The 576,716-nt window shown below is 40.8% G+C and overlaps 6 protein-coding genes, 1 long non-coding RNA gene and 1 pseudogene across 33 annotated transcripts; 6 read left to right on the top strand and 2 right to left on the bottom strand.

Moving 5' to 3' along the window:
- Positions 1–1,438: 1,438 nt before the first annotated feature.
- On the bottom strand, positions 1,439–100,291 carry ABL2 (ABL proto-oncogene 2, non-receptor tyrosine kinase). Of its 8 annotated transcripts, none has more exons than XM_006048568.4 (13): positions 99,818–100,290; positions 23,761–23,823; positions 22,374–22,544; positions 18,488–18,783; positions 15,028–15,300; positions 13,868–13,952; positions 12,743–12,920; positions 11,992–12,176; positions 10,542–10,694; positions 9,590–9,679; positions 6,945–7,118; positions 6,171–6,404; positions 1,439–5,861 (listed from the first exon to the last, which is right to left on the bottom strand). In XM_006048568.4, the coding sequence occupies exons 1-13, from the start codon at positions 99,972–99,974 to the stop codon at positions 4,681–4,683; spliced, it is 3,240 nt and encodes a 1,079-aa protein (XP_006048630.4). In that variant the 5' UTR covers positions 99,975–100,290; the 3' UTR covers positions 1,439–4,680. The 8 variants fall into 8 exon arrangements, with proteins under 8 accessions (XP_006048630.4, XP_006048631.4, XP_006048627.4 ...); XM_006048569.4 differs by lacking the exon at positions 99,818–100,290 and adding an exon at positions 27,079–31,297; XM_006048565.4 differs by having other exon boundaries at positions 1,439–6,404; positions 99,818–100,291.
- A 66,797-nt stretch (positions 100,292–167,088) lies between these two features.
- Positions 167,089–231,184, top strand: SOAT1 (sterol O-acyltransferase 1). 2 transcript variants are annotated; one of them, XM_006048572.4, is made up of 16 exons: positions 167,089–167,201; positions 179,472–179,600; positions 195,553–195,611; positions 213,273–213,421; positions 214,789–214,848; positions 216,151–216,258; positions 217,013–217,295; positions 218,936–219,014; positions 221,054–221,135; positions 221,423–221,468; positions 222,485–222,614; positions 223,861–223,958; positions 225,159–225,257; positions 226,310–226,445; positions 227,026–227,171; positions 228,979–231,184. In XM_006048572.4, the coding sequence occupies exons 2-16, from the start codon at positions 179,477–179,479 to the stop codon at positions 229,033–229,035; spliced, it is 1,656 nt and encodes a 551-aa protein (XP_006048634.2). In that variant the 5' UTR covers positions 167,089–167,201; positions 179,472–179,476; the 3' UTR covers positions 229,036–231,184. The 2 variants fall into 2 exon arrangements, with proteins under 2 accessions (XP_006048634.2, XP_006048635.2); XM_006048573.4 differs by having other exon boundaries at positions 167,105–167,201; positions 179,476–179,600.
- Positions 231,185–237,841: 6,657 nt separating this feature from the next.
- On the top strand, positions 237,842–321,447 carry AXDND1 (axonemal dynein light chain domain containing 1). Of its 5 annotated transcripts, none has more exons than XM_006048574.3 (26): positions 237,847–239,497; positions 239,860–240,052; positions 242,582–242,754; positions 243,547–243,650; positions 246,607–246,727; positions 247,365–247,450; positions 249,782–249,838; positions 254,025–254,127; positions 255,353–255,474; positions 259,517–259,657; positions 260,349–260,453; positions 268,321–268,441; positions 272,874–272,975; positions 273,821–273,984; positions 275,498–275,573; positions 277,646–277,880; positions 279,438–279,639; positions 280,421–280,514; positions 284,048–284,244; positions 285,270–285,366; positions 299,368–299,478; positions 308,573–308,686; positions 311,632–311,736; positions 317,374–317,456; positions 318,303–318,544; positions 321,049–321,447. In XM_006048574.3, exons 2-26 carry the CDS (start codon positions 239,974–239,976, stop codon positions 321,111–321,113), a joined length of 3,099 nt encoding a protein of 1,032 aa, XP_006048636.3. In that variant the 5' UTR covers positions 237,847–239,497; positions 239,860–239,973; the 3' UTR covers positions 321,114–321,447. The 5 variants fall into 5 exon arrangements, 4 of the variants coding, with proteins under 4 accessions (XP_025141340.2, XP_006048636.3, XP_025141339.2 ...); XM_025285554.2 differs by lacking the exon at positions 237,847–239,497 and adding an exon at positions 239,504–239,707; XM_044942791.1 differs by lacking the exon at positions 237,847–239,497 and adding an exon at positions 239,504–239,768.
- On the top strand, positions 241,003–242,224 carry LOC123333648. Its single transcript, XR_006551075.1, has 2 exons — positions 241,003–241,607; positions 242,031–242,224. It is a non-coding gene; the product is annotated as an uncharacterized LOC123333648 (long non-coding RNA).
- A 7,338-nt stretch (positions 321,448–328,785) lies between the features above and the next one.
- Positions 328,786–348,071, bottom strand: NPHS2 (NPHS2 stomatin family member, podocin). Of its 2 annotated transcripts, XM_006048575.4 has the most exons (8): positions 347,505–347,988; positions 343,567–343,670; positions 339,789–339,861; positions 338,828–338,910; positions 335,895–336,098; positions 332,823–332,878; positions 331,348–331,426; positions 328,786–329,719 (listed from the first exon to the last, which is right to left on the bottom strand). In XM_006048575.4, exons 1-8 carry the CDS (start codon positions 347,776–347,778, stop codon positions 329,441–329,443), a joined length of 1,152 nt encoding a protein of 383 aa, XP_006048637.1. In that variant the 5' UTR covers positions 347,779–347,988; the 3' UTR covers positions 328,786–329,440. The 2 variants fall into 2 exon arrangements, with proteins under 2 accessions (XP_006048637.1, XP_025141338.1); XM_025285553.3 differs by lacking the exon at positions 335,895–336,098 and having other exon boundaries at positions 347,505–348,071.
- A 3,351-nt stretch (positions 348,072–351,422) lies between these two features.
- On the top strand, positions 351,423–433,682 carry TDRD5 (tudor domain containing 5). Of its 9 annotated transcripts, none has more exons than XM_025285549.3 (18): positions 351,423–351,570; positions 356,818–357,054; positions 357,671–358,078; positions 359,957–360,150; positions 376,647–376,730; positions 380,838–380,894; positions 397,331–397,484; positions 398,480–398,688; positions 399,801–400,021; positions 404,652–404,864; positions 405,570–405,636; positions 411,950–412,150; positions 412,646–412,804; positions 417,004–417,168; positions 423,662–423,844; positions 424,598–424,741; positions 428,351–428,531; positions 433,008–433,682. In XM_025285549.3, exons 2-18 carry the CDS (start codon positions 356,823–356,825, stop codon positions 433,253–433,255), a joined length of 3,120 nt encoding a protein of 1,039 aa, XP_025141334.2. In that variant the 5' UTR covers positions 351,423–351,570; positions 356,818–356,822; the 3' UTR covers positions 433,256–433,682. The 9 variants fall into 9 exon arrangements, with proteins under 9 accessions (XP_025141334.2, XP_044798721.2, XP_044798725.2 ...); XM_044942786.2 differs by lacking the exon at positions 351,423–351,570 and adding an exon at positions 352,433–352,681; XM_044942790.2 differs by lacking the exon at positions 351,423–351,570 and adding an exon at positions 354,404–354,427.
- On the top strand, positions 394,306–396,480 carry LOC102399403 (annotated as a pseudogene).
- Positions 433,683–476,120: 42,438 nt separating the features above from the next.
- FAM163A (family with sequence similarity 163 member A) lies at positions 476,121–575,614 on the top strand. 6 transcript variants are annotated; one of them, XM_044942782.2, is made up of 6 exons: positions 476,127–476,263; positions 546,657–546,737; positions 564,817–564,907; positions 570,416–570,436; positions 571,380–571,494; positions 572,284–575,614. In XM_044942782.2, the coding sequence occupies exons 5-6, from the start codon at positions 571,402–571,404 to the stop codon at positions 572,692–572,694; spliced, it is 504 nt and encodes a 167-aa protein (XP_044798717.1). In that variant the 5' UTR covers positions 476,127–476,263; positions 546,657–546,737; positions 564,817–564,907; positions 570,416–570,436; positions 571,380–571,401; the 3' UTR covers positions 572,695–575,614. The 6 variants fall into 6 exon arrangements, with proteins under 6 accessions (XP_006048639.1, XP_044798717.1, XP_025141333.1 ...); XM_006048577.4 differs by lacking the exon at positions 546,657–546,737 and having other exon boundaries at positions 476,121–476,263; XM_025285548.3 differs by lacking the exons at positions 476,127–476,263; positions 546,657–546,737 and adding an exon at positions 476,277–476,412.
- Positions 575,615–576,716: the final 1,102 nt, after the last annotated feature.

The following is a 576,716-nucleotide window of genomic DNA, read 5'->3' as shown; positions in this document are numbered from 1 at the left end:
TAAACAGACATTTAGTGTCTAAATTACAGACATCTATACAGACGTTATAGATGTCTATGTCTAAATAGACATTAATAATACAACTTTACAGTTATATTACTCTTTCTCAAAGTGCTTTCATACATTATGTCAATTATTAAAATGATACGAAACAATAAAGTTTTTTGTTTTTGTTTAAGAAAAAGGAATGTAGGACTAGATTTTTTTTTTTAAGTTGCTACTTCTTCATTACAAAGTGCAGATTGCTGTGTTGCTAAGGTCTGTCCAAAAGAATGACCCCATATAATTTTTTAAATTACTGAGTTCTACTGAACGCCTGCTTTGCTAGTGTAGCCATTACTTAACATTCAAGTCCCTTAAGGTCAGAGAGTGCCACGAACGTGTGCTTTAGAAAGTGTGCAGCACCATGCAGACGGATTGTCTGAGTCACTTTTTTTGCAGTGTCTCACAAGGCAACAGGAACGGTGGCAAGACCCCACAATGAGAAAGTGAATTAAGAACCACACTCTAGCCTTGGCTCTGCCACTAAGTAACTGCTCTGAGCTCATGGGCAAGTAACTTAAACATCCTCTCCTGCCATTTCTTAACCTGTGAAGAAAAAAGCTCGAGTGTTGCTACTGCTCACAGTGCTGGAGAGATTCTTGGAAAACACACTGGTTGAGACCTGGCCCCACAGGGAATTCCACAGGGTGAGGCCAATGAATCAGGATTTTTGTTGGTGTTTTTTTTTTTTTTTAAACTCCAGGAAATTTTGTTGCACATCCTTGGCAAAAGCTCATTGGATTAAGTGTTAATAACAGTAGTAGTTAACATTTGTGGAGTACTCATTACATGCCAGACACTCAAGCGAAGTATCTTACACACATTATCTCATTTAATCCTTACAACAACCCTGAGGTAGTTACTATTAGTATCCCTGTTTTCCAATGAAGAAACTAAGGCCGAGGAAGGTTAAGTGTGACTTGCCTTGTAGACTGGCTTTAGAGTCTGAACTCTTGATCACTTATCTAAACTGTATCCTTAAAGCCCAAAAGCTTTAAAAGCCTTAAAGCATGACTTTGTTAAATAAATATGGGTGGTGCCTTAACAAAGTCAGCATTTTATTAACTGGGCACTATTTTACCAGTCAACTTTCAGCTGAAGTGTACAAAAATTCTAACTCTAAACCCCATAATTCAGCTAAAAAAGGGTCTGCTGCTGCTAAGTCGCTTCAGTCGTGTCCGACCCTGTGCGACCCCAGAGACGGAAGCCCACCAGGCTCCCCGGTCCCTGGGATTCTCCAGGCAAGAACACTGGAGTGGGTTGCCATTTCCTTCTCCAATGCGTGAAAGTGAAAAGTGAAAGTAAAGCCGCTTAGTCGTGTCCAACTCTTAGTGACCCCATGGACTGCAGCCTACCAGGCTCCTCTAACCATGGGATTTTACAGGCAAGAGTACTGGAGTGCGGTGCCACTGGGTCTACTGGAGACCTAATAACCTCAATGTATAGAGGTCACCTGGAAAAACACTGAATAAATTTCTCAGGACCAATTTTTTTTTAAGGCTATATCTCTGAAAGTCACAATGGACATCTGTAGGAAAATATACACATTTTAATTGTACACAAAGCCTTTTAAGAAAATACTTCATGTAAAGCACAAACAAGATGTATTTTACACAACACTGCATTGTAAGGTAGTAAATCTAAACTAAAATCATATTATCTGTACATGAGAGGATTCATCTGTGGTAACCCCAAAGGGATGCATACAAATAACCACTTTAGAAAGTCTTCAACACCTTGTAGAAGGGCTTTTGCTCCTGCTGTCTACTTTGTTTTTAAACTAGACAGAATTAAACTACATTTTTAGTTTCTAAAAGTAATTTTCTCTGCTTTGAATTCAAATGTTTAAATTTATATATGGTTAGTTTTTTAAAAATCTGGTCCCTTTCAAGTAGAAAAAGGAAAAAAACCCAAGTTACATTTTTATAGTAAGTTGACAGTGTCTCTTTAGCCCAAACCCTGAGCCCTCAACTCCTGAAGCTCCAGTTAAAGCGTCATGTGGATGGAGTGTGCTGCAACAGTCAATGCCACTCTTGACAGTGTTGAGAAAAAAAAAAAAAAAAGAAAATCCATTCATGGACATACTGAGCACCTACTATGAACGAGACAGAGCCAGGTGCTACCCCTGAGTAAGACCCAGCCCTCACCCTCAAAGACTGCTCTTCGGTGAGAAAACCAGGGAGCTTAAATACACTCAGTAGTGTTCCTCCAAGGCTTATTTTCAGAGCTTTCAAGAAAAGACCCCTTGCTTTAAAAAAGAAAGAAAGAAAGAAAATCCCCTGAAAAACGATTCTAATCCCTCAACTTGCATCCACAATGACAGGGATAAACTTAAAAAGCAGCATAATAATATTCTAAAGTTTTAGCTCTCCCTGCCCTACCCTTAAAAGGCTAATTGCTAAAACAATTTCAAGTTTATGGAAGTATGTGATGAAGGAGAGTGGCAAAGAAGAAGGTGGCCGGAGGATTGTTGGTTTTCAAATCCAAGTTAAAGGGAACTCTTCTAAACATTACAAAGAGATTAGCCAGATCTCTGGTTACCTGTGTTCCACCAACAAGTAACAGAGGGATTACCCAACCCCTGAAAGGAATGCCCAATACGGTCTCCTCCCTGCTTTTTTCTTCTTTTTGCCTGGGACTCCTCTGGAACACCCATAGAAAGAATCAATTCCTTTCTTTCTAATGAAAACTAAAATTTCTTCTTGGTCAAAGATGCCAAACTCTGTCCAAAACCATTTTTCCCCTTAGCCTGATTAGTATAATCTCAGCAGTTTTAAATTTCATCACCAAGCAAAGATGATGAAAAAGGAGAATGAAAAATGTGTATTCATACATAACAATACTGCACTAAAGAGCTTTCCAGAGAGGCTCTCAAAGGGATAACTATACACTTATTTGCAAAACACCCTTGAGAACATGTATCATTACCTCCATTTAATAGATTAAGAGAAGGGGCGATGGGGCTGACAGTGGATCAATGACAAAGCCAGGAAGAAAACTCACTGTCCATCAGTGCTGAATTCCTATCTTCCTAAGTTAATATTCCTTTGGGAGTAAAAAAAAAATGAGTTTTTAAAAAATACTGCATTCTCTTTGGAGGCAGGAATGGAGGGGGCATAAAGTTTTAAAAAGAGAATGAAGTGGTCACTGGACTTAGACCTGGTATCGAGAGTATTAATAACATCTGAACAGTTAGATTTGGTTCTAAATTCAGAAGTGATCCTAATTAACTTCTGTAACAATAACTGAATAGGGAAGGAAAAGAAACCATTAGGTTTCCAGGATCTAATCGGCGTCCCCTGAAAATGCCCTGCTCCTTCAATTATGCATTTTTAAATAGAGGTGAAATGAAAAAATAAATATCAAAGAGTATTTCCAGTATGATCTTTACAAACAAGCACAACAACTGGCAGGGGGAGCCAGTGAAAGAAGAAAAGCATGTGACAATAACTTAGGGTGATTCATTTGAAATCCACGCAGAGTGAGAGAATGCTTCTCCCCACTCTCTACCTGGATTGGGTCTAAGGTGATAAGGGAGAGGAAAGGTAGAGAGAAAGAGTCATTAGGACCAAGCCAGCTTTTCCCCTCAGTCAGAGGCTCCTCAGCTGAATGCTGGGTTTCAAGAAGACACCCTTTTCCCTGGCACTTTAGTTGATAAAGAAACATACATAGCTGCTCAAGTCCCTGGCCAGTATGTCAGTATGCAGAGACTCTCCTGAGAGCCCTGTCCAGGACCATTATTTTCAATAGTGTTCAATGCTGGTTAATGCCCTGAATGCTGCCAGGACAGAGGAAGACAGCCTGCCCAGCAAGGGGCAGAAGAAAACCACCAGAGACCCCCTATGCCTATGGATCACAGATAGGCACCAATGAGCACAAAGCCCATCCTCATCCATTACGAAATCATACACTAGCCTGGGAGAAGTGGCTTCTGCTAGGCAGTACACAATGCAGGACGAGGTTTCAATCTCCCTGAACACACAATCCTAGCGTTCTTTACCTCCGGCACCAACTAACACACCAACAGACAACAGGACAGGCATGTACAGATAGAGCCACATTTCCCAGTTTTGCATCTAGCCATCTGATCTGCAGCTCTTACTGCAGCCGTGACCTTGTGGGAGCCAGGCTAAGAGCAGCTTCCAACAGCCTTGAACAAGACCTCTTGGCACGTCCCCACCCACTCACTGAGATCAGTACCACTAGTACCTGCTGGAGCCCCTGGTCAATTCCCTTCCATGTGGTGCAAAGTGAGAGCCACAGCCACCCCATGGTCTGGGCACAGGCCCCGCGGCCTCACTGCACAGCCCTGTTCGGCCAGCTCACACCGCTCCAGTGAGGACGGGCTGGACTCAGTCCTTCGCAGCTCGACAGGCACACGTCCCTGATGCTTCAGTGCGGCTTCTGATTGGCCCACGACTGCCCTGCCCCCATCTATTTTCCCTCTCTCCCATGGATTTTGCTTTTTGTTATTGTTGAGATGAACCTGTAAACGTGAGAACTCAGAGATCTGAGGTACTTCACAGAAACACACTCAAGTATCAGTCTTCCATTTTCTGAAACGAGAACACAAGTAAAACAAGTCCCTTTCCCTCTCCCCTCAGAAATGTGTGCATGTTCCCACTTGGCTTCCAGTGGCTACCTCTGCACCACATCACTGATTTCCTGTACACACGACAGTAAGTTGTTAAGGACAGGGTTTGCCCCGGGCACGCCAGCGGCTGCGGAAGACACCTGCAGCTCCTGCAGGCTGAGTTCCAGTTTGCTCACAGCCTCTCGGAAGGCAAATTTGTTGCGAGTTTGGGGGATGCAGTCCACATAGCCTGAGCAGTAGTCGAGCAGCTGGTGGCCAGTGTCCACCAGCTGGCTGTTGGGCACAGGTTCCGTGATGGCACTGGACAGTAGGTCAGCACATTCCAGCAGGGCCTCCTTGCTGATCTTGTCGGCTGAGATTTTCTCGGCCGCCTGTTTGGTTTTTCTCAGAGCCACTTTAGTACCCGCTGTGCCATTGGCCATTTTGGCTGGCGAGATGGAAGATGTGGGCAGAGGCACTTGAGGTGGAGGCATCACAGGCCTCCCAGCTTTCCCACTGGTGGGCACCGCCCCTGGAGCCGCCTTTTTCCCTCCCTCCTGTGTTTCTGACTTGGGCTGGACTGCAGTCAGGGCGGCGGGCTCTTCCGTGGAGTCTGAGCACACGGACGGCTGCTGCAGTAGTCTCATCACTGGCGGTGGGGGTGGGGCACACTTTGGTTTTACCCGGCGGGGTCGGTCCTTGTCTCCAGAGGAAGTGACCTGATGCTCTGATAAGAGCTTGAATTTATTCCCCTGAGAGTCTGTGCCAATGAGCTGCACGTCAGCTGGAGTGTGCTTCAGAGTGGGTGAGATAAGGACGGGCACTTTGTGGTTATGAGTGGTTGGGAGGACGGCGGCAGTCTTGGCTGGAGAAGCCCAGCCGGTCTGCTCGCCATCCTCTGGGACTCCAGCCATGCCAAGTCGTGCCCCACCATTCCTCTCCTTGCTCTTGGGGGCAGCTGCCACTCCAGCCACCCCTAACCCTGGAGAATCCTTCTCTGTAGTGGCTGGATCCCCAGAGGGGGTTCTGAGAGGAAGAGCGGTGCCTCCTCTGGGCAAAAGTTTGGCTTTTGGTCTCTCTCTGGTCGGAGCGGCACCTTCCTCTGATTTTTTTGGAAGTGTGTCATTGGCCCTGTCCACATTCTCTTCTGGCTGAGAAGAGGTGGACACTGTCCTTTCCAGCTGGAGTTTGGACCTCTGGCAGTTCCTGGGAAGGGTCATTGCCATCCTATCCTGCTCTGGAAGCCCTGAGGACACGGAAGATGTAGAGTTTGACCTTGGAAAAGGCTTGGATGTGTCATCACTGGCTGTGGGTTTACCTGCTCGTAAGCCCAGTGTCTTTTTGATTAAGCGTGGTGTAAAGAAGCCTGTGATGCCAGACCACCCACCCCCAGCAGCGCCACTGCCCCCACCCCCACCACCGTCGTCATTACAGAGGTTCCTCTGTGCAAAGCTACCCCCATAGCACTTGGGTGGCACCAGACTCGCTTCTTGCTGGGCAGGAGTGAGAGAGAACCCTTCAGCATGCTGCAGAGAAGCAACAGATGAGAAGTTACCCGTCAGTTCGTATTTCTTGTGGGGCTGGTTCTCCATTTCTCGGAAGGAGCTGCTGCGTTTGGGGGGTGTGGGAGCGTTTCTCTTTTTCATAAAGGAGCTGAAGAAGCCTCCCTTCCTATCTCTGGTGAAGCATGTCTCTTTGGCATCTTCCAAGAGGCTGCTGGGTGACTTGTCTCTCTGCTTTCGAGGCAGTGCTGGGGACCCACTGGGGGCCTGTGCACTTCTAATGAACCCTGATTTAAAACAAATAACAACAGCCAATCAGTATTGTGAAAAGTAAGTGACTCGCCTGAGTGAAGACAGTGAAGAGTGTTGTTGGCATCTATTAAAAGTCAAGTGTTAGCAGGACACTCGGAGGAAACTAATACATTATCATGTCACACTGCTGTTCCAAATGTGATGTGAGATATAAATGGAAAGAAATAAACCTGCTGGCTTTTATCTCAGCATCCATCTTTTCTCTGGCAACTACAGCACAAGCTGGCTTCACCTGTCAGACTCAGTGAAGAAATCTTTGCCAGAACCGTAAGGAATGCAACTACTTGAGAATCAAGAGTTTAGGAAATGGAGTGGGAGGCAGAGTTGTGTGCTGAATGGACAGATCACGACTACTAACACTGGCAATGCAGAGCCGTGGACTAGAGTGGTAAATAAAACAGATGCCCGCCACCCTTTGCCTTGAGGAAGACGGGCAGGAAAGTGGAAATAAAAGCTTCACACCCCATGGCTCTTTAAACAAGGCAGTCTGCCTCTACCTCCCTAGGGACTCGTACCTGGTGCTGAACTGGAAGCAGAATTTTCTGTGGCATCTTGTGCCCCCTCGATGTTCTCCTTGTTCTCCCCCTGCTTCTTCAGCGTCCGGGTCTTGGAAGGAAGCAGAGGCAGTCGGGGCAGATATGGAACCACAGACGAGGCGGCGGCGGCCCTCCCAAGCTCCTCAGCAACCTCTGTGTGGAGGACAGGGCAATGAGAAAAAGAACAATTTCATGACAAAAGAGAAATAAGGGAGTTTTCTCTTTTCAGAAAAGGCAGACAACTGAGAGGACCTGAAGAATGGAGTACTAAAACACGTGTAAGTGGAGTCACAAAGTATGTACCCTTTGAGTGTGTAAGCCACTTGTGCTCAGCATTCTAGCTGTAGATTCATCCATGTTACTGAACGTGGCAGGGGGTTTTCTTGTTGCTGTGTATTGTTCAAATATGTGAATACACCAAAATTCATTCATTCTCCTCTTGATGAATACTTGTTGTTTCCAGTTTGGGGCTATTATGAATATACTGCTAGAAACATCCTACGATGTGTCTTTGACTGCAACAATGGTATGACGTCTGCTAGATACAGGAGCAGGACCGGCGGGTCACAGGGCCAAACTGCCTTCCCAAACTGGCTGTCCCAATCTCCAGCCCCACTAACTTATAGGAAAGTTCTGGTTACTATGCATGCTTGCCAAAGTTTGATGTTTGTTTGTCTGATTTTAATTTTAGCGTTTCTGAGGTAGGTGTGTACTGGCCATTCATTGTTTTATTTTGTACTTCTCTGATGATGGGTGATTTCATATGCTCACTGGTCAATTGGATATTCTTATTTACTAAGTGCTTATTCAGAGGTTGAACAAAGCAAACAGCTATTTGCAGATATTTTATTTTCAGGTTGTGCCTTGCAAAAAAAAGGAGGCTAGATACATTTCATGCTGATGAAGCAAATGAGGCTCCTGAAAATGTGTTCACCCTATTAGTAAGCCTCAGCTGATTAAAAATGGCCATGGGATTTGTGGCTTTTAATAAGGCAAAGACTCACTTTGCTATTCATTCTTGAACAAAAATGAAGTATGGATCAAACTTTGGAATTTTGTAATTTACAACATTTTTGGTAATTATTTTCCAAAACTGATCCCCCACAAGTGTGGGTACATAGCACATAATTCAAGCCATGCCAATGAGATTCCAATGATATTCAGGACTTGACTCCACATGAACTAAAGGGTACAGATAAAAGTGCTCTGATAGGGAGCTGCTTAATTTGGCCCAGAGGGCGAGCTGTGCCCTCCCTAACCTGTAGAAGTTCCATATATAGAAGGACGAGGATGGAAATACTTGTCATTAAACTCTGGTGGTGTACTTTTTCCTTTCTTCTTAGCAAAACACGATAAATCACTAAAGGAAGCAGAAAAAAAGTCAACTTGCCTAATTTCTTCTTCAAACATTTTTTAACGTGAACTTTAGTGAGTGCTCTGTTCAATTATGAATAAAAAGAAAAATTTGAAAAAATATGTATACAACTCTGGAACTACACCAAAATGTCTAATAGGCAATTAGACAGAATTCTGTGTTTTTAGCTCTCAAGGAATAGCCTATCCTTTTAATTTTATTTATTCAAGTATTTATTTAGTTCTTTGTTGCTGCTCTCAGGCATTCTCTAATTGCGGTGAATGGTGGCTACTTGCTAGCTGCAGTGTGGTGGCTCACTGTGCTGGCTTCTCTTATTGCAGAGTATGGGCTCGAGAGCACACAGACTTCAGTAGTTACGGCGCATAGGCTCAGCTGCCCCGCAACATGCGGAACCTTCCCAGACCAGGGATCGAACTCATGTCCTATGCATTGGCAGGCAGATTCTCAACCACCTGACCACCTGGGAAGTCCAGTCTCTCTCTTCCTAAGAAGTAAGTTTATTTATTTTCTGACTGGGCATTTAATCTGTTCAGTATTTATTTTTACTTAGCCTCACCAGGTCTTAGGTACAGCATGCAGGATCTTTGATCTTCAGTGAGACATGGGGGATCTTTTATTACAGTGTGCAAATTCTTAGGTGTGGCATGACAGATCTAGTTTCCTGACCAGGGATCCAACTCGGGTCCCCTGCATTGGAAGCTCACAGTCTTAACCACTGGACCAGCAGGGAAGTACCAACAAGTACGTTTACTGTTTGACTTTTGCATGTAATTTTAAAGAGACGTTATACACAAAAGTAGGAAAGTTCCTGTATGTGTCCATATACTTGTTTTTTACATACGAAACAGATTCTCAGTGTTCATAGCTTAGCTTATTTGACATTCTTTTTCTAAACTCCTTTCTATGTCAATATATTTAAGAATATCATTTTAACTACTCAATTATAGGGATGTAATAATTAACATACTGGATACTTAAATGTTCTTAATTTTTCAGTAATACTCTTACAGCTAAATCTTTGTTCATACTCTTAAAATATTTCAATATTAAAAATATGAGCTAGAGAGACAAAGATACATTTTAAAACAGCAAAAGAAAAAAAAGAAAAAAGAAAACAATAATAAAGGCCAAAAATTAATTCAATATCCTGAAATAGAGTCCCAAATCATAAGACACTATCGTTTTTGGAATCTATCATCCCCAGCACCCAGAACTAGCCCCCACCAACAGTACATCACCAGGTTCTCACCTTCAGAAATGCTCGAGTCGTGGAACATGGTTTCAAAAGCTTGATGTGTTTCTGCAAAAGAGGGCCTGTCGGCAGGGCTCCACTTCCAACCTATGTAACCAAAAGAGAAGAGTAGTAAAAGCTTCTTGGCAGAAACTAAATATTCAGGGCCCACCTGAGGGTGAGCGCCGTGCTCTGGGACATGTGCTACAGCACAGTTACAGCGAGTCTGCAGTGACAGTGAGGCGGCTATTCCTCAGTCCCAGCCCAAGGCGCGATGAACCCGCTTCCTGGGGCCAGTCCTTCTATGCAGTCTCAGCTCCTGTTCCCTCCACTAGAGGGACGCAGAGGGGGTGGGGAGATGGTTTAGAAAAGTTTTCTTCCATTGGAAAAATGAAAGGTAGTAAAACCTCTCTTCAAACTCACTCACTCACTCCCAATTAGTTGTACACATTCCAAAACATAACAGTATATCAGAAAAGGGGAGTCTGGAATTCACATCTGATGACAGCAGTAGGCAATCAATGCTCAATGAGAAAATAATGAGACTCAAATACGTGGCAGTTTAATTCACTCACCTCCCTACTTTTTCATCTTTAAGAAGTCAGATGCTCTTGTTTACACATCACAGAAGTCACTTTCATGCATTCTCCAGTCTTCAACACTCCTTTTGCGTAGCTGAGAGCAACCCTCCCCAACCTAATCTCCAAATCCATTTTTTATTACCTTATTATACAGGCAAATCTTTGGGGAAACTGAGTATTTGGCCATGGACAAAGATTCTTAGGATTCCAGTGTGACTCAGTAGTAGAGCATACAGTAGCCCAACTGGTTGATCAGTGACCAACTCTATGTCACAAGGCTGAATACAATCTTACAACATTGATAGGAAAAATGTTTTCAATTTTGTTATTAATCATCCAGAATTGCTCATTTAAACTACTTCAAAATTAAAATCTGCAAGAATACTCACATGCTCTCATAAGTTCATACACCTTAGGGGGACATCCTTCAGGCTGCTCCATTCGGTATCCTTTTTCCAGTAGATCGTAGACCTGAGACAGGTCAATACCTGGATATGGTGACATTCCATATGTAGCAATTTCCCATAAGAGCACCCCAAACGCTGCAGAAGGGATTGTAAAAAAAGAGCTTTTATGTTTCTTCCGATTTATTATTTATTTTATACCATTAGGTAACTTCTCTTTCAAATTTTCACAATGTTACAATATTAGTATACTCTTATAATTCTTAAAACATGACTTGTTCTTCAAGATATTTTCCACAGGAAAAGTTTAGGTATAATCTAAAGACAGTTTTCTTTAAATTTCCCAATCTTGGGGACTTCCCTGGAGGTCCAGTAGTTAAGACTCCATGCTTTCACAGCAGGTGAAAGCATTTCACAGGTTCAATCCCTAGTCAGGGAACTAAGGGCCACATAAGATGCGACCAGAATAAATACATAAATAAGTTTTCCAATTTTTATTTGGATTTCCTTTACAACGAGGGAGAATAAACTAGGACCATATAAGAAGTTTGGGGTATAATCAAAACGATTCTTAAAGCAACTTACAATCTATTTAATGAATTGCACAATTTTTAAGTCACTAATACTAAAGGAAGAATATAAAAATGGACACATTTGAAATCAAATAAAATTCACATGTGATGAAAGAATTTGCTTGATTCTGTCACAGGTTACTCTTGAGTTTGAGATTGCTGGTAAAACATGATCTAGAATTCTCCACTATTTCTACTGCCCAAAATCCAAACATCCTGAACTCATTCTGTCCTCCAAGTCGCTACTAAATAATATTCTTTTTCAGGGCAGTAGAAACAAGATCAGTTACAAAGACAAATTCTAGATAAAACTTCACCATGCCTTCCTTGAAAAGATACATTTTAAAACAGCAAAAGAAAAAAGAAAACAATAATAAAGGCCAAGAATTAATTCAATATCCTGAAATGGAGTCCCAAATCATAAGACACTATCATTTTGGGAATGTATCATCCCGAGCACCCAGAACTAGCCCCCACCAACAGTAAATCCCCAGGTTCTCACCTTCAGAAATGCTGTGTCACAGTGCTCTAGACACAAGCAATAAAGTCTAATGTGGAAAACAGGGAGCTTTATAGAGAGGATTGTTAGAACTTCAGTGCAATATAGTATCTAGACTGTGAGTGCTCCCAAGGTAGGAACTTTTTTTAACTTTATTCTTTACAGTTTCTTTCTACAGTAAGTACCCTGCAAATGCCCAGCAGATAGTATTTATTAATAATAAATGCTTGCTGAATAACTGAAGAAGGATGGGTGTAATGGCAGAGGACACTGATCATATACAAAAAAAGCAGCTCTAAAGAATTAAGCATTTAAAGTATAAAGAAAATGACGAGACACAGAAAAATGTCCCGTCCAACCTTACCCCAGACGTCAGATTTAATTGAGAAAGTATTGTAGGCAAGACTCTCTGGTGCTGTCCATTTAATAGGAAATTTGGCTCCAGCATGAGCAGTATAGGTGTCTCCGGTCATCAGTCTACTTAAGCCAAAATCAGCCACTTTCACCACATGGTTTTCTCCCACCAGGCAGTTACGAGCTGCAAGATCCCTGTGGGAAAGAAACCCTGCTGTGATTCTATTCAGATGGTTCTGGAAAATGGTCATGAATGCTCTAGTATCAGTTCTTTGTGCTGCAAGCAGAGTTTGATAAGTAAGTGCTGACAGGTATGGTAGTATTTCATGAAAACTGTTAACATGGTAGAAAGCCACTAATTATACATCTCTTGTAGAATACTCACCAAGAGGCAGTTACGTGATGCCACAATAAAGCAGGCTTCAGAAAACCAGTTCCCATTTATAAGTACACTGGGATAGGTTTCAGAGGTGGGTAACAGAGGTTTCAGTTTCTTTACTAAGGCAGAAAACTATTTTTAAAATCAAGCCACTAGATGGAGCAAAATGATCTTGGACTTAGTCCTGGGCAAAATAAAGAGCCTTCTGTTCTGAGAACAGCAAAGGCCCTGCATTAGTACTTTCATCAGAGGACACAGTAGGTTTCTAAGTTGGAAATGACATTACAATGGTCCTTGTGAAAGAGAAAACTACTTTCCTGAGTTATGTGAGATGCATGTCAGCTTCCTGGTTAGTCACAGACGATAATGGGGTTTTACACACCTGTGGATGAAATTCTTCTTCTCTAAATACTCCATTGCGGACGAGATCTGAGTGGCCATGTAAAGCAGCACAACTGCAGTCACCTCTTCTCGGCTGCATTCTCGGAGATAATCAAGCAAGTTCCCATAAGGCATGTATTCAGTCACAATGTAAAATGGTGGCTCCAAGGTACACACACCTGACAGTTCAGAGAGAGCTTGTTTTGTTAGTACGTATTTAAACACGCCAACCACTCTGGCAAGAGTAACTGACAATTTTTTTAAATCTAGTCCAGCAGTAATCTTTTCCTTTCCTGCCATTTCGTTCTCTGAAAAGAACATAGCAACGTTAAGAAGCTGGATGATAGTGAGTTTCTACTTCCAATGATACCATGCTCTGGAAATTCACATGCATTTTGAGAATGTGCCTGTTTGAACAAAGGTAGAGTCACTTGTATTAATTCCTTAAGGGGTCAGGACCACCAATACCTCTAGAGTTCTGTATGAGCCCATGATTTCACATCCTCAACTGCCTCCTGCTGACAATGTTTATCTAAAAGTAACAGCAATTGTGCACACCGTAAAGACTATATGAGCCCAGACTGCAAGGATTTCATTACTACACAGCAGACTCCCAGTAAAAATACAAAAGAAGCCATTTCCTTTGGGATAGTTTGGCTCAATGAACACCCAAAGAAACTGGCCCTATTTTTAAAAGGGCAATTGTTTCAGTCAAAGATTTCTCTGTGACCTGAATAGGTGAGAAGCCTATCGATCCCTGCAAAGCACTTGGGTGGTCACAATTTTTAATCTGTTTCTGTTCAACAGTCCTTTGCTTAATGTCTCTTTATTTTGTAAAAAATATTTTGGGATAGTTTGTGGTTTAGTTTCATTTTGAATGATTCTGAACTTTGAATCTAGGGCAATTAGCACAAGCTGGGCAGTTTCATACATTGCAATCAATTGAGGTCACTGTTTCTTGGGTAATTTTAAAACAGAGACTTCTGATTAAAATAACAACCATTTATTGAAATAGATTTATACTGACAGCTTCCGCCATGGTGATACAAAAGGAGGACTGGGGGACAACAGGGGTTGGGGGACAAGCATCTTTGAGGAAACCTATGGTTCAGACAAGCCCCCTCACCTAATAGCTGTACCAGGTTAGGATGCTTGATTTCCTTCATCACTGCAGCTTCCTTGAGAAATTCCTCCACCTCCATAGTATCTTCCTGGAAAGGGGGGGAAGATAAGAAAGAAAAAGAGGAGAGGGACAAGCCCCCATCTTAATCATATGAGTCAACTCACACTCCTAAAACCTCAGTTTTAAAAGGGGGTATCTTTTGGATATTTTAGCACTTACTTCAAGAAATTTTATCGCTGCATAGTATGCTCTGTATAAGTCCAATTAAGAAAGAAAAATGTCTTTTTTAATTTATTCAGTATTTGAAACTCAAGTAAAATTTAGTAGGGTAAGTATAATTCAGCAATCATGTCCTAGCACAACTGAAACACAAAAGACCTGGATAGACAATTCAATTCTCTGAAAGTTTCTTTCTAGATACCTTAAGCCTTTGAAAGAGGAGCCAGAACAATTAGCTGTTTACATATTTGTCTTCCTGACAAATTCCTTAAGGAGCAAGATATGTCTGCAAGGCTGTGCATACTGGTTCACACTCAGAACAAGCACTTAATAAATTCTTGGTAAAAGAACTGACTACTACTCAGAGGTAAAGAGCAGTCCTTAGGAGTCCTCCAGAGCTACTGAGGCACATAAGAAAATCTTCAGAGAAGGGGATGAGTGACAAAACATGTAATTCGCTACCAGGATGCTCAACGGAGAGAGACAGACTGGCATCAGGAAGAAGATTTCTGTGAATATGAAGAATAAGGTGATCTAATCTCAAGGAGATGGGAGAAGCAAGCAACAGGGAGACAAAGGACAGAACAAGAGAGTGATTCTCCAACAATGCATGGAGAATTCTGCCCAGCAGGGGTTGTTCTGAGGAAGGAAAACAGCTAGCTTGGCTTTTACAAGTTATAATTTGCTTCTAACCTCCCACCAAGATCTGTATCAACAGCCTCCAGAGACAAACCTTCCCCACATGTGGGTTTCACTGCGTTGTAGTGAATAATCTGCCCCTGCATTGTCAGCAATGGCACCAGGGTTAATCATCACAATTTGCTGATGTGCTTGGCACCAGTGGGTGGAAAGTGTTCCAAAGTTAAAGAAGGGCACGCTGGTATTTCCAAGTGATTCAGCACAAAATAAAAAGATGCCTGAAAACTGTAATCTCAGCAACCCACCTTCAATGTTTTCACAGCAACTGTAAGGCTGTATTTCTTCCAGACGCCAACGTAAACCTCTCCATACTGACCACCCCCAAGTTTGTGCTTCATGGTAATATCTGTTCGCTCCATTTCCCACTTGTCGTGGATGGGGGACACACCGTAGACTGTAGGCTTATTACACTTGGGCGCCGGATAGTGTAGGGTTGTCACCAGCCCATCAGCCACCGTGGAGTGATGGTGAACAAGCTCGGCCAAGGTGCTGAAGCGGCTCTCAGCAGTTACGTATACCTGGTGAGGAGAGCGGAAAAAAATAAACCAGCTGAAAAGGGGTCATTACCTCACTGCTCTCAAGATATGAAAATAAGCAGCACTAGTCACAATAGCCAAAACATGGAGACAACCTAAACGTCCATCGACAGATGAGTGGATAGAGAAGGTGGGGGTGGGTGGGTGGGTGGGTGGGTGCGTGGGTGGGTGGGTGGGTGTGTGTGTGTGTGTGTGTGTGTGTGTGTGTGTGTGGAATATTACTCAGCCATAAAAAAGAACAAAATAATGCCATTCACAGCGACATGAATGCAACTAGAGATGATCATACTAAGTGAAGTCAGTCAGAAAGAGAAAGACAAACACCATATGATATCAGTTATATGTGGAACCTAAAATACGACACAAATGAACTTATTTATGAAACAGAAAATCACAAACAGAGTGAACAGACCGGTGGCTGCCAAGAGGGAGGGGGTCGGGGAAGGGATAGAATGGGTGCTGGGGACAGCAGGTGCAAACTATCATATACAGAGTGGATAATCAACAAGGTCCTACTATATTCAATATTCCATGATAAATCACAATAGAAAATAATATAAAAAGAATGTAGATATGCGTATAACTCAAATCACTGTGCTGTATAGCACACATTAACACAACATTGTAAACCAACTATACTTCAATTTTTAAAATACTGATTTAAAAAAAGATGAAAATAAGGCCTTATCTGACTGAGATAAATGGAAGAATTACGGAAGAATTTAACCATGATGTTGGGGTGGAGGGACAGAGAACTTCAGTTTAATCTCATTTAAACTACTCTTCTTATGAGTCCTAAAGTAGCTTGAGTCTTGAGGGGAAAAGCTTCTATCTCTCTGGATCATCAAGATCACTGGTCTTCAAATATTTTTAAGCTAAATGACGAAGGAACCCAAATATAGAAGATAAAGGAAGAGAAGTGCTGATTAAAGTAGGTAAGAGGCTGGCTTCCTGTAAAAGCTTATGAACTCCCACCTCAGAATCTTACACAGAACATAATTTGAAAACTACTGATTTAATTTTTTGGTAGAGAGAGGGTATTCAAATATCTTATGATTTTTATTTCATTAAGAGGCACTTTTGAGTGTCCAAGCAATTTTTTAAAAAGAGCCACAATTTTACTTCAGAAAGTAAACAAAACAGTAGTTAATTTGTGATAAGCAAGAAGGATAAAGTAGGATAGCAGTCTCTGAGCCTTATCTTCCAAGGGAGCTTGCTTATTTTTTTAAAAAGAGATTCTAGTGTATACAGAAGAGCATACAATTAATAAATGGAGAACCGATGAGTTCTATAGTGAACTCACCCATGATAAACATCTCCCACCCAAGAGAATTATAGTGTTACCAGCACCCGGCAGCCTCCCTCTTGCCCTCCCAGCTATTGACCCCTGCAAAGGTAACCACTCTGCTGGCTTCTAACACCTAGATTAGCTTAGATTGTGAACTGTACCTATGCAAATGGAACCACACAATAAGTATTGTTTTGTGCCTGTTTTCTTTCACCCAACTTTTTTTTTACTGTGATATAATTCATACATTTCACCACAAAATTCACAATTTCAATTGTGCGATACAGTGATCTTTAATAAATGCATTGATTGTCCAACTATTACCACTATCTAATTTCGGAACATTTTCATCACCCTACAAAGAAACTCCAGACCCATTAGAGGTCATTCCCACTCCCCTCATCCCATTCCTCAGTAATCATTAATCCCTTCTACTCAACTTTATGTGTAAGAGATTCATCTATGACTGTTCTAGAGGGCCGGATAGTAAATATTTTAGGTTTGTGGCCATAGCATTTCTGTCCTTACTCAAGTCTGCCTTAATATTGAGAAAGCAGCCACAGACAATACATACACAAACGCGTGTATCTGTATTCCAATACAATTTTATTTGCAAAAGTGGGCAGCCAGTGGGTCATAGTTTTTCCTAGTAATGTGTGTAGTAGTACTGTGTTCACTTTGTGTGAGATCCCATTTTATATACATACCACAATTTACTAATTCAGTCTACTGCTGTCAGACAGTTGAGTGTTTCTAGTTTCTGGCTACTATACATAACATTGCTATGAACATTCTGGTACATGTCTGCTGAACACGCATGCACTCACTTCTGTTGGGAAGACAACCAGAAGTAGATTCTGCTGAGTGGCCCTTATATCATCACTTATCTGATTCTATTTGGTTTCCTGAAGAAAAAATATGTCTTATTGGGTGATGCAAATAAAATTAATAATTTACTGTTTTCTACCTTTTACCAGCCATTATCTTTTATGGAAATTATCTCACTGAATGCTTCCAATAAAATGGGATGGGAAACTGAGGCTTAAGTAAGGTCGCAACGTGAATAAATGATGGAGTTACCCAGCAAACCAGATTTGCTTGCTCTAAAGCCTATGCTTTTCCCCTACTATGCATATCATAAAGAGAAAGACTGGAAGAAACAATTCAATCTAAATTTATTATTCAAGGACTTCCCTGGTGGTCCAACACTTAAGAATCTACCTTGCAATGCCGGCAATGTGGGTTCAATCCCTGGTCGGGGAACTAAGATCCCACAGGCCACAGAGCAACTTAGCCTGCACATCATAACTATAAATTTACTGTTCAGTAGAAGAACTGACATAAACCTACGCTTTACCATTTATAAAGTAAGACAGTTCCATTCTAACATAGCCATTCTTAAACGGTTGGTCTTTCTAACCTGCAAAGTGCTAAATGACTGACTGACCTATTTACATTAACATACATTAATGATCAATATCAGTCTCAGAAGCCTAAAGTTTTACTCTTTAAACTTTCTGGTAGAGATTATTATAATTTTCATAGATAAAAGGTTTAATTTATAAAATTCCACACAATGTATTGGATGTATAAGTGCATATCTGTATATGATAACAGTTAACTTATACAGCTGTTTCCTTCATTTTTCACCTTCAAATCTAGCTCATCTTTAAACTCTTAATGTAATACTGTATTTAATTTCCATTACTGTGTTGTTTTGAAAAGAGTAAGCTCTCTCTCATGTGCCAAACAGCTCAAACTCACATCAGTGATTAGTTTCTTTCATGTCAGACATAAAAATTGTATTCTTTCATCATTCTGAATATTGTTTCTAAAGAGCAGGCCCATTTACACCGAGAGGTGGCTGCTGGCCAGTCTTACCTTGCCATCTGTGGTGGTATTGATCCTGTAGTGATACACACGCCCCTCGTACCTGAGCGAGATTGACAGCTGCCCGGGGCTGCTCTCACTCTCTCGCACCAGGAAGCTGCCATTGATCAGACTGCTGAGTAGGTACTCTGCTGCACTGCGAGACACAGGTCCATGATACCAGGAATGTTTTTCCAGGCTGTTCACAGGGGTGATGTAGTTGCTTGGCACCCAGCCTTGGCCATTCTTAGAGCGAACTTCGCTCCACTCACCATTCTGGTTGTAACCAAGGACTCGGAGCTTTTCACCTGGCCAGGAGATCATTACAGAGGGAAAGAAAAGATGTAAGACTTTATCTGAAACAGAAACAGTCTACTGTCAAGCTTGAAATTCACTGAAAAAATGAATCAAGAACTTTTAAACCAACACAGTTTTTTTAAAGATAATGAAAATGAACTTTGCTATCATCATAGCCTGACTGATATTTTTAGCTTGTAGCTTAAACAAAAGAAGCATACTTAGAAATGTTTTTCTGGCATTATCAATAGGGTTTCAAAAGCTTTTATACTACAGGAAACTCCATATACATAACTAAGGTAACACAAAGAATAAAAGGTAACTCAAATGTCTGGAATAGGACATGGTCTCACTTCTCAAAAAAAAAAATGAAATTAATTTTTTCCTCAAAACAGTCTGTCACAGAACATATATATGGTTCAGTGCTAACAGCAATCAAGGATTAGGGATTAGACATGTAAAACACAAAATTACTTCTAAATTTCAGTTGGCAACAAGGCTACAAAAACCATCAATGCAAAAACAAAAAAGCACAGACCACAGAGCTATCAGCAATATTTCAGAAAGAAAAGTGAGGAGGTAGGGGTCGGTAGTCAGGACCTCGAAAGCACAATGTTTTCCAGGACTGAAGTTTTAAAATAATTTCCCTCCCATTCCCCATAACGAATGAATCCCCCATCTGCTCCTCTCAAATTAGTGTGTGGCAAAGAGAAGTTGAGACTAAAGTTGGAGCCTAAGACTCAAGTTACTCAGAGTATCTTTGCTATCAAGTTCAATGTCCTTGATTTCTTTAATAAAGTTGTGAGTATCAACTTCAGACTCCCTAAACATGCATCCTTCCCCTGTACTTGCAGCCCAGGCAAAATAGGAAAGGTAAGAGATATCATTATCAGTAAATGATAAAGAATCCTGGGACTTCCTTGGCAGTTCCGTGCTTAAGACTCCATGATCCCAATACATGGGGGCATGGATTTGATCCCTGATCTAAGATCCCACATGCTGCATGGCAAGGTCATAAAAAAAATGTAAATCCTTATAAGGCCTTACACCCCCTATGTGAGAGATGCAAGCCTTCCTGTAGGGCTCACACCTACCTCTCAGTGTCAGAGAACAGAAGAAAGCCGCAGCAGTCAAAAGCACGTGGTCCAGTACTTACCAAGCAAAGACGGCTGGGGAAAACTCAAAATTATTATTCTGCCAGTCATCTTTCTTCAGTGGTCTACAGAAATGTTTGCCATAGTATGACTTTCTATTTGCCCCTACTATCTCACTCAAGACCCTGGGTTGTGAGACATTCAGTGAGAAAAAACTCGGGTGTGCGCACATGCGCACACACAGAAAATATACACACGTACAGGTAGATAGTGTGTGTACATGTGGCGGTGGAAATGCACAAGCGTGCTGATAAATACTCCCCAATCATATCTGCAGGGAAAACAAATCTTAGTGCTGTCAGAAAAGCTATATAAGACTTGTCAGTCAGCAGCTTTTCTCTAATACTCTTAAGAAACTGAGAAGACTAAGTTCTTTACCAAGTACATTATTCTTCCTTACAAAGAACTGATAATGACAGGTCATCATAATCAGGATATAGTCGAACACTCTAGGTTTGGGGCTATTTGTTTTTCTCTTTTTTGGCAGTTGGGAGGAGAATTTTCCACTCTGGAACTTTTGAGTACCATGAAGATTAACAATGGAATAAACATTGACCCTACTGCCAGAGGAAACCCGATTTTTTAATTCAGGCAAAATACTGCCTTCAAAGAAAGAACTAAAATAAGTATTGTTATTTAACTTAAAAAAAAATATTTTGTCTTTTAAAATAAAAAATCAGCTTTACCATGACAACATTTTATATTAAATTAAAAATAAGAACCTGGATAAAAACCTGGCATTTCATAGGTTTTGGACTATACAGCCCATGGAATTCTCCTGGCCAGAATACTGGAGCAGGTAGTCAGCCATTTCCTTCTCCAGGGGATCTTCCCAACTCAGGGATCAAACCCAGGTTTACTGCACTGTAGGCAGAATCTTTATCAGCTGAGCCACCAGGGAAGCCCTTAAAAGAAATCACTGTTGATTATAAGATAAACGAAATCCCACTTTTTGAGATGCATGGTAACTGATGAATCAAAAGGCTTTCTTTATCAATGTATCGCTGGTGACTGAACAAGCTTGGAAAATACTGACATGAAAACTGTATCTAGGAAAGAGTGTTCTGAGTCACCTTCACCAACTTTCCCAATGAAGCACCTTAAAGTAAAAGACTGTGTTGTAGCCCAAAGAGACACCTACCACACAGAGTATAAAATATTTCTGAAGTCCTGTATCCTAAAACTGTGTAAAATTTTCCTCCCATCATAAAACACAGTTGCACACACATACAAATACCATCAAATGCATGTATACATACCATCATCCCCACTCTGGGACATACATATACCCCAGAAACTCAGTTTTAAGGATTTCTGCTTTTGATGAATCTGGCTGGATTTTTAAAATTGATGTATAAAAATATTTTACTTCAGGGTAACATTCCTTGAGTGGAGACCTGTCTTCTTAATCTGGTGATCCACTCTCATTTACTATCTCATTTCAAACCTTACAAATAAGAGAAGTATTGTTTGACAAAGAATCATTTAATTTACACTTTCATGTAGCTAAAAATTATCCAGAATCTTATTTTTTCCTAGTAGGAAGCTTTAATACATTCAAAAGACAAGAAAAATATAAGCAGATTATCAATCCAACTCATGTATACAATGACAATGCCCACACTCCTATTTCTTTCTCATAAAAATTCCACATTTTCTGTCCTCGTTCAGAAAACCAGTAATGGATGGTTTTTACATGATTATGTTCTTGGTGTTTGTTCTCTTTGTTAAGAATTTACTACTGAAAACAGTACTACTACTCTGTTGTGAGTGTTACTGCAATAGAAACCCTTCCTGCTAGTCCTTTCACTAACGCATATAAATGCAAATGAGAGATAAGTTGTCTATGCCAGGGCTACCCAAAGTAGGTCCACAGCAAGGTAAGATGCTTGTGCCAGACTGTGAATCACTGGACCACTTTCTTCAGCTTTGTTAGAAAAAAAGAAATGTCAGCTGAACTAAATAATAAGTGTACTTAGCAATGTAGTTGTTTTACATTTTGAGTACAAGTTCTTAATCTCAGCGTAGACTGGTAACGAATGGTTCTCACAGGAAGTCAGCCCACGAACGACACTTAAGAGTAGCACTGGGGTCTGGAAACCCGACTCCTCTTAGTGAGCCACAGTTCACTGAAAAGAGGTGTACAGTAAACCTTACCTTTGTGGCAGACAGATGCTGGCATATTACCTACAGAACAGAATTTTGAGAAGGAGTCGAGTTTATGTATATACTGTGCAGTGTTTTTTTTCTAATGTACTTTGTCTCATTTTAGCCTTAATGAAAACTCGATGAAGTAGATAAGGTGGCATTATCCCCAGTGAACCAGAGGTATCTGGGCCCAAATTACCTACCTAATTCCAGTCAGAGGCAGAATCCAGAACAGATCCCATTATTTCTTAACCACTAATAAAAACTGAAAAGTGAGAGGACGTCATGTAGAAGCTCACCTTTAGTGATGCTGAGTGTGTTATCACCACTTGCTACAAAATCATAAAGTGCAACAAAGAGATTAGGGTCACTCTCGGTGGCTCCGAGCAGGTTCTCCTTGGAGCTCCACCTGATGGCTTCGTTCAGGGCCTGGGGTTCAACATCACAACCGTAGGGGCGGTGCAAGGCTTCTGAAAGACATAGAGAGAAAGGAGTTTGCACCAAGTCCAGCAGTTGGAGGTTCATTTGAATTGAGCACACAGACAGTACTTCAGCTGCTGGCATTACACTCATGGCTCCAGCAAGGAACAAAGCCACACGTGGTTGTGGCGTCAGAAGAACGAGCAGGTGGCCTGTCTCCTAAGCAGGACAGAAATCTACTTGTTGAAAACATAGTAAGAGAGAAAAGAACACAAAATGAGCGTCTAGTTGTGATGTTTATGCATGAGCCAGAATCAGAGGTAAATGAATAGGAAACATAGTTTCCTCAAAATGAAAGGAAAAAAATCTCAAAAAGAAATGCCAGTTCATTTTATAAAACACACAAGATATTTTGTCTAGATGATGGTGGTTTTAAGAAGGAATAGTTATGTTTTATAAATGAAGTTAAGTCCTCCCAAAGTACCTTTCTCCACTTACTATCTCCATATAAAACAAATTTCAGAAAAGATAAGAGATTTTTAAGAAATATGTATAGATTGTATTAATCCAGGTCCTCCATTTACATATAGAAAATTATAGAAATAGTGCTTTTAGAAAAAAAAAACCCTAAAATTATCTAAACAGAAAAGTATTTTGGTTTAATACAAAATATTCTTGGCATCCCAAAATACCTTTGTACTACCATGTACGGTCTATAATGTAACAGCTTTCCACTGTTAATTGTTTTAATAAAAAACAATTTTTCCTTATTTTCTTTTCATACATTTTTAATAAAATACTGTAACTTAATTAGGACTCAAAACACTGCTGGCAATGGACATGATTTATTGAGTTTCTATCACCTGTAATGGTTGAAGCCTTGTAAGACCTGGTTTCTTCAAGGCTTTGTGGTTCCTAAATTTAGTTACACTAAACAAACAGGTGATCCTTATACCATGTTAGTTTAAGATCACCTGCTTCTCACAGTTCAGAATAATCATACCAAAAATACACTGTTCTTTCAGTAGCAATTTTCTTAGTCACTAAAAATGGGTTTTAGTGGCACTCTGCCACTATGCAACTGCCTCTGTCATATAACAATTCTTTTCTGGTATGTCTCCCTCTTCCACTCATTTTTAATTTAAACTTGGTTTTATCATATATGAAGAAGAAAACCCCTTGAATCCGTGGTTTTATTTTCCAATCCACTCCCTCCTCTCCACCTGTACTGCCAATGTCTTAGTTCAGATTCCCAACATCTCTCACCTGGACTACTGCCTCCAGTCTTGTCTCCCTCAAATCCATCCTCCAAACAGCTGGCAAAGTGATCTATTTAAAACAAAAATTTGACCATGTCACTCTTCTTAAGATACTTCAATAGTTCACCATCAAGCTAAAAATCTCTTTTAACAAGGCCTTCAAGGTCTCTTATAATCAGATCTCCACCTATTAATACTTCTCCAGCTTCCCTTCTCTCCCATTCCACGCCTTGAATTTTAAATTTGAACAAACACCATGATGCTTCCTGCCTTTCTGCCTTTGTTCACATAGTCCTATCTTCCCAGAATGTGAACTCATTCCTCTTTTTTCTTTGACAGGCTGACTTCTATTCATTTTAAAAACACTCAACTTCAATGTAACCTCCCCTTGGAAGCCTCACATACATTATACTTGCTACAGTAATACCTCTTATTTTTATCCTCCATTTATGTTCATTTCCCCAGCTTTACAATGAGCTTCTTGGCATAAGAACTTTATCTTTTTTTCTAGCAAGAGTCACATAATATGTGTTCAGTAATTTTGACTGAATGAGTAACTAAGTTTCATAAAAATATAAGTGACAGGAAACAAAGAGAAAAAAAAAAAAAAAGCAGTCTTTTAAAATAGCATTAACCAGTGTTTTTTAAATGGCTTCATAGCTGTCTATATCCTATAGACAGAAATTCCTCTTGTAGGTCAGATGCTTTCCTAACAGTTTATTTCACTTCTTCACATTCCTTCTTCCTCTTAAAAAGAATATGTTTTTTAATTTTCACAGCTAATTAAATCATTTTACATTAAGAAAGTTACAACAAACCTGAGATATGTCCAAATGTCCTGAAAAGATAATCTGAAACAGGTATCTTGCTTCTTAAGCACATAAGCATAGTGAATAGGAACAGCTGTATTATCCACTGAAATAAACTAGGATGACCAAACTTGGAGCTCTTTGACGGCTCCCTATCTTAGAATAAAAGCTAAAGTCCTTACGAGGGCCTTTGCCCAATTCATCTTCCTACTCTTCCTTCCCTACTTTACTTCATTCTGACTACTGGCCTCCCTGCCGTTACCTGAACAAGGCAGGCACACTCCCACCTCAGGACCTTTGTATTGGCTTTTCCACCTGCCCAAAACATCCTTCCCTAAGCCACTGACACGACACTTCACCCAAATGTTCCCCTCTTGGTATGGCATTCTCTAACCATCCTACTTTAAAATGCATCTGTTCCTGACAACACTTCCACATCCCCTATGTCTCCTTTACTAATTTCTCTCCATTGATCTTATCACCCCCCAAAATGCAATTTACTTGTCTATCATCATATTCATGTGAGCTATTATCCCACCCCACTAGAATATTACTTTTATGGGGACAGGTAATTTTTATCTGCTTTGTACACTGATAAATTCCAAGCACCCAGAATAGTTACTGTATATAAGAGGCTCTCAAAAACAATTTATTGAATAAATGAATCACACATTCTGCTACACTTACAGAGTATACACTGAGAGGACAGAAGACGAAACTCTGCAGTCAGAAAAGGTTTCAGAGAAAAGAAAGCATTTAAATTAGATGAGCACATTTAAACTGGATTTTGCACTGATGACAGTAGAATGACAGACTGTCAAAATGCAAGGATATGTCTATGACATGTGAGTCATCTGTACTGGAGAGGAACTCCATCAAACTCAAAGGAGGATTTTGAAAGGCAAGTCAGCCTCTTAAAACCATGTTAAGTGACAAAAGGAGAAAAGAGATGAGACCTTCAGCATAATTTTATGAAAACTTAAAATATATACACATGCCAAACAATACTGTACATTTCTCAAATATACAAAATAATAAATACAGGAAGACAATAATTTCAGAGGCCAAAGTACAAAAAGAACCACAACTTGGAAAACAATCCTTTTTATTCTCCAATCCCCTTCTTCCCATCTCTGGTTTTTACAGTCTTTTTGGTCAAGTCAAAAGATCTTATTTCCTTCCTTTCTTCTTTCTTCCCACTCACTCTTTTGTTCTCATAGAACTAAGGGTCAGTTTCCTGTACAATCTGCCTGCACAGGATATCCACTTAAACACCATCCTACCCACTAGCACCAAACAAAAGAGGAAATTTTCCAAAGACAAGAAACATCCTAACATTTTCTTGAGAATGAACATGTTTTAAATCATAAGGAGTTAAAGAGTTAAATGGAGGCAAAAAAGCTAAGGAATGAAGACAAAAAGGGGTGGGGGGTCTACAGAAAGTAAATGCCACAGTGTTATCCAGTAGATCCAGCCTATGCTCCTTTCCTTGTCCGCTTAAGACAGACAAATCTGGATGATTCAGATCTACTGCATCTGCCCAAATACAAGTGCGCAGGCTGGGAATGTTTTATTTTTGAACAATGTTAAGTGACTACTATATACAAGGTACCTTAGATAGCGAGTTATCCTTCATTAATCACTATTATGGAGGCACATCATGGACTCACGATGAGGCAACAGAAGACTCTAATTTTTACTTATGGAATATGGAACCCAGAAATAGGTCCCAGCAGAAATATATTATGACTATTAAGAAAAGGTCATTTTTTTCCTACTGATATGCCTGTAGGATACAATAAAAATAAGGTAAAACTAGTAAGAGTAGCTTGTACAGAAAACTGTCAGGACTAAACAAGACTCAAACTCAAATTCACAGATAATTCCTAAATTTAATGTTTAATTTTATTAAAAACACTTTCACCAATTAGTCATTCAATAAATTTTATCAGTTTAAGTAGAAATTTGTCAGTTATTAATTGGAGAAATTAATAAAAAATTTCAGTTTAGCAGGCATTTCCAGGCATTTTTATAAACACTTACCTTGCCAGAATTCTACTTTGTCTGACTGCATATTCTTAAAAACTAATACTTTTTTTTTTTTTTTTGCCATGCCACGTGGCTTGAAGGATCTTAGTTCCCCAAGCAGGAGTTAAACCCAGATGGGCCCACGGAAGTGAAAGTGTGGAGTCTAACCACTAAACCACCAGGCAAATCCCTAAGGAAGCTAATACTTTTTAATACTGCTTTTAAAAACTAGGGTGGTTGGATAAACCATTCAATTGTTCTCAATATCAAGCCACACATATCTTAAAACTAAAAAATACTGCACATTATTCGTTTATTCATTTATTCTTTTATTACTAAGGCCCTACCAGGGAAAAAACACATGAAGCTTCACTAGCCAAGAATAAAGATGTTAACAACAATAGCAGTACAAATTTTTTGGAATCTCATTCAGGCTTGATTACTGTGGTTATCTACCCTCCCCCAAATGATCACCCCTGTTATCATACCTGTCAAGCTGGGGAGAGCCGTTTCTGAGGCCTCATGGCATAGACAGCAAAGCGATGTGTCCTGATCTCTGCCATAACAATTAGGTGGAAGCAGAACCATCCCAAAGACCATTCCTCTGCCCAGAAGCACGAAAGTTTAACTGTTCTCTGTACAGAGGAAGTCTTGGAATTCTAGTCTCTGACAAGCAATACCACATGCATGTGACACTTATTCATGAACTCAGTGGCCAGAGGGAACCAATGGCAGGGTAACATTTACAAGTCCAATGTGGGTGGAGAGTTACCTAAAGGGAAATGTCTAGTAATCAGCAAAACATTGAGTCAGAATAGAGTTACTTCAAGAACTCTGGAACATTTTGAAAAACTAAATAAGTAAAAACCAACACACATGAGTAACAAATGATAAAATACACAGGCGTCAGTGCATGTAGCTGGGATTTCATTCCTAGGAGATGATGAAGTGAGACTGTACAGAAGTTTCCTTGGAGAAAACATGTTTACAATAAAACACCAAATACACTTTTAAAAGAGAGGAAACGCCTAACAAGACTCATCTTTTGCATCACTTAAAGTAGTTCAAGAAACCACAAATCCAAAGTTAAAGAAATAGTTGCAATCTGATTCATAAGCAGAGAAGCCAGGAAATGACGGCCTTCAGTAAAAGTTTGGCTCTATTGCTTAATAAAGGTTAAAAATGTGGCATGATAGCACTGAAAACTTTAAAGGTTTTGAAAGTAAAAGCCTAATCTTTGTTAATATATAGGAACAAAGTTAAATAAAACTCAAGAGCCTTATAAGAATGAAACTAGAGAAATCTACCAATGATGGATGACTTTAGGGATATAACCTACAAAAATAATTCTAGAGTGTCTGTTATTATACAAATATTTGTTAAGCAGCTGTTATGTACCAGCCACTGTGCTAGGTTCCAGGTCAACCAAAGTAACAGGGTAAAATTATTGATAGTAAAACTGATACAGCCTTCAATAAAGATGTTACAAAAGTTATAATGCAAGCTTAAAGAAAGAATGACTCTGGTGTAGGTAATAATTAATTAACCTTTTATGAAGCCAGTACTGTTAACATAGTGAGGAAAGTAAGAGTTAAATGACTAACGGGTTACCTCAAATTAATGACTCAGAATTTCAAATACCAGGTTGAATTTCTCCTTCCCTGAATTACAAAAAATAAAAGGAAAAGAGGCTCCATAATTCATGTTCTATAGATATCTATATTCTATACCATATGATTTACTATTTAATCAGTAAATCTGCTATTTAAATTATCAATAATGAATAGTTCCATTTTTTAATCCTCCTACATCGTAACCAGGAGTACAGAGGATGAATAAACAAAATATGGTACACACAATGGAATTTATTCAACGATAAAAAGGAATAAAATTTCTATATATGCTACAATATTGATGGGCCTTGAAAACATCATGCTAAGTGAAATAAGTCAGACATAGAATGACAAATATTGTACAATCCCACTTATATGAAATATGTAGAAGCTATTCTAGCTCTGGAAATCTAGCTCTGCACTTGGGTGGCTATGTAACACTGTGAATGTACTTAAGGCTACTAAACTGTATACCTTAAAATAGTATAAAAGGTAAGTTTTATGCTATGTATATTTTCTAATTCCAGTTTTTAAAGTAAAAAAATAAGTATCTGACTTCCCTCATGGTGCAGTGGTCAAGAATCCACCTGCCAATGCAGGGGACATGGGTTCGATGCCCAGTGAGGGAAGAACTCACATGTCGAGGAGCAACTAAGCCTGTCAGCCACAATTACTGAAGCCCGCATGCCCTAGGGCCTGTGCTCTGCCACAGAAGAAGCCAGCACAATAAGAAGCCCATGCACCGCAACTAGAGAGCTTGCCTCAACTAGAGAAAAGTCCATGAGCAGCAAGGAAGAGCCTGTGCGCTGCAAAGACCCAGCACAGCTATAAATAAATAAATATTTCTTTAAAACTTATTAAAAAAATTAGTATTGACTCTCCAAAGACCTCTGTTATGTAGGTTGTATCCATCATTATCTACCATATTTGAAATTAAAACTGAGAAACTGTAATATTAATTTCAAAATAACAATAAACTCATATGTTAACATTTTATTAAAAATAACTACTCTTGAAAAGAACTAAGAGGTAATAGTAACACTGTCATTTTTTGCATATATCTTTAATATCCGTCTTAAAACAAGATGGATGGACCTTCATTCTGCATTTGATCCACTGTGATGTTATTTATGTTGAAGTATATGAAAATCTAACTGTGCACAGATATGGAGGTATAAAAGGAAAAGATATTTTAACAATCTTTCAGATAATGATGGATATTCTTCTCTGATACTATACCAAAACTCAACAATTAGCAGTTCTTTAAAGCCTAACTGTATACTGAAATCTGAAACCAAATAGATAAAATTTTTATAATCTGTCAAACTAAAATTAATTATTTTACCTTGTACTTGAAATAAGTCTATCTTGTACTCTGCATTTGTTAACATCATGTATTGATCATCTGGAAATACATCCACTAAATGTTGATATATTCCATTATGTAACTTTGATACATCCTGTTCATTACTATCACCATCAATCTCACCACAAAAATTTTGAGTACCAGGTAAGTTCTCACAATCACAATGGCTGTTACTAATTTTATAAAATTCTAATTTTTGTTCAAGAGCCCAAATTCTACCATTTCCAACAATTCCTGTTTTGTTTTGTTTTTTCCCTGTTTTCTTTGAAATACAAATTTACTTCATTCATTTTTCAAGAAAATGTCTACCAAATCCCAATTCTGAATGGTTTGTCATTCAATCTTTTAAGTGAAAACAGTGTCCCCAGAAAAGAGCAGCCAGCTCAGTTAGAAGCACAGCACACCTGGACACGGGTCTCTCTACACACAGCCATAGCATCCGATGAGCAACAGAAGTGCTTTCTGCACGCTTTCCATTCTGCCACATAGGATACTAAAAAGACATGTAGCTGAGAATCAAGATTGTTTATAAAATAATCATTTTTACTGCTTCATCAAGGACATTCTTAGCGAGAGTGTGGCGGTGGCAACGCGGTGGTGGCCAGGTGCAGCTTAGTGTCACTACCTGATTCCTACTAAGAAGCAGTTTTATCAACAGTGCTTGGCACCATCAGCGCCAACAGAGGGATCTGTTGACACAATCAAATTTTGAGAACTGCTGCTACAAGGATATCCACATGAGTTAATCTGCTTCATTTTATTTTCAATTTTTCAATTCTGCTTTATACATTTTATTTCATTACATAAAATATTTACATGGTTCCAAAGTTGAATCTACAGAATGAAGCACCCTTCTCTCTATCCTAGTCACTCCTTCCTTAGAGGAAACCTAAATTTATATGCTTTATTCTTACACTGTTTTAATGTAAATGGATACATGCTCACATCCCCGCCCTTCTTCTTAAACAGTAGGATATTTCACACTCTTTCTCCACTCTGCTCTTCTCACGTAACTGTAAGATCACTCCACAGTAGCACACAGAAATAGTTATTTTCCTGTGTACAGGTGCATAATATTTCATGCCAAATGCCACACTCTTAAATGAGGACAACTGAGAATAAACACTAAGTTTTTAAATTCTGGATCATGAACGTGAAAAAAATGCCAATTAAGAGGTTCATTCGTGAAGTTGGAAAAAAAAATCAGTGCTGTTTATGTCGTTCAGTTCCTATTTGGCAACTAGACATCTCCATTTATGTTATAAACTTACACACACAAATACAAATCAACAAATATTTTTTGCTAAAGCATGTCAACCCCCCTCTAAACTGCACTATACAGCACTGAATAAGGGACCCCCTAAAAAAATTCTCAATAATTCAACACTTTTCTACAAAAGCAACTATTGTTCAGACAATAATTAATTTCTATTTATTATTTGTGGATAAGAAAAGAATAGCTATGGTGACAGGACACTAAGGAGCTCACATTAACCCTGATATTAAATATTGCTTGTCTGTAGTCACACAGCTCAAAGAAAAAAGGAAAACGAAAAAGCCTACACAACTCCCACAATAAAAATTAGGCAAGGTTCATCAAGTCATTAAGGGCACTGAAAGGATATGCAAACAGCTCTGTGGGGAATGAATTTCAATGACAACAGCCATCTAAGTTAGAAAACTATAAAAATTAACAAAAGACACTCAAAGTAGTTTTTAAAAAAACTTTTCATTCTATGCTGTTTTTAATGACCTAAGCCATCTAATACCACCTTTAACATTTTAGAGAATAAATAAAATGAAAGTGCGCATCAAAAAATTATCACCAAAAAATTATAAATGAAAGCCAATAAGACTAAACACAACAAAGTTATTAGTATGACGTGTTCTTTCTAAATGTTCTCAGTTAATAAAAGTAATATATACTCATTGAAAATCTGAGAACTATATATACTACCCACTCTACATCCACACTTATTAAATTATTAAAATATTGGCTCTTTTAATCTATATCATGTTTCATTCATCCAGTTAATTATTTATTGAGTGAGTATGATGTGCAAAGTATCTACTAGGCAGGATACATCAGGCTCTAGGCCAGAAGTAAAGTCCATTAAGAGACTGAGGTAAGGTGGGGAGTTTCACTACTTCACTGCAGGATCACACTTACAAGAGAACTGGAGTATTGACAACTTTGAATTTCAAAACTTGAAGGCTAAAAAGAAATGAAAAAACATTATCTCAAGTGCTGAGAGAAAAAAGCTGTCATCTCCAAATTCCATAATCACAGAAAATGTTTAGAAATTAAGATGAAACAAAGACTTCTCAGTTGAAGGGAAGAACTCGCGACCAGCAGACCTCCTCTAAAAGAAACTGTTAAAGGAAGCTCTTCAGACAGAATGGAAATACCAGAAGGAAACTATTCATTAGGAATAAATAAAGAGAAACAAAAATAGTAAATAGCATATCTCCTCTTCCTGAGTTGTTTAAAATATGCTTGATGGTTAGAAGCAAAAAATGTTAACCCTATTGCAGGGACTTTTCAATGCATGTAAATGTAACAACTGTAACATAAAGAGGGAAGAGAGAACTGTATGACAGTAAGGCTTCCATATTTTACTCGAGGTGGTAAAATGATGAATCCAAGTAGAGTGTGAAAATTTCAATACGTATACTGAAATCCATACAGCAACCACTAGAAAACCTATACAAAGAGATATAGCCAAAAACACAACAGACGAAAAAGCAAAACTAAAAAGAAAAAGTGTTAATAATCCAAGAGGGCAAGAAAAGGGAAACAGAAGAACAAACAGAAAAAAATAAAAACGGCAGACCTAAATCCACATATTAATAATTACATTATATGACAACAGCCTAAACACAGATATATGATCCAGCTACAGGCAACTTATTTCAAATATAATCATATAAGTAGGTTAAATGAGCTTCGGCATCAGTCCTTCCAATGAATATTCAGGGTTGATTTCCTTTACAACTGACTGGCTTGATCTCTGTGCTGTCCAAAAGACTCTTCAGGAGTCTTCTCCAGCACCGTAATTCAAAAACATCAATTCTTCAGCGCTCAGCCTTCTTTATGATCCAACTCTCACATCCATCCATACATGACAACTGGAAAAATCATAGCTTTGACTAGACGGACCTTTGTCAGTAAAGTGATGTCTCTGTTTTTTAATACACTAAGTTTGTCATAGCTTGCCTTCCAAGGAACAAGCATCTTTTTAATTTCATGGCACAGTCCACAGTGATTTTGGAGCCCAAGAAAATAAAATCTCACTGCTTCCACTTTTTCCCCTTTTAAGACAGGGGTACTTTCACTAATATTTCAGGATCTAATGGCAGTCCTTAAAATATGTTCAATTCCATTATTATTGAGATAAAGAAACAAAGCTATGTAAAAACTAGATGATCTCTAAAGAGGCCATATCGTGCCTGTTATTAACCTTCAACCTCCCAACAGAGCAGCTAACCAGCATTCTAAGAAGAAAGAACATCAATTTCACACTATACTACGTTACTCTCAGCACTCACATATTTAGGAACAAATATTGGCCTCTGATTACAAAAAGACTACAATCCCTAATGTTAACAAGCTTTTTCTTTTTTAAACCCAAGACTTCAGACTCGGTATTAAGAAACCCTGTGCTCTGCCAGTGAAAAAGTGAGGTGTCCTTCATTAAGTTATTTAAGTATCTTACAAATTTCATTTGTAAAACAGGAAAATAATGGCAAGTACTCTACAGCATCCTTAAATGAGAGTAAATGCATGTAAAGTGCTTAGTGAACTTGACACCATAATTTAAAATTTTCGTTCCTCTGTAGTCTAAAAGTGGTCCCTTCCTTGAAAATAAATTCACTGAAAGAATAAATGTGCTGAGCTCAAGTGGGAAGATTTGCATGACTAACCAGAAGTCAAAGGTACAGAAATAAAAACAAACAACTGATGAGCCCCTAAACTTGTACAAGGTTAACTCTCTTTAGGTCAGTAAGTAATCCCTGATAGCTCAGCTGGTAAAGAATCCACCTGCAATGCAGGAGACCCCAGTTCAATTCCTGGGTTGGGAAAATCTGGCGAAGGGATAGGCTACTCACTCCAGTATTCTCAGGCTTCCCTGGTGTCTCAGCTGGTAAAGAATCTGCCCACAATGCAGGAGACCTGGGTTCAATCTCTGGGTTGGGAAGATCTCCTGGAGAAGGGAAAGCCTACCCACCCCAGTATTCTGGCCTGGAGAATTCCATGGACTACAGATATAGTCCATGGGGTTGCAAAGAGTCAGACACGACTGAGCAACTTTCACTTTAACCCAAAATAATGTTTACAACTCTTTCGGTTCAGTTCAGTCGCTCAGTTGTGTCCGACTCTTCGCAACCCCATGAATTGCAGCACGCCAGGCCTCCCTGTCCATCACCAACTCCTGGAGTTCACTCAGACTCATGTCCATCGAGTCAGTGATGTCATCCAACCATCTCATCCTCTGTCGTCCCCTTCTCCTCCTGCCCCCAATCCCTCCCAGCATCAGTCTTTTCCAATGAGTCAACTCTTCGCATGAGGTGGCCAAAGTACTGGAGTTTCACCTTCAGCATTATTCCCTCCAAAGAAATCCCAGGGCTGATCTCCTTCAGAATGGACTGGTTGGATCTCCTTGCAGTCCAAGGGACTTTCAAGAGTCTTCTCCAACACCACAGTTCAAAAGCATCAATTCTTCGGCGCTCAGCCTTCTTCACAGTCCAACTCTCACATCCATACATGATGACCACAGGAAAAACCATAGCCTTGACTAGACGGACCTTTGTTGGCAAAGGAATGTCTCTGCTTTTGAATATGCTATCTAGGTTGGACATAACTTTCCCTCCAAGGAGTAAGCATCTTTTAATTTCACGGCTGCAGTCACCATCTGCAGTGATTTTGGAGCCCAAGAAAATAAAGTCTGACACTGTTTCCACTGTTTCCCCATCTATTTCCCATGAAGTGACGGGATCGGATGCCATGATCTTCGTTTTCTGAATGTTGAGCTTTAAGCCAACTTTTTCACTCTCCACTTTCACCTTCATCAAGAGGCTTTTTAGTTCTTCTTCACTTTCTGCCATAAGGGTGGTGTCATCTGCATATCCGAGGTTATTGATATTTCTCCCAACAATCTTGATTCCAGCTTGTGTTTCTTCCAGTCCAGCATTTCTCATGATGTACTCTGCATATAACTCTTTACTGCATTACAATTACAGGGTTTTTATCATTGGTAATATTTTTTAATGAATGAGGCAATTTGTAATCCAGCATCATTGGTTCTAATGCTTCTTGGCAGATGCTGCTTGTCCGGTGATTTTGTCCCAATCTATCACTGAAGTGTCAATTTGCAGCCCCCATCTTGGTCCTTTTTTGCCATTTTCAGCCCCTCCAGGGCTTGGAGGACCCAATGGGCCATGTTCCTGAAGCTTCCCCTGAAGTGGCTTGGCTGGGCATGATACCGTATCTGAGGGTCCCCTCTTGCCCTCAGATCTTGGTCACTGAGCCAACTCCACCTCCTCCCCAGAGGTACAGGTGCCATGCTGTGGAAGCAGCTCATGTGTAGAAACCAGTTCTCATTGTAAGGAGCAACCTCTTTATGCTTGGCCAGTGTGATGATGTCCACCCATTCAAGGACCTTCAGCTTCCCAGACTTCTTAAGGAAGGCCACCAGAGCTCTGATAAAACACTTCTGATTCACATATTTTACAGCAACTCCAGGCATCCTGCGGCCTCTATGCTGCCAGCCAGGAGAAAGCCATCACTGATACTGTTATCTGGGAGGGAGGAAAAATTGTACAACAGAGAAAAATACGAAGTACTACTCCCTAAATGTCTGACTCCAGTCCCACCCGACTCAAAGACATGGATTATATGTCTGACTCATAACCATTTTCCTAGAATATATATTTAATAACTGCTGACATATCATTTTTTCCTAATTACAGAAGCAATACTTGCCCATTTTCTAGAATCCAAAATGCACAGTAAGGAAGACAATTAACAGCAATCAGGATCTGATCACCCAGAAATAACTACTGATAATATTCTTCATACATTTATATCCAGTTTATCTTGTTCTTACACATGTTATCGAACACATACTCATATCAATTTTTAGCCTTGACGTTAAAATTAATGTATATCAGTTCAGTTCAGTCGCTCAGTCGTGTCTGACTCTTTGCAACCCCATGAACTGCAGCACGCCAGGCCTCCCTCACCAACTCCCGGAGTTCACTCAAACTCACGTCCATAGAGTCAGTGATGCCATCCAGCCATCTCATCCTCTGTCGTCCCCTTCTCCACCTGCCCCCAATCCCTCCCAGCATCAGAGTCTTTTCCAATGAGTCAACTCTTTGCATGAGGTGACCAAAGTACTAGAGTTTCAGCTTTAGCATCATTCCTTCCAAAGAACACCCAGGACTGATCTCCTTTAGAATGGACTGGTTGGATCTCCTTGCTACCAATTCCTATAACTTAAGATTTGGAACTTGGAAATAGAAAGAATTTAGTTTGTAGATTTATTAGGACATGTGCAAATTTGATCTATATCATTTAGATTTTTCTTCTATGTATTCAGATTCCGAAGATTCAAGATTTATAAAAGCTACATGCTTTATTGATTGATTTCTCTATGCCAGGTCTCTAGTTGTTGCATGTGGGATCAAGTTCCTTAACCAGGGATCAAACCTGGGCCCCCTGCATTGGAAGGCTGGAGTCTTAGCCTACTGGACCACTAGCGAAGTCCCACAATATGCTTTTTAGAAAGAAATTCAAAGCAACTTCATCAATAGGTAAGTAGTTTTTATCCCTTTATAAAGCATAAACAATTTCAATTTTCAAGGATGAACAAAATTTAAAATGAAACATGTTATAATCCATTCTTAAAGTATTTTACTCATTTTGTGGGCAAAATATCAACTACCCAAAAGTAAAAATAGCCATCATATGTTCTTAAACCAAATAGCAAAGTTTTCAAAGTCTATTTCAGAAAGTAATGAGCTTATAGTTTTATTTTTAAATGTCATACTTAATTATGTATTGGTCTCTGTGAAAGAGATGTTTCGGTCTCCTCTCTCCCTTCACAGATCTTCATTTTCCTCACAAAACAGAATTCAAATCTTGACTGTCAACTTCACCTTCAAGGAAATGGAGAACTTGTTATCAGTTCAGTTCAATTGCTCAGTCGTGTCTGATTCTTTGTGATCCCATGGACTACAGCACGCCAGGCTTCCCTGTCTATCACCAACTCCCAGAGTTTGCTCAAACTCAGGTCCATCTAGTTGGTGATGCCATCCACCCATCTCATCCTCTGTTGTCCCCTTCTCCTCCTGCCTTCAATCTTTCCCAGCATCAGGGTCTTTTCCAATGAGTCAGTTCTTTGCATCAGGTGGCCAAAGTATTGGAATTTCAGCTTCAGCATCAGTCCTTCCAGTGAATATTTAGGACTGATTTCCTTTAGGATGGACTGGTTTGATCTCCTTGCAGTCCAAGGGACTCTCAAGAGTCTTCTCCAACACCACAGTTCAAAAGCATCAATTCTTCGGCACTCAGCTTTCTCTATAGTCTAACTCTCACATCCATACATGACTACTGGAAAAACCATAGCTTTGACTAGACGGACCTTTGTCAGCAAAGTAATGTCTCTACTTTTTAATATGCTGTCTAGGTTGGTCATAGCTTTTTCTTTCAAGAAGCAACCATCCTTTAATTTCATGGCTGCAGTCATCACCTGTATTGATTTTGGAGTCCAAAAAATTGCCAAAACCTTGCCCAAAAAACTTGCTATAATTTATTATATTCAGAGATTTTGATTGGGCCACATTTTCGCTATCTACTGTGTTTTTCTCCTATTTTTTGTTAGAAGGTATGGTCTTTTCATGCAACTATGGAGGTATGATCTACAGTTTGGTCCTAGCTAACTACTTCTTCAATGGGCTTGAGGGGAAAACTCTTTCTATTAACAGAAAGTGTATCTGCCTTGCTTAATTAGTTCCACATGCAGATGCCATTCTTGAAAGAGAATTCTTTCAAGAGAGTTTAAAGGAGTGATATAAGCAGAACTCAGGGATTGTGTTGTCTCTAAGAGAACTCTTTAGTATCTCCCTAATGGCATCCCCTTCTCAATATTTCTCACTTTGTCATTTGTCCTTTTTTTGAAGGTATAGTTTTTGTGAGATAGTATTAAGGTATTTGCATTTGGGAAAGAGTCACCCAGCCATTTGCAGATAAGATTCCTTAAACAGATACCTGTTTGCATTCAACAATATGATCACTAATGTTTCTCTGTACTAATAACTGCACTGTGCACATAGCAGGCACTCAAGTATTTTTTAATTAATGTTCACAAAACTCCCACCAGCATGTTTTCCATGCAAATTTAAAACAACTCAAAGCAATTCTAGCTCTCTCTATAGTATGATTACAATAATAGCTACCATTTATGGAACACACATTATAAACTAGGCACTTTTACATACCTTAATTGATATTTTACAATTTATATTAACTATAGCCCTGAAGGACAGGTTTTTGCTATCACCAATGTACAAATGCTCAGAAATGCTAAGTATCTTATTCAAGCTCCAAAGTAAGCTGGTGACGCCAAGATTCGAAAGTGTAGGTCTTATATAACTCCTAAGCCCGTGCTCCTTTTACTATTCGAGGCTGCCTCAGTAGAGAGTGGTACAAAAACTACTGAGAAATGTCTTTTTTCTTACCTTCTGGAGTAGAATTTTAAGACAGCCAGACTCCACAAGTGGAATGACCTCAATTCGTCTATCTATGCATAGAATGACATTTAAAGTCAAACCTAAGAGATGAATCAGAATGACATACATGTGTTCACCAACCAGTCTACTCCAACAAAAGAAACTGGAAATTTCTGGAATTTACTTCCAGCAGCAGAGCAATTACAAATTTTTCCACAGTCAAGGCACAAAAACTCAGAGAAGAGTTTTAAAAATTTTTATAAGTCATGCCAGAATTCAAAATGCATTAAAAAAAATAACCTTTTCTCTAATTAACTAAGAACTTTCATTTCTTCTTTGAAGAATCTTATATTTAGACCAAAACAGAAGGTGTCTTTACTTCTCATCTCACAAACATCCCAAACAACAAAAAAAATTGTACATGTGGGTATCATTAAGAAATATTTCTTCGAGCTCTAAAGGTCCTCTAACCTTATTCTTTAGGACACTTGTCACTGCCTTGCAGATAACTTGGTATGTTATCCTTTCATGTGATGTTAAAAATCAAAAAAGCTGCTCCTCTTTCAGACTGGTGGAGCTAGTTTTCCAATGTCTGTGAAGAGGCGTGTGTATGCGTATATACTACACTCCCTATACTTGAGTCCTGGCTGCAAGCTATTTCCTGCTGGCTGAACTCATATTTCCAATGGCCTGAACTAAAAGAAACAAAGACCTTATTCATTATCCTTATTTCAGCAGCACTGGCTGTCCAAACCAATAGAACTCTCCCTAAAGCATGAATGATTAGAGGTAAGAAGGGAAAAAACATACTTCAAGTTACAAAGTTCTTTTGGTTTAGGACTCATATTAATAAATAAATACATATACACATATTTGTTCAAATAATCTATAAAAACATACTCAGAATTCAATCCCTATGATTTCATTGCTAAACTCTCCAGCTTAAAACAAGATATCAATAAAATTAAAAATCACTGAAAAATTTTAATGATAATCTTAGTTAATAAAGCTCTCTATAAAAGTTATTTTTACTAGAAGATCTGTCTGAAAATACACAGTACTATAAGTACTACATAAATACTATGTATTACATGACTGTCTACTATGACTCAAACTTCCTTTTTTCCCAAACTTCATTCTTATCACTAGCTTAATTTACAACATGGTGTAGCAAAAAACTCTGCTTTAACACCACCACCACCACTACCAATAAGGTCCTTCCAGGATATAAGATCAAAGATCAGGTGAGAGCTGTAGGGGAAAACGGAAGAAAGAGGAGGGGGAAAACGGAAGAAAGAGGAGGGGGAAAAAGGAAAGAGGGGAGGAAGAGCAGAAAGGAAGGAAAAATAATACTTTATAGGTACCCAAAAGATAAAAACATGTAATTCTTACAAGCAGGAACTAGCAGCATTTCATCACCAGAACACCAGGCCCAGGTCAAGAGTAGTGGCTTTGTGTATTTAAATTAACCCGAAAGTATGTCTAACATCAACTTCCCTGATCAGTTTTGCTAGATTTCCACTAATTCTATCTTGATGGTAGAAGGACAGAATATCGTGCTCACTAATAACATTTATGGGCTTCCCTGGTAGTTCAGTAGTAAAGAATTCACCTGCCAATGCAGGAGACACAGGTTTGATCCCTGGATGGGAAAGATTCTCTGGAGAAGGAAATGGCAACCCACTCCAGTATTTTTACCTGGAGAATCCAATGGACAGAGGCGCCTGGCAGGTTACATATAGTCCACAGGATCACGAAGGGTCAGACAAGACTTAGCGACTGAACAACAACACTTATAGGATAGATTGAGGAAGAATACAAATCAGATATCAAAACATTTTCTAAATGCTGAGCCAGACTGTGAGAAAAAGAAATAAAGGACAGGGAAGAATAAGAGGCTGAAAAAAGCAATGTTACACCAAACCCACAGAAACAAAACTTAAATTTTGGACTTTTGAGCACCACATCATTTAGGAGCGATTTAGAAAATAGGGAATAGGAGAAAATTAACATCTAATAGTTGATGAATATTTGCTTATCTACGCCAACCACTTACATCTATTACCACTATTACTCCTCATCTTAACTCTGATAGAAATATTCAATTTCTCAGATAAACAGACCACATAATGCAAACTAGAAGGCAATGGCACCCCACTCCAGTACTCTTGCCTGGAAAATCCCATGGATGGAGGAGCCTGGTAGGCTGCAGTCCATGGGGTCGCTAGGAGTTGGACACGACTGAGCGACTTCACTTTCACTTTTCACTTTCATGCATTGGAGAAGGAAATGGCAGCCCACTCCAGTGTTCTTGCCTGGAGAATCCCAGGGACGGGGGAGCCTAGTGGGCTGCTGTCTATGGGGTTGCACAAGTCGAACACGACTGAAGTGACGCAGTGCAGCAGCATACTCAAAGAGACAACTTTGGAGTGAGATTGAAATTCTACCTCTGGCACTTATAAGCCTGGAAACTGAACAATTAATAACTCTGAAAACAAATAAAGCCATTCTATTTACAGCAACAACAACAAGAAGCAACAGTTAGAACTGGACATGGAACAACAGACTGGTTCCAAACAGAAAAGGAGTACGTCAAGGCTGTATATTGTCACCATTTAATTTATATGCAGAGTACATCATAAGAAATGCCGGGCTGGATGAAGCACAAGCTAGACTCAAGATTGCTGGGAGAAATATCAGTAACCTCAGATATGCAGATGACACCACCCTTATGGCCAAAAGCAAGAGGAACTGAAGAGCCTCTTGATGAAAGTGAAAGAGGAGAGTGAAAAAGTTGGCTTAAAACTCAACATTCAGAAAACTAAGATTATGGCATCCGGTCCCATCACTTCATGGCAAATAGATGGGGAAACAATGGAAACAGTGACAGACTTAATTTTCTTGGGCTCCAAAATCACTGCAGATGGTGACTGCAGCCATGAAATTAAAAGACGCTTCCTCCTTGGAAGAAAAGCTATGACCAACCTAGACAGCATATTAAAAAGGAAAGACATTACTTTACCAACAAAGATCCATCTAGTCAAAGCTACGGTTTTTCCAGTAGTCGTGTATGGATGTGAGAGTTGACCATAAAGAAAGCTGAGCGCCGAAGAATTGATGCTTTTGAACTGTGGTGTTGGAGAAGACTCTTGAGAGTCCCTTGGACTGCAAGGAGATCCAACCAATCTACCCTTAAGGAAATCAGTCCTGAATATTCATTGGAAGGTCTGATGCTGAAGCTCCAACACTTTGGCCACCTGATGCAAAGAACTGACTCATTGGAAAAAACCCTGATGCTGGGAAAGACAGAAGGCAGCAGGAGAAGGGGACAACAGAGGATGAGATGGTTGGATGGCATCACCAACTTGATGGACACGAGTTTGAGCAGGCTCCAGGAGTTGGTGATGGACAGGAAAGCCTGGTGTGCTGCAGTCCATGGGGTTGCAAAGAGTCGGACACGACTGAATGAACTGACTGAGAGCAGAGTAAGGAGCAGAGACTCTCAAGCCAGATTCTCTGTGTCTGAATACTAGTTCTACACTTAACTGTGTGACCTTCGTCAAGCTAACATTTCTATGCCTCAGATTCCGCATCCAAAAAGGAGAGCATGATAGTACCTACTCTTACAGAAGTGGCAGAAGAATTAAATGTTATTCTATGTAAAGATGCTAAAACAGTGTCTGATACAACATAAGAGCTACATAAAAAGTTAGTTACTTGGTTGATGAAGATGAAAATGCTGATTAGAAGGAATGTATACCAAGTCCTATTTTCAGAGCTTAGCAATGAAGTTTCTGCCTTTTCTATCAGACTATACTGGATGCTCCATTGAAAACTGGTTTCATCCAGTTTAACGTGGTTAAAATGCATACTCTAAGGACAGATAATCTCTTTTTAGCTGTGATCCTTAGAACCTGATATCCAAAACCAATTAATTTTCCAATACACAGAGAGGGTCTCTGCTAACTTCTTTTCTTCTCACAACTAAAGTAATGGATGGTGTAACAGTAACAGAGCACATGAAGATTATCACATCTTGCCAGTGAAGGAGTGGAAAGTAGTCCTATACAAGATAGTGACTCAAATGTACTAACAGATTGTTTCATAAATTATCAGCAACAGCTGTTTATAATGGGATTTCTGATTCAGATGATTTCTTGATGTTCTCCCTATGAGTTTAAGAGATCAGTCTGTTTAAAAAAGAGGCTAGACTTCCCACTAAAATCTAGAAGAAGAAAAGGATGTCCACTCTCACCACTTCTATTCGACATAGTATTGGAAGTCCTAGCCACGGTATTCAGACAAGAAAAAGAAATAAACGGTATCCAAATTGGAAGGTAAGAGGTAAAACTGGCATTTTATGCAGATGACATACTATACATAGAAAACCCTAAAGACTTCATACAAAAACTACAAGAATAAACTAATTCAGCAAGGTAGCAGAATACAAGATTAACATACAGAAATTGGCTGTATTTCGTTACATTAAAAATGAAATATCAGAAAGAAAAACTAAAAACATAATCCCTTTTACAATCAAATCAAAAAAATTAAATATCCAGGAACCAACCTGACCAAAGTGGTGATAGACTTATATGCTGTATAAAACACTGATTAAAAAAAAATGAAGATGAGTCAAGAAATGGAAAGGCATCCCATACTCTGAGATTGGAAGAATACTGTTAAAATGGCAATACTATTCAAAGCAATCTATAGATTTAATGTGATCCCTATCAAATTGTCCATGACATTTTTCACAGAACTAGGACAAACAATACTAAAATTTATATGGCACTACAAATGACCCAAAATTGCCAAAGTAATCCTGAGGAAAAAGAACAAAGCTGGAGGCATAACCCTCCCAGACTTCAGACAATACTACAAAGCTACAATAGTCAAAACAACATGATATTGGCACAAAAACAGACATACAGATCAATGGAACTTAACAGAGACCCTGGAAATAAATTCACACACCTAAAATCAATCTTCAACAAAAGAGGCAAGAATATACAATGATGAAAAGATGGTCTCTTTGGCAAGTAGAGTTGAGAAAGCTAAACGGACATATGTAAATCAATGAAGACAGAACACTCCCTCATACCATATACAAGAATAAACTCATAATGGCTTAAGAATAAACTCAAGATGGCTTATGGAAAAGAACCTGAAAATATACATGAATACATATACACACACACACACACACACACACACACATATATATTGATATATACATACACAAAGAGAATCACTTTGCTATACATCAGGAATTAACACACCACTTTAAATAATTTATATTTCAAAAACATGGTGGGAACTCTGCCTATCCCTTTAAAATGTGCCATTTCAGACTGTTTTTCTAACTGAGTATCATTACCTTGCAGTCTTCCTGGAATTACGTTTGCACCAACCTAATATTTAAAGGTCAACTGCATAATGATAGAGAACAGACCAGTGGTTGCCAGGGTACAGGACTGGAAGAAAGACGTGAATACAGAGAGATTGCACAAGAAAGTTTTTTGAAATGATGTAATTGTTCTGATTATTGGATTACACAAATCTGCAGAGATTAAAATCACAGAACTGTAAAAGACACAAACAAAAAACCCAACTTTACTATGTGATAATTTTAAAAATAAAGACAAAAAAGGAAAAAAATGGAGCTGAAGCATATACATTTTCACACCAGTTATGAAAATAAAAAGTCATGCCGTATCACAGAACACTAAATTTTAGAAATACCTACAAATGAGAATTTGCAGCTTAAGAATCTAAAATTTCCACACTTATTTTAGATAAATAAATACCTTTCTGTTAAGAATTGTGATAAAAGTTTAGAGGAAAGTAATAGCCTGCCTAAACACACAAAATTTGTGGAATTCAGCATTCTAAGACCTTTGCGTGTTAACAGCAATGTATCACTGCCAACGTTATTTAAGCAGAAGATAATGAAATATCTGAGGGATGAAAGGAATGTGCCAATCCTCTTTCCCTCATGGAATTCTCAAAGTCAGTGTAACTAACACCTGGTACAATGACTTGAATGCAAGCTCAGAGCTAACATTCCTAGGGAGGGACTCACAAACAAACCTAGACCATTCCTAAAGATCTACAATACAATCCTCTGTAATCCAAGGAGTCAGCTGTTTCACTGAGACTAGGGAAGCATGCAACAACTGCTTACATACACTCACATACATACACACACACATTTCTGCATGGAATGTATATGATGTCTGTGCCCACATAAACAAAATAATTCAATCCATAGGAGATTCTAAAATGCCTAACTCTCAGTATTAATTCATCAATGTATTAATTATTCAAATATTTATCAAACACCCACTTTGCACCAAGCACAATAAAAAGCACCTGAGATATATCTGTAAACTGGAAAAATGAAATCTGGGCCTCATCTATTACCTCCAGTTTAAAGACATACAAGTCATTTTTCTATCAACCATCTGAAGTAAAGTGAATGAGGATGAAGGCATTAAAAATAAAGGAATTAATGACAGTAAACTGCGATATCACATGATGGAAACTGAAAAAAAAATTAAAAAAAAAAAAATTAGTGTGACCCCAGGGTTTCCACTTGTTCTTTGTGCGGAGGAGGGTATATATGCATGAAATGAAGTGCTAAGAAAACTCAAGCAGGAAAGGTAAGCAAGGACCAAATCTTGGAGAACACTGAATGCCATACCAAGAATTGCAGATTTATCTTGTTGGCAATTAGAAGCCATTAATGGCAGTAACAATTTCAAGAATTTTTCTTCCAGACAAATAATTTCATTCATTTATTTTTTGGCTGTGCTGGGTCTTCACTGCTGCACAGGCTCTTCTCTAGTTGTGGCAAGCGGGGGCTATTCTCTAGTTTCAGTGCGGGGGCTTCTCACTGCAGTGGCTTCTCTTGCTGCTGAGCACAGGCTTTAGGCATGCAGGCTTCAGTAGGTGCAGCTCCCAGGCTCCAGAGCACTGGCTCAACAGTTGTAGCACATGGGCTTAGCTGCTCTGTGACATGTGGGATCTTCCCAGATGAGGGATCAAACCTGTGTCTACTTCATTGGCACATGGATTCTCAACCACTGAGCCAACAGAGAAGCCCCCAAATATGTATTCTGAATATTCTGAATTATGGAGGAAGGAACAGTTAAACCAAGGAAACAGATAATATACACTAAGTCACTGAACAAACAGCTAAATAGTATTTCTCTAGCTTCAATAAGACATATTCATTTATTAACTCTTTTTCCCAAAGGATTCAAAAAAACATCCTTTACTATTTACTCACTGGAAAAACCCTGATGCTGGGAAAGATTGAGGGCAAGAGGTGAAGGGGGCGACGGGGGATGAGATGGTTGAATGGCATCACTGACTCAATGGACATGAGTTTGAGCAAACTCAGAGAGATAGTGAAGGACAGGGAAGCTTGGCATGCTGCAGTTCATGGGGTCACAGAGAGTCAGACATGACTTGGCGACTGAACAACAAAAAAATTTACAAGTAGTATATAGTAAAATCCTTTTTAACACACATTGTTGGGCTTCCCAGGCGGCACCACTGGTAAAGAACCTGCCTGCAATGCAAGAGACTTAAAAGACACAGGTTTGATCCCTGGGACGGAAGATCCCCATGAGGACGGCATGGCAACCCACTCCAGTATTCATGCCTGGAGAATCCCATGGTCAGAGGAGCCTGGCGGGCTACAGTCCACAGGATCACAGAGAGTCGTACATGACTGAAGCAACCTAGCATGCACGCAAGCAGGCTAACATTCATACCATTTTAAAAATTAAAGACTGAGGACTGATGTTAACTGAAAAACTGCCCTTATTCTAACATTCAAATTACATATAAATGAGAGAATGACCAATGTACTCCCTAGATAGAAATACTTTAATTCTCTGTGGCTCAACATCATCTCTTTCAGGCTCTAATTCCACAACCTTAGTTTAGGCCACCTTCATTCTTCACCTAGGTTTTTGCCATGGTCTCTCTAAGGGAAGTGAAGTAATGTCACTCAATCGTGTCTGACTCTTGGCGACCCCATGGACTGCAGCCTACCAGGATCCTCAGTCCTTGGGATTTTCCAGGCAAGAGTACTGGAGTGGGTTGCCATTTCCTTCTCCAGGGGATCTTCCTGACCCAGGGATTGAACCCAGGTCTCCCGCATTGTAGGCAGACACTTTACCATCTGAGCTACCATCTATCTAAAATGCACAAATAGACAAAGATGATTTTTTCTTCTAGAGCACAGGAAAATCTGATCACATAAACGCTCTGCTTAAAGCCTTCCAATGATTTCCCCACACTGCATTCAAGTTAAAGTCTAATCTCCCTCACATGGCATAAAAGGTTCTTCTGTGGGGACCTGGGCCTTATTCTACTACCCATTCTCTTTTTGGTAAATAGCCGGCCTCTCATCTTATGCTTGTGACATACCCAACTCTCTAATTCCCCAAACCCTCTTTTATTTTGTCAAATATTATTCCCTCACCCACTAATGCTGTGGCCCACTGCCTCTCCCCAGATTTTGCCTGGCTAATTTCTACAGGTTCCAATCTCAATTTAGGTATCTCAGAAATTCTAGTAAACAAAATCCACGGATATGAAAGAAAGTATCTCATTAAAAGATGCACAAAATAGGGCTTCCCTGGTGGCTCAGTGGAAAAGAATCCGCCTGCCAACACAGGAGACGCAGATTCGATCAATGGTTTGGGAGGATCCCACGTGCCATGGAGCAACTACGTCCACGTGCCGCAACTATGAAGCCTGTGCTCTACAGCCTGGGAGCTGCAACTACTGAAGCCTGTGCGCTCCAGAGCCCATGCTCTGCAACGAGAGAAGCCACCGCGATGAAAAGTGCACGTACCACAACTAGAGTAGCCCCCACTCCCCGCTACTAGAGAAAAGCCCGTGCGGCAACCAAGACCCAGCACAGCCAAAAACAAATAAATAAAGTTATCTTTTTTAATGCACAAAACAGGCTGGACTGTTATTCCCAATTTTTCAGTTTCTCCCTGTTACAAAAATATACATCCAAATCTTTGGCCCAAAGACTCGGCAGTTATCTACCACTGGAATGTTGTTGCTGTTCAGTCACTCAGTCATGTCCGACTCTTTTTTACCCCATTGACTGCAGCACACCAGGCTTACCTGTCCTCCACCATCTCCCAGAGCTTGCTCAAACTCATGTCCACTGAGTCGGTGATGCCATCCAACCATCGCACCCTCTGTCGTCCCCTTTTCCTCCCACCTTCAATCTTTCCCAGCATCAGGGATTTTCCCAATGAGTCAGCTCTTCGCATCAGGTGGCCAAAGTATTGGCCCTTCAGCCTCAGCATCAGTCCTTCCAATGAATAGGACTGACTTCCTTTAGGATTGACTGGTTTGATCTCCTTGCAATCCAAAGGACTCTCAAGAGTCTTCTCCAACACCACAGTTCAAAAGCATCAATTCTTCGGCACTCAGCTTTCTTTATGGTCCAACTCTCACATCCATACATGACTACTGGAAAAACCACACCTTTGAATATATGGACCTTTGTCGGCAAAGTAATGTCTCTGCTTTTAAATATGCTGTCTAGGTTTGTCACAGCTTTTCTTCCACTAGAATAGAGAAAGAATATTTCCCTGCCTCACTGAGGTTGGGCTTGGTCATACGACTTTCTTGGCCCAACCATGTGGGCAGGATGCCAATTGTGAATTAAGAGCCTTAACAGCCTTCATGTGTGCTTCTCATCCCTCTGATGTTTTCACTATCCTCACGAGAAGACTGAGACATGCAGAGCAGACCTACGAGTTTGGAGCCAAACCCAGCTGAACCTAGTAAAACTCAGCTGAGATCAACCAAAGCCCAGCTAGCCCAGAGACTCATGAGAGAAAAAGAAATGCTGTTTTAAATCACTGAAAATTTCAGATTATTTGCTACACAGCATTTTTGCAGCAATAGCTGATATAATGTATTTCTAATAAAATCTTACTTTTAAATATCAAAAATGTATATTGTTTTGATTATGTATTAACAGGCTTCCCCCATGGTTCAGAGGCAAAGAATCTGCCTGCAATGCAGGAGACCTGGGTTTGATCCCTGGGTCAGGAAGATCCCCCTGGAGAAGAGAATGGCAACCCACTCCAGTATTCTTGCCTGGAAAATTCCATGGACAAAGGAGCCTGACAAGCTACTGTCCATGAGGTCGCAAAGAGCTGGACATGACTGAGCAACTAACACACTTATGTACTAACAGGTTAGAATCCTAAATCAAGCATACAATTTTTTAAACACAGAGAAACTAAAAGACATTCAATTTCAATTTATATACCTATCTTAGATGCAGAGAACTATGATATGATTTTGGACGGTCAATAAAATGCAACATTAGGATAAAATTCAATGAAGGAAGTAGGACAGAAACACAAATCCAGAGAAAACAAGAATAACCAACACCTTTCAGCAGTTAGATGGTAATGGTAAGTGATAAATCACTGTGATATTTAGATTCTTACTTTTTTTTTAATAATGTTGTTTTATTTTAAAATATTATTTATAACACATCAAAAATCATATAATCAGCAACTATTTAAACTTGGGATGAAAAGTTTTTTAGATGTCACCCAAAACATGTGCAAGAGAGTACACATCTATTTTCTTTTCTTTTGGGGTACAGTTCTATTAATTTAATATATGATTAGATTCATGTGACCAACACCTGTTTGTATTAGATACATACGTCTCCCTCATACTATTCCTTTAGTTACATTCTCTAACCTAGATTCTCCAAAAGTCCTTTTAGGAAACATGTGAACAAAAAAGTATGAAAACACTGCTATATGACAGTAACTAGCATGACTTATTCATCCAGTAAAATTTGGCTTCAAGTTTTCAGCCAAATTCTAGTTCATTTAGTAATATTAACCATGCCAAAAATATCCAATAAGTAACGGTAAAAACATTCATAAGAGACATTCATAAGGGAAGTCAGGAAAAGGATGTCAAGGACTACTTTATGACTTTGCTTAGAATAAGACCTGGCTAAGGAGCTACCTTCTCTTGAAGTGCAGCATATACTAACTTTTAATTCAGTCTTTGTTTGCTCTTTGAAAATGCTGGTAACATTATTTATTATTTTTAAGGTGAGTTGATCTGCTTTTTGCTTTGTCATGAATTGTTTTAAGCTTTTGCTCTATGATTACTTTTAGTGAAGAGAAAGGTATTTATGTGTGGTCTGTGCTGTGATTTCCCCCACTGTGGGGAAGTTTCTTAGCATCAATAAGGAACATTTGTGACCAACAGTCGTTAGTTGGGTAACTTTATTGTTCTTTTTTTGGGTACATAAAAACTCATTCTGTGAAGTTTGAGAGTTCCTTATTGAATTTTATGTGCACTTCTTTGTATGTAGGTGTAGTACTATTAAGTACATGTAGTTTATTTCCTAACAGTGTAAAATGAACCTATTCGAACCAGATCTCTAGCTTAGATGTTAAGTTCTTTGAGCAGTCTATATCTTTCATCTTTGTATACCCCTTAGTATCTTGCCAATGGTAAAATCTGCTGTAAGTGGGTCCAAAATGTGTGTTATGAAGAGGTTAGTAGAATTATCAATGAGCTTCTGCACACATTGCCAGTCAGCAGTTATATCACAATTATAGTCCCTTGAACAGAATAGTACAAAAATTTGAGTGAATGAGGATTTCTGTATGTATTAATCAATGCTAACAGATTACTGAAGTTTCCACTTTGCACTTAATTCTTTGTTCTCAAATACAACTATGTTGGGGATTTGTATTGTGTATTTTTTTTTTTAAAGAGGTACTATTTAATGTTTGGTCTTAATGAATAAAATAATTACCTTATTACCAGATTTTTCTATAGAGTTAGAATGAAATCAGTGTTCTTAAGTAATTCAACAGGAACTACTTTATTTTCTATATTTGACTTTTCCCTGCTTATATTTTTCATAATTGTTTAAAGTCCCTTGGTTTTGGCTTTTGATCCTTCTCCTGAGATGCTTGGTGTTTTGAGAGACTGGTTGGATTCCATATGTGTGCAAAAGGGTTTATTCTCATTTGTATTATACTCTGATTTTCATCTGAAATCGCTGTTTTGAAGTGATATTTATCTAAGTCTCAATTTTCTGAAAAATTAACGCAAGCAGAAAATAGAAGATTTCCTAACTCAGAGGTATTTTAATACTTAGTATAAGCAAGCAAACCTGTTTAAAGATAAGAATAGTTTTCAGATTACGTTGATCTGTGTCATCCACTGTCACTACGTGGAAACCTTGTCTCACTGTAGTGAACCCTGAGTCAGTATATTAACCAACTCAGTTTTGACTGCTTGATTGTTTGTCCCCAGAGACATTCCCTTATGCCTTCCCTGACTTCCCTTATGAATGTCTCCTTCTTTCCCAAGGACTTTACCCCTCACAATACTTCTACTATTTTCTGTATGCACACATACATGAATGCACATAGACTGTGCCAGGTCAATCTCTTTCTATCTGAAGGACTGCAGTGCTTTTATCTTTGATTGGAGAGTGGTATTAGGGGAAGAGAATGGCCTCCATTTATTTTCACTAAACAACAACTTTAGGGTGTTTACTCCCCCAGGCTTCCCTGGTGGCTCAGAGGTTAAAGCGCCTGCCTGCAATGCGGGAGACCAAGGTTCGATCCTTGGGTCGGGAAGATCCCCTGGAGAAGGAAATGGAAACCCACTCCAGTACTCTTGCCTGGAGAATCCCAGGGACAGAGGAGCCTGGTAGGCTACAATCCACGGGGTTGCAAAGAGTCGGCACACGACTGAGCGACTACACTTTCACTTTTTCACTCCCCCAGGCAAAGCCTCTAGAAAAATTAGAATTTAAAGATCATATAATAAGTAACTTCTATTAAGATGCTAATGCACAAATAATGGCACTGAATCCCACCACCTCCCTAAATAGTGATATCTAAATCTTAATAGGTTACACAGTTAAAAATGAAAGAAATTCCCCCAAAGAATTTTAGCCATAGACAGAAAAAGACTGCTGGTGTTCCTAAAATCATGTCATCAAGTCTTTTCACCTATCCCTATTAAAAAATATTCAGTACACACGCACCAGCTCTGTTTTAACTTTGGCCAAAAAGCAAGCAAATCTCTTCTAAAAATATTAAGTTAAAAGGCTCAGACAAATGTCTACTCAGAATATTATGGAGAACTGTACACTGTAAAATAAGTATATAACAAGTCCCATCTGGACATTTAGCAACTAGTATTAAAAATTACAAATAACTTAAAAAAATGATAAATTATAAATAAAATCTTTAGTTAAAAAACTTCAACATGCATTCTTTCAAAACCATCAAGAAAGTTTGATGCATAGTCTAGAGAGCAGCTGATATAATCAGATCAGATCAGATCAGTCGCTCAGTCATGTCGGACTCTCTGCGACCCCATGAATCGCAGCACGCCAGGCCTCCCTGTCCATCACCAACTCTCGGAGTTCACTCAGACTCGTGTCCATCGAGTCAGTGATGGCATCCAGCCATCTGATCCACTGTCGTCCCCTTCTCCTCTTGCCCCCAATCCCTCCCAGCATCAGAGTCTTTTCCAATGAGTCAAGTCTTTGCATGAGGTGGCCAAAGTACTGGAGTTTCAGCTTCAGCATTATTCCTTCCAAAGAAATCCCAGGGCTGATCTCCTTCAGAATGGACTGGTTGGATCCCCTTGCAGTCCAAGGCAATCTCAAGAGTCTTCTCCAACACCACAGTTCAAAACCATCAATTCTTTGGCGCTCAGCCTTCTTCACAGTCCAACTCTCACATCCATACATGACCAAAGGAAAAACCATAGCCTTGACTAGATGGACCTTTGTTGGCAAAGTAATGTCTCTGCTTTTGAATATTCTGTCTAGGTTGGTCATAACTTTCCCTCCAAGGAGTAAGCGTCTTTTAATTTCATGGCTGCAGCCACCATCTATAGTGATTTTGGAGCCCAGAAAAATAAAGTCTGACACTGTTTCCACTGTTTTCCCATCTATTTCCCATGAAGCGATGGGACCGGATGCCATGATCTTCGTTTTCTGAATGTTGAGCTTTAAGCTAACTTTTTCACTCTCCACTTGCACTTTCATCAAGAGGCTTTTGAGTTCCTCTTCACTTCTGCCATAAGGGTGGTGTCATCTGCATATCTGAGGTTATTGATATTTCTCCCGGCAATCTTGATTCCAGCTTGTGTTTCTTCCAGTCCAGTGTTTCTCATGATGTACTCTGCATATAAGTTAAATAAACAGGGTGACAATATACAGCCTTGACGAACTCCTTTTCCTATTTGGAACCAGTCTGTGGTTCCATGTCCAGTTTCTAACTGTTGCTTCCTGACCTGCATACAAATTTCTCAAGAGGCAGGTCAGGTGGTCTGGTATTCCCAGCTCTTGAAGAATTGTCCACAGTTGATTGTGATCCACACAGGCAAAGGCTTTGGCATAGTCAATAAAGCAGAAATAGATGTTTTTCTGGAACTCTCTTGCTTTTTCCATGATCCAGCGGATGTTGGCAATTTGATCTCTGGTTCCTCTGCCTTTTCTAAAACCAGCTTGAACATCTGGAAGTTCATGGTTCACGTATTGCTGAAGCCTGGCTTGGAGAATTTTGAGCATTACTTTACTAGCATGTGAGATGAGTGCAATTGTGCGGTAGTTTGAGCATTCTTTGGCATTGCCTTTCTTTGGGACTGGAATGAAAACTGACCTTTTCCAGTCCTGTGGGCACTGCTGAGTTTTCCAAATTTGCTGGCATATTGAGTGCAGCACTATCACAGCATCCTCTTTCAGGGTTTGAAATAGCTCAACTGGAATTCCACCACCTCCACTAGCTTTGTTTGTAGTGATGCCTTCTAAGGCCCACTTGACTTCACATTCCAGGATGTCTGGCTCTAGGTCAGTGATCACACCACGGTGATTATCTGGGTCATGAAGATCTTTTTTGTACAGTTCTTGTGTGTCTTCTTGCCATCTCTTCTTAATATCTTCTGCTTCTGTTAGGTCCATACCATTTCTGTCCTTTATCAAGCCCATCTTTGCATGAAATGTTCCTTTGGTATCTCTGATTTTCTTGAAGAGATCCCTAGTCTTTCCCATTCTGTTGTTTTCCTCTATTTCTTTGCATTGATCGCTGAAGAAGGCTTTCTTATCTCTTCTTGCTATTCTTTGGAACTCTGCATTCAGATGTTTATATCTTTCCTTTTCTCCTTTGCTTTTCGCTTCTCTTCTTTTCACAGCTATTTGTAAGGCCTCCCCAGACAGCCATTCTGCTTTTTTTGCATTTCTTTTCCACGGGGATGGTCTTGATCCCAGTCTCCTGTACAATGTCATGAACCTCATTCCATAGTTCATCAGGCACTCTATCTATCAGATCTAGGCCCTTAAATCTATTTCTCACTTCCACTGTATAATCATAAGGGATTTGATTTAGGTCATACCTGAATGGTCTAGTGGTTTTCCCTACTTTCTTCAATTTAAGTCTGAATTTGGCAATAAGGAGTTCATGGCCTGAGCCACAGTCAGCTCCTGGTCTTGTTTTTGCTGACTGTATAGAGCTTCTCCATCTTTGGCTACAAAGAATATAATCAATCTGATTTCAGTGTTGACCATCTGGTGATGTCCATGTATAGAGTCCTCTCTTGTGTTGTTGGAAGAGGGTGTTTGTTATGACCAGTGCATTTTCTTGGCAAAACTCTATTAGTCTTTGCCCTGCTTCATTCCGTATTCCAAGGCCAAATTTGCCTGTTACTCCAGGTGTTTCTTGACTTGCTACTTTTGCATTCCAGTCCCCTATAATGAAAAGGACATCTTTTTGGGGTGTTAGTTCTAAAAGGTCTTGTAGGTCTTCTAGAACCGTTCAACTTCAGCTTCTTCAGTGTTACTGGTTGGGGGCATAGACTTGGATTACTGTGATATTGAATGGTTTGCCTTGGAAACGAACAGAGATCATTCTGTTGTTTTTGAGATTGCATCCAAGTACTGCATTTCGGACTCTTTTGTTGACCATGATGGCCACTCCATTTCTTCTGAGGGATTCCTGCCCGCAGTAGTAGATATAATGGTCATCTGAGTTAAATTCGCCCGTTCCAGTCCATTTTAGTTTGCTGATTCCTAGAATGTCGACGTTCACTCTTGCCATCTCTTGTTTGACCACTTCCAATTTGCCTTGATTCATGGACCTGACATTCCAGGTTCCTATGCAATATTGCTCTTTACAGCATCGGACCTTGCTTCTATCACCAGTCACATCCACAGCTGGGTATTCTTTTTGCTTTGGCTCCATCCCTTCATTCTTTCTGGAGTTATTTCTCCACTGATCTCCAGTAGCATATTGGGCACCTACTGACCTGGGGAGTTCCTCTTTCAGTATCCTATCATTTTGCCTTTTCATACTGTTCATAGGGTTCTCAAGGCAAGAATACTGAAATGGTTTGCCATTCCCTTCTCCAGTGGACCACATTCTGTCAGATCTCTCCACCATGACCCGCCTATCTTGGGTTGCCCCACGGGCATGGCTTAGTTTCATTGAGTTAGACAAGGCTGTGGTCCTAGTGTGATTAGATTGACTAGTTTTCTGTGAGTATGGTTTCAGTGTGTTTGCCCTCTGATGCCCTCTTGCAACACCTACCGTCTTATTTGGGTTTCTCTTACCTTGGGCATGGGGTATCTCTTCACGGCTGCTCCAGCAAAGCACAGCCATTCCTCCTTACCTTGGACGAGGGGTATCTAAAAGTTTAAAGCTACAAAAGCCTTCAATGACTTTTTAGAAATAACCTTTTCCTTTGCACAAAATAATATTGAGAATGAAGGCAGAGAACCTATAGATCATGAGAAGATTAAAGATACATAGCAATTACATTAGATATATGTTCTATCAATTATTTAAAATATCCTTGAGATAAATAGGTCTTATCTGGATACTAATTAAAAAAAGAATGACATTTGAACCTAATGGGATATGTGACTGACTATACAGAAGCAAAACAAATGTTTTTCAAAAGAATAAATTACAATGTCACTCAAACACACCCTGAAGCATGATACTGTTATTTACAAGGAGATAAAAGATTCAAATATATTAGTAAACTGGAATTTTTGTTATGGTTTCCCCTTAGTAATCATTTGTGAGTGTGCATATGTGTATCCATATCAAATTTCAAATAAATACGAAAAAATTCCCTTATTCTTTTGTTTTGTTTTGTATTCTGACCTAGCTATATGCCTTAGACACAGCTGTGGAGCACCTCTTCACTGCCAACATGTTCTCTCCCTCTGTTTCTGACTTTCCCTGCCCTCCCCTGCATGCCCTGGGAACATACCTACTCCCCTACTCCCACCCTCCTCATCTTGGATCAAGGAATAAGCAACTTAGCCCATCTCTACTACCTGCAGACACCGAAAACCTTTCCGGTGCTCTAGTTTTGTTGTTTAGTCACTCAGTCATGTCCGACTCTTTGCGACCCCATGGACTGCGGCACGCCAGGCTTCCCTGTATCACTATTTCCCAGAGTTTACTCAAATTCATGTCCATTGAGTCGGTGATGCCATCCAACCATTTCATCCTCTGTCGTCCCCATCTCCTCCTGCCCTCAATCTTTCCCAGCATCAGGGTCTTTTCCAATGAGTCAGCTCTTCGCATCAGGTGGCCAAAGTACTGGAGTTTCAGCTGTTGCATCAGTCCTTCCAATGAATATTCAGGCCTGATCTCCTTTAGGATGTACTGATTCGATCTCTTTGCTGTCCAAGGGACTCTCAAGAGTCTTCTCCAGCACCACAATTCAATAGCATCAATTCTTTGGTGCTCAGCCTTCTTTATGGTCCAACTCTCACAGAAGTACATGACTGAAAAAATCATAGCTTTGACTAGACGAACCTTAGCTGGTAAAGCGATGCCTCTGCTTTTTAATACACTATCTAGATTAGGCATCCTTCCAAGAAGCAACTGTCTTTTAACTTCAAGCCTGCAGTCACCATCTGCAGTGATTTTGGAGCCCAAGAAAATAAAGTCTGTCACTGCTTCCATTTTTTCCCCATCTATTTGCCATGAAGCAATGGGACAGGATGCCATGATCTTAGTTTTCTGGATGTTGCATTTTAAACCAGCGTTTCACACTCCTCTTTCACCTGCATCAAGAGGCTCTTTAGTTCCTCTTCGCTTTCTGCCATTAGGATGGTGTCATCTGCATATATGAGGTTATTGATATTTCTATATCAAGTTTGTTTCTCTTTGATATTCCCCCCTGAAATCCCCTGCTTATGTACACCTGAGAATCAGTTTGAAAAATTTTTAAATATACATAAATATTATACTTTATTCAGTCCAGATATAGTCTTATAACCTTCTACAATTTTTTTTTTAATGTCCCTCAACTTTTCTATTGACCCTAAGCAAAAAGGAGATGGCAGAGAAGTACAAGAGAGATTATCTCTCGACCTTCTCTTAGTGCCTTTCCCTTTGGCTACTCCCTGTAAAATTTCTTAGAGCACTTTTAGAAAATATAAAGGATAAGGGGTTCTTGGGGGATTTGTCTGTTTGTGGGTTTTGGCACAAATAGGCAAAGCAGAAAACATGCATGGCCACAGCAACAACAGGAAGTTAGGGATGCCAAAACCAGAGAGAAAAAGGAGGACAGAATGCTAGGCCAGACTGATATTAGATGTTGAGCCAGCTCCTTTACCCTATTCCCTTTACTCCTTGGAATCAGCCTTCTGTTTCCTGACTAGCCTCAGAAAAGAAAAGCCACTACCAGTCTCTTGGAGCTGGTAAAGGCTAGACTTCCACAGCCAAGGATATTTCAGTAGTAAAAGCTTAGCGAATATCTGGTGGCTTACTTAGAACATAAGAACAGACAAATCTGAAGCTACCTAAAAGAAATAAATTAGTTATTTGATGGGAGGGGAGAGGTACTCTCCCTAGATGGATGTCCTTAAGGAATCTAGCTCTTAATTTTAATCTCCTAGCAGACAAACATCCTAGGAAGCTTTACTACTGTCTGGCATGCTCTCCTGTAAATCTAATAAATGAGAATGTGAGCTCATGCCCTAGCCAGTAAAACATAAAAGCTGATGAAAGAAATGATGAAGCAAATTAATAAAGGAGATTACAGGCTAGAAAAATTCTTACCAATCTGCACAATCAAAAGAGGTTATAAGAAACAGACTAAAATCAATCATAGCTCCTTTTTAACTATATGCATTAAACAGTTCTTAAAATTCTGAATCTGTTACTTTGGGAGATGAAGGCAAATATCTGGATAACCAAGTGCTATTCACAAAAACAAAACCCTTATTAGGCTATTATTAAAAGCAGCTCATTTTTAATGCTGCTACATTTTCCTATTCAAAAAAAAAAATACAAGTAGTTGATCATTTTTTTCAAAGTAGAACTCTAGATTTTGATGAACCAAACTTAGGAGTGAGTATAGCAATAGGAAAAAAAAAAAAATCTGTAACTAAACACCCTGGGGAAAAGGCAGGGACTAGTGAGGTGCAGGTTTATGTTACTATCAAGAAGAACAAGGATTTAGAGAGATTTGAAAACAAACAAACAAATAAAAAGTGCTTGCAGGCTGGGCTGCTACACTAAGCATCTTGATTATTTCAAAGATACCCTGAGATCCAACCCAACCCTTTGGCTTCTGCCAAAGCAGCATAGAAACAGCCAAGTCAAGTTCCAAGAATAGTTATGACATACCATCCCCTTCCAACTACAGTCTTTGGGGGTATCTTGTCCTGGGACTAAAGGCATTATCAGAAGGGGAATGAGCTGTTAACACTGCTTCCTTCTTTATCCACTGAAACCCAAATAAACAAGAAAATAAGGAACCTTGGATTTAATAGCAATTAATTCATTTAATTTATTTTTCTTTCTTTTTTTGGCTGCACCATATGGCTTGGAAGATCTTAGTTTCCCAACCAGGGATGGAACCTGTGCCCTAAGCAATGTAAGTATGGAGTCCTAAGCACTGAGCCACCAGGGAATTCCTAATTCATTTAATCAAATAGCAATTACTTCATGTAATTCACTGGGGGAAGCAAGAATAGACTAAAACTGTTACCTCTCTCACAAATTTTGTTTTTCTGGGGCTACCTGGAAAATAGGTACTAAAAATCAACTTGTAAAATACTTAAGTGTACAAGACAGCCCTTTTCCTGCAAAGTTGAAGTAAACTGTATATTAACAGGTTACATAACCACTTTAAAAGTGAGCTATTGGTCAGGGAATAAGAGCTACTCAGACTGTTCTCCCTGTTCAATCATCAGTAACCAAGGGAAAAATTCTTCCTAAAACTTCTTTACCTTAACTCATTATGGCCTATTAGTGTTATGGCCTTCTAACAGAGTGTCCCTCACACAGGATCCAAGACTCCTGGCCTCCCTACTCATTATATGTGTGACACACTCTGGTATGTAACGTAGTTGTGTGTGTTTTCAGTTCAGTTTTCCTTGATGCCTTTCTCCCCTTTATTTCAAGCTTCTATTAGGCATCTAGAGATAATTATCTACATGCAAATGATGCTACATCCTTAAAAGTAACCTGCTTTCTTATCAGTGATAAAAAAAATACTTATAAAATACTCAATACAGTGAGAAGTATCTAAGACCTGGATAGAACCTGGGTCTCCTACACTGGCAGGTGGATTCTCTACAACTGAGCCACCTGAGAATCCCCAGGAGCAATTTTAAAGATTATCTAACTCAAGCACCATTTTTAAGGATGAAGGAACTGAAATACAAACAGAAATTAACAGACTCATCCAAGGTAATATATTACTAGTTAAATGGGATACCCAGGTGGTGCAATGGTAAAGAATATGCCTGCCAGTGCAGGAGACACAAGAGACATGGGTTCAATCCCTGGGTCAGGAAAATCCCCTGGAGAAGGAAATGGCAACCCACTCCAGTATTCTTGCCTGGAAAATCCCATGGACGGAGGAGTCTGGTGGGCTATAGTCCATGAGGTCAGAGCGAGTCAAACATGACAGAGCAGCAGGAATGGCACAGCAAAGGCCTTATAAGTAGAACTATCTCCTGAGAATGAATCCCAGTACACTACAGGAAGAGATATAAAATGGTCAGCTTCCGAATAAAACATTTTGGTGGTTCTTCAATAAGCTTAACATTGATTTATCACATGTCCCAGCAATTCCACTCCCTTTCACTTTGGAAAGGCAAATTTAAAAGCCAGGAATATTCAATATATAATGCTACAAAATGTAAATATTAGGAAACAAGAGCAACAGCTATCTTATACACTTTCTGTAACAGAAAGTACCTGTAAAGATTAAGTAAAGAGCTAGGGAGTAATAAGGTAAATAGGACATGATCTCTGGCCCTCAATCTCACATTAGTGGGAGAAATTAAAAAGTAACTCAGTGGCTATATACAGAGATGTGGCCTAAATATTTTGGTACCCCAGAGCAAGAGTGCTGGCTAGTGAGTGTAGCCAAAAGCAGAGAAAGCCTCTTAAAAGAGGATTCTTAGCCTGAGTCTTAAAAGGAAAGCCGAGTCAGCTATGGAATAAAAGTTACACATTGGCATGTAGAAAAGTACGACTGAGATACATGCATATGTACGTATGTACACATACGTGTATTTTTTCCCATTCTTTCAAGAAGTATTTTTAGACTACCTACTACTTGCCAGGCATAGACCATGTTTAAAGAACAACATGTATTTTAGCATGGCCGAAGCCTAGAGAGCATGCACGAAACTTGGCAGGCACAAGGTTATGAAAGCCTTGGATGCTCTGCTAAGGAGTTCAGACCTCATCTTGAAGATGGTAAGAAATGAAAAAAGCTGCTAAGGAACTGACAAGATTAGACTTTTATATACTCTGATTCAGGGTTTCCTATACAATCTCTCTGAAGAGCTGGCATGAAGGCTTCACGGGGAAAAAAGGAGCTGATATGATCCACGTTTCAAAGATACCATATGAACACCAGGAGCTAACTAAGGTCTACCTCTTCTCTTGTTCTGTCACCAGACTCCACTCTGATAGGGTAAAAAGTTTCCGTACCAGTAGCAGATAGAAGAGCGGTAACAGAAAAGCGGAGTCCCTCTGGCCAAAGTGTATTAAGAGTCACCCACAGAGAACTATTCATTTTAAACAGAATATTGTATTAACAAAATACAACCAGAGCATATTAAAACACTTGATAAGATGGTAGATTTTACATTGTATTTTGCCACAATTTAAAACAACCTTTTAAAGAAGAGAAAAAAAAAATATGCAATTTAGACACCCAATTTTTTCTACTCTGGCAAACATTTTTACAAAATGTATAAATGTATGAGTTCATATTATACTTAATTCCCTCATTCTTCTTTCAAAGTTTAAGAACTCTTCAAAGTCTGGACCCCACCACAAAGCTAAATGTGTATGACCACAAAGAAAAAAAATACGATATTTACTACCTTACTGCAAAAGAGAAGAGAATCATATCGCAAACAGACCCCTTCCAATAGCCCACTATCCTTTCCTAGAGACTTGCCATGGTGCAAGCTGCCACCATAAAGAATGCACATGGATTTGGGCAGACACATTCTAACAGCACAGCTGTCTGTCCAGGCATGCTGCTGAAAGAACAGTACATTCCTATTTGTCCTGTCCCCACCCACCTTAAACCCCCTTAAAAAAGGGAGTTTAAACAAAAACTGTCTTATTTAAGTGTTTAATGTGTTTAAGTGTTTAACAGTAGCAAAGAACCCCTCTAACATCACCCTTATGCCTAAGTTAGTCTCTCAAGATTCCTGAAGAGGAAAATAATTTTTTTATCTATATTTCTCAAAAATCTTCACTCAAGACTGCCATTTATGTTCAAAGCGAAAATAACAAGTCACCAACTTTCAGAAAATTGATACAGTATGGTAGAGGAGAGAGTACTGAGTGAGAGTCAGTAATACAGTCTAAGTCCTAGGCAGCCAACTGACTGGCTTTGTGACCTTGGGGAAATTGTCCAGCCTCTCTGAACTTCAGTTTGTTCATCTATATAACATGCTTACACTATCCACATCATAGGGTTGCCGTGAAGATCAAAGAACTAAACGTAACCCTACCTCAGTCACACCCTTCTCAGCAATCTCAATTTCACACAACCACTTCTGAATAGAGTCTATCTTTTTAACTCGTTCCTTCCAGTTGTTCCCTAAGTCATGTCCAATTCTTTGCAACCCCATGGACTGCAGCATGCCAGGCTTTCCTGTCCTTCACTGTCTCCCAGAGTTTGCTCAAACTCATGTGCATTGAGTCGACGGTGCCATCCAACTATCTCATCCTCTGTTGCCCCCTTCTCCTCCTGCCTTCACTCTATGCCAGCATCAGGGTCTTTTCCAAAGAGTCGGCTCTTCCCATCAGGTGACCAAAGTATTAGAGTTTCAACTTCAGCATCAGTCCTTCCAATGAATATTCAGGACTGATTTCCTTTAGGATGGACTGGTTTGATCTCCCTGCTGTCCAAGGGACAATCAAGAGTCTTCTCCAACACCACAGTTCAAAAGCATCTATTCTTTGGCACTCAGCCTTCTTTATGGTCCAACTCTCACATCTGTACATGACTACTGGAAAACCCATAGCTTTCACTAGATGGACCGTTGTTGGCAAAGTGATGTCTCTGTTTTTTAATATGCTGTCTAGGTTTGTCATAGCTTTCCTTCCAAGGAGCAGCATCTTTTAATTTCATGGCTGCAATCACCATCCACAGTGATTTTGGAGCCCAAGTCACTGTTCCCACTACACTACATCCAGAATTGAGAAGATAAAACTTACAAAACAAAAAGATATAAATTACATTTAAGTCAGCTTCTTAAATATGCTACTATAAGAAAATCACTGCATCAAAATGCATCAAAATGTTTAAGTAAGGGCCAGGAAAGATGTTTCAAAAGAAAGTAATAGAATGACTATATTTTTAAACCATTAAAACTGATATAGTTTAATAATACCACTAATGCTAAATATAACCACTCTGCCATTAAACTGATTTACTGTGTAACAAACAATCCTTTTTTTAGTTTCAGAAACTTTTGACTACATATTTGTTATGTGTTGTTTTTACTGGAAACTACCTACAGGGCAATATTTGACTGTATCTACTAATAATTCCAACTTATTGTTGTAGCGTACTTTCCAGTTAAAATCTTTCAAGTAAAAGGGATAGGCACAGGTATTTCTCCTACAGTTTTCAAAACTCAAACTGGATACAACTAATCGAGGAACACAATTATATCACATAGAATTTACTGTTGTTGTTTAGTCGCTAAGTCATTTCCGACTCTTTTGCAACTTCATGGACTATGTAGCCCGCCAGGCTCCCCTGTCCACGGGATTTCACAGTCAAGAATACTAGAGTGGGTTGCCGTTTCCTTCTCCAGGAGATCTTTCGGACCCAGGGATCAAACCCGAGCCTCCTGCATTGCAGGCAGATTCTTGACCACTGAGCCAACTGGGAAGCCCATTACATACAGCTATTGGTTAAAATTCACAATCAAGGAAAACAGTGCGCATCGCCTTCAGGACGCGGGTGTTGGGCGCTTAAGGAGTTGAGGTGATCTTTCCTTTGCCACTTAATAGTTGTGACTTTTCCTACCAATCATTAATTTTATAACCAATGTTGAGTATAGTTGGCTATGCAAATATTGCTCAATAAAGCAATTTCATTCACAACACTTCCATAAAGAGCACATTTCAGTTATAACCAGCTTCCATTTTTCCCTCCACTTTGGCTGGAATCATTAGATATACCATTTTACATACCAACAGGCAGCTTTAGGGTTCAATATTTATGTGTATTTTAACAGCCTCATTACCTCAAAGTTTTGGAAACTGTAAATACTTTCTTAGGAATTAATAAAGTTTGTTTCTACATATCTACAAATATTTGACTTGCTAAATAATATCAACAAAATTTTAAGGATAAAGGTATTTAAAATTTTAAATTATCAAGATACATTCTCCATTTAAATTTTTAAACAATTAAGCACATTAAACTACTACTAAAAACATTCTTAGCTACTTGTCAAATCAAGTGTTTCAATGATTCTTATGAGCCAAACCACTGAATCAACTTGCAGTTATCCATACCTCAAAAAAATAATAATGAATCTCCTAAAATATGCCATAAATCCACCTATAAAGCTAAACTGATCCTTCTTATTAAAATTAGTAAGGCCTTCTAAGTCTTTAACAAAAAAATTTCTACTTATACACTGCAAACTTAACTCTTCTAAATAAATTCAGCAATGCAAAATTTAATTCAAATCAAAATAAGTAAGAAAGCAATAAACACAACCAGAAAGCTGGAAATTAAGATTAAAAGGTTTCGATACTATATTCCTAGAAAGTCCAATTGACTTCCTCTTGGGGGAAGATAATTAAGGCTGTTAGCATCTCAATGTAAAGAGAGCACCACTCAAGATAATCATAAAGCAGCAATTTAACAACAAAAAATAACTTCTGTCTTTATTAATATACAATTGAAATAGTCAAAAACCGTAATGCAAAACAAACAGAAGTAAAACTTAAAGAAAAGCACTGAATCAAAAATCAGAAGACCTCAGGTATAATCTTTTCTTGTCATAGATATGAAAATCGACTATTTCCATTTTCCCATCTGCAAAATTAAGGCTGGCAAAAGGAAGAGATCATCCTGAGGTTATTTTCAGCTCAAACCTTATTAATACCATGAACCAAACTGAAGCTATGTCTTATTTTGTTTTAACTTACATAGAAATAAAACGGAGAAGGCAATAACACCCCACTCCAGTACTCTTGCCTGGAAAATCCCATGGACGGAGGAGCCTGGTAGGCTGCAGTCCCTGGGGTCGCAAAGAGTCGGACACGACTGAACGACTTCGCTTTCACTTTTCACTTTCATGCGTTGGAGAAGGAAATGGCAACCCACTCCAGTGTTCTTGCCTGGAGAATCCCAGGGACGGGGGAGCCTGGTGGGCTGCCGTCTATGGGGTCGCACAGGGTCAGACACAACTGAAGTGACTTAGCAGCAGCAGCAGCAGAAATAAAAATAAATTATTACATAATTGGAGTTAAGGGTAACCTTTACTATCTGAAAGATAGTAAGTAGCTGTTGATACAGACTATGTCAAAAATAAAAACTCATAAAAACACGTGAGAATTTACTAATAAAAATATATACTACTTTTCTGGATAAAGTTCCTTCTGTAAGTACTTATAAAAAATCTGAAGTTATCTTCTAAAACATCAACTCGAAACTCTCAATAGCTACTTTATAAGTCTTAGGAATCCTATACTGCTAAGTCGCTTCAGTCACATCCAACTCTTTGCGACCCCATGAACTGTAACCAGCCAGGCTGCTCTGTCCATGGGATTCTCCAGGCAAGAATGCTTCAGTGGGTTTTTCAAAGGAAATCCTATATAAAGAATCCTATATAAGGAGATGAAATTACTATAGGAATCCTATACAAGGAGATGAAATTACTAGAAATTAAGAATAGAGAAACTTATCAATGTCTTTGTAGGCTATAACTACATAATGTGTAATGTAACAGTTTTGGAACTCACATTCAGAGATCTTTTTTTGAGTGTGTGTCAGTCAGTTCAGTCGCTCTGCTGCTGCTGCTAAGTTGCCTCAGTCTTGTCCGACTCTGTGCAACCCCACAGATGGCAGCCCACCAGGCTCCCTCGTCCCTGGGATTCTCCAGGCAAGAACAGTGGAGAGTGGGTCGCCATTTCTTTCTCCGATGCATGAAAGTGAAAAGTGAAAGTGAAGTTGCTCAGTAGTGTCTAACTCTCTGCGACCCCATGGACCCCAAGCACGCCAGGCTTCCCTGTCCATGACCAACTCCCAGAGCTTATTCAAACTCATGTCCATTGAGTTGGTGAGGCCATCCAATCATCTCATCCTCTGTCATCCCCTTCCCTTCTCCTCCCGCCTTCAATCTTCCCAGGGTCTTTTCCAATGAGTCGGTTCTTCACATCAAGTGGCCAAAGTATTGGAGCTTCAGCAACAGTCCTTCCAATGAGTAGTCAGGACTGATTTCCTTTAAGATTGACTGCTTGGATCTCCTTGCAGTCCACAGGACTCTCAATGGTCTTCTCCAACACCACAGTTCAAAAGCATCAATTCTTTGATGCTCAGCTTTCTATATAGCCCAACTCTCACATCCATACATGACTACTGGAAAAATCATAGCTTTGACTAGATGGACATTTGTTGACAAAGTAATGTCTCTGCTTTTTAATATGCTGTCTAGGTTGGTCATCGCTTTTCTTCCAAGGAGCAAGCATCTTTTAATTTCATGGCTGCAGTCACCATCTGCAGTGATTTTGGAGCCCAAGAAAATAAAGTCAGTCACTGTTTCCATTGTTTCCCTGTCTATTTGCCATGAAGTGATGGGACTGGATGCCATGATCTTAGTTTCCTGAATGTTGAGTTTTTAAGCCAAATTTTCACTCTCCTCTTTCATCAAGAGGCTCTTTAGTTCTTCTTCGCTTTCTGCCATAAGGGTGGTGTCATCTGTGTATCTGAGGTTATTGATATTTCTCCCGGCAATCTTGATTTCAGCTTGTGCTTCATCCAGTCCAGCACTTCTCATGATGTACTCTGCATAGAAGTTAAATAAGCAGGGTGACAATATACAGCCTGGATGTATTCCTTTCCTGATTTGGAACCAGTCTGTTGTTCCATGTCCAGTTCTAACTGTTGCTTCTTGCCCCGCATACAGACTGCTCAGGAGCCAGGTCAGGTGGTCTGGTATTCCCATCTCTTGAAGAATTTTCCACAGTTTGTTGTGATCCACACAGCCAAAGGCTTTGGCGTAGTCAATAAAGCAAAAATAGATGTTTTTCTGGAACTCTCTTGCTTTTTTGATGATCCAACACATGTTGGCAATTTGATCTCTGGTTCCTCTGCCTTTTCTAAATCCAGCTTGAATATATGGAAGTTCACAGTGCACACACTGTTGAAGCCTGCCTTGGAGAATTTTGAGCACTATTTACTAGAGTGTGAGATGAGTGCAACTGTGCGGTAGTTTGAACATTCTTTGGCATTGCCTTTCTTTGGGATTGGAATGAAAACTGACCTTTTCCAGTCCTGTGCCCACTGCTGAGTTTTCCAAATTTGCTGGCATATTGAGTGCAGCATGTTCACAGCATCATCTTTTAGGATTTGAAATAGCTCAATTGGAATTCCATCACCTCCACTAGCTTTGTTGTAGTGATGCTTCCTAAGGCCCATCTGACTTTGCATTCCAGTATGTTTGGCTCTACGGGACTGATCACACTATCGTGGTTATATGGATCATGAAGATCTTTATTGTATAGTTCTTAATATCTTCTGCTTCTGTTAGGTCCATACCACCTCTGTCCTTTATTGTGCCCATCTTTGCATGAAATGTTCCCTTGGTATCTCTAATTTTCTTGAGATCTCTAGTCTTTCCCATTCTATTGTTTTCCTCTATTTCTTTGCATTGATCGCTGAGGAAGGCCTTCTTATCTCTCCTTGCTATTCTTTGGAACTCTGCATTCAAATGGCCATATCTTTCCTTTTCTCCTTTGCCTTTAGCTTCTCTTCTTTTCACAGCTATTATAAGGCCTCCTCAGACAACTATTTTGCCTTTTTGCATTTCTGTTTCTTAGGGATGGTCTTGATCCTTGCCTCCTGTACAATGTCACAAACCTCCGTCCATAGTTCTTCAGGCACTCTAATCCCTTCAGACCTAATCCCTTCAACTTATTTGTCACTTCCACTGTATAATAGTAAGGGATTTGATTTAGGTCATACCTGAATGATCTAGTGGTTTTCCCCACTTTCTTCAATTTAAGTTTGAATTTGGCAATAAGGAGTTCATGATCTGAGTCAGCTCCCAGTCTTGTTTTTGCTGACTGTATAGAGCTTCTCCATCTTTGGCTACAAAAGTATAATCAATCTGATTTCAGTATTGACCATCTGGTGATGTCCATGTGTAGTGTCTTCTCTTGTGTTGTTGGAAGAGGGTGTTTGCTATGACCAGTGCGTTCTCTTGGCAAAACTCTGTTAGCCTTGACCTGCTTCATTCTGTACTCCAAGGCAAAATTTGTTACTCCAGGTAGCTCTTGACTTCCTACTTTTGCATTCCAGTCCCCTACAATGAAGAGGACATCTTTTTTGTGCATTAGTTCTAGAAGGTCTTATAGGTCTTCATAGAACCATTCAACTTCAGCCTCACTGGTTGGGGCATAGACTTGGATTACTGTGATAATGAATGGTTTGCCTTGGTAACAGAGATCATTCAGAGAGACAGCAGTGAGCTGTGCAGAAGAAGAGAGAGCTTAGTTCACTGGTCGGGAACTGAACCTGGGGAGCCTGTGAGAACAAAGTTTCAGTTTTATTCCACATGACAAACACCAGCTATCTAGCCCAGCAGCTCCATCTATCTCATATCTCAATTTCAACATAGTCCCTAAACTTGACTGGATCCAGCAATTCCCTATTTAAAAGTTTTCATAAACTCTCAATATACTGGCTTTCCCTTTAACTCGCATACTCTATTCCTCTTCTCCTTCCAACATTAACTATTTATGTAGGCTTCACAACGTCTGTACTGCTTTTGTATTTCCTACATCTTTACCATGTCTGATCTTTACGTCTCCGTTATCCATGATTTCATTTCTTATTCAAAGTGCCTTTATTCATCCAGTTAGATATTAAGTGTTCTGAGATCCTCAAATCTCCTCTGATGCAACTCCTTTCCACAATATCAAACACGGCAGGTTTGCCAGCAAATTGAGATATATTTCTCAGTCACTTGAAAGTTTAAATTTTACAAGTTGACATTTTTATACTCCATTTATTTTCATCACCAGCAACCTACTTGCTTAAAGTCTTATAAGAATTTTGACTTTTAAATACTTTTCAGCATATTGATACATGCTGAAGAAACCAAAACAGCTTCAAATTCAAAATGTCACCTAGTCAAATTGGAGAGGAAAAAACAGCACTTGATATTTGGCAAAACTCTGCAACACAGCCTTTTTTGGAAGGCCTAAGAAAAAACTTACTATATACTATAATATTACTATAAAAGGAGGTTCTTTGCGGAATCTTACCATATTTCTTTAAGATGCAAGTGATGCTTGGGGATCTATACAAACAAATTTAAATTATTACAGAGTTTAACTATAATATCTAAAGTTACCATTTAAAAATAACCATTCATTATGAATTCACTTTTCTTTTCTTACCCTATTATTCAACCTATAAGTCAAATCCTAGAGAGAAATGATACCAAACTAATTTGACAAAGGTCACTGTATCTAGCACATTGCCACAGATTTATTCTATGGCTATTTCAGACTCATAACTAGTCTGTTTTCACCTCTGCCCCCAAGAGTTTATTCTCCACAGAACAGACAGACTGAACCTTTAAAAGAAAAAAATTTATTTTTATTTATTTGACTGTGCCAGATCTTAGTTGCAGCATATGGGATCTAGTTCCCTGATCAGGGATCGAACCTGGGCCCCCTGCATTGGGAGTATGGAGCCTTAGCCATTGGACTACCAGGGAAGTCCCCAGACTGAATCTTTTAAAATCTAACCCCCCTACCACAATAGATTCCCATCCTACATATAATTTTTACCTCCCTTCTCCCTCTATGTATCTCCTAGCATTCTCCCCCAACGCCAGTCCTCTCTAGCCAGTTTAGCCTCCTCTGCCATACTTGATGGACAAAAACCTCTGCTTTACAAATATCCTTCAGAATTTTGTCTCCGATGGTCTTCTTTCTGGAATACTTCTCCTGGAAGTCCTAAGTCTCAGTCCTTCAGATCATTCAATTCTCTACTGAAGTATCATCTTTAGACAGGCTGGGACCTGGGACCCTTGCTGCAGTGCTGCAATGCTTGTACCTGGACAAACCAATAACTGCACTCATGCCCAGTGGGGGGCAAACTCTGGACAAAAGATGCAAAAAGGCCCCAGATCCCTACTTCAACTTCTGAAGAACCAAGAGCTAAAAGAGGATGTTGGGAGCAAAAGCAGGGGACTGAGCATGCCCCCCTGCACCCAACACCACCAGAGTGGGGGGCAAAACACCTAAGTCACCCCTCTGACCCAATCCTTGGACAAATCCCTATGCTCTTGCCACTTTCCCACCACTCCCCACCACCACCCACCAGTGAGTAACCAAGCAAGGAAACCTTTTGTTTTCATTCCCCCTTGCTGCAACAGAGCCCTCAACAAAAGCTCTGGTCTGGCCTCTCTAGTTGATTTCTATTGATAGGGAAAGGCCAACAATTCTGGTTGGTATCAACACTACCAGAAGCTTTCTCTGAGCACTCTATCCAAACCTGCATCTCCCCTATCACTCTGTCCTTTTACCCAGCTTTATTTTTCTCTCAGAACTCATGATATAGTAAATGATATAGTAAATAAATATTTAGAGCCTGTCTCTACCCACTACAATACAATCTCCAAGAAGGCAGGTAGTTTCACTTGTTCAATGCCGTATTACCAGTACCGAGATAGTGCAAATATTAAATGTAGTCGGCCCATCATATCCATGGGTTAGACACTGACAAGATTCAACCAACCATGGATGGAAATTTTTTGGGGGGAGGGGTGAACCATCAGTTCAGTTCAGTCTCTCAGTCGTGTCCGACTCTTTGCGATCCCATGGACTGCAGCACGCCAGGCCTCCCTGTCCATCACCAACTCCCGGAGCTTCCTCAAACTCATGTCCATTGAGTCGGTGATGCCATCTAACCATCTCATCCTCTGTCATCCCCTTCTCCTCCTGCCTTCAATCTTTCCCAGCATCAGGGTCTTTTCAAATGAAAAGGGTGAACCACACAGTTCCAAAAAAGTAAAACTTGAATCTGCAACATGCCAGCATCTATTTACATAGCATTTACACTGTATTTACAAGGTTCTAGGTATTTTCACCATGACACACTTTGTGGCAAGCAGTTTGGCCAAACAACTAATTGGCCATAAGGCCATTCTGCATTAAAAGATAAACTGATCAACAGTTCTGGATTTATTACACTAGAAAATGATAACCTATCAGTTCTTCCAAATCTTTTGGTGGACACAGTCATCCTTTCCACCCAATAAAACCAAAAGTTTACCAAGCTATGGCAACTACAAAAGAGGCGGTTAATAATTTACATTAGTCTTCAAGAGCATTAATTATTGATTCTTCAGCTAATTTAGACACAACAGCTTATTCTGTAACACCATCTTTACCAATTTTATCACTTGATATTAGAAGTTGGACACAAAAGAAGACTCAAGTTACTCCTATCCCCCCAAAAAGAAATGGTTACGTGATTCTTGATGAGTGTAAGTTTCTTGAAAATGGTGAAAATTTCTTGTTATTTAATAGTGAAGAATGTGACGCAGACAGAATTTTGGTATTTGGCACTTAATCTAGCTTAAATGATCTGGCAAAATATAAGGATGGACATGTGATGGAATGGTTAGATGTAGTCCAGATGAATACTACCAGTTCTATGTTACATGTAAAGAAATAGCCATCTCCCTTGTCCATTTTACTTCCAGAGAGACCTGAAGAGACTTAACAGCAAATTTTTTTATAGTGTAAAGACCTTACATTCAACACTATATCCTATATCCTTAGTGACTGACTTTGAGAAAGAAGTATTGCTTTCTTCTCGATATATCTGAATACAACTATAACAATGAATCTTATCTCATTTCACATAATATTCAAGTATTTTTCTATTTTCACATTTCATAATAGGAGTACTACTGCTTTTAAATTTTTGTTTTCAATTTTTCACATTTCATTAGGCCCTTTTTAATGTCTCTTTTCTTTTTTTGCTATTTTAGCATTTGAGGCAAAGTTATTTTATGGTCAAGTAGTTGTGTAGTAAAACTGCAGCAAAACTGTCTGCAGCAAAGACTTTCAGGGTGAAAATATTGTACACAGTATTTACAACTACCTACACAGCATCTACCATGTATAGGTATTATAACTAATCACAAAATAATTTAAAGTATATAGAGGGCATGTGTAGGTTATATGCAAATACTACACCATTTTATAAAATAAACTTAAGCATCCTCCGATTTTGTCATCTGCAGAGGGTCCTAAAACCCTGCAGATACCGAGGGATAACTGTAAATGAAAAATTTAAACATCTGAGTCTAAAATCCATGCTATCAACTTTAATTATTCATGCATGCCAAAGAAGTCCTTTAAATAATAAATGTTAAAAGTATATTTAAACTGGGAATATTGATTGCCTCTAGAGAAGAGAATTGGATGGCTGAAGAGAGCGAGATACAGGACGATTAAATGTGTATCTCTTAAGTCTTGAACTGTATTAACGTGTTAACACTATATTAGTGTGTTAACTTTTCATTTATTATATTAATGCATTAATTTCAATCTTGAACTATATTAATATGTTAACTTTCTATTAATTTTAATAACATTTAAAAAGTTGATAGTAATACTAAAGCTAGGTAACAGCCTAGAGGGGTGGAAGGTAGAAGGAGATGAAGGGAGGCTCAAGAGGTAGGGGACATATGTATACCTATGGCTGATTCATGTTGATGTTTGGCAGAAATTAACATTCTGTAAAGTAATTATCCTTCAATTAAAAAATAAATTAACTAAAAATATATATATATTAATGCTGGAATAACATAACCTTCCCAGTTCATTCTTATTTTCAATATATGGAACACTAATGGTAAAAGTATGACATTCTTCCTGTCCTAGGATAGTTTAATAAGATTCTTCAGGAATTTCTCAGAGCACAACAAGAAGTTTTATGTTCCTTCTTAAATGTTCCCTTACTCTTGAATCATATTAACTAATTCTCTTACTCTAGTATCACTAGCAAGCTGTTAACTACATTCACTAGTTCATTCAGACAAGGTAAAACAGCCATCAAAACACCAAGTGTGGTAACATCTGTACTAAGTAACTATGAGGTTGTTTGCCAAGGACACTGTTACCAGAAATTTTGTCACCAGGACAGCAGTAACAAAGAATATTCTAAGATATGCTCCAGCATTGTTATTTAGTTGCTAAGTCAGGTCCGACTCTCTTGCCACTCCATGGACTACAGCCCACCAGGCTCCTCTGTCCATGGGATTTCCCAGGCAAGAATACTGGAGTGGGTTACCATTTTCTTCTCCTGGAAATCTTCCCAACCCAGGGATCAAACCTGTGTCTCTTATGTCTCCTGCACTGGCAGGCGGATTCTTTACCATTGAGCCCCCAAGGGAAACCTAACCAGATGCATAACTAAAAGGCTGGATTATCCCAACACTCTCTAGCTCTCTCCTCATTTTGCCAGGGGTATAAAGATAAAAGAAAATACAGTGCAATCCTTCTATACAACACTGTTATCATCATAATATCCTATCAAATTATCACCCAAGCTCACATTAAAACAAATTCTCAGTAATTCCTATACCACTTTCAATTTCATTGGAGAAATATATATACTTGCTCTTATTCCAGATTGCCTGACTTTCTATTTTCAAATCATGCTATCACAATTTCATCCATCTGTTGTACTTATAAATAGCAGAAATCAGATGAATTGATGAGTTAAATCTGATAAGTCACTTTAAAGAATCTATGTTCAGGGACTTCCCTGGTGGTCCAGGTGTTAAGACTTCACCTTCCAATGCAGGAGGTGGAGGTTCGATCCCTAGTCAAAGAACTAAGATGCCACATGCCTCCAGGGGGAAAAAAGCAAAACATAAAACAGAAGCAATATTGTAACAAACCCAATAAAGACTTTAAAAAGAGTCCACATTAAAAAAAAAAAAAAATCTTTGAAAACAACTATCAAAAAAGAATCTATGTTCAAGGTACATAGGAATGACTTTTATGCTTTGTAGAAAACTCATACAATCACATCACACAAAAATCAAAAAATGGCTTAGGAAAAAACAATAAATTTTTGGTTAACTAAAGTATTTTCTGAAATACTAAGTGTGATAACCTTTTCTTAATAAACAAAAAGAGTCTAAATTATTTTCTTGAGTCTTTGCTAACTTAAAAATGGAACTCAACTTTTTATACATTTTTCTTTAAGGCAATAAGTAATTGCATCGAGTCTCCTTAAATTACTAAAAAGAAATCAAGGTAATATTAAACTCTGCTGAATTCCTTTAACAGTAGCATAAATTATCCTCTGTATTACGTGCAACTAAGGTCGTATTTTATACTCGCTAAGATGTATGTTATTATAATGATATAATGGAGAAAACTGTAACAAATTAAAACCATGTATCAGCTTTTCTGATCTTCCAAGGAAGAACACAACTTACAAAATAAATTAGAACCATTACTTTCCTGTACTAAGGATGAAATAATAACCAGTTTTTCTAAAGTGCTTGAAGTCTAAGACAACACCATCTGAAAAAGCAGCTGACGAATCATATTATGAATTTGCACACTATAAAAAATGCAGGAAATTCCATAATCTCAATTATACATGGAGTCTAAAATAGTCAAACTCAGAAGCAGAGAACAGAATGGTCGTTGTGCAGGCAACCTGGAGGGAATAGGGAGATGCTGGTCAAAGAGTACAACATTTCAATTATGCAAGGTGAATAAACTCTGGAGATCTAATGTACAGCATAGGGACTGGAGTTAAAAATGTATTTGTATACTTGAAATCTGCTAGGACAGTAGGTCTTTAGTGTCCTCACCACAAAAAAAAGAGAAAGAAAATAACCTCGTAAGGTGCTGGATATGTTAATTAGCTCGACTGGAGTGCTTATTTCACAATGTAAACATCAAAACATCATGCATGCTGTATCATGAACATACACTAAAACATAGCAAACATACAATTTGATGCCTTAATTAAATATGCACAATTTCTATTTGTCAATTATACTTTAATAAAGCTGCAAATTCTCCCAAAGATGATTACTACTGTCAAATTAATAACCCAAACCAGTCCTAAAAAGTGTATTCTTTTTAAATGTAAGCAAACAGGAAAGTAATAATTTTATTAAGAGATAATTTTCAAACTATCGTAGCAACTCAATTTTCTTCTTAAGCACTGGAGTATCCCCTAGTGGACTGGTGAGGAACAGGTTTTTTTTGGTTATTAAATTGAATTTTAAGTATTTGATCATAACAAATTCACTAACAATCCTACCTGAAAAGCGTATTTTTTCCCATGGTCAAAGCAAAACTTTTTAACTTTTTTTTAAATTTCATAATTGTGAATTCAATGGGGGCCCTGAAAGACAGAATCAAATTTGTTTCTTGATAAAACATTGTTTCCACTGTTTCAAGTATAGTTTCCTCCAGGAACTGTTACATAAAATGGGCATCAATTTAAAAATTCAAAATCAATCTCCTTTAACAGTTTTCTAATAATACAATTTAATGTAAAGGAAGTTTATTAGGAAAATTACTTGGAAGGACATTGCCAAGCCCATGGCCAAGCAGGGTATCTGAAGCCTCAGGCTTTGTGTTCAGCAGTATTCTGCAGTGATTTCATGGGAGTAACCCATGACATAGCCTAAGTGTCTGTGGGGCATTTCAACATTGAACAAATCTAATTCAAGATACCATAAAAAGGAGAGCAGCCAAAATGGCAGGGTAGAAGGATTCTAAGCTCATCTCCTTTCAGGAGCACACCAAAATCACAACTGCAGAACAACCATTAATGACAAAAACAGGAACCCGCCAGAAAAGATCCTCTACAACTAAAGACATAAAGAAGGAACCACAACAAGTGGTTGGAGGGATGGGCCTGCAACAAGACAAGTAGGAGGGATGGGCCTGCAATATAATTAAATCCCATACCCTCCCACCCCTGAGTGGGGAACCCTCAAGTTGGAAATTAAGAGGTTCTCCCACAAAAGTGAGAATTCTGAGTCCCATATGAGACCACTCATCCCAAGGGTTCAGCACCAGGAAAAGGAGCTCCCAGAGCATACAGCTTTGAAGGCCAGCAGGGCTTGACTGCAGGAGCTCCACAGAATTAGAGGAAATTAAGACTTCACTTGTAAATATCTCATGCACCAGAACCAAGGGCAAAAGCAGTAAATTGATAGGAGCCTGGACCAGACCTATTTGTTGGTCTTGGAGGGTCCCCTGGAGAGGCAGGAGAGCCAGCTGTGGCTCATCCTAGGTAGCAAACATACCAGGGAGAATTCATCTGAGTGAGCTCTCCTGGAGGCTGACACCTTGGCACCATGACGTGGCCCCACCCAACAGCCTTTAGGTTCCAGTGCTAGAACACCTCAGGCCAAACAAACTGGGCAGGCACACAGTCTCACCCATCATCAGACAGGCTGCCTAAGACTTCCTAAGCCCACAACTGCCTTGAGACACACCCCTAGACATGGCCCTACCCACCAGAAGGCCAAGACCCAGCTCACCCACCAGTGGGCAGGCACCAGCCCCTCCTGCCAGGAAGCCTGCACAAGAGCAGCTTCACTCACCAGGGGGCAGACACTAGAGCCAAGAAAACTACAGCTCAGCAGCCTGCAGACGGAATCCATAAACTCAAGCCAGACAACAGCCTGAAACCAGCTGGTGCCTGGTCCCTGGGTGACACTGCTAGGGACGTGCACTAGGACGCTTAGGACATCTCCCACAGAGGGCCGCCTTTCCAAGGTCGAGAAACCTATTACACAGGTTACAAGCCTATTACACACCTATTACATGCATATGTAATAACTAACCTGTTACGTACATAAAAATACAAAACAATTTAGACAAAATGAGGCAACAGAGGAATATGTTTCAGATAAAGGAACAAGAGAAAAACCCAAAGAACTAAGGGACAATCTACCAGAGAAAGAGTTCAGAGTAATGATCATAAAGATGATCAAAGAACTCAGGAGGTTCTGTCAGTGATGCTATCTAACCATCTCATCTTATCCTTTTGCTTTCAATCTTTCCCAGCATCAGGGTCTTTTCCAGTGAGTGAGAGTAATGATTCTAAATGAAGAAACAAAAGACATTTCAAAAAAGATCAACAGAAAAAAAAAAAAAAACCAACAGAGACTTCCCTGGTGGTCCAGTGGTTAAGAATCCACCTGTCAACACAGGGGACAGAGGTTCAGTACCTAGCCTGGGAAGATCCCAGATGCCATGGAGCAGCTAAGCCCATGCACCACAACTACTGCGCCTGCACTCTGCAACAAGAGAAGACGCTGCAATGAAAACTCCACATATCACAATGAAGAGTAGCCCCACCTGCCGCAACTACAGAAAGCCCATGCGCAGCAACTAAAATCCAGTGCAGCCAAAAATCAATAAATAAATTTTTTTAAAAAGGCCAACAATTCAACAAAAACACCTACTTTATTTTTGGGCAAAAGACTTGAATAGACATTTCTCCTCAGAAGATATATAAATGAACAATAAGCACATGCAAAGATGCTCAACATCATTAATCGCAAGGTAAGCGCAAACTGAAACCACAATGACATTAGCACCTCACATCTATTACGATGGCTGCGCTGGGCTCAGCCACTTCAGACGTGTCTGAGTCTTTGCAACACCGTGGACTGTAGCTGACCAGGCTCCTCTCTCTATGGGATTTTCCAGGTAAGAATACTAGAGTGGGTTGCCATTCCCTTCTCCAGGGGATCTTCCTAACCCAGGGACTGAACCTGCATCTCCTGCACTGCCAGGATTCTTTACCACTGAGACACCGGGGAAGCCCCTATTATCATATTACAGTGAACTAATTCTTAATCTGATGTACCTATCCAAATTACCAGGCAGGGTGTTTTTCCTTGGTTTAGCAGGAACACATTTTTTTCTTTTTAATATTCTATAGGTGATTTTGATACATACTTCTAGTTAAGCAGAGGAAGCAAAGGAGGAAAAGGCAGAAAAGAAAGGAGGCAATATAATAAAACAACCGATATAGAACATTAACAACCTGGGATGGACTTCCCTGGTGGCTCAGTGGTAAAGAATCTGCCTGCCAATGCAGAAGACACAGGTTCAAGCCCTGATCCGGGAAGATCCCACATGCATGGAGCAACTAAGCCCGTGTGCCACAACTAATAAGCCTGTGCCCTAGAGCCCTGGAGCCACAACTACTGAACCTATGTGTCGTAACCACTGAAGCCTGTGTGCCCTAGTGCCCGTGCTCCACGGTAAGAGAAATCACCTCAATGAGAAGCCCGAGTACCACAACTAGAGAGTAGCCCCCACTCTCTGCAACTGGAGAGAAGCCTGAGCAGCAGTGAAGATCCAGCACATCCAAAAATAAATAAGTAATTTTTAAAAAAAGAAACAGAAAACATTAACAACGAGGGAAACAGGGCAAAGAGTAAAAGAGTTCTTCATTTTTTCTTGTAATTATTCTGTAATCATAACTTTCAAAATAAAAAGTTATAAAAAGAACAAAAACACATATATACCAGAATTACACAATTTTATTTTAAGATGCCATTATTTCTGAACACTGGTTCTAAAAATTCTAATAGGAAATCATGCCTATAAATTAGTCAAAACTGTCCCATTATCACCAGGGAGTATTCCTCATGAGAGATTAGAGATTGGATGTGTTTAATCAGTTACTGAAACTTGCTAACACTCAAGTGTCACATTCATCGAGTTGCTATGCCTCCTCTCATCCCTTCTTGAGTTTGCACTTAAAATATTCTTAGTTTTTAAACTATAAAAAGTTCCTGGGTGATTTTGAACATAAATTTAAAATTCCATGTTCTAAAACTTAATGATTCTTCTCTCCTCACTAACCTTCCTACCCAATTTCCCATCAAACCAATAAGAGAAAAACAAGCTTCACCCTTCACTTCACTCTCTCCTTTCTCCCCTTTAAATTTCTCCAATCTCTCTAAATCTTGAAAAACAGAAAAGTAACAATCTTTAAAGTCATTTATGTGCAACACATAGTGGTAGAAGATTTGTATACATCATCTTGTTTAACAATCAAGCCACCCGCACGGCCAGTATTATCATCCTCATAATGAGGAAATAAGCAAGTTCAAACAATTCACACAATTAATAAACCCCAATTCTGACTGAAATCTGTCTAGCTCCAACATCCCTGTGCTTTTTATATCATAGTGCATTGCATCATACTTGTCTCATTTTAAGTTCTCTTTTTAGAATAAAATTTCTATGAGGTACAGAACCTTAGCAGATAGCCTGCCATCAAGATCCATTTTCACAATAATAGAACCTTGGACTGAAGTTTCTCATAGATTAAGAGTTTTTTCCCTCTCCTGCAGACCCCCAAATTACTTTTAATTTCACTTATTCTATCTACTACCCTATTTAGACGTGTGCTCAGTTGCTCAGTCGTGTCCAACTCTTTGTGACCCCACAGGCTCCTCTGTTACCAGGATTTTCCAGGTAACAACACTGGCGTGGGTTGCCATTTCCTTCCCCCAGGGGATCCTCCTGACCCAGGGATCAAATCCACATCTCCTGCATTGGCAGGCGGATTCTTTACCACTGAGCCACCGGGGAAGCCCTATTTAGACATAAAAAAAAAAAAAAAAAAAAAAAAAAACCAACATTATTGCTCGCTTCCATGTAGAAGCTTTTTCCATGAGCACGGTACAACCCAGTTTAAATTTCTCGGATCCACTGCTGTGTTGGAGGGTGGGCAGTGGTACCCAAGATCACTTCCAGGTTCAATGATTCACTAGGATGACTCAGCACACAGTTGTCCTTATAGTAATGATTTATTGAAGTGAATGGATACAGAGGGAAATCAACAAGGGGAAAAGTCAGATGGAGTGAAGGCTGCAGGAAACCAGGGACAAGTTTCCAAGAGTCTTCTCCCAGGAGAGTCACAAAAGACACACGCTTCCTCCAGTCATGAGTTTTAACAATATGTGAAAATATTGTCCACAAAGTAATAAGCTCCTTAGAGGTTCAGTATCCAAGGTTTTTCTTAGGACTGGTCACGTAGACACCCTCTACCTACTTCGTAGGACTCCCAGAAGGAAAGCAGGTGTTTAGCGTAAACCACATTGTTTGTGCTAACAGTTTAGACAGTGAACCACTCTTCACGGTTCTGAGAATGGTGGAAATAAACCCTCTCAAAATCCAAGTTACCAGATGCCAGTCAAGAGCCAACCTGGTAAGCAGGGGATTCTAAGGATTATCATCTCAAGTCGGCTATGTTCAGTTTTTTTGTACCACTTAGATGTTCTCTTTGGAAACAATGTTTTGCTGTTTTGTTTTTGGCGATCCCTGCTTTCTATCCAAAATGTGTCCCCATTTTCTATCATTTTAACTAAAATTTCCTTTCCTGAGATTTATATTTTTTTAATAACTTATCAGCTACCTATGCCCAACTTTTAAAATTCTTTCACAAGACAAAAGTATACTCGATACACAATGTTATGATTAAATTCTGTATCTATCCTAAAGGAGAATATTTGTGAGGAAAAAAATCCTTTTAAGACTTAAAGACAGTTAAATTAATCTTAGCACATTGGGATAAAATTATTCAATGCAATTTGATATTGTTGATTGTTTATACTGCAACAGACCAGTAAACTGTAATACTTTAAAAAGGAAAAGAAAAAAGGAAGCCTCGGTTCCATTACATTTCTACACATTGCTATGTATAGTAACAAATTAGCTGTTAACCCTGTAGGAGTGCTCCATAGCCTTCTCCATTCTTTTATAAATCATCACCTAAAAACTAGACAGTAAACCCACGCTTCCTTCTTCTTGAAAGAAGTTAAACAACTCATGACATTTTAAAGGGAACAGAACATAACCTTGCTGTCCTCCTCCACATTTTTATTTTCGAGCCAGTTCCTCAAACTAAGTATGTGCTATTCAAAATAAAATTAAGACCATAGGAATATCTTACTTCAGCTTAAAAAGGGGAACATTACTTTGCCAACAAAGGTCCGTCTAGTCAAGGCTATGGTTTTTCCTGTGGTCATGTATGGATGTGAGAGTTGGACTGTGAAGAAGGCTGAGCGCCGAAGAATTGATGCTTTTGAACTGTGGTGTTGGAGAAGACTCTTGAGAGTCCCTTGGAATGCAAGGAGATCCAACCAGTCCATTCTGAAGGAGATCAGCCCTGGGATTTCTTTGGAAGGAATGATGCTAAACCTGAAACTCCAGGACTTTGGCCACCTCATGCGAAGAGTTGAGTCATTGGAAAAGACTCTGATGCTGGGAGGGATTGGGGGCAGGAGGAGAAGGGGACGACAGAGAATGAGATGGCTGGATGGCATCACAGACTCAATGGACATGAGTCTGAGTGAACTCCGGGAGTTGGTGATGGACAGGGAGGCCTGGCGTGCTGCGATTCATGGGGTCACAGAGAGTCGGACACGACTGAGCAACTGAACTGAACTGAAAAAGGGGAAAGGTTTTTAAATACACATATAGAAAGTCACACTTTCTTAGTTTTGGTTTATATCAGCAAATTAAGCAACGCTGGACTGTACGTGATATAGTGACTGATCTGTATCCTGATCAGTACTCCGAAATAATTGCTGAAATGCCTTCTGCTTTTTTCTATAATCTCTCCCATTAATGTTTCCTGGCCTTAAATATACTTAATATGAGCTCCAAAGAATACAGAAGAGGGCTTCAGTGAAGAACTTATCTAAGGAAACATGAATAACAAAAATCTAAGACAAAAGCATGAAAGTTAAATAATGTAATGAGGATAAATAAAACAGAAGTTCTAGAAAGAGAAATTTACAAGTTTTGAAATATATAAAGTAAAAAAATTAATTAACAAAAAAACTTCATGAATGTTTTATACACAGTTTTCCTGGTGTCTCAGTGGTAAAGAATCTGCCTGCCAATGCAGGAAACCCAGGTTCTATCCCTAGGTCTGGAAGATCACTGGAGAAGGAAATGGCAACCCACTCCTATATTCTTGCCTGGGAAATCCCATGGACCGAAAAGCCTGGTGGACTACAGTTCATGGGGTCACAAAAGAGTCAGACACAACTGAGTGACTAAACACACACGTTTTATATACTTTTTAGTTAACAACACAAACTATGAAAACAAAGTTTAAAAAGATACACACCAGAACAGGAAGGTGGGTTTGGGGTTTGTTTTACTTTTTGCTCATGTTCTTTCTTTTCTATAATGAAATATACCACTTTTACAGTAAAACAAACTAATTTTTTTCCTTTCCCCTGAGAGAAATGAAGGAAACGAGTAGTAAATATATGGCTTTTCACCCCCTTTTCTATTTAAAGATGAAGCAAGATCTCTGTAATAAATGAACATTTTATACTTGTACAAATAACACAGGGAACTGTCTTAGATCATTCTTCAATTTCATTATCTTCCCCAAAATTACCCTCCTCAAAGTCAACTTTTTTCCTTTCTGTATTCATTGCAAATAACAACAACAAAAACTACATTCATATTATTGTTAGAAAGCTGTAACACCAAAGTCCATGCATGAAGAGAGACAGCTTGTACACTGGAAAGCGCAGTGGGCTGGAATAAGTCTTACATTACAGTCCAGCTCTGGCTGCGTCACTTAAACATTATTTAATTAACGTAAATAGGATGTAAGAGGATTCTTTTGTGGTAGATTGTCTTTAAGATATTTCTCTTTATACAGTATCTGCTAACTGTAAAAAATTTTGTCAAATAATATAGACATATATAGAGTTGAAAGTGGAAGTTCTTTTTACATCTCCATTCCCACAACCAAAGAGCCTGAGAAGATACTAAGATGCTTTTCTGACAGACCAGCTGATAACATCTTTTATTCACAGCTGTCTGGACCAAAGGAAACTCCCCTGAATCTGACTGACAGAGATTAAAGATTTTTAGCTCAGCAAAGTTACTTGATAGAATTTGGGTCTTCTCTCTAAAGGAAAGGCTTAGTGTATTGCATTACATTCTTGCCTAGGAAATCCCATGGACAGAGGAGCTTGGTGGGCTACAGTCCATGGGGCTGCAAAAGAGTCAGACACGACTTAGCGACTAAACAACAAAAAGTGTGTTGCATATAACACAAAAAATGACCTAATACTTAGCAACTAACAGAGCAAACTAAGGTAGTTAATTATTGCTCTCCATCCTCCCAGCACATAGCAAAACTGCACCTTCCTCATCCCCATGGCATGATGTGATGAGAAACAACTTGCTCTGGTCAATGAAATATAAGAAATGCAATTCATGGGGTCGCAAAGAGTCGGACACGACTGAGCGACTGATCTGATCTGATGCCTCTTCTGGTTTTTAAAGTTTCCACTAACACTTGATTCAACAATCTCTCCTTCCCTCTGCAATGCAATTGCCAGCATTCTAGAATGATGATGTAAGACTGTCAGCCTGGGTCTCTGGGTGACAAAAGTGAAGTCACTCAGTTGTGTCCGACTCTTTGCGACCCCATGGACTGTAGCCTGTCAGGCTCGTCCATCCATGGGATGCATGTTCTGTTCTGGAGTGGGTTGCCATTTCCTTCTCCAGAGGATCTTCCCAACCCAGGGATCAAACCCAGGTCTCCTGCACTGCAGGCAGAAGCTTTACTGTCTGAGCCACCAGGGAAGCTCCAAACAGGCAGAATCCCTCTCCTACCTCTGCCAAGACCCCCCCTCCCCCAATACACACAGTGATCTTCACTGAACAGGTATTGTGAATGACAAACTTTTGACGTGTTAATCCCCTAAGACTGGGGTGGGGAGGAGCTATTGTTACTAACCCATTACCTATTCTATCCTAACTAGACAAACCAACTGACTCTAAAGTTAATACAAAAAAAAAAAAAAAAGCAAGGAGGAATAGCCAGTAATATTCTGCAAATACAGAGAAATGAACTAGCCAGACTGGATGGTAGAAACACTAAAGAGCTAATACTTACACAGCACTAATAACATGCCAAACATTATTCCTAAGCACTTTGCTTATATATCTATAAGCAGTTTATTAATTCATTTATTCTTTATAACAACCTTATAGATAGGTATTATCTCCATTTTACAAATAAGGACACTGAATTACAGGGATATTAAGTAACTTGCCCAAGATCACACAGCTAAGGAAGTAAAGGTTTAAAGCAAGGCAGTTTAGCACAGAAGTCTATATATTATTAACTGCCATGCTATAATGCACATCATAAAAACACAATAATTAAAACAGTGTGATACTGACACATAATTAGGCAAATCAGAAAGAAAAGAAAATCCAGAAACAAAACCAAATGCACACAGAATTTTAGTATACAAAAAGGTAAAGACAGTTATTCAGTAAGTGGCTATTCTGAAATCCCTATATCCTGTCAGCAATTCCAATTCAAGCCTTTTATTCTATAGCTATTCCTAGCATATGTTTAAAATGATACATATTTTTCACTGCACAGTAACTTTTGAAAACAAATAATTCATCCATACAATGAAAAGCCATTCATTTAAAAAAAAAAAAAAAAGGCAAGTTCTTTATTTACTAACATGGAAGAATCTCTAAGACAAATTAAGTAGGAGGGGTAGGAGTGAGATGCAAAACAGTCTACACAATATGCTTCCATTGGTCTTAAAGAAAAAAAGGACTGGGGGGATACACATGCACGCACACACACACCCATACCTCTGAAAGTATACACAAGAAACTGGTGGTTTGGATTCCCCAAATCTGACTGGTCAAGGAAAACATGGTCGCAGAAACACTTCTGCACCATTTGATTTTTGAACTATACAAAGGTACTGAGCATTCAATAAATAAATAAATGTCTTAAATTTTACAAGAGAAAAAGACTGAGCCATTTAGCAGCAGGGATAAGTGCCAAAAGAATACACTGTGAGCTGTCATGCTGAAGCTGAGCAGATATTACACTCCATATACCGCAAGCTGAAACAGAGAAAGCCACTGGAAGAAAGAAAAACCGAACAGATGTACAGAGCAAAAAAAAAGTTGTTAAAACCTTACAGCCCCTAAAACAGAAAGATGGAGTATGCAGTCTTGACTTCTGATGGTTTACTAGCTCCAGTTTCCATTAGGCTCAGATCTACAATGATTCCCATCAGTGGAGAGTCATGATCCCCAGAGTACCCACATACAACACACACTTTCACTGGCGTTCACTCCACTGCTTCACCATTTCCTTTTTTTTTCTCAAGGCCCCTACAACTATTCTATTCATATGAATGAGAAGGCATTTCAGGATACTTTCGAAGTGCCCTCTGTGAAAGAGGAAAGACTGATCTAACTGAAGAGCTAGAAATATCCAATCAGAATGCTGATAACTGTACCAAAATAAAACTATACATTATACTTACCTATATATTCAGAAGCACTGAAATCTGGGAATTTCACTTAGACACAGAAGAAACCTAAATACAATATACTGCTTGGTATTAAGGTATCAAAATTATCTCAGTCTTAATAGTACCATAATTGTTAAGTACATTAACCAACAAACATGTTAGAAAGGCAACTTTAAAAAAACATACTATGCTATGCTTAGTCAACCCAATTTTTGAGGACTTAAGATTTATCACGTACCCTCTGGGCATTTTACATATAATAATTATTTAATTCTCATAACTCTATGAGGCAGGGTTTACTTCACATGACTATTTTACAGATGAGGAAACAGATACACATAAAAAATTCAGAACCCTAAGAGACCTTAGCAACTATGTATTACCCCAGCAAGCTATTTATTTTCCACTCACATCAAAATATTGGTATGTTAAATCATAAATTTAATCCAGGATTTAAACCTACATAGTCTAACACCAGCAACCACAATATTAACAGCATACTTATAAATGGCACTGACTGCTGTTATAATCGAAAGCACTCAACTAGAAAATCCAAAAGCTTCAAGAACTACAAAGTGTTAAAACTATTTATATCAAGATGAGGGAGCAAACAAAAAGTCATTCCTGGTAGGATAAATAATAATCTCTTAAATATGATTTTTTTAAAAACTATTTTCCTGTTAACAGTAATTATCTAGCTTTTATTAGTATTTCTTTTAAACTCAATTCTATAAAATTCCTAAGGAGTCACAAACAAGTGCACGAAGACTAGTCTCAAAATAAACAAAATGGTAATATTTATTATCCTTAATAAAGTGAACTATATCATCATTGACTCAATGGACGTGAGTCTCAGTGAACTCCGGGAGTTGGTGTTGGACAGGGAGGCCTGGTGTGCTGCGATTCGTGGGGTCGCAAAGAGTCGGACACGACTGAGCGACTGATCTGATCTGACATACATTATATTGTATTTTTCCTTCTATTTTATTATCATGAAAGCTCTGTGAAGACAGTGGAGCATCAGTGTAATATTTCCCCCTAGGTGCAGCAGAAACTTGGGAAAACCACAAAAGTCAAGTCAGGCTCTGCTTCCTGTCAGTTGTGTGGCCTTAAGGTAAGTAAGATACTTACTCCCTCTCAGCTAAACGCCTTCATAGGTAAAACCAGGAAGTATGTATAGCTTCCAAGGCTGTGTTGAGGATTAAGTGATATCATAGAATAAAGGGTCTGGGACACAAGCACCCAATCCTTTCCCAATGCTATTATGTTACTATTAAACCACAATGGTTAGGAGAATAGCATTAAGAGTCAGACATGTCTTACTATGAGACCCGTTTTCATTATTTGCCAAGGACTAATGAGAGAACATCTGAAGCATGGAGTTTGGCACATAAACACTGAATATTATTACATAAATAATACTAAAGATTAACTAGAAACTAAACCTAGAAAGATAATAAAAACTAGACCCTAATTTTTTGTGCTCTTCTAAGCTACATGTCCATGATCAACTTGTTTCATGTACCTAAGCATTAGTTTATCTACCTGTAAATTAAATATATCAGAATACTGAGAAATCCCTGGCAGTCCAGTGGTTAGAACTCCAGGTTTAAATCCCTGATAAGGGAACTAAGATCATGTAAGCCGCGCAGCGTCCCCTCCCCCCCAAAAAAAAGTATATTCTACCTATGCCTGTCTGGCTACCAAATTCATAAATTTTATCTTAAAACAACCAACATCCTCACATATATATACACTCACCCTCAAGGAAAAGAAACAAATCAGCAGGAGATTGAGAAATTTAGAGATTCAGAGTAATGACCAAAAACAGCAAGTTCTACAGTGTCAGTTTAAGATTTTAATAAGAAACATATTAATATCAAATACTTTAAATGAGAAAAAAATATTTTAAAAAGAAACACCTAAAATAATGAAAAACAGTGTTAAATTTATAGCTGCTACAAAAAACTGGAAATACTTTTCAGACATTTTGAGGACCTGCCTAGCTCACAAGGCTTTTCTGAAACATCCTTCTCACACAGTGGTAGGCCCAGAACAGTCAAGAACACTCTAGATCAGAGTTCTCAATCAGGGGTGACTTTACCTCCAAGGGAATTTTGGCAATATCTAGAGATATTTTTTGGTTGTTACAGTTAGATGGTGAGTGCTACTGGCATTTAGCTGATAGGGCCAAAGACACTGCTAAATTCAATGCACAGGACAACTTCCACAAAGGATCATTCAGCCTAAAATGTCAATGTTACAGAGGTGATCTGACCACCAATCACAGCGGTGATTCCAATCCTGAGAATATGCAACTGAGACTAAGAAGCCTTAGTTTAATATGGACCATCCTTTTGACCAGGAAAGATTACCCAAAAAAAAAAAGGAAATTGTGGTATGAATTAAATGTCTAAGAGATAATAAAGTGAGCAAACAGAAGACAAAACAAGAGACAGAATAAATAAATATTGCCTGGGATTTCAGCAGCCTTCCACTTCCTGTCTCTGGGCCGGCCTAACTGCATTGCTGTCCTTGAGTCCCCACTGTCTCCACACAGATTTTCTGTGTATTACATAATCTACAGTTAGTCTTTCCCACTTGTAACCAAGAGTCCTACTCACACATATTATACCCACAGAAAACTGCTAAGGGAAAAGAAGTAACTACAGAGAGTATGTAATACCTATAGTTCAACATAAGTAAATCAAAATAAATTTGATGAAACTTTGTAATAGTAAAAAAAAAAATGGTGAGGTATTGAAAAAAGATCAGTAAGAACTAATCTATAAATATAAAGAAAACAGGGAAAATAGGGTAAATAATGTGGAAACCCAGGAAAAGAGTTCAAAATTTCCTGAACTAGAAGGACAACCAAAAACCACAGACAGGTGGTGCATTACATAAAAATTGAGAAATAATCATTTAAGACAGACTTCTCAAGCATCTATGCACCAAGCTCTTAATCTTAAGGAGGAAAAATTTTATAGAACTCAATAGCATAAAAACAGTTCAATTAAAAGATGGGCAGAGGCCTTCCCTGGTGGCACAGAGGATGAGAATCCACCTGCCAATGCAGGGAACACAGGCTCAATCTCTCATCCAGGAAGATTCTACATGCCTCAGAGCAACTAAGCCCCTGGGCCACAACTACTGAGCCTGTGTGCCTTAACTAACGAGCCGGAGTGCCGCAACTTCTGAAGCTGGTCTGTGCTCTGCAACAAGAGAAACCACCTCCGCGAGAAGCCCGTGCACCACAACTAGAGCGTGGCACCTACTCTCTGCAACCAGAGAAAGCCCGCACGCAATAACATGCACGCAGTGCAACCAAAAAAAGTAAGAAAGTAAAAAAATGAAAATGGGCGGGGAATTCCCTGGTGGTCCCGGTGGTTAGGACTTTGTGCTTCACTGATGAGAGCATGGGTTCAATCCCTGGAACTAGGATCCCACAAGCTGCACCATGAGGCCAAAAAAAGAAAGAAAGAAATTAAAAATGGGCAGAGAATCTGAATACACACTTCTTCAAAGGAGACATACAAGTGGCCAATAGGTATATGGAAAGGTGCTCAACATCACTGTCACCAGGGAAATGCAACTCAAAACCACAAAGAGCTATCACCCCATTCTGGTTAGAAGGGCTATCATTTAACCAAAGGGGGGAAAAAGCCACCAAAAAACCTCAAGAGATATCAAGGACTGGCAAGAATGTGGAGAAAAAGGAGCTGTTCTGCACTGTTACTGGGAATGTAAACTGGTGCAACCACCACAGAAAACAGTATAGAGGTTCCTCAAAAACTTAAAAACAGAAGTCCCATATCAGCCAATGATCTTATTCTGGGTTTATATCCAAAGGAACTGAAAACAAGATTTTGAAGGTACATCTGCACTCCCATGTTCACTAAGCATTATTCACAATAGCCAAGACAGAATACAACCTAAGTGTCCATCAAGAGATGAATGGATAAAAACGTGTGTGTATACAGTCACACAACAGAATATCTCAGCCATGAGAAAGAAGGAAACCTTGCCATTTGCAACAACTTGGATGAATTTTGAGGGCATCACACTAAGTGAAATAAGTCCGAATAGAAAAAGGCAAATATTGTATGATATCACTTATATGTGGAAATCTAAAAAAGCTGCACTCAGAGAAGCAAGAGAGAAAAGTGATGGTTAACAGGGCCTAAGTAGGGGAATGAGGAGACACTGGTCACAGGGTACAAACTTACAGTTATAAAATTAACAAGTTTTGAAGATCTAATATACAGCAGCATGAAAGTGAAAGTGAAGTCGCTCAGTCGTGTCCGACTCTTTGCAACCCCATGGTCTGCAGCCTACCAGGCTCCTCCCTCCATGGGATTCTCCAGGCAAGACTACTGGAGTGGGGTGCCATTTTCCTTCTCCAGGGGATCTTCCCAACCAAGGGATCGAACCCGGGTCTCCCGCATTCCAGGCAGATGCTTTAACCTCTGAGCCACCAGGGACTAGTGATTATAACACTACCATATTATATATTTGAAAACTGCTAAGAGTAGATTTTACATGTTCTCACCACAATAAAGAAATAGTAATTATGTGACTTGATGGAAGTGTTATTAGATAATGCTATAATGGTAATCACATTACAACATATAAAAGTATCAAACAGCTGTATATGTACCTTAAACTTACACAATATTATGTTAATTATATCCCAATAAGCTAGAGGAAAAAAAGAGGAAGAATTTTTAAAATAAAAAGATTTTATATGTTAAGAAAAAAGAATAAACAGATAAATATAAAAGGATAACCATGACCCCAGACTTGAGAAAGCAACAGCTTGGTAGAAAATTTAACAAAGCTAAAGCCATCCTGACACATGCCATGGCCAAGATGACTTTTCTCTTTGAAGACAGCTAATAATCTCAAGAAATCAATAATTTGAAATAATTAAATCAAAGAAATTACAAATCCATTAGAATTTTCCTGAACAACAGGATTAACTTCCCTTGTGGCTCAGCTGGTAAAGAATCCACCTACAATGTGGGAGACCTGAGTTCGCTCCCTGGGTTGGGAAGATCCCCCAGAGGAGGGAAAGACCACCCACTCCAGTATTGTGGCCTGACGAATTCCATGGACTGTATAGTTCATGGGGTCACAAAGAGTCAGACACAACTGAGTGACTTTCACTTCACTTCAAAATAGAAAATTACAAATATAATGATAAAGACAGAATGAAAACATTATGATATCCTAAGACTTGAAAGTGTAGTTAAGCTAAAAATAGGGTAGTAAAAGGAAAAACATACACTGGATAATGAAACCAAATTCAAAGTAACTTTTATACCAATCAGTAACTGCAAAGAAAACTCAAAGCACCCTAAGTGAACAATACAAAAAAAAAAAAAAAACCTCTCTACACCTGCTGAATGCATCAACTCATTTAAATTTATCGAGCATCAGCTTTGTGCCCGTCACTGCTCTGGTGGTGGGCAAGATCAAGTTCCTGCTCTCATAGAGCTTATTTAAAACAAGACTGTCCAACAGAAATGGGAACCACAAATGTAAGCAAAAATATGTCATTTTACATATTATGGCAGCGAAGTTAAATTTTTTATTAAATTTTAATAATCTATTTAATCTGGTATATAAAACACTGTCATGTAAACAGGTAATGAACATAAAAATATTAATGTGATATTTTATATTCTTGTTTACATACTGAGTTTTCAAAATGTAGTGTTATTTTAACACAGCTCTTCTCAATTAGGACAAAGAACATTTGCTGAACAGTCACATGTGGCTAGTAGCTGCCATACTAGACACTGCCAACCTGGGAAGAGGGATGGGGCTGTTCCCCACCCCCCAAAACTTGTCATATTCTTTGACTATTTATAAACTGTCCGCATATATTTCTCTGATAAAAATAACTAAAAAGAGCTTTCTGGTCAGAACAAATAGCAGCTCCAACCATCTATTTTATGCAAAACTGGAAACAACCTACCATCAATATGAAAACTGAATAAACTGTGGTATACAATGGAATACTGAACTATATTATTTCAACACGGATATATCTCAGAATCACACAGGATAAAAAATAAAGCTGCAAGATGATATGTCTGGCATAGCATTTATGTAAATCTTTCAAACATACAAAGTTACAAACTGATGTTCACACACACATACACTCTATAGATAATTACAAGTGGAATAAAATCCAACTATGTGGAAGGGAAGGATAAACACCATCAGGGTAGTGTTAACCTCAGGATAAGGAGAGAAGAATGGGTTTGAGAAGGTCTGCAAAGCATATTCAACTGTCTCTATAATTTCTTTTTTTAATGTGACATAACTAACAATTGTTAAATCTGGGTGACAGGTACCTGGACATTCTGCTATATGAACTTTTCTGTATGTTTGAAATACTTCCTTTAAAAAAAAATGCTTTCTTCACATTTTATTTCTATTTCTGAATAGACCAGAGTTTATTGGTATCAGAAAGTTAACTTCTGGTAAAAATACATATTTATCAAAGAAAATATTTTTTCCTCATACCTCCTTAAAAGTTAAATCTCAGTTTCACAGAATTAAACATAGCATAAGAATCTGGTCTTAGAGTTAGCTAATGGATTATCAAAATTAAAAATACATATATTGATTCAGAAGCTAAACACAAGTCCCAATGCAATCTGGAGAGAATCTGGAACTCCTCTGTAGAACACATCTTTTTCACAGCTAAAAGGTTTACATTCACCAAAAATCAATGCTCAGATATCTCAACTACTGATGTAGCACTGTGACTATGAATTGTCAACATCAGGAATGTATTTACCAAACTTAATACCTTCCTCACTGCATACATATACAATAAATTACATGCTTTATTCTAGATGCTAGTCACAAATGACATTTCTTTCTGCAAAACATGGAGAAATAACAGTGTGAAATAACACCTATATATGCTTCAGATATATGTACTATGTATAGGCTTCCCTGGTGACTCACTGGTAAACTATCCAACTGCCAATGCAGGAGACACGGGTTCAATCCCTGAGTTGGGAAGATCCCCTGGAGGAGGAAATGGCAACCCACTCCAGTATTCTTGCCTGGGAAATCCCACAAACAGACGAGTCTGGCACATTAAGTCCATGGAGTCACAAAGAGTCAGACACAACTAAGCGACTGAGCATGCACACGTACCTCTTTACAGATTTTTATACAATTAAAAATGCAAATTTCAAAATAAAAGAAAGCTACCATAACAAAAACCTTCAAGTATCAACCTTTCTTCCCCATAAGAAACAGATGGGTGATAAGAACTGTGTCGGTTAGCACTGTTAGTTTTAGAAAATGTTTTCTTAGTAATTACTTGGAACCACAAGATGCTAAGTGGCACTCTTTAGTCCTATTATTTTAATTTGCTGGAATTAGCATAGAGAAAGGAATATGTTAACAAAATTATCTGTGTACATACTGTATATTAAGCCAGAACAGAACATTTTCTTTGACTATGACCACATCAACTGAAAGGTTTCTAGACCCTCCCTTTCCTTGGAAAGCAAGTCAGGGAATATAAATTGCCTGGGCCTGCTGGTGAGCTTTGTGTTCTGCTGAATCAAAAGCCAATCCTGGCAGAGTTCACTACAGAGGAGCCTGAAGTACCACCACCATAGACTCAGCACAGTTACACCAGGAAGCAAAGAGACAGAAAAGGCTCGATATAGTTCTTTTTTTAAGCAACCAAAATTATACTTGGCATGGTATTATATTTAATGGGTATATTAATCTGTACATTTGAGTGAAAGTTCAATTGAAAATAACTGAACTGAAAAATCACTATAATTAGTATAATAATCACAAATTTATAGACTAAAGTTATGCCCTCAACCCAAAAATGCAGAGATTAATAACCAAGAGTTATTATATAAAACATGTACTTCTCCACACACAGACACACAAAACAAGGCTAGTTTTTCAACTGTTTCATCAGCGTCTTAATCAGTATCTAAAACAGCATCATTCTTTGAGACAGCAATTCTGCCTAAATTGTACCTAAAAATTCTCTTTGCAACATTAACACAGGCAATTACTATTAATTGAACATAGAAATACAGAAAATACTCTGGAATGTCACATTAATTTTTTCAAAAAGATTGTCATGTTACCTAAAAAGGAGAAACATCCTTATAAGTTGCATATTGCAATGATAAACAGATCACTTTAAGTGGCTATAAACATACCAATACAAAGAGAAAAGGAAAGGTATAATCTATCAACGGGGATGGGGGTGTCAGTCTTTAAATAAGAAATGTTAGTAATACTAAATCTAGAGGTTAAGCCAGTAGTTCAACATTATCATGAGATTTCAAACTGTACTGTGATTGCCTACCGCTCCCTGTGTTAGACCATGGTACCTAAGTCTCAATCCATAGTCACAGAGTCAATATACAGATCTAATGCCGGTCTCCTGTGTGCTCAGTCGCTCAGTCATATCCAACTCTGCGACCCCATGGACTATAGCCTGCCAGACTCCTCTGTTCCTGAGATTTTCCAGGCAAGAATACTGGGATCGGCTGCCATTCCCTTCTCCAGGGGATCCTCCTGACCCAGGAATCAAATCCTTGTCTCCTACACTGGCAGGTGGATTCTTTACCACTGAGTCACTTGGGAAGCCCAACTCTGGTATCCCATGCTGAAAACCTCATCATTGGTCTCAAGAGAGATGGGGTAAAAAGAAAAAAACTAATAATCTTCCCATATACACACACATACAAATACATAAACACAAACCTCAAAAGGAAACTAGGCACCATCATACCATACCTATAGAATCACAAACAGGTATCCCATCTTTGGCCTCTAATCTTTTTCAATTTGGACAGAAGGATTTTATGGAGTTTAAGTGGAAAAAAAACAAAAACAAAAACAAACCTGCTATTAAGTACTTAGAACATGCTTGCCACACAGCAGCACTCAATAAGTGGCAATTATTCTTCACGGCTTCTTCCAGGGACTAGGGCCCACTCTAGGTCTATCAGCAGAACCCTGTCTCTTCCCTCCGTTTTTCCTGACACAAAATTCTTTAAAAAGTGCATCTTTCAACTGAATTTCAACATATAAACTTTTAGAGATTAAGAAAAAAAAAAAGGTTGAGGCCAAAGCATCTTTTCCTGACAAAAAGCTGGTATAAGACCAGTGGACACTTGCATGTGGACACCAGACTTGGAACAAAGGGAATTATAAACCAATTTTAAGTAGAAGAGTCAATACATTATGCCTTCTGACAACTGACAATCTTTGAATTGCTTTTGATCCACCACTCCTCTTACTCTCACATTACCAACAGTTCCCAATGTGGGGCCCCAACCAGCAGCATCCAGCAACACCAAAAATTTGTTAGAAATGCAAATTCTCAAATCCCACCTCAGACCCAAATAAGAAACTCAAGAGTGGGACCCAGCAATCTGGGTCTCCACACAAAAGTCTGAGAACAGCTCTATATCAATAGTGAAACTTCAAATTTATCTACTGCAGAAGAAACCTGTTAAGATTCATGAGGTTAACATTAAGTAAGGAGACACAAAAAGGTCTTAAAGGATGTTAAATGAAGGACATTACAATATAAAAAGTCATTATATATTAACTAGCAAATAAATCTCGGAGAAGGCAATGGCACCCCACACCAGTACTCCTGCCTGGAAAATCCCATGGACGGAGGAGCCTGGTAGGCTGCAGTCCATGGGGTCGCTACGAGTCGGATACGACTGAGCGACTTCATTTTCACTTTTCACTTTCATGCATTGGAGAAGGAAATGGCAACCCACTCCAGTATTCTTGCCTGGAGAATCCCAGGGACAGCGGAGCCTGGTGGGCTGCCATCTATGGGGTCACACAGAGTCGGACACGACTGAAGTGACTTAGCAGCAGCAGCGAATAAATGTGCCAGCTTAAAATGAGGTCTCAACCTAAACTTTACATTTGCCTTGCCTTGTATTTCTGGTTCAACTTCTCTGAAGGAAGAAAAACACCAGTACAAAAGAACCATAAAACCAATCATCCTAAAAGGATAACATTTAACCTCAAGGAAGGCAGGCCTAAGGTGATTTCAGAGTCCCAAAATTTCTCTTTTTGCTGCTTTCTTAAAAGTCCCTTAATAATCAAGAGTAGCTTGAGAGAAAAATAGACTTAGAGAAAACAGATTTAAAATGTAAATGCTAAGACAATGCTACATTTCAGAATGCTTTACGATAGCTTACATTTTCATGAGACTCATCATTTTCACAATCATTTTGAGGTAAATAACAGTGCCAACAACAACACTACTATTTATTACTTACAAGCCTTACAAAATTTTATTCTTTAATTCAACTGTTGAGGTTGGAGTTATAACCATTTACTAATGTAAGACACGGCAACATCTGAATCCAACTCTACCTAATTTTAAAACTTATGCTCTTTAAATCTCTACACAATGGCAAGATGTGGAGACAAAGGCTTGAGTTTCAGCACCATAACTTAAAGAGCTGTGTGCTGAAATACTTGGGAAGTCACTCAATTCTCTTTACTCTGCATCTATAAAATGGGAAGATTAGTATCTGTCCTCACCTATTTCAGAGTACAGTTGACCCCTGAACAACTTGAGGGTTGGACTGCCTACCCTCCAAGAAGTCAAAATCCACTTACAACTTTACAGGTGGGTCCTCCACATCGGGGGCTGGCATCTGTGGATTCAACCTATCACAATAAAACTACAGTACATATTTATTGAAAAAAATCTGCCTACATGTGGACTCTTGAAGTTCAAACCCGTGTAGTTCAAGGGTCAATTATAATTAAAAAAATCAAAATAAGATAAAGGACATAAAAGGTGTTCATAAGCTCTTTAAAAAACTACACAAATATAAATTATCATCATTACTGACATTGATAGAAAAGAATGCAGAGAGAAAAGAAAACAATGATACTGTATAGGGATAGGAAGGGGTAAAGATACTGGTTTTTCCTTTTGTTTGGCTTTTATTTCCTTATTAAAGCAAGTTGAAGACCCTTAAGGAGAAACTTCAGATTTCAAAATTTACCTGTGACCTTACTGTCAATTGGGTTGTAATAAAAGAATCTGTGCCACAAATTATTGTTACTTTTCTAAAAATACACACACACAACTATATACTTGGGTCTTACACAGATATGGAGGTTAATAAAAATGTAACAGCTGACTTACTTGTAAAAGTTTAATTCTCCTAAGAATCAGTGACCACTATACTAGGTCACTGATTAAAATTCCCTTGCAAACAGCCTTCCTGTTCTTTTCTACTGTATCATTTCAACCTGTGGTGTCTTTCCTTCTGCAATATTAAAACATGAACTACAGATCCTAAATAAGTAAATGAGACCACTTAAAATGATGAGCTTGATTTAAAAAGGGAAAAATTTTATTATTCAAAACTTCACAACTTAAGGTTTATTTTTAATAGCATTTACAGCAAATGAGTGAGAGAAGAAAGTAAAGTTGAAGTGAAATCACTCAATTGTTGTGAGGTATGTCAGATATTAAAAAGACAAAGAAAGTATTCAACCCTCGATTACCAATCATGAAATGTCAGCTCACCGAAAAGGTTCAGTAACAGATTCAGAAAAGCCCCAGACTCACCTCTTTCATACCAAAAACAGCCCAACTAGTATTCCTTCTACATTACATTCACAAAAAGCATTTTTGGCAAAGCAAGTTATTATAACAACTTACATTTTAATAAAAAATACTATTCTCATTTTCAATGAGAAAATACCAAAAAACCATGGACTTTGATAAAGCATTTCTGTAACGTGCATACATTTCTGACTACATACAATATTTAAGCTACATTTAAACCTACATGTAAACTCAACAGTCTGTCAGGCCTAGCTTTCATATATGAAATTATGTGCTAATATATCAATACTGAAATTCAAGACAGTGATTTGCACACTAGTTGCCAGGTTTTTTGTGTAAATGTCAAACAATAGGTCCCCTAAGAAGCTTCTAAATCTAACTCAATTTATTCATTCAAACCAGAATTTATCATGTGTTTCTAAGCACTGGTTCTCACCTAGGGGCAATCCAGCAGTGTCTGGAAACATTTCTGGTTGTTACAACAGGAGAGGGTGGGGATTACCAGAAAGAGGTGCTACTGGCATCTAGTTAGTAGACGCCAAGAATGATGCTAAACGCGTTACAAAGCACAGGACAGCTCCCATAACACAGGATTATCCACCTCAAAATGTCAATACTGCAGAAGTTGAGAAACTCTGAGCTACAGAAGTTTATAAATACCCATCTGTCTAAAAATAGTACTCACTTCTCCTTTGTTTAGGTATTATTTGCCAATTCTATTCTTTACAAACTAGTCTCTGGCAACAAACTTACCATGTTCCCATCTTTTCAATCAACTTCTAACTTCCAAACTTGTCAATAAAACCAATTTCAAAATCTTTTGTCTTTGATTCATCCTTATTTTTAATAAGAGGAGGAGGAGTAATGGCAAGACAAAAACATGCAAGCCCTTACTACATGCCAAGCATATTCTAAGTGCCTTGCATACATTAACTCATTAATCTAGGTACTATTATTACCAGGTATTCTTATTATCCTCATTTTACAAATGAAGAATCCAAGGCACAAAAAGGTTAAATAACTTGCCCAGGGTTACAGATAATAAGCAGTCAAGTCAGGTTTCAAAACCAGACAGAATGGCTCCAGAGTTCATAACCTTAAGTATTCCAGGGTCATCTCTCTTCCTTCATCCTCTACATCAGATCATAAAGTCCTTAAGATACACAAAGGACAGGGACCTTGTTATGTTCACAGCAGCATCCCCAGAGTCCAGTACATAATAGGTGCTCAAAAAACTTGTTTGTTTGAATGAAGTATCTCTCAAACTCACCCCACCTGTTTCCACTGCCTCCATTCAAGGCCAAGTCTCTGAGCACCTCATACTTAGGTTTCTTTACATATCCTATTTACTAACCAATCAAGTGAAAGGATATAAACTCCTCTGCCACATTTTCGATAACTCAATCCATAACCCAACGTAATCAAAGTTTTCTTCCCACTGCTTCTCAATTAGAATCATAATATCTTAGACTCAGAAGGTACCTTAGAGATCATCCAATCTAACATTTAACAAGAAACCCAAAGACAGTAAGTAGCTAAATCACCCAGCCAGGTGAAGCCAGGATCAGAACTTGATTCCTGCAATTTTTGTTCAAGGATTCACTCCTGCAAGATTTACTTCATTCATGACAGATGTCTGCTCATTATTTCATCAACAAAATAAGTTCATTTCAATTGTCCACACTTGTTTCTCCTGCACAGCCTGCCCTTTTTCTTGCTCCATAGATCCAAATCCTATCCACCCTTCAAAATCTCTTCCTATTCCCTTCTTCATGACCTCCTCCTCCTCAGAAAATCTTAGGTCTTGAATAGAGACTAAACGAAGAGGATCACCATTGCTTACCAGGCCAAGTTTAATACATACTAACACCTTCCACAATGCAAAGCTACTTGGATCACTTCTTCCCTGAAAACTATTTACCCATTCTTTCCTCCTGCAATGCAGGAAGTGATTTCAATAAAGACTAACTTATGTGGCACCTTCATAAAATGTTCGTATCTCTGGGAGAGAGGCTCACTCGCATCTTTAATAGTAGACATATAACACTTGAATGGCCCAAATCACCTATCTCTTTTCCATTAAGAAACTCAGCTTGTTCACAAAGTCCAAACCCAGAACTCTGATAAAACTCACCATCTCTTTCTCTGCATAAGACCATTTGTCTTAACTTCCTCCAAAACTCCATTTCTAAGGAACAGTTCACATTTCCTTCCTCTTCTTCCCTACACTATGCAGAAAAGAACACCCTCTTTTCTCTTTTATTATTTTCCTTATGCCTCTTCAGTGAAAGTCCAGTTTGCTGCTGCTCAGCCAACCTCAACTATCCAGTCCTTTATATAGAAGTCACATCTATTTCCTCAGCCTCCCTCATATCTTAGGGTATCTCAACTCCATGAAGGTCAGTTTTTTTCCCTTCTTCCTTTAGACAAGCGGCCTCAAAAGGTGTGGGTGCAGCTAAGAGGAGTGCAAAAAAGTCCATTCTTCCCTGGACTGCAGGAAAGACTATATTAGAACTCTTGTTATATTTATTTTTTCATCTCATCCTTTCTTAAACTCTGCCTCTGTGTACATTTGTAAGTTACACATTAGTACAGTGGGACAAGCATATAATATACATAAATTCTTGGAGTATTATATGATCAAGAGATATTAAAAACTGGAGTTGGAGACAACTTAAAAATACCTTTATATGAGGCCAAAGTAATAGGTTCCAGACCATAGAGAGGATATATGTTTGTATACATGTACACATGACTGGCAGAAAAACTCTTGTTCCTACCCAAAGTCCTAACTATGCCCACCAACGTCAAACCCCTGCCAGCCATCTCAGAATTGTGTCCTACTCAAAAGCCCCACCAGGGGCTTCCCTGGTGGCTCAGAGGGTAAAGCATCTGCCTACAAATGTGGGAGACCCGGGTTCGATCCCTGGGTCGGGAAGATCCCTGGAGAAGGAAATGGCAACCTACTCCAGTACTCTTGCCTGGAAAATCCCATGGACTGAGAAGCCTGGTACGCTACAGTCCATGGGGTCGCAAAGAATCGGACACGACTGAGCCACTTCACTTTCACTTCAAAAAGAGCAGAACAGAGGATGGTTTGGCAAAACCCTTCAGTTCCACTTTGGGAAAAAAGAAAAAAATTCAAATGCTGAGTTACTATCCTTACCTTTCCCATAGAAGTGGATTTCAGGGCACTGTTCACTATCCTAACACCGCTCATTGCCTGGCTTGTTCGTCTACTTCACAGACCACTACGTCCTGAGATTCAGTTCCTATTTCCCAATCCCTCGAGGCACAATTCACGGTCCCTTCGATAACAACCTATTTATGCTAACACCTGGATTAAGCTCACACCTCCCTCAGTCTCCTCTCCCCTGAGGATACCATGCACCGTCCCCCCCGAGCCGCACAGTCGTGTCCAGTGTAGACGACAGTCCATCCAAGATCCCTAAGACCACTTCTCTTTCCTCCTCCGCCCCCGGGAGCTGCCAGCCAGGCTGGAGACGGGAGGGGGGAGGGGTGTGACTCGCCTCCCGTGACTGGCCCAGATGGCAGCCGATTCCGCCCCCACTCTCGGGCACCCCTCCACCCGCCCGACCCCCTAGGGCTGCCTGTCTGCCTCCCACCCCGCCCCAACTCCACCTCCGGCCTCCCCCACGTCCTCACGCCGGCTCCCGGACACACTCACCATGCTGGGTGAAGATATTGAAGCCGGCCTCTGCGGTGCGCCCCACCAAGTCCCGCCTGCGACCGGAGGGCCTGGCTGCGCTGCTGCCCCGGATCCCGCGGGGTTGCGACTGCTGAAGCCCCGGAGCCTCCCCGACGCGGCCCACCTGCTGCCCCATCCCTGCGCTAGCTTACTCCCGCGCCCCCGACGACCCCTGGTCACATTCCTCCTCGGCTCTGGCCTCGGGGTTCCAGGCGCTGCTCCGGCCTCTCCTTCCCAACCCAGGCCCGGTCCTGAGCGGTCCGGCAGCCTGCGGCTCCGCACCCGACTCCTCACAGCAGGCGCCGCGCTGCCTCCCGACGCCTCACAGGTTCTCCTTTTCCCTTCCCATCCCGCGGCTCCGCGCCCCCAATGCTGCCGCTGCCGCCGCCGCCGCCATCTTTAAACCACCGAGCACTGGGAGAGCGTGTGACAGAGCGTCTCCTGCCCGCAACCCGACCAGTCATCTCCGCTATACTCAGGGGGCGGGCTTCCCGGCGGCCCCGCCCCTCCCGCGCGCCCCCGCCTCCTCGCAGGGTGGGTCCACCCCCACCGCCACCCCCGGTACCCACCTCTTTAGCACGTCTACAGCTGCTTTAGGTCTTTACGCCCTCTGTTCCTTGGGGCAGCTCGGCCTCCCACGTCCGAATCCACTTAGCCGACCCTTCCCAAGTTCGGTTCAACGCGCTTACAGCCTTTTGGGGGGGTCGGTCGGTTTAAAGGTTTCCCTGTCCCACCTCCACCTGTCAAATCAATCAGTTGCGCTGGCGCCCCGGGTGCACAGTTCTTTAGCCGACTCAGCTGGGACGGAAAAGCACAAGAAGTTTGGTGCTTGCCATCCAGGTGAGGCTGTCCAAAATACCCTGGAGGATTCCTTTAAACACCCGAGTCAGCAGCAGACATACAGTCAAAATTAAATGATATAAAATTTACGTGAACATAATAAAGTACATTATTTCATGGTAATTTTTTGAAATTATTTCATGGTAATTTTTTTGAAATTATTTCATGATGGGAAATTGCACTCACCTTGGTTGTCTGGTACTCTACAATCTCATTGGGGAAGCAGTTATAACCCGATTCCTCCTATTATATTATCATGAAGTCCTCTTGAACTTTACCATCTAACCACGTATGTGTTTCTGTTACTCTTACGTCGCTTGTCAGTAAAGCTAATGTTCACACCGGCATGCTTTATATACAGTGCACGTGGTCAGGTCTTCGTTTGATGACAGAAAAATAAAATTACCTTTGACCCTGTTTCTGAGTCAGAACTTACTTTTGCCTGTATTGTCCAAAGAGAGTGATTCAGGCAGAAAAGAGAAATGTTTTTAAAGCACAGGCACGCAGACATATATTTGTATATTCACTTATCTCCCCCTCACTGCACACTCTCGCATCTTAATATTCAGTTTTTTACATTCTTAAAGAACTTGATAATTATTTTTAGCTATTCAATTAGCTTCCCTATGTCCTTTATTAAAAGTATCAGTTATTGGAGGTAACTTACTGAAAATTTGCTTGAAAGCAGAGTATAGGAACCATTGCAAAAACCAACAAAACAACCATTGGGAAGATAAGGTCCAGGAGAAAAGGTGGATGAGCTCTCCTTTGGAGAGATGAAAGATCTCAGGATGAAAGATGAACCATTAATATTCACTACAATAAAAGCTCTATGAAATTATCCCATTGTCATCCAGGGTATCATCAGAAATAACTGAAATTGCCCACCAAATGGCAAAAGAAACACTGTGCTTTAGCACTGGATACAATATGAATTTTTCATTTGGATCAAAGTTTTCCTGTGTTTAAATACTTTTTTTTCCTTTTAATTCCCAAAGTGTTTGCAAAAAAAAAAAAGAAATCACTGATAAGGGATAAAGGTGATCATAGAGCCAGAATTGGTTTTGCTGTTTGATTTTATTATCTGAGAGAATGTCACTTGGAAACAGATCTGGGTTCTCTGCTAATTCTTTAACAGTATGCAATGGATGGGTATAGCATAGTGCAGTGGTTAAGGACAGGCACTTAAGCCAGACTGCTTAAGTTCAAAACTGAGCTCTGATTACATACATGGTCGCTATTTGTTCTTAGGCAAATATTTAACCTCTTTATGCATCAGTTCCTCATCTGTGACGTGATGGTGATAGCAATAGTACCTACCTTATAGGGCTGTTGTGACGATTAAATTGGTTAATGTAAAATAAGGCACTTAAAACAGTATTTGGTATATAAAAAGCACTATTAGTACCAAAAAAATGTAATGTTTTCAGAAGTTCATCAAATTTCCAGGCCTAATTTTTTCAAATGCAATATGCTTAGATCATGGAACAAATTCTACAGTATTTATTCAGGTGAGCCACGCACCACCACCACCTGACACCTTGCATTTAACTAAAAAGAAAAACACCAATCTACCAATAAAAACACATGGAGTCATATATCACTTTATTAGGCATCCCTACCTGGTCATCACCAGTACCTGCATATGCGAACTATTATGTGTGAAATACTACTTTTGTTTAACATATGAAGATTCTTCCACCATGGATTCTTAAGATCCTGCCTAGACTTAGGCAAGGGCTTCCCCGTGGTCAAGAATCTGCCTGTCAATGCAGGAGATGCATGAGATGCGGGTTCGATCCTTGGGTTGGGAAGATGCCGGTGGAGAAGTGGGCAACCCACTCCAGTATTCTTGCCTGGAGAATCCCATGGACAGAGGAGCCTAGCGGGCCATAGTCCATGGGATTGCAAGAAGTCAGACAAGATGGAGCACAAAACTAAGGCAAATATAAGATATATTTTTCAAAGTGAAATGGGAATTTTCAGAATGGGAGTGAGGGGCAATAGACCAGGGAGAAACCTACTTACTTAGGTGTGGGACACTATTTCATCTCAATAAAATCAAGCCCAAGTGACTCACCTGAGAATTACACACTTGAAACCATTGAAACACTTAATCCCAAGTAGTACTAGCTCAAGCTGAATTGAGGGCAGCTGTGAACTCCAGGCAGGAGCAAAAGCCAGATGAAGACCAGGCAGGTATAGAAACCAGATGAAAAAAAAAAGTAGAGTGCATGGTGCACAGTAGCATAGGGACAGCCTCACCTGAGCAATGGCCAGGGGATGGCACAAAAAATCAAACCCATCATCATCAACGAGGCACAGTGAAGACAAAGATACTCATCATCTTTACCTTCCCTGTAATAGAAGTAATACCACAATTTTCAGAAGCAAGGAATAGGTAAGCGGTGCTTCACTGATCCCTGTCTTGACTCATCTGGATTTCCAGGGTATTGCCAGTCTTACATTATCTCCCATATTAGTCCATATTTCTTTCTCTACATTTGTATGGATATCCGGGTCATCTTTCTGCTGGATTCTCCTGCTACTAGCCTTTTCTTTTGAGATTCCTCACCTTTAGCACCAAACAATTCACTAAAACAAAAATACCTCTTCCTGTCATTGCTTTGACTGTGCTTCCCCTCCCCTTCATAATGTACAAGGTCTAAAACTTTCACCTGATGTTTCAAAATTATTTCCCAGTATACCCTGGATTATAATTGCCTAATGTTCATTAACTCCTGTTGCTCAAACCCTCACCCCTTCTATGGTAGGCATGTATATTTTATTCAATAAGCCTACTTTAGGATTTCTTCCTTTTTAGCTCTGATTTTTGCAATGCTCAGGGTTTCCCTAATAGCTCAGTTGGTAAAGAATATGCCTGCCATGCAGGATACCCTAGTTCAATCTCTGGGTTGGGAAGATCCCCTGGAGAAAGGATAGGCTACTCATCTTGGGTTTCTGTTGTGGCTCAGCTGGTAAAGAATCTACGTGCAATGCAGGAGACCTGGTTCCAATCCCTGGGTTGAGAAGATCCCCTGGAGAAGGGAAAGGCGAAAGCTCTCCACTCCAGTATTCTGGCCGACATTCCCCATGGAATGTAAAGTCCATGGGGTTACAAACAGCTGGACATGACTGAGTGACTTTCACTTCACTTTTGCAGTACTCAGATTCTCCCCAATATGGTACTGAAGTGACTCCCTTTACAGTATTCAGGACTTGAATTTACAATCTACAAAATCTACTCAGATCTTGCCTCCTTCTTAGGAAAATCTCAGACTTATCCATAGACACACAATAGTTCCCCTGTACTCTACTCAGCCTATACCTAAAACAGCCACAGTTGATAATGATTATTTGCCTGTAAAATTCAATTACCTTCTTCTACATTCCCCCAAATGTTTCCCAAGTGGCACTAGTAATAAAGAACCCGCCTGCCAGTGCCAGAGATGTGAGAGATGCAGGTTGTGAGTTCAATCCCTGGGTGGGGAAGATCCCCTGGAAGAGGGCATGGCAACCCACTCCAGTATTCTTACCTGGAGAATCCCATGGCCAGAGGAGACTGGCAGGTTACTGTCCTTGGGGTCACACAGAGTCAGACACAACTGAAGTGATTTAGCACACATGCACGCATATCCCCCAAATGTGTTTAATTTTGACACATGGTTCAATGTCATAGTGTTGGAAAGAACCTCAGAGATCATCTAGGATAATCTTCTGGAATTCCCTGTCCAGTAACTCCAGTGAGGGTGCCCATTTATTTCCAAGAATTCTAATTGTCAAAAAGTTCTTCCTTGCCTGGAAAATCCCATGGACGGAGGAGCCTGATAGGCTGCAGTCCATGGGGTTGCTAAGAGTCGGACATGACTGAGCAACTTCACTTTCACTTTTCACTTTCATGCATTGGAGAAGGAAATGGCAACCCACTCCAGTGTTCTTGCCTGGAGAATCCCAGGGACGGGGGAGCCTGGTGGGCTGCCGTCTATAAGGTCGCACAGAGTCGGCCACGACTGAAGCAATGCAGCAGCAGCAGCAGAGATAAAATGATACATGCCACCCTGAAATTTCCATCTGTTTCACCCCTAGTCCTAGTTCTACCCAGTAACTACACAGATTACTTTTCACTTTTCTTCTGCATAACAGCCCTTCAAATATTTGGCAGCTATCGTGTTTCTCAAAATCTTTCTTTTACCTATACAATGCATATACTTGTATAGTTATATTAACCTCTGTCTATATTATCTACATGGACTAAAAATGTTTATGTAGATAAACTGGAAGAAAAATGTAATTTCATATGCAGGATTTTTCAAATTTTTCAGCTTTATTGAGATTTAATTGACATATGACATTGTTTAAGGTGTACAGTGTGTTGATTTGATACACGTATATTATAAAATGATTACCACCATGGAGTTAGTTAATACTATTATTATTTCTCTTTTTATATAATATTTATTTATTTATTTTTGGTTGTGCTGGGTCTTTGTTGCTGCATGTGGGCTTTCTCCAGTTGTGGTGAGTGCAGGCTACTCTTTGCTGCGGTGCATGGGTTTCTCATTGCAGTGGCTTCTCTTATTGCAGAGCACAGGTTCTAGGCATGCAGGCTTCAGCAGCTGCAACACGCAGACTCAGTAGTTGTGGCTGCCCAGCTCTAGAGCACAGGTTCAGCAGTTGTGGTGCTTGGGCTTAGTTGCTCAGTGGCATGTGGAATCTTCCCGAATCAGGGATGGAACCCATGTGCCCTGCATTGGCAGATGCAGTCTTATCCACTGTACCACCAGAGAAGTCGTACCATTTCTTTTCTATTATGGTCCGACTCTGTGTGACCCCATAGACGGCAGCCCACCAGGCTCCCCCATCCCTGGGATTCTCCAGGCAAGAACACTGGAGTGGGTTGCCATTTCCTTCTCCAATGCATGAAAGAGAAAAGTGAAAGGGAAGTCGCTCAGTCGTGTCCAACTCTTAGCAACCCCATGGACATGGGATTTTCCAGGCAAGAGTACTGGAGTGGGGTGCCATTGCCTTCTCCGTTTCTATTATAAGAACATTTAAAATCTCTCTTCACAACTTTCAAGTATATAATACAGTATTATTAGCTATAATAACCATGCTGTACATTAGATCCCAAAACTTATTCACCCTGTAGGTGAAAGTTACTCATGCTTGCTTCTTGCAAGAAAAGCTATGACCAACCTAGACAGCATATTAAAAAGCAGAGACATTACTTTGCCAACAAAGGTCCATCTAGTCAAAGCTATGGTTTTTCCAGTAGTCCTGTATGGATGTGAGAGTTGGACTATAAAGAAAACTGAGCGCCAAAGAATTGATGCTTTTGAACTGTGGTGTTGGAGAAGACTCTTGAGAGTCCCTGGGACTGCAAGGAGGTCAAACCAGTCCATCCTAAAGGAAATCAGTCCTGAATATTCATTGGAAGGACTGATGCTGAAGCTGAAGCTCCAATACTTTGGCCAACTGATGCGAAGAACTGACTTATTTTGGAAAAGACCCTGATGCTAGGAAAGATTGAAGGCAGGGGGAGAAGGGGACAACAGAGGATGAGATGGTTGGATGGCATCACCAACTCGATGGACATGAGTTTGAGGAAGCTCTGGGAGTTGTTGATGGACAGGGAAGCCTGGCATGCTGTAGTCCCTGAGTCGCAAAGAGTTGGACATGACTGAGCGACTGAACTAAACTGAACTGAAGTGGAAGTTTGTACATTTGACCAATAGCAATCCTCCTCTCCCCTCTACCCCCAGCCCCTGCTAACCAGCATTCTAGCCTCTGTTTTTATGAGTTTGGCTTTTCAAGATTCCACATATAATGATACCATATAGTAATCTTCTTTCTCTGTCTGATTTACTTCACTTAACACACTTCCCTCAAGGTCAATTCATGTTGCTGCAAATAGCACGATTTTCTTCTTTTTCATAAATGAAATTCCATTGTATATACAGGCAAACCTATTCTACTTCACTTTACTGTGCTTCACAGATACTGCTTTAAAAAAAAAATTGAAGGTTTGTGGCAATCCTACATCACACAAGCCTGTTGGCACCATTTCCCAATAGCATTTGCTGACTTTGTGTCTCTGTGTCGCACTTTAGTAATTCTGGCAACATTTCAATTTTTTTCATTATTATCATATTTGCTATGGTGATCTGTGATTCAGATCTTTGATGTTACTACTCTGACTTGCTGAGAGCATAAATGATGATTAGCATTTTTAGTAACAAAGTATTTTTTAATTAAGGTATGTACATTGTGGCATTTGTAAGACATAATGCTATTGCACATTTGGTAGACACCAGCAGAATGTAAACATGAATTTTCACATGCATTAGGAAACCAAAAAATTCGTTTGACTCATTTTATTACAATATTTGCTTTATTGCAGTGGTTGGGAAATGAACCCACAATATGCTCAAAGTATGCCTATATCTATCACATCTCTTTTATCTGTTCTTTTTAAGCTGTTTATGCATGCAGCACTTTGAGTTTTAAGTGTGGTTTGTCTCTGCATCACTGTATTAAATCTTTAAAGGCCTAGAGAGTGCCAAATATCATTCCATTTACAGATCGACATTTTAAAAGTTTTTTTGGATGTCAGTGAGGAGGAGGATTCTTATCTGGCCGGAATAGAATTGTCATTCTCTTTGAAGATAAAGAGATGGAGTAAATGACCTCTTGTTCCTTTCAGTCCCAGGGGTCTATAATTCAATATTGTTTTGATTAAAAAACTTTATAAATTATTAAGAGACTATCTCGAACAATGGGCAAAATGCTATATAAACTAGTGGCAATACTGTCTATTCATTTTAAATGAAGAAATTAGCACCACTTCTTTTCTATGGTAATAATGAAATAGCTAACTGAACAATCCAGTTAACAGGTAGCCTATCACTAACTAGTGCAGTGGAACTGAGCCCAGTTTAGAATTTACGTGAAATGGGTTTGTTTTTTTTTCAGTTATATATTGCTGAATAAGAAGCTATTCCAAAACCCAGTGGCTTAAAACAACAGTGATTTTTGACTTCTTGCGATTTGTGTGGATTATCTGAATAGTTCTGCTGATTTCACCTAAGCTCACTCACGTAGCAGCATTTGGCTAGAGCCTCAGCCGAGCTGCAAGGTTGGCAATGGCCTCACTCACGTATCTGGCAGTTGGTGCTACTGTTACCAGTTTTCTTCCACTGGCCTCTTGTTGTGGGCTGAATTACACCTCCCTCCCTATTCATATGTTAAAGCCCTAACCCCCAGTGCCTCACGGAGTGGCTGTATTTGAGGGTAGGGTCAGAACACTTTTTATTTATTTATTTATAGCTGTGCTAGGTCTTCATTGCTGTACAGGCTTTTCTCTAGTTGCGGAAAGTGGGGGCCACTCTCAAGTTGTGGTGTGCAGGCTTCTCATTGAAATGGTTTCTCTTGTTGTGGAGCATGGGTTCTAAGGCACGTGGGCTTCAGTTGTTGGGGTTCCTGGGTTCTGGAGTACAGGCTCAGTAGTTGTAGCACACGGGCTTAGTTGCTCCATGGCATATGGGATCTTCCTGGATCAGGGATCAAACCTATGTCTCCTGCATTGGCAGGCTTATTCTTTACCATTGAGCCAAAGGTTCAGGATAGGGTCTTTAAAGAGGTAAACAACTCAAAATGAAGCCCTAAGGGTGGGTCCTATCTCAATATGGCTGATGACCTTATAAGAGGAAGTTTGAATACAGACACACAAATGGAAGAGTATGTGAAGGCACAGGGAGAAGACAGTGTAGACTTAAAAAAATATTCACAACACAAAAGTTGAGAGTTATTTGGTGGGAATTTTTAGGACTTCAAGCCTGAGAGGCAGCATCTCCAGTAACCCTGAAAGAATTGCATTGAAGAGGTGAGAGGGGAGAGGGGAGCCAGGATATATAGAAGCTTTGCAACAAAGGGCAGGTAGTATGAAAATCAAAAGATTTTTGTAAATTAAAGAAAATCAGATATCCCAAGTTAGGGAATTTAGCGCTTTCCTATGTACGGGAAGATGCAAGAGTCGGGGCTCACTGAAATCATTCCTTTGACAGGCACCTTAGCTATCTGGGGCCAATATCCTGTGTTTTCACATCCTGAGTTTCCTCAGGGCTCACCAGAGGGAGTGGCTGCAGTCTGATGGCTGCTAAATGGCAGGTATTCTTTCCTTCCGGAGTGTCCTCAGGGTTCACTGGCTCACACTGGAGGGCTGCAATTGCTGATGACTGTGACATCCCAATTACTGATATGGCAGGAAATATTTCATTTCTTAATAGCCATTCACAAACCAAACAGAGGTCTCAGAAGAAACCAACCCTGGGACTTCCCTGGTGGTCCAGCGGTTGACACTCCACACTTCCCATGCAGCTGGCATGGGTTTGACCCCTGGTCAGGGAACTGTGCTCCCCCATGGCACATAGCACAACAACAACAACAAAAAAGTTTTTTGTAAAGAATAAGAAAAAAACCCAATCCTATTGACACCTTGATCTCAGACTTCCAGCCTCCAGAAGATTGAGAAAATAAATATCTGTTAACTAACCCATTCTGTGGTACTTTGTTAGGGCAAAGTCTTAGCAAACTAATGTAAACAATCTAACCTACTGGAGAATGAGGTTAAGACTGTTGTAGCAAAGTACCAAAGGATGACTTAACAGTATTTTATTTTGTCATGGTTCTTGAGGTTAAAAGTCTGAGATCAAGATGTCAGCAGGGTTGGTTTCTTCTGAAGACTATGAGGGAGAATCTGTTATCTGCCTCTGTCATAGCTTCTCGTGATTTCCTAGTAATTTTTGGTGTTCCTTGGCACCTAGCATCATCCCATCTCAGCCTAGGAGTCACTTCCTCCTAGAAGCCGTAACTGACACACTAGAATACATGTCCCTTCTCTGAGCCTACATTAACCCTTATCTATGCCCCAGGATTTACAAGTTACCTGTTTAGAGTTGTTGAAGTTAGTATGAAGGACAAACTGGGCCATGTGTATATTGAAACCCATTTTTGAAGCAGTACCTGTCAATACATATACTTGGTTCCTAAAAACAGTATACATACTGTGTATACAATTTATATATTCTTTTACCCAGCAATTCCTAAAAATTACACAAAAATACATGTTCAAGTATGGTCACAGTATTGTTTTTAATTGTGAAAAATTGAACCCAGAGTAACTGTTCATCAACATAGAAATAGTTAATGTAATACTAAACAGTGGGTGAAAAAAAACAACAATGAAATAGGTATATAGGGCTTAAAAAGATCTCCAAAGTTTATTTGGGAAAAAAAAAACAGCTAGACGCAGAATATCATGAAAGTTTCTCTGGATGGGTAATGGGAAGAATTATCAGAAAGGAAATGATGGGTGCGGGGTACCAGAAGTGCTACCAGTTTGTTTGGGCTAACTTCAGCATTTGCTATGATGTATGCCTTCCTTCACACGCTAGTAAAGTAATGCTCAAAATTCTCCAAGCCAGGCTTCAGCAATATGTGAACCGTGAACTTCCAGATATTCAAGCTGGTTTTAGAAAAGGCAGAGGAACCAGAGATCAAATTGCCAACATCCGCTGGATCATGGAAAAAGCAAGAGAGTTCCAGAAAAACATCTATTTCTGCTTTATTGACTATGCCAAAGCCTTTGACTGTGTGGATCACAATAAACTGTGGACAATTCTTCAAGAGATGGGAATACCAGACCACCTGACCTGCCTCTTGAGAAACCTATATGCAGGTCAGGAAGCAACAGTTAGAACTGGACATGGAACAACAGACTGGTTCCAAATAGGAAAAGGAATATGTCAAGGCTGTATACTGTCACCCTGCTTATTTAACTTCTATGCAGAGTACATCATGAGAAACGCTGGACTGGAAGAAGCATAAGCGGGAATCAAGATTGCCCGGAGAAATATCAATAACCTCAGATATGCAGATGACACCACCCTTATGGCAGAAATTGAAGAGGAACTAAAAAGCCTCTTGATGAAAGTGAAAGAGGAGAGTGAAAAAGTTGGCTTAAAGCTCAACATTCAGAAAACGAAGATCATGGCATCTGGTCCCATCACTTCATGGGAAATAGATGGGGAAACAGTGGAAACAGTGTCAGACTTTATTTTCTTGGGCTCCAAAATCACTGCAGATGGTGACTGCGGCCGTGAAATTAAAAGACGCTTCCTCCTTGGAAGGAAAGTTATGTCCAACCTAGATAGCATATTCAAAAGCAGAGACATTACTTTGCCAACAAAGGTCCGTCTAGTCAAGGCTATAGTTTTTCCAGTGGTCATGTATGGATGTGAGAGTTGGACTGTGAAGAAAGCTGAGCGCCGAAGAATTGATGCTTTTGAACTGTGGTGTTGGAGAAGACTCTTGAGAGTCCCGTGGAGTGCAAGGAGATCCAACCAGTCCGTTCTAAAGGGGATCAGTCCTGGGTGTTCTTTAGAAGGACTGATGCTTTGGCCACCTCATGCGAAGAGCTGACTCACTGGCAAAGACTCTGATGCTGGGAGGGATTGGGGGCAGGAGGAGAAGCGGACAACAGAGGATGAGATGGCTGGATGGCATCACCAACTCGATGGACATGAGTTTGGGTGAACTCCAGGAGTTGGTGATGGACAGGGAGGCCTGGTGTGCTGCGATTCATGGGGTCGCAAAGAGTTGGACACAACTGAGAGACTGAACTGAACTGAACTGAACTAATGCCTTCCTTCTGAAGACTCCTCGCTCTATTTCCTTATCTATAATATGAGGTTAATATTAATGTATACCTTCAGAGGTTGTATGAGGAGTTAATATATGTGAATCTCTCAGAATAAAACAAAATTTCTTCACTCTTCACCCCCAGCCAAAATGATTGGTCTTGGGATGATCAGTTGACCCAAGCGTGGCCAATTACAGCCCTTCCCCGAACATTTTGGAATTGAAATAGAGAGGGGCTAGCCTTTCCTTGGGAGAAGGCAATGGCACCCCACTCCAGTACTCTTGTCTGAAAAATCCCATGGATGGAGGAGCCTGGAGGGCTGTAGTCCATGGGGTCGCTGAGAGTCGGACACGACTGAGTGACTTCACTTTCACTTTTCATTTTCATGCATTGGAGAATGAACTGGCAACCCACTCCAGTGTTCTTGCCTGGAGAATCCCAGGGACGGGAGACCCTGGTGGGCTGCCGACTATGGGGTCACACAGAGTCAGACACGACTGAAGCGACTTAGCAGCAGCAGCAGCAGCAGCCTTTCTTTGAGAACTTGGGCTGTGAGATGTAATGTGCAAGATGTTTTGGCATCCATGTTTCCCCTCATTTGGAGCAGAGAAGAACAGGGAATTGATAAGCAGAGTGAAAAGCAAGCATTTATATTTATAATCCATTTTTTGCTAATGCTAGTTTGAGATTTTTTTGTTGCTGTTGTGATCCTAATCAATACAGCCAATACAAATGCTGTGCTTCAATCTTATTTATTTAATGTGTATCATTCATACATGGGCCTGCCAAGAATCTGCCTGCCAGTGTATGAGAGAGACACAAGGGCTCTATCCCTGGGTTGGGGAGATCCCCTGGAGGAGGAAATGGCAACCTACTCCAGTATTCTTGCCTGGAAAATCCCATGGACAGAGTAGCCTCATGGTCTATAGTCCATGGGATTGCAAAGAGTTGGACATGACTGAGAAGAAACGCACACTCATACATAAATGGTAGGCTGGAGAATGACGTCTGTAAAGTAGGTAAATTATGATACTCCATTAGGATCTTTCCCAACATGTTTATGTTTTGAAGTGACTGATAATAACTTTTAGCAATAAATGAAGACTTTTTTAAAAAAGCTGACAATTTCATAGAAATGCCATCCTTTATTGTACACACAAGTGTCTTCCTTTAGTGAATAAGTGATTATTGACTTCAAAACTATTGTATTTTCCCCTGAGCTATGTAGAAAGTCTGCAAGTGCAGATGAAGAAGCTGCAAAGATATTTTCACAGGTTTTCCATAAGAGGGCTTGACAGACTTTCCTTAGCTTCCTTGTTTCTTCTCCAGCTTCCTAACCGTGTCTCTCATGACTCTGCTTTCTGCAAAAGAAGCAAGCTGAGTTTATTTCTCAATGTTCCCTCTGCCTAAAATGTAGTACTTTTTTCAGGTTGACTGGCTAAGTCCTACTTGTCTCTTAGCCCAAGTCTTCCCCTGGAAGACTTCCCAACCCCTAATCTAGGTTAGATTATCTTGCCTTCAAAATCCTATGCACTTCCAAAGCAATTCATTACCCACTACCAACACTTATCCCCCATTATTGTAATTACTTGTCTAGTAGCTGTCTTCCTCACTAGATTCTCAGCTCCATGAGGGCAGAGGTTGGTCTCATTTACCAGTGTATCCCCAGCTTCTAGTACAGTGTCTGGTTTATGCAAAGTGGTCTTTAAGTAAAATAGAACATTAGAAATCTCTGCTGCTGCTAAGTCGCTTCAGTCGTGTCCGACTTTGTGGGACCCCAGAGACGGCAGCCCACCAGGCTCCCCCGTCCCTGGGATTCTCCAGGCAATAACACTGGAGTGGGTTGCCATTTCCTTCTCCAATGCATGAAAGTGAAAAGTGAAAGTGAAGTCGCTCAGTTGTGTCCAACTCTTAGCGACCCCATGGACCACAGCCTACCAGGCTCCTCCATCCATGGGATTTTCCAGGCAAGAGTACTGGAGTGGGTGCCATTGCCTTCTCCGTTAGAAATCTCTACTTTCTATCTTTCCTACAAATAATTTATCAAGTACATTTCTTTTGAAAATGTAAATGGAAAACTACCAGAGTAATAAATTCTCATTTCAAGAAATTTAGAAGATGTAGAAAATAATACAGAAAAATGAAAGGTTGTCTACAATACCACCATGTTGTCTATAATACCAAGTATTGCCTATAGTACCATCTCTATAACACCAAAAAGATAAATATTTTGATGTTTTTCTTTTCAATTTTTTGTGTATAGACACACACACACACATATGTTTTTGTTAGTTTTATCTTTAAAATAAATAATAAACAACTTCTTCTGTCCTAAGAATTAGAGTTATACAGAGCATAGATTAAAAACTCAAAGTTGTCCTTTAAGTCTCCCCTCAATTGCTAAAAGTTGGTTCACTTTTTTCCTCCAGCTTTATTGAAATATAATTGGCATATAACATTATACAAGGTTAAGACATGCAATATGATTTGATATACGTATATACTGTGAAATGATTACCACAATAAAGTTAACACATCCATCACCTCATATTGTTACTTTTTTTTAAACTGAAGGATAATTGCTTTACAGTGTTGTATTGGCTTCTGCATAAGATATTGAGTATCAGTCATAACTATATATATATACATATCTCCTCCCTATTAAGCCTCCCTCCCCTGCCCATCCTCCTTCCCTGCCCATCCTGCCCCTCTAGGTCATCACGGAGTGTCCTAGGGTGGGCACCCTGTGTTATCATGTTGTTATTTTGTGTGTGGCAGGGGGTGGATTCCATTTTTTTAAAGCAAAATTGGAATCATACTGCATGTATCAGTGGTTTTGAATTTTATTTTACCCTGCTCCATAGTAAAGCATATATTTTACATTACAATCCAGTGATACACACACATACATGGATGTATGTTCACATACTCACACATTGGTATATGACTGAAATTTAAACATTTCAGGAAACAATATATACTCTTATGATATACTCATATTCTCTAGTCTAGTCTATATCCATTTGTTTCTTTGTTTGTATAAAAACTGTACCTCCAGAGCTCATTCTGAGCTGACAGAGCCCCAGGAGGGTGAAGAAGAATTCATGTTGGGAAGACAGCCAGCCAGTGGGGAGAGGGAGTGTCAGAGTCCAAGTAGGTTGAGCAGGGTGTCTCCATGGAGAAACAGTCTTGCATGAACTGTCAGAACCTGAATATTGTGAGAAGTGCAACCATGTGGAAGGGGTAACTCAGCCTGGGGTGTCAGAGTCTAAATGCTATGAGGAGAGTATCCACATAAAGGAGGAAGCAGCAGTCATGGGCGATTAGTTACATACAAGGGGCACAATCAAATAAGTAAATTTATAATTTATTCAGAATGTCAACCAGGTTTTCACTACCAGGGGAAGGAGTTACAGATACAGAAAGAGAAAAAGTAAAAGGAACCCAATGGTGTTACACTATACTGGAAGGTTTTTGTGTATTCTGAACTGACTACTTAATTTGTAGGGCCCTGTACAAAATGGAGATGGAGGGTTCCTTGTTCAAAATTAAAAATTTCAAGATGGTGAAAGTAGAGTTTTAAACCAAGTTGCAGCTGTGTTTCTAAGTATGGGGTTCAGTGCAACCGCACAGGTCTCATACCCATGATGCCAGCCCTGGGTGTATTCATGGTTTTTCTATCTACATAGATTAAAATGTACATCTGTATTTGCTAGTAATTATGAAATATGATATATAATTTAAAATATATAATATTCCCTACTCTGACCATGAAAAGATTTGAGATCAGAAACACCCCAATAGCAATAGCACATCTCGTACCTAGATCTTGGCTTCTGAACACCAGTCTCTACTAAAAAGAACCAGCTGCTGCTGCTGCTAAGTCGCTTCAGTCGGGTCCGACTCTGTGTGGCCCATAGACGGCAGCCTACCAGGCTTCCTATCCCTGGGATTCTCCACGCAAGAACACTGGAGTGGGTTGCCATTTCCTTCTCCAATGCATGAAAGTGAAAAGTGAAAGTGACGTCGCTCAGTCGTGTCCGACTCTAGCGACTCCATGGACTGCAGCCTACCAGGCTCCTCCGTCCATGGGATTTTCTAGTTCCTTAGAAAAATGGTCTGAAACAAGCCTGGGGCAGGAAAATAGATGACTCTAGAGCTATGCCAGAGGCAATGCTCAGAGAAAGTGAGGCATGTTGAAAGAACACAAGGGTTGGTGTAAATGGGCTCTCATTTACAAACCTGGAAAATTTGAGCATCAAAATAAATCATTATGAAAAAAGTAAATATATTCAAGATAATAATAGGTTGCTCACTATTTGAGAAGGATGTTAGAGATAAGGAAATGGAGAAAACTATTGAATAAAATAAAAAGCCGTAAGTCCATATTTACATGAATTAATAGATAAATAATTTGAAAGTTTGACATCATGAGTTATATACATTCTCAAGAACCTCCCTACAAAATACTTATTAATAAGTAATTATTAATAAAGACACACTACAATGGAGAAAACAGATACCATCTGAATGAAGTGATCAAAATAAAATAACATCACCATAACTAATCAGAATCCTGTTCCCGCTGACAGGTTACAAATAGAGAACATGGATATTCCTACCAAAAATGAGTTTGACTGAGAAAACATTGAAACTCCAAAATGTGAGACATTCTACATTCTTTAATCTGCAAAAATGCATCATGAAAGTCAAGGAAAGACTATTTCAGAATAAGAGAATAAAGAGGCAACACAATCTAAAGACAACATCATCTTGGATTGCTCTGTTTATTCTAAGGAACATTTGGCAAAACTTGAATAGCTTCTGAAATAGAAGATACTTATGCACGAGTGTTAATTTTCTTATTTTAATGGTTGTATTTTGATTACGTAGGAGAATGTTTATAGGAAATGCACACGAATATACTAAGAAATGGGCTTCCCAGGTGGCGCTAGTGGTGAAGAACAAGTCTGCCAATGCAGGAGACATAGAGATGCGGGTTCCACCCCTGGTTCAGGAAGATCCCCTGGAGGAGGGCATGGCAACCCACTCCAGTATTCTTGCCTGGAGAATCCCATGGACAGTAAAGCCTGGCGGGCTACAGACCATAGAGTCGCAAAGAGTCAGACATGACTGAAGCAATTTTGCACACATGCATATACTAGGGAATAATGACACATCTAAGGAAAAATAGCGCATTGCATCAGCGACTTACTCTCAAATAGTTCGATGGACAGAGAATGTTGCCTACCGTTTCAGTAAACAAAGAGAATATTGTGGCCATAAAGCCATCAGTCACTGCAACCATACCCAAAGGTGTACCCTGAGGGGTATTTTGGATGAAGAAATACAGAAAACTGGCCCTAGATTGTTAAGATCCATATCAAAGGAATAATTTTAACAAGCCAAGATTCTTGCATACATAGAAAAAGCCCACACTCATTAACCTGAGATATCTGTTTTTCCTATGTGATTAGCAGTAATCTTTTAATGTTTGACTACATTTTTTTCAGCAAAATTTCCTGTATATCTTGGTTCCTCCCTTACCTCTTTGGGAGAGTCATCAAAGCTGTTTGAGAGGCTGATTTCCCAAGCTAGAGTCCTCAATTAATGCCCTAGAGTGAAGCATATTCTCAGTTTTTAGGTTGCGAATTTTTTTCAGTCGAAAGTTTCAGTGCTTTACCAAAAAAAACAAAATATATAGGTCTATGAAGTTAACTTCATTGACTAATAACCTTATCAAGAAAAGAAACAAGGGTACTTTATTTTTTCCTTTCTTATATTTCAATTTTATTGGAGTATAGTTGATTTACAGTGTTGTGTTAGTAACAAAGAAGAAAGACCCTGTGTACTAAGACCCAACCAGCACAGCCAAATAAATAAATAAAAATAAATATTTTTAAAATGATAATAAAATAAAATGGACAACAGTATATTAGAATTGTAAAAACAATGAAAAATGGCTGTCTTCAGTGAATACTGCTTTTTTTGGATGCATGCTGACAAGTTATCTATCAGTTATTGTTGTTTAATTGCTAAGTCATGTCTCTCTTGCCACTCCATGGACTATAGCCCACCAGGCTTCTCTGTCCATGGGATTTCCCAGGCAAGAATATTGGAGTGGGTTGTCATTTCCTACTCCAGCAATCTTCCCAACCCAGGGATCAAACCTGCATGTCCTGCATTGGCAGATGGATTCTATTCCACTGAGCCAGCAGGGAAGCTCCATCTATTAGTTAGGAATTGATTATAGTCTCAGAGGAATATATTTCTGAAAATTGAGCATTGCCAATCTCTTATGTCTCTCTTGACATTTTAGGGATTGCTGCCAGAACTAGAGAGATCAACCTTTTTAGGTTGTTGGAGTTGTAGCACTGAAAAATCCCACTAAATAGGAAACTCCTCCATAGGATGGAAACAGATACTGAAAGAAAGACTGTTTTAGTGTCAAACGGCTCCAACACAAATTACCCCACCTATGTAGTCACTGACGGCTGTTTTTACTCCTAGGCTGATGTTTGCAGCATTGATTACCAGTTCACAGTAAGGATCATTCATTTTGCCTTGTTGTTGTTCAGTCAGTCAGTTGCCCAGTCGTGTCCAGCTCTTTGTGACCCCATGGACTGCAGCACACCAGGCCTCCCTGTCCCTCACCATCTCCTGAAGTTTGCCCAAGTTCATGTCCATTGTATCAGTAATGCAATCCAGCCACCTCATCCTCTGACACCCTCTTCTCCTTCTGCCCTCAATCTTTCCCAGGATCCGGGACTTTTCCAATGAGTTTGCTGTTCACATCAAATGACCAAAATACTGGAGCTTCAGCTTCAGCATTAGTCCTTCCAATAAGTATTCAGGGTTGATTTTCCTTAAGATTGGTTTGATCTCCTTGCTGTGCAAAGGACTTTCAGGGGTTTTCTCCAGCACCACAGTTGGAAGGCATCAGTTCCTTGGCATTCTGCCTTCTTTACAGTCCAGCTCTCACAACCATAATGACCACTGGGATGACCATAGCCTTGACTATATGGCCCTTTGTTGGCAAAGTAATGTCTGTGCTTTTCAACACACTGTCTAGGTTTGTCATAGCTTTCCTGCCCAGAAGCATTGTTGCCTTACTCTGATGCAGTTTAAGTGGGCAATTTAAAAGCCTTGTGACGATTCACTTTTGGCTGTGTTTATTATGCTTCGTATCAAGATAGTACTAGTTTAACTTTCAGTATTGTGTATATTGTGACCATATTTTCTAAGAATTCAGATAATGAGAATGAACAATGACAATACCTACACCAGTATGACCTAAACATCACTGAAAAAAAAAAAGTTAAACAACTGTGATTATTTTAATAAGAGACAGATAAAAGGAGCCATGTAGCAGGACTAAAAAAGTAAATGACAAAAACAGAGCATACTACACAATTCGCAGAAAAGAATTTGAGATTAAACGTGGTGAAGAGGAAGTGAAAGCTTTGGCTCTGAGAGTCTCACCAATCAAGACTGAGAAAGGCAAATACTTCTAAATTCATCAAAAGTTACCTCCTCTCCCCCAAAGACATCAATACTCAGTCTAAAATAGACTCAGCTGAGTTAGTTAAGCCATAGTAAACAAGCTAACAAGGATTAATATGCATTATTTGGGGTGAGATGGAGGCTTTAGAGGGAGGAGTATATGTATACATGTAGCTGACTCACTTTGTGGTACAGCAGGAACAATATTTAAAAGCAATTTGTAAAGCAATTATACTCCAATAATAAATAAATGCATTATATTTTTCTAAACCCTTTTATATAAAATAGAAATCTATTTTAAAATATTTTATATAAAATTAATAAAACACATGTGTAGTTTACATGCTTGCATGTTTAGTCGCTACAGCGTCTGATTCTTTGCGACCCAATGGACCATAGCCCTCCAAGCTCCTCTGTCCATGGGATTTCCCAGGCAAGGATACTGGAGTGGTTTGCCATGCCCTCCTCCAGGGGATCTTCCCAACCCAGGGATTGAACCTGTGTCTCCTGCATTGGTCAGGAGACTCTAGTCAGTCACTCTAGCACTGGCCATTCTTTCACTAAATATTTACTAAATTCTTGCTATATGCCAGATACTGTGTCAGTGTCTAAATTTACAGCTGTAAAAAGGCAAACAAATTTCCCTTCTCAGGGAAACTATAGTCTAATGGGGTATTCAGCTGAGATAACAGACACTGTAATATATTGTGTGATGAGTGCTAAGAGAAAGGAAATGACCTAAGAGCACAGAAGCAGAGCAAGGAAGACTTCCACTAGAATGGAAATCTGGAAGATGAATATGAATCAGCCAGAGGAAGCTGGGGGTTGGGGAAAGGGCAGAGAGAAGCATCCTCCAGTCCCTAAATAAGGTCAGAGAGAGCACAAGTAGGGAACTATGAAGTTTGCTATCAAATTTTTTTCTAGCATCAGCAAATATCCATATTTGCTGTGTCCCTTATGAGAGATACAAACAGCAGAGGATAATTGTGTGAGTGGTTACAATACAGCGGGAATCTAAGACATAAAAAGTTAAATATTAACACAGGAGAACAAAGCAGCACAAGAGATGTCACAAGTTAAGATATAAATTCAGTTAACTTTTTTCCTGGCCTCTTCTTTATTTTTTAAATTTTTATTGGGGTATAGTTGATTTACAATGTTGTGTTAGTTTCAGGTGTACAGCAAAGTAAATCTGATATATCTCCACTCTTTTTTAAGATTCTTTTCCCATATAGGCCATTACAGAGTGTTGAGTAGTGCTCCCCATGCTACCAGTAGGTCCTTGTGTGCATGCATACAGGCTAAGTCCATTCAGTCATCCCTGACTCTTTGTGACCCTATGGACTGTAGCCCTCTAGGATCCTCTGTCTATGGGATTCTCCAGGCAAGGATACTAGAGAGGGTTGCCATGCCCTCCTCCAGGGAATCTCTCTGACGCAGGGATAGATTTTGAGTCTCTTAAGTCTCCTGCATTGGCAGGCAGATTCTTTACCACGAGCGCCACCTGAGAAGCCCACAGTAGGTCCTTATTAGTTATCTATTTTACATATAGCAGAGTGTATATGTCAGTCCCAGCCTACCAACTTACCCCTTGTCTCCCTTACCCCTTGGTAGGCCTGCTGCTGCTGCTGCTGCTGCTAAGTCGCTTCAGTCGTGTCCGACTCTGTGCGACCCCATAGACGGCAGCCCACCAGACTCCCCCGTCCCTGGGATTCTCTAGGCAAGAACACTGGAGTGGGTTGCCATTTCCTTCTCCAATGCATGGAAGTGAAAAGTGAAAGTGAAGTCGCTCAGTCGTGTCCGACTCTTTGTGACCCCATGGACTGCAGCCCACCAGGCTCTTCTGTCCACAGGATTCTCCAGGCCTGACGTGCTGCAATTCATGGGGTCACAAAGAGTCGGACACGACTGAGCGACTGAACTGAACTGAACCATAGTCTATTTTCTACATCTGTAACTCTATTTCTGTTTTGTAAATAAGTTCATTTGTAGCCTTTTTTTTAAATGCCACATGTGATATCATATGATATTTGCTTTCTCTATCTGACATTTCTCTCAGTATGACAATCTCTAGATCTATCCATGTTGTGGCAAAAAGCATTTCATTCTTTTCATGGCTGAATAATAATTCATTGTACATATGTACCACATCTTCTTTATCCATTCCTCTTGTAAGGGACATTTAGGTTTCTTTCGTGTCCTGGCTATTGTAAACAATGCTGCAATGAACATTGGGGTGCATGTATCTTTTCAGGTTGGGATCTTCTTGATGGATCATATGGTAAAGAATCTGCCTACAATGCAGCAGACCCAGGTTCGATCCCTGGGCTGGGAAGATCCCCTGGAGAAGGGAATGGCTACTCAGTCCAATATTCTTACCTGGAGAATTTCATGTACAGAAGAGCCTGGCAGCTTACAGTTCATGGGGTCACAAAGAGTCAGATACAACTGAGAGACTAACACTGTCTTTTCAAATTATGATTTTCTCTGGATATATGCCCAGGAGAGAGATTGCTGGATCATATGGTAGCTATAGCTGTATATTTTTAGTGCTTTAAGGAACCTCCAGAGAGACTTTACTAGTTTACCTTCCCACCAACAGTGTAGGAGCATTCTCTTTTCTCCACATCCTCTCCAGCATTTATTGTTTGTAGATGTTTTATTTATTTAAAATTTTTTCTGGCTGAGCTGGGTCTTCAGTGCTGAGTGAGGGCTTTCTCTAGTTGTGGGGAGTGGGGCCTGCTCTTTGTGGCGGTACACAGGCTTCTCATTGCAGTGGCTTCTTTTGTTGCAGAGCACAGGCTTTACGCACACAGGCTTCAGTATTTGCAGCTCGCAGGCTCTACAGTGCAGGTAAGTGGTTGCAGCATACCTGCTTAGTTACTCTGAAGCATGTGGGATTTTCCCAGACCAGGGATCAAACCCACCTTCCCCTGCATTGGCAGGCAGATTCTTAACCACTGGACCACTAGGGAAGTCCCTGTTTGTAGATTTTTTGATCATGCTCATTCTGACTGGTGTGAGATAATACCTAATTATAGTTTAAATTTGCATTTCTCTAATAGTGTTGTTGGGAGAAGGCAATGGCACCCCACTCCAGTACTCTTGCCTGGAAAATCCCATGGATGGAGGAGCCTGGTAGGCTGCAGTCCATGGGGTCGCTAGGAGTCGCACACAACCGAGCGACTTCACTTTGACTTTTCACTTTCATGCATTGGAGAAGGAAATGGCAACCCACTCCAGTGTTCTTGCCTGGAGAATCCCAGGGACGGGGGAGCCTGGTGGGCTGCCGTCTGTGGGGTCGCACAGAGTCGGACACGACTGAAGCGACTTGGCGGCAGCAGCAGCAGCAGTAGCAGCAATAGTGTTGTTGAGCATGTTTCCATGTGCTTTTTAACCATCTGCATGTCTTATTTGGAGAAATGTCTATTTGGATCTTCTTCCCACCTTTTGATTGGGTTGTTTGTTTTTTTGATATTGAGCTGTTTGTACATTTTGGAAATTAATCCCTTATCAGTTGCTTTGCTTGCAAATCTTTTCTCCCATCCTAAGGGTTGTCTTTTAGTTTTTTTATGGTTTTCCTTGCTTCACATAAGCTCTTAAGTTAAATTGGGTCCCATTTGTTTATTTTTGCTTGTATTTTCATTACTTTAGGAGGTAGATCAAAAAAGATTTTACTGCAATTTATGTCATAGAGTGTTCTGTGTATGTTTTCCCCTAAGAATTTTATTGTATCCAGCCTTACATTTAAGTCTTTAATCCTTTTGAGTTTATTTTTACATGTGATGTTAGATTGTGTTCTGATTTTATTCTTTTATATGTAGCTGTTCAGTTTTCTCAGCACCAATTACTGAAGAGACTGTCTTTTCTCCTTTGTATATGCTTGCTTCTTTCTCATAGATTAGGTGACCATTAGGTATATGAGTTTATTTCAGGGCTTTCCATCCTGTTCCACTGATCTATATTTCTGTTTTTGTGCCTACAGTACCAAACTGCTTTGATGACTAGTTTTGTAGTATAGCTTGAAGTCAGGGAAACTGATTCCTCCAGCTCCATTTTTCTTTTTCAAGACTGCTTTGGCTATTCATGGTCTTTTGTGTGTGTCCATACAAATTGTAAAATTTTTTGTTCAAATTCTGTGAAAAATGCCATTAGTAATTTGATAGAGATTGCATTGAGTCTATAGATTGCTTGGGGTAGTATAGTCATTTTCACAATATTGATTCTTTCAATCCAAGAACATGGTATGTCTCTCCATGTATGTTTGTTTCATCTTTTTATTTCTTTCATCAGTATCTTATAGTTTTCTGAGAATATGTCTTTTGCCTCCTTAGGTAGCTTTATTCCTAAATATTTTATTCTTTTTTGAAGTGATGGTAAATGGGATCATTTCCATGATTTATCTAATGTTTCACTGTTAGGTATAGGAATGCAAGAGATTTCTGTGTATTAATGTCACCTCCTACAGTTACTATTTTAAGTGACTTAGCTCAATGCTTCTACATTATAATTTGAAACTTTTGGGGGAAAATGAATGTGCATAAGAATTGGAAGAACAGTATAATGAAGATCCATATTCCTCCCTACCTAAATTCACCAACTGTTGATATCTTGCTACACCTGCTTCATCTCTCTCCATATGTGTAGTCATGCTTCCCTTTTGCCAAAACATCTGAAACTAGGTTTCAGGCATTCTACATTACCCTTGAAAATGTCAGTCTGAATTTCCTAAGAACTGAAATATTCTCCTACAAGAACACAATGCCCTAACTACACCTAAGAATTATCATCATGAATTCAATCACATCACCCGACATTTAGTTAACACTCAAATTTTCCCAAGTGTTCACCAAATGTCCTTTATAACTGTTCCCCCCAACTATCACATTTAAGAGTTCTTCTGTACCTTGTAATGTACTTCTACTGTGCCTGGAAAATAAATTTAACTTATTTTCGCCTTTTTCCTCTCCTTAAAGATTAGTTATTCATTGTTCTACTTGGACTTACTGGATCTGCAATGAATGATTTATGATTGGATCTGTGAAGAAAACAATTTGGAAAGCATTTCAGAATTGGCGATCACATCACAAAAGTAGCCTCTAGGTGTCCTCCTTGGATAGAAGAAATCTGTAGCTATTTGTTACTGAGGACTTTTCCAGAGCACTCATTTGAAGACATACATTTTTCTTTGGTCAACATAGATCAAAGAGTGTAAAAATACCTCAGAATTCTAAACAGAACATAAATAAAGCTCAGTTTTTATGGTTCTAGAAACATCTGGCACACATGAACTAGGTTGCATACTAGGAGATGTGAGGATAATAAATCAGTCACAGGGCAAAAATAAGCCAGTGTAAATATTCAGACTTGTTTCCCCCACTTCCATCCCTTTTAAAAAAAATTGTGTATTTATTTATTCATGTTTGGTTGTGCTGGTCCATCCCTATTTAAAAGGGTATTTTTATTGCTCAATATTGTGCCTTTTTTATAACTCCTCAGTTAAATGGGCAGATGAGGAAATGGAGGCATAGAGAAATGAAATTATTTGCCTAAAGATCACACATCTAGTAAGCAGCAGAGTTAACATTCAACTCAGGTGGTTTGGCTTCACAGTCCATGAACTTCTGCTTTTCACAATGCTATCAAGCCATTACAAAGAAATGAGTTCATCTTCGATTGTTATCATTCTTTTTCTTCACAGATACTACAACAAGGTCATAATATAAGATTAAAATAGTGCAAGAGATCACTTAATCTTCATGTCCTACATCAATCCGAACCATTTGAGTTCATTTTAGAATTTCCTTTCCTAAGCTGCTAAAACTTTATGTCACTGTATATGAGTTTGAACATTAAGGTTCTTATTTAAAATGGAATTGGTCCCCAGTCTGAAGTTGGTCCTGGAACCAACCCCAGGTTTTTTATGAATTTGAAGTAAACAGAATCTAAGGGCCAATCAGAACTTCTGTACCACCCTCACTAAAGGGGAGGACTCCAGGAAAATGGGAAAGAAGAGGCTTGGAATGAGGCAGAGCTGATTGAACTGTCATTTATGCATCTGAATTCATTCCCTTGTTGATAAAAATATTTTAAAGTCTCAAAGTAAAAAATTTGCTGTACTTAAGTCAAAGCAAAATACTTTGTTTAGATCTCCATTTCTCGTTTAGAAGAAAAGAGGCTAGGTAGACTGAAGGACTGGATCAACTCCAATTCTTCTCCCCATCCCTTTCCCACACATAGCTCACATAGACTATAGTCCTTTCAACTTGTTTCTGGAACGTCCTGAACATGGCAGAGATAGAACTATCTTTTTCCTGGAGAAAGAATATCAGTATATATTATTTACAAGGAAGTATACAGTCTTACCACTCCAATACTCTTGCCTGGAAAATCCCATGGACGGAGGAGTCTGATAGGCTGCAGTCCATGGGGTCGTGAAGAGTCGGACATGACTGAATGACTTCACTTTCACTTTTCGCTTTCATGCATTGGAGAAGGAAATGGAAACCCAGTCCAGTGTTCTTGCCTGGAGAATCCCAGGGACGGGGCATCCTGGTGGGCTGCCGTTTATGGGGTCACACAGAGTCGGACATGACTGAAGTGACTTAGCAGCAGCAGCAGCATACAGTCTTACTGGGCTTCCCAGCTGGCGCTAGTGATAGAGAACCCACCTGCCAATGCTGGAAACATGGGTTGTGGGTTTAGTCCCTAGGTCAGAAAGATCCCCTGGCAGGAGAGCATGGCAACCCACTCCAGTATTCTTGTCTGGAGAATCCCATGGACAGAGGAGTCTGGCAGGCTGCAGTCCATAGGGTCTCACAGAGTTAGACACAACTGAAATGACTTAGCACGCACACATGCATACAGTCTTACAAACATTTTCATCCCACACTCAACAATGCTTTCATTCATTCATTCAACAATATTTATTGTTTGATTACTATGTGCCAGGCACTGTTCAAAGCAGCTGGGAGGTATCAGTAAACAAAAACAAGGATCCCTGCCTTCATAGACTATATATTGTTTCCTGAGTTTCAGTTACATTTCTGAGTCCCTATCATTCAAACAATTTTTGTCTGGCTGTTTATTTGAGGAATATATGGACTAATGTGTCTTTCTTTAAAACGTGTATCTCTAGGATTTCCCTGGTGGTCCAGAATCCACCTTTCAATGCAGGGGGCTTGGGTTCAATCCCTGATCAGAGAACTCTGTGTGTGTGCTCAGTCGTGTCCGACTCTTTGCGACTTCATGAACTGTAGCCCACCAGGCGTCTCTGTCCATGGAATTTTCCAGGCAAGCATACTGGAGTGGGTTGCCATTTCCTTCTCAAGGGGATCTTTCTGACTGACCCAGGGATCGAATCCACATCTCCTGCATCTCCTGCATTGGCAGGTGGATTCTTTACCACTGTACCACCTGGGAACTAAGATCCCACACATCGCCAGGGTACTAAGCTCTTGTGCCACAACTAAGGCCTGACAGAGCCAAATAAATAAATAAACATTTTTTAAATAAATAAAATGTGTCTCTAATAAAGGGATATTAAATTATACTTGGTTTTATTTTTATCTATGACTTTAATAACCATTTCCAGCCTAGTTCCCAGGTGGTGTTTTTGAGCTGGGAGCAATTTTGCCCTCTAGGTAGGGTTGCCAAGTTTAGCAATTAAAAATACAGGCTGTCCAGTTAAATTTGGATGTCAGATAAACAGTGAATTTTTTTTAGCATAAGTATGTCCCACATACATGTACATGTCCTGCATATTGTAGCTTTTCTGGCAATCCTACCTCTCGGTTTTGCATTGTCTGGAGCCATGACTCAGGATGTGGTGCTATGAGAATCTAGTGGGTAGAGGCCAGGGATGCTGCTAAAGATTCTGTAAACACAGGATAGCCTCCTCCCACAACAAAAAATTATCAGGCCTAAAATGTCAGTATTGCTGAGGTTGAGAAATCCTACTCTAAAATGATGATTTCCAAAAGAAAAGAGACAGATCAAAATTACCTAAGAGGTTTAACATAAACTATTAAAATATAGTATAAAATATTTAACATTTTATAATATAAAATCAATTTTTTGGCACCCAGCCTTCTTCATGGACCAACTCTCACATCTATACATGACTACTGAAAAAACCATAATTTTGACTATGTAGCGTTAGACCAGTGGTTAGTAGTATTCCTGTGAAACAATAGGAACAGTAGACGGATCCACTTTAAGGATTGCCCACTCAGATGTTTTATTAGTTAATACCAGCTTTTTTCTTATATTAGTTAACACTAGCTGTTTTTTTTGGTTTTTGTTTTTTTTTTTCTGTGCTTAGCACAATTCCTAGAACATAATAAGAGCACAACAATCTTTGTCCGGTGACTGAATGAAGGAGTTGGCCTGATACAGTGGTATCCTTAGAGTCAGATAAATCAGGGTGTACCTCACACCTGCCAGTGACCTGGGCCCCCAGTGACTTTGACAGCAGAAGTCACATCTTCATGGCTTCCAAAGCCCTCTGAAGGAGGGACAGCTCCTATGGTAGCCAAGGAGAAAGTGGGTGAACCACAGAATCTAGACAGTAAATATTCTTAGTTTTGTCTACTTAACACTAGCTGTTTCTTTGGTCAATAGTTCTCAAACATAAATGTGCATCAGGGAAGTCTACTACTGGACTAGTAGTAAACTACTGGAAGGTCTCGCTGGGTCCCACCTCCAGACTTCCCATTTGGGGTGGAGGCTGAAAATTTAGAGTTCTAATTTTTTTTCTGTACTACTTGTGGGATTTTTAGTTCCCCAACCAGGGATTGAACCTGTGCCCTTGGCAATGAGAGCCCAGAGTCCTAACCCTGGACCACCAGGGAATTCCCTTGGATTTCTAACGAGTTGCCAGGTGATACTGATGCTGCTGGTCTGGAACCATACTTTGGGAGCAATTTAGCCTTAGTCTTAGATGAATCCTCAGAATCTCCGTGGTTTAGCATAATCTTTCAGTTATCACATCAATCTCAAAATCCAGGATCTCTGGGTGACACAGTATTTTCCACTGGGTCTGGATATAGGTTCTCATGATCAGAGGATTTTTGAATTAGAAAAACAAGTTTTCTGTAAATTGTCCTTTTCCCTCCCTACATTCAGTGGTGGAGCTGGGACATTACTACCCTCAGTAAAACAAACAAACCCCCATTTAGGAAAAGGAAGAACAGGAGATACAGTTGCTGGACAGGCATTGTGCAGATATCTAGGGGTGGAAAAAATTGTCCTTGATTAGACTATGGTCCTGCTCTTGGGTGGGATTCCTGTTACCATTTTTCTCTATAATTACTGGTTCCATCTTCTGCAAGGCTCTCCCTTTCCCATTATCCTTCACAGTCACATCTGAAGGCGACGTTGAAGAATGTGTCATCTTTAGGCGCTTTCACCGTGTGCTCCCTGCACATGCAAATAAGGAGGCTTGAGGGTTGTTTTAAAATTTCCTGATAGAGAGAAAAACATATGGACACCAAACGGGGAAAGAGGGATAGTGGGATGAACTGGAAGATTGGGATTGACATATATACAGTATTAATGCTATGTATAAAGTAGACAGATAACTAATGAGAACCATAGCTCACGGAACTCTACTCAGGGCTCTGTGGTGACCTAAATTAGAAGAAAATCTAAAAAAGAGGGGATACATGTAAACATATAGCTAATTCACCTTGCTGTACAGTAGAAACTAACACAACATTATAAAGCAAATATTCTTGTCTGCTCAGTTACTCAGTCATGTGTGACTCTGCGACCCTTTGGGCTGTAGCCTGCCAGCCTCCTCTGTCCATGAGATTTTTCAGGCAAGAATAGTGGGTTGGCAGATCTCCAAGATCCCTCCAGGGGATCTTCTCAACCTAGGGATCAAATCCACATCTCCTGAGTCTCCTACAATGCAGGAAGATTCTTTACCGCTGAGCCATTGGGGAAGAAAAGCAACTATACTCAAATAGAAATTAATTTAAAAAATAAAATTTCCTGGATAGGCAAAAGCTTTATAGACTAGGCTTGTGGGTTCTTTATCAATATAATTCCCTCAAAAACTTGGATGTTCTGGTCTATTTGCTTTCAGAAAGACTCAGGTGCCAGTAACTACTTCCAAAGTTTTTACCTGACCTAGGGTTGCCAGATAAAATATTGGGTTTCTGGTGTTCTTATTTGCTAAATTTGGCAACCATATCTAGATGCAGTTTTCAGGGTCATCTTCTTTGCTTCTTTACTTCATGATTTGCTCTTTCACCTAAAAGACAGTTACCTTAAGGGTTGGCAGAGAAGACTACATCCTTAATTACCTAGTTGCCACACAGCTGCCATGTTATTTACTCAACAGTCTCACTGAGCCTTTTTCGCTCAAGGCTTTTTCTACCTTATCCTTTGATATTTGGAATCTAGAAGCAGTAGGATTTCCCAGCCTGATAAAGTTCATGATATCTGGGTTTTCCTCATCCTCTTTGACCTCTGCTTGAATTTAGATCAGCTCACTTCTAACCTACACGCATCTCTCTCAAGAATAATAACTTGCCAAGAGTAGAAAGTTATAACTCAAAATACACTAGCATTCAAACTCTTTCCAACCACTCTCCCCAGAGCAGAGATTCTTGACCCAGGGATTCGTAACTTGGATGGTGTATTAAGTCAAGTTCTCTGGAAGCAAACCCTGAAATGAGGATTCACGTGCAAGTGATAAACTAATGAGTACAGGTCAGGAAGCAACAGGTAGAACTGGACATGGAACAACAGACTGGTTCCAAATACGAAAAGGAGTACATCAAGGCTGTATATTGTCACCCTGATGATTTAACTTCTATACAGAGTACATCATGAGAAACGGTGGACTGGAAGAAGCACAAGCTGGAATCAAGATTGTTGGGAGAAATATCAATAACCTCAGATATGCAGATGACACCACCCTTATGGCAGAAAGTGAAGAAGAACTAAAGAGCCTCTTGATGAAAGTGAAAGAGGAGAGTAAAAAAGTTGGCTTAAAGTTCAACATTCAGAAAACAAAGATCATGGCATCTGGTCCCATCACTTCATGGCAAATAGATGGGGAAACAGTGGAAACAGTGTCAGACTTTATTTTTGGGGGCTCCAAAATCACTGCAGATGGTGATTGCAGCCATGAAATTAAAAGATGCTTACTCCTTGGAAGGAAAGTTATGACCAACCTCAACAGCATATTGAAAAGCAGAGACATTACTTTGCCAACAAAGGTTCGTCTAGTCAAGGCTATGGTTTTTTCAGTGGTCATGTATGGATGTGAGAGTTGGACTGTGAAGAAAGCTGAGCGCCGAAGAATTGATGCTTTTGAACTGTGGTGTTGGAGAAGACTCTTGAGAGTCCCGTGGAGTGCAAGGAGATCCAATCGGTCCATTCTGAAGGAGATCAGCCCTGGGATTTCTTTGGAAGGAATGATGCTAAAGCTGAAACTCCAGGACTTTGGCCACCTCATGCGAAGAGTTGACTCACTGGAAAAGACTCTGATGCTGGGAGGGATTGGGGGCAGGAGGAGAAGGGGACGACAGAGGATGAGATGGCTGGATGGCATCACTGACTCGATGGACGGAGTCTGAATGAACTCTGGGAGTTGGTGATGGACAGGGAGGCCTGGCGTGCTGCGATTCACGGGGTCGCAAAGAGTCGGACACGACTGAGCAACTGAACGGAACAGAACTGAACCAGGAATGAGGGAAAATCAGAATAACGATAGAATGAAATTTTAGGCAAAGTTCCAGCCTCAGCTTGATCCCACTGGAGCATATGTTACATTCTCAAAGCAAAGAAACTGGGCTGTCCTAAATCCTCACCTGTTAATGACTATGATTCACCCTTTGGGAACTGGAACACCCAAGCGTTCCCAAATTTCTACATCTGTAGACAAAGGGCTATAGTAGCCCAAGGATGGTGCTCTGAAATAAATCTCAGGTGAAAACTGGTACAGCAAAGGTAATAGAAACTGTGGAATTAGCAGATGGAACCCCTGAAAAGGATCTGGGGAGATTGGGCAGAGCACCAGCAGTGTCCACAAACATGGGAAACAAATTATATCTTTTTTAAAAGTTTTTATTTTACATTAGAGTACAGCTGATTAACAGTGTTGTGATAGTCTCAAGTAGGGCAACAAAGGAACTCAGTCATACATAAACATGTGTCCATTCTCCCCCAAATCCCCTCAAATCCAGGATGCCACATAACACTGAGCAGAGTTCCCTGTGCTATATAGTAGGTCCTTGCTGGTTATCCATTTAAAACATAACAGTGTGTACATGTTGATCCCAAACTCCCTAACTATCCCTTTTCCCCATCCTTCCCCCACCCCCATAAGTTCATTCTCTAAGTCTGTGAGTCTGTTTCTGCTTTGTAAATAAGTTCATTTGTATCTTTTTTTTTTTTTTTTAGATTCTATGTATAAGGGATGTTATACAATATTTCTCCTTCTCTGACTTATTTCACTTGGTATGACAATCTCTAGGCCCATCCATTTTGCTGCAAATAGTGTTACTTCATTCTTTTCAATGGCTGACTAATATTGTGTTGTATGTCTGTACACTCCTGTATCAGTTCCTCTGTAGTGTACATTTAGGTCCTTTCCATGTCTTGGCTATTGTAACCAGTGCTGCACGGAACATTGGGTACATGTATGCTTTTGGACCATGTTTTTCTCCTGATATTTGCCCAGGAGTTGGATTGTACAGTCATACAGTAGCTCTATTTTTAGTTTTTTAAGGAACCTCCATACTGTTCTCCATAGTGGCTGTATCACTAACCCTCAACTGAAAGTTAGCATTTCCTTTATTTATTATGAATGTAGGCAACAAATCACAGTAGTATTAGCAGCACCTGTGATTTATGTCCCAGGTATTTTCATATAATACTTGGATCATATAATATGGACTGTTTCAAAATTCGGAAAGGAGTATGTCAAGGCTGTATATTGCCACCCTGTTGAATTACCCTATATGCAGAGTACATCATGTGAAATGCCAGACTGGATGAATCACACCTGGAATCAAGATTGCCAGGAGAAATATCAGAAACCTCAGGTCTGCAGATGATACCACTGTAATGCAGAAAGTGAAGAGGAACTAGAGTCTCTTGATGAGGGTGAAAGAGGAGAGTGAAAAAGCTGGCTAAGAAGACTGAGTGCTGAAGAATTCATCCTTTCGAACTGTGGTGCTGGAGAAGACTTTGAGAGTCCCTTAAACAGCAAGGACATCAAATCTGTCAATCCTAAAAGGAAATCAACACTGATTATGAATTGGAAGGACTAATGCTGAAGCTAAAGCTCCAATACTTTGGCCACCTGATGCAAAGAGCCAACTTATTGAAAAAGACCCTGATACTGGGAAAGATTGAGGGCAGGAGAAGAAGATGACAGAGGATGAGATAGTTGGATGGCATCACTGACTCAATATATATGAGTTTGAGCAAACTCCATGAGATAGTGAAGGACAAAGAGTGGGATACAACTTAGTGACTGAACAACAACAACATTTTCATATAATATTATAGTTGTTGCATACATGTTGTAACATATCTCAAGATATTGTTTATACTCATCACTACTTTGAAATTACGGTAGTCCCAAGAAATGCTGTTGGCAGAATGGAGACCCAGGAGAGCTAATGGTATAGTTTTATTCTGCATCTGGAGGCTTGAGGTCCAGGAGAGCCAAGGATGTAAGTTCCAGCTTGAGTCTGAGTCCCAAGACAAAAGACCAATGTCACAGCATGAAGACAGTCAGGCAGAGAGTAAATGAATTCTCCCTTACTCAGCATTTTTGTTTTAATCAGGCCTCCATTGGATTGGATGAGGCCTACCTACATTGGGAGGTCTATCTGCTTTGCTTGTCTACTGATTCAAATACTAATCTCATCCAGAAACACCCTCACAGACACACCCAGAATGTTTAATCAAATATCTGAGTACCTAGATACTTTGGTCGGTAGAGCATCAGAATTTTAATCTGAGGGTCCGGGGTTCAAGTCCTGTTTAAGCGCCTGCTGATGGGCTTCCCTGGTGGCTCAGATGGTAAAGCGTCTGCCTGCAATGCGGGAAACCCAGATTCGCTCCCTGGGTTGGGGAGATCCTCTGGAGAAGGAAATGGCAACCCACTCCAGTACTCTTGCCTGGAAAATTCCATGGATGGAGGAGCCTGGTAGGTGACAGTCCATGGGGTCACAAAGAGTCGGACATGACTGAGCGACTTTGCTTTCTCACTTTCTCTTTCTAGATACATAATGGATTAAGAAAGATGTGAATATGTTACTATGTCAAAGATATGGCACAGTATATCTTTGTTTTTTGAAAGTATTTTGATAGGCATTTATCAATACACTTGGTATTCTTGTACACATTTTATTTTATACATTTAAAAATATTACTCTGGGGCTTCCCTGGGGGCTCAGTGGTAAACCATTCACCTGTCAATGTAGGAGACATAGGTTCAGTCCCTGGTCTGGGAAGATTCCACATGCCATGGAGCAACTAAGCCCGTGAGCCACAATTATTGAGCCTGAGCTCTAGAGCCCGGGACCTGCAACTACCGAAGCCCACCAGCTGCCGGGAGCCAGTGTGAGGAACTCTGCCCATGGCAAAGGTCATGAGGAAGAAGGCTCGGCATACGCAAAGACAGGATCGAGCCTCAGGAGTCCCCCTGGAAATTCTCGAGCATCTACCCCCAAAACCAGAGTCTGCCTACTTTACTGCTTTGTGCTCTCACCTACACCTCTGACTTTACGGGGGACTGTCCCCCACCACCATCTCTCTCTCTCCGAAAAAGAGTTAACTTACAGCTCCAATTAATAAAGTTCCTGGGAGTGACAAGAGTGTTTTAGTTCACAAACTCCTTTGGAAGTTCTCTAGCCTGCCTGAACAGGTTCTTCTGGCCACATGTGATCATTCACAGCCTCCCAACCATGAGAGGCACGAGATGTTCTAAACTTTCTAAATACAGATTCCTTTGAGTAGTTAGAAGATTTTAGTATAGTATAGTGGGTTGATTAGAAATTATATTGGTGAAGGGTTTTCATTTATTGGGCCAATGTTTGCTGCTAAGTTTCCATATCCCTTATCTACTGTGTTCCTGGGAGTGTATTGATTAATATAGTTGGTGTATAGGAATGTAAGTAGTAGCTTTAATGTTAGTAACCTTGGACCCTTGAGTTAATTCTTTTCTTGTTATAGCCCACCACACTTTTGCCCTATAGGAATGCAACTTTATCTAATGCTTTCGGAGGGTGGCGCCTGACTTTAGAATAATCACCTTTAGAGAAAAATAAGTTTTCTGAAGAAAGGGTCATAAAATGTTGACAGGCCTCCTGGCCAGAAGATGATGTAAATCACCTAAACTTTTGCATGTGATAAGTTTGCAGGAAGAAAGCCTGGCTTCGATAAGGATCAAGGACTGCTGACCTTGCATGACTCCACCCCTTCCCCCATTATCCTCTATGCACAACTTAAGGTATAAAAATTACTTTGGAGAATAAAGTGCGGGCCTTGCTCACCAAAGCTTGGTCTCCCCATGTTGTTCTTTCTCTCACCTTCTGGCTGAATTCCCATCTGGAGCCTGGAGGCTCGCCAAGCCTACTAATTTTGCCTGGGCTTCTAAGATCTGACGGGGGAGGCCTTAGTGTCTCCTCTCATTCGGGAGAACGGGAGGACGCCTGTGGCCTATGTAGGTGGTGCAATCTCCTTGTCTTGGAGTTTTATTGGTTTTCCACATAAACCAAGTTATTCAGCCTCTTTTCTCCACTGAATGTTTTCACTGAGCTATCCCTATTTAACCACTCTTTATATCTCTAATTAACACTTAATTAAGCTATTGTCTCCTGATCACCGACGCCATCTCCCCTTCGAATTCCCTGGATCCACCGGGGCTGGACCCCGGCAACCAGCCTTACAGCTCATGTTCTACAACAAGAAAAACCACTGTAATGAGAAGCCCATGCACTGCAGCTAGAGAGTGGCCCCCAGTCACCACAATTAGAGAAAAGCCCACACATCAGTGAAGATCCAGCACAGCCAAAAAACTAAATAAAATTTTAGAATATTACTCTGAAAAGGGGTCTGTCAGCTTCACCAAATTGCCAAAGGGGTACATGGTACCAAAAGGAGAAAATGAAGGAAGGACGGAAAGAAGAAAGCAAAAAAAGAGAAACAGATGAAAAGATTAAACCTCTCTGCCCTGGAATTATAAATTCATTAAATCACACAGTCATCCTTCTAAGTTATTTCAAGTGACACCTTATCAAATCTTTTGTTAGTGCATAATATGCATCTCTATTTTCCTAGGTTTATAATATCTGTTTTCTTACTTCCCACTGCTGATTCACTAAGCTCATCACAAATTTTAGGGTTTTGTTATAACAGCTATAGAGCGCTCATGAATGGGATATATGCCCTTTTAAATGAGACCCCAGAGAAATCCCTTCCCCTTTCTACTATGTGAAGACACAGTAAAAAGATGGCCTTCTATGAACTAGGAAGCAGAGCCTTACCAGACACGGAATCTACCAGCACCCTGATCTCAGACTTCACAGTCTCTGAAGCTGTGAGAAATAAATTTTTGTTGTTTCTAAGCCACTTAGTCTATGGTCCTCTGTTATAGCAGCTGAGCAGATGACAGTGGCATTTCATCCATTTCAAGATACTAAAGATCTGTATTGGTTAAGGTAAAACTGCTGTAATAAATAAATGTTCGATTTCAGTGGCTTAACAATAAAAACAACATTTTATGCACTGTTTAGGATTCATGGCACATGCCTGTCCTTGGTGATTCTCCTGGGCAGCTCCTACCCAAGTTGTGATAGGTACCCAGATTCCTTCCATCCTACTGCTCCATTATCTTTACCAGATGGATTCCCCAGCCAGCTAGAAAGAAAGAGAAATGAGGATTGTGCTTAAGAGGCTTTTATGGCTAGAACTCAGTCACATGACCCCACCTAACTGCAAGGGAAGCTGGGAAATATAGTAGCACTGTATATTCAGAGAGAAGAAATGGTTATTGTAAGGTTGCCAGATAAAATACAGTTACATATAAATTTCAGATAAACAATACTTTTTTTTTTTAGTATAACTATGTCCCGTGTAATATTTGGGCATCTTATACTTTTTACATGCCAGATCTAATAATCCTAGTTTTGATGATCAGCTAACAGTCTTTGTCACAGGAACAGTGTCAGACTGACCTTTTAAACTCCTTAAGGCCTTGAGTTAATTGAAAATTCAGAGGGAGGAAGAAGCCTGAAGAGACAGCAATTGTAGACTTCCTGGTAAGTGGGTTTGGAACTAGTGTAATTTATTTTGGAAGATGAAAAAGTAGGACAATCTTTGTATCACGTGTTCATGGAGACAATAAATTATATTACCAGCAGCCTTATCCCAGGATATTTATGAATTTCCATTTAGCATATACTTGTACTACGGACCAACTGAAATTCTCAAAGCGGGAAGTATTGAGTATTTTTTAGACAATGACTATGATGCTACAGATAGGTTAGAGCACATGGATGGGTGAGATACTTAAAGTCCCTGCTAATATGGTAGATAGAGACTAGAGTTTGTGATTAGCCTGAGTTTGAGAGGATTATAAGCTATTTGCCTTTAAAACCAGACAAATACAGAGTGCTTGGCAGAATATGCAGGAGAGAGGACATGATATTAATTTCTTCTTTGTGATCCCCATCCCTGGAGAGTTTGTGTAATGTACAGAAGGTAATTTCTAACACAGACCCCTGAGACTTCTAAAAAATAACAGCACTCTTCTTGAAACATCAGTTCAGTTCAGTCACTCAGTCATGTCCAGTTCTTTGGGACCCCATGGACTGCAGCACACCAAGCTTCCCTGTCCATTACCATCTCCCAGAGCTTGCTCAAACTCATGTCCATCAAGTTGGTGATGCCATACAACCATCTCATCTTCTGTCATCCCCTTCTCCTCCTGCCTTCAATCTTTCCCAGCATCAGGGTCTTTTCTAATGAGTCAATTCTTTGCATCAGGTGGCCAAAGTATTGGAGCTTCAGCTTCAGCTTCAGTCCTTCTTTTAAATACTCAGAACTGATTTCCTTTAGGATGCACTGGTTTGATATCCTTGCATGGACTGTGGCAAGTCTTGGTATACAAGAAAATTCAAATACCCCAAGCCTGGACAAGCCATCAGAGATATGCCCATGTTATAATAACCTATGGGAAAGGCCATTTAGCCTGTTATAGAAATAATGATTTCTAGAATGTGAGGGTATTATCTGTAATGACCTTACCATTCCCGGGAAAGAAATAAAATTTTAAACAAATTGCTAAAGTCTTACAAAAGAAGTAGCTATTAGAAAGGGACTAGATATCAACAAAATGTTCCAGCAATGGTGCCCTAAACATTGTTGATGACTCCAGATAGGAAATGTCTTTACAATGTGGTGAAGTGTTTGTAGGTTCTTAAAAGCAGTTGGGCAAAACAGTTTTCTCCATTAAAAAAAAAATCATAATTATATATGAAAAAACATTTTTTACTAACACTGTACATTAGTACAGTTCTGTGAGTTCTGAGTCATTGAACTACCACCAAAATCAAGTTATAGAACATTTCTTCCCATCTCCCAAAAACTGCCCTATCTTCTTGTAATTGGTCCCTCCCCTGAGCCTTGTCAGTCCCTGGCATCCACTGACATGTTTTCTGTCCCTACTATCTCTGCCTTTTCTAGAATGACATATAAATGCAATCATATAGCATGCAACTTTGTTTCACTTTGGATAATGCTTTTGCAATCCATCTACTTTGTTACATGTATTAGGATTTGGGACTTTCAGTTCAGTTTAGTTCAGTTCAGTCGCTCAGTCGTGTCCGACTCTTTGCGGCCCCGTGAACCGCAGCACACCAGGCCTCCCTGTCCATCACCAACTCCTGGAGTCCACCCAAGCCCATGTCCATTGAGTCAGTGATGCCATCCACCTATCTCATCCTCTGTTGTCCCCTTCTCCTCCTGCCCTCAGTCTTTCCCAGCATCAGGGTCTTTTCAAATGAGTCAGCTCTTCGCATGAGGTGGCCAAAGTACTGGAGTTTCAGCTTCAACATCAGTCCTTCCAATGAACACCCAGGACTGATCTCCTTTAGGATGGACTGGTTGGATCTCCTTGCAGTCCAAGGGACTCTCAAGAGTCTTCTCCAACACCACAGTTCAAAAGCATCAATTCTTCGGCCCAGAAAAATAAAGTCAGCCACTGTTTCCACTGTTTCCCCATCTATTTGACATGAAGTGATCTTTAAGACCAAAAAAAAAAAAAAAATTCTTTTTCAGAATATAGAAACTCGTCAGATCTCCCTGTTCAAAAAGTTTTTAAGACTAGACTCAGAAGAAGGGGAGTCTCCAGATTCAAAATTATTAAGATAGCATACACATTTGGGGGCTTTGCTCCAAAAATGTATCTCCAATGGATGCCATGGAGAAATCAAATCATCAGAGACACTGCTCTTAGTGAAGGGCAGCTGCTACTGCTAAGTCGCTTCAGTCGTGTCCAACTCTTCATGACCCCATGGACTGCAGCCTACCAGGCTCCTCTGCCCATGGGATTTTCCAGGCAAGAGAACTGGAGTGGGTTGCCATTGCCTTCTCCAAGGGAAGGGCAGAGATGTAGGCTAAAGCTGTGAAAATTGCCTCCATGATTTCTAGAATTAAGGATGCTACTTCTGAAAGAGGAAAAGAAGACATAATCCTTTTGAAAGTGCCATCAAGACTCACTCTAAGGTGCCTGCAATCAACTGGGAATGTCAGCAGCTCTGAACTTTGTCTGGAAGTAATCATCAAAGACTTTTAAGGCCAGAAAGAACTGCCCAGCTATGTCTGTGCTTTTATTCGCTCTGGAAAAGGTGGGTATTTATAGAAGGATGAACCATAAAAGCTAAGGCATATTTTGAAGTTTTCAAGAAACAAAGGTGAACCCAGAGAAAAGAGTATCCCAACACTGAGAGAAACTCTGTCTCAGAGGACCCAAGATGGATAAAAGAGGCTGGAAACAGTAGAAAACAGCAGTCTGGGGGCCTAGTCATATTCAAGCTAGACTCTGTCCTAGTTGTCTGCCAAAAAGTGGTTGCTGTCCACTCTTTGACTCCTATGGCAGGAACCAAGGAGAGTACGGGAAGGTGAGCCTATAAATATAAATAAAGAGCTATTTCTTCTCTCCTGTGGGGCCCAGACTTAGGAGATGGTCATAACTCTGAGGATGAAGGCTTGGCTGGAATTTCGGGCTAGAAAAACAATGTCTCTTTCTATTTGGAGCTAAATTTAGAAGTAACTTGCCAGGCTTCTAAAGAGGAAAAGAGTACAATTAGCCAGAGCCTTGGGTCCGTAAAGGGGCAAACACTTCAGCACATCCTGATTCTGGGCCAGATTATGGCCCATAAGGCAGCAGTGCCCGCGGCTAAAGGAGCTTGTTATGAACAAGCATCCTGCCAATGCCTTGGCAGAAACCAGGATAGAGGACCAGCCGGCACTCTATAGAAGCCAGCTGCCATTTACTGTCAGTATTCCATTTCATGTGAGAGCAGCAAGAAATTCTGTGTACTGACTACCCTGTATTCTCTAAGCATCCTAGACTACTAGGATCCAGTATCCACACTCTGAGGAAAAATGAGGGCACTAGTAAACCCCAAGCTTAGGGACTAGGGAAGTGGAGTCTCTGGTTACATAGATTTTTGTAAAGTTAGTCGCTCAGTCATGTCCGACTCTTTGCCACCCCATGAACCATAGCCCGTCACTCTCCTCTGTCCATGGGATTTCCCAGGCAAGAATACTGGAGTGGGTTGCCATTTCCTTCTCCAGGGGATCTTCCTGACCCAGGGATCGAACCTGGGTCTCCCACATTGCAGGCAGATTCTTTACTGTCTGAGCCACCAGGGAAGCCCTATTTTTTTTTTTTTTTTAAGCATTGTGAGGGGTACGGAGCTGTATATGACATTTTAAAATTTTTTATAAAACCATGTCATATACAGCTCTGTACCCCTCACAATGCTTTTTTTTTTTTTTTAAAGCTTCTCATTCAACTAAATCTGTATTCAGTTCAGTTGCTCAGTTGTGTCCAACTCTTGGCGACCCCATGGACTGCAGCACGCCAGGCTTCCCTGTCCATCACCAACTCCCAGAGTTTACTCAAACTCATGTCTATTGAGTTGGTGATGCCATCTAACCATCTCATCCTCTGTCATCCCCTTCTCCTCCTGCCTTCAATCTTTCCCAGCATCAGGTTCTTTTCCAATGAGTCAGTTCTTCGCATCAGGTGGCCAAATTACTGGAGCTTCAGCTTCAGCATTAATCCTTCCAATGAATATTCAGGACTGATTTTCTTTAGGACTAACAGGTTGGACTCCTTGCAGTTCAAGGGACTCTCAAGAGTCTTCACCATAGTTCAAAAGCATCATTTGGGTGCTCATTATTACAAAGCACTGTTGGGGAGAACAAGGTCACATATCAATTCCTTTTAATCCAGTTACTCAAAACAACATTACTATCAGTAACAGACTTATGAGGAACTAATCAAAATGATCTGTCCACTAAAATGTTCCATAATCTCTTTGAGAAATTATTCCAGGGATTTCCCTAGTGGTCCAGTGGCTAAGACTCTGCATTCCCATTCAATCTCTGGTCAGGGATCTAGATTCCACGTCACATGCTGCAGCTAAGTTTGAATGCTACAACTAAAGATTCCACATGCTGCAAGAAAGACTGAACATCCGAAGTGTCGCAACAAAGACCCAGCACAACAAAATAAATAAATAAATATTTTTAAAAATAATTTTTCCAAAAAGATTTAATGAGAGTCTATTTACTAAGTGCCAGGCATTGGACTAGGTTCAGGCTCAGAGGACAGAAGAATAAACAGGTAGTCTTCTACCTCAAGAAATGTGGCCTAATGGATATATAAACCATATAACCATTTTATTTAGATTTACATATATGAAATTTGGGGGCTTCCCTGGTGGTTCAAGGTGGTAAAGAATCCACCTGCAATGCAGTAGACCTGGGTTCGATCCCTGGGTTGGGAAGAACCCCTGAAGAAGGGAACGGCTACCCACTCCAGTATCCTGGCCTGGAGAATTCCATGGACTGTGTAATTCACGGAGTTGCAAAGAGTTGGACACAACTGAGTGACTTTCATTTTCATAAGAAATTTAGAGCCTTGATTGTAAACATCATAAACGCTGGATTGGCTTTATAAAAGGAAGGCTTTATAAAAAGGCTTTAGAAAAGTAAGAATAATGAAATGTGCTCATGCACATTTAATGCCACACAGCACAGTATCTGACATATAGCAGGTGTTCAGTAAATGCTTATTCATTTGCCAAATAATTGTATTTGAAGATATTCTGGTTAAAAATTATCAGAGGGATGTCTGCTAGTTTTGTTTTATTTTTTTTTTTTAAAGCACAGATATCAACATGCTATGGTCTGGCTTTCACACTGAAGGGATTTATTTTCTACTCTTTCATCTTTGACCTGTACAAAGGTTTTACATATACTATCAGAAAGGGGAATTCTCATTTACCTCTGCATTTCTAGGGGAAACTTTTATAGGGCAGTCCAGTAAAACTGGTATAAGGAATTGGACTGTTAGTCAAAGGTCTGTGCAGTAAAACTTCTTTGAGATCTGCCTGCTCCAAAATACCCTGATTATGGATCTGCCAGCGTCCTTGGAATTATGTCCAGTAGAATCTTGCCTTTGGATAGGATACTATTTCAAAAAGTTTCTAGAAGTGTAATTCTACTAGAGAACACATTGATAAGTTCATACTTGTTAAAACATTAGCAGGGATTAGCTTATCAAATCAATTTACAGGATAATTATCTCTGAAGGGTGAGTTTTGCTATAAATTAAATCTCATTAAAACAGACAAAATTTCAACATAAAGAGATGACATTTGGACTTTTAGAGACTTTCAGAAAATTATTAAATAGATTTTCCTGAGCTAGGAAAAGAAAGAGCAATCTTAAAACAATAACACTATTTCTGTGGGTTTATCTATTGCTTTTCCTCTGAGAGATGAAGGTATATATTTCTTATTTCTATTATTTTGATTCATCAGCCTCTAAGGTAACCTATTTAAAAACATGTTGTTTAAACATAAACTCTTAAGACAATATAAATGGACATCCAGAAGTATTCCAATTAAAATTGCATTGAATGGGGCACTAAAAAGAAAGTCCTGCTGGCATAACATAAATTCACTTATATTTTAAAAACTCCTCTGAAAAGATATGCTCTTGTTTTTAGAGACGTTGAGTCCAAAATTTTGCATTAACCTTTTCAGCGAACTGTAGTGAACTCTGTTATTACCCAATGAATTAACCTGCAGGCACAGGCATGTGGATTACACTGTAATGCCAGAATAGCCTGTTCTCTACCAAGTGAAATTTCGGGGGCTATAGACAGCTTCTCCACAGTGCTTTATTGTTCTCTACCAATGTCAGGGATAGATGAGATTGGAAACCTCACCTTTTTGTCACTCTTAGAGTAGAGCTGAGGTGGCTGTGATTTAGTCGCTGAGTAGTATCTGACTCTTTGTGACCCATGGACTGTAGCCTGCCAGGTTCCTCTGTCCATGGGATTCTCCAGGCAAGAATACTGAAATAGATTGCCATTTTCTTCTCCAGGGGATCTTTCCTACCCACTGATCAAACCCACATCTCCTGCATTGTAGATGGATTCTTTACTGACTGAGCCACCAGGGAAGCCCTGAGGTATAAGATCCAAACTGTCTTAGAAAATGCAATAAGTTGAGCTAAAATTTACATTTGAGTGTGAAAGTTTGATATAATGCATTTAGAGGAGGGGCAGTGACGAATGGCTTCTGGGATCTTAATTCCCTGATCAGGGATTGAACCTCAGCAGTGCAAGGGCAGAGTCCTAACCACTGCACAACCAGGGAAGTTCCTCACAGTGCATTTTTATAAGGGAGAGGATGGAGCCTGGGAAAGTAATGTATTAGTTTATGTCTTTCCTGGTGAGAAATGTCACTGCTTTACAATCTGCATTGTGAAGTTGAACATACTAACCTCTATTTGTTTAGTTACCTTCCAAATGCTGTGACATGTGTCCTGAACAAGTAGACTAAGTTGACAGGTGGAGCAACCTCAGAGGTCAGGCCTCACAAGTGTATCTCATTTGACTTGAACTTCTACTTCGCTTCTGCCTTTGGCTATCCATGCCCAGACATGGGAAAATGTGTATAGTAGACAGAGGAATTTCAGAAGAAAACCAGGCTTACGTTCAGGATAGGAAAGTAGATTTTATTGTTTTATCAAAAGGAGGACTCTTGGCAACATCTGGAATATATTCAGAAAATAAATGGATTTATCTTGGTGTTGATCTTATAATAAATTGCATAGGTCTTCTAGAAATGTCTTTAAAAATAAAGCTCTTCATTTTTTTTTATTAAACTTTTTGTTTGTATTGAATTATAGCTGATTAACAATGTTGTGATAGTTTCAGGTAGACAGCAAAGGGACTCAGCCATACATACACATGTATCCATTCTCCCCTTAACTCACCTCCCATCCAATCTGCCACATAACATTGAGCAGAGCTCCCTGTGCTAGACAGAAGGTCCTTGGTGGTTATCCAAAAAGTGGAACCCTTGACAGAAAGAAAGAAAAATTTTCAAAAAATTGGAAATTTGTCAAAAGTAATTGAACTACTAAGTATAAAATCATTAAGCACAAACATACTTCTTTACATTATAAAAAAAAAGCTTATTGAAATTAAAATGTGAAAACTTTCAGGAAAATTTAACCTGGTTTCTCAGACTTTTACATCATATTATAGAAAGCCCTTGGTTAAAAGTCAAGAATTGTGATATTCAAGTTCAGACTGTTGCATTAACTACCTGAATGAAGTTGAGAAATCCATTTAAACCTGCTTGCTTTCAGTTTCTTCATCCATAGAATTAAAGAGGCTCAGTGATCTCCAACTCTTTTAAGTGCTATCATTCTGTGTTGTCAGTCACTGGTCATAATTTTAGCTCTAAATCCTTTCTTGGAATCTTCAATATTTATTAGAAGATATTTCCTATAGTTTCAACTAGCATGTGCATTTAACAGGCTAACTTCTTGCACTTCACAACTGCATAAGCAAACTGAGAAAAAGCAGTGAATCTTCACTGATACATACAGGCATCATATTGTCTTTCTATGCAAAATTAGGAATAGACTAATGCTATTTTTATTAGGATCAGGTTTCCTCAGAATGGCCCATGGCAAGGCTTTTAAAACCATGAGGTTCATTATAAGTAGCCTCTCACCTCTTTCTTCACCTCCTCCTACTTGCTAATATAGCCTTTAACATAACCCCAAGTAGTCCCCTTTCATAATACTCTGCAGGTGCCCAACGCCCACGGTTCTTCCTAACCTCATGTTCCAACTCTATGTTCACCCTTTTATACAGTACCTCATTACTAAATTTGTTTCTGTGCACGTGTGTGTGATCAGTTGCTCAGTCATGTCCGACTCTTTGAGACCCCATGGACCTACAGAAATCAACATGGATGTTGATTATTCCTAATTCAGTTCATATGATGAGGAAAACTATCTGATTAAGAGTTAACATTACATTTTGAATATATCTGCAATTTAGAATAATTGGTGGACTTTCAGACTCACCAGCAATGTAAAAGATTTTTAGGGAATCAGGGGAAATTTGGGCAAGGACAAATGTCAGAAAGGGTCTTTCTGCTTTACAACCTTTGTTACCCAAAGTATGGTACTAGGATAAGCAGCAATGGAATCGACTGGAGGTTTATTAAAAGTTAAGAATCTCAGGTCCTCCCAGCCCCACTAGGCAGAATCTGCCATTTTCACAAGATAGGAGGAAGAGATGGTGGTTTCTTTGCACATTAAAGTTTGAGAAGCCTTGGTTTACAATATTTCACATAGGTGAACACTTTTCCTCTCTAATTTAAAGTAAGCCAACCCTTGCTTGTGAGAATCTGTATTCAAATGAAGACCCATTTTATGCTTCTAAGCAGACTTCCTTCTAATTCTAGACTTGACCTCTAATACAGACTCCCTACAATACTGACCTAGAAAAGGTCACTTTTAATTCTAATCCCAAAGAAGGGCAATGCCAAAGAATGTTCAAACTACCGTACAGTTTCACTCATTTCTCATGCTAGTAAGGCTATGCTCAAAATCCTTCAAGCTAGGCTTCAGCATTACATAAACCAAGAACTTTCAGACATACAGGTTGGATTTAGAAAAGGCAGAGGAACAAGAGAATAAATTGCCAACTTTTGTTGGATCATGGAGAAAGCAAGAGAATTCCAGAAAAACAACTACTTCTGCTTCGTTGACTACGCTAAAGCCCTTGACTGTGTGGATCACAACAAACTGTGGAAAATTCTTAAAGAGATGGGAATACCAGAGTACCTTACTTGTCTCCTGAGAAACCTGTATATGGGTCAAGAGGCAACAATTAGAACCTTACATTGAACAGCTGACTGGTTCAAAATTGGAAAATGAGTAAGACAAGGCTGTATATTGTCACCTTGGTCATTTAACTTATACGCAGAGTACATCATATGAAATATTGGGCTGGATGAATCAGAAGCTGGATATAAATAACAACCTCAGTTATACAGATGATATCACTCTAATAACAGAAAGTGAAGAGGAACTAAGGAATCTCTTCATGAGAGTAAAAGAGGAGAGTGAAAAAGCTGGCTTAAGGGTCAACATTAAAAAAACTAAGATCATGGCATTTGGTCTCATCACTTCATGGCAAATAGAAGCAGAAAAAGTAGATGCAATGACAGATTTTCTTTCTTGGGCTCCAAAATCACTGCAGCTGGTGACTGCAGCCCTTAAATTTCTTGAAAAGAAAGCTATGAAAAACCTAGACAGTGCATTAAAAAGCAGAGACATCACTTTGCTGACAAAAGTCTGTGTAGTCAAAGCTATGGTTTTTCCAGTAGTCATGTTCAAATGTGAGTTGGACCATAAAAAAGGCTGAGCACCAAAGAATTGATGTTTTCATATCATGGTGCTGGAGAAGACCCTTGAGAGTCCCTTGGAGAGCAAGGAGGTCAAACCAGTCAATCCTAAAAGAAATCAACCCTGAATATTTATTGGAAGGACTGATGCTGAAGCTGAAGCTCCAATACTTTGGCCACCTGATGCAAAGAGTCAACTCACTAGAAAAGACTCTGATGCTGGGAAACATTGGAGGCAAAAGGAGAAGGGGGTGGCAGAGGATGAGATGTTTATATATCATCACTGACTCAACAGACATGAATCTGAGCAAACTCCGGGAGATAGCAAAGGACAGGGGAGTCTGGAGTGTTGCAGTCCATGGAGTCGCAAAACAGTACAGACTCCACTGTAATTTAATACATTTGGAGAGGAAGAGGCATTACAAAAGTTCTCTTTTAACACAGTGTTGAAGGGAAGTATAGCAACTGGAAATTAGAAAACTATGGAGGATACATAGGTGCAATAATGAAAACAGAAGCCTATGGTTGATAAAAGATTTCAACTCACATGACAATCAAAAGAAAGTACTCAATAAATGAAATCACTGCGCAGTTGCTCGGACTGCTATCTGTAAGAGTGGTGAAGGGAGTTAGTTTGTATTTATGTCAAAGGTATTAATGAAGGCAGTTGATCCAGTCCAACTAATTCTACAGGGATGGCTGCCTCTTGTCCTCTGCAAAGCCTTCTCTGACTCCTCCACAACATTGCCTTATTAACATAACCAGCTGTCCTGTTTGCCAGGACTATGTGTCTCAGGAAGCCCTGCAGTCCTCAGAGAACCAGGATCATTGGTCACTGTCCCCTCAGTCCAAGTTGGAAGTATTACTCCCTGCTTTGAACTTTAGCTTTTTGAACCCTCACCATTAATTTGCCACTCCTCTCATCTTGAAATCCAAAATATCTTGAGGTTCCTGCAACTGCCAGATAGTGACCTTCCTTTCTTCTTTCCTGAAAGGTTCCTGCTGGGAACCTAAGACTTTCCAAATTCTGGAGGGATCTAAAGAGAGGAAAGATAAATGCCTCAGTTCTCTTTGTTGTGTTAGTCACTCAGTCATGTCTGACTCTTGGCGACCCCATTGACTGTAACCCACCAGGCTCCTCTGTCCACGGAATTCTCCATGCAAGAATACTAGATGGCTTTCTATTTCCTTCTCCATCAATTCTCTTTACAAGGATATAATTTACTAAAACGCCATGTCATAATTAGCTTAAAGTTTCCCTAGCATTTGGACAAGAAAGATTAAAAGACAGTAACACTTCAGACAAAAAGTCATAAAAATTATAATCAGGGCTTCGCTAGTGGCTCAGTGGTAGAGAATCCACTTGCCAATGCAGGAGACGCAGGTTTGATCCCTGATCTGGGAGGATCCCATGTGCAGCGGAGCAACTAAGCCCTAGCACCACAACCATTGAGCCTGTGCTCTAGAGCCTGGGAGCCACAGCTACTGAGGCCCTCCCGCCTAGAACCCATGCTCCTCAACAAGGGAAGCCACCACAGTGAGAAGTCTGTGCACCGCGACTGGAGCGTAGCCCCTACTCACCAAAACTAGAGGGAAGCCCACGTGGCAACGAAGACACAGGGCATCCAAAAAATAAATAAATTAATTATTAAAAAATTATCATATTTATCAGTTCATTGAAATCCATGTCATTAAGTTTAGTTCTAGCAATGCTTGAGTGCAGTTTTTCCATTATTTCTGTCCACATTCCCTGATGACTGAGGGTCATTGTATTGACAGTGATAATTTCAAGAAGCTTCTGAGGTTTTTGTTGAGGCTTATATGAGTTGCCCAGAGAAGTGGGTGCCTTGATCACTGGAGACTGTAGATGTATACCCAATGCGGAAAACACATTTTCTACGTCTCTTTGTCATTGTGAGGGCATCAATCTTGCAGCAAGCAGAGGATTTAACCTTCAAATAAAAAAATGGGGCTTGCCAGGGTGTCAAGAAGAGGCAAGCTCTTCGGGTATTCTGTAGTCCTGACTGTTTAATTCACAGCTATTGTTTACCCATACCCATCTTAATTTCTCTAATTGAGAAGCAGACTTTGCCATGTTATAAGGATATCAGGATGGCAAAAGTCTGACAAGGGGTTTTTTTGAAAAAACAGAATGGACTTTATCTACATGTGCCATAACCTTTACAGATTCTGTTGTTGCTATCTTTGTATGAAAGCCAGCTGGGACATTTCTGTAATATTCAGGTTCAGTTCCTTCAAGGTGAGCCTACATTATGATGACAGATTACATTTTATGCCAAGATGTATAAGATTCCCATGAAGTTTATATAATTTCCATGAATTTTATATAATTATTTATAGTAAATTATGGTATTTCTATAAAAGCATAACATAAAGAAATCTTCATGTTATCTTTTAGTTGACAATGCTCCCCATGTAATTTAATATAGAAAATAAGCCTAATTCATTTAATATCTCTCTTTGAGATGCTTCAGGACAAAATCATTTTCTTTTCCCTTAACAAAATATATTTCCATTCTTGCTATCTCCTTGTACTGAAAACACACATTTTACTTTCCTTGTATACTGAAATGTTTCCCTTATGGTTTTTAGTAGTTTTAATTACATTTATAATTTTTAACTCTTAAGAAACCTTAACCCCTCGAGAAGCAAGCTATGCAAACTGTCATATCAGCACTTCCTGATCAGCAAATTTGTGAACATATTTTATAACCTCTAGCAATGTACATTTTCTCATAGCAATCTTCCTTCAATGTTGTATAAGCTATAGGTCTAATAAATCCAAACATCTTTCGATTTTCTTTTAATAAGAAGACAAAAGTAGGTAAACTTAGACTTGCTTAGGAATGAATATTTCAGTATTTTGTCTTAATTGGAAATGATCTGGATATTCAATGAATTCTCATTATTTAATTTAACTTAGCAAAACTCTTAAGTTTAAAGTAGGGTTTCCCTAGTGGCTCAGTGGTAAAGAATCCACCTGTTAATGCAGGAGACACATGTTCCATCTCTGGATCAGGAAGATCCCCAGGAGAAGGAAATGGTAACCCACTCCAGTATTCTTGCCTAGGAATCCCATGGACAGAGGCACTTGGCAGACTACAGTTCACAAAAAGAGTTGGACACAACTTACCAACTAAACAACAACAAAGTTTCAAGTTATCAAAAATTGGAGAAACTATTTTTTGGCACATAGACCATAATATATAATCATTCTTTTTTTAACTTGAAGTATAGTTGATATATACTACATGTCACAGGTGTACAGGAAAGTGATTCACAAATTTTAACTAGGCCCTCTGTCTAGCATCTTTCCCCTAGGTCCTCTCCACCTAGGAAACGTACCACTACCCCTTGAAGACTCCAAGTCTTAAGAAAACAGCCCAAATAAAAGTCTTGGACTGTCACTTAATGCAAGAACATCTAGGTATCAAGAAAAACTCACAAAAGCACATGAAGTGTTCTGTGAAGCCAGGGGGTGCTCAAGGGCCCATGCTTGGTACCAAGCACTGGTCCAGCGCTGACGCAAGGTAACTTCAGATGGACTTTCCTGATATCCTGCCAACTACACCAAGCAATGTCAATATAATCTGTGATAGGAATAGAAAAGCAAAGTGTTTTATTTGAGTCAGACTAAGGACTATACCCCAGGTGATAGCCTCTCAGGTAATTCTGAGGAACTGCTCCAGAGCAGATGGTTTTCAGCAGTTTCCTATCTTGTCAGAACAAAGAACATCAAACAAGGGATACATTCTTTCAAAATTTCGAAAAGATCATCATATACACAGTCAGTCAGTATGGCCTTGGCATCTAGGGAGGGAGTCTTATCATCAGAGAAATACCAGCACTGGCATCCCAGGAAGGGAGGCATTTGATGTTTACTTTTAACATGCACAGTCTTTACTTCTGGTCAATGCACCCTTTCCTTTAAGAGTTAAAGCAGATGCACAATGTATGTTTATAGGCCATAAACAGGCTGTTTTAGTTAACAAAAAATTCAAGTTAACTCATGGATGAACCAGATTGACTTCCCCATTTTCACCCCATACCCCATGTGAAAATTGCTTTCATCAATAGTTTGAATGAAAGAAGCTATTTGGAAAAAAAAAACTCTCAGTTGAAAGTATGCCTGTCATGGAATTTCAACCTATTGTGTCAGAAAGTGATAATTTAGAAATCTGACTATTCCTATGTTTACATTTAAGACTATTTAAATGTGACCCCAACTTAACTTTTCAATCTACTCCTTCCCTCCTCCACTGTGTTCCTGAAACAATGACTGATGTGAGAATGTCCAGAGGGAAAAAGAAGTCACAGAATGAACTACTTGGATGGCCTAAAAACTTGCTAACAGATGCAGTGAGCAGAAGAGAAAACTAAAATTTGTCCCCTTATAGTAAAAGATTGGATAGAAATCCCTATTTAGATCTGAGAATCCTAAGGAGATTCTTCACTTCAGCTTGTAAACAAGGGAAAAAAATACCACAGAGAAGGATTTATCAGTGACTTTTGTCGGTCTCAACATAAGTTTTGCTGAAGGAAAAACTTGACTTTGGTGAAATTTCTGAACTATGCAAAAGACAAAATAACAAAAGATTCCAACTAAAAGTGTAGTTTAAAGTGGACTTGGATTGCTGCTTCTCCACCTAGCAAGAGTACCTAGCAGGCGTCTAGAATATTAAAGGATGTTCTTGTAATTAGTTCCTAAACTCACATTTTAAAGATTTTCATCTAGTCAATAGTTTTAAAACATAAATTTCTGCATACAGATAGGAATACGTGCTCTGTGAAGCCGTCTGGTCCTGGACTTTTGTTTGTTGGGAGGTTTTAAATTACAGTTGCCATTCAGCTGTAATTATTGAAACAATGTGTTGTTGACAAAAGGATTAACAAATAGGCCAATGGAACTAACAAGAAAGCCCAGAAATAGAACATGCTTTGGGAACTTGATATACAATAGTTTTCAGATGAGAAAAGATGCTTAATTGGACCTATTTTAAAAATTCACCTTATATCAAACAAAAATAAATTCCAAGTGGATGATTAAAGACTTAAATGTGAAAAACAAAACTTGTAAAATTTCTAAAATAAATTACAGAAAACCTTCTCTGTGATACCATGGCGAAAGAATTTAGACCTGAAAAAACTGAAACCATAAAAGAAAATACTGCTACTTTCTGTCCATCAAAATATACTTAGGAGCAGTGGAAAATTCAATAAAACACCTAGAAGACTTTGTAATGTATATAACTGACAAAGTATTAGTACTCATACTATTTTTAAATTCTACAATGAAAATCTAATGGAAATACAAGTGAAAATCTTGATGTTATGAAAGAAGAAACACAAAGGGCTAACAAATGTATAAATGCTCAAAGTCCTTAGCAATCAAAGTCGGTCCAAAACTGTAACCATATTTCATACCATATGTACCATTCAAAACATAAAGAGTGATAAAGGTGTCAATGACAGGTGCTTGCATTCACTACCAGCGAAAATTGATACACTCTGGAAGACAATTTGATATTTTTCTGGTGTTTTGTTGCTTCATACGAGCCACCCCGAATTTAGTGATCTAAATATTAAATTTAAATTCAATGTTAAAATAACATTCCAAGACTTCCCTGACAGTTCAGTGGTTAAGACTGCGTGCTTCCAATGCAGGGGGTACAGGTTTGATCCCTGGTTGGGGAATTAAGATCCCAAATGCTATACATACGGAATTTAGAAAGACGGTACCAACGATCCTACATGCAGGGCAGCAAAGGAGACAGAGATGTAAAGAACAGACTTTTGGACTCCGTGGGAGAAGGCGAGGGTGGGATGATTTAAGAGAACCACACTGAAACATCGGAGAAGGCAATGGCACCCCACTCAGTACTCTCGCCTGGAAAATCCCAGGGGCTGGGGAGCCTGGTGGGCTGCCGTCTATGGGGTCGCATAGAGTCGGACACGACTGAAGCGACTTAGCAGCAGTAGCAGCAGCAGCACACTGAAACATGTATATTACCATATGTAAAGTAGACGGCCACTGCAAATTCAGTGCCTGAAGCAGGGCACCCAAAGCTGGTGCTCTGGGACAACCCAGAGGGACAGGGTGGGAAGGGAGGTGCGAGGGGCGACACTTGTATACCTGTGGCCGATTCATGTTGATGTATGGTAAAAACCATCACAATATTGTAAAGTAATTATCCTCCAATTAGAATAATTAATGGGGGAAAAAAAGATCCCACATGCCAAGTGGTGTGGCCAAAAAAAAAAAAAAAAGAAAATTCCACAGTTCCTATGGGTCAGAAAATTGGAAAGGGCTTGGTTGGGTGGCTCTGAAATCATTCCTTCAATTACAATCGGTCATCTGGGGTTTGGAGTTAACGGAACTGTCTGGAATTACTCTCGTTTATTTATTTGTTTTGCATGGCTTGTGGTATCTTAGTTCCTCGACCAGGGATTGAACCTGGGCCCATGGCAGTGAAAGCAGAGAGTCCTAACCAGGGGACCGCAAGGGAATTCCCTGCAATCACTCTTCATGTTGTCTCAGCACCCATCCCTGGATCTCCACTGGGGTGGCTAGATTGAACTCACAGTATGGTGCCCTCAGGTCTCTGGGTGGTCAGTCCTTATAAAGAAGCTAAAGTCTTTTAAGAGTAAGTATTTGAGCTAACAATTGAGAAGGTGTACGGCCCTTTATAAACTAGCTTTCAAAGTCACACAGAGTAACCTCCGCCATTCTCTATTTGAAAGTCATAAAAGTTCACCCACTATCAAAGAAAGGGAATACAGATTCCACCTCTTGATGGGAGATATGTCAAATTCACATTGTAAAAAGAGCATTTGGATGGAAGATATCTTTGTTGCTATCTTTAGAAAATATTATGTGCCATAGGCACCATTTGCTAAAATTGAATTCACTCCAGATATTTGATGTTGCTGTTTTAGTCGCTAAATTGTATTCTTGTGATCCCATGGACTGTTTAGCCCGTCAGGCTCCTCTGTCCATGGGATTTCCCAGGCAAAAATACTGGAGTGGGTTGCCATTTCCTTCTCCAGGGAATCTTTCCACCTCAGAGATCCACCCCATGTCTCCTGCATTGGGAGGCAGACTCTCTACTGCCGAGCCGCCTGGGAAGCACCCCCCTGGATATTTACCTTAGGAAAATTCCTTCCCACATGCATCTGAAGACACAACACTTTGTAATCACAAAGAAACTGAAAACAATCAAAATGTCCAGCAATGCTGGAAAGGATAAATATACAAAGATACTCTTTGTAAGTGAAAGTGGATGAACGCCATGCACACATGTTAAAGAATCACAACAACTTGAAACTGAAAAGGCAAACATATATCATTTATATCAAGGCCATTTATTTATGCTACTTTATGCTATATTGTTTAGGAATATCTACATTTGTGGTAAACTAGTAAATTATAGAGAAAAAACAAAGGAATGGGTAACATAAAATTCATGAAATTTCCTGGAGGGAAAACAAGCAGGAGAATAATCTTGGAGGGGTATACTGGGGCTTTAAGGTTAAGGGCTGTTTTATTTCTTAAGCTGAGTGGTAGTTACTTTGTGTTCAGTTTAGTAACAAACTATTAATACTAGATTTTGAATTTGAATTAGATTTCAAAATAGTTTAATAATAATATTTAAAATATGTGTATATATTCACCATTCTTCTCACAAAATTTCAAAAAATATACATTTATATAAAGGGCTTTGCCACATATATAAAGAAACTTCTTTTCCAAGAAAGTATGTTAGCCAAGTTTAGAAATAGAAAACTTGTTTCTCCTCTGATGATAGATCTTTGAAGCATTTTTACAAAACATTATTCACCTGATAGACTGGTATGCAGTATTTGCATTCATTTTGAAGATAAAACATGAAATTTCAAAGACATTGAGAGGAGATGTGGGGACAAACGCTTTAATTTTTTGATGAATGGGACATTCAAGTTTATTCTTTCTCTGTAAGGAGATTAATTTGTCAGGAAAGTTTTGAGAAGCTCTGAGTCTCCTGGCCAACTTGATTACACGTCATTTCCTGAATATATATTGTATCTTTTGACATGCTTTTGCTCCTGGCAAACCTTTCAGGTCATAAGATTCACTTGGTGAGATGGAGGAGATGACAAGCCAACTTGTGCCCAGAACCACCAAAATTTTGATTTGCATTCTGTGTTCCTACAGAAGGGAAGCAATCCTCTAATATTTATGCAAGTCTGCCTTTGACCTAAAATTTGAAGACCTGGATCCATTGTTAGATACTGATCCTGCAACTGTACCAACTCAGCCAATAAAGGTGGTTGTTTCCAGTTAATAGCCATTTGGTAAAATTGATTGTTGCTTAATATTATTTTTGTTATTTAAAATTCATGCAGGGAATTTTAAATTTCCAACAGATGGCTATTTACTATATTGCTAAAACCATCATAATCTTTGCTTGAATTTTTAGTGGTAGTTTCTACAGAGTTAGATTCCAGTGGAAATTTAAGGAACTGTTAGAACATTGCATAGAGGATCTTACATAGTTCTGGAGAATGACTTTTTATCCTTGAGTGTGAAGTTTAATGTCCTCCTACATCTCCTTCTGAAGCAACATACCAGAAGATGAATATCTCATTGCCACACATTTCCCAGTCCAACTCTTTGTCAGTGAAGCTCTCACACCTACCTAAACTGTTCATCGTGCATAAATTGTTCATCGTGCCAAAGGATGTCCATTAGTGAAGCACGCTGAGTTAACTTGCTCTCTATTGCTTATGCTTTAGGTGTCCTGAAGGCAAAAACCTCGACTCTTTATACCTATCATTCCTGCTTATTTTTGGATTTCTTAAATCCACAATTTCTTGAGAAGTCTCTTGAAGTGTACCTCCCACTTCTTACCAAATGTGATTCGGTTAAATTCAAAACCTATTCATTGGTGCCTACAATCACTGTGATAACATACTACATGGCGAATCAAGAATGGGTAAGACCATCTCTGTTCTTCAGGAACAATAGAGAATTTTGTGTGTGTTTGTGTGTTTGCTTATGTTTGTGTGTGTAAGCAAGAAATTGAAGTAGGTGGTTAAAAAGTATATACATAACTGCAAACAAGGCAGGTCACACATGCTATATGTAGGCCCACCCATAACATTTTTTATACTTTCTTTTTAAAATTTTTATTTATTTATTCACTTATGGCTGTGCTGGGTCTTCAGTGTTGCACATATTTTTCTCTAGTTGCATGAGCAGGAGCTACTCTCGAGTTGGTGCACGGGCTTTTCTTTGCTGTGGATTCTCTTGTTGCAGAGCATGGGCTCTAGGGTACGTGGGCTCAGTAGTTGTGGCCCACGGGCTTAGTTCATCAGTAGCACATGGGATCTTTCAGGATCAGAGATCGAACCTGTGTCTCCTGCATTGGCAGACAGATTCTTTACCACTGAACTACCAGGCAAGCCCTACCAATAACATATGTGGGATTGAGGCTGAAAGAATAAATTGAGGCCCACGTGCCTATGTTAAAGTCTTTAAAAGTTATCAAGTTAATACAGGACTATTAAATAAAATATAAATTCTTATTAATATATCAAACAAATACAACAGTCAAATGGGAAAATATATGTAAATACATTTTATTTATAAAAAATTATAGTTTTTATATGACTGAAAGAGAAGTAAAATGTCAAATATTATAGTTTAAATGCTATTGCATGTATCTAGATTTGAAGGACTGATGATCCAATGATATTTGGATGGTGAGTAAAATTAAAACACATGTAATTCATATATCATCATGTATTTATTCATAACTTTCATCTTGCCACCATCAGCAAAAGCATTAATTATGTTATTATCATTCAGATTTTCATTCTTTAGGTCCTCTCTACAGTAATGGGCCTCCCAGGTGGTGCTAGAGGTCAAGAACCCGCCTGCCAAAGCAAGATATGTAAGAGACACAGGTTAGATCCCTGGGTCGAGAAGATCCCCTGGAATAGGAAAAAACAACCCACTCCTGTATTCTTGCTTGGAAAATTCTGCGGACGGAAGAGCCTGGAGGGCTACAGTCCACGGGTCTGTAAAGAGTCAGACACGATTGAATGACTAAACACACACACACATCTACAGTAATGATCCAAAGCATTAGTACACAAAATGTAGTAGAATTTAAAGTGCACAAAAATTGAATGTGTTAAATATATTTTAATTAAGAAATACATGTAAAACATGTAAAATAAAATTTATTTTGTTTTAAAAGTTATTTCATTTATAAAATATTCTATTAAAGCTAAATGGAAAAATAAAATATAATGAATATCACTATTTTAAGTCAAACTATTTAAATAAAGATATTTTAAAATGTTTTTCTTTTTGTCTGATAATTCTTCAGTATATAGTTTGAAGAACTTACATTTGTGTACATTCATGTAATCACCACCCAAATCAAGACACTGAATATTCCTAACACACCAGCAGTCTCCCTCATGCCTTCTCTCAACTGACAACTTGGCAAAAGGTAACCACCATTCAGACCTCTATATTAGTTTCTGTTGTTGTTGTTCAGTCACTAAGTCGTGTTAGACTCTTTGTAATCCCATGAACTATGACCCCATAAACATGACAGGCTTCTCTGTCCATCACTATCTCCCTGAGTTTTCTCAAACTCATGTCCATTGAGTCAGTGATGCCATCCAACCAACTCATCCTCTGTTGCCCCCTTTTCCTCTTGCCCTCAGTCTTTCCCAGCATCAGGGTCTTTTCCAGTGAGTCAGCTCTTCGCATCAGGTGTTCATACTATTGGAGCTTCAGCTTAAGCATCAGTCCTTCCAATGAATATTCAGAATTACATTTTTCTTTTTTTTAATTTAATTTTATTTTTTAACTTAGTTTAACCTGTATTTAAAAATAACTTTATTTAGATAAAATCCGCCCATTTAAAGCGTACAAGTCAATGGTTTTTAGTGCAGTCACAGAGTTGTGCAATCGTCACTGCAATCAGTTTCAGAATCCTTTCATCACCCCCAAAAGAAACTCTGTATGTCTCAGCAGTCACTCCTAATTTCCATTCAGTTCTCCCAGCTCTGCATAACCCCAGTGTTCTTTTTGTCACTACAGGTTTACCTATTCTGGACATTCCATGGAGTCTTACAGTATGTGGTTTTCTGTGACAATCTTAGTTCCCCTTAGCATAATATATTCAAGTTTCATCCATGTTGAAACTTATGTTACTACTTAATTTCTTTTTATGGATGAATGATATTTCATTATATGGATATACCATGTTTTGTTTATTGATTCACAAGTTGATAAACATTTAGGTTGTTTCTACTTTTTGGTCATTATGAATAATGCTGCTATGAACATTTTTGTACAAGTATTTGTGTGGACATTTCTCTTGGATATATACCTAGGAGTGGGGGACACAATGGCAGTTATACTACTTTTTTGCAAAGTGGTTGTCCCCAGTTAAATATTTTTGCTATAAAGTCTATTTTATCCAATATTACTGTCACCACTCCAGCTTTCTTATGATTGCTTTTTGTATGGTATATCTGTTTCCATTCTTTATATTTCAACCTATGTGTATCTTTGATTCCAAACTGTGCTCCCATAGATAGCGTATAAATGGATCTTGCTTATTAACATAGTTTGTTCCATCCATTCACACGTTATTATTATTGATATAGTTGAATTTATGTCTGAGATTGAAATTTTTGTTTTCTGTGTTTCATGTCTTTTTTGTTCGTCTCTTTCCATTTTACTCTTTTTTCATTAACTGAATATTTCCTAGTGTAACATTTAAATTCCTTGAATGATTTTTCCCCTATATTTTTGGAGTTATTTTCTTAGTGGTTTTTCTAGGGCTTTCCATATCATCTTAACAGACCAGAATCTTCTTTAGATTTATACCAACTTAATTCCAGTGAGATTAAAAAAAAAACATCTGGTGATTCAGGAAATTTTGAGGGTGTTTTCTTTCTTAAAACAAAACAAAACATTTATTTATTTATCTTTGGCTGCTCTGGGTCTTCGTTGCTGCTCACAGCCTTTCTCTAACTGCAGAGAGCAAGGGCTACTTTTTGTTGAGATGCACAGACTTCTCGTTGCAGTGGATTCTCTTGTTGTGGAGCCTGGGTTCTAGGCAGGAGGACTTCAGTAGCTGTCCGACGTGGGCTCAGCAGTTGGGCTCGTGGGCTCCAGAGTGCAGGCTCAGTAGGTGTGGCTCACGGGCTGTGTGGCATGTGAGATCTTCCCAGACCGAGGATCATGTTCTCTGCATTGCAAGGCAGATTCTTAACCACTGGGCCATTAAGAATCCCCTTGAGGGTGTTTTCTTACGTATGTATATTGCTTGAACTATTGATATTATTATTCTATTATTTTATGGCAGTGCCTAAAATGTACTGTGCTATTTAGAGCTAGAGGCAATCTATATAGCCGCAGTCTACTTAACAGGGATTGGTAGTTCTCTCCCTTATTTCTAAAGAAATCTGTTAGTAGATAAACAAGTGATGACAACATGCAAGATGACTGAATCACTAAGAGAAGGAGTGAAGTTGTATCTGACCTTTCTTTAGTTGGGGATCTGCCCACAATCCTATATTTCAGTTGACTTCTTTAAGTTGACCTCACTAACTCACTCAACATGTTCATCAGGTACTCTTTTACATACGGTGCTGGGTACTTCCAGAATACGTAAACAAGAGAGGATTCAGCTCTCCAAGACTTTTCAGGGACATACCAATCAAGGTCATGCTGATTTACACTCTTGCTTCATGGTTCTTACCTTAGTCATGAAACTTTAACTCTGGATGAGTCTATATTTTCGCTATGCCTGAGTGCCAGTTGAGAAATTACACATATTTGCAATGGAATAAACATTTACTGCTTGTTTGGTATCATTAAGGGAGATGTGAGCCTTTGAAGAACTGAGATATTTTTGTTTTAAAACTCGATTTGATTCATGTTTAATTTCCCTTTCTGGCTCCCTGTAGACCTCAATGTCTTCTTGTAATAGGGCTCAGTCCTCAGGCTCGGACCAACTGTCCTTTTCTTTCCCTGCATGAAAAAGTTTAGCAGCATCCCTGGGTAGTAGGACATTACATGTCTTTTTGTACTTTTCTCTATTTGATTTTATTTTCTGCAACATGTACATATTATTGATATAATCAGCAAAAAAATATTAAAGTTAGGGAATTCCATGGCAGTCCAGTGGTTAGGACTCTGTGTGTCCACTACAGGGGGCACAAGTTCGATCCTGGATCAGGGAACCAAGGTCCCACATGCACAGTCAAAAGAGAGAAACTTAAAGCTATTTTATTGTAAAACTAAACAAAACTTCATTACTTTCTGTTCAGTTTCTTTAGGTCTCAGTTGGAGGCAGACTAGTTCAGCTTAAATATTAATCTGAGTAAAGCTTATTCTTCCTCCTTCTCCAGGATGCATTTTATTATTTCAGTCAGCGTTAACTTCGGCCACCCAGTCTGCTAAGTTGGAAATCCTGAATACATACTGAACCACCACATCTAACTCCCTAGTTCTGTCAGTTGTCTCTCTGAATACCTCTCAAATATGCCCCTTTTTTTCCACTACACTTGTTGCTGCCCCAGTTTAGGCCCTTATCGTCTCTCACCTCTGTTACTGTGAGGCCCTTTTAGTTGGTCTCTCCACTTTCAGTTGCATTTCCTCTTGTGTATCTGTGTGTTCAGTTGCTCAGTCGTGTCCGACTCTTTGCAACCCCATGTACTGTGGCCTGCCAGGCTCCTCTGTCCCTGGGATTCTCCAGGCAAGAATACTGGAGTGGGTTGCCATTTCCTTCTCCAGGGGATCTTCTGGACCCAGGGATCCAACCCATGTTTCCTGCATTTGCAGGCAGGTTTTTTTTACCACTGAGCCACTTGGGAAGCCTCATACAGTCTATCAGGACTCTTTCCTACTTAATGTCCTTCACTGGCTCCCCGCTGTCTATGGGAGTCTGAGTTTGAATGTCTCAGTATGGTCTACACATTTCTTAAGCTCCGACACCAACTTTATCTCTTGCCTCTTCTTGGTAAGTACCCTACACTTGAACTATACTCAGCTACTTTCCTGTCTCCTTGCTCTCATCTTGTTAGCTTTTGACCCTCTTTTCCTTGGAATGTCCCTTCTCCCTTGCTTGCCAACTAAACTCCTCTTTCTTCCTACTGATTCAGAAAGCTAGAGTCAAGTAGACTTTCTCTATTCAGCCTTCCTTCTCCTAAAGTAGCAGACTGTGATCATTCTTTCATCTGCTCCCACTGAATCCAGAAGATAATAACATCAACAATAATGATAAACTTCAGTGTAGACAAGTATTAAAAAAACAATATTTATTGAGTACTTCTATAATCCAGTGTCAGTGCCTGGGGCTTTATAGGCATTAACTCATTTTGGTGACTCTGTAAGGGAGGCACTTTTATTACCTCTTTTTATTATAATACATATTTGTCTTATTGTCTTGAAATGGCTTAGTTATGATCAATTTCCCCAATATATACTTGTTTTTATTCATCTTTATATCCCTAGCAACGAATAGAAGTTCTGTATATGTGGTTTTGGAATGCGATGAAGCCAACATTCATATTTAACCAAGGGTTGACCCCAAGGAGTGAGTGATATGAGATTTTCAGGCCAGTGGTGGGAGAGTTTGGGCAGAGGCTTTCAGGGTCCCTCTAGTCATATTGGGCTTCCTTGGTGGCTCAGATGGTAAAGAATCCGCCTGCAATGAGGGAGACCTGGGTTTGATCCCTGGTCTAGGAAGATCCCCTGGAGAAGGCAACAGCTACCCCCTCCAGTGTTCTGGCTTGGAGATTTCCATGGACAGAAGAGCCTGGCAGGCTGCAGTCTATGGGGTCACAAAGAGTCGGACACGACTGAATGACTTTCACTTCACTTCACTTAAGTCATATTAAATGACCTTCCCCCTTGGATTAAACGGCATCCTCCCACTCGCTTAAGAAAACCACCTGGGGGTCACCTTGTTGACTACTTTTCTTCACACCTGCACTTCAGGAAAAGAACTTGAGATCCTTTAATTTCTATTTCTATAGCAACCAACACAATCCAGGTCACCATCATATATCTCATGGACTTGTCCAATAGCTCCTTATCATTCTCTGATTTTCCCTGTTCCATTTCTACGCTTTGCAAGTCATTCTCTCCTAAACATCTTGACTTAAAAAATAAGACAAGGACTTCCCTGGTGGTCCAGTGGTTAAGAATTCACCTACCAATGAATGGGACACAGGTTAGATCCCTGGTCAGGGAAGATCCCATGTGCTGTGGGGCAACTAAGCCCACTTGTTGCAACTACTGAAGCCCATGCTCCAGTGCCTATGCTCTGCAACAAGAGAAGCCATCTTGGGACTTTTCTGGTGGTCCAGTGGCTAAAGACTCCATGTTCCCAACACAGGGGGCCTGGGTTCAATCCCTGTCAAGGAACTAGATCCCACATGCTGCAACTAAGAGTTCGAATGTCAACACTAAGACCCAGGGCAGCCAAATAAATAAATACTCTTTTTTTTTTTTTAAAGAGAATCCATCGCAATGAGAAGCCTGGACATCACAACTAGAGAGTAAGTCCCGGCTCACCACAACTAGATAAAGTCTGAAGCAATGAAGACCCAGCACAGCCAAAAATAAAATAATAAATGAAATTATTAAAAACAAGACATAACGCCCCAAAATAGAAACAACATGATTAGGCTTCGGCTTCCCTGGTGGTTCAGAGGGTAAAGCGTCTGCCTACAATGCAGGAGACCCGGGTTCAATCTCTGGGTCAAGAAGATCCCCTGGAGAAGGCAATGGCAACCCACTTCAGTACTCTTGCCTGAAAAATTCTATGGACTGAGAAGCCTGGTAGGCTACAGTCCATGGGGTTGCAAAGAGTTGGACACGACTGAGCGACTTCACTTTCACTTTCTTAACTTGACAACCTCAGTCTCATACCCTTCACACAGTGTTTCAAGCCTCCTGGTCTTTGGTTCCTCAAATAAGCCAAAGTTGCTCAGCATCTGCATTCCACACCATATTCTCTGTCTAGAATGGTTTTCTTCCCCTATTTGGCATAGCTGGCTCCTTCTCATTTAAGTCTCAGTTCAGATCATCTCCTCATAAAGTCCTTTAGTGACTCTTCTGTTTTGTTTTTCTTTTTTTGGCCACACTGCTCAGATTGTGGGATTTTAGTTCTCTGATCAGGGATTGAACCAATGTCCCCAGCAGTGAGAGCTTGCAGTTCTAGCCACTGGACCACAAACAAACTCCCTGTTTTATTTTCCTCTTAGCATTTATCTTTGCCTGCAATTATCCTATTTACTTTTATAAAAAAATTTATATTTTGCACTAGACACATAAGTGCTGGGTTTCTGTTATATTCAGTACTGTATCCCTAGTGCCGACGACAAAATGCAATATTTTTTGAATGAATAAATGAAATGGAGGAAGAAAACAAGTCAAACAAGTGTGTATATAGTGGCGAGCTGAGTCTCAAAGAAAGGAGTCACTGTGTTCCTACTGCTCCTAAACTGATAGGAGGGGAGAGGTGAAGGACAAACGCTATTGGGATCTATCAGATTCTATTGTCATCCAGTTGAGACAATTAGCAACTGCAACAGTAGAAGTGAAACTGTTTGGGAATTGTTTTAGCGGCTCCAAAGAGCTGCTTGGATCGGGAAATGCCAACTTACTCATTTTTGCCTAAAAAAATTCCATGGGCAGAGGAGCCTGGCAGAATCTAGTCCATGCAGTTGCAAAGAGTCGGATGTGACGGAGCACATACACAGCAAAGAGCTCTGGTACCACAGTCCTTTAGGTCTTAGCAAGAATTCTGCTTGAGGAAAAATGATAGATAAGAAGAGATTTAGAGAGGTGAAGGACAAAAGCCATTGGGATCTATCAGATCCTACTGTCATCCAGCTGACAACTAGCACTGGGCAGGATGTGTGTCTCGTGCCACCACTGTTTCACTGTTTGGGGGCACAGCTTGTGCTTCTGCTGCATGGTTTTGTTGCTAAGTAAATCTGCCCTCTTGAGTAATCATTAACTTAAAGGGGGTCTCCCGTATTTTTTCTACTTACTACTTTTAACTACTTTCTAGTTAATTCCTACTGGGATTAACTGTTTAATCCCCTATTTTGTCCTTTTATTCTGTTCCTATCAGAAGACGTAAACTGGGTGGGTCTGCCAACAACTGGGAGTCATGAATTGATTGAATGCTGAGGCCAGGTTCTGCTTTGGGATGAACAATGCTGAATGTTCTGCCATAAGGGTGGTGTCATTTGCATATCTGAGGTTATTGATATTTCTCCCAGCAATCTTGATTCCAGCTTGTGTTTCTTCCAGTCCAGTGTTTCTCATTATGTACTCTGCATATAAGTTAAATAAACAGGGTGACAATATACAGCCTTGACGAACTCCTTTTCCTATTTGGAACCAGTCCGTTGTTCCATGTCCAGTTCTAATTGTTGCTTCCTGACCTGCATACAAATTTCTCAAGAGGCAGATCAGGTGGTCTGGTATTCCCATCTCTTGAAGAATTGTCCACAGTTTATTGTGATCCACACAGTCAAAGGCTTTGGCATAGTCAATAAAGCAGAAATAGATGTTTTTCTGGAACTCTCTTGCTTTTTCCATGATCCAGCGGATGTTGGCAATTTGATCTCTGGGTCCTCTGCCTTTTCTAAAACCAGCTTGAACATCTGGAAGTTCACGGTTCACATATTGCTGAAGCCTGGCTTGGAGAATTTTGAGTGTTACTTTACTACCATGTGAGATGAGTGCAATTGTGCAGTAGCTTGAGCATTCTTTGGCATTGCCTTTCTTTGGGATTGGAATGGAAACTGACCTTTGCCAGTCCTGTGGCTACTGCTGAGTTTTCCAAATTTGCTGGCATATTGAGTGCAGCACTTTCACAGCATCATCTTTCCGGATTTGGAATAGCTCAACTGGAATTCCATCACCTCCACTAGCTTTGTTTGTAGTGATGTTTTCTAAGGCCCACTTTACTTCACATTCCAGGATGTCTGGCTCTAGGTCAGTGATCACACCATCATGATTATCTGGGTCGTGAAGATATTTTTTGTACAGTTTTTCTGTGTATTCTTGCCATCTCTTCTTAATATCTTCTGCTTCTGTTAGGTCCATACCACTTCTGTCCTTTATCAAGGCCATCTTTGCATGAAATGTTCCTTTGGTATCTCTGATTTTCTTGAAGAGATCCCTAGTCTTTCCCATTCTGTTGTTTTCCTCTATTTCTTTGCATTGATCGCCAAGGAAGGCTTTCTTATCTCTTCTTGCTATTCTTTGGAACTCTGCATTCAGATGCTTATATCTTTCCTTTTCTCCTTTGCTTTTCACTTCTCTTCTTTTCACAGCTATTTGTAAGGCCTCCCCAGACAGCCATTCTGCTTTTTTGCATTTCTTTTCCACGGGGATGGTCTTGATCCCAGTCTCCTGTACAATGTCACGAACCTCATTCCATAGTTCATCAGGCACTCTATCTATCAGATCTAGGCCCTTAAATCTATTTCTCACTTCTACTGTATAATCATAAGGGATTTGATTTAGGTCATATCTGAATGGTCTAGTGGTTTTCCCTACTTTCTTCAATTTAAGTCTGAATTTGGCAATAGGGAGTTCATGGTCTGAGCCACAGTCAGCTCCTGGTCTTGTTTTTGCTGACTGTATAGAGCTTCTCAATCTTTGGCTGCAAAGAATATAATCAATCTGATTTCGGTGTTGACCATCTGGTGATGTCCATGTATAGAGTCCTCTCTTGTGTTGTTGGAAGAGGGTGTTTGTTATGACCAGTGCATTTTCTTGGCAAAACTCTATTAGTCTTTGCCCTGCTTCATTCCGTATTCCAAGGCCAAATTTGCCTGTTACTCCAGGTGTTTCTTGACTTGCTACTTTTGCATTCCAGTCCCCTATAATGAAAAGGACATCTTTTTTGGGTGTTAGTTCTAAAAGGTCTTGTAGGTCTTCTAGAACCGTTCAACTTCAGCTTCTTCAGTGTTACTGGTTGGGGGCATAGACTTGGATTACTGTGATATTGAATGGTTTGCCTTGGAAATGAACAGAGATCATTCTGTCATTTTTGAGATGGCATCCAAGTACTGCATTTCGGACTCTCTTGTTGACTATGATGGCTGCTCCATTTCTTCTGAGGGATTCCTGCCTGCAGTAGTAGATATAATGGTCATCTGAGTTAAATTCGCCCGTTCCAGTCCATTTTAGTTCGCTGATTCCTAGAATGTCGACATTCACTGTTGCCATCCCTTGTTTGACCACTTCCAATTTGCCTTGATTCATGGACCTGACATTCCAGGTTCCTATGCAATATTGCTCTTTACAGCATCGGACCTTGCTTCTATCACCAGTCACATCCACAGCTGGGTATTCTTTTTGCTTTGGCTCCATCCCTTCATTCTTTCTGGAGTTATTTCTCCACTGATCTCCAGTAGCATATTGGGCACCTACTGACCTGGGGAGTTCCTCTTTCAGTATCCTATCATTTTGCCTTTTCATACTGTTCATGGGGTTCTCAAGGCAAGAATACTGAAGTGGTTTGCCATTCCCTTCTCCAGTGGACCACATTCTGTCAGATCTCTCCACCATGACCCGCCCATCTTGGGTTGTCCCAGGGGCATGGCTTAGTTTCATTGAGTTAGACAAGGCTGTGGTCCTAGTGTGATTAGATTGACTAGTTTTCTGTGAGTATGGTTTCAGTGTGTCTGCCCTCTGATGCCGTCTTGCAACACCTACCGTCTTACTTGGGTTTCTCTTACCTTGGGCGTGGGGTATCTCTTCACGGCTGCTCCAGCAAAGCGCAGCTGCTGCTCCTTACCTTGGACGAGGGGTATCTCCTCACCGCCGCCCTTCCTGACCTTCAACCTGGGATAGCTCCTCTAGGCCCTCCTGCGCCCGCGCAGCCACGGGTCCTTGGGCGTGGGGTTGGTCCTCCCGGCCGCCTCCCCTGGCCTCGGGCTTGGGGGCGTGGGGTAGCTCCTCCTGGCCGCCGCCCCTGGCTTCGGGCTTGGGGGCGTTGGGTAGCTCCTCCCCGCCGCCCCTGACCTCGGACGCGGGGTAACTCCTCTCGACGCCGCCCCTGACCTCGGACGCGGGGTAGCTCCTCTCGGCCGCCCCCTCCCCCCCCCCCCCCCCCGACCTCGGACGTGGGGTAACTCCTCTTGGCCGCCGCCTTTCGGGCATGGGGTCCTCCCGGCTTCTGCCCCTGACCTCGGACGTGGGGTAGCTCCTCTCGGCCGCGCTTAGTTCGCCGGTCGCAGCCGCCTGCAACCTAACCTATGTCCCAAGCCTCTCTGCACCATTTTTTAATTGTGAAGTTCCCTTTTAAATTTCTTAATTGCCTCGTTATTTCATTTATCTTACTGTATCCTTATCCAGTTCCCTGAAGACACAGATAAAAACTGTTTAAAAAGTATTACGGCATCCCATGACAAAGGCTTCGGGCTAGTGCGGGCGGTGGGGGTGGTGGTGTCGGTTCAAACTGCAATGGTCCACAGTTCTACAGGCGGATTCCGCGAGTCTCTGTAAGAGGCAACCAAAAGGAGATCAGCCCTGGGATTTCTTTGGAAGGAATGATGCTAAAGCTGAAACTCCAGTACTTTGGCCACCTCATGCGAAGAGTTCACTCATTGGAAAAGTCTCTGATGCTGGGAGGGATTGGGGGCAGGAGGAGAAGGGGACGACAGAGCATGAGATGGCTGGATGGCATCACTGACCCGACGGACGTGAGTCTGAGTGAACTCCGGGAGTTGGTGATGGACAGGGAGGCCTGGCGTGCTGCGATTCATGGGGTCGCCAAGAATCGGACACGACTGAGCGACTGAACTGAAACTCGCCAGTCCCGCGCTATCAGGCAAAAGCTGCCTTTTCAGACGGGTCCCAAGTTGGCTCTGTCCCATTTCTGCAGCACATTCGATCAATGGGGCAGAAATGGAAAGCAAGCTGCTGTCGTGGGAGTCACAACCTGCTTGCGAGAAGCTAACCAAGTCAACTGGCCAAGGTCAGCCGGGAGCTCTAGCCCTTGGAACCGTGCGCGCCCGGGAAGGGGCGGGGCGGCCGTGGGCGGTGGGCGGAGCCTGGAGCGGGATCACCAATGAAATCCTCAGCCGGCGCTGGCCGTGCGCGTGACGCTGCGTAGCGGGCTCAGAGGCTGGAGGCGGAGGAGGGGTCGGGAGCTTTATCTTCGTCTGCGGTTGGGCTGGTTGTCTGGGGCATCAGAAGAGCTAGCGGCGCCGACCTGCCTGCCATCGGGTCTGGGACAGTTTCTCGGCTTTGCCCTCCGTGGTGAGGTTCCTCGGCCACCGGCCCATGCTTCCCTGTCCCCCTCCTCCCTTCCCGCCTGGGTCCGCCCACCTCTGCCTAAGAGGAAGGGGAGAGACGTGTCTGCTGCAACTCCGGCCCCGCGGGCCTGGCCTTGCCCCGGGGCTGCGGGGGAGGGGGAGGCTCCGTAGGTTCTGGTCATTTTGGGGGTTGGGGCGGGCGGGAAAGTTACCTGGGGGCGCAGGGGTGACTGGAAACCTTTTAAATCTTAGAGGTTTGTTTGGTGTCCACCCTCAAATTCTGTGGCCTTTATCAAACCAGTGGTAAAGAAAGTTACGAATTAGAAAACATTTTATTCCTGAAAAAGCGATACCAAAAACTCACTCAGATTGACTTGGGGGAAGAAAGTGTGGTAAATCTGGGTGCCAAAGAGTTTAATGTAGCTCATATTTTATTTTTCAGTATTAGGATGTAATTTTCTGACATTCTTAAATGTTAATAGGCATGCAGTTTAAGTGATATGTATATTCAGAAATTATTTGTAAGCGAGAAACAACGATACATTCTATCTTCCACGTTTGTATATGGGTTAAGTGTATTGGTCACTTAATATTAAAGTGGATGCTTAGCTGTTTAAGCTACTATTTTTTCAGAGTCTGTTGAGTAGAATTCAACTTGAAGCATTTTCCCCCCATTGTTTTAACTTGGACAGTATCGATGTATGGCTTATTAGGGAAGTTGTAGATTGTCTAGGCATGAGGACGGATTTTGCAAGGAACTTTTAATGCGTAATTATTTTAAAATGCACGTGTGTCGCTGCATCACGTGCTGAGAGCTCGCAAAGATTTCACATTCTTAGGATAAAGATCAAAACACTACTGCCATGCTCATTTCCAGTTCAGTTTGAGCCGGTGTTCTCCTGGCTCTCTGGGCTCAAGCCATACCAGCTTTATTTTTGTTTTTAGAAAGTTTCTCTTTATTATCTCCTAGTCTTTAGGGGCTTACTCTACCTCTAATTCTCTAATTTCCTCTAGTGTCAGCCCAAATATCTCAGGAAACCCACCCTGTCCTGGTTAATCCCTCCCAGCATTCTGTTTTCCTTTGCTTCAGTTCATTATCAGTTGTAATGAGCTGCATTAGTTACTTCAATGCTTGTTTCCTCTACTAGCATTTCATGAAGGCTGGATTGGTCCATCTTATTTAGGTCTTAATTCTCAAGACTTAGCACCTTGCACAATGAAAAAGTTGGAGGACAGAGGAGAGGACTTTTGAATGAAAAATATTCTCTAGAGAAGGTTATCTGTTTCCTTGGAAAAGGAAAAGGTTTTTAACAAAGGCTCGAAGTTCAGAGCGGAGAAGGCAATGGCACCCCACTCCAGTACTTCTGCCTGGAAAATCACATGGATGGAGGAGCCTGGTGGGCTGCAGTCCATGGGGTCGCTGAGGGTTGGATACTACTTGAGCGACTTCACTTTCACTTTTCACTTTCATGCATCGGAGAAGGAAATGGCAACCCACTCCAGTGTTCTTGCCTGGAGAATCCCAGGGACAGGGGAGCCTGGTGAGCTGCTGTCTATGGGGTCACACAGAGTCGGACACGACTGAAGCTACTCAGCAGCAGCAGCAGCAGAGTTCAGAGTGAAGTCGCTCAGTCCTGTTGGACTCTCTGCGACCCCATGGACTGTAGCCCACCAGGCTCCTCTGTCCATGGGATTTTCCAGGCAAGAATACCGGAGTGGGTTGCCATTTCCTTCTCGGGGATTGTCCTGATCTAGGGATGGAACCCGGGTCTCCAGCACTGCAGACAGACTTTACCAGCTGAGCCACCAGGGAAGCCCCTTAACAAAGAGTAGTTAGAGAAATTTATTTTTGGAATTTACCACAGGGTAAGTGCTTATACTGACCCTATAGATCTGAATGAGAATTTGTGTTCTTTAGTTTTGCTGATTGACTTAATGACCTAGTTCTTTGATATGTAAATACAGAGTTGTACTAGGGCCAGCCTTTAGAAGGAAGGAAGAGCAAGTTTCTGTTTTGAATTGTTACATTGATGTGTAAAGTGTTTCTCTTTACCACTACTCAATCTGGGAGTGTTGTAGCAAAGTCTTCACCTAGAGTAGGTATTCAATGTTTTATAGATTTACAGTTTCTTTTGAAAGCTTAATTAATAAGAACACTGCAGACAGGCTAACCGAGAACACTTGAATACTTCTTTCTGGCACAATACGTTTCAGTGGTTCAGTCCAGTTTTTTCTGTTTTGCTTGTGTAAGACAAGTTAGATACTACCACACTGAACATACCAAAACCATTGAATTGATTGGATTCTTAAGGAATAATTGTTCAGTGTGTTATGTTTTTAAAATAGCTATTTAGTCAGCTTTATGTCACTTTGGGTGTAAATGTTTCTATTGCCACTTACTGGCATGTGACTTTGAGTTGAGTAGTATTTCCGAATCATTTGCATCTTTTAAACAGAAATGTTAAGTGAGGTATGACCTGACACTGCCACCCAGCCCTGTAAATGTTACTGGCATGGTAAACATGAATGCCTGGTTCCTTTCTTGCTGGACCTCTGGTGAGTCTAGTCTTATGATCATGATTTTTACTTCCTCAAAACTCATTTTGCAACCCAATTCAATATATTTTTGTCCTTCCTGAAACCAACTGCAAGTAAATGGTAGCTATTAATGTCCCCAGATTGTGAAATAGCCTATGTCCCACCCTCTTTTTGTTTGTTTGTTTCTCCTCTCTTTTTAAGGTCTTATGTAAATTTTCCATGATATTGACCGTAGGTTACCTCTTGAATCCTCTAACTTGATTTGGAACATTCCTTGCTCCTGGTTTTCCTCTCATCTTTCCTGGGCCTTTGTTTTATACAGTTCTTTAATTGCCTTGTAGTATTGGGAAAATCATAGATTACTTTTAAAGTGGGATAATAGTGGGACTTACCTGGTGGTCCAGTGGTTAGGACCTTTTCCCTGCCTGTGGCCCAGGTTCAACCCCTGGTTAGGGGGCTAAGATCCCGCAAGCTGTGTAGCTCGCCAAAAAAAAAAAAAAAAAAATCCTGCTGCATAGGTTGTTGTGAGGCTTAAATTAGCCAAAGTTATGGCAAATGTTAGCTTTATTATTTTCTAAGTAATCTCTTTTCTTGACTTATGGTTTCTCCTGAGACTTCCTGCCTGTGCTTGGCCTTAGCTGCTGCTTGTATACCAATGAATCCTACATCTGTTTTCAGTCCAGTTTTGTATGTTCATCTTCCTGTCGACCGTCATCACTTGACTGACTCATAGGCGTATCATATGAACTTAACTACTCATTTCTCTTCTCCTGTAGTTACTTAGCTTAATGGCACACCCGGAGGCTTAGTTCAGAAACTCACTTGGGATCTGTATTTCCTGCCTTCTGGATGTAGTATCTTCTAGGTGGCTCAGTGTTAAAGAATCGGCCTGCCAGTGCAGGAGATGCAAGATGCCGGTTCTGTCCTTGGGTCTGGAAGATCCCCTGGAGAAGGGAATGGCAACCCACTCCAGTGTTCTTGCCTGGGAAATCCCATAGACCAAGGAGCCTGGTGGGCTACAGTTCACGGAGTCACAGAGTCAGATAGAACTTAGTGACTGAGCACACATGCACTCTGGATGTAGGCACTTGGGTGTCTCATAGATGCCTCAGCTTAATGTTTGTAAATTAATCTGATCTCTCTTATCTCTTCTTCATAAAATCAATTGTTCTTTTAAGAAACGCGTGTCATTTGAGCCTTACTTTAGGCTTTTATCATTTTGTGAGAGCTCATTGTTCTTCCTGTGGTCCAGGAGGGCAAAATTTCCCCCTTCACCCTTCTTGAGTTCTTTCTTCCCCCCCTAGAATTTGCTTTTTTAATTTTGATAAAATAATACATAACATAAATTAACCTTTTACGAAAACTTTATTTTATATTGGAGTATATAGTTGATTGAACCCCTCTTGAGTTCTTGATACAAGGTAGATTAACAGGAGAAAAAGAATCTTTAATTCGTGGGCATGGATCTCTCATAGAAACAGGACCTAAGAAACAGGACCTAAGAAGTGAGCGAAGGTGGCAGCTTTTACATATTTTAGACCAACAATAAATTAAGAATTGACTGGACAAAGAAACTTAGGTTTGGGTGCTTAGTAAGAATCTTAAGCAAAGTTTGGGCTTGGGTAGTAGATTAGCAAAGAAGTGCCAGGTGTTTTCCTTATATAGGCCTCTGGGCTCTGCATTCCCCATCTCTGGTGATAAGGATGTCTTTCTACTTCCGCATACAGGGAGGACACCTTTTACATGGAGATTTTATTTCCTGCTTTTAGGAAAGCAGGACAGAGAGGAGGGTCAAAGTCTGTCTTGACAACGGCTGTTTCTTCAATACAGTCAGTGTGCCATTGAGGCATATTTGGGGGCAGCCTGCCCTGGGCCCCAGCACTGCCAAGCTCTCCTTTCTCTTAACACATCCTCCACCTTGCTGCCTTAAGTCTTACTAAAAGACAAATACTACCTCAGACGGATATTAAGTCACTCTCTTGTTTAAAAGCCTCTATCAACTCCTTGTTTGTGTTAAGTTCCAGACTTCTTAGAATCCTCTGAGGGCCCTTGACTTTTTGTCCTTGCCCTTCCATTTCCCTTGTGTTCCAGTCTTTTCCTTTCCTTCCTTTTAGATCTAACCTAGATTTTACCTACTTCAGGAAACCTTTCCTAATTGCCGCTAAACTCTATTGGGCATCAAAATTATATTCTCTTCATTATGTTCGTGCATCTGAGTTACTATTCTGTAATACTCCTGTAATTATGTTTTTATATCTTTCTCCCACTGATTTTTCATTCCTTGAGGGTTCAGACTGTTGGCAGTCATCTTTGTATCCCAGGGCCTGGTGTGTAGTAGACTTCAATAAAATGTTTGAAATAATAGATCTATCACCAAGGTCTGTACTTGTTCGTGTTTTCATAGTGCTTTTCATCGGCTCCGTTTTGATGCCTGGCAAACTTCCCGTTTCTTGTTTGAACTCTGGCTCTAATGTCACCTTTATGAGGACTTACCCAACTTCTCCAAGTGTTTGGTTATGCCTTCTCTTGTGTGTGTGTGTGTGTGTGTGTGTGTGCATGCACACACGGAAGTGTGCGAGAACAGTTAATGGGGTAGACCTGTGTATTATTTACAGCAAATCTCACATCATTGTAGAAAGTGATGCTTAAAATACCTGAATTTTCAGATACTTGACACCTATATTTTGTGTCAAAAGTTTAAAAAATTGTGTTTCAGTATACATTAAGATTTTTTTCCTCACCTTCTATGCTTAATGACCATAGCCTTTTAAAAAATGTGCCAGCATCATTAAAGCATGAACTTCAGGGGCGTTCTGTTGGCCTAGTGGTTCAAATTCACTGCTGTGGCCAGGGAAGTAGGTCTGCTCTGATGCAGTGATGTGTTGGGGGACTCATAAGAAATGTAAGCCATTTAACCTTCAGAGGAAAAACCTGTGCTTGCTTTCTCCTTTCTTCCTACTTTTATTTATTTATTTTTTTTCTTCTTCCTACTTTTAAAGTTTTCTTCATTGTTGTCTCTAATTATGCCTCTGGATGTCAACTACTTTTTTCTTTTTGAAAATGGGGACAGGATTACCTACCTCAGGGTTATTGTTAAATTTAAAGGAGGTAATATACATAAAGGTCTTGCCAGAAAGTAATGTTTATTCTAATTATTTGAGTTATTTCAGGAGAACAGTCTCTCAAGTTTGAGAGGTTTTCCAGTGAAGTAAAAATCATAGCATTTGTTAGCAGATTTTTTTCATAGCCTAAGTTTGTTTTTGGGTCCAGAATGGCAGATGTTGATGAAAAATCTTAAGCGCTAGAACAGATTATTTATAGGTATATCCATACAACTTAAAAACCCCAAACTGGTTGCTATATTTATCTTTTAGTATTAAAAGGTACAGTTAGAAATGAACATGAGTTTCAGCTCTCATTCTAGCCTCTTGATGATTGTTTCATGAACATGTGAAAGGAAGTTGTTTTATTTTCTTACTGTGTGAAAATGCTTGATATCTATTAAGTCATTTAACAAATATGTATTAAGTACCGACTGTTCAAGCAGAGTTCTAGATAGTTGGATAAAGTGATGAAAAGACAAAATTCTGCTTTTCATGGGGATTAGTCTTTTCATGGTGTAGACAGGCAATTAACACTATAATGTATTAGCCCATACATGCTCTGAAGAAAAATAAAGCAGGGGAAATAAGACTAAAGTGGGTGTGAGTGTTTATTTTAGTTGGGGGTAGGTAGGGAGTCCCTGGGGAGGGGACATTTCAGAACTTGAACGAAGTAAAGGAGGAATCTTTGAGGGTTCTGCGGGAGATGAGCCAGAGAGAGGCAACAGCAGAGACCTTTAAGTGGCAATGAGGTTGGCTTGACCAAGAAACAGCAAATGGCCAAAGTGACAGGAGGGGAGCAAGTGAGAACTGTAGTAGAAGGTGGAGGGTAGGGAGATGAAGGCCAGGCAGGGGAATGGCAGATCATGGGTGGAGGAGTTGCTCGACCGTGGTGAGGACTTGAAACAATTCGGTGCTTAAAGGATTTTGAGGTAGGGCAATGATCTGCTGAGATTTACCTTTTAAAAAGTTTACTCTGGGCCCTGTGTGACCAGGAGGGAGAAGATGAAGAGGGAGTAGTTAGGCTACTACAGCAAGAAGGGTCGGTGGTTTAGGTTGTGCTAAAGATGGTGGATGGGGTAAAAAGATGTTAGAATGGGATATATATTTTGAAGGCAAAGTAAAATGGCCCGCTGTTGGCTTGGTTAAAGGAAAGTAAAGAAGGATAATATGGGGTTTTTTGTTTTTAATCTGGGCAAAGACTGACTGCTAGTTCCAGTAACTGAATTAGGAAAGATGGAAGAATGGAGTTGGCCGGAACATCAGTAGTTCACTTTTGGTCCTGTTAAAGTTTGAGATGCCCATAAGACATCTACCTACATAAAGGGGTCCGGTAGGCCTTTGGTAGGAGTCTGGAGCTCAGGGAAATCTGGGTCTGGTGTCCTCAGAGGGTATCATAGTGAGTGAACTGGTGGTGATCAGAGGGTTAGCCACTGGAAATTAGAATTATGGACACGGTGCACTTGTTGGTATCAGTAAGTTCTAGGGGAGGATTTGACTGGGACATAAGAACAACTTTTTGGAGAAAGAAGCAAGTCTAGGAACTTGGAGACCAGGAGCTTGGATCTAGGAACATGGATGTTGAAGTAAAAAAAAGTGTGGAAGAGTTACTGAAAGGGAGACAGGAGGAGTGAGTGATGTATTCACATTCTTAGTAAACGAGGGGAGTGATCAGGAAGACAGTACATACAAAGAGAAGTATCAGGTGTGATAATCTGACTGACCTATTTTAAGGAAGGGAAGGAGGAACAGGAAATAACAGGAAATGAGGAGGATAACTTCCTCTCCTGTGTTGTTAATAATAGAAGGGCAAGAAAAGACTGTGATCTCACATATAAGGGCAGTGATTCATGCCAGCACCTAGAAACCACTTAGAATTAATGACAGTTTGAATTTTTAACTTTGCAGTAGCTGAAGTAGTCTGCCTGTGTCTAGATTGGTAAGAGTGGATTCACAGTCCCATCTAAATGAATAGTCAAAAATTTATCTCTCTCCTTCATCTCACCTGGTTACAAGGCGTTTCCTTGCTTACACTCTTGCCCTCCTGTGGTCTCCTCTCCACACAGAGGCTGAAGGGATCCATCTTTGTAGAGAAGGAACAGTTGAGCTGAGCATTACTGTAATTTCCTTCCGTTTTCTGCCGCAACAGTCGTGTACTGTTACTGACATGGATGGCAGGAGGAACTCAGTTCACACATCTTCTCATAATCTTGGATTTGGTCAAAATTGAGATGAAGCATAGGTGATAGTTTTCCTTCCTAAATTCTGTGTGTATGACAGTAACAGAATTTATTAATGTTTTCTTGGAAGCCATATGATGCTTGAGCTGCATTTGAGAAAGTGTGTAATTATGGAACTCTGCCCTCATCTAACACCTATTAAGAGCAAACATGTAGAATTTGAGGGACAATGCAACTTTATATTTGTGTCATGTAGCATACAGGGGATAGATATGTAGGGATTGCATTCATTTAGTTAATTTTTTAAACTAGGTTGTTAATACACAGCAGAGTGCCAACATTTTATTATCTTTTTGTGTGTGTGCAATAGTATTGAACTTTCTAGATGAAGGATTGAGGGGTTGGAGGATTTACGTGAAGATGCAGTGTAATAGAGCAGAGACATTGACTACCTCTTGGTATTGTGATACCGCATCTTGAGTTTTCCCTGCTGTCTTATGGTTCTCTTTTCCTGCTAATGGAGGAAACTGAGGGCAAAGATACTAGTATAGACTATGACATAAAGGTCTTTATGAAGAGTTGCTGTTTTCTTCTTTGGCTCATTCCATGGATCTGTGGCAGTGTAATTGTGCAAACTCAGTACTTGTGCTTTAGTTTGTGAAGTTAGGCTTTACTCGCTAGGTTGATGGTTCCCAGTCTCATCACCAAGGACTCCTTGTAAGTTTTTGCTGCAGTATACTCAGGCTTAGATTTTTTTCCCCTTTTGATCAGTTTAACAGCATTTGTTTGTCAAACTTGGTGGTGGTTTTTTTTTAACCTCTTTTACTGATTTCTCAGGGAGTTGATACAGTCTCAAGCCACAAGCAAAGTGACATAGCCTGTATTGCTTGCTTTATGTGACAAATGTATAATTGTCTCTTTCAGTTTATATTTGAAATATCCAGAGTAACTTCCCCAGACCCTTAGTCTATGGGGCCCCCGTCCCCAATTAAGAACAGTTGTCAATCTTATTGTTGAGTAGAAGGTGTAAAGCTGTTAACCGTGAAGGTGGTGCTCATTGGTGTTCTTCCATTGTAGATTTTCCTCTTGATTCTCTTAAGTTTAGAGAACTGTATCGTATTACTCAGAATAATTGGTTGTGGTATTAACTGATACATCACTTTCTGTAATAATATAGACCTATCATATTCCAGAGACTTCCCACTAGATTTGGGGAATTCAAAGAGAAAATACCATTTAGTCCCGGTCTTTAAGAAGCTTATGCTGAGTGGAAGAGACAGATAGTATTGCTCACTGAGTAAATTAGTGTGACAGGATATGCAAGGTGCATTTGGACCACAGGGGAAGGCGAGGCGATCAAAGGAACCTGGCAGAGGAGATGAGTCAGGGCCACCTGCTGATTAGAGTGGAGGCTGGGGATCCAGTCATTCTGGTTTTGAATCCCTTTTCTGCAGTTTTGAATCCCTGTATGATTTGGAGTAAACTAAATCACCTCCCTAAACTGTATTTTGAGACAGGAAAGAGTATATAGGAAGACATGGTGAGCAAAGACAATACTGTGGGAATAAAATAGTTGTATTTACTTTTAAGATTATATTGAAATTAAAATAATAATACATGTAAAACATGTCAGGACTCAAAAGTAAGAGTCCCTATTTTTAATTCCACACTGTTAACCCCTGTATAATTCCTTTTTGAAACATCTTGGTTCTTTTTGCATCTTTTCTTTCTCTCTTCTTTGTCCCTGATTTCTTTTCTGTCTCTTGTTGTCTTACTAGAGGACATCCCTCAGAGTTTAGTTGTCAGTTCTCTAATCTTTCGCGTTGAAGAATTAGATGTTCTTCTGGCTTCCTCTGTCAGTGTTACACAAATGATTTTAAATTTACCAGTTACCCTGACCTCTCCCCTAGGTTTCTCTTCTTAATTGGATCTATTGTTCTCCTAAAATTTCTACTTGATATATTGGTCTCCAAATTGTATCCATGATCCCTTGGACTGTAGCCCACCTGGTCCCTCTGTCTGTGGGATTTCCCAGGCAAGAATACTGGAGTGGTCACCATTTCCTTCTCTAGGGGATCTTCCCGACCCAGAGATCATGTGTCCTCCTTGACACGTGGATTCTTTACCACTGAGCTATGCTAAGTCACTTCAGTCGTTTCCAACTCTGTGTGACCCCATAGACGGCAGCCCACCAGGCTCCCCCGTCCCTGGGATTCTCCAGGCAAGAACACTGGAGTGGGCTGCCATTTCCATCTCCAGTGCATGAAAGTGAAAAGTGAAAGTGAAGTCGCTCAGTCCTGTCCAACTCTTAGCGACCCCATGGATTGCAGCCTAACAGGCTCCTCCGTCCATGGGATTTTCCAAGCAAGAGTACTGGAGTGGGGTGCCATTGCCTTCTCCGACCACTGAGGTACCTGGAACTATTCCATAATTCTGCTTCATTTGATTTCAACAGCAACAACAACAAAAAAAAAATAGAAGGGAAGTGATCTAGATTTGTCAGATTTTTACTTTGCCAAGCATTGGTATTTAAGAAAACAATCAAATTCACCATGTACTCCATTTTGTATGTAAAGGGCATTTTAACATAACTGTTTTAAAAGACCATAATCTTACGATTTTAAAATAATGTAGTGAATACTTTATTATGTTTTGCTTTAGACTGCCAAAAACTTCTGTATAGTTAAACACTACTTTGGAGTAAGCATATTATAATCTTGATATTGATCTGCCTAAAATTTGATTTTGATTATGTTTGTCAGTGCTTAAAATGGCCTGCTGCTAAGTCACGTCAGTCGTGTCCGACTCTGTGCGACCCCATAGACGGCGGCCCACCAGGCTCCCCCATCCCTGAGATTCTCCAGGCAAGCATACTGGAATGGGTTGCCATTTCCTTCTCCAGTGCATGAAAGTGAAAAGTGAAAGTGAAGTTGCCCAGTCCTGTCCAACTCTTCCGTGACCCCATGGACTGCAGCCTACCAGGCTCCTCCATCCATGGGATTTCCCAGGCAAAAGTACTGGAGTGGGTTACCACTGCCTTAAAAAAGTCCTAATTTGTTAGGTCTTTACAGTTTGACCCCAGCTCTTTTTTCAAGTCTTTTTCTGTTATCAACTTAAGAAAAAAAAATCCAAACAGCAGGTGATGTTTGTAGTTTGGATCAGATCCAGGTTCCTATCTGACCCTGCCATTAGCTTTGTGGTCTTGGACAAGTTACTGTCATGAGAAGAAGCAATAGTCCTGGAGCTGCTCTGGTGCAATCAGCTAGGCTTTGGAGTTTCTGGGCGAGCCTGGCACTTGACAGCCAGGTCTTCAGGGTATTCTGTTGAACATAAATGGTTTCACTGAACATGAGCTTTAGACAAGACCATTCTGTCAACATGATGGATCAAGGTAAGAATAAGATCATGTAATCATCAATGCTTGCCCAAGTCACAAAGAATCCAGCATCTGTCTCCCCAGTCTCCTGGGAATGATTGTTGCTGTTTTGCCAGGCGCAGCTTTAGCCACCCGCTACTCTGCCTCCTTGTAGAGAAGATTTGTTGGTATACCCAATCATCAAACTGTCCTCGCTTTCTGATAACCCTCAAGCCAGAGTGAACCCCTGCTTCTTTGGACTCTCCCCAAAATCACTTAGTCAGATCCCAAGCCCTAAATAAATCGCTTCGAGTATTCTCTCCCTGGGATGCCCCACAGTTTCCCATGATACACATTCCTAATAAACTAGTCCAGCCATTGGTATGTTCCTGGTGTATGTGTGGAAGGCATTGACCATAACTACCTGGAACCTTATTTTTTCTCATTTGTGAACCAGGAGTAATAATAGGATTTTTTTTTTTTTTTGACAGAATTTTGAAGATTAGACAAAAAACTTAAAGCACCTAGCAGAGTCCTGGTAATTAGTAAAACTCAACAGAAGCTTGTTTTAGCAAAGTAGTCTGATCAGTCATGGGCCCCTGAGCAGGGCTTACAAGTACCTTGCTTTCACCCTTTCTCACCTATGGAGTCCTCTGTTCTCATCCTTCAATACACAGGTCACATACCTTCTTTCCTATGAAACCTTTGCACCCCTTAATGATCTCTTCTGTCTCGGCACTTCAGGTACGTATCATTCTTACCACTGACTTGACTATTTATCGTTTTCTATCCTATGGCATCTTTTAACTTACCCTTTACTTAATTCTTAATTTTTTATGTACTTATGCCTTGTTTGTTCAATCTTTTTTTTTTTTTTAAGAATGGGGGCTCTGTTTTGAAACCAGCCAATGATTTTTATCAAGACTGATTTCTTCATTATTTGTTACAGTATCTTGTACTCAGAAAATGTTTAAACGTATTAAAAGTATAACAAAAGGAAGAAAATATATCATTTGTCACCTCCCCTTAAATATGGTGATATTATGAAATTTACCTATGCCATATCCTTAGGTTAAAGCTTTTTATATCTTCTTTCCTAGACAGCATGGTAGTGGGCGAAGAAAAGATGTCTGTACGAAAACGGCTATCGAAGTCCAGTAACCATGCTGAGGAAGAGGAAGAAGGCCAGAGAGACTGTGCAGAGGAGTCCCAAGAGGCGCCTAGTAATGGTGAGGCTTTTACTTTTTCTGAAGTGAATTAATGAAATCGGGAGCAAATTCAGTGTTCCTGAACAAGGATTACCATCTCTTTAGCTCTTGACTCCCCACTCCAGTACCCTTGCCTAGAAAATCCCATGGATGGAGGAGCTTGGTAAGCTGCAGTCCATGGGGTTGCTAAGAGTTGGACACAACTGAGCTATGTCACTTTCACTTTTCACTTTCATGCTTTGGAGAAGGAAATGGCAGCCCACTCCAGTGTTCTTGCCTGGAGAATCCCAGGGACAGGGGAGCCTGGTGGGCTGCCGTCTATGGGGTCGCACAGAGTCGGACACGACTGAAGCGACTTAGCAGCAGCAGCAGCAGCTCTTAACTGGCTGTGGTGTGAGGCATGCGGGATCTTAGTTCCCCAACTAGGGATCAAACCTGCATCTCCTGCAGTGGAAGCTTGGAACCTTAACCACTGGACCACCAGGAAAGTCCCTCTTAAGCTCTTAAAAATGGGTATGCTGGCAGGCACTGTAAAGTATAGAGGAGAGAAAGAAATTAAGAGAAAAGAAAGGAACGCTTCGGTTTCGTTACCAGTCAGAGCTGCTTTTGATACTGCTTGTGACACTGGGGTGTGAATGGCTGCACCTCTCATAATAGAGGTGAGCTTTACTCATGAAAGTGGAGTTCGCAGTGTATGGTTTAGTTTTATTTGCTAACAAAGAAACTAAAAAATAAGCCCTTTTAAAGTGATTCATTGAACATTTTGTGGGTATCTACTATGTTTTAGACATCATTCATTCATCTTATTCATTTCTTCAACTGCCTAATTCCTATCCGTATTTACTGGTGTTCTGCTAAGTGGTGCAGCTCCAGCAGTGATCGGTCCAGATGTGTTTGCCCTTGTGAAGCTCCAAGTTAAGTGCATGAGAACCCCTCTCTCCGCTTTAACATAATTAGATTATTAGAAATAAGTGCTACTAATTACTCTTTTAACAGCTGACATTAGCATAATGAGCATAATTAGCAGGGTACATAACCTAGGTAAAAATCTTGGGGGAGAGACAGATGAGGGAATTGTGTTAGTTCTCATGTCCAGGTTTGCTTAACATGAATACAAAGAAGACTGACACAGTACTTGTTTGTTAAGGTCAAGGTTTATGCTTAAGACTGATAGACTGGTAAACACAACTTCACTTGTTGTCATCTATTGCATCAGGCTATTTATTTTTGCTGTGACATTTGTATAGGTTTGATTTCAGTGAGGATTTGAAATTTGAAGCTTGTTTGGTTAAAAGATAGGTGTGGAACTTTTTGAGATAGGTTATCTTTGACATCCTAAGACTTCTTTCATAAAGAAAAGCTTTTGCTTTTCGTGTTCAAATTTAATTGTAAATTAAATGCAGCCACTGGATCAAGAATATAAATGTTGTTGCTTAAGTTCGCATAATGAAGTTTATTGATTGTTGGACTCTTAATTGGCTATTTATGAAATACTTATATTCGCACATGAGCTAGTTTTAGTGTGGTTTTAAAATGTGAAAATTGTGCAAAATGGTGAGCCAACATTGGTTAGAAACCTTCCCCTTCCATGATTTAGGGACTGGGTGCTAATTCACATTATTTTTATTGAAACTTTCTGCTATCGGATGATTTTCTCTCTGTGTCTCTGTCTTTTTTTTTTTTAAATAACGTATTTAAACATGTATCGGATGATTTTCTCTCTGTGTCTCTCTCTTTTTTTTTTTTTTAAATAACGTATTTAAACATGTATCGGATGATTTTCTCTCTGTGTCTCTCTTTTTTTTTTTTTTAAATAACATGTATAACTTCTACATGTTTTCAGCACTCCTTATTGTCTTAGTTCATTAAGTTTTAATTTAGTGCAGATAACGAAAATTGAATTATTTAGCCTGAAACAAGAAGTCTGAGCTTCTCCTTGTTTTAATGTAAGTAATGCTGATCTGAAAATAGTGTTTCTCCATTTACTTTAACATTGATTCACTTTGGGGGAGTAAGCAGCTGCTGCTGCTAAGTTGCTTCAGTCGTATCCGACTCTGTGCGACCCCATAGACGGAAGCCCACCAGGTTCCCCCGTCCCTGGGATTCTCCAGGCAAGAACACTGGAGTGGGTTGCCATTTCCTTCTCCAATGCATGGAAGTGAAAAGTGAAAGGGAAATTGCTCAGTTGTGTCCGACTCTTAGCAACCCCATGGACTACAGCCTACCAGGCTCCTCCATCCATGGGATTTTCCAGGCAAGAGTACTGGAGTGGGGTGCCATTGCCTTCTCCGGGGGAGTAAGCAGATGGGTAAAATGTGACTTGTGAATAGTGAGGGCTTAAAGGACACCATGCCACGCCTGTCATTGTGGCCTGCCAGCTGGGTATTTGCATTTGCAGGGGCATTTGCATCACCTGGAGCCTAGAAATCCCTGTCGCACACTTAATTGAATAAAAATTTCACTTTAGTAAGATTGCCAGGTGATTCCTATGCAGGTTAAAGTCTGAGAGACAGCTCTTAAGAGTAGCAGTTCTCAATTGGGATGTGTATTAGTCAGAGTTCTCCAGAGAAGCAGAACCAATAGGATACATACACAAACACTTAGAGTTATTACGAGAGACTGGCTCAGATGGAGGCTGTGATACCCAGAAGGAGGGTCGCTGGATTCTATGGTAGCTCTATTTTAATATTGAGAGGAACTGGCATACTGCTTCCCCTGGCAGCTGCCCATTTTACATTTCCACCAGTGGCACTCAAGGGTTCGGTTTCATCACATCCACCTGTGCTTACTTTCTCCTGTTTTGTTTTTGGTTGGTTTGTCTGTGCTGGGTCTTCGTCGCTGCAAGGGCTTTTCTCCAGTTGCGGCCAGCAGGCGCTGCTCTCTAGGTGCTGTGTCTGGGCTTCTTGTGGTGGCTTCCGTTGTTGTGGAACATGGGCTCTGGGATGCACAGGCATCGTATTTGCAGCTCTCGGGCTCTAGAGCACAGACTCAATAGCTGTGGCACACGGCTTAGTTGCTCCGTGGCATGTGGGATCTTCCGGACCAGGGATCAAACTCCTGTCTTCTGCACTGGCAGGCAGATTTTTTACCACTGAGCCCCCAGTAGAGCTCTGGTTTGTCTTTTTAGTAGGAGCCATTCTAATAAGTATAGGATGATACCTCACTGTCATGTAGTAGTGTTGAGCACTTTTTTATATATCTGTTGGCCATGTGTAGATCTTCCTTGGAGAACTATCTATTCATATCCTTTGGCCATTAAAAAATGTTTTTTGTTTAATTTATTTTTTTTTGGCTACACTGGGAGTTCATTGCTGCATGTGAGTTTTGTCTAGTTGCAGCGAGCGGGGACTCCTCTTTAATTGCGGTGCCCGGCCTCTCATCGCGGTGGGTTCTCTTGTTGCAGCTTTAGAGCCCGCGGGCTTGGTAGTTGTGGCACACAGGTGCCGCATGGCATGTGGAGCCTTCCGACCTACACTGCTTTATGTTTTAAAAAAGACAGGGCACATGCATTAATTAAAAGCCTTTCTTACTGGGACTTTCCTGGTTGTCCAGTGCTGGAGACATCTCCTTCCAGTGCAGTGGTGCTTGTTTTATCCCTGGTCAGGGAGCTAGGATCCCACATGCCTGTCGGCCAGAAGCAGTATTGTAACAAATTCAATAAAGACTTTAAAAATGGTCCACATCAAAGAAAAAAGGAATCTTAAAAAAACTTAAAAAAAAAAAGCTAACCATCATCTGTTTTTCTCAAGTTTTCTTCTTCCAGTAGTAACATGAAAGATCACTGATCACAGAGCACCATAACAAATACAGTAGTGGAAAATTTGAAATACTGCAAGATTGCCAGAATATGACAGAGGCATGAAGTGATGCTGTTGGAAAAAATAGTGTTGATATCTTTGTTCAGTGTACAGTTGCTGCAACCCTTCAATCTATAAAAACCAAACCAAACCTGCGATACCTGCAAAGCACAGTAAAATGAAGTATATTTGTATTTGGGTCTTCTTTAATATCTTTCAACAATGTTTTATAGTTTTCAGTTGTAAGTTTTACGCTTTTAAGTTATTTCTGAATATTTTGTTCCTTTTGCTGCTATTGTAAGTGGAATTTTCTTAATTTCATTTTCCAATCATTTGTTGCTAATGTAAAAATGAAGCTTGTTTTTGTATATTGATACTGTATCCTTCAACCTTATTGAACTCATTTACTAGCTGAGAGTTTGTCTTGTATGCTTTATGCTATTTTCTATATACAAGATCATGCCATCTGGACGAAAGAGTTAGTTTTATTTCTTAGTTTTCAATCTACGTGCCTTTTGTTTTATTTTCTTACCTAAATGCACTTGCTAGAATTTCCAGTAAAATGCTGAATAGACTTGGCAAGAGTGCACATTGGGCATTCCTGGGTGGTTTCTGATCTTCAGGAGAAAGCTTTTAGTTTTTCCAATACTTAACATTAGCTGTTGGTTCCTGCAGGTACCGTTTATCAGGTTGAGAACATTGTCTATCTTTCTATTAATTTATAGATAATACCTATTTTTCACTGCCTTTTATTTTGCTACATTGTTCATTTGATAGCTGATTAATGAGTAAAGGTAATATGATGATAACTAGGGCTTCCAAGGTGGCTCATTGGTAAAGAATCTTCCTGCCAATGCAGGAAATGCAGGTTCAGTCCTTGGGTCTGGAAGATCCCCTGGAGGAGGAGATGGCAGCCCACTCCAGTATTCTTGCCTGGAAAATTCTATGGACAGAGGAGCCTGGCAGGCTACAGTCCATGGAGTTGCAGAGTTGGACATGACTCAGTGACTTGAGCATACATCATAATAACTACTAATAGTTTATCATATACCAGGCACTATTTTAAGTGTTTAACAAATATTAACTTGGTTAGTAGACTTCTAGTTTTATTTGATTTTAGGGTTCTTTGCGATACATACATAAATGTTTGAACAGAGAGAACAACCTGCCTTATGTAAAAATTGAGAGTCTCTTGGCAAAAATAGATGAAAAAAAGTGAATATCATTGTTATTGTGTAATTTGGCACCTTCATTCAGTTTATGCATCTAATCATAAAACTGACTGGTCTAGGTAGAGCTTTAATCAACTAAGTAGATTGAGAACACATTTTTTCCCCTTAGGGTAAAACCAAAACATGTTTGTTTTAGAAAGTGCAGATAAACAGAAGTTCATGTGTCTATGATTTTTTCCTTGGCTGTATTCCTAGAAATCGTTTTTATTTATTTTGGCTGAACTGGCCCCGTCAGGCAGCACGCAGGGTCCTAGTTCCCTGACCAGGGATTGAACCTATGCCCTCTGCAGTGAAAGCACCAAGTCTTAAGCACTGCACTGCCAGAGAAGCCTCTAGAAATTGTTTTTAGGTCAGTGGGAATAAATGCTTGTAAGATTTTTGGGCTGAGTATTGCCAAATCACCCTCCGGAAATATTGCACTCCCAGTAGCAATATGAGAGTGCTTATTTTATTTCTTCAGCCTTTCTTCAGTCATGGATGTTATGTAACCTTTTGAATAAACTCGATGGCATTTGAGAGATGACAGATTCCACTTGACTTGAAAAAAGGCTTTGTACAATGAGGCATAATTACCAGCAGCAATAAAGTTATTGAATATTAATTAGTACTTTTTATAGCTTTTAAGGTCAAAAGAGTGAGTTAACAGTCCTATGTTAAAGGAATTAAATAAATACAGTGACTAAATGGTATAGGAGACCACCTGCAGTGGGAGTAGGGGGAACATTGCTTTAAAATGAAGGGGAGTATCTCACAGAGGAAGTAGAATTTCACTTTGATCTTTGAGGAGGAGACTGGGAAGGGGCTTTTAAGAAAGCCAGGTAGAAAGGAATGGGTTTCAAAGGCATAGACTTAAGACTGTACAGTGTTGTGTGTGTGGTGTTTTGTTCGCTTTTGGAGAGGATTGTGGGGTGAGAAGGTAGTTCAGAGATGGATTTGTGCTGTTTTTATTTTTCTTTTACGGACAAGAGGACAAAATTGGAAAGGCAGAAGGAAATCAGCGGATAGGGTTTGGAGTCTTAACTATATATGCAGTCATTGACTGACTGCTTACTGGGTTGGTTCGGTTAGTGAATAGGTTGTTCAATAAAGAAAGTTCTTGGTGAAAATGAAAAATATGTCTTATTTTTACTTAAAACTGAACAAATTTCTTGGCCAACCCAGTACCTATATGGATGACTTACAGCCGTCAGACATACTTAGATTTTTTTTCCTTAGGCAAAACCAAGGAGAGCAGCTGTTGAAGCCTTCTTTCACTAAGTTCAGGAAGGTATTCGTTTATCTTCTTGCTGATGGTGCTGGCAGCTCTTCTGTCGCAGACCCCAAAGTAGATTTAGGAACTCCCTGCTTTGTGATACACCAGCTGGGAGTTTCTTAATCTATGACAAACCTTCTAACATTTCTATTAAAAGTTACCTCTCGTGATTTTAAAATAAGATTATATGATATTGTAAAAGTTTAATGGTAATAGGACCAATTCCTCTCATTGTGTATGTGGGCAACCCATACAGTTGATACAGGTGTGGTGACAAAAAATAAACCAAAGTTAGCTCTGGTTGAGTAGTGTAGTTCAGGGTTATTTCAGTTATAGGTTAGAAATCTGTTTATAGCTTAAAAATTATAGACCAGGTGAGATTGGTATGTCCATTTATTGCCTTTGCAGCTTACTGATAATATACCTTTAAGATTTCAGTCTTTTGTCCTCATGATAGATTGGGGCTGTTTCCTCTTCAGTTGTCCTTGTTGAAGAAGTAAAAACAGTTTGATTTAATTAAGAAACAAATGGCTGAACTGTGATTATTAATTTTAAAATTTTAAATAATGTATGTTCTTTTTAAAAAAAATCAAATATTGTAGAAGGTTATAAAGTAATAATTCTTCCCTTAAGTAATCTTGTTTTGCTTTTCTGTTTTTTCCTACTTGTGGAATCATATTTGGGATCTTTTCTACAATTTGCTTTTTCTAAACTTTTAAATTCAATATATGTACGTGAACTTGTCTTAAAAGTATCTGTGTAGCACTTCTGTTGCACAGTGAAAATTGCTCAGTCCAACTTTTTGCAGCCCCATGGACTGTGGCCTGCCAGGCTCCTCTGTCCATGGAATTCTCCAGGCAAGAGTACTGGAATGGGTTGCTATTCCTTTCTCCAGGGCATCTTCCTGACCAGAGATCAAACTGGGTCTCCTGCATTGCTGTTAGGTGCTTTACTGTCTGAGCTACGAAAGAACCCTGTTGCATAAATGCTTAGTAATTTGACTTGTCCCCTTTGGGTAGACATCTGGGTTGCTTGCACGAATTTAGATTATAAAAAGTACTGCAGAGAACATCCTTGAAACCATGTCCTTGCTTACTTGTACTTGTAGGATACATTCTTTAAAGTGAAATTGCAGGATCAAAGAGTTTTTTCTTTTAAAATTTAGATATTACTGTCTTTCTTAAAAATGTTATACCAGTTTATCCTGCCATCTATATTGTTTCCCTGTACTCTTGTTAATATGTCTGCTAATCTTTTTTTAAGCTTGCTAATTTGAAGGGTGGAAAATAGTGTCATATATAGCATAAATTTGTTCTTATGACTTATGAGGCAGAAAACTTTTTCCATATATGTACTATATTTTTCTTCAAAAGCCCTGTCCATTATTGTTTGCCCATTTTTGTTCCCTATCAGATGGCTGTTATTTTTCTTTTGTTTTTGTGAAGAGTTCTTTCTATGTTAAGGAAGTTCCTCCCTTTGACTATCATGCACTATGAGTATTTTTCACTGTTTATCTTTTGACTTTGCTGATAGTGTGCATGTGTAGTTTTTATGTGATCACACAGCTCTTGTATTGCTTTTAGATGTCTTACCATGCTTAGAAATCATCCAGGATTATGAAAAAGGAAAATGGATGATTTTTTTTTTTACCTTTATGGGTTTTTTTAAGATTCAAATGTTTGATCCATCTGGAATTTATTTTTAATAATAAGTGAGCTGGGATCTAATTTACAGTTTTTTGAAATGGCTACCCAATTGTTTCAACATTACTTATTAAATCTCCTTTTCTGTATAATACTTATCACCCTCATTTCTAGTTCAGATTCCATTTCTCTGCAGTAGTGTAGATGTGACTAGTAGAGAATTTTGAAAGGTTTTTTGAGGTCAGTGGAGCAGTAGAGGATTTAGATGGATTATACTTTTTTTTTTTAATCTCCCCTTTTGCTTCTAAGATTGATAAATGATTGATTCTTTCAAGGACTACTCCTAAACCCATCCGTCCTATGGACATAGAGATGGCTTTCCCATGATGGTTTTAGATTATATATATCTATGTGGAGAGCAAGGTAAAGTTGGGATGAAGGTTTCTGTGATACAGTCAATGAGAATTTTTAGAAAATAACCAGGATTTTAAAATGAGTTTGAACTTCTCTAGGAAGTAAAAACTTGCTAGTCAGTGCCTACGCATTAGCTAATTCTGTACTTTACCACAAAGATACAAAGAAACACTAGCTCAAAGAAGTGAAACTTGAAACATGGTTATTAGTCACTACCTTGTAGTCCTTAGTCATCTTTAGGAATTTAGTGACTGTAAGTAGCACTTGATTTTTTAAATTGTAACTAATGAATTTTTAAAAACCTTTACTTTGTTTTAAGCTATAGCCCATCAACAATGTTGTGGTAGTTTCAGGTGAACAGGGAAGGGATTCAGCCGTGTGTGTGTGCGTGTGTGTGTGTGTGTGTATGTATGTGTGTGTGTATGTATGTGTATATATATATGTATCCATTCTCGCCCAAGCATTCCTCCCATCCATGCTGCCACATAACATTGAGCCGAGTTCCCAGTGCCATACAGTAGGTCCTTGTTGGTTATCCATTCTGAGTATAGCAGTGTGTACGTGTCCATTCCAAACTCCCGATCTGTCCCTTCCCCTGATTGAAATTTCCCCCCGCAACCGAAAGTTTGTGAGCCTGTTTCTGTTTTGTAAGTAAGTTCATCTGTATCACATTTTAGATTCTACATACAAGTGATATCATAGGATATTTATCTTTCTGACTTAGTATGATAAGCTTTAGGTCCAGTCATGTTGCTGCAAATGGAATAATTTCATTCTTTTTTATGACTGATCAATATTTTTTTTTCCTGATCTCTATGGCTAGAGATCAGAAGATGGGTTTTACTTCAGGCTCATTTTTTTTTTTTTTTTAATTTTATTTTATTTAACTTTACAATATTGTATTGGTTTTGCCATATATCAAAATGAATCTGTCACAGGTATACATGTGTTCCCCATCCTGAACCCTCCTCCCTCCTCCCTCACCCAGGCTCATTTATTTACTGGTCATGGGACTGTGGGCAAGATGGTTGGTGTCTTTGAATCTGATTTCTTTGTTTTGAAAATAGAAATGACACCAACTGTCCTTTATTTATTTTTGGCTGTGCTGGGTCTTTGCTGCTACACGGGCTTTTCTCTAGTTGCGGTGAGCAGGGCCTGCTCTCCAGTTGCCATGCGTGGGCCTCTGTATACAGTGGCTTCTCTTGTTGCAGCTTCTGGGCTCCGGAGCACAGGCTCAGCAGCCATGGCGCATGGGCTCAGGTGCGCCTCTTCATGTGGAATCTTCCCAGATCAGAGATCAAACCATGTCTCCTGCATTGGCAGATGGATTCTTTACCACTGAGCCACCAGGGAAGCCCCTAGCTATCTTTTTATCTCACTGGGTTATTATAAAGAATATATGTGATGAGGTATGATCAATATTTTATAAATATTGAAATTTTGCAGCAAGTTTTTATTTTTTTGGCCCTACCACGTGACGTGCAGGATATCCATTCCCCAAGCAGGGGTTGAACCCAGGCCTTGTCAGTGAAAGTCCAGAATCCTAACCACTAGGCCTCCAGGGAACTCCTTGCAGCAAGTTTAACAAGGATGAGGATTTGGAAATTGGGAGACCATAGTGACTCCAGAAAAGGAGGAGTTACAGAAACAGGTTGCGGATGAATTACTAGTGAGAAAGGGAAGATAGAAAGTATAAATCACTTTTCTAGGACATTTATTAAAAAGAAAAGAATAGCATGGGTCACAAAAGATGAGGTTCGTTGGAAAGAGCTGCCATTTGTTTCCAAAGGGCATTGTTTCCAAAATTTCAGTTATTTTTAATTTTGCCATTATCTCTGTACTCTATTTACTATTATAAAGATCACTGAAAAGTCCTCCTCCTAAGCAATAAATTCTGTGAAGTCATAGGCTTGTTTCAGTTACATATTTGTTTCTAAAATGATAAGTAAACATGTACTACTGGACAAAAATTCACAGATTTGATTTTGAGTACCACTGATGACATCCATATAATTTCAGCAAAATTTTAAAGACTACATTGTCTTTGAGTGTAATGTGGGTGCTATAAACTACTCAATGTGTTGAATGACTTGAACAGTTTCTCAAAAGACATAAAAAGGATCAAGGCAATAGTTTAAAGGGTTAGTCTTGAAAAAGAGATGGGGTACCCCTTTCTCTGACACAGGAGTAGTGGAGAAGAGGATTAAAGATAGTGAACATTAAAATACAAGATATTTTAGGAGTTGGTACCTAAAATGATCAATTGAAGGTAAGGTTGCCTGGTAAGCTTGGGACTTGAAAAAGGTGGAAAATGTTTGGATATATGCTTGTGATGAATGTTACAGAAATTCATCAAGAGGCAAAGACAGATACTACATTTTTTATTGCAGGCCTGGTTAAGACTTGACAGCATCAGTTTATATAGTGGGCCTATTTTCTATATTATTTCTGCAAGGTGTGGCAATTCAGAATCAGAAAAAGCAGATAGGCAATATCTGGGATTGGGATATGGCTTGGCAGGTTCAGGAAATTGGTGGTGGTGATGAGGGAAGGATGGAAATAATGACAGAGGGTTAGTAACTCTTGGCTGGGTAAGAAAACTGGGAAAGCAAAAGAATAATTTCCATGAGAAGAAAATCTGTTTCCTTATGTTTCTTTTTAGAGCAATGAAATCTTTTCTAGAAACTGTCCAACAGACTTCTCATGTCTCATTGGCCAGAACTAGGTTATAAATTAGGCTGTCTTCCCTTTGCCTCTTTATTCTTTTCTACCCTACTTAGAGTCCATAGCGTCAGCCTCCCAGGGCACAATCAATCCAATGGCTCCCGTGCCCTCTTGTTTCTGGTAGGGTTTGGTCATGGTTGGGTTGGACAGCCCTGATAGGAGATCCAAGGGCAGAGAGTAAGGAGTGTTTTTGTAATATCAGTTTCCTTTGGGCTGGGTAACCATCACTTCTATTCAGTTCTTTCCAAAGTGTTCTCTTTGGCTTTCCTTGGCTTTTCAGGGTAGTAGCAGTTTTTGGTTGTGTGTTACTAGCCCTAAAATCTATACTATCTTTTGTTGTTTTTCTTAAATTTGTTGACACATTTATAAAAAAGTTCCTTCTAAACTCTTCTCAGTAACTATAAGTGGGTCATCTCTAACTGAGTACTCATGCCCATTCTTGAATCAGTCTCTGGCAAGGGGAATGAGACACATACCCTTGTAAGGGAAGCACCAGCCTTGTTCACCATAGTCCCATGAGATTATAAAAAGAAACTGGGCATGTATGTCAGCCAGACTTAGAGTAAATTTAGCCATCTAGAACAGAAGTTGTCATACACAACCACTTTCATTCATTTATGCCTGTAGTGCTTCTGGACCATATGGCCCCCAAAACCTAAAGTTCTCTCTGACCCATTACAGAAAAAAAATTGCTGATCCCTGATCGAGGACTATACTGTTCAGTATGGTGTGGCTGAACACTTGAACTGTTGCTAGTCTGAACTGATTTAATATTATAGTTGTAAAATACATACCACATTTCAAAGACTCACTTGCATCTGTTCTTCCTTTTTCATGTGGCTCCTAGGAAATTTTAAAGTACATATGTGGTTCACATTTATATATCTGTTGGACAGCTTTGATCTAGACAGTAACTGGTAACCTAGAAAGTAAGGAATTAAAAGCTGCCCTTTAGCAAAAGCCTCTATTAAGTACAGTAGGGCTTCCTAGGTGGTACTAGTGATAAAGAACCCACCTGCCAATGCAGGAGACGTAAGTACAGTATTGTAAAGCTGAGAGGGCTTGGCACCTAGAGGCATTTGACTCGCGGTCAAGTCCCAGAAGACCCAAGTCCTTACAAGTCTTCATGCTGTTTGCATTGCCTGAGATAATCTTTCCGAGTACCTGTTCACTGTGATTTTTCCTTATCATTTGAGACTCAAATATCAAATATTGACTTCCTCTGCAAAAGCTCACTCCACCCTCACGATTCCACAGCCCTTCAGTGTATTGTAATTATCTGTGTTTGCATATTTCTACTGAGATCCTAAAGGAGGGGGCAGTTGAAATACATGCCTAATACCCTGTATGTATTGTGTTCTCAGAGGATTTTTACATCGTGAGTAAATATATAATTGAATGAACAAATGAGTTACTAATTTAATAAGTTTGGTTATTTGTCTTTTCCTTCTGGGTAACACTGGCAATAAATTTGGCCTAGTAGTATAAGTATAGGATTTTACAGGAGTCAGATTTGGTGAACAGTCGTGAAGAAGCAACCCAGGTAGAAAGCATAACTTTCTGGAGCTGTTTAGTGTAGGCCCCATTGCTCTCATTTACATTTTAATATCAATAAAAGTATTATAATAGCACGGTACAGTAAATAATCTTTTATTTAACATAAAGATTATGTATAGTACGGTCTTTTTCTCTTTTTAAAAGGTGCTAATTTTAGGAAGGTCTTCATCAAAACTGGTTCAGATTAGATTTTTGATACCTCAGGAAGTGCGTTTTTAAATATTCAGTTCAATGTTGTAGATTCTACAAGTGTGAGGTAGTAGTAATGAAGATAAATGTCGCATGCCTGACTTCTTAGAAATCAGTAGGTTAGGGGAAAAAAAATCGAGAGTAGTGTTCTTTAAGGATTTATCTTTGGGTCTACTAGTAGGTATTAATAGTTAATGATCAGTTTACAGTGATATTAATGATTTAGACAGATATTTCAGACACTGCAAGGGACTCAGTCCTTGTTTATCACTACTCTGAGTCAACATTTTAGAAATTTAGAAGCCTTGAGTTTACTCAGGTGGTTGGTTGTCTATATATAGATCCTTAAATCATTGGATATTCGCTTTTATGGCATTATTCTTTTGATTTTTATGACATTTAAGTTTTGGTGGATAGCAGGAAAGTAATTTTCTTCTGAATGTTATATGAGGTTAATTTTAAGGTGAAAGAAAATGAATTTTAAATGTATTTTTCTCTGACTTTATATGACGTTACTATTACTTGGAGTGGGGCCTTCAGAGATTCTAGTCTAACTGGGAAAAACTTTCCCAGCTTTCCAATCTCTGACTCATCAAACCAATTTGAAATGGTGGTGATGTTATTTATGGATAGACGCATTCCTTTTGGAAGTGATGCACAGTAGTGAGAATTAATCTTTGGTGTCTTCTTCCCCATCTCCCTGTGGTCGTTAGTTGAAGGGAATAAGCTTCTGTATTCATTTATTTGTGAATCCATGGTCTGATCATAGATAGTAGAGAGCTAAATAAAAGTATTTTTTACAACTGATAGAAAAATCAAGTGGATATTTGTTTCACCTTCATATTTCTTGCCTAATAAGGTACCAATTTGAGAATACCTTCAAAATTTATCATCTTTCCACTCCCAGTGCCATTGTTTTGACTTATGGCAGTATTATTTCTTGTCAGGATTTATTGCATTTCACTTCTGTGATCCTTTCTTTCTCTCCTGCCAGAGAGTGGACTTCTCTAATATCAGATCAGTTATTCTTTTGCTTAAAATTCTTAATTTCCTCAAAGCTGTTGTGATACAGACTGTTCACAGTATGACCTCCAGCCTCCTTCCCAGTCATAAATTCCACCATTATCAACAATTAAAGGTATTACTTCACTGCCTTCTGGCTTCTTCTGTTGTTGGTATAGATGAGTCAATACTCAGCATAATTGCAGTTCTTTTGAAGGTGATATTTTCTTTTTTGTTGCTTTCGAGGGCCTTTTGTAGTTTGCTTTAAAATAAACCTTTGTGTAAAAGATAAATTAAAAAAAACTGTATTATAACAGTTTTACTATCATATATCTTTACCCAGCTTGGGATTCTTTGATCTTCCTTTGAGGACTGGCATTTTTTAACACTTCTGGAAAGTTTTCAGCCATTATTGCTTCAAGTTTTTTCTCTCATTTTAGGGCTTTTATGAGATGTATTTTGGACCTTCACATTCTCCATGCCTTTTTTTCCAAAGTGATTATTGTGAAAAGATATAAATAAATAGAGGATTAAATAAGTTTTATTTCAGTCATAAAAATAGTAGACCAATAAAATTGATGTAGAAAACTATGTAAGACATGCAGATATTAACAGTATAACAAATGAAAACAGTATGCATAATGACTCCATTTTTATAATATGTATATTTATAATATTTAATATTACTATTTGATATTTACCAAAGTAAAAGAACAGATGATATTTACCAAAATGTTAGTTACTCAAACACCATAGGGTAGTGGGTGATTTTGTTAGAGTTTTGGGGGGGCAGGGGGTTTGGATTTTTAAAATTTTTCTATAAATGGAAACAGGGAGTCTGTTCTCATTTCTCTTGTGTATTTACCTAGGAGGTGGAATTTCTGGCTCATACGGTAATAACTCAGTGTTTACTTTTTGAGGAAGTTCCAGACTTTTTCAAAAGCACTACATTCTCAGCAGCAGTGTGAGAGGGTTTTAATTTCTCCATATTGTGGTCAAAATTTTTCCTCCTCACTTAAACTGTTTTATTTGTACCAAGTAGTTCCACTCTTAGAAACTTCATTTCTACAAGTAAGTATTAACACTTCTCTCATTGCATAATGGAACAGTTGTCACCTCCAGTCCTTCTCAAAATTTTGTGCTGGTACAGCTCTTTCTAGCTTTGTTGAGATAATGGACACATACCATTGTATAAGCTTGAGGTGTACAGTGACCAGCACTTACAGCCATGCTACTGGGTGTAAAAAGCAATATTTGTGGGTTTGATTTGCATTTTCTTGATGGCAGTGATGTTGAACATCTTTTCAAATGGTATCAACCATTTGTGTATCGTTTTTGGAGACATGTCTATTCAGACACTTAAATTGGACTGTTTGTCTTTTCCATTGAGTTGTAAGAGTTGTTTACGTGTTCTGTATGCAGGTTCCTGATCAGATTTGCAAGTATTTCCCCTATTTTGTGTCTTTTAACTTTCTTGATAACATCCCTTGGAACAGAAAAGATTTTTTAAAAATTTTACTGAAATCCAACTTATCTGATTTTTCTATTGTTGCTTGTACATTTTACTAGTCATAGTTACAGGATCCATTCAGAGAATCTGCTAAGTCACTTCAGTCGTGTCCAACTCTGTGCAACCCCATAGACGGCAGCCCACCAGGCTCCCCTGTCCCTGGGATTCTCCAGGCAAGAACACCGGCGTGGGTTGCCATTTCCTTTTCCAATGCATGAAAGTGAAAAGTGAAAGTGAAGTAGCTCAGTCGTGTCCGACTCTTAGCGACCCCATGCACTGCAGCCTACCAGGCTCCTCTGCCCATGGGATTTTCCAGGCAAGAGTACTGGAGTGGGGTGCCATTGCCTTCTCTGTCAGAGAATCTAATTTCCTGTTATTGTCAGAATTGGATTTTGTAGCATCTTATGATTAATATAGTTGTAAGCATGGTATGTACCTACAGTAGTGTTTTTTTTTCAGCTTACCATTTTTATGTATAAATTTCCTTCTATTTATATTGCCTATGCTTCCATTTTAAAAGTAGTGTTATGTTTTGTGGTTTTACCAAAGTTTGTACTTGGTCATGTTTTGCTTGTATTTTAAGTTCATGATTTAAATAATGCTGATGGGTAGCTCTCCCATCTACTTAAAAATTACATTTTTTCTTTACTTAGGTCGGGTTGATTTAAAACAGTTGATATCAAAGAAGATAAAGTTGACAGCAGAGGCAGAGGTAAGTAATTCTCTCTTCCAGAAACAAAAATGTAGATTTTAGAGTAAACGGTTTTATTCGGTGCAGTTTTTAATGCTAAACTGTTTAAAGAACTATTTACTTTTCTTATCAGTTGACATTATCCTGTGATGAACAGGATATGCAGACCCTTATGGCAGAAATTGAAGAGGAACTAAAAAGCCTCTTGATGAAAGTGAAGGAGGAGAGTGAAAAAGTTGGCTTAAAGCGCAACATTCAGAAAACTAAGATCATGGCATCTGGTCCCATCACTTCATGGGAAATAGATGGGGAAACAGTGTCAGACTTTATTTTTTTGGACTCCAAAATCACTGCAGATGAAATTTAGAAGCCTTGAATTGAATTTAGAAGCCTGGTGATTGCAGCCATGAAATTAAAAGACGCTTACTCCTTGGAAGGAAGGTTATGACCAACCTAGATAGTGTACTTAAAAGCAGAGACATTACTTTGCCAACAAAGGTCCATCTAGTCAAGGCTATGGTTTTTCCAGTGGTCATGTATGGATGTGAGAGTTGGACTGTGAAGAAAGCTGAGCACCGAAGAATTGATGCTTTTGAACTGTGGTGTTGGAGAAGACTCTTGAGAGTCCCTTGGACTGCAAGGAGATCCAACCAGTCCATTCTAAAGGAGATCAGTCCTGGGTGTTCATTGGAAGGACTGATGTTGAAGCTGAAACTCCAGTACTTTGGCCACCTCATGTGAAGAGTTGACTCATTGGAAAAGACCCTAATGCTGGGAAGGATTGGGGGCAGGAGGAGAGGGGGACAACAGAGGATGAGATGGCTGGATGGCATCACTGACTCAATGGACATGGATTTGGGTAAACTCTGGGAGTTGGTGATAGACAGGGAGGCCTGCTGCTCCTGCTGAGTTGCTTCAGTTGTGTCCGACTCTGTGTGACCCCATACACGGCAGCCCACCAGGCTCCCCCGTCCCTGGGATTCTCCAGGCAAGAATACTGGAGTGGGTTGCCATTTCCTTCTCCAATGCATGAAAGTGAAAAGTGAAAGTGAAGTCGCTCAGTCATGTCTGACTCTTAGCGACCCCATGGACTGCAGCCCACCAGGCTCCTCTGTCCATGGGATTCTCCAGGCAAGAGTACTGGAGTGGGGTGCCATTGCCTTCTCCGACAGGGAGGCCTAGCGTGCTGCAACTCATGGGGTTGCAAAGAGTCGGACATGACTGAGTGACTGAACTGAACTGTGATGAACAGGAAAATAAGATCTACCATCTTGTCATTCTGCCTAAGAACCAGATGATCATTTTTTTCCTTTGCTATCATACATCTTTCACCAGTAAAACTATGTTTTAGTGAACATGATACAGTTGATGCTTGTATAAGTGCTTGTGTAGGTACTTTATGAAAGTATCTGTCATGGTTCATAGTGAATAATGGGCCTTCAATAAACATTGAATCTGAAACTAGAGATTCCCTGTTAGGGATATAGAACAAATAGAAATATCAATTCGCAAACCACATTAAGAGATTTCAGGGAATTCCTTAGTGATGCAATGGTTAGGACTCAATGCTTTTGCTGCTGTGGCCTGGGTTCAATCCCTAGTCAGGGAACTAAGATTCTGCAAGCTGCTCAGTACAACCAATAAATAAGTAAGTAAACAAACAAAGACCTTTCAGGCAAGGGAAACAGTTCTACAAGATTGAATTCACCAGCGCCTTCAGGAAATCTGGAGAACACAGAACACTTAAAAAAAATGAAGGACTTCTCTGGTGGTAGAGTGGATAAGAATCCGCCTGCCAGTGCAGAGGACATGGGTTCAGTCCCTGGTCCAGGAAGATTGCACGTGCTGCAGAGCAACGAAGCCCATGCACCTCAACTATTGAGCCCATGTGTTGCAACTACTGCAGCCTGTGAGCCTGGAGCCTCTGCTCTGCAATGACGCATAGTCCCTGCTCATGGCAACTAGAAGAAGCCTCCATATACCAACAATAACCCGGTGCAGCCAAAAATAGTCAATTAATTCATTAAAAAAAATCAACTACTATGTGTGCCTGAATGTAAGTTGGCTTCAAATGCAAGGCAGACAGACTCCCTTTCTCCCAGTAAGATTACTTCCAAAATTGATTAGCCAACCTGAATATATAAATGTCCAGTGATGTAGATGAAATAGCCCTGTTTTCATTTATTAATTAGTCACATGTGCATGCATGCATATACACATTTATATTGTTGTTTAGTTGCTAAATTGTGTCTTTGCGATCCCGTGAACTATAGCCTGCCGCCTCCTCTGTCCATAGGGTTTCCCAGTCAGGAATACTAGAGTGAGTTGCCATTCCCTACTCCAGGGGATCTTCCCAACCCAGGGATCAAACTCATGTCCTACACTGACAGGTAGATTCTTTAACACTGAGCCAGTAGGGAAGCCCCCTAAAAGAGGGTCTGCTTTATATTTGAAGTCAGCTTACATGCATGTGGGGTTCCCTGTTGGCTCAGTCAGTGAAGAATCTGCTTGTAGTTCAGGAGACCCAGGTTTGATCTCTGGATTGAGAAGGTCCCCTGGAGAAGGAAATGGCTACCCACTCAGGTATTCTTGCCTGGAAAATTCCATGGACAGAGACTGACTGGCTATAGTCCATAGGGTCACAAAAAGTCAGACATGACTGAGCAACTAACACTTTAACGTTTTTCACTTACATGCATTTATATGGAATACTTTAAACTTAGGTATTTTTATCTTATTTTGTAAAACAGTATATGTAAGATAAAACCAGATATGTAAGATAAGCAGGGCATAGCTTGAGCAGAGGTATGGAGGTAAGCAACCTAAACTGTATCTTGGAAATGACACTTGATTGACATCTGTGCCTCTGGTGGGATATGATAAGAAAATAAAATTTGGGCTAGATTGTAAGGCATTTTTTTCCTCTTCCTTCATGCCCTTATTCATGAAGCTCTTTCTGTGTGAAGTTTTCTTTAACTTCCTACCTTCACCAATCAAAATCCTATATATCCTTCAAATTCTCACTCAAATGCTGGTGCTTCTGAAGTTTTCTGAAACCCCAGCTTGAAATGTTATCCGTCCTACTTTATACGTCTAAGTTCTTAGTTTATGCCCTTAACATATACTCTATAATTGTTACACACTGCTTTGTTCTGAATGAATCGCCAAAATTCCTCTGGTGAACTTACAGGCAATTTAACTTAAGAGTGTTTTGATTGGCAGTTTGGTATCAAATGAGATTGAACATCTTGCCATTATTAAGGAATTGGAATGTTTTTGAGAGAGATGTATTAGGAATGCTTTACTGATATCAAAGTTGAAGAAACTATTGAGTTTGAAGATGAGACCACGTTGGAAGCTCCTGTAATATTTTTAATAGTGACGGGGGAACCTGGTGGGCTGCCGTCTATGGGGTCGCACAGGGTTGGACACGACTGAAGCGACTTAGCAGCAGCAGCAGCAGCAGTGACTAAACAGGGGCAGGGAGGAGAAGGGAACCCGTTTAGAAGTCCTGTTGTGTGCTAGGCCTTAAACTAGGTGTTTTATATATGTAACCTTATTTACTTAAATTCTCCCTTTCATAACAATAGTGTCTAACTGGTTATATTTTTTTGTTGTTTTCTTTTATTGATTACACTCACTAACGTGAAATGACCATTAAGATGGCTGCTGCTGCTGCTGCTGCTAAGTCGCTTCAGTCGTGTCCGACTCTGTGCCACCCAATAGACGGCAGCCCACCAGGTTCCCCCGTCCCTGGGATTCTCCAGGCAAGAATACTGGAGTGGGTTGCCATTTCCCTCTCCAATGCACGAAAGTGAAAAGTAAAAGTGAAGTCGCTCAGTTGTGTCCGACTCCTAGTGACCCCATGGACTGCAGCCCACCAGGCTCCTCCATCCATGGGATTCTCCAGGCAAGAGTACTGGAGTGGGGTGCCATTGCCTTCTCCATAAATACAGTATACCTAGTTAAATTTGAATTTCAGACAAACAACAGATAGTTTTGTTAATCATCATGCAATATTTGAGACATAACCTAGTCTCAAAGTTAGTTGTTTATCAAATTCAAATTTGTTCTTGTTGCTTAGTTGCTAAGTTGTGTCTGACTCTTTTGTAATCCCAAGGACTGTAGCCAGGCTCCTCTGTCCATGAGATTTCCCAGGCAAGAATACTGGAGTGGGTTGCTATTTCCTTCTTCAGGGGATCTTCCCAACCTAGGAATTGAACATGTAAAGATGTTAAGAAGATTGTCGAGCAAACTCTTTAGTCCTAAGGGAAGAAAAATGAGAGCGATGATGGCATTAGTGGGTTGAACTGACTGAATTTCTTAAAGTCACTTCTAGATCTAAATGCTGTCATAAAAACTTTGAAATACTCAATTAAAAAAAATCTGGTGCCAGTGGAATCATACGGCATTGTGTAACTCTCAGTCATGACCTTTTAAAAGCCTTGTAATTGTGTTGTAACAAGCCTTGAAAGATCTTGGAACAGTCCAGTTCAGTTCAGTTTAGTCACTCAGTCATATCCAACTCTTTGCAACCCCATGGACTGCAGCATGCCAGGCCTCCCTGTCCATCACCAACTCCAGGAGTTTACTCAAACTCATGTCCATTGAATTGGTGATGTCTTCCAACCGTCTCATCCTCTGTCGTCCCCTTCTCTTGCCACCTTCAATCTTTCCCAGCATCAGGGTCTTTTCGGATGCGTCAGCTCTTTGCATCAGGTGGCCAAAGTATTGAAGTTTCAGCTTCAACATTAGTCCTTCCAATGAACACTCAGGACTGATCTCCTTTAGGATGGACTGGTTGGATCTCCTTGCAGTCCAAAGGACTCTCAAGAGTCTTTTCCAACACCACAGTTCAAAAGCATCAGTTCTTCGGTGCTCAGCTTCTTTACAGTCCAACTGTCACATCCATACATGACCACTGGAAAAACCATAGCCTTGACTAGATGGACTTTTGTTGGAACTGTCCAAGGGAGATTCAAATGATTAGATTAGAACTACATTCTCTGCAGTAGTAGAGAAATTAGCTATCTTGAGTTGGTGATGGACAGGGAGGCCTGGCGTGCTGCGATTCATGGGGTCGCAAAGAGTCGGACACGACTGAGTGACTGAACTGAACAGAACATTGTGTGTGTTTTTTTTTCTTTTGGTTGCAAATAACAAAAACCTACTTTGCCTTATTTAAGTATAAGAGGAAGTATATTTGAAAGATTAATGTATGTCATACAATCCTAGGAGAAGTTGAACACTCAGACTTTGGAAAGGGTGTTTATTTTAATGGCAAGAGTTCAGCTACTTCTGAATTTTTCAGTTAATAAGGTTTCCAGTCAAACTTTCTAAGCTCATGAGTTTCAGGTTTATGAGTGAGAGAATTGAAGTTTGTTCAGAAGGGCAGGGCCATATGGCACTGCCCTAACCTAGATGTGGGGTGCCTGTTCTCACATTTGAGGACCATTTCCAGAGGAAATTGAGTACATTGAGAAGAGAAAAGAGGATATCTTTACTATTGATATTTGTAGAACTTTTATCAATGTACATGATTTTATAGGGGAAATGTTAGGTCTAATGTGAAAATTGGAAGGGATGAAAACTTACTTTCTATTTCTGCTTCTTAAAAGTATACATTTATGTTTTGCTTGTTTCTTGTATACCATTTCTAGTCTTGTTTTTCACATCAGTATTTAATGCAGCTGCCTGACCATTAAAGGAGCAGTCCATAATGAATATGACTGAAATGGAATGTCTACAGATGAGTACTCCTCTTCACACTTTGATTTGTTTGAGTAAACTAAAGAAGTTTTTGGATAGTTCCAGTTTATTGATTTGTTGGCAGACTGCTAGAAAGACAGGTCTAAGTGTTTTCTGCCTAGAAATTGATTGATCATTTGTATAAGTTGTGGTTACCTTCTACTGTAAGAGTAACACAGGATGGACCCACATAATTGTGACTTAAACAAGATAGAAGTGCATTTTCCTTTCATGGGAATGATCTGGAGGTGAGAGTTCCACAGCTGGTGTAGTAACTCCGGTTCCTTCCTCCTCCCTGCCTCACCATTTGTAGGCCATGACCCATTTTCTCATTGTCCAAGTGGCTCTAGCAATTTCATCTGAGATTCAAAGAATTGATGTAGGGCAAGGAACAGGTACCAGCTGTCTTTTAAGGAAGTTTTCTGGAGGTTTGGTCAAACCAATTTTGCTTGTATCTCATTGGCAAGAACTTAGTCTCCTGGCCACACCAAGGTGCAAAGGGAGACTGGGAAATTTATTTATTCTGGGATTTAAGTGCCCAGGTAGCAAATTAAGGGTCCTGATACTAAGGAACGGGGTGAGAAATGGTAAGATTGACTGGCAACAGTCACTGCAGCAACTGTCTATTGTAGTTCACTTTAACCCCTGGTCTTCTGATCATTTCTTACCTTCTTCTGGCTGTGTAAGTATGACTACATTCTTCTGTTTCCCTTTCTGCCTTTTCTTATTTTATTTAAATGCATAAATGTGTTAGTCTTTAGTCTACTTGAAACCTTGAGAAAGTTCATTGTTCTTTATGATTTCATCACTTATTTACAAAATGAAGAAATGTCCCTCCCATATACTGCCTTTGGGGGCGTTCAGTAATTTAGTTCTGTGAACAACACTTACTTGGTCCCTTGGTCTGTCATGTACTATGTTAGGAGCTGAGATTTTGGAGAAGTCATTTCTCATGCTAGCTGATACTACTACATATAAAATGGATAAGCAAGAGGAGCAACAACTGAATTAGATACCTTTGAAGTGTTCATTGAAAGCTATAAAGTGATGTTACTACTAGTTGGTGTATGTGATAAGAAATTATGTGATGTTAGAGCTCTATTGAAAAGATTACAGGTGATGGTTACTCTCTGTTTTGTAGTTAATGAGAATCCAAAATATCAAAATTAGTAATGTTCTGCATATCACTGATTGAGGTACTTTCTTTTCGAATATTTGTTTTCTATTTTAGTGCCAAAGAAAAATCAGTGGCATATTAGATTAAGTACTTTCTTCCAAAAGAAAAAAGAAAGCACTAAGTTTAACAGATTTTATTTTAATGTTGTGATACCATATGACAACAGGATTGTTTAAAGCACAGGAGAAATATATTTTCTTAATGTAGGTTTTTTTCTGATTGTAGAAGTAGTATAGGCTCAATGTAGAAAATTAATACGAGACAAAGTATAAAAAGGAAACACAACCCATATGCCCATCACTTGGATATACCCATCACTTGGAAATAATATTTTGGTTTATTTCCTCCCAATAATTTGTTTTCCTTCTTGTATTGTACGTGCAGATCCAAGTAGACACATGTGGGCATTTGTGTCATAGATACCCTGGCAAAATCAGCATCAATCTATATAATCAGTTTGTGTATTTTTCTTAACATCATTTTGTGGGCTTTTTTTTTGTGTGTGTTAAAATATTCTTTGAAAATGTGATTTTAAAAAATGATTTCATGATAGTCATTTGTATGGATACATCATTTGGTAACTACTGGGAATGTAGTTTTACTCCTTTCTGATTTTCTGGCATTTAATAATGGCTAATGAAGTGAAGGAGGTAGGCAATGATGATGAGAAGCAGTAAAATATACCATTTGAATAGTTAAGATGAGGGAACTACCTAAGTAGATTGAGGTTAAAAAGTGTATTTCAGGTCAGTTTAGGCTGATAATAATGTGATATCAAGAATATTAGAGTCTTACTTACGTTGGGAGATAGCCCAGGATGAATTTAATTTTAAACAAAAAGGGATTAAAATTCAGAGCTCTGATTTCATTAGTTCCTGGTTTATCTTGAACTTTGGCTTCCTTATTAAGGACTGTGTAATAGTTATACTCAAGACTTTTTTTTTTCCTTTGGAGGAGGAATTTATTATAATGCACAACTTAGGACTGTAAACTTCTGCTAAACAACACCTTTTTACTACATTATCTGCCATTTTCAGGCTATATGTACGTACATCATTGACTTTTTAGGTTTTACTTTTTTGACTTACGTTAATCATATAGAAAATATTTTATATAAAGTATGGTGGAAAGCAATGTAATGTAATGTGAACTTAGATCATAGACTGGAGTTCTGATCCTAGTTCTGTAGCCTATGAGTGGTGACCTTGGGTAAGTCACATCACTTGACTTGTTCAAGCTTAGATCTCTCATGTGTAAAATAGGCATTCTGTTGCATACTTCAGAGATTGTTTTAAGACTAGAAATAATACATAAAAGCCCCTTAGAAAGTATCTAGCATAAAGCAGTCATTTAATTAACAGTCATTGCAGACAATAATAATGATTTTTACTCCCTTCCACTTAATAGTTTCCACAAAGAAGTCAGGGCTATGTATTATTATTTTTTTTTTTAGTATCTACTTTCTGCTTTATATTAATAATAGACATTGAATAAAGTGAGCAGTTGTATGAGCAGGAGTTTTGGTGGCAGGAGTTGATTTCAAAAACTGTTAGGAAATTTGTTTATCACCTATTGTCTTGGCAGTCGCTTTGCTAAGAGCTGGCTGTACAGTGGTTAACAAATAGACATAGTTTTAAAGCCAAGTGGGGAAGGTAGACATTAAGACACCAAAAAAGAACTATATAGCATTTCAGATTGCATTAAGTGCAGTGATGGAAAAGAATAAGATACAGTAACTTGAGAGTGAATTGTCAGGGGAGACCTCTCTTGGAGAGTCAATTTAAACACTGTATTAACCTCTTCTATTGTGTTCCCGGCTTTGCCTGAAACGGTCAGGTTTCTGGTTCCATGTCACTGTGAGGTTAAAAGATTCTCTGTGCAAAGCCAGGCAGTGAATCAGAGAAACAAGTAATTCATGAACTAGTGATATGACCTTATGGAGTCAGAGTATAATTTATTTTTAAATTTCTTTTTTACTTACTAAGTTACCATTTTATTAGAAAAGAATATAATAACTCAGGAACAGCCAGGTGGGAGAGGTGCACAGGGCAAATATGGGGAAAGGACGCAGAGCTTCCATGCCCGCTGAGGGTGCCACCCTCCCGGCATTGTCATATGTTCACCAGCCCGGAAGCTCAGGAATACAATATTTTGTGCTCTGGGCTCAGAGTATATATATTTACTTGGTGTTTCTTTGTCTCAGCCTGCTTTTTTTTTCATACCTCTGTAACTGTTACTTTATCCAAAAACAACCCTACTCTTTTCTCATTTTAAGATTCAGTCAGTCCAAAGTAACCTCTGTTTGGAAGGCTTTTAATTGTAGAAGCGTTCTCCTTCTAAAGTGCAAATCTGAATGTGTTTGTAAACCTTGTGCTTATTAAAACATCATGGTTTCTAGTTGTCCTTAGGATAAAATGAAAAATCCTTAAAATGAGTGAATTCTCTGGCAGTCCAGTGGTTAGCACCTCTCACTTTCACTGCTGAAGGTGCGGGTTTGATCCCTGGTTGGGGAAACTAAGATACTACAAGCCTCGTGGGTGTGGCCAAGAATTAAATCTTAAAATGGCTTAAAGGTCTGTCATGAACGAGACCCTGTTTGCTTCTCCAGCTTCATCTGTGATCACTAGTGCATGTCTTCACTGTGTTCTAACAATAGGCTCTTTGTTTCATGGTGGTTGTTCTGGATTCTTAAAATCTTAGAGGTTGTCTTCATCAGCTGCTTGTTTTAAAAAATGAGGTTCTTTGATAGATTAGAAAAGCAAGGTGCTTAGATAGTTTCTAGTTAATGGTCTGCCTCCTTCCATTATCCTTCTGTCCATCTGTTATGCTGGGACCATCATAGTCCATGGCTGGCTGAAATGAGTGTTAATAGGGATGAGATTGAGAAGATAAACAAATTAGAAAGCCTATAATCTTCAGTCTCCTTTTCAGATTATTGATAGACATTTTTAGACAAATTTATTGTGGTCACGTTTTGAAATACCTATTAAAACCAATTTCATGTAATAGAAGAACTCGGAAGAAGGCTGAAGTGGAACACTCCTTGTACTATGTTTTTCTGTATTCCCTCTTACAAAAGGAATGACAGTAATAAGCAGTCACTCTTTATTTTTCATCAGTACTTGGATATGTGAAAGAAGGAGGCTAAAGAAACTTAATAGTGTCCACAATAGAGTTCTTCCTTATGTCCCAGTGGCAGCAGATTCTATCAACTTTGATTTCTCAGAGAAAGAGAACAAAGGCATTGTTGATGAAAGAAATTAGAAAGTCCTTTTAAAAAAGAAATGAACATTTTTATTCGAGCCAAGTTGAGGATTATAACCTGAGAACAGCCTCTCAGAAAGCTCTAAGAACCATCCCACCTACGAGAGGTCATAAATAGTTACATTTTGAGTCAGAGGCTGTACATTAAATGACATTATTGACAGCTTACACAATCCCCATGGAAACTACGGGTCACTGGGGCCCTTTACAAGGTTATCTCTGAAGGAGTTTTGGTGGCAGGTTGTTGTGAAGGAGTTGTGACCCTTGAGGAGATTAGGAAGGTATGTTATCTCCTAAGGAGGTCAGGTGCATAATATATGCTAAAGGGGAAGGAGAAGGTTTGGACAGGCAGAGAAAAGATTTGTTTGATCTGTCTTGTCTTGCCATAAAATATACATTTTATATCATCAGCATTAAGAAATGCCTTTATCAAACCCAAGTTTGTGTGCCTGGTACACTATGAAACCAAACAAACTGAAATGTCAGAGTTTAGAGCAGAGAAAGGTTTATTGCAAGGACCAAGCAAGTGTTACTCAAAAAACTGGGTTCACTCCCTGGTGGGTGTTTGTTGAACCAAAAGACACAACCAGGGCAAAGAACGGGAGAGTGATTTATTACCTGGAAAACTCGGGGGGTCTTTCCCAAAACAGTGTCTCTCCAAGAGTAAAATTTGGAAAGTCTTAACCTAAGGGTACATGCATACTCATGAAGCGGCTTGAGCTGAAGAAAATTGAGCATAAAATTGGGCCAGAGGTCAACAGAAGCTTTAGTTGATTGGAGGTCAATATCATTATTCCAGCTTCTACCTTGGTGAGGACCTTAGTTCTTGCTGAACTGGAAGATTTATTGAGTATCCCTTGAGGAGGAACTAGGATTGATCAATCGCTGAACAATTGTTTTTTGACTCTTTTTTCCTTTGTTTCATGCATTCCCTTACTTCCGTTAATATCTTTAATTACTGAGACCTGTTCAAAAGCAAGCATTGTGACCAGGCTTAGATCACAAAATTTCTTGAGGCCAAAAATGGCTTCTCTTCTGTCAAGAAAACCATGTCTAGTTTTCTTTCTCTGGGGATTCTCTACTGTACCTGCCTGCACAAGGAGAATGTGTGGCTCGTGCTCAAAAGACCCGAACTCCTGGTGGTTTTCAGGGAAGAATCTTTAAAGGCAACTTTTGGGGTGACAGGGCAGCATTTGGGGAGATAACTATAGAGTGTGTAACTTTCTTCTGATTGATTGGTAAAGAGGTAACAGGGTGCTATTCTAGGAATCTCAAATCAGCAACCTTCTGGTTGGACCAGTCTGCGGTGTGAGCCTAAAGTTACCATCTTCCACATGGAATTGTTTCTGAAGAACAATTTGAAGATATGTATCAGTTAAGTGTTGAATAGTAGTAGAAGTGTTAGTCATTCAGTTATGTCTGACTCTTTGTGACCCCACGGACTGTAGCCTTCCCAGGCTCCTTTGTCCATGGAATTCTTCAGGCAAGAGTACTGGAGCGGGTAGCCATTCCCTTCTCTGAGGGATCTCCCTGACCCAGGGATCAAACCTAGGTCTCCCACATTGCAGGCAGATTGTTTACCATCCAAGCCATTACATTACTCCTCAGAATATCCCTTGAGGAGGAACCAGGATTCTGTTTTACTGTTCAACTATGTATCTTGACTGCTTTTTCTTTGTTTCTGCATTGTTGTTGTTGTTCAGTTGTTCAGTCGTGTCCGACTTGTTGGACCCCTTGGATTGCAGCACGCCAGGCTTCCCTGTCCTCCACTATGTGCTGGAGCTTGCTCAAGCTCATGTCCACTGAGTCGGTGATGCCATCCAACCGTCTTGTCCTCTGTCATCCCTTCTCCTCCTGCCTTCAGTCTTTCCCAGCATCAAGGTCTTTTCTAATGAGTTGGCTCTTTGCATCAGGTGGCCAAAGTATTGAAGCTTCAGCATCAGTCCTTCTAATTAATATTCAGGGTTGATTTCCTTTAGAATTGACTGGTTGGATCTCCTTGCAGTCCAAGGGACTCTCAAGAGTCTTCTCCAGCACCACAGTTCAAAAGCACCAATTCTTCAACGATTAGCTTTCTTTATAGTCCAACTCTCACATCCATACATGACTACTGGAAAAACCATAGTTTGACTGTACAGACCTTTGTTGACAAAGTAATGTCTTTGCTTTTTAATATGCTGTCTAGGTTGATCATAGCTTTTCTTCCAGGGAGCAAACATCTTTTAATTTGCGTGTTTCTGCATTAGTAACATCTAATTAGTATGAATCCGTTCTTTGGAATGCAGGGAAGGTTTAGGAGGCTCAAACCTTTTTCCTGCAGACAAGAAATAGGGAACACAGAAAGGTTTTTATACCTGGAAGGGCCCCACAGGGTCCTGCTCAGTTTCACTTCCACTGAAAGAGTAATTCAAAATGTAAAAGTGAGTTAAGTTTGTTTCAGGAACCTTATTCAGGGACCCTGAAGCCCAGGAAATAGTCTCTCAGTGACTCTTAGGGGAGTGTTCAGAAGAAGCAGGTGAGAAGTCAGGAGATTTGTGTGTGTGTGTGCATGTATGTGTGTGTGTATATATATTGTATATATATGTGATTTTTGCCTGGAAAAAACATACAGTCAAGCATAGAAAGATTACTGACAATCAGCTTACTGTCTAGGAGTCTGTATATCCAAAGCACAGAGTTTGTCTCCATTCTGAATTGCCCTGGGGGCAGCGGGGGACTGGATGGGTGACCGCACTGCCTGTGGCTTGATCCTTACAGAGCTGGAATGCTGGGCAGCATTCTTTGTTTACAGTAGAAGTTTTGGAGTATGAGGGAAAAGGAAGGTGATCGAGAATGGTCTGATTGCCAAGGAGGGTGAGGATAAGGCGATTGCTGTAGGCTTTGGAAATTACAAGTTTTTTGGCATGTGTGGCAACAGCTGATGTGTGGGCGAGACTAAGGCACAAGAAGAGTTCGTGCCTTGAGAAGCTGACTGAGTATGTTTGAGTTGGGTAGATTAAGACCTGATTTCAGCAGCTTTTACTGATATCTTTGTAACACACATTATGTTCTCTCCCCTCCCCCAGCCCCCATGCTTCTGGGCTTACTTAACCCAGTACTTAATTGAGAAGGGTACTGATTCCAGGGTATGATGAATCTAGTGAAAAGAAATGGCTTGATTCCTCATTACCACATCTCAAGATTCCAGGCTTCTTTTTGTAATGCTGAGTAAGAATTCAGTGAACTGATATGAGTAGGGGGGGGGGTAAAGTGTTAAGACCTTAAATGGTTTAGCCCCTCTCCTGCCATCCTCCCCTTCTTTTCTGACCTCAACTCTTATCACTCTTTTGCTTCAACTGTGATGTCCTATTTCCCAAACATGTCAAGGGTGTTCCTGCCTCAGGCCTTTTTACATGTATGCTTTTTTCTTTCCGGTACTTTTCCCACATATAAATCAACTAATTTGTGCTTTTACCTTCTACAGATCTTCTCAAATGTCATCTTAATCTTTGAGGCTTTCCCTGACCTCTCTATGAAAAATAACACCCTCTTTCCCTGAGTCCCTCTTTATTTCTTGCCTTAACACCATCTGGCATCCTATATGTCCTGTTTACCCTCATTGGAATTTTAAGTTCCGTGATGACAGGGACTAGGTTTTTTTCATTGTCATATCTTACCAGTGCTACAAACATTGCCACAACAGTGCCCAGAACTGTCCCTAGCACTTAGTGGATCAAATAAATTCTTTCCTTTCTTCTCTTTCAGTATATTTCTACGTTGGACAACATTTTTATAGTTGGAAAAAACCCTTGATTTATTAAGCAGTTCAGTTCTTTTAGGTTAGTGCAAAAGCAGTAACAGAGTTTAATGAGAAAAGAACCTTTTTTTTTTTTTTTTGACTGCCACTTTTTTGGGTGTTTTGTTTTTGGTTGGGGAAGCATCATACCTGTTGAAAAATTTCAGAATGAAGAGGGGCATGTAATTGAAATGAAACAAGCAAAAGAAAGTAAAAATACTATTTGAATAACCTTAATGTGAACAAGTAATTTTATAAAACTCTTTATTTCTTCCAGGGGACATAGGTTCTCTATGTTTTGTCCTTAAAACTGTAGCAGGAAGGGGAACCCTTTCTAGGGCCCAAGAATGGGCCCTTGTCTAACACTGGGAGGTGAATTGTCTTGAGAATACACACGTGCTGACAAAGCAAGAGACTTTATTGGGAAGGAGCACCCGGGTGGAGAGCAGGAGAGTGAGGGAGCCCAGGAGAACTGCCCTGCTGTGTGGCTCGCAGTCTCAGGTTTTATGGGGTGGGATCAGTTTCCAGGTTGTCTCTAACTCAGGGTCCTTCCTGGTGGTACGTGTAACACTCAGCCAAAATGGATTTGAGTGGGCATTCTGGGAGGTTGGTAGGACATATGGATTGGCATCTCCTTTCTCTTTGTGACCTTTGCTGAATTTTTCTGTTTGGTAGTATTAGATTGGTGCAGAAGTAATTTGCGATTTTGCATTGTTGAACTTTGCCATTTGATATTGGAATACATTCTTAAATAAATGTGGTTGTGTTATACATTATTTTAATGCGCATTTCTTGCTTTTTTTTAAACTAATGACTTATTAGTTGCTGTGTATTTTATATTTATTTTAGACCAGGAAATGATGTTAGACAAAAAGCAAATTCGAGCAACTTTGTTACTCGAATCAAGAATGGGTCATAAGAATCAGAGACAACTCACAGTATCAACAACACATTTAGCTCAGGAACTGCTAACGAATGTACAATGCTGTGGTGGTTCAAGAAGTTTTGCAAAGGAATTGAGAGCCTTGAAGATGAAGATTGCAGTGGCTGGCCATCGGTAAATGAAAATGACCAATAGAGAGCCATCATCGAAGCTGATCCTCTTAAAACTACACAAGAAGTTGCCAAAGAACTCAACCATTCTTTGGTCCTTCCGCATTTGAAGCAAATTGGAGATACGTGAAAAAGCTCGATAAGTTTTTGCCTAATGAGCTGACCACAAATCAAAAATATCGTCGTTTTGAAGTTCCATTTTCTCTTGTTCTGTGCAGCAACAACAAACTGTTTCTTGATTGGATTGTGATGTGGGACAAAAAGTGAATTTTATATGACAACCAGCAATGATGGCTCAGTGATTGGACCAGAAGAAGCTTCCAAGCACTTCCCAAAGCCAAACTTGCACCGAAAAAGGTCATGGTCACTGTTTGGTGGTCTGCTGCTGGTCTGATCCACTACAGCTTTCTGAATTCCAGCAAAACCATTACATCTGACAAGTATGCTCAGCAGATCAATGAAATGCACCAAAAACTGCAATGCCTCCTGCCAGCATTGGTCAACAGAAAGGGCCCGATTCTTCTCCATGGCAACGCCCAACTGCATGTCACACAGCCAGTGCTTCAGAAGTTGAACTAATTGAGCTACAAAGCTTTGTCTCATCCACCATATTCACCTGACCTCTTACCAACTGACTACCACTTCTTCAAGCATCTGGACAACTTTTTGCCCGGAAAACACTTCTACAACCAGCGGGAGACAGAAAATGCTTTCCAAGGGTTCATCGAATCCCAAAGCACAGATTTTTATGCTACAGGAATAAACTTTTCTCATTGGCAAAAATGTGTTGATTGTAATGGTTCCTATTTTGATAATAAAGATGTGATTGAGCCTAGTTATAATAATTTAATGTGGTAAGTTTTCATGGGTGGCTCAAATGGTAAAGTGACTGTCTGCAATGCAGGAGACCTGAGTTCGATCCCTGGGTGGGGAAGATCCCCTGGAGAAGGAAATGGCAATCCACTCCAGTACCCTTGCCTGGAAAATTCCATGGACCGAGGAGCCTGGTAGGCTTACAGTTCATGGGGTCGCAGAGCCGGACACGACTGAGCAACTTCACTTTCTCACTTTCTCATGGCCTGTGGGATCTTAGTTCCCTGACCAAGAATGCCCAGGAATTGAGCCCATGCCCCTTGCCGTGGAAGCAGTGTCTTCGCCACTGCACCGCCAGGGGAGTCCCTGCACTCTTGTGCAGTGCTCCTCCCTTGTTTCTGCATTCCATTCCTTTGATGATTAGCTGCCTATTGAACCTTTGTAAGGAAGGTCAAGGAGGCTGATTGAAGCCTATTTCCTTCAAACAAGAAACTAGGGCACAGAAAGACTTTTGTGCCCAGGAGCCCCATAGGATCCTGCTCAGTTTCACTGTCCTGAGGGCTGGGGTTTCAGTGTATTCTCACTGCCCAAGACCTCTCCCACCTCCCCCCAACCCAAACATTTGAGAACCCTGGGAGAAAATAGTTTGAAAAGCTTTCACATAGTTTCACTAGATACATTAATATTTTAAGGCTTTGCTTTTAAAGGACTTGGTCAAACTGTTTAAGAGTCCAGGACTTTCCTGATGGTCCAGTGGTTAAGAATCCACCCTGCAGTGCAGGGGACGTGGGTTTGATCCCTGGTTGGGGAACTAAGATCCCACATGCCATGGAGCAACTAAGCCAGTGCTCCTCAACTATTGAGCCTGCGCCACAGCTAGGTAGTCCATGCGCCGAAACAGTAGATCCTGCGCGACGCAAGGAAGGAGATCCTGTGTGCCACAGCCAGATCCTGTGCAGCCAAATAAATATTAAACCCAAATCAAAACATTCCAGAAAGCAAAAACAGAATCCAGAAAAAAGGCCACTTCAGATATTTTAGGTTCAACCTAACTAATATAATTAGAAGGGAGAGCATTTTTTTTTCTTGTAGAAATTAGTAATACTTTGTTTTTCTTTGTATAGATGAGTCCTGCCAGTTTAAAAATACCACAATTTACAATTTGAGCATCCACAGTAGGTAGCCTATTGTAATTTGAAGAAACTTTTTTGGCCAGTGCTTTTCGAAAACTCTGAATTTGTAAGTTTTGAAGTGTTAAAATGTATAACAATTCTGTTATAAATGTATGTGTTATAGAGTAGATAAATATACATCTATGGAGGTAGGAATAAATATTGTATAAATGTTGGTATCATACAGTAAAGACACGACTTATAAACACTGGGTACTTGGTGCTGAAGGGGTTGAGTGAAAAGAAGGGGACTTAAAATTGTATAATGGTGACATAATATTGATTTTTACTTTGTTTTCCATATAAAAATTTGAAGAGAAGAAAATACTGTTATTTTTAGCATTTCTGTCATTTTGGTTTTATATGTCATTCAGAGGAGTTCATTTAGTAGACATAAATCATCATGTTGCTTTTTCAGTAGCAGTTTCTGAAACTATAGGTCAGATGTATATAGAAATCACTTTTCTCTTTTTACTCCTGTGAATTCACTTAACATGGATTTCTTTTCATCAGCTCTGTTTAAGAGTACCCTTTAGGGAACCCGGTTGGAGAACTAAGATCCCACATCCCGTCCCATACAACAACAACAACAACAAAAACCAACCAGAGAACCCTTTAAAAAATATTAACAACTCATAAACTAGTTAGTTCTTAATGGTTTTCTTTGTCTTAAAATTCTAGGAATTGAAGCCCTTTTTTATGAAGGAAGTTGGCAGTCACTTTGATGATTTTGTGACCAATCTCATTGAAAAATCCACATCATTAGACAATGGTGGTTGTGCTCTCACATCCTTTTCTATTTTTGAGGGAGACAACAACCACAGAGCTAAGTAAGTACAAATAATTTCTTTTAATGCACACATATAGTCTAGTACAGCTCAGTGGGTACAATGCCTGGGTTCACACCCTAGCATCACCTTTTATTAGCTGTATATTGCTGTTTTAACCTCTTGAAGGGTGGGTTTCTTCATCTTACTATGTGGATTATAATAAACAGCATACCTCATTTAAGACTATGCTGACTCATATAATAACGTGGCCAACGCTTGTTGAAATCTTTACCTTTAAATGAAACACTGACCCTATGAGGCAGATACTTTAACTGTCTGCATGTTACAAATTTGGGAAACTGAAGCACAGAGCAGTTAAATGTCCAAGATAACACATATTTGAACCCAGAGTCTGTCTCCAGCATCAGTACGCTTCTCTATATCATTATCCTGCCTCCCTGTTGTACTCTGTACAGTACTTGTAATAAAGTACAATGCAAGTAGTTATTCTTTTTGGTCTGTCATCCAGAGCCATAGAGGGAAGGGAGGGCTGTCAAAGGCCAGTGTGTGCTAATTGGCCATTTTGTGCTTTCCTTGGTTTTATGCCTCGTTGGTCTCTGACAGTCTGCTGTTCTGGAGAACAGTTTTGATCAGGAGAGTCACCAGAAGTGCTAGCGGTACTACAAGAAACCCTGAAGAAGATGATAGAGATAGATGTTAAAATGGGAGGTTTTAGTAACTGGAGGCACTTTTTTAGATCATGAGGCTGTTGGGGATTGTTGGAAGACCTTAGGGGTGGTTGTTGTGAGTCGTGAAAGTTGTGTCCGACTCTTTGCGACTCCATGGACTATACAGTCCATGGAATTTTACAGGCCAGAATACTGGAGCGGGTAACCTTTCCCTTCTCTAGGGGATCTTTCCAACCCAGGGATCAAACCCTGGTCTCCCCATTGTAGGCGGATTCTTTACCAGCTGATCCACAAGGGATCAACATATCAATGCCGTTTTGGAGGACAGATCAATAATAGGATGTGAACTGAGTAAAGTATGGCTGGGGTCTTGTCCTTAGGAATATTTAGGAGAAGGAAGAGTGGTTGTCAACCTGTCATTCCAGGAGTGCATCTATCTCCATAGGGGCTGGCCGGGCATTTCCAGGAGGCTTTAAGTGCTGCTCTGGTTAGGTTTGCCTAACATCTCTTCCTTCCTAATCAGATGTGTCTGCACCTACCTCATAGCATTGTTCAGAAGGAGCAAATGAGTTAACATGCATAAAACCCTAACACAGTACCTGGGTCATAGTGAGAAGGCAGTTAATTAATATTACAAGCTATAGTTGGTAGTATTTATTCCTTCTCTTTAGCCATAGGTTTAAATTTCTTGTAATACTTGAAGTACTCATATTTTATTTTAATTTTTGGTCTTCCCAGAGATCTGAGAGCACCTCCGGAACATGGAAAGATTTTTGTTACAAGGCGATCTGTCTTAGAGTAAGTATTTTTAGTTGTTTTGGTTATTTGTTTGAATTTTTAAAAATCAAGCTAGTCTGATTGTTAGAATCACTGTGTAATCTATGAATGTTTGTTTGTTCTGTGTTCATATAATCCATTAGTTTTGATACTTCTTTTTGTACATTTGCCATCTCTTGCTCCTCCTTTGGAAAAGGCAATGGCACCCCACTCCAGTACTTTTGCCTGGAAAATCCCATGGACGGAGGAGCCTGGTAGGCTGTAGTCCATGGGGTCTCTAGAGTCGGACACGACTGAGCAACTTCCCTTTCACTTTTCCCTTTCATGCATTGGAGAAGGAAATGGCAACCCACTCCAGTGTTCTTGCCTGGAGAATCCCAGGGACGGGGGAGCCTGGTGGGCTGCCGTCTCTGGGGTCGCATAGAGTCGGACCCGACTGAAGCGACTTAGCAGCAGCAGCAGCAGCAGCTTCTCCTTTGATTTTTTTGGTTCTGTGTCTGGTTTCAAAGGAGAAGTTGTACGTAAGAGTAGTTATTGGTCCTCTGATAAATTCCTTGAAGTTGTGCTTCAGAGAATTGGTTACCCAAAGAGCTGGAACAGAACTTTCCCAATTAGGTAAACCACTTTTGAGAGAGTATTGCTGCCTTCTTGATACATAAGTTTTTTTCATCTCTCTTTGGCTAGGCTTTGAGACTTGATAGTTTTTTCAAATTTATTTATTTTAGAACCCTAGTTGTACAAATTTTTTTCCCTTGATTATTAATATTTATTTATTTGGCTGTGCTGGGTTTCAGTTGAGGCACATGGAATCCTTAGTTGCAGTGTACAAACTCTGAGCTGCGGCATGTGAGATCTAGTTCCCTGATCAGGGATCAAACCCAGGCCCCCTGCATTGGAACCTCAGAGTCTTAGCCACTGGACCACCAGGGAAGCCTCCTTATTTTGTTTATTTTTAATTGAAGGATAATTACAATATTGTGTTAATTTCTGCCATGTATCAATATGGATCAATCATAGCAGTTATGTAGATTTTATGGGGGAAAAATAGGCTATGTAGACTAATTGTGGCAACCTCATTTGTGAACTAAAAATTAAAAGTGCATTTTGAGTAGGTAATGAGCATTTCTTTTGAAATGCTCTGTGAGTAGGTAATTATTATTCATTTCTTTATAAGAATACTGATACTCATTAGTAATGTTTCGTGATTACTGTTGAGATATTTTTGGAACATGGATCAGGCATCTTCTGAACTACTTTGAAGTAAAGTCTTTAATATTTGGTGTTTTAAAATGCTGATTAACTTTATTTGAACTGTATTTACAGTGAGCTGTTTGAGGTGGACCACATCAGAACAATATATCACATGTTCATTGCCCTCCTCATTCTCTTTATTCTCAGCACACTTGCAGTAGATTACATTGATGAAGGAAGGTAAGACAGCATTCCTGTTTAGTGGATGCATGGGGTGTTGAGAGTTTCCCCTGTATTTATATTCTGGAAAAAAAAAAAGATTCAGTTAAATTGCTTCAGAAAATCCCAGAGCAGCTGGTTCAAGAGTGGGATTCCTCTCTCTTGAAAAGTACAACCAAAAAGAATATTAAAAGTTTTATTACTTTTAACTTTTTAAATGGTCTGTTTTAATAGGCCATATTAGTTGTTTCTAGGTGATTTTCCTTTAGGAAAATTTGGAGAGAATTTTGTATATATAACATCAATTTTTCTACTGTGGTATGTGTTATATTTTGTTTCAAAAAATCGGGTAGCTTATTGGAATTTAATGTTTGAAATTTGAGATAATGATGTAATGTATATTAGATTTTCAGATTGTACTATTTCTTTCTGAAGAACCATCGTTTGTACATAACTGATTGCTGTTTGAACATTTCAGATATTAACTTTGCCATAGAATATTTCAGAGTTTAAAATACATTAATGTGAGAATCTACTCATTGGGAAGTTCTGAGTCTTAGTATTTTAGATATCATATGTTCATATTATCCTATGGCTTTTAGAAAATAAATAAATTGTGAAGTGGAGGCTTAGGAGCACAAATGTTATATCCATGACTCTGTTTATTAGTGTTGTTTCTTGAAGTTGAGGGTTTGGGGTCTGAAAGTTTTGAATTTTATGAATAAGTGTGTATTAAAAAATCCACTTCTGTGTTCTTTGTGTTTTTCCTCCCCAGGCTGGTGCTTGAGTTCAGTCTCATGTCTTATGCTTTTGGGAAACTTACTGTTGTTTTGTGGACGTGGCTCACCATGTTCTTATGTACAGTGACAGTTCCTTATTTCCTATTTCAACGCTGGGCCAGAGGCTATCACAGGACTTCTCACCCAGTGGTCCATTCTTTCATACACTGCTTCCTTTTTGTGGTCTTCCAGATTGGAGTTCTAGGTTTAGGACCACCTTATGTTGTGTTAGCATATACACTACCACCAGCTTCCCGGTGCATTGTTATATTAGAACAGGTAAGATTTTGAGTGTGCCTAGTGCAATGATTTGCTTAGTTAATAATAATAATTTAGTTACTTTTGTTCAGTAGTTGGATACATTTTCATATCTAGTTCTTTAGGCTCTTAATTATAAAATTAAAGTGTTAGCTAGATCATCTTTTAAAATTCGTTCTATCTTCAGTGTTCTCTAATTCTTGATAATTGAAATAAATTGAACTATTCTGGATGAATTCAAATTTAGTTTTTGAACATTTTTTGTAGACGCCATCTAAATTAGAAAATTTTTTTGTCATTAAAAACTCTACTTTTAAAGTGTCAGATTGATTGTTTTGTCATATAACCATCTAAAAGATTTATTTTGCTTGTATGCCCTTCAGAATTTTCTGACTTATATTGGCTATCTGTAATGTAACAATGGATTGGTTCAAAATGGGGAAAGGAGTACCTTAAGGCTGTATGTTGTCACCCTGCTTTTTTAACTTATATGCATAGTACATTATGCAAAATGCCGGGCTGGATGAATCACAAGTTAGAATCCAGATTGCTGGGAAAAATAACAACAACTTCAGATATACAGATGATACCACTCTAATGGCAGAAAGTGAAGAAGGACTATAGAGCCTCTTGATGAGGGTGAAAGAGGGGAGTGAAAAAGCTGGCTTAAAACTCAGCATTCAAAAAACTGAGTTCATGGCATCTGGTCCCATAATTTCACGGCAAAAAGAAGGGGGAAAAGTGGAAGCAGTGACAGATTTTCTTTTCTTGAGCTCCAAAATCACTGCAGGTGGTGAGTACAGCAATGAAGTTAAAAGACACTTGTTCCTTGGAAGGAAAGCTATGACAAACCTAGACAGCATATTAAAACGCAGAGACATCGCTGCTGACAAAGGTCCATCAAGTCAAAGCTATGGTTTTTTCAGTGGTTATGTACAGATGTGAGAGTTGGACCATAAAGAAGGCTGAGCAGTAAAGAATTGATGCTTTCAAACTGTGGTGCTGGAGAAGACACTTGAGAGTCCCTTGGACTGCAGGGAAATCAAACCAGTCGATCCGAACGGAAATAAGTCCTGAATATTCATTAGGAAGGACTAATCCTGAAGCTTCAATACTTTGTCCACCTGATGTGAAGAGCCAACTCACTGGAAAAGGCCCTGATGCTGGGAAAGATTGAGGGCAGGAGAAGAGGGCATCAGAGGTTGAGATGGTTGTTTGGCATCACCGATTCAATTGGCATGAGTTTGAGCAAACTTCAGGAGATAGTGAAGGACAGGGAAGCCTGGCAGTCTGCAGTCCATGGAGTGGCAAAGAGTCGGACATGATAGCCACTGAACAGCAGTAACAGCGATGCTCTGCTTGGTTGTCTGTAATGCTCTGTTTGATGGAAAGGACTATTTCAGGAGACTTTCTTTGAACAGGCTTTTAATTTTTCAATTCATAATATATATGTAATAGAGGTGTTAAATGCAAAATAATTTGAGTAATAACATATCCCACTTTAGAGGTCTTCACTGTTTTAGTCCGTTAAGGTGAGTTTGAATTGGCGTATACAAAATTAATAGCTCTTTATGTGATTATAATCTTGTGCTGTTCAGTGGTTGCTTATAGGAGACAAGACAATGATAGAAAAGTCATCTTTCCTTCCCTCTCCTTTGCAGATTCGTTTTATAATGAAGACCCACTCATTTGTCAGAGAGAATGTGCCTCGGGTACTCAATTCAGCCAAGGAGAAATCAAGTATGTAATTCCAGAATTCAAAGGATTGTTCATAGGGTATTTCAACCTTAGGGTGTTTACTGGGATTGATTGTATATTACATTCTGTAGACATTATGTTTGGTTTTAAATATAAGGATCCAAAAAACAAAAAACCCAACTTGTTAGGAAGGAGAAATATATATATATATATACACACACATATATATATGTATATATATGGTTTGTATTGATTTGGAACTTTCTTGCTGTTTCCTGATTGTTTCTGTTTTACCTTTGTAGCAACCCAAATTTAAAAACACTGATTATTAGACTCTTGCAACTTTGCATTATTTGTGTAGAATGTTTTTTTGTTAATTTATTTCAATTGGAGGATAATTACTTGACAATATTGTGATGGTTTTTGCCATACATCAGCATGAATTGGCCACAGGTATACAAGTGTCCCCTGCATCCTGAACCCCCCTCCCACTTCCCTCCTCACCCTATCCCTCTGGGTTATCCTAGAGCCCTGGCTTTGGGTGCCCTGCTTCATGCATCAAACTTGCCCTGGTCATCTGTTTTACATATGTTAATATACTTGTTTCAATGCTATTCTTTCAAATCATGCCACCCTTGCCTTCTCCCACAGAGTCCAAAAGTCTGTTCTTTACATCTGTGTCTCTTTTGCTGTCTTGCATATAGGATTATCGTTACTGTCTTTCTAAACTTCATACATATGCCTTAATATACAGTATTAATGTTTCTTTTTCTGACTGACTTCACTCTGTATAATAGGCTCTGGGTTCATCCACCTCATTAGAACTGACTCAAATGCATTCCAATGGGAAATGAGTAATATCCCATTTTATATGTACCACAACTTCCTTATCCATTCGTCTGGCAGTGGACATCTAGGTTGCTTCCATGTCCTGGCTATTGTAAACAATGCTGCAATGAACACTGGGGTATATGTGTCTCTTTCAGTTCTGGTTTCCTCAGTGTGTATGCCCAGCAGTGGGATTGCTGGGTCGTCTGGCAGTTCTATTTCCAGTTTTTTAAGGAATCTACCACTGTTCTCCATAGTGGTTGTACCAGTTTGCATTCTCACCAACAGTGTAAGAGGGTTCCCTTTTCTCCACACCCTCTCCAGCATTTATTGTTTGTAGACTTTTTGACGGTGGCTTTTCTGACTGCTGTGAGATGATACCTCATTGTGGTTTTGATTTGCTTTTCTTTAATAGTGAGTTATGTTGAGCATCTTTTCATGTGTTTATTAGCCATCTGTATGTCTTCTTTGGAGAAATGTCTGTTTAGTTCTTTGGCTCACTTTTTGGTTGGGTTGTTTGTTTTTCTGGTTTTGAGCAGCACGCAGCTGCTTGTATATTTTGGAGATTACTTCTTTGTCAGTTGTATCGTTTATTATTATTTTCTCCCATTCTGAAAGCTGCCTTTTCACCTTGCTTATAGTTTCCTTCATTGTGCAAACGCTTTTAATTAGGTCCCATTTGTTTATTGTTTCTATTTCCATTACTGGGAGGGTCATAGAGGTGGCTCATAGAGGATTTTTCTGTGATTTATGTCAGAGAGTGTTCTGCCTCTGTAGAATGTTAATAGATTCATTATGCCTATGTGCTTTCTCCTTCCAAATCAAGGAGTCACAGGAATAACTTAACTTAAAAGGATTAAAAGTGAAGTCACTCAGTTGTGTTTGACTCTTTGCGACCCCATGGACTATAGCCTACTAGTCTCTTCTGTCCATGGAATTTTCCAGGCAAGAGTACTGGAGTGGGTTGCCATTTCCTTCTCTAGAGAATCTTCCTGACCCAGGGATTGAATGCAGGTCTCCCGCATTGCAGGCAGGTGCTTTAGCATCTGAGCCACCAGGGAAGCCCACAGAGGGATTGGTAATATTCAGTTAATTTAGGGATAAGAAGTCATCATTTTGACAGAGCAAGAGGAAACATCATGAGCTAAGGAGAGGTAGCTATTTGTCTTCCCTATTATGTGCTTATTTTCCCCTTTCAGTTTTGCTGAAAGAAAATGAAGCGCCTCCAGTCTAACATAGTTTCCTTTTTCCAGGCACTGTTCCAGTACCCACAGTCAACCAGTACTTGTACTTCTTGTTTGCTCCTACCCTCATCTACCGTGACAGCTATCCCAGGTAATGGCACTAGGAAGCAGAAATGGGATAGCACCAGAATGTGCCAGGAGTGAGGCGGTTAGGTGGGCCAGTTCATGCAGGAGTACAGAGCAGGAGTCCTGCTGGCATGGGAAATCCCAAATGGTGATTCTAGCAATCTGATTGGATTGCAGTAATTCTCAACAGAATTATACACGTATTTCCTACATCAAAAATGATGTTCTGTGTGGGGAAAATACTGTGAGGATCTTTTTTAAAGTTCAGTTATTTACTTTATTGAGAAAGTTGTTTTGTTTCTTCCTTTTTAGGACTCCCACTGTAAGATGGGGTTATGTGACTATGCAGTTTGCACAGGTAAATTTTTTTGTGCCTGAGGTTTGTTGATTGGTAGAAGATGGGGATTTGAATACAATAATAACTTAATATATTTAAAATGTTGGTAAATTCATGTCTACCAGGAGCTCTAAAACTCTTACTGAAGTCTTATATATGTGTGTGTGTGTGTGTGTGTTGTGTGTGTGTGTGTGTGTGTATGTATTTTAATATTGTGGTAAAATCACATAGTGTACAACATACTGTTTTAACCATGTTACCTGTACAGTGGCACCACGTACATTCACGGTATTGTGCAACTCTCACCATCATCCATATCCCGAAATTTTTCACCTTCCTAAATTGAAACTCTGTATCCATTAAACACTAACTCCTCGTCCCCTCTCCTTGCCCTAGCCTCTAGCATTTACCAGTGTTCTTTCTGATTCTATGAATTTGACTATTCTAGATATCTTGTGTAAGTGGAAACTCTTCCCAGTACAGTAACTGGTATTTGCTTTGCCAACACATCAAAAGTAATTTTCTATAATCAAACTTTTTACTGTAATTAAAGTAATTCTATGTGGTTACTTCCGTTTGCATCTACACTAATTTTCCCCTCCCTTTCTGTTTTTTATTTTATTATTAATATATATATATGTATATGTAGATGTGGTCTGACACTCTCCCAACCCCTTATCTGTATCATAAATCCCAGAAGAACAAATTTTAAAATCTTGTGTCAATCAAATACCCATTTATGAAATAGGTTTTTTTGTTATGGGTTTCATGTAACAGGAAAAGCAGATTTCAAAGTCTGATCTTTTAAACATGGCATTTGGTAAAGGCTTGAGAATGGGTATGATAGATATTGGCCTTGAGTACTATCTCTGAAGGATTAAAGTTCAGCAATCTTACACACTCATGTTAAATGGTGTGTGTGTATATATATGTAAACATTAGTATACGGATCACGTATGTATCTTCTTTTGAAGGAAAAAAAATCACTTTTTATCTTTCCTGATCAAGCCACCATTATTATCTTTGTTATGTTCCAGGTTTTTGGTTGCCTTTTTTATGTGTACTACATCTTTGAAAGAATCTGCACCCCCTTATTTCGGAATATCAAACAGGAGCCCTTTAGCGCTCGTGTTCTGATCTTATGTATATTTAACTCCATCTTGCCAGGTAATGTGGGTACTGGTTAATATGGCCATTCATGAAGTTGCAAGAAAAGCAGAAAGCTATTGCATATGAGCACCTTTGACTGACCTGCTTTTCACTATAAACTCATCTACACATCTATACCCATCTCTGATCTCTTTCCATATATCCCACAAATGAAGCATACTTCCTGTCTCTGGCTATTGTTTCCATTTGTCGTCTCACTTTCACTCAAGTTTTGCTTTCCCTGACTGTAGTGAATGCACATAGTCCATATTTATGCTTTATCTTCTCATTCACTGTTCAGTCACTGTACTCTGGCTCCTGATTGGACCAGGCCATTGAAATGGCCTTTATTAAAATCACTGACCTCCTCCAGTAGTTGGTTTAGCCCTTAATCTGTTTGATCTCCATGAAGCATTGAATGCTGTTGACCACATGTTAAAGTCTCTCTTGCCCCTCTTATTCTTTCTGGCCATGCCATACATAGCAGTGAACAGCTTAGTTTCCTTTACTTACTCTTTCTCTTTTCTCTACCCATTAAATGGTACTGTTTCCTGTCATCATGTTCTCTCTTCCTTTCCCTCTCCCCCAGACATTTTCTAGTACCACTCCCTGCTTGCCCTTCAAGATTTACTCCAGTAAATCTATCTGTCCTTCTGATAGAGTACGTGTTACTTATATATATCTTCCCCACTAGGCTACCAATTCCGTAAGCTCAAGGATTGTGTGTTATAGCCAGGTCAGCCAGTCATAGTCTCTCCTACACAGTCTTACACATAGTAGACAATATTTTTGAAAGGGATGGGCATATAAATGGATATTTTAAAATACTGTGTAATGTATATAACGTGCTGATGAACTTTGTTTATAGTGGAGATGATATTTTTAGTATTTGGTATTAAAAAATAAACAGGCATTTGCCTGGTAGAGAGGTATTAGAAAGTTGCTTCCAGGTTGTGGGATGGATTCAAAGGCATGGAGTATTTTAGAATGACAGAAGTCTACTACCAAGTTAAGCCATACATTTAAGCATTTCCATTAAAAACAAACTGGGTCATTTTCATCTATAAAACCCACTTGGAAAAAAGTCATTTCTTTATTGGGTTGAAATAGCTTTCAAAAAATACCATATCGTTTCTGGAATGGATAAGCTGGAATAATAACTAATTTTACAAAGTAATTTAGCTAAGCAAATGACAACATGTAATTAACTTACTAGTATATGAGCTATTTAGGAAGATTCTAATATTGTTCATCTTATTTTTAGGTGCGCTGATAATCTTTCTTACTTTTTTTGCCTTTTTGCACTGTTGGCTCAATGCCTTTGCTGAGATGTTACGCTTTGGTGACAGGATGTTTTATAAGGTAACATGTACTTGGACTCATTCTCCTTTTCACGTTTTGTTTTCTCGTTGTTAAGTATTTGAATATTGTTGGCTACTAGCTTTTTAACATAAATGTTGTGAAGTCATTTTTCCCCACAGGTTTTACGGATATTAAGTCAGAAATTTTGTTGCTGATAAAAGTGGCATAGTCTTGTCTTTTCTGCTACCTCTAACATCTGCTCCCTTAGATCCACATTTGCTTTCTACTGGATCCCATACTGGTGATTACAGTGGGAAAGCATGTGTCCAGAGGGCATTCTGAGACTTTGCTGACTTTTTATTCATTTGAAATTGGCTGTCTGGTGCTGTAGGAGTGATGTCAGCAAATTGTTCAACAGTTCATGAAGGAAGTAACATTTCCCTCCTTTGTTTTGAAAGGCTTTAATTCTGCTTCAGATAGTATTCTTATGCTTCCAAAGTTGATATTAAGTTGTAGGCTGAGGCAGATTGGTTCATAGTGTTCTGTCCTAAGTCGCTTCAGTTGTGTCTGACTCTTTTTGACCCCGTGGACTGTAGCTTGCCAGGCTTCTCTGTCCGTGGAGTTCTCCAGGCAAGATTCCCTGAGTGGGTTGCCATCTCCTCCCCCAGTGGTGTTCTGTAATCCTACCCAAAGCCCTCTAGAGTTTTGTTTGTTGATGTTTTGGCAACATTCTAAGCCTACCCTACTCTTCTCTCAAAAAAGCAGTGAGTGTGTAAATTTTAGATGTCTTCTTCCACTGGTTTGATCTTAGAGGGAACAAGATACGCCTATGCCGTCTCACTTGTGCAGCTTACATTTTGCTGTTTATGATACCAGCAAACTGATCTTGAGGGTTATCACACAGTCTGAGTCTGTGACCTTCAAATTCTCTCATTGTGTTTTAGCAAGGTAAGTGATTGTTACTTAGATGAACATTAGGTTACTTAATGATTATGTGGTGTGTCTTCCATCATAACTTGTTTGATGACGATGAGACACAATGAACCTGGGAACTTAATCATCCGTTGAATTAGGATTAATGTCACATTGAACACTAATAACCAAAATGCCTTTGAAGATTTTTCTGCATCAGTGTGTGGACCAGCAATTTATCATCACACTCTCTGGATGTCTCATTATGTGCGTATATTCTCTGGGAGGATTCAGGAGGTTTTGCTTTGGCTTTGTTTATGTGTTTACACCTTTGCTTTTTTTCCTCAGGACTGGTGGAACTCTACATCGTACTCTAACTATTACAGGACCTGGAATGTGGTGGTCCATGACTGGCTATATTACTATGCTTACAAGGACTTTCTCTGGGTGAGCAGTGAGGTTTAGTTGAAATTGTTGAAGAAACAGAGATTCTTTTCCAGAAAGAATTAGTATTGTACAGCTGAAAGAAATTATCCTTAGTTGTCCGCAATTTTCTTGTGAGCCCGTAAGCTCTCAGAAGTCTTCTGCTTTGAGTAGTCCTGCATAGAGGACCAGTGTGTACAGGTGCCAGGATTAAGACCATGTCTCTACTCTGGATTTCACTGCTGTGATGTAAGAATGCATGGAGGCATTTGGAGAAGCTGAAATGATCCACCCATAATGGTTGATTTTTTTTTTTTTTTTTTTTTTAAAAGGAGTCTCATTGCTAACAGATAATCTCCAATCTCCCCCTTACTTGCTCCATTTGTTTTTTGTTTTTGTTCCTTTTGTTAAAAGTGGAGAAAGCTCCTATGGTCGAATTTACAACTCTCCAGTATAGATTATTAATGTATGTCTCCAGACATTCTTTACAACAGAATTTATTTAGACTGACTTAAATGTAGACAGTTAACACTGGTATCTCATTAACACTGATGTCTGGATTGTAGGTTTGAATTGTTAAGTAAGGGCACTATTGGCTGAATGACAGTGTGTTGTGGTACAAATGACACTGTATTTGAATGTCCTTCACTTGTAAGGGTAGTTTGACTTATGGATGAGGCAAGTCCCTTGTTTCTGAATCTTAGTTTTGTTACCTGTAAAAATGGTACCTGCCCAGTCTACCGTACAGTGTTACTCTGTGTCCATTTATAAATGAAAACTAGGTTTTGTCAACCGTAGTGTGTTAGAGATATAAGTTATTAATGTTTTTGAAGATGTGCTCAGTCTTTCAACATTAGTTTTGGAAATGCCTCATGTAGTGAAATAAGGATTTTTAAGCACAAATGTTTTTTGTCATTATTTTAGTACATTTGTATTACTCCGAGGAGTAAACTTAGAAAAGCAAATACAGATCTAATTGCAGGGGTGCCTTTGGTACGTTTTCAGTGTGTCTTGTGCAGTGCACGTCTGACAACTTGCTTTTTGAAAGTTGCCCTTATGTTTTCCTTTCACTGCAGTTTTTCACAAAGAGGCTCAGGGCAGTGGCCATGTTAGCTGTCTTTGCCGTGTCGGCCACGGTGCACGAGTATGCCTTGGCTGTGAGCTTGAACTTTTTCTATCCAGTGCTCTTTGTGCTCTTCATGTTCTTTGGAAGTGAGTATCTTGGCGTCTCGTGAGTACTGAGTATAATGCTAAAAGAAAACAGAACATTGATGTAGAAAACTAGATAGTACTCATATCAAGGCAGTGTTCGTCAGGTGGTAAGAACATTCATTTTGAGTAATTATACACAATTCTGTTGCAAGATGTTTACACTTGGATGTTGGGAAATGAGCTAAATAACCTCTTGAAGACTGTTGATACCACTGCTTTGGTAGCTCATACAAACTATAAAAACCTTGCCATTCTTAACACAGTGTTCACCCTCTGAAAAAAACTAACCCTTTTTTTGGGTGGGGTGGAGAGGGACAAGTTAGAATATGAATGCTTTCATGGAATATATATTTTCACCTATTCGGAATACTGATTGATTTCTAAATAATCACTGATTAATAAGTTTTAACAATGAAGCTTCGTTTCTACTTATATGACCAGTGGCCAGAATAGAACTGTATATACACAGCTGAAGCTGTTTATGGTAACTGAATGATTATAGCAAACATCTGAGTCTCCTAAACTCCTGGTAGATTGTTTTGATGACTGTATATAACTTTTGTTGTTTTCATAACTTTAGTGGCTTTCAACTTTATTGTCAACGATAGTCGGAAAAGACCAATTTGGAATGTCCTGATGTGGACTTCCCTTTTTGCGGGCAATGCAGTCCTCCTGTGTTTTTATTCCCAAGAGTGGTATGCACGTCAACACTGCCCTCTGAAAAATGTGAGTCTTCAATCAGACTGGAGTAGAAAAGTAACCTATTTGTCCTCTGATTATGAGAGTTGTGGGCAGGATTAAGGGGAAGGGAGTAGTGGAGACGGTGATTAATGTTAAGGGGAGGGAAATGTGGAATAAAAGCAGTAACTTATCTAATCTTACTGTACTGTCCTTGAACTTTTCGTTTGTTTTCTTCACATGAACTCTCCTACTTCTTGGTTCTGTCTCTCTTTTTTCCCTCCTCATCTGATTTTTCTTTAGCTCCTTCTAATATTCTTCCTGTGCCCTGAAAGTGCAGGTCTTCTCCAGGGTTTTCTCAGTGGCATGTATATCCATTTAAACCCACAAATATTTATCTTTTACCTCTTCCTTCCTGAAGTAATAAACTCTTCATAACAGTGTTCTGGAGAAGGCAATGGCACTCCACTCCAGTACTCTTGCCTGGAAAATCCCATGGGCGGAAGAGCCTGGTAGGCTGCATGCAGTCCATGGGGTCCCTAAGAGTCGGACACGGCTGAGCGACTTCACTTTCACTTTTCACTTTCACTCATTGGAGAAGGAAATGGCAACCCACGCCAGTGTTCTTGCCTGGAGAATCCCAGGGACGGGAGAGCCTGGTGGGCTGCTGTCTGTGAGGTCGCACAGAGTCGGACACGACTGAAGTGACGCAGCAGCAGCAGCATTCAGGGATTGAACCTGCATCTCTTGCATCTCCTGTATTGGCAGGTGGATTCTTTACCACTGCACTACCTGGGGATCCCATAACTAAAGATACCCGAAATCAAATCAATCCGTTTCTCTTCCAAAGCTTCTGCTGTCCACCCTGATTTTGCTGTGCTGCTCTCAACCCCTCCTTATTTCCTATGAATCCCCTTTGTGCATTTGAACCAATTGCTCTGAACTCTGTCTCTCGTCAGTCTGCTCTTTGCACTCAGATTTCACCTGTCAGATTTTATCAAAATCCAGTTTGGATGCAGTGTCATCCATGAAGCTTTTTCCAGTTCTTGCTCCAGTCTCTTTTCTATTTCTGAACTTTCTCCTCTTCCTCATTTAGATAATTCAGTAATTTTAAACTTTGTATTATTATAGTAATTTGTGTATATTATCATCCTTATCCCACCACCATTTAGATTTTGAGTGGTGCTCATAAAATAAAACACAAGATACAGAAAAAGGGTAATGTCTGTTTGGAATTTGGTCAGGAGTCCATGCAGTTTTGTAAATTTTGCTGGACTTAGCCTCATGTAAAGCTTCTAAATCAAGTAAATCTGTGCTGTAGATAAAAATGATGAACTTTTTTTGAATTAGTGAGCTGCTTATAGCTTAAATGCTGGAAGGCATTTAAGACATGTACAGTATGTGGGCTTCCCTGGTGGCTCAGTGGTAAAGAGTCTGTCTGCCAATGCAGGAGACATTTGGGTTCGATCCCTGATCTGCTGCAGAGTAGCTAAGCCTATGTGCCATAGCTATTGAGCCGTTGCTCTAGAGCCTGGGAGCCACAACTACTGAGCTCACGTGCTGCAACTCCTGAAGCCCATGCACCCTAGAGCCTCTGCTTCACAACAAGAGAAGCCACCACAATGAGAAGCCCGCACGCTGCAACTAGAGAGTAGCCCCCACTCGCCGCAACTAGAGAAAAGCCCAAGCAGCATCAAAGACCCAGTGTACCCAAAAATAAATAAATACATACATAATAAAATTTTTAAAAAGATAGTACAATAGCTAACAGCACCCCCTTAATCTACCCCATACCTCATATGTACAGAGCATATAAATAAACTATTCTTCCTTTTTTTTTTTTTCCCCCTTGCAGCCCACATTTCTGGATTATATCCGGCCACGTTCCTGGACTTGTCGTTACATGTTTTAGAAGCTTGGACATTGTTTCCTTCATTGACACTGAAGATTGGGTATTACCTGACTTGGGGCCAGCATCTGTTTTCAGCCATCATGAAGTTATCTGTGTTATTTGGACCACTTCAGGCTTTACAGATGGCTCACTCCATTCCTAGGTCACCTGAAAATGAGCTGTTAAAAGTTTACTGGAAGTTTGGACACTTTTAAGCAGTCAATTTTTTTCCTTTTTGGGATAAGGGAAACTTGTAGCTGATGTAACGACAGATTTTTGCTAAGTCATATCAGCTTAAATCTCAGAAATTTGGTTTTGTTTCTTAACTCCATCTAATTAGAGACCAAACATCATGTTTTTTTGGCCACTGAATTAGCCAGAACGCTGCTGAAGAAATCACTTAAGTACCTGTGGCTTAGAAATTTTTTCATGCACACTATTAGAATGTATGTTAATAAACCATGCAATTGGGAAAGAAAATAATGTGGAATGTTTTGCTGTTTCTAATAGAGAAAATACCTATTTTTCCAAATATAATCTTATTACATATCCTAATTTGTATTTTTAAGTTCAGGTCTATTAAATTTTATCTTGTTTTTGCTATACTGTGTAGTCATGATATCTGTGAAGCAATATTATCCCTTACACCTTGAATTCTTGAGTTTGCATCCATAATATTATATATCGAGGGGGACAAAAGCAGGAAGAGAAAAAGGAGTGAGGCCGGACAAAGAAAAATATTTTCTAGTGTATGAAGCAGTTTTGAAAAAGAACTTGCAGAATCAATCATGTGTTTAAACTATTTTATTGTAGAACTTATGTGGAAGATAAATTTTTTGTTGTTGTTTAAACTTTCAGGCAATAATTTCTTTGAAGCTATTTAGAAGTAACCATTGGTATAGTTTTATCTAATGAATACTGACCTCTGTTGTTTTGCAGACTAGTGAGTCTGTATCGTAAGTATTAATCACAACCATTAATATTAAAGGGAATACTAAAGATCCAGAGAAGCTGGCTTCTGCATTCACTCAATTATTCTTAATGGTAGTATACTTTAGGTACAGTAAATAATAGGTGATCATTTTCAAGAAAATGTACTTTATTGTGTGATGTTCCCATGTTATAAGATGCCTAGGGCTAATAATACAATGTGGTGTGCAGGAATTATTTTGGTTGTTTATATGAGGTATGATTATATCTGTAAAGATGGAGCTTTGGAGACCATGTAGGTCCACCCCAAAGAAGGGAGACTTAATTACTCAAAACTGGGAAAGCAGCCAACTTGAGAAGCTATTATCTTGGTATTCTAGTAGCCCTATTGCTGTCTAGAAAGTTGTGAGAAGTCTTTTTCAAATTGATTTAATGTCAATTTGAATCTCACAGAAAGGTAAGTAAAATTTCTTAAAAGTCATAACTGTTATGTGTACTGCAAGTACCCAGCTAAGTCCCCTCTTTTATTTCCCATACTTTTGGTCCAAAAGACAAAACCGTACCTCAAGGAAGGTTATTTTTAAAAGGTACTCCACATGTCCCAAGCAGTAATTATCTGTACAGTGGTATTGTAGTTGTAATGGAATAACATTCCAATAAGACTGCTTTAATATAGCTCATAATTTCCAGCATTTTTCTAAAAATTAAAATGAGTCAATCACTGACTGGAACTTAGAACTACATTTTAAATACAAAGAGGGAGCTGAGAAAAGCACACTGGTTTAAGATGTGGTTATGAATAAGCCAGTCTACTGAAGCGAGAGAGTGGAATTCTTAGGTCTGTATGTTTTGTTCAGTACTGTGAATGTACACTCCATTGAGAGGACTTTGTTGCTGTGTACTCATTCTGAATACTGTATTTATTAGACTGATCAAGGCTGGGTTTTGTTTGTTTGTTTTTAAACTCTCATCCTCCCTTTGTTTATTAGTACTTTTTTTTCTACCCAAGATTTTAAAGTGACAACAAATAATATGTATATAATTATAGGCTGTTTAGAATGATAAGACTGTCCTAAGATATTTTTAGAAACACTTCAAGGAAAAGCCACTTTCTGTGAAAGACATTAGTTTAACAGCCATGATCTTACTACTAGCTGCTTTTAATGAAAGTCTTGCCTTTAGAGAACTACTTACACTCTTCTAAACAAATAAATTAAACTAAAACTTCTTACTAATGAAAGATTTATTGAGTTTGTTTTTTCATTCCCTTCTTTTGTTAATAGCGGTGGAAATGATTTTCACTTATGGAATGATACTTTTTTCCTTTTGAAAAGTAATGAGGTTAAAATTTCTTTCCTATAAAGTATTAATTAATTAATTAATTTCCTATAGAGTATAATCATTAGTTTGAGTGTGTTACCTAAGAGAACAACTAAGATCTCTAATGTTACACATTTGTCAGATGCTTTTATTGTTGGTTCTGGATAGGGAAGGAAAATGGAGGGTGCTTTTATTGGTTTTTGGTGGATTAATTACTGCAATTGCCTAGGTAAAGTTGCTTCCTCATGTTAGAGCTTAATTAGAAAACCGAGGCTGCAATTCATTTAGTATGGGCAATTTTCATCATAATATAAAAACTATACTTGCCTGAAAAATTGAATCCTGAAGTCTTTATAGGAAACATAACGGAACATTTTATGTTGTAAAAGTTCGTTACATGGGCTACATAGGCTAAAAAGATGTAAGTTATGAATTGTTGAAGCCTTTTATACAAAAATATTTTTGTTTTGTGTAGAATTATGTAATTTTGAATAAAGTTCATTGTTCTCTCTGGGGGGAAATGACGAAGATAAACTAGCATATCTGTGGTAAGTAGGTGGCCTAATACATACTACAGTGTAGTAGTTTAAATATGTTAGTTTTGAAACCTTTTAAGAAAAATTAAATTGTTAGGCTTAAGCCCAGCATATAAAACATAAAATATAGCTGCTTCTGGTTCAGATAGGGATATAGGGCTGGAGCCCTTCTTGTTTGGTTATACCCATTTCCTCCTACTCAGAATACCCAGTTTGTAAACCACCAGTGTGGCAAAAACAAAAAAGTCCTTGTACAGACTTGTAATTAAGATAACCTCATACTTACTAGCAGTGGGACCCAAAGTTGCTGAATTTATCAGAGCCACAGTTTTCCTTGTCTGTAAAATGGGGATAATAACTACCTCACAGGGTTGCTACAAACAAGTAGCCCTGGTAGAAACAGGGCCTCATTATTTTCTTACTCTCCATAAATTTCAAACCTAAATCCTTAGTATTATTTCATTAGAATCCTTAAAAAAAAAAAAGACCTGGGCAAGGAAAATGTTTCCTGCACACTCCCAAGAATGTATACTTTTCTTTTAAATAGATTCGCAGGGTGATGTGCATTGGCTTTGCACCTTGATATAATAGACTCTCGTGTAATAGAATTGGTAACAAGATTGCTAAAAGCATTCCTGTTGCCAGCTCCAAAATTACTTTCAGATTTATCTGTTTAGTATTAGGGTAGGGTGGCAAACTTCTAAAAGGAAATTTTACTTGCCTGAATAATTGAACCCTGAAGTCTTCATAGGAAATAGAACATTTTATGTTGTAAAAGTTGGTCACATGGGCTACATAGCCTAAAAAAGATACAAGTTATGAATTGTTGAGGTCTTTTATGCAAAAAATACTTTTGTTTTCTGTGGAATTATGTAAGTATTTCTGCTTTTACCTAATGTTTAGAACTAGTGTATATAATACTTAGAAATCGTGGAGATAAAGGAGACTAATAAGGACTTTCTTCTGCCAATATAGAATACTTCTAGTCTTAGAAGGTAGAATAAATCTCTAAATGGAAGACAGTTCATACTTCTGTTAATAAAGCCTAAGTGACTTATTTACTAATGGAAAATTCCATGTAACTTATATCATTTATATAGTAGTTGTGTATGTGTTTGTGTGTGTGTTTACTGTCAAAGAAAGCTCTGCCTTGGATATTCTTTCACATCTCCAGGGTTTTATGTTGATAGCTCAGAAATGGAAGGAATTGGGACATAAATGTTTTGAAGAATAAATGAATATTATTAGTGAAGCTTATGTAAGGATTCACTGAAGCCTCTGTCAGGTCACAGAGTGCTGGAACCCAGTTTTTAAAGAAGGTAGAATACGGCTATACTGGTTGAAACAGAGGAGTCCTTCTTGCTTGGTCCACTGGTGCTCTTCCCCACCCTGAATTTAATACCCAGTTTGAAAGTCAATAGATGCTAAAATTCATAAGCTTTAGGTTAGTAGGAAAGCTGTACAAGCCATATAATCTACTAAATCCTTAATAAAGTTTGTCTTCCCTGTAAAGACTTATTCTGAATAGCTAATTTAGATTTGAGAAAAATACAGGCCTAATTTCAGAAGTGGTAGTTTTTTAAAAAAATCTAAAACTCTCTTTGTACTCCCATTTTTTCTAAATGCTTTCTTCCTTATTTCTACATTATTACATTCACACTTCTGCAGTGAATATGCCCCTCCCAACAGAAGGCCAGCCTTTATGCTAGCAGATACATCACTGTGCTTTGTGGTGCTCTTTAGTTTATCTTAATGAAGTGGTAGCCTAAACATCCAAGGTGTTTAGAATTAAAAGGGGCCATAGAGATTATATTGTTTTTATTTTCAACCCTTTGCTCATATTTCTATCAGCTGTTAGCCCCAAACCCAGAGATCTAAGCATATAAACACAGAAGCAATGAAGCAATAGAACTGTCCAGTTGATTTTGAAACATCACGTATTGAAGGTGTTTGTGCCAGGCACTATGCTTGGTACTGAGAAATATGATGACTGAAAAGAGAAGTTTTCTCCCCTTCTGACATTGGTTTTTCAGACTAGAGGCATGTACAAAACTGTTAGGTGTCATTTTGGGGGGGCTCCAAAGAGCTCTGGTACCATAGTCCTTTATGTCTCAACACAGAAAAGAGTTCAGCAAGAGGCAAAGTGAGAGATAAGTGATTTATTAGAATAGGGCACTGTGAGGTTTACAAGTGGACAGGTGAGAAAGGCTGCATCCCAGAACTTACTGGGGCTACAGTTTTATAATCAGAGTAAAAGTGGGGAAGGGAGAAGAACTTCTTTGACCTTCTTGAGTAGACAGACATTATGCTTCCATCGTCAGCTCCTCTTCCAGGTTGAACAGGGGAGTTTTCTTGTCCCTACATGATCAAACTAGATCTACAAGCTTACTGTTTTTTTATGTGTGCAGAGAGTATGTCCTAGGGACCATCAGCTTACTAAGCTCACTGGGCAGGGTGTGAGTCTCACACCGCCATTGTTTTACTATTTGGGGGGCATGTCTCATGCTTCTGTTACATGGTTTTGTGGTTAAGCAAACCTGCTCTGTTGAGTAAATCATAAAGGGGTCTCCCCCCTTCTTTTTTCTATTTACAACTCCCTAGTGGGACTAACTGTTTAATCACCTGCATGTCCCTTTACTCTGTCCCTATTTCCCTCCTCCAGTTGTTTAACCTTTTGTGCTTAAAAGTGGGTAAAGGGCAATCGATCATTAGCTACTTCTGGATGAGATGAGACGTAGGTCAGCCTAGTGAAGGGATAGTATCTGGCTGTCCCTTCTCTGTTGGGAGAACTGTAAGTCAATGTCATTCTGGTTAGCATCATCCTTTTTAGTTACCCCTCTTAGATGTTAAGCGTTGGAGGATGAATCTACAAAAAGATTGAAAAGAAATACAGCAAAAGCATTAGAAAAGTCATTAAATTCTTAATTAAATTACATGGTGGATTTTAACATGAGAAGAAAACTTTTCAATAGCTAACTATTGCTCTGGTGAAAGCTTCTGTATTTATGGAAATGGCTGCTCCAACCAAGGCTATTATCCCAGGGGAAACACACCCAAGGGTGAGGCGAGACCTCCTTTGTACTCTAGGTTAACCAAGGGGGTAATTTTCGGTCTAGCTATTACCTATAGCTATGTAAGTTATCACTAAGTGCCCCTATGGTTCTGCCTCCAAGAGGAATTTCTGATAAAAATCAAGAAATGCGCTTTTTTCAGTGTCTGATCTAAATCTGGCAGATAAGTTGGGGAATTTTTCTGAGGACCCTGAACATTTCACACAGGAGTTCACCTGGTTAATCAGATCTTTTGATTTCACCAGGGGGAATTTACAGATTTTTATCTCACTGCTACACCCCTGAGAAAGAACAGCATATGATACTGGTAGCCAGAATCCATGCTGACGAAATGACAGCCCAAGCCCAAGAAGGCCATTCAGTACACCAGGTGGGGAACAAAGCTGTCCCCAAGACAGATCCACGATGAAATCACTAAATTTACTGATAGGGATAGATGGGATCATATGATTCTTTTTAATAAGGTATAAAAAAGTTACAGTGAAGCCTGCTAATTAGGAAAAAAGTGGAAGAAGTACAATGGGGACCAGATGCAAATTCTGCCCTTTTTCAAAGGAGATTAGTGAAAGCTTTTAAAAAGTGTACAAATGTGGATCCCCCTTTCCCAAGGAACAGGCCCTTTTGGCTATGCATTTCATACCCAGTCTGCCCCAGACATCAGACACAAAATTTAAAAAACAATTGCTGGTCCTCAGACCCCTATGAGCAATTTGGTCCAACTGGTTTATTTGGTTTTTCAATGACAGAGATCTGACCAAAAAGGTGGAATGCACCCAGAGAGATAAACAAAAGGCCCAAAAGGTGACAATGGCTTTGTCCACTTAGGACAACCAAAGGGAGACCAGGCTTTCTGTGCTAGTCTGGCCATGGTGGGCCACAAGGCCCATGGGTACCCAGACAAAATCATTGTGCCCTGGGTGGACAGAAGGGACATGGGAGGAAAGATTGTAATCGATGGGCCCTTTGCAAGCAGCCAGGGCTTTGGAGGGGCTTCCCTGGTGACTCAGATGATAAAGAATCCGCCTGCAGTGCAGGAGACCCAGGTTTGATCCCTGGGTCGGGAAGATTCCCTGGAGAAGGAAATGGCTACCCACTCCCAATATTCTTGCCTAGAGAATTCCATGGACAGGAGCCTGGTGGGCTGCAGTCCATGGGGCCTCAAAGACTAGATAACGACTGAGTGACCAAAAGGGCATTGGAAGAGGAAATGCCTCAGATGCAGAGAGTGATGGGGGTCCCTCAGCCTTCGATGCTTTCACAGTCAAAACGCCACTGGGGTCCAAGTCCACAAGTGGCTTTGCCTAGAGATGCCATCTATATAACTAACACTAAAAAACAGTTCTGTCCCTCGAGGGGCAGGGAAGCCATTTTCATCACCAAAGGATATTAACAAAAAATAAAGAGATTAAATCTATACTGAGAAGACCCTCAAATATAAAACATACTAGGCCTAACTAAAACAGATTGAGGCCTTAAGTGATCCTCTTCCAGATTTAGAAACTGCATGGGGTAAAATGGTTTGAATCTTCAAAATCATGGTCATTTCTTTTAATGATTTTCTAATGCTTACTGCTGTATTTCTCTTAATTTAAATTTTTTGTAGACTCATCCTCCAATACTTAACATCCAAGAGGGCTAAAAGGATGGTGCTAACCAGAATGACAATAACTTGCAGTTCTCCCAATAGAGAATGGACATTGAGCCAAGTTTTTACTCCTCCTCCAGGCAGGCCTACGTCCCTTCTCACCTGGAAGTAACCACCTTTCAATCATTGCCCTTTACCCGCTTTTAAGCATAAAAGGGTAAACACCTGGAGGAGGGCGTGATAGGGACAGAGTAAAGAGACATGGTCTTCCCAGATGGCTCAGTGGTAAAGAATCAACCTGTCAAGCAGGAGATGTGGGTTTGATCCTTGAATTGGGAAGATCTGGAGAAGGAAATGGCAACCCACTCTAGTATTCTTGCCTGGAAAATCCCATGGACAGAGGAGCCTGGTGGGATGCAGTCCATGGAGTTGCAGAAGAGTTGGAAATGACTTAGAAACTAAAGAACAATAGGTGATGAAAATTAACCCCACCAGGGGGTTGTAAATAGAAAAAATGTGGGAGGTCCCTGCAAGTTAATGATTATGCAATGGAGCAGGTTTGCTTAGCAACAAAACCATGCAACAAAAGCATGAGACATGCCCCAAATAATAAACTAGTGGTGGTATGAGACCCACATCCTGCCCCCTGAACCCAGTAAGTTAACAATCCCTAGGACATGGTCTCTGCACACATGAACAATAACTTGCAGACCTAGTCTGACCATGTAGGGGCAAGAAAATTCCCCAGTTCAACCTGGAGGAGGGGCTGGTGATGTCTACTCAAGAAAGTCAAAGAAGTTCTCCTCCCCACTTTTCCTCTGATTATAAAACGGTAGCCCAGCAAGTTTTCCTGGTGTGAAATTTCCCACCCACTTGTAAACCTTACAAGTATCCTATTCTAATAAATCATTTCCTATCTATCACTTTGTGTGCACAGTTGTGTTACGCTCTGCGACTCCCTAGACTAGTCTGCCAGGCTCCTCTGTCCACGGGATTCTCCAGGCAAGAATACTGGAGTGGGGTGCTATTTCTTACTCCAGGGGATCTTCCTGACCCAGGGATTGAACTGGAGTCCCTTGTGTCTTCTGCATTGGCAGGTGGATTCTTTACCACTGGGCCACCTGTGAAGTCCCACATCTATCACTTTCAGTTGTGTCCGACTCTGCGACCCTATAGACCTCAGCATGCTAGGCTACACTGTCCATCACCAACTTCGGGAGCTTGCTCAAACTCCTGTCCATCCAGTTGGATGGTGATACCATCCAACCATCTCATCTGTCGTCTCCTTCTCCTCCTGCCTTCAGTCTTTCCCAGCATCAGGGTCTTTTCCAGTGAGTCAGTTCTTTGATTCAGGTGGCCAAAGTATTGGAGTTTCAGCTTCAGCATCAGTCCTTCCAGTGAATATTCAGGACTGATTTCCTTTAGAATTGACTAGTTTGATTTTGCAGTCCAAGGGACTCTCAAGAGTCTTCTCCAACACTTTGCCTCTTGCTAAATTCTTTTCTGCACTGAGACATAAAGGACTATGGTACTGCAGCTCTTCAGAGCCCCTGACAGGACACCTAACAGCTTCATCTAAATGCAGGGATTCCACCAGCACTACTTGGCATTAAGATTCCGTCTTAATACAAAATGATCCTGAATCTGGGCAGCAGAACTCCGAGGCCTTCCAGGGGACAGACATCCCACCCCACATCCCCTGCCTCCTGTTTGTAGAAAAGCTTTAGCCTTCTAGGCCTTCCCCAAGTTTCAAAGAGCAAATTCAGAGAAGTGAGAACACTTAGAAACAAAACAAGTGAGATAAAATAACAGTTTAAGCAAGTCAAGGACCCTTAGATCCTACTCAAAGGCTATAGATAAATATTCTGAGCCATATCCTCCAGTTGTTTTATAGATAGTAACCCCACCACCAGTGGGAAGACATTGAATGCTCATGAAAGCACATAGACCCCAGACCGTTTGGAACAGTAAGGTTGATATTGCCTCCTGAAATAACACCTGGTTAACTCACCACTAATCCGCAATGAATCAGAAAAATGGCTACAAGCTGATCAGGTGCCTGTGGCCTTGCTTTCTCACCTTGCTTTTGAAAACACCTCACTGAGAGCTATCAGGGAATTCTGGTCATTTGAGCCTGCTTTCCTTGCTTAGCACCTTGCAATAAAGTGTATTTTCCTTTATCGTAATCAGATGTCAGTCAATTGGCTTTGCTGTGGGTCGGGTACAGCAGAGCCGATCATGGTGGTGTTGAGAGGGGGTTTTCAGCATCTCTGTTCCAATGTATTTATCACATAACTTCCTGTGAACAGGTTTTTAAGCAGTAAGACCCAACGATTTGATCGGGTTGTCTCTGCCTGAGGTGCAATTTCCTCACCGACCTCCAGCTAAAAAATTCTGTACCTAGGAATGCCTTCTGCCCGCAGGGAAAGTGGGGGTCGTGGTAGGGGTTGGGGTATGAGCGGCGCGGGCGCAAGTGGCTCTGAAGTATACAAGGAAGACTCGATGGAAATGCCAAGGACAGAGGCAGCATCCGCAATAATGCCTCAGTTGATAGGATTTATGGGAACTCAATACTTGTTGATCACCCCATTCCCCCCTGAATTTGGCTTCTGGAAAAACAGAGGAAACAAAAAAGTGGAATGAAGGGACGGCGAAACACTGGCTCCAGTCGGACCCCGCCTTTAGTCCCAAAGTGGGAGAGTGGGGAGGTCGAGGGGGTGGGGCGCGGGGAGCGACACTGGCTAGCGCCTGCGCCCTGGCGCCCACCTGCTTCGGAAGCCCTGGGATCCACTTTCTGACTCCGTGAGAACGGCTGGATTAAACGTTTTTATTCCTCATGCAACTGAAAGTGTGTTAGGATTTAAAACACATCCGATCCCCGAGATACTGTTTCTTAGCCGTCTCCGTCGTCCGCCGGCACCGCCGAAGGCAGCCGCCATTGAGGGTTGCCAAGGCGCGGGGTCCTGGGTTTCCATGACAACACGAAGGCGTCCCGGGAAAGGCGTGGCGACAAGATGTCTGGCGGGAAACACAATTTACGGGTACGGGTTGCAAGTGTCCGTTTCCCATCACTTCTGACGGCAGAAACGAGGTCGAGCTCTGCCCGACCTCGAGTCGGTGAAGCTGCGAGCGCGAGGGCGGCCTGTGGGGAAGCCGGGATCCAGCCGACTCGCCTCGAGCCAGGGGCGCCCTTAGGTGGTGCCGGTGGTCGGAGGGGTGGGTCCAGGGTGTCATTCCCGGCCTGGCCCCAGGTATTTTAGTTGCATCAGATATCTTGGGAGAGCCCAGAAATCTCCCCAAAGAAAACCCAAGGTAGATGAATTGTAAACTCCAAATTTAACATGAACACTAAACGGGTATCCCTCCCTCCCTTCCCTTCTATGTCTCTCTTTTTTCCCTGCAGGTTTGTGTTGCAGCTCTGCCAAACCCAAGTACTGTATGCCGGTAATATGTTTGTAGATTAGCTTTCCGGAGGGTTATTTCAGCTAATTACAGAGAGTGCTAGGCATTGCTTATAATGTCACTCCCGAAAACACCCTCCACGTCAACACCTGAGGGCAAAAACTTGAAAATCTCTGCATCCAAGGAAGAGACAGGTAACGTTCGTCAAGGCATAAGTAATCATGACCATAATCAGAAATCACAACCATTCACTTTTTTCCTTAATCTGAGATTTCAGATACTTTAATTAATTTTGTTTTGCCAATATACTTGTTTAAATAAAATCAAAAGCCTTGCCTTTTATAATATTTTGCAGTCCTACTCGGCGTAAGGATTGTAATTTTTTTTTTTTCGAATGCTGATGAGTTTTATATTGTTCTAAATTCAACCTATTTTAAGTACCAGTGGTGGTTTGAAACAGTACTTTCTGGGGTTTTGGGGGTTTTTTTGTTTGTTTGTTAAGGAACTAGTTTGTATCAGGTTTTAGTAATTACTCTGAATGAAGGTACTTATATAAGATTTTCATTCATATATAGATGTGCAGATCTGTTCTAGAATAACAATCTGCCAGACTCATTTCTCCCCTTGTTATGTTAAAGCCTCCTCCAGCTCACCTACATCTTATTTTTAGGAGAGACTCGGCTAAAATCTACTTAGCTTTTTTTTTTTTTTTTTTTTCTTATTTCTTCTGATATTCTGACTCCATCCCAAACTCGCAAGAGATAAAGATTTGGTACTATGAACTTCAGGTGTTTTGATGCTCATTAAAGCATGATACATCCTTACAAAAATTAAAATAAACCATGCTATGTGAGAAACATAGATTAGTGGAGAGTTCTTTAAGGAGAGTGACAGCCCAGCCCTCCTTGACTTAACTACATAGGAGACTTTTCCTATATTAGGTGTTCACCTTCTCTTTATATCATCTGCCCTCATTGAACTCTGCAGAACATTCTTTGTACTGAGTGTTACCTTACTAATTTGGTCAGATTATTCTACTCCTTTTTTTTGTTTGTTTGTTTTTGAGCAAGCTCTGGGAGTTGGTGATGGACAGGGAAGCCTGGCATGCTGCAGTTCATGGGCTTGCAAAGAGTTGGACGCTACTGGGCGACTGCACTGAACTGATTCTACTCTTTTCATTTCTAACAATCGCAATTCTACTGTTAAATCCAACTCAAATCCCTTCCACTCTGTAAATGTTCCAATTGAATTTTCACCTTTGAACTTAGAAAAAATTACTAAGTAATTTGACAGTTTTGAAGAGATTTCTTTTGTGATTTTCATATCAAAGGGTAAATAGACATTCCCATCATCTTTATGCTGTCCCAGTTAACTGATCAAGTTAAGTGAGTTGTTTTCAGTTTTGAATTTGGAGTAATGGAGGTTTATCATTGTACATGAGTTTTTTAACTCATGTCTGATGTGAGTGTAACAGAGCAGAAGGAGGGCAGCCCTTAGCAGCCAGCCATTACTGTGCCTCATTACCCCACACCCTGTTACTAGGCAACAGGTCTTGCTCAGCCGTTGCTTGGTGCCTTAGTGCGCCCTGCTTGCAAGCAACCAACTTGCAACCAATGAAGGGTTGTCAGTTGTCCTTCTCAGCCATTGGTCAACACCGAAGTGGCCCACTGATAACTGTCAAGGAGGGATCATTGGGGAAGTGATTCAATCAAGGATCAGTGGTGTGGTGGTCATCAGGTGGAGAGTGAGGTAAGAGACAGGTACAGGTCTTCTCCTGGAGGCTCTCCAGCTTACCCAGTTTTGGGCGTGGGTGAGCTGGAGGGTCCAGGGAACAGCCTGTGGGGCTCCAAAGCCCTCATTAAGGCCCTCCACTAGCCTCGGGCCAGGCCTGGAGGCAGCAGTGAAATTCTCCCTTCCCTGTCTCTGTGACCTAAGAGCAGTGGCTAACTGCCTGGGTCGCAATCTGTGAGACCTGGTCTCCCCAACTTGGGCGGCCTGAGGAAGCGGAGGGCTGGCTGGGTTGGATGCCTGGCTCCCTCATGGATGACAGCTGGGCAGGGTGTGGGAACCTGGCCCTGAGGGAGCTGCCAACTGAGCTCTGTCTCCTGTTGGCTGGGACCGGGACCTTGGAGGGTGAAAGTTATACCTTGGAACCTTGCTCTTTCTTGTCAGGACAGAGAATACCATTCATCTGGTAGAGATTTACAGGAACATCACTACCTGACCATGACCGGACCTCAAGAATAAAGAATCTGACACTGAGAAGTCTGCAACAACTAACCACGCCCATCCCTCCCCTTTTGCTTTTAAAGGGACTTGTTTAAAAAAATAATAATAATAATAATAAATAAATAAAGGGACTTGTTGAAAGCTTTCAGTAACTTTGGGATTCTTAGGGTATGAGCCACCCATCTCCTCATGTGAATCTGTAATAAACCTTTCTCTTTTCCAAACATTAACGTTTAATATTGATGGGCCTCCCTGTGCATAGGACACAGGGATTTGTGATTTCGGTAACATGAGTAGGGCAAACAGTATGAGTTGTTTTTTTTCCTTGACTAGATGATTCAGTGTTTTAAATATTGTTGCTGTTCTTGACAACCAGAAGCAATGGTTCTCTCTGTCAGCAACATATATATAGGATTGATGAGACAGCCTGGAAATCTCTAACTGACTAAAACAAAAAAACTACAGTAAGCTTTTCTTTCCCATTATTTTCTTAGGACTTCCTGAACTAAAGGAGAAAAAAATTTTGGTGGATCGGTCACAACCCCTTCCTACCTCCCTTCAAAATGAGTTCATCCCTGAGGAAGTTCTGCTTTCTCTGACCAATGCGGCCAATGCTGGTCCTTGTCCTGAAAACTTACTGCCTGCTAAGAAAATTAAAACTCCAAAGGTGTGTGTGTGTGTATGTGTGTGTATAAAGTACTTAGGAACATTTATCTTGACATCCAGTTCATTAAGCATTTATTTAATATGTTTTATATTCCAGATTGTCTTAAGGATATTTTAAAATTAATTTCCTAGATTGAAAGCTAAAATATTTTGCATGAATACTTTCAGGGAAATACTTGAATATATCCATTAACCTGTTTCTGTGTGATTTACCTAAATGATCGTTACTACTCTTGGTCTTGATGTTTTTCTTTTTTAAAAAAAATTTATTTATTTGGCTGACTCGGTCTTGGTTGCTGCACATGGGTTTTCTCTAGTTGCAGAGAGCGGGGCCTGTTCTCTCCTTGCAGCACGCAGGCTTCTCATTGCAGTGGCCCCTCGGTCACAGCCAAGCGCACGCTCTAGGGTGCCCAGGCTTCACTGGCTGCTGCGTGTGGGCTTGTTAGTTGTGGTTCCTGGACTCTCGAGCACTGGACTCAGTAGTTGTGGAGCCCGGACTTGGTTGCTCCGAGGCTTGTGGTATCTTCCCCAGCCTGGGAAGTCCTTGTGCCCAGCATTCAAGTCAGGTTCTTAACCGCTGTACCACCAGGGAAGCCCGGAGTCTTGATATTTTTCTTTCACTATTAAGTTGTTCTAGTTTCAATAATAATTCTTCTTGTTATCCAATAAGAATTATACTTTTTCTAAACAGTATCCAAATGCCTTTAATGTACTCAAAAACTGATGAAGAATAGATTTCATTTGACTAGAGCGCCCTCTGCTGTGTATTCATGGTTGTTTTTTTTCTCCCCAGGGTACTCTTCCTCGCTCTGTTGACCGCGTCTGGCATAACCCTGTCCGAAGAAATAAGTTCAAATACCTGATTGACCATCCAGTTTCCCTAACGGGAGCTGGAAGGTAAAGAAGGAAGATAGTGGGGTAGATGCAGATGAACAGAGTCATTATCTCATTTTGTATGATTTCCTTGGGAGGAGCAGAACTGGAAAAATCACCGACTCATAGTTTTAAAGCTTAAAGTATCTTTAATGAACCAGCATACAATCTGAAGAGGGCATGGGTCTACCTTTTGTGTATGATTATTATCAGTAGGATGGCAATGGAAGCTGGCTCTTGTGATGTTTCACTCATTTAAGTTGGCTTTGGTGTGCCTTTGTGTACTTGTCCCCTTACTCTCCTATACCTTATTGTACCCCAGCAGGAGGGACAGTATCAGGCAGAACGTCTTTAGGGCCTCTTTTATTTGCATTTCTGAGAAAAGCTAGGTAACAGGTTTATGACATGCAAAAACTTGAAAAATAAGTGCTTATTAGCCCCTGGTTTTCCTCAGAGCAAACCCTAAACCTTTACACGTGTGTGTGCTCAGTTGCTCAGTCATGTCTGACTCTTTGCAACCCCATGGACTGTAGTGCATCAGGCTTCTCTGTCCATGGAGTTTTGCAGGCAAGAGTCCTGGAGTGGGTTCCATTTCCTACTCCAGGGGATCTTCCAGATCCAGGGATCAAACCCAGGTCTCTTGCGCCTCCTGCATTGGCAGGCAAATTCTCTACCACGGCACCAGCATCAGGGAAGTGATCAAATCAGCGAGTTATATTTGTTGTTTTTATATCATTCCTAAAAATATCCGAAGTGTCAATATTTTCCCTGTGAAGATTGTGATCTAATTTTCTGTGTGTGGTTCATTTATCAATTTACTCCCTCCAAAAAAAACCAAAACAACTTACTCCTGCCGTGCTCCTTATTGGAATACCACTTAATAGTGAGTTTACAGTTACTAATACTTGGGTAGATTATTTGGTTTTTCTGAGTTCAGTTTCTTATTTGTAAAAAGGGAATAATAGACTCACTCTATTTTGTGTACCTCTCAGGGATATAGAAAGCACAAATGAGATAATGAATGTAAAGTGAAAGTGAAGTCGCTCAGTTGTGTCTGACTCTTTGCGACCCCATGGACTGTAGCCTACCAGGCTCCTCTGTCCATGGGATTTTCCAGTAGTACTGGAGTGGATGGCGATAGTACTGGAGTGGATGGCCATTTCTTTCTCCAGGAGATCTTCCTGACCCAGGGATTGAACCCGGGTCTCCCACATTGTAGGCAGACACTTTACCGTGTGAGCCACCAGGGAAGTCCATGAATGTAAGAGCACTTGTATAACTGTACACTGCTCTTACTGCTGTGTAAATATAAGGTGTTATTCCTCAGTTATGTCTCAGTGCTAGAAAAAGTGGCAGAAATTTAGGCTATGGACTTCTGTGTTCTGGGGCTCTGGTGTCATAAGTATTGGTACTTTATCTTATGCCAGTGGACCATGACTTTAATTATTAACATTTACTAATTAGTAGTTATGAGATATTTGAAGTACTTTGAAAAATTATTAGCTCTGAGTGCAGCAATAATCTGACATTAAAATGTTAATGTCAAATGACATCTAAGTAGGAATTTTTTAAAATGTGAAGATCTGTAGTATGGCAAGACAGGATAGTGCCTCTCTGAAATGTCCTCACTGGAGTCCTGGACCCTGTGGATACATACCTTACGTGGCAAAGGTTATCCTGATTTGGCATTGGCAAGAGGCAAGAGGAGGGTGACAATAAAATCAATAAGTGTTAGTGACAGATATTGAGGACAAAGGATGGGACAGAATCAATTATGGATGCTGAGATTTTTGATGAGTAGAGTGGTGGTGCTAACTGACTGAATTAGGGATTACAGAAGCCTGACAAGTTAGAATGGGGGGAGAATTATTTAGTCGTATCTAGAAGTTCAGAGAAGGCAATGGCACCCCACTCCAGTACTTTTGCTTGGAAAATCCCATGGATGGAGGAGCCTGGTTGGCTGCAGTCCATGGGGTCGCTAGAGTCGGACACAACTGAGCGACTTCCCTTTCACTTTTCACTTTCATGCATTGGAGAAGGACACGGCAACCCACTCCAGTGTTCTTGCCTGGAGAATCCCAGAGATGGGGGAGCCTGGTGGGCTACCATCTATGGGGTCGCACAGAGTCGGACACAACTGAAGCGACTTAGCAGCAGCATCTAGAAGTAACAAGTATGATAAGGTGAGATTTGATAGCATAGCCAAGGGAGAAAGTGTAGGGAAAGCGCAGAGGAATGAGGCTAGGATGTTGTGGAACATTTCCATTTGGTAGGCAGGAGGTCACACACATGTCCAAGAAGGAGTGGGTGGGACCAGGGAACCAAGGGAGTCCAGTTATACAGAGGGCAGGGGAGAGGAGAGTGTTTTTAGAAAGTGAGGTGATCAACCCTGGAAAATACCCGAGAAGAACAGTGGAAGATGAGAACTGGTGACTTAACTGTAGAAAGTCATCCTCAGCTTTCTGGAGAATGATTTTAGCAGAGAGATGGGAATGAAATCAGAATTGCAGCAAAATTTTAAGAAGTCTAATGTTGAGCAGAAAGTGCGAGGTAGATCAAGGTAACTTTATGACAATGCACAGTCAAGGGAAGATTTTTAGAAGCAGAAATGACCTGAGTTATAGACCGGAGGGAATATTCCAAGAGAAAAGGAAACACACAGAAATTATAATTGATGGAATGAGATCCCCAAGGATGTGGGCAAAGATGAAATGAAGGACTGAAGTGGAGGAAATAATCCTGGGGAATAGAATACATCTTAACCTGAGGTTGAAGGAAAGGAGAAAGAAGTTTGAGGTGGAGAAGAGGACGGATGTGGGGGAAAACCCTAATGCCTCAGCCTCCTAAGTAAAGCAGGAGGTAAGGAGACCAGTTTTGTGTCCCTTTTTACCCACTAGAAGGATGTGTGTGGGCATTACCCACTTTTATCCAGTAGCCAAACAAAAAACTTATTTTGTAAATTTTTATTTTTTAATCTTAGGGATATTTCTTTTCTGTATGATGTTAAATATGTTAAAGGAGAGACGAAGGAGAGTGTGGTTTGTCCCCCACGAACGGACCATGCTCTGCAGTCACGTGATGGTGTCATTGTTCCTCATAAGGTAAATAAAGTATTTGACAAATAACTTCCTCTCCCTCTCTCTACTTAAAAAAATCCTCACACTATAAAGCCGTGTGAAACTCTAATGGCCTGCATTGTTTAAGTTTTCTAATTTTTTTCATGGCACTTTCTAATTTTTTCTAGAAAAGGGAATTTACTGGGAGAAGATCAAATGTATCTTAAGCAGTTTTCCAAATTACAACTATTTAATCTTGAAAATACAGTATAGGAGCCTAGATTTTTTTTTTTTTTAAGAAACCTACAGTTTAAAGTTGTAGAGTACTTGAAAGTAACACAACATCATAAATCAGCTAGATTTCAATTTAAGAAAAGGCAGAAAAAAAAAAGTTGTAGAATTCTTATTTTTGGCAGGTTGCTAAGGTAAATCTGAAATAACTCTTGAATTTTCAAGTCAATAGATTTCTTTGTTATCTAATACTAAAACCAAGATTGTTCTTTAATTCATGGTTAATTTTTTAACCTGTTTTCTGCTAAAAGTTTATTATTCCTTGCCATGACCCATATTACTAAGTGTTATTTCTCTAATCAAAGCTCTTAATAAATAGTATCCTTTGGAGGTAGGAATTAGTATTTATATGACTCGTCTAATGTTTTTATTCTTGTTCTTTCTTTTTAAGCCAAAGAAACTAACAGATACATTGATTCCTGAAGAATTTCATATTGTGTCAAATACGGGAGTTTCAGGTTTAGAGTGTTTTGATGAGTGAGTACTGGGGTATATGCTGAATATCTGACAAGTTGAGCTGTTTCCTGCTTCCCAGACATAGAGGAACCTGAGGAATTCACTCACATTCCTAGGCAGTTGTTTGGTCGCTGAGTTGTGTCTTACTCTTTTGTGACCCCGTGGACTGTAGCCTGCCAGGCTCTTCTGTCCATGGGATTTCCCAGGCAAGAATACTGGAGTGGGTTGCCATTTCCTTCTCCAAGGGATCTTCTCAACCCTGGGATCAAACCTGTGTCTCCTGCATTTGGCGGGCAGATTCTCTACCACTGAACCACCAGGGAAGCCTTTTTCTAGTCAATATCTACAATGAAATGAGTAAATGTTTGGCTTACCATGCTAATAAAATTTAGGGACGGTATCAAAAACTAATGAAAAATGTCTTACTTAAAAGAGTTTGAAGCAACAAGAATTTACTGTATGGTGCAGGGACCTGTGTGATTATAAAATATTCAATATCCTGTAATATCTTCAATATCTTGTAATAACCTATAAAGGAAAATATTCTGAAAAAAAATATATAACTGAGTCACTTTGCTGTGCACCTAAAAGTAACATAATATTGTAAATCAGTTATATTTCAGTTTTTAAAAATTTGAGACTTTCCTGATTAGATTGTTCTCTGTCTTTTTCCTGTTGTTTAATTTTGAATGAAAAAAATTAGATCTTTGTTCTGAATGCTTGGTTCTTCTTTAGAAATGGTTTTGAGCAATGACAAAGGAAAGTAGCCCTCTAAGTTGAAACCTCATAATGCACGCTCTAGGGCTTAACTCCAGACTTCAAACTAGTCATTTCCAGTTTCTTTGATTCCTGCTTTATGAGGTTGAAAATGGCTTTATTTTCCGAAACAATACTTGAATGTTTCATAATTTGAAATTTGAAAAACTAAAACTTTGGACTAGTTTTTATAGTAAAATATCCGGAAGCTGTCATTCATTTCACCTTACCCAATACATATGTTATATGGCATTTCCTTATAGTGGTGGGCTTCAGAACGGTACTTTGCCAAAGGGAACTAAATGCAACTCATTTTGGGGGGTGACTTTTAATTTTTTATGTAATTTTAAAGTTATAAAAATGTTACAAAAATAAGACAAGGAGTACATGACATGTACTCGCTCCTGACTCACTGAGTAATTAATTACGTTTTGCCTCATTTGCTTTAATACACACACACACACACACACTCTTAAACTATTCAAGAGTAAGTTGGAGGCCCTCATGTCCTTTTGCCACCGAATACTTCAGTGTGTGTTTCCTTACAAAGCACTAGTTATAGATGCTGTTGATTACTTTTTTAGCTCCATCATTCTTGTATGTACTAGCTGCTGTTTTACAATATAGACTCATAGATTTCTCCCTTTTTTTGGTGAGTCATATTTCTTTGCTATCATTGATGTTCACGTTTTTCCTGATTTTGCTAATGCCAGCTCCTTTGAGCTGGCTCTTGTGTTCTTTAGGCGTGTGCCCATCACTCTTTGAATGTTCTCTTATTCTCAGGCTCAGTGAGATTTTCAGGTTCATCTTGGATTTCCCAACTCCAGCTCTGAAATGAGCTACGAGTCACTTCTTTGAGAAGTACTGTTTTCCTTTTCGTGGAGAAGAGTTCTCAGGAACCAAGATCTGGGTGCTAGGCGTGCTCATTGCTGCCAGGGTACCATTGCTTCTAGTCCCTCACACTCACCTTTGAAACTATTTTGAGCCTTTATAGTCCCTGAATATTTTTTATGAATCTAAATTCTGAAAATGGACCTTATTAACCAACTGTGTTCCAGTAGGGGGCAGAAACAAAGTAAATGTTTTTCAACTGGAGGAAGAAAAAAGATACATAAATAGTAATGAATTTGAAGAATTGCCATGTGGTTCTTGTTGTGATACCCACTTAGGTACAGGCACGTACTTCCAGGCGACAAATGTATGTGTTGGGCATCAGGAAAACTGGGTTTGGTTTCATCTCTAGTTCTTATTAATTTTGTAACCTGTTTAGTCACTTAACTTTGTTGACTTTGGTATTCTTAGAACATTCTTCCACCTTTGATAGGTCATTTTTTTTTTAATGAATCAAAGAAATTTTTGTATTGTGATATATTGGAAAATGTGATTAATGCTCTTTTACTTAAATGTTTTAAATCTAAGTATCATTATATCTGTGTCTGTAGATGTCTAAGGCCATTAATGATCTTGTGTGTAAAACAATGGACCTTTCTGATTGTCCCCAAGCTTCTCAATTCTGTGAGATCTTAAGTTTTTCATGTTTTGTTATGTGATAAATAGGCCAAACGGTTTTCTAACAATAGCATTTATTTATTGCAGCAAATATACTACTCTCCTCACAGACAGTGAAAATAGGCTATTGCTCTTCCCATCCATGTAAGTATAGTTTATTTTGAGAATGTTTCTAAGAAAGAATAACTATATTTTTTCCTTTTTATTGGTAGTTTGTTACACAAAAATAATCAAATTATCGTAGAAACCCAAGACAATGATTACCTACATTTCTATCATTTAATCAGTGCTTTCTTTGTCCAACTGCATATTGATTCTTTACATATTTATAATAACATCAAAGTGCTAGAAAACACTTTTTTTAAAATTACCATTTTAAATGTTTTTTTTGTTCCTGTTTTTAAATTTTATTATGGGAAGAATATTTAATATGAGATCTACCCTCTTAATAAAATTGTAAGGGTGAAATACAGTGTTGTTAATTATAGGCACAGTGTTATACAGCAAAGCTCTAGAACCTTGCATTATTGAAATATTACGGCCTTGATTAGCAACTTCTCATTTCCTTCTCCCCACAGCCCTTGCATACCGCTGTTAAACTCTCTGATTCTATGGGTTTGTCCATTTTAGGTACCTCACGTAAATGGAATCAAGCAGTGCTTGTTCTTCTGTGACTGGCTTATTTCACTTAGCATGATATCCTCTTGGTACATTCATGTTGTTGCAGAGTACAGTATTTTTTTTTTAAGGCTGAATAATATTCCTGCGTGTGTGTGTATACTTCTTCTTCATTCATTCATTGATGGACGTTTAGGCTGTTTCCACTTCTTGACTATTGTGAATAGAGCTTCAATGAACATGGAGTGCTAATCTCTCTCCGAGATCCTTTTTTTGGGGGTGGGGGGCCCTGCTTTGCAGCAGGCAGGATCTGAGTTCCTTGACTGGGAATCAGACGTGTGCCCCATGCAGTGGAACTGTGGATTCACTGGACCACCAGGAAGTCCCTCTCTTTGAGATCTTGGTTTCAAGTCTTTTAAGTGGGATTACTGAATATATATAAAATACCTTTATATTCTACATTTAACTATTAGAATTTCTCTGTTTTGCTGTAGGCTTTTTTTTCTTACCTATCTTTGTGTATCTATCTATCCTATCTATCATTTTCTTTTTGATTGTGAAGTATCTGGTATTAACACCTTGTTCAGTTCAGTCACTCAGTCATGTCTGACTCTTTGCGACCTCATGAATCACAGCACGCCAGGCCTCCCTGTCCATCACCAACTCCCGGAATTCACTCAGACTCATGTCCATCGAGTCAGTGATGCCATCCAGCCATCTCATCCTCTGTCGTCCCCTTCTCCTCCTGCCCCCAATCCCTCCCAGCATCAGAGTCTTTTCCAATGAGTCAACTCTTCGCATGAGGTGGCCAAAGTACTGGAGTTTCAGCTTTAGCATCATTCCTTCCAAAGAAACCCTAGGGCTGATCTCCTTCAGAATGGACTGGTTGGATCTCCTTGCAGTCCAAGGGATGCTCAAGAGTCTTCTCCAACACCACAGTTCAAAAGCATCAATTCTTTGGCGCTCAGCCTTCTTCACAGTCCAACTCTCACATCCATACATGACTACTGGAAAAAACCATAGCCTTGACTAGACGGACCTTTGTTGGCAAAGTAATGTCTCTGCTTTTGAATATTCTGTCTAGGTTGGTCATAACTTTCCTTCCAAGGAGTAAGCGTCTTTTAATTTCATGGCTGCAATCACCATCTGCAGTGATTTTGGAGCCCCAAAAAATAAAGTCTGCCACTGTTTCCACTGTTTCCCCATCTATTTCCCATGAAGTGATGGGACCGGATGCCATGATCTTCGTTTTCTGAATGTTGAGCTTTAAGCCAACTTTTTCACTCTCCACTTTCACTTTCATCAACAGGCTTTTTAGTTCCTCTTCACTTTCTGCCATAAGGGTGGTGTCATCTGCATATCTGAGGTTATTGATATTTCTCCTGGCAATCTTGATTCCAGCTTGTGCTTCTTCCAGCCCAGCGTTTCTCATGATGTACTCTGCATATAAATTAAATAAGCAGGGTGACAATATACAACCTTGACGTACTCCTTTTCCTATTTGGAACCAGTCTGTTGTTCCATGTCCAGTTCTAACTGTTGCTTCCTGACCTGCATATAGGTTTCTCAAGAAGCAGGTCAGGTGGTCTGGTATTCCCATCTCTTTCAGAATTGTCCACAGTTTATTGTGATCCACACAGTCAAAGGCTTTGGCATAGTCAATAAAGCAGAAATAGATGTTTTTCTGGAACTCTCTTGCTTTTTCCGTGATCCAGAGGATGTTGCCAATTTGATCTCTGGTTCCTCTGCCTTTTCTAAAACCAGCTTGAACATCAGGAAGTTCACGGTTCACGTATTGCTGAAGCCTGGCTTGGAGAATTTTGAGCATTACTTTACTAGCATGTGAGATGAGTGCAATTGTGTGGTAGTTTGAGCATTCTTTGGCATTGCCTTTCTTTGGGATTGGAATGAAAACTGACCTTTTCCAGTCCTGTGGCCACTGCTGAGTTTTCCAAATTTGCTGGCATATTGAGTGCAGCACTTTCACAGCATCATCTTTCAGGATTTGAAATAGCTCTGCTGGAATTCCATCACCTCCACTAGCTTTGTTCGTAGTGATGCTTTCTAAGGCCGACTTGACTTCACATTCCAGGATGTCTGGCTCTAGGTCAGTGATCACACCATCGTGATTATCTGGGTTGTGAAGATCTTTTTTGTGCAGTTTTTCTGTGTATTCTTGCCACCTCTTCTTAATATCTTCTGCTTCTGTTAGATCCATACCATTTCTGTCCTTTATCGAGCCCATCTTTGCATGAAATGTTCCCTTGGTATCTCTAATTTTCTTGAAGAGATCTCTAATCTTTCACATTCTGTTGTTTTCCTCTATTTCTTTGCATTGATCGCCGAGGAAGGCTTTCTTATCTCTTCTTGCTATTCTTTGGAACTCTGCATTCAGATGCTTATATCTTTCCTTTTCTCCTTTACTTTTTTCTTCTCTTCTTTTCACAGCTATTTGTAAGGCCTCCCCAGACAGCCATTTTGCTTTTTTGCATTTCTTTTCCATGAGGATGGTCTTGATCCCTGTCTCCTGTACAATGTCACGAACCTCATTCCATAGTTCATCAGGCACTCTATCTATCAGATCTAGGCCCTTAAATCTATTTCTCACTTCCACTGTATAATCATAAGGGATTTGATTTAGGTCATACCTGAATGGTCTAGTGGTTTTCCCTACTTTCTTCAATTTAAGTCTGAATTTGATAATAAGGAGTTCATGATCTGAGCCACAGTCAGCTCCTGGTCTTGTTTTTGCTGACTGTATAGAGTTTCTCCATCTTTGGCTGCAAAGAATATAATCAATCTGATTTCGGTGTTGACCATCTGGTGATGTCCATGTGTAGAGTCTTCTCTTGTGTTGTTGGAAGAGGGTGTTTGTTATGGCCAGTGCATTTTCTTGGCAAAACTCTATTAGTCTTTGCCCTGCTTCATTCCATATTCCAAGGCCAAATTTGCCTGTTACTCCAGGTGTTTCTTGACTTGCTACTTTTGCATTCCCGTCCCCTATAATGAAAAGGACATCTTTTTTGGGTGTTAGTTCTAAAAGGTCTTGTAGGTCTTCATAGAACCGTTCAACTTCTAGCCAGTATTAACACCTTGTGAAGGTGAAGGTGAAGTCGCTGAGTCGTGTCCGACTCTTTGCAACCCCGTGGACTGTAGCCTACCAGGCTTCTCCATCCATGGGATTCTCCAGGCACGAATACTGGAGTACATTACCATTTCCTTCTCCAGGGGATCTTCCCAACCCAGGGATCGAACCTAGGTCTCCCGCATTGGAGGCACCTATCCTATCTATCATTTTCTTTTTGATTGTGAAGTATCTGGTATTAACACCTTGTTAGCCAGTATTAACAACTTGTAGCCAATAGTAACAGCATGATGTTTATCACTCCACATTTTTCTGTGTTATAGACTTACACAGTAGGTATATAAAATTTTTTTTGAGGGAGGAGAACAGAACATTATTTTCTTTTATGAAAAAGAGGATCATACTATTTGTATTTTTTTGGTTTTTGTTTTTTTGTTTTGTTTTTGTATTTTGCTTTACTGTATTATTGATATCCCACAAGATTAGTACATACAGGTATAATGCTTTAAAATGCCATTAATATTCCATAGTATGTACATTTTCTTCACACATATTATGTTCCTTTTGCCTTTTGAGCATGACCTTTTGTAACATTCATTATATAAATCTGCCCTCTTAATCTTTTAGGAAACCTAATAAAAGAATAGAAGTAGTCCAACTGAATGATGTGATGGACACTATGCTAGAGAGGGCTGGTGTGGAAAATCAGGAATATACAGGGCCAACCAAGGTAATTGCAAACATCAGTGAAAACTAGTGATTAAGAGCATTTGCTCTGGAGGTGAAATGCCTGGACTGGAATCCTGACCGTGCCATTTATTAGCTGGTGACCTTGGGCAGGTCATTTAATGTATTTGTGCCTTGATTTCCTCATCTGTAAATTTCAGATAATACTATTTACCTCATAAGGTTGTTGTGGAGATTAAATGACATAATGAATGTAAAGAGCTTAGGACAATGCTTGACATGTGGCAAACACTGTATAATTTTTTATTATTGTTCTTGCATTTAACCGAATATAAGGCACCATTGATTATAAAACTCTTTTTTTATGTTCCATTAAAAAACACTGCCAATTAAACCATGCTTTCTTACCACTTGTACTTTTTATTTTGCACCTAACGAAAGAGCTTTTTCAGTCTTACATAGATATAGATTTTTTTTCTTTATGGGGCTATTTCTCTTTTGTTTTGTAAAGTTTTATTTTTATAGAATTTGAAATTTATAGACAAGTTCAGTATAGGCACTCCTATGTAATCTTCACCCAGATTCATTAATGGTTTACATTGTGCCCTGTTTGCTGTATCATTCTCTTTCTCTTTCTGTATACATCCTCTATGTGTATGGGTTTTTTCCTGAACCATTTTAGAGTAAGCTGGCAACTTCATGCATCTTTATCACCAAACATTTTAGGGTATGTTTCCTATGAATAAGGACATTCTCTTATATATCTGTAATATAGTTATCAAAATCAGGAAATTTAATGTTGGTATGATAATGTTATCTAATACAGTTCGTATTCAAGTCTCAAATTTTATTAACTGTACCTGTAATGGCTTTTATAGCTAGTTCCCCCTCTATTTCAGAATCCCGGGTCACACAGTACTTTTAGTTGTCATGTTCCTGAAACTGTTCTTTGGTTTTCTTAACTTTGATATCTACAGAATGTTCCTCAATTTTGGTTTGTCTGATGTGTAATTATTCAATTCAGGCTTTGTATTTTTGGCAGGTATAACATAGTAGTAATATTGGGACTTTCTCAGTGCATCATATAAAGAGGTACATGATTAGACACTTTATTAATGTATCATTTTTATATATATAAAGAAAAATGTAAGTGAATAGATTAGGTATTTCAAAAACTTACACTAGAACTTCAGAGTGCTTACTCCCTAAGATGTCTTTTACTGGAAAGACTATAATAAATACTGATTGTCTTATTAATCTTTTGCCAGATGCACAAACTGCTTCATATACTGAAGAAGGAACAGACCATTTATAACACAGTATTTCATGAACTGATTCGACAAGTCAGTGTGGACTGTGCAGATAGAGGAGAACTACTGTCCAAAATCAGGTTCGAGTTGTTACTGGAGTATCCCAGTTTCCTCCTGAATTTTGTATAGTAAAAGTATATTATCTGAGAACTTCTTTAAGTTGATTTCTGTTGGGATGTTTGACACCCTCTTCTTTTAGGATTGGGAGTGAAATGCTATGTGAAAAAGTAGAAAAAGAGATTCTGAAGACAGACCAGTCTGGTTTTAAATCATCATCTAGATATATCACCTTGGTAAAAATCTATATCTTAGTTTTCTTATCTATAAATGAAGATAATAGCTATGTGAAAATTTTCATTTGTCTTTTTGTTCACTTGTAAATGATATTTATTGAGTGTCTACTATGCGTCAGGCATTAAGATGCTTCATAGAATTATGAGGTTTAAATGAGAGCACAGAAGTAAGTAGGTGCTCAATACAAATGATTATTATAGATTATGGTTATAAATACTATTAGTACTATAATTCTTCTTCTTATGACTATGGTACTTTCCAAAAGCTGAAAGGAATAGTAGAATACTGGGTTCTGATTACATATCTGCAGCTTACTTGCCCTGGAACCATGGGCAAATGATTAGATCTCTCTGATTATCTGTATCTCCTGAATGGAAATTAACAGTATACATTTGCCCTATTTGTCCACTGTCTGATTTGTGGAAACAGAGTTTGCCTCTCTGACAGTACTCATTAACTAGAAGCAAAGCCATTAATAGGAGACTGATCAAGATTAGAATACTAAGGAGTAAGTTGTTGGAACACCACCAAGAGCTGCAGAATGCCAAATCAGAATGAGGATAGGGACAAATGAAGGCTGAGTTGTCACTCTAAGAACAAAGTCAGGAAGGACGGATGAGGAATCAATTGGAGAGGAACTAGATGACTGTGTATCCAAAGTTTCTTTAGTGAGAAATTGATGTGAGTGGAACTCTTCCAGCTGATTTTAGGAGTTAGCTTTTACAGGCCAAAATAGGGTGGGGCCCTGTTCCAGGAAGTCTAGACAGAAGGAGATAGGGAAATCAAAGCCAGAATTCTTTAGCAAAAATTGAGTCAGACACTAGGGAGACAAAAATACTAACTTCAAAGTGCCAGCAATGGGATCAGAATAGGGCTTGAAATGGGCTTCCCTGGTGGCTCAGAGGGTAAAGAATCCTGCAGTGTGGGAGACCTGGGTTCAATCCCTGGATTGGGACAATCCCCTGGAGAAGGGAATGGCAACCCACTCCAGTATTCTTGCCGGGAGAATTCCCATGGACAGAGGAGCAACAGACCATGGGGTTGCAAAGAGTCGGACACGCTCAGCAACTAAACACAGCACACAGGGCTTCAAAGCTAAGAATTTAGAATAGGGTAGAGTTGGAGTTAAGAATACAAAGTAGGTGGGGATAAACAATGAGGTTTCGGGATGATTGCTGGAAACATTCATGATGTGTTTGAGGAATAGTGAAACACTTTGTCGGTTCAGCGTCATCTAATGTCCGCTATTTTGTTGTGGTAGGAGTTTTTTTTTGAAGAGCTAGGGCTCACCTTCAATGAGGAAGACATCTGTTGTCTTCAGGCTGGTATCTTACAGAGTCCTTCCTGTTTCACAAGATTTTGGGAGGATCCAGTAGATATTGCCAGCAAATGGTAACACTTGGAATGCCCCAGAAATACTCTGTTTCAGCCCCTAGCTGTTTGCTTGTCCGTTTGTTTGTCGCTAGTTTTCTGCTTTTGTCTTTCTGATCAGCTTGTGTGTGTGTCTTTTCATGCAACTCAGGCCTGTTGCTGTAGCAGGAGGGTTTCATATGAAACAGAGGTTCATAATAGCTGTTTTTTATAAGGGGAAGAATAACTGACAGATTGGTTATAAGCTGAGTAAGACTCATAGAAATAGGGCTACCACAATAATTATTTTTGGTTGACATTATGTTTATCTTTGCATGCAGGCACCTGACTTTTTTTCCCATTGTTATTTTTTCCAGTATTTTATGGGAATTTTCAAGTATACACATAAAAATGGAAAGAATTTTACTGTGAGCACACATACATCTAGATTCTGCCATTAATATACTTTTCTTGCTTTATCCCTTATCTGTCCATCTAGCCATCCTGGCACTTATCCACCAATTTTGTGTACTTAAAAGTAAAAGGCAGACATCAGTGTATTTCCCTTAGATACTTCAGCATGTATATCATGAATCAGTTCATTATCCATTTGCCATTTTGTTTCTTCTGAGTCTCATTCATGATGGTTTAATTGCATAAGTGTTTTCCAATCTTTGCTTGCTTAATTTGGCTAATCTTAACCATGAAATCCTTAGGGTGTAAATGATGGATGCTTCCTGAAGAGATGATTTGCATTTTTTCTCTTCTGGAATCCTAGCTTCCTCCTACTCCCAGGTTGCCTGCTTTGAAGAAAGCCCAAGGCTTGGTCTCTGGGACCCAACATTAGCACTTGTACTGGACTACCTCTAATCTTGCATTTTCCTAGTGAATAATTTTTACTGGTTACACTTCCCACTCCATTGTTAGCTTACTGTATTTAGTTTGTTGCTGTTGTGTTTTTTTTTTTTTTTCCTATTTCTAGAGGCTTGTGTTTCTTTCTGCGAGTGAAGTAATACTTCAGAAAGTATGCTTTATCATGGATATAATTGTGTGTGTGTTTTGTAAATAATTTAATTTAATTGGAGGATAATTACTTTACAATATTGTGGTGGCATCTGCCGTACATCAGCGTGAATCAGCCATAGGCACACATGTAACCCCTCCCTCCTGAACCCTCCTCCCCCTCCCTCCTCACCCCATCACTCCAGGTAGTCTCAGAGCACGGCTTTGGGTTCCTTGTGTCATACATCAAACTCTCACTGGCTGTCTGTTTTACATATGGTAATGTATATGTTTCAGTGCTAGTCTCTCAAATCATCCCATCCTCTCCTTCTGCTGCTGCTGCTAAGTCGCTTCAGTCGTGTCCGACTCTGTGAGACCCCATAGACCGCAGCCCACCAGGCTCCTCCATCCATGGGATTTTCCAGCCAAGAGTACTGGAGTGGGGTGCCATTGCCTTCTCCGCTCCTTATCTTACCATGTCCAAAAGTCTGTTCTTTATGTCTGCATCTCCTTTTCTGCCCTGCACGTAGGATTGTTGGTACTGTCTTTGAGATTCCATATGTATACGTTAATATATGATATTTGTCTTTCTCATTCTAACTTACTTCATTCTGTATAATAGGCTCTAGGTTCACCCTGTAGTTGTGTTTTAATGGAAAAGTCCTTCAGAGTGTGTTGTTCCTATATTGCCATGAGGGAAAATCCTAAAGAAAGTGTTTTAAAAATTGATGCTTCCCAATGAAGGAGTTGCACACTGAGCTGATGAACTCCCTGTCACTTTAAGTGTGTAAGCAAGGGGTGGATAATTCTTTTTGTCAGGGGGTGAGAGATTCAACTAAATGATTATTCCAACTCAAAGATATTATAATCCTGGGGTCTCAGAGTTTAGAATATAATACCTAGATCACTTTTAAAATAAATGAAGACTTCTCAGTTATGGTATTCATAGTTTATCATCTAGAATCATTTCCAAATATTTTGTTTGATGTTGTTCAGAAGCAAGAGAAATTACTTACTGTACTTAGGGACTTACAGTTGGTGTCCTATAACATTTTGGTCAATTTGAGAAAAGTGGTTTTATTCATGAATTTAATTTATAAAAGTCCCACTGTATTCAAGATACTGTCAGATGTAAATGAATAAATATGTAAGACATAATTTTTATCCTCATAGAGTTTCTAAATTAGAAGAAGAAATAAAAGAAGTCGTTATTTTGTTTTACATCTCAGACATTATGTTCCAAATAACTATGACTCTGGTTAAAATTCTCCTTAGTTCATTCACTCAGCATTCAAAATTCATTCAGGAGCATGGCAAGAATTCACAGCCCAGGTCTTTTTCTAGCTTGTTCTTCACACATAGCTTTTATGAGTGTCTATTCACTATTTCTTTCCTTAAAATTATTTTTCTCTCTCACATATTTTCTGGCTCCTTTTCCTTTCTGCCTGATGTCTTGTTTTCCTTTTTCTCATGCAGAGAGCGGTATGTACAAATGCTTGACCAAATTGCCCGGCAGATGATTGACTTCTACAAAGACATGGTAACTCAGCGAGTGATGGACCAGCGCATTTTAGAAGAATTGTACAATTTTAAGAATGTTATTGAGGAACTGACCAGGTAACAACTGTGCTTATCAAAGCTTTGTCTCTAAAGAGAGTAAAAGATACCCAGGGAAAGTAGAATGATTAAAGGACTCTCTTACTCTCATTTCATTTTTTGCAAGAGAACAGAAAGGCCTAGATAGAGATGTAGAGACATGGGTTACAAAGGTTAACACAAAACTAGGGCTCTGTGTGTATGTATTTGATAGGGAAAAGACTCTTGTTCTTCCTTCCAAAATAGAGGTGCTTATCTTAATCTGGTTTACAGAGCAGTGCCATGATTATGGATATTAAGGTTCAAATCCCGAAGAGAATAAGCAGTATGTATAATAGCTATCACATTTTGTGATCGGCTAACCTTGTGGCAAGATTAGTGGCAGGAGTGAAGACAATAGAATAGACATGCCAGGGGGTAGGATAGAGCAGCCTTAAGGCCTTGGCTGCCAGTGTCTGCCTTCACTCCATTTTAGAGAGCTCTCCACATCTTCTTTCTGCCTCTTCTAGCCTGTCTGATTCCATTGCTAAACCTGGTTAGATTTCACTTGAATGAACACTAGATTTCATGCCTTGGTTTATAGGGTAGAAAAACTGGGAAGAGATATACACATAATAACTGAGAAGATTCCTGAGTATAAATCTGATTTCCTAGGCAGAAACTTTTTCAAAATCTTCAGCTATGACTGTAAAATTGGCTTGCTCTATTTCAGGGAACTGTGTCTGGTTCAGGCACATGATATAAAATTAACAAAGGAAGCAGAGAAGGCCCACAGAGATTTGGCACAAGCTCTTTTAGACGCTGAAAAGAATGCCAGGTGAGTTACCAAATGTTAGCCATTATGTCATATTTGCTTCACACCTTCTTTCAAGAAATAAAAATTTTTAGAAGAATTTGAAGGTTTTTAAAATTACAGCAGTTCCTGAAGGAGTTAATATACATAAAGCTCACTGTATATATTAACTCTTCCACATACTGTTGTAATACACATCTTGTGTCTCCTTGTATGAAAGTTTTCCAGGGGTGTAAAACCTAGAAGTGGAATTATGGGTCATGGCATATTCTAGCCTTGTCTTGCTCAGTTCAGTTCAGTTCAGTTGCTCAGTCGTGTCTGAGACTCTGTGACCCCATGAATCGCAGCACACCAGGCCTCCCTGTCCATCACCAACTCCTGGAGTTCACCCAAATTTGTGTGCATCGAGTCGGTGATGCTATCCAGCCATCTCATCCTCTGTTGTCCCCTTCTCCTCCTGCCCCCAATCCCTCCCAGCATCAGGGTCTTTTCCAATGAGTTAACTCTTCTCATGAGGTGGCCAAAGTATTGGAGTTTCAGCTTTAGCATCATTCCTTCCAAAGAACACCCAGGACTGATCTCCTTCAGAATGGACTGGTTGGATCTCCTTGCAGTCCAAGGGACTCTCAAGAGTCTTCTCCAACACCACAGTTCAAAACCATCAATTCTTCGGTGCTCAGCTTTCTTCACAGTCCAACTCTCACATCCATACATGACCACAGGAAAAACCATAGCCTTGACTAGACGGACATTTGTTGGCAAAGTAATGTCTCTGCTTTTGAATATGCTATCTAGGTTAGTCATAACTTTCCTTCCAAGGAGTAAGCGTCTTTTAATTTCATGGCTGCAGTCACCATCTGCAGTGATTTTGGAGCCCCCAAAAATAAAGTCTGCCACTGTTCCACTGTTTCCCCATCTATTTCCCATGAAGTGATGGGACCGGATCTGGCTAGATGTTACCAGATACTCCCCAAGGTAGTTGTACCAGTGTATCCTCTAATCAGTGTATGAGATTTCCCTTTTGCACATATCTTTTATAGTCTTATAAATATGAAAATGTATCCGGTTTTTGTTTGCATTTTTCAAGTTAGTAGTTAGTAATGTGCATCTAGTTCTCTTTTAGATGTTAGTGACTCTATGAGGTCCTCATGTTGTTATTCTATTTCAGGGGCTTAGCTGACTTTTTCTGTAAAGGGCCAGATGGTGAGATACAGTTTTTAATACAACTCTGCCTTTGTAAATGTGTGCCATTGTAGTGCAAAAGCGGCCAAGGACAATACCAGAACATCACAGTGTTCCGATAAAATTTTATTTACTGACACTGAAATCTGAATTTATAAAATTTCCATTTACTACAGGATATTATTCTATTTTTTAACCACTAAAAACTATTAAAAAGTAAATCAAATACATAAAAAATTTTTAAAGTAAAGTTCTTAACTCATGGGGTATACTAAAACAAGCGATGGGCCAGGTTTGACCCACAGGCTGTAGTTTTCTAACTTCTATTCTATTTCATTTTCACATTCTATTTCATTTTCTGTTAGAGTTCTGATTACTAGGAAGCTCTTGGGTATGTATCAAAAGATACATCTGATTGCATTTTAATTTCTTATTTAGTTGATTTAAAATATTATCATAGAAACAGTACATGTGCCTTTTAAGAAAATCAATAAATACAGGCAATCAAACATAAATTTAAAAAAAAATCACAATTTCACTCCCCATAGATTACTACTGTAAATACCTTAGTGTATATTCTTATGGATCTTTTTTTCTATGTATATGTGCATATGTGCATTGTTTAAACCAAAATTGTATTGTACATACTATTAGCCTGTTTTTTCAGTCAATAATCCATACCTGTTTCAGCAAATTTTTACCTCATATTTTACCCAATTCTTTTTTTTTTTTAACTTTATTTATTCGGCTGCACTGTGTGGCATGTGAGATCTTAGTTCCCTGAGCAGGGATTGAACCTGGGACTCCTGCATTTAAAGCATGAAGTCTTAACCCCCACACCACCAGAAAAGTCCCCACCCAATTCTTATTTGAACGTTCTTAATTATTCCCAAAATGAATTTTACGTTGGGTTGTCCAAACCAGTACCCAAGCTAGTACCACACACTGTATCTTATTCTCTGTGCCTTTTAAAATCCAGCATTATCTTTTGCTTTTTTTTTTTTAACATGTTAAAGAGTGACCGTATTTTCTAAATATCAAGAAAAACACAAATTTATACAAAATATAAATTCAAAAATAACTTTCTGACTTGTATTCTGTTTTATCGCTTGCTTAAATGAGGGGTACCTTGATCATCTTTTGTCCGCTGAATGTACTACTGTTTTCTGTAGCTGAGTCATCCTTGTTATCTTAGTAAATAACTACCTTATACTCTGTCTTTTATCCTCTGATCTCTGGTACTACCTCTCTATCCTCTTTCTGAGCTGATGACCTTGCTTTCTAAAATACAGAAGCAAATTGAAGAGAGAGCTCAGTTCTCTCTACATCTCCCCACCCCGCTACATCTGTGCTCATACATTCGTGCTTTCCTTCTCACTGTGGATAAACTGTCTCCTTTCTAAGGTCAGTCTCTCCATTTGTGTCCTGTTACATCCGCTCTTAAGTACTCTTGATATTTTCAGCGAATGTTCCCTCTTTCTCCTGTATCATTAATATTTTCCTCTACTTTATCAGTCACACCAGTATATAAATATGCCGTAATTGCTCTCATCTTAAAAACAATAATAACAAAAGAAAACCCCCCTTCCCTAGACCCAAAAGCCATACATAAAAACTTCCAAGTCTCTGAGCATGACAAATCCCCTTCTAGCTGTGGCTCCATTTCTCTGTTCCCCTTACAACAGACTTCCTCAAAAGGTTGTCATACTCCTTTTCTCCGCTTTCTGTCCTCCCATTATCACTTGAACCCACTCCAGTCAGGCTTTCAACCGCACCATTCCACCAAATTGCACTTGTCAGAGTCACCATTGACTTCTGTATTATTATATCCAAAGGCCCATTCTCGATTCTCATTTAGCTTGACTTACCAGCAGCATTTGTCATAACTGACCAGTTGCTTTTACTTAAAACAATGTCTTTTAGTATATTATGCTGTCCTAGTTTACTCCTTTACTCTTGGCTCCTTCTTATTGATATCCCTTACAGGTTCCTTTCATCTCGCCAATGTCTATTTATTTATTTATTTGAAGTATAGTTGATTTACAGTGTTGTGTTAGTTTCTGTTGCAAAGCAAAGTGATTCAGTATTGTGTGTGTGTGTGTGTGTATCAGTTCAGTTCAGTTCAGTCGCTCAGTCGTGTCTGACTCTTTGCGACATCATGAACTGCAGCACGCCAGGCCTCCCTGTCCATCACCAGCTCCCGGAGTCCACCCAGACTCATGTCTGTTGAGTCGGTGATGCCATCCAACAGTCTCATCCTCTGTCGTCCCCTTCTCCTCCTGCCCTTAATCTTTCTCAGCATCAGGGTCTTTTCAAATGAGTCTGTTCTTCACATCAGGTGGCCAAAGTATTGGAGTTTCAGCTTCAACATCAGTCCTTGTGATGAACACCCAGGAATGATCTCCTTTAGGATGGACTGGTTGGATCTCCTTGCAGTCCAAGGGACTCTCAAGAGTCTTCTCCAACACCACAGTTCAAAAGCATCAATTCTTCGGCACTCAGCTTTCTTTATAGTCCAACTCTCACATCCATACATGACTACTGGAAAAACCATAGCCTTGACTAGACGGACATTTGCTGGCAAAGTAATGTCTCTGCTTTTTAATATGCTGTCTAGGTTGGTCATAACTTTCCTTCCAAGGAGTAAGCGTCTTTTAATTTCATGGCTGCAGTCACCATCTGCAGTGATTTTGGAGCCCAGAAAAATAAAGTCTGATGCTGTTTCCACTGTTTCCCCATCTATTTCCCATGAAGTGATGGGACCAGATGCCACGATCTTAGTTTTCTGAATGTTGAGCTTTAGGCCAACTTTTTACCTCTCCTCTTTCACTTTCATCAAGAGGCTCTTTAGTTCTTCTTCACTTTCTGCCATAAGAGTGGTGTCATCTGCATATCTGAGGTTACTGATATTTCTCCTGGCAATCTTGATTCCAGCTTGTGCTTCCTCCAGCCCAGTGTTTCTCATGATGTACTCTGCATACAAGTTAAATAAGCAGGGTGACAATATACAGCCTTGACGTACTCCTTTTCCTATTTGGAACCAGTCTGTTGTTCCATGTCCAGTTCTAACTGTTGCTTCCTGACCTGCATACAGGTTTCTCAAGAGGCAGGTCAGGTGGTCTGGTATTCCCATCTCTTGAAGAATTGTCCACAGTTTATTGTGATCCACACAGTCAAAGGCTTTGGCATAGTCAGTAAAGCAGAAATAGATGTGTTTTTTGGGAACTCTCTTGCTTTTTCAATGATCCATCGGATATTGGCAATTTGATCTCTGGTTCCTCTACCTTTTCTAAAACCAGCTTTAACATCTGGAAGTTCACGGTTCATGTAGTGCTGAAGCCTGGCTTGGAGAATTTTGAGCATTACTTTACTAGTGTGTGAGATAAGTGCAATTGTGTGGTAGTTTGAGCATTCTTTGGCATTGCCTTTCTTTGGGATTGGAATGGAAACTGACCTTTTCCAGTCCTGTGGCCACTGCTGAGTTTTCCAAATTTGCCTGCATATTGAGTGCAGCACTTTGACAACATCATCTTTTAGGATTTGAAATAGCTCAACTGGGATTATATTGCCTCAACTAGCTTTGTGTGTGTGTGTGTGTGTGTGTGTGTGTGTGTATATATATATATATATATATATAAGCTGGAGATAGAATATATATATAAATATAGTTTTGCATATTCCTTTCCATTATGGTTTATTATAGGATATTGAACATAGTTCCTGTATAATACAGTAGGTTCTTGTTTATCTGTTTTATATATAGGAGTTTGTATCTGCTAATCCCACAGTCCCAGTTTATCCTTACTCCATTCCCTTTTCCCTTTGGTTAACCATAAGTTTGTTTTCTATGCCTACATCTCACCAATTTCTAAGTGTTGGCATGCTCATTCTTGGATCTTTCTTCTTTCTATACTCATTTCCTAGGAGAATCTATTCAGTTTCCTGGCTTTAAATGCCATGATCTATATACTCTCAGTTCACAAATTTCTATCTCCAGCTTCACCCATGTACACCAATTTTTATCTCTAGCTTCAGTCTTCTCTTTGAATCCCAGACATGTATTCAACAGACTTAACGTTTTTGCTTAGATGCTTAACATTTCCAAACTGAAGTCCTGTTCTTCCCCCTCAAATCTGCTCTTCCTACATTCTCTTCCCCTTTCAGTTAATGGTAACTCCCTCCTCCTAGTTTCTCCAGCAAAAAGTCCTGGCATTATCCTTGATCCCTTTTTTCTCTCAAATGTCTCCATTAGCACATTCTGTCAGCTCTCCTTTCATTATATATACAGAATCGTCACTACTTTAACTACTACCATCTTCATGTCTTGCCTGGGGTATTACAATAAACTTCTAAATGGCCTTTTTACTTCTGGCTTTACACTCTGTGAGTCTGTTCTCCACACACCAGCCAGTGTGATCTCTTAACACTTGACTCAAATGATGTCATTTCTCTGTTCAAAATTCTTCCGTACCTCCCTATCTTACAGTAAAAGATCATTTAAAAAAAAAAATCACAGGACTCTTCCTACCAGAATTTCTCTGACTTCTACTTTATTCTAAATCTGCTTGTCTTTGTGCTGTTCTTTAAACACACTAGGGTGGCCTGCTTTAGGTCCTGGAGTCCTTCTCCCCCAGGCAGCTGTATGGTTTCTTCCCTCCTTTTGAACCTTTGCTCAAATGTATTATCAATACAGTCTTTCCTGATCCCTCTATTTAAAATTGTAATATACTTCATATTCTTAATCCCCTTTATCTGACTTATTTTTATCCACAGCACTATCACTACTTAATATAGTATGTTTTACTTTAATTTATTTATTAGCTCTTCTAAATAAACTTTATAAGGGCAAAGTTTATTTTTAGTTTTTGTTTAGTTTTGAATATTACTTGGGATATAGCAGGCACTAAACAGATATTTGTTGAATGAATTAAAAAAAATAAACTAGACCTTCTTTTGTGCTAATGTCCATTATAAGAACAAAACATCTTCTAAAATCAAAGAGAAGGGGAAGAAAAGAGAGGAAAAAGGTCTCACTTTCTTTAAACATTGATGGTTCTGAAGTAGGATGGTTCATGTTTTGCATGTGATTAGAAATTATAGGTAATATTTTTATAATGATTATTTTGTTGAAAATTTGGAAAATACAGACACACATAAATAAGAAAATAAAGAACATTCACAATTCTTTTAGAGTTAACTGCTATTACTATTTCAATATGTTTTTCTTTTTTCTATGTATTTTTTTAAAAATCATAAAGCTGAATATAGACCATTATAATTTGGGTTTTCTTGTTTTATGTTTTACACAAACATTTTTCCTACAGTATTAAGTATTAATACTTTATTAAGTATTAATTATTAAGTATTATATTATGTTACTATATTATATATTATACAATATATATAATATATTATTAATTAATACTAATTAAGTATTAAGTATTAATACAGTATTAAGAACATGATCTTTAATTAGCAACAGAGTATTTTCATCAGAGAGCTACATTCTGTATTTTATTTGGCCAGTCCATTGTTTTTGGACATTAAAGTCATTTCTACATTTTTCTTTGGCTGTTATAAACAAGGGTCATTAATTTTAGTGCATAGCTAGTGCATTAATTTTAGTGTGCAGCTGTTAAGGTTATAGCTTGTTGAATTTTTACGTGTATATTCATCTGCATGTGTGTGACATCTACGGTGATTAATTTTTTTGCAGTTTGAACAAGTCAAAGCCTCCAAATAGAAGGAGGCTTTAGGAACTGATGTTGGTGGCTAATGGCTTTCAGTGAAATCAGAAGAATTTTATGTCACTAGCTTTTTATTCTTTCAGAAAAGTTAGTGTCCTTGTTGTTGTTTAGTCGCTAAGTCATGTGCAACTCTTTTGAAGCCACATGAGCTGTATCCCACCAGGCTTCTCTGTCCATGGAATTTTCCAGGCAAGAATACTGGAGTGGGTTGCCATTTTCTTCTCCAGGGGATCTTCCCCACCTAGGGATAGAATCTGCATCTCCTACATTGGCAGGCAGATTCTTCACCACTGAGCCACGAGGGAAGAACTAATATTCTGTAGGAGGAAGTGTTTCAAAAGGTTTGTGAAAAGCTGCCAATCACTTTATAACTTCTGTGTTTGTATTTAATCTTGGAAGGGCTTTTAATTCAGTTAGAAGGAAAAGATATATTTTGGTAAACATGAAGAAAAAAGATTTAAAATAAAGGTACTTAATTAAACTTAAGCTTTTGATTGGTAGAGAATTTCTTTAAATCTTATGCTAATTATATATAATTTAAAAATATAGCTCACAATTATTGGGCTTTGTGCCTTTGTATCTTCTTAGTAAAGAATTCTAAAAATCTAAAAACAGTTATATTACTACTACATGTATTTAGAATTTTTTATTAAATATCTTGTTATTATACCACTGGAATACCATGGTGTGAAAATTCTAGAGAATAAAGAAGAATATGATGAAAAGTGTTTACAGCAGGGAACAATATATTAAACTTTTTCTTTAAGACCTCTGTAAGATTTATACATGAAATGTGAATATTTTTTCTTCTATTTCCCTGTATATTAATGTTACTAACATATCCAGCAGTTATGCCGTAATTACCTTATGATGAGTTTTAAAGGAACAGATTGCTTGCTTTAGAACAAAGTTATTTTTTTGAGATATGTATTTATGTATCTGTTTTTCAATTTTTCTTTTAGAATTGTAGAAGAATATCATGACTTATATACATTACAAAGAGAAAGGATGGAGAGTGATATTAAACAGTTAATGGCGGAAAGAGATATCTGGAGCTCAGCTACGTATGAATTATCTGTAAAGGTTGTTTCATCTGAAATCAACTTCCTTTTTGGCTAGATAAAGTTTCATTTTATAATTTTCAATAATCGAGACAAAAATTTTGTTTTATTTTAAAATTTTTATTGAAGTATACTTGATTTACAATGTTGTATTTAATTTCTGCCATACAGCAAAGTGACTCAGTTATACCTATATAGACATTCTTTTTTCATCTTCTTGTCCATTATGGTTTATCACAGGATATTGAATAGGGCTCCCTATGCTATACAGTATAGGACATTATTGTTTATCTGTCCTATATATAATAGTTTGCATTTGCTAATTCCAAACTCCCAATCCTTCCCAGCCTGACTCTTTCTCCCTTGGCAACCACAAATCTTTTCTCTATATCTCTATTTTTGTTTTGTAGATATGTTTATTTGTGTTTATTTTAATTCCTCATGTAAGTGATATCATGTTACTTGTCTTTGCTTCTGACTTCACTTAGTACTATAATCTCTGAAAGGGAAAGTGAAAGTCACTCAGTTGTAATTCTCCAGGCCAGAATACTGGAGTGGGTAGCTATTCCCTTCTCCAGGGAATCTTCCCAACCCAGGGATCGAACCCAGGTCTCCTGCATTGCAGGCTGATTCTTTACCAGCTGAGCCACCAGGGAAACCCAAGAATACTAGAGTGTGTAGCCTATCTCTTTGCCAGTGGATCTTCCCAACCCAGGAATCAAACTGGGGTCTCCTGCATTGCAGGTGGATTCTTTACCAGCTGAGCTACCAGGAAAGCCCTTGATAATCTCTAGGTCCATCCATGTTGCTGCAAATGGCATTATTTCATTCTTTTTAATGACTAAGTAATATTTCATTATGTGTGTGTGTATATATATATATATATGTATACATACCACATCTTCATAAAAATTTTTGTTAATTTTTATTTTTAAAAAATTAATTTGTATTGGAATATAGTTAATTTGCAATGTTGTGTTAGTTCTGCTGTACAGCAAAGTGAATCAGTTATATGTATACCTATATCCACTTTTTTAAAAATCCTATTCCAATATAGGTCATTGCAAGTTATCTGTCTTATATGTATTAGTGTATATATGTCAGTCTCAATGTCTCAATTTATCCCTTCCATCCCCTCTTTCCTCCTTGGTAACCATATTTGTTTTCTACATCTGTGACTCTATTTCTATTTGTAGATTGGTTCTTTTGTACACTTTTTTTTTTTAGATTCCACATATGAACCTCATATGATACTTGTCTTTGTTTGACTTGCTTCACTTGGTATGACAGTTTCTAGGTCCATTCATGTTGCTGCAAATGGCATTTCATTCTTTTTAATGGCTGAGTAATATTCCAGTGTGTATATGTGTTTGTGTGTGTGTTTGTGTGTGTGTGTGTTTGTGTGTATGTGTGTGTGTGTGTGTGTTTGTTTGTGTGTGTGTGTGTGTTTGTGTGCATGTGTGTGTGTGTATGTGTGTGTGTGTGTGTTTGTGTGTGTGTGTGTGTACCACATCTTCTTTATCCATTCATCTATCATTGGACATTTAGGTTGTTTTCATGTAGACAAAATCTTTAGAAATGAAGATATATATTTAATTGATGAATAATGCAACTATTCTACTATAAACCTTGAAAAGGAAAAGTTGTATTTTTTTCTCTTGTTTCTTCTCTACTGGGTACCTGCCTATTGCCCAATTAAGGGCTCTTTTTCACCGGAACCTATGAGTATGAGCAGGTATTCTATTTCTGTTGTTTGTGAATGTGTTAAAACTTTCAACTTTAATTAGATATTAATAAACTAGGGAAAGTGGTTCTTTTTTTTTAATGATGTAACTGTATTACGATCACTGGATAAGTCACTTTGGTTCTATTATTTAATACTTTGGTACCCAAGATGACAACTGAATTGAAATATGGCAGCCTATAGACAATGACAAGATGCTTTAGGAAAGTATTATAGCAATGTCCCACAATACAGTATTCAGTGTTTCCTGGTTGATGGCCTAATGTCACATCTGGAAATTACAATATTAACAGAAAATTAGGACGCTAAACACATTCAAAATGTTTTCCCACTTTCCTCTGGAATAGTCAGATCTCATCTCTGACATGAAAGTTCTATTCTGATGCAGAACTTTAAAAGAGACATTGATATGTCCAGAGAAACAATTCTGACAGTAGGTATATGATATAAGAAACAAACCTGTAAAAGAAACAGACTCACAGATAGAATGAACTAGTGGTTACCAGTGAGGAGAGCAAAAGGAGGAGGGGCAAGGTAGGGGCAGGGAATTGAAGTATGAACTAATATGTATAGAAAAATAAGCCACAGTTCAGTTCAGTCGCTCAGTCGTGTCCGACTCTTTGCGACCCCATGAATCGCAGCACGCCAGGCCTCCCTGTCCATCACCAACTCCAGGAGTTCACTCAGACTCACGTCCATCAAGTCGGTGATGCCACCCAGCCATCTCATCCTTTGTCGTCCCCTTCTCCTCCTGCCCCATGAGTCAACTCTTTGCGTGAGGTGGCCAGAGTACTGGAGTTTCAGCTTTAGCATCATTCCTTCCAAAGAATACCCAGGACCGATCTCCTTTAGAATGGACTGGTTGGAACCACAAGAATATATCATATAGCACAAAGAATATTGTCAATATTTTAGAATAACTACAAATGGAATATAACCTTTAAAAATTGTCAGTCACTATGTTGTACACCTGAAACATGTAATATTATACATCAGTTCAGTTCAGTTCAGTTGCTCAGTTGTGTCCGACTCTTTGCAACCCCATGGACTGCAGCACTCCAGGCCTCCCTGTCCATCACTAACTCCCGGAGTTTACTCAAACTCATGTCCATTGAGTCGGTGATGCCATCCAACCATTTCATCCTCTGTCGTCCCCTTCTCCTCCGGCCTTCAATCTTTCCCAGCATCAGGGTCTCAATTATATGTTAATTTAAAAGAAAAAAGAAACAAATCTGGGAACTAGTATGTTCAGTGGGAGAAAAAAAACAAGGGAGTTACTCATCTAGAAGTATTTAAACAGTAGAGAACTAACTGACCACGGATAAGAGATTCCTATAGAAGAATACCTTGAACTAATAGGGTTTTGTATTAGATCATCATGCTTGCTCCTTGGAAGAATAGGTATGACAAACCTAGACAGTGTATTAAAAAGCAGAGACATCCCTTTGCCAACAAAGGTCCATCTAGTCAAAGCAATGGTTTTTCCAGTAGTCATGTATGAATGTGAGAGTTGGACCATAAAGAAGGCTGAGGGCCGAAGAATTGATGCTTTCGAACTGTGGTGCTGGAGAAGACTCTTGAGAGTCCCTTGGACTGCAAGGAGATCCAACCAGTCCATCCTAAAAGAAATCAATCCTGAATGTTCATTGAAGGACTGATGCTGAAAATGAAGCTCCAATACTTTGGCCACCTGATGTGAAAAACTGACTCATTTGAAAAGCCCCTGATGCTGGGAAAAACTGAGGGCAAAAGGAGAGCAGGGGGCGACAGAGGATGAGATGGTTGGATGGCATCACTGACTCAATGGACATGAGTTTGAGCAAACTCAGAAAGATAGTGATGGACAGGGAAGCCTGGTGTGCTGCAGTTCATGGGGTTGCAGAGTCGGACACAACTTAAGTGACTGACAACAAGAACAATAGGAAATAACAGCTATAATGTCAACTCCCTGAAAATAAGGACTATGTCTCTTTTGTTCACCATTATATACACAGTATCTTGAATAGTCAGTTATTCATTGAATGACTATATAATTGATTTAGTATATCAGTGGTTCTCAAAGTGTGGTCCACAGACCCCATTTTGAGGTCAAAAGGAGTTTCATTGTAACACTGTTGATATTTGCCTTTTTCACTCTCATTCTCGTGTGAATGTACAGTGGATTTTTCTTGAAGCTACATGGTATGGGATATTACAACAGATTGAATTCAAAAACAAATGAAAATACAGCCCTATTATATTAAGGAAACGTTAAGAGATTTGTAAAATGTGAAACTGTATGTTCTTTTCAAGTTTTTGTTTTAGAAAACATAGTTATTTTTCAGAAAAAACTTAAAAATATAATGGGTTTATTAATGTTTATGTGAATTAACAAATGTATATTTTAAATAATTTCAGTTAATTTCCAAAGCAATAAATAGCAGTTTATAAAAAGCTCTTTGGTGTTCTCAGTAATTTTTAGAAGTGTAAAGGAGTTTTGAGATAAAATTGTTTGAGAGCCTCTGCTGTATACCATGTTCAATTTGGTTCCAGTTCAGTAGTTTAAGAAAACATGGATTTATGATTCAAATTAGTTCATGATTTAAAAAAGAAGTTGTGATCGAATTAATGATTCAATGAAAAATTGATATATGAAATTGGTTTGGGTTTAATAAATTACAATGGTTTGTTAATGTTTTAGGTTCCTAATTTTAGTACTTTCTAAAAATAGGTAATTGAAAGAAATAAAGTCCTGTTGGCTAAAAGACTTTACCTCAATGAAAAAAGCTGGAATAATTATACTAAGCATTTCATCGTACTGCTATCATCTAAGGTAAAGCTCAATTCACTTGAGTCATGGAAAAAGAGACTTCACCTATTGAGGGTTGAAACTGCAAGAAGCCTTTGTTAGTTTATAGATTAAATTTTAAATATAGTTTATATTTGTGCTTTATTGGGGGCAGAATGAAAAACCTAAGGAAAAGTGAATAAAGGCTCTTCTTTTTATTTGTCTTCTGATTCGAGCAACTTGAGTAATTTATCTAAGTTAACACTGTAGATGTTACTTACAGAGTTATAGTGCTTAAACAAAAATTTAACTATGTTCATTGAAATAATTGGATTATTGATGTATTCTATGCAATTTGATGGGCAAATTCAGGGAGCACATTAGGTTGCAAAGAAAGGAAGTGGCATTTAGTATGTTTCTAGAGTCAAATCATTTACACTAGTCATTTCGTTTAATTCTTACAACAATCCTGTGAGATATATATTAGGGTCTTTATTTTTTGAAAAAGAAAAATTAATCTGAAATTAAATAATATCCCCCAAGCCAATAAATGACTAGGATTTACATTTGGTTCTGTTTAACTTTGAAATTCCTGTTCTTTCGAATGTACTGCCCAGCCTGCCAAGTCCTGTGAGGAAACTGGGCTCATATTGCAAAGGAAAAAAATCTTGATTCTAATTTTTTTTTTTACTGTGGAAAAATTCACCACCAAAGGGACTATATAATAGCATCACTGATATTTTGAAAGAGGAATATCTGTTCAATTTTTGGATCCATTTTCTATGAATGTCTCTAGTATTAACAGTATTAATAATGACCTGGTGCATGCTAGTAAGTATTTGTTACATGGATAAACGAGTAAGTGGTTCAATTCCATGCATTTTATCTAGGACACTTCAGACCTTGCACTATTGCAGAAGTTGACACAGAAATGGAAAATTTTAGTGAATAAATTTCAACAGGAAGTGGAGCGAAATGAAGAGGCTACAAGGGAGAGATTGCAAAATGTTAAGGATGGCCTTGTCAAATGGCAGCAGTTCTTCAGAAATAATACGTGGGTCTTCAAGAATCTTGTTTTTCTGATTATATGACATCATGTTTGATAACTCAGTCCAGATCTTTCTCTCTTTATATCTCATTTCTCTTTTACCTTGTAATTACTCTGACATTGATTTTAGTGAGGTAACCAGCTGGCCTTACAAGGGCACAATCCTTCTAGGAGCCTGAATGGTCTTATATCATATTGATCATACTGATCCCTGTACCAAACTGCTGCTGCTTCCATTGAAATCCAACTCTTTTTCTTTTCTTTACTCTCTTTTTAAAATCAAGTCAACTTAATGTCTATTGGCACACTGCATATGTGGATCCATCTGCAAATTCTGCAGCATAGTGCATGGAATCAATGACTGGCAGTTATTAGGAGGTTGGTTTTGATTGGATATCATACTTTGTAACAGAAATTTTACAATGGAAGAAGCTGCCTATAAAGTAGTTAAGTGGAGGCTGGTTGACTAAATCATAGCCAAGATTAGTGGGAATCTATACTTTAAATGCAGGCTGGACTCAATGTTTTCTAAAGTTGTTTTTGTTTTTTTTTTTTTAACTTTAAGATGCTTTGTCTGTTGAGGAAACACATTTAGGAACTATTTCCATGTCAAACTGAGAAGAGTAGTTTCAGTTTTTCATATCCTCTAAGTACTCTTGCCTGGAAAATCCCTTGGACAGAGGAGCCTGGTGGGCTACAGTCCATGGGGTCGCTAAGAGTCGGACACAACTGAGTGACTTCACTTTCACTTTTCACTTTCACGCATTGGAGAAGGAAATGACAACCCACTCCAGTGTTCTTGCTTGGAGAATCCCAGGGACAGGGGAGCCTGGTGGGCTGCCGTCTATGGGGTTGCACAGAGTTGGACACGACTGAAGTGACTTAGCAGCAGCAGCAGCAAGAGGTGTTCCAGTTAGTAGATTGGGAAGTGGCAGCCGAAGCTGGTATGTATCCAAGCTGGTTGCTGCTGCCATTGCGCAACTCCTCCTGCTTGTTGACTCTCAGCTGGGAGAGGAGCACCGGTGGCAATGGCTTTCTTCTCCTTTCTCCTCAGGAACGACTTTGATAGCTTTCTTCTTGTGAGGCTTCAAAAGATACTAAAGGAAACACTTTTTTATTTTTTAACCAGAAGTTGGGGCTCCTGGCCTAAATGTGGAGTCTTAATTATTCTTTAGGCTTCCTTTCTCTGTATATATTGCTTTGGCCGCCGTGTTCAGCAGGAATTATTCCTATGATGACCTGATTTTGGACGTTGAGTTCCCAGAGGCTACCCTTCTAATACTGTCATGTCTTCTGACCCTGTAACTTGCTTCCTCAGGTCCGATTATGATCTGAATTTATATTGTATTTGTAAATTTAAAAATGAATGCCTGTGAGGGAGAGGCTGAACCTGGAAGGCATTTGGGAAAATCATTAGGGAGAAGTATATTATTAATTGTTATATTATGTGTGGTTTCATGATTTTCTTTGTTTATATCTTGTCCTGAGACCACTCTCTTGCTCTTTTTCCTTCTTTCAGTGAAAAAGACATTTTATCACCTCATAAACAAAAGACACTTGAATCAATCGTTCCAGACTTCAAACAGTGGCTAACGGTAAGACTTTCTAGTAAACAACTTGGTAATCAAAATGCTGTTTGCAAACTTGTCACTCCTTACCTACAACTGAATCATATCTCATCCTTTAAAAATGCCATACTAGGTTTTATGAATGACAAGGAAAACATTAAAACTACAGAGGCTTTAAAAAATACTCTTAAATATTCTGTTCTCAGTTCTGTTTTTTAGATTTTTGGGTCAAATAAAATTAGGTTGTCAGTAAAAAGATTAGGAAAAGATACTTGGGTGGCAATTAAGGTAGTTCTGATTCTCTCATCTAATTGTCAGACATAAACAACATCCGTGCCTCTCATGTACCTGGCTTTTGTCTTAAGGACACATTGGACTTTAAACATTAATAACATCTTTTTAAAAATTGTGGTAAAATATACATAACATAAACTTATCATTTTTATGTACAGGTCAGTAGCCTTAAGTACATTCCCTTTGCTATGCAACCATCACCACCATCCATGTCCAGAACTTTTTCATCTTCTTGAACTGAAATTCTTCCTATTAAACAGTAACTTCCCATTTCCTCCTCCTTCCAGCCCCTGGCAACCGCCATTCTACTTTGTCTTTATAAATTGACTACTCTAGGCACCTCATATAAATGAAATCATGTAGAATTAATCCTTTTGTGATTGACTTATTCTCTTCAGCATACTACCCACAAGGTTTATCCACATTGCAGCATTTATCAGAATTTGCTGCTTTCTTAAGGTTGAATAATATTCCATTGTATATATAGAACACACTTTGTTTATTAATAATGTCTTTTTAAAGTTACATTTTCAAACTTTGAAAATAAGTTTCATTTTGCTAGTCAAATTGCTATCCTGTTACAGTAGTCTGGTAAGGGAAAATACAATATTCAGTTCAGTTCAGTCGCTCAGTTGTGTCCGACTCTTTGTGACCCCATGAATCACAGCATACCAGGCCTTCCTGTCCATCACCAACTCCCGGAGTCTACCCAAACCCATGTCCATTGAGTCGGTGAAACCATCCAACCATCTTATCCTCTGTCGTCCCCCTCTCCTCCTGCCCTCAATCTTTCCCAGCATCAGGGTCTTTTCAAATGAGTCACCTCTTCGCATCAGGTGGCCAAAGAATTCCTCCAAATGTTAACATCAAACTCATGACCTAATGAAATCTCATCCAATCCCAGGAAACCATTTTCTTTTCTTTTGGAATGATTTGAGCAGAATTGAAAATGTTTATTGTCATACATACAATATAGTTAGTTTAGTGACTTTTTTTTTTTAATGTTCATCTGTTTGACATTGCATAGATAAAATTTTAAAAAATCATGCTGCTTTTTTTTAGTAGGAATAGCAGTAATTTTCATTCATTATCCTGTCAGGCTGAAGGTGCTTTCCATATATTATTCTACTTTTTCTTCATGGTATCCACCTGATGCAGGTTCTGTAATTCCCTATCTTCCAGATGTGGAAATTGGAGATTAGAAATGTTAAGTAACTTGCCTTAGTTACCTATAAATGGTAAATGGCCGAGTCTGTCTCTTAATAGCTCTGCTACAATGCTTTCCAATACTGGTTGCTAGTAAGTGTGGGTGATTTGTTTACATTATCTGAGTCTTGGAATAATGGCAAACTTTATATATAAATTGTAACATTTTTTCCACAAATGCTTATTGATATGTCAGGTATATCACTTGTACTTCGGGTTAAACAAATTAAAACTTATACATTCTAGGAACTTTCCCAGTATAGTGGGGATCATATAAACAGAAATATTACATCCTTATCAAAGCAAATAGTGATTAAACATGCTCAGTTCTCTGAGGCTTAATTGCCTCTCACTAATATTTTTACCTACATAGGATTGAATATAATTATTTCATCCTGGTAAACTATGGGTTATCTTATAGAGTATCAAAATTAATTTAAATTCATTTTAATTTTGAAAATAGAATGTATGTCATATGAGGAAATGATATGACAAATAAGATATATAACTACAAAATATTTGGGAGTCACCTGAGTAGACGTTGATGAAATCATTAGTGAATAATGTACTAATTTCCTCATCCCCCTTTCACTCTCTAGATGTTGACTGAAGACAGAGACAAATTTTCTGGGGATCTTCTAGTGTCAAAATATGATTCTCTCAAGCTTATTAAACGGTTACAGGAAAACTGGACAGATATTGGGCTTGGGATATTTGGTCGCCATAAAAGTATGGAGGGAAATATACCACCAGAGCAGAAGCTCATGGAGGAAATTTTGAAAAATATAGCAAGACTCTACAAAGAATTTGAAATAAGAATAAATGGAGATAATGGTAAGGAAAAAACCAATGGTAATGATAATTAGATGGCTTGACAGTATAAAGCATTTTAATACTAATTATTAGTTTCAATAAAATTAATATTGAAAATCAAAATAATACATTTAGTTTTAAAAGTCAAGCAAAATAAAACATTGAGTATCACTTTATTGAGAAATAATTCATTACAATGCATCTATTTAAATATACCATTTGATAAGTTTAATGTGGCTCAGATGGTAAAGCATCTGCCTGCAATGCAGGAGACCCAGGTTTGCTCCCTGGATTGGGAAGATCCCCTGGAGAAGGAAATGGCAACCAACTCCAGTACTCTGGCCTGGAAAATCCTGTGGACAGAGAAGCCTGGTAGGCTACAGTCCATGGGGTTGCAAAGAGTTGGACAGGACCGAGCGACTTCACTTTCACTTTTAGTGTATTCATAGACACGTGCAACGAGGTAGTAAATGGTTTAAAATAAATGAGGAAGTCATTTATTAACAAGTCATTTTGAAAACTCCTAAAAGATTACAGTTTACTGATGAAGGCAGTGAAAATATTTTCATCAAGGACAAGAAAAAAAATTTTTTTTAATTATTTCTCTTTATATATCTCTGAAATGAGAATATTTTCATTTCTTATTTTGCAAATGAGTTTAGAAAAGGTAATCCCAGGGACAGAGGAGCCTGGTTGGCTGCAGTCCATGGGGTTACAAGAGTCGGACATGACTTAGAGACTAAACCACCACCACCACCACCATTTGTTTGGAAAGGGTATTCTGCCATGATGTCACAGTGAATCAATCAAAGATTAGGATCTAGACTTGGTCCTTATTCAGACCAAAACTTGGAGAAGGCAATGGCAACCCACTCCAGTACTCTTGCCTGGAAAATCCCATGGACGGAGGAGCCTGGTAGGCTGCAGTCCGTTGGGTTGCAAAGAGTTGGACACGACTGAGCAACTTCACTTTCACTTTTCACTTTCATGCATTGGAGAAGGAAATGGCAGCCCATTCCAGTGTTCTTGCCTGGAGAATCCCAGGGACGGCAGAGCCTGGTGGGCTGCTGTCTGTGGGGTTGCACAGAGTCGGACACGACTGAAGCGACTTAACAGCAGCAGCAGACCAAAACTATATATAAACCTGAACAATGACCTAAAAAAAAGACTCAAGAACTATTATCTGTTCTTGTTTCTGTTTTAACTATCCTGTAATCTTGAAGAAGCTGTTTTTCATTATTGTCTTCTTAACAGGATAACTCAGTGAATTAATGTCTTTAACAGAAACTGTAATTCATGGTTTCATGGTATTTAGTGCATTTCATTGTCCACCAAGAAGATAAGACAAAGTAAAAACTATCATCAGTAAAAATAGTTCATCAGTTAGAAAAGCACTGATTATATAGTTTTTATTCACTAAATATTTGTTTAGGAACTACTCTTTGCAAGATTCTCTACTAGGCGCTGTAGAGTAATATGAAACTAAAAGAAGATATGCCCCTAGGATCTCATAATTTATTATTGAAATAGTAGACTTTTAACTACTTCTGAAAGTTAATGATTTTCTCACTTTTCCAGGTACCTCTAAAATTCTCCCAACTTTGATTAGTTCTTTTGAATTCTGTTCTTTCAAGTTGGAAAGCCTCCTGGAGTTTCCTGACCTGCTTCTTGAAGAATGGGAGGGACTTAATGAAAAAATTAATGAGATGAAGTCTCAGTTGGATTCATCATTATACATTATTGGCACTGTTCCGCAGTACATAGATATGGATTCTGGCCTGTAAGTTCTCATAGCTATCTGCTGGGGAGAAAGGAGTCCCCACTTCTCAGTACTTAGCCTCAATAATGAGTATTTGGGATCAAATGAGAAACCTTGACATCCCGTTGCTCCCAGGAAGAAAGCCATCTGACTGGGGGCTGGAGGGTGAGAGAGTCCAGGGTTCTTAACTAAAGCAATCTACAGTGCAGTTTCTGCCTCACTGAGCTGAGAAGGGGAACAACAGGAGGAGTTTTGGTTCAAATACCATGGACTCTTGCCTTTCCTACTGACTCTTCATAAATTGTCTTGAATATGTATTTCTTCAGTTGCTGTCTGTCCTTAAAACCATGTCCAGAGGCTTTCAATATTTTATTGTTTTGTTTTAGTAATTTTACTAATTTCACTGGGGAGTGGACCACCTTTTCTCCTCACACTGTCATGTTGGAAGTTGATCTCTTGAGAGGATTTTAAAATTCATATTTCTTACTTTGTGGCCTCACTGGTATAGAAGTGAATGTAAAGGGTGTGAGTGTGAGTTTTTACAGTAGAGAGCTAACACTGAATGTAAGGTCTACATTATTCACGACTGCCTAATGTGAGGTGAGGTTAGGAAGGTTGTCATTGAGTAGCCTTTCTACCAAATATCTCAGGGCTTTGATTCACCTTCCTCTGAGTTCTCAAACAATTATCCACGCCAAAGTTTACTAGGCCCAGCCAAATGAAATTCTTTCTTTTATCTCATATTTACTTTTATACTCTTAAGTAAGTCACTTACCTTTATTTTACTTGCTTTTCCCTTCAGGGAACTACAAACACATATATTTAACATGATTCAACAGTGGCTTTTGAAGATAGGCGGTGAGATTAACAATGGTAACATGGAACTTCAGCGCCAAGTATGTACTTGCAGGAATTTATTAGATTGTTTTATGCCTTGGCTGCGAGTTTTCTTCAAGGGAAAAACCAAGTCATGGCTAATTGAAGTAGGAGATTGGGAGGGCAAAATGGGAACTTACATAATTACTCAAATGATTTTCAGTGGATTTTTAAATGAGGTATGTTGCTGCGTTTGGAATGAAGTTTCAGTAATGATCAAAGTTTTTGAGATCCAGTATTATCTTTACTCTTTACTCAGTATACTGAAAAAAATTTTCCCTCAATAGTGTTAATCATTTTAAGGATTTATGTTGGTGCCCTTGACTAGCTGAAGGGCTGACAGAAATGTGTTTCTAGGAAGAAAGACAAAATGCTACAATACAATTGGTTTATAGTCATTAGAATAGGGACTTGCCCTGCCATTCTGAGGAACTGAACCTGTGGACTTCTTAACTATCACAACATGAAGTAATTTCCAATGGATGTCTTAGTTTATTATATTTACTCCCACTTCCTAGTCTTAATTATAATCTAAATTTACACAGGAGTCTCTTATTATAAGTAAGTATAATATGCAAATATTTGATGTTACAAAATTGATAAAATGAATTTAGCTAATTTTAATATTGCTTAAATTAGGAATTTGAAAGGCAGAGATCAGTGTGTTATATGGGAATGCTACTTATGAAGCATTGTATCAGTCTGTGAGCATGTTGTAAATATAGAAACACCAAGACTTGAGGAGCAAATATGTTAAGACTGGAAATATAGATACAGGGGATCACCAGACCCGTGAGAAATTTCTGATTTAGAACACAACCAGAAGTAAGAAGAAAAAGGGTAGGAGAGTGCCTGTCGCATAGTGAGACTCAATAAATATTTCTTTGAAGTAAGAAAGGACATTCCAACATTGCTAATGTTTTATGGTGTTGCTACATTAACACCTTCTTTGATGAGACACTCAGTTTACTATTGGGGATTATCTCTGGGGAATCATAGTCTCAATTTTTAATATTATGGAATTCAGTTTTTATAATATAGGATTATTTAGAAAGTACCTTTATATACTTCTCTATACATCTCCATTTTGATGCTATAAGATTATAATGTAGTTAAACTGAATAGAAAACTTGCAATATTATATATTTCTCAAGAAACTGTATATATCCATATTAATCTATATTAATTGGTATAAATATTTAAAAATGGAAAATTTTTATCTTTATTTCATTCACCATTCATTTTTCTTTCTGATCCACTTTCTTCCAGATTTTTGTTTGTTTGTTTTTTTCTTTATATCTTTACTTCATCTAATCTGTGCTGCTTGGCAGTAAAACCGATCTTCAAAGATTTTTTACTGTGTATCTCTATCAGCAAAAAATCATTGAACAATTCATTTCCAACTTATATGTGAGACTTACTCTATTGACTTTTTTCCTACATTGTGAAATATATATGACTAGTCAAAAGGGATGAGATGAATAATATTTTAAAATTATTTTTAGTAATGATTTTTAAAAAAACTGATGTGATCAAACAGGCTTCATAATTTTTTTTATAAGCACAGGTTAATACTTAGTGACAAAGCCATCTGAAGGTCTGCTTCTAAGTTCAGTTTACTTTGTTACTTTTTTTTTAAAGGACTGTCATTGCTAAAATAATAGCTTGCAAAGAAGCAATCCAAATTGAAGAAATTCATTATAGTAAAATTTTCCATCTGCCATAATGTCAGTCAGTTGTTTTTCTAAACATTAGACAATGCAGCATTTCTTTTTTTAAACAAAAGATTGGCAATCAATTGAAACACTTTATTTGTAAGATTTTAAAACAATTAGAGACTTATTTCCAGATTTTCAAGTATATGAATTTGAGAGTTTTAAAAAGTGAGCCATATATAATTTTCAGCAACAAATTTCAAACCAAGATGGAAATCCTTCCGACTGTCCATTTTCAAAATGACTGCTCTATAGCATAAATTTATTTTGTGTGGGTGCAGTTAAATCACTTCACTTGTGTCCAATTCTTTGTGATGCTGTGGATCATAGCCCACCAGGCTCCTCTGTCCATGGGATTCTCCAGGCAAGAATACTGGAGTGGGTTGCCATGCCCTCCTCCAGGGGATCTTCCTGACCCAGGGATTGAACCCTCATCTCCTACACTGGCAGGCAGGTTCGTTACCACTAGTGCCACCTGGGAAGCCCAAATTTCTTTCACTCATTGTTAACATCAATTTTATATATTAAAAAAAATTTTGGGCATGCCATGAGGCATGGGGAATTTTAGTTCCCCAACCAGGGATCAAACCTGTGCCCCTTGCTTTGGAAGAATAGAGTCTCAACCACTGGATCAGGGAAATCCCAACATCAATTATATTTTGAAGGGTTGAATTGTGATTTTTTTTTTTTAATATCAGCTAGGAGATGGCTGTTTTGCCACTTGTCATCCCTGAAAAGATCAATAAATTTGAAACAAGTGTGCCTTTTTATAAAACACTTCATCTTAAAATTTCTCCTAAGAATTTGGTATCTGAATCACAATAAATCTGGTTTATTATAAAAATCATTTTCACTCTCCATCTAATTAAAGAGAATGATTCCGTATCTTTGTGAAAGTAAAAGATATTCTTCTGTGTTTAATTTATTCTAATTTTAAATTCATCTGTGAAGTATTGCATGACCTTGTTTCTGTCATTTAATCTCTTTAATACAGGTTTGAAATGAAGATAACAAATATGTTTATTTCATAAGCATGCTTTAAGGACTTATTAATATTTTATGTAAGCAAAAATGAGTTTTTTCAACGACAGTATCATCCAGGCCATTGATGTATGAAAGAAAAGTTTAGAGAATTAATTCTCTAAGAAGAATTAGTGTAGTTGAGAAGCAACAGGGTTTTTGTGGGGAAAATATCTTTGACTTGTGAAAGGTAGTAGTCATTTTAACTCTTTCTCAGGAAGAGTTGCCCTTCCCCTAATTCTGCTGCTACTGCTGCTGCTGCTAAGTCGCTTCAGTCGTGTCCGACTCTGTGCAACCGCATAGACGGCAGCCCACCAGGCCCCGCCGTCCCTGGGATTCTCCAGGCAAGAACACTGGAGTGGGTTGCCATTTCCTTCTCCAATGCAAGAAAGTGAAAAGTGAAAGTGAAGTCAGTCGTGTCCGACTCTTAGCGACCCCATGGACTGCAGCCTACCAGGCTCCTCCGTCCATGGGATTTTCCAGGCAAGAGTACTGGAGTGGGGTGCCCCCTAACTCTGGTCCTCACTAAATCCCCTGCTGGGCTTGATTTGATTGAAGGGTTGGATTGAGTAGATTAGATTGATCAGTTTGGTTTGACTGGTTTAATTTGTATCAGCTCCTCACTAAAGCCTATGGTCCTCACTAAGGCCTGACACTGTTCCTCACAAAGACCTGACTCTGATCTAAGGATTTAATTGATTGGATTGATGTGATAATTGATTTGTTACAAAACAGTTCTATTTTAAACTTTATATGGTTTTTGCTGTTTGATTTATTTTAAGTGGGTCATTTATATTATAATCTTTTTTTTTTAACAGATGGATGAATTGCATATACCCATGATCCAGTGGATGGTAAATTTGCTGATTTTAATGATACCTGACTTTCCTGATCCAGATACTCTCATAAGTCTGGAGAATAGTGCTGAAAAACGTGACCTCGGAATTGCCAAGTTAGAGCTAGATGCAATGGCCCTGGCAAAAAAGTTGTCCCAATATTCCAGCTATTTGAGCAGGTGAACCTATCTGGTTATTGTATTATTTCTGTTGAAAATTAAACATGACATAAAGCAGAGGAAAAACACTGTAAATCAGCTATACTCCAATAAAAATTAAAAAAAAAAAAAAAGCAGAGGAGAGAAGGGCAGTTAGTAGTAGCAATGAGGGATTGTTTTAAAACCCTGAAAGAAATACTAGGTCAGTTTTTAAACTAGCTTCAACACTGTCCTGTTGGAATGTGAAATTTTGGTGTTTTCTTAATTACTTTAGAATTCCTTTGAAAACAGTGTTAGCATAAGCAGGATAGGAAGCAGGATAGGAAGTGTATATGTATGTGGGAGTGAGAAGTAAAACAAAAAAAACCAACAAACCAAACCAGCTGCATAAATAAATTGCAGTTTTGCACCTATTGTGGGGGGAGTAAGTGTAATTTGCATATGTAATTCCATGCAAAATTGAATGTATACTTTTATATGTTTTACTAAACACCAACCAAAACATATTTTAAAAAAGCAAAAGGTGAGCAACTTTACTGGTGGTCCAGTGGCTAAGACTCTGAGCTCTCATTGCCAGAGGCTTGGGTTTGATCCCTGGTCAGGATCTAAGACACAGGTCTTAGATCCTGTGATCAGGAACTAAGACCCAATGCAGACAAATAAATTTTTTTAAAAAGAGGAAAAAAGCCTTATATCTGAAAAGCTAGAAGATTCCCATCGAACAAAGAAGATGTCTATAAAACTGTACTTTATTAACTAGGAAGCATACTGTCACTATGATTACTTCAGATTTGGGAAGTCGCTTTTACAATTTAGCCAATTTTGCTTTCATTTCCGTTCAGCGTTACCAATGGTTGAACATGACTTGAATGGAGGGGAGGGGGAGGATAGGACTGAGAAACTGAGCAAGAAACAAATTATTCTGTGGTCAATCAGTAGCTTAATTATTATGGTAAACTTCCACTGTATTTGGACTTATAAGAGAAACCAGCAATAAAAAGGTGATGCTCTGTATGTGTGTGTGTATGTGTGTGTGTGTTTTTCAGTTGTTGCAAAGAGCTGGTAGTAGCTATGGCTGTGAATAAAGCAAGTCACTTAGAAAAAAATCCTGATAAAGAACTTAATGAACTGGAGAAGATGAAGGTAATAACTCTATATTCCCCTTACTTTTGTTTTGTTTGTTTTAAGTAGACTTTTGGGGCGTAATTGCTTTACAACAAACTGCACATATTTAAATGTGCAATTTGATAATTTCTAAAATGTACATACACTTGTAAAATAATCACTATGACTGAAAAAGGAGCATATCCAACAAACTCAAAGTTTCCTTGTACCCCTTTATAATCTCTCCTTACAGCCTTGTCCTGTCCCAGGCAACGTCTGATCCACTTTCTAACCCCAAAGATGAGTTTTCAAGTTTTAGAATTTATATCAATTGAATCATACAGAATATATACATTTCTTTGTCTGACTTCTTTGACAAAGCAGAATTATTTTTAGATTCGCACTGTTGCTTTTGTCAAAATTGCTTTTTAGTGCTGAGCAGTATCTCATTGAATGGAAATACACCATTTATCAACCATTCTTTGCTGATGAACATTTGAATTATTTCCATTTTTTTTATTATTACAAGTAAAGCTTTAATGGATATGCATGTACATATGCACCGCTTTCATTTGTCTTAAATAAATATCTAGAAATGGTTAGGTCATATGGCTTGCGTTTGTAGCTTTTTGAGAAACTGTCTTGTACGTTCCTGCCAGCAGTATATGAATGTTCCAGTTTCACACCCTCACCAAAATTTGATTCGGACCGTGATTTCAATTTTAGACATTCCAGTAAGTGGCTCATGGCATGCCATTGTAGTTTTAATTTGCATTTCCTTCATGATCAGTGATGTTGAACATCTTTTCATGGGATTATTTGGCATTGCATCTCCTTTGGTGAAAGGTACAAAGCTGCTAAGAGGGTAGATCTTAAAAGTTATCACAAGAAAAAAAAATGTAACTATGTGAGGTAATGGATGTTAACTGAATTTGTTGTGGTAATCATTTTGCAATACATACATACATCAAATCATTATGTTGTACATATTAAACATATGCAGTGTTAAACATCAAGTATATATCAGTAAAACTGGAAAAGTGCTAAAAAAAGAAATAGAATTGTTTTATAATTTGGTTACTGGTTACTTGATATGTTGAAGTCATTACAAGTGAAATAAAATTAATAAACTGTTCATGGAAAAAAGGCAAAATATCTGCTCAAATCTTTGACCTTTTATTATTGGTTTGTTTGTTTTGTTATCATTGAATTTGAAAGTATATTATATATTCTGGATAAAAGTCCTTTATCAGATGTGTGATTTAGAAATATTTTCTCTCAGTCTGTGACTTCCTTTTCTTCTCTTAAAAATGTCTTTCAAAAAGGAGAACTTCTTAACTGATGAAGTCCAATCTATCATTTTTTTCTTTTATGGGTCTTCTTTTGGTATTGTTATCTAGGAAAAATTTTGTATAGTAACATCTGAAGATTTATAGTTTTAAGCTTTGTGGGTTCAGATCTGTGACCCATTTTGAGTGACCCGTTTTTTTCCTTTCTGGTGCCAGATATGGGTTGAAGTTAACTTTTTGGCATTTGGATATCCAGTTGTTTAGCACCGTGTATTGAAAAAAACTACCCTTTCTCTATTCAGAAGCCTTTTCATCTTTTTTAAAAATCTGGAGGGCACAGCAGCCCACTCAAGTGTTCTTGCCTGGAGAATCCCCATGGACAGAGGAGCCAGCAGGCTACAGTCCATGGGGTCCCAGAGAGTCAGACACGACTGAGCAACTAAGCACAGCACATTGATCGTGTATATGGATATTATTCTGGATATTCTACTATGTTCTATTATCTGTGTGTCAACATTGTCGCCATTATCAAACTGTTTTGATTGCTATAGTTTTATAATGTTCTGAGATTAGTAATGTAAATCCTCCAAATTTGTTCTTTTTCAAGATTGCCCAGGCTATTCTAGGTCGTTTGCTTTCCATATGTGAAGTTCTTAGAATTAGCTTATCAATGTTTCCAAAGAAACCTATTAGGATTTTTCTTATGCTTACATTTTATCTATTGATTAATTTGTGGAGAACTGACATCCTAACAGTATTGAGTCTTTGGGCCTGTGAAGATTATATATCTCTTCATTTACTTAAGTTCTTTATTTCTTTCAGCAAAGTTTTGTAGTTTTCAGTATATAGGTCTTTGTAAGGTTTATTCCTATGTATTTTGTATTTTGGTACTGTTGCAAATTATATTATTCTATAATTTCAATTTCTTATTCTTTTGTAACAGAATTATCACTGATTTTTAAAATTTTTGATTTTATTGGAGTATAGTTGATTTACAATGTTGTGTTAGTTTCAGGTGTACAGCAAAGTGATTCAGTTATGCATATACATGTATTCATTCTTTTTAGGTATTTATGTATTTTTGGCTGTGTCGCATCCATGTTGCTGCACACACAAGCCTTCTCTAGTCATGGAGAGCAGAGCTACTCTTCCTTGTTGTGCACAGGCTTCTCACTGTGGTGGCTTCTCTTGCTGCAGAGCTCAGGTACTAGGCATGTGGGATTCAGTAGTTGTGGTGCCATGGACTTAGTTGCTCTGTGACACATGAGATCTTCCCAGATCGGGGACTGAACCCATGTCCCCTGCATTAGCAGGCAGATTCTTATCCACTGGACCACCAGGAAGTCCCTATTCATTCCTTTTTAGATTCTTTTCTCTTATAGGTGATCACAGAATATTGAGTAGAGTTTCCTGTGCTCTATAGGATGTCCTTGTTCATTATCTATCTTGTATATAATAGTTTGGGTATGTTCATCCCAAGCTCTTGATTTATCCCTTCCCCCCATAAGCTTGTTTTTTATATCTGTAAGACTTTCTATTTTGTAAAAGTTTATTTGTATCATTTTTTAAAAATGATTAAAAATTTTTTTTAAATTAGATTGCACATATGAGTGATATGATATTTATCATTCTCTATCTGGCTTCACTTAGTATGATAATCTCTAGGTCCATCCATGTTGCTGCAAATGTCAGTAATTCATTCTTTTTATGACTGAGTACTGTTCTATGTGTGTGTGTATATATATATGTGTGTGTGTGTGTGTGTATCACATCTTTATTCCTCTGTTTATGGGCATTTAGGTTGCTTCCATGTCTAGGCTATTGAGCACAGTGCTACAATGAGCATTGTATCATGATTTTTAAAATATATTTATTTCATATCTTGTGACCTTACTGAACTCACTTATCCCTGCTAAGAAGTTTTTTTTTTCCCCCCAGATTCCTTAGAATTTTCTATGTACATAATTATATCATCTGCAGATAAGGACAGTTTTATTTATTTCTTTCTAATTTACATGCCTTTAATTTCTTTTTCTTGACTTCTTGACTAACTAGAGTCTCCAGTACCAGACTGAGTAAAAGTGGTGAGAACAGATATCCTTATTATAGTTTGGGGGAAAGTATTTATCCTGTCATCTTTAAGTATAATGGAAGGTGTAGGCTTTTCCTAGGTGTCTTTTATCATATTGAGGAAGCTTTATCTTTATTCTGTTTGTTAAAAATCTTTTTAGAGTCAGGAATGAATGTTGAATGTTGGATTTTATCAAATCCTTTTTCTGCCTCTACTGAGAGAGTCGATGAGTTGTCTTTTTTAGTCTTTTAACATGACCACTAACATTGATTGATGTTTTAATTATTTATTTATTTCTGACTGCGCTGGGTCTTCATTGTGTGTGTGGACTTTCTCTAGTTGCAGCGCAGAGGCTGCTTTGGTGGAGCACAGGCTTTAGGACACACTGGGTCAGTAGCAGTGCTTGGGTTCTCTAGTTGTGGTGCGTGGGTTTAGTTGCCCCATGGGCATGTGGGATCTTAGTTCTCTGACCAGAGATCAAACTCATGTTCCCTGCGTTGGAAGGCAGATTCTTAACCACTGGGCCACCAGGGAAGTCCCTGATTGATTTTTGAATTGAATATTAAATGAACCTTACGTTCCTGGTATAAACCCCACTTGATCATGGTGTTTATTGTGATCCACACAGTCAAAGGCTTTGGCATAGTCAATAAAGCAGAAATAGATGCTTTTCTGGAACTCTCTTGCTTTTTCCATGATCCAGCAGATGGCAATTTGATCTCTGGTTCCTCTGCCTTTTCTAAAACCAGCTTGAACATCAGGAAGTTCACGGTTCACGTATTGCTGAAGCCTGGCTTGGAGAATTTTGAGCATTACTTTACTAGCATGTGAGATGAGTGCAATTGTGTGGTAGTTTGAGCATTCTTTGGCATTGCCTTTCTTTGGGATTGGAATGAAAACTGACCTTTTCCAGTCCTGTGGCCACTGCTGAGTTTTCCAAATTTGCTGGCATATTGAGTGCAGCACTTTCACAGCATCATCTTTCAGGATTTGGAATAGCTCAACTGGAATTCCATCACCTCCACTAGCTTTGTTCGTAGTGATGCTTTGTAAGGCCGACTTGACTTCACATTCCAGGATGTCTGGCTCTAGGTGAGTGATCACACCATCGTGATTATCTGGGTCGTGAAGATCTTTTTTGTACAGTTCTTCTGTGTATTCTTGCCATCTTTTCTTAATATCTCTGCTTCTGTTAGATCCATACCATTTCTGTCCTTTATCGAGCCCATCTTTGCATGAAATGTTCCTTTGGTATCTCTGATTTTCTTGAAGAGATCTCTAGTCTTTCCCATTCTGTTATTGTCCTCTATTTCTTTGCATTGATCGCTGAGGAAGGCTTTCTTATCTCTTCTTGCTATTCTTTGGAACTCTGCATTCAGATGCTTATATCTTTCCTTTTCTCCTTTGCTTTTCACTTCTCTTCTTTTCACAGCTATTTGTAAGGCCTCCCCAGACAGCCATTTTGCTTTTTTGCATTTCTTTTCCATGGGGATGGTCTTGATCCCTGTCTCCTGTACAGTGTCACGAACCTCATTTCATAGTTCATCAGGCACTCTATCTATCAGATCTAGGCCCTTAAATCTATTTCTCACTTCCACTGTATAATCATAAGGGATTTGACTTAGGTCATACCTGAATGGTCTAGTGGTTTTCCCTACTTTCTTCAATTTAAGTCTAAATTTGGGATAAGGAGTTCATGGTCTGAGCCACAGTCAGCTCGTGGTCTTGTTTTTGCTGACTGTATAGAGCTTCTCCATCTTTGGCTGCAAAGAATATAATCAATCTGATTTTGGTAAGCCTTTGATTGTGTGGATCACAATAAACTGTGGAAAATTCTTCAAGAGATGGGAATACCAGACCACCTGATCTGCCTCTTGAGAAATTTGTATGCAGGTCAGGAAGCAACAGTTAGAACTGGACATGGAACAACAGACTGGTTCCAAATAGGAAAAGGAGTACGTCAAGGCTGTATATTGTCACCCTGCTTATTTAACTTATATGCAGAGTACATCAGGAGAAATGCTGGACTGGAAGAAACACAAGCTGGAATCAAGATTGCCAGGAGAAATATCAATAACCTCAGATATGCAGATGACACCACCCTTATGGCAGAAAGTGAAGAGGAACTAAAAAGCCTGTTGATGAAAGTGAAAGTGGAGAGTGAAAAAGTTGGCCTAAAGCTCAACATTCAGAAAACGAAGATCATGGCATCCGGTCCCATCACTTCATGGGAAATAGATGGGGAAACAGTGGAAACAGTGGCAGACTTTATTTTTTTGGGCTCCAAAATCACTGGAGATGGTGACTGCAGCCATGAAATTAAAAGACGCTTACTCCTTGGAAGGAAAGTTATGACCAACCTAGATAGCATATTCAAAAGCAGAGACATTACTTTGCCAGCAAAGGTTCGTCTAGTCAAGGCTATGGTTTTTCCTGTGGTCATGTATGGATGTGAGAGTTGGACTGTGAAGAAGGCTGAGCACCGAAGAATTGATGCTTTTGAACTGTGGTGTTGGAGAAGACTCTTGAGAGTCCCTTGGACTGCAAGGAGATCCAACCAGTCCATTCTGAAGAAGATCAGCCCTGGGATTTCTTTGGAAGGAATGATGCTAAAGCTGAAACTCCAGTACTTTGGCCACCTCATGCGAAGAGTTGACTCATTGGAAAAGACTGATGCTGGGAGGGATTGGGGGCAAGAGGAGAAGGGGACGACAGAGGATGAGATGGCTGGATGGCATCGCTGACTCAATGGACGTGAGTCTAAGTGAACTCCGGGAGTTGGTGATGGACAGGGAGACCTGGCGTGCTGCAATTCATGGGGTTGCAAAGAGTCGGACACGACTGAGCGACTGATCAGATCTGATCTGATCATGGTGTACTATCTTTTTGTATATTACTAAATTCAATTGGTTGAAGTTTTGTGTAGAATTTTTGCATTGATGTTCTTGAAGATACTGATTATATATTAGTAGTTTACTTTGTTTTCTAATATTTTTGGTTTTGATATTAGGGGTAATGTTAGTCTCTTAAAATGAGTTGGGAAGTGTTTTTTACTCTTCTATTTTATAGAGCAATTTGTATAGTATTATATATTATTTCTTCCTTAAATGTTTGATACAATTCACCAGTGAAGTCATTTAGGTTTGTGAGAAAGTTTTACGTTACAAAGATAGAGCTATTCAGATACAAGCCTAGCCAGTTTCTCTACTGGGTTTAAGGAAATTTCCTTACTGCATATAGGGCTATTATATCTTCTTTAGAGAGCTCCTTAGCTTTGGTCTTGTAAGGAATCTGTAATTTCATCTAAGTTGTCTAATTTATTGATGTAGAGTTGCTCACGTTATTCCCCATTATCCTTTTAATAATTATAGGATATCCACTCTTGTCCCTGTTATCGAAATTTTGTATTTTTTCTCTTTTTTTTCTCATCAGTCTATAAAAAGATTTGTCTATTTTTTTGATCTCAAAAACTTGATTTTGCCTTTACAAATTTTTTTCTATTTTTCTGTTTCACTAATTTCCACACTGCTCTTTATTATTTCCTTATTTCTACTTATTTTGGGTTTAATTTACTCTTCCTTTTCTTGTTTCATAAGGTATGGTGACTCAGTGGGTAAAGAGCCTGCCTGCAGTGCAGGAAGTGTAGTTTGATCCCTGGGTGGGAAAGATCCCCCAGAGGAGGACATGGCAACCCACTCCAGTATTCTTGCCTGGAGAATCCCTGGACAGAGGAGCCTGGCAGGCTGTAGTCCATGGGGTCTCACAGAGTTGGTCACTACTGAAGCGACTGAGTACATGCACGTAAAGTATAGCTGAGCTTATGATTTTGAGACCCGCCCATAAACAGTAGAATGGATAATTGTATTATGCTGTATCAGGACTGGTGTATAGAATGTAGGCAGTTTTCTGGTCTTTGGTCTGTTTGATGTTTAAATGACTGTTCTCATTAAATTCTATGATTTTATGCTCTTCTGTATGTGTAATAGATCTCACAGTTTATTAAAAAATGGATTATAACAAAATTTTATGTGCAATATCTTACTAATTAATTTTAAAATCTCTAAGAAATGGAGAATTTCTAGGAAAATATACAGTAACAATTTTAGAAGGATAAAACTGGTCAATTTTCAGAGAAGAAATTGATGCATTTGTTGAAAAAGAACCTCAAAATTTTGCCTGGACTCCATAGATGTGTTCAGACTTTGAAGGAGCAGGTAATCCCCACGCTATATAAACAGTTTAAGAACATAGGTAATGATTGAACTTTTCCCCAGTTTATTTCATATAGCTGGTAAAGTTTTTTTTAACCTCAGTAAATTATAGGAGAAATAGTGTTAGTGTTAGTTGCTCAGTTGTGCCTGACTCTTTGCAACCCCATGGACTGCAGCCCACCAGGCTCCTCTGTCCATGAGATTTTCCATGCCAAGGATACTGGAGTGGGTTGCCATTTCCTTCTCCAGGGGATCTTCCCAACCCAGGGATTGAACCCAGGTCTCCTGCACTGCAGGCAGATTCTTTACTGACTGAGCTATAAGGGAAGTCAAATGAAGTCAAACTACAAATGAAGTTTAGGAGAAATAAACTTCATAAATATAGATGCTAAATCCAAATTTTACAATAGCAATTCCATTCAGTAGAAACTTAAAATAATAACACTATGAATAGCATACATGTCAGGAGAGTAAGAATATTTTAGTATTTGAAATATGTTTTTATAAGTATATTTTACTTCTCATTTAGGAACTGAAATGTCTTTTAGTTTTGTTTCTGGGAAGACCTCAGAGGCATTGTTTCCAGCAGATTTGTGTGCCTCTGAACTGAACGGTCTCTTGGATCTTGTAGCCCTTATACTGTGCATCTGGAAGTGTGCTCACATCTTCTCAGGCCTGCTGCTACCCACCCGGATGTGGTGAATATCCTGGTTTTGGTAGGCTGGATCTGCCATAGATGGTGGTTGGGACTCATTGGCCTGTTTTGTTATACACCTTATTTCTCATTTACTTAAATGGGATAGAGCTATGTGATGAGACCACATTTTCAGATAAGGGCGATTTTAGAATGAAGATTCAGGGTACTTTGAGGTATATCTCCTTATTAAAGTTAAAGCTATATAGGGGACTTCCTTGGTAGTCCAGTGGTTGAGACTTTGCCTTTCAATGCAGGAGGTGTGGGTTCCATCCCTGGTCAGGGAGCTCAAGATCTCACATGCATCAAGGCCAAGAAACCAGAGCATAAACAAGAGAAGCCATATTGTAATAAATTCAATAAAGACTTTATAATTGGTACACATAAAAAAAAAATCTTTAAAAAAATGTTAAAGCTATAGCAATATGGGGGAGATGTTATGGTGAGGGGATCTTGGGGACTTATATAAAGTCATCCAGGACATTCTCTGGTGGTCCAGTGGTTACAACTTGGTGCTTTCACTGCAGGGTCCTGGGTTTGATCCCTGCTCGAGAACTAAGGTCCTGCAAGCTGCATGGTGCTGCCCCCCCCCCCCCCCAAAAAAAAGAACCATATTAGGAGATTTTATGAGAGCTTTGTGCAGTGGACCATTCACAGCCTAATTCACCTCAGCCCCTGACTGGAGGTCCATGACCTAACCATCTCTGAGAACCTATCCTTTCCACCAGGCTAATTTGGTCTTCTGTTAAGCTCTTTCTCATTAATTTACTATCCTTTTGCCAACAATTTCAGATTAATAAACTGGGAAGATGTTATCAGAGAAGGCTGAGGATCTGCTCTTCCACCAGAAGTAAGACTTTAATTGGCCCTATGCTCGGGCCTTTTTCCCTCCCAAATGCATCTGTCCCCTCTTTAAGCCTGAGGCTGAGGCCTTTCAATGGGTACATCAAGCTAGTTTATGACTCAACAGCCATGCACCTGCCCTGGAACTGCCTCAGTACTCTTTATTTTATTTTTAAATTAATGGTTAGTTCCCCTCTCATTAGGGTTATCTTCATTTCAAATTCATCCCCATCCTGACTACTACTGTCTTCCCCTCATCTCCTGGACAACCTGTGTGGTATGTGAATCTTTATGACATCAAACTCTGGAACTTATATGGCCTTATTCATATCCTACAAGGTGAAGAATAGAAGATGGTTCTCCAGAGAAGCTTTCTCTAGTGTGGGCATACTGTGATGCTCTGTGGCTTGTAGCACACCCCAGCCACATTCCAGCCCCTGAAGAAGAACATCTTGCCAACCCAAAGGACTGATATTTGACCTTAATGATGGTTTCCCACAATCTGGTATTTCTTGGGCTCCTTCCTGATAAATGTGAGAGTTGCATGATGTTGGACCGGTTTCTGGATCAGGAGGCCTCTTAAATCAGCATCCTCTGGAGTCTGATCACTCTTACTGATGGTTCATACTCCACTCTACCATAATAATCCCCTAGAGAAATGACTTCTTCATGAAGTCTTGGGGATGATCTAGTTCCCCAAGACCATCAAGGCAGTGCAGTAACTAATGACCCTATTTACCTCCCATCTGATCCTGGTGTGTTCATTCGGACTCACCCAGCTGGGCTGCCATCTTCCAAGAGGACTCAGTTCTTGGGATTCTTACCCCTATGCCTATTTCTGAAAAAAAAGATGATCTCAGTGCATATCAGCTGCTTCACTTGGGAATGAGACTTGCTTATGTTTTCATTCGCTGTTTATGAGCACTATATCAAAGAGTCCTGGCATCCAGTCAGACTACAACACTGGGTCCACTACAGCTGAAGCAGCTGCTGAAAACCTAGAATAAGCCAGATAGATGTCTTTTTTCAAGTGTGTTAGGTTGGTCATCTATAATGTGCCAGGCATCTAGATTTAGAGTCACTGATGCCTTGGAGTTTGTTCATAATCTGAGCAATCAGCAGATTACCTGGAAAGATTTCTGAGATAACTTTCAGCAGGCCAAGACTGGTGGAAGACACACACTGACCAGCACCTGATAGTTCTGAGAACATGTGGGAAGGAACAATCCTTTCAATGCCAAAGAAATACCTACCATGATAGAAATGAGAAGACTTCTGGCTGGTGCCCTTCAAACTGACTTCTGGCTGCAATTGATGCCATTCTTTCTTGTCTTGCCCTGTGTAATCTATCAAGACCCTGCTATCCACCTTGGGCTACAGTAACCTTTATGTTGCCCAAGATGCTACTGCCAGTTTCAGGATTTGGGCCTCTGAAAAGAGTGTGACTTTGAAGAGTGGTCTGGAGAGTTGCCTCTTGCAGTGTTCCAGCAGGTAAACTCAGAGATCTCAGCTTTGTTACCCTTTTGAGGGGACCTGGAGATGATGGATTCTTAATAACTACATTACCACCGTAGACCCACGACTTACAGCCTGTGGCCTTTTGTTCTTCTGTTTTTGATCCTCTACAATAAGCTTAACATTTAGGACCTTCTCCTTCTCCCCAGACATGAATTTTAGTCTTTCACTTCACATCAGAAGCATTTATTAACAGCCCTGAATCAGACGTTATCAGAATCAGAGTATTGATGGAAGGAGATCCACGTGTATTGATTGGCAACCGAGCTATCTCCATCTAGCTCATCAAAGGTGGTGTTAAAGGTTTTTTAGGAAAACTTCCTTGACTCTATAGGTAGCCTTGAAACTTTTATCAAAAATTCGTATTGGGACTTCTCTGACGGTCCAGTGACTAAGACTCCACACTCCCAATGCTGGGGCCTGGGTTTGATCCCTGGTCAGGGAACTAGATTCCCCATGCTACAATGGAAAGATCCCGCGTGCCACAACCAAGGCCCTGTGCAGCCAACATGTAAAATATCATGTATGAAATGAGTTGCCAGTCCAGGTTCGATGCACGATACTGGATGCTTGGGGCTGGTGCACTGGGACGACCCAGAGGGATGGAATGGGGAGGGAGGAGGGAGGAGGGTTCAGGATGGGGAACACATGTATACCTGTGGTGGATTCATTTTGATATTTGGCAAATCTAATACAGTTATGTAAAGTTTAAAAATAAAATAAAATTAAAAAAAAAAAATAAAATAAAAGACTTGTAGTGATATTTTCCCACCAGATGTTCTATGGTAGTATTTTCAATGTCTCAGAAGTTTGTAAGAGAATGACTAGGGTCTGCTTTATAGACTGCAATTCAGCTGAAAATAGTTTATTTCTCATGGATGGTGAACTAACTATGAAGAACTAAAACTTTTAAAAGGTCATTACTATTTTCAAAATTGACAAATGTTTTTGTTCTAGGTATGATAAAGTTAAAATATGCATCAAATTTTGCGGCTGGAAGGATCTTTAGGGGCAGTGGTACGGTGGAGGCTCAGGCTGCCTCACAAGAGCTGACTGTGCAGACCTCTTCCCAACTCTGCATTCAGTGATAACATACTAAATTGATGACTACCATTGAAATTGCCCTATGAGAGTATATATTTTGGAATTCAACTGCTAAGTCACTTCAGTCGTGTCCGACTCTGTGCGACCCCATAGATGGCAGCCCACCAGGCTCCCCCGTCCCTGGGATCCTCCAGGCAAGAACACTGGAGTGGGTTGCCATTTCCTTCTCCAATGCATGAAAGTGAAAAGTGAAAGTAAAGTTGCTTAGTCGCATCTGACTCTTAGCGACCCCATGGACTGCAGCCTACCTGGCTCCTCCATCCATGGGATCCTCTAGGCAAGAGTGCTGGAGTGGGGTGCCATTGCCTTCTCCGTGGAATTCAACAAATGCTACAAATTAGGGATCCCCCCCACCACCAATAAATGTTTTACCAGCTCCCCAGTACATAGGGGTCATCTAGAGTAAACCAACAGCTTCATCTGTTTTTAATAGATGAAGACTATTGAGAGTCTACTCAAGAAGCCACAACCAATTAGAAGAACTAAGGACTAGAACCTTAGGACAGGAAGGACAGGGAGGAGAGTCGGACACGACTGAGTGACTGAACTGAACTGACTGAAAGGACTAGGACCCAATACTTTCATCTCCCTTGTTTGATCCTTTTTTCTGATATGCAGTAAGACATTGACCTAACTCTTTGAATGCGAAATTTAAACTTAGTGATATTAACAGAGCTGTGGTAAACTTATTTATCTGAAGAGGCTTCTATTTCTTATTTATAACACAAGGGTTTGGATTAGATTTTTAAAAATTTTTTGGCTCTGATTTTTCACAATAATTCCACAATAAAAGTTTAATCATGAGAAAAATATGAGACATATTACTGCTTTTTATGGTTTGCTTCAGAGAAGACGATGGCACCCCACTCCAGTACTCTTGCCTGAGAGATCCCATGGACGGAGAAGCCTGGTAGGTTGTAGTCCATGGGGTCTTGAAGAGTCTGACATGACTGAGCGACTTCACTTTCACTTTTCACTTTCATGCACTGGAGAAGGAAATGGCAACCCACTCCAGTATTCTTGCCTGGAGAATCCCAGGAATGGGGGAGCCTGGTGGGTTGCCGTCTATGGGGTCGCAAAGATTCGGACATCACTGAAGCGACTTAGCAGCAGCAGCAGCAGCATGGTTTGCTTCAAGGACCTAAAGTGGGTGATTATTTCCCCCCATGGTACAATTTTTTTTTTTTTTTGATGGTATGAATGACCAAATCCCCTTCCCCAGAGAAAATAATGCTTCCTAGTTCCCTCTGCTTTTTCTCACTAATAAGGAATAATGCATCTTTTAAACACTGAATCCAAAGCTTAGCTGGTAGGCTGCAGCTGCTAAGTTGCTTCAGTTGTGTCCAACTCTGTGCGACCCCACAGACAGCAGCCCACCAGGCTCCCCCGTCCCTGGGATTCTCCAGGCAAGAACACTGGAGTGGGTTGCCATGTCCTTCTCCAATGCATGAAAGTGAAAAGTGAAAGTGAAGTCACTCAGTCGTGTCCAACTCTTAGCAACCCCATGGACTGCAGCCCACTGGGCTTCTCCATCCATGGGATTTTCTAGGCAAGAGTACTGGAGTGGGGTGCCATTGCCTTCTCCGTTAGTTGGTAGGAGATCTTAGTAAAGGTAGTTTTTCTGTTCCCTTTGTGGGAATAAGACCTGCTGTGGACCAATCGTGTTATCTTAATAGATAAGAGATGAGTTCCTTTTCTGAAAAAGTGCTTCAACTCTATCACTTTATTGGGGGCAGGAGAAGTAATATTTTTGTAATGGTTAAGAGCCCTGGCCACCTGGATTAGAATCTAAGCACAGTACGTAAATATATATGTGACCTTGAGCGAGATATTTAACTGCTCTATTCCTCAGTTTCCTCATCTTAAAAAATGAGGATAGCAATAGTCTCATAATGAGGACCGAATGAGTTAGTAATGTCGATGCATAGAACAGAGTGCTACATAAGTGTTTGCTGCTGTTATTGTCATATAATTGTAATTGACCCTGGTCAGTTGCATAACATTTACTGGGACAAGTCATTAGACCTTAGTAAATCCAACAGCCTTTCTGCCTCTAATTTTATAGCACTACACTTCTTGTCCCATTTAACCCAGATCCCAAACACTGTTGATAAGAGATGATGTGATTGAGGTCTATATTAATAGAAAATCACTTCTGCACAAATCTTTGAACTGAACTGATACAAAGTTAATTGAATGGAGTTATATTTAGAGGAATTACTCTTAGCAGTTCCTCAGTAGGAGTAAGTGAATAAATGAGTTGGTATCATCTGATTTTTTTCTGTTTAGCGATTATCTTTTGTCTCTTCTCAGAAAGAATGTTATGATTGGATCACCACGTCCTCTCACCTCCTTTCTGGTCTCAAAGGCAGAAAAATTAAGTTACTGACACATGAAGAAAAACAGCAGCTACTTGGAGAAGAGGTATTTGCCATGCATTAGCACTGGTCGTCATTCACGCTTTTCCTGTATTTCAATAGATAAGAGCACCTTGACTTTTTCCAACCAATGTTTTGAATCCTCATTCATTTACTCTATGAGAATTTGGGTTCTGACCAAGAGCACTGGCAGCTCTTCTCTCTTCTAAAGAAGAGAGTCCTCACCCAAATATCTCTCTTCACTTTCTTGGAGGGTGATTTTGTCTCCTAGGATATGGCAACCCACTCCAGTATTCTTGCCTGGAAAATCCCATGGACTGAGGAGCCTGACAGACTATAGTCCAGAGGGTCACAAAGAGTGGGACGCGACTGAGCGCGGCACAACATATTACAGAGGGGAGCTGCCCTGCCACTTCCTGAGGCATCTCCTCAGACTTCTCTGCTTCTGCCCACACCCCTCCTTCTCCACTTAGTCTTCCCATCCAAGGTTATGTCTTCCTTTGGGTACTTAATCTCATGTGCATTGTCTTCTTTCTTTAGTATCTTTACTGCCTTCCTCTCTAATGATTCCATTTTATCAATGTATTCAGTTCAGTTCAGTTGCTCAGTCGTGTCCGACTCTTTGCAACCCCATGAATCGCAGCACGCCAGGCCTCCCTGTATTAGCAATCTATAATCACGGTCTCTCTTCCATCTAAGAAAATATGTCCTTTGATTTTTTTCTCCTCCTTTACTACTTCTTTCCCTCCTTCCTAGCACAATCACTTTTCTTAGAACTCTATGTAAAGTCCCCCAGTGATCTTATTGTCAGATCCAGGTGTCTCCAATCCCATATTTAACCTGACTTCTCTGTAGCATTTGATCCTGTTAACCATTCACTTTTTTGGTTATCTCTCTTTGCAAGACAAAAATTCCATCTTTCTCCTACTTCTTTCTTTTTTTCATGTAGTCTTCCACCTCTGCCTGCCTCTTAAATGTTGATATTCTTTCCTTGGCTTATTTTCCCTCTCATTCAACACTCTCCACATTGCTATGTTAATCCTGTAGTTTTAACCACCTGTTAACTGAGGACCCCCAAGTCAATGAATGCTGCTGCTGCTGCTGCTAAGTCACTTCAGTCGTGTCCGACTCTGTGCGACCCCAGAGACGGCAGCCCACCAGGTTCCCCCATCCCTGGGATTCTCTAGGCAAGAACACTGGAGTGGGTTGCCATTTCCTTCTCCAATGTATGAAAGTGAAAAGTGAAAGTGAAGTCTCTCAGTCGTGTCCGACTCTTAGCAACCCCATGGACTGCAGCCCACCAGGCTCCTCTGTCCATGGGATTTTCCAGGCAAGAGTACTGGAGTGGGGTGCCATTGCCTTCTCTGAGTCAATGAATATCATGTATGTAATGACTTCCCTGGTGGCTCAGCTGGTAAAGAATCCATCTGCAATGTGGAAGACCTGGGCTCAATCCCTGGGTTGGGAAGAGCCCCTGGAGGAGGGCATGGCAACCCACTCCAGTATTCTTGCCTGGAGAATCCTCATGGACAGAGGTCTTGTCTGGAGAATCCCCATGGACAGAGGAGCCTGGCAGGCTACCGTCCATCGAGTTGCAAAGAGTCAGACACAACTGAATGACTGAGCACACAATGGCAGTCACAAACGTTTATTTTTACTTCAGTCTGATGGAGTTCGTCTCCAGCAAAGTCTGAAGAAGCTCCTGTTGCTATTGGAGCCATAAACTATACAGGTGTGATCTTATGGCATATATGTCAATGCTCTTGGGTCTAAGAAGGAAGTTTCTGTCTATACACTTGCAGGACTTCTGTTTTACATTTATTTAAATTTTTTTTTTTTTTTTTTTAATTTTGGCTGTACTATGTGGCTTGTGGGAGTTCCCCAACCAGGGGTTGAACCTGGGCCACAACAATGAAAGCTCTGAATTGTAACCAGTAGACTACCAGGGAACTCCTTATTTTACATTTAAACACTGAAAAAAACACCATCTTTGTAAGTTGTACATCCTTAACAAATTCTCATTTTTTTCTTTGCTGCCCAGATCTTGGCCAGAATTATTTTGAATTAACCACTGAATGATTTCATTAACATTATACATCTTAAATTACAGTACAATTTTAGAAACTTAATGAAGTACCATAGATATAATCTTGGCTGCACTTCGGATCTAGGAAAAAATTCAAGACCTAAACAGAATCACAAAGACTTAAGAACAGAAAGGATTTTAAATGTTGTTGAATTCAACCAACCATCAGATGCATGAATCTTAGTGTAACACCTACACAGTTGATCATTAGGTCTATGTTTGAGTATCTGAAGTGATAGAGAACTTTCAGAGTTAGTCCATTTGTTTTTGGTGAGCAGTGACTATTAGAACATTATTCTTTTATTGAACAAAATGATAGACGTTTCCTTGTAGCTTTTTTCCTACCTTCTGGTCCTAGTTCAGTCTTTGAGTTTGTATGAAAAGGCTGATACGTCCTCCACATTATAGTATTTCCCACTATTCTATATTATGGTATTTCTAACATTTTAAACTAGCTATATTCAACCTAAGTCTGTGTCTAGGTTTTCTATTATTTTATATTAATCTGTCTGTTCATTAGTCATCACCACAGTCTTTTAATTATTGAGGCCTTATGATACATTTTAATATTTGGTAGGGCCAGCACTTCCTCACTAATCTTTTTGGGGTGTTTGATGGCTATTCTTCTTTATTTATTCTTCTATATAATCTCTCTCATGCGAAGAGTTGACTCATTGGAAAAGTCTCTGATGCTGGGAGGGATTGGGGGCAGGAGGAGAAGGGGACGACAGAGGATGAGATGGCTGGATGGCATCACTGACTCGATGGACGTGAATCTGAGTGAACTCCGGGAGTTGGTGATGGACAGGGAGGCCTGGCGTGCTGCGATTCATGGGGTCGCAAAGAGTCAGACACGACTGAGCGACTGATCTGATCTGATCTGATCTGATAGAAAATATATGATTCTTTAAAACTTTATATACTAACTTAGGGTGCACTTTTATGCTGTTGAGTAGTCCTGTGAAGAATATGGCTGATAGGATGTCCACCTGTATGCCTTTTAATAATGTTTTATCATTTTCTCATTTTGCACATTTCTTGTAAGGTAGGCTTGAATATTTTATTTTTTGATATTTTAAATGGAATCTTATTTTCCATTATACCTTCTAATTGGTAACTGTGTATATATTACTGATTTCTGTATTTTAATTTTTTGTATGGTGACTACTAAATTATCTTATTATTTTAATTGTTTTTCAATAAATTCTTTTGGGTTCTCCAGATATTCAATTAAACCACCTATGCATAGAAATAGTTTTACCTCTTTCCCTCCCCCCAATTATTATGCCTTTAATTGCTTTTTCTTGTCTAATTGCATTGAATTATTCTCCTCTTTCCTTCTGCCTTAATCTTTAGAATTTTCATTAGTGAGGACCTGCTGAAGGCAAACTCAATTTTTGGTTGTCTGAAAATGTCTTTTGTTCACTCTCATTCTTAAATTTTTTGCTGTGTATACAATTCTAGAATGATTTTCTCTCTGCACATAGAAGATACTGTTTCCACTCTTTTCCGGGTTTTGTTGTTACCAAACTGACAATTGAAAATCCAGCTGTCAGACTTCCTTTGTGGCTCAGTGGTAAATAATACACCTGCCAATGTAGGAGACATGGGTTCGATCCCTGGTATGGGAAGATCCCACACGCTGCGGAGCAACTAAGCCTTTGCCTCACAACTGTTGAGCCCGTGCTCTGCGCACCTTAGAGCCCGCGCTCTGCGCACCCTAGAGCCCGCGCTCTGCGCACCTTAGAGCCCGCGCTCTGCGCACCTTAGAGCCCGCGCTCTGCGCACCCTAGGGCCCGTGCTCTGCAACAAGAGAAGCCACGGCGATAAGTCTGTGCACTGCAACGAAGAGTAGCCCCCAGTCGTTGCGACTAGAGAAAAGCCCATGTAGAAAGGAAGACGCAGCACAGGCACAAATTAATAAGTAAAAATCCAGCTGTCAATTCTTTTGAAGTTAATCTCTCTGGCTGCATTTAAGATATTCTTTTTTATTTTGGCATTTTGCAGCTTCACTCTGATAAATGTGGATGAAGTTTTTCTTTTTTAAATTTTACTTGGGATTCTCTTGGTTTTCAGAATCTTTGGCTGGGTATCTTTCATTGGATTTGGAAAATTCTCAGTCATCAGCTGTTCAATTATTGTCTCTACTGTATTTTCTCTTTCCTTTCCTTCACTCTGAATGGATATATATTGGAATCTGTCCCCAATGTCTTTTAATTCTTCATATTTTCTATCTCTTTGCCTCCCTGCATTGATTCCTGGATGATTTCTTCTGACTTAATTTCCAGTTCACTGATTTGCTCTTTAGCTGAGTTTAATCTGCTCTTAAAGCTTTCTGTTGAGTTTGAAATTTAATTGTTCAAGTTCTATTTGGTTCTTTTTCAAATCTGATTATTTTTGTAATCTTTCATAGTTTCAATCTCTTATTTCTTTTAAAGTTTAAATATAACTATGTAGCCTATCTGATAATTTGAACATATATCTATGTAAGAATATTAATTACAGTATTATTTGTAACAAAATATAAGAAACAATATAAATACTGATCAATAGAAAATTACTTTCATAAATTATGGTATGTTCAAGTAGTAGAATTCCATACAGATAAAATAGATGGTTATATAGTGAAATAAGAATCACCCATGATATGCTATTGAGACAAGCAGATGAAGGAACAAAACATTTATTATTATTTCATTTGTATGAATGTGTTTATATGTGGATAAAGCAGACTAGAATATTCAACAAAGTGATTCAAGTTGTTACCTCTGAGGGTTGAGATTATTAATTTCTCTGTAATGTTCAAATATTTTATAGCAATAGTGTGTTATCAGGAAAAGTATTTTCATTTTGGAAAAATATCCTAATATACTATTTTTCTACACCATGTACATAATGCTACAGTATAATTAAAAATTGCTATAAAATATCTTGTAGGTTTATACTATATTTTTTTAATGGCATTTTTCTATTGTGGGTATTAAGCTTATGTATAACTTTGCTTTATAAATATTGCTGCAATAAACTTCTGAAGGACAGTCTTTAGTCAATATTTGTGCAGACTCCACTGAGGTATTCAACATTGTTGACTCCTTCTCTCTTCGCTTTTGGCTTTCCTTGTGACCCTTTCACACTTCTGAGGCAACTTTTAGCTTCCTTTCCAGTCTCCTCATTCTTCCCTGACCCTTTTTGTGACTAGGTTCCTGTCCAAATAAGGCCTTGTCACCTAGTCATTTCACAAGTTCTCATTTGGCAATATAATTTACTTTCTTGGCTTTAAATAAATGCAGATAACTGTTAAATCTTTATCTATAACCAACAGCCTTCCAATCTAAACTCCAGATCCACAAATTCAGCTACTTACTTATTTTGCCCCTTCATGGGTCACAGTCTTGTGTAACTCAATAAGACTGTGATCCACGCTATGTAGGGCCACCCAAGATGGACAGGTCATGGTGGAGAGTGCTGACAAAATGTGATCCACTGGAGAAGGGAAACCACTTCAAACCATTTCAGCATTCTTGCCTTGAGAACCCCATGAACAGTATGAAGAGGCAAAAAAATATGACGCTAGAAGATGAACCCCCTAGGTCTGAGGGTGTTCAGTACCCTACTGGGGAAGAGCAAAGGGCAATTACTAATAGCTCCAGAAAGAATGAAGCAGCTGGGCCAAAGCAGAAATGACACTCAGTTCTGGATGTGTCTGCTGATGAAAGTAAAGTCTGATGCTATAAAGAACTGGAATGTTAGGAACTGGAATGTTAGGTCCATGAATCAAGGTAAACTGGATGTGGTCAAGCAGGATACGGCAAGAGTGAACATTGACATCTTAGGAATCAGTGAATGAAAATGGACAGGAATGGGCGAATTTAGTTCAGATGATCATTATATCTAATACTGTGGGCAAGAATCCCTTAGAAGAAATGGAATAGCCCTAATAGTCAACAAAAGAGTCTGAAATTCAGTACTTGGGTGCAACCTTGTAAATAGCAGAATGATCTCACTTCGTTTCCAAGGCAAACCATTCAACGTGACAGTAATCCAAGTCTATGTCCCAACCACTGATGCTGGAGAAACTGAAGTCGACCAGTTCTATGAAGACCTACAACACCATCTAGGGCTAACATCAAAAAAGAGATATCCTTTTCATCATAGAGGATTGAAATGCAAAAGTAAGAAGTCAAGAGACACCAGGAATAATAGGCAAGTTTGGCCTTGGAATACAAAATGAACCAGGGCAAAGGGTAACAGAGTTTTGTCAAGAGGATGCACTGGTCATAGCAAACACCCTTTTCCAATAACCCAAGAGGCAGTTCTACACATGGATATCACCAGATGGCCAATATGGAAATCAGATTGATTGTGTTCTTGGCAGCCAAAGATGGAGAAACTCTATACAGTCAGCAAAAACAAGTCCTAGAGAGCTGACTGTGGCTCAGATCATGAACTCCTTATTGCAAAATTCAGGCTTAAATTGAAGACAGTAGGGAAAAACCACTAGGTAATTCAGTATGAACTAAATCAAATCCCTTATGATTATACAGTGGAGATGATGAATAGATTCACGGGAATAGATTTGATAGACAGAGTGATTGAAGAACTATGAACGGAGGTTTGTAAAATTGTACAAGAGGCAGTGACCAAAACCATCCCAAAGAAAAAGAAATGCAATAAGGCAAAGTAGTTGTCTGAGGAGACATTACAAATAGCTGAGGAAAGAAGAGAAGCAAAAAGCAAGGGAGAAAGGGAAAGATGTATCCAGCTGAATGCAGAGTTCCAAAGAATAACAAGGAGAGATAAGAAGGCCTTCTTAAATGAACAATGCAAAGAAATAGAGGAAAGCATTAGAATGGGAAATACTTGAGATCTTGTCAAGAAAATTGGAGATATCAAGGGAACATTTCATGCAAGGATGGGCATGATAAAGGACAGAAACAGTAAGGACCTAATAGAAGCAGAAGAGATTAAGACGAGATGGTAAGAATATACAAAACTATATAAGAATGGTCTTAATGACCCAGATAACTACAATGATATGGCCACTCAACTAGAGCTGGACATCCTGGAGTGTAAAGTCAAGTGGGCAGTAGAAAGCATTACTCCAAACAAAGCTATTGGAGGTGACAGAATTCCAGCTGAGCTGTTTAAAATCCTAAACGATAATGCTGTGAAAGTTCTGCACTCAGTATGTCAGCAAATTTGGAAAACTGAACAGTGGCCACAGGACTGGGAAAAGTCAGTTTTCATTCTAATCCCAAAGAACAATGCCAAAGAATGTTGAAACTATACAATTACATTCATTTCACATGCTAGCAAGGTTATGCTGAAAATCCTTTAAGCTAGGTTTCAGCAGTATATGAACTGAGAACTTCCAGATATACATGCTGGGTTTCAAAGAGGCAGAGAGACGAACCAGAGATCAAATGGCCAACATCTGTTGGATCATGGAGAAATCAAGGAAGTTCCAGAAAAACTTCTGCTTCATTGACTATGCTAAAGCCTTTGCCTGTGTGGATCACAACAAATGTGTGGAAGATTCTATAAGAGATGGGCGTACCAGACCACCTAACTGTCTCTTGAGAAACCTGTATGCAGGTCAAGAAGCAACAGTTAAAATCAGACATGGAACAACTGACTGTTTCCAAGTTGGGAAAGGAGAATGACAAGGCTGTATATTGTCACCCTGCTTATTTAACTTCTATGCAGAGTACATCATGCGAAATGCCAGGGTGGATGAGTGACAAGCTGAAATCAAGATTGCCAGGAGAAATATCAACAACCTCAGATACGCAGATGGTAACCCTCCAACGGCAGAAAGTGAAAAGGAACTAAAGAGCCTTTTGATGAGGGTTAAAGATGAGAGTGAAAAAGCTGGCTTAAAATTCAGCATTCAAAAAACTAAGATCATGATTCTATCACTTCATGGCAAACAGAAGGGGAAAAAGTAGAAGCAGTGACAGATTTTATTCTCTTGGGCTCCAAAATCACTGCGAGCAGTGACTGCAGCCACAAAATTAACAGACAAAGGGACATAACTTTGCCAATAAAGATCTGTATAGTCAAAGCCATAGTTTTTCCAGTAGTCATGTAAGGATGTGAGTTGGGCCATAAAGAAAGCTGAGCGCCGAGGAATTGATGCTTTTGTGGTGCTGGAGAAGACTCTTGAAAGTCCTTTGGACATCAAGGAGATCAAACCAGTCATTCCTAAAGGAAGTCAATCCTGAATATTCATTGGAAAGACTGATGCTGAAGCTGAAACTTCAGTGCTTTGGGCATCTGATGTGAAGAGCCGACTCATTGGAAAAGACCCTGATGCTGGGAAACACTGAAGTCAAAAGGAGAAGGGGGTGGCGGAGGGTGAGATGGTTGGATGGCATCATCAACTCGATAGACCTGGGTTTGAGCAAACTCCAGGAAGTAGCCAAGGACAGGGAAGCCTGGTGTGCTGCAGTCCGTGGGGTCACAAAGAGTCGGACCTGACTGAGTGACTGACAGCAACAAGTTGCTAGAGTGATTGTTTTGAAATGCGAAACAGGTCAATCAAATTATTGGTACGTCAGGATAAAATCCAGTCTCCCTGGCATAATATTCTAGTCCTTCCTCTGACTGTGCTCCTGTCCATCTGCTTCTAAGTTTTTGTTCTATTGACCTCCTTTTGTTCTTAGTGCCAGTCATGTGCAAATAACATTCTCTGTCTGGAACTCACTTGTGCCATCTTTTTTCTCCTCACCCATCTTTCAAGAGGAAATGCAGACATTGTGTCCGCCAAGAAATCTTCTGGATTAACCCTCTCTTTCACCACTGCCCAATACCAGATCTGGCTTAGGTGCTCCTGCTCTTTGACTATATGTCACCATAGTATTTTCTTGTCCACTAAATTGTAAGCTGCTTAAGCCAGGGACTGCTCTTATTTAATTTTGTATCCTTATCACTAGTATAGTGCCCAGTTACAAAATTAATGCTCATTAAATATTTTTTGAATGGAAATATTGGTATCTTCTGCAAAAATATTTATGTCCACTAAGCTACAATATAATATTGTTGTGTCTAATAGGATATTCCAAAAGGATTAAGTGAGCCTGAAGCAGGAAAGATTCATAAAGAAATTGAAGAAAACATGGAGGACAAGAAACTTGAGAAGGAAAAGAAAGAAGAGAGTGCAGAAGAGGTAAGATTATTTAGTATTATCTCCTTTTCCTTTATATTTTTAAAGAAAATATATAATGAATATATATATTTAAAGAATGAATATATAATGAAAAAATATATATATATTTGAGCCTCCAAGATGGCTAATGGTAAAGAATCCCCCTGCCAATGCCAGAGACATGAGTTCAATCCCTGAGTCAGGAAGATCTCCTGGAGAAGGAAATGGCAGGCTCTATAGTCCATGGGAGTCAGACTAGACTTAGAGACTAAACAACAGCAAAAAATGCAGTGTGTGTATATACGTGTGTATATATACAATGGAAAGTAGAAATAGATCATCTGTAGTGAACGCTTCAACTTCCTTCCTTTCCTCATTTCAGTTCAGTTCAGTCGCTCAGTCGTGTCCGACTCTTTGCGACCCCATGAATCGCAGCATGCCAGCCTTCTCTGTCCATCACCAACTCCTGGAGTTCACTCAGACTCACATCCATCGAGTCAGTGATGCCATCCAGCCATCTCATTCTCTGTCATTCCCTTCTCCTCCTGCCCCCAATCCCTCCCAGCATCAGAGTCTTTTCCAATGAGTCAACTCTTCGCATGAGGGGGCCAAAGTACTGGAATTTCAGCTTTAGCATCTTTCCTTCCAAAGAAATCCCAGGGCTGATCTCCTTCAGAATGGACTGGTTGGATCTCCTTGCAGTCCAAGGGACTCTCGAGTCTTCTCCAACACCACAGTTCAAAAGCATCCATTCTTCAGCACTCAGCTTTCTTCACAGTCCAACTCTCACATCCATACATAACCACTGGAAAAACCATAGCCTTGACTAGACGGACCTTTGTTGGCAAAGTAATATCTCTGCTTTTGAACATGCTATCTAGGTTGGTCATAACTTTCCTTCCAAGGAGTAAGCATCTTTTAATTTCATGGCTGCAGTCACCATCTGCAGTGATTTTGGAGCCCAGAAAAATAAAGTCTGACACTGTTTCCACTGTTTCCCCATCTATTTCCCATGAAGTGATGGAACCAGATGCCATGACCTTCATTTTCTGAATGTTGAGCTTTAGGCCAACTTTTCACTCTCCACTTTCACTTTATCAAGAGGCTTTTTAGTTCCTCTTCACTTTCTGCCATAAGGGTGGTGTCATCTGCATATCTGAGGTTATTGATATTTCTCCTGGCAATCTTGATTCCAGCTTGTGCTTCTTCCAGCCCAGCATTTCTCATGATTTACTCTGCCTAGAAGTTAAATAAGCAGGGTGACAATATACAGCCTTGACGTACTCCTTTTCCTATCTGGAACCAGTCTGTTGTTCCATGTCCAGTTCTAACTGTTGCTTCCTGACCTGCATACAGATTTCTCAAGAGGCAGGTCAGGTGGTCTGGTATTCCCATCTCTTTCAGAATTTTCCACAGTTTATTGTGATCCACACAGTCAAAGGCTTTGGCATAGTCAATAAAGCAGAAATAGATGTTTTTCTGGAACTCTCTTGCTTTTTCCATGATCCAGCGGATGTTGGCAATTTGATCTCTGGTTCCTCTGCCTTTTCTAAAACCAGCTTGAACATCAGGAAGTTCACGGTTCACGTGTTGCTGAAGCCTCATTTAGATTTACCCATACTTGCACGCACACTTATGTCTTTATTTTCCAAGGATAGGGTGCCCCTCTTCCTTTCTAAATTCAGCCCTTTCCTAACTGGCCTCATTCACCTATACGACTGATAACTACACAATCTACCTCTAACTCTGATGCTGTTTCTTTATCCTTTCATTGCCATATTTTTCAAATAGTTGTTTAAACTCCTTGTCTCCACTCTTCAGCTCCCACTCTGAGCTGCCTTTTCTCACTCCCCTCAGGCCATCCACACTTCTCTTTTCCTTATCCTGTCTCCACCCCTGCCATGGCATTAATAATAAAAATAACCCTTATTGGGGCATTTGTAATAATAATAATAATAATGAAAATACAATGATAACTACCAATAATTGAATGCCTACCATGGCCTATATGCTTTGCACGTTATCTCTTATACAATACAACCTCAAGGTAAATATTATTGTTCCCATTTTACAGATAAGAAAACTGAAGCTCAAAAAGGAACTGACATACTGAAAACCATAAGCTATTAAGTGGCAGAACCAACATTCAAACCTAGTTTAGTCTCCCATAAGAGCCCTTGTAAGTCCTGGGTGGACTACTATTTTCTTTGGCTTTCAGAACTCATGATCACTCTCCATTTTGTCTTAATTTACTTCCCTGGAGTGTTTCTTTGCTGTGAATAGTTTAAATATTGGCATGACCCCAGACCATGACATACATCCTTTACTCATTTTTATGTTCTGTACAAAAGAATAAAAATGTTGTATAACACCCATGCCTCTTTTGATCAGCATTTTCTGCTTTTCTTCTGGTATAGTACTTGGCATATAAAAGGCAAAATATATGGAATACATTATTTTTTGGCCACTAAATCTGTCATACCTATTAAATCTCCTCCTTCTCTTCTTCTGACGCCTGAGTTCAGGCCCTTTCCTCCCTATTTTACAAACTCCTATTCAGCTTTCAAATGTTGTTTCACTGTAAAAACAAAAACAAAAACAAAACCTAGGGTGTCTAGACAAAATGCAGGGCCCTTTTCTGGGTACACATAGCTCCTGGAACTTACCTTTATGATCACAGTAATCATGTAGACCATAATTATTTTATTGGTTATCTCTCCCACAGTCCTATGAGTTTCTGAGGTCTGAAAGAAATCCTCTTTGTTTCACAGTTACTTCCCTTTGTCCCCACTTCCCTATCCCCGCTAATTTTTCCCACAGTGTTTCCTGTCTAAGTCTTCTTAATGCTTCCTGAATGATGAAAACAAATGGAAAACCAAAGCTTCAGACATGGTACCAGGCAACTTGCCCTGCAGCTGGGTCACACACCAGTTCACTAACAGGTCTGTGGTATTTCTATGCCCTAGAAACCTTCGACATCCACAGAAAAGGAAAAAATCATTCGAGTCATTGGAGAAGATGAAAATATTCATTCCCAACCTCTATATGGAACAGATGCATTGTCTTCTTGGGTATGTATCTGCAACTCAGGAAATTCAAAACTAGAAAATTTAACATTATGTAAAAATTATATGGATCTAACATAACTTTTAGCATTTCTAAGGGAACGCTTAAGTAATATATTTTCCAGATTTATTTTTCTCCCAGCATCATCCTTGGAAAAAATTCTTGTTTGTTCACAAAAACTTTTCATTCTCTTCCTTAAAACTCAATTTAAAATCAGCATTTCATCCCTTTCTTTAACTTAACAATATTATGGTCAATATTTGATCAGTTTAAAAAATGTATTTGTTCAGCAGACTCTATTGATAACTGTGATAAGAACATACCACCAACCACAAGAATTCCTGGGGAACTGGAAACCTTTAGACAGTAGATATGGAAACTCATCAGGAAAACAAAGTTAAAACTCCTTCACAAAAAGTTCTAGGATCATTTACACTTAAGTTAGCTCTAGATTTGTATCTCTCTGTACAAGATGCCATGACTTTAGGAATCTCTAGGTGGGCTTCATCCCACTAACCCCCTGAAAATGGTATGCAACATTCTGTCTGTATAGTCATACTGTGCATTTTCTTGGGGAGCAAGGGGATGTGCTGGAAATCCATAGACATCATCAAATTTCTCAACCTCAAAGTTAAGAACCATTTCATTGCTAGGAGTCTGACCCATCTGAGTAGAAACAGGTGTGGTGAGCTGTGCTGAGGGTACTGGTGGATAGCAGCTAGATCACTAAAGTGGCTGCATGGTCCAGAGTAGAGGCAGATTGCAGGGATGTATGTGAAGGGAGGTTGTAGGAAATAGGCTCCAACTCTGGGAGGAAGAACTGGGTGAAATGATGTGGAGAGTTAGGCAGGAGCAGGCGAAGTTGGAGAAAGAGTGGTGCAGGGGGGTTGGGGGGTTGCAATCATATTCTTCCAAAGTAATGCCTTTTTAACAAGTTTCTAAAATTATATGTTAATATGTCAGTTGATAGGCTTCCTAGGTGGCTCAGTGGTAAAGAATCCGCTTGCCAATGCAGGAGACACAGGTTCGATCCCTAGGTCAGGAAGATCCCCTGGAGGAGGAAATGGCAACCCACTCCAGTATTCTTGCCTGGAAAATCCCATGAACAGAAGAGCCTGGCGGGCTACAGTCCATGGGGTCACAGAGTCTGGCACGACTGAACTGAGCATGCACACATATCAGGTGAGAAGACTGTGAGGCAAAGATGTAGGGGTAAGCGATGCAAATGCAAGGTCATGAGACAGATTTTCTAAAAAAGCAAACAAAGGGTAGCACTATAATGAGAACCCCCCACCAGTCCCACCCAAAACCTTCCTACCCCAGATTTTCTCCCCTGAGGTAAAAGCCCTGCTATGCTATCCTGGCAAGGCATCAGTGTGCGTGCTAAGTCACTTCAGTCATGTCCGACTCTTTGCGACCCCATGGACTGTAGCCTGCCAGGCTCTTCTGTCCAAGGGATTCTCCAGGCAAGAATACTGGAGTGGGTTGCTGTATCCTCCTCCAGGGGATCTTCCCAACCCAGGGATCGAAACCTTGTCTCTGTGTCTCCTGCATTGGCAGTCTGGTTCTTTACCATTAGTGCCACCTGGGAAGCCTGGCAAGGCATCAGGGTCTGGCCTACAGTGTGGCGAGAAGCAGTCAGGAAAATAGAAGCCTGTAGCCTGGGGCAAAATGGAGGGTGCGGTGCTTGTCTTTGATAGCGTGGGGCTTCTGTGCCAGGATGCCACAGTTCCATCGGATACAGTGTGGTGCCGTGTAGCAAGCCCACCTGAGGACGATGTGGTCCAGAAAGTCTATCTCTCGGCTTTGAAAAGTTGCTAATGTTCTACTATAGATCCCTGAAAACCCAACTGGCCAGGTTCTCGTTGACCCTGAGGCCTAAAATGGACTAAAATGCCATCCAGATGTACTTGCAAGTTCCTTGAAGTAAGGGAGAATCACATTCATCCTAGGGCTGGTGACTGGACCACTGCACAGGTAGAAAGGGATCACCAGGTGCTCAAACAGAGGGGCCCTGTGTGCTAGGCAAGTGAAGACAAAGTTGATCTTTGGGGACGTCGGTACCCAGAGAATGAAGATCCTTGACCTGGAGGAGGTCAGAGATTCAGGGTGGGAGGTGGAGCCTGGGGGAAGGGTGCTGTCTTGATGTGGACTGCGCTGTGGACTCGGTGGGGCAGGAGGGGCCTTGGCTCTGTGCTCTTTCCATTCATAAAGACATCGGGGCTCCCTGAGGGCAGTTTAAGATTTTAAAACTTTCACTGTAGAAATTTCTTTTGCTTTGTTTGCTTGTTTTTCCTTTATCCTTTTTTCCCCCCCTGTCTTTCTTTTTTTCTTTTTGACAGACACTTGGCCTCTGGCCCTAAGAACGTAGCAACCATTTAGCAGGGCTACAGATCCAAGGCACTGGTTCTATTGGGCAGTGGCTCTCTCTCTTTATGGTCTGCAAACACAGCTCCCAGGAGGCAGTTTGATTGACACTGGAGAAGTGAAAGAGAAAAGTAAAGAAGGGATAGAGAAGCAAAACCTTGTGGTTTGCAGGTATAAATTGTCATGTCCACCATAACTAGGAGAGGGAGAGGGATGGACTATCAATTATTCAAAACTCTCTTCAGTTAGCTGGAAATTAGGACTTTGTGGGATTCCTGAAGACCGTACTCAAAGCAGGAACCATGCACAAAACTCAGCCTGCTGTACCTGTTTCAGGCACTATCCTGTCTGGCATTTCCTGATTTCACTGGTGAATCAAGTGACCCCAGTAAGCAGCCCTGACTCTGCCTCTGCACGTCCTGCAGTGCCTCCTGATTTAATCATGTCTGAGAACTTGCCTCAGGGCACCCCTTGTGGCCCTCTCTGAATGCGAATCATTTCAAAGTTGTCCCTGGAGGAGAAGCAGCCTGAACTCTGTAACAATTCGCTGATGGGTGGAGGTATGGGAAGACTAAACTCAGCAAACTCTCCCGGAGGCTACCCTCAGTGTTCAGCTGACCCCAGGCACTGCCCCTGCTGCACGAACTGGGTTGCCTAAGGCTCAGCTACCCTAATGAGCAAGATGTTAGGAACAATCTCTCTTAGGCCTGCCTTCAAACCACAGGTTCTGCCTGTTTGTAAAGAGTTGTAAATTTGAGGGAGATGGGAGATTTTTGCTGATTACCTTTAAACTTTGAAAGAAAGAGTAGGGGCCAGACTTTGAGGATCAGCCATATTTCTTTCACTGAGCTAAAGGAAGCACTTAGAAACCTGTGTTTTCCTTCCACAGTACCGTGTATCCCCGGCGTAGGTATTAAGAGCAGTGACCAAATTATCCATTTTTTAATGGCAGCAGGGAAGGGTCCTTGGAATTGGTGGGTCCGGAAAATATGTCCAAAGCTGACAGGGTCACTGTGGCTGGCTAGGCATTCAGTACTGAGCATTGGATTCCAAGGAACTGGGTCTGAAGCCAGATCCTCCCTGAAATAGTCTCAAGCTAAAGATGTTAGTCCAATCTAAAGCCCACTAGTGGGTTTCCCTGGTGACTCAGTGTTAAAGAATCCTCCTGCCAATGCAGAAGACACAAGTTTGATCCCTGGTCAGGGAAGGTCCCACATGCTGCAAAGCAACTAAGCCTGTGCGCCACAACCATTGAGCCTGTGCCCTAGAGCCCGGGAGCCACAACTACGAAGCCATGGCAATGAGAAGCCCGTGCACCATAACTGGAGTGTAGCCCCTGCTCGCCGCAACAAGAGAAAGCCTGCACAGCAACGGAGACCCAGCACGGCCAAAAATTAATTAAGCCCATTAGTAGAGTCAGACCTCAGGAAAACCAAGCCAAAAAGGCCAAAGGCATAATTGGAGTCTGACAGAGAGACTAGCTGAAAGCCGCAGCAGGTTGGCACAAACAAGGATGGTCCAATGCAGTTGCTTCCAAGAGCCCTGTGGCCCATGTCTGTCTCTATTATACAGTGGGCGAAAGAGCATAAAAGCCAGAGGAAGCTTCAAAATATGAAAAAAGGGCTCAAGGCAGAGTCTCTGTGATTTCCTTTGAGGCATCTATATCCAGTGGGCTTCCCAGGTAGCTCATTGGTAAAGAATCCAGTTCACCTGCCAAGCATGAGATGTGAGTTCAATCTCTGGGTCAGGAAGACCCCGGGAGAAGGAAATGGGAATCCACTCCAGTATCCTTGCCTGGGAAATCCCCTGGACAGAGGAGCCTGGTGGGCCATGATCCATGCGGTTGCAGAAGAGCTGGGCATGACCTAGCAGCTAAATAACAACAACAGTCTGTATCCATATATGTGGCTGATGCAGGGAAGTTTGCTCCTTGGCATACATAGAGGAGGCCATAATTCTAGAAACCCAACTGTCCAGCATTTTGGACCATGGGAATTTCCTACTGAAGGATTTGAAAAGGACCACAAAACATTAATCTGTACTTGGTGGTTTCAAAACAGAGGAATGCTTCGCTGGCACATTGTAACTAAATATCTGTCTTTTGAATGAATGAGGAGAGTCAGAAGGCTGAAAGGTACCTTTCACAGAGTACAGTCCTGATCTACTTTGGTTTCCACCTGTAGTTAAAACTGCTTCATGTAGCTGTACAAATCATGTGGAATTCCAGTTCCAGAAGCCTCTTCTGTGAAAGACCTTCCTTTTGGATTCAAAGAATAAATAAAGAGTGGTATGTGCTGTATAAGCGAGGCCATGTGACACATTGCTGGTCCAGCCCAAACAAGGACAGATTTATTTTCCAAAGGGGAGGCAAGACAGAAAGGGGAAAAATATGTGACTGAGACAATAGCAAAAGAATAAAAGAGCTAGAGGAAAAGTGAACTTGTTTGCTAGTTTATTTTTGCTGGTTTGCTTTTAGAAAAAGTGAGCGTAGTGTAGTACCATGTGTGACTGAGGATGGAGAGGCCAAGATGAAGGTTTTGCTTTAACCACTAGATCTTTCTGTGATTATGGCAGGCTGCCTATCCTCTTAGGTCCCCCTTTCCATCTAGAAGGTGGGGTTTACCTTTTACATGTCTCTGTTGGGGAAATGTGGATAAAAGAGATTTTTAAAAGTACACAGGTTTGAAAAAATGTCTCATAATATTCATTTTCACATATAGTTTTTGTCTTCTAAATTTTCTCTTTTGTCTTCCTCTTATTTTGTTTTCTGGAGTATATTTAGAGTCAAAATAAGTAAGAGGTTTTTTTTTTTTTAATATATTTTCTCTACTTTGATATCTATGAAGTTTCCTAAGAAACTGAAAGATCTGATTGGATTATGCAATGTTATGTGCTTAGTGAAGTAAATTATTAATGAGAGAAATATAATTGATTTCCTTGATATTTAAACTTGGTTAGAGAAATATGTTTGCCCTTCTCTTTATTTTTTAAACTTTCTCTTCTTTCCCTGCTTCTTTTTGTTGATATTGTTTTCCCTGCTTCTTCTTTACAACTCTAATATAGTTTATATCCACCTAAGTATGAATAATTGGCAATCTGGTATGGCATTTGGCCACAGTAAATCCCTGTTCTTCTTTCATATTAAGAGTGTGTTTAATCATCTACTATATAAATATGAATAGTAGAAAAATAGCTTGGTCCAGAACATCCTGAAGAAGGAGGCTATTTACTGTTGGGACTTTCAGTTTATTCATAGTACATATGTTTCTTGTCAGAGAGAATCAGCTCATCAAGGCACATTGGCCCCAAAGTATCTTGAAGCAATGGCTATACTTGATCGCACACAGGAGAAGTTAATGTAAGTATGAGACACCACAAAGGTAAGAAGACAGAGATTGTTGTCCAGGAGATCTAGCTGAGAAATGCACACTTCTTGGCTTATTTTTCGTTCTCCTGTTTCCTTTTTCCTTTCAAGCAGGGTACCATCAAATCATCTGGAGGCAATGAATTAAACTGCTCCAGTAGGGACAGCTGTCCTCAGCTACATTGGAGATGGAGGAAGTCCAGTGTGTGTGTGTGTATATAGGGTGGGAGCAGAGTGTGAGGAGTGATCCAGCTCAGTATGTTTTAAAAGATGAGCTAGAGAAATAAATGGAACTAGAAGAAGCTATTGTGTGCAAGAAAGAAGGTTACATAACCCAAATGGTAGGAAGGACAATAGAGTTAAGATGGCTAAGAAACTATGAGAAGAAGAGATATAGACATACATGTTCTAGTTATTAAGCTCACTTCAAACTGGTTTTTGCGACTGTAAGATCTGGTTTTAAAGGTGCTGGAAAATAAGGGACACTATTTTGTTTGCTTGTTGGATTATATCAATATAGAGAAGCCAAGCTTAACCACTGAAAAGGGTTCCTTGGCTATTGGTGGAGAATTCCAAATATCCAAAAGTCAGTTTCATTAAGAAATTATAAATATATTCTTAAATCGCACCATGACTGCAACTCTGACATTACCTTCCAGAGTAGCTCCTAGACCCTCAATTCTTGGCTAAACATTGATGCTGCTGCTTTCCTTATGTGTGATGTTCATATATATTCTTCTCATCCTACTACCTTTTTTGGACAATGAGTTTCTAGATCTGAAAGATGCTTTTTCAGACCTTTCCATTTTATTGTGTTTCTCTGGACTTTGTCAACATCAGAGAAGTCGAAAGCAGAGCCAGACAAGCTGAGGAGAGGTTTGATGATGTGAATGAAAGACTTCATTATACCCTTATAAGAAATAAAGAACTGGAGAAAGAATTAGAGGAAGTATTGATGAAGTATAAAGTGAAGGAGTCTGAAGTAGAAGAAGAAGAAAATGAAGCAGAAAGAGAAGAAGAAAAAGAAGAAGAAGAAGAAGAAATCAGACCACAAGACAGACCCTCAAAATCTCCAAAGAAAGGTGAGCATTGCTTTCTCATTTTTGCTTCATTTGGAGAAGGAAATGGCAACCCACTCCAGTATTCTTGCCTGGAGAATCCCATGGACGGAGGAGCTTGGTGGGCTACAGTCCACGGGTCGCAAAGAGTCGGACACGACTAAGCGACTTCACTTCACTTTATGAGTGAAAACTTGATTGGGTCATAAATATTTTAGAAGAGCTTACTATTTTTCATGGTGATCTACTAGTTCATACTTCTCCTAGAAATCCAGACACACACACACACACACACACACACACACATCCAAATGACTAACAATGGTGACTGCCAAACTAATATGAGATACAATTTTAACTTATAAAACTGGCAAAGCTTTTTAAAAACAAAGAATACAGTGCTGGACAGAGGGCGCAAAGTAGTTAGTTTTACAAATAATACTTGTGGGTGGACAGACAGGTATAACTCTTTGAGAAAGCAGTTTGAGAGTGTGTATGGGTAGGCCTCAAAAATATACATGTATTTTGACTTAATAATTTCACTCTTGAGAATCTAGTCAAAGGAAATAATCACAATTTTTTAAAGCTAGAAAAAAAGACCAGAACAAATATGCCTAAACATTGATATACATTGTCTCTGGTTGCTAAAGGTTTATGGGGAATTTTGTCTTTAGTTTTTAGTACTTAGTGGATTGGCTATGATGAAAATAATCTTTATTCAACAAGAAGAGGAATTTCACTCTTCATTTTCTTATCTCTAATTAATCTATAATCTTCCCTTAAAGAGTTTTTAATATCCCCAATATTGGAGGCTATTTTTTGATTTTTGCTTTCATCTTCAACCTGCAGTCTGTTCCCAGGACAGGTCCTGGTGCCAGGGGTGGTACTGGGCAGATATCTATTATCTCTTTTTCTCTATCACCTCTGTCTCTACCTCTGCCTTCAGCAAAAGCAGTAAGTTGGCCGGTCACTCACAGTCTCTGGCCCAGCTGTGCTGTATCTTGTCAGTACTGGAGTAGGAGGAATCTGAGTCCATTTTCTCTCCTCCTGTTAACTCTGAGCTGGTAAAATGTTAATCATTCCCGGTGTGAAGATCCTTTAGCCTTAGGTCTGAATGTATGTGAGGTAGTTTTCATGAATTAAAAAAAAAAAATTATCTTCTATTGTGGTGTGATTTCATCCTGATAATCTAGAAACTAGACTTTCCCTAGATTGTTGTTGCTAAGTTGGGTCTGACTCTTTGTGACCCCATGGACTGTAGCCCATCAGGTTCCTCCACCCATGGTATAAATTACTATATGCAAATCACAGAAAAGGTCTTCGTGTTAAACTGGAGAGGTCACCTCAACATGGGATGAGTGACTTTCGTTTCGTCCATTTCCATAAAAGTCTTGGGGATTAGTTTAAATACAAAAATAAAACATTTTAATTTAGGTGGAGGATAACTATTCAGTTAGGTCCCAGCCTGCAAACAATAACCTACACAACAAAAATACAACCCCTCTTCTCCCTCCTTTCCACACCCCTCATCAGAGTCACTGCTAGGGACTCAAAAGTAGAGGATGAGAAGCCTTGCAAAGCTTAGGGGATCAGGCTGCTAAGCAAGGCAATCCCCATGCCATGCAAGTGACCTAAACATTTCTCAGAAAAATCCACAAGTTAGACATTCCTTAGAGTTAGCAGGCAGCTCCTTTGAAAAAAAAAAAACCAACACATGCAGATACCTTGGAGCAATCTGACATGCATATGGAACATACTGGGTTATATTTTATGAGTTAGTGCAGGGAGATCTCTTCTTCCTAATCGTTGTTCAGTGAAGGAATGGAAAATCATACAGTGAAGGAAGGAGCCTTGTGAATGCTGAGTAAGGAGAAGATTTGGATGGAGTAGGAAGACATTTATTTTTATGTCATTATTTTTAACAGTTAGCGAATCACTGTGTTCTGAGTTATTGATGAAGAAAGGAATGGAGCTTGGTGTTTACAAAGATGAATGGGGCTTAGCCTCTGATCAAAGTGAGGCCTGTGATGAGGAATGGGGACAAGACGATGTGAACAAGGGGACCGTTGAATGCGGGAGGAAGATAGCTGCAGCCAGTCAGAAGGATTTCAAACAATTGAGAAGCTTCATTTCATGGTGCAGTCAGACAGCAGGCTTGTGTAGGATCTGTGCATGACAGACTGGAGGGAACAGGGACCAAGAGACACACAGGAGTACAGCCATGGATATGGGAGGGTTCTGGATACCTAGCTCTATTTGAAAATTTTTGCCTACTAAGTTTGGGGTATGTACTGGAAGGAAGGAAAGAAGGAAGAAATATTCTTCTTTCTCTTCTATCCTCATTACCTATAAACTTTGAGAACATACATTCTCAATCCCAGTAACCAATGTGGAGTCGAATCTTGGGCACATGGTTTGTAGCTTGGGGCTTACTCATGCAGACAGAATTTTAAAAATGCTTTGTAAAATCGAAAGTCCTTAATAAATATAAGGTATTATTACTACAATAATTGTTTTGGTCTTTTCAGAGGTACAGCGCAAGGAGGGTTCTAAATCCAAACTCCGGACTAAATCCAAGACGAAACCCAAATAGCAACCACAGGCTGCTGGGCTACACCACACCACGCCCATCCCGGATATCTCCGCACTTTTGAACTGACAATGTGGCTCAACTGACGGGACTCCCTTTGCAGCAGACAACTCAGGAACATCTCGTTAAAAGTCACAGTGATGGCTCTAGGCAATCAATCAATTAGCTTATTTCCAAAATTAAAAATGGTTTGTGTAAAGGTTTTCTAGCCTCTTCAGTTGATTTCCCAGCAGAAGTCTATGAAAAGTATCAGATTCTGTCAAGAAAATTATGCTTTCTGAGGACTTTGAACTCTGCAGAGGAGAATGGCAAATAAAAAGCATTATTTTTTTCAATTTAAAAGAGGGGATCCTGATAACACTGTTAGGTTTCTGCAGCATTTTCAGATTTCTTATTTCAGAAAGTAAGAAAGAATCCTTTTAAAATAATTTAAAATTTTTTTCCTTCTTTTTAAATATTTTTTTTTCTTCTCTTCTTTTTAAATAATTTTATTTATTTATTTTTGGTTGTGCTGGGTCTTCGTTGCTGTGTGGGCTGTTCTCTACTTGAGGTGAGTGGGGGCTACTCTTTAGTTGCACGGGTTTCTCATTGTTGTGGCGTCTCTTGTGAAGCAAGGGCTGTAGGGTGCGGGGGCTTCAGTAGTGGCAGCGTATGGGCTCAGTGGTTGCGGTTCCCGGACTCCTGAGCACAGGCTCAACAGTTGTGGTACACAGGCTTAGTTGCTCCTCAGCATGTGGGATCTTCCCAGACTAGGGATCAAATCTGTATCTCCTGCATTGGCAGGGGAATTTTTCACTGAGCCAGGAGGGAAGACCCTTACTCCAGGCATTCTTAAGATTTATCTAGTCTTCACAATAACCCTGCAAAGTAGGTAGAGGGAGAGATTGTTTACCCCCCATTTCTCAGAAGATGAAATTGAGGCCCCAAATGGGCAAAAACTCCCCAAGACCTCAGAGATAATTGCTAAGACCCCAGCTTGCTGGCTCTGTGTCGGGATTGTCTGACAATGGTGATGGGCCACCAGGCCACTGCTCAGATGACTTCCTTCACAGGGGCCAATGTTATTGAAGATTCACCCAGAATCTCCATTTTTCACTTTTATTGCCTCATTTGTCTGCTCTGTTCATGACCCTGGGTACATCTTGGCATTAGAGATGGACCAGGCTTCAAAAGCATGTTGCAAATGACAAATGGGCATCTGGCCGGTCACGCGGCAAGGAGTCCCTCATACCTCACTTCTCCGGGCTCTCTTGCATTTGTTTTATCTCCCCCTGGCTCCAGACACCTATGAGATTTCTTGACCTGCTTTGGTTCCACATATTTGCTGTTCCTTTGGATTTATCTCCTGGGATTGTAGGATTTTGTCTGTTCCTTAAGCCTCAGAAACCCTCTGACTACAGAGTCCTCAGCGCTGTTTAAGCCCAACCCCTGGTCAGGCCTGCCTTGACCCACACATACCAAAGTGTTTGTGGGGCGGGTTTCAAAATTGCTTGGGGTCAATCTAGGCCTACTGGATGACTCCTTAATTCTGGGGAAAGAAAACATGAAATTCTTCAGACAATTGACTAGGCACATGGCCCACCTGAAAGCCACAGATCAAGCTACTGGCTCACACTTCCAGGTACCACTTGGTCGGGCAGAGCAAGCCCCACCTTTTCACTTTCCTAGAGAGATTCTTGAATGATTCTAGCAAATTGAGGTTTTTTGGTGAAATTTTAGAACACTTGAAAAAAATTAATTCCCTGCTTTGTAGGAATGAGCGGTCGTTTTCATAGAAATCAGCAGCCCCCGTGCCTGAACACAAGGGTCTGGCCCCTCAGAATATGTCAGCTCCGTTAGGTGGAAGGCTTTCTTAAAGGTCAGAGTGAGGCCGGATGCCACTACAATTAGAACGAGATGTTGGGTACCCAGTTGGGGTGGCTTGGTTGTGAGTCACAAAAACCCATTCTTGCAACCCCCAAATGAAAAAATAACTTATTGAAAGCATGTTGGGGAGCTCAAATTGAAGGATTGAAGGAGAGTCTTAAAGAACCGGGCTAAGAATAAGATAGGATCAGGCAGTTTAGATCAGAAGCAAAATTTGCTTTACCGTCTCACCCATTTGCTACCACCAATTGAACTCCAGTCATTTCTTCCATCCTTATATTATTCTTAAAGTCCCACGAGGGAGAAAGGCCGCCTTGTAGTCACAAACCACCCATGGTTGTACCAGGGATGGTGAGAAGACGTCAGGGATCTCTCTAGCTTCTTAAAAGGGAAGGAAGGACCCCTGGCTCTTCTGTTTCGTTGAGACAGAACACAGTACAGGGAAAGGAAATACCCAGATAAAATCAGGCTGGTGGTAGGAAGGTGTAATGAACATTTGGTGGTTTTAAAAAAAAAGTATTCTACTGAGAAGGCCTCTGCACTACAGCTTTCTCAAAGTGGTCTTGGGCATCTTCACTTTCCCAAGTAGCTGACTTGTGAGAAATTTTAGGTAGTCCTTGAGACACTGCCGTACCTTCTCAAAGTGACCCTGAGGTGGTCCCCTGAGCAGAGTGGAGGGAGGAGCTCTTATTATGTTTCTCTGGCAGTGAGGCTCCTGTGCTTGTGACAAAGGAGACCAGCCACTCTGCGCTCAGCTGTTCAGACGAAGCTGTGCTGACCGGATGGGCCTCATCACACTCCTCAGTGTCCCAGTCTCAGTGGTGACATGTTCCACATTCCTAGGGAGCTGAGGTGGTAGTGTCTTAGGGACCTCAGGAAGTTTGGTGAGCAAGTCCCCAGTCTACCAGGCCTGGCTCCTCACCACACACCCAGACCTACCCCACACACGTGGGTACCGTACAACTCTCTCCCAAGAGTTCTGGTTCTACACTAAGGTTCTACCCACTTGACTGTGGTCAAGCCACTTGGTACTTTCTGGCACACATTGGCTAGTCTTTCCTCTTGTGTTTGGCCTTTCCCAGCCGGAGGTCAATGACTCGGATGTTGCCTGGGTAACCTACATTTTGCATTACACTTTCAAAGACTGCCAAGAATTCTGCTTGAGGGCCCCAAATCTAGAGCACCTTGTGCCCACTTCTGGAATTCCAAATAAGCCTGCCACCTATGAGCAAGCATTCTCCCACAGGAAGCAGAGGAGCTGCTCTGAAATTAGGAGCATAACTGTTTTAGTCTTGTGGCCTAGGGCCTGCTTACTTCCAAAACCAAGGGTGCTTGCTCTCTGAGCCTGAGGCTGTGTCTGGAGTTCATCAAAACTTCTACTCTGGATAACAGACAGTTCATTCCAGCCAAGTCTGCCTATTTCATTCAAGACAGTCTCCTATTCAGGACTGTTGAGCAAGCCCACTAATCCCCCGGCCTCAAAAATGAGCTCTGCCATGCACAGGTTTTCAAGACGCAGGACTTAGTAGATGGTGCAACTTGTCTAAGATGGGGCATCTAAGAGCAAGACCAGTGAAGGCAGCCTTCCAGAGGTTCCTAAACAATCCAGTACACAGCGGTGCCATTGGCCTGGGCAGTGTTCCTGCGGCTCTGGAATGGCTAATGAAAGGGCTCCTGCACATCTTTTTGGTTTGCAGTGGCTTTTGTATGGAGAGCATCCTCCTGTACTTGCAGGGGTTGGGTCCTATGAGCCCCTGATCCTAGGCTACCTCTAGGCCATCTGTGAGAAAACTTCTGAAAGTATAAAGGTAAGAGTAACAGTTCCCATCATCTGTTTCACCAAGGCAAAGTGCTTTTGGGCAGACGGTATATTTCCATCTCAGATGTCCAGCAGATCCTAGAGTTTATAAGATACAGCTATTAACCCATCTCCCATTTTCTGCTCTGGTCACCCAAATAATCAAACCAAGGTAAGAAAGAGGTGCATGTGTGATTTATGGCTGGAACTATTGCTGATCAAGAGGAGAACCTCCTCTCTTCTGTCTAGCTTTTATGTTACTTTCATAAAGAAGAGCTCTATACCTTTGAAACAAATGCTTGAAATATTGCAGGGTGGGAGGATTCTAATACAGGAGACCTCATGCGCAGATTCTTAAGCTGGTTCTATCCAAGAACAACCTCTGTGGGGACATGAGTTCCTGGCCACTGGGGGATAACTTTGAAGCATAGGGACAACCTGTATTAGGGGCCAGGCTCCTATTTGGATGGACCCAATTACTGTCATTGAGATCTACTGGGCTAAAATCAGAAAAATAATAATAGTCATGATTTATTTATAAGCGCTGGGCTAAGCATTGCATACAAATTACTTTGTTTAGTCACAACAACTTTGTGAGGTGGTTTCTACTGTTATCCCCATTCATGTCAGAATAAGTTGTATGTCCAAGGTTAAACATCTAGTAAGTTATAGAGTTGGGATCAAATCTGGTGTATCTGACAGCAGAGTCCAAGCTGTTAGTTAACAGTGCTACTTTCCCTCCAAGCTCAGAAAAAAACTAGAAGTGCTGTTGATGAACCCTCTTCAAAAGGATTTGACTTCTACATTCTCTAATACTGTTCAGCTCAAATACTGAGTAAATGCACTGACACACAAATCAAAATTCTAGAGGACATCAGAACCTTCACAGGTCCTGATAGACTCTGCCAAAGAGCATTGCAGCAACCAGGAGCAATCTAATGAGGAGGAACATATTTACTCTATCATCCAGAAATGGTCCCCAAGGATGTGGAATGCAGAAACATTGGCGGAATGACCTACCATGCTCCCAGATACAGGGGAGTCCAAACTGCAGAGTTCTAGTCTTGCCCTGATAATGGTGATGTGGGGCTTGCCTTTGAAGTTCCAAGGAAGTCCTGCTAACCCCCTTAGGATGACCTGTGTTTTGGATATTGACTTGTATAAACTGTTATCTCCATCTTGTACTTCCCAGACTCCAGAACTGTAAGAAATAAACTCCTGTGGTTTATAAGCCACCATCTATGGTATTCTGTTGTAACAGCCTGAACTAAGACACTGCTACTCTGTTAATATTAAAGTAAATTTCCAGAGAAAAACTGTTCCCTAGTATGTATCCTAGTTTTGGATTCTACTGTCCAGCTTGTCCTCTACTATCATTTCAAGATCAGTAACAGTTGGAACGTAGCACCTGGGCCTCAAGAGAAAACTTCTCCTGCTGAGACCTTGTGGGCAGCACTATCAGCTCACTAAGAAGTCCCTGAAGAATCTGCCTTTGATTACTCATTATGCCCTTTCACCAAGAACAGTTTCATAGCAGCTTATCCCCATTATTCCTTCCCATCAAACCCTCCTACCCTAACTAAAAGTTGGTTAATACATAAAGATGCCATAGATCATTCAAGACGACCTGGAAGGTACTCTCTGCAAGGCAGTGAACAATTTAAATGTTGACTCGAGACAGACATCAGAGGAGACCAACCAATGGGTGATACCGTAGGCATCCCCCAGATATATAGACAAATCTGCCATTGACAAAAAGAACCATGCTCTAAGGAATTATTAAGAGTCCTAAAAGTCATCATTGCATTATTACCCTGGCATTCACTTATTGTTCTATTCCTGCCTCTGGTTATGCCTGAACCAGCATGATCTCCCATCCAAGTACTAACTAGGCCCAACCCTGCTTAGCCTCCAAGATCAGATGAGATCGGGTGCGTTCAGGGTGGTATGGCCATAGACAAGAACCAGCATGATCTTACCACCTCCATCATTGCTCATGCCAACATTTGCCACCCTGAAATTAGGAACCATCTGTACGGGGCAAAAAGTGACCAACTATCCTTGATGCCACCTTAACTCCAGTAACCAGTACACTTGGATGGGTATGGGCATTGGTCATGAGAAATACTTCCCGCTTCAAGGAGGCTCTAATTGCCACTGGTCCTTTAAATGGGAGGTGGACCATCTATGACCGTGCCCTAGCTGGTCCACAAAAGCACACTACAAGTCCTAATATATTAGCTATTCTAGGAAATCACCCAGGAGCTTCCCCCCAACCCCGCTCCAACTCTCATCCAATCACTGCCTCATCAGTGATTGGTTTCCTCTCTGGCATCATATTCCTGGTTCTGGCAATTTTTGTTAGCTGCCTTTGGCTCACTTGGATTTGACAGCCATTTGGATTCTACACTTTGTATTTTGGCACTTCTGCATGGTTTAGAACTTTTCTTGCTTCTTGGGCTTCAGAATCCTGCACTTCTTCCAGCAGAGGTGACTCAATCCATGACTTTCAGCACTGCCACTCCTCCACGAACTGGTATGATCTTTGGGAGGAAGGACTGGAAAGACTCTTAATAATAAGATATGGAAACATTTTTCAGAATTGGAAGAAACAGTCTTTTGAAACAAAATTGAAAGTTATAGTCTCAATAATTAGCAAATTTATAAGCAGATTGTTATATCAATAAATTAATTTGGCATGGTGTAGGAATACGTGGGTTTTGAAGTCATCTAATACGTCCATTGTAACCTTGGGAAGATGGATTGCTTGGCTGAAATCCTAAGTTAGTGAGATTGGGTGAGAATGTGTAGCTTTCCCAGCTGTGAATGGAGATGAGGAGGCAGCTTAGAGATGTATGACAGTATGACCCTAAGGTTGGCATCATTTTGTCCAGCTTTATTACAATGTGCTGTTAGGAAGTTTTTAAAATTGAGGCAGCATTAGTATATAACATTATATAAGTTTTGTGTGTACAACATTAAGTTTGACTTCTGTATATATTATAGCATATTCACCATCAAAAGTTTAGTTTCCATCTGTCACCACATAGCTGATCCCCTTTACTCAATATAAAATAATAACATCAAATAACATGGGGAATAAGGAGGCAGACTGAAGGACAAAGAAATCACCAAATAGTGAGCCACTGAATAGAGCTACCACCATTTCCCTCTGTACAAACGGCATGGAAATTGCCATTATATGTAGCATTTTACTAACATGATTTGTTATAGTTTTGCAAATTAGTAATGTTCTATATGTTATTACTTAAGTTTTTAGAGAATTTCCTATATACCTCACTATGCTTTCTTATTTACTTGGCTAATTTTTTTCTGTAGATGCTGCTGCTGCTGCTGCTGCTACTGCTAAGTCGCTTCAGTCGTGTCCAACTCTGTGAGACCCCATAGATGGCAGCCCATCAGGCTCCTATACTTCTAATTATATAGGACAAGTTAATGGAAAGTAAGACTTAAATTAGGGCATGTGTAGATCACATAATGTTACTAGTATTTAAAGAATAGATATTGGGTTGGAAAACTAGTTCATTTGGGTTTTTTCATAAGATGTTACAGAAAAACCAAAACAAATTTTTTGGCTAAGCCAAAAACTGGTAAATTCTATACTGAAAGTACATCAGCCCTATATTTATCACAATGCTTCCTTAGATTATAAGCAACATGTACCAGGTAAGTGTTTTTATCCTTTTATTTCTCTATTAAAAAAAAAAGAGTCTCTATAAAAATAATTCATTTGAAATTCTTTAATTAGGTATACATTTTATGTCCAGCTCAAGTACTAGAATATGTACTCACAAGTATCTCTCTTTCACTCAGAAATACAGGAGTGTCACTGGGGTGCAGCTATCAGCTGCTAAGTCACTTCAGTTGTGTCCAACTCTGTGCGACCCCATAGATGGCAGCTCACCAGGCTCCCCCATCCCTGGGATTCTCCAGGCAAGAACACTGGAGTGGCTTGCCATTTCCTTCTCCAATGCATGAAAGTGAAAAGTGAAAGTGAAGTCGCTCAGTCGTGTCCGACTCTTCGCAACCCCATGGACTGCAGCCTACCAGGCTCCTCCGTCAATGGGATTTTCCATGCAAGAATACTGGAGTGGGTTGCCATTGCCTTCTCAGGTGCAAAAACCTTGGGTGGAGCATACAAGCTAGAGTGTGGAATGACGGAATTATTAAGACATGCTTTTGAGGAGTTCATAGTAGGAGAGAAGCCTGACTCATAAGTATGAGACTACAACACAGTGTGATAAGCATAATGATAGTGGCATGTAGAAAGGGCTGTGGGAGAAAAAGAACCCTTCCCAAAGGGGCTAGAGGGCATCTAGGGAAAAGGACACTTGAACTACATCTTCAGAAGTCAAAATTCAGCCATATGTAGACTCAAAATTCTTTCCGAAGTAGAACACTGGCTAAAGCTCTTTCCCATAATTCCTCTGATCAGATGATCCACCTAAACATGTTATATGGCTTCTCTGTCATTACATGATTTCACTGTCTTCCTGTGTGTGTCGCTGCACCGGGGCTTCATGCATTCCAAGGGCATTTCACATGGCAACAAAAGAAAGAGCGGGAACTGAGGACCGAGGGCCTTGCTCGGGGATGTAGCTGTTATATGGAGCCCTCTTTGCAGTCACATGATCCTTGTTTCTTCCTATAACATGGGAGAGTCTTTCTTTTTAGGATTCAGCGGCTCAACAGGTTTGGAAGGATTTGGTAAGGGGATGCCTCCTTGAGTTCTATTGCTTGGAGAAGACAGGAAATTTAGTAAGTCAAATGGCAAAGGTAAAACCACTGTGGAAGGTTTCTCTGTGGACAAGGATTGAAGGGTGTGCAGGTACCGAAGCTGAGCAGCGGCTGGAGTGCCTGATAGAATCTCGGCTGCCATCCTCAGGGACTCGGAGGCGGCCTTCTCCCCTTCTGCAGCGATCATCTAGACAAGGGATGAGAGGAAAAACAATGTGTGATTTTTCTTCTCTCCATGAAGGTTTTATTCCTACTTCGGGTGATTCACGGAGAAGGCAATGGCACCCCACTCCAGTACTCCTGCCTGGAAAATCCCATGGAGAGAAGCCTGGTAGACTGCAGTCCATGGGGTCGCTGAGGGTCGGACATGACTTGTGTGACTTCACTTTCACTTTTCACTTTCATGCATTGGAGAAGGAAATGGCAAGCCACTCCAGTGTTCTTGCCTGGAGAATCCCAGGGACGGGGGAGTCTGGTGGGCTGCCGTCTATGGGGTCACACAGAGTCGGACACGACTGAAGTGACTTAGCAGCAGCAGCAGCAGGGTGATTCAACAAGCACTAGTATCTACTGTGGAACAGGTGCTGATAAGCACAGGGGAGCAGACTGCCTTTTTTTCTTAAGATCTTGATCTAGGGAGAGAGATGTACTGTTGATTGTAATGGGCTTTCCAGGTGGCACTAGTGGTAAAGGATCCACCTGGAAGTGCAGGAGATGCAAGAGGCTCAGGTTCAAATCCCCTAGAGGAGGAAATGGTAAACTACTCCAGAATTTTTGCCTGAAAAATTCCATGGACAGAGGAGCCTGGTGGACTACCATCCATGGGGTCACAAAGAGTTCATTGTAACTTGGTGCAGGATTTGTTAAGAGCTACGACAAGTAGAGATGAAGTGTTAGGGGAATTACTATGTCTGGTGGGCCTTGGAAGAGTAGTAGAGTTTTGCCATTTTAGAGGAAAGGTTGGCCAGCATTCCAGGCAAAGACACGCAATCCTGAAAGAATGACTCCCAACTCAGGTTAGCATTTCAGAAGAAAAAGCACGAAAAAGGTCACCACCCAAATATCCCCTTAAAGTGAGCAAAGGGCACTAGACTCAGAGATCTAGAAGCAGCTCTGCCCAGAGGACTGCCTTCCTCCCCATCTTTGTCCACCAATGCTCCAAAGTTATCCACCCTCTTGGTAGATGGATACCATCCTTACCTGCTTTCTGTTCTTTAAGGGGAAATTTGCCTCCCCTCCAGCCCTCATTTTCCTCTTCCTGACTCCCTTCCCACCCACACCCAATCCTCTGGTAGCCACATCTTCTCACTGGCACACCTGAGCAGATGCCATGTGTAGCACAGCCTCCCCTGGGCTCTAGAGATGAGGGAAGTGTGCTCTGACATGGTTGTCCCTCCAGAGCTTGCACAGAGCTAAGGATACAGGCCTGGGTGTCATTAACCTAGAGAGGACTGGTGATGGATGAGAGATGCCATGCTAGAGAAGAAGGATGGAGCTCAGGGAGATACCTCTAGGGAATGAGAGTGAAGGCAAGACTCAGGGAGGAGGAGGTCACTGTTACCAATAGCATCAGAGAGAGGGTGTAACAGGGAACGAGATGTTGCACTGGTCAATTAGAAGGCTGTGAGCACGCCCAAGGAGAACAATTTTAATAGTGTGGTGTGTGCACAAGCCAGATTCCCCCCAGCGCCTGGATGGATAGGTGAGGAGCAAAAGGGAAATGTTCTCCATGAGGAGGCTTTCTTTTGCATTTTCTGGAGCTCCTCTGATGCTTCTCCACTGTGCGGGAGGATGGCATGCTCAGGGCTGGCTCACCCGCACTTTGGCTTGTCTTTGGGCTTCAGCTTCCACCGCCAATGAGTGTTGCAGCCCGGCCGGCAGGCGCACATCCTTACTGAAAGAGAAAGCGGGTAGGTAGGTGAGTGTGCAGCGCAGTTTTAGCAGCCGGAGCTTTCAGATAAACCTGCCACCTTCTCCACACTTGGTTCATGATACACAGTGGATTCTGATTAGGCAGAGTGTGCCACCCTAGACCTCTGCACAGATAGTGGGCAGAGAAGAGGGGCTTAAGCATCAGTGCCTCCAATGTGGATTTTTATTATCACTGATGCTGTAGTACAGCTGTGGTTTTCTCTTTATAAGTAAAGCAAATTTTGTGTTGCTGTATTGAGTTGGCCCAGAAGTTCATTCGGGTTTTTCCATAGCATCTTACAGAAAATGTGAATGAACTTTTTGGCCCACAAAACACTATGATAATTTTCCCACTTAAAGTTTAATCTGAATTCTGGCTATTAAATCTGAATAATGAACAACAGCCTTGAAGAGCCATGCTATTAATAACGAGGGAAGTCATCTAAGTTGACAAAAGAGGACTGAATCAAAAAGGGTAGAACTGACCAAGTACTTAATGTACTGCATAAAAGATAGAAAATTGGATTTTTTTCCCCTGACAGTAACTATAAAAAGTACATAGAAAACAACTTAGCAGTTCCTCAGAAAGTTAAATATGGAGTTACCAGATGATCCAGTAATTTCACACCTACGTATATACCCAAGAGAAGTGAAAACATGTTCACATATCAACTTGCACATGAATGTTCATTGCGGCCTGATTCATAATGCCCCCAAAGTGGAAGCAACCCAAATGTCCATCAACTGAGAGTAGATCAATAAAGCGTAGCATAGCCAGTCACACGATGGAATATTATTCAACTGTAAAAAGGAATGAAACACTGCATGCTATACCATGGAGGGACACGGAAAACATCATGGTGAGTGAAGGAAGCCAGACACAAAAGGCCACAGATTGTGTGATTATGTTTATATTAAATTTCTAGAATAGCCAAATCTAGAGAGACAGAGAGGAGTCAGTGGTTGTCAGGGGCTGGGGGTTGAGGCAGAAATGAAGAGTTCCTGCTTAACAGACGCAGGTTTTCTTTTGGAGATGATAAAAATCTTCTGGAATTATATGGTAGTGGTGGTTTGTGTCTGTGAATATACTAAAAACCACTGAGTTTCAATTTTAAATGGTTAAAAATGATGAGTTTTATGTTATGTGAATTTTACCTTAGAAAATGTTTAGATCCATAGAAAATATGACAGTTATTTACCCAGATGTTCATAGTGGTTGTGTTATAGTTATAATATGCAAATTTTTCTTTCTTCCAAATTTATGCTAATATGTCTACAGTACTCATTCAATGAAAATAATTTTTCAAACAGAAGTTTTTAAATAAAATCAAAATATTTTCCTTTATCATATTGTTCTTCCTGGTTAATTTCCTACCCACATTTCTGTTCTCTCCACTTTGATTCCCCAAATACAGGTCACTGCATCCAAGGCAACCTGTGGAAGGAAGAGTTGAGACATCAGTGGGAACCTCTGGGTACACTGATGGCCACTGCACTGAGAAAGCACATTTCTTCTGAAAGGACATTATGTCCTTCCCTTTTTCATTTTAACATTATGAGGCCTTGCAAAACACTGTTTAGTTTGCACAGTGCCACTCAACAAGTTGGAGAAGGCAATGGCACCCCCACTCCAGTACTCTTGCCTGGAAAATCCCATGGACAGAGGAGCCTGGTGGGCTGCAGTCCATGGGGTCACTAAGAGTCAAACACAACTGAGCGACTTCACTTTTCACTTTCATGCATTGGAGAAGGAAATGGCAAGCCACTCCAGTGTTCTTGCCTGGAGAATCCCAGGGACGGGGGAGTCTGGTGGGCTGCTGTCTCTGTGGTCGCACAGAGTCGGATACGACTGAAGCGACTTAGCAGCAGCAGCAACTCAACAAGTACTTGTGGAATTAAAGATGGTGTGGTAGGCTGACTAATGGGTCCTAAAGACATCCCTGGAACCTGTGAATGTCACCCTAAAAGAAACTCTGCAGATGCAATATAAGTTCAAGGCTCTTAAAATGAAGGCCTTATCCTGGATCTTCCCAGTGGGCCCAAAAAGCAACTGCCAGGGTCCTTATAAGAGGGAAGCATGGTTGGGGTGGGGGATATCTGGCTACAGAGGAGGAGAAAGTGATGTGATGGTGCAAGCAGAGGCTGGAGTGCTGTGATTTGAAGACGGAGGAAGGGGCCACGATCTAAAGAATGCAGGCGGCCACCCAACGCTGAAAAGGGCAAGGAAATGGATTCTCCTCTCCAAACCTCCAGAAGGAACCAGCCCCTGCTGACACCTTGACTCTGGCCCAGTGAGGTGTGTTTTGGACTTCTGGCCTTGAAACCATAAGATAAAACTGGTGGTGATTTGTGGTATTTTGTTACAAAAGCTATAAGAAATAATAGAGATGGTATGTTTGTTAAATTTGCTCTAAAATACATTTATTATTGGGGCTTCACAGGTGGTGCTAGTGGTAAAGAACTCGCCTGTCAATGCGGAGACATGAGAGATGTAGGTTCAATCCCTGGGTCAGGAAGATCCCCTGGAGAAGGGCATGGCAACCTACTCTAGTATTTTTGCCTGGAGAATCCCATGGACAGAGGAGTCTGGCGGGCTACAGTCCGTAGGGTCGCAAAGAGTTGGACACGACTGAAGCAACTTAGCACACAGCACATTTGTTAAATTTGTTCTAAAATGCAGTTAGAGAACCAATATTTTTAGTCTCTCTCTCATAGGATATTCTTTTCCATATAATATTCATTTATGAGAGCTTTCACTTCCTGTTGGTGGCACCCGTCTCCCCTACCTCCCCATCCCAGGAGTGGGAAGAAAATGAACTGTGGGTTCTGGAAAGGAGGGGCAGGCATGGAGGAATAGGTGGGCCATACTCTTTTTCCTTTTTAACTTATTTCTGATGATTTCTTGGGGACTAGATAGTTAACTTAGTACACTGGGAACCCTGAGAAGACTAATTTGAGGGGTTGATGAGAGGAAGAAATGTTGAAAAAGACTTCACAGAGGAGGTGGCATCTTAAAGAACAATACAATTTTGCCGGTGGGGAAAAGGGAAGTATTTGGTGCAGTGCTGTGCTGTGCTTAGTCGCTCAGCCATGTCCAACTCTGCAGGAACAACCCAAGAGAAGGCATGGAAGCATAGTCACTGAATGCTGGAGAAACACTCGCCTAGAATATCAGACACACAAGAGGAAAGACGGCAAAGCTGAGGCTACAACAGTTGGGTCATTTATTCACTCATCCAAAAACCCAGGATCTGGCTACTGTGTAAGAGCCCAGGACCAAGTACTGACGACAAAAAGATGAATAAAATATGATCCCTGACAGAATGGAGTTCAAGGTCTGGGGAAACAAATGTGTAAATACATAAATTATAATTCAGCATAACAAGGGCAAGCTTGAATGTCAAGCATCTGGACCTTATCCATTATCCCTTGAGGAGGGATAAACAGAAAGAGAGGGATAAAAGGAGGATAGAGGGAAGCACACAAGAGTGCAGTTGAGTGGTTTTTAAATTCCAGAGCAGCAACTTCCGCATGTCTTCTTGTTCTAACTTTCTCTTTGCAGCTTCTCTTATTTCCTGAATTCTTCCATTTTCACTAGGATGCTAATCCCAGTTATATCAGTGATGAATTGGACAAGCCACAAACATTCAGACACCTTATTGTCTCAGCTGTGTCTGCCTGGGCCTCATCAAGAATAATCATTATCAGTGCCTTCAATCCTTTGCTGCTTCTGTAGGAGGTCTTCCTTTAGCTAGACTTGATCGTAACCTCCTAACTCAGTTCAGGGCCTGGGCGCCTCTTGGGCTCAATGACAGCCTCCATCACTGATGGTAACTGCCACTTGACTGGCGGGCTACCTAGAATGCTGCTCTGTTCCCATCTCTCTTCTGAACACCTCTGCCAACTTGTCTTGGTAAGAATCGCAGACACCCACCCTGGTTGTGAGTGAAGTTGCTGGGCTTGCTCTCTGCGGGGCTAGATGCTGCTGCTTGTGAGGCAGTTCTTGTTTTTCTCTCTTTTCGCCCCAACTCAATCAAACCTGGATCATTGATTGGGTAATTAACCACTTAAAGGTCTGTGATATTTTGCCTCTTTTAACCTGATAAAGTTTTTCAGTCTTTATCATTATTTAACTTTGCTTGTTTCCCCAACTAGACTGTAAGGTCCCCAGATTCATTCCTTATCATCTTTTTATCCCACCAACTCCTCCTTCCAGCCACTGGGGGAGGGTGAGAAGAAAAAGTGTGGCAATGACTGATTAATTGCACAGATGGGTGACTAGGACCCGTTCAGGGTCTGATTGGCAATCTCTTAACTGTCAGCTCCTTTCAGGACTGTACCTTTAACAGTGAATGCATGGCACATGGAAGATTCAGTAAATGGTCAACGAAGAAAGGAATAAAAGGCAAAGGGATATTTCAACATACTTGGTGTTAAACTCATCTAAGTACCTTTACATCTTGAGCAATGTTCTTCCTCTCAAGAAGAATTTCTGTGAGGGATCGATGTGCTAGGAGACGCTTCATGGTGGTTTGCACAAGGAATTGGACAGCTTTGGACACGTGAGCAAGACTGTTTAGGAGAAGAGAGGCATTTTCCATGCGGTAGTAGCAGATGGCATCTATCTCCATCACAAACATGTCTTTGGTTACAATCTAGGCAGAAAAAAAAATTTTGGATGACAGGCCTGATTCTTGGGCTTCTTTCCCACATAAGGATAGAGGGGTTAAATATGTCCAAAGGGTATTTTCTCAGAGAAAGATAATAGTAAGGAAAAAAAAAAAGAGTAGTTGGCTCAGTTTTTAATTAAATAGACACTGAAAAAAAATATGGAGTTTGTATTAAATATACTAAACAACTCAATTTAAAGGAATCCTGTTATAAATCCTTTTGTAAAAAAAAATCAGGAATAATTTTCTTATATGAAAACATCCAGTTGATTGTATATCAGGTCTTTTAAAACTGATGCCAAAAAAATCTGCTAAAAGAGCAACACATTCCAGGAAACCAGTACTCATGTGTATTGAGTGTATATTTAGAGGGCAGTTTGTGATACATATCAAAAGCCCTAAGAGATGTATGTGTACAACATTTCCTTTTTTAGACAAAAGGATATATTTTCAGGATTTAACTGTAAAGATGTGATTCACAGTATTGCTTATTGTAAGAAAAAATTAGAAATAGAGAATTCCCTGGCAGTCCAGTGGTTAGGACTTGGCACTTTCACTGCTGGAGGTCTGGATTCAATTCCTAGTCTGAGAACTGAGATCCCATATCCCATGCACTGCCTGTGTGCTTAGCCATGTCTGACTCTTTGCGACCCTTTGGACTGTAGCCCGCCAGGCTCCTGTGTCCATGGGGTTTTCCAGGCAAGAATACTGGAGCAGGTTGCCATTTCCTTCTCCAGGGGATCTTTCTGACCCAGGGATCGAACCCACATCTCCTGTGTCTCCTGCATTGCAGGTGGATTCTTTACCCACTGAGCCATCAGGGAAGCCCATGCCATGCAGTGCAGCAGCCAAAAAAGTTTAGAAATAATATCAACAATGGGGAATTAGTTGAGTAAATTCCAGTTACTAAACTCAATTAGTTAAGTAAATTGAGTAAAATCCACACAATGAAATGCTGTGTGTCTATTTAAAACAGAGGTAGAAACATAGCTAATATGGTAACGGTATATTTTTGAGTGAAAAAGGATAGGTGACCAAATACTATGTATGGTATGATTGATATATATGATGTATATATGTATATATGATATATATATGTATATATGAAGTGTGTGTATGTGTATATATATATATATATACTTGTCTGAAAGTATAACCACATATATAGAAAAGTTTGAAGGATACATTCTAAAATATCAACTCTATGGGTAACAGGATTAGGTGTATGTTTTATTCCTTTTTTACATTTTATTATCTAAAATAAGCCTTTTAAACAAATATCATTTTTATTCACATTTCTGTTTGCCAAAAGAAAGAATGAGAAAGAACCTCAAACTGAAAGTAGGAGACCATTTAGGAAAGGCTTATAAATCAGAATCAGTAACAGGAAAGTCTAGATGTAAACTCAACATTTAACTTTTAATTGTGGTAAAATGAACAGAACATCAAATTCACCATCTTAACTATTTTGACATGCACAATTCAGTAGGATTAAGTCCATTCACACTGTTGAGCAACAAGCATCCAGAACTCTTTTCATCCTGCAGCACTGAAACCCACTGAACACCTCTCAGTTCTCTCCTCCCCCAGTCCCCACAACCATCCTTCACTTTCTGTAGCTCTGAATTTCACTACTCCAGGTTCCTCATACAGAAGGAATCATACAGTATTTGTCTTTTTGTGACTGGCTGATTTCACTTAGCATAATTTTCCCAAGGTTCATCCATGTTGTAGTATATGCTGGAATTTCATTCCTTTTTAAGGCCGATTATTATTCCATTGTCAGCATATGCCACATTTTGTTTATTCAGCCATTGATGGGCACATGGATTGCTTCCACCTTTGTGGCTATTGTGAAAAACTGATGTTATGCACCCAGGTATACAAGCATCTCTTCAATTACCCTGCTTTCAATTCTTTGGAGTCTATATACCCAAAAGTAGAATTGGTAGATTATATGTTAATTCTATTTTTAATTTTTGAGTAACTGTTTTCTACAGTAACTGCACCATTTTACATTCCCACCAACAGTATACAAGGGTTCCAATTTCTCTACATCTTTGCCAACACATTATTTTGTTTTTTTCTTAATAACTGCCATCCTAATAGATGTGAGGTGGTATCTCATTGTGTTTTTAATTTGCATTTCTCTAATGATTTTAGTGATGCAGAGCATCTTTTCACATGTTTATTGGCTATTTAAATATCTTCTTTGGAGAAATATGTCAATTCAAGTCAAGGTATATACAATATATCATATATGGAGGGCAATCTTCTTTATTCAGTCATTCAATTTGAATATTAATCTTATCTAAAGAATACCATAACAGCAACATCCAGATGTATTTGACCAAATTATTGGGTACCATGCCTTAGTCAGGTTGACACATAAAATTAACTATCACTAAGGCCTTTGTCCATTTTACTTGGATTGTTTGCTTACTTGTTGAGTTATAAGGTTTAATATATTTTGGATATTAACCTCTTATAAGAGAATATTTGCAATTTTTCCCCATTCTATAAGTTGCCTTTTCATTCTGCTGATTGTGTCCTTTGATGTATCGGAGTTTTAAATTTTGATGTAATCTCTCTCTCTCTCTTTTTTTTTTTTCCTGCTTTTGAGCAAGGATAGTCATTTTCTTCTAGGCCAGAATTGGTAGAGTGCTTAGCCAGGAAAAATGTAGACAGAAAGCAAAATCCCCCACTTGGCTTACCTCATGAAAGGGTATCTCCAAGGTTTGGAGACGAAGGTCAACCTTGTGGTAGGTATCCAGGCAGGGCAGAAAGAAGAAAAGGCCTGGGGAAGGGGGGGATAAGGGAAGTGACAGGTGAATAGCTGGCACGGAGGCTGTTTAGGGTTCACTTTTTCGGTGTCAAGTTGATGCTGCGTCACTTTTCTTAGCCTCCATGGTCTATGCATGGACCATTGGGCCATCACACCTCCATCCTGTGTTGTGTTTTTTGTTGCTAAGTTTACCAAATAATTTGTTGTTCCATAGGGGACATGTTTAAGGGTGAAAGGAAAGGACTACACCAGGACAACAGGCATAATCAGGGATTATACCCAGTAAAATGGGCTATATGGTCAGCTTGGTCATGGTGCTGACCTGTCCAGATCTTGGGTTACACATCTGTCTCCTTCACCAGATTTAAACTCTCTAACACGAGTGTCTTATGCATTATTGTTACCATTAGTGCCGAACTAGTGCCTTTTAGGTGCTCTGTAAAAAACTAGTTTTTGAATCCATGTGTGTACCAAGGTGACAAACTTTAGAGCCAGCAACCTCCATGTGGTATTTCTTATACTGGGAGTCCCAGAGGTAATCAGAACAGCAGCGTCGTGATACCAGCCTCTGGTTGGCTAGTTAGTCCTCACCCACCCAGTATAATGTGTAGGGTGCCTGACCATAGGTCCTAACCTACTTCCTACTCCAGCCAGTCTGGCCCTGGCATATGGCTCTCTGCATCCACTCTCTTTTGGTCGCTAGTGACCTGGTAGTAATGCTCTCTGAAGAATTTCTTAATAACCGGTGTTACAAATAATAGACTGAAAAATGAAGATATCATGAGTCAAGTTACTTCATGTAGTCTGAGGGCCATATTACAAATATACATGAATTGATGAAATTGGCAAGTCTCTTGCGGGGGGTGGTGTGTAAAGAAGATTGTTCTTACCAGGGCCTTTGGCTCGTCCAGGAAGCAGATGTCCCAGTCGGAATATAATTACTCTCTCATACTCCTGTACAACCTAAAGGGAAATGTAATACTTTTGAATTACTCTAAGAGAAAAAAATGAAGTCTTCAAAAGACCTTGGCATGACAGTGATTATAAGTATCAGAAATCTCTTGTTTTGAGAACCAAGAAAAAATTTCTCTTAAAACTTACATTTTCAAAATACATACTTAGTAAATGTTAAATTTCAGGAACCAATGAAAAAGCATATTGGCCATGTTAATTTTTGAGCCTGTGGACAGAATTTTGATTAAGGACTCATGATTGTCTAAAAAATAATTGCTTCCACCAAATCAAAGAAATCATAGCGTATTTAATCTTGTATTTTTGCTGTGACTGATGCATTAATAGCTTTTACATGAATCTCTTATTAGCTACATACAAATCTTAAGGCAGCCATGCAGGTGCTCAGATCACCCTTCAAGAAGAGCCTGCTATATGTTGTCTGTAGGTGACACACTTTCTAGTCAAAAGTACAAATAGATTGAAAGTAAAAGGATAGAAAAAACTACACCACACCAAAAAATAGCAGGAATGACCACACTGATATCTGACAAAATGGAGTTTAAAACCAACACACCAAAATGTTACTAGTGATAAAGAGGGACATTGTGAAATGGTAAAAGTGACATTGTGCAATGGTAAAAGTGTCAGTGCATTAGGAAAGTATAACAATGGTAAACACGTATGTACCTAAAAACAGAGCCCCAGCATACATAAGGCAAAAACCAAAAGAAGATAAAAATAGACAATTCAACAATAATAGTTAGAGACTTTACTATCCCACTTTCAATTGTGGGTAAAAGAACGAGACACAAGGTCAACAAAGAAAGAAAAGATTTCAACAACACCATAAGTAAACTAGACCTGACAGATATCTATGCATAATTCCACTCAACAATAGACGAGTACATATTCTTTTCATGAAAACATGGAACATCTCCAGGATAGACCATAGGCTAGGCCATTTAAAAAAACCTCAAATAATTTAAAAGGATTAAAACCATACGAAGTATATTCTCCTATAACAATGAAATGAAATTAGAAATCAATAACAAAAGGATATTTGGGGAATTAAATCACACACTCTAACCAAGAGGTCAAAGAATTATCACAAAAGGAACTGAAAAACACTTTGAGATGAATGAAAACGAAACATCAAGATATCAAAATGAATGGGATGAAACTAAAGCAATGCTTAGAGGAAAATTTATAGTTATAAATATCTATAATAAATGAGAAGAAATATCTCAAAATAATACACTAATTTTTTGATGCTAGAAACAGAAACACAAACTAAACCCAAAGTAAGCAAAAAGAAAAAAGATTATAGTGGAAATAAATGCAATAGAAAATAGAAAAACGTTAGAGAATATTAACGGAAACCATAGTTGGACCCAAAGAACCATAGTTGGTTCTTTGAAAAGTTCAACAAAATTGACAAATATTTAGCTAGACTGACCAAGAAAAAAGAGAAGATTAAAATGTTGAAATCAGGAGCCAAAGAGGAATGACAGAGACATCACTACTATCCTTATAGAAATAAAAAAGATTACAGATGAAAATACTATGAACAACTATACACCAATAAATTAGATAACAAGTAAAATAAACAAATTCCTATAGAGTCATAAACTACCAAAACTGATTCAAGAAGGAAAAATAAAAGTGAAAAAGACCCAGAATTAAAAGATTGAATTAGTAGTTTAAAAATTTCCAACAAAGAAAAGTCCAGGGCCAGATGACCTCACTGGTAAATTCTGCCAAACATTTAAAGAGGAATTATTAGCAGTTCTTCACAAATTCTCCCACCTCATTCTCTGAGGCCAGGATTACCCTGATACCAAAACAAGACAGAGACATCACAAGAAAGGAAAACTATAGACCAATATCTCTCATGAATATAAATGCAAAACTCCTTAACAAGATAACAAGCAACCTGACTCCAATAACATATTAAAAGGTTTATACACCCTAACCAAATGGGACTTATCCTAGGAATATATAGTTGATTTAACACCCAAAATTCAATGAATACAATATACCACATTAGGAGAATAAAGAGCAAATATCATGTCATCATCTTCAATGGGTGAAGAAAAGGCATTTGACAAAATCCAACACCCTCTTATGAAGATGAAGGAGAAGAACAGGGGGAAGGAGAGCTTGCATGAAATTGGCAACAGCCTCAGCAGCATCTGCAGCATTCCCACCAAACACATGCTCTTCCTGGCCACTCTGGCCAGTGACTAAGAATGGCAGGGATACAAGGGCCTGGCCATTTCTGTCCATTGTGAGACTCATCTCCAAGGTAAACTTCACTCAGGAGTTCCCTTTCAGTAGGTCCAAGACTTTCTTGAAGGTGTCCCCCAGTCTGAGGCTCCTTCTGTCCAATCCTTCCTTCCCCTTCTCAGATCACAGGTGTTAGATCTGCCTCATTCGCGGAAGGCTTTCCCTTCCCTACTTCTATCTCAATCTTTCTTACAATGTCTCCCCACAAATCCCTTGCACTTCTAATTCCATCTTGGTATGTTCTTCCTGAACTGACACAAGTCTTCATTTACTTCAGGGACAGCTTCAGACGCATGTAAAACCACCTGTGTGTGCATGCCAAGTTGCTTCAGTTGTGTCTCGTGATCCTACTGTTGCCTGCCAGGCTCCACTGTCCATGGGATTCTATAGGCAAGAATACTGGAGTGGGTTGCCATGCCCTCCTCCAGGGGACCTTCTGGCCCCAGGGATGGAACCTTCACCTCTTACCTCTCCTGGTGCCTGGTATTGGCAGGCAGGAGGGTTCTTTACCACTAGCACCACCTATGGGCCCAAGATGTTTGTCATACGTGATCTCTTGAAGCTGCCTGAGGTTTCCTGGATGTGTTAATAATAGGCATCATGACCTATTCTGGGCCGGTCTTTGTGTTAGTATAGAGTGTAGATCAACTGGATATAGGTCCTGTCTTGAAGGGGCTCTCAGCCTAATGGCAGAGATTAAAGTGAGTGAAAGTCGCTCAGTCCTGTCTGATTCTTTGCAAAGAAGAAAGAAAGTCAAGTCGCTCAGTCGTGTCGGACTCTCTGCGACCCCATGGACTGTAGCCTACCAGACTCCTCTGTCCATGGGACTTCCCAGGCAAGAATACAGGAGTGGGTTGCCATTTCCTTCTCCAGGGCATCTTCCCCACCCAGGGATTGAAACCAGGTCTCCCACATTGTAGGCAAACGCTTTACTGTCTGAGCCACCAGGGAAGTCTGACTCTTTGCAACCCCATGGCCTATACAGTCCATGGAATTCTCTAGGCCAGAATACTGGAGTGGGTAGCTGTTCTCTTCTCCACGGGATCTTCCCAACACAGGGATCAAACCCAGGTCTCCCTCATTGCAGGTGGATTCTTAACCAGCTGAGACATCAGGGAAGCCCAAGAATACTGGTGTGGACTGGGTATCCACAAACATTATACTTGTGGTAATTGCTAGAATGGATGAGAAAGGTGGGGGAGATGCGAGCACAAGGAAGGGAATGACAGTCTGGAGGAATCAGGGAAAGCTTCTCAGTTCTCTTTGAGCAGGTATAAAAGAGTAAGAGCTTTTCTGCAAGGTGAGTGGCAGTGAGTGTATTCCATGCAGAGCAGACAGCAAGTATCAAAACACAGAAATGAGAGTGGACATGGGGTGGCAAGTGAGAGACACCAGGAAATTACTTGTTATGTCCTCATGGAATCTCACCTTTATGCAGAACCAGATAGAAAAAGGGAAGGTCACGATGATGAAGAGCAGGGATGTGAGGACAAGAAGCCACTCACAGGCCCCTAAACTGGAAGACTTGGTACCTTGAAAAAAGAAAAAGAAAAATTATATTGGAACTTCGCCACATTTACTGACTAGCACCTCTAGCTCAGTCCTTGATATTAGGGTCGTATCAGTTTGTAGACTTTGCTGGAAACAGTAGAATGAGCTGGACATCAGTGTGGTTGTTTCCCAGAGCCTGTCTGTGTGACGGGCTTTGGGGGCCGACGGAAGGTGGAATAGGCTCCTGGGAAGGCAGCGGTAGGCACCCTGGAACAAGCACAGCATCTGGACGTGTGGTCTGGGCTCCAGTTCTGGTGCCACCATTTTCTGTTCAGATGGCCTTAAGCAAGGCACACAACCTCTCAGTTTCCTCATCTATTCAAGGAAATACTTTCATCGCCTGACTATTTCATAATAACTGTCTCATGGGATATTTCATATCTGGCATAAGGATGAAATGACATATACACATACAAGCACTAAACTGTTTTGTGTGTGTGTGTGTGTGTGTGGTGTTGTTATCTGAAGTGATTCAAAACACATGTGTCCAGAGGTTTATCTTCCCTGAAATTACAACCCCATCTATCACTTGCCCCAATAACTGAAATTTATGCATGAGAGCCCCTTCTTGTTTTCTTTTTTAAGTTGCTTTTTGTTTTTGTTTTTTTTGGCTGCAACCCATAGCTTGTGGGATCTTAGATCCCCCTGACCAGGGACAGAACCAGGGCCCCCACAGGGAAAGTTCCAACTCGTAACCACTAGAGTGCCAGAGAATTCCTGGGAGCCCCTTCTTTGGGTAAAGGTGTGGATCTTTAAACAATCTCTGAAAATCACCTTTGTGGGGTAATATTAGCCCATCTGTGCCTATAAAAAGGTGATAAGGAACTGGAGTACAGACCATCCAGGTTGCTTGAGTGATAAATGGTATTTATATCAGGGAAAGTTCATCTCAAGAACACAAGCTTCTTAGGGCCTTGTCTTATTTACACTGTGTCCCAGGACTAGAGTAGTGCCTGAAACATACATTCAGCAAATAATTCTTGAATGTAGAAAGGAAGGCGAAATGGATAGTGAAAATGATTTAAATGCAATAGTTACAGAAATCTCAAGAATTTTAATCTTTAGGTACTAGAATATTGGCCAAAGGGACACTATTTGTCAGTTTAAAAAAATCTCATAGAGAACTAGAAGGTGACTAAAGATTACAAATGGTAAGAAGTCCATTTTTAAGAGAAGGGATAGAAACGGATAACTAATTAGTGGGCCTGAAAATTTTATTTCCATGCTGGGAAAGTAACTGGAAAGGTCATCACCAAACTGATGTGCAGATTAATTGAAGAGGGCAGATAAACAAGATGCATCAGCACAAAACTAACCTCAGTGCTAAATGCCAGTCTGTGGTGGTTCTCAAATGGTGTCCCACAGAACACTAATCCCACAGGGTGCTCCACAGATCAAGAGTTCCCGGAATAAATGAGTTTAGAAAATACTGTGTACGGTGTTCCCCTCCTGGAGCTCCCAACAGTCATGGGCATATTGAAGCTAGGAGAATCCCTTCAGCAAAGAAGACTTCTTAACTTTGTTTAACCTAGTATTTCCCAAAATTTGACCAGGTGATGTTTTCTCCAAACGAATTCATGTTCCATGGAATTTATTTCTCATGCAACCAGTTTGGGGAGAGATGACTCTATCAGCATCACATTGGTTTTTACAATATTCTTTCCTGAGAGCAATAGTAGTGTTCTTGCCATGTTTAAAATAATATTTCATTTGCCAGTGATAAGCATGGTAAGTAAAAATAAGTAAATGCACATACAGACAAAATTTACATTTTGTAAGTGAAGAAAGCCCTCAAAATTCCTTCATATAATAGTTAGGGATATGAACAGAAAACTAATATCTATACCCAAATATAACTTAGAAGTTTTACTAACAAAGTATTTTTCTCTTAAAATGAGTTCCTTGAACATCCAGTTTGTTAGGTTTAAATGAAACATTACATGTTAAAGTCAAAAGAGCCTTTAGATATGCCTTAGTGCGAGAATCTCCAACATTTCAATGAAGTGAAGCTTCTTTTTGTTTCTCCCAGTCTTAGGTAGCCTGGTAGAAATGTGGTACTACATGAGGAGGAGAGGGGGTATTGCTGTGTCTGCTCCCCTTTCCTCTGGGAACCACAGAAAGCTCCCAGTCAAGGACTCAGCAAGTGAGTCTCATCCTTAAGGTGACTCATCCCCTACTTGGGGGGCCGCTAGCTCTAGCGACTTTATAGCTGAAGAGACTGAATGAGGCCCACAGTGTGAAGCTACTGGCCCAAGGCCACCGCTAGTTGGTGGCAGTGCTGGAACCATGACCAGAAATCAGGCAGAGCACCCTGCAAGGATGGGCTTTTCAATAAGACTTATTCTGAGATTCTGGCTTCTCTAGTTTCCACCTGTACGTCTTGGGCAAGTAACACTTTCTCAGCATTTTTTCTTATCTGTGCCATAGGAATGATACTACTCAGTAAAGCACCTAGCTTGTGCCTGGCGCAAAGTAAGGGGTCCAAAAATGGAGCTCCCTTCCTTTCCTACCCCACCCATATGATCTGAAGCACAAGACTTACCAGATCTCTAACCTCAGCATTAATGTAGCAGTGAATCCAATAATCCTTTAATAATCAGAAATTTCTGATCCATGAAAAGGCATCAGGTAGGAAAAATAGCCTTAACATGGTCAACATAAACCACAGCCCAACTGCTGGAATCTTTCTCAAGTCATAGCTTTCAATGCTACAACATATGGGGCAGTGCTCCTGGCTGGGAAATGTTAAAATTTCGTAGTCAGCAGAATGTAGTATAACACTATTCCTTATTTACCTTCCTTTAAAGTTAAACCTCCTTCATCCTATAATTAAGATAGTGAGTTTTTGCTTCTTTCATTATAAGATGGATTGAAGTCAGGGACTTCCCTGGTGATTCCACCTTCCACTTCAGGAGGCATGAGGTCAGTTCCTGGTCAGGGAACTAAGGTTCCACATGCCACAGGGTGTGGCCAAAAATTAAATTAAAAAAAAAAAAAAGGTTTGGAAGCAGATAAATTTGTTCCTAAGAGTTGTTTCACCTGCAGAAGCCAAAGAGACGCTGTTCCCTGTGATTCCCTCCCTTTGGTCTAACTTGCCTCTTTTAGCTTGCAAAGATTCTGCTCTGAGCATTTATATTATATGTATATTCTTTTCAGGCTTTGTGTAAGATACGCACTTTGAGTGTTTATCTTAGCTCATTTTAATGTTTATGTTAGCTCATTTTATCCTCACAATTACCCTCTGTGGTGGGTACTGTTGGTATCCCCATTTGATAGATGGGTAAGGCTCTGCCTATGATCAAATGGTTAGTTGAGATCTGGCTTTTCTTTACTTGGCTGTCTCTACTTTTTAGAAAGACCGATCAGCACAAAGAAAGTGTAAAATGCTTTTAGGTTAAGTCTGATGAAGAGCCGAGAATAAGCTACAAACTACCCTGAATCATCAGCTCCTGCATTTCCTAAACTAGGGGCCCACATACTCTTCCAGACACAGGAGCAGCTGCAGGGTTCCTTTGGCATGTTGGTCCCCAACCTGGACCACACTTCCTCCCACCTCCCAACCGTGGCTGACCCCTGCCATCAATGGTATTTGGTGGATGTTATTTGTATTTCTTCTGATGCATTTTGGTCTCCACCACTGGTGGGTCAGCGGGTCCTAACTCGCTTTCATTTCCTGGGAATCTGAGCAGGTCCAGCCGGCTGCTCTTACCTCTGTAGCTCTCAGGGAGGTGACTCGTTGCACCCTAACTGACATTTCTTGGGTACCACTTGGAAAGACCGCACCCTCTCCCGGGGCCTCAGCCTGCCCGCTGTACCTTCCTCGGGCCGCTCGCTCTCCAGCAGCGCCACCACTTCGGTGCCCTCTTCGCCAGAGCCCCGGACTTCATCCACGTCCACCACAGTGGCTGCCGGCGCTCGGGGCTCGCCCGGGCTCCCTGCCCGCCCGAGGGCCGGCTGCTCCGGCTCGGCATCCCGGCGCCCGCGGCCTCGGCCGCCCCTGTCTGTCTTCGCTCTTTTGCTCTCCTTGTGCGAGGAGCCGCTGCCTCTCCTGTGGGCGTCTCTGGAGGAGCTGCGAGCCCTCTTCTCCATCCTCAGAGCGACCCGGCCCGGGAGTGCGGTTCCTGCGGCGTCTCTTGGCAGTGATGCAAGCGCATCTCTGGGGGAGAATATAATGAGCGGGGGCGGGACCCCAGAGGTGTGCGGGCGGGGCTCTGCTCAAGGTGAAACCCGACAGCTGTTTCTCAGAGGAGCCGGGGTCCGGGCGCGCCGCCCTTGAGACTCGGTGCCACCTTCAGCAGTGAGTTTGTGTGAGAGCCCGTGTGCCAGGTTAAAACGTTTTAAAATGTGTTTCTAGAGACGAACATTTGAACTGAAATATCACGCAGGCCCGCAAACTGCTGAAGGTGTGATGGCACTTTGCTTTATGATTTGTTAATATTGTATGAATTAGAATATGTGGTCCCCGCGTAAGGCTAGAGAGATTAAGGGACAGAAAAGGTTGTCCAATGAGGGTAACTTTAAGGTAAAATTAGAAACTTCTCTGCAAGCACCACCCCTCCCCCCACCTCTCCCTTAAGATCTTCTCAAGGCTATCTTTCCTCTCCTAATTTACTTTATGTCCTGGCCCTACTCTTTCTGCCGAAATTCACAGGTAAAGGTGTTGGCTGACTACTCCTGGGAAGATTCACATTTTAAAAGGGGCGAAGTGGGTGTGGGAGTGGGTGGGGGTGAGGAAAATTCTCCCAGACCTCTACTTACACTCACACATGCTCTCATATTTATATTTCTTTTTTACTAATTTATTATTTTACTAATGCTTAAGCCTGCTGATGTTGCTTCTTGAAAAATCAGAAGAGCAGGGATCTGATTTAACTTTTTTAGGGAAAGGGCTACTTTTGTTTTTGGCTAAACCCTGTTCCCATTCTTCCTTCATGAAGGCAAGAGTTTTGCTTTCTTAAGCCTTACTGGCCATCTCCACTCAGCAGTACCCTGGCAGTACCCTGGGGTAGCTGCCCCACCTGCATTTGAGGAATTTGAAACATTGAATGGATCTATTTCTCTTTTATTCTCTATTAATAATTTCTTACTGAATAGGAGGTTGGTCTGGATAACCAAACTCAAGATTTATGATTCTACTCAAATAGTTCATTACAGTATGGTAGAGATAATGATCACTTAGTTTTAATTTTCCAATGTTTATTGAGTTCACATAGTGATAGCTTTTTTTCTTTCTCAAAAACTTTATTAAAGAATGAGGACTGGGAGACTTTCCTGGTAAGTGGGTAAGACTCCATGTTTCCAAAGCAAGGACTGCAGTTTCTGAAGTAACTTAAATTGACTCTGGAAAAACCATTCCATTATTTTCTTCCATATATTCTGAGTTAGGTCACTGGGAATATAATTAAAAGATTTGTAAAAAAGTCAAATAGATTTATTTTTTACTGTCTAAACCTGATTATTGTGTGGACTACGTAGGGAGGGTAAATGTTTCTTTTCAAGTGCCTGACTCAGTATTTTTTCCCCATAACAGTATACTGAAAAAATTTTTGAAGTTGCATTTGGCCCAAAGGGGGGAAAATATGATTATTTAGTATTCATTACAAATTAATAGTTGCTATTAAACATAGCTAGTTTATCATCTTTAAAGATTTTCCTATTTGGAAAAGCATGAAACTGTAGCATTTATTAATTTTTTCTCATCTTTTGATTCTGTTATGTATTAATTTGACCTAGAGTCCTAGCTGTAGACTCTTAAACTAAAATTGTACCTCAATTTTTGAACCAAGAATTGGCAGGATATCTGGCCAAGTTACATTCTCAAAGCTGTACCTTCTCCCCCAATAAGATTTCTTGTAGGAGAAAAATTGATGAGAAAAAGCCATATTTGATTGTTGCAGCCCATGTTGGGTACTTGTTCTCAGTCTCCTCTGCTGTTATATAATCACTACTTCATTTTCTATATCCATTTATAACAGTAACACAAGCATCTGCTTATATCACAAGGCTCTTTGGATTATGAATGACAATGACAATATTTGAGAAAGGGGGTAACATTCCATGTTAAAAAAGTCAACAGCTGAGTGCTGAGGTAGCAGCACTAGTCTCTAGCTGGCTGGCCTCATCTCTTCTTAAAATGATGATGCTGTTTTCTTTTAGATTCCTTTTTAATTGAAAGTGTGTCAGTCATCCCTTTGCTGAAAATATTATATGTGCACAGCTTTATCTCTTAATACATTAGCCCTTGTTTGGGTTTGTTATGAGTCTGACCTCTGTGGGAATGGAGTTATCAGGAGAGGGAGAGGACCAATTAAACTTGCTGGCTTTGAGTTTGTTTCTAAGACAAAGGTCATGAAAGATTTCAAGGCTTTCTAAGTTAATATACTTATTCTTATTTAGCAGCTTGAAATGTTATATCTATAATTAAGAGTGAATATTTATACATCTTATTTAATGGAAAAGTTGGAATTCATTATCACTAGATAAAATTGCAAATATTTTAAAGCTGGAAGAAACTACAGGGACTTAAATTTAACTTTGTCAATTTGTAGGTGGCAGAGAAACCAACCAGGAGGGCACAGTAGTGGTCTAGGAAAGCGATGCTGATGAGAGCTGGCTTTGGCAGTGGGGATGGCTTAGAGTCAGGAAATTTATTTCTGAGGTAGAGAAATAGCAGAATTTAGTGACTGCATGGAGTTATGAAGGGGGTGGTGGGGGTGAGGGGATAGAAGACTCAAGAGATTTTTACCTTTATAGGTTGAGCAGTTGGTAAATAACTGCAGGCATCTCTGTTAGACCCACTTCCCCTAATTACTCTGCTCTCAAGTGTTTCAAGTTCTGGCCTTCTTTGCCTGGAGAGGCAGTTGTCTACTTGTTAGGTGTAGGTAAGACTGCCTGGACTTTTCTCTCATGAATTCACTTCACAGATACATAGTGAGCGCTTACCGAATGTTTAGCATTGCTCACCTCTGAGAATGTAAAGCTAAGCCATGTTCTTGAGAAATAGAGTCTAATGGGGAGAAATATATGTAAACATACAGGTGTGATAAAGTGTGTATGTTATGACAGAAGGATCTACAGCAGGGTTTCTCCGCCTCAGCGCTGTTGACCTTTTGGACCAGATAATTGTTGCAGGGGACTTTCCTATGCAAGATCTTTAGCAGCATCTCTGTCCTCTACCCACCACAAGATGCCAGTAGTACCAATCCTGCGACATTGTCAAGTGTCCCAAAGGGACAAAATTGCTCCTGGTTGAGAACCACAGATATCTATGTTACCATGAGGACCCAAAGGAGGGGACAAGTAATCCTGAGTAAAGTCAGAGAAAACCTAGTTTAAGCCATATTAAGAGGTGGGCAGGTGATTCTCAGAGGGCTTCAAGAACTGGGCCTTCCAGCAGATCAAACGACTACATGAAATTCCTAATCAAGGGTTTTTGATAAGCTTTAAATATTTTTTGTTACCATGGATGAGAAATGTGTTCACACAATTTTTAAAAAAGATTTATTTATGGCTGTGCTGGACCTTGGTGGCTGCCTACAGGCTTTCTCTAGTTGCAGCGATCCCTGGCTGCTTTCCAGTTGCAGTGGGCAGGCTCATTGTAATGGTTTCTCTTCTTTCGGAGTATGGTACAAGTGGATTTCAAATTCAACCAAACTTTTTCCAAACCAGTATTTCAAAATAAAGATAAAACTTCAGGCATGGAATTGGCCGCAAGGGCTGACGCCCGCGGCGCAGGAACCCCCACCTCGCTCCCGGCCCTTCGTGGGCCTAGCTTTTCGCTGCGCAGCCTCCTTGCGCACCGGAAGGGACGTTCATCCGCGCTTCGTCTGGCGCTCCTGAACTCAGAAAACTGGCGGCACCCAGCTTCTTGCAGCAGATTCAGTGAGTGTCTGGCTCTTACCTTGCTTCCTGGAGGCCTGTGAGCATGCCAGCTGACCCCACTTGGTCGCCTTCTGAAAAGTCTGGGTGGAGTCTTTTGACCAGAGGGGTCCCCAGCATCTCCTCCCCCCCCCTCCCCCCAACCCTCAAGCTACCCTTACGGGCTGAGAAAATCAATCCGATAGACCGCACACCAGTAATCTATTCAGGACAATGAATCGGGGTGGGGGTAGGGTAGGAACTGCAGTTCTCACTGCCGCCATCAGAATCACTTCGGCGCTTCCCTGGTAGCTCAGCTGGTAAAGAATCTACTTGTAATACAGGAGACCCCTGTCCCATAACCTGGGTCGGGAAGATCCCCTGGAGAGAGGATAGGCTACCCACTCCAGTGTTCTTGGGCTTCCCTGATGACTCAGACGGTAAAGAATCCGCCTGCAATGCGGGAGACTTAGGTTCCTGGGAACCCATTCCTGGGTTGGGAAGATCCCCTGGAGGAGGGCATGGCAACCCACTCCGGTATTCTTGCCTGGAGAATCCCCATGGCAGAAGGAGCCTGGTGGGCTCTAATTCATGGGGTCACAAAAAGTCGGATTCAACCGAGCGTCTAAGCACAGCACAGAATCACCTGGAGGGTAATTAAACTGCGTTGTTGGGCTCTTCCTGCCCCTTCCCCAGGTTCTAGTTGAGCAAGTCGGGGGTGGGGTCTGATGATTTGTAATAAGTTTCTAGATTGTTTTGATGCTCTGGAACCACAAGTCAGGAATCCCTAGCTTAGAGGTTAAACAAAGTGTTTTCTAAATACTCTGTTTAAAGCAGCCCCTTCTCACTCCAGCTTACCCTGGTTTATTTTTCTTAAGTTATCATTACTTGACGTTTTATATATTTATCTGCTTTTTGTTTGTCCTTAGTTAGGTCCAGGAGAACAGAACTTTGTCTTGCTCTTGTAGTTTCATATTTTAGTAGTGCCTGGCACATGGTAGGAACTAGAAAATCTGTGTGATTTGAATGAATATGCGCTTTGGAAGGCATGAGTCAAAGCTGAACGTGTGAGAGTGAAAAAGGTCACTGAGAAAGAGGGGGAAGACTGAAAAGGAGAAGCCAAGGACAGACCCTGGTAGGTGTGGACATTTAATGAAAAAACAGAAATAGGAAATAAGGGCAGAAATCTAGGTGCCAAGCTCAAAGAAGCAGCATTATAGACACCCAGAGAGGAGAGATTTTCAGAAAGGGAGGGGACACAAAGAGGAAGCAGTCACCTACCATGGAAAGATTGAAAAGTTCTTACGATTTGTCAGATTTGTCATTGGTGGTTTTGATAAAACTAAGATGTTCAGAGTAGCAGACTGAGTGCTTAGGATTGAGTAGGGAATGGTGGATGAAAAAGTGGGGAATAGTGAGCGTGGACTGTTTATTCAAGGATTTGGCCAAGAAGGAATGGCTGGAGGATGTCAGAAAGAAAGTATTTCTTTCTCTGTCTCTCCCTCTCTCTGTGTGTGTCTTTGGGAGTCAGAGCCAAGTCATTTTCTAGTGGTGAGGCAGGAATATGTAAAAAAGTTTAATAGGGATAGCAAAGGTTTAGCGTAATTGCTGTGAGGAATAGAATTGAACAGACATCAAATGGCCCCAAGCTGGGCATAATGTTAAACTTTGGGAGGTTGGAATGCTGCCCAAGTTCTATCATGAGCTTCTAACTCACCTCCTCCTTCACGGACAGTGTTTTCAAAAGATTCTCTCATACTTGTCATGGGGCATATATTAAAGCTTCAGAAGCTTAAAACACACATACACACACCACCACACAAAACTCGTTATTGGCTGTTTTCTAAGGTAGGAATGCTAGTAGGAGCAGCTGCAATGGAAATATACTCCCAGATACAGGCAGGGGATGGGAGGAGACCAAGTGGAGACAATTAATAGAAGAAAAGTGCGCTCTGGTCATCATAATAGGCAGGATGGAAAACACATTGGTCTGACTCACAGAGTTGTCTGGTTGTGGTAATTAATTGTAGGGTCCCAGGGATGAAATCAACAAACAACTCACCAAGTCTTTTTGATTTGTGTAATTACAAAAGCAAACAAACCAACAAAACACAGTTCTAGGTCTGGGGAACAGAGGACTCTGAGAAACATGACTTGTCAGTTCTGTTCCAAGAACTAAATCAGATCCCAGGAGTGTAGCCTAAATATTCTTAAAGAAGGATGCTGCTGAAACACTGTACCTAAGTACTGCAAACCTTTTCTCTAGCCTTTCCCCAAAGGCCTTGGAACCCCTTATGGATAAATGTTCTGGAAAACAGGAGGAACTCGAACTTCTTAGTAACTGTCACTAATTTCAAAAGAACACGAATATCACTGTGTGCTATCAACATTCTGAGAATATAGGGGTTAGGTGATAAAGGAATTAAATTCTGGTCCAAGTTCACCTTTGGGCAGGGCTAGTAGGACTGTGAATTCATCCTGTGGTTAGTACCCTACTTGCCAAGTGAATAGCTGGAGTAGGTAATCTTAGCAACTGACAGAATTCTTACATGGGTACATTCACTCACTGAGTAAGGGCTATTCTGGTAGAAAATGCCAAGTCAAGTGCCAAAATAGTACATCAAAAGCATTACTACATACCTGCAGAGTGTCTCCATCAAAGGCAAGAAAGATGCTAAGGTGATGGTTCCCACCTCATTCCAGTTTAGCCACTACATAAGTCTGACAGTTTTCAGAGAATGACAGTCCATTATAAACCCAAGCAAGTGATGACTTCAAGTGTAGCTTAACTCTTCCAGATGGGGTCCCCTTATTGAAGCAACTCAGCCCCTGACTTTCAGGTTGCAGTTATTGATCTGAGATTTAGCTCCAGAATATCTTGGTAAAAATCTCTTATTTTCACATTATGCACCAATAACTTTCTAGATTCGATCAAGAGTTTTGTTTTTATTGCCTATCACTTTTTTATACCCTTGTTCATTTCTGTCAGTTTCTTCAGTTTAAAGTGGGGATCATAATTGTACTTTTTCAGATTGTTAAAATTTGATAATCTACGTTCAGAGCATGTAGTAAGTGCACCATATGTTACCTATTATTGTAGATAACGGTGAAAATCAGGGATATGGTTTTTCAATTCTTTGTTCATTTTGCTCTCAGGTTTTTAGTGAGATGGTAAATTTTCAGGTGTTCCATTTAAATGCTGATTTGGCTGGGGTAAGGATTTCAGTTTCAGCTTTAAAGACATTGCTCCATTGAGAAATCCAATGGCAATATAATTTCCATTGCTTTCTAGGTAACCTATTTCTATATAAAAGCTCTTCTCTTTCTTCTGGATGTTGTCTAGAATGGGATCTTAAGTTTATTAGTCATCCTAAGGACTCAGTGGAACCATTTAATCTGAAAAGTTGTGATTTTCTCCAAATCTGAGACATTTTCTTTTTTCCAAATCTCCAACCCTCGCCACCATTCTGTTGTTTGTGTAATACCTGTCATTCAGATGTTGGAGTAGTGTCCAGCTGGATCCATTCTTCATGTTTCATCACTTTCCTTTTAGTTAATTTGCTATTTAGCCCTGTCCGTTTTGCTATAAACCAGCCCACAAATCTTTTCTGTATTTCTGAGATTACTCAGTATTCTTGGTTCATTGATGGAACATTTTGTTCCTTAGAGCTTTTGTCTTAATGTCGTGGGATTTTAGGTCAAAGTAGATGTGTGTGCTCTGGTTTCTTTCTTGACTCATCCTCGGTTATCTTTTGGTTTTCTTGTTCCTTTAATTAGATTGTATATTTTAAGGTAAAAGTCTTCATACTCTGCCTTTCTAGTCTATACCTCTTAAACTACCATTATCTGGTTTTCAAGGCCCTTATTCATCTGGCTTATTCCACCTATCCAGTAAAATACACCCCAGGTTATTTCCTCAAATACATCTTCTTCTTTAGTTTCCCAGCGCTTTTATCTCCAGTGAAGTTCTCCACTCATTCAGGAAGCCCTCGTTGCCCCACCCATTCCGCTCTGCTGGGAGCTGCATCTATCTAGCTCAGGAGCGCTTCTCCAGCAAGGATCAGAATTGCCTGAAGTTTCCTCTAATAGACCCAGACCTGCTAGAATCAGAGTATCTGCTGATCAGACCCGAGCATCTTTTTCACTTAAAGAAGCTCCACGGGCGATTGAGAGGCACACCTAGGCTAAGAACCTCACAGCCTCCTCCAACTCCGGCCTAGAGGTGTTTGGAGGGGTTCTTGTGCGCGCTGCCTCACCTCGTGCCTCCCAAGCACGTCGCAAGAAGTAGGCGCCGGCCATCCCAGAAGCTGCCTGGGAGGTGACCTAGGCGGCCCCAGGACTGGGACCGAACCCAGGCCAGATCCCGGAGCCACCAGTCCTACCTAACCGTCCCACCGGCCGTGAGCCCTCGGGGCCGGAACGCGGCGCCCGGAGCGCACCTCGCGGGCCCTCAGGCACTAGTGCGCAGGCGCGCAGGCCGCCTCACAGCTGCGGGTCTGTGGCTGCTAGTTCGTGTGCACCTTTGACGTTGCCAGACCCGCAACGGCAGCGGCAGCGCCAGGGTGAGGGGCGGCCGGGCAGGGTCGGGCAGCTGAAGGGTGCTCCGCCTGCTTCCCGCCCCACTACCTCTTTTACCCAGGGCCGTGGGCAGTCCCCTTGAGAGACTTTGGGAGGTAGGGTTGGGAGGGGTCAACACCCCGCGCCCAAGCCGAGCACAGTTGGGAGAGGGCGGGCAACGACAAGGTGGTTGACTTGGAAGACAACGCGGGGGAGCCTCTCCGTAGGTTTGGGCTCTGGAGAAAGTTTGCCGTCTGAGCGTGATTCCGCGGAGCCCAGTGCTCGCGCTGCGGAGGAAGGCGTGCTGCGTTTGCCTCCTTCCCAGTCCTGGTTCCGGAAGAGTGGGCGAGAGAGTCTCTGATATGAAGTCGACAGTGTAGAGGGAGATCCGGGACAAGCAGAGTTAAGGCTTCACCAAAAAAACGAGCCAGGAACTTAAACTTTTCACACGTTAGGTCGCGGCAGGGATTTCTTGAGGCACACTTGGGTTAATCATCACAGATTGGGATTTAGACTTTGAATTCTGTAGGAGCTTTCCCAAACCCAAGTTTCAGAGCACCCTCGTGGTATTGTTTCTGCCTCGTATACCTTTAAAATGCGCGTCTCAGTTGTTTATATTCCACTTTGGGCCATTTTAAACTTTTTATTATTATTTTTCCTCTTGGGTTTGCCTGCTTTTCTTCATGAGCAACGATTCTGTCTTAAATCTTGTAGGTGCAATGTCTGAACAAGAGCGTATACAGGAATGCCTGAGGAAGGAAATAAGGTCACTTCTCATTTCCACCAAAGATGGTTTGACCCCACAGCAGTTGGAAAAGGAGTACCTTTTGATGGTTGGCAACCATTTACCGCTCCGAATCCTTGGGTATCGGTCCACAATGGAGCTGGTGTTGGATATGCCTGATGTTGTCAGTGTCTGCCCCTGTGGGGATGGTACTGTAATACTGAAAGGTAGGTTTAAGATTTGGAGGTCTATGAACTTTGTAATAATAATTACTTGGTAAAGATTTGCTCTAGCTCTGCAAGTTTCCTGCATTCCAGGCAGGGGATTTTACTTTCTTGAGGGAGAAGAGAAATCATAGGCACCTTTGAGGTTGTGGGCAGAGTTAGATCTTTCGCACAATCAGGAAACCCTCCCCAGAATGCTGTGCTTTCACAAAAACTACGTTTTGCATATGATTTCATGTTTTAACATCTTATGTCAGGAGAAACTTAAATAAGGGGAGTTTTTAATTATGGAATCTTGTTTTAAATTTCATGAAGCACAAAAACATCATTGTAGGGAAGTTTATTGTTCATCTCTAGAGTTTCAGATCTTTCAGGAGTTAATTAGTAGGAGTGTTAACCAGTTGGGTTCCACTGTTCTCCGTCCTCCAGTAGAGAAGCTAACAAGCTGTTGTCTAAAATGCAAGAAATGGAATAACCAGGGATTCATGTTTATCGTGCCACCTAGATACAAAGCTCCTTGGAGAGCAAAAAATTATATAACCACAGGTGCAAAGAATGAAGAAGGGAGTCAGTTTTCACCTAAATATGATTTCTTTTTTTTTTCTTCACACCTTCTTAGCCATCCCAGATGAGTCCACCAAAGGAATAGCAAATTTAGTTGCAAAACAGAAGAGCAACCATAAGGTTCGAAACTCTGTGCAGAAGGGAAGGGCCAGTGTTTGCTCTGGTCCCAGCTCTCGCCGGCGAGTACCTTACCGAGGAAGGGTGCCCCCTATTCTTCCAGCTGTTGTGAAGAGTGAGTTGAAAGACCTCTTGGCGTTATCTCCTGTTCTCCTTTCTGATTTTGAAAATGCATTTGCCAATCGATTTGGACGATCATTCCAGTATGTGCAGTATGGCTTCCTCTCTATGTTCGAAGTGCTGAATGCTGCTTCAGATGTTATTTCTGTGGAGCAGACCAGAGCAGGTTCTTTGTTGACGCTGAAGAAGAGTGTATCAGAGGAAAAGCAGAGAGGATGGCCTGCAGGTAAGCACATTAGCACAAGTAACCATACTGCAGATGAGCAAATTTTGGAGCTGTTGTACATATGTATATATGTATACATGCAATGGCTAAGCTCCATTAGTTTGTTGAAGTTGAATTGTGGCTCTACCACTTGATAGCCGTGTTATCTCAGGCGAGTTGCTTAAAATGGCTAAGCCTTTAGTCCCCTCATCTCTATAATAGGAATAATTATACTTGGCTCTTGGAGTCATACTGAGGATTAAATGAGACAAGATCTGTAAAGTGCCTGGCTACTATTATGAAAACATAAGATCAGCTCTCTCTGGAGTGCTGTAGATGAACATCAGTTATGTGTGTTCAGGTAAAGAAGATACAGTATAGAAAATTAAAAGTTTAAAAAAATTATACTGGTCTGTGGCATTTGCTATCTGATCTTGGCTATCACTGAATCTTTGATACCCTAGCAGGCATTGTATTAATTTATGTAGTATAATGATAACCACCATATTTGTATAGCATTTTACCTTGGATTCTCATACTATAGACAGGTTGGGTGAGTAACTGTCTTACAGATCAGAAAGCTAAAACTCAAGAAAGTTGAATGACTTTTCAAAAATTTCATGGCTAGAAAAGTGGTACAGCTAAAGTTAGGTACTGAACTCTTATTACTGCTCATTCAGTGCTTTGCGTACCCAATTACTGTCTCTCTTAAAGGCTCAGAAGACTAATATGATTATTGATATAATGTCTCTCTAGACCCTTGACAGTATAGAATCCATTCACTGCCTATTGGGGGAACTCTATGCCCATTTCAGTGATTTTTCTTTTTCTCAAAATCTGTGTTTTTAGATTAATATATAAAAATTATGAGACTATCATGAATTTATAAACCAATATTTAAATTGTGATGGGAAGTGTAATTTGACAAGGATATGGTAGGGGGTTTACAGGTTCTAGTCAAGGAAGACTATGGGGGCCACTGAGTGTTTTGTGTCTAAACCTCAACGGCATCAGTATTCTTTTTTTGAAAATTTTTTGGCTGTCCCATGCCACTTGTGGGATCTCTGTTCCATGACCAGGGATGGAACCCAGACCACAGCTGTGAAAACTGCTGAATCCTAACCACTAGGCCACCTGGGGACTCCCTGTGTCAGTATTTGTGAGGTGCTTAAACTTTGGGAGAGTAACTCATGCTATTCAACTTATATGAATTTGAGTTGTATAAAGCAGTTTGACAATTTAATGAATTGTAGAGGGTGGATATTCCTTCCCAGTGATTGAATTGTTGATTTTCTCCACCCATAGTCTGTTATTCCTCATCAGGATATCTTGGAAGTAATTTTTTTCTCTTTTCAGCTTGATTTTAGGGTAAAGAAAGAGCTAGGCCTTGCTAGGCCTTCATGTTTTTTAACAATATACCTTTCTCCTGTGGTGTTTCCCTACCTACTAATCTTGAAGAAAAGAATCTAAACTCTAGGATAATACCCTTTATTCTGTAGCTTTTCATTCTCCACCTCTCCCCTCATAACCACTAGATGGTTATCCAGTTTGAAAAGCATAATTCAAGCAGATTCTTTATTTGAAGACTTAATGGTCTCCTAAACAAGATACAGCTTTTTTGATTTTTACCTATTGAGTGTTGCCTCTTGGTAATGATTTTCAGGTGTCCTTAAGTAGAGTTTTAGAAACCCCTGGTCTTTCAGTAACACCTTATTATCTCTTGGTTTTGTTCTGTAGATGACTTAATCATTTCCATTGTATGTAAAGTTTATTGGCATACTATGAAAATGCAAGCTGACTCTTTAGTTCTAAGGGCCTAACCTCTATATATAGCCACTAGAAGATAAACTAGAAATTGGTAGTGATAATTTTTCTCTCCTTTTCTTTTATTCACAAAAGGTAAGATTTTCACCCAGCCTTTTAGAATGAAGCAACAAGGGTCATATCCCATAGGCTTCCCAGTAGCAAAGGCATGCTTTTCACAACCCACTTCAAACATGGAACCACCAAAGCAAATACTGGGCATGGAAAGGAATTCTAGATCAAATGTAATGGAGACTTCAAGGCTGAATCACAGTGAAAAATTAAACCAGGTAAGATGTCTGAGTTTGGCGCTGTAAATACACCAAAACTGTCTGTAAATTTAGTGGTTATTATTTAACTCTCATGGAAAAATTGCCCTTTTGAAATTCAAGTCATTCACTTATTTCAGATTTAACTTAAGCATTTTCTGTGGCTTTGTGGTTTAGTAAGAAGTGAGACCTGGCAGTGAGAAAAGAGTACAATTTTATCAACTCCTTGGTTTCTACTATTTTCTGCAGATGATTCCCAAATCTGTATCTCTAGTTCCATCTTCTCATCAAAGTTATAGAAGCATATTTGCAGCTTACCTCATGAGTATCTTCACCTGAATGCTGGCCCTGACACTGCAGTCCTGGTAATGTGACTGTAATGCTGAAGGACTTTGAGTAAAAACTATTAGACTAGAACCAACAAAAACCCAGTGAAGTTTGCAAGATGAACAAGTAGAGCTCAAAATAAAGTCATGGAAATTAAAGACATAAAAGTGCCTTATTTCTACATGTAACTTTTACATGTAAAGTTTTCCTAGCACCATTTGTTGAAGAGACTGTCTTTCCAGCATTGTATAGTCTTGCCTCTTTTGTCATAGATTAATTAACCACAGTTGAATGGGCTTATTTCTGGGTTTTCTATCCTGTTCCATTGAGCTATATTTCTATTAATATTCTTGTGCCAGTATCATACTGTTTTGATGACTGTAGCTTTGTAGTATAGGCTGAAGTCAGGGAGCCTGATTCTTCCAGCTACATTTTTCTTTCTCAAGATTGCTTTGGCTATTTGGGGGTCTTTTGTGTCTCCATGCACATTTTGAGATTTTTTTTGGTTCTAGTTCTGTGGAAAATGCCATTGGTAATTTGATAGGGATTACATTGAATCTGTAGATTGCCTTGGGCATTACAGTCATTTTGACAATATTGATTCTTGCAATCCATGAATGTGGTGTATCTTTCCACTTGTGTGTATCATCTTTTATTTCTTTCATCAGTATCTTAATAGTTTTTGGAGTACAGATCTTTTGTCTCCTTAGGTAGGTTTATTCCTAGGTATTTTACTCTTTTTCATGCAGTGGTCAATGGAATTGTTTCTTGAATTTCTCTTTGTGATCTTTTGTTTTTAGTATATAGAAATGCAATAGATTTCTGTGTATTAATTTTGTAACCTGCAACTTTACCAAATTCATTGATGAGTTCTAGTAGTTTTCTGGTAGATCTTTAGTATCTTCTATGTATAGTATCATGTCATCTGCAAACAGTGACCATTTAACTTCTTCTTCCCCAGTTTGGATTCCCTTTACTTCTTTTTCTTCTCTGATTGCCGTAACTAGGACTTCCAAAACTATGTTGACTAAATGTGGTAAGAGTTGACATCCTGGTCTTGTTCCTGATCTTAGAGGGAATGCTTTCAGCTTTTCACCATTAACTATAATGTTAACTGTAGGTTTGTCATATATGGCCTGTATTATGTTGAGGTATGTTCCCTCTGTGCCCACTTTCTGAAAAGTTTCTTTCTATAAATGGGTGCTGAATTTTTGTCATGTATACAATGGAATGACACTCAGCCATTAGAAAGAATGAAATAATGTCATTTGCAGCAACATGTACGGATATAGAGAGTGTCATATTGAGTAAAGTAAGTCAGAGAAGTATTGTATGACATCCTTTATATGTGGAATCTAAAAAGAAATGATACAAATGAACTTATTACAGGACAGAAACAGACTCACAGACTGAGCTTATGGTTGCCAGGAGGGGAGAATGGGGTAAAGGATACTTAGGGAATTTGGAATGGGCATGTACACACTGCTATATTGAAAATAGATCGCCAACAAGGTCCCACTGCATAGCGTATGAAACTATTTTAATGTTATGCGGCAGCCTGGATGGAAGGGGAGTTTGGGGGACAATGGATACATGTAATGTGTATAACTGAGTCCTTCACTGTTCACCGGAAACTATCACAACATTGTTAATTTGCTATACCCCAATAAAAAAAAAATAATAATAAAAAGTCCTTTTTTCTATAACTTTAAAAAAATTAGCTTTAGTAACTTAATTTACATATAGTAAAATCTATCCATTGAAAATGTACAGCTTGAGTTTTAACATCTTGTTTGCTTTCAGATTTTGGTTATGAATAAAGCTGCTGTAAACAGTCTGTGTGCAGTTTTGTGTGTAGACATAAATTTTCAGCTCCTTTTTGTTAATACCAAAGAGCCTGATGGCTTGATTATATGATGAGAGTTTAGTTTAATTTTACAAGGAACTGCCAAACTGTCTTCCGAAGTGGATATATCATCTTGCATTCCCACCAGTGTGAGAGTTCCTGTTGCTCCACGTCCCCATCAGCATTTGGTGTTGTCAATGTTTTGGATTTTGATCATTCTACTAGCTGTATTGGAGAAGGAAATGGCGACCCACTCCAGTATTCTTCCCTGGAGAATCCCATGGACAGAGGAGCTTGGTGGTCTGCAGTCTATGGAATTGCAAAGAGTTGGACACGACTGAACAACTGATATACACTAGCTGTATGGTGATACCTCACTGTTGTTTTAATTTACATTTCTCTAATGACATTATGTTGAACATCTTTTAATATGCTTACTTTGCTATCTGTATATCTTCTGTGGTGAAATGTCTATTCAGATATTTTGCCCTGTTTTTAATTAGGTTGTTTGTTTTCTTATTGTTGAGTTTTAATGGTTCTTTGTATATTTTGTTTGACAAGTCTTCATCAGATATATCTTTTGTAATTTCTTTTTTTTTTTTTTTTTTGCAGTTTGTGACTTTTCTTTTCACTGTCTTTATATTCTGTCTTAGAGCAGAAGCTTTTTATTTTAATGAAGTCCAGCTTGTCAGTTATTTTTTTTAATAGATCATATCTTTGGTGTTGTATCTAAAAAGTCATTGTCATACCCAAGGTCATCTTGATGTTCTCTAATGTTATTGTCTAGGAGAAGCAATGGCACCCCACTCCAGTACTCTTGCCTGGAAAATCTCATGGACAGAGGAGCCTGGTGGGCTGCAGTCCATGGGGTCGTCGCTAAGAGTTGGACATGACTGAGCAACTTCACTTTGACTTTTCACTTTCATGCATTGGAGAAGGAAATGGCAACCCACTCCAGTGTTCTTGCCTGGAGAATCCCAGGGACGGGGGAGCCTGGTGGGCTGCCGTCTGTGGGGTCGCACAGAGTCAGACACGACTGAAGCAACTTAGCAGCAGGAATTTTAACAGTCTGTATTTTACACTTAGGTCTCTGATCCACATTGGGTTAATTTTTGTGAAAGGTGTAAGGTCTCTCTCCAGTCAGTTTTTTTTGCATGTGGCTGTCCAGTTGTTCCAGCACCATTGTTGAAGATTCTCTTCACTGCATTGTATTGCTTTTTCTCTTTGTTGAAGATGAGTTGGTTGTATTTTTGTGGATCTATTTCAGCATTTTTTGTTCTGTTCCATTGGTCTGTTGGTCTGTTCTTTTGCCATTACCAAGCTATCTTGATTACTATACCTTTATAGTAAGTCTTGAAGTCAGATAATGTCAGTCCTCCAATTTTTAAAAAATATTTATTTTTATTTGGCTGGGTCTTAGCTACAGCACTCAGGATCTTCCATCCTTCTTGTGGCATGTGGGGTCTTCTGTTTGTGGCAGGTGGGATCTTTTTCTTTTTTAAGTTTTGGCACGCAGATTCTTTTGATATAAACTCTTTAGTTGTGGCATAAGAACTCTTAGTTTTGGCAGGTGGGGTCTTGTTGTTCCCCAACCAGGCACTGACCCTGGGCCCCCTGCATTGGGAGTGTGGTGTCTTAGCCACTGTACCACCAGGCAAGTCCAGTCCTCCAAATTTGTTCTTCTCCTTCAATATTGAGTTACTTATCCTGGGTCTTTTGTCTCTCCATATAAATTCTAGAATCAGTTTGTTGATATCCCTCAAAAAGCTTGCTGGGATTTTGATTGGGGTTGTATTGAATCTGTAGATCAAGTTGTGAAGAACTGACCTCTTGATGAGATTAAGTCTTCCTATCCACAAACATGGAATACTTCTCCATTTATTTAGTAGTATTAATAGCTCTTTGATATATTTCATCAGAGTTTTGAATTATTCTTCATACAATTTGTTAGATTTATACCAAAGTATTTCATTTTGGGTGCACTGACTTAAATGGTCATGTGTTTTTACTTTTGAGTTCCACTTCTTCCTTGCTGGTATATAAGAAAGTGATTAGCTTTTGTCTTATTAATGTTGTACTCTGCAACATTGCTATCATTGCATATTCATTCTAGTTTTTTTTGGTTGATTCTTTGGGGTTTCTGTATAGACAAATATGTCATCTTCAAGCAGAGATAGTTATATTTCTTCCTTCTGAATTATTATACAGTTGACCCTTGTTGAATACTGTGGGGATTGGGGGCACCCACCCCTTGCACGGTCAAAAATCTGCATATATCTTTTGACTCCCCCAAAACAACTCCTAATAGCCTACTGTTAACCAGAAGTCTGATAATATAAACAGTTGATTAACATGTTTTGTATATTAAATGTTATTATATACTGTATACTTATGATACAGGGCTTCCCTGGTGGCTCCAACGGCAAAGAATCTGCCTGCAATGCAGGAGACCTGGGTTCGATCCCTGAGTTGGGAAGATCCCTGAAGGAGGGCATGGCCACCCACTCCAGTATTCTTGCCTGAACAATCCCCTGGACAGAGGAACCTGGCAGGATACAGTCCAGGGGGTCTCAAAGAGTCGGATACAACTGAGCAACTAAGCACATACTTATGATACAGGAAGCTAGAGAAAAAAGTTTTAAAGAAAAGCATAAGAAAAACATATTTACAGAACTCTACTATATTTATCAATATCATAAGTTTACATTGTTTACAGGATGAATCATCTTTCAGTACTTATATCAATGATGTCTTACATGATACAAAACACTGTATGTATTATATATATTATTAACACTAGATGTCAAAAATGAAAAGATAATGTGAAACAAATTAATGTTAATTATAGGTACAGTGATTCATACATTGATATTGTAGAAGCAGCAATATGATTGTTTTATGATAGCCTAAAGTAATTGATATGATTGCTTCATGGTTGCCTAGCCTATACACAACACTATGACTTGTCATAAAATTTTTATGACATACAGCATTATAGTTACATTCATAATACAGTTTTGGGAACATTGTTACATTTTTTAAAAAACCACTTATCTGTAGCTATAGGCTAATGAGCAGTTTCTCCAATAAGGAAAGGTATATTGCACACTAATATAATTCTTTGAAAGTACAGTTATAAAACAGTAAGAAAATGGACACATTGTTAATTTTATCTTAAATGTCACTCATCTTATGCCTGTGTATGGATAGACCAGTATCTGCATGTATTTTATACGTTCATGACATATGTTTTTAAATTTTTTTGAATATTTCTGGGCTACACAGTTCACCTGCAAGTTTATTCAAATTTTCATAAATCTCTATAATTTTATATACTGTTGAAACAAATCTGTAAGTGAATCCATGCAGTTCAAATTCACGTTGTTCAGGTGTCAGCTGTGCTTTCCATTTCCTCCTAAAACAGAGTTGAGAAGCACCGGTGAGAGAGGACATTCTTACCTTGTTCCCAATTAACTATTTTTTATGATTCTATTTTATTGCTGTTATTTGTTTATTAGTTGTGACTCTTTAAAAAACATTTTTAGTGGATGTAGATGCTTTAGGGCTTTCAACCTATATTTTAATTTATCACAGTTGGTCCTCGTGTAATATTATACTATTTCATGTAGACTAAGAACTTTAGAACAATAGATTTACATTTCACTTTTCCCACCTTTTGTGCTGTTGTGATACATTTTAATTGTATATATGTTATATGCTCCTTAACACATTTTTGTTTCACTTTAAAGTATTTTGATAACAGTGATCTTATGTTGCATTTAATCCCAGATTATTTTTCATTTTAGATATTTTTCATTTCTGCATATTCCACTTAGATCTTCTTTATATCCTTTATCTCTTTATTGTGTTCATACTTTCCTTATATATGTAACCATTTTTTTGGATGCACTGCAGCATGTTGGATCCTAGGTCCCTGACCAAGGATTGAATGTGTGCCCTCTGCAGTGGAAGCGTGGAGCCCTAACCACTGGACTGCCAGGGAATCCCCTGTTTTCCTTTTTGATATGGTCATGTTCTCTACCTCTGTGCATGGCTGGCAATTTGGATTAGCTGCTGCTGCTGCTGCTAAGTCGCTTCAGTCATGTCCGACTCTGTGCTACCCCATAGACGGCAGCCCACGAGCCTCCCCCGTTAGCTGCTAGACATTATGAATTTTTCATTGTTGAGCTTCACTCAGTTAATTTACTTGGACTCGACTGATTATTTTGAGTTTTGCTTTTAAGACTTGTTAGGGCAAGTACTGGGGCTTCCTGGGTGGCACAGTTGGTAAAGAATCTGCCTGCCAATGCAGGAGATGCAAGAGACGTGGGTTTGATCTCTAGGTCAGGAAGATCCCAAGAGTAGGAAGTGGCAACCCACTCCAGTATTCTTGCCTGGAAAATTCCACAGGCAGAGGAGACTGGCGTGCTACAGTCCATGGGGTTGCAAAGAGTCAGATACTACTGAGCCCTAGAGGGTTATGGTTAGGTTAGAGGGTTTACTATCCATTGAATTTTGTTCTCTTAAAATTCATATGTTGAAGCCCTACCCCTGATGTGTTAGTATTTGGAGATGGAGCCTTTGGGCAGCAATTAGGTTTAGATGAAGTTGTGAGGTTGGAACCCTCATGACAGGTTTAAGTACCCTTGTAAGAAGAGAAACCAGAGAGCTTGCTCTCCTCCTCCATGTGCATATAACAAGGAAAGGCTGTGGGAGCATACAGCCAATCAGCCATCTGCAAATCAGAGAATCCTTACCAGGATCCAACTGTGCTGTGTCAACTGAAAAAATGCACAACCCAAGAGCTGAGAGTTATATTTTATTCAGCAGACATTCATATTTCAAGCGAGGAGACAGCCTTTCAGATAAATGCCGAGGAAACTGTTCTGAAGAGGAAGGTGCAGGGTGGGGTACGGGAAGGATATATAGGAGTTTTTATAATAATACCAGGTAGTCGGAACAAAAGGCTACTGTTAATAAAAGAAAACTAGATAGCTCAAGTTATGGAATTTAGTTAGGATTTTTCTGCATAGGGGAAGATGCAAGAGTCTGGGCTCACTGAAATCATTCCTTTGATGTGAACCTCAGCTATCTGGGGCCAGTGTTCTGTAATGCTGTACCGTTGAGTGCAGCTGTGTTCTGATGGCTGCTAGATGGTAGGCATTCCTTATTTCTCCCTTAGGATTCATGTTGGGGGTGGCTGCAAATTGCTGATGACTGCAACATCCTTTATTTACTGATATGGCAAGCAATATTTTATCCCTGGTGGCTCAGTGGTAAAGAACCTATCTGGCAGTGCAGGAGACAGGATTGATCCCTAGGTCTGGAAGATCCCCTGGAGAAGGAAATCACAATCCACTCAAGTATTCTTGCCTGGAGAATCCCATGGGTAGAGGAGCCTGTAGAGGAATAGGCTACAGTCCATGGGGTTACAAAGAGTTGGACTTGGCTGAGCAACTAAACAACAGGAACAATTTTATTTTTCAGATGGAAGCCTGATTTTGGGCTTCCAGCCTCCAGAATTGTGAGGAAATGAATTTCTGTTGTTTGCAGCCACCTAATGTCTGTTATTTTGCTATGGAACTGTTAGTAGACTAAGACTTCTAGTCCAAAGAAACCTTCAGTCTAGGGCTAATTTGGCTCCACCACTGAGGCATTTCCTTTCTGAGGAGTCACCTGGATGTGTTAAGAGGAGGTCCTTCCATTCTGCCTTAGTCAGTTCAGTTCAATTACTCAGTCATGTCTGACTTGGTGACCCCATGGACTGCAGCATGCCAGACTTCCCTGTCCATCACCAGCTCCTGGAGCTTACTCAAACTCATGTCCATCCAGGCAGTGATGCCATCCAACCATCTCATCCTCTGTCATCCCCTTCTCCTCCCGCCTTCAGTCTTTCATAGCATCAGGGTCTTTTCCAGTGAGTCAGTTCTTTGCCAAAGTATTGGAGCCTCAGCTTCAGCATCAGTCCTTCCAATGAATATTCAGGACTCATCTCCTTTAGGATACACTGGTTGGATCTCCTTGCCAGTCCAAGGGGCTCTCAAGAGTCTTCTCCAGCACCACAGTTCAAAAGCATCAATTCTTCAGTGCTCAGCTTTCTTTATAGTCCCGCTCTCATTATCCATACATGACCACTTCCTTAGTGGGAACAGTTAATTTTTCTCAGCTCCATGTGAGCTCTGGGTGTTGTGTGGCCTGTTGCTTCTTGTTTGTTTCACCAGTTTCAGAGAACATCCCCTTCCCCTGCCTTATGTATAGATCACTCGTCATCCAGAAACTTCGGGGTCCCTCTACAGATCTCCAGAGCTATCACTGTCTGTGCCAGTCCCTCTTCTCCATACCTATCCATATATTAGCATCCTTGTCCTTCCCAAACTTGAATTTGTCTCCTCAGTTCATGTTTCTATTACCTCTTTCTGGGCTGCAGACTGAAAATTCTCCAGGCTGCCAGGTGGGGCAGCTTAGGCTCTCCACTCAGTTGTGCACTGTTCTTTAACATCTGTAACTCATCTGTAACTCAGGTTGTTTATGGCAGGAGGGTGGGGGTCATAACTTTGGTTCAAGTGATACTTTTTAATAAAGAAAACTCAGCCTAAAAAAGTTATTCATAGTCCTGCTGCCAAAAGATAGTTTTCACTCCATTCCTTTCCTAGTGACTTCCCCATTTTTTAGATCTCTTTTATTTTTCTTGGCATTTCCTGTGCTGGAGAGACCTCACACCAGTCTACTCATCTTCCTTTGTAGGTAAACTTGCTGTATGCTTGTCAATGCCTATCTTTATCTTTGAAATTCAGAAGATTACAATGAACGAACTGTTGGACTCTTTCTCTTTTATTTTATTAAAAAGATTTGCTGCAGTACATGGACTCTTGGCACACAGGCTCTGCGGGGTCTTCTGTGGTTGCGGCTAGGAATCTAGGTGGCTTCTGTTGTAGAGCGCGGGCTCTAGGGCATGCCAAGTTTAGGACCTTTGTGCCTGGTATGGGTCCAAGGAGAGGAGTTAGACACAGAGACACTTTTCCTATATTTATTTTCCTTTGAGTTTCATCCTGTGTTTTGTAGCCCTAAGAATTCTTCATAGATGGAACCTGATCACAACATTTCACTTCTCGTTGGAGCTTTTTGCCACCAAAACTATTTAAATCTTTTTCTAAGGAGTAGGCTTTAATTCCTAAATCATATATTTTAATTTCCTGGTGGGACAGACTCTACATAATTATCAGATCCCACATAATTCTATTTATAAAAAGTACAACTTTCTATTCCTTAAAATTGTAGATCTATAAATTCGCCAGGTGTTGCCTCAGAACAAGTATATGTGTGTGTTTTTATATTCATAGAAAAATAATAGATACATTTATAACTATAACAAATTTGTTAATTTGAGAATTTTTTGATCATCTGTGTTTTATGTTTTTTTGTAGTGAGCATACATTATTTTTGTTATAAGAAAAAATGTTATTAAATCAGTTTCTCCTTTGTAAAATGAGGACTGGAGTTTCTTCATTTTTTTCACCTGCAAGAGGAACAGGCCAACTTGTTCATTAGTATCCTATGTTTTCCTATTTTCCTGTTTTATTTCACAAAAGCAAATGGTTAGAATAATTTAAACTATTTTTGTAAGACATGGATAATCTTTTTACCACATTCTATTCAATTTCCTTTATTTTGATCTCTTTAGGGTAAGTTTAGATGAGAGGTGAAAATGTGAATCAGCAAGTATGGATTAGCCATTATTATTCTAGTGAATGAAGCCTCAGATACTCTAGCCAGTCCAGCTCTTCAGAATTCTCTGCCTGAGTGTGTAAGCCTACAGCACAGCTAACAGTGATGTTACTTAATAGGTTACTGACTGAAAGAGTGTTTGGTTCAAGTACAGGGATCTGGTATTTCTTTGTTCTCTAGCTTTACAATCAAGAGTACTGTCAGTGAAAAAAAATGAATCAATAGTTGATGTAAGAATGAAATGGGAAATTTTATTGGAGCCAGCCTGAGGATTATAACCCACGAGGCGGTCTTTCAGAAAGTTCTGAAGACTGTTCCGCTTGTTAGAGGTCAAGGCACAGTTAAATCAGTTTTTGAGACCAAGAGTTATACATCAAAGTTTACATAGTCCAACAAGGTGAGTAGTGGGCTCTTGTGACCCCCTAGAGGATTGAGAAAGGAATGTTGTCTCCTAGGGAGTTACTTTGCTGGAGCCAGAAAGGAATTTTTTTTTTTTTTCTAAGTGGGCATTCCTGTGTCTTCTAAGGGAATCTAGTTAATGTATAATTCAGACATACAGTACACACTAAAGCGAGTAATAGCTCAAATGGGCAGAGAGAGATTTTATGTTTAACTTTCCTGCCCTGTCTTAAAATAATTTTACTTCACAGTACCCTGTCCTACCCCACATTTAGAAAACTTCATTGTAATATTCAACATGAGATTTAAAGTAGGTAAACCTGGAATTATAAACAAAATTCTGGTCTTGAGTGAATTGAAAATCAGGGCTGGGTGTTAGTTTGCAACTGACTTTTGCACTCAAACAATTGATAGTTTTTACATGAATTAGATTCTGTGATTGGTGTTGTATATAAGAATAGAAGCTTTTTTAAAATTTATTTAAGAAAAGAAACTTTTAAAATTTTACTTGGTGACCTGGCTCAACTGTCTCAAAAGAGTAACCTCAACAAGTAACTGGATATGTTACACAGTTATGTGGTTCTCTGAAACATACATTTACTGGTCAACGTAGAGTAGCTTTTCCCTGCCTATTTTTTCCATGAGTTCAGATGAAATTTTTAGTATGGCAAGTCAGATTCCATACTTACCTAGTTTTTAGTCAATTGAGATACTTAGCAAATATTTGAGCAGTTGAAAGCGTCACTTCTGTGTGTGTGTCTGTGCCAGTTTTGTGATCTTAATCAGAAATGTATTAATGTTTTACCATTTGGCCAAACGGTCTGCAATATATTCTTCTAAAGATGTTACTTCTGTTCCTTTCTGCTTTTAGCTTCATGCATCTTCTTTCCAAAATGCTTCCACCCTCAAGTTTCTAAATATCACCCAGGTGTCTTACATTTTACAAAACTTTCTTATTACAAAAGTAATACAAATTGATTGCAAAAGATTTACAGTACAGGAAAGCACAGAAGAAAATGAAAATCACCTATTCTTTTACCACCCAGAAATGTTGACTTTTTCTTTTAAAGAAAATAAAATTAGCATTATTCTGGTCCAGGTTTGTGACTTGCTTTTTAAAGTCAGGATTATGAATTATGAATATTCCACATTGTTAAATATTGCAGTACAACATAATTTTTAATGGTAGTATGGATATGCCATAATTTTTTAACTTGGGGATTTAGGATGCTGCTATTTTTGCTATTAAACATAACCTTATTGTTGAAAATCTTACTCAGATTTGTACAGATCATCAGTTTCTCCATAGGATAAAATTCTAGATAAGTAATCACTGCATCTTGGAGAAGGAAATGGCAGCCCACTCCAGTATTCTTGCCTGGAGAATTCCATGGACAGAGGAGTCTGGCAGACTACAATCCACAGGATTCCAAGAGTTGGACACAACTTAGTGACTAAACCACCACCACTGATCATTATATCAAAAGAAATGTGTACTTTTATGACTCATGATGTGTGTAGTTAATTGTCCTCCATAAAACTTGTTTCAGTTAACATTCACATAAGATGCTTGTGAATGGGCTGCTTTAATTTGTACCTTTCCTAGTACTCAGTATAAATTGATGGTTCATCCAAACACCGTCCCCAACCTCTCCCTCCTTACCAACCCTTTTCTAAGTTAGATCTCCCATTGCTTTTCTAATACTTTCAAGTATAGTATTCTTTGACACTATATTTGACAAAGTATTTGACACTTTGATGCTATATAGTATTCTATGACAAGTCTGTGGGGTTTTCATAATCTTTATCATAATTGTAATTATGTAGTTATATGACTGTTTGATGGTGGTCTCTCTTCACTAGACTGAAAGTTGCATGAGGGCAGTGATCATACCTAGTTTATTTACCCCTGTATTCAGTGCTGAGTACAATATGAAGTGCGTAGTATGTGTTCAGTACATATTTGTTGAGTGAATAAATGAGCATTATTGTAAAACTAATATTCCAATTTGATAGGCAAATAACCATATCTGACTATTAATATCTGTTTATTAGAGGTTGAACTTTTATTCTGTTATTGGCTAGCTCATGTTAATTTTTTTAAATCAGTTGCCTTTTCATATCTTTGTCCATTTTTCTGAGGAATGTATCTTTTATTCAGAGCTCTTCTCTGCTTCTTCTTGGGTCCTGTAGGTTCCTATCTGAATATATATATATATATATATATATATATATAATGGGTTATTTTCCATCTTTATCCCCTTATATAATCCTTTGTTCACTTGATTTATTGTCCATTTTTTTCTGTTTGGTGTGTAGGCATCTGAGACTAAAGCATTGTTGAAATCAGGGTCCCCTCTTGATTACTTTCTTCATGTCAATCACTGATTGCCTCTCACTCTTTTTTAAAATTTATTTTTGGCTGCACAGGCTTTTCTCCAGTTGTAGCAAGCAGAGGCTACTCCCTGTTGCAATGCTCAGGTTTCTCATTGTGGTGGCTTCTCTTGTTGCTGAGCATGGGCTCTAGGGCTGCAGGCTTCAGGAGCTGCCATTCCCAGGCTCTAGAGTACAGGCTCAATAGTTGTGGCCCGCAGGCTTAGTTTCTACGAAGCATGTGGGGTCCTCCCAGATGAGGGATCAAATCTGTGTCTCCTGCACTGGTAGGCTAACTCTTCACCAGTGACCCACCAGGGAAGCCCTACCTCTACTCTTACTCCCCGCCCTCGCACATTGTAACTATTAACCTCTACTTATAGATATTTCCAAGATTACTTGGACTTTAATAGATCTCCCTCACCCCATTCAGTATAAAGTCAGCAGAATTTAGTCTTCTAGTTTGAGGCAAAAAACCTTTTTTTCTTATCTTGAGGTGCTTTCTGTTCTTAGCTAAGAGTCTATCATTTTGACATCTTAACCCCAGCTTGGCAAATATTTTCTCAAAAGGACCAGGTAGTAAGTATTTGAAACTTTTTAGGGCCTAATGATCTGCATTATAACTACCAATTACTGCCCTCATAGTGCTAAAGCAAGCTTGGACAGTATGTGACTGAGTGATAAAGAAATTGTGGTACATATACACAATGGAATATTACTCTGCCATAAAAAGGAACCCATTTGACTCAGTTCTAGTGAGGTGGATGAACCTAGAGCCTATTATACACGGATAAGTCAGAAAGAGAAAGACAAATATTGTGTATTAATGCATATATGTGAAATCTAGAGAGACAGTACTGACGAACCTATCTGCAGAGCAGCAGTGGACACGCAGACGTAGAAAACAGACCTGTGAATACAGAGAGGGAAGGAGAGGGCAGAACAAACTGAGAGAGTAGCATTGAAACATACACATTACCGTATGTGATATTGGTTAGCCAGTGGAAATTTGCTGAATGACACAGGGGACTCAAATCTAGTGCTCTGTGATAACCTAGAAGGGTAGAGTGGTATGGGAGGTGGAGGGAAGTTCACGAGGGAGGGGACATATATGTATACCTATAGCTGATTCATGTTGCTATATGGCAGAAACCAACACAATATTATAAAGCAGTCATTGCCCAATTAAAAGTAAATAAGTTAAAAAGCTATATGAATGAGTCAATATGGCCATGTTCCAATACAACTTTATTTATGGATACTGACAGTTGAATGTCATAAAATTTTCATGTGTCACAAAAATTAATTTTTTTTTTCCTCCTAGCAGTTTGAAAATGCTGAAACAGTTCTTAGCCAGTTTTGACCCACGGGCCATAGTTTGCTGACTGTGTCACAAGCCACGCTCCATAGAGAGAACTCATGCTTATAATCACCATCCTGCTACTTCCCTCCTAGTTTCCAAAACTCTTGGAATTGATTAAAAGCCATCAAAAATCTGCCTCTGTGTTTTAAGATCCTTTAGTTTTCTGCATAAAACTTGAGGTCATTGAGGCTGTTTCCCTGGTCTCTTTTTTTTCATCCCTGTAGAATCATCGGTTCCTTCCTATTATATTCTTCCCTAGTTTCTGTGGAATCCTCCTCTGATTATCTCCTCCTTCTCTTCTTACTCCCTTGGCACCCTGGTTAAAAGTCTTGCCCTGAGAGTTGTGGTGTTTTAACTGGTCATGCACTGCACCAGTCTAATTTTCTGCGGCCAGATTAAAATTCTGAAAATATTTCTCCTTTGCTAAAAATCTCTGATACCAGTTTTTGTCTATGTCACCAAGAAAAGCTCCTTAGCTTGGTGTCTGAGGAGTTGGTACAGTATGACTTCAGCCTGCTTTCTTCAGTTTTCTACTACTTCTCTGATGCCTTCAGGCAAACTGTTATATTCTTTTCTCCTTTGTTTATCAAGTTCCTTTACCTTCCTTGCCCCCCTTACCACCTTTTTCTACAATATCCTCCATCCTTCAGGGCCTTCCTAAAAGGAAGCCTTCTGTATGACTTGGTATAATATGTCCTTCTGCATTCTTGTACTTCTTTAATGGTGCTAACAGTCAGCCAGTGCAAGAGACACAGGTTTGGTTCCTGGGTCGGGAAGACCCCTTGGAGGAGGAGATGGCCAACCCACTCCAATATTTTTGCCTAGGAAATCCATGGACAAAAGAGCCTGGTGGGCTACAGTCCATGGGGTCATAAGAGTCCAGCAGGACTGAACACACACACACACACAGTCAACCTTAAGGTTATAGCTGTTTATGCATTTATCTCATTTCTCTAATTGTAAGTGGCTTGAGAGGAATGATGCTGTCAAAGGTGACACTTTTTTGTCACCTGAAATACCTGGCTTGGTGATAATAAGTTGTTGTATTGAATCTTCAAATGGTGGGAGTATGTTGAGATGTGAAGAAGCAATTATCTTTAGATTCTTTTATTGTTCACTGGAAGAGCTTTAGAGAATTATCTCATGACAGTTCCGGAAGAAATATAAACCTAAGACCAAAGGCTGAGGCATTTTGTGAAAGCTAGTTATACAGTCTTAGGAATCCCCCCTTCCCAGATCCCACTTTCCTCTCAACCTTAGGAGACAGAGATTATCTTCATTTTTCAGATGAAGAAACCTTGTAAGTTCATATACCTTGTAATTAATGGCAGGCCAAGAGATAATAAGAAGAAATATTAAAAAATAAAAGTTTAAAAGGAAAAAACAAATAGTGATTGTGTTTATGTGATAGGATTTTAGGTAGTTTTCTTTATACTTTTGTGTCTTTTCTAACGTGTGTGTGTGTATATATATATATATGTATATGTATTTTTTTTTACATTTACTTAGCAGCTTATATATAACTGCATGGTCTTTCTTTTTTTTTCTCTTTTCATGATCTTTCATTCTGTTACAGGTCTCCACTCCATGGCTCTTCACTGGACCTTGGTGTCTGGTTATGCTCTACCATACTGTCTACTCCTAGCCTCCTGTGCTTCCAGCTTATTTTTTCAATTATTCCCATGCATTGTCTTTTTTCTTTTTCTTTCTTTTTTTTTTTTTTTTTTTTTACCACATTGGGACCTCTCTATACCATTGACTTTTTTCTACTAAAATCCTCTGACCCCTACTGTCTTAACTCAGGCCTCACCTATCTTTACTCCCTACCTGATGAGTTTAAATAACCATCCATTATTTCCTCAGCTTTATTTTTCTACTTTCTCAACTATCTGAGCTCCCTTCCCTTTTATGCTGTTGAGTGGGCCTTGCTTCTGAACTCAAAAAGGGAATGCTGAAGCTATCAGGTGGTGACTCTCTCCACCTCCTGACCCTACGTTTACAGAGCCTTTCTGAATCCACACTGGTCCTTTCCTCCTTTATTTTTGTGACAGTGGAAGAGCTCACCTTCCGGCTCTTTAGGGCAAGACATTCCGCCACCACCCTGGCTCCCAGGGACCTTCATTCATCCCATCTCTTCCCTGCATTAATGTGTTTAATGAACACTGAATAATTTTATAAACAAAATTAGTAACAAGAATCTTTTCTGGGCAAGAGTGTGGGATTTTGTATTTGAAGATTCTAAACGTATGGAGAATGCTAATTATCCTGGGAAATGTCAATGTTTAGTCTTATAATGAGTCCACCTACTCTGAATATATTTTATAGAGTATGAAATGTTACAGTGTTTCTTAATAACAATAGTCTATTTGGTTGAAACATGTTTTCTTTGATAGATGTTTCCTTTATTTACTGTTCAGATTTATCTTTGACTTAAAAAAATTTTTTTTGACTATAATTTGAACTTTTCCCTCCCTTTTTTCATAGTTGGAGAATACCTTCAAATCAGTTATTGCACAAATTGGACCTGGAGGGACTGTTAATCCAGAACTAAAACATAAGATAAAATTTGTAAGTACTTTTTGTATTTGGGAAATGGATAGGAATAATTGATCATACATGTAGGTATCATTTATGGTTAATTTTACTTGCTTACAAGTATTTTAGTTTTATATTTATTCTTAATCTTTTCATATATACTGCAAATGGAGTGGCTAATCTTTTAAGATCATAAAAAAGAATTAATTAAAAGTTTTAATGTAATTATTAAGAAACTAATTCCTCCATAAATTCTCTTTTCTTCCCCTTAAATCGTTGTTTGCAGTTCAAGGTCTTTCCAATACCAGTTTTATATGTATGTATGTCAAATATTATTCTGAATACTGCATGGTATCCCATTGTGTTGATATACCATATTTCACTTGTATAATCTGTTATCAGTTAACATTTGGGGTTATTTCTAGTCTTGGCTATTAAAAAATACTGTAGTTAATGTCCCTGAACATTTACCTAGAAGTAGAGTTGCCAAAGGTATTGAATATTTTAGGTTTTGATAAATATTGCTAAATTGCCCTCTAAGAGGTTTGATCAAATTTACATTCCCACTGACAATGAAATGACACTATCTAATCATCTTGTTTCAACTTAATACCTCCTGATTTTTACATTGAGCATCTTCTCGTGTGCTTCATAGCCATTTATGTTTCTTATGTGAATTGCCTGTTCATGCCCTTGGCCTAATTTATTGTTTTTCCTCATTAGTTTGTGAAAGCTCTTTAGCAGTTTTGTATTGGGCCAAAGGGTATGTAAACTTAAAATTTTGGTGTGTGCGTCGCTCAGTGGTGCCTGACTCTTGCAACCCCATAGACTGTAGCCTGCCAGACTCTTCTGTCCATGGGATTCTCCAGGCAAGGATTCTGGAGTGGGTTGCCATTTCCTGCTCCAGGGAATCTTCCTGACCCAGGAATCAAACCCGGGTCTCCTGCATTGCAGGCGGACTCTTTACCAGCTGAGCCATGAGGGAAGCCCAAAATTTTGGTGGGAGCTGTTAATTGTGATTTGAATGGTCAGAGTGTCATTACAGCTTTTACTGACTTATTTTATTCTGTTTCAGCTGTTGTGGTTTTATTAGAAATGCAAAAACCTTGGTGCATTCAGGCCCCTGTTGTTTTGTTTCGACATTAGACTAAGTGTCCAACAATTTAAGAATGTCCAATATGACTTTTTTTATGGTAACAAAAAATTAGACAAAAGTTAAGTGTTCATTGAAAAAGGATTGCTTGCATTATCCACTCAACTAGGGAGTATCATGCAGCTCATAAAGTTTCTATATTATCTTGATTAATTTACAAGAAAGTATCTTCTTGACATATTGTTGGACATTAAAAACAGGATTTATAGAATAATTTGTTTAGTATTGTCTTTTCATGTAAAATCATGAATAATATGAGTATGTGTGGGCATAGAAAGGTTTCTGAAAAGATGTTTTCTGAAATGCAACAAATAACTGTCTCTGGGTCACAGGATTCTGAAATCATTTTTACTTTATATTTTCCTGAAGCTTGAGTTAGAATTTTTAATAAGATATATAGTATCTGGAAAAGTCTTGGAAAACATAAAGCTTTTTGTACCTTACTGGGATAGAATAAGTCCACTCCTAGGAATTTATCCTAAAAATATTTGTATAAGTGTGCAGAATGCAAATATGAAGATAATTATGTGGTATTTGTGATGATGAGAGATAGGAAATAACCATAAACAATTGATTAAATAAATTTAATTATACTGAATATTTGAAAAAACTATAGCTAGTGTTGCCAAAAGCTCAGCCTCTCTACACCGGTGCCAAATCAAATCTCAGACAGTTTTGGGTGAAGTAGAAAAAAACAGCTTTATGGCTTTTCCAGGCAAAGGGAGACAGTGTGGGCTTTTGCCTTGGAAACTGTGTCCCAACCCAGGGAGTTCAGTAAGGCAGTGCTTCAAGGGTGTGGTTGCTGATAAGATAGGGGTGTGTGAAGGTCCTGCTCTTCCTTTAATCTCAGTTAATCTTCTTAATGAGTTTCTCTAGTTGTTTTTGTTTGGCTTCATGTGGTCTTTCCTGGTATGAGAAATGCTGACACCTTCTATTTATTGAGTTTTAATTCTCAGTTCAGTGGCTCGGTCGTGGCTGACACTCTGTGACCCCATGGACTGCAGCATACCAGGCCTCCTTGTCCATCACCAACTCCTGGAGTTTACCCAAACTTATGTCCATTGAGCCGGTGATGCCTTCCAACCTCTGTCGTCCCCTTCTCTAGCCTTCAATCTTTACCAGCATCAGGGTCTTTTCAAATGAGTCGTCAGTTCTTTGCATCAGATGGCCAAAGTATTGGAGTTTCAGTTTCAGCATCAGTCCTTTCAGTGAATATTCAGGACTGATTTCCTTTAGGATGGACTGGTTGGATCTCCTTGCAGTCCAAGGGACCCTCAAGAGTCTTCTCGAACACCACAGTTCAAAAGCATCAATTCTTCGGCACTCAGCTTTCTTTGTAGTTCAACTCTTACATACATACATGACTACTGGAAAAACTATAGCTTTGACTAGACAGACCTTTGTTGGTAAAGTAATGTCTCTGCTTTTTAATATGCTGTCTAGGTTGGTCATAACTTTTCTTCCAAGGAGTAAGCGTCTTTTAATTTCATGGCTGCAGTCCCCGTCTGCAGTGATTTTGGAGCCCCCCAAAATAAAGTCTGTCACTGTTTCCCCATCTATGTGCCATGAATTGATGGGCCCAGATGCTATAATCTTAGTTTTCTGAATGTTGAGTTTTAAGCCAACTTTTTCACTTTCATCAAGAGGCTCTTTAGCACTTTCTGCCATAAGGGTGGTGTCATCTGCATATCTGAGGTTATTGATATTTCTTCCGGCAGTCTTGATTCCAGCTTGTGCTTCATCTAGCTTGGCATTTCTCATGATATATTCTGCATATAAGTTAAATACGCAGGGTGACAGTATACAGCCTTGACATATACAGCTAAAATGTCAACATCATGGAAAAATGAGTGCGGCAGAACAGGCAGCTTTGCTTCAAAAGAGTATGGATAAGTGTTTTAACATTTTGTACAATGTTTGGAACTTTGTGGGTATTTAATAAAGGGACAGCTTTTAATTGGAGCATAAGAAAAAAAAAAAAACTCCTTTCTCTATTTGGAACCAGTCTGTTGTTCCATGTCCAGTTCTAACTGTTGCTTCCTGACCTGCATACAGGTTTCTCAAGAGGCAGGTCAGGTGGTCTGGTATTCCCATCTCTTGAAGAATTTTCCACAGTTTGTTGTGATCCACACAGTCAAAAGCTTTGGCATAGTCAACAAAGCTGAAATAGAGTTTTAATTCTATAAAGAGCTTAAAGACATTATTATGTATATCCCTTGAGAAGAAACCAGGACCCTGTTTCAAGGCTGCACTATTGTTTCTTGACTGTTCCTCCCTTGACTCTGCATCTACCTTGTCCCTTCCTGGATTGACAACTGTTCAGATTTGTTCTTTGGAACTCAGGGAAGGTCATGGAGGCCGGAGTCTGTTCCCTACAAGAAATGGGGGACGTGGAAAGACTTCTGTGCCCAAGAGCCCCACAGTCACCAGTTCAGTTTCACTAGTAAACATGTTGATCCATATTTACTGGTATAGAAAGAGGTCTACGAGATGCTATTAAAAATCTAGAGAAGCAATGACCTGATTTTCATATTAAAGATATTTTTGTGTGCATATGGACAACAATGGCCAGTATCTTTGCTTAACTGTGTTTTCCAGTGTTTCTGTAGTGTCCATGGTATTTCTCTTCTGCTCTTTAAAATGCTTGAAATTATGCCATAGGATATTTATTTCACATGAGCTAAAGCTAAATATGTTAGCTGAGCTAAGAACTCTAGGAACTTCAGAGGAGTCGTGGCACTGCTGTTCTATGCAGGAATGATTTCTCAACTCTGGAAATGTTGGAATTCACTGCCTTTTTTGAGTTGTTATTTTTAAAACTAGAAGCTGATTTTTAAAAATTACTGTGCCTTTTAATTCATTCACTTAATAATAATGTTATTTTTGCCTTTGTTGCTGTGTAAATTTATACTTTCTTATTTTGATATTTGGTCACCCAGCATTCCCATTGCGTCTATTTATATTGTATTTCACTTTTTATTTATTAGGTTGTATCCAGGTTTCCAGAGGGTTTGCTTATTTCTAAATTGCTTAGAGAGTTTGAGGTGAGTGAGCTCTTTTTCACGAATTATGGTTTTTACGGCTTGCATATGTTTCTCATGCTCGATGGAAATTTTGTTGCTACTCCTTGGATCCTCCAAGTCTGTGCTTTAGAACTTAAACAGTTTGTTTTGCCTTTTGGTAGCTGCTTTTTTACTCAGAGTTAAGAATAAGGTTTTTAATAAATACTTGTTTATGCATAGAAAGAATATCTTTGCCACTATTTTTATATAATTAGTATAAGAGTTAATTTGTTTCTCATGTTTGATAATACCAAGTGTCAGTGGGGATATGGAGAAATAGGATACCTCATGCGCTGCTTGTGGGACAGAACCTCTTTGGCAATATGACTTTACTTAACAGAATGCACGCCTGATAATTCTGGAGTTCCACTTCTATAGATGCACTTTAGAGAAACTCTTAAACATGTGCACATGAAGACATACATATGACACATACATTGCAGTGTGGTTAAAAACTGGGAATAAATTAAATGTCTATCAATAGGAGAATGGATAAATAAATTGAGATAATGGAGTAATATGTAGTAGAAAAAATAAGCAACCAAGATTTAGCTCACCCATGCAACATGGATCATTTTTGGAATCCATCATGTTAGGTGAAAAAAAATCACATTGCAGAATGACAATTCAAATACTGCCATATGCCTAATTTTAAAAAAGGGGTAGGTGTGGTGGGCTCTATTCAGAATGCCTTTCTTAGTAGTCCATTTGTTTTCACCACAGACTGAGGCATGGAAAAGTAACTTGCCTACCAAATAGGTAGCCAGTAATGAGGGAGCCAGGATTTGAAATCCTAGGAGCCTAGCTTCAGACTTCAGTATCCTAACTCTTAACTACTATACCATGAACATTATCATATATTTGTACATATGAACAAGTTTGTTTGAGATACTATAGAGTGTAATGACTGATCAACTCTGTGCTATTTTACAGATGATGTGTATATTATCTACTTGATAAAGTTTTGTAAAGAAGTTTAAATGGCTTAAAATAATTAGAATGGTGCCTGTTGCATAGTAATTGTTTGGTAAATGTTAAAACTCATAGTAGAAGAAAAAGAAGAAAGCTTTTTTAGAAAAGATACACATCACCCCTCAAGTTCAGTTCAGTTCAGTCGCTCAGTCGTGTCTGACTCTTTGCAACCCCATGAATTGCAGCATGCCAGGCCTCCCTGTCCAACACCAACTCCCGGAGTTCACTCAAACTCACATCCATCAAGTCGGTGATGCCATCCAGCCGTCTCATCCTCTGTCGTCCCCTTCTCCTCCTGCCCTCAATCTTTCTCAGCATCAGGGGCTTTTCAAATGAGTATGCTCTTCGCATCAGGTGGCCAAAGTATTGGAGTTTCAGCTTCAACATCAGTCCTTCCAATGAACACTCAAGACTGATGTCCTTTAGGATGGACTGGTTGGATCTCCTTGCAGTCCAAGGAACCCTCAAGAGTCTTCTCCAACACCACGGTTCAAAAGCATTAATTCTTCGGCACTCAGCTTTCCTTAATGCAGAAAATTTAATTTCACATTATGAATGAAAGCAATGACTCCTTTAAAGCTTCAAAGTTTATTTCAAATAGGCCCATGAGAGAAAGCTTAAACAGTCTTGATATCTTTTGGATTAAGAAGTCAAGTCATTTATCTTATAATGAAATTACAGAATAAAGTGTAAAATAGAGTAATAAAGTAATAGCATATGACTTAATTATTACAACATTTATGGGTAAAAATAAACTTCCTATGCCAGGTTCACAACTCAAAGTGAATAGTTTCCTACCATGAATGTTTTAGCAAAAGTAGCTTCCTGTATTAAAGATTCATGGAGTTAAGGTTACAAGTCAACAATTTTGGAGAAATTAAAGCAAACCATTTTTAAACAGGATTTTTTTTTTTTATATTGGAGTATAGTTGATTAACAATATTGTTTTGATTTCAGGTGTACAGCAAAGTGATTCAGTTATATATATATATATGTATCTGTTCTTTTTCAAATTCTTTTCCCATCTAGGTTATAATAGAATATTGAGCAGAGTTTCCTGTGCTGTCCAGTAGGTCCTTTTTGGTTATTTATTTTAAATACAGCAGTGTGTACATGTCAATCTCAAACTCCCTATCTCTCCCCCTACCCCAGTCATACCTTTTGCCCCTGGTAATCATAAGTTTGTTCTCTAAGTCAGTGAGTCTGTAAAACAAACCTTTTAATGTTACAGGAAAGCTCTTTGCCTTTCTTAGTAAACAAACTTCTGCAGAAATTCAATATTATTATTAAAAATATATAATAAGTATAGATTTAATTTAATCTTTACTTTAACTTGTAGAAATACTAAGCCTTTATTTATCCAACATGATATAAAAGCTACCTTGTGATTTGTCCTCTTGAAATACTTGGACAACAGTCTGCCATTCTTTCAGGATCTTTTGTTAAATTGCTACTTGAAGGAAGATAGTACAGAGGCAGCGTAGGTTTTGGATCTTCCTGAAGTGCCACCTATAGAGAGTGAGTGAGTGAAGTTGCTCAGTCGTGTCTGACTCTTTGTGATCCCATGGACTGTAGCCTACCAGACTCCTCCCTCCATGGAATTTTCCAGGCAAGAATGCTGGAGTGGGTTGCATTTCCTTCTCCAGGGGATCTTCCCCACCCAGGGATCAAACCCAGGTCTCCCACATTGCAGGCAGACGCTTTACCATCTGAACCACCAGGGAAGCCAATAGAGAGCTAGAAGCCACATAGAGAACTAGATGGCAAAACAGAAAATCCAAAGACAGTATTTATAACAAAATTAGGTAATATATCTCTGCAAATAATTGCTGGAGAGTAATCAGCAGCTGCCACAAAATCCTCGTGATATCAGTGTCTGTGCCAGGAGAAAACAGGAACCCTAATGGATCTATGAGACAGAAGAACTACAAAATAGCCATCAGGTATTCACTTCTGGCCTGGAGAACTCCATGGATTGTATAATCCAACGGATCACAAAAAGTTGGGCACGACTAAACGACTTTCACTTCATTTTACTTCATTCACTAGAATGTACAGCAAGCCATTTTGAAAACTGTAACTGAAACTGTGTGTTATTTTGACCTAATAGCAGAAAGTGCTTCATAGTAAGAGTTGAATGGGGCTGGAGCACCATAGCTCCTGTGAATTCTTGAAACTGACCAGCCAGAGCTCCCTTACAGACACTATTGAAAAATTGAGCAGGATACAAACAGTAGAAAAAGAGGAGTCTTAGGTGTAAGTAGTATTAAGGGAAAAGAGCCAAGAAATTTCAAAATTAACCTACTGTATTTTTAAACAAATTACAAAAACAATGGAAGGAGGAGCTCTGTGAAGCAGAAAGTAATCCAGAATGATGTCCTACAAGTCAGGAAAATGAATTTCACGTAAAATATGCAGCAGAAGAGGTTCTGGGTCAAATTGCATTGTTGTTTGAATTTAAAAAGAGATTAAATAACAGAACAGCATATCTGCTGTAATAGGAGCATGTCAGAAATACATGTCCCTAATACAGATAAAAACTGAAACCTTTTTCAAAAATATAAAGTGATACAAAACATGAAAGAACAGCATAAATCTGAATTATACAAATTTGGGAATACAGTGAAGGGTATTCAGGAAAGTACTCAGGAAAGAATTATAAATAAAACAAAAAAACATTTCAGAAATGAAGGCTAAACTTCAAAGATTACAGGAACAAAAATAGAACAGCTGATGCCCTAAGAAAACCAGTAGATAAAAATGAGGTACATTGTGAAAGTCAAAAGGAAATGAGGGAGGCACTGGGTATCCAGGTATGAAAGGCTCTGTCACTAAGATTTTTGAAATCTAGTGAGAAACTTAGGCATGCAAATAAATTAAGGTAATATGTCTGAATAGCCTACATTGGAACAGTCCTGATGATAATTATTATAAATTCTGGACAAAATATACAAAATTACTCTCTGAAGGTACTAGAAATTGTTCAAAAGCAGGCAGAAATTGGAAAGGAGTGAGCACCTAGAGAGGAGAGAATAGCACCTTTTTTATTTGCTTGGAGTTTGGTCCAATGTTGGGCTCCATACAGAGTTTGGAATTGATAACAGGATAGAAATCAAAAGTTTTACCTGCCTCTGATTTGGAGCTACATAAGCAGTTGAAAAATGACGAAAGAAATCATTGCGACCCCATGGACTGTAACCCGCCAGATTCCTTTGTCCATGGTATTTCCCAGGCAAGAATCCTAGAGTGGGTTGCCATTCCCTTCTCCAGGGAATCTTCCCCACCCAGAGATCAAACTCTGGTCTCCTGTATTGGAGCCAGATTCTTTACCATCTGAGCAACAAGGGAAGCCAAGCAGTTGGAAGATGAGGGAAGAAGTCATGGGATAGAGAGGGAACATCAAATTCTGCACATAAATTCTGCTCAAATCTCTGACTGATTCTTGAATTACACATGCCTGGGGCAGACTCACAGAAGCCTAGTAAGGCTGAAAGAACTGAATCTCTTTCAGCTGTGGCCCAGCACAGGGGGTCAGAGTTTTGAGTTTAAGGTTAGTCAGGTTAACTCCCTATTAAATTTAAGCAGAAAGCAGTACTCTCAGAAGAAGCATAAAAGATTCCACAGTCTACAGCTTACCTATTATGATGTCCCAGATACAAGCGAAAATTACTGAATAAACAAGAAAATGTGACCCTTGGTGAAGAGAAAAAGTAATCGATGGAAACTGATACTGAGATGATGCAGATGTTGAAGTTAGCAAAAAGGTTTTAAATGAGTTCTTAAAACCACATTAAAAAGAATATAATGCAATATGTATTCATATTGAACAAATGGATAAGAAACCTCAGTGGAGAAAAAGAAACTGTAAAGCCAAATAATTTTCTAGAGCTGAAAATAAAATATCTGAAGTAATTTCACTACAGTATCTTAAGAACAATTTGGAAATGGCAGAAGAAAGCATCAGTGAACCGCAACAGATTGGTAGAAATGATCCAATCTGAAGAACAGAGAGAGAAAATAAATGAAAAAAAATTTTTAAAAAGCAGAACCTGGGGACTTTTGTGGTGGTTCAGCCATTAAGAATCAACCTGCCAGTACCAGGGACACATGTTTGATCCCTGCTTCAGGAAGATTCCACTTGTTGTGGGGCAACTAAGCTTAACTGTGGAAGCCCTAGAGCCCATGCCCAAGGGAAGTCACCTCAGCGAGAAGCCTGTGCACCACAACTAGAGAGTAGCACCCGCTTACTACAACCCAAGAGAGCCTAGGCACAGCAGCGAAGACCCAGCGCAGCCAAAAATAAAATAAATAACAGAATCTGGGAGTTCCCTGGTGGCATAGTGTCTAGAATTTGGCACTTTCTCTGCTGTGACTTGGGTTTGATCCCTGGCTGGGGAACTGAGATACCACAAACTGTGCAGCATGGCTGGAAAGAAAAACAAACGGAGAATTGGAGAGACCTGTAGGACAGTACCAAGTGGTCTAACTAGTGGTCTAGCTTTCTTTATAGTCCAACTCTCACATTGCTACATGACTACTGGAAAAACCATAGCTTTGAATAGACAAAGGGGCAATAAGTGCATGGAAGTATATTTTGCAAGGTTCTTGTGTTTTTTGTGAAGTAGTACAGTAATACTGAAAAGGGTGTAGAGAACAATAAGTAATGCAGAGTTATAGGTATAAAGCCACTAGATACATTAAATTGGAATTGTATAAAAATACCTAATAAACTCAAAGGAAGACTGGGTTTACTGTTCAGCTTTTTTGCTTGAAAGACAACAGAGGAACAAATTTTGAGAGAAATAAAATACAGATGGAATCAGAGATTAAACAGCAAAAATGGTACCTGTATAGGATAAAATATTTGCAAACAGTATGAACAGCAAGGGCTCAATTTCTAAAATATACAAACAACTCATGCAGCTCAATATAAAAAACAATCCAATCAAAAAATGGGCAGGAGACCTAAACAGATATTTCTTCAGAAACATACAGAGGGCCAATAGGCACTTGAAAGATGCTGAACAGCACTGATTAATAGAGAAATGCAAATGCAATGAGGTATGACCTCATATCAGTCAGAATGGCCATCATCAAAAAATCTACAAATAAATGCTAGAGAGGGTGTGGAGGAAAGGGAACCTTTCTGTGCTGTTGGTGGAAATGTAAATTGGTGCAACCACTATGGAGAAACAGTATGGATGTTCCTTAGAAAACTAAAAATAGAGCTGCCATATGATCCAGCAATCCCACTACTAGGCATATATCCAGAGAAAATCATAATTCAAAAAGATACATGCACCCCAGTGTTCTTTGCAACACTATTTACAATAGCCAAGACATGGAAGCAGGCTAAGCGTCCATCAACAAATGAATAGATAAAGAAGATGTGGTGTATATATATACATACACACACAATGGAATTGGCCATAAAATGAATAAAATAATGCCATTTGCCGCAATGTGGATAGTCCTAGGGATTATCATACCAAGTGATGTCAGTCAGAGACAAATATCATACAACACTTCTATGTGAAATCTTAAGACATAAGTGAACTTCTTTACAAAACAGAAACAGACTCACAGACATAGAACATCTGTGGTTACCAAAGGGAAAAGGGAAAGAGGGATATATCTGGGATTAACAGATGCATACTAATATATATGAAATAAGTAGACAACAAGGATCTACTGTATAGCACAGGGAACTGTATTCAATATCTTGTAATTACCTAAAAAGGAAAAGAATCTGAAAAAAATATATATGTATATGTGAAATGAACCATTTTGCTATACATCTGAAACCAACACAACATTGTAAAGCAACTTTATTCAATTTAAAGAATGGTATCTGTAAATCCACTTATATTAATAATTTCATAAATATAATGGAGTATATATTAAAATTAATGAAGTTATGAGATATGAAAAAGCAGAATGCAACTAAATGCTATGCATAAGAAATATACTATTAGTAGAAAAGACATAAATTGGTTGAAAGTAAAAGATGAAAAAGATATATATATATAATAAGCATAAAAGAACTAAAAAGACTAAAAAAAATCAGGTAAAGGAGACTTCAAGGAAAAGTGTATTATCAGAGACAGAGAGACATTTTGTAATTATAAAGGGTTAATCAGGAAGACAGAGTGGTCAAATGTGTATTCACCTAATAATGCTTTAAGATAAATGATCTAAAAATTAACAGAATTAATTATGAATTAACTTCCACAATTATAGGGATTTTCTCTTTCTGGCAGTTGATAAAATAGTCAAAAAAATGAATAAGGACATGGAAAATCTGAGCCATACTTTCTATCATCTTGATCTGTTTTTGACTTTTATAGAACACTGTACCCAACAACTGCAGAATACACATTGTATTCAAGTACACATGGAAGATACATTTGCCAAGACAGACCATGTAGTTGGTTATAGAATAAGTCTAAACAAAATACTGAAATCTTAGAGTATGTTCTTTAAGATACTCCAATTAAAGTAGATTCCAATACTTTAATTGGAATTAAATTACAAATCAATACAGTGAGTTCCCTAAGTATTAACCCTCCAGAAAGTTTGGGAATTAAACAGTTCTCTTCCAAATAACTTACTGCTTTAAATTGAAGTATAGTTGATTTGCAAAGTTGTGTTAGTTTCTGGTGTATAGCAAAGTTATTCAAATATATATATATATATATATATTCTTTTTCATTTTCTTTTCTATTGGTAAAATATTGAATATAGCTAAACAGTTTATTAAAGATAGAATAAGGGAAATTTGAAAGTATTTTCCATTGAATGCTATTGAAATATTGAATGCTATTGAAATATAAATATCAAAAATTGTGAGATGCAGCTGAAGCAGTGCTCAAAGGGAAATTTATAGCTTTAAGATGCCTAAATTAAAATAAAATGCCTAAATTAGAAGAAAAGAAAGGTATAAAATTATCATTGACCTAAAGGTCTACCTGAATAAGTCAGAAAAAGGAGGAGGAATGTCTGCGTAGAAAACCCTAAAGACACCACCAGAAAATTACTAGAGCTAATCAATGAATATACTAAAGTTGCAGGATATAAAATTAATACACAGAAATCCCTTGCATTCCTATATACTAACAATGAGAGAGGAAACAATCCCATTCACCATTGTGACAATAATAAAACACTTAGGAATAAATTTACCTAAAGAAACAAAAGACCTGTATATAGAAAACTATAAAACACTGATGAAAGAAATAAAAGATGACACAAAGAGATGGAGAAATATACCATGTTTATGGGTTGGAAGAATCAATATAGTGAAAATGAATATGCTACCCAGAGCAATCTATAGATTCAATGTAATCCGTATCAGGCTACCAACTATTTTTCACAGAACTAGAACAAATAATTTCACAATTTGTATGGAGACACATAAAACCTCAAATAGTCAAAGCAATCTTGAGAAAGAAGAATGGAACTGGAGGAATCAACCTGCCTGACTTCAGACTATACTACAAAGTTACAGTCATCAAGACAGTATGGTACTGGCACAAAGACAGAAATGTAGATCAATGGAACAAAATAGAAAGCCCAGGGATAAATCCATGTACCTATGGACACCTTATCTTTGACAAAGGAAGCAAAAACATACAATGGAGAAAAGACCATCTCTTTAACAAGTGGTGCTGGGAAAACTGGTCAGCCACCTATAAAAGAAAGAAACTAGAACACTTTCTATCACCATACACAAAAATAAACTCAAAATGGATTAAAGATCTAAATGTAAGACCAGAAACTATAAAACTCCTAAAGGAAAACATAGGCAGAACACTCTCTGACATAAATCACAGCAGGATCCTCTATGACCCACCTCCCAGAGTAATGGAAATAAAAGCAAAAACAAACAAATAGGACCTAATTAAACTTAAAAGCTTTTACACAACAAAGGAAACTATAAACAAGGTGAAAAGACAGCCTTCAGAATGGGAGAAAATTACAGCAAACGAAGCAACTGACAAAGAATTAATCTTAAAAGTATACAAGCAGCTCATGCAGCTCAATACCAGAAAAGTAAACAACCCAATCAAAAAATGGGCCAAGGAACTAAACAGACATTTCTCCAAAGAAGACATACAGATGGCTAACAAACACATGAAAAGATGCTCAACATCACTCATCATCAGAGAAATGCAAATCAAAACCACAGTGAGGTACCATCTCACGTTGGTCAGAATGGCTGCTATCAAAAAGTCTACAAACAATAAATGTTGGAGAGGGTGTGGAGAAAAGAGAACCCTCTTACACTGTTGGTGGGAATGCAAACCAGTATGGCCATTATGAAGAACAGTGTGGCGGTTCATTAAAAACCTGGAAATAGAACTGCCAGACCACCCAGCAATCCCCCTACTGAGCATACACACCAAGGAAACCAGAATTGAAGGAGACACGTGTATCCCAATGTTCGCTGCAGCACTGTTTACAATAGCGAGGACATGGAAGCAACCTAGATGTCCATTGGCAGACGAATGGATAAGAAAGTTGTGGTACATATACACAATGGAGTATTACTCAGCTATTAAAAAAAAGGCATTTGAGTCAGTTCTAATGAGGTGGATGAAACTGGAGCCTTTTATACAGAGTGAAGCAAGTCAGAAAAATACCAATACAGTATATTAACGCATATATATAGAATTTAGAAAGATGGCAACAACAACACTATATGTAAGACAGCAAAAGGGACAGCAAAAGAGATATAAAGAACAGATTTTTGGACTCTGTGGGAGAAGGCAAGGGTGGGATGATTTGAGAGAATAGTGTTGAAACATGTATATTACCATATGTGAGATAGATGACCAGTCCAAGTTTGGTGCATGAAACAGGGCACTCAAAGCTGGTGCACTGGGACAACCCAGAGGGATGGAATGGTGAAGGAGGTGGGAGGCGGGTTCGGGACAGGGGGCGACACATGTACACCCGTGGCTGATTCGTGTCAATGTATGGCAGAACCCTCCACAATATTGTAATTAGCCCCCAATTATAATAAATAAATCCATATTTTAAAAAAGAAAAAGGAATGACAAAATAGTAGGAGAAAATAGTAAAGTCAAAATAGTAGGAGAAAAGAAATGATAAAATTAAGAATAGACATTAATACAATAGCAACAATTAAGAAAGCCAATATTGATTCACTGCAAGATCCCAAAATTGATGAACCATTAGCTAGTTAAATTAGGAAAAAAGAGGACACAAATACCAATGTCAGGAAAGAGATTATATCATTATCATCTTAACAGATGTTAAAAGGACAATAAAATTTTATGAACAACTGTGCCTATCATTTGACAACTTAATGGAATGGAAAAATTCCTCAAAAGACACGAATTACCCAACTGAGACAAGATTAAATAGAAAATCTGAATATCCCTGTATCAAAGAAATGAATTTTTGTTATTTAAAAACAATAAAAAACAAAAAGACCTCTCCACAAAGGAAGGGAGAAGAAAAAATTCCAGGCCCATATGGTTCATTGGTGAATACCATCTAACTTTTAAGGAGGAGGTTTTATTAATCATACATACTTTATCTCATAAAATAGAATGAGTTGGGAGTATTTTCTATAAATACATTATCCTGCTACCAAAACTTGACATAGACATTACCAAAAAACCCACAATTAGATCATGTTTATGATTACATAGGATAAAAAATACTATAGAATATTAGTAAATTTAATCCAGCAGTATGTAAACCTATTACATAGGATAAAAAATACTACAGAATATTAGTAAATTTAATCCAGCAGTATGTAAATTTAATCCAGCAGTAAGAGGATATCTTCCCCCCAGCGATACAAAGTTGGAGTAACATCTCAAAAGGAACTGATGTAATTTACCATGGTAACAGAATAAGGAAGAAAGTCTTAGGATCATTTTAGTAGATGCAGAAAAAGAATTACCAAAATTTAATATCCATTTGCAATAAAACTCTACAAAAATAGGAATAGAACTTCTTCAGTCTGATGAAAGATAGCTGTGAAAAACCTGTACTTGTTATATTTAATGGTGAAATAGGGGAGATTTTCCCTCTAAAATCAGCAAGGCTACTATGTCCATTTGCATTGCTTTAATTTGGTGTTGTACTGGAGGTCCTAGACAGTGTAATAAAATAGGAAAAAAGGTACAAAAACTTGAAGAAGTGAAACTCTCATTATTTGTAGAAAGCATGATTGTCTACATAGAATATACTAAGGAATCCATGAAAACCTATTAGAACTAATAAGTGAATTTATTAAGGTCAAAGATAAAATATTAAAAATATATATTGTATTAATTATATAGATTAACAATAAAAATAATATGTGAAAAAAAGTGAAAGAGGAGAGTGAAAAAGTTGGCTTAAAGCTCAACATTCAGAAAACTAAGATCATGGTATCTGGTCCCATCACTTCATGGGAAATAGTGGAAACAGTGTCAGACTTTATTTTTTTGGGCTCCACAATCACTGCAGATGGTGATTGCAGCCATGAAATTAAAAGACGCTTACTCCTCGGAAGGAAAGTTATGACCAACCTAGATAGCATATTCAAAAGCAGAGACATTACTTTGCCAACAAAGGTCTGTCTAGTCAAGGCTATGGTTTTTCCAGTGGTCATGTATGGATGTGAAAGTTGGACTGTGAAGAAAGCTGAGCGCCGAAGAATTGATGCTTTTGAACTGTGGTGTTGGAGAAGACTCTTGAGAATCCCTTGGACTGCAAGGAGATGCAACCAGTCCATCCTAAAGGAGACCAGTCCTCGGTGTTCATTGGAAGGACTGATGCTGAGGCTGAAACTCCAGTACTTTGGCCACCTCATGCGAAGAGTTGACTCATTGGAAAAGACCCTGATGCTGGGAGGGATTGGGGGCAAGAGGAGAAGGAGACGACCAAGGATGAGATGGCTGGATGGCATCACCGACTCGATGCACATGAGTTTGGGTAAACTCCGGGAGTTGGTGATGGACAGGGAGGCCTGGTGTGCTGCGATTCATGGGGTCGCAAAGAGTCGGACATGACTGAACTGAACAGAACTGAACTTAAGCCCATCCAATATGTTTAATTTTGTGAGTTCATATGATGTTAAAAACTAATTGGTTATCATGGAAGATGATGGAGAACTAGTTCATTTTCTTAAAAAATGGTAAACAAAGAGAAAGAGCCAGTCACTTATCCTGTCTTTCCTGAATGAACTGGTAGGACTGGGTAGCCAAATAACAGATGAGGGGACCATATCTCTATAAAATATTCCAACTAAATAATAAAAAAGAATCGATAGAGTTAGAATATCACTATATTAAAAGTCTCAATGAATAGTAAATCAGGCATTGACCAGTAATGGCTACGATAAGAGCACCAACATAGAGACAGCCAGACATTATGTGTTCTTTTTAGAATATGACATCACCAATAGTTTTGTTAAAGGGATGGAGCATGAGTCTGATCAAGCCTCTGGGTCCAGCTAGCAATTTGCGAAAAATAGAGTTTGTACTATGAAAGTGTCCTCTGCAAAATCTACTCTGAGAAAATTAAATCATGTAATATATTTGAAAACATAAACTCTTAGGAAAACATAAGATAACTAAAATGGATTGGAGATGGAAGAGAGTGGAAGTAGAAATAAACGTCAATTGCTTCCTTATGGTGGGAGTATATAGAGAAGATAGCATAACACAGGTATTAGGGCAATGTGTCTGATATATCAGTTGATGGACTAAACTAATGTACTAAAAGATTCTGAGGATCACAAAGCAAAACTCAACTATGTTTCATGTACTGATTTGGAAATATCTCTGTATTAACTCACTAAAAAATACAACAGGTGTACTCTGTTATGCTGAAGGATGATGTATATTCAAGTTTTGACAGTTTCTGGCAAGTTTCACACAAGAATCTGCTGGTGACGGTTTCCACACGAAACTACTAGTAGTGCTTACCTCCAAGGAGGTGCTCTCCTGGTCAGCTGAGAAGTGGGAGTGGACTGGAGACTGTTTTTGCTGCTGCTGCTGCTAAGTCACTTCAGTCGTGTCCGACTCTGTGCAACCTGATAGATGGAGCCCACCAGGCTCCCCAGTCCCTGGGATTCTCCAGGCAAGAACACTGGAGTGGGTTGCCATTTCCTTCTCCAATGCATGAAAGTGAAAAGTGAAAGTGCAGTCACTCAGTCGTGTCCGACTCTTCGCGACCCCATGGACTGCAGCCTATCAGACTCCTCCGTCCATGGGATTTTCCGGGCAAGAGTACTGGAGTGGGGTGCCATTGCCTTCTCCTAGTTTTTGTTATATAGTTTTAAAAAACGTCCAAATATCACTTATTCAAAAAATCAAGAAATTATATATAAAAAAATCCTTCCCAGCCTAGTCTTATGTTCAGCTGAATTGCACAGTCATAGTACTAGGCACTTATAGAGAAGGTAAAGAAACCCTTAAAGAGACTAATGAACATAAAAAGGAAAGAAGCCATAGTATGTAATGTACAAAGAAGTAAGTAGAGGTACCCTTCCTCTGTCCTCTACCAGTTCTTTCTCTCTCAGGATAGTCATGATTGGCTATATAATGACTGTTTTAAACTATGACTTGACTGATACAGGGCACCACGTTTGCAAGTGTCCTGGGAGAAGTCATAAAGAGTTGACTTGGACCTGAGAGCATTACACCAACAAGAAGTAGGCACTGCAGAAATCCCACCCTTTGGGCTTGGAGGCAGTGACTGAGAAGGTGGAGATGGAACTGACAGGGCCAGTGAGCACCGAGCCCCTTGAGCCCCTGAGGGTAACTGAGTTGGCTGGTATGCTGGCAGCCATGTGATGCAGCAGGCCAGTGTTCAGCATTCAGGATGCCTGCGGGGGTGCTGTTCGTGTCCGTGTTCTTCAGGTCCAAGGACGATGACAAGATGCAGGCCGGTGTTCAGCATTCAGGATGCCTGCGGGGTGCTGTTCGTGTCCATGTTGTTTAGGTCCAAGGACGATGATAAGATGGTCTTCCAGACAGAACCTAAGGAAATCAATGGTCATACCTCTGGTATTAAAAAGGCTCTGTGGTGATAAACAGATCCTTTCAGCTGGCGATAAAACCATTCTACTTTGGGATCACACTATGACAGAGGTGAAATCTCTAAGTTTTGATGTCTTTAGTACTATGGGATGTAGTCCCAAAGGAATGCCTGGTAATAACGTATGGACCATCTGTTGCTTTTCATAGTGTAGTAAGTTTGGACTCAAATCATATGAAGCTCCTGCAACCATCAATTCTGCATCTCTTCACCATGAGAATTTCTTGTAGCAGCATGTGAAGGTTTTAAACCTTATAAATATGATTATAATAATGAAGATGAATTAGAATCCTACAAAGGACACTTTGGTCCCATTCACTGTGTGAGGTTTAGGTCTGATGGAGAACTCTATGCCAGTGGTTCTGAAGATGAAACATAGAGATGGTGGCAGATTATGGTAGGATAACCTATAGTCTTTGGAAAGGTGTGCTTCCTGAAGATAGTCCTGAGCTGGCAAAGCTGAGGATCAGTTTTTCAGAGACAACAGAAGAAGAGATAGAAGAAATTGCTTCAGAGAATTCAGATTCCATCTATAGTTCAACTCCTGAAGTTAGGGCCTGAGCATCAGACAGATGCCACAGATAGTACACAACTTACAGACTAAAACAAGCAGAGAGAAGCATCAGCCTCCGAGTTACTCTCTGCTTAAGGCAAACATGAGCAGTAAATAATGAGGAATATGAATAAACTCCAGTGTTAGAACTTACCAACTTGGTGATACCTATGAGTGAAAACATAAGAGTATCAGATTAAGACAGATGGAGTTATACTCTTGTAGTCTGATGGTCTGTTGTCTTTTTAATGAATATATGTAAGCCAACATTCAATTTCTCTTATTAAAGTTAGATTTCTGGTAGCTGTTTCTGTTATTATGAAGAGGGGAAATATATTGGTTTATTTTTATGACTCTTCTCTTAAAGCAGAAAGTTGGGTTTGTTTGTTTGCTTTAACTGTAAAGAAGAGGGAATACAAGATAAAGCAACGGGTTTGACATCTCTTTCATTGTACACTACTTCTGAACATCTAATTGCTGTGCCTTGTCTCAATAAAATGCCTCTAAAACTAAGACATCCCACCCTTTGTCAAGGGTCGGTCCTTTAAAAGTGTTTGCACTGTGTTCCTGTTGATCTTCTCCAAGGTGAGTAAGTCAGGGCAAAGATTTATTTCCTACCAACACCTAATTAGGCTTCCCAGGTGGTGCAGTGGTAAAGAATCCTCCTGCCAATGCAGGAGAAGCAAGGGACGTGGGTTCAATCTCTGGGTCAGGAAGATCCCCTGGAGGAGGAAATGGCAACCCAATCCAGTATTCTTGCCTGGAAAATTCCATGGACAGAGGAGCCTGGTAAGCTACAGTCCATGGGGTTGCAAAGAGTTGGAATGTGACTGAACCCACCCGCACAACACCTAATCAAAAGGAAGAAAGCAAGAAACATGGTTAGCTCAACTGCTTTACCTTGGTTAGGGAGACAGAAGATTTAAGAATTCAGACATTTTCGTAGGAGGTCTTGATTAACAAGGAATTCCCAGGTGGCTCAGTGGTGAGAAATTTACCTGCCAGTGCAGGAGACACAGAAGACGTGGGTTTGATCCCTGGGTCAGGAAGATCCCCTGGAGAAAGAAATGGCAACCCACTCCAGTATTCTTGCCTGAGAAACCCCATGAACAGAGGAACCTGGTGGACTCTACAGTCTGTGGAGTCACAGAGAGTCGGCCACACGACTGAGCAACTGAACACCCGCACACTTTATTAGCAAGGACAAACTTAACTAATTCACTGTGCAGTTTAAACCAGGCATATTTGTTATTTATTTTGTATATATTCTTTTCTGTCTCTATTTGGTATAATTCTTCATTTTTCCAGGGTAAGAAAATCAGTGTGCTGTAGAAAATACACTTAAACTTGCCTATTTATCCCAACTTCAAGGGTGAAATAATAAGCATAGTTTTAAGGAAACATTTAAAAATAGTATTATTTTATTGCATGTGAAAAGTGGTAGTGAATATTCTTTCTGTGAACATAGAGAAATATCAACAGTTTTATTATGATTTCTGTATTTTGTGTGTTCCCCTCTTTTTTAAGACTTTTGCTTTATAATCATACATTGTGAAAAATGAGAGGTAAAAATGTCCTCTAATTTTCTTTTTAATTACCATGTGCTCTAAAAGGAACTTGAAGCTGGCCTAGAAGTTTATGGTGAGGGATTATAGGTTGCTTGGTTTGTATTATACTCACATGGAAGCAAATGTTTATTGAATGCCTGAATTTACTCACCCCTACAAATTTAGTTTGGAGTCCAAGTCCAAATTAAAGCATTGTCCATGAAGCATCTGTATATGTTATATTCCTATTTTGTTTTCTTGTTTGTTTGTTTTTGTGACAGTTAATTTTTAAAGAGCAACTTTCACCCAAAAAACTGGGCTTCTTAAATGTAATAGAGCTTGTTGGAGCACTTAGTGACATTCTCCATGTTGAGTTCAGGGACGGAGAACAAGACTTGCTGGTGTTTGATGCTGATATGAAGCCTCTAGCGTCTGGTGAGTTATATTACAGTATGATGCAAACCTGGTGTTTAATTATCTCTGTAAGGACAAGGAAAAAGAAAGCATCGTTTAGGTAACAATCTTAATTGTAACCACATGAAACAGATCACGTGTTAGCCTTGAAAATGTTTCGTATATAATGACCTCCTTCCTGATGATGTATGTTGTAATAATGCTGCTGTATTAAAATCTGAGTTTTTAAAGTTTACTTTCTTCATTGTTTAGATTTTTTAATAATTCTGAAGAAATGCATTTTCTGAAATGATGCTCTCACAGGGAAACACTAGGTAGGTCAGTGGCTCTTAACCCGGTTTTTGAGCACTGAGCAGTCCATGTAATTCTTTTATGTAAGTACATTATAGTCCATTTAACCAGTCTCCTATCAATGGACATGTAGAGAGTATCCCTTTTTTTGTATTATAAACTATACAGTGTTCAGTATCCTTGTGCCTACATCTTTGTATAGTTACTAGTATATTTCTGTAGGAGCTGCTATGGTTTTAATCCATTTTAGTGTGTCAACCTCTTATAATTGTCATAAACATAAATTTGAACAAAATATGTGATTGGTTTGGGAATTCCCTAAAAGTTAAGAGATTGTATTATGGAATATTAAGTGGTTATATACATTGAAGTTCCGTTGTACATTAGTAGTACAAGTAGTTATATTGTACATTAAGCAACAGTGAATGTTCACAGTTAGAGTTGAACAAGAAATAAATTGAAATCAGGATGTTGAAAAATAAAACCTTTCACCAAAGTTTAAAAAACCTTACCAGACCTCTCTTCCAACCTCCGCCCCCAACATACATAATGTAAGATTTGTTCCCATCTGGAACTTCCCTTGTGTCTCTCCATACTGAAAGGTCTGCAAAGACAGGTTCATATCTATCATTATCTGCCCAGTGCCTGGCACATAGAATGTGCTTAGTAATAGTTTACAGGTTATTTTAATAGATACACATAGGCTTCTCTATTGGTCATTTCAGATGGAGCTATGTCATCAGTCAGAAATTCATTTTTAGTTCAACCAGATAAGAAAACAGAAGCCAAAGCTTGTGTGTCCAGTCCCCCTAGAAATTCACTGTCTACTGCTGTTATCAAGGAGACTACTTGGGATTGCCCTTCAAAAAACCATAAGGAACCGGAACAGAAGATTTTCAAGAAGCCTAATCTGGTGGTAAAACCTTTGCAGCTGGTGAGTATGGTTTGATGTCTGTCTTCATGTACTGGAGATTCAGCATTATGAAAAGTAACTGAATGAGTGTTTTTTTAGACAAAATTTCTGTTTGAAAAAAAGTCTTATTTCTGGACATATGATTTCTTAGACAAGACCAGAACTTTGATCTGAAGTCATCTTACACAGCGTTTATTCTGGTTTTCAGTCTTTTATATAACTAGCTTTCCTTGAGTCTCATTTCAAAGTTTTCAGTTGGCTTTGAAGACTTGACTGTTGTTTGAGGATGACATTGCTTGACAGACATTGATTCTCTGTCCATGTGTTTCTGTAGGCTTGAAAACCCTTCAGGGCTTCAGAGGGAAGAACTGAGAAGCTTGGCTGTAACTGTATTCTCAGTTCTGCTGCACGTTGCCCCTGCACCTAGCCTCAGTTGTAGGGTGCTTTTCTCTTTTATTTAATCTCCACACGCACACTTCTCTGCTTTTGTGTTCTCATCTCCTGTTAGTTATTTTGTCATTAGTAAGAAATTAGTTGCTTCCTCTTATTCCCTTTTGCCCTTTATACCTGGCTTCTTTCATGGAAGGAAAACATTTTATTTGGAGAGCCTGCTGTATTTTCTAGAGGATGATAGAAAAGCTTAAAGGAAAATAGTATATTTTAGAATGAAAGTGTTTGAGAAGCCCCATTTTTGGTTGGAAGAGTAGTCTGAAATTTAATCCATTCTTTAAAGTTGCTTTGTTAGTAGGATTGGTTAGGATGAGGCTGTATCTTATTTAGGCTGTAACTTAGTTCACACTAAGTATTTGAAGCACCATGTTTTCAGTTTTGTGCAGGACAATTGTGTGCGACACACTTTTAACTCTCTTTATGTAATATAAGACAGTATTTTTTGTACTTTAAGGTAGGTAAAGATCATCTTGGAAATTGTTTTAAAGGCATAACTGTGGGTCTCACTTCCACATATTTTTGAATCACTGAATCTGGGCTACAGCCTAAGAATTTTCATTTTTATAATTTGCCAGGTGTTTCTAGTAACTCATGAAATATACTTTAAGAAACATTGTCAAAGTTTGACATGTTAATCAAAGATTTAGAGTGGTTTCTTTGTTGTTGTTGTTTTTAATTTGTAGCAAGTAGAAATTAACAAATCCCAGCTCAACTTGGCAATGGCAAATCATGACATCCCACCAGATGCTGTGCGGGACAAGAAATTATGCAGACTGCCCCCATTAGATACCAGTACCCTCGTGGGTGTCTTTGTGGAGTATATCCTCTCTCCTAGTCAATTCTACATCCGAATCTACAGCAGGGATTCATCAGAGCTACTTGAGGACATGATGATTGAAATGCGGTAGGAATCTATTATTTTCAATGTATTTTTCACGTACCTTGTTAAGTCAGTTCTCAAACATTTTAGTCTCAGGGGTTTTAAAAATTAAGGACTCAGATGAGCCTTTGCTTATCAGTATTTATTGTACCAAAAATGAAACTGTGAAAATGTAAAATATTGTTTAAAAATCATGATAAGTTCATTTTTCTGAATATAAATAATATTTTTATGGAAAATAGCTATAGTTGGCTTACTAGAAGAAAGTTGTATTTCAGTATCTGCTTCTGTTTTTAATTTCTTGAGATACATTCTTTTGGTGAAAGTTTATGAAAACATCTGGCCCCAAATAAGTACATAGTTGGGAAAAAGAGTATTTTAACAGCCTTTTCAGAAAATTGTGAATACTCTTTTGATAGTATATGAAACATTGACAAGTAGTGGTTTCTTAAGGTTAGATGTAATGTGGAATTTGAACTTTTCAAACTCTTCTATGTTAAAATCCATTTTTTAACTTTGCACTTTGAATGGATCCAGGATTAGCTATATAATTGGAGGCTCCAGTGCAAAATTGAAATGCAAGACTTCTTGTTTAAAAATGAAGAATTTCAAAACAGCAGTAGCAGAGCATTACTAGAGTAAGCATCCAGTTTAGTTCAGTTGCTCAGTCGTGTCTGACTCTTTGCGACCCCATGGACTGCAGCACGCCAGGCTTCTCTGTCCATTGCCAACTGCCAGAGTTTGCTCAAACTCATATCCATTGAGTCAGTGATGCCATCCAACCATCTCATCCTCTGTCACCCACTTCTCCTCCTGCCCTCAGTCTTTCCCAGCATCAGGGCCTTTCCAATGAATCAGTTCTTTGCATCAGGTGGCCAAAGTATTGGAGCTTAAGCTTTAGCATCAGTCCTTCCAATGAATATTCAGGACTGATTTCCTTTAGGATGGACTGGTTGGATCTCCTTGCTGTCCAAGGGACTCTCAAGAGTCTTCTCCAGCACCACAGTTCAAAAGCATCAATTCTTTGGCACTCAGCTTTCTTTATAATCCAACTCTAACATCCATACATGACTACTAGAAAAACCACAGCTTTGACTAAACGGACCTTTGTTGGCAAGTGAAGTTGCTCAGTTGTCTCCCACTCTTTGCGACCCTGTGGACTATAACCTACCAGGATCCTCTGTCCATGGGATTTTCCAGGCAAGAGTACTGGAGTGGGTTGTCATTTCCTTCTCCAGGGTATCTTCCCAACTCAGGGATCAAACCAGGGTCTCCCGCATTGCAGGCAGACACTTTACCATCTGAGCCACCAGGGAAACCTTGCCGAAGGTTTGTTGGCAAACCTTTGTAATATTCTGCCTAGGTTGGTCATAGCTTTTCTTGCAAGGAGCAAGTGTCTTTTAATTTCATGGCTGCAGTCACCATCTGCAGTGGTTTTGAAGCCCAAGAAAATAAAGTCTGACACTGTTTCCACTGTTTCCCCATCCATTTGCCATGAAGTGATGGGACCAGATGCCATGATCTTAGTTTTCTGAATGTTGAGCTTTAAGCCAACTTTTTCACTCTCCTCTTTCACTTTCATCAAGAGGCTCTTTAGTTCCTCTTTGCTTTCAGCCATAAAGGTGGTGTCATCTGCATATCTGAGGTTATTGATGTTTCTTCCGGCAATCCTGATTCCAGCTTGTGCCTCATCTAGCCCTGCATTTCACATGATGTACTCTGCATGTAAGTTAAACAACCTGGGTGACAATATACAGCCTTGATGTACTCCTTTTCCAATTTGGAACCAGTCTGTTGTTCCATGTCCAGTTCTAACTGTTGCTTCTTGACCTGAATACAGATTTCTCCAGAGGCAGTTAAGGTGGCCTGGTATTCCCATCTCTTGAATTTTCCACAGTTTCTTGTGATCCACAGAGTTGAAGGCTTTGGAGTAGTCAATAAAGCAGAAGTAGATGTTTTTCTGGAACTTTCTTTTTCTGTGATCCAGTGGATGTTGGCAATTTGATCTCTGGTTCCTCTGCCTTTTCTAAATCCAACTGGAACATCTGGAAGTTCTTGGTTCATGTATTGTTGAAACCTAGCTTGGAGAATTTTGAGCATTGCTTTGCTAGCATGTGAGGTGAGTGCAATTGTGCAGTAGTTTGAACATGCTTTGGCATTGTCTTTCTTTGGGATTGGGATGAAAACTGACTTTTTCCAGTCCTGTGGCCACTGCTGAGTTTTCCTAATTTGTTGGCATACTGAACGCAGCACTTGCACAGCATCACCTTTTGGGACTTGAAATAGCTCAACTGGAATTCCGTCACCTCCACTAGCTTTGTTGGTAGTGACGCTTCCTAAGGCCCACCTGACTTCGGACTCCAGGATGTCTGGCTCTAGGTGAGTGATCACACCATCATGATTATCTGGGTCATGAAGATCTTTTTTGTGTAATACTTCTGTTTACTCTTGCCACCTCTTCTTAATATTTTCTGCTTCTGTTAGGTCCATACCGTTTCTGTCTTTTATTGTGCCCATCTTTGCATGAAATGTTCCCTTGGTATCTCTAATTTTCTTAGAGAGATCTCTGGTCTTTCCCCTTCTATTGTTTTCCCCTATTTCTTTGCATGGATCACTGAGGAAGGCTTTCTTATCTCTCCTTGCTATTCTTTGGAACTCTGCATTCAAATGGGTATATCTTTCCTTTTCTCCTTTGCCTTTAGCGTGTCTTCTTTTTCTTAGCTATTTGTAAGGCCTCCTCAGACAACAATTTTGCCTTTCTTTTTCTTGGGGATGGTCTTGATCACTGCCTCCTGTACAGTGTCACAAACCTCCATCCATAGTCCTTTAGGCACTCTTAACCATCATATCTAATCCCTTGAGTGTGTTTGTCACTTTCCACTGTATAAGTAAGCATAGAGACCTTCTAAGTGTGGACTCAGTGGAACTGGCCCTCAATTTTACCACCATTTGTGATTTTAAAACATCATGCATTGGTCTTTTGGAAAATACTGGTGCAGTGAGTTATATACATCTTCCAAATGTGGATGTTTCATCACACATATGTTTTTTAAAAATCACACTCATTAGTATCTCTGATATCATCAGAAGAGTATTATGTATTAGGAAGCTGTCAAGCTCACAGTGCTGGATGTAACATTTCGAAAATCCTAATTTTAATTGGAAAGGTTTGAATTTTATCATTGACAATAAATACTGTAAATATTTTCCTGGAAGTGACAAGCCCACTTCATTCTTGAGCAAGTGTGTGTCAGATACCCAAATCTGAATAAACATAGTTTCTGAGTGGACCTTTCAAGCAAAAATGGTGTTTAATAGTGTCTTATTCATCTTCCAACTAAAAACAATACTCCACATGTACAGACACACACACAGAGCAGCTAGTTCAGTTCACAACTGAAATCCATAAGTGCTTTTCCTTAAGGCAACTTAGGAAGTATTTTACTTGTACTTCCATTTTTGTTACAGAGAATATTGAAAAGATAGTCACTCTGTGTTTGAGATTTAATACACTTAATAATTTTTATTGCTTTATCGTGGACATTCTTAAGTGAAATTAGCCTTTTTTTTCCTTTAAAAAAAATTTAATTGGAATGCATGGCAGTGAAAAATAAATGACTGCTAGTACAGTTGAATTGGAGAAGGCAATGGCACCCCACTCCAGTACTCTTGCCTGGAAAATCCCATGGACAGAGGAGCCTGAAAGGCTGCAGTCCATGGGGTTGCTGAGGGTCGGACACGACTGAGCGACTTCACTTTCACTTTTCCCTTTCATGCATTGGAGAAGCAAATGGCAACCCACTCCAGTGTTCTTGCCTGGAGAATCCCAGGGACGGGGGAGCCTGGTGGGCTGTCGTCTATGGGATCACACAGAGTCGGACACGACTGAAGCCGGCTTAGCAGCAGCAGCGGTACAGTTGAATGCCACTGGTTTGATTCAGCAAAGGCACCTGGAGTTTTACCCTTTTGTAAAACTTTGTAAAAGCAAAGGCATCGTTGCTTTTATACCATCAATGCAAATATTAACCCAGTGAAAAGGGCAAATAATTATTTTCATAATAATACAATATATTAAAATAGCTTTGATCTTATGAACTTTTGAAAGTGTGTCAGGGTCCCAGGAATTTGTAAACTGCACTTAGAGAATTACCACTCTAAATTATCTTTTCTCTATTGAATAATGTCTTTTGTTAGTAAACACTGTATAAAATGTTTATGTTTTCATTCACTAGATTTATTCATGAGCAGCAATCTGATTTTTACATTGGTGTCACATATAAGAGTAGTTTATTTTGTATCTCTCCAAAAGCATACTTTGTTTTTTCTAAGTTGACTGTATCACTATATTATATATATTATATATATCACTATATTATATACTGTATCACTATATATATGTATGCTAAGAATACTTGGTATAATGTTACATAATGATCACTTAGTAAATTTCTATTTGAAAAAGTTTATTGGTAAAAAGAGAGGATTTGGACATGAAAAAGAAAATTAATTGGTATCATAATAAGCATTACCAAATCAGAAAAAGTGAGAATTTTTCTTTGCCTTTTGCCAAGACTTTCCTGCTCTTGATACATCAGTAAAAATGATCTTTAATTTTTTTTCTTTTTCTATGGATTTCTTTTATGGAATTCTGCAGGCGCTGTTATTCTAATCAGTTGGTTTCTGATCGATATGCCATGCCAGAGTGTTTTATCCAGCCAGGACATCTCTGTTGTGTAAGGATTTCTGAGGATAAGTGGTGGTATCGGGTCATTATCCATCGAATTCTCGGGAAACAGGAAGTTGAAGTGTTCTATCCAGATTTTGGAAACATTGGAACTGTTCAGAAGTCTTCCCTGAGGTTCCTCAAGTGAGTTAATACATTCATTAAGAACAATTTAGGTATGAACCACAATGCTGGAGCTGTGGGGGAGTGAGGACCTCTCTTCCTTTTCTCCTGCCTCTCTCCTTTCTACCCCTTTCTTCGTAGTGCAGATTTGGCAAATGGTCATTTAGTTTCACAGTTGGATTACAATCTCTTGTGTTTTCTCTCACATGACTGTGAATCTGAATGGACCATGAGACTAAATTTCATTCTCTTATTAAGAAAATGATGCTTTGGGTCATGCTAAGTGTTGCATATATATATCATGAAGTTTGGACTGTTTCCACCTATATTTTAATTTGATGGTTTCAAAGACTGTTATGTTTTACAAATTTCTTTCTTAGACATTAGTGTGAAGTGTTAAGACATTTCATTTAAAAATGCATGCATTAAATACTCTGAAATGGTGTGAAAAACTGAAATCAAGAAGTGAATAAGACTTGCACCACAGCTACTGAAGCCCACATGCCTGGAGCTCGTGCTTTACAACAAGAGAAGCCACCTCAGTGAGAAGCCCGCGCACTGCAGTGAAGCGTAGCCGCCACCTGCTGCAGCTAGAGAAAGCCCACATGCAGCAAGAAGATCTAGCACAGCCAAAAATGCATCATTTTTTTTAAAGAAAGGGATAAGAGATTCCAAAAACTGCAATTTTAAAATATGATTAAATATTCATGTATCTGTCTGTTGCAGGTGCTGCTACACAAAGCTTCCTGCGCAGGCTATCCCTTGTTCTTTGGCATGGGTGAGACCAGTCGAGGTATGTTTGTTTGCTTCCCATTTCATAAGCAAACATTTGATGCCAGGAACAATTCTAAGTTCTCAGGATAAAAAAATAAAACATGAAAAAGAAAGTCATTGTAGACAGTATGGGAGAAAGGCATGTAGACAAAAATAATTGTACTGTGTCAGATTTCCTAGGGAATTTTATAGTATATGATAGAAATACAGAAGGCACAGCCCTCGTTTCTGTTCAGTGTAATCAGAGACAGTGTCTTAAAAGAGGTGACATTTGCATGCAATTTTGAAGGAAGATTAGCATCATAACTGAACAAACAAGAAAGACATTCCAGGCAACGGAAGAGTAGCATGAAATATCTCAAATTTGAGGAATTTTAAGTGGTTCTGTTTGGCTATGTAATAGAGGATGAGCTGCAGTTGCTGCTGCTGCTGCTAAGCCGGTTTAGTCGTGTCCGACTCTGTGCGACCCCATAGACGGCAGCCTACCAGGCTCCCCCGTCCCTGGGATTCTCCAGGCAAGAACACTGGAGTGGGTTGCCATTTCCTTCTCCAATGCATGAAAGTGAAAAGTGAAAGTGAAGTCGCTCAGTCGTGTCCGACTCGTAGCGACTCAAGGGACTGCAGCCTACCAGGCTCCTCCGTCCATGGGATTTTCCAGGCAAGAGTACTGGAGTGGGTTGCTGCAGTTGGTGCATGGCAAATGATGTCAGAGAAATAGTAGACTAAGGTGGAGACCTGTAGCCATGTGCAGGAGTCTGGACATTGTCCTTTATTTTTTAAAAACTTTTTATTTTGTATTGGCGTATAGCTAGTTAAGAAACAATGTTGTGATAGTTCAGATGGACAGCAAAGGGATTCAGCCATACATATACATGTATTCATTCTCTCCCAAACTCCCGTCCCATCCAGGCTACCACATAACACTGAACAGAGTTCAATTATCTTAGGTTAGGTTGGGTATCTGTTTTAAATATAGCAGTGTGTACATGCCAGATGCTGTCCTTTAGTTTCTGGGGAGCAACTAAAGAGAACTGCCACAAGCAGAAATACATTTTTTAAAGAATTCTCTAGTGACATTATTGTAGAAGATGTTTGGCATGGGATGGAACAGGAGCCATTTTCATCCATATAGATACATATATTTGTGTAGTTGTAATTATGCACCTAATTTTGTTTTCTTTTCCCCTCAGAACTCTTAATTATACATACTGTACACATTTATTATCCCATATTGGTCTGTTTAAATAACTTAGCAGTAGCTTCCATTTGTGTTGTTGTTCAGTTGCTAAGGTGTGCCTCACTCTTTGCAACCCCAAGGACTGCAGCACACCAGGCTTCCCTGTCTTTCTCTATCTCCCAGAGTGTGCTCAGATTCACGTCCATTGAGTCAGTGATGCTATTTAACCATTTCATCCTCTGCCACCCTCTTCTCCTTTTGCCTTCAATATAGTATTAGAACCATCTGCTAATGAAATTGAAGTTTACAAATTCACTCTTTAGGAAACAAAACTATATTATTGAGGTAACATTGAGTTATAACATTATGTTTCATGTGTACAACATTGTATTTCCACTTCTATGTACATATATCCTACCACATACTCACTACCAAAAGTTTATTTTCCATCAGATGACCCCACCCCCTTTACCCATTTTGCCCACCCCGCTTCCTTCCCCTCTGATAACCATTACTCTGTTCTCCGTATGTACATATTTGTGTGTTTGGTTTGTTCATTATTTTTTGTTTGTCTATTAGTTTTTAAATACAAGAGTGAAATCATGTGATATATGTATTTCTCCATCTGACTTATTTTACTTAGCATAAAATGGTCAAGTTCAATCCATATTGTTGCAAATGGTAAGGTAACATCTTTTTTTTTTTTATAGCTGAGCAGTATTCCATTATATTTATATACCACATCTTCTTTATTCTTCTGTTGATGGGCACTTCACTTGATTTATATCTTGGCTATTTAAATAATGCCGAAGAACATGAGGGTGCAGATATATTTTCAGATTAGTGTTTTCATATTCTTTGGATAAATACCCAGAAGTGAGATAGCTGGATCATATAATAGTTCTGTTCTTAAGTTTTTGAGGAATCTCCATACTGTCTCTGTCTATCCACCAATTTACATTCTCACCAGTACTGTATATGAGAGTTCCCTTTACTCCACACCATTGCCAACACTTCTATTTCTTACCTTTTTGATAATAGCCATTCTTACAGGTGTAAGGTGCTGTCAAATTGTGGGTTTGATTTGCATTTCCATGATAATTAGTGCTGTTGAACATCTTTTCAAGTACCTGTTGGCCATTTGTATATTGTCTTTGGAAAATGTCACTTCAGTTTCTTTACCCATTTTCAAACCAGACTATTTTTGTTATTGTTGAGTTGTATGAGTTCTTTATATGTTTTGGATAAACCTCTTATCAGATATATCATTAGCAAAAGTCTTTCTTCTCCTATTTGGTAGACAGTCTTGTTATATTGCTAGTTTCCTTTGCTGTGCAAAAGCTTTTTAGCTTGGTATAGTCCCTTTTATTTATTTTTGCTTTTGTTTTCCTTGCCTGTGGAGACATATCTAAGGAGATATTACTAAGACCAATGTCAAAGAGCATACTGCCTGTGTTTTCTTCTAGGAGCTTTATTTAGTCTCAGGTCTCACATGTAGTCTTGGGCTTCCCTGATAGCTCAGTTGATAAAGAATCTGCCTGCAATGCGGGAGACCTGGGTGTGATCCCTGGGTTGGGAAGATCCCCTGGAGAAGGGAAAGACTACCCACTCCAGTACTCTGGCCTGGAGAATTCCAGAACTATATAGTCCATAGGGTCACAAAGAGTCGGACACTACTGAGTGACTTGAGTTGCTTTGTGTGTGTGGTGTGAGATAGCGGTCTGTGCTCTGGTTGCAGTATGTGGGCTTCTCGTTGCTGTGGCCTCTCTTGTTGCGGAGCCCGGGCTCTAGGGTGCGCAGGCTGCAGTGTCTGCAGCATGAGGGCTCAGTAGTTGTGGCCCCCGGACTTAGTTGCCCTTGCAGCATGTGGGATTTTCCAGGATGAGGGATCAAATCCATGTCCCCTGCATTGGCAGGTGGATTCTTAACCAGTGGACCACCAAGAAAGTCCTGTTTGTTTCTTTCTTTTTTAGCGTTTCAGTCTCTTTGGTGAAATATTCCTTCTGTTCATTAACTTTATTCATGAGCTCATTAATCTGCCTTTCTCACTGCTCATTGAATTTCTTCACAACAGCTATTTTGAATTCTTTAACAGTTGAAATGAAGTATTCCATCACTTTGGTTTCTGGAGAATTGTCATTGTATTTTTGTGATACAGTGTCGCTGTGAGTCTTGGTGGTGTTTGATGAAGTGTTCCTGAGCTGGTTTTGAATGACAGAGTAGGAGTTCGGTTTCCTCCAGTAGGTGGCGCAATCATTTAAGTTTTTGGTTTTTTTTACCTGAGCTGCCTCTGGTTGTTGGACACGACTGAGCGACTTTACTTTTACTTTTCACTTTCATGCATTGGAGAAGGAAATGGCAACCCACTGCAGTGTTCTTGCCTGGAGACTCCCAGGGACTGGGGAGCCTGGTGGGCTGCCGTCTAAGGGGTTTCACAGAGTCGGACACGACTGAAGCGACTTAGCAGCAGCAGCAGCAGCCTCTGGTTGTATTTGAGAGTTGGCATTTTCCAGCCTCCACCTTCCCTGTAAGAGGTGTGGCTCCATGCATTGTCGGTCACTGCTTTTTGGGCCAGGGTCTTTGCTGACTCGCTTCTGCCATAGCTGCTGTTGCCATCTGGATTGTGGGCTCTTTCCTTGTGTCAGGGCTCCCCTTGAGACACAGGACCTGCTGTGGGGAGAGGTGATGAAGGGGGTGCAGGTGGGGTGGTGGGCTCCTCAGATGCTGGAGGGACAGGGTCCCAGGCCCGGCTGCCGCTCCTGCCTGCGGCCCTGGGTGCCAGGAACGGTCAGGCGGCCACAGTTGCGTGCACCGCCTTCCTTGTGGCTCCCAGGTTCTCTGCAGCTGTGTGTTCACTACCTCACCCAGAGGGCCAGGACTGCCAGCATGGACTCTGCAGTTCCCCCGCTCCTCTGTGCATTTCAGTCCATCTCCCTTTGGGTGTACAGATGTGTGGAATTCTGCAGTGCCCTGTTGTGCTGGGCAGGAGTACGTTTTTTGAGTTGTGGCTGTTTCACTGGATATAGATTGAAGGAGCGAGGCAAAGATAGTCTTTACTACTCTACCATGTTTCTGAAGTCTGAAAACTGTGTTCTTCAGTTTTAATATGTTTATGTGTTGATTTATTCTTATTTATCCTACTTTGTGGTTGATGGGAATTTTTATCTGTGCATTGTTACTTTTCGTTAAATCTGGCTAATTCTTAGCCATTGTCTCCTCAGTTACTGTCTTTTCCCTATATTCATATTTATAGCCCCCTTCTGTTTCTCTCTTTTTGTAGAACCATAATTAAAAGTATGTTAAACCTTCTTACTTTACCTGCCATATCTTTTAACCTCTGTTCTGTAATCTATATACATTTCTGTCTTTGGTGTTGCATTCTGGGTAATTTTTCTAAATTATCTTCCAGTTTACTAATTTTTTAGAAATTTATTTTTTAATTGAAGGATAATTGCTTTACAGAATTTTGTTGTTTTCTGTCATACATCAAAATGAATCAGCCATAGTTGTTTATTTTTTATTTCTACCTAATCTGTTATTGAATACACCTATTAGGGTTTTGGGAGAAGGCAATGGCACCCTACTCCAGTACTCTTGCCTGGAAAATCCCATGGACGGAGGAGCCTGGTAGGCTGTAGTTCATGGGGTCGCTAAAAGTCAGACACGACTGAGCGACTTCACTTTCACTTTTCACTTTCCTGCATTGGAGAAGTAAATGGCAACCCACTCCAGTGTTCTTGCCTGGAGAGTCCCAGGGACGGGGGAGCCTGGTGGGCTGCCATCTATGGGGCCGCACAGAGTCGGACACGACTGAAGCGACTTAGCAGCAGCAGCATTAGGGTTTTGAGACTTCCCTGGTGGCTCAGACGGTAAAGCATCTCTTTACAATGTGGGAGACCAGGGTTCAATCCCTGGATTGGGAAGATCTCCTAGAGAAGGAAATGGCAACCCACTCCAGTATTCTTGCCTGGAAAATACCATAGATGGGGGAGCCTGGTAGGCCACAGTCCATGGGGTCACAAAGAGTCAGACATGAATGAGCGACTTCATTTTCACTTTCATTAGGGTTTTACTTTTGGTTATTATTACTCTATTTTTACTTTTTTATTTCTAATTCTAATATTATTATTATTATATTTTTACTTTCTAAAAGTTCTCTTGATTCTTTAATTCTGCTAGATCGATTTTTAATAGATTGCAGATCTCTGCAGAAGCTTTCAAGTTAATTTCATTTTTTGTTTGTTTTTACGTGTAGTAAGTTTAGTTGTTTTGTAATTCATCTGGAAATTCAGATATCTAAAGTTTCTGAGGTTTTGTATTAGTTATATTGTATTTGTGATTTGTTGTCTCTTTATATACTTTTTATCTTTGCCTATGTCCTGCTCATTGACTTTTAAAACATTTTTTGTAAAATTAGTTGGAATATAGATTGAGTTTGCCTGCCTCCAGAAAGATTTACATTCTCTTCTGCCAGGTACCTAGCAGTCTAGAACCATGTTAATTCAAATGAACAACGTGAAGATTTGTGTACCACCCAGTTGATGTGAAAATTGAGCTGCAAATCCATGTGAAGGCTAATTTATTTCTTTTTTTGCCTTATTCTGAGCATGTATCCCTAGGGACTCAACTTAATAAACTCCTCTCCACTCCCTATCATGGGTGGATACTGGCTTGAATTTCTGTCCTCTGACCTGTAAGATCATTGAAACCAAAGTTCAGATTAGCCTGGATTAGCAGATAACCTTAAGACAAAAATAGTTCCCACTTTCCCTTTAATTTTGACCTGGTAATTTGTTACTCTTTTGTTCGTTCTCTGACGCTTTTTTGGACATGTTTTAAAAATATTTTATCTAAAATTTTTAGTTTCTGTAGGAGGGTTGGTCCAATAATCTAAATCAATCATTTCCAAACATGGAAGTTTTTCATCACATTAAGATAAGTTTTCCCCATAATCCCATTTTCATCATTTTTCCTTTATTCTACCTTTTCTCATCCCCAAATCATAAATATCCTCAAATGTGTTATTCTGTTTTCCTGGTTTGATTTTTCCACTAAAATCTTTAGTTCATTAGGAATTCACTTGTATTTGTGGTTTGGTTTTTATAATTGATGTTTGAATCTGTCATCTGAATCTCACATCTTGATTGTATTTCAGGAACATTGGACATCCAGAGCTGTTTTGCAGTTCCAGAAGTTGTGTGGCTTGAAGCCATTAGTAGGGGTAGTGGATGAATATGTAGATGGGATCCTGAACATTTTCCTTTGTGACACGTCCTCAAATGAAGATGTCTATTTCCATCATGTTTTGAGGACAGAGGGTCATGCTATTGTATGCCGAGAAAATGTCCCTTCTAAGGTGGAGCAGTCTGAATGCATTTTGTAATGTATTTTGTTTAATCTCAACCCTTCAAGGTATAAGAGAATTTAATACAGAAGGTTATTTGATTGATTCTTTAAGAGACATCTGTGAGGTGCCTGGCTTACTGAGTGCACAGCATTTTCTTAATTTTCACATGACCACAGAAAACTACATTTGGCTTATTGTCCTTTAGAATGTGAGTGCTTTTATTTTAAATAATGGAGGATTCTGTCTTACTCCCAAGTATTTAATTCTCTGAAGTTTTCTTAGAGAAGAGCAACACTCTCTTATTTTCAAATTGATAACAGTGTCTACATCACCATTAATATTGGTGTTGATCATTTTTGTGGCTAGCAGGCACTATCAGTATGGGAAAAATTCTATTAAATTTTAGAAGATAATACATTTCCACAACATTTGAGGATTATGAAGTGCTGTTTCCATTTTTTTTCTGAGAAACTAAACTCTTCCTCCTCCTTTTTCTTATCCTAGGGTTTCAGAGACCTCAACCCTTTAGCTTTATACACTAAATCCAGTGTGACACCTGAGGACATTGTCCTGAAAGAGCTGGGCTATCATTCCCAGCAGCACTATTTTAATGAAGACCGAGAGATCAGTCCACAATCAAAAGAGAGTGACTTATATACCCTGGTAAGAGGTTTTTGCAAATACGGTCATATTCTTTTTATTATTGTTAATATTTAATGAGTACTTACTGTATGCCAGACACTATAAAAGGCACTTTTAATATATTATTTAATACTCATAAAATTCTTGTGAGGTAGTGCTTAGTTGCTCAGTCATGTCCGACTCTTTGCAACCCCATGGACTGTATCCCACCAGGCTCCTCTGTCCATGCAGATTCTCCAGGTGGGAATACTGAAGTGGGTTGCCATGCCCTCTTCCAGGGGATCTTTCCAACCCACGGATCAAACCCAGGTCTCCTGCATTGCAGGTGGATTCTTTACCATCTGAGCCACCACAGAAGCCCAAGAATACTGGAGTGGGTAGCCTATCTCTTCTCCAGAGGATCTTCCCGACCCAGGAATTGAACCAGGGTCACCTGCATTGCAGGCGGATTCTTTACCAGCTGAGCTACCAGGGAAGTTGTAGTGACTATAATTAACCTTATTTTAGCAATGAGGAAACTGAGGCATTTGCAAACCTGGGGAAGTTTGGAAACTACACAGTAATCTCAACAGTTACCTTGTCTCCCATCATTTGCTGGTTTAAACCTTCATTTCAGCCATGCTTTTTCCTGCGTAATTTCTCTCATATGCTGAATTCTGCTGCCACCTTGTTGCAGTTGTGACCTTACCTGCATGGATCCAAATGCTATTTTTTCTTCCCTCTACACACTTCAGATGTTTCTTGAAGTGTTCTCATTTCTAACTTTTTTCTGTAAACCTTGTGGCAACTCCTACCCACAGTAATAACAATAATATTGTTATGTATTATTCCATACCACAGTTCAGTTGCTCAGTTGGCCCAACTCTTTGCAACCCCATGGACTGCAGCACGCCAGGCTTTCCTGTCCATCACCAACTCCCGGAGTTTGCGGAAACTCATGTCCATTGAGTCAGTGATGCCACCCAGCCATCTCATCCTCTGTCGTCCCCTTCTCCTCCTGCCTTCTATCTTTCCCAGCATCAGGGTCTTTTCAGTTGTTCGCATCAGGTGGCCAAAGTATTGGAGTTTCAGCTTCAGCATCAGTCCTTTCAATGAATATTTAGGACTGATCTCCTTTAGGATGGACTGGTTGGATCTCCTTGCAGTCCAAGGGACTCTCAAGAGTCTTCTTCAACACCACAGTTCAAAAGCATCAGTTCTTGGGCACTCATCTTTCTTTATGATCCAACTCTCACATCCATACATGACTACTGGAAAAACCATACCTTTGACTAGACGGACCTTTGTTGGCAAAGTCTCTGCTTTTTAATACGCTGTCTAGATTGGTCATAGCTTTTCTTCCAAGGAGCAAGTGTCTTTTAATTTCATGGCTGCAGTCCCCATCTGCAGTGATTTTGGAGCCCCCCCAGAATAAAGTCTCTCACTGTTTCCACTGTTTCCCCATCTATTTGCCATGAACTGATGGGACCAGATGCCATTATCTTCGTTTTCTGAATGTTGAGTTTTAAGCCAACCTTTTCACTCCCCTCTTTCACTTTCATCAAGAGGCTCTTTAGTTCTTCTTCACTTTCTGTCATAAATGTAGTGTCATCTGCATATCTGAGGTTATTGATAGTTCTCCTGGAAATCTTTATTCCAGCTTGTGGTTCTTCCAGTCCAGCATTTCTCATGATATACTCTGCATATAAGTTAAATAAGCAGGGTGACAGTATACAGCCTGGACGAACTCCTTTCCTGATTTGAAACCAGTCTGTTGTTCCATGTCCAGTTCTAACTGTTGCTTCTTGACATGCATACACATATCTCAGGAGGCAGGTCAGGTGGTCTGGTATTCCCATCTCTTTTTAGAATTTTCCACAGTTTGTTGTGATCCACACAGTCAGAGGCTTTGGCATAGTCAATAAAGCAGAAGTAGATGTTTTTCTGGAACTCTCTTACTTTTTCGATGATCCAGTGGATGTTAGCAATTTGATCTCTGGTTCTCCTGCCTTTTCTAAAACCAGCTTGAACATCTGGAAGTTCACGGTTCATATACTGTGAAGCCTAGCTTGGAGAATTTTGAGCATTACTTTGCTAGCATGTGAGATGAGTGCAATTGTGTGGTAGTTTGAGCATTCTTTGGCATTGCCTTTCTTTGGGATTGGGATGAAAACTGACCTTTTCTAGTCCTGTGGCCACTGCTGAGTTTTCCAAATTTGCTGGCATATTGAATGCAGCACTTTCACAGCATCATCTTTCAGGATTTGAAATAGCTCAACTGGAATTCCATCACCTCCACTAGCTTTGTTGGTAGTGATGCTTCCTAAGGCCCACCTGACTTCAGACTCTAGGATGTCTGACTCTAGGTGAGTGATCACACCATCGTGATAAAAATGTAACAGTGACACGTACTGTACTTGTGCTGTGTGGCAGGCGCTGTTCTCAGTCCTTGCACGTACGAGTTAACTAATCTTCACAACCACTTTACCAGGTTATTTCTTTAAGATCCCCATTTTAGATATATGTAAAGTGATGCACATTAGTAAGTAGTAAGTTAAATGACTTTTCAACAAATGAGCAAATAAATAGACACGTCTTCAAAGTCTCTCATATTCCTCATGGCGATAAGTACTGAGCTAAAAATACAGGTTGGGCTCAGTTTGAGAGTCCCCAAATTTATTTTTTCTGGACATGACAAAGCTTTATTCTTTGAATAAAATACGAAAATATTGTTTTGTAAGTATGTTTTATATATATGACTTTTTAAATTATAGGGATAATGTTATTTTGTTAGTGGACTTGCATTATTAGAAAAGATAAAAAGGAAAGGCTATTTTGCTGTACCCCTGAAACTAACACAACATTGTAAATCAATTATATTTCAGTAAAATTGTTTTTTCAAAAGACCATTTGACTATTGGGAGATTAACCTACTCTGAAAAATGTGTATGAATGTTTACTGCTGCATGTTTAAAGCAGTATCAACATTTTAGATTTCATTTTAGTTTTCATTTTAGTTTAAAGCTAGTTAAAATTAATTGGGCTTGTTTAACCTGTAAAACTTTCTGAAATCTGAATTTTTGTTAGTTCTTATTACTTAATTAGAACAGTTATGTTTCCTGACTCTTAACTACTGAATTGAATTTTCAGCCTTAAAAGTTTTTAGAATATCTTATCATCACTGTGTTGATGTCTTTAAATAATCATAGTTCAGTCCTAAAAATGAAATAAGGACATCTTTTCTGCAGAGAGATAAGGCCCAAAGCTTCTCTATTGTACCCCAGCCTGTATTTTAACGTATCAAGACTCCCACATGCTATATACACACATAAACCTACCTCTATACACCTTGTTGTTGTTTAGTCACTAAGTCATATCCAGTTCTTTTGTGACCCTGTGGACTATCGCCCACCAGGCTCCTCTGTCCATGGGATTCTCCATGTAAGAATTCTGGAGTGGGTTGCCATTTCTTTCTCCAGGGGATCTTCCCAACCCAGGGATCAAACCCATGTCTCCTGCATTGGCAGACGGATTCTTTACCGCTGAGCCAGCAGGGAAGCCCCTCTGTACACCTGATTCCCTCTAATCCTTGCTTTTCTTTTAGGCATCCTAACAGTTTGATTTATCTCCTTTATTGCATGTTCTCAGACATCTTCCTTCTCCAGTATTATTTTGGTCAATATGACGTCTCTGTGTTGGCGCTACACTGAGGGTTGTGCTGTGATGATCCGATTGTGTATCTTCATGCTGTATTTGAGTTCTTTTAGAGCTGGGCCCCTGTTGCATCCATCTTTATACCCACAGAGCTACCCTGTACACATTACATAATATGTACTCAATAATTGTTAACCTCTGTGTGCATCCTCAGTCGTGTCCAACTCTTTGTGACCCAATGGACTGTAGCCACAGGCTCCTCTGTCCATGGGCTTCTCCAGGCAAAAATACTGGAGTGGCTTACCATTTCCTCCTCCAGGGGATCTTCCTGACCCTGGATTGAACCCATGTCTCTTATGTCTCCTGCATTGGCAGGCAGATTCTTAACCACTGCACCACCTGGGAAGCCCTTGGCCTGAACTAATTTAATGGGATGGGAATACCTAGGGTCAGTGCATAAAGTTAGAAAATAATGTTGCATATACATGAACCATAGTGAAAAACTGCCCCCAGAATTTATAGGCGTGTAAATTTTGGAAACAGCGTTACTATAGAAAATAAAATAATTTTTCTTTCTTATCTACTAGCAAGATATTAATGATGAAAAGACTTTCAGTCATCTTGGATCAGTCACCTCAGAGGAGCCTTTAAAGGATTCTAAATTAAATTCTTTGAAAATACAAGATAAGAGCTGTGAAGAAGATCCAAAGTGGTCCATCCCAGAGCTAAAGGATCTGAAAGAAGAAAATGAGGTAGGAGAAGGGGATATAGCTTTTTAAAAATGTAATTAATAAATTAATAAGTGAAGGAGACTGAAGTAAAATAGCTGTTTATGCCCTATTCATTGTGGTGCCATCAGAGCATCTCCCACAGATGAATTGCAAATTCTTCAGTGATCACCAAGACCAAAGTTTCAGCAATGTAGCCTCAGTCACAAAAAAGAAAAGCCAGTATCTGACTTCTGGGCAATTTTGAAGAATTATGCAGTGATTAGAAAGTAGTATTGAGAAATAGTATTAAGAAGACCCATCAAGAAAAATGTTTGACAGCTCTCTTTGGAGGACATATTTTTAATCAAATGTCCATGTGCTCACAGCTTTTTCTTTTTTTTTTTTTTTTTAAATTTTATTTTATTTTTAAACTTTACATAACTGTATTAGTTTTGCCAAATATCAAAATGAATCCACCACAGGTATACATGTGTTCCCCATCCAGAACCCTCCTCCCTCCTGCCTCCCCATTCCATCCCTCTGGGTCGTCCCAGTGCACCAGCCCCAAGCATCCAGTATCATGCATCAAACCTGGACTGGCAACTCCTTTCATACATGATATTTTACATGTTTCAATGCCATTCTCCCAAATCTTCCCACCCTCTCCCTCTCCCACAGAGTCCATAAGACTGTTCTATACATCAGTGTCTCTTTTGCTGTCTCGTACACAGGGTTATTGTTACCATCTTTCTAAATTCCATATATATGCGTTAGTGTACTGTATTGGTGTTTTTCTTTCTGGCTTACTTCACTCTGTATAATAGGCTCCAGTTTCATCCACCTCATTAGAACTGATTCAAATGTATTCTTTTTAATGGCTGAATGTTACTCCATTGTGTATATGTACCACAGCTTTCTTATCCATTCATCTGCTGATGGACATCTAGGTTGCTTCCATGTCCTGGCTATTATAAACAGTGCTGCAATGAACATTGGGGTACTCGTGTCTCTTTCCCTTCTGGTTTCCTCAGTGTGTATGCCCAGCAGTGGGATTGCTGGATCATAAGGCAGGTCTATTTCCAGTTTTTTAAGGAATCTCCACACTGTTCTCCATAGTGGCTGTACTAGTTTGCATTCCCACCAACAGTGTAAGAGGGTTCCCTTTTCTCCACACCCTCTCCAGCATTTATTACTTGTAGACTTTTGGATCGCAGCCATTCTGACTGGTGTGAAATGGTACCTCATAGTGGTTTTGATTTGCATTTCTCTGATAATGAGTGATGTGGAGCATCTTTTCATGTGTTTGTTAGCCATCTGTATGTCTTCTTTGGAGAAATGTCTATTTAGTTCTTTGGCCCATTTTTTGATTGGGTCATTTATTTTTCTGGAGTTGAGCTGTAGGAGTTGCTTGTATATTCTCGAGATTAGTTGTTTGTCAGTTGCTTTATTTGCTATTATCTTCTCCCATTCTGAAGGCTGTCTTTTCACCTTGCTAATAGTTTCCTTTGATGTGCAGAAGCTCTTAAGGTTAATTAGGTCCCATTTGTTTATTTTTGCTTTTATTTCCAATATTCTGGGAGGTGGGTCATAGAGGATCCTGCTGTGATGTATGTCAGAGAGTGTTTTGCCTATGTTCTCCTCTAGGAGTTTTATAGTTTCTGGTCTTACGTTTAGATCTTTAATCCATTTTGAGTTTATTTTTGTGTATGGTGTTAGAAAGTGTTCTAGTTTCATTCTTTTACAAGTGGTTGACCAGAGTTCCCAGCACCACTTGTTAAAGAGATTGTCTTTAATCCATTGTATATTCTTGCCTCCTTTGTCAAAGATAAGGTGTCCATATGTGCGTGGATTTCTCTCTGGGCTTTCTATTTTGTTCCATTGATCTATATTTCTGTCTTTGTGCCAGTACCATACTGTCTTGATAACTGTGGCTTTGTAGTAGAGCCTGAAGTCAGGTAGGTTGATTCCTCCAGTTCCAGTCTTCTTTCTCAAGATCGCTTTGGCTATTCGAGGTTTTTTGTTTTTCCATACAAATTGTGAAATTATTTGTTCTAGCTCTGTGAAGAATGCTGTTGGTAGCTTGATAGGGATTGCATTGAATCTATAGATTGCTTTGGGTAGTATACTCATTTTCACTATATTGATTCTTCCAATCCATGAACATGGTATATTTCTCCATCTGTTAGTGTCCTCTTTGATTTCTTTCACCAGTGTTTTATAGTTTTCTATATATAGGTCTTTAGATTCTTTAGGTAGATATATTCCTAAGTATTTTATTCTTTCCGTTGCAATGGTGAATGGAATTGTTTCCTTAATTTCTCTTTCTGTTTTCTCATTATTAGTGTATAGGAATGCAAGGGATTTCTGTGTGTTGATTTTATATCCTGCAACTTGACTATAGTCATTGATTAGTTCTAGTAATTTTCTGGTGGAGTCTTTAGGGTTTTCTATGTAGAGGATCATGTCATCTGCAAACAGTGAGAGCTTTACTTCTTCTTTTCCAATTTGGATTCCTTTTATTTCTTTTTCTGTTCTGATTGCTGTGGCCAAAACTTCCAAAACTATGTTGAATAGTAATGGTGAAAGTGGGCACCCTTGTCTTGTTCCTGACTTTAGAGGAAATGCTTTCAATTTTTCACCATTGAGGATAATGTTTGCTGTGGGTTTGTCATATATAGCTTTGATTATGTTGAGGTATGTTCCTTCTATTCCTGCTTTCTGGAGAGTTTTTATCATAAATGGATGTTGAATTTTGTCAAAGGCTTTCTCTGTATCTATTGAGATAATCATATGGTTTTTATTCAATTTGTTAATGTGGTGTATTACATTGATTGATTTGCGGATATTGAAGAATCCTTGCATCCCTGGGATAAAGCCCACTTGGTCATGGTGTATGATCTTTTTAATGTGTTGTTGGATTCTGATTGCTAGAATTGTGTTAAGGATTTTTGCATCTATGTTCATCAGTGATATTGGCCTGTAGTTTTCTTTTTTTGTGGGATCTTTGTCAGGTTTTGGTATTAGGGTGATGGTGGCCTCATAGAATGAGTTTGGAAGTTTACCATCCTCTGCAATTTTCTGGAAGAGTTTGAGCAGGATAGGTGTTAGCTCTTCTCTAAATTTTTGGTAGAATTCAGCTGTGAAGCCATCTGGACCTGGGCTTTTGTTTGCTGGAAGATTTTTGATTACAGTTTCAATTTCCGTGCTTGTGATGGGTCTGTTAAGATTTTCTATTTCTTCCTGGTCGAGTTTTGGAAAGTTGTACTTTTCTAAGAATTTGTCCATTTCTTCCTCGTTGTCCATTTTATTGGCATATAATTGTTGATAGTAGTCTCTTATGATCCTTTGTATTTCTGTGTTGTCTGTTGTGATCTCTCCATTTTCATTTCTAATTTTATTGATTTGATTTTTCTCCCTTTGTTTCTTGATGAGTCTGGCTAATGGTTTGTCAATTTTATTTATCCTTTCAAAGAACCAGCTTTTGGTTTTGTTGATTTTTGCTATGATCTCTTTTGTTTCTTTTGCATTTATTTCTGCTCTAATTTTTAAGATTTCTTTCCTTCTACTAACCCTGGGGTTCTTCATTTCTTCCTTTTCTAGTTGCTTTAGGTGTAGAGTTAGGTTATTTATTTGACTTTTTTCTTGTTTCTTGAGGTGTGCCTGTATTGCTATGAACTTTCCCCTTAGGACTGCTTTTACGGTGTCCCACAGGTTTTGGGTTGTTGTGTTTTCATTTTCATTCGTTTCTATGCAAATTTTGATTTCTTTTTTTATTTCTTCTGTGATTTGTTGGTTATTCAGCAGCGTGTTGTTCAGCCTCCATATGTTGGATTTTTTAATAGTTTCTCCTGTAATTGAGATCTAATCTTACTGCATTGTGGTCAGAAAAGATGCTTGGAATGATTTCTATTTTTTTGAATTTACCAAGGCTAGCTTTATGGCCCAGGATGTGATCTATCCTGGAGAAGGTTCCATGTGCGCTTGAGAAGAAGGTGAAATTCATTGTTTTGGGATGAAATGTCCTATAGATATCAATTAGGTCTAACTGGTCTATTGTAAAAAAACACAAAAAAACAGCCAAATGTTTATGTACACACAGCTTAGAGTTCCCCATAACCCATTCCCCTACATTTCCTATTTCACAGAGCAACCATTTTCATTTCTTTTAACGTCTTCCTTTGGAATATGTCTCTCATTTCTTTCATTAAATTGCATCCTTATATTGTTATTTCCTTATTTTTCAGTTTTAAGCATGTATGGCCTTCCCAGCATGAGAGATGAAGGTTTAGTTCTGTTTCATCTCTTGTCCCCCACCCCAGACAAAAATATCCTTTCTGTTCTCTCATCATCTTACTAATATATCAAACTTTCCATTAGATCACCATTCATTCAATATTTTGTTATTGTGACTCTGTAAATGCTATATACAGTCAAGTAATATGTGATGTCAAGTTTTCCTTTCCTGCATAACTTTTATTTTCTCTGGTGTTAATACTTCTTTCCAAGTGAATATACAGTAAACAATTGACTTTGTACTCAGAGTACTGTCCTGTCAATTTTAATACATGTACAGATTTATGTAACCACCACCATAGTCAGGATGCAGAATGGTCCCATCATCTGAAAAAACTCCCTAATGCTACTCCTTTATAATCACATCTCCCCAAATCCCTAATCCCCTAGCAAGCATTTATGTTTCCCGTCACCATAATTTTACCTTTTCAGGACTGTCCATTAAGTGGAATCATGTGATATGTAACTTCCCAATAGAAGCGTCTTTGATTCAGCATAGTACCTTCATTTAAATCATTGCATGTGTCAGGAGTTCATTTCTGTTGATGATGAGTAGTATGGTGTAGATGTACCACAGTTTGTATATCCATGCATCCATTGAAGACATTATGGTTATTTAATGTATGAATTGATCTTCTATATTTTGGTATGAATAGATCTTTTATAAATATTCATGTATAGGCATTTTAATAAACATAGTCAAGAGTCGGATTGCTGGCTCATGTGGTAAATGTATGCCAGATTTTTCCAGACTGGCTGTACCATTTTGTATTCCTGCCAGCAGTATATGAGTTCCAGTTGCTCCATATCTTATGGGCACTTGATATTGTCAGGAATTTTTATTTTTAGCCATTTTCATGGGTGTGCAGTAGTGGTATCACAGTGTGGTTTTAATCTGCATTTCTCTAATGACTGTGATATCGACCATCTTATCATGTGCTCATTTGCCATCCACATGTATTTCTTGGTGAAATGCCTGTTAAAGTCTTTGGCCCATCTTTTGAATGAGTTGTTTGTTTTCTTACTTTTGGGTTTTGAGTATTCTTTATATGCTCTGGATAGCCCTTTGTCAGATTTGTGATTTTCAAATATTTTCTCCCACTTGTAGCTTCATTCTCTTAATGGTATCTTTCATATAGGAAAGGTTTTTAATCTTGAAAAAGTACATCAGTTTTTTTTTTTTCTTTTATGTACTGTGTTTTCAGTGTCAAAACATCTTGATTTAATTTTAGTATAAGGGGTGAGATTTAGGTTAAGGTTATGGATTTTCAGTGGTTTTAGTGCTATTTGTTGGAAAGACTATGCTTTCTCTGTTGAATTTTAAAATATTTTTTGATGTCATATCTTACATCTTTTTGTTTTAGGTATCTTTTAACTACTTATTGTAGATATAGACAATTTTACTTTCAACTTTCCTACTAGCTTTATAAGTAGTTGATCTGTTACCTTTACCATATGTTTGCTTTTACACATTGAGATTTTTCCTATGATTTTTATATGTCTAGTTGTGATCTTTTCTGCTTTAAGAAGTCACTTTAACATTTCTTGTAAAACTGATGCTAAACCCTTGTAGATTTTTTGATGATGGCCATTCTGACCAGTCTGATGCCTCACTATAGTTTTGATTTGCGTTTCTCTAATAATGAGCAACGTTGAACATCTTTTCATGTGTTTATTAGCCATATGTCTTGTCTTTTTTGGAGAAATGTCTGTTTAGGTCTTCTGCCCACTTTTTGATGGGGTTGTTTGTTTTTCTGGTATTGAGCCTCATGAGCTGACATTAAATGAGTGGCTCTTGTTTTCATTCTCACTTTATACCCTCAATTCTAAAAAAACTTCATAGGAGTAGTTCCTGAATTTTTGCAGTATTTATGGTATAAGTTTGGTTTGCTTCTCAGATTTTCCTCCTAAAAGCTCAGGATTCCACTTTCTCAGGACTACTTAATAAGTTGTCCCTTGTCTGATTTCCTGTATCCAGAACATAGGTGATGTTTTCCCCTCTTATTTCTCTTTGACTGTAAGTTTATACCTTGAATCTATTTCATTTTGGTGCTGTGTCAGAAGGGGAGAACGTAATGAATTGTATATTGAAACTGCCGTCTTTACCCAGAGTCAGGAAAAATTGTAAATCTAAATTTCAAAATGTATTCATATAGGAACAATAAATTAAAGTTTTTCTAATTAATTTAATTAATTAATTAATTTAGTTTTTCTAAATTAAATTTTTTTCCTCATCACCTAGGATGAGATCCCCACTGGAATGCCATGCCTGGAGTCAGTAACCATAGGTGATGATATTTGGGATGAGAACTGGTTACCTTTGCAGGCTAAAATGGGAAAAGAAAGTGATGCTGCCTCCCACTTATTTACCTCAAGCCTTGGTGGAAAGAAACCATATTCATCATGTAAAGAAATACCACAGAAGGTTAGATCCTTGGGAAAACATGAAGAAAATCATTACTGAAAAAGGAGCTGTCAATGTAATTGTCCAAGCCTCAGAAAAGCTGTACATACTGCATTTCATGCGGATTTCTCAGACAGTAATTCAGAAGAATGCATTTCCTGGCCCCTCCCTCCCTGCAAAGAAGACAGTGTTAGGGATGGAGACAGAATGAAATGGCAGAATAAACCGGACATATTGTGTCTATCTACCCTATCAGTTATTATGATTTTTGTTTTATCGTTGGCACCTAGTCAAGGCCTTAGAAACTAGAAATAGAGTGTTTTCCCTAATTTAATTTTTGTTGCGCTCACCTTATAATGTCTGAATCTGAGTGTATTTACTAATATTGGACCCTATATATTTAAATTTTAATTGATTTCCCACTGGCTACCAGGAAGAAGATACATCAACACTTAAGTTTCTGCTTGTTATTTGTGCCATTTTAATACTGAATGATTAGAAAAATCATCTAGCCATGAAAAATGTACTCAAGCTGATACTACAAACAGCATCATACTTATTTTTATGAGATCTGTGTATTCAGAGGAATTCAGTGTGTTGGGTATGGACCAGTAAAGCAAGGGGGAAAACTCACATTGATATTAGAAAGTTAATATCTTTTCTTGTTCAGTTAGTACCTACCTCCTTGCCTTTACCTTGCCCAGGTTATTCTCCATATGAATCACGTGGCACTATATCTCCATTTAGTGTTGCAGTATTTTTTTTTCTCTGTAGGATTGGTGTTTTTCTACACCCAAAGATATATGGGATGATTCATGGCAGCCTTCAGGCCTTATGAATGGAATGAAAGTAGAAGTTCAAATACCAGAAGGACTGGGTGCTCAGGAAAAACATATTGACACAACCAGGATTCAAAAGGTAAGTGTCTAATGAGTGTTACTGTGACAAGTTTTTTATGAGGAAGTGCTTTCAGTTTTAGAAGGTGAGATTCTGGTGAATGATCCCTCTCTCAGCATTTGGTAGACTACATATACGTAAAAATGTATGTTTATTTAAAAATTAATTTCAGTTATCTTACTATAGTTATTCATCTCTCCAGAAGAAAATTCTGAGCCTAGAATTAGAAGATTGATTAAACATTAGGGATAGAGAAAAACAAGTATTTTCACTTAGCCATGCATTTTAAGTTCTGTATCTGCCCAATCATCTAGGCTAGTTTTTTCTTTTTTGTTGCTTTAGTGGAAAGCACTAATCCTGGAATAAAATCCATTTGTTTTGTGTTTCTCAAATATTTTATGAGCATCCTGAAAATAGAAGGACAACTTGTGTGAATCATGAAATTTGGCTAATGGTCTCTGTACTTTTGTGCAGTACACTGAAAATGAAGGACTTCATGTCTAGACTTGTTAAAAAAGCAGAGTTGTGGACGATGAACTTTCTAAGTGATATATTTTCTGCAGAATGTGATTACTTTGCATGAGATTATTGATAAAGTATGCTGTATTACATAAAACAGTCTGTTCCGTAAATGTAGGTTTCTTAAAGCACAGATTTAGTTTTAAGATAAAGTTTTTTGTTTTGTTTATCCATGCATCAGCTGATGAACATTTGCGTTATTTCTGCTTTTCTGCTATTATGAATAATGCTGCTATGACGTGTGTGTATGTGTTTCTACGTGGATGTATGTTTTCAGTTTTCTTAGGTATAGACCCGAGACTTGAATTACTAGGTTCTGTGGTAATAAATCTAGGCTCACTCCCCCCACCCCCAGTGGCTCAGCATTAAAGAATACACCTGCAGTGTAGGAGACACAGGAGATGTGGGTTTGATCCTGGGTTGGGAGGATCCCCTGGAGACTACCCCCTCCAATATTCTTGCCTGGGAAATCCCATGGACAGAGGAGCCTGGTGGGCTACAGTCCATGGGGTCATGAAGAGTAGGTCATGACTGAAGCAACTAAGTGTGCGCACATGCACACAAACACACACACACACACACACACGTGGTAACTCTATGTTTAGTATTTGGAGGAACTGCCAGACTGTTCCAAGCAGTTGCACCATTTTATATTCCCACCAGCAATCTAAAAGTGTTCAAATTTGGTCCACATCTTTGCCAACACTTGTTATTATCTAATTTTTTAAATTATAGCCATCCTAGTGGGCATGAAGTTTTATGTTATTGTGGTTTGGGGCTGTGCTTTTGATTACATATGTTAATGTTTTATAAATCATGAACATATTTCTTGGAAGTTGCCACTAACCTCTGGTTCCATAAGGGTATATTTTCAGACAACGGTGAAGGAGTTTTTCATTGATAACTATAGAGGGAGAATCTGGCAGAGCAATGCATCTTGAACTGCAGTGTTCATAGTGATCACCTGAGAACTTTGTGAGACTGCAGATTCTGATTGAGCAGATCTGGGCTGGGGACTAAAGCTCTCCATGTCTTACAAGCTTACAGGTGATGCTGACGCTGCTTGGTGGTGAAGCACACTTTGAACAGCAGTGCTCTACACTGCTCTTAACTTTTCACTTACGTGCTTAAACTGACCACAGGTGCTTGCTTTCATAGTGGCATACAAATTTAGTAGGCATTCACCTATGTTCTTTTCTTTTTTTCAGAGTGAAAGTGTCAGAATGCATCTTAAATGTGTTTTAGCAATTTGTCTTTCTTCAAAATCATATTTATCAGGAAAGGAAACAGATACAGCTTGTAGAAAACTATTTCTGATTTTGACTGAAGGGAATGGTAACCCACTCCAGTATTCTTGCCTGGAGAATTCCATGGATAGAGGAGCCTGGTGGGCTGCAGTCCATGGGGTTGCAAAGAGTCGAACACAACTGAGCAATTAACACATACTTTCACACACTGCTAAAAATAGTCAGCAGGGCTTAGTGTAAAAACACTTGCCTGGGAAGTCTATAATTTAGAGCTTAATCTTTACCGCAAGTTTGAGCAAGTTCCCTTTTGGGGCCTTAGTGTATCCATCTGCAAAAACTGATTTTGACTAATGTTCTTTCCAGCCATAAAAGCTTATCATATTAATGTTTACTTAATTATCATCGAAGCTTCATTTTAAGAGAGAATAAACTTAAAGGGTAACTAAAGCACATGTGTGAAGTTGCATAAATTAAGCAAAAATTTGAATCCAGGTCTTTGCTTTCCTGAAGTAGCATATTATATGGTAAGGTAACTATGTGGGCTTTAGGAGATTTCATTTTTGCTGCCCACAAAAAGAAGCACAGCCATTTGTATATAATGTAATTGTATAAGCCATATCCTTGCCTGCCATGTTTAAAAATGAACAAGGTTTTTTGTCATGGAAGAGAAAAGGAAAGCCAACTGATATTGAATGTCTTAACACACCAGTCTAAAGAACATATAAAGCTACATTTTCTATTCATATAATTTTTACTCGTATAACATTTTTTACTCGTACATATAACAGTTTACTCTAGGCAGATCCCCAGACCCTAAGCCACTTATGTGGGTTTATTATGGCAGCTCCTAATGAGGCCCGAGAGTTGGTGATGGACAGGGAGGCCTGGCGTGCTGTGATTCATGGGGTCGCAAAGAGTCGGACACGACTGAGCGACTGAACTGAACTGAACTGAATGAGGCCCACCTAGTTGTGTTAATGCCGGTTGCTGTCACTTTATCTTCTAATGCCAGTTAGAAGATAAATGGTCTGAGTCACCCTGGACTGTAACTATTTCAGCAATGCTCTGTAGGAAGATATAGGATGCATCGATTAAAACTTGGCACTTCATTCACTTTAGCCCAAATTGAGGCTTTGTTTGGGGATTCCATCTTTTCCTCTCAAACCTTGGTTCTTAGTATTCCATTTTGTCAGTTCTCCTGAGGAGCCTTCCTTTAAAGCCGTTGTGTTCTCCTAGCATCTTGTTGGTGCTGCAGACGCAGTTAATGCCTCCTTCACAGGCACCTACAGGCCAGGTTCTGTTTCTCTAGCTGAGAACCATGAGCTCTTCAGGGACAGGCATCGTATCTACTGGGGTGGTGTGATGGAGCAGGGAGTGCATAGGCGAGCCTGAGTTTGTATCTCTGCCTGTCCCTTACTGGTTGACACTGGATAACTTGCTCCGCCTCTTGCAAAAAGCATTCTGCTAAGTGAGAGAAGCCATAATACAGAAGACACAATGACACCTAAACTAGAAGAACATTTTGATGTTTCAGCAAAGAAACATGTGCCAACCGCCCAGCACTGTGCCTGACACTGAGTGCTCAGTGCATGCCATTTCTCTCCGTTTCCTGCCATTTTCCCCTGGCTGTGCATAGCAGTCCTGAGTACCAGGTTTGCTCATGATACGTGTTCAGTAAGCACTTCTTAAATTCATGGTCCCTCAGTTAGAGAAGGACTTATTTTCCAGAGAGTATCTAGACTCTTAAAAGTAGGGAGTTTTATTTATGATATGAAAATATTCTTTTGTATATAAATGAGGAAACAAAACAGTTCTTACTGTTAAATTAACAGTGACTTTTAATGCTTTTGCCCCAATTCTGTAGCAATCAAATGTCACGAGTGCCTCAGATTCTCCCGCGTTGCCCAAACTGGAGGAGTTCTACATCTCTCTCATCCAGTCACAGCAGTCAGCAGAAGGCAGCCAGTTTGAGCCTAGCAACATTCAGACTCCACCAAAGCAAATTCAGCTGTCCTCAACTCCCACATTGGTCAATTCTGGGCCAGGTAGGTTCACAGACAATTGACAGATGCAGTGGTTTGCCGTGTTGCTGAAAACCTTGATTTATATTTTTCAGAACATTACTTGAAAAATTATAAACGTTAGCATTTGTCTCAAATCCTCGTGTTATTTTTTTGGACTTAGTTCTTCCTTTTTACTTTGCCACTTTTCCTTTTTTCTGCAGTTTGGGGAGATGGTCAGGTTTATGCCCCTTAAAGCCTGCCAGCTTTTAAGTATGAAATTCTGTGAGTTCTGACAGATGAGTACAGTCTTGTAGGCAGCACTGCAGTTATGATAACAGAGCGTTTTTGTCAGCTGAAAAGCTTCATGTGTCTTTGCAGTGATTCCCTCTTACTCCTCGTCTCATTGGCTTTCTAGAATTTCATATAAAGGAAATCATAGTATGTAGTTTTTATGGCTGCCTTCTTTCATTTAGCACAGTGTTTTAGAGATTCATCTATGTTGTCGCCAGTGTCTAATGTTTTTTCTTATTTATTGCTGAGTAGTACACAGTAGTATGGACATAAAACAGTTTGTTTATCTGTTCACCAGATGATGGATTATTTCCAGACTTGGGTCATGAATAAAACTGCTGAGAATGTTCAGCTCTTTGTGCAGACATGTATTTTTTATTTCTATTCATTAAGTACCTAGGAGTGGAATTGCTGGGTCATATGCTGATTGCATGTTTAGCTTTTTAAGAACTGTCAAAAGGTTTTCCAAAGTGACTGTGCCATTTGGTAATTCACATCAGCAATGTACTTGATTGTTGATTGCTTTGTAATCATGCCAACATACTATATCTCCAATCTTTTCAATTTTCCCAGTTTAGTGGATGTGTAGTGGTATCTTACTGTGGTTTTAATTTACACTTCCCTATTTACCAGTGATGTTGACTGTGTTTTCCTGTGTTTATGTGCCATTTGAATTACCTGTTCAAGTATTTGTGCATTTCTATTGGATTATGTTTTTATTGGCTTGTAAAAATTCTTCATTCTAGACACAAAACCTTTGTCAGATGCTTATATTGCAAATATTTCCAGGTATATGGCCTGAGTTTTCATTTCCTTAACAGTGTTCTTGGAAGAGCAAGTTTTCCTTTTGATAAAATCAGATTTGTTAATTATTCTTTCTTTATGGTTTGAACTTTTTGCGTCCTATTTAGAAATCTTTCCTAACTCAAATTATTAAGACTTTCTCTTACAAAAGTTCTGTAGTTTTAGGTCTTACGTTAGGTCTGTGATCCAGTTGTTAATTTTTATATGTGGTGTGGTATAAGGATCAATGCTTATTTTGATTGCATATAAATATTCAGTTGTTCCAGTATGATTTATTGAAAAGGCAGTTCTTGCTCCATTTAACTGCCTTGATGTCTTTGTCAAAAGCCAATAAGTTGTGTACGTGAGGGTCTGTTTCTTGACTTTAATTGTGTTCTCCTGGGATTATGTCTGCCTTTATACCCCTGTCTTGATTTCTGTGGCTTTATAATAAGTCTTGAAATGATACAGATTTGTTCGTTTTTTTTTAATTGCTTTGGCTATTCCAGGTCATTTTCTATATGAATTTTAGGATTAACTTAGTTTCTACAGAAAGCCTGCTAAAATCTTTATTGAGATTTAAAAAAAAAATCTCTAGATTAATTTGGGGAGAAGTGACGTGTTAACAGTATTGAGTTTTCTTATCTATGAGCATAATATAACATTTTCTTGTTCTGTGCTTAATATGTTCTTTTCCTGTCTGGTGTATTTTTCATCTCAGAAGTTCAATTTATAATCTCTAGGGTTTTTTTTTTTTTGTATCTTCCCTCTTTCTCCTCTGCATGCTCATCATTCACTTCTTGACTACTTTGAGTGTTCTTGTGACAGCTGTTTTAACACCCTTATCTTGTGATTCAAGCATATGTATCATTTTTGCATTCTGTCATCTGTCATTTCTGAACTGGCTTCTGCTGAATGGTTTTTATCTTGATCACAAATCATATTTTTCTGCTTTTTTGCACATCTGATAGTTTTTTATTAGATGGCAGGTACCGAATTACACGTTGTTGACTGAATGACTGAATCTCTTTTTCTTCTCTCTTTCCTTCCTTTCTTCCCTCCCTCCCTGCTGTCTATATAGTACCTGTCTATCGTTTGGGGGTAATTAAATAATCTGAAATGGATTTGATTATTTCTGCATTTATTTTAGATTTCATTAGGCTGATTAGAAAAGCCTTTAGTCTGTCGGCCCTGCTAGGCAGTACCTTTCTGAGGGTATTGATGGGACTTGATGTACTACAGGTGTCTTTACACTGTAGCTGCTGGGAACACAAAACGTTTTGCCCCACTTTAAACACTGGAGTGATTTTTCTGGAGTGATTTTTCTGCCTACTCCTTTCAGATAGGTTTTCTCCCTGGCCTTGGTGGCTTTCTCACAGGCATGAGCCAGGTCACTTCCCAGCCTAAGAGTGGAGCCAGATCACTTCCCAGCCTAAGACTGAAAGTGGCCTTTCTGCAGGTCTCCAGCTGCTTCTTTCCCCATAGCTAGCTGCCTTTGCACTTGTACTTACCCCCACGGATTCCAGCCACCTTTGTTGTTGTTTAGTCACTAAGTCGTGTCCGACTCTTTGCGGCCCCATGGACTGTAGTCCTTTAGGCTCCTCTGTCCTTGGCCTTCTTGAATTCCAAGCTCTGTCTTCTCAGCGCAGTGAGACCTCCAGGCTCAGTGTGGACTCTCCCTCCCTGTACTTCAGCCTGGACTTTATCTTGACAGTGAACTCAGGCGCTCCTAAAGCTTACTCCATTTGTTTCCCATTTCTCAGGGATTGCTGTCATGTAAGCTTGTTGGTCAACGTCTGAGAGCCATTGTTTTATTTATGTTATCCAGTTTTCTACTTGTTTAAAGCAAGAGATATTGCTTTTCAATCCCTGTTAAATTAGCATCATGTCTGGAAGCTGAAGTTTTGTTGCACTCCTAAATTCTTTCATGTGTCCCTGCTTTCATATTTTTATACCTTTTAAAATCTGAACTCATCAACGGCTTCACGTAAAACCCATTATTTCACTAGGATTCACCATCTCTTTTTCACTTCAGTGGGCATTAATGATAGTCTTGTGTTCAGAGTTTTACTTGTTAGAATACCCTGTCAAATTCTCCTTAATTTATCACAAATGTATGGCACATATATCACACGCCTAGTGCACTAGATGTTAAAGATGGAAAGATGGATAGGATATTAGATTGTGCCTGCTTTTTCTGAGTTTTTTTGAAGTCTGTTATTTTAGGGTCTAGAGCAGTGCTTTTCGGAATGTAGTCAGCATAGCAGCACTTGTCTGTGAAGCATTTGTGATGATGGACAACACAGTAGCACTTCACTTAGCTCACCTAGATTTTCTTTCCTAAAGCAGGACTTTCTTGAAGGAAGCAGTGTGTTGGCTTAGGTGCCGGCACCAGCTCCTCCCATCGTAGGCAGGTAACAAACAATTCATAGGCCAGCTCCTTCAGTAGCCCTGGTCCAGAGTACACACACAAGGTGCCTCGTAACCTCCTCTTTGCTCTTAGGACCTCTTGGCATTGGAGTTCCCAACACACTGCTTCCTTCAAGAAAGTCCTGCTTTAGGGAAAAAAAACCTAGGTGAGCTAAGTGCAGTGGTACTGTGTTTTCCATTATCACAAATGCTTCATAGACAAGTGCTGGTATGCTGACTACATTCCAGCAATTTGTCTCATGGAAAAGACCCTTCTTCTTAGTTAAACGAATTCCCAAGGAATTCTTTTTATGGCTGACAACTGTTTTTTTGGAATTTCTTAGCAAACACAGTCTTCTTCAGTTTTGTTTTTACACCAGCAGATGTGGAATTGGAATGACTTTGGCAATAGAGAAGGCCTATGGGACACTAGTTTGCTCACTGCTGGAAGGAAATAGGAGAGCTTAAGGATTCTTTCCTGGAATTGGAATTATATCCAGTTTATTTTTATGATGTCCTCAAAAGAGATCTCCCCTTCCTTGTTCACAAGTACATGTTTTTCCTCTCATCTCTGACCTCACTTTGACCTTCCTCCTCCTTTGATCTCACACTGACAAGAATTTATCTTGATGCATGATCCCCCCATCTTCATTTCCTTTCCATTGTTGACTGGTTTCTGAGCTTCATTCTCTCTTGATTTGCCATTGGTAATTTCACCACCTAACCTTAAGATGGGGTTTCCTTGGTGGCTCAGTGGTAAAGAGTCTGCCTGCCAATGCAGGAGACGTTGGTTCAATTCCTGGGTCAGAAAGATCCCCTGGAGAAGGAAGTGGCTACCCTCTCCTGGAAAATCACTTGGACAAAGGAGCCTGGTGGGTTACAGTCCATGGGATTGCAGAAGAGTCAGATGACTTAGCAATTCAACAATGACAACAACAACAGATCATAAGATTGTTGTAACAGGTGTTAGTAAAGATGTAGAATGGGAGAGTGTGAGGACCTCCTGAAAAGACCTTTGTTTTCTTTCTTTTTCAGTGGAAGGCTCCCCAGAGAGCCTAGAGAATGAAGATTTTTCTAGTAGCTCTGCTATTACAGTGTTCAAAGATACAAGTCAGGGAGCCGTGGACCAGCTCTCTTTGATTTTGTCTCCCGAGCACCAGATTTCTCAGAAGTTCTACATTCCTCGAAGCACAGCCACTGCTGCCTTAGGAGCTGCCGCGAGGCTCGCCACATCCAACAGCCTCCTGCACTGGTACCCCAGTGTGAAAAAGATGGAAACATGAGGGCCGTGGGGAGGAAAAGGTCAACCAGAGGCTTAGGGTGTGATGCCTTCCCAAGTCAAACCAAGAAGAGGTATTGAGACAAAAACAGTGTTTTGTTGACTAAGTTTCAAGACCAAGTTGGTGCCTTTGTCTTTCTGTGCAGCCCTTTGTTAGCTTTGTTATGCTCACAGTCCCCTTTGTTGTGTAAGTATTGATTTCTAATATTCATTATCATTTTCATTGATGATGTTTATTTTTCTTAGAGTTTTGTTCGCCTTTGTTCAATGTAGAAGTTTAAAGGACTTTTTAGTTTCTGTGTTTCTATAAATGTTTTTCTTGTATATATCAAGACTGATAAATGTAAGCTGAAAAACTAATGTTTTGTGATCCATACTTAGCAAAAAATTGTCACAGCTCTGTCTCCAGAAAGCGGATGACTGACTTTTAAGGCTGCTTTTCCTCATTTGAAAACTTCTATACCATAGAGAGAATCTACGGCTCCGATCTTCGGCGTCATTAATTCTTTGAAATACTAGGATCACTAAGAAAATCCACACCATGAATCTTTGGTCATGTGAACCCTTTTACATTAAAAAAAAAAAAAAAAGATGAAGCTGTCTTTCAGTGTAGGCAGTTTCGTGAAGACTTAACAAGAAAATTAGAGACCAGTTGTTGAAACTGAGCTGAGCCATCTCAGTCATCATAGTTCTCTGGCGCCTTAATGTAACAGTAGCTAAACAGTGGTATTGTTTAAGCATTTATAGGGCATGCATTTATAGAGCACTTGTGAAACACTCAGTCATGTCTAACTCTTTGTGATCCCATGGACTGTATAGCCTACCAGGCTCCTCTGTCCATGGAATTCTCCAGGCAATAATACTGGAGTGGATAGCCATTTGTCCAGGGATCTTCCCAACCCAGGGATCAAACCCAGGTCCCCCTCATTGCAGGCGGATTCTCTACCATCAGAGCCACCAGGGAAGCCTGCGTTATAGAGCATGATCTTCTCTGAAGTCCAACTTATTATAGGAAATTCTGTTCAGCTGATAGTGTAAACCATCAGGAGAAAAGACTGAAAGGCGAAATTAAAGAATGTGAATGATACCAAGTTCTTTGTGGTAAAATACAAGACTTATCCCCAAATTAAGAAAAAAATCCAATACAGAAGCATTTCTTAGTGGTAAAATCAGAGAAGGAGGTGTGACTTACTGGCCTGCTGCATATGACTAGATCCTCACCCTCCTAGCCCCTCTTCTAAAGCCTCTGCTTTGACATTAAGTGGCAGAGCTGGCTCCTAGTTCCTTTCTTTCCTCCTACAATAAGGAATGTCTCCTCTATTCTGCTCAGTCAGCCAGCAAAATGTCTATTGAGGAAGGGGGTGAAATGAGAGTAAATATCAGGGTACATTTAAATGTAGAGTATTAATGGTTAAAACTTCTTTCTTAGGATGAAGTGATCATGAAACAAACCCAAAGTCTCTTAACTGCTGAGTGTTTTGGTTTAAAAACCTTAGAGCATTTTTAATGCGGTAAAAATTTCAAATCCAGATTCACCTTTCAGTTCAGTTCAGTTCAGTCGCTCAGTCGTGTCCAACTCTTTGCGACCCCTTGAATCACAGCACGCCAGGCCTCCCTGTCCATCACCAACTCCCGGAGTTCACTCAAACTCACGTCCATCGAGTCAGTGATGCCATCCAGCCATCTCATCCTCTCGTCCCCTTCTTCTTCTGCCCCCAATCCCTCCCAGCATCAGGGTCTTTTCCAGTGAGTCAACTCTTCGCATGAGGTGTCCAAAGTATTGGAGTTTCAGCTTCAACATCAGTCCTTCCAATGAACACCCAGGACTGATCACCTTTAGGATGGACTGGTTGGATCAATTCTAATATATCTATATCAATGATGGTATGCTAATTAACCAAAAAAATGTAATCTGGAAACATCACTGATAGTTGACCCAGATAGAACAGGTTTCCCATTTGGGTTTTTGGGGTTTTGTATCAGATACCTTTAATGCAGAAGGCAGTCGAAGAGTTATATGGAGGGTCAATAAACAGTTAAAGATCACTTTGACAGTTAAATGTCATATATGAGACTCGACTGTGATATGAACTGGAACAGCTGTTTTTCATATAAGTTTATGTAATTATGCACAATTTGTTTCTAAAGAAGAAAACTCATTTTGAATGATTGTTCAGAGAAAAAGGCAAGTTTGAGTTCTACTCTTCACTTCTCCAGATGGACAGTCACTGGGTTCCAGGCAGAGTGAATCTGGTAGAAGCAGTCTTTACATATTTAGTATGTCAGGTTGTAACTCTCTGCTGCTGCTAAGGCATGTCAGTTGTGTCCGACTCTGTGCGACCCCATAGACGGCAGCCCACCAGGCCCCCCTGTCCCTGAGATTCTCCAGGCAAGAACACTGGAGTGGGTTGCCGTTTCCTTCTCCAATGCATGAAAGTGAAAAGGGAAAGTGAAGTCGCTCAGTCGTGTCCGACTCTTAGCGACCCCATGGACTGCAGCCTACCAGGCTCCTCTGTCCATGGGATTTTCCAGGCAAGAGTACTGGAGTGGGTTGCCATTGCCTTCTCCGAACTCTCTGTGCTGCTGCTGCTAAGTCACTTCAGTCGTGTCCGACTCTGTGCGACCCTGTGGATGGCAGCCCACCAGGCTCCTACCTCCCTCGGATTCTCCAGGCAAGAACACTGGAGTGGGTTGCCATTTCTATAACAGCACAAAACTACCAGCAAGAACCCTGCCAACACTGGGTAACCTGATGGCGACTAATTTTACACTTTGCCAGTTAGATGGGGATTATGGAATCATTGTGTTATTAAGGCTCTTCAGAATAATTTGCAAATGACCAAATCATTTAGCCAGAGCTATCTCAAACTAATGAGTGTCAACACACTTTGACTGAGGCCTGTTGAGTAATGAATAGTTAAGATCTTATTTAAATTAGAAGAGTGAAGGAATGAACCTTTGAGAGGCTTGTACAGTTTGACTACTTGACTTTGACTAAGACAGCCAATCTGCCAATATGTTTCCCTACCTTCTCCCATAAGGTGGGCTTTGTTTAGTGGGTAACTGAAGTAGCTCAAAGCATCAAATTTAATAGATCATTTGAAAATGAGTAAATAGGTTTCTGTATATGGGCAGGAGTAGCAGTAAGAAATGTTGAAAAGATAGGGAAATGCTCATGGTTTAGGGTTAATTGTATTTTATTGTCAAAAGATGGGTTGACTACACTTAGAAAAACCACCGTCCCCTCCCCATGTTTTAGGTGTTAAGGTTAATCTAGTAGAAGTAGTGGCAGTCCCCAAGGAATGTTAAGTGGGCAGTGGGAGCCTGAGGTATGTATTGAGGGCATGGGGGGTTGAGAACACACAGGAGAATCCTGGTCATAAACGCCTTAGGTTAGAAAAGAGAGTGGCTTTACTGTTAGCCACTCAGGTTTTAACTCCAGTGGCTTGTAGTCAGCACCCCTCTCCTGTCCAGAAACACATCATGGGAAGTCAAAAGAAGCCCATGCCAGCTGCACCAAACCATGCCTTTTCCCTCTCACTCTCACACATTTGAGATGCCAATTGTCTGTTTCAAGGCATGGGGATGACTAGAGACTTCTGCCTGCAGTCAGGCATGTCTAGCCTAAAGACTTTGTAGGATTTTGATGTAGAAAGGACGTCAGATAAGGAAATTTGAAACCTAGACCAACTGACTTGCCTGTGGTCACACAGCTTAAATTCCCATGTCCGCTGACTCCTAGCTCAGGGAGCTTTCCACGGGAGAAGAGTGCAACACCATCTGTATCATATCAATGATTTGATGCCAGAAAACATAGTTTGGTACTTACGTCCAAATGAATGGTGGTTCTGATAGGTAGCTGAGCAATCCCTGGTGTTGGTGGGGAAAGAGGTTGATCTACAAAGGTATCATGTTCTTCATTGTATATAGCTTAAATAACAGTGGGCCAGTTCTGCAGCTGAAGAATCTGGACAGGGACATCTTTAGGGATGAGAAACTAAAATCTTACAAAGCAGTCCTTCTGAGACTTCCTATTAGCATCTGTACTAGGTAGCAAGGCCTTTCTAACAAACTTTTGGTATCTTTTCAGAATTAAATTTGTTTTATTTATATGTACAGTGCTACATTGTTCATAATTTTGCAGGAGCCATCACCAAGACATTTAAAAGATTTCATTTCCTACAGTCCATTCAAATTATGACGTTTTCCAAGATGTCAGCGAAAGTGCCTATTAAATAAATTTGTCCACATACTTTGAACGCAACCCTATTCGTAACAGCTAGGTGTCATTTGTCTCAGTCACCAGTCAGCAGAGTAAGTTCTTGGTGTCACAAGCCTTTTGGAACCAGAATACCTTAATCTTTGCTGTTCTTCACACCATGGTAGACAGAAATTGTTTTAGCTTTTCAGTTGAGGACTTCTTTAATATTAGAATCATCCTGTAACACTTTTCCATGAAATTGAGTGTTTGGTGTACCTCAAAACTGAGTACAGAACTTGTTCACAACTAAATTTTCTTGGTTATAAGTATAAATTTCAGGATATGCTTTTATTTTTCTGTTTGGTATAAACTTTGTTTTATATTTCTGTTACTTTTTTTAGTATTTTTTAATTTATGGAAAATGGTTATATAGGAACCAGTGTTTACTTGGTTATTATTTCTGGTGCAGTTTAGATAAAAATTTGATGAGGAAACCAAGATATAACTCTCTGCCCTCTTAACTTTTGTTACAGAACTCATGGGAAGTTATTGGGCTCAAAGAATTATGATCAGCCTAATTCTTGGAGTTTGAAATAGAATTTTGTTTGATTTATTTAAATATTTATGAAGTTGGAATTTGTTTTGTCAAAAAATGTTGAGGTGTTTTTTTGTGCTTTTTGTTGTGATGATTCTGCAGGAATGAAAATTTCACTTAAATATGTGACCTAAAGAACTTAATTGAGTACAATGCAAAGTTCCATTATACAGTAAAAGCAAAGATTTGACATTCTTCTTGACTAAAATGTTTGTCTTCATTTTGGGCACGACCTCTTTATTCTTCACATACTTTGACTTCTGTGAACCTTTGCTATCCTGTAGCTAAATACCTTAATTCCATGAAATTGGAGATTCATTCACACTGGAGCCTTTTAAGTACTTGGCAGCTACTCAAAGACTTGTTTTCTTTCTCTTATTCACAGCAATGTTATCGAATCTTTGTACATTGTCTCCCAGTTTCTTAGATGCTCTCTGGGGACTATTCCACACGCTGAACACCAAACCTCATCCCATCCTGCTGTGACTGGGGTTCAGTGCTGTTTCCGTCACTTCCTGCATTTCCTGATTCCGCCTACAGAAACTTTCCTGCTGCAGCTCTTCTGCCTGGAGCATAGTGTTTCCAGGTACTTCTCAACTCCATGTAGGCCATGTCTGGAACAAACTCTTCCTTAACCTGTCATTCCATGGGACCATAGTAGAAGCCAAAGACTGAGCTCAGTTCATTTCTTACTGCAGCAAAGGATTCTTGACAAAAGTATCCTGTTACTACAGTACTGTTACTCATATGTTCTGATAAAAAAATCTCTTCTCATGGCCATATATATGACAATACCTGTCAATTAAGTGACTGTATATGTAACATTTAGACTACTATTAGGCAAAATGGATTGTTTTGCCTAATTGTTCCTTATTTTGCCACAGATTGTTCCTTATTTCCTCATGATACCTTCCTCCTAATGGATGCAGGTCTTTGCCTAGAGGGATGAAACTTCAGCAGACATGTCACAAGTTTATCCTCTCTTTTTTGAATTTTAAAAGCAATAACTTCTCTTGTACTGATCAGGAGTGGGACAGAGGCCTGTCAAATTGTACCTCTTAAATGTCTCATTAGTCCTGGTTCTCTGTAGAGTTATTGAATTGAGAGGAGAGGGGTGGAACTTTACTATAATCAAGTGATAACATCCTTCTTATGCCTCACATTGTAGGCAGTGGAACATCTGTTTATGATCAAGTAGAATGTTTTTCAACAACCTTTTCTGCAGTTGATGCAGATTTATCTTTGATAAACTATTTGAACTCAGAAACTTAACTCCACCAAAAGTTTTTGGTCTTCATTTGCTTTCTACATGGAATTGATGCAACAGTTGACTTTATCCAGATTGATAAGGCTCAGTAAAGTTTCCTCAAAATGTGAATTAAGAGAAAAAGTGTGAGTTTTACAATAAAGGCCAAAATCAATTCTAGCAAACATCATGGAATTATCAGTAAACCTGCATTCTGTACGGGCTTTGCTTAGAATCACTTCAGATTTACAAAGTTATTCAACATTCAATTCTTGGTATGAATTCTAGAGTTTTGTGGAATGTTTATCAAGTCTTCTAAGTTGAACGAAATTAATGCTCAGTGAGGCTTCTTTGTTCTTATACCAGATCGTAAGTATGGAATACTCTTGAGACATAGTTTTATTAAAGACTATTTGAACAACTTGGCAAAATCATGTTTGATGTGAATGAAATGTTTAAGAATTTCCAATTTTTATATGCTATGTATCACTGATCCCTAACCTTTTATGGGGTTATTAACTTTTGTCAAATACTGAGAACTATCCAGTGTCAGGAGTATCTGACTCTGTGACCCCATAGAGTTCTCCAGGCGAGAATACTGGAGTGGGTAGCCATTCCCTTCTCTAGGGGATCTTTATGACCCAGGGATTGAACCCATGTCTCCCAATTGCAGGCGGATTCTTTACCATCTGAGCCACCAGGGAAGCCCCCCAGAAAGTGCACATTCGTTCAAAATCGCTCCCTATATTCTAGGAGTCAATGACTCCTGAAACCCACCTTACACATTTATGAACAGAAAAAGGTCAAGAAAATCACCCTTCTCCACCCAGCCCCTGCCTCCATCCCTGGTGTCCCTGCGGCCATCCACTAGTTGCCTGAGATGCAAATCTCGGAGTGGGATCATTCTTGACTGCTCTCTGCCCTTCATCTCACATCCAGCCCATCATAAAAGCCTGTCAAATGCTACCTCCTAAATAGCTCGTCAGCCCTTCTGTTTCTCTGTGCAGCTCCTGCCACCACCTTAGAGCTACTTCCTTTCTGGCAGGTTGGTAGGTGTTAGTACATTTCGAGTGAATGAATGAGTAAACAGGACAGAGAATAGGATATAATTCAGGCCAATTGAAATCTTGATTTCTTTCTGCTAGGCTATATATTCTGAATGTCTATTAAACAGAAGGCTTTAGTGGGAAGAGTCTGATCAAATATGAGCAAAGAGTCCATTTAAACTTTGAATTTCCAGTTGAATAAGGAGCACATCTCCCAGATGAGAGAACTGAGAAGGACTGGAGATGTTTTGTCTAGGTTATTCTTCTTCACAAACCATATTTGGTTATTTTCCCAGTTTGGCTTATGAAAGAAAGTGCCAAAATAAATAAAAGTTTTCTATTTGCAGCTTCTCAGCAACCAGCTTCTTAGCTTTCTCTCAGAGAAGTGTGATTTACCAGATTGGCTCCTTGTAGTTTATGGCTGTGATTCATTCTTGGAGGCACACCTTTGCTGTCCCATCTTATTTTCCAGAAACTCCTTTCAGCACCACAGACCCCAGTTCAGTGATCAAACAAAAGAAATTGATTAAACTTGTTCTTTGGGTTTAATATATTAGTTTGGACGTAAGCTGTTTTTGTGGGCTTTCTCAGTTGGGGCTGAATTGAGTTGTGTAATGGGGGCGTTGCAGGCAGGATTGTAACAGTGCTGCTTCTAGTTTGAAATCATGGCCTCCAGGGGCAAAAACGAAATGAAAGACACCAAAGAATCTGCTCTTCTACCAAGAGCCTCCTTTTTAGTTTTTGGTGGCTTTTATGTCATTAATACTTTTAAAAGTACTATTAATACTTCTATGTCATTAATGCTTTTAATGACTTGGAAGATTCATGTTATGAGGTTTCTGTTTTGAATTCAGTGTAGTGATTTGCAGCTAAAGAAATTAGCAGGGGAAACTGCCACTGGCTTTCAACTTGCTAGATGGCAAAGGTTAAATTGAAAATTCACATTGAAAAATCAAATGCTCATGACTGCCCATTACCAGCGTTTCCAAGCCCACAGGAAGGGCAGCAGTTGGCCAGCCTGGCCCTGTTTCAGTCTCCTGGGGGACTTTGAAAAAGGTCTGCAGCTTGGACCACAGCATCCTCCAAACGCTTTGGTTTTTATTGGTCCCAGGTGTTCCGATAAGCTGAAGGGCCGAGAACTACTGCACAAGAAGATAATCCCAACTACAGGAAAAACTACGCACTGTGTCCTCACCTTTCTCACCATGAGCTTTATTTATTTTTAATTTGTTAGCCACACGGCATGTGGGATCTTGGTTCCCTGACCAGGGATTGGAACCCACATCCCCTGCATTGGAAGCTCAGAGTCTTAACCACTGGATGATGAGGGAGGTCCCCTCAACCATGCTGGTTCTTACGGGAGGGCTTAGAGGAGGCTGCTGTTCAACTTTTCAAACTATTCCTGCTGCCCGCTTCAGCCTGCCCGATTCCTCGTCCTTTGCCTCATCTGACAGGGTCCAGTGTCCTCCAGCCCCCCACCACCCCTCACTTGCCCTCCCAAGTGGAGAGATGTGAGCTGCTGTGATGGACTAGGGGGTTTATCCCTCAGAAACACTGCTGTGGGAATAAGAACTTGAGAACTATTGTGTTATAAAATCATTATTATTTGGAAAATAGGGTGGTGATTGACTTCTGCAACCAAATTTTTAATTTTAAGTGAAAACATTGGACAGGAGATCAATAGATTTTGGGGTGCAGAATACAACATCATTCGCTACAGCCATGATGGACAGCAGATCCCTCGAACTTACTCATCTGAATTTCTGAGGTTTTAACTCCATTGATTGGCAACTCCCCATGTGCCCTAAAATGATTTTAGGTTGGTTGCTACTGCTAAGTCGCTTCAGTTGTGTCCGACTCTGTGCGACCCCATAGACGGCAGCCCACCAGGCTCCCCAGTCCCTGGGATTCTCCAGGCAAGAACACTGAAGTGGGTTGCCATTTCCTTCTCTCTTGGTTATCTGATATCTAAATCCAGGTTCTTTGATCTCCCCTGGTGGCATTTTCCCACTCAGTATCGTAAAGACTTAACATGGGTGGTGTGATACGCTTCAGTTGTGGTGCTTCTCCCCCCTCTCAGAAAGGACCAAGTGTTACAGTCCCATGACAAGTGTGGGAAGGACATGCCCAACTGGTGGAGTCAGTAGTAACTGTTTTACTCTTTGTTAACCAGTTCTCATTTTATCTTGATTGGACAAGAGAAACTGATACAATTGGAAACTTGATATGAAACCTTAACAAAATTCAATTTCCTGCTGTCTTTGGAAGAAACCTATAGCAGTGTTGGAGTGGTCTGGTGTCACAGAAGGCATTAGCTCTGGGTATGTTGCTAAAACTTCCCAGGCTTTCCTTCAAGACCAGACATAGCTGAGCTTAGAACAGCAGCTGCTAAAATGGGAGACAGCAAGAGTGAAAGTGTGAAAACCTCGTGGGTGTTTTAACTTGAGGATTATGAACCCAGGATTTCTTTACCTGAATTACCTCTCAGAGTAGATCTGGTGATGGGAATATTTCACCAAAGCTGGATTTTTTTTTTTTTTTTTTTCAAAACTGGATTTAAAAAAAATCTGCCCTGTTCTAAATTGAAGTTCATAGTTCTGAAGTCAGGTTTTGCTGTCTCCTCACTGCTAGGTGGCGCTCTGGGACAGGAGTTGTGTTGCCAACCCTGATGCTGAAAATCCTTTCCTTGACATTCTTTTGACAGCACTGTAGTTTCAGTGTTGCATAGACCTTGGAGCTCACCTTAAGCTACCCTCTTCTTTTTTCCTTGAAAAAAACAAAGTGACATAAGTGACTTCTTTGGGAAGTAAGGATCTTAGAGTAATTCTCATAGGGCGGCCTTCAGTTCAGTTCAGTCGCTCGGTCGTGTCCGACTCTTCGCGACCCCATGAATCACAGCACACCAGGCCTCCCTGTCCATCACCAACTCCCGGAGTTCACTGAGACTCACGTCCATCGAGTCAGTGATGCCATCCAGCCATCTCATCCTCTGTCGTCCCCTTCTCCTCCTGCCCCCAATCCCTCCCAGCATCAGAGTCTTTTCCAGTGAGTCAACGCTTCGCATGAGGTGGCCAAAGTACTGGAGTTTCAGCTTCAGCATCATTCCTTCCAAAGAAATCCCAGGGCTGATCTCCTTCAGAATGGACTGGTTGGATCTCCTTGCAGTCCAAGGGACTCTCAAGAGTCTTCTCAAACACCACAGTTCAAAAGCATCAATTCTTCGGCACTCAGCCTTCTTCACAGTCCAACTCTTACATCCATACATGATCACAGGAAAACAGTTTAAACTTTCTACTAATTCGACCCCATAAGAAGCTACCACAGAGCTCTCTTTACAGAACTTGGACTTTAACACTGTATGTACATCTTTATCACATGAAGGTGGAGGGGAAGCTCCAACATAAGCACATTTGGAAGCTGCAACTACTGATGCTAGCTTGCTCCACTGAAAAAATTCTAAGGAAAAAATGTCACCTTTCCATCTTTATTTTGGACTTTCCAAGCAGATATACTTTTATCTCTTTTATAAATTTCTGTTGTTAAAAAAAATGCAAAACTTTTACAATTGAAGCACATTTTGAATCTTTAAAAGGATTTTCTTATCCTAAGGCTTTAAATGTTGTGTGTGTGCAGGTTTTCCTGGGAAAAGTTCCCCGGATTCTTCAGATCCTCAAGAACGATAAAGAATACCTGCAGGAATTCTGCTGCATGTGCTAGGAGACTATAGAGGAGATGGAAAGCAACTGGTAGCCCTTGTGACTTCACTCTCGGGTGAAGGCAAGCGACTTCTCTGTGTGGAGAATGGGTTTGGCTCACAACAAGATCTTGAGTCAGTTATAATAACCATCACTTCATCGGGCTTTACACAATGCCAGGCAGCAGAGACAGCTGCCATCAAAAGTTAACCAGTTTGGGTCACATTAACATAAGGATAGCAAATAAGTTCAGCACCCTGTTCCTTCTGGGCAGCACTGTATTTATAAAAGAGGTAGGCCAGCATTCACAAAAGAATTGCATAAATAATAAGAGCTTTATCGAATTTATGTAATGTTGCACAAGCCATTTGTTACAGATTATCTGCTTTATACAGATTATATAATTTAATCCTTTCAGTAACACTGTGGAGTAGGTACTATTTCTACTCCCATTTTGCAAATAAGAAAACTGAGGCATGGAAAGATTAAGTCTCTTTCCCACACAGAAATTGTATCATAATAATGTTGATATTAATTTACTAAGTATTTATTATATGCTACACCCAATACCTACTTTGGAGTTTCCCTGGTGGTTCCATGGTAAAGAATCCACCTGCCAATATAGGAGATGCAAGAGGCATGGGTTTGATCCCTGGGTCAGGAAGATCCCCTAGAGTAAGAAATAGCAACCTATTCCAGTATTGTTGCCTGGAAAATTCCATGAACAGAGGAGCCTGGCAGGCTACAGCCCATGGGATCAGAAAGAGTCAAACATGACTGAGCACGCATGCACATACATATTTTATTTGATTTTCACAGTATCCATATTACTATTCCTGTTTTACAAGAGAATCTTGAAGCTCAGAAAATTAATTTATCCAAAGTCACATCTCATATGAGGCAGGAACTAAATGTCTAACTCCTCCAAAGAGTTGTCTACATTATCTCCCATCATGTCTCTCCTATTCTCTCCCAAACCCACTCCAATTCCACCCAAACCATCCTATCAAAAGTGCTCCTGTTAAGATCTCCTGTGACCTCCAAATCTCAGAGTCAGCTCTCAGCGCTCATCTTGCCTGACCCATCAGTAGCATTTGATACCCCTTCTCTCTTTCCAGGACTCACCTTCTCTGGAGTTCCCTCCTACTTGTTGGTCGATGCTTGGCTTCCGCTTTCCTGGCTTCTCCTCCCCCTGAGCTCTCCATCGTAGAGAGCACCAGGATTCACTTTCTTGCAAGTTCCTCCAGTCCCAAGGCTTTAATTACCATCTGTATGCTCCCATGTAGCTACTGCCCAGAACACTCTCCTGAACTCTCTACTCAAATGCCCACTTGACCTCTCCACTCAGATATCCAAACAACCTCTGAAGCTTAGCAGGTCCGAAATAGAACTCATGATCTTCGCCCTGTCTTCTGCCAGAACCGCGCCTTGTGCAGAGTCTTCTGTGACCCCTGTGATCGCAACTCCCTCCGTCTAACTACCCAGGCCCAAGTCACCGATGCTTTGCTTTTCTCTCACATCTCACACCCAATCAGCCACAAAATCCTACCGGCTCTTCTTTCAAAATGTATTCATAGTTTACCTGAAATTCAAATGTAACTGGAATCCATATTTTTATTTGCACACTCTGCCAACTATCCCCACAAGGCCATACCTGACCTGTGGCCCCTGTTACCTTCTGCCCTCATCCCCACAGCCTTCACCGTGCTCGCTTCAGTCCTCCAACACTGACCTTTATCTTTTTGTCAACAGGCAGCTCCTGCCTTTGGCTTTGCCTCGGCTGTTGTCCCTTCAGTATTCGCATCTCCTCAAAGAGTTCATTTTGAAAATTACTGCTTGACCCTGCACTCCAGATCCCTCTTACCCTGCTCTACTCTTTTTCCGTAGCACCTAACATATGGTTCCCAGATCACTCAGTGGTAAAGAATCTGCCTGCAATGCAGGAGACCGGGGGTTCAATCCCTGGGTCAGGAGGATTCCCTGGAGAAGGAAATGGCAGCCCTTTACAGTATTCTTACCTGGAGAATCCCATGAACAGAGGATCCTGGTGGGTTATAGTCATGAGGTCACAGAGTTGGACATGACTTAGAGACTAAGCAACGACAATGTATGATATAACCTTTTATTGTGTATTGTCTGTCTCCAACAACCAGATTATGAACTCCACGAGCAGGCATTTTTGTCCATTTTGTTCATTATTGTATCCCAAGAGGCTTAAACAATAGTACATAGGTGGTCCAATCGCTGTCATGTCCGACTCTTTGCGACCCCATGGGCTGTAGCCCACCAGGCTCCTCTGTCCGTGGGATTCTCCAGGCAAGAATACTGGAGTGAGTAGCCATTCCCTTTTCCAGGGGATCTTCCTGACCCAGGGATTGACTTGCATTTCGTGCACTGCAGGCGAATTCTTTACCATCTGAGCCACCAGGGAAGCCCTAGCACATAGGTACCAGATAAATGTTTATTGAATGAATGCTCTCAAAGGACCATGCTCCTTTTTGTTGCGTTAGACCCCCTCTGTTTCAGCTTGTCTCATGAGAAATATTTGAAGAACCTGAGAGTGTATAGTTTGGAGAACAGATGATTGGCCAGCTTGGGGAGTGCACATACTTCCCAGCTGTGACAGTTCTCTGGGACCTTCTGGGTCAAGGCCCAGAAATGTCCACATCTCACTGCCCGGGCAATGACCATGTCCCCTACCCCCAACACCCTACTTAACAAAAAAGTTGTTTATTTTCTATACCCAAGGCTCCATGCTAAACTCCAAGAATATGAGAATAAACAAGATAATTCCTATGTAGAAAGACCTTATACTGTGGTGGGTTTGAGGTTCCTGCCTGTTTGGTATAACAAAAGGAAACTGGGCCTGACTGGCCATATTTGCCCCCTTTCCAAAGAAAGCACCGCAGCTTCCAAGCGCCCTCTATATCCAATCACCTCCTCCACCCCCCAGCTTTTTTCCTACTCTGGTAATCCCCAGAGAAAAAGCAGAGCGAATATTAAGCACAAGCAGTGAGAAGAACATCTGCTCTAACCTCACCATGACCCCGATGCGCTGGGCAGAGATAAATTAAAGCAAGCGCAGGAAGCCTGTTGGCGTCAGTGTCCAATGACGCCAACAGGAAGGTGGGGCGGGAGAGGGAGGGCGCGTGAGTGCACACATGGGCACCAAGAAGCAGACTCGCTGCTGAAAATCATTTCCTCCCAGAACATCCCAGGAGGGAGGAAAATCGTTACTACTGGGATAATAATGTTTACTCAATAACGTCGTATAAATCTTCAACCCACCTTATTTCTGCACTGTTATGTTCCTGAATTACTGATTAGAGACATCACCATCTTGATACACAATCAATCACTAGAAAATTCTAAAGCGTTTTGCAGAAACGTAGTAGTAACACATCAGCTAGACAATGGAGAAGTATTCTGAGGGGAGGATGATTTTCTCACTTTCCCGCTTCATCCTGGATGGACCTTCAGCTTGTACTGGTCACTCAATGAGAGGGCTGTCAGTATTCTAATTCAATGAAAATTTACTATAGGCTTGTTTGACACAGACTGTAACACTTCCTGTGTCCACGGCATTAAATTTACTGAAAGGGCTCATCTTTTACAAAAAGGAGATGGCTCCCTAGTGCAAAGGACCAGGCAGAGAGAGGGTAAAACCAAGAAGGGCTTGGGATCAACTACATGCCAGTAGCAAGAACTTGTTCTCTCTTCTTGTCAAAACTGACCAGATGTTAGCCGGAACTCGGGACACTTTAGATGACAGCCCAGGGTTCTAGAGGGGAATCCTGGACCTGGCAGATCTTGGAAGGCAGAACTGGCCCAGCCAAACTGGGGAGGAGTCATATTGATCATCAGTGTCATTGGATTTTCATTGTCAACTCTTCTCTCTCTGACCTTTGTTCACTGTGCCCCATGGAGGGCCCTGCCCTTCCCCGTCACAGCACACACAGGCCCTGCTGGTGGTGCTGGCCCTTGTTCCACATTTTAGAGGCAAGATTAAGCTACACAGTTTATTTTTTAAAAATATATTTATTTGGCTGCTCTGGTCTTAGTTGTGGCATGCAGGATTCTCATTGCAGCATGTGGGATCTTTAGCTGCAGCATGTGGGGTCTAGTTGCCTGACCAGGGATTGAACCCCAGTCCCCTGCATTGGGAGTGAGGAGTCTTAGCCACTGGACCACCAGGGAAGTCCCTAGCTATGTAATTTAAAACTGTATCCATCACTCTTAGAAACTATTAGTATCTTATAATGAAATCTAGTCCCCTGGCTAAATCTTCCCTCTTTTTTCTTCTTTTTTTTTTTTTTTTAATAATTGCACATGTAAAGAGAAGAGACTATGCTCTCTGCATATTTGCTTCAAAATCATGAAGATTTTCCCATCAGTCCTTTATCTTTGACTTAAACATTTCTCTGGTTTTTGGTAATGACATCCTATAAGGAAGTATCTTAAACTTGTTTTGGCATTTCCTGTCACTTTGATGAAGTGGGAATCTGGGGACCAATAAGATTCAAATTGCAAAAATAACTTTAAAATAATTTTACTGGGACAAATTACACCTTGAGCACCAAAGTCAGAGCACTATTTTCAATCATTTAAGTAGATCATGTCCCGAGATGCTCGGGGTAGGACTGGCAGGCAGTCCACAACCATTGGGAACATTCAGGCTGGAGGTTCAGCACTGTTATTTTCTTTTTTTTTTTTTCCTTTTGCTTGTTTGTTGTGCCATTACTTTCATTTTAAAGGTTAATAAAATTACTACTGCTACAAAAACTAGGATCTGACAGGATCCACTATCAACTTTATCCCAAACCCAATCTTCTTCCCAGGGAACTTAGCCATCTAGCAGGGGGATGTGGTGAAACCAAATCAAAAGGAAAAGCTAAGACTATCAGAGTTTAGATGACTTTTCTTGGACTGCTTGCCTTTTGGAGGAGCAATGTATGAATGAAGAAAACGAGCATCTAAATGTCCAGGACCAAATAGGCCCTTCTTAGATGCTATGCCTCAAAATACTAAGAGAATTAACTATAATTCTGAGACTACATCAAGAAGACAACATTCCATCGACCCTCCTCGTAACTGAGACAACTTCTAATTAGTTTTATTTTTTAACTGAAGGATATTTGCTTTATAATGTTGTGTTGTTTTCTGCCATACAACAATGCAAATCAGTCATAATTTTATATATATATATGTATATATATACATATTTATCCCCTCCCCCTTTAGCCTCCCTCCCCCTTCCCATCCCACCCCTCTAGGTCATCACGGGGTGCCAGGCTGGGCTCCCTGGGTTATATAGCAGATTCCTGCTAGATATCTATGTTATGCATGATAGTGGATACATGTCAATGCTACTTTCTCAACTCACTCTACCCCTTCCTTCCCCTGCTGTGTCCACAAGTCCATTCCCTACATCTGTATCTCCATTCCTATTGACCATTCCCTCTTCCAGACAAATGCCAGTTCCATCGTTTCTAATTCCTCACATAAGGCAACATTAAGTGGTATTATTCTATGAAAAGATGTTAAGTTTCTTTATCACTTTGTCCAAAAATGTGTGATTCAGTCACATGCAAAATGAAAGGTGGCTGTTAAGGATTTCTTCCAAGACAAATAAGTCTCCAGCTCTCCCAACTCAAAGGACCAATTTTAAACTGAGGAATTGGCTGCAAGAGGAGACATTGAAGCCAAGTGTGAATAAGTGCCTAGACCACTGGCCTTGAATGGCTGAAGCTCAGCTTCTTCATTCAGTCAACACATATTTGCCAGGAACGTACCATATGCCAGTCATTGTGCTAAATGCTGCAGAAATCCTGTCTTTAAGGATTTCACAGTTTGGTGAGAGGGTGGGCAGGGTGGCGGGAGCTTGCAGATAAGCAGCCATTGCAGGCTTGATGGGCTTCCCTGCTGGCTCAGATGGTAAAGAATCTGCCTGCAATGCAGGAGGCCAGAGTTCGATCCCTGGGTTGGGAAGAGCCCCTGAAAAAGTAAATGGCAACCCACTCCAGATTCTTGCCTAGAGAGTTCCATGGACAGAGGAGCCTGGCAGGCAACAGTCCATAGGGTTGAGTCAGTCACAACTGAGTGACCTGGGCTTCACAGGTGGTACTAGTGGTAAAGAACCTGCCTGCCAGTTTTGGAGATACAAGACACATGAGTTCCATCCCTGGGTCAGGATTGATCAACGCTCTTTGGAGCATGTTTAGGGACCCTCAGCAGCACAGAAGGCCTGACCCAGCCTAGGGCTGGCGAGCAGCATATGTTGCAGAGAAGGCTTCTTCGAAGTTGTCACCTGTGCTCAGTTTTGAAGGTCATACACCTGTCTGTGGTTTCAGTGCACAGAAGGTGTTTAAAAACCGCTGAAAAGGTATTTCAAAAGCACAAAGAAAGGCGGTATGGGAGATATATTCCAGTGGTTGGCGGGATTTAAAAAATAACTTTAGGGAAAATATCCAAAACTTCTAAAGAAGGTAAAAGATGACTTTATAACCTTTGATGTCAGGCTAAGAGCATTTTCTAAAGGGCCTACCAGATTTCATTTGCACAACTGATTATGGCCTAAGCATTTTACAAGTCTGTGAAATTTATAAGGTGATTTCCTTTTCTGCCAATTTAAAGAAAACTCTGTGGTTTGTAGTTTATTGTCCTGTAGGACATTAACCAATTTGAATTAACTTGGCAAATTTATTTCACCTTTCTTTTTTCCACTAATTATAAAAATCCCAAGTTTTCACATTACCTTTAAAAACAGCTTTGCCATCCTGCTGGTTTCATTATTAGAGTAAATAAAACTTTAAAATGAGCATGCTATTTTTTGTTGAAAAATCAGGTTTGTAACATTTGGGGATTACACTTTGATAGGTAAGTGTGACCAGAAAATAAATAGCTCGTTATGAAAACATATACTGCATGCAAAGTGCTTATTAAAGATTTTGAATTTAGTGATGTTACCCAACCCTCATTAGCTATGTTCTCCTCTGTTTTTCCATCTTAAGAAAAACAGGGATATTCAGTAATATTCTAGACTCAGCACTTTCATCTAGGCTGCAGTCTCTACTCTTGTTCTGTCACCTATGTGCCCAAATAGGAACTGTTTTCCACTGTTTCATCTAGGGGCCTTATGGAAATGTTCATTTGTGGTTTTGTGTTCCCCTTGTGCTTTAAAAAAGCATATACATTTACAGGGATTAATTTGAGAACACCAGAACCATACAGAACAATGAACCATGTAGAACAATACACCGGAACCAACAGGCAATAAAGAAAGTGTATGCCTGCCAGGAAACCAGCCTACATCCTGCTGGAGTAGCACAGTACTGTGACTTTCTTCTGAGCCTGGTCATCACAAGATCCAAAACTTTTGACATGAGCTTGAGTCATTTTTAAATTAGTTCATGGTTAAAATTTATAAGGGAGTTCTTTTCTTCTTCACTTAATTAATTGCACAAAAATTGAGAGATAGGCATATAGATAAGTAAGGTGGAGAGTGAGTATGCATCAAGCAAAGAGCCCTAGTGTGCAGAGGCCTAGAGATATGGGGATAAAGGGAAGAATGTATTTAAGGAACTCCAAGCGGATCAGTTTGACTGGATCACTGAGGAGCAGATAAGGTCATGAAGACGTAAAGCTGCCCAAATAGACAGAAGCCAAATGAAAATGGGCCTTGCAGGCCATGCAAAGGAATGGAGACTTCTGAAGGCAGTAACAAGTCACTGAAGGATTTCAAATGCACTTTATGAAGACCACTTTGACACCAAATATGAATTATAGACTGAAGGAGGCAAGATTAGAAACAGGGTCACTGGTTAAGAGGTCATTGCAATAATCCATAATCCATGTATTATTTGGCCTTGGAATATGGAATGAAGCAGGGCAAAGACTAATAGAGTTTTGCCAAGAAAATGCACTGGTCATAACAAACACCCTCTTCCAACAACACAAGAGAAGACTCTATATATGGACATCACCAGATGGTCAACACCAAAATCAGACTGATTATATTCTTTGCAGCCAAAAATGGAGAAGCTCTATACAGTCAGCAAAAACAAGACCAGGAGCTGACTGTGGCTCAGACCATGAACTCCTTATTGCCAAATTCAGACTTAAATTGAAGAAAATAGGGAAAACCACTAGACCATTCAGGTATGACCTAAATCAAATCCCTTATGATTATACAGTGGAAGTGAGAAATAGATTTAAGGGCCTAGATCTGATAGATAGAGTGCCTGATGAACTATGGAATGAGGTTCGTGACATTGTACAGGAGACAGGGATCAAGACCATTCCCATAGAAAAGAAATGCAAAAAAGCAAAATGGCTGTCTGGGGAGGCCTTACAAATAGCTGTGAAAAGAAGAGAAGTGAAAAGCAAAGGAGAAAAGGAAAGATATAAACATCTGAATGCAGAGTTCCAAAGAATAGCAAGAAGAGATAAGAAAGCCTTCCTCAGCGATCAATGCAAAGAAATAGAGGAAAACAACAGAATGGGAAAGACTAGGGATCTCTTCAAGAAAATCAGAGATACCAAAGGAACATTTCATGCAAAGATGGGCTCGATAAAGGACAGAAATGGTATGGACCTAGCAGAAGCAGAAGATATTAAGAAGAGATGGCAAGAATACACAGAAGAACTGTACAAAAAAGATCTTCATGACCCAGATAATCACGATGGTGTGATCATTCACCTAGAGCCAGACATCCTGGAATGTGAAGTCAAGTGGGCCTTAGAAAGCATCACTACGAACAAAGCTAGTGGAGGTGATGGAATTCCAGTTGAGCTATTCCAAATCTGGAAAGATGATGCTGTGAAAGTGCTGCACTCACTATGCCAGCAAATTTGGAAAACTCAGCAGTGGCCACAGAACTGGAAAAGGTCAGTTTTCATTCCAATCCCAAAGAAAGGCAATGCCAAAGAATGCTCAAACTACCACACAATTGCACTCATCTCACACGCTAGTAAAGTAATGCTCAAAATTCTCCAAGCCAGGCTTCAGCAATATGTGAACCGTGAACTTCCTGATGTTCAAGCTGGTTTTAGAAAAGGCAGAGGAACCAGAGATCAAATTGCCAACATCCGCTGGATCATGGAAAAAGCAAGAGAGTTCCAGAAAAACATCTATTTCTGCTTTATTGACTATGCCAAAGCCTTTGACTGTGTGGCTCACAATCAACTGTGGAAAATTCTGAAAGAGATGGGAATACCAGACCACCTGATCTGCCTCTTGAGAAATTTGTATGCAGGTCAGGAAGCAACAGTTAGAACTGGACATGGAACAACAGACTGGTTCCAAATAGGAAAAGGAGTTCATCAAGCCTGTATATTGTCACCCTGTTTATTTAACTTATATGCAGAGTACATCATGAGAAACGCTGGACTGGAAGAAGCACAAGCTGGAATCAAGATTGCAGGGAGAAATATCAATAACCTCAGATATGCAGATGACACCACCCTTATGGCAGAAAGTGAAGAGGAACTCAAAAGCCTGTTGATGAAAGTGAAAGTGGAGAGTGGAAAAGTTGGCTTAAAGCTCAACATTCAGAAAACGAAGATCATGGCATCCGGTCCCATCACTTCATGGGAAATAGATGGGGAAACAGTGGAAACAGTGTCAGACTTTATTTTTCTGGGCTCCAAAATCACTACAGATGGTGACTGCAGCCATGAAATAAAAAGACACTTACTTCTTGGAAGGAAAGTTATGACCAACCTAGATAGCATATTCAAAAGCAGAGACATTCCTTTGCCAACAAAGTTTCGTCTAGTCAAGGCTATGGTTTTTCCTGTGGTCATGTATGGATGTGAGAGTTGGACTGTGAAGAAGGCTGAGCACTGAAGAATTGATGCTTTTGAACTGTGGTGTTGGAGAAGACTCTTGAGAGTCCCTTGGACTGCAAGGAGACCCAACCAGTCCATTCTGAAGGAGATCAGCCCTGGGATTTCTTTGGAAAGAATGATGCTAAAGCTGAAACTCCAGTACTTTGGGCACCTCATGCAAAGACATGACTCATTGGAAAAGACTCTGATGCTGGGAGGGATTGGGGGCAGGAGAAGAAGGGGACGACAGAGGATGAGATGTCTGGATGGCATCACTGACTCGATGGACGTGAGTCTGAGTGAACTCCGGGAGTTGGTGATGGACAGGGAGGCCTGGCGTGCTGCGATTCATGGGGTCGCAAAGAGTCGGACACGACTGAGCGACTGATCTGATCTGTTAATCCATGTAGAAGTAATGAAAGCCTAAAGGAGGACCTAGGGAATGGAGAGGATTAGATTACCTCCCCTTGAAAAGAAAATGGTCCAAAGATCTTATCAGAAAGTATAACTCTTTCCCATGTTTTGTATCCACATCTGAATGAAACCAAAGAGATAATAGTAACATTCCAAGCAGTAATTCTGTCTTGAGTCTGTTCCAGGAATAATTCTGCTACACATTGGCCTCTCCAGCTGCATCTTTTGCTGTATATACATTTAAGAACTCAGAGTCTGTGAAACTTGCCCCACATCCCTCAGAAGAGCACCCTGAGAGGAATTGATCACATGGGAGAAACACTGAACTACAGTTATCTCCCTTCAAGTCTTTTAGAAACAGAAGTTTTTCATTTCCCAATTCCAATGAATCACTTATAACTAATCAAAACTCTCTTTCTTAAAAAAAATGCATTATTTTCTTTTGCTGAAGTTGGTATTTTCTCTGGAATGCAGTGGAAAATTAGATACGTTGATCTCTTACACGGGGCTAGGATCTCAAATGGTCGTTTAAGAATGAGGAAACAGCTGCAGAGCCCGGAACCTAAAACCATCTGGGAAACTGGTGGAGTAAAAATCTCCAAAAATTTTCTCCTTCATAAAAACAAAGAAAACACTACTAAGATTGCAAGAATCAACTAGTTCTAAACCCTGGAAATTACCAAAGGCTTGCAGCAATCCAGAAAACGTTGGTTCAAGAAAAACTTGATAAGAAGAGCAAGCTTTGTGGCATTTTAATTTGCCCTATTTCCATTCCCCCTCTCCCCAGCATCACGGTGGTCTTGAAACCAACAGTCCACTGTGAAAATCAGCTGTCTGGTGGCTACTGTAAGAAACACAATAGAATTGGAACTTCTTTGAAGTCCCATTACCAGAGAACTTCTATTTTTTGAACTGTCTGGCAGTTCCCTGGAAAACTCCATTAGCAAGTATATCTTTTTAAAAAATTTTATGTTGGAGTATAATTGATTTACAATGCATGTTAATTTCCAGTGTACGGCAAAGCGATGCAGTTATGCATAGCTATTTAAACTTATGGTTACCAAAGGGGAAATATGGTGGGGGGGGGAGATATTTTAGGAGGTTGGAATTAACATATACACACTATTTATATAAAATAATCAACAAGGACCTACTGTACAGCACAGGGAGCTCTACTCAATACTCTGTAATCACTTACTTGATGTAGAGTTCAATCAGTGCAAACAACCTATTCTCTGGGTATATTTATTGAGAACAATCAGAGGCAATTGTTTTACATCATGAATGCCCAAGGCAGTGAATAATAATAGTTGGGACAATTTATTGTAGACCAGTCGCTAAGTCATGTTCTGACTCTTTGTGACCCCCATGGAGTGCAGCATGCTAGGCTTCCCTGTCCTTCGCTATCTCCTGGAATTTGCTCAAATTCATGTCCATTGAGTCAGTGATGCTATCTAACCATCTCATCATCTGCTACCCACTTCTCCTTGTCCTTAAATCTTTCCCAGCATCAGGGTCTTTTTCAATGTGCTGGTTCTTCACATCAGGTGGCCAAAGTATTGGAACTTCAGCTTTAGCATCAGTCCTCCCTGTGAATATTCAGGATTTATTTCCTTTAGGATTGATTGGTTTGATCTCCTTGCAGTCCAAGGAACCTTAAGAGTCTTCTCCAGCACCACAATTTGAAAGCATCAGTTGAGACAATAGGTGAACCAAAAAATCTTAAAAATGGAGAATGAGATATACATATTTTAAGGTTGGTGCAAAAGTAATTTTGGTTTTGCACTGCTGAAATTTACCATTTGATATTGGAATATATTCTTAAATAAATGTGGTTATGTTATACATCATTTTAATGTGTATTTCTTGCTTTATTTTTTGCTAATGACTTGTTACTTGCTGTTTATATGTATTTTAGATTATGGAAATGATGTTAGGCAAAAAGCAAATTCAAGCAATTTTCTTATTCAAGTTCGAAATGGCTTGTAAAGCAATGGAGACAACTCGCAACATCAACAATGCATTTGGCCCAGGCACTGCTAACAAATGTACAGGGCAGTGGTGGTTCAGGAAGTTTTGCAAAGGAGATGAGAGCCTTGAAGGTGAGGAGTGTAGGGCCGGCCATAGAAGTTGACAATGATCAACTGAGAGCAATCATTGAAGCGGATCCTCTTACAACTACATGAGTAGTTGCCTAAGAACTCAACGTCAATCGTTCTACAGTCGTTTGGCATTTTAAGCAAATTGGAAAGGTGAAAAAGTTTGATAAGTGAGTGCCTCATGAGCTGCAAATCAAAAAAACCATTGTTTTGAAGTGTCATCTTATTCTGCACAACAGCGATGAACCGTTTCTTGATCAGGTTGTGACATGCGATGAAAAGTGGATTGTATATGACAACCAGATTGTATATGACCAGCTCAGTGGTTGGACTGAGAAGAAGCTCCAAAGCACTTCCCAAACTCAAACTTTCAGAAAAAAATGTCATGATTACTGTTTGGTGGTCTGCTGCCGGTCTGATCCATTACAGCTTTCTGAATCCCAGCAGACCCATTACATCTGAGAAGTACGCTCAGCAAGTCAGTGAGATGCACGGCACTGAAAACTGCAAGGTCTGCAGCCAGCATTGGTCAACGGAAAGGGCCCAGTTCTCCATGACAAGGCCTGACCACACAACCAATGCTTTAAAAGTTGAATGAATTGGGCTAAAAGTTTTGCCTCATCTGCCATACTCAGCTACCCTCTCACGAACTGACTACCACTTCTTCAAGCATCTCGACAACTTTTTGCAGGGAAAAGGCTTCCACAACCAGCAGGAGGCAGAAGATGCTTTCCAAGAGTTTGTCGAAATCTCAAGGTACAGATTTTTAGGCTACAGGAGTAAACATTTCTCCTAGGCAAAAATGTGTCGATTGTAGTGGTTCCTACTTTGATTAATAAAGATGTGTTTGAGCCTAGTTATAATGATTTAAAATTCAGGGTCCATAATGGCAATTACTCTTGCACCAACCTATAGACTGTTGGAAAGCTCTGATATGCATATTCCTGGGAATCTAGAAAGCCATGTATATCTTCAAGGCTGTGCATGTGCTCTGGGAAGAGCATATATACAAAATTAACTCAAAATATATCAAAGACCTAACTTAAAAGCTGAAACTGTAAAACTTTTAAGAGAACATATAGGCATAAACCTTAGTGATCTTGGATTTAGCAATGATTTCCTGGATATGGGCTTCCCTGGTGGCTCAGATGGTAAAGGGCCTGTCTGCAATGCGGGAAACCTGAGTTGGTTCCCTGGGTTGGGAAGATCCCCTGGAGAAGGGAATGGCTACCCACTCCAGTATTCTTGCCTGGAGAATTCCATGGATTGGATAGTCCATGGGGTCACAGAGTTGGACATGACTGAGCAACTAACACATACTTTCTGGATATGACACTGAGAATACTGGCAAAAAAAGAAAAAACATGAACTGGATTTCATCAAAATAATCTTGTGTTTCAAAAGATACATCAGGAAAATGAAAATATAGCCCAAAAATGGGAGAGAATTTTCATAAATACATTCGATAAGGGACTTGTATCTAAAATATATGAAGAAATCTTACAACTCCGAAATAAAAAGGCAACTAGCCCAATTTAAATGGGCAAAGGATATTAATAGACATTTCTCCAAAGAAGATAAACAATGGCCAATAAACACATTAAAAGGTACTAAACATTAGCAAATAGGGAAATGCAAAGCAAAACCACAAAGTAATACTTCACACTCACTACTGTGGCTATAATAAAAAAAGATAGTAACAAGTGTTAGGAGTATGTGGAGAAATGGGAACTCTCATACATTTCCGGTGAGAATATAAAATGATGCAGCTGTTTTGACAACCAGTCTGGCTAAATACAGAATTACCGTATGACCTGACAATTTTACTCTTGGCTATTTACCCAAGAGTAATGACAAGTTATGTCTTTATGAAACACTTGGACATGCATGTTCATAGAAGCTTTATTCATAATAGATAAAGAAGTGGAAACAACCCAACAACGACTGAACGAATGGATGAACAAAATGGGGTATACCCGTATGATGGAATATTATTCAGCCATAAAAGGAATGAAGTAATGATTCATGATACAACATACATGAACCTTGAAAACACGATGGTAAGTGAAAGAAACCAGACGCAAAAGGCCAAATGTCGTATGATTCCATTTATATGAAATTTCTAGAATAGGCAAATCCATAGAGAGAGAAAGATCAGTGATTGCCAATGGCTAGTGGGGAGGAGAGAACAAGGAGTAACTGTTAATGGATATGGAGTTTCCGTTTGGAGTGATGAAAATATTCTGAAATATGGCAGTGGCTTCCTAGTTTTATGAATAACTCACTGAATTGTGCATTTTAAGGGGTGAATTTTATGGCATGTGAATTATGTCTCGGTAAAAATAAGTTAATTTAAAAAGTCTTTTGATAGGAGCAAAAGCCTATATCTGATCAAACAGGGTGCTTTTGACTTCACAGACTCAAAAGGAGGCTCAGGACACAGTGCTGTACAGGATCTTAATCACAGACATGGATCAGAATCATCTGTGGAGCTTTTAGACCATGCAGACAACAGGCCCACTTTTACATTTTCTCATTTAGTGGGGTCATGGATAGGACCAAACCTATGATTTTATATATTCCTGATTTAGATGTTGAGGACTGCCCAGTTATTAGAGGACAGGAGGAGAAATTAGGAGTTGGAAAATCCAGATGCATCATAATTCTAAGTCATTTTGGTTCTAGAGCGAGATTTCTCTCCTCTATTCTAAGAGTGGTTGCTGTCTACTCCTTATGTTTCATGAAGATATTTATAAAGCATATTGGTCACTTACATTTCTTTTCCCAAATTCATGCCAGTATCTCAACTGTGTTAGTTAAATAAGAGGCACTCAATATTGTTAGTGTATTTTCCCTTCTTTATATCTACTTTTATCTGAGCCCCTACAGCTTTAGGAATGAATGGCAGCCCACTCCAGTGTTCTTGCCTGGAGAATCCCAGGGACTGGGGACCCTGGTGGGCTGCCGTCTATGGGGTCGCACAGAGTCGGACATGACTGAAGCGACTTAGCAGCAGCAGCAGCAGCTTTCTCAAAGAGTAGCCTTGAAATCTGGAATAGTAGCTTTGGTAATAATACTTGAAGTATTGAGAGAATAAAAAGAATTTAGATAAGGGTTAATATTGGTTCATCTAAAAGGAAATATGAGTTCTGGGGAAGATTAGAAATCTCCTTCATCACTGAATGGCATTCCATATGTAAATCTGTTGCTCACAACCTCAGTCTTGGCAAGTATTAGGACACGAACTCTCTAGGCCTGTCCCAAACACAGTGGGTCCCAGAAAAAGAAGTATGACTCATGACAAGAACCCTGTGGGGTGCTTCAATCTGTTTCCATGATTTATGATCCCCTTACCCCAGTTGTGACTCCTACCATTTGGTCCAAACCTACAGAGACCATGTCTGACATTTTGGCAGAGAGAGGGGCATGTACCATCTTGAATCTATCTTGGGCTCACAAATCACCTTTCTTCCCTGCAAAGTTATTAGTTGCTTAATTATAGAGGAGAAGTTTGCATCTGTGGCCAGATACCAGGGCCAGGTTTAATAAAACCTGAAATGGCTCCCAGTTCCCAAGGACAATCAACATCGAAGAATTCCACTGCACACTTGCCCAGGACTATAGGGTTGATGAAAAATGCCAGTCTTCCCAAAGTATAATATTTTCTCAGATTCCTGAATAGCTACTGATGATGTGTAATAAAACAACTGCTAATACATCTGGGTTTGAGTGAGATATCAGGAAAACAAAACTATCAAGGTGACCAACAAAAACTCACTTCCCATCTGTCTCCATTCCTCTTCCTCTAAAACAATATGCAGAGCACCTTGGTATGGCCTCAAAAAAGATAGGGAAGAGGGTTGAATGACTTTTTTAAAGAGTCGTTCACTTTAACTTCCCATACTGTACAATCCTATGTTGGGGGCTTTTGTGCAATTATCATTTTTACAGCTAGTAATATACACATTGTACAAAACTTAAAAGATTTTAAAAGATCTACAGAAAAAGTCTCCCTCCCATTCATTTCACTTAATCCTCCAGTGTCTTATCCCGGGATGGGGGCGATGGGGCAGGCATGGATGGTGCTAGGCAGTGTTTTAGGTCCTGGGGACAGAGAAGCAAACCTAACAAAGTCCCTGGCCTCAGTGAGCTTACATTCTAGTGTGGAGAGACACAAAATAGGGTCCGTAAGTCCTATGAGAAAAATAAAATAGCCTGAGGAGGACTAGCCTTTGAGGCTCTCAAGAAGAGCTTTGGTTGGCTCTACCAAATGTTGCCGAAATGCTGAGTGTGGAGCTATATGTAATGATGTGTCTACCAGATTTCCCAGCATGAAGTTGGTTGGTGACCTTGGCATTGGAGGGTAGGGAGAGAAGCTTGATTATGATGGATGAAAGAATGTGTAAGTGAGACAGCAGCAACAATACTAACTCACTCCAGAGGTTTGCTGTGAGTGGGCAGAGAAATGGGGCCCTGGCTGGAATGCTGTTGCACAGGTGAAATGGAACAATGCATATACAGGGCCGAGACCAATGCCTGGCACAGAATGAGCACAGGGCTATTCTCCGTATTATATTTCCTATCCTTAGTTCTGTCTGTGTCTATTCAAAGCTCATTTTTTTTCTGAAAGAGATTTTCAATCTATACTCGTCTTATTTGAGTCCTGCGAATGTACAGTGACTCAGAGAAGCATCCACAATTATGAATGATTATATCTCTAGTGACTATGGATAAAAGTTACTGTTCTAGGAATTGTAAAAGGAAGGGCTTTGTGTTGTAAGTGGTTTGTCAGAATGCATTTGGTGCTGGCGGGGTGAGGTCAGATGAGAACTCATTTCAGCCTGAAAGAGTGCTTTGAAGGGTGCTGCCAAGTACCAGGTTTCGGGCAGTAAGTGATCTTTCTCTTTTTTCTTTCTGCTGCTGGGTCCCACCTTCAGTTCAATCACAATACAGAAGTGAGGGTGCCCAGGGAATTCTCTAGACAGGTTTTCTGTGTCTCTAGACAGGTTTTCTGGCATTTCCTATTTTCTGGGCTTGGGGGCAGTGGTGGTTCTGGGTTTGTGGTTAGTCTGCTTTTAGTCTTTTGTTTGAGAAATATCAGCCGTATAGACACATTTCCCAATTGTCACTATTTACAATCACTTAAATGGCCATAGGGTCACAAAGAGTGGGACACAACTGAAGCAACTTCACACATTCGCACAAATGGCCATAAGGATAGAAAGACAAAGCAACTTGGACCACCGACAACCAAGGTAAACTACCCTAGCAGGAGGGAAAGAGGGTTAGTGGTACCCATCCTAAGTCACTCTAGTCCTGTTCCTCAAGGCACCAGCTCATGTCCCAAGCAGTAGCTCCATATTTGTTTCAAAACCTGGGTATATGTGCAGAATGTCAATCCTGTTAAAGAATCAGCTAACCCCAGATTCCCAGTATATTCATCTGTTGGTACCCGGCTGAATAGCTATTGTCCTGGGAAGACAAGAACAGTCCTCTCATCTTCCAGGTGCTAGAATCAGAATGCACCATTCTGTTGCTCTTCCTGCCAGCTAAAAGACTGCATCCTGGAGCTTCTCCTCTTGGAGTTGTGGCTTCCTCCACCCCCACCCCGTCAACTCCCACGATGTCTCTTCAGCACTGTCCCCTTTTTGAAAGCAGTTTAGTGTGTGTTCATTATATAATCCCATGTATTTGTGACTTCAGTCACTGTCTTGCATTAACATATTAGTTATTTTGTATGTCTTATCTTTCCAACTATAATTGTGAGACCCTTAAATTTCTTTGGATTCTCTTTGGCTGAGTATATAGAACAGACACTGTAAATAATTTTGAATTAGTTCTAATGCATTTCCTTACCCTCAGGGATCTTAACATTTCACTGGGGAGGGAAGGGATACTCAGGTGAAATAGCTCAATAACAAGTCAAGACAACAATTCAACGCCGAAGTGGAATGTAGACCTAGGAGGCACAGTGGCCAGGATGCCAGGGGAGAAAAAGCCACAAGGCTGAGCCAGTCTGAGAAGGCTCTTAGTTGCCCTGAGACAATAGGTCAATGGTTGGTTTTATAAACGGACCCAGCTAGCCTACTAGTATACTGCAACTGCCATTTTGGCTTTTGTATACTGATCTCGCTGCTTCCCCAAAGGGATTTGTTCTATAGACAAGCCCACGTCCTGGCCCCTAGAAATCTCCCAGCAAACTTTACTCCTGTCCTCTTTTCCCACTTTCAAAGCCCTTTCATCATTATTCTTTTTTTTTTTTTTTTAACTTCTGTTTCTATGAAAAGATTTATCTTACGGTTCAGCTCTCTAAAAGAAAGAGCCGCTAGCTGGAGAATGGGCATAGAGAGGGTGCGTGTGCTTCCCTGTGCTGCTTTCTGGGTGCTGCAGTTGTGCTTTTAATCCTGCTGCTGTCAAGCTCCATTAGGAGCTTTGAGCATCAGCCTCCTACCTTTGGGGCCTGGCCTCCCATCAGCTCTGGCTGAAATGAGGACGGTGTTTGAGACTGATAATCAAGAAGAAAGATAGGTTGGATATTTGCAAAGAGCCCTTACTCACCATGCTTACCACCCAGTCACCTTTCATATCACATGGGGGCATTTATCCTCCCATCTGCAAGCACAGATTCCCATTAGAGAAGCCATCAGGATGCCATGTGCTGGCATCCATAAAATCATTTTAAAACAGTAGTAGAGAATCAAGGCTAAGCTTCTGTAACTCTCACATACCTTTGAAAAGGAACGGATTTCTTCTTTCTGGGAACATGGAACAGTGCTGAAGGAGCAGGGCCCCCTTCTCCTCCAAAGTAGGCAAAGCAGTCTTGATAATCTGGGGTGACAGATGTTACAACCAACAGCCTTCACATCTGGCCTCCAAGGTGACTTCAGTGGGTCAAAGAGGCCCTTGGACTCTTGCCTCAGAGCACCGGCAGCAAGTTTCTGGGAAGGAAAAGGCCCCCTGATTTCTCTTTCTTTGCATTTGATATAAAGCAGGAACCGGTGCCTTAGAAAGAATTCATAGGATCACTGTTTCTCCAGCTGAAATGAACACCTTTATTGTCATCAGCAGAACATGTTAAGAGCCTATCTATGCAAGTTATTATGCTGGATCTCAAACCAGAATCTGTATATTTTTGTGTGAACCCTTAGTATAAAAAAGCACTCATTTGAACTCAGTAAATATATGAAAATCTGGATGAAATGCAAAGCTCAAAGTCATTGTAGGGAAAACAAACAGAAAGGTTATGAGTGGTTATCCCTATCTTGTTACCACAGCTATTTATTAAAATAAGTGCTTCTTTTTAAAGGAAAACTCAAACATTTACATAGAAATGTATTTTTGAGCCAGGTATTTACTTTGGAATGTTAATTTAATTTATTCATTAGGAATTAAAATTTGCAAAATTTGAATTTGCAAAAAAGTTGCATATTAATGCCCATAATTAGTTTCATTGATACAAGTCTAACACACTCATTTTTGAAATGATTATTTGTCCTTCATTATGTTAAGCAAAAACTTTTCTACTACAATCTGTGAAACAAATATATTTAGTATTAGAGGGCTGAGATAAGTTCAGACAGATTGGCCTCAGAACAAAGAAGGAATATAAATTTATGAGATGATACACCATAAAAAGCTATAAGTGTGAGTTTGGCTGTGAAGTAGCAGAGGAGAGACTGAAGTAGCAGCAAATGTCCAGATGACAATGAGCAAATCACTTCTGATGTGAGTGCCTGGGAGAGCAACACTAAGCTAAGTACAAAGAATGAGAGCTCTTCTTTAGACAGCAATGGTAACAGTAGCAGAGTATTCTCAAAGACATTTCCGGAGGAAATAGGACAGTTTTCTCTGTAAGATGTGACACATGAGAAAACAATTTATATGGTTGCTTTTTAATAATAACCTCTAGTATAAGAAGAAAATTTTGACTTGTGGTGCCCACCTTGGTCTGAGTAAACAATGCTCTGGACTCAGGCCACTCTGCCCAGACTCAGCATTGCCCCAGCTGTGGTGTTAGAATGGCTTCATCATGGATCCCATGTCTTCACACAGTTTTCCAGTTAAGAGAACACCATTCTTTGTCTGTTTGTTTATTTTTGGCTGCACTCACTCTTCGTTGCTGTGGTCGTGAAAGAGTACTTTCCTGTGATTATAATACATTTCAGAACATTGTCTTAATGAGTAATATTTGTACCCCTGCCCCCCACGAATAGAGACTGAGACATGACAGCAGGTTCACTGGCTGTGAAGTGGCTGCTCAGTCTCATGCATGGGCCAGTTTTGGCCACCAGGGCAGGTGAGGGGCCAGAGGAGAGGATGTGGACCAAGGCCTGCTCAGAAAGGCTACTAGAGTGTGAAAGAAAAAAGGGACACTCAATAGTGATGTGAGCACAAAGTGCACAGAGAGGAGTCAGTGGCAACTATTTTTTTTTTAAGATTTATTTATGGTTTTTCCAGTGGTCATGTATGGATGTGAGAGTTGGACTATAAAGAAAGCTGAGTGCCGAAGAATTGATGCTTTTGAACTGTGGTGTTGGAGAAGACTCTTGAGAGTCCCTTGGACTGCAAGGAGATCCAACCAGTCAATCCTAAAGGAAATTAGTCCTGAATATTCATTGGAAGAACTGATGTTGAAATTGAAACTCCAATACTTTGACCACCTGATGTGAAGAGCTGACTCATTTGAAAAGACCCTGATGCTGGGAAAGATTGAGGGCAGGAGGAAAAGGGGACAACAGAGGATGAGATGGTTGGATGGCATCACCGACTCAATGGACATGGGTTTGGGTGGACTCCGGGAGTTGGTGATAGACAGGGAGGCCTGGCGTGTGTGGTTCACGGGGTCGCAAAGAGTCGGACACGACTGAGCGACTGAACTGAACTGATTTATATTTTGGCTGCACTGGGTCTTCGTTGCTGTGTATGGGCTTTCATTAGTTGCGGTGAGTGGGGCCGCTCTCTAGTTGTGGTGCACAGGCTTCTCATTGCGGTGGCTTCTCTTGTTGCAGAGCATGGGCTCCAGGAACACGGCCTTTAGTAGTTGCCATGCGTGGGCCCAGTAGTTGTGCCAGGCAGGCTTAGATGTTCTGTGGCATGTGAGGATCTTCCCCTGAATTCTGTTCAGTTCAGTTGCTCAGTCATGTCAGACTCTTTGGACTGCAGCACACCAGGCCTCCCTGTCCATCACCAACTCCCAGAACTTGCTCAAACTCATGTCCGTCAAGTTAGTGATTCTATCCAACCATCTCATCCTCTGTTATCCCCTTCTCCTCCTGCCTTCAGTCTTTCTCAGCATCAGGGTCTTTTCCAATGAGTCAGCTCTTCGCATCAGGTGGCCGAAGTATTGGAGCTTCAGCTTCAGCATCAGTCCTTCCAATGAGTATTCAGGACTGATCTCCTTTAGGATGGACTGGTTGGATCTCCTTGCAGTCCAAGGGACCCTCAAGAGTCTTCTCCAACACCACAGTTCAAAGCATCAATTCTTTGGCACTCAGCTTTCTTTATGGTCCAACTCTCATATCCATACATGGCTATTGGAAAAACCATAGCTTTGACTATACACACCTTTGTCGGTAAAGTCAAGTCTCTGCTTTTTAATATGCTGTCTAGGGATTGTCCCTTACGAGAGATCAAACCTGTGTTTCCTGCATTGGCAGGCAGATTCTTAACCAACAGACTACAAGGGAAGCCCGCAACTGTCTGTTTTTTAAAGTTGTATTTATTGCATACTAACTCTGCATAGCCAACTGGGCTAGGTTATCTTTGTGTGGGCACACTTAAGAGGTAGAGAGTTGGGACTTCCCTGGTGGTCCAGTGGCTAAGACTCCATGCCCTCAATGCAGGAGGCCAGAGTTTGATCCCTGGTCAGGGAACTAGATCCACATGCTGCAACCAGGAAGTTGCATGCCACAGCTAAAGAACCTGCATCCACAATGAAGACCTGCTGTAGTCAAATAAACAAATAAACTTTTTTTTAAAGAAAAAAGTACAGAGAGTATTTATCTCTCATTCTGTAGCTGAGGAACTAAGATTAAGAAAGATTAAGTAATTTTCCCAAGATTATTCTGGTTGTGAAAACACCCAAACTTAGTCTGTTTGACTATTGACTGTACTATTTGTTGTTGCAGTATGATTTAAAATGCAAGCCAAGAATTCCTGATTTCCAAGAAGCAACTATAAAACACTGTCTCAAGAGAGGATTGGACATGCGTGGTCAGTCATGTCCACCTCTTTGGACCGTATGGACTGTAGCCCACCAGAGTTCTCTATCCATGGAATTTTCTAGGCAAGAATACTGGAGCGGGTTGCCATTTCCTTTTCTAGGATACCTTCCCAACCCAGGGATTGAACCCACATCTCTGTGTCTCCTGCATTGGCAGGCAGATTCTTTACCAACTGCACCCCCTGGGGAGCCTCAAGAGAGGACAGATGCTTCATTTGTACTGGGAAGACCAAAAAAGGGAGACAGAAGAAAATGCAAAGTTGAATAAATTTAAATGCAAGATAAAAATTCACAGAGGTAGCACACTCCTTTTTGTTGGATAATTGATTACACCTCATCTGAATCTTGATTCCCAGGCTTTGTGAGAGATGACCTGTCCCCTATTATTTCTGGGAGTTTTCCAAGGTTATTTTTTCATATTTCTCTCTTTCTCTGGGCTTGTATATTCACACATGCTGCCTCCTTTCTGACCCACATTGCAGCAGGCACAAAGCCAGCCCTCTTTACCTGTTCTTATACACCCACAAATTCATACACAGAAAGGCATATTGTTGGTTTAGAAACTTCGCTGAAGATCTGGGGGACGACGTTCACAGGAAGGGGTGACATATGTCTGTGTCCACTGTCCTCCTCTCATCGTCCTTGTTTCTTACACCCCTGGAGCAACAAAGTCTTCTCTTTGCCCCAAAGAGGACAGTTTTTTGAAAATCAATTTTCCCCCTAAATTTAGAAAGGAAATTCGGTGCATATCCTGTGTATTAGCATAACACACCCCTAATAGAGACTGGAGTGGAATTTAAATACATCAATGTTTTTGCAGCAGAATGAATAAATACTGGCACCAAGTGAGATAAATAAAGATTTTAAATAGCCTCACTGTTGCCTGAGATTTGCTACCTAATCAAATCAGCTCAGATTTTTTTTCTCAAATGAAATCATTTCTAAACTGAGGCTCATCGATTTTTGAATTTCAAATTGTGGATAAGGGATAGTAGAACTGTGTAAGAAAACCACTGAGCTAGGTTTTCTTTTTCTTTATTTTTTAAATTGTGAAAGTATGGTAACACATTTATAGGAGACTTGGAAGATACAGAACAAAGTTACATATAGTTCCACCGTAACAATTATTTTTTTAAGTAGCTAAATTAAGACTTATAGTTGAAGTTTCAAGGAGCTAGGTTTTATAATCTAGCCTTCTCTGGAGACATCTGTGGCCTTAATCACTGATTAAACAGTACTGGACATCTTTAAAAAGAAAAACTTAAATCCTAGCTTTGATTTAATATGTAGCTTGAGTGTCTGATGGCAGAGTTGGTCATATGGAAGAAATTAAACTAACACTCCTTTTTGAAACTTTCCCCAGCAAAACCTGTCATTAGATAAAAAGAATTTTTATCTTTGCAATTATAATGACAACACCAAGATTGCTTTGGGAAGAGAGAAACAGCCTCCTCAGATAAAGAAGGGGATGTTTCCACTGGCCAAAGAGACTAGGCTGAGGTGATGTAGTCCTTGTCTAAAGGGTCCTTTTATTTATTTTTTTTTTATTTTTATTATTTTTAATCTGTGGGATCTTAGTTCCTCAACCAGGCATTAAACGCATGCCCCCTGCATTGGAAGTACAGAATTTTAATGAAGTCTCAGGTCCTTTCATTTTACAATGAAAGTCAATAGAAAAATAATATTCACTTTACAACTTACTTTACCAGAATGCATCCAAGAGAGCGAGGGATATGGGTAATTTTCTTTTTTTCCTTGAGATAGTCCTATAGGCTTCTAGCCAAAAGATAGAATTTGTACCAAAATAAGCCCTTCCAGATTAAAACAAAAGCAACATCTTCATGCACGCAACTGAAGATCTTCTGCTTCTGATAGTGGCAGACTTACCCTCCTGAAGGGTTAGCTGAAGGTGAGTAAAAGGTTGGATAAAACATGATTAAAATCTTAAAAGCATTAAAGAGCTAACAAAAGGAATTACTAGCATTAAACCCAACCTGAAGATAGAAATCCAAAGAGATGGAACCTTACATTTGGGACACTGGGGGTCTTCTGATAATCCTGGTTAGAAGTCAAAAGTTGAAGAGCACTGTTCACCAAAGGTATGAATGCTGCTAAAAAACCACCCTGTGCTTTGGTTTGGAGTCTTTTAAAGGAGTTACACTCTAGGGTAGAGTGAATGGACGTGCACTTATACTCGGGTGTGGGCTGGATTTGGTGACTCATTTCTCATGAATAGTATATGGCAAAGGCAACGCTCTTTCTCCACATGAGCTTTCATCCCTGTTTCTTTCTTTTTTGGGGGGTGTGAGGTGCATGGCATGTGGGAATCTTAGTTCCATGACCAGGGACTGAACCCATGCCCCCTGCAGTGGACATATGGAGTCTTAAGTCTTAACCACTGAACCACCAAGAAAGTCCCCTAGGTTTCTTTAAAAAAAAAATTTTTTTTAATTTACTGAACAAGTAGTTGATTTACAATATTGTATTAGTTTCAGGTGTACAGCATAATAATTCAGTATTTTTTCAGATTATATAGGTTACTGTAAGACAATGGGCATAATTCTCTGTGTTATACAGTATATTCTTGTTGCTTATCTATTTTCTATTTAGTAGTTTGTTAATCCCATACCCCTAAGTTGTCTCTCCTCTCTTTCCTCTTGCTTTTGGTAAGCACAAGTTTGTTCTGTATCTGCAACTCTATTTCTGTTTTGTATATACATTCACTTATATTATTTTTAGATTCCACATATAAGTGATATCACGTAGTATTTTTCTTTCTCTGTCTGACATTTCCCTAAGCATTATGTTCTCTAAACTGAAGATCAACAAGGATATGGAAGACCTGAACAAACTATATAACACCTAGGTGTAACATACACCTATAGGATGCTCCACCCACAACACCAATCTTCTCTGGTGCACATGACCTTCTCTAGAACAGCCCATACATTAGGTCACAAAATACGTCTCAATACATTTTAAAGATGTGACATCAAAGAAAACATGTTCTCTAACCAGAATGGAAAAAAATTAGATAATACTAACAGAAATAAATTTGGGAAATTCACAAATATGAAATAAACAACATACTTCAAGATAACCAATAGGTCAAGGATGAAATCCAATGGAAAATTAAAAATTTGAGATGAACGAAGATGAAAACATAATACACCAAAACTTATGGAATATAGTGAGAGCAGTGCCTAAGGAGAGATGCATACCTATAAAGAGCCATCAATATATTAACAGAGAAGAAAGACCTCACATCAATTACTTAAACTTCTACCTTAGGAAACTAGAAAAAAGAGCAAACTAAATCCAAAGCAAGAAGAAGGAAATAATAAAGATTAGGGTCGAAATAAGTGTGATATAAAATAGAAAAACAGTAGAGAATCAACAAAGCCAAAAACTGTGACTTGAAAAAAAATCAACAAAATTGACCAAACTTGAGCTAGACCGCTCAAGAAAAAAAGAGAGGAGACCTAAGTTACTATTTGTTGTTTTATTTGCTCAGTCATTTCCAACTCTTTGCAGCCCCATGGCAAGCTACTATACTCAAGAATAAAAGCTAATCACTACTGACATTACAGAAATAAAAAGGATTATAAAGGAGTATTATGAATAATTGTATACCAAAAAATTAGGTAACCTAGATAAAATGGACAAATTCCTTAAAAGATGTGAACTACTGAAACTGACTCCACAAGAAATAGAACAATCTGAATATACCTATAACAAATAAAGTGATTTAATTAGTAATTAAGAAACTACTCACAAAGAAAAGCCTAGCCCCAGATAGCCTCACTAAAGAATTTTATATTGTTGAAAGATGAATTCTTCCTTCATAAACTCTTCCAAAATAATGGAATGGGAGGGAACATTTCTCAATTCATTCTATGAGACCAGTATTACCCCGATACCAAAATCAGATAAAGACATTATAAGAAAACTACAGATAAATATACCTGATGAATATAGATGCAAAACATCTCAACAAAATACCAGCAAATCAAATCCAGCAACACATAAAATGGATTATTCAGCAGGCTGCTGCTGCTGAGTCGCTTCAGTTGTGTCTGATTCTGTGTGACCCCATAGACAGCAGCCTACAAGGCTCCTCCGTTCCTGGGGTTCTCCAGGCAAGAACATTGAAGTGGGTTGCCACTTCCTTCTCCAATGAGTGAAAGTGAAGTCGTTCAGTCATGTCTGACTCTTCGAGACCCCATGGACTGCAGCCTACCAGGCTCCTCCATCCATGGGATTTTCCAGGCAAGAGTACTGGAGTGGGTAGCCATCACCTTCTCCTATTCAGCAGGACCAAGTGAGATTTAGCCTAGGAATGCAAGATTGTTTTAACATCCAAAACTCAACAACTATAATACACTATTTGAACAGAATAAAAGTCAAAACCATTTTATCACATCAATAGCTATAGAAGGCATTTGATAAAATCCAACATTCATTTTTAAAACAAGAAACATTCAACAAACTAGGAATAAAAGGTATCTTCTTCAGCCTGATAAAGGACATCTAGGCATAAACCCATAGCTAACATATTTTGTGGTGAATGACTGAATGCTTTCCCCCTAAGATCAAAAACAAGACAAGGAAGTCGGCTCTTTCCACTGCTATTCAATATTTCACTAGAGGTTCTAGCCAGGACAGGAAATGTGGAGTGAAGTAGGCTGACCACAATGAATCAAAGTAGAAATCAATAACAGAAAGATAATAGGAAATCTCCAAACACTTGTAAACCAAACAACAAACTTCTAAATTATCATTTCATCAAAAAAGAAATTCTTAAGGGAAGTTAAAAAAAAACATTGAATAAAATAAAAGTTCAAATACAACATATCAAAATTTATGGGATGCTGAGGAAGCAGGACTGAGAGAAAAATTTATTTCACTAAGTGCATGTAAATAGAAAAGAAGACAGTCTCGAACCAATGATCTAAGCTTTTGCCTCAAGAACCTAGGAAAAAGAGCAAAATAAACCTAAAGGATTAAGAAGGAAGACAAGATTAGAAACAAATAAAACTGAAAACAGAAAAAAAAAATAGAGAAATTCAAGAAACAAAGAGTTGTTTCTTTGAAGGAATCGATAAAATTAGCAAGACTGACGAAGGAAAAAAAGAGATAACACAGATCACCAATGTTTCAAGAATGAAACAGGAAATATACTATAGACCCTGCAGACTTCAAAAAGATACCAAGGGAATATGGTGAACACACATAAATTTGACAACTTACATGAAATGCCAATTCTTTGAAAAATATGAAGTACCACGTCTCACCCAAACTGAAGTAGACAATTTTAACAAACCTGTAACTATTAAGGAAATTAAATCTGTAATTTAAAAACTTCCAAAAAAGAAACCTCCAGGCTCAGATAGTTTCACCAGAGAATTCTACCAGCATCTAAAGAAGATTCGACATCAAATCTACATCATCTCTTCCAGAAAATGGAAAAGGAGGAAACATTTCCCCATTCATTTAATGAAGCCAGTATTACTGTGATATGAAAATTAGATCACCATACAAAGAAAGAAAACTTCAGACCAATACATCTAATGAATATAGACACAAATGTGCTTAAGAAAATATGAGCAAATAGAATTTAGCAACGTATAAAGAGAATTATATACCATGACCAAGTGGGCTTCATTTCAGAGATGCAAGGCGGGCTCAATTTATAAAAATCATCAGTGTAATTTGCCATATTAACAGGCTAAAAAGAAAAAAAAATCACATGGTTATATAAACAGTATAAGAATGATTGACCAAATTCAACCCCCTTTTGTGACAAAAACTTTCACAAAAATAGGAACGGAAGGCAAATTTGCCAAGTTGATAACTACAGCTAATTTATACTTAATGAGGAAAAGATTGAATGTTCTCTCCCTAATTCTTATCAAAATATCAGGAAGGTTCTTTGTAGATACAGAGAAGATTATTCTAAAGTTTAAATGGAAAGGCAAAGGAACTAGAAGATTTAAAACAATTTTCAATAGGAAGAACAAATATGGGTAGAATCAGTCTGCCCAATTTCAAGGTTTATTATATAGCTACAGTAATCAAGACTCATAATAGGAAAAACTGAAAAATCAGACCTTATTAAAATTTAACACTTCCTCTGCAAAGGGAAAAAAAAGTATCCATGTAAAGAAGATGAAAAGACAAGTTACAGACGGGAGAAAATGTTTTCAAACCACACATACACAAAAGGACTAGGAACTAGAGTATATGAAGAACTCTCAAAACTCAACAGTAAGAAAATAAACAATCCATTTAGAAAATGCCCCAAAGATATAAACAGACATTTCACCAAAGAGAACATACAGATGGAAATATAAGCATGTGAAAGATGTCCAATATCATTAGCCAGTAGGAGAATGCAAATTAAAATCACCATGCGCTATCACTGCAGATCTATCAAAACGGCTAAAATCTCAAGAACAATATTAACACCAAATGTTGGCAAGAATTTGGAGACATGGGGTCAGTCATACATTGCTAGTGGAATGGAAAAATGGTAAGCTACTCTGGATGGCATCACTGACTCAATGGACATGAGTTTGAGCAAACTCCAGGAGATGGTGAAGGACAGGGAAGACTGGTGTGCTGCAGTCCACGGGGTCCAAAGAGTCAGACACGACTGAGCGACTAAACAACAACCCTCTGCAAAACAGGTTGGCAGTTCCAAAAAACCAAGCATGCAACTACCACACAATTCAGAGATTGCTCTCCTGGGTATCTATCTCAGTAATATGAAAACTATTTAGACCAAAAAACCTGTGCGCAAATGTTTACAGCAGCTTTATTTATAATAGCTCAAAAAACTGGGGGGTGGGGGAAGATGTCTCTCAATGGGTGAGTGAATGGTTAAACAAACCACAGTACATTCATACCATCCAATTAATAAACCTGCATGATTTTCCAAAGAATTATGGTCAGTGAGGAAAAAAAATCCAAAAGGTTATGTACTGGACAGTTTTATTTGTATATCATTCTTGAAATTACACAATTTATTGAAATGATAAATAGACACACGGTTTCCAGGAGGGTGGGAAGGGGTGCCAGGCGAAAGCAGGTGTGGTTTTACAGGGAAACCTGAAGGATTCTAGTGGCGAGTAAAGATTTGAAAAGGCATTTAACAAAACAGAAAATTTGATTAGTCTATAAACACATGTAAAAGTGCACAACCTCATTTGTATTGGGTTGGCCAAAAAGTTCATTTGGGTTTTTCCATCCGATGTTACAGAAAAATCCAAACGAACTTTTTGGCCAACCCAAATAATTAGGTATATGAAATGAAGATCACAATTTTGATACCGTTACGCAAATGCAACTACCACACAATTCAGAGATTGCTCTCCTGGGTATCTATCTCAGTAATGTTGACAAAAATGAAGAAGTCTGACAATGTTATGTTTTGGCAAGGATGTAGAGCAATTGGAACAATCATCCATCTCTGCTAGGAGTGTAAACTTTATGACCACTTTGGAGAACAATCTAGTATTATCTGAAAGACTTAAATGTAAGTATACCCTATAGCTTAGCAATTCTACTCCAAGATATATACACTAAAGAAAAGTTTGCCCTTGCATGCCAGGAAATATATAGATACATGCAAGAACATTATTAGCAGCATTATTTGTAATAACCCAACTACAACTGCAGGCAACAAAACAGATGACCTCATAAACATAATGCAGTGAAAGAAGAGGCCAGACACACAACAAAATGTTCATGCTAAATTGCTCCATAAACAGAAAGTTCAAAAACTAAACTACAGTGTTTAGAGATGAGTAACAAGCTGATAAAACTATAAAATATATATAAGGAAATAATTACCATACACTTAGGATAGTTGTTGCTTTAGGGGGAAGTACTTTTGAAAAACAATGGGATCTGAGTTGATGGCAATGTCCTGGTGGTTATTACAAAGTTTAGTGTATTTTTCTCTGTGTGTAATTGTTTATGAGAAAATAACGCATCCCTTCGTATTTCACTGTCTCGACTTTGAGAAGAAATGAGGACGGAGGAATGTAGGTGTGAGGTTTGACTGTGTGAGAAAAGGCAGCGCAGGAGAGTCTGAGGTCAAAATTTAGAACCTGTCAAGAGAGAGGGGGGTGAAATGGAGTGTTGAGGAAATGGCAGACCTGCTAGGTTGATGAAGTGGGTAGATTGCCTATGGATGTTGTTGTTGTTGTTTTCTCAGTGCTTAGGAATAATATAATTTGCTCTAAAGTGCTAAATTTCTTACTCCCCTCTGTTACAAGTTGGACTTGAGCTGAGGGACTATAGTTGTTGTTTTGTTTTTTTTTTTCCAAACTGTATTTGGTTCACCTTGGCTTTGAATCCTCCAGGCTATCCAGGGCAAGAAGAGGAAAACATTTGACGTGGAGCAGAAAGGCTCCCTCCTTGAGCATGAAGCCGGGTGACCCCATCCCTCTCTCCTCCCCAGTCCTCAGTTTAAGCAAGACGGGAACAGAGTCAGAAGAAAGATAAACAGACCAAATCAGGTAAAAGTTTCCCAAATTTGGAAGTCCTGGAAAGGGACACTTTCCTTCTGTCTCATTCCGTCAGGTTCTCCAGGCAGATCTCCTGAACTATTGATGTCAAAATTCATTGTCTGAAAGTATAGCACATAAGCACCTTTAAAAGCTTTATGTGCTGTGTTGAATCGCTCAGTCGTGTCCGACTCTATGCAACCCCAAGGACTGTAGACTGCCAGGGGCCTCTGTCCATGGGGATTCTCCTGGCAAGAATAGTGGGGTGGGTTGCCATGCCTTCCTCCTGGGAATCTTCCCAACCCAGGGATGGAACCCAGGTCTCTCTCATTGCAGGCGGATTCTTTACGGTCTGAGCCACCAGGGAAGCCCGTTATCTTAACTCTGAACCACCAGGGAAGCTTCTATAAAAACTTTATAAGAGGATGATTTAAGGAGAGTCTCGAGCACCCTTAACGTTTTCTCCTTGTGTTGGGAAGAACTCTGCTTCTTCTTCCCTGCCTTTTCCTGCCAAATCTTGCCAGCCCAACTCTGATCACACTGACTCCCTCCCTGCCCAGCCCCGAGGACCGGGTACCCCTCAATGGCGGGGACATCAGGTGTCACTGGGGCTTCAGGGACCAGTGTGGACCGGAGTTAGGAGTTAGAAAAATGAGCCGTTCAGGCGGCTCTCGAGGCCAAGTCCAGTGGACAGCGACACACCCCGGCCCTTACGACTGTCATTCTCCCAGGGTTTTCCGCGCTGGACCCAATCTGTACGTAGCATACCAAGTCCTCTGAGCCAGTCTTCCTAAGGCGCCCCACTCCAGTTTCCTTTTTTTTTAGGCAAAAAGGCAGGGAAGCCTCTTTGGAAGGCAACCACCTGCGCTGTTCCATCTCTTCCCTTCGCCCTGGAGCAGGCAGCCTCTCTAGCAGGGGATTCTCCCAGGATGCGGGCCAGCGCCAATCAGGACGCTCGGCACCTGCCCCTAGTGCCAGCACCTGGAGGGGCGATGAGGTTCTCGGCTCCGGGCAGGGCCAGTCCTCCGAGCGCCGGGGAGGGCGGAGGAGCCTCACGTGGGCCTCTCCAGCCCGGGGCGCCCGGAAGGACACGCGCAGACCCCGTGGGAGCCCAACCCCGGAGCCGCTGCCGGAGCGGAGCCGCTCAGCAGAGGTAAAGAGTAAGGCGTTAATCCAAGCCGAGGTTCCCCGAAGGAGGCAGAAGGGAGGGCTCGCGGCGGGCGGAGGACCACGCGGGGCGCCCGGCTTTGCGCCGGGATGCGCCCGGCTAGCGCGTACTTTCGAAGGCGCCTCTGAAGCCCGGTAAGCGCGCCCCTGGATCGCCGCCCTCTGCCCATCCCTATCTTGGCCTTGGCCGTGGCCATGCCCTGCTGGCTCTGGGCACCCGCTCGCCTCTCCCGCTCGGCGCCAGAGCAGCTCTCTCCGGGGAGGTGGGGGTGGGGGGTGGGGGGGGGGAATGTCTCCGGCCTCGTGGCCAGGCCCCCGGGTCCTGCGGTCCCCGCCCCGGGGCGGGCCTTGCCGGGTCCCTGCCCGCGGCCGCACGTCCGCCGCCCGCCTCGGCTTGGCCTCGCCGACCTGCTCCGCGGCGCTTTCCGCCGGGCGGGACCCCCAAACGGACGCGGCTGCTGCGCCTTGGCGCACGCGAGCTCCCCGGGACCATGCGGCTGCCCCGGCCCGCGACACGGCCGGCCGCGAGGTCTGGCCCGGCGCGCGTGAGTGAGCGGGGCTCGGGGCGGGGACTGAGGACCCGGGGTGGGTGGGAACTGTCCGTCCGGCGCGGCCGGGTGGGTCCGAGCGCGCGGGCGCCCCCGGGCCAGCCTTGCAATTTGGGCTTGATGTGCTGATGGTTTTCCTGAAGTTTTTCAAAATAAGTCGGGCGGAGGTGCGTTCGCGAAGCCTGTTCGGCCTCGCCGGTCCAGGATTGCCGGGGGCTGACTGCCTGCCTCGGAGACAGAAAAATCGGACTGTCACCCGGGCCCTCTGTTCGCCTCGTCCTGGGGCCCAGGGCGGGCGTCCAGCCCCGCATCCCTCGGACAGCGCGCGGGCAGGAGGGCGCGGCAGGTCTGACTGGAGGCGCCGGCCACATTGGAACTCGGCTCAGCGGCCGGGAGGAGGGTTTGGCTCGGAGAGAGAAATCCCGAGGTGAGCGGAAAGCAGTGTCGGGGTGATTCCCCCCATTCTGCTGCTCGCGCTCCAGTAACTTGGAAGTCCGGCTGAGATGGGCGAGTAGAGCGCCCAGCGCGGCGCGTGCGAGACCCTCAGCGCCGGGTTGGAGGGCTTCCTGGCTGCTCTGCGCCTCCCAAGGCGGCGAAGGAGGGCAGGGGTGGAGAGCTGTCTTCTCTGTCGGTGTCTTTGGGCTATTTACACCATCCATGCTTTTCTGCCTCATCTGGGCATTGCTTTTCTCTGGGGCCCTGCAAGTTTGCTCCAACTACTTTAATGTGGCGGAGATGCGGATCGGGGGGGCCGGTGTCCAGCGCGCAGCCTGGGGGCCCCCGTAATCAGCTGAGGCACTTTCTTTCGTCCTTTCCAATCCGCCCTGCTGCGGACCGGGAGGACCTGGGTTGCGGGGAAGGTGGTTTCCACTAGCAGGACTCCGCTGCGATCCTAAGGAGGCTGCAGTGTAACTGACACGGGTCGCGGTCTACACAGTCTGATCTCTGTGCTCTGCCAGGTCTCCCCACCCCCCGCCACCACCACCTCCCGTGGGTCGGCACGTTTTATACCGTGTGAGAGACAAACGATGTTGGACTCCAGATGCAGCAAGTTCACTTTGTCTGCGATCCGCTGGCATCTGGAGTCTTGGGCGGGGGTGGGGGGTGCGAAAGGCCGCTTTATTTCTGTACTAATGAATGTACTTGAAATCACATTTGAATCTTGCCCCTTTCCTTCAGACTGACAGAGTTGGACCTAGGGGGAGGAAAGAGCAAAGGAACATTCTCTGAAAGCAACTGTAATTTCTCAGACGTCTCCCAGGAGGGTCCAGCTCCCACGCAGGAGATCTAAGCCAACAGAATACAGACATGTAGGTTCAGGTCGGCACTCATGTGGTTTCCTGAGGTTCAGCCGGGGCATTAGACATCAGCAGCAGGGTCCTCCTCACAGTTCCCTCACTGTCATAATTCCTGCCATGCTAGGGGTTGGGGGTAATGAAATGAGACAGGACCTTGAATGGGAAAAGTCTCAAGTTCCTTGGGAGGAAGGGGTATTATATGCATAGATAGAAGCCCAGCTGTAAACATCACTGAGATTCCTGCCAAAGCTAGAAATCTGCATGTAGTTGACCTCATCAAAAACAGTGTTTGGGGAGGCCAAGATGGGGCTGTGCTGCTGATGAGAGCAAGTCCTTCATGTTTTGCTCAAGGATCTCTGTTTTGTCTCTGACTTGCCCATCTGTAATTGGAAATGAGCTCTGCCTAGACCAGAGAGCCCTCAGCCTGAATACAAACGTCATCTGGCAGCAGAGGAGCCTGGCACAGAAACAGCCCACCCCTCACCCAGAGGCCCTGAAGGGGATTTTAGTGAGCTCTCCTGCTGACTTTGGAAGGAGCCTGGGGTGACTTACAGGAGGGAGTTGGGAATCCTCTGGGTGGCCATTTAACAAAAGAGCCTTTTCCCCGGGTGGGCAGTTCAGGTCCTGTCAATTGTGAAAAGTGCCCTGAGGTTTAGAATCTGGCCTGATGGTTATTAACACTAATGAAAGCTGCTGCTGTTTGCTAACTACCTTCTGTGTACCAGTGATAAGGCTTTGCAAAAGATCAGTATTATGATCCCCATATTTCATGGAAATATGAAATTTCATATTTAGGAAAGGTTAAGCAATTTGCTAAGATTGTAAAGCTCGTCAGTGGCAAAGCTGTGCCTGGAACCCAGGTCTGTCTGATTCTGTCTCTGCTCCTTCCACAGGGCAACTCTCCTCCCCCTAAGAACAGACACACATGTGGGAGCTGAAAATACAGAACGTTGTGAATAAAGACTGTTATTTGTAGGTCCAAGGGATGTTTGTGACCCCATTAGACTTCAGAGGACGTGCTGTCCTGGTAAAACTGGATGCTCTTTTCTCCCTCTAGAACTCAGGCATTTAACTCATACAAAACAGATTAATTTCTTTAATATGTAAAGTATAAACTGCGATGACATTTATTTACCATTCAGTTAGCAAACATCAAAAAGATGGATAAACTGCTGATGAGGTTCTGAGAAAACAGGCAGTTTCATACATTGCTGGTCAAAGAGTAAACTGGTAGTACTCCTTTGGAGAGCATTTTAGACGCATTTATCAATATTAGTAATGCCCATGCCATCTGACTCAGTGATTCCAACTTTAAGAATCTAATTTGCCCTTGTTCTTGCATGTGGCCACATAGACATGTATCCATTGTAGTATTGTTTGAACAATGAAAGAACAACCTACATGCTCATTAAAGGGGGACTTGTAGTACTTCCAGATAGTGGAATACTGTTCTGTTCATCCATTAAAAAAAAAATTTAGGAAGCTTACTATTAATATATAACTGATATAGGACAGTTTTCAAGATAGGGGCTAAGTGGAAAACATGCATAGGGTGTATATAATAAGCTACTGTTCACACTATAAAAGAGAAGAAAGAAGAAGCAGTTCAAGATATTTGCTTGTATTTGCATAACCATATATACAAAAGCTAATAATACCTGTTGCCTCCAGGGAGAGTGGCCCTGTAAACTCTCTTATACATTTTTACTTTTGAATCATGTGAATGCATCAACTATTCTTAATAAAAACCTCTTTCCTTGCCCTGTGTCTGACATAGTCCCTCAAGCTCTTCTCCAGCTGAACAGGGTGGGGCAATATTCCCCCTAGGGTTGCTTGGTTCCCTTTCGGATAAAAGCAAAAGTGCTGTGAGACCACACAGGGCCCATAGGCTCTGGGCCATCTAAAATTCCTTTGACTTCAGGCAGGCTTTGCTTGGAAAGTTGGGATGAGAGGTGTTTTAGCCTCTCTGAACTAGGTAGGGGAGATAGGATATCTCCAGCCTTGAAAACAACACGAAGAAATACCAACTATCCTTTTTACTGCCATATTTGTTGTTGTTTAGTCTCTAAGTCGTGTCCGACTCTTTGGGACTCCATAGACTGTAGCCCACCAGCCTCCTCTGTCCATGGGTTTTCCCAGGCGAAAATACTGGAGTGATTTGCCATTTCCTCCTCTAGGGGATCATCCTGATACAGGGATTGAACCCACATCTCCTGCATTGGCAGGTGGATTATTTACCACTGAGCCACCTGGGAGAGCTCTCAGGATGGTACTGCCCGATTGTTCCTCTATACAGGATAAAGCATCAGCACCTGGATAACATTAAAGGGAGGGGAGGAACACTGTGGTTGGACTTCAGAAAGGGCAGAAGAGGTCTGTTTCTGGTGTTGCATTTGGACCTCAGAAAGGAGAGGAAGGGAGATACGCTTGAAAGAAAAGTTTTGAAAATTGTTCTGGGATCTAGGAATGTATTATAGACCCAGAAGAGGAAGGAAAGATATTGATGCAGTTGTCCGTGCATCAATCAATGTGTCCCCAGAAGCCCCTTTGGGTGCTCCCCATCTGCACAGATGCACAGCTCAGTTTTTCCCCCCATGCAGCCTGGAAGCCATTAGATGCACGAAGGTGGTTGGGGGCAGGTATTAGGCACTGACTTCCCTCCTTCAGGTAGGACAGGCTGTTGAATAGCAGAACCAGTGGAAGAAAAGCTTGCTTCTAATCACATGAGAAGAGGCCCTCCTGCACTGTTAGGTGGGAAGCTTTCATTGGGAGCTCTCTCTGTTCAGTTACTCTGCTGAGAGCTCTGCCTACATTATCTCATTTAACCTCTTGATCAGGTACACGTGAAAACCCTTTGCCATCAAGCGACGACAACTTTATGCTCTCCTTTCAATGGCTTTTCCGATCTCTGCACGGTAACCTGCAACACAGGCATAGCGGCATCACAGAAGCGCTTGCAGACTCAGTTTGGGTTATAACAGCATGTGGCTGAGCATTCCACGCTTTGATGGATGAGCTGGAATCTGTGCAGGCTGGATAGGTTTGTATAAAGCAGGGTTCAGGGACAAAGCAGTCAGCGCTCTTGGTTTGGATTTTCATCTCTCTTGTTTCTGTCTCTGGGTGTGCATTAGGGCTGGGCTGAGTGGACTGCGACTGCGATGTTCCCCGGGGATGGAGGGAGGAGGAGGGATTGTCTCTGCTTTAGTTCAGATACCAGTGGTGTGGAGGGCTGTGAGGATGTGCTTGGGAGGCCCAAGGTCTGCAGTCAAGGAGGGAGATGAGCAGAGTGGCCCCTGAGCCCTAGATCTGTGCTGGGAGTCTGTCTGCTGTTTGGAAAAAAAAAAAAAACCAACAACAACAGCCTGAGAGCTGAGAGGCTTGCTCACTGCAAACCTTTATTCTCCCACGCAGCTCACTGGCTAGGGCTCACCTCTGACTCCCATTCCACTTCAAAAAGAAGCAGCTTGAATTTTTCTGCAGATAAATTCTGGAGCACACAGGCTCCTTCTCTATGCTGCAGTTGCCAATAGGGGTGAGAGCAAGAAGCTGGATGGGAGTCTCAGCTAAGGCGGTCAGGAGCCAGCCAGAAGGCGGGAAAGCCAGATACCCCATCTGTGGATATTTTCAAAAAGTCACCTTATGACAAACACAAAGATGCTATTTACATACGTACGAGTAGTGGATGATCAGCCTAACACACTTCAATTCAGAAAATGCCTATTGTTTTCTGAGGAGACAGAAAGGTGAGCACAGCCTTGTCCCCAGATCTAGGTTGCCTGCAAGGCAATCTGGGAGAGAAACATTCATGTCAGCAGCAGGATTTTGCAGACCAAAGAAGTCAACGCCAAGCAGAGGAACAGGCGACATGCTGTCACATGCAGGGGCTAGGGTGAGTCAGGCTGCCATGGTAATTCTGATAGATTATGAAGGTCTTTTTGGAGGAGGTGAGTTTTGAACCGAGCCTTGAAGGTGAAGTATGATTTTGACAGATAAGCTCAGGAGAAAGGGCAGAAGTGGCTAAGAGAACAGCTTGGGCAAAGGCACAGGATTATGATAGAATGTGGAATGTTCAGAGATACACTCATATCAGTAAAACATCATGATTTACCCAACTTCTGCCTCAGGCACATAGCATTTTCAGATACTTAGAGAATAAAACTCTATATCCCCATTAAATAGGTGCCTACTATGATTTTTTGTTGTTGTTGTTCTTTTTTGGTGGTAAAATCAACAGGGCTCGATGATGGATTAGATATTAGAAGTGAAGCTCACAAGGACAAGACTTGTAAAGCTATAATAGGTTTGTATCAGATTCATTGTACTTTAAAGAAAATACAGTGGCTGGTATTTTCCATATGTGAAATTTACGTTTCTGTTGTATCACACCGCTGTGTCACTGAGTTGTTCAATTGGGAGGCAGCAGAGCATAGAAGGAAGAGTACTGGGACCAAGGATGTAGGTTCTGTCTCACTATTTTGTTTATTCATTTATTCAGTCATCCGTTTATTCCTTCATTCAACAAATATGATCCATGTGCCTGGGCCATATGCTGGGATCACTGGGGAGGAGTAGGAATGGGGGAGAGAGGAAGAGAGAGAGAGGGAAGGAAAGGGAAGGAGGGAGTGAGAGAAAAAGAGAAAGGGGGAAAGAAAAGGAAAAGTCATGGTCCCTGTACCCTCCAGGAACTTGAAGTACATGGAGGAGATCATAGGAACAGGTGATAAATATAAAAATAGGGACGAAGGGCAATGGGAGAGGCTAGTTGCTAAAATGAATAACCAACCTGATAAATTGTATGGGATACCTCCAAGAGAACAAATCAGAAAGCTAAAAACTTTCAGTGGGTCTAAAATACTTGTTCATGTAGCAAAACCCATGGGAATCATGGTGCTCTTTAAAGAACCCCATGAAATATTTATATAGTAAAATGGCTGAATGTATAATTTTGAACTAAATCCGAGAGCATCCTATGCCAGACTCTGTCACAGGCACAGAATCGTAGGTGTCACATTGTAAGAAAACTTTCTGAAACAAAAACTTTAAATTGAGAATATTCTGTCAGCTCATTTTTTCTCCCTGAGAATTGAGGAATGACTGCCAGGTTTCTATTTTAGTGCAGGAAACCCTCAGTCCAGCTGGTAGAACATCAGGCCTCCACGGGAGCGTGGTTTTGGCAGTTCGAAGGTGGTGGATGACTTTAACAAGGGCAATTTCGGAGGAGTGACGCAGCCAGAAGCTAGTTAGAGTTGAGTTGAAAAGTGAGGATCGCATTTTCGAGATGTGAACAAGTATTTATTGAATGTCACGGGATACCATGTTCAGTTCAGTCGCTCAGTCATGTCCAACTCTGCGAGCCCATGGACTGCAGCACACCAGGCTTCCCTGTCCATCACCAACTCTCAGAGTTTGCTCAAACTCATGTCCATTGAGTTGGTGATGCCATCCAACCATCTCACCCTCTGTTGTCCCCTTCTCCTCCTGCCTTCAATCTTCACCAGCATCAGGGTCTTTTCTAATGAGTCAGTTCTTCACATTATGTGGCCAAAGTATTGGAGTTTCAGCTTCAGCATCAGTCCTTCCAATAAATATTCAGGACTGATTTCCTTAGGATTGACTGGTTGGATCTCCTTGCAGTCCAAAGGACTCTCAAGACTCTTCTGCAACACCACAGTTCAAAAGCATCAATTCTTCAGTGCCCAGCTTCCTTTACAGTCCAACTCTCACATCCATACATGACTACTGGAAAAACCATAGCTTTGACTAGATAAACCTTTGTTGGCAAAGTAATGTCTCTGCTTTTTAATATGCTATCTAGGTTGGTCATAACTTTTCTTCCAAGAAGCAAGTGTCTTTTAATTTCATGGCTGCAGTCAGCATCTGCAGTGATTTTGGAGCCCCCCCTCCCAAAAAGGTCTGTCACTGTTTCCCCATCTATTTGCCATGAAGTGATGGGACCAGATGCCATGTTGAGTGGGGAGAAAAACCAAAACAGTCAAAGCCCCAGTCCCCATGGAGCTTGAAGTCATTGGGAGAGAACAGATTTTCACAAGGGCAGTATAAAGTCACATGGTGATAAAAGCTATAAAGTAGAGGTACATGGTGAGCTCCCTGGTGGCTCAGTCATAAAGAATCCACCTGCAGTGCCAGAGACCTGAGTTCAATCCCTGGTTCAGAAAGATCCCCTGGAGGAGGAAATAGCAACCCACTCCAGCATTCTTGCCTGGGAAATCCCATTGGCAGAGGAGCCTGACAGGCTATAGTCCACGGGCTGCAAGAGTCAGACACAACTTAGCAACTAAGCCACCGTCACTAAAGGCACATGGTACATTATAACAGGGTCTCATGGATGGTCTGAGGCCACTCAAGGAGGACCTGGGAAGTCATCCTGAGGGAATGCTGATTGAGCTGAAACCTGAAGAGTGAGCAGGAGTTAAGGATGTGAGGGGACTTTGGGAACTGGGAGAGAGTGTTCTAGAAATGGAGAAAGGCTGTGGCTACAGGGAACATGGTATGTTAAGATGCCAAAGGCCAGTGGGTTGGGGTGCAGAGAGAGAGAGGGACAAGCATATGAGGTGATCAAGAGAGGCAGAAAGGGGTTAGAACATGCAGAGTCTGATTGGCCACAGGTAAGGATTTGATGTTTCTAAAGGAGTGGGTAGTCACTGAAGCAGGAGGGCGACATAGTCAGATTTCCCATTTCAAAGAGATCTCTCTGGTTGCAAAATGTGGATCGTCTGTTTGAAGTGGTCAAGAGTATATCCAGTGAGATCAATCAGGAGACTCGTGAAGTAGTCCAGGTGAAAGATGACAGTTGTTTAGACTGGGATGTATGTAGTAGACATGGAGAGAAGTAGGCAGATTTGAGAGGTCTAGAGGGTAAAAGGAACGGGAAGTGGTGGTTTGGATGTGAGCATTGAGAGGAAAGTATTGTGGATAAGTCCTAGGCTCCCAGTTTTGTGTGGTGGACGGTGGTACCATTCCCTGAGACAGGATATAGTGGGGGAGGACAAGACTTCAGGGCAAACATCATGAGTTCAACCTCAACCGTGCTGTACTTGAGAAGCCTTTGAATCATCTGAAGCAGGAGGTTTGAGAAGTCTGGGCAGGAAATACGCCTCTTGTAAGTCATCAACATCTGGGGGTCATAGAAACCATGGCATGGATGAGGCTGCCTAGGGACTGAAGATGGGCTCAGAGAGAAGGTCTGGAACTAACTTCGAGTAGAGTAGGATGATTCTGAAAAGTAAACAGAGAAGGATGATCCAGAGAGATAGGACAAAAACCAGGAGGTGAAAACTTCATGAAAGCCAAAAGCAGGGTGTTTCCTGAAGAAAAGAGAAAGCAGAGGTGCTGCTGGGAAGTGAGTTAACATGAGCACCAATAAAGGTCCATTGGCTTTAGAAACATGGAGATCATAAGTGATCTTAAGCAAGAACTTCAGTGATGTGATAAACAAAAGTCAGATTGTAGTTGATGGAGGAAAAAGTGGAAAGTGAGGAAATGGACACAGCTTATATAAACGTCTTTCCAAGTGTTTGGCTGTGATGGAGAGAGAGGGTAGTTTCATAGTTTAGGAGGAGGCAGTTGAGCACGTTTAAATGCCAATGGAAAGGGGCCAGTTGAATGGAGGAGTTAGGCGTTGCAGGAAGGATAATTCATAATGTGAGGTTCCTAAGAAGATGAGAGGACAGCGCTGAATGTGCAGGTGGAGGGACTGGCCTTGGGATGGAGAGGGGCCGCTCTTGGAGGTAACTGGAGAGGGGGAGGGTAGGATAAGAGTGGGTGTTAGAATGCTTGTGAGTGCTGGTGGCAAGATGAGGATGTTGCCATTGATAATGAGAAGAAAGAGTGGGTAGAGGGGAGACGGGAGAAGGGCATTCTTTTAGAATGGGCGTGATGAGGACAGTGAAGAGAGAAAGGGTGATGACAGTAGAGAAAGAGGATCGTGTCGAAGCTTATTAGCTGTGTGACCTTGAGCCTGTTTTCTTACCTGTAGGATAAGGATAATAACCATGATGCCTCCTCCATAGAGTTGCGCCTGGCACATAGAAAGTGGTCAGTAAATGCAAGCTACTCTTTTAACTTTTATCCTCACTGTCAGTGGCTAGCACAGTGCTGAACAGTGGCTAGCATGGTAATTGGTTTTATTTGAAATAGTCATCAATACTCCCAGGTAGTTAGTAGCTCAGAGGTAGATGGCCACCTGTCCGTCTCCGCTTGTCTCATATCCCATCTCTGAGGCACCCATCTCTTTCTTCTCCAAGCACTTGGAAGCTTTTCTACTTGCTTAACGCTGAGGGATTTGTACATGGTGCTTAGCCAGGGCAGATTCTATTAGGGGATTTAATCATATGGGTAGGGCACAGGGCCAGGGTGAAAAGAGAAGAAGTTCAATTAATTCAAGAGCCCAGTCTTCTCCAACCTCATTCATATCCAGAGGACAGAGCATGTGCAGAACTCATTCCTTCATTCCTTTCAGAATGTCTATTGAAGCCAGCTTCGCATCAGGCCTGCATCCAGACTGGGATAGAGATGAATAGGAATGGTTCCTGCTCTCCTCCTATTAATCTGATCAGATAAATGTTATAATGACTGTGTCACATGCTGGGAGCACAGGAGAAAGAGCCCATAGCTGTGCCCAGACAAGGCAGGGAAGCCTTTCCAGAACAGGTAGTGTTGAGCTAGAACGTGAGGATGCAAGTCTTTGCAGACAAGAAGGGAACATCTTTGCAGACAAGGAAGGAGGCCTTGCAGGCCGAAGGAGGCCCAGGAGTCTCAAGAGATGGCAGGAGGAACTGGAAGCCGCATATAATCCAGTAATGTAAGAAAAGGAAATGTTAGATTATGAAGATGAGTTGAGAGACTGGATGGAGCCTGGCATGCTGCCTCCTGGGCTAAGGACCTTGAGTTGCCCCAGTAGGAGATGTGCAGCCACTGTTGACTTTTGATAGAGGCAGAGTGATTGGCCAGGAGACAGTAGTGGTAGTTGAGGTGAGGGCTGATCAGAGAACGAGTTTCAGTGACACGGGTCTGAGGTACGGTCACCTTAGTGCATGAGTAAAAAGAAATTAAAAACCATTGGCATTAAGGAAGTCATGGAAATTTGAGGCTAGGCTGTTAGAGAGGTCATCTTCGTACATGTTGCAACTTTCTGGGATGATGGCGGAAGCTTAGATGATGAGGAGACAATTGCTAAAGTCCTCAGTGAGTGAGGGAGCATCAGTGATGGGGCAGGGAATAGAGTGAAGAATAATCAAATAGCATAGAGATCACAAAGGAATAATGGTTTTTTTGCAAGATAATGGAAATCAAACACTCTAGACTCCTGGAGAGCAGAATAGACTCATGGAAGATTTTAACTGTTGCTTGTGTCCAAGATGAGGCAGCCATCATAAAACAGGATATATTTCCAAGGCTCCAGGCCACTGCTGGAGGACACCGTGCAACACTACAGATGGGCACCCACAGATTCAAGATCTCAGAAATCAGCTGAGTGGGCATGATAACTCCACAAGCCAAGATATTGTCCTTGGTGGAGTCCCTTTCCCAACTGCTCAAAGAACATTTCCAGTCTCTTTGCTGAGGTCTTGTCCTCCCACTGGAGCAAAGGAGTTGGGCAAACTGCCTCCCTCATCTCAAGGTTCTGGCTGTTCAACACCTGCCTTCTCTTGGCAGATGGGTTTCATTGCCAACTTACGGCAATGCTTTGTTGGGCATCCACTCTGTACCTAGGCTGTGCTGGGCACATTGGAGGATTCAGAAAACTACCAGACATGGTCCATGCCCTCAAGAATCACTCTAATTAGAAAAGTCAGACTGGTATACCCGGAGTATTAAGAGCAATAGTAAGAGGCTGTGTCCAGACAGTCAGGAAAGGAGGTACGGGCATTGAGCTATCTAGTCAAGAGTTGGTGGCTCAGATGGTAAAGCATCTGCCTGCAAGGCCGGAGACCTGGGTTCAGTCCCTGGGTTGAGAAGATCCCCTGGAGAAGGAAAAGGCAACCCACTCCAGTATTCTTGCCTGGAAAATCCCATGGACAGAGGAGCCTGGGGGGCTACAGTCCATGGGGAAGCAAAGAGTCGGACACGACTGAGCGACTTTGCTTCAAACAAAAACAAGGAATCTGGAAAAAATCTTCCAATTTTTGGATGAGGGAGGAGGCTTGAGAAGTGGTGGTGCCATTCACAAAGATAGGAAATTCAATAGAGGAAATCGATGAAGACCTCTGATTTGGAAATGGAGAGTTTGTAGGCTTCTTTAGGTGGAGACAGATGTGGGTCTCATTTGTCTATGTTGATGAAATGGCAAGTTCTGAGCGGGCATCAAGAATAGATGTTTTGTGAGTTCCCTGGTAGCCTCATGGTTCGGATTCCATGCTTTCACTACTGTGGCCCAGGTTCAATCCTTGTTTAGGGAACTGAGATCCCACAAGCCATGCAGGACAACCTAAAAACATGAGGAGCCAAACACGGAGAAGGAAGGGAGGTTCAAAAGGGAGTGGATATATGTCAACCTATGACTGATTATGTTGAGGTTTGACAGAAAACAACAAAATTCTGTAAAGCAATTATCCTTAAATAAAAAAAATTAAAAAAAAAAAAGGAGGAGCCAAATGAAGACAATGGTAATAAAAAGATGAAGAAGGCACATACTTTAGAAATAGTTAAGGCAAAAATGGATAAGATTTGGTGATCAGATGTGAGGGAGAGATTGGGATCACTTACAAGTTACTAGGCATGGGGACTGGGTAGATGGTGCACGTGTGCTTTATTGCTCAGCTGTGTCCCCTTAGTCATAGCCCGCCAGGCTCCTCTGTCCATGGGATTCTCCAGGCGAGAATACTGGAGTGGGTTGCCCTGCCCTCCTCTAGGGGATCTTCCCCACCCAGGGGTTGAACTCGGGTCTCCTGCATTGCAGGCAGATTCTTTACCATCTGAGCCACCAGGGAGGTCCAGTTAGATGGTGGTACCATTAATTAGGAGGAGAAATGCAAGAGGAAACACTTTGCAGAGAAGAGCAGGTAAAACCATAAGGCCTGTTTGGGAACATTCGAATCAGAGATTCCTGTGGAATAGCTAAGCATACAGAGTCTAGGAGCCACTTGGCAGTGTGAGTCTGAAACTCAAGGAACATTCAGCCCAGGTATATAGCTTCAAGGTCATACTGTCATGCTGCAAGAGAGTTCTGAGCACCAAGTGATATGGTTCCACAGATGTTGGTATTGTTATTGGACTCTTAATGCCTTGTTAATTGAAAGGTCATATGGGAAAAGGTAGGTTGGTTGAGAATGCTTCTTGTAGTATTTTCTTTCTGTCTGTCTCTGTTAACAAAGCCTGGATCAGAGCACATGCTGCTTTGCCTTGAGAAAGAACGCTTATCTGGATGTCAGAGCTTTCCTTAATCCAGGTCATCTTCCCAAATATTTCCCTCCTGTCAGACAAATAGTAACTGTATCTTCTGGATCTTTTTGAATCTAAAAGAAGATATTTTACAGACTTGCCTGGTGGTCCAGTGGTTAAAAATCCACCCGCCGGTGCAGGGGACATGGACTTGATTCCTGGTCTGGGAAGCTCCCACGTGCCACCGCGTACCTAAGCCCCTGAGCCACAACTACTAAAGCCTGCACTCTAGAGCCCAGGCTCAGCAACAGGAACAGCCTCTGCAATGGGAACCCCCCGCTTGCCGCAACTAGAGCAAGCTCACGTGCAGCAACAGACACCCATCACAGCCAAAATAAATAAATAAAGGTATTTTACTAAAAGTGCTTCCCAGGTGGCACCAGTGGTAAAGAACCCACCTGCCAACGCAGGAGGCGTAAGAGACACAGGTTTGATCCCTGGGTTAGGAAGATTCTCTGGAGGAGGGCATGGCAACCCACTCTAGTTTCTTGCCTGGAGAATTCCATGGACAGAGGAGCCTAATGGGCTATGGTCCCTGGGTTCACAAAGAGTCAGATACAGCTGAGCAACTGAACACACACAGCACATTTTACTCAACTATTTGAGGGCAAAAGGTTGCAGTTTCTCTGAAACAGATAGAACTCTTTTAATAGTTTAAGAGAAAAACAACAGAAAAAAAAAAAAAAGGCTAACACTCTCCTTAACCCCATCTTCAGGTCTGCTCATGCTTTAGCTGCTCCCCATGCCTCCTCTCACTAGGTGAGTTTGAGTAAGTGTGAGGCTACAGGACTGTATGACTATGTAGACGCTGTAAATAGTTCTTCTAGTCGCTTTCCTTCTTCAGCTCACTAACTTCACTGGTGTTCCTGGCCTTTTGTCTACCCATCATCCTGACTTTTAGCAGGCATTTATTGATAGAGCCGTGCAGGTCATTATAGTTTTTATATACTTTTATTTGATATACTTTCCTTTTTATATACTTTTCCTATTCCTTTCTGGAATTCCTTGAGTCCCCCACCTCTGGGGCTGCTCTGGTGCTAAGTCGCTTCAGTCGTGTCTGACTCTGTGCGACCCCATAGACGGCAGCCCACCAGGCTCCGCCGTCCCTGGGATTCTCCAGGCAAGAACACTGGCGTGGGTTGCCATTTCCTTCTCCAATGCATGAAAGTGAAAAGTGAAAGTGAAGTCACTCAGTCGTGTCTGACTCTGTGCGACCCCATGGACTGCAGCCCGCCAGGCTCCTCCGTCCATGGGATTTTCCAGGCAAGAGTACTAGAGTGGGGTGCCATTGCCTTCTTTAGCCCCTCTCTTAAGACTCCCAGATTTCCCCACAGTCCAGCAACCAAAGGGGTAATGTTGGCACAGCAGGGACTCCTCTTCCCAGCCCAGGGCTGCTCTGGACACCAGTACTGATTGGTCATCATGGGTCCTACCCGTTGTTTTTCCGGATTGAGGCTTACTGTGTATCAGACACTGGGCCAGGTGCTGAGATACCATGGTGAACAAGGCAGGCAAGGTCCCTGCCTTTGTGAAACCTATAGTCGAGACCAGTGTTTCTCCATCTCATCGCGGTTGACGGCCTGATAACTCTTTACTGCGGGCAGCTTTCCTGTGCACTGTTGTGTTTAGCAGCATCCCTGTCCTCTACCCATTAGATGCTTATAGCAATCTCTCCCCTAATTGTGACAACCAAAAAGACGAACAGACGTTGTCAAATGTCCCCTTGAGGCCAAAACATTGCTCCTTCCCCGCTGAAAGGATAAAAGGATAAAATTATTATCAAATAATTGATCACAAAAAGAAAAATACAAAGTATAAAGATGCTCTGAAAAAAAAAATTAGCAGATACCATGATAGAGAATGAAAGGAGACTTTAGGTTTGATTATATGAATCAAGGCCTCATTAATGAAGTATTGCTTAAGCAGAAGTTAAGTAACGCTTAAGGGGGATGAGAAACTAAAGAGCCTGTTGATGAAAGTGAAAGAGGAGAGTGAAAAAGTTGGCTTAAAACTCAACATTCAGAAAACTGAGATCATGGCATCTGGTCCCATCGCTTCATGGCAAGATGGGGAAACAGTGGAAACAGTGACAGACTTTTTGCCGGGGGGTAGGGGGGAGGGCTCCAAAATTACTGCAGATGGTGACTGCAGCCATGAAATTAAAAGATGCTTGCTCCTTGGAAGAAAAGTTGTGACCAACCTAGACAGCATATTAAAAAGCAGAGACATTACTTTGCCAACAAAAGTCTGTCTAGTCAAAGCTATGGTTTTTCTGGTAGTCATGTATGGATGTGAGAGTTGGATCACAAAGAAAGATGAGCGCTGAAGGATTGATGCTTTTGAACTGTGGTGTTGGAGAAGACTCTTGAGAGTCCCTTCGACAGCAAGGAAATCCAACCAGTCCATCCTAAAGGAAATCAGTCCTGAATATTCATTGGAAGGACTGATGCTGAAGCTGAAACTCCAATACTTTGGCCTCCTGATGTGAATAACTGACTCATTTGAAAAAACCCTGATGCTGGGAAAGATTGAAAGCGGGAGGAGACTGGGACGACAGAGGATGAGATGGTTGGATGGCATCACTGACTCAATGGACATGAGTTTGGGTGAACTCTGGGAGTTGGTGATGGACAGGGAGGCCTGGGGTGCTGCAGTCCATGGGGTCACAAAGAGTCGGACACAACTGAGCTACTGAACTGAACTGAACTGAAGGGGGATGAGAAAGAGCCAGTCACATGAGGAATAAGGGGCTGAACAAAAGGCTTTTGCTGTTTGAAGAACAGGAAAAAAAAAAAAGGCTTATTGACTGGGGCCTAGGAACCAAAGGGAAAAGTGATGCAAGATGAAAGAGGAGAAGTAGGCAGGAGCTAGATTATGAAAGCCTTATAAACCATGGTGTGCTAAGAGTACCCCCAAATATTTGTGCAGTGTTTTAAGTAGGCAAGAGATATGCACAGGTTAATGTCTGAAGATTATCTGTCTGCTGAGTGGCAGCCAGTTGGGAAATGATGCCAGCGGTCCCAGGCAAGAGACTGGGGGTGGCCTGGATCAGGGCCGTGGAGATGGAGAGGTGTGGATGGATTTGGCATCTGCCTTGCCTGTTCCTGGTGCCTCACATATTCTGGTCACATCCAAGGGTTGGCAGTACTGGTGCAGGAGCCACCTTGCCTTTATTCAGTAGCATTTGTTGAGTGCCCGCTGCATGCCCAGTGAGTAAGACACTCGTCCAGGCAGCCCAAAGTCTAGTAGGGCAAGAGACACACAATACGATTCCAGAGTGTGGAGGTGCCGTGACTCTCGAAGCATGGAGGTTTGTGGAGCGGGAGGTAACCCAGTCTAGGGGGAGGAGAAGAGTCAGGGGAGGACTGGAGGAAGGGACAACGAAACAACTAAACTGACTCACAAAAAATAAGTTAACCAAGTGAAGTGGTGGGTGGGGAACAGGCATGCCAGGCCTAGCACGACCCAGCGGAAACCCAGAGGATGCAAAGTATGCATGGAAGGGCGGAAGCATAAAAACCAGGGCAGGGGCGGGGGAGAGAGGAGGCTGCAGGGGTCGGCAAGAGCCTGACCATGAATTAACCTTTGGGTCTTGAGGTGAGAACAGGAGCAGATGGGAGGCGTGCGCTCTCCAGCTTCCGATCTAGTCTCCTCCAGTGCATCCCCCGCTTGCTACCAGAGCACTCTCTCTAAAGTCTAGCTCTGCTTAAGACCTCTCAAAGTTCCTCTCATATTCTGTGTCCCACAGAGTTCCCCACAGCAGCTCCCAGGTGTCCTAGCTGTACTCAGCTTCTGCCACTCCAAGTGACTTTTACCAAACCCACTCTCTTCCACAAACCATGTGCCCTCATTCACAAGAAAAAGAATCCTAAAAAGAGAGCACAAGATTATCATCACAGGTAAAATAACTAATATGACAGAAATGTTTACTAATTAGAAGATTCCTTGGTAAACTAGCAGCCACTTAAAATGACGTAGGGACTTCCCTTGTAGTCCAGTGGTTAAGACTCCACCTTCCGATGCAAGGGCTGCTGGCTCAATACCTGGTCGGAGAACTAAGGTCCCACATGCCTTGGGGTATGGCCAAAATTTTTTTAAGAATGATGTAGAAACATATTTGACATGAAAAAATACATATGATCTGTAGCTAAATTATAAAATGGCATGTACGCAGTATAATTCTAGTAAGCATGTGGGTATATGTCAGTATGACTGTACAGGAAACAGTCAACAGGTCTTATCTCCAAGCGAACAGTTACAGGAGATTTTAACTTTTGTCTTTTGACTTATGTATTATATTTTAAAAATTTATAATACACAGTTATTACTTTTACAATAAGAAATAAACAACAAACAAAGCTGCTCTAGGGACATGGCTGGCAATGTTCCCAAGGGTGACTGACCTCCGGCTGGTTACCCTGACTGCTCCTTGTAGACACAGCAGTATTTTTCTCCAGGAGGACTGCAAGCGAGACTAATTCATTAAGTGCTTTCAGTCCTGAAGATGACAGAAACCAGGAAAGCATAAAGTCTCGTTACTACGACAGCCAGTAGCCTTGATGTCTGTGTGTTTATTTATTAACAGGACTTTATGTATCCATCCTCCCACCAGTTCCAGGAGCCTCACAGCTGACTTTGATACAGATCACATTTTCAAATTGGTACAGCCCATCTGTCAGAAGAAAGACAAGGCTGCCTCACCCGAGGATTAAAACTACAAGAACGTGGTCCTTGGAAGCAAAATGAGCTTGAAAGATACTGACAAGGGCTGGTGAGGGGTTAGGAGAATAGTGCGCTGAGGAGCAAACTGGATCCGTGGGTCGCTTTCTTTAAGTTAACAATTATAGAATAATGACTTTACTGTGCAGGCGTTGAGTGTGCTTCTGTCACCTTTGCAGCAGTTTTATAAGGAATTATTCCCATTTTAGAGCTGCTGAAACTGAGACTCAGAGAGGATGAAGAACTGGTTAATAAGAGCTTAATTTTTAACACAGCTGTTTCTTCAATGAAACACCCACTCCCCCACAAGCCCGCCCTACTTAATGGATGTGGCTTAAAGGCAGGCGATTTTAAGGCTTGGGAAATTTTCTATTGATTTTGGCTTAGAAGTTACTTAGAAGTTAGCATCATGTAGATGCCAAATGCCCTTGTTGAATGGATGGATGAAGGTGTGGGTGGATGGACAGATGGACAAAGAAAGAATGGTTTTTAACAATCATACAAAGGCAGAGAGAAATGATCACATTAGAAACCTGTCTCACAGTTTCTACAAATGGACGTGACCAGGATACTATAGGTCTGTCTGTTCTCTACCAGAGACTTACAAGTCTATGCCTGTAATGGGAGTAAACATCAGGAGAGACATTTTTCGAATGCTGGAGAGAAATGGGACCCTGCTGGGGATGTGGGTCAGTCAGTCCTGTCACAGCTTGGGGAGGAGAGGTGCTGGCTTGGCCGAGTTTGTGAACAAAGCTTAGATGTCTGCTGTTCTCCTTTGCAGACTGGTTACCATGGTCCTACTGTGTTCTAGCAGTTTGCCTGCCTTACTCTACTCTCATGGTCTGGGAACACAGGGCAGTAAGGAGACCCAAACAGCACTGCTTCATAGGAAGCAGAGCTTTATTTTATTTTGTCAAGGTGGTACCAAACTGACAGCTTTCTCTTGGCTCAAGTGAAGAGCTGTTTTTCTCCGTGTGTGTGCTGTCAGCTTTAGGAACGCGCGGCATCAGTTATTGGGTCAGCAAGTAGAAAATGAAGGAAGCGTTGGTTCACACGTCTTATCTCCTGAGTCATCTTCCTTGCTCTGCGTGGAAGAGGCTCACACCTTCATTTTTCCAGCTCTGCCTTAGTCACCCAGCAGCAGGAACAAAGGCCCTTGTATCCAGACCACTGTGGAAGCCTAGAAGAGAAATACTTTGGGCAACACGAAGGTCTTGGTCTTCTAAGGAGTTCATAGCTTCCTGAGAAAGAGAGTGTCCACCAGCTTCAGATCACAGAGCAATGGGATTGGAGTAATGATGAAAAGCCTGTGAGTGGAGGGGCTGCAGAACCCTGGACTGGCTAGTTTCCTCTTGTGAAAAAATGAAGGCAGTTGGGATGGACTCTGCTTTTTCCTATTCTTTTTTTGCTCTAAGAATGTGAACTTCTTTAATCACACACCTAATGAGGTTAATCTGGGAAGACCTGAAGGCGCTGACTTCTGAGAAACGGCACTGTCTCATAGGACACTTCGAGAACTGTATCTGAGCTTGAGAGGAGATGCACGGTCTCTGGTGGTGGGCTGTGGCAAGTACCACTTTGCAGATGTGGAAATTGAAGGCCAGACTTGCCCACATCCCCCCAGAATGGCAGGGAAATCCTAATGCTTGGACCTGTGCAGGGGCTGCAGGACAGGTGCCTTCCCTTTTGGATAAGAGGCACTTTCCCAGAGGCCTCCCCAGGTGTATGGGAGAATCCGAATTCCTCTCCTTGGTCTTCCCTGGTGCTTCCTTACCAGCCCCATCCAGCCCCAATTTGGACTGGGGAACAGCTTTTAAAAATTATCTCTAAAAGATCACACACCTACACATACACACCAAGTGAGCTCTTTGTATTTTATTTGGGAAATCATAAATGACTCTCGGACTGAATAGAAACCTGAACCAATCAAATAAGTTCCCCAGGGGCTCCAAAGAAACAAGAGTCACAGAACTGGCTGGCAGCACTGCAGAAAATAGAGCTGATGGAGACCCCCACATGGGTGTGGGGTGACCTTGACAAGGGAAATACTAGCTGGTATTTTGATCCGCCTTCTTTCTCTCAGGACACTGATGCTGCTGGATGCACCAGCAACAGGCTCCTGCTTATTCTCATAACACCTGGGCAGATGAGATGGGGAAGATGGCAGGGCAGATGAGAGGGTACCCACATGAGCCACAGATGGAGAACGAGCCCTGCTGAAATTCCTACAAACAGGGATTTCCCTGGTGGCTAAGACTCCAAGCTCCCAAAGCACGGGACCTGAGTTTGATCCCTGGTCAGGGAATTAAATCCCACATGCCACAAATAAGAGTTTGCAGGTCACACTAACAGTTTGCATTCCACAACTAAAGATCCCACAGGCTGCAGTGAAGATCGAAGATTCCAGGTGCTGAGCTAAGACTCTGTGCAGCCAGATAAAGAAATAAATAAAAATAAATATTTAAAAAATTTCCTATGGACAGGATTTGGGGATCCTAAACTAGAAACAGGCTACCCACACTCTGATTGTATTCCAACAGCTCAAATTCTATAATCTCAAAATTTTCCTATTACATTTAATTGTCTTTCGTTCTGTTTCTCTTCCTTTACTCTTCTGTGGGTGGTAAGGTTATTAGGCATCGGTAGGGCAACCACCTTGCCCAGGCCTTCCAGTTGTAACACTGAAAATCTCACCTCCAAGGAACTCTTTCAGTCCCAGAGAAACCCAGATGGTTGGTCACCCTAAAGGTATGTCATTGCTTTAAGAGAAACTCCTATGGAGGGAGAGTGTGTCTCCAGGTTGCTTCTGGAGGCGGTCTCATATGGTAGTTAAAGGTATGGGCTCTGGGCACATGGCCAGGGTGTACATCCTGGCTCTGACTCGCATCCATGCCAGACCTGGGGCAAGTCACTGGACCTCTCTGTGCCTTGGTTGCCTCATCCAAGAAATGGGTATAATGGTAATCCATACCTTAAAGCATTGCTATGTGAAATTATATAAAGCAACACATGTAAAGCACTTTTATTTAAAACTACCTGTTAGTTGCAGTTATTTTGTTAATGAATGTCAAAGATCACAGGAACTCAGAATCGATGGGAAGCCCTCTTAGATTTCATCTCGTGCGTGCATGCTATTGCTTCAGTTGCGTCAAACTCTTTGCGAACCTAGAGACCATAGCCTGCCAGGCTCCTCTGTCCATGGGATTCTCCAGGCAAGAGTACTAGAGTGCGTTGCCATGCCCTCCTCCAGGAGATCTTCCTGATTCGGGGATCAAATCTGCATCTCTTATGTCTCCTGCCCTGGTAGGCAGGTTCTTTACCACTAGCGCTACCTGGTAACCCCAAGTTTTCATCTCAGTGACCCCCAAATTTAAATGTGATTCACACATTGTAGCCACCCCAGTCTGTGCCCCTTTTCTGTGTCTCCCCACAGTGACAGCTGCTGCTGGTGGAGGTTAGTTTGTTCAGCCTCTGAGTGGAGGCCTCTCTGCTATACCTGGTGGCAGGGGTGTGGGGTGTGATGGCTAGGAGAGGTAACTCTCGATTGTGAATGTGCACACAAAACACCTAGGGATCTTGTTAAACCTTCTTCAATGTGGATTCTGATTCAGCTAGTCCAGCTGAGGCCCAAGATTTTGTATTTCTAACAAGCTCCCAGGTGATGCTGCCGATCCAAGGTCCACACTGTGAGAGCAAGGCCACATTGTATGTCGGCCTGCATGAGTCTGAGCAAAAGCCGATGAATATAGTTCCCTGTGCCATACAACAGGACCTGTTGTTTGTCCATCCTATATATTGACATGATAGTTTACATCTGCTAATCCCATACTCCCAGTCCTTCCCTCCCCTACTTTCCTCCCCCTTGGTAACTACAAGTCTGTTCTCTATGTCTGTTATGTTCTGTAGGTAGGTTAATTTGTGCCATATTTTAGATTTCACATATATAAATATATATATATAAGAATGTCTGTGTATAACTGAGTCACTTTGATGTACAACAGATAGAGATTGGCACAACATTGTAAATCAATTATGCTTCAATTAACCAAGCCTATGAAATTCATGCCCAACAAATTCCTGAGATTAGAGAATTAGTCCTGTGGTTGGGAAGATCCCTTGGAGAAGGAAGTGGCAACCCACTCCAGTATTCTTGCCTAAGAAATCCCTTAGGAGCCTGGTGGGCTACAGTCCATGGGGTCACAAAGAATCAGACAAAACTTAGCAACTAAGCCCGCAGGCCTGAGGGCTGGGATGGGAATTTTTTGCTTATTTTCAGCATCAGAGCTGGTTCGAGACTATTGCTTTAATCTGACCTCCTCACTCACTTGTGTCCATGGCTTTGCTCTCTTAAATGGTAGAGTGCCCCACCACTGCCCAGAAATCTCCGTGGTGAGTGTCATGGGGCTGTAGAAAGGTTCAGAATTACTGGCCTAAAGAGACAGGAGCCCCTAAACCTGGGACTCTGGTGTTCCACCCAATACCCGCTCAGTCACCTTGCCTGGGAGGGGTCTAAAACTTCCTCAGCCACCTCAGAACATGAGTCTGGATCTTCCACCTCCACTTTGGATAGAGATCCAAATGGAACTGAGTACCAAAATAAGCATAAACAGCAAACCCCTCACATTTGAGGAGCCTTCATTCCTTCTCCAAAGCCTTGAGCAGGAGTCCCCTTGCCCTCCGTCTTCCCTCTGAGACTGTATCAGGCACAAAGACAGGATCACCATCCAGTGCAGTGAATCCATTCTTTGCTACCCGCCTCAATAGATGCGGGAGGAACCTTCCCAGGAGAGGTCAGAGAAAAGGCGCCGGAATACCAAATCTGCCGGCTGCTGCCTGGCTTCCCCGAGGCCAGACTTGTGCTAACTTGAAAAATGGCCTTATGATAATGAGCCTTAAAAGCACTCCACAGACCCCGGTGGCCTGGGAAGAGACTGGGGGATTCAGTCTTCTCAGCGCCTTCCCCTCCACTGCCACTCTCAGCACCCGCGCTTTTAATCTCCCACGCATCTGCCGAGTGTACTACACATTTGTATCTGTCACTTCAGATCCCCCCCCGCATGGCTGCTCCCTGCCAGCGGGGCTTTCTCCTTTCTTCCCAGAATGTTCCCCGAGGACAGCCCGGCCCGTGATAACGGCTTCCAGTCTCTTTTGTTTCTTTGGTGAATCCCAGCCCCCAGCTCCAACCTTACAGGACCCAGCCCCCTGGCGCCCCCTACCTTCAGCCTGGTGGGATGCAGCCACATGCCTTCTGAGGGATCCCACAGAAGTTCTTAAGTTTTCCAAGTTTCTGAGAGCTCCCCTCTCACACCATTTCCCTGAGTGGCTCCCTGAAAGAGAGCAATGGTGTTCTGAGACACCTCCCAACACAGATCAAAGTAACAGCAATTGTAGTATGTGCCTCCATTTCCTGCAACCGGAATGGACCCCCAGAAGTTGTTGTTGTTGTTTTAAAATATAAATTTATTTATTTTAATTGGAGGTTAATTACTTTACAATATTGTATTGGTTTTGCCATACATCAACATGAATCCGCCACAGGTATACACGTGTTCCCCATCCTGAAACCCCCCTCCCTCCTCCCTTCCCTTACCATCCCTCTGGGTCGTCCCAGTGCACCAGCCCTAAGCAACCAGTATCATACATCGAACCTGGACTGGTGATTCATTTCATATATGATATTTTACATGTTTCAATGCCATTCTCCCAAATCATCCCACCCTCTCCCTCTCCCACAGAGTCCAAAAGACTGTTCTATACATCTGTATCTCTTTTGCTGTCTCACATACAGGGTTATCGTTACCATCTTTCTAAATTCCATATATATGCATTAGTATACTGTATTGGTGTTTTTCTTTCTGGCTTACTTCACTCTGTATAATAGGCTCCAGGTTCATCCACCTCATTAGAACTGATTCAAATGTATTCTTTTTAATGGCTGAGTAGTACTCAGCCATTGTGTATATGTACCACAGCTTTCTTATCCATTATCTGCTGATGGACACCTAGGTTGCTTCCATGTCCTGGCTATTATAAACAGTGCTGTGATGAACATTGGGATACACGTGTCTCTTTCAATTCTGGATTCCTCAGTGTGTATGTCCAGCAGTGGGATTGTTATTTTTAATCATGGTGAAAAACATAACAAAGTTTAAGGTCTTAGCCATTAAAGTAACTTTTTTCTTGGCCCCATGACATTTGAGATCTTAGTTCCCTGACCAAGGATCGAACCCCGTACTCTTGCACTGGAAGCACAGAGTCTTAACCACTGGACTCCCAGGTGTCTTAGCCATTTTTAAGTGTACAGTTCAGCTGCTGCTAAGTCGCTTCAGTCATGTCTGACTATGTGCGACCCCAGAGACGGCAGCCCACCAGGCTCCCCATCCCTGGGATTCTCCAGGCAAGAACACTGGAGTGGGTTGCCATTTCCTTCTCCAATGCATGAAAGTGAAAAGTGAAAGCGAAGTCGCTCAGTCGTGTCTGACTCTTGGCGACCCCATGGACTGCAGCCCACCAGGCTCCTCTGTCCATGGGATTTTCCAGGCAACAGTTCAGCAGCGTTGAGTATTTTCACACTGTTGTGGAATAGATCTCTATAGAACTTCTTCATCTTGCAAGACTCAAATTCTATACCCACTAAACACTAATTCCCCTTCTCCCCACCCCGAGTCCATGGCAACCACCTTTCTACCTTCAGTTTCTATGATTTTGACTACTTTGGATGCTTCATAAGAGTGGGATCACACAGTATCTTCACTTTTGCGACTGGCATATTTCTTTCAGCATAATGTCCTTGAGGTTCATCCGTGTTGTGATCTGTGGGTGACTTCCCTTTTAAAGGCTGTGTGGTATTCCATTGGGTATGTCTACCACATTTTTTTTTTTTTTTTTATCCTTTCATCTGCTGATAGACAATTGGGTTTCTTTCTCGGGCTTTCAACTCTTTATTTTGCAACCGGTCACCCACATAAACTAAATGACTTGCCCATGACCACACAGCCAATCAGATGTCTGTTTGGTTAGGATTTTATCCTTGTCTTCTGGATTTTGGAATCTGCATTTGGGGAGGTCTGGTCCAACCTGGCACTACTGGGATAGACCTTCTAGGATTTTTACAGACTGCCAAGGCAGGTAATGGCATCCAGGCAAGTTCCAATGACTGTGAACCTATGAGAATGTTTGGCTTTGAGTTTGGTGTGGTCAAATGCCCTATGTATATGGACTCTGGATTTTTATGATATTAGGCAATTATTGTTCATTTGTTTTGGAGTGCTAATGTTATTGTGTTATATGTTTTAACAAGAACCACTTTTAGAAATGCATACCAAAATGTTTATAAATTAAATTCATGGTGATTTAGGGTGTGCTACAAAATAATCAGGAGAAGGTATGGATGGGACAGGCTGGGGGCTCATTATACCACTCTCTACTTTTGCTTTCTGTATAACCATACAGAAACTATGTATAACCATAGTTTATATATATATAAATTAAAAGTTTAAAGTTTTATTCTTTAAAAAACATTTTCTTCTTCTTACATTTGGATAGGGTGATATATGCCCACTTTCCTGGAACTTAGATTCTTACTGAAATAGCACTTTTGACTAGTTTCAATGGTATATTGCAGAGAATAAAATGCTGCCACCATTGGGCAAATAATGTAAAAACGAACACACAAGCCCTGCAGGATGTGGAGATGACACCAGAAATAGCCATGTGGCTGAGGGTCAGTGGCATGAGGGGCTCAGATTTCACCACCAGGGCATCACAGGCTCTAGACTTTGCTCTTTCATCCTGGACCCGAGGAGCTTCTCCACCAGACCCTTCTGTCAGCAGTCCCCAGCTTCCCAACTTCTGAATATTTGGCCATGGTATGAAGCAGATATGTTAGTCTGTTGTTCAGCTGTTTACACATTCATTCATCTGCCCATCTCCAATTCATCCCCTTTTCTAACCACCCATGTCCAAGCAATATGTGTTTGAGTTTGCCTTCTAAGTATCTTCTATGTGCTCACTTTAACCCATAGCCACGGCCACGCCCCTCATCTTCCCCACTGACATCCTTAGCTCAGTTATTCTAACACCTCTTAATTGCTTTCCTTATCACCACTCTTACCCTGTTCTTTCCCTTTCCATGTGTTCTTCAGATTTTTTCATTCATCCTTCTTAATTAAAACCCAGAAAGTCCTCCCAGTGCCCCTGCAATGAAGTCCAAACCCCAGTGATGCCTTACAGAGACCTTGGGACCTGACTCTAATTGCCTCTCCAGTCTCACTTTTCATCCCCACCCTCTCTTTCCCAGTGCCCCAGCCCCCTTGAAATTCTTTCAGTTCCTCAAAACAGCATGCACGTTCTCATTTCCAGGCCTTTGCACATGTTGGTCTTTCTTCCTGGGATACTCTCCCTGCCCCCACCTCCTCTGGGTAACTGTTCCTCATCCCCCAGGTGTCATCAAATCCTCATTACCTCCTAGAGGTGTTCCTTGACCCAGTTAGTCAGTACTCCTGCTCTGAGCTCATCCTGTAGTTCTCTCATCATTGCACTTAGCTCCACTTGGAGGTGTTCTATAAATATTTTTTGAACTGACAGAACAAATTTGATTTGAAAGAAATGGAAAATATAAAAATATATATTACAACCATGTTGATGTTGGATGGCATCACTGACTCAGTGGGTATGAGTGTGAGCAAACTCCAGGAGATAGTGAAGGACAGGGAAGTCTGAAGTGCTGCAGTCCATGAGATCGCAAAGAGTCAGATGCAACTTAATGACTGAACAACAACAGTATATTCCAACCAGCAGGTTATAGTATCCCCAGATACTCTGTGATCTCTCAATCAACCCACAAATATTCCTTGATCTGATATTCCCACAAATAGCCCCTGGTTGCCTAAAGTTTTCCAGTTGCCTCAGTCCATTGTGCTGCTCTCTGCTGTCGGGACCTGCTTGTTGTGGGACCTTACCCTCTTCAGATATTCATTCCGCAGAGCCTGTCACCCTCCTCACTTCTAGGCCACTACCACACAAGACCAGCCCGACACCCTCCAGCCACCCCACCTTTCACCAGGCGAGCTGGACGTTCCCAGCTGGTCTGCCCAGTGGCCCCAGAGCCTCAGCCCTAGTGGAGATTCCTGCCTGGACACATGTCCTGTGCTTGCAGCCCCGCCCTGCAGCCACGGAGCCTCACCCCACAGTGGGGTCCTTTCCTGCCCCTGAGATGCTCAGATTCCATCAGCCTGCACTCTCTGACCTCTGGGCCTCATTGCACTGCTTCTACAAGATCTGCTATCACTGTTCTTCTCTCTTCTTCTCTCTGAAGCATCCCTCTGACCTGTGCTCCCAAGCCCATCCTCTGCTTCCTCCTTCAGGACCTTATGCCATCATTGCCCTCCTTTTCCCAGTATCTTTGGTCCGTCGCCCTCTCCTCTATGTTCTTTCCTTCTGTCTACTCCTGTGCTTGGGCTTCCATCTCATATAAAATCCCCCCACCCTCTGACCCCCATAAGTTAACACCCTGGCTCTCTGCTCCCTCTCCTCACCAGTGCCTTCTCACCACTTCTGTCGTCACAGGTCTCCACTCACTCCTCAACCACTCTGCTCCCACCACTGTCACCAAAGCCATTCCTGTGCCCATCTAGCCACAAGTCCTAAGTGGTCACCTTGACCTCGTGGCTGCCTTGGGTGTCGATGGCAGCCTCTTCTCTAGGGCACTGTCTTCCGGCTGCCTGGCATGGTCTTGGCCTGCCGTGGCTTCTGTCCTTGGTCACACCTTCTGACTCATCTGCTGGCATGCTCCCATCTTCCCAACTTCTAAATGTAAGTTTTGTTGAGATTCTGTCCTCTGCCCACACCAGCTACCCAGCTGCTCCAAAAGGCCCCTCGAAGTGGTCTCCAGACCAAACATCTCTCCCGCTCTTGGTTTGCATTTCAACGTTGCTGAACAAGGCAAAACTCAAACTGCCCTCCTCTAAATGGGCAACTCTTCTGGACTTTCTCTGTCAGCAGTACAGTTATTCTCTGCTCCCCCAGACTCAAAACCCTCAGCCACCTTTGGTACCATCCTCTGCTCACGCCCAGTCAGCCTCTAGCTCAGTCAGTCATGCTGTCCACAGGATTCTCACATCCGTCTCCTTTGAGTTTTTCCTACCTCACCTTAGTTTAGGTCTCTCTGCCACTGGCAGAAACCATCGCCCTTCCTACTCCCCCAGATCCTTTTATTCCAGTCTTTATGCCTCCAGTCCAATGTATACTCTGCTGCCAAGTCCATGCATTTGAAGAAGTTGTTCTCCAGGAACAGCAGTTTCCACATCACATACTCTCAGGCTCTGATCCAGTTTCTCCTGGTTCAGAAATGTTCTGGGTGGGGCACAGCAACAGTGTGGGGTGATTCTGACATATCTGAAAGTTATGTGCAAAAGAACCACTGACCAAAACTGCACTAAGCAAGTTTCTCCTCTGTTGAAAAACCTAAGCATTTTGTTTAGTTAGGATTCAGCCGGATATTACTTTAAAAAGTGTTAAACAAGATAGAAATGTATATCTCTCTCACTTAAAAGAAGTCTGGCCATGAGATCGTTGTTGCTGTTTGGTCCCTAAGTTGTGTGTGACTCTTTTGTGACCCCATGGGCTGTAGCCTGCCAGGCTGCTCTGTCCATGAAATTTCCCAGACAAGAATACTAGAGTGGGTTGCCATTTCCTTCTCCAGGGGATCTTCTCAACCCAGGGGTCAAACCCACATTTCCTGCATTGGCAGGTGGATTCTTTACCACCTGGGAAGCCCCTGGCCATGGATAACGCCGGGGTATAGCAGCTCCACGGTATCATCTGGAACCCAAGGTCCCAGCTTTCTGTTTCAACTCCTGGAACATGGCTCTTGTGGTCCGGGATGGCTGCTAGAGCTCTAGCTCTCACATCTGTTGCTTTTGCTCCAGTTTCCAAGTGTCGGGTATTTGTTTTTCCACATCAAGCAATTCTCAGACACCAGCTGAGTGTCCTGCAATTCAACCCGATTCTGACACTGTCTATCCAGAGACTGCTGTTATTCAGTGGTTAAGTGGTGTCCAACTCTGTGCGACCCCATGGACTGCAGCACGCCAGGCTTCCCTGTCCTTCACTATCTGCCGGAATTTGCTCAAACTCATGTCCATGGAGTCGGTGATGTTATCTAACGATTTCATCCTGATGCCCCCTTCTCCTTTTGCCTTTGATCTTTCCCAGCATCAGTCTTTTCCAATGAGCTGCCTCTTTGCATCAGGTGGCCAAAGTATCGGAGCTTCAGCATCAGTCCTTCCAATGGATATTCAGGACTGATTTCCTTTAGGATTAACTGGTATAATCTCCTTGTAGTCCAAGGGACTCGCCAGCACCAGAATTCAAAAGCATCAGTTCTTCAGCACTCACCATTCTTATGGTCCAAGTCTCACATCTGTGCATGACTACTGGAAAAACTATAGCTTTGACTAGATGGACCTTTGTCAGCAAAGTGATGTCTCTGCTTTTTAATATACTGTCAGATTTGTCATAGCTTTCCTTCCAAGGAGCAAACGTCTTTACGTTTCATGGCTGCAGTCCCTATCTGCATGATTTTGGAGCCTAAGAAAATAAAATCTTTCCTATTCCCACTTTTTCCTCTTCTATTTTACATGAAGTGAGAGGACCGGATGCCATGACCTTAGTTTTTTTAATGTTGAGTTTTAAGTCAGCTTTTTCACTCTTCTCTTTCACCTGCATCAAGAGACTCTTCAGGAATCTTTGCTTTCTGTCATTATAGTGGTATTATCTGCATATCTGAGGTTATTGATGTTTCTCTCAGAAATCTTGATTCCAGCTTGTGATTCATCCAGCCTGGCATTTCTCATGATGTACTCTGCAAAGAAGTTAAATAAGCAGGGTGACAATATACACCCTTGACGTACTCCTTTCCCAATTTTGAAACAGCCTATTGTTCCATGTCTGGTTCTAACTGTTGCTTCTTGTCCTGAATATAGGTTTCTTGGGAGGCAGGTAAGGTGGTCTGGTATTCCCATCTCTTTAAGAATTTTCTACAGTTTGTTTTCCACATATTAGATACAAAGGAAACTGGGAAATACAGTTTTTGTTCTGGGTGGTAAAATGCCCAGCTAAAAATTGAGGTTCTCTCAAAAAGTTACATACTGTATGATTCAATTTATATAATATTCTCCGAATGTCAGAAGTATAGAAATGGAAAACAGAGAATGGCTTCCCAGGTGGCTCAGTGGAAATCTGCCTGCCAATGCAGGAGACATAAGTGAGAACTCACAGTATTTGTCCTTCTCTGTCTTATTTCAGTAAGAATACCCTCCAGATCCATCCATTTTGTTGCAAAATTTTATTCTTTTTTAATAGCTGAGTAATATTCCTGTGTGTGTGTGTGTGTGTGTGTGTACCACATCTCTATTGATTTATCTGTTGATGGACACTCAGATTACTTCCATATCATAGCTACTGTAAATAGGATGGCTATGAACATTGGGGTACATGTATCTTTTCAAATTAGTGTTTTCATTTTCTTCAGATATATACCCAGGAGTGGAATTGCTGGATCATATAGTAACTCTATTTTAGTTTATTGAGGCTCTTTCTTAATGTTTTCCATAGTGGCTGTACCAGTTTATAGTCCCACCAACAGTGTACCAGGGTTCCATTTTCTCCACATCCTTGCCAACATTTGTCATTCGTGGTCTTTTTAGTTTTAGCCATTCTGACAGGACAGGTGTAAGGTGATATCTCACTGTGGTTTTGATTTTCATTTCCCTCACGATTAGTGATGTTGAGCATCTTTTCATGTGTCTACTGGCCATCTATATGGCTTCTTTGGAAAATTGTCTATTCAGGTCTTCTACCCATAATATAGCCAGGTTGTTTGGCTTTTTCAAAAAAATATTGAATTGTATTAGCTGTTTATATATGTTGGATATTAAAGCTTCATTGGACATACCATTTGCAAACATTTTCTCCTATTCAGTAGGTTGTCTTCTCATTTTGTTGATAGTTTCTTTTGTTGTGCAAAAGCTTTTAAGTTTAATTAAGTCCCATTTGTTTATTTTTGCTTTTGTTTCCTTTGCATGGGGAGACTAAGTCAAAAAAACATTGCTACAATGCATGTCAAAGAGTGTTCTGCAGATTTTTTTTAAGGAGTTTTATGGTTTCTGATCTTGCATTTAGGTCTTTAATCCATTTTAAATTTAATTTTGTATATGGTGGGAGGGAATGTTCTAATTTCATTCTTTTGCATGTAGCTGTTGTTTTCCTGGCACACCTGTTAAAGAGACTGTCTTTTCTCCATTGTGTAGTCTGGCCTCCTTTGTCATGGATTAATTGACCATAGGTGTGGAGGTTTATTTCTGGGCTCTCTACTCTGTTCCACTGATTTATGAGTCTGTTTTTGTGTCGGTACCATACTGTTTTGATGACTGTAGCTTTGCAGTGTGACATATTTTAGAGTGGCCTGTCATAAACTCCTCCACTAGGTTTATATTGTTTGTGTTGAAACATAGAAAACAGACCCCAAGGGTATCTATGAAGCACTTGTCTCTTCACTTACATGATCCTGATTAGAGCCAATGAAGCAGGTAATTTTTCTCCCCTTCGGGAGCCTCCATTCGGAGAAAGCACCAAAATTCTTAGGTGTGTTGCCAACCTGACAGAATGAAAATGGCTGTTGTCCAGTGAGCAGGGGCAGTGAGCAGCAAAGAAGGACTTTTTTTAGATCCATATGTTGCTGTGGTGACTACAGTGAGAGCAGGAAGTACTGAAGCATATTTTAAAAGGACTTCTAAAGAATTCCATCCTGTCATCTTCCTCCACGTTCTGGCGCTCTTTCCTGAAGGCATTACCCAGCACCAGCTGCTTCCTCACCCTTGGGCAGCTTTGCTGAACTTGACTGTGCCCCTGTGGGAAAGAATTAAGCGGCTCATTAGGAGCTTCTGCTCAACCAGAATCCTGCCCAGAGGCTTTTCCCAACAGCTGTCTGAGCTGCCCCAAAAGGGGCAAAGGAAGGTGCTGAGGAGGGAGTGAAGGAGGAGGGTACAGGGCTTGGAGAGGATCCACCCCGTGGGAAAAGGGTGCCTCAGTGGCAGAAAGATGCTGAGGAGAAAGAGGGAAGGCACCTCGAGGAAGAATAAAGGGAAGCAGGCACAGGCCTGGAGAGTGAGGAGGAGGGATGGAGTCAGGCAGAGGAAACATTAGGGGCCTGTAAAGAGAACCTGGGGGCCTGCCTAGCAGAGCTGTCCTCAGCCCTGAGGGACAAGCACGGTACAAGGCAGAGACCACCTGCTATGGAGAAGCCTCCTGGGCTACAGGGCAGGGCATCCGGACCCTGAGCCACAGACTCTCAGGAGGGTTCAGGGATGGGCTTTGGGTGTTCCATGAATTCCCTCAACTGGTAGGCATGATTCTGTGTGAGCATATGCTTTTTTTCTTTAGAAAGAGTGGCCATGGCTTACATCAGGCTCTCAAAAAGAGCCATGTGCCGCTCAGAGCCGAGAATGTGACCAGTGATATGAAGAAAGGGAGCTTTGGAGGGCGGAGTTGTAAGGAAGTTGTGGGTAAGGGCCAGGTGGAACAGGGAAGGAGCCAGAGCAGAAAAGCCGGTGAGAAAGTACCAACTGGTGGGAGGGGTCTTGGGGGAGAATGGATATATGTGTAAGTATGGCTGAGTCCCTTCGCTGTCCACCTGAAGCTATCACAACAGTGTTAATCGGCTATCAGTTTGGTTCAGTTCAGTCGCTCAGTCGTGTCCGACTCTTTGCAACCCCATGAACCACAGTATGCCAGGCCTCCCTGTCCATCACCAACTCCCAGAGTTTACCCAAACTCATGTCCATTGAGTCGGTGATGCCATCCAGCCATCTCATCCTCTGTCATCCCCTTCTTCTCCTGCCCCCAGTCCCTCTCAGCATCAGGGTCTTTTCCAATGAGTCAGCTCTTCGCATGAGGTGGCCAAAGTATTGGAGTTTCAGCTTCAACATCAGTCTTTCCAATGAACACCCAGGACTGATCTCCTTTAGGATGGACTGCTTGGATCTCCTTGCAGGCCAAGGGACTCTCAAGAGTCTTCTCCAACACCACAATTCAAAAGCATCAATTCTTCGGCGCTCAGCTTTTTTCACAGTCCAACTCTCACATCCATACATGACCACTGGAAAAACCATAGCCTTGACTAGATGGACCTTTGTTGGCAAAGTAATGTCTCTGCTTTTGAATATGCTATCTAGGTTGGTCATAACTTTCCTTCCAAGGATTAAGCGTCTTTTAATTTCATGGCTGCAATCACCATCTGCAGTGATTTTGGAGCCCAAAAAAATAAAGTCTGACACTGTTTCCACTGTTTCCCCATCTATTTCCCATGAAGTAATGGGACCAGATGCCATGATCTTCGTTTTCTGAATGTTGAGCTTTAAGCCAACTTTTTCACTCTCCTCTTTCACTTTCATCAAGAGGCTTTTTAGTTCCTCTTCACTTTGCCATAAGGGTGGTGTCATCTGCATATCTGAGGTTATTGATACCCTGACACAAAATAAAATGTTTAAAAAACATACTAAGCTGTGGCTTATAGGCAGTCAGTACAGGCAACACTCATCCTCCCAGTTCCCTGTGGGGATACACATCCTGACCTGCTCTCAGTCCAGGCAGAAATCACAGCCAGGACACAGGATGGCCTGCTTCCACCCGCAGGCCCTGGGGCAGCCCCTGTCCAGACTGACTCCTCCTGATCAAATCATTTATCTCAGCAGAGTGAAACCCTCAAGCTCAGGCAGACCTTCCCTGAGAGCCCAGACAGGTCTGTTCCACTGAGAGACCTTTCCTAACCCACCTGTACCTGCCTGTCAAGGCCCCAGTACTGGTCACTGTGCCCGGTGTCTGTCATTCCCTCTTCAGGGAGCCCTCCTCTTATCCGCAGTTGTAGCCCCAGCCGTAGCCTGGCCCAGCATCTGGCATATGCTAGTCACTCAATATTCAATAAATATTAATTGGATGGATGGATAAATAAAAATGTAAGAGTGTGTTGCCTTACAGGTGAGGATATGACACCCAGGGAATAGTTTGAGGCTCCGAGCTCAGAAAAACAGCAGAGGTTGACCTTTAACCCAGCAGGAAAGAAGAGGAGAAAGATGAGTCTGACTTTTCGAAGGAACTCCATTGAGGTGACGCCTAATTCCACCTACAAGATATATCCTGTGGGGTCCTTGGCAGGAAGATTTCTTCTCATTAATTCTTTGCATGTTATACATTCAAAAGCAGAAGAGGCTGAATAAATTGATGGGGTAGGGAAACATTAGGGAAATAGTTACATCTGAGGGTGAGTGAAATAGCTGAGTCATGGATTCTAAACAGAAGCCTACTTATTTGTGGTCTAGTTAAGCAGACCGCATTTTAGGATTACTCATTGTGGGTGGGATGCTGAAGAAGTACAAGCAGTATAAACCCAAGGCAGGAGCTGCTGGAAGGAAAAGAATCTCCAACTTCACCACCCTCACACTCACTGCCTCTCAGCTCTGCCCTACGAGAGGGCAGTGAATCTTGGCCCTGGTGAAGCCCTCTCCTTTGCTTGAGGCCATCAGCCCTGCCTTCTGCTCATTCTATTGTCAAGTAGTGAAATGGCCTTTATCCAGTAATGCTGGTGCTCTGCTCTTCAAGTTTTTCAATTTAATTTAATGAAGTGAAATTCACAGAACCATTTTAAAATGTAAACTTCAGTGGCACTTAGTACATTCACAGTATTGGGTAATCACTGCTTCTATCTAATTCCACATTTCTATCAATCCCAAAGAAAACCCAGTACCCATTAAGCAATTTCTCCCCAGTCTGCATCTATGGGTTTGCCTGTTCTGAAATTTCGTATAAATGGAATCATGCAATACATAAACTTTTGTGTCTGGCTTCATTCATTCACTTGACAGTGTTTTTGAGGTTTACTCATATTGTAGCGTGTGTCAGCATGTCTACTTTTTATGGCTGAATAATATTTCATATTCTGTATATAGAACAATTTTTATCCATTCATCACTTGATGAATATTTGGACTGTTTACACTTTTTGGCCATTACGAATAGTGCTGCTGTGAACACACGTGCACTTGTATCTGAGTACCTGTTTTCATTTCTTCTGGGTATATACCTGGTAGTGGAAGCCCTCTAAGTCAGCAGTCCCCAACCTTCTTGGCACCAGGGATGGATTTTGTGGGAGACAATTTTTCCATGGACCCAGGGTCGGGGCTGTGGTTTCAGGATGACTCAAGGGCATCACATTTATTGTACACTTTTTTTCTGATCTTATGTTGGCACTGACCTGATAGGAGATATCCATCTATGGCCCAGAGGTTGGAGACCCCTGTTCTAAGTTTTTGCCCCCAAAGTTAAACATGAATTTAAAATCTGCTGGCAAATGCTTATCAAAAGCTCAGTAAAGAGAAATATCACTTGTGACAGGTTTTTAAGCTTCAGTTTTTTGATGGGAAATCCTTTTGTCAAACAGCTGACCCCAAACACTAATGAAACAGAAAAGCAGAGATGCTCTGTGTGAGCCAGGTGAGACCAGAGGCTCTGTGAGATCAGCCTTCGTACAATACAGCACCTCACCCACCACCCGAGACCCAAGGAGGCTCCCCGGACCTCCAAGGCTCTGGGCAACAGCTGTCAGTACTGTGGCTCCGGAGGCTCTAGGCTCCAGATCAAGCCCCCTCTTCAGAGAGCTGCAAATTTAAACACTGGCCCCGTAGGCTTCCCTGATGGCTCAGATGGCAAAGAGTCTGCCTGTAATGCAGGAGACCCGGGTTCAATCCCTGGGTCAGGAAGATCCCCTGGAGAAGGGAATGGCAACCCATTCCAGTATTCTTGCCTGGAAAATTCTATGGAGAGAGGAGCCTGGAGGCCTACAGTCCGTGGAATCACAAAAAGTCAGACTCTCTCTTTCAGAGAGGTGTCCCTGGGTCTTAGGAGATACAGTAAGAAGCTGCTTTTTAAAAAAATTTTTAAACTTTATTTGGCTGCGCCAGGTCTTCCTTGCAGCACACAAGATCTTTAGTTGTGGCATGTGGGATCTAACTCCCTGATCAGGAATCAAACCTGGGCCTTCTGCATTGGGATCACTGAGTCTTAACCACTGGACCACCAGGGAAGTCCCAAGAAGCTGCTTTTTAATACATAGAATGAGGTAATAACAGCCTTCCCATCTAGATCTCAGCCTCCCCTTTAAGAGGGTCCTTGGAAGAAACTCCTCTCAAGGCTTACTGGAAACACAAGCTGAGATTTGTTTTAACTCTCTCGTTTCCCTTTTTGCTTTGGTTGCTAAGAAGCTCAGAGGTAAATTTGCAGTCTACATCCAACAGTTCCGTGTATCAATTTTATGATTAGTCAGGCATTGTTATGCTAACCCTTCTTGCTGTCTTTATTTAATATTTATTCAACTGGATGGTATGCATTTCTGAAGCACTTAAAATTATTTGGGGGTTGAGGTTAAGACATAGTCATTTTTTCATCTTGCTGGTCAGGAGTATACATGTCCTTCTGTCAGTAGAACCCCAATTAGATCACGAGGAGGCCACAACAGCTCCCTTGCACCCCACTGGCCCTGACTCCAAGGAGGAGAAGCCCCCCCCACCCAGGAGAGATCAGGTGAAGGTGGGTGGGCCCAAGGCCTTATACATCATCAATTTCTGTTCAGCCACGCCTGTGCAGCTGCTTGTGAGCAGCACTTTATGGAATAAAAGACAACATAAGGATGATCTCAGGCCACTAGGAATTCTAGAGGGCAAGACAGAGTGGGCATTAATGACTGTGCTTAGTAGTTAGAAATGAAGTGGAGTATTATATACCCCAGGAGCAAGGGGAGGAAGAGAGTTTTCTGACCATGGGATTTGGAAGAATGATAATTTGTTCTGGGTTTTCTGACAGGTGGTGGTTGGAAGGACAGTAGCATTCTAGGCAGCGGGAATACTTGAGCATAGGCAGATGTGGGAGAAGCTGTGTAGATCAGTGTAACTAGACGCATAGACTGTAAACTCAAAGGCTTGCAGGGATGTGCAGTTAACGTGCATGTATAAGGGGGGTGTGTGTGTGTGTGTGTGTGCATGGTAGGAAGTACAGAGGGGCTTGTAGTGGAGCCAGGTACCACCCACTCCACCTAGTAACCCTGTCCTTTCAAACACTGTGGGGCATAACAACCAGCAAGACACACGTCTGCTGGCGTGTGATTCAGGCTCCAGGCTGGGGTCACAGGGCTTAGGCCAGAGGTTCATAACGAGAGATAAGATGGACCCAGGAAGGCAGGGGATGTTTAGGTTTTATCTTAGAAGCAGGAGGAGCCTTCCAAAGATTTAGGCAGGAGGGCAATATAGTTGTATTTTAGAAAGTAACAAAACAATGCTCTTAATATACACTCATGTGTTGAAAATGATAGAAAAATATTAGCAGCAATTATTATCCCAGATATTAAGAATCTGGGTGGTTTTTATTTTCTTTATACTTTTTTATCTTATGTTTATATTATTAGAAAAGGAGTAAGTAAAAAAGTTATAGCAAAATTAAACATTTAAACTATTTTTAAAGCTTTTTTTTAGAGAAATTTTATTTTTAAGATTTTTTTAATGTGGACCATTTAAATTTAAAGTCTTTATTGCATTTGTTACAATATTGTTTCCACTTTATGGTTTTGTTTTGTTTTGGCTACAAGGCACGTGGGATCTTAGCTCTACAACCAGGGACGGAACCCACGCCCCTACACTGGAAGGTGAAGTCGTAACCACTGGATCATCAGGGAAGTCCCTAAAATATTTTTATGGATGATAATCTGTGAGAGGTCACAGACTCTGAACACCAGGACATTGGTAGCAGAAGTAGAAAATAGTGGGTGGATGTGAGCATTTTTTGAAGTGGCAGTTAGCCTAGCTGAGAGAGAGAAAGAATATGAGTGGACAGGGGCTGGAGCAGACAGGATCAGCCTTTCCTTTGTGGAAAAACAGCGTCTGGAGAGCCCAGGTGCCCCCCTGGCCCTCCGGTGTCCCTGCTTCCCCGGGACTTTAATGAGAATTACTGGGGTTGGGGATTGTGGTGCTTCTTAGCTGGCACGGTGAGCTGCTTCCTCCCACAGGCCTTAAAAGCCCCAGTGGGACTTGGTTAGTAGGTCTCAGAGAAGAAGCCCAGGCAGTGATGAGATGATGTCTCAGCTAAATGAATAGATTGAGATGTTCCAGGGAACATACTCATGCATTCCGGGCATCTGAGTCTAAAAATCATGTACTAATAAGCATTCACATTTCCTGCTTCTCTGTCCCCGTTGGTTTTTGCTCTCCTCCTGTAGATAAACAGATTTTGTTCTTTTCAAGTGGAGATCCCAAGGCCTTCTTAATGACAGGTGGAGTTTTAACTCTAGGAGTCCACATGAATGATAAAGCAATGATATGTGGCCATGACCTTGTGTAGAGGCCTGGCTTCATCACTGGCTGGGGGTCTTGGGAAAATCATCTCAGTAAATGGAGTTTCAGTTTATTTTTGTGTTAAATAGAATAATAATATCATTCCTTATGTTGTAAGGTTGATTGAGCTTTACTGTGTGTGTGTGTGTGTGTGTGTGTGTGTGTGTGTGTGTGTGTTCAGTTGCTTCAGTTGTGTCTGACTCTTTGTTACCCCATGGACTGTAGCCTGCCAGGCTCCTCTGTCCATGGGATTTTTCTGGCAAGAATATTGGAGTGGGTTGCCATTTCCTACTCCATGAGATCTTCCTGACCCAAGGATTGAACCCAAGTCTCCTGCATTGCAGGCGGATTCTTTACTGCTGAACCACTAGGGAAGCTTTACAGTAGATGATGTGAAAATATAAAGAGCCATATTTAAATATATATATATTTATATATATTATATATATATATAAATATAAAGAGCCATATATAAGCATGTGTTCATGTGTATGTGTGTGTAGTTACTGTTATGAATATTACTATTTCTTCTCCAAATATAGTTGTTTTTACAAAGAGTACATGCCCCTAAACATGCCTGCTGCTGCTGCTGCTGCTAAGTCTCTTCAGTCGTGTCCGACTCTGTGCGACCCCGTAGACGGCAGCCCACCAGGCTCCCCAGTCCCTGGGATTCTCCAGGCAAGAACACTGGAGTGGGTTGCCATTTCCTTCTCCAGTACATGAAAGTGAAAAGGGAAAGTGAAGTCGCTCAGTCATGTCCAACTCTTTGCGACCCCGTGGACTGCAGCCTACCAGGCTCCTCCGTCCATGGATTTTCCAGGCAAGAGTCCTGGAGTGGGGTGCCATTGCCTTCTCTGTAAACATGCCTAGCCATGACCTAAACAGTCTCATCTTAGCTCCATCTCTGAAGTAAAACACCTGAGGGGCTGAGGCTGAGCAGGCTCCCATGGCTTTATGATACAGGCCATGACACACAGGTTCAGGAGAGAGCCTGGAGATAATGGGCCAAAAGGGGCCTGCGAGGATTATGTGAATATATATTTATGTTATGGGTAAACATCTCAAAGGTGACTGTAACTAGTAGGAGAGTATAATCTATAAATTCACGGTCACGCTTCTATTCAGAAAAGAAACTATTTGCTATTTGATTATGCCCTTTGCAAGCATATTAAGAATGGCTAATCTTGGCTCCCTAGTGTGAAATGGAAAACTCTGACCATAAAACATACTTACGAAAATGCGAACAATGTTTTTCACCAATGGCTATATTCAAGACAAGATGTCAGCTTAATTAGCTTGAAGGAGTGACATATAAACAAAGCCAAATGTATGAGATGGGTGATTCTTCTTCTTTGTCATGGCCGTTACTTGATATAGACGTGGTAACCATGCCCATACTGTGTCAGCTGTTCTCCAAGTGTGTCCTGGTCAAACAGCATCAGCATCACTGGAAACTCATTTTGTTGTTGTTGTTAGTCCCTAAGTCACGTCCGACTCTTTGCGGCGACCCCAGGGACTATAGCCTGCCAGGCTCCTCTGTCCGTGGGATTTCCCAGGCAAGAATACTGGAGTCTCTGGGAAATCTTCCCAACCCAGGAATCGAACCTTCCTGTCCTGCTTGGCAGGTGGATTCTTTACTGCTCACCCACCTGGGAAGCCCTTTGAGAACTAATTAGAAATGCACTATCTCAAGCCCTACCAGAGTCCTGCTGAATCAGAAACTCGCAGCCATGCATTGTAACAAGTTCTCCAGGGGATTCTGATGTTGGCTAAAGTTTGTGTGATTCTTGTACAGGTACCAGTCCCCAAACAGTTGGCATTAATTATCTTTGTGGTTTCTTGTGTTTCCTTAAAATGCCTTATTCTTCATGCCAAAATAACAGGTTTTCCATGTTGGTTAAACTTCTAACACTGAGGATATCACTTAGCCTAGAACCTTATTCCCAGACTTACACCAAAGAACTAGGAGGGCAGTGGTGTGAAGACAAGGGGCACTTGTCAATTGCAATGTGCGGCCAGGTCCCTGCAGCATGTAAGTGCCTTGAGACCTCAGAAGTAAAAGCACCGACGGGCCTCATGCAAAGGTCTCTTGGTATCCAGTTATGAAAGAGAATGTGGAGATGGGGAGGATGTGTGCAGGATGGCTCTTAAACCCAGTGATTTAATGGAGACAGAAAGTATTGATAGATTAGTGATTTCCCAGGCCCTGGAGAAGAGAATGGTAGGGGGTTTCTTTTGGAGGGTGATGAAAATATTCTAGAATTAGATACTAATTCTAATGATTGCATAATATTGTGACCTTGCTAAAACACCACTGAATTATATACTTTTCAGTGGTTAAAATTTGAATTTTGTTATGTGAATTTTATTTCCAAAAATATTTTACAGACTGGTGGTTTGAGTGGAGAAGTAATGATCCTTCTTTTTTCTTATCCCTTCTCCCACATCCAGCTGCAGTTTGACACAGGGCACATAGTAGATGCTCAAAGAGCTCTCTGTTAGTTGACTGACTGCTCTGACCCCTAAGAAAGGGGTTCAGATGAGCAGGCACCAGGGGATTTAATGTGGTTGGGCTGTGGTCCGAGGCAAGTGTACCTTTTCTTGGAGTAAATCCTCACCTCTAGTTCCAGAGATTCCACTGCGATCATGGGGGTCGGGGTGTGGGGGAAGTGAACAAAGGTTAAAGGAAAATGACATTGCTTTGAGAGCCAAATTGCTTCCGGTTCCCTGTGGGGAGCACAAATCTGTTTATGCCGTCAGAGGCAGGGCTTGAGAGGCCAGCTGCTGCGCCGCCCTGACGTGGAGAAGGCGCCTCTCCTGGGCTGAGTCCTGCCAGCCGCAGACAGCCCCAGGGAACCTGGCGGGATGGGCTCAGGGGCCTGGGTGGAGCGAACATCGCGGACAAGGACCAGGCCCCTCTGCTCGCAGATATAATCAGCTTTGATGGTCAGAGGCCGAGGCGTTTTTCCAATTAGGGCTGTTAGAGGATTCTGGCAGGGGCAGCAGTGGGCTTAATTGAACAGACCCGCACTCATTGAATTAGCCAGTGGAGAGGGGATGAGAAGGGTGCTGATGTGAGCGATGCTGGAGCAAGGATGGAGGAGCGATGGGGACCGGAAGTGGGGAGGTTGGCGGGGACACACAGTGAGGCCTGGCCATGCGGTCAAGGGGCTGCCTTTCAATGTGTCCTTGTTTGGCGAGAAAGCTATGCAAACAGGCATGGGGGTGGGGCACAGAGCCACCTCTGGTACAGATAGGGCTGCCTGGGGTGGGGGTGCTCTGGGTGCTCAGCTTGTGGGGAACTGGATTCTCAAAGGCTATGGCCAGGGTTTGGGGACACTGTCCTGTGCCCATCTGCCTTCTGAGGGACCTGCAGCTGGTGTCATCTCCTCCTTTTCCTAGAACCCCCAGAACTAGGTCTGTACCACCAGGCAACCTTCTTGCTGGTTTGAGAACATGAGCATCCCTGAGCTCCTTACAGGTCCTGAGTCCACACCCTCCTTTTACAGAGGAGGAAATTGTTTCCTAGAGAAGTTTAGGAAGTTGCCTGAGAGACCATGTAGTTCATAGAGGCAGTGAAGGGTTGCAGTCCAGGCCTCCGTATTTCTATCTTTCCTATTCCCCAACGTTCCATTGAAATAATAGAAGAAAAGGGAAGAGATGATCCTATTTTATTTGTTTTTCAGTCGCTCAGTCTTGTCTGAGTCTTTGTGACCTCATGGACTGCAGCACACCAGGCTTCGCTGTACTTCACCATCTCCCGGAGCTGGCTCAAACTCATGTCAGTGATGCCACCCAATCATCTTGCCCTCTGTCGTCCCCTTCTATTCCTGCCTTCAGTCTTTCCCAGCATCAGGGTCTTTTCCAATGAGTCAACTCTTCGCATGAGGTGGCCAAAGTATTGGAGCTTCAGCTTCAGCATCAGTCCTTACAATTAATATTCAGGATTGATTTCCATCAGGATTGACTGGTTTGATCTCCTTGCAGTCCAAGGACTGTCAAGAGTCTTCTCCAATACTACAGTTCAAAAGCATCAATTCTTCAGCTCTCAGACTTCTTTATGGTCCAACTCTCACATCCATACACGATTACTGGAAAAACCATAGCTTTGACTAGACAGTCCTTTGTTGGCAAAGAAATGTCTCTGCTTTTTAATATGCTGTCTAGGTTGGTCATAACTTTCCTTCCAAGGAGTAAGCGTCTTTTAATTTCATGGCTGCAGTTGCCATCACCATCTGCAGTGATTTTGGAGCCCAAGAAAATAAAGCCTGTCATTGTTTCCATTGTTTTCCCATCTATTTGCCATGAAATGATGGGACCAGATGCCATGATCTTTGTTTTTTGAATGTTGAGTTTTACGTCAGCTTTTTCACTCTCCTCTTTCACCTTCATCAAGAGGCTCTTTAGTTCCTCTTCACTTTTTGTCATAAGAGTGGTGTCATCTGCATATCTGAGGTTATTGACATTTCTCCCAGCAATCTTGATTCCAGCTTGTGCTTCATCCAGCCCGGTATTTCACATGATGTACTCTGCATATAAGTTAAATAAGCAGTGACAATATACAGTCTTGACATACTCCTTTCCCAATTTGGAATCAGTCCATTGTGCCATGTCTGGTGCTAACTGTTGCTTCTGACCTGCATACAGATTTCTCAGGAGGCAGATAAGGTAGTCTGGTATTCCCATCTTTTTAAGAATTATCCACAGTTTGTTGTGATCCACACAGTCAAAGGCTTTGGTATAGTCAATGAAGCAGAAGGAGATGTTTTTCTGGAATTCTCTTGCTTTTCCTATGATCCAGTGGATGTTGGCCATTTGATCTCTGGTTCCTTTGCCCTTTCTAAATCCAGCTGGAACATCTGGAAGTTCTCAGTTCACATACTGTTGAAGCCTTGCTTGGAGAATTTTGAGCATTGCTTTGATGGCATGTGAAATGAGCCCAGTTGTCAGTAGTTTGAACATTCTTTGGCATTGCTGTTCTTTGGGATTGGAATGAAAACTGACCTTTTCCAGTTCTGTCACTACTGCTGAAGTTTCTAAATTTGCTGGCATATGGAGTGCAGCACTTTAGACAGCGTCATCTTTTAGGATTTGAAAAAGTTCAGTTGGAATTCCATCACCTCTACTAGCTTTGTTCATAGTGATGCTTCCTAAGGCCCACCTGACTTCGTTCCAAGATGTCTATACTGTTTTATAGATGAGAAAAACAGGGCACAGAAAGGTTTTTAAATTTTCCCAAGTTCACATAGATCAGATCAGATCAGTTGCTCAGTCGTGTCCGACTCTTTGCGACCCCATGAATCGCAGCACGCCAGGCTTCGCTGTCCATCACCAACTCCTGGAGTTCACCCAGACTCACGTCCATCCAGTCAGTGATGCCATCCAGCCATCTCATCCTCTGTCTTCCCCTTCTCCTCCTGCCCCCAATCCCCCCAGCATCAGAGTCTTTTCCAATGAGTCAACTCTTCGCATGAGGTGGCCAAAGTATTGGAGTTTCAGCTTTAGCATCATTCCTTCCAAAGAAATCCCAGGGCTGATCTCCTTCAGAATGGACTGGTTGGATCTCCTTGCAGTCCAAGGGACTCTCAAGAGTCTTCTCCAACACCACAGTTCAAAAGCATCAATTCTTCGGCGCTCAGCCTTCTTCACAGTCCAACTCTCACATCCATACATGACCACAGGAAAAACCATAGCCTTGACTAGACGAACCTTTGTTGGCAAAGTAATGTCTCTGCTTTTGAATATGCTATCTAGGTTGGTCATAACTCTCCTTCCAAGGAGTAAGCGTCTTTTAATTTCATGGCTGCAGTCACCATCTGTAGTGATTTTGGAGCCCAGAAAAATAAAGTTAGACACTGTTTCCACTGTTTCCCCATCTATTTCCCATGAAGTGATGGGACCGGATGCCATGATCTTCATTTTCTGAATGTTGAGCTTTAAGCCAACTTTTTCACTCTCCACTTGCACTTTCATCAACAGGCTTTTGAGTTCCTCTTCACTTTCTGCCATAAGGGTGGTGTCATCTGCATATCTGAGGTGATTGATATTTCTCCCGGCAATCTTGATTCCAGCTTGTGTTTCTTCCAGTCCAGCGTTTCTCATGATGTACTCTGCATATAAGTTAAATAAACAGGGTGACAATATACAGCCTTGACAAACTCCTTTTCCTATTTGGAACCAGTCTGTTGTTCCATGTCCAGTTCTAACTGTTGCTTCCTGACCTGCATACAAATTTCTCAAGAGGCAAATCAGGTGGTCTGGTACTGGATGTTAAGTATTAATATTAAGTAGCAAATCTAGAGTCTGATCCTAAATCCATATGAACCTTCAACCACTGTGAGGGACTGCTATGTGCCTTGCATTTTTAAAATACTTTCCAAATTTTCTACAATGAGCATATTAAAAAACCTAATTGTACTTCCTGATGGGCTAGGCTTGGTGGCTGCAAAGAACATCTCCCTGATTATATTTCCTGACTCTGCAATTTGCTCAGACATTGGCCATTTTTACCCTCAAGGCCACATTTAGCATGAAAGTTCCTAAAGAGAGATGTGCAAGTGAGCCTCCCTCCTCTGGGGCTCACTAAGGCCTGTCCATCTATGGAGGAGCCAGAGGTTGGCTCTGGTCTGCAGTGACCAGGTTGCAGGATTCCTGGAAGGCTGGGCAGATTTCCCAGGCTTCCCAGGTGGCTCAGTGAACCTGCCTATAATGCAGGAGATGCCAGAGATATGGGTTTGATTCCTGGGTCGGGAAGATCCCCTGGAGGAGGGCACAGCAATCCACTACAGTATTCTTGCCTGGAGAATGCCATGCACAGAGGAGCGTGGTGGGCTACAGGTCATAGGTCTCAAAGGTCGGACACGACTGAAGCGACTGAGCACAGCACACAGCACTGCTCTATACCCACCAGAACCTTGGGCCTTCCAGAACCTCCTGTCCTCTCCACTTACATGTCCCTATCCTCCCCTCGGGTCATGCCTCCTCTTTGAGAGCAGTGGTGGAGGAGTAAGTGTGAGATCCAAGCCTCACTGCCAAGTTCACAGCCCAGCTCACTTCCCAGTGGAGTGATCTGGGCGAAAAGTTGCTTTAATCTTTCTGAAATGCTTGTGTGAAAATAAAGACAAACGTGCAACACAGGATTTGTTGTGAGGATGAACTAAATCTGCAGTTACCACAGTGCCCGGCACATCAAAGCCATCCCTCTGCTGTAACCGTCTGCATGGTCTGTGTCCAGCATTGTCCCACATACCTGCATACCCAAACCTGAGAAAACATGATGTGGCATCGTCTCTTGAGGGACTTATTGTCTTGTGAAGGCAAAAAAAAAACCCTCCACATATGAAACACAAAATTAGAAAGAAAAGTAGGCTATATGCAGACAATTCTTATTATGTGCAGAGAAAGAAAAAAGATACTGCAATGTTTGATGTAGAAGATAGCCCAGAATTGAGACACTCACAGGGTACAGGAACTCAATGCTGGGGCTTTAGGGCATCCCTTCTGGTCTTCTTTCTTTGTGATTATTTTATTTCACTGATGTAAGTGACTTGAATCCTCCCATCCCTGTCCCTTCAATTCTGCCCAGCAAACTAGACTCTTCTGTTGCTTGGCTACCAGGCAGGTGGTCTCAAATGTGGGGAAATAAAAAGCTGCCCAGCCTTAGAAATTGGCCACGGACGTCACTGCAGGAAGACAAATAAATATAGAACATGAAGGGGTTATTCATTTAGAGCCCTGCTCCTCCAACATCACCCTGCTGTGATTCACCAGATCAATTCAAGATGCAGTAATTCGGTGTGTCAGGGAGGCTGGGAAGAGAACAGATCTAACCCCTCCTGCCTCCTTCCACCCCCAGCCACATCCCTTCTTCCCCACCCCTTAGCCCTCACCTTAGCTGCCTCTGATGAGATTCGCTCCTCCCTTGCCTTGGGATATAAGTTACTACAGCTTGTTTCAAGAAAACCAATTAAGAAACCATAAATTGCGGTTGATTCGGAAGGTCAGTGCACAGGCTATAAATACAGGCGTTTCTAACCTGTGAGTGCAAGTCAGTCTGAAGCCCATTCTCTCCTCCACACCCACGTCTTCCAGCTGAAGCTTGCCTCTGATGAACAGAGAGCACATCCAGGATCAGAAAGGCACCCCTGGTTTTAATTCTGCGGCCTGCCGGCTGGAGCGGACCTGAGCTCTGGAGGAACTGCAGGCCTCAGACACCTTAGCTAGACTCCCAGTTTTGTTTTTCTTCATAACAATTATTTCTTCACAGTGCATAAAACGTATATAAGTTCAAGGTAGAAACTTGGAAAATAGTGAAAAGCACAATGGGGAGATAACCCATAGTTCTACCCCTTAAAACAAATCTAACATTTTAAGATATATTATTCCATGCTTTTTCCCCCTTGGCTATATATATATATATAACAAATAAGGAGATATATGTATGCTGCTGCTGCTAAGTTTCTTCAGTCGTGTCCGACTCTGTGCGACCCCATAGACGGCAGCCCAACAGGCTCCCCTGTCCCTGGGATTCTCCAGGCAAGAACACTGGAGTGGGTTGCCATTTCCTTCTCCAATGCACGAAAGTGAAAAGGGAAAGTGAAGTCACTTAGTCGTGTCCGACTCCTAGCAACCCCATGGACTGCAGCCTACCAGGCTCCTCCATCCATGGGATTTTCCAGGCAAGAGTACTGGAGTGGGGTGCCATCACCTTCTCCAGTGTATCTCCATATTTGTTTTTCCTCACAAAAATGTGTCATTTAATGATATTGTTTTGGAGTCTGCTTGCTCAGCAATATTTATGTTAAAGATATTTTTCCATTAGTGTGTGCTCAATCGATTCAGTCGTGTCCAACTCTTTCTGACCCTATGGATTATAGCCCTCCAGGCGCCTCAGTCCATGGGACCCTCTAGTCAAGAATACTGGAGTGGGTTGCTGTGCCCTCCTCCAGGGGATCTTCCCAACCCAGGGATTGAACCTGCGTTTCCTTCATTGCAGGTGGATTCTTTACTGCTAAGCCACTATTCTGGAGAAGGCAATGGCACCCTACTCCAGTACTCTTGCCTGGAAAATCCCATGGACAGAGGAGCCTGGTGGGCTGCAGTCCATGGGGTCACTAAGAGTCAAACACAACTGAGCGACTTCACTTTTCACTTTCATGCATTGGAGAAGGAAATGGCAACCCACTCCAGTGTTCTTGGCTGGAGAATCCCAGGGACGGGGGAGCCTGGTGGGCCGCTGTCTATGGGGTCGAACAGAGTCGGACACGACTGAAGCGACTTAGCAGCAGCAGCAAGCCACTATTCTATGTGTGTGTGTGTCTGTGTGTGTGTGCTCGGTTGTGCCTGACTCTGCGACTCCATGGACTGTAGCCTGCCAGGCTCTTCTGTCCTGTCCTTGGAATTTCCAAGGCAAGAAGAATACTGGAGTGGGTTGCCATTTCCTACTCCAGGGGATCTTCCTGACCAGGGCTGGAACCCATGTCTCTTGTGTCTCTTGAATTGTCAGGTGGATTCTTTACCACTGCACCACCTGGGAAGCCCTGGTATTCTCTGTGTACCAGAATGTATTTAACTTTCTCCTGCTGTTAAGCATTTATATTGCTTCCAGATCATCCCTCATATATAATGCTGCAGGTAACATTATTGACTTAAAGTTTGCATAGAGCCTTAATGACTTCTTTTGGGTAAATATGGAAAGTGAAATGGCTTGACCTGTAATTTTTAAGACTGGTACATGTTACCAAGTTGCCTTCTGGAAAAAGATTGAACCTGTTTCCACTTCACCCACATATGCTTGTGCCCACTTCCCCATACCCTTGCCCCTTACCCTGACTATTGACAGATATCTTTTTAAATCTTGACCACTTTGTATGGTTGAAAAAAGATGTCATGTGGTTTTAATCTAAAAGCCAATTAGCACCTCCTAACACCTCACAGTGGAAACAGTGTCAGACTTTATTTTTTGGGGGGCTCCAAAATCACTGCAGATGGTGACTGCAGCCATGAAATTAAAAGACGCTTACTCCTTGGAAGAAAAGTTATGACCAACCTAGATAGCATATTGAAAAGCAGAGACATTACTTTGCCAACGAAGGTCCGTCTAGTCAAGGCTATGGTTTTTCCAGTGATCATGTATGGATGTGAGAGTTGGACTGTGAAGAAAGCTGAGCGCCAAAGAATTGATGCTTTTGAACTGTGGTGTTGGAGAAGACTCTTGAGAGTCCCTTGGACTGCAAGGAGATCTAACCAGTCCATTCTGAAGGAGATTAGTCCTGGGTGTTCATTGGAAGGACTGATGCTAAAGCTGAAACTCCAGTACTTTGGCCACCTCATGTGAAGAGATGACTCATTGGAAAAGACTCTGATGCTGGGGGGATTGGGGGCAGGAGGAGAAGGGGATGACAGAGGATGAGATGGCTGGATGGCATCACTGACTTGATGGACGTGAGTCTGAGTGATCTCCAGGAGTTGGTGATGGACAGGGAGGCCTGGCGTGCTGCGATTCATGGGGTCGCAAAGAGTTGGACACGACTGAGCGACTGAACTGAACTGAACTGAACACCTCACAGATGCTCCCAGAATCACCAGGAACTTAGCCTGGAGTGGATGCTTCTTCCTCCCCACTTTGCTGAGGCCTTCAGAGGTCCTCACCCTCAGGAGGGTGGCAGTGACAGCACCCAGGTCCCAGATTCCCCCTGGGCAGATCCCGAGCAGGGTGGCTGAAGAGTCCCAGTCCTGATCACCTCAAAGAAAGACGATGCTCCAGCCGTGCACCTGGGCCGCAGGCCTGCGAGTCACAGGCGCAGTGAAGCACAGCTCGGAATGGGAACGTAACCGAGGCTGTGGGCTCGGGCCCAGGGCCGGCTCCTTTGTTTCCCAGCAGAGCCTTCAGCTGGGCCCCAAAGAGGGGTCTTGGGGCTCAGTCTCATCAGCCACATGTGTGTGCAGCGTGTAACCATCTGCTAAGCCCTTTGACATATTGATAACTGTGTCATTTAATCCTCAAGACAACCCCTGAAGGAAGATACAAAAATTATCCCCATTTACAAATGAAAACATCAAGGTTCAGGGACTTCCCTGGTGGTCCAGAATCTACCTTCCGGTGCAGGGCACTCAGGTTCAACCTCTGGTCAGGGAACTAGGATCCCACATGCCACGGAGCGACTAAGCCCATGTGTGGCAACTCAGACCCAATGCAGCCGAAAATAATCACATAGTTTCCTTTTTTTAAAAAAAAGAAAATATTAAGGTTCAGAAAGATTGAGCAATTTTTCTGGGGTCACAAGGAGAACTAGGATTTAAATTTAGACTTTAAAATACTAAACATTTCCAGCGTGACCTATAACATATCTGGCCCCTGACATTTCTCAGCCCAGCATCACTGCCCTCATTCTTACGTGTTTGTCTTTCAGGACCCAGGAACTCTTTCTCAAAGGTCTGGCTGGGAAAGCAGGGTGCCTGAGCCATCGCTGGCAACCCCCTCCCCTGCCAGCTCGGCTTGCACCCCAGCCACATCAGGCCTGCTGCCAGGAAAAGGGAGAGAGACCTCCATAACCATCAGGGCTGTGAGAGGATGAATTAGATAAAGTCCATTAGGTGAACCTTGACATCCTTTGACTTACAAAGCAATATTATTAATAATGTTTGAAATGAGATTATCTCAGAAACATTAAGTGCTCATGGAACAAGTGGTATCAAACCCAAAGCAGAGTCTTCCAGTTCCTAAGCAATAGCTTTAGCCCAAGGCTCCTCTTAATTTGTAGTAAATACAGTAAGCTATTTAGCTGTGTTAAGAGAGCTCTCCTCTCTGAGCCAGGAGAGCTCATAAACATATCTATTCTTGAAACTTGCTTGATCTAAGATGAATATAAATGACAGCTCAAGGTACCTGCATGCATGTATACATTTATTCATTCATTCATTTAGTGTTTATGGAGCCCCTGCCACATGCCAGTCCCTAATCAGGCATGAGGGATTCAGAAATGACCAGGCACAGCCCTTCTACCAAAGGCTGCCTCCCCCACATTCTTGTGCAGTTAAATGTATCTGTAATCAAATAACTCCATAACCCCAAGAGCGGTGCTAATAGAAGACACACAGCACCTGCTGCAGGCCTGGAACTCAGGGAACACTTCACAGAGGAGCTTTGCACATGGAGTAGGGTGAGGGTGAGAGTGGGGGTGGATGCCCACTCTATAGCTCCCCCAAAGTTCCAGGATGTAGCCTGAGGGACCTGGAAATGGAAGCAGGAGAGGGGCCTGATCAGATGGGTTTTAGGAAACTCAGTCTGGCAGTAGAGTGGAAAGGGGACTGGGAGGGGAAGAACTGGGGCCAGGAGCCCAGCAATGCAGGGCCCAGGTGAGAGACATGGGCGGCAGTGGCGAGGCTGGTATCAGCAGCGCCCAAACCCAGCTCCCCATGGGGAGCCTTGTGGTTACATTTAACTATGCACCTGAGGAGTTCTGAGTCCTTTGGTCTGGACGGAACCTGGGGACCTGGGTGGGACCAAAACTCTCCAGGTGACGCTGGTGGCACCTTGGGAACTACTGGCTTGGGTGTCCTCCAGCTCGGAGATTCTAGGAGACCAGTTAACATGCAGGCTTTGTGAGCTGTAAAATGCCATGCAAACATGAGCAATACATTTCTCAGGATTTTCTGTGTAAAAGTAATTTTACCAAATACCACCATTTCACTTCTCTTGGTGTGAAATCAGGGGCAGGTTTGATTTTCAGTCTCTTTCATCTGTTTCTCTGGTCCTCCAGCCTCTAACAGTCCAGGCAAAAAAAGAATTCTTCTTCAGCCAAGAGATACAAAAAGGGAACCACTTTGACAGTGAAAAATCCTCTCTCTTTCCCACCACCAACTCACCTGTTCGTGTATTTGGGAAATTCAAATGATATTCCTCTGCTTTTAAACAAGACTCAGACTGCTCTTGTTAACCATTCAGAGTCCATTTACCTCCTCCCGGGGGACTTCCTTGACCTAAGCCTCACAGGGAAAGCCTGCTCTGGCCAAGACCTGCTCTTCCACTGACCCTATTACTGTCATGTACCCGCCAAAGCTCATAAGATCTCTAATGGGCTGAGTCCAGATAAACTTGATGTGGTATATGAGGTCCTTTCTCTTCCCAGTGGCATGTATTTGAATGGGTAAATTTAAACTTCTGAACCTCAATTCCACCATCTCTAGAATGGGGGAAATAAGACCTGTATCCCAGGGATTATATAAGAATGGAATGAAGTGATGCACGTCATATGTAGGAATACGGAATTACAGAGTTGCAGCTTTTGGGAAGAGAGATGTCCCAGTAAGTGAAAAGGCTCAGCAAGTCTGCAGACAAAGCAGTCTGGCTCTGCCAGTGCTTTCCCAGCAAGGCCCGACCCTTCAGCCTGACAGCATGGTCTCCTTGTAGACACTTATGTCACCAAAACGCCCTCTATGAGCCCAAAGATGGCTCTGGTCAGTCATCAGATCAGTTTAAAATAAGTGAAAACTTCCAGTTACTTCATCTCAAAAATCTTCCAAGGCATTCCTGGGAGAGGAGATCAGATTCTTCTCTCTCCTCTTCTGGTACCACTCTCTTTTTTTTTTTCTTTCTCCTCCTTTTTCTCATTTTTAAACATTATTAAGTCCTAACTTTGACCAGCCAGCTGGGAGGAAGTTTGCCTTGAGTTGTCCCTTACAAAAGAAGGACAGAGAGTATCCTAGACGAGACCTGCATGGACTAAAAACTTTATATTTGCAGAGTGATTTAAATTTACAAAGTGCTGTTACATTATCTTAGTCGGTCCACACAGCTGCCCTAGGAGGAAGGTAAAGTCATTCAGTAACAAGGGTGTATTACTACCCTCGTTCTGCAAGATGACGACATGGCCTTGAAAACAATTGAGCCCCCTGTCCGGAGTCACACAACTGATAAATGGCACATACTGGGTTTAAACCCAAGGTATCTGCCAGCGGAATTCACCAATGTGGCTTGAACTGAAGACTCGTATTTTAGATGATGGGAAATAGTGGTGAAGAGGAAGACTGGAGCTATATTCTAGAGGGCTGGACAGGCAAGTTGTGTTTATGTAGTGGGCAATGGTGAGTCTCAGAATTCTTTAGAGGAGAGAAGAGACCTGACCAAGGAATGCTTTAGGAAAGTGAATGTAGCGGCACACAAAAATTGGTGGAAAGAAGAGGTTGGTAGGAAAGGGACAAACTATTTGATTTCTTTCTTAAAAAAAAAAAAAGAAAATTTGAAGTATAGTTGATTTGGGCTTTCCTGGTGGACAGTAAAGAATCTGCCTGCAATGGGGGAGACCTGGGTTCAATCCCTGGGTCAGGAGATCCCCTGGAGAAGGGAATGGCTACCCACTCCAGTATTCTTGCCTGGAGAATTCCATGGACAGAGGAGACTGGTGAGCTACAGTCCCATGGAGTTGCAGAGAGTCGGATACGACCGAGCGACTCACACACACACACACATAGTTGATTTATAATGTGTTAATTTCTGCTGTACAGCAAAATGACTCAGTTACACACTGATGTATATATATTCTTTTTCCATTATGGTTTATCACAGGATATTGAATACGGTTCCCTGTACTATACAGCAGGGAACTACTCTCGTTGTTTATCCATCCTATATATGAGTTTGCATTTGCTAATCCTTCTCCCTGTGCTCCCTCTCCATTGGCTACCACAAGTCTGTTCTCTAAGTCTGTGAGCCTGTTTATGTTTTGTAGATATGTTCATTTGTGTCATATTTTAGATTCCACTTATAAGTGATATCATATGGTATTTGTCTTTCTCTTTCTGACTTGACTTAGTGTGATAATCTCTAGGTCTATCCATGTTGCTGCAAATGGGGACAAGCTATTTGAAATGTGACCCTCAACTCAGATTGTGGTAGTTGACATAGAAAGAAAGATACAGATTAAATACAAGAGACAGTTAAAGGATATCAGAAATAATGCCAAGGCTCCAAGCCTTGGGGTGGAATGAGTACTGTGAATAGAAGTAGGAAGTATTATTAATAACAGCTTACTTTTTTTTTTTTGAGAAGCTGGAATCTGCTAGCCACTGCAAAATTAAGAGATTTTTGGGAATATGTTCATTAAGTCCTCCTAATGGCCCTGTCACATAGTTAAAATTATCATCCCCATTTTAGAGATGGAAAAACTGAAGTCATTATGAAGCCCAAGATTACAAAGCTAATAAGCTGTGGGCCAGTATTTCAACCCAAGTTTAGCTCACAGTGTCTAGAATCCACATTCTTAGCCCAGCGCTGAACAGCACTCTCCACCCAGATATAAACTGGGACACAAGGCCAGTCGGTTTGGTGAGCAGGCACACCTGGCTCTGTGGCTGCTAAGAGAGCAGGCTTACCCTTCTGCTGATCAGACCGTCATCCCTCAAGGAGACTGGGCTTTCTGTTTAAGATGATTATTATAGCAAAGGTCTAGGCAGGGTGGGTGGGAGGTGGAGAAGGCAACTATAGTTCAGATCCCGGACAGACTTGGGAAGGTGGTGGCCTTTGGAACGTTAGAGAATAAGGAGAGGATGCAACTAGAGATTATCACACTAAGTGAGATAAGTCAGAAAGAGAAAGAGTGATATCATATCACCATATGATATCATTTATATGTGGAATTTAAAATATGACACGAACCTATCTACAAAACAGAACTCATCGACTTAGAGAACAAATCTGTGGTTGCCAAGGGCTGAGGGGAGGGAGAGGGATGGACTGGGAGTTTGGGGTTGGAAGATGCAAACTATTACATTTAGAATGCATGGACAACCAGGTCTTACTGTACAGCACAGGGAACTATATTCAACATCCTGTGGTAAACCATAATGGAAAAGAATATAAAAAGAGAATTTATAAATGTGTATAACTGAATCACTTTGCTGTACAGCAGACCTGGGCACACATTACAAATCAACTATATTTCAATTAAAAAGAAAAAAAGAATAAGGAGAGAGATCAGTGGAAGAAACTTGTAGGATAGAGGAGGAAAATACTCGAAAGCCCAGAACATTCTGATAAGTAAAGGACTTTGTATGGGCAGCCAGGCAGGGAGAAAAGTGCAAAAACAAAAGGAGATGAATTTATTTCCACCAGTTGTTTTGTCTGGGTTTCTCCAGCAATATTTCTTTTTAGGCTGTTGCACTCAAAGTCTAACAGCAATAGCAAAGCTTCCCTAATCCCCAGCTCAGAATTATCCATCCTAGATATCTTTGTCCCAGACAGAGGATTTGGTCTTAAACTCAGATAATATAAACATCCAAAAGAAAGGAAAGACCCAGGAACTTAACATCATGGAACTCTCATATTGGAAGAAGCCCTTAGACCAGGCAAGAGAGGCCCCGGTGCTGGGTTTCCTCGGCCATGCCATCTCTGATGAGCGGACAAGTCTGTGGGGTCCAAAGGAGGGGTCTGTGCCTTCTCTTTTAAACCATTCCTTTGCCCTTTCCAAAGAGCCCTGAGGTGCTTCTGGGACCTGTTCAGGCCTCTTCTCCCTTGTCTGTTCTTCCACAGGTATGCATCCTTCTGTGCAGGTGACCAAGAGGCAGTTCTTCAGGGACAGTGAATGGAGCCAGGACTGTCAACCTGGAGAGTCCACACTCCATGTACATGAGGCCCCTCATGGGTACAGAGCAGGTCTGCAGTAGAAAGAGGAGGGGACTGGGCTGCAGACTGGCTACTGGGCCAGCTCTCTGCAGGCTGCCTCATTTCAGGGTGACATTCCAAGTAGTCTTGGCTGTCTCCAATTGAGCCTGGATGTCCAGGTGTTACAAAGTATATTTATCAAGGCAGGAGGATAGAAACTTTTTATTTCACATAAACATCCTGATTTTTCCGAGAAGGCAATGGCACCTCACTCCAGTACTGTTGCCTGGAAAATCCCATGGACAGAGGAGCCTGGTGGGCTGCAGTCCATGGGGTCACTCAGAGTCGGACACAACTGAGCAACTTCACTTTCACTTTTCCCTTTCATGCATTGGAGAAGGAAATGGCAACCCACTCCAGTGTTCTAGCCTGGAGAATCCCAGGGACGGGGCAGCCTTGTGGGCTGCTGTCTATGGAGTCGCACAGAGTTGGACACGACTGAAGCGATTTAGCAGCAGTAGCAGCAGTAGCCTGATTTTTAACTTTGAGATATTTAGACATATAGTCTGTGACCTCCATTTGTCATCTTGCTCTGGGCCCCACAAATGTTGGAGGAACTAGGATAAAAACCATAAAAGTCATTTATTTCAACCACCAAGCTTGGGTTCCCATCAAACGCTTGAACACCTCCAGTCATGACTGGTATTGGTCTCTCTGCCTCCCAAGTCACTAGACCGCTCTGTTTCAGCAGCTTCTCACTTCCCAAAAGTGCCCCTGGTGAAAATTCCATCAAAACCCATCTTCCTGTTCCAGAAATAACATTTAGTAGTCCTAAATAAAGGCTTACTCTGCCGAGCAGTAATGTGCTGAGATTAATGAGCTTTGGGGCCACATAGATCAGGGTCCAAACCCTAATTCTGCCAGTTAGGAAATGTGTGGCTTTGGGCAAGTTCCCTGACCTTCAGTTTCCTCATTTGTAAGGTGGAAATAATAATTCCCACTTTACAGGATTGTAATGGATAATGAATATCTATGATCAACATTCAGTTCAGTTCAGTCACTCAGTCGTGTCTGACTCTTTGTGACCCTATGAACTGGAGCACGCCAGGCCTCCCTATCCATCACCAACTCCCAGAGTCCACCCAAACCCATGTCCATTGAGTTGGTGATGCCATCCAACCATCTCATCCTCTGTCGTCCCCTTCTCCTCCTGCCCTCAATCTTTCCCAACATTAGGGTCTTTTCAAATGAGTCAGCTCTTTGCATCAGGTGGTCAAAGTATTGAAGTTTCAGCTTCAACATCAGTCCTTCCAATGAACACCCAGGACTGATGTCCTTCAGAATGGACTGGTTGGATCTCCTTGCAGTCCAAGGGACTCTCAAGAGTCTTCTCCAACACCACAGTTCAAAAGCATCAATTCTTTGGTGCTCAGCTTTCTTTATAGTCAAACTCTCACATCCATACATGACCACTGGAAAAACCATAGCCTTGACTAGATGGACCTTTGTTGACAAAGTAATGTCTCTGCTTTTTAATATGCTATCTAGGTTGGTCATAACTTTCCTTCCAAGGAGTAAGCATCTTTTAATTTCATGGCTGCAGTCACCATCTGTAGTGATTTTGGAGCCCAGAAAGATGAAGTCAGTCACTGTTTCCACTGTTTCCCTATCTATTTCCCATGAAGTGATTGACCAGATGCCATGATCTTAGTTTTCTGAATGTTGAGCTTTAAGCCAACTTTTTCACTCTCCTCTTTCACTTTCATCAAGAGGCTTTTTAGTTCTTCTTCACTTTCTGCCATAAGGGTGGTGTCATCTGCATATCTGAGGTTATTGGTATTTCTCCCGGCAACCTTGATTCCAGCTTGTGCTTCTTCTGGCCCAGCGTTTCTCATGATGTACTCTGCATAGAAGTTAAATAAGCAGGGTGACAATATACAGCCTTGACGTACTCCTTTTCCTATTTGGAACCAGTTTGTTGTTCCATGTCTAGTTCTAACTGTTGCTTCCTGACCTGCATACAAGTTTCTCAAGAGGCAGGTCAGGTGGTCTGGTATGCCCATCTCTTTCAGAATTTTCCACAGTTGATTGTGATCCACACAGTCAAAGGCTTTGGCATAGTCAGTAGGTGTCAGATTCAAAAAATCATCTCCAAGACTGTCAAGGAGCTTATCGCCTATTTTCTCTTAGGAGTTTTTGTGGTTTTAGGTCTTACATTTGTCTTTAATTCATTTTGAATTAACGTTTGCATATGGTGTAAGATAGTGGTCCAGTATCTTTTCTCTTTTTGCATGTGTATATCCAGTTTTCCCAACACTGTGGAAATCAGGCATCTTCCCTCCTTTAATTCCCTAGTGGGCCACAGCAAGGACAAGGCCCTGAAGTGACAGGCTGAACAGGAGGTAACACTACTACCGCTGTGCTAGGCAGACGCAGAAGACAACTGAGAGTGTGAGAGCTAGGACAGCTGGTGTCCCAGGTGGGACTTGGCCCGCAGTGCCCCCCTGCTACCTTAACAGATGCTGGCTGTGGCCACGGTGAATGAAACTGACAGCCATGGGGCCAGTGTCCCCCTCCAGCTATCCTTCAAGGACCAGGCTCTTTTCACCCACAGAAGGGGCTTTAAAGGGGATTTCATTCATCCAAATAATGCCCCATACTAAGAGTGAGAATGAACAGCAGTCAGCAGCCTGGGGCCAACAATAGCCACCTAGCGTGTGGTGAGGCTCTGCCGTCTGCCCGATGCCCAGTGTGGTATTTAAGCAGCAGCACCTCCAACTCCTGTGGCTGGGCTGTTGTTTCCTTCCAGGGGAACTTTGCTTCTGTTCATTTTGCTTTTCCTTTTAATTTACAATCACAGGAAAGCACTCAGTTCCATCAAAGTCAGTTCTGAGAACTTTGAGCCTAAAGAGAGTTAAAAAATGATATCTGACCTAGTCTGACCTACCCACCAGGATCCCTTGAGATTTAATAAGACACCACTAGAGTTGAGGTTTTCACTGTCTCCTAATAACATTAAACCAGCAGTGCACAGAATCTCTTCATGAGCAAGTACACGTTCCTACGCCTTATACTCTCTTCACAGACATACTTTTTCCATGTCCATGAGACAAGCCCATACATCACTATGTGAACGGACGATGAGACTTCTGATTTGTAGTGTAGCTTACAGACTCCTGGAATTCTAGAAAGTATAAATGGCTTTAAAATAAGGTATTAATTATGCTATAGTTAATAAATTGGTTATAGAGATTATGTGACATATGTAGACTTGTAAGTCATTGGGGCATAAAGAGAATGGACCGTGTTCACAGCCAACCAAGTGAACAATGGTTGAAGACACTGGGCTTGTTGAGTTTGCCTGGGAGAAGATGTTGGAGAAAGAATGAGAGGACAGGCTATGATAGTTTTTGTCAATATCTGAAGACCTGTCTCTTAAAGACCTGTTTTTGTGCTGCATTTTTTCCGTTAATCAATGTGATTCCACACCTTCTTTTTCATAATATCCCCCTCCCCACTGCCTCCATCTCTTTCAAGTGCCACTTCCTTCATGAAACCTTGCTGAGATAGAGCCAGTTGTCTCCTCCATCAGACTACCAGAATTTACCACACTATATTCTTTTTAAAAAAATTATTATTATCTCTTTGTCTTGTTCACTAGAGTGTGGGGTCCTTGAGGGCAGGAGCCGGTCAGTTCAGTTCAGTCGCTCAGTTGTGTCTGACTGTTTGCGACCCCATGAACCGCAGCACGCCAAGCCTCCCTGTCCATCACCAACTCCTGGAGTTCACCCAAACTCATGTCCACTGAGTCGGTGATGCCATCTAACCATCTCATCCTCTGTCGTCCCCTTCTCCTCCTGCCTTCAATCTTTCCCAACATCAGGGTCTTTTCAAATGAGTCAGCTCTTCGAATCAGGTGGGCAAAGGATTGGAGTTTCAGCTTCAACATCAGTCCTTCCAATGAACACCCAGGACTGATGTCCTTTAGGATGGACTGGTTGGATCTCCTTACAGTCCAAGGGACTCTCAAGAGTCCCAACACCACAGTAGGGGCCGGGTCACACTTTCCTATTTCAGCACTTATCATAGAGTAGATCTTTCATGAATGTCACAGAATGAATAAGTGAAAAATAATCTTTTGATAGGAGTTTTTTAATATAAGAGCTCTGTGAAATAATGGGGCCATCATCAACTCCATTTCATTGATGAGGTAGCCAAGGCTCAGAGAGAAGGGGTGACTCACCTAAGGCCACACCACTAGTAAGTGGGGCTACAGACAGCTTCTCTGGTCTTCCAGGTTGGATGCCACCTGCTTACCTATGAGAAAAAGTACAATAATAACAAGCAAGCTGCTATTTACTGGCACTAATTATGTCCCTCCTCACTGGGACTGGGCCTTCAGTTAAGATAGCAAGACTGAATAATGTGCTGGTAGAAACTGAACAGATTGGTGGTTGCCAGAGGCATGGGTTACAGGGTGGGAGAAAAGGGGGAAAGTGGTTAAAAGGTACAAACTTCCAGTTACAAAGTAAATAAGCTGTGGAGATGAATATGTAGCACAGGTGACTAAAGTTAATCTTGTGTTGCAGAAGACAACCCTCAGAATGGGAGAAAATAATAGCAAATAAAACAATTGACAAAAGATTAATTTCCAAAATATACAAGCAGCTCATACAACTCAATACCAGAAAAACAAGCAACCCAATCAAAAAGTGGGAAAAAGACCTAAACAGACGTTTCTCCAAAGAACACATACATGTTAGATGGCTAATAAATACGTGAAAAGATGCTCAACATTGCTCATTATTTGAGAAATGCAAATCAAAACTACAATGAGAAATCACCTCACACTGGTCAGATGGCCATCATCAAAAAATCTACAAACAGTAAATGCTGGAGAGGGTGTGGAGAAAAGGGAACCCTCTTGTTGGTGGGAATGTAAATTGATACAGCCACTATGGAAGACAATATGGAGAATACTTAAAAAACTAGGAATAAAACTACCATATGACCCAGCAATCCCACTACTAGGCATATACCCTGAGAAAATGATAATTGAAAAAGACACACATACCCCATTGCATTGGAGTTCCTTGCAGAACTATTTGCAAAAGCTAGGACATGGAAGCAACCTAGATATCCATCGACAGATGAATGGATAAAGAAACTGTGGTATATATACACAAAGGAATTCTACTCAGCCATCACAACAAATGCATTTGAGTCAGTTCTAGTGAGGTGGATGAACCTAGAACCTATTATACAGAGTGAAGTCAGAAAGAGAAAAACGAATATTGTGTATTAACATGTATATATGGAATTTGAAAGTAGTACTGATGAACCTATTTGCAGGGCAGCAGTGGAAACACATGGAGATTCCCTGGTGGCTCAGACAGTAAAGAATCCACCTGCAATGCAGGAGACCTGGTTTTGATCCCTAGGTTGGGAAGATCCCCTGGAGAAGGGCATGGCAACCCACTCCAGTATTCCTGCCTGGAGAATCCCCACAGACAGAGAAGCCTGGCGGGCTACAGTCCATGGGGTCTCAAAGAGTCAGACACGACTGAGTGACTAAGCACAATGGAGACACAGATACAGAGAGAAGACGTATGGACACAGGGTCAGGGAGGAAGGAGAGGTTGGGATGTACGGAGAGAGTAGCATGGAAGCATATACATTACCATATATAAAATAGATAGCCAGTGGGAATTTGCTGTGTGACTCAGGGAACTCAACGTGGGGCTCTGTAACAACCTAGAGGGCTGGGATGGGGAGGTGAGAGGGAGCTCAAAGAGGGAGGGGACATATGTATACTTATGGCTGATTCATGTTGATGTTTGGCAGAAACAAACACAATATTGTACAGCAATTATCCTTCAATTAAAAATAAATAAATTTAATTATAGAAAAATGGTATATTCCAAAGTTGATAAGAGAGAGTGGATCTTAAAAGTTCTCATCACAAGAAAAAAATTATAACCATGTGTAGTATCGGATGTGACCTACACTTCTTGGGGTGATCATTTCACAACGTGTACAAACATGGAATCATTATGTTGTACACCTGAAACTAATACATCAGTTTTAACTTTGAAAAAAGGAATGGATAATGTTGATCATACCAGACCACCTGACCTGCCTCTTGAGAAAGCTGTGTGCAGGTCAGGAAGCAACAGTTAGAACTGGACATGGAACAACAGACTGGTTCCAAATAGGAAAAGGAGTACGTCAAGGCTGTATATTGTCACCCTGCTTATTTAACTTCTATGCAGAGTACATCATGAGAAACGCTGGGCTGGAAGAAGCACAAGCTGGAATCAAGATTGCCGGGAGAAATATCAATAACCTCAGATATGCAGATGACACCACCCTTATGGCAGAAAGTGAAGAGGAACTAAAAAGCCTCTTGATGAAAGTGAAAGAGGAGAGTGAACAAGTTGGCTTACAGCTCAACATTCAGAAAACTAAGATCATGGCATCTGGTCAATCACTTCATGGGAAATAGATGGGGAAACAGTGGAAACAGTGTCAGACTTTATTTTTCTTGGCTCCAAAATCACTGCATATTGTGATTGCAGCCATGAAATTAAAAGACACTTCCTCCTTGGAAGGAAAGTTATGACCAACCTAGACAGAACATTAAAAAGCAGAGACTTTACTTTGCCAACAAAGGTCTGTCTAGTCAAGGCTATGGGTTTTCCAGTGGTCATGTATGGATGTGAGAGTTGGACTATAAAGAAAGCTGAGCACCGAAGAATTGATGCTTTTGAACTGTGGTGTTGGAGAAGACTCCTGAGAATCCCTTGGACTGCAAGGAGATCCAACCAGTCCATCCTAAAGGACATCAGTCCTGGGTGTTCATTGGAGGGACTGATGTTGAAGCTGAAACTCCAATACTTTGACCACCTGATGCAAAGAGGTGACTCATTTGAAAAGACCCTGATGCTGGGAAAGATTGAGGGCAGGAGGAGAAGGGGACGACAGAGGATGAGATGGTTGGATGGCATCACCGACTCAATGGACATGGGTTTGGGTGGACTCCGGGAGTTGGTGATGGACAGGGAGGCCTGGTGTGCTGCGATTCATGGGGTCGCAAAGAGTTGGACACGACTGAGCGACTGAACTGAACTGAACAGAAGCAAAGGCAACAAAACCAAAACTAAACACATGAGATGAAATTAGACCAAAAATAGACAAGTTGGGTGAAATCAGACCAAAAAATAGACAACTGGGATGGAATCAGACAGAAAAGACATGTGGGATGAAATCAGACCAAAAAATAGACACGTGGGACGAAATCAGACTAAAAAACTTCTGCACAGCAAAGAAAACCACTAACAAGATGAAAAGACAACTATCTGAGTGAGAGAAAATATTATGAAATCATTTATCAGAAAAGGAGCTAATATCCAAAATATATAAAGAATTGTACAACTCAGTAGCAAAACAACAATCTGATTAAAAGATGGGCAGAAGATCTGATTAGACATTATTACAAGAATACTTACAGATGGCCAACAAATACATGGAAGTATGCTCAGCATCATTAATCATCAGGGAAATGCAAATCGAAACCACAAGGAGATATCACCTCATACCTGTTAGAATGGCTATCATCAAATTACAAGAAATAACAAATACCAGTGAGGATATAGAGAAAGGGAACCCTTGTAACCTGTTGGTGGGAATGTAAATTGATACAGCCACTATGAAAAATAAATAGTAGGGTGGTTCTTCAACAAATTAAAATAGGACTACTGCATGATCCAGCAATTCTAACTTCTGGGTATTTATCCCCAAAAGAAAAACACCTACTTAAAAAGCTATATGCACTCCTATGTTCATTACAACATTTTTTTCAATAGCCAAGAAAGGGAAATATGTCCATCAGAGGATGAATGGACAATAAATTATGATTGATAAGTAGATTTATAGATGGATAGAGAGATTATTCATCTATAAAAAAGAATGAAAACTTGCCATTTGCCACAACATGGATGAGCCTTAAGGACATTGTGCTGTGCTAAGTCGCTTCAGTCATGTCTGACTCTTTGCGACCCCATGGACTGTAGCATGCCAGGTTCCTCTGTGCATGGGATTCCTCTGTGCAACTGGAGTGGGTTACCATTTCCTTCTCCAGGGGATCTTCCCGATCCAGGGATTGACCCCAGGTCTCCCACATTGCAGGTGGATTCTTTACCAGCTGAGCCACAAAGGAAGCCCCAAACAAACAAAACCAGGCTCAAATTGGTGGTTGCCAGAGGTTGGGGCCAGGGAGAAATGGGTAAACTGTTTTTTTTTTTTTTTTTCCATTTAAATAAATTGAACAATTTATTATTCTACAAAATTCTACAATTCTACAAAAAATTGATAAGTAAATAAACAGTAATTCTTTGCTTTTATGAAGGGCTTGCCTGGTGCTTTCATATGTGTGACTTTGATTTAACAAATATGAGTACCCACAATGTACACATACCTTTCTAGATGCTGTGGGAAATACAAGATAAATAAGACAGTTTCCTTATTTACTTGGACAGCCATCAAAAGAATTTAGGTCTGAAAAGAAATTCAGACAGATACTACATGAAGTGGACTCCAAGTAACAAGGAAATGCTGAAGAGAAACATTTACACAACAGGGTTAACAGTACAAGTAGGAAGGGCTTTACTATAAGGAAATGGGAAATGGGAATTTCAAAGAGGCTAAGTGAGCTTATCTAAAGTTTCACTAAACCAGGAATCTAACCTGGGCCCTCTAGCTCAGGCCTGGACTCCTTCCCCACATGCTCCCCATGTAACCATGGACACCGTCCTGCAACCCCAAAGAGAAGCTTGCACGTGGTAAACAATTGGTGATGTTTACCATGGTAGGATGGGGTCATGGGAGAGGATTATCAAAGTGACTGGAGTTACTGAAAAACCTAAGAATTAATCTAAAGAGGATTTGTAGAACAAAGGGGAGTTTATAAAAAATGTACTATAGAACAGAATTACAGAAAGTTATAAAAATAAAGGGGAAAAGTATCTGTAATCCTTAACACCACTTCCACTCCCAATCCAGAACTGAATAGTCCATTTCTTTGTTCTTGCACATTCAATTTTTTGCCAGGTTGTTATCATATTTTACATGAACTGATGTCCACGTTTGTCCACTTAAATGTTTTTCCATAATAGGATAGAGTCTTCATAATTATAACAATAATTTTGCAATGTGTCATTGTTGTTCACTCACTCAGTTGTGTCTGAGTTTTTGTGACCTCCATGGACTGTAGCACATCAGGCTTCCCTGTCCTTCACCATCTCCCGGAGCTTGCTCAAACTCATGTCCATTAAGCTGATGATGCCATCCAACCATCTCATCCTCTTTTGCCCCCTTCTCCTGCCCTCAATCTTTCCCAGCATCAGGGTCTTTTCCAGTGCATTGGCTTTTCACCTCAGGTGGCCAAAGTATTGGTGCTTCAGCTTCAGCATCAGTCCTTCCGATGAATATTCAAGGTTGATTTCCTTTAAGAGTGACTGGTTTGATCTCCTTGCTGTCCAAGGGACTCAAGAGTTTTTTCTAGCACCACAGTTCCAGAGCATCAATTCTTCAGCGCTCAGCCTTTTTTTTTTTTAATCTTTTAATTAATTTATTTTTAATTGAAGGATAATTGCTTTAGAGAATTTTGTTGTTTTCTGTCAAACATTAACATGAATCAGCCATAGGCTCAGCCTTCTTTATGGTCCAACTCTAACATCTGTACATGACTACTGGAAAAACCATAGCTTTGACTAGACAGACCTTTGTCAGCAAAGTGATGTCTCTGCTTTTTAATATGCTGTCTAGGTTGGTCATAGCTTTTCTTCCAAGGAGCAAGCGTCTTTTAATTCATGGCTGCAGTCACCATCTGCAGTGATTTTGGAGCCCAAGAAAATAAAGTCTGTCACCGTTTCCATTGTTTCCCCATCTGTTTGCCCTAAAGATAGAACTGGATGCCATGATCTTGGTTTTTTGAATGTTGAATTTCAAGCCAGCTTTTTCACTCTCCTCTTTCACGTTCATCAAGAGGTTCTTTAGTTTCTTTTCGCTTTCTGCCATAAGGGTGGTGTCATCTGCATATCTGAGACTGTTATATTTCTCCTGGCAATCTTAATTCCAGCTTTAGCTTCATCCAGCCTGGAATTTCTCATGATGTACTCTGTATATGGGCTTCCCTGGCGGCTCAGATGGTAAAGAATCTGCCTGCAATGCAAGAGATGCAGGTTTAATCCCTGGGTTGGGAAGATCCCCTGGAGAAGGGAATGGCTACCCACTCCAGTATCCTTGCCTGGAGAATTCCATGGATAAAGGAGCCTGGTGAGCTACAGTCCATGGAGTCGTGAAGAGTCGGACACTACTGAGTGACTATGACTCACTCTGTATGTAAGTGAAATGAGAGGGGTGACAATATACAGCCTTGACGTACTCCTTTCCCAATTTAGAACCAGTCTGTTGTTCCATGTCCGGTTCTAACTGGTGCTTCTTGACCTGCATACAGGTTTTGCAGGAAGCAGGTAAGGTGATCTGGTATTCCCATCTCTTTATGAATTTTCCACACTTTGTTGTGATCCACACAGTTAAAGTTTTTAGCGTAGTCTATGGTGTAGATGTTTTTCTGGAATTCTCTTTTTCTATGATCCAACGGATGTTGACAATTTGCTCTCTGGTTCCTCTGCCTTTTCTTAATTCTGTTTGAACATCTGGAAGTTTTTAGTTCATGTGTTGTTGAAGCCTAGCGTGAAGAATTTTGAGCATTACTTTTCTAGCATGTGAAATGAGCCCAGTTGGTAGTTTGAACATTCTTTGACATTGCCTTTCTTAGGGATTGGAAAGAAAACTGACCTTTCCCAATCCTGAGGCCACTGCTGCGTTTTCTAAATTTGCTGGCATATGGAGTGCAGCACTTTAATAGCATCATCTTTTAGGATTTCAGTTCAGGTCAGTTGCTCAGTCATGTCCAACTCTTTGTGACCCCATGAACTGCAGCACTCTAGACCTCCCTGTCCATCACCAACTACTGGAGTCTACCAAAACCCATGTTCATTGAATCAGTGATGCCATCCAACCATCTCATCCTCTGTCATCCCCTTCTCCTGTCTTTAATCTTTCCCAGCATCAGGGTCTTTTCAAATGAGTCACCTCTTCCCATCAGGTGGCCAAAGTATTGGAGCTTCAGCCCCAACATCAGTCCTTCCAATGAACACCCAGGACTGATCTCCTTCAGAATGGACTGGTTGGATCTCCTTGCAGTCCAAGGGACTCTCAAGAGTCTTCTCCAACACCACAGTTCAAAAGCATCAATTCTTTGGCATTCAGCTTTCTTTATAGTCGAACTCTCACATCCATACATGACTACTGGAAAAACCATAGCCTGGACATGGAACAACAGACTGGTTCCAAATAGGAAAGGGAGTACGTCAAGGCTGTATATTGTCACCCTGCTTATTTAACTTATATGCAGAGTACATCATGAGAAACGCTGGACTGGAAGAAACACAAGCTGGAATCAAGATTGCTGGGAGAAATATCAATCAACTCAGATATGCAGATGACACCACCCTTATGGCAGAAAGTGAAGAGGAACTAAAAAGCCTCTTGATGAAAGTGAAAGTGGAGAGTGAAAAAGTTGGCTTAAAGCTCAACATTCAGAAAACTAAGATCATGGCATCCGGTCCCATCGCTTCATGGGAAATAGATGGGGAAACAGTGCAAACAGTGGCAGACTTTATTTTTGGAGGCTCCAAAATCACTGCAGATGGTGACTGCAGCCATGAAATTAAAAGATGCTTACTCCTTGGAAGGAAAGTTATGACCAACCTAGATAGCATATTCAAAAGCAGAGACATTACTTTGCCAACAAAGGTCCGTCTAGTCAAGGCTATGGTTTTTTCTGTGGTCATGTATGGATATGAGAATTGGACTGTGAAGAAGGCTGAGCACTGAAGAATTGATGCTTTTGAACTGTGGTGTTGGAGAAGACTCTTGAGAGTCCCTTGGACTGCAAGGAGATCCAACCAGTCCATTCTGAAGGAGATCAGCCCTGGGATTTCTTTGGAAGGAATGATGCTAAAGCTGAAACTGCAGTACTTTGGCCACCTCATGTGAAAAGTTGACTCATTGGAAAAGACTCTGATGCTGGGAGGGATTGGGGGCAGAAGGAGAAGGGGACAACAGAGGATGAGATGGCTGGATGGCATCACTGACTCGATGGACGTGAGTCTGAGTGAACTCCGGGAGTTGGTGATGGACAGGGAGGCCTGGCATGCTGCAATTCATGGGGTCGCAAAGAGTTGGACACAACTGAGCGACTGAACTGAACTGAACTGACTAGACGGACCTTTGTTGACAAAGTAATGTCTCTGCTTTTTAATATGCTGTCTAGGTTGGTCATAACTTTCCTTCTAAGGAGTAAGCGTTTTTTAATTTCATGGCTGCAGTCACCATCTGCAGTGATTTTGGAGCCCAGAAAAATAAAGTCAGCCACTGTTTCCACTGTTTCCCCATCTATTTGCCATGAAGTGATGGGACCAGATGCCATGATCTTAGTTTTCTGAATGTTGAGCTTTAAGCCAACTTTTTCACTCTCCTCTTTCACTTTCATCAAGAGGCTCTTTAGTTCTTCATTTTAGGATTTGAAATAGCTCAATTGGAATTCCATCACCTCCACTAGCTTTGTTTGTAGTAATGCTTCCTAAGGCCACTTTACTTCACACTCCAGGATGCCTGGCTCTAGGTGAGTGACCACACCATCATGGTTATCCAATGTGTCATTGAGTCCCTGTACTATGAATAAAATAATGATTCCTGTATCATTAGCAATTACTTATTTCCATTTTTTCTGTTATAAATAACACTATGGTGAATATTTCTCTGATTCCAATGTTTCCTTATTCTGTTTCATTTCCTTCTGAATATATTACCAGAAATAGGAATGTTGCATTAAACAAATGAACATTTTCAGATGTTAATTTCATACATACAATCTTTAATATAAATGGAATCTTACTCTACCTCATTCTCTTTAACAACTTCATAGTATTCCGTGGAAGAACTGTAATTCATGTAACATGTAATTCAGCTTGGGGTACAAACAAGTTCATAGCTCTTATTTCTCTAATTAATTAATCAACCCCCCTCAAATATTCCTATTAGCAAAAAGTTCATTTTCACCCTCTTGAGACCTCTTTACCCTCTCGCTCCAAACGTTAGGGATCTTATTCAGCCCAGAGGAAGCTACTACTGTTTCCAGGTACAACATTGAGAAAGAAAGGTAGAAATTCTGGCCAGTCTGCTTGCATTTGGTTGGTGCTACGTAGTGTACTAGGTATTCCCTAGTAGCTCAGCTGGGAAGGAATCTGCCTGCAGTGCGGGAGATCTGGGTTTGACCCCTGGGTAAGATCCCCTGGAGAAGGGAATGGCTACCCTCTCCAGTATTCTGGCCTGGAGAATTCCATGGACTGTATTGTCCATGGGGTCACAAAGAGTCAGACACAACTGATCAACGTTCACTTTCATTTTCACGTAGTGTGCTATTGAGTGCAAGTTCTGGCTCTGTCTGATGGACATATTCATCCACTGCTGTGGATGTAATTCACTTAACATTTCCTCTACTGATGGATATTTATCAAATCTTTGCAATCACAATAATACTACAAAGAATATACTTGTATCTGTGCATATGTGTATTTCTGGTAGGAACACTTATCATTGTGGATGTCTTCTCTGCCATCTGTTATGCAGCCATGGGTTCTTTGTGTTCACCATGAATCTGCCCTCAACAGCTTCTTCGCATACAGAAGCTTCAGTTAGAGACACAATTTTCTGATTTTTCAGGGCTGCTGTAAATGTGTTTATTGTTTCTTATTATTTCAACAGGATGTTGTGGGGGGTAGGAAAGATAAATACAGATTTTGATAAGCCATTTAAAACTAGAAACCTTTGCTATATACATTTCTAAAATAAATATTGCCAAATATTTTCCCAAAGAGTTTTACAAATTTTCACCTAGAAACGCAGAGTATTAAACCCCAACCTGATCAACACTAGGTATTAATATAATAATTTCCTATAATTTAGTAGAAAGAAGAAATATGTCTCAGTTTCCATTCCTTTGACTATTAGTGAGGTTGGATAGTTCTACATATATTTATTAATTCATTGCATCCTTGGTAAATCATCCATTTCTGTGTTTTGCTTATTTACCTATTTGGTCTTAATGTATTCCTTTATCATCTAAATAAGTTCTCCTATTTATTGCAGGTAATTCCCCAATCTATTATTTACCTTTTAATTAATTTTTGTCCTGGGTTCATGTACACATAGAATTTTAATTTTGAATGTAGTTAGGTTTTTCTTTTGTGCCTATAACTTGGGCAACCCACTTCACCAGTTTGGGGTACAAATAAGTTCATAATTCTTATTTCTCCAATGAATTTTTCAACTCCTCAAAGGTTCCTATTACCAAAAAGTTCAGTATTTCCCTCTTGAGACCTCTTTACCCTCTCCCTCCAAACCTTAAGGATCTTCTTCAGCCCAGAGGAAGCTACTCTTGTTTCCAGGTACAAAGCTGAGAAAGAAACTTAGAAATTCTGGCCAGTCTGTTTGTGTTTGCTTGGTCTCCAGGATGTGCTACTGAATGCTAGCTTTGGCCCTGTCACATTTGTCTGCTGCTGTCGCAAAATCTTCTCTGCTGACATGGTCCCTGAACAGCCCTGATCCTAGGCTAAATATCTCCTGGTGCTCACACAGCCATTGCTCCCCAAAGCCCCATGCTATGCTAGCCTGGTGCTCTCTGATGATCTAGAGAGGTAGGATAGAAGTGGGGAGGGAGGCTCACGATGAAGGGGAGATATATAATTATGACTGATTTGCATTATTGGACGGCAGAAACCAACACAACATTTTAAAGCAATTTTCCTCCAATTAAAAATTTAAAAAGAAAGAGAGAGAGAGACTTCTGGGAGCTCAGCTCAGAGCTCAGTGATGACCTAGACGGGTGAGATGAGAGTGGGATGGGAGGGAGGTCCAAAAGGGTGGGGATATATGTATACATATAACTGATTCACTTTGTTGTACAGCAGAAAGTAACACAACATTGTAAAGCAATTATACTCCAAAATAATAATCATAATGCTGAAATTAAAAGAAGAAGCATCTAACTCAAGTCACGTGACAGGCCAGAACCAGCCATCACCTTAACAGGTACCCTCTGCTCCCCTGGAGTTCTTTACTTCCAACAGATCTTGGTCAGGGCCACTCCCCAGGATTCCCTAAGTTTGGATCTTAGGAAGGAGTGGAAGTCTTGGTCTCTGCCCTCTCAGAAGGATCTTGGGATCCTTATTCAATTTCATACATTACTTTTTCAGCTCTGTGCATACCAAATGGCCTCAAGAAGAGAAGTACAGTTTTCACCAAGCCACAAAAGCTTTGGATCACTTTTCCTGGAGGTCAGTGGGTGCCTGCTCTTACTGGTCAGGTTGCAGATACTAAAAGTCACTCTACCTATCTTGTAAATTATTTTTTCCTAGTTTTTATTTTTGTTTCATTTCATTTCAGTTGTGTTAAGAGTAAGTATATTTGACACAGGGGATTAGGTGCTTACAAGTCTTTGGAAGATCTAAGGGGCAGGCTCTAGGCTGAGCCCCTACAAATGACCCCTGAAACAATAGCACTGTATCAGGAAGCTGAGGGATCACAAAGCTAAAACTGTGGCTACTGGCCATAGGAACACATGGCCTCAGCTGTAATCTAGAGGTCAGGAAGCTGCCACCATACTGACTGGCTCCAGAACCACACTGATCCTGCCTGTTTAGTCGCTAAGTCGTGTCCTACTCTTTTTCGACCCCATGGACTGTAGCCTGTCAGGCTCCTTTGTCCTTGGGATTTCCCAGGCAGGAATACTGGTATGGGTTGCCTTGCTCTCCTCCCGGGGATCTGCCTGACCCAGGTGATGAACTTGTGTGTCCCACATTGGCAGGCGGATTCTTTACCACCGAGCCACGTGAGATGCGATGCATGTGATTGGCCCCACTTAAATCATGACCAGAACCCTGGCTGCAAAGGGAATCTGGAAAATGTCACTTTTAGAGTTCTAGCCTCTGCAATGCAGTAAGACAGGCAACAGGAGGAAGGACTAGATATTACACTCCAACCCACCATACCAGTTGTTTATAATTACATGACAAAAAGAGGCTACACAGGTGATTCCCCTGCTAGGAAAGAAAGTGTGGCACAGTGACTGTCCCTGTCTATAGACATAGAAACATCTGGAATAAATTTGAAAACCCCACATAACCCAGCAATACTTACACATCTAAACTTAATGCCCTTCCCCTTAGATCTTTAAAATGTCCTATCAGAAGGGATGATTCTTGAGTGAAATATTAGATGTGCATGGCTCGGGGAGGAGGGAAGTATTCCGAGAGGAAAGAAGCGACTATGACCGTAGCTGAGGCCCTGTCCCACGCTGGCCATGAATTTTGCCACTGGACGAGGGGGCAAAGCCAGTCCAGTGAAGCCGGCACCAGTCAATTCAAGCCCAGAGAGCCCTATTCAGATGTGGGGCTCCTAATTTGATGATGAATTTGGTAAATTGGAGCTCATTTTGAAGACAGGGACAAGGATAATAAAGAGATTCAAAGCCATGCACCTGGGGAAAGGTAAAAGGAAATGAGAACATTTAGCCTGGAAAAAAGAAAACCAGGGCAGATGCTCTGTCTTTTGTTCATTCAATCGGTAAATGTTTACTGAGTCCTTTTTGTCCCAGGCATTCTGCTAAGCAGGTGCCATTCCTGCCAGAACTGGGCTTGCAGTTTAGTAACGGAGATGGGCCCATTGCAAAACAATGATAAATTATGGATTATAAATTATGTAAGTGCTACAAGGGAGGGATCCATAAGGTACAGAATGAGGAAGTGTGAAGCCTGCCTAGGGGAGTTATGGAATGCCGAAAGGGGCAGGGGGTCTTCTCAAGCTGATTCCTAAAGGAGTAATAAAAATTTGCCAAATAGATACAGGTGGCCTAGGATGAAGGAACAGTATATATAAGGATGAAGAGATGTAAGAGAGGATGGCTTAACTAGGGAAAGACATGCATTTCAGTATTACTGGAGCAAAAGTGCAAAGAGAGAATGCCAAGGACTAAAACTGGACTAGAAGGTAGGGGCTGTGGCAGAGATGCCTCTGCGCTATACAACCTGGTCCTCCTCCTTCCCAGGCACTCGGCCCTTTACGTCTCCCAGCTTCCCTTGCACTTAGGTGTGGCCTGAGTCTGGCCAATGGCATGGGAGTAGAACTGACGTGCACTCCTGCAGGTCTGACCCACAGAACCCTTCCTCTCATGATCCTCCACTCATCCTCTGTCTGATGGCTGGAGGCAAAGAGGCCCAAAATGGGAGGATCCTGGGTCCCCACATGCAAGGCTCCCTGCCTAATATACAGGCCCTAGGTTTGGGGACTTCTCTTTTACGCCAGCTAACTGAGCATTGATATATGGCATGCTATCTGTCTTGAGATGTTGAGAAGACTGTCTTTCAGAGAGAGGGATCCATCATAAATGACCCTCGAAGGCAAACCAGCTCTAACAGGTGAGAGTTACACAGAGGCAGCTTTCTGCTCATCTCTTCCTTTATTATTTGTTACCCAAGTGTCATCTTTCTACCTCTCCCCCACTCCCCCTCACTCCTTCTCCAGAAAATTTAAGAAAACAAGGAAGCAGGCCATGTCTGATCCTAAATCAGCTGTGGGGATCAGCATGTCCACACAATATGCTCCTTCTCTTCCTCTCCCTGCCACTCTCAGCAACGCTTTGGTTGTTTTTCATCTGGGAGTCACTGACCTTCTAGTTGGATCTGCCCTTTTTGTATCAGCCGCCAATGAGCAGTGGGATAGAGAAATCACATTTGCCTTTAGTGGCCCAGTTCTCCAATCTCCCATCCCTGCCAAGACTTCTGCAGGAACAGGTTTGATTGGCAGGTCAGGAATAATTAGAGGGGTGTAGTCTGCCAGGAGGAAAACACTGAACTGGATATGGAGCCTGGCCAGTCCTATAGCATCAAGCAAGACAGCAAGTGAGTTGTCTCCCTTTTCCTCTTTTTCTTCCTCGCTTTCTCAGAGGGGACCATTCTTGGGTCCATGACCCACAGGCTTTGTTTGTTCCTTAGGATCTGCCAGCCTTGTCTCTCCATGGCAATACAGGGGACATAGTATGCTCGAAGTCCATTTCCCAGCATCTGAACTCACCAATCTAGAATCACCTAGGGCATTTGGGGGAGGGAGAGTCTTCACCATCGCAGGTCAGTCCAGTTTGGGCTTTGACCCTCCCTGTCTGCCTGTCTCTCTCGAAGGTAGTGTGATGTGCGGGTTTGCGTATGGCGGTTCTCCAGAGGGTTGGTGTTGGTTTGAGCATGTGTGTGCACACACGCACATTCATACCACATGTCTCCCAAGGCCAAATAATTCTGAGACAGTTTAGTCTGAATCCAAATTAAGGAAAATTTTCCCTAACAGAGCATCATCCATAAAGGTTTCCCTGTCCACAGAACAGAACTCACTAGACAGTATTACGCAGGGCGGCTTTGATTTGGGGTGGGATGTCCTCCCCTGAGGGCTCTCTGCACAGAGAAAGGAGTAGCAGCCCCTGCACCCACCCTCTCAAGGGGCCTGTGTCCCAGATCCTCCCGGTTCCACCACCTGGACAGTGGAGTTTGAAAAGGGAATAGCCCAGCTCTTCCTGCTGTTGGTGAGAAGAAACTGAGAGACTTCAGGCTTCAGTTGCTTTGCCTCTTTGCTCATTGACAGATGACATGGTTCAGTGCCCTTTCCAGGTGGGAAAGCTCTGGGGCAGAAGTTCACATCTCTCTCCTCATCATAGTCCAGCCACAGCAATCTTCTCCACCTTGGCTTCTGGTTATAAGGCCCTGAGCCACTCTGTAAGAAGCTATGGCCCAGGAGCCAGCAGTGGTCATGAGAAAGTGGTCATGAGAAAGTCTACACTCACATGCCAATCACCAGAGCTCTGCCCAGGAGTTAAAGACAGACTCGTAAGCCAGAACCCTAAGGGAGACTTCTAGGGGGCAAGTTACATGGATGTGTTCGCAGTGAGAAAATTTGATTTGTGCCCTTTCTATATGTGACACAGACTTCCTTAGTGACTCAGATGGTAAAGAATCTGCCTGCAATGCAGGAGACCTGGGTTCGATCCCTGGGCCAGAAAGATCCACTGGAGAAGGAATGGCTACTCACTCCAGTATTCTTGTCTAGAGAATTCCATGGACAGAGAAGCCTAGTGGGTAGGTACCCATGGGGTTACAAAGAGTAAGACAAGACTGAGCAACTAACAGTTTCACTATATGTTACACAGTAATAAAAAGTTAAAAAGTAGTCTTACCATATGGAAGCGAGCTAAGTGTCCATCTACAGATGAAGAGATAAAGATGTGTATGTATATACATATATATCATATATCTATACACACAAGTGTGTGTGTGTTGGAATACTACTCAGCTGAAAAAAATAAAGTTTACTGCTTGTAACAACATGGATGGATTTGGAGGGTTTTATGCTAATGGCACCCCACTCCAGCCTGGAAAATCCCATGGATGGAGGAGCCTGGTAGGCTGTAGTCCATGGGGTCACTAAGAGTTGGACACAACTGAGCGACTTCCCTTTCACTTTTCACTTTCATGCATTGGAGAAGGAAATGGCAATCCAGTCCAGTGTTCTTGCCTGGCGAATCCCAAGGACTGGGGAGCCTGGTGGGCTTCTGTCTATGGGGTCGCACAGAGTCGCACACGACTGAAGTGACTTAGCAGCAGCAGCATGCTAAGTGAAATAAGTCATATAGAGAAAGAAAAATACTGCATGATGTCACTTATATGTAGAATCTAAAAAATAAGACAAACTAGTGATTTTAACAGAAAAAGAAACAGATTCACAAATATAGATAGCAAGCTAATGATTACCAGTGGGGAGAGGGCAGAGGGGAGGGGCAAGATAGGGGTAGGGGATTAAGAGGTACAAACGACTGTGTATAAAATAAATAAGCTATAAGAATATATAATACAACACAGGGAATATAGCCAATATTTTATAATAATTGTGATTGGAATATTACTGTTAAAAATTGTGAATCACTATTGTACACCTGAAACATATAATATTGCACATCAACTATACTTCAATAAAAGTATATATAATCTTACAAGTCATTAAAAATTTATGATAAATCAAGTTACTTAAGACAGTGGGGCATATGAATAATTGTAGGTAAGTAGAATTGAATAGGGAATTCGGAAATAGATCCACACATAAATAGATCTGAAATTAATATGTACTAAAGACGATAATTTAGTCTAAGACAATTCGGCTTACCCGGCAGAACTGGCTTTCTATCTAAGGAAAAAAAAACTAAAACTGAAACCCTAAGAGCACAACAACAGATCCCTGCAAGATGAATAATTAAATTTTTAAAGTGAAACATTTCTTACATAACTCTGTGTGCAAAACTTCCTAAGCCAAGTAGGGAAGAAAAAGTGATGAAAGATTTAGCTCCCTAAAAGTTTAAAGCTTTTACACTGTAAAGGAATTCATACTGGGGAAAACATTTACAGTAGTTTTGACACCGCAAGTGTTAATATGCCTAACTGGTAATATTCAAAGAGATTGATAAGAAAAGCACAAAGTATCAAGTAGGAAAAGTGTATAAAATTAAGGAGTGGTCATTCAAATAAGAGGAGATTTCTTTTAAAACATCACTATGGCCCCCCCGGGTCAGAGACCCAGATGCAGGCTTGGCCATAGCCTGGAGCTGATGTTGGCTGGTCCCAGAGGGACTATTTACTAGGAATATTTTGGGGAATTGTTTATCATTCATACTTCCTACCAAATCCCTATCTTCTCTTTCTACTTAGGAAGTTCATAAACACTAATCTCTATATCTCTTTCCAACTTGACCTAAATTGGCATCCTCCCACCTCTGAGAGTTACTGGTGAAACTGAAAGTCTCTCAGTCATGTCCGACTGTATGTGACCCCATGGACTTACAGCCCATGGAATTCTCCAGGCCAGAATACTGGAGTGGGTAGGCTTTCCCTTCTCCAGAGGATCTTCCCAACCCAGGGATCAAACTCAGGTCTCCCACACTGTAGGCAGAATATTTACCAGCTGAGCCACAGGGAAAGCCCAAGAGTTACTGGTTCAGTTCAGTTCAGTCACTCAGTTGTGTCCGACTCTTTGCGACCCCATGGACTGCAGCACGCCAGACCTCCCTGTCCATCACTAACTCCCAGAGTTTATCCAAACCCATGTCTATTGAGTCACTGATGCCATCCAACCATCTCATCCTCTGTCGTCCCCTTCTCCTCCTGCCCTCAATCTTTCCCAGCATTAGGGTCTTTTCAAATGAGTCAGATCTTCACATCAGGTGGCCAAAGTATTGGAGTTTCAGCTTCAACATCAGTCCTTCCAATGAACACTCAGGACTGATCTCCTTTAGGATGGACTGGTTGGATCTCCTTGCAGTCCAAGGGACTCTCAAAAGTCTTCTCCCCCAATTATCTTTCTTTGGACAAATCATCCTCCTTTATGATGATAACCTGTGAAAAAAAAAAAAGGAAAAGTTGCCCTGTGGGCTCGGTCTCCTCAAGGTGTCTTATTTAAACTCAATCCAATATGCAAAACCTATGTGGAAAGGAATGTAAACCTTTATTGAAGATTTTGGGAAATCCCAAGGGAATAAATTTCATTCATAATATATAAAATACTCAAAACTCCTCTTTACCTTGAGAGTCCCTTGGACTTCCAGGAGATCAAACTAGTCAATCCTAAAGGAAATCAATCCTGAGAATTCATTGCAAGGACTGATGGAGAAGCTGAAGCTCCAATACTTTGGCCACCTGATGTAAAGAACTGACTCATTAAAAAAGGCTGATGATACTGGGAAAGATTGAAGGCAGGAGGAGAAGGGAATGACATAGGACAAGATGGTTGGAGGGCATCACTGACTCAATGGATGTGAGTTTGAGCAAGCTCCAGAAGATGGTGAAGAATAGGGAAACCTGGCGTGCTGCAGTCCATGGGGTCACAAAGAGTCAGACACAACTGAGCGACTGAACAACAACCTCTTTCCCATTTCCACCTCTCCAAGTGTCTCATGCACATGGCAGCCACCTCAAGTCTCCTCCTCTTTGCAGTCTCTCCAGAATGCTTTCAAGTACCTTTCATGCCAGCTCTTGAATTTCTCCTCTTCTCCTTTCATTGTCTAAGTGTATTCAGGTCAGGTCATATCTATTCAAATAGAATGGTGTCTCCCGATTTACCTTTTACTCTCCAGTCCAGATGAGCTGGTAGACACAGATTAGCAGAAAGCAGAAGAGGGGGAAAGCTATAAATAGTGTATGTTTCCCTATTATGCAATATGTTTTCCTATTGCACACACACAAAAATGTAAAGTTGCTCTTTTGTAACCTGTTTTCTGAGAGAGCATGGCTTATCTGTATCCAGTCTGTTCTGGAGCTTTCCCTGATGAGTAATCTGGCCACAAGCAGTTTTCAACGCCTTCAGCCCTCAGGGACCAGTGGATGAAATGGGAAACTATCTCCATCTCCACTTCTTGTGGGGAGCTGGAAGCCCCAAGGTTTCTTTAAAGGCCATTTGCAGGTGATAAAGCAAAGTTACCCATCCCTCACAGGTTAGCTCCTTCTGGTCCACCTGTTAGCCTAGCGCCTTGCCTCTCCTTATCACCATCTGGCCTGAAACTTTACTTCCTTTCAATGGCCTGCGTTCTCACCTGGATCTCTTCCAGACTGCTGATGTCGTTCCAGCAAGGAGAAACAAACCCCACAGAGGCTTCTGCCTTTCCTAACAAGCATGTTCACGGTCAGCGGGCTGGAGGCCTGCTGCCTAGGGATCTCGGAACACCTCCCAAATGCCAGTAGAGATCAAATACAGATGGAGGGAAATCCAAGTGAACCATATAGACCAATGTGTCTTCCCAACACACAGGCCGTGATGCCCCGTCCCTCCTGCCAGCGGTGAGTCAGAAAATAGAACGTGGAGTCCGAAAGACTGGGGTGACATGGAAATGGGGCCATGGCACAGGGCATGTGTTCCTTGCAGAGCAAGAACTACACTGGGCATGGAAGAATGGTGAGGGCAGGGTGTCCTGGCTCTCCCCAAAATAGCTGTGTGACCTTGGCTGAGCCACTTTGCTTTTCTGAGCTTTATGTTTTCTGTGAAATAAGAGAAGTAAAAAAACTGCCGTGTCTGAACATCAAACAAGATGCCTACAGGAAAACTCTGTCAGAAGTAACGAATGTTGTTTTGAAAGGCAGAAAGGGAAAGAGAGTCGAGTCCAAGGTGAACCAAGCCTTTAACACGCTTGCTGACCTCCACAGTCATCTGTCTGAAGCAGAGAGAACAGGCCCATAATCGGGAATCCTGACCCCAAGAGCCACAGAGACAAGTGTCATCTGCATAAAACAGCCCACGCTCTGCATGCAAAGCAGCTTCCCCATTAGATCTGCCATCCCACAGTCTAAAATGTGCTGAACGCTGGAGTGGAGCTTTATGAAGACACAAGATTCCAATGCCCTTAAATGGTCTGTTATTTTAAGAAGAAAACAAAATATACCCACTTGACCCCAGTGTGGCAACAATACAGTTACCTGAGAACAGATAGGAAGGTCGGATAGAAGTGTGCAGCACGGAGGCCCTCCTGGGGGTGGTGAGAGACCCCTTTCCTTTTTGTTTGGGTTGGACCTCAGATGTAGAATGTTAATTATACTTGTCAGTATTACTTCTCAGATAGTCCACAATATGATTCATCATTGGTCTGGGCAAGGCCCTTCTTCTCTATTATTTTTTTTTCTCTTTTATTCTTATTCCTGTTTTCATTCTCCTCCTTCCACAGTCAGCCATTCTAACATGCTTAATGCATATACATTTTGGGGTATGTATTTTGGATTTTGTTTTATTGAGGTAAAATTGACAGATAACAGTGTATTGATTTCAGGTATATCACATAGTAATTTCATATTTGTATACATTGCAAAATGATCACCACAATAAGTCTACTTATCACCCGTGACCAGTGGCCAAAAAATGTTTTTCTTGTGATGAGAACTTTTAAGGTCTACTCTCGTGGAAACTTTCAAGTACAACAGAGTATTATTATAGTCACCATGCTGTGCATTATTTCTCCATGACTTATTTACTGATAACTGGAAGTTTGTACCTTTTGACCCTCTTCACCCATTTCTCCCTTCTCCACTCCCTACCTCTGGCAACCACCAACCTGTTCTCTGTATCTATGAACTTGGGTGAGGGGGTTGTTGTTTTTGTTTTGGTATGTGTTTTTTTTTTTAAAGCATAGTTTGGTGATTGCGGGATCTTTTCTTTTTTCAGTTTGATTTGTTTATTTTTGGCTATGCTGGGCCTTCATTGCTGCTCAGGATTTTCTCTAGTTGGGGTGAGCAGGGGCTACTCTGGAGTTTCGGTGTGCGGGCTTCTCATTGTGGTGGCTTCTCTTGTGGGGCACAGGCTCTAGGGCCTGAGGGCTTCAGTATTTGTGGCAGATGGGCTTAGTTGCCCCACAACATGTGGGTTCTTCCTGGACCAGGTGTCGAACTTGTGTCCCCTGCATTGGCAGGAGGATTCTTAACCCAGTTGCTGGACCTGTGCTTGTATTTTAAATTTATATAAGCAGTGTTATACATCTTTATACATCTAATTCTGTTTGTGTGTGTGTGTTTTTTTTAACCTAGCCCTCTGCTAACATTTATCCCTGTCGCTCTGTGTTACTCTGGTCCGATTGGTCCATTGCTCTCAGCAGTTGCATTATCCTCTGAGGTGTATGTCTACCTGACTTTATACTCTCCAGTGATGATCACTGAGCTTGCTTCCAGTTCTCTGCCACCATAAAAAACACAGGGATGAACATCTTCACATGTGGCACCATATGGATATATTGAGAAATTTGGGGGACACAGACCCAGGAGCAGAGTTGCTGTCTCATGGGGTCTGAACTTAATATGACCAAGTAGTGGCAAGTCTCGCCCTCAACAGCTGTTATAACTACACCCCACCAGCAGTGCCCCTAACCCCCCCAATTTTTGCTAGTCTACCAGTGTAGGAGGATAGCTCACTATGGTTTCCATTTGCATTTCCTAGATTATGTTGAGTTTGGGCATCTCTTCATTTTCTTGTTAGCCTTTTGATTCCGTTTTATAAACTGTCTGTTTACTATCGTTATTATATGGAGGTTCTCTTTTCCCTTGATGATTTGCTGAGTTTCCCTGTATCTCTCAGAGAGGCCCCTACTCAAACAGCACACACCTCTCTGCTGCTGTGGTACTTCCTCTGGGGCAAAGGGACCAATCTGACCACCAAGTCGTCCCACCCTCATCCCAGGAATCAGGGCTTGGTAATGGCCATAAGTACAATCAGAGTAAAAGGAGCCCCTTTGTCTGATTCCCTCCGCCAACCCTGCCAGAGCATTGATGTCTGAGGAGACAGGGAACAAGAGGGAAAAAACTGCTCTTCTTAGGAGCTGCTAACCTGCTGTGTCAATTTCATGAGTTAATAAATGACTGGAGAAGGCTTAATTGCATCAGAAGAAATTGAGATCAGCCGGTGCTTAGGCCCTGCTCAATTAACTTGTGCTCCAAAGGGGGCCAAGCAGGGTGCAGGGGGCAGCTGATCATTAATTACATGGGCTGGTGCCAGCTGCGGCAGGGGTTTCCTGTCACTGTTGGTCCAGGCGGTGAGGGAGATGACCCCGCCTCTGGGTGCTGAAGTCACTGAGGGCAGGGGTCCTTCAGAGGGAACACAGACCCCTGGCCTTATGGGGACTGGGAAACCCATTTCCAGCACATTCTATCAGGGAGCCTATTATTTGTTTTTTAAGTAGAGTTGCTTCACAATGTTGTGTTAGTTTCTGCTCTTCAGCCAAGTGAATCAGCTATACGTGTACATACATCCCTTCCTTTTTGGATTTCCTTCCCACTTAAGTCACCACAGAGCACCGAGTAGAGTTCCCTGTGCTGTATACAGTAGGCTCTCATTAGGTATCTTTTATATCCATGGTAGTGTGTATGTGTCAATCCTAATCTCCCAATTCATCCCCCCTCCTTTCCCCCTTGGTATCCATACATTTGTTCTCTGTTTGTGTCTCTATTTCTGCTTTGTAAATGAGATCAGATCAGGGTGGCTTTTATGTTCCCCCAGCTTTCACTAGAAGAATGGCCTTAAGGTTCCCCACCCTGACCTCTATTGGCTCCATCCCACCCAGAGACACTGTGTTGCCTTTGGTTCTCCTCGCACTCCCCTCGTCCTCCTTTTGGCCTGTTTGCCCTGAGGACACAGAATCCAGATTCAGCCTTGTTATGGGCAGCAGATGATGCCACAGGCTCCGCAAGGTCACCCACCTCCCCTGCTGCCTCCAGCCTGAAATCCTCCCAAAGACCTTCATTCCTGCATCTTTTCCCAAAAGGACCAGATGGCAAGATTCAAACCTGTTAAAGACGCAGATTCTGGGTCCCTCCTCTGGAGATGCTGCTTCAGGAGATCTGGAGTCTCTGCCTTAATGTGTGGCTCAGGTGGATTGTTACCGTCAAGCCAATGTGAGAAATCCAGCTTTAGGGACACCTTAGCTCCTGGTGAGATAAGAGCAGATGTGCTGGGAGGAGAGACAGCAGGGGCCAGGAGGCTCTGCTCCCAGTGCCTCTCCAGTTCCATCTCTACCTTGCTGTGTGTGGTTAAGTAAGTCACTTGTCCTCTCTGAACTTGATTTCTTCTTCTAGAGAAGTAAAGATGTTGGGACAAATTTTTTAGAGTTCTTCCATTTCCACAGACCATTTTTCTATAAAGTAACTGGTTAAGCAAGCATATTGCATGATTTATGCCCAAAAAGCAACTTTGATTTTTTTTCTTCAAATATCCCTTTACTTTTTATTTTATTTTTATCTTTTTGGTATAACCTTCCATTTATTTAGGCATCTTTAAGTCTTTCCATAAAATTTTAAAGATTTCTAAAAAATAATCCCTATATTGTTGTTCAGTTGCTCAATTGTGTCCAACTCTTTGCAATCCCCATGGACTGCAGTACGCCAGGCTTCCCTGTCTTTCAACATCTCCTGGAGCTTGCTCAAAGTCATGTCCATTGAGTCAGTGATGCCATCCAACCATCTCGTCCTCTGTTGTCTCCTATATAGCTTGTATTTTATGTGTGTGTGCTCTCGGTTGTGTCCGACTCTTTAAGACCCTCATGGACTGTAACTTGCTAGGCTCTTCTGTCCATGGAATTTCCCAGTCAAGAATACTGGAATGGGTTGCCATTTTCTACTCCAGGGTATCATATACACCTAAGACTTAATGCTGCTGCTGCTGCTGCTGCTAAGTCGCTTCAGTCGTGTCCGACTCTGTTTGACCCCATATACGGCAACCCACCAGGGTCCCCCGTCCCTGGGATTCTCCAGGCAAGAACACTGGAGTGGGTTGCCATTTCCTTCTCCAATGCATGAAAGGGAAAAGTGAAAGTGAAGTCGCTCAGTCATGTCTGACTCTTAGCAACCCCATGGACTGCAGCCTACCAGGCTCCTCCGTCCATGGGATTTTCCAGGCAAGAGTACTGGAGTGGGGTGCCATTGTCTTCTCTGCTAGGACTTAATAATTTTCTCATTATTTTATATGATGTCTTTAAAATTACGTTTTCTGTTTGTTGCTAGTGAAAAGTGATAGTAAGATGACTTAGAGTGTTTCTTCTTTTTCTGTTCTTGGAATGCTTTGTGTGAGATAGGATGGTTTCTGTATTAAATGTTTGGTAGGTGTTTCTGGTGAAGCTCTCTGGGCCTACGTGTTTTATTTTTTCCTTCTTTATTTTGAAAGTCAACTTTTGATGATTTGATTTCTTCACATTATAAGATCTTTCAAGTAATTTATTTCTTCTTGAGGAAATATTGGTAGGTTACATTATTCCATAAATGTATTCATTTCATCTTTATTTTTAGATTATTGGCATAAAGTTGTTTTTAATACCCTTTAGTTTCCTTATGTTTGCAGCATATGTGGTAATATTCCATTTTCATCTCTCCTAGTCTGTAACTTGTGTTTTGTCTCACTTTCATGGATCAAAATCTAGGCGGTCTATCACTTTATTTTTTAAAAACTTTCTGTTGGCGTATTGTTGATTTACAATGTTCTGTTAGTTCCTGCCGTACAGCAAAGCGAATTGGTTATTTGTTGTTATTGTTGAGTCACTTAGTCGCGTCCAGCTCTTTGCAACGCCTTGGACTACAGCACACCAGACTCCCCTGAGGATAGCGAAGGACAGGGAAGCTGGTGTGCTGCAGTTTGCAAAGAGTTGGACACAATTTTGTGACTGAATAACAACAGCAACATGTCCATTGAGTTGGTGATGCTATCCAACCATCTCATTTTCTGTCGCCCCCTTCTTTTTGCCTTCAGTCTTTCCCAGCATAGGGGCTTTAGATTCTTTTCGCATATAGTTCATTACAGAGTGTTAACTTGAGTTCCCTATGCTATACAGCATGTTCTTATTAGCTATCTATTTTATATATAGGAGTATATATATGTCAATCCCAATTTCCAGGTTATCCTCCCCCCCACATCCCCTAGTGACAATAAATTTGTTTTCTACATTTGTGACTCCACTTCTGTTTTGTAATTAAATTCATTTGTATGTACTCTTTTAAAAAAATTATATATATAAACGACATGGTATGATATTGTCTTTCCGTGTCTAACTTACTTCACTCTATGACAATCTCTAGGTCTATCTATGTTGCTGCAACTGGCATTATTTTGTTCTTTTCTGTGGCTGAGTAAGGGCTTCCCAGGTGACTTAGTGGTAAAGAATCCGCCTGCCAAGCAGAAGACATGGGTTCAATCAGGAAGATCCCCTGGAGAAGGAAATGGCAACTCACTCCAGTATTCTTGCCCAGGAAACCCCATGGACAGAGCAGCCTGGTGGACTCCACAGAGTCTCACAGAGTCAGACACGACTTAGTGACTAAATAACAACAACAAATGACTGAGTCATATTCCATTATCTATGTACCGCATCTTCTCTATCCCCTCCTCTGTTGATGGACACTCAGGATGCTTCCATGGCTTGGCTATTGTGAATAGTGCTGCTGGGAACATAGCAGTGCATGTATCTTTTTGAATTATGTCTTTTCTCTGGGTATATGCCCAGGGGTGGGATTGCTGGGTCATACGGTAGTTCTGTTTTTAGATTTTTAATATTCTCCATATTAATTTTCCATAATAGCTATATGAATTTACATTCCTACCAACAGTATAGGAGGGTTCCCATTTCTCCACAGCCTCTCCAGCATTTCTCATTTGTAGATTTTTTTGATAATGGCCATTCTAATTTATGTGAGATGATAGTTTTGATTGTAGTTTTGATTTGCATTTCTCTGATAATTAGGATGTTGAACATCTTTCCATGTGATTTTCAGCCTCCTTGTATATCTTCTTTAGGGAAATGTATATTTAGATCTTCTTCCCATTTTTCAAATTTTTATTTATTTTTAATTGGAGGATAATTGCTTTATAATATTTGTGTTGGTTTCTACCATACATAAATACTTTTTGATTGTGTTTTTTTTTGATACTGAGTTGCATGAGCTGTTTGTGTATTTTGGAGATTAATCCCTGTTGGTCAATTCATTTGCAGATGTTTTCTCCTGTTCTGTGGGTTGTCTTTTCATTTTGTTTATGGTTTCCTTTGCTGTGCAAAAGCTTTTAAATTTAATTAGATCCCATTTATTTATTTTTGCTTATTTTCATTACTCTAGGAAGTGGATCAAAAAAGATCTTGCTGCGATTTATGTCAAAGAGCGTTGTGCTTATGTTTCCCTCTAAGAGCTTTATAGCCCTGGCCTTACATTTAGATCTTTAATCTATTTTGAGTTTATTTTGTGTATGGTATTAGAGAGTTTCCTAATTTCATTCTTTTAGTTGTATTGGCCAGTTTTCCGAGCACCACTTGTTGAAGAGACTGTTTTCTCTCCATTGTATAGTCTTAACTCCTTCATCACAGATTAGGTGACCGTAGGTGCATGGGTTTATCTCTGAACTTTCTATTCTGTCTCATTGATCTAATTTCTGTTTTTATGCCAGCATCATACTGTTGATTACTGTAGTTTATAGTATAGCCTGAAATCTGAAAGGCTGATTCCTCCAGCTCCATTTTTCTTTCTTAAGATTATTTTGGGTATTTGGGGTCTTCTCTTGTGTTTCCATACAAACTGTAAAATTTTTTGTTCTAATTCTGTGAAAAATGCTATAGGTAATTTGATAGGGATTGCATTGAATCTGTTGATTGCTTTGGTATAGTATAGTCATTTTCACAGTATTAATCCATCCAATCCCAGAACATGGTATATTTCTACATTTGTTTGTGTTGTCTTTTATTTCTTTCATCAGTGTCTTAGAGTTTCCAGAGTACAGTCTTTTGTCTCCTCAGATAGCTCTATTCCTAGGTATTTTATTCTTTCTGATGCCTGGTAAATGGAATTGTCTCTTGAATTTCTCTTTCTGATCTTTCATTTTTCATGTATAGAAACGCAGTAGATTTCTGTGTATTAAGTTTGTAACCTGCAACTTTACCGAGTTCATAGATGAGCTCTAGTAGTTTTCTTGTAGCATCTTTAGGATTTTCTATATATAGTATCACATCACCTGCAAACAGTGACAGTTTACTTCCTTTCCAATTTGAATTTATTTCTTTTTCTTCTCTGATTACTGTCTCTAGGACTTCCAAAACCATGTTGAATAAAAGTGGTGAGAGTGGATATCCTTGTCTTGTTCCTAATCTTAGAGGAAATGCTTTCAGTTTTTCACCCTTGAGAATGATGTTAGCTATGGGTTTGTCATATATAGCTTTTACTATGTTGAGTTATGTTCCCCCTGTGCCCACTTTCTGTAGAATTTTTATCATAAATGGGTGTTGAATTTTGTCAAAAACTTTCTACATATACTGAGATGATTGTATGGTTTTATTCTTCAGTTTGTTAATGCCATGTATTACTCTAATTGATATACGTATATTGATGAATCCTTGCATCCTTCGGATAAATTCCACTTGATCATGGTGTACGATCAAGTATCCCTTTAATTTAAAATGTGTTCAGTGGGAGAAATCTGCCCCTGCTCCTAGAGTAAAACTTATGCCAGACCCATTGCTTTTTCATTCCCTCCTAGGTGATAGTCTCATAGTCACTCTAAGTTATAGATAGAGTTTCAACTCAGAAATTAGAGTGTCAGTCATGAGTGATAATCAAAATACTCCCCACCCAACAGTGTTACTCTTCTCCTCTTCTCCACTTTGGATCTGCTGCAACTGGGGCACGGCCCAAATCCCTTGCTGTCTACATTCCCCCCGCTCTTACCCTCCCTCCCACTATCCTCAGGAGCTGCTGTGAAATGGAGAATTCTTACTGGTTAGAGAGCAGAGGGACTTCCCTGGTGGTTCAGAGGGTAAACCGTCTGTCTACAATGCGGAAGACCTGGGTTCGAGCCCTGGGTTGGGAAAATCCCCTGGAGAAGGAAATGGCAATCCACTCCAGTACTATTGCCTGGAAAATCCCATGGACAGAGGAGCCTGGTGGGCTACAGTCCATGGGGTGGAAAAGAGTCGGACATGACTGAGTGACTTCACTTTCTTTTCTTTCACAGAGAGCAGAGAGTAGCTTTAGACTGGTTCCTGCTTTTGTGAATGCTTTCTGGGGCTCTTCTGAGGTTCCCTGATTAGGTTAAGGTCCCTTAACCCTATTAAGGTCCCTTAACCCAGGCAAACACATCATCTCTATTCCTGGCCTTCTTGGCAACTCCTTGCTCAGCCCCTGGGGCATCTGGAGGCCTGGCCTCCTCAACTGGGGTCTTCTCATGCCTCCAGGTGGCACTATTGGGCAGGACTCAAGACAATAAGCCCTGCCAGTTCCATGGCCCTCCTGCCTCTTCTGCTGGTTGGAGAGATTCAAGGCTCAGCAACAGCTCTTGCCAAGGAAATCTTCCTCACCAAATCGTCACCAGATTATTGACCCATCTCTCTTTTACAAAGCACTCATGAATCCTGACTCAATGAATGTGAATCTGAGCAAACTCCAGGAGAGAGTGAAGGACAGGGAAGCCTGGTGTGCTGCAGTCCATAGGGTCACAAAGAGTCTGGCATGACTTAGCGAGTGAACAACAGCATAAATCCTGAAGCAGATTTGCATCCCCATGTATATTTCCCTGCACATGGCCAGGGAGGAGGGGCCTATTCCAAATTCACTTTAGTCTTCTGATGTCAACCCATTGGCATCTCAATCAACACTTAGGTGGGAAGAGTCCCACTCTGACATCCAGCTACATACGACATACATTTTCATATGAGTGAAAACATCTTTTAGAAGAGAAAGCCTGAGTGTCCAGAACATCCAAGGCAGGCACTGAAGACATTGTTAAGGCCTAGATCTAGAAGGAGGTGGAGGCGGGGATGGAGCATCTCTGCAGGTGACCAACTGCCTTCTCAACTTCTCTGGGAGCTCTGTTCCTGAGACCTGCTGAACTCAGATGGGTGCAGTCCTTGAGGCCTGAAAATGTCTGTGCTTTGACCTCCAGCTTCCTGCTGAGCCAGAGATCCTGGAGGTTGTCAGCCCTGTCCCTGTGGAAGGTGGCTCAGCACATCCCGTTCATGGTTAGGCTCCCTCCCTAATGAAAACACACACCCAGTGGAGCAGGTTTTCCTCAGGACAGTGAGCAGCAACCCAGCATCACCATCGGGGGCACCCTTCCTCTCCCCACCGCCCCCAACACCCCATTCCTAGGTTGGGCCCAGATGCTCCTCTAAATAAGGTTGACTGGATAAAGAATTTTGGCTTGAAGGGATGCCCAATAGTTTGCTTACACTGGATTCCTCGGTGGATCTCACTTCCTCCACCTCCATCAGCATGAACATATCCATCCAAGTGTCCGGTTGGCATGTTGGCCTGAGGAGTCAGGGTATTGGAGTAAGAGAAAGGTGTGAGCAGCTCTGGGAACTGGGAATACAGACAGTTCCAGGAAAGAATGGGGTAAGGGGATGGGAAAGAAGTATATGGGGCCAGAGTGAGAGGGATCAGCTATGCAGCCAAAAGGGACACGTCCACCAGGGGACAGGGCAGCATGCTCCAGTAGGAGCATGAAAGAGGAGCTGGACTCCCTTCCGCCATTGAGCCTTGCTTCCCAGAGCAGGAGGTTGCTCTTGTCCTGATGCCGCGTTGCGCAGAGGGTTCCAGGCAGTGACACTGAGGGAAGGAAACAAGGATGGGATAGGATGTGGCCTTAGAGGTCTGAGCCTAGGTTCTCAGGCTGGGGGGACCTCAGACCAAGGCAGTCATGGAGGTCAGGAAACAAGCCCCTTGGGGATGTCTACTCCAGAGTCCTGGGGTCACAGCCAGATGCCAGCGTGTACCTGTCCGTCCTCTCAACCTCCCCCACCAGCTCTCACTGACCTTCTTCCCCTCCCTTCTCTGGCAGGAACTGATGCCCTTGGCCATGATGCGCCCCCAGCTGCTGTCTGCTCAGGCACAACCGGCGTGACTGGGCTGTCACTGATCCAGCTGTTCACGTAAGTGTGAGGCACGGGAGAAGGTACCTGGATCCTGGGTGAAGAGAGATGCTGGTGGAGAGGGAGCTCCAGAAAGTCCTGGTCACAGAGGGTGGGCCCGGGGCTCTGCAGTTGGCAACAGCCTTTGTTCTCTTTGGCTGCCCCCAGCCCCTGAGTTGGTCCCCACTGAATCCATTCTGTCCAGGTTCTGCGAGGGTACATAGGGACCTTCTTCTCAAAGCCTCAGGAAATTAATCAGGCAAGAGATGTGGCAGAAACTCCATAGCACTTGCCCTTCAGTCCTGACTTCAGTCCTGACTCAGACACTTGCTATTATATGACTTTAGGCAAATCATCATGATGCAGTTAAAGTGCTGCACTCAATATGCCAGCAAATGTGGAAAACTCAGCAGTGGCCACAGGACTGGAAAACATCAGTTTTCATTCCAATCCCAAAGAAGGGCAATGCCAAAGAATGTTCAAACTACACACAATTTCACTCATTTCACACACTGTCATGCTCAAAATCCTTCAAGCTAGGCTTCAACAGTATGTGAACTAAGAACTAGATGTACAAGCTGGATTTAGAAAAGGCAGAGAAACTGGAGATCAAATTGCCAACATCTGTTGGCTCATAGAAAAAGCAAGGAAATTCCAGAAAAACATCTGCTTCATTGACTACACTAAAGATTTTGACTGTGTGGATCACAACCAACTGTGGAAAATTCTTAAAGAGATGGGAGTACCAGACCACCTTACCTGCCTTCTGAGAAACCTGTATACATGTCAAGAAGCAACAGTTACAACCGGACAAGGAACAATGGACTGGTTCAAAATTGGTCAAGGAATACGTCAAGGCTGTATATTGTCACCCTGCTTATTTAACTTATACACATAGTACATCATGAGAAATTCCAGGTTGGATAAAGCCCAAGCTAGAGTCAAGATTGCCAAGAGAAATATCAATAACCTCAGATATGCAGATGACACCACCCTAATGGCAGAAAGCGAAGAGGAACTAAAGAACCTCTTGATGAAGGTGAAAGAGGAGAATGAAAAGCTGGCTTAAAACTCAACATTCAAAAGACAAATATCATGGCGTCTGGTCCCATTACTTCATAGCAAATAGGGGAAAAATGGGAACAGTGATAGACTTTATTTTCTTGGGTTCCAAAATGACCTTGAACAGTAACTGCAGCCATGAAATTAAAAGACACTTGCTCCTTAAAAGAAAAGCTATGACCAACCTAAATAGCATATTTAAAAGCAGAGACATCACTTTGCCAACAAAGGTCCATATAGTCAAAGCTATGGTTTTTCCAGTAGTCATGTTCAGATGTGAGAGTTAGACCATAAAGAAGGCTAAGTGCCAAAGAACTGATGTTTTCATTTTCACACTGTGGTATTGGAGAAGACTTTTGAGAGTCCCTTGGAAAGCAAGGAGATCAAACCAGTCAAACCTAAAGGAAATCAACCCTGAGTATTCATTGAAAGGGCTGACGCTGAAGCTGAAGCTCCAATACTTTGGCCACCTGATTCAAAGAGCCGACTCATTGGAAAAGACCCTGATGCTGGGAAAGATTGAGGGCAGGAGGAGAAGGGGACGACAGAGGATGAGATGGTTGGATGGCATCGCTGACTCCATGGACATGAGTCTGAGCGAACTCCAAGAGATAGTAAAGGACAGGGAAGCCTGGCGTGCTGCAGTCCATAGGGTCGCAAAGAGTCAGACACAACTTAGTGACTGAACAACAGATAGAATTGAATCCAGCAAGGAACCAGAACCTGTGCCATCAACATCAGGCATGAGTGAAATTGTAGCTTGGCCTCCATCTCCTAATGTTGACAGTCCTTCAGCTCTACCATCTCCCATCTCCTCTCCCTCCTCCAGGCAGTAATATTCTTGCCTGTTCTGTAAATGCCAGCCCCTGAATGCCAGCTGTTTACTACTGTAGTTTTCAAGCTACTGTAGTTTAAGATTAAAAATGTTTTGTGTTTGTTTTTACATATTATTTGTGTGAAAAGTATTATAAACCTATTGCAGTACACTACTATATGGCCAGTTGTGTTAGTTGAGTACCTAGGCTAACTGTTGGACTTAACGAGCAAATTGGACCTAATGATCATGCTCTCAGAACAGAAGGCATTCATATGTAGGAGAAAAGACTAAGAAAGAAAGTGAAGTCGCTCAGTTGTGTCCGACTCTTTGCGACCCCATGGACTGTAGCCTACCAGGCTCCTCTGTCCATGGGATTTTCCAGGCAAGAATATTGGAGTGAGTTGCCATTTCAGACTTATGGTAAACTGTAGAATGAAAGCTGTTTAGGTTCAGGGAGTTATTGTGATTATTTACATCTATTTGCAAAAGGAAAACAAGCCCACCTGAAACCATAAACACCCGTGGCAGGCAGAATTGAAATGCTGAGTTGCACCACCAGGACTGGACCCTCCAGGGGGCTGGCCGGGACCTGGCTAGTTGGCCACATGCACTTTACATGTCCCTTCTTGGTTTATGACTGTGAGGCCAGACTTAAGCGGTCACAAAATGTCTGGGTCTCCCTTTTCTGTACAGATAACCATGCTTGAAGGGTATCTTAGAGTTTACAAGGGGCCATTGTATATGTGAATCATTTTATTCATGGTCATACTAGTAAGCTGCGTTTTTTTTTGTAATCTCTCTTTTACAAATGAAAAAGAAGGCCAGCTTCCAAGATGGGGTGCCTGCTAAGTGGCACATTTGGGCTTTGAATGGCCCTTCAGCCCCATGGCTCCGCCTATACTGCCGTGCTCCCCTTTACAGACCACTTCTGCTGTGCAGCCTTCACGGTGCTAAAAGAGGGAGGCCAGGCATGGAGGGCAGAGAAGGAAGGATGCTCTCCCTGTATGGTTTCATAATTCCCTGCTTCCTAAAGCAGCCTGGGGATATCCTGGGGGACCAGGCCAAGACTTTCAGTAGAGTGGACCACTGCTGGCTCCTGCAACCTCAGGTCGCTAGAGTCTCTCTGTCTCTTGAGCCATCTCACGGGTGAGCAGGCCAGTGAAGCAGAAGGAGGAGTGATGTTGTTGTGATGGTGTATAAGTCCTCCCAAGGCTGAGGTTCACCTTCTCACCCCAACTCCCAACAAACGCCCCAATGAACCCTGAAGCATGGCTCGCCTCACATTTCAGCAAACCAGCTTCCAACAAGGAGGCTCTGCCTGCAGATGAGACCCAAGTGGAGAGATACACTGCCCTCTGGTGGTCAATCAGGGTCATTACTGCCAGGCCTGTAAAAGAAACGCTGAGTGGGGAAGGATGTACATGTATGTGTTAGTCGCTCAGTTGTGTCGGATTCTGCGACCCTATGGACTGAAGCCCGCCAGGCTCCTCTGTCTATGGGCTTTTCCAGGCACGAATACTGGAGTGGGTTGCCATGCCCTCCTGCAGGGGATCTTCCCCAACCCAGGGATCGAACCCAGGTCTCCTGCGTTGCAGGCACTTTCTTTACCATCTGAGCCACCAGGGAAGCCCATATGGGGAAGTGATTACTTTTATTAAGTGCCTGCTGTGTGCCAGGCACTATGTATAAAGCTTCAGGATAGGATAGAGTATAACATGCAACTCCTGACCCCAGAGGACTCATAATTTAGTGCAGGAGTCATGATGTTCCCACACGAAAGTTGACAAGCATTGCACCAAGATAGGACCTGAAAAGTGACACATGGAAAGGCATTACAGTAGAAGTGCAGAAAGAGAGATTGCATCATGATGAGGCAGCTGGGGAAGGCTTCTCAGAGCCCTGAAGGATGGGCAGAATTGAAACAGATGGAGAAAGTGAGAGATTATGGTCTCCCCTACTGAAACCCTTCAGGAGCCCCCATTGTCTCCATAAGCATTAAATCCCCTCTCCTTTCCTGCTTCATGCCTACCCCAGCCTTCCTGGATCCTTACAGTTGCTGAGAACTGTATGTTACCTCTGTGTTCTCTCACACTCCTTGACTGTGCATTCTACCCTCTGCACTTTGTCTGCAGGACAAGCCCCCACACAGCTTTTAGAACTCTGCTCGTGGAACATAACATGTTCTCTGGAACTTTTCCCCAAGTAGGTAGCTGCCCCCTCCCCTGTGTTCTCACAGCCCCTGGTCTGTGCATCTCTGGTTCTTAAGGTTTAAGTGTCTTTTCATCACTAGGCAATACGTGTCTTAAGAACTGGGACTATCTGATGCGCAGAGGATTCCTGTGAGAGGGGCAGGGAGGGACAATAGGCAGTGAGAAGGGGAAAATAAATCGGTGGTGAGCACGCAGGGAAGTCGGGGAGGGAAAAGCCACTGAAGCTCAGTCTAAATTAAGTCTGCACCCAGGTAAATGTGTCCTGAAGGCAGTGCGGTGCCAGAAAGGCTCTGGAGTAAGAGGGGTGCAGGGGCATGGTGAAGGGCTGACTGTAGGTGATGTGAAGACAAAACCAGTGAAATCCTTTAGGAACCCAATGCACCAGTGCAGGTATGCGGGATACAGTCATAATTGCTGTGAAGAATAGAAGACTGGAAGAAGCCAAACAGTTGGAGGATTTGAAAGTCTGGGCAGGGACTTCCCTGGTAGTCCAGTGGTTAAGAATCCAATGCAGGGGACACAGGTTCCATCCCTGGTCCAGGAAGATCCCGCACGCCACGGAGCAGCTAAGCTTGTGCGCCACAACTGCTGAGCTGAAGCTCATGTGCCTGGAGCCCATGCTGTGCAGTAAGAGAAGCCGTGGGAGCGAAAGCCTGTGCACCGCAACAGAGACAAGTCCTCACTCACCGCACCTGGAGGAAGCCCGTGTGCAGCAACGAAGAGTGTTTAACATTTATTTTAAACATTAAAAAGAAATGCTTATTTATTTATCAACAAATAAACATTTTAAAAGAAGAAACTCTGGGCACCTAAGGGAATGCGCCATAACCTTGTCAAACTCCAATGTGCAGATAATCACCTGGGGCCTTGTTAAAACACACGTTCTGACTCCTTCGGCTGATGGAGGGGCCTGAGATGCTACGTATCTAACCAGCTCCCAGGTGCTGCCTGGACTGATCCACAGACCACACTGTGAGCATCTTTGAGTGAGTTAGAAGCAGTGCCGGGTGCCTGCCAGGCTCCAGGAGCACAATGGTGAAGAGCAGATGGTGTCTCTGGGTGAGGAAAGGCGCCCCTTCCCCAGGTGGACACAGTGGACCACACGACTTCCTGAGCAGCTGGTGTTCCAGCCCCCGCTTGCCCTTTGAGAGAGCAACAACCTGTAAAACCCTTTGTGGCAGCTCCAGTAGAACCGGTAACTCAGAGGTCGGCAGAGGTGGGAGAGCCCACTGGAAGACAGGGTAATGACTTGGCCTGTCACAATTGGGTTCAAGCTGCAAGTTGTAGACTCAGATCTGGGACCAGTGGGCCTACTGTTGACAGAGCACCCGGGAGAGCCCGGTGAGGTGAGGTGGAGCCCAGCGACTAATGTAACCCTTGGGTCCTTTTTCAGGATGACAGTCTTCTAACATCATCTCCGTCTCTTTTGTTGTCTTGCAGGTCACCGTTCCCTTTATGAACGTAAGTGCTTGCGGTCATTCTGTCCTCAAGATGCCAGGTCTCCTCCCACCCTCCTGCTCCATTGGCAGAGTCAGCCTTGGTCCCTGTGTGCCTGGGGGGATCGAGAATCTTTGTCCAGTGACCTGAAAGGGGAGTCAGCCATCAGACAGCCTCACATCCAGAGCATGCCTCTGCCCCACCCAGCCCCGCTTAGCAGGACTTGTCTCCCCAGCCTCTCCCCAACCTTCCAGGAGCTGGAATGTGCCTGCCAGCTCCCTCTGAGCTCACCTTGCCCTTGTTTCCTGTATGAGTTGGAAAGAGAGGACAGATGCCACCCGAATGAGTGTGGGTTGGAGCCAGGGCAGGACCAAGTGGAACTTCTGAGGCTCAGACCCTGTGCCTTCCACCTACGTCAAGGGCTCGGGGACCATGGGTGTTTGTGCCCTGGAGGGCAGTGATCAAGAGCCTGATCACTGGGGGTGAACCAGGCTGGGTGGACTCTCAGCCAGATCAAGTAGAGCCTCAGCTCATTGTGAGTAAAGTAGGGATAATTATCAACTATCTCGAAAGGTGATTTTGAAGATTAACTGAGATAACCAGGGGCGTGCTCAGCACAGTGCCTCACACAGGCTAAGCCCTCAGAAACAGAAGCTATTTATTCTCCATGTCTTGGTCCCATGGGGTGGGGGACGTGGGGAGAGGAGAATTAAAGCAGAAAGACAGCAAGAACCTTTGAAACTAGATGGAAACAGGGAGCAGAATTGCACTGCCAGTCAGCTCTCTGCCGCCTCTCTTCCCTCCCACAGCTGTGAGTCCCAGGTTAGGCTGGCCTGGCCGCTGTGTCTGCAGGAAGCTCCTGGCATGCCACCCCTGGGGCCCTCCCTGCTCTCAGGTCCCCCCTCCCCACCACGCCTCCAGCTGAGGAAGGTCAGCTGCCCTCACCTCTCCCCACATGTCTTTGCAGAGTTGGATGGGGCGTCGGGCGGATGACAGCGGGAACAGTTGTGATCACGGGCGGAATCCTAGCTACGGTCATCCTCCTGTGCATCATTGCCGTCCTGTGCTACTGTAGGCTCCAGGTCAGTGCCCGGGGCCCAGGGCCACAGGCCGCCAGCAAACCACTTCCCCAGCGTGGAGGCGACAAGGCCCCAAGCCTAGAAAGTGGGAGGCTTATGTTGAGGGGGCTGGACCTTGCGGGGTGGTCAGAAGGGAGCTTTCCCTCAGCCTGCATACTCTGGGCACCCGAGAGAGTGAGCTGGGAAAGCACCAGCTCCTTGTGTGGTGTCTGAGATTTCAGGATTAGTGGGAAGGACACCACTGTGGGGAGACTGAAAGCAGCTCCCAGCACCCCAGCCTGGGCTCAGTGGAATCTGTATGTCCCTCCCTCTCTGCCTCCCCGCTTCTCTCAGCCACGTGCATGCTAAGTCACTCAGTCGCGTCCGACTCTTTGAGATGCCATGGACTGTAGCCCGCCAGGCTCCTCTGTCCATGAGATTCTCCAGGCAAGAATACTGGAATGGGTTGCCATTTCCTTCTCCGGGAGATCTTTCCCACCTAGCGATCGAACCCGCATCTCTTAAGTCTCCTGCATTGGCAGGTGGGTTCTTTACCCCTAGCGCCAGCTGGGAAGCCTCTCAACAGCCACCTGGAGTTAATACACAGGAAGTAGGTGGAGGAAGCGAGAAGAACTGATCTTGCGGGGCTGGGAGGACTTTGCTGTGGACCATGGGCCCCTGGTGTTGACTTGTATATCCAGGGTTGACCAAGGGCTGGGTTCAGGGTCCTCGGCGGAGCAGGTGCGCGGGTATCTGCACATACCCAGAGGGGGGCACCCGGCCCTCAGGCAGCCCTCTCCTCTCTCCCCTCAGTATTACTGCTGCAAGAAGAGCAGAGCGGAGGATGCAGACGAGGAAGAGGAGGAGGAGCACGACCTGCCCACACACCCCAGAGGCCCCGCCTGCAATGCCTGCAGCTCCCAGGCCCTGGATGGCCGAGGCAGCCTGGCGCCCGTCCCCGGCGAGCCCTGCGGCCAGCCGTGCAGGGTGGCGGCCGGCCACTGCACCGCCTGCTCCCCATACAGCTCCCCCTTTTACATACGGACGGCTGACATGGTGCCCAATGGGGGCGGAGGCGAGAGGCTCTCCTTTGCTCCCACCTACTACAAGGAGGGGGGACCCCCATCTCTCCAAGTGGCAGCGCCCCAGAGTTACCCGGTGACGTGGCCAGGCTCTGGGCGTGAGGCCTTCACCAATCCAAGGGCTATTAGTACAGACGTGTAACCCCTTTCACCCCTGACCCTCCCCCAACACACACCAACACTGCTGCCCCCCACCCAGGATCATCAATGGGGACAGCGGACGACCCCTCCCACAGCCTGCAAGGACCTTCTCAGTTTTTCTGGCTCTCCTTGCCCCACAGTGGAAGGCTTACCTGGATTCAGGCTGTCGAGGGCATTGAGAACCAGGGCAGGGGCTGGCCCCACGGCCCAGAGGAAGGGGGCCTGACAGGTCGTGTTGGCAGCCTGGCCGGTTTCTCTGCTGGGACTTTCCTCCGGCCAGGCCAGTGTGGCCACAGCCCTCACACTTCCCTCTGTCCCCTGGCTTTGCCAGACTCTGAGGAGACGAGCAGGAGCCCAGGGGAAGCTAAGCAAAGGCTCCGGAGGTCTCCAGAGTCCTTGGGGGATGAAAGGAGAAAGTGGGGGGCGAGGGCAAGGGGAGAGGCCAGACCTGAGGCCTTGGCAGAACTCGAGAAGGGTGGGGAAGGATTGAAGGGCTTTTTCGGGACTTGCTTGCCGCAATGAATCCAGGAGCTAGTTCACCATCTCATTTTGTACTTCAGCTTCCTAGAGACTGCAGTTCCTGTAGCTGTTCCAACACAGATGCTACTTCCTGAACATGCTTGTATTTGCCCCCATCCTCACGGAACATAGAGACCGGACTTTAAAGGCCATGGCATAAGGTTATTTGCAGGGAATGCACCCAACATGGATTCTAGCCTTGTCTCCCCACAAATCCTCCTTCCCTGCCTTGGGAACCAGCTATCCCAGCTGTTGAAACTTTTCCAAGTTTTGTTACTAGAGTTTGAGTAGCTTAGCGAAGGAGAGCCTGCCGATGGTATCTGGGGCCCTGGTCCGCCATGCTGAGTGTGGTGCCTCGATGCGGCCCTGCAAGGACCTGTGCATTCCCAGGTGTATACACACACACATCTGTCACCACCAAGTGTGTACACACATCACCACCTGGTGTGTGCGCACACACACACACACACACACACACACGCCTGTTACCACCAGGTGTGTGCACACATACCACCATCACCAGCGCTCACCAGGGCTCTGCCACCTTCAGAAACCGCAGAGCAGAAGAGTGATGTGGCAGCTAGAAAGAAAGTCAGCCTCCAGACAACAGGAGTGACAGGTGATCAGGGTGGCAGCCACAGCAGCCGCTGATGGGTACAGGAAGCGCCTGCGGAGTCTCCCGTGAAACGATCCTGCCACGTGGAAGCCCCTCCGGAGACCCAGTATCCTACCTGGGCATCCAGCCATGAGGCCGCAGACCAGCACCCCGTCTTTCCATCAGGGATGGCAGTGCTGGATCCGAGGATGGGAGCAGATTTGACTCAGCAATCAGATTCCACGCTGGCCACCCTTCCCTCTGCTGATCCAACCCTCAGTCTCTGAACGAGGGCCTGTTTATTGCTGGGTCGCTCCAGCCCCAAGTCCAGATCCCAGATATAACTCAGCTGTGGCCTTATGCTGTTTGTGTGGCTGCATCTGATGAGTGTCCCAGTTGATGTAAGGGATGGCTGCCCACCCCTTCCAAGGGCATTAGTAACCCCCAGCCTCTCTTGAGTCATTGCAGTGTGTGGGACTAGAAGGGAGCAGACCCCTTGGCCGATTTTTGCTGAATTTTGATTTTTGCATCTGAGAAAGGGAGGGTGCAGCTGGGGGAGGCATAAAGGGGAAGAGAATTCACCACACCTTTGCATCCCTCTGGGCACTTCTCACCTTGAATCTCAATCTGGAATCGAGGCTAACTGGGTTGAGAACCAGAGGACCTGGGGTCTGGTCACATTTGGGTTACTCTGGGTCCTCTGAGGACCGGTCCCTTATCTCCTCTGAGACCCCATTTCCTCCAGGGAAATGGGACTCGCCCAGATGGACTCTGAAGGCCCTTTAGTGCTCCAGGAAACCAGGATTCCCCGAAAAGTCCTGCCAGCCAGACCACTCTCTCTCGCCCCAGTCCTGGCCGGGGGCTGGATACACTTTCCAACTGCCTGATCCCGTGTGCACGGATGCATGTTGATGGATCCAAGACCACAGTACATTGCAGGGTTAGCTGGCGAAACAATTTTAACATCAGAAAAAAGCCAACATGTTTGACCCTCCTACTGGGTGACTTCAAGTTCTCTGCTACTAGGAAGCAGCTTTCAGTGGGGGTAATCAGCTTTGTCTCCCAGAGCCCAGAGGGACCAGCTTAGGGACAGTGGCTTTCACATCCCCACACCTATCCCACTGACAGCCCTTCCTGGGCTAAGCACACCCGTTGATGTGAGCTGCTGGGCCTGGCCACCCTAGCTGCCTCCTGATGGCCAGCCCCAGTGCCTTGCTGCCCTGGGATTCCACAGTTGCACAACCACATCAGGGGCTGTCCCTCCTCACCCCCAAAATTCCAGTACCTCCCACCTTCAGAGAAGTCAAGACCCAGTCAACTCTTAACGTGCTTCTTGGCCCTCATTCTTTGAGATCCTGGAGTGAAAAGCATCTTCGTGCAGTCCCTCTCTCCTCCCAGAGCTTCCCCAGCCTCAGTCAACCCACAAGTCAACATCTGAGTTTGGGGCATTGGAGAGATGGTGGCCACGGCTCCCCCTGCCCTGACTGCGCAACGCTGCTCCGGGCACAGCCTCGAGGTTGCCCGCCAGCCTCCCAGCAGCTGCGAGGACCTTGCCTGTGGAAGAGGAAGCTCACCCCACTCCACTGCACTGTACTTTTTGGCCGCCGAGTCTGTGCTCTGGGACACTGTTTGGACACTTTTCAAACTGCACCCTAAAGAGGAAGCGGAGAGACAGAGACCCCCTGCTCTCGCCAACTTTTCTCTCCACTTCACTGCTCCCGCTACAGAGTTCTTGCCCTGCATCTTTGATAACTTGGAGTCACAACCAAGCAAATGTCCAAAATAAAGGAGAAATTTGAAATAGAAACCCCCGCAGGGTCCTCCGTGCTTTACCTGGGGGAAAGGGCAGCGGGGCACGGACTGAAGACTGAAAACCCCCTTCTCAGCGCCCAGAGTGTCCTTTCTCCGCACTGAGATCTGCCAGCTTCCTCTCCCTTCCGGCTTCCCTCTGCTGTGCCCCCTGCCACCCCCCATCCCTTTTCTTGCCCCAATCAGAGCTCACTTCCAGGAGGGATGTGTCATGTGTTGGGAAAGGGGATTGAAGCATAGCTGCTGCTGCCCCCTGAGGTGGAAGGAGCCTTTGGCTGATGGTGGGGAGTCTCCCTGGGGAGCAGCCTGCCCCCCAAGCCTCACTGTCCAGGCCGCGGTGTACCCCCCTGTAGTTTGCCTTAAGTCCCCAACTCTGAGGCCTGAGGAGACCCTGACAGCCTGAGGAGGGAAGGCCAGAGAGTCTGGGGACCCGCTCCTGAGCTCAGCAGGGATGGTGATATCATGAGAGGCATGCGGTGAGGACCAGAGAGCCAAGGTGGAGGTTCTTTCTGGGCGAAAGGGAGTGTTCTGGGAGGACGAGGGTGAAGCTGGAGCTGTGCACATGTCTGTGAACATGTGTAAGAGGGAAAAAGAGAGACACCCACGCCTCGTCCCAGGACCACACAGCCCGCGGGGCAGCGGGCAGCCTGGCCTGAGTCACGCAGCACCCAGGTCCCTGGAGTCAGGGTGCTCTGCCCCGGCAGGCCTTTGACCCTCAGCCAGGGAGGGTCAAAGGCCTGCCGGGGCCTGACTCCAGCTACAGCTCTGTCACCAGCTGTCCCCTGGGAACAAAAAAACCTGAGGCAAATCTCTCTCATCACTGCACCCACCCCAGGCTTGAGCACCTCCCTCCTCCACTCCCCACAGAGCAGCCACACACACCCTCACCCACCCCCCGCCTCTCCCCAGCATCTCAGGCCACGGGGTGTACTTTTCTGCTTCTCAGTTTCCTCATCCATAAAATTGAGCTTGTGATGCTTACCTTATTCCATTGCTTTGAAAAGTGAGTGAGCCCGGCACGCACGGTAGCCATTGTCATTAGAAGGATTTGGCGGGGACTCAAATTGGAGCTGTGGAGGCAGCTGGGATCTCTCAGGCAT

Source organism: Bubalus bubalis, chromosome 5 (genome assembly GCF_019923935.1).
Source record: "Bubalus bubalis isolate 160015118507 breed Murrah chromosome 5, NDDB_SH_1, whole genome shotgun sequence".
Taxonomy (NCBI): Eukaryota; Metazoa; Chordata; class Mammalia; order Artiodactyla; family Bovidae; genus Bubalus; species Bubalus bubalis.
The sequence above is the reverse complement of the archived record's forward strand: the minus strand, read 5'-3'. Positions and strand labels throughout refer to the sequence as shown.

Bases quoted from the DNA above. Each gene is read 5' to 3' on its own strand.
- ABL2 (XM_006048565.4), bottom strand. From the start codon at position 99,974: ATGGGGCAGCAGGTGGGCCGCGTCGGGGAGGCTCCGGGGCTTCAGCAG. The intron at 18,784-22,373 runs GTGAGCTTCTAC...TCTCCTGGCCAG, and splicing joins CACACTCAGCATCACTAAAG to GTGAAAAGCTCCGAGTCCTT. The intron at 9,680-10,541 runs GTGAGTATTCTT...TTGGTTACATAG, and splicing joins GTATGAACTTATGAGAGCAT to GTTGGAAGTGGAGCCCTGCC.
- SOAT1 (XM_006048572.4), top strand. From the start codon at position 179,477: ATGGTAGTGGGCGAAGAAAAGATGTCTGTACGAAAACGGCTATCGAAG. The intron at 195,612-213,272 runs GTAAGTAATTCT...TTAAAATTCTAG, and splicing joins AGTTGACAGCAGAGGCAGAG to GAATTGAAGCCCTTTTTTAT. The intron at 221,136-221,422 runs GTAATGGCACTA...CTTCCTTTTTAG, and splicing joins TACCGTGACAGCTATCCCAG to GACTCCCACTGTAAGATGGG.
- AXDND1 (XM_006048574.3), top strand. From the start codon at position 239,974: ATGTCACTCCCGAAAACACCCTCCACGTCAACACCTGAGGGCAAAAAC. The intron at 260,454-268,320 runs GTGAGTTACCAA...TTTTTCTTTTAG, and splicing joins GACGCTGAAAAGAATGCCAG to AATTGTAGAAGAATATCATG. The intron at 318,545-321,048 runs GTGAGCATTGCT...TGGTCTTTTCAG, and splicing joins CTCAAAATCTCCAAAGAAAG to AGGTACAGCGCAAGGAGGGT.
- NPHS2 (XM_006048575.4), bottom strand. From the start codon at position 347,778: ATGGAGAAGAGGGCTCGCAGCTCCTCCAGAGACGCCCACAGGAGAGGC. The intron at 338,911-339,788 runs GTAAGAACAATC...CCCCTTCCCCAG, and splicing joins TGGACGAGCCAAAGGCCCTG to GCCTTTTCTTCTTTCTGCCC. The intron at 329,720-331,347 runs GTGAGCCAGCCC...TCCCTTGTCTAG, and splicing joins AAAGACAAGCCAAAGTGCGG to ATGATCGCTGCAGAAGGGGA.
- TDRD5 (XM_025285549.3), top strand. From the start codon at position 356,823: ATGTCTGAACAAGAGCGTATACAGGAATGCCTGAGGAAGGAAATAAGG. The intron at 397,485-398,479 runs GTGAGTTATATT...TGGTCATTTCAG, and splicing joins TATGAAGCCTCTAGCGTCTG to ATGGAGCTATGTCATCAGTC. The intron at 398,689-399,800 runs GTGAGTATGGTT...TTTAATTTGTAG, and splicing joins TGGTAAAACCTTTGCAGCTG to CAAGTAGAAATTAACAAATC.
- FAM163A (XM_006048577.4), top strand. From the start codon at position 571,402: ATGACAGCGGGAACAGTTGTGATCACGGGCGGAATCCTAGCTACGGTC. The intron at 571,495-572,283 runs GTCAGTGCCCGG...CTCTCCCCTCAG, and splicing joins TGTGCTACTGTAGGCTCCAG to TATTACTGCTGCAAGAAGAG.